Source organism: Miniopterus natalensis, chromosome 4, assembly GCF_054644295.1.
Source record: "Miniopterus natalensis isolate mMinNat1 chromosome 4, mMinNat1.hap1, whole genome shotgun sequence".
In the NCBI taxonomy this organism is placed as follows: Eukaryota; Metazoa; Chordata; class Mammalia; order Chiroptera; family Miniopteridae; genus Miniopterus; species Miniopterus natalensis.
Window position 1 is genome coordinate 91,609,900 of NC_142084.1, and position 408,191 is coordinate 92,018,090.

The 408,191-nt window shown below is 49.2% G+C and overlaps 2 protein-coding genes and 2 pseudogenes across 2 annotated transcripts; 2 read left to right on the forward strand and 2 right to left on the reverse strand.

Annotated features, from left to right (window-relative positions):
• Positions 1-356: 356 nt before the first annotated feature.
• LOC148093410 (fatty acid 2-hydroxylase-like) lies at positions 357-16,670 on the reverse strand (annotated as a pseudogene).
• A 2,051-nt stretch (positions 16,671-18,721) lies between these two features.
• TENM2 (teneurin transmembrane protein 2) lies at positions 18,722-277,538 on the forward strand. Its single transcript, XM_087816191.1, has 26 exons — positions 18,722-18,740; positions 18,876-19,107; positions 45,875-46,113; positions 94,687-94,809; positions 106,121-106,326; positions 124,026-124,221; positions 128,733-128,834; positions 139,229-139,423; positions 145,350-145,550; positions 147,159-147,344; positions 178,060-178,206; positions 205,786-205,996; positions 210,145-210,264; positions 213,379-213,640; positions 214,387-214,654; positions 220,731-220,874; positions 221,253-221,502; positions 231,653-231,885; positions 233,095-233,249; positions 234,645-235,519; positions 240,750-240,925; positions 242,497-242,732; positions 260,891-261,187; positions 262,169-263,783; positions 273,432-273,562; positions 275,371-277,538. Exons 1-26 carry the CDS (start codon positions 18,722-18,724, stop codon positions 276,130-276,132), a joined length of 7,581 nt encoding a protein of 2,526 aa, XP_087672317.1. The 3' UTR covers positions 276,133-277,538.
• On the reverse strand, positions 266,205-267,347 carry LOC148093411 (Y-box-binding protein 2-like; annotated as a pseudogene).
• Positions 277,539-293,890: 16,352 nt separating the features above from the next.
• Positions 293,891-407,591, forward strand: WWC1 (WW and C2 domain containing 1). Its single transcript, XM_087816192.1, has 23 exons — positions 293,891-294,009; positions 351,212-351,345; positions 357,254-357,457; positions 362,779-362,855; positions 364,144-364,223; positions 369,239-369,368; positions 369,979-370,125; positions 371,352-371,425; positions 374,803-375,045; positions 378,215-378,304; positions 378,915-379,450; positions 382,383-382,491; positions 382,917-382,997; positions 383,847-383,933; positions 385,103-385,295; positions 389,721-389,873; positions 391,253-391,344; positions 398,036-398,144; positions 399,336-399,500; positions 400,961-401,053; positions 403,273-403,506; positions 405,796-405,917; positions 406,830-407,591. Exons 1-23 carry the CDS (start codon positions 293,891-293,893, stop codon positions 406,894-406,896), a joined length of 3,339 nt encoding a protein of 1,112 aa, XP_087672318.1. The 3' UTR covers positions 406,897-407,591.
• Positions 407,592-408,191: the final 600 nt, after the last annotated feature.

Below are 408,191 nucleotides of genomic sequence, written 5' to 3' on the forward strand. Positions count from 1 at the left end.
ACACAGGTGGATCACAGACCTGTCATGAAGTCACAGGGGTCCGTTTCCTTCATTCCCCTTGGGGCTGATGTTGGCCAGGTCCTAAAGCAGTTCTGTGGCCTAAGACTCTGGGCAGAGATGCTTGTGGAACGGCTGGGATGCTACAGGAAAGAGCTAGTCCCTGAGGGCCATTTGGCCACCAAGTGTGGATCAGGAGGGAAGAAGTCTCAGGGTCAGTCTCAGGCTTTAGGGTCTCCCCAGCACCTTTCACCAAGCCCAGTAGCTGGACAAAGCTCATCCTGCCTGGCCAAGCAAACCTTCTTTTCAGGGTGTGGATGGGGGAGGGGCAGGGGCCACAGTGGGGCTGGGAGTTGTTACTAGATCTTCCAGTGGGGTTCTTCTGGCATCTGAGTGTGGAAAATGTAATCCCAAAATTTAGTGCGGATGCCAAATCTTGACTTCTGATGGGCAAAGTGATGCTTGATGAGGTGGGCCTTCACGTCATACGGGTAGGAGCCCTTGTGGGGTGAGCCGAAGTGCAAGTAGTAATGGGGTACGTCGTAGAGGAGGTAGCCCAGAAGGGCCCCGGCAAACACGGTGCCCCCTACAGCCCCAGGCGGGAGGAGCTGTAAGGTCTGTAGGAGACGGCAGTCGCCAGGGGAAGAGCAGGCGGGAAGCGTCAAAGGGGCCTTGTGGTGCTGGCCCTGCAGGAGAAGGGGCAGTGTGGTGAGGTGAGAGCTGCTGCTGGGTGGCTCCCGGTGACACAGGAAGCGGTGCAGGAGGTGCTCTGTTAGTGTCCAGAGCAGCACCCCCGCACCAGGAGGCCCGGGAACACGGACGTAGGCATGGCCACAGGGCACTACGTGGTGAAGGAAGCCAAGAGCCGGGCATTGCTCTGCACGAGGGATCTGGAGTAGGACCGAATGAGGTACAGCATCGGGGCAGCCAGGTGATGGGGACACTGTGCCAGACAGTGTTGGTGAGGGCCTCCATGAAGCCTGAGTGGGAGAGGCAGAGGGGCCTGGCCACCGGCTGGTGGACCCACTCACCGTCCCTCTCCCCCAAGTGGCCAGCCTGCCACAGCAGGGGCCTCCGCCGGTCCACCGGGTCTTCATGCCAGCCGGCCCCACCGGGCTTGGGCTCCATCGCTGGGTCTGTCCCCTGAGTGTCCGCAGCCCCATGCCCCGTGGAACCCTGAGTGCCCCCTGCAGCTCGCCCACGTAGTGCTGCTCGAGCCCGCAACAAGCCTCTGCCAGTGCGGGTGTGGAGGCCCGTCCAGGTCACGCTGATATCCCTGCCGGCCAGCCCCGCAGCAGCTGCTTGCCCCCCGGGTGCAGCCCCAAGAAGCCGGTGAGGTTGCAGAGGTGGGCCCCACTGCGGCCCCAGCAAGCCCCAGCCACCAGGCGCCCCTGGAGCTCGGTGGGTGAGGAGGAGACGGCAGGGGACAGAGCGGGATCCGTGGCCCAAGACCCGAGCCCGCAGCGCCACCCGGCGCGCCTCTAGCATCCCCTGAGCCCTGGCCACCACCGTCGGGGCTCCTTATCTTTGCAGGTCTGGCCTCAGCACTGGCAGGTTGTCATTTTCCAAGCATCCAGGGACCTCCACCCTCCAGTTGTACATTCCAGCTGGGAAAACAAGATCCTGTAGGGACACCAGTGATGTCACAATTCGGAACACCGAGCGTGTTTTTGACAGGCCCTTGGCAGCCTGGGCTTCCTGGAACAGAACCCCAAGTGGAGAAATGAGTGTTCACAGGGCCTTCTTAAGTTCTCAGAGTAGCTGGAAGAGAGACCTTGCTTACTTAACATGCGACTTTGAACCAACAGAATCCCTTTTTAAAAATCAGAACTAGATATAGACAGCAACCCGGGGGGGGGGGGGGTGCAGAGCAGAGCAACCTGCCCTGGAGCTGCCCGGAGATTGATACCTGACAGCCTGGCCTCGGGGAAGGGCGCAGAGTAAATGCAGATACAGAGCTGTGTGACTGCAGAGCACAATTATGTTTGCTCTTAATAGGTTTTCAGTCATCAATTAAATGTTGAATTATGTTCATTATGCTCTCTTTAAAAATGCAGCCAAATTTAGCTTCCAATTTCAAATTATTAGATCCACGCATCATGGTTAAAATTAAAATATCCAGGCACTTGCAGGCAGTAAGTTTTGCTTATCTGGAAAGTTCGCTCATTTGGACCCCCTCACGTATGAATAATGTGGAATAAAAGACACCTTGGTGACCCCCCTGGCGTGAAGAGCAAGGGCTGTGGCCTCAGATGGCCTGGGCTGGTTCTCACCGTCTACCTGTGTGAACCAAGGCAGGTTCCTTAACCTCGCTAAACCTCAGTCTCCTGATCTATATAATGGGCACCTTCCCTTAGGGTCACTGGGAGGGCTGAGTCAGATTATCTTACTTAGATACTCATGCTATTCTGTGTTGTACAAGTAAACAGCTTATTATTACATATTATTCTGTGTTAAGTAAAGTCCTTAACACAGATCCCAGCACAAAATGCGTGGTCAAATAAGCTAGCTACTGGTATTATAATCCTTATCAGCACTGTTTATGATTAAATATGAAAATGAATTTGACACCACACAGCACTAAAGGAGACTCCGTAGAGTACAAACACGGTGAAGATACCTGAGATTACATCTTACAGAAGCTGTGATGTGACCTGCAATTATCAAACCAGTTCTAGAGGCCAGGCTAAGTTGGGACTCACTCCCCAGGAACACATACCCCCCCGGACTACTTTGCTCGGTTAGCTTGGGAAAGGCTGTTTTCTAGTAAAAATCTGCCCACGTAATATCACATTCGAGCATCGTGTAAACTCCCCAATGTTTTGAATTTTTAGCGCCCTGTCACATTGTTTTATTCTTAAACAGCGGGAAGAAGGGAGCCTGGAAGTGGAGGGCACCCGTTGCGATTACTTAACTCAGAAAACCAGACTCCTCCTCGAGGGAGAGGAGAGATTTAAATGTTCTCTCCCCAAATTTTCTTTCAAACGGTTCGGCTTCCAACTACATCCATGTTATGACCCAAATGTAACCCGGGGAGGGTGCTGGCACGCCCCACTGGCTGTCACCTGTAACAGCAAGGACCTGAAGAGGGCTGCTTCCTTCTGGAAAACAAGCCTAGCCACTGATGTAACACAGAGAAAGGGCTGCTGCCGAGGGAGACGCCGGGGCGAGGGGACCCGGCTGGAGCAACGGGAGGCGTCAGGGGCATGCACCAGGCTGGCAGCGTGGCCCCGGAGGAAAGACGAAGGTAGCTGCCACCCGCCGTTCTGACCGGGGGCTGCCCACATCGCTGCCCCTTCCCACCCGCCCACGGGGCTGTCTTCACTCCGGACACAGTCCCCAGGGCCCCACGCAGCCCAGGCTCTCCAGGGCCCGGTATTTGTGCCCTCGGCTCTACAGTCACCTGTTACAGCAGCCGACCTCGGAGCCTCAGCTTTCCGGGCGTTCGGCGGACGTCCATGCGGACGGCACTGCCCTTGAGTCATCCAGGTAGGGCAGAGTGATGGGTTTTTTTATTGACTTTCCCTGAGACTAGAAGCAAAGAAAAGGGGTGGGAAATATCGAAACAGTAGATGGCATTTTAGCTGCTTCCTTGTGCGTGATGGTGGGAAAGGCCAGGGCGCCCGGGGGACAAGCACAGAGCCGGGGAGAGAGTGTGCCCGGGAAGGGCAGGAGAGAAAGACCTGTCCTGCTTGCTCCGCACGCGGAGCGGGCGCCGAGGGGCCGGGAAGAGCCGCGGGTGCGGTGCGGCCTCGGAGGTACCCGGCAGCGCCTGCGGTCCCCTGGTCGGCTTCTCACGTCTCACGCCTGCCCTTGTCGCCTTCCCGGGATGCGCCCTCGTAGGCCACGACCCTGTTGCGAGCCCAGGCAGTGTCGTCGTCCGCACCCCCTCTCCTTTCTGCTGGCGCCCAGCCCCATCCGTGAGGAGCCCCCTGGGCTGCGGAGGACGGGGCGGGGGCGGGTCGCGGGCCCGCGCTGCGCAGACGGCTTCCTAAGGACACCGCACCTGCTTCCCAGGTTGGGCCGTCGCTACGGGAAACCGTGACGTCCCTTCTCGCTCATCCGGTCACCACCACCTAGCTATTGCCGCTCCCGCTCCCCTTCACCTAGCAGGCCCTGACCTGGGGCCCAGTCGCTCATGCAAGGGGTCAAGGACAGTAAGGAGCGGTGTGGGGGGGATAGCACCTGTGTGTGGCAGCTGGCGGTCGCGGCAGAGAAGGGTCGGTGCCCCCGCGGGGGAGGAGCGTGGTCAGGCAGGTGTGAGACGGGCAGGAGGAGCAGGCGTGTGCTGGTTGCCGGCAGTCACGGCGCAGGGACCAGAGCGAGCCAAGCCACTGAGGGCGGCCACGTAGCCTGCCAGGCCTGTGCTCGGCGCCGCGGGCGTGCCCGCTTCCTGACAGTGCGTTCCCCATAAACCCGTGGCATCGTGCGGGGCTGGGCCGTCGCAGTCAACAAAGCAGGGAGGTTTCCCGCAATTCTCCAGCTCGCGGCCCGCGCCTCCACCTGCCACGCCGACTGGGAGCGCCCTTAGCCGTGCTTTCTGGAGGCTTTCTATACCTTGTTTCTTCTTTTATTTATTTTTTGATCGATTTTAGAGAGAGAGGGGAGAGAGGGGAAAGGGTGAGAGAGAGATTTGCTGGTCCACTCATCTATGCGCTCACTGGTTGATTGCTGTATGTGCCCCGACCAGGGATTGAACCCGCAGCTTTGGTGTATCGGGCCGACGCTCTAACCAGCGGAGCTACCCGGCCAGGGCCCGGTTCTTCTTTTATTATATTGCATGTCTTTCGCCCCCAGAATCGATCCCTTCTGCTGTTGGAAATTTCACAAGACAAACAGAAGTTTCTCTTCCCAGGTAGCAATTTCCATTCATGAAAAATTGCCTCGCATGCAGTCAGGAAGTGGAGCAGGTTGCGGAGCTCTGTAATTTGTTTCCCATCAACTAATAATCTTATTGTGATGCATAATGTAGCGCCGTTAATGTTTCTACAAGGTCATGGATGGCACTGAGTGTCGGGGGGAGGCCCACAGCTCTGTGCGGCGAAGCCGTTCCCCCTCCTTTCACGCGGTTTGGTTTCCTAAGCACCTTGCGACAGATACCTGAGCTTTAGCAAACGATAGGCGAATGATCTGGAATTCAGAAACTATTAGCGATGTGCTGATGGGATTTTTTACACAGATGTTGATCCCATTTTGGATTGGTTTTTATTTTCCAGTGTGCTTTTTTATTTTTTATTTTTAAGGACACAAGCTATCTCTTGGGGGGTTGGTTTGCACCCTGTTTTTGAGAGCATGGCCTCATTTCTCTACCTGAAATGGCTCCTGCTCTTTCCTTCCCCCATCAACACCAAATAATTCAGCCCTGTTCTTTGCATTCCAGGGTGCTTAGTGTTTTATTATATATTTTTAATTATCATACAGTAGCATTGCCTTTATTGTATACAGTTCTATGAATCTTAACGCATGTATAGATTGTGTAGCCACCACCACCATTGTGACACACAACAGCTCTATTTCCTCAAAAACCTCCCTCTTGCTCTCCTTCCGTGGTCACACCCCCTCCCAACCCCACTCCGTGGCAGTCACTGATCTGGTTGGGTCACTGTAGTTTTGTCTTTTTGAGAATGTCCTATGAATGGAATCAGATAGTATGTAACCTTTTGAAACTGACATTTTCATTCATTGTGGTGCCTTTGAGATGCGCCCCCGTTGTTGCACGTATCTATAGTTGGCCTTTTCATGGCTGTATAGTATTCCATTGTACAGGTCTCCCCACTTCGTTTACCCGTTCACTTGTTGTAGGACATCTGGGTTGTCTCTGGTTTTTGGTGATTATGAATCAACCTGCTATACATTTTCACATGTAGTTTTGGGGTGAGCATAGTTTTCCTTTCATTTAGGGTGAGTACCTAGGATTGGGACTGTCAGGTGGTGTGGTAAATGGAACATCATGGGAAACTGGCAAACTGTTTCCCAGCGTGACTGTACCATTTAGTATTCCTACACCAATGAGTGAGCGGTACTATCATGGTATTTTTATTGAAGTTCATGTCTGTCAAAAATATATTCTAGCCCAGACAGATAACTCATGGGGCCCAGCAAAGATGCTCAACAATTAATGGCCCAGTGAATGAGCACATGAACCAATGAAGACATGAATGAAGGACTGAACCAACAGATGATTAGAAATCATTTGCCACAGCAGACCGAGTCTGTGCGCCCCTAGTCCTGGGTAAGGAATTTCACTGGAGAGAAGACAAAATGAATTTTGTGGGAAGAGGTGTGTTGTCTTTGCCTTTCTCCCACAAAATCAGAAAAGCTTTATCGCATGGCTACATTGCTGGGCTCTGCACAAAGAGACACCCACAGAGTGAAAACTCTTTCCAATTGTATGCCAGGTATAATTTATGAAGATTTAATGGGCTAAATACGGCCCAGTGGAGTTCTTCAGTATATAAGGTACCAGTGTTAACTCAAATGCTAGTCCTAGAACAGGGCAACCATCAAACGTCTTATGCTTGTCAGCATAGAGTTAGGGAGCCCTTGAGCTTCACCTGATCCAATCTAGGAAGCCTTCATGAAAGAGGAGGAACCCCATAAATCTTGCTTTTGATTTGCAAGCTTTCCACAGAACTGTCTTTTTTCTTTGCCACATCCAGTTGCTTTTTGGTCTCAACAACTGTACATAGAGGAAGCAGGGTTCGCCCTGCTCAGGTGAGTCAGGGGCCTGTCGCAAAGACCTTTGATACAACAGATTCGTGGCGGAGAGCACGCCTTTCCAGGTGGCACAGGGAGCCACCAGAGCTCCTGTGAGTCAGAGTTTGGGAATAAAATGTGTCTGTTCCCACTTGGGGTGTGTCAGAGGCCTCTGCCATCATTAGTTCTCTGGGGATTTCTGCTTGTAAAGCATTTCTTGTCATGATTCAGTTGCCATGGGAAGAGAAATGAGTTGCTGCTGTTTGCGTGAGACGGAGCTGTGTTTTCGGCAGGGAAGCCTCACAGTAATTTTTTTTCTTGAACGTTGGTCATGTTCAAGCTTTTGAGATTTGTCTCTAATGATACTACACCACAGCCCCTGTGAAAGATGTTCATTTCTGTTAGAATTTGGGCTTCCCTTTGAATCCTTTGTGCTTGCCGTATTTCTCAGTACGTAACTAATTAATTAATTCGGTAACCCTTCATTGTGTTTGCTAAGTGTCCCAGGAGCCAAGAGAATGAAATAGCATCCTTGCCTTCAAGGGGCTTACTTCCTAGAGCAGAGACTATTTTTAACGATGTGATGATGTATACTTTCGAGAAAAAGAGGGTGAGATCCCTGAGGTTGTCTGGGGAGAGGTGTCTTAAAAGGTGATGTCTGAGCTGAGCCCTGCATGTGTTAAAGGAGCGAGCCACTCGGTTATCTGTATCCCCAAGCCAAGGGCGTCACAAGTGCAAAGGTCCTGAGACAGAAACCTGCCTGTCTCGGTCCCAAATCCATCCATCCGGCAAAGGCAAGTGAGGATCTGGGCCTTTCCTATTTATTTCAGCTGAGAACTAGGCTTGAAACTGAACAAAAGAGACAAACCTAGGCTGGTATTCCGGCCAATCCGTAACACAACCCAGACTGAAACTGTCTTTGTTCTTGCTTTCCCTCTGCCCGAAGCCTTGTCCCCCCAGACATTGGAATGGCTGTCTCTGTATTTCCTTCAGGTCTCTGATCAAATAGCGTCTTACTGAGAAGCCTTCCCAGACCACACTATTCAAGTGTCAGATAAACAGTGTTAGAGGTAGAAATTATTTTCTCCGCCAAACCTGATTATTTCACGAGAGGGATGACTCCCTTTCTCTGTTATGGGATTAGGAATGATCCCATTTGAGATGATAAATACCAGAAAATTTCAGGAACCCAAGGAGCCCGGAGAAACAGATTGCTAATTCATGACTTAAGCCTTCGAAATGTGATGAATGGCCCAGGCCCTGCGCGAGCTGTCGGAAGGGGAATTGCAACGACAGAGCAACCTGCCGGGCTCGTGCTCCAGTGTGAGCAAAAGACCCTTGAGAGCCTTGACTTTCCTGTAGGCTTCCCGCAGGCTTCCCGCGCACCAGGGGGGCCGCTGCGAGACACGACCCCCCGGATTCTGCAACGCCCGGGCCTTCCCACGCTGATTTTCATAGGGAACGAGAAAATTCATAAAAGGTAAAAAAGCTGCTTCAGATTGCCCGCCACACACGGTTTCATTTCAGTGTATTTCGGCCACCAAAGGTGAAAAGAAAGAGTGCTGGTTAATTTTATATTCCACAAGACCTCGAGCTCCTGTGACTCATTAGCAGGACAAAGGGACCCGTATTCTTAATGGCGCTATTTACCTTTAACATATCTGGCAACGGGAAGTTTTCCAAGTCATTAAATTAATAATCTCTGACTCACAGGGTCTTTTGATTGCTCTCTTCACCACCGCAAGAAAGAATTCACTTATTTAGGCAAAAAATAAATGACATTTCCCAAGTGCTTTCTGTTTGTGATGCATTTTCTAAGCACTTTCACTTGAAGTAAATACTATCATCTCATTTAACGCTCTTTACCAAGCAGGAGTAACCACCTGTGGATGGGGTGGGAGGTAGATTTTCTCATGTTTCCCTGCTTAGCACTGGGTACCCCTGGGTCCATGCTACACAGTAAGAAGGGCCAGGAGCGATTTCTGATCCACTTTATCTGGGAGCTGCAAAGCCACTCTCGGGCAGCTTTGAAGGAAACCACTAGACAGTTAGGAATAAAATCCAAAGAGTGCTCTCTGGCAGTCCCTGCAGCATGTCATCCTGGTCAGGCTTCTTCAGGAAGCTCCCAGGTATTTGTTTTCTTGGGTAATTAATTACCTGACTGCATACGTGTGTGCGTGCGTGTGTGCATGTGTGCATGCATGTGTGTCTCGAAGGCAGGAAGGATGTCCTGAAGATATCTCTGCAGCACGCCTGATACATGCCATCACATCGGCAGTCACCTGCCACGAAACCAGATGCAGTCTGAGGCCTGGCATTCCGCTGACTTTGGCTTCTCTCGCATGGAGAAACTTTTGTTCCCTCGCACTGTAAGGCAGGGACCGTCACAGATTTGGGGGAAAGGTCACCCAGATAGTGAGTAATTCTGCTGAGCTTTGAAGGGAACATGCTCTGGGAACCTTTATTCTGCACTTGCCATTTGGCCGGTGTGCCCGGGACTAATGAATGGTGGACTTCAGAGCTTGTGCCCATCGCCCTGCTCATCAGAGGCTCAATCGGAAATCAAAATCATATCTTATCTTTGTTTCGATTATCTTCCTGTGTTCGGGGCAAAAGCACCATGACCATCTCAAAGAAAGAAAGAAAAAATCTGAAATACACCCCAAGGAAAACCTAAGAGCTGAAGAATGACATCTTGATGGAAGAAAATCCCTCTTTGAGTTTTACTTTTCAGAAAAAAAAATATATACATATATATATTTATATATATATAGCCTGGTCTTTGAAAATCATATTACTTTTCACGGATAGGGAAATATCCAAATTTTGCCCAGCCTATTTGACAATAAGACCTTGAAAAGCTATGCGATGGGCTGGAATAAGAGGAGTTTAAATTTTTGATGCAATTCTCTGCTTGGGAAAGTGATAATGCAGCTCAAATAACAGAGAGTATTTTCTGCTGCAGCGTAACAATCAACATAATGTCTGGGCGTATTAATAATTTCACTCCTAAACTTCTCGATAGGGAGAGCATGGGTCTTAATAGCATTGTCAAGATCCTTAGGGCAATTGAAAAACCCAAAATCATTACTTTCCACTGATAGGCTTTCCTCTCTCAGAGGATGCCAAGATACCAAGGGTAATGTAGATTTATTGAAATGCGCAGATAGGCACTGCTGGGATGTAACTCTGCAATAAAATCTCTTTAGAAGGGCTGCTCTCAAATATTTCAAGTGGTCTTTTTTTTGGCTTTGTCATTTGGAAAGTAGCTAAATGGAGTTGACATTGATCTCAAGTGATACTTTCCTGATGATTCCAAAAAGCCAGAGTATGGGAGTACAGTAAAAATGGTGTGGTACGGATGATTAAAATCCCTTTCTGACCTATCACACATGAGAACTCGCCCTCTCGGGGCAGGATGGTCCCAAACCCACAATCGCTGCTCCCTGTGTGTGGGGCTGGGCCTTAGAGCAGGAAGGGCTCTGCGCTGTGATTACAGCCAGGCCTGAAGCACTGGAACAGATTCCAGGACCCCCCTCGAACCCTCAAGTGTACAATAGGCTCTCAGATGGCCATCAATCACCTAACAAGCTCCGTCTGAAAAATATCAACAGCAGCAGGGTCCCAGCCAAAAGGACCAGCTTCAGGTTGCTGGGGAAAGTGATTTGTAAGTGGTATGAAGTGCTCCCCATCTGAGATCTAACTTTGATTCCAGCGGGGCTCTGCAACAGACATCTTGGTTATGAATATATGTATACACATATATACAGAGGGAAACACCATTTATGTGTAATGTCAAGAACAGGCAAACCCATAGAAACAAAAAGTAGATTACTACTTGCCAGGAGTTTGGGGACGGAGGGGCTGGAGAGTCATGTTACTGGCTGTGGGGTTTCCTTGAGGTTGATAAAATATTCTAAAATTAGGTAGTGGTAAGAGTTGCACATCTTGGTGAATATACTATATAAAAAAACACACTGAAATGCATACTTTAAAAAGCTGAACTTTATTGCATTGTAATAAAACTGTTATAAAAAGAATTGGTGATCAGGCAGAGCAAGGAAAAAACAGATAAAAACAAAAGGGGTCAAAGTCACCTTCCCTGCATCCAGCTGTCCCGCTGTTAAAGGGCCCTCGAAGGGCAATGAGAATTCACTGAATTAACTAAGGGAAGACCCATCAGATTTCAGCAAAGAACAGGAACGCTCAGAGAACAGGGGCAGAGATCCGCTCCAGCCTGTCTCGCCGAGGCTCCCACACGTAACCCCGGGAACGTGAGTCTGTATTCACTCATTCATTCACCGGGTACTAGTTCTGTGCCAGGCACTGCAGCCTTGCTCTGGGGATAGAAAAACAAGGGTGACAGACTCCTGGCACTGGAGGAGCCACAATGGAGCAAGAAAACAGGAGAGTCCAAAAATAATATGAAACCATATGCCGAGGGTTACAAAAGAGAGGGACCCAGTGTGCGCTGGAGAGGGACACAGGTGTGGTGCAGCTAAATACAAAATTTAAGGAGGAAAACGTATCATTTACCCTTCCTGTGCTTCAACTTCCCCATCTTCAGCTGGAGAGCAGTATTTACTTTGTACGTTGTCGCAGGTTTTAAACAAGGTGACGTATGTCCAGCGCTTCACACGCAGCTGGTGCTTATTGGGCCAGAGCTGTTGTTCCCGGATGATCGGAGGTGCCCCGCTGAACCCTAGTTTTTCCAGAATGCAGGTAGAGCTGACCACACCTTGGCTTCTGAGCCTGCAAGCGATTACTCCTTAGGACTGCAGCCCCCGTGCCTGCACCTCGCAGCTGGACCCGTGTGTCCTGGAGAACGCACTTGGGACGTTTTCCCTCTGAGGTCGGATTTTGTGTGTCAGCAGGAGAGTGACAAGTCTTTGGTCATGAGGGAGCACAGCCATTTCCTTGTCGGGTGCTGTGCTCAGGCTGAGAGGGGCCTCTCCCTCCGGGACAGTCCCTGGCCCAGCGCTGTGCAGGCCGGGCGAGCGGCCCCAGCCAGAGCTGCAGCCTCGGCCGGAGATGTGCAAGGAGACCTGACTGGGCCGCCTCCTTCCTTCCTTCCTTCCTTCCTTCCTTCCTTCCTTCCTCCCTCCCTCCCTCCCTCCCTCCCTCCCTCCCTCCCTCCCTCCTTCCCTCCTTCCCTCCTTCCTTCCTTCCTTCCTTCCTTCCTTCCTTCCTTCCTTCCTTCCTTCCTTCCTTCCTTCCTCCCTCCCTTCCCTCCCTCCCTCCCTCCCTCCCTCCCTCCCTCCTTCCTTCCTTCCTTCCTTCCTTCCTTTCTTCCTTCCCTCCTTCCCTCCTTCCCTCCCTCCCCCTTCCCTCCTTCCCTCCCTCCCCCTTCCCCCCTTCCCCCCTTCCCTCCCTCCCCCCTTCCCTCCCTCCCTCCTTCCTTCCTTCCTTCCTTCCTTCCTTCCTTCCTTCCTTCCTTCCTTCCTTCCTTCCTTCCCTCCTTCCCTCCCTCCCTCCCTCCCTCCCTCCCCCCTCCCTCCCTCCCTCCCTCCCTCCCTCCTTCCTTCCTTCCTTCCTTCCCTCCTTCCTTCCCTCCCTCCTCCCTCCCTCCCTCCCTCCCTCCCTCCTTCCTTCCCTCCTTCCTTCCTTCCTTCCCTCCCTCCTTCCCTCCCTCCTTCCCTCCCTCCTTCCCTCCCTCCTTCCTTCCCTCCTCCCCTCCCTCCCTCCCTCCCCCCTCCCTCCCTCCCTCCTTCCCTCCCTCCTCTCCTCCCTCCTGAGACACGGAGAAAGGCTGCAGCCTGTGACAACAGCAGCCAGATCCGAGAAATACTGCGGACCAGCCAACCGCCCTGCGAGGCCAGCGACACCATATGTCAGTCAGTAATCAAAAATAAAAGTCCGTTCCTTAGGGGACAAATCATTCCGTAGATATCAAGACAGGGAAGGAGGGAGCAAGCTGAATGTCCGAAGTGCCCAGTACTTAGAGACAAGTCAGGAAATCTCTTTCCATCTCTTTGCAAACACAGGAGGAGGCTGGATCTGGACCCGCCCTCCGTCCCAGAGTTTTTTGGCAAAGGACCTCCACCCAGAGCAGGCAGGATGAGCTGGGGCTGAGCTGGGAGCACGCGCCACTGTGCCTGCCCCCGACCAGCCTCCTGGCTGCCCTGCCCAGCCCTCCCGAGCCAGGGCTGCAGCTCAGCTCGGAGGAAGCTTGGGGAGGGCCTTGGGGAAGGCGCAGGAGAGGGGGCGCACTGCAGGGTGGTGGTTCTGGCCTATTTCTCCCGACTCAGGCAGCACTGGGAGGTGCAGAGATTAGAGTCAGGCAGTTCCCTCCAATTTCCCACAAGATTGGGCTCTGCCATTTAAGCAAATGTGCAAAGAAGTGGATGGAGCCCGTTTTCCTCTGTATTTGCTGGGGCGTGCGTGAACCAGGGGCAGGGTCCCCGTGCCTCGCCTGTGTGGGCGCACCCTGCCGCCTCCTGTTCCTCTGCAGAGTGGGGAAGGGATCCGACAGCAGCTCTTCCACTTACTAAGCTCCGTGGCCTTCGGTGCCTTACTCGACCTCCCGGAACCTCACCTCCTGGATCTGCGAAATGGGCATGATAACAGAGCCTGCCCCTAGGAGTGCCTGGGAATACACCGAAATAACTGACGCACAGCACTTAGCACAGGACCAGACACACGGGGAGAGCTTCGCAGGCAGCTGTTGCCATTGTGATTGTTTTGTAGTGATTGACATCCAGGGCTTTGTTTATGGAAATGAAACAGTTCTGAATCCCAAATTCCATTTCTTCGGGCTCTTAGAGAGACGTTCTTGAGACTGCCTGTGTTATGCCTCGGCCGTGTCACTTAGTCACTGTGTCCTTCTGCAGACAACTTGAGGGTGGGGATGCGGTCTGAGGTTTGGCAATTCACCTCCGTATGTTGATCTGATCTCGCCCTACAAAAGGCTGCCACTCAAAGAGCTAGAAAAACTGGAGTGTCCCAGAAGGTACACAGTATTTGCCCCAGAGCCATAGCTGTTGCTGTAATTACTATTATTAGTACTATTAATTATAACACAATAATATATAATGATAATATTTATTAATAGCTTGCTAAGTGCCAAGAATTGTGCAAGGTTTCTAATGGATAGTCTCATCTGATCCTCCTAACAGCCATATGAGAGAAGTAAAATTACTGTACCCGTTTTCCAGATGAAGAAACTGGCTCAGAAAAAAAAAAATACGGAGATTTGCAGGGGTCACACAGCTAGTAGGTGGCCCCGCCAGGGTTCAGAGCCGACCACCAGCCTGGCTGTCCACAGCCGACTCTTCCTAACTCTAACCAGAGGCTGTTATTCTTGCAAATCCTCACCTCCGCTTTCCTCTGGCTCCCACTCAAGGTCAAATTTGAACAGGGCGTCCTGGTGCCAGTTTTCATCAGCCAGAGACTATAGGCTTCTGCCAACAGCAGCCCCACCTGTGGCATCTTCAAATTGTTGTCAAGATATAACTCGCCCCATAGACATGATTTGGTAGAAGGCAGAGAGTTTGTGGTTAATTCGTCATCTCGGGGTCTGAGGGGTTGAAAATTTTAAAGACCAACCCTTGGCATGGCTTCTTCAAGAACAAGTCCATTATTAGCAGCCAGGTAGGCCTCGACGTTTATTTCTTTCATACCTTTTATGATCATTTTTAATCTCCAGGAAAAATTGGTGTGGACTGTAGAGTAAGACAAGGGTCTCTCATTTTTCCCTGCCCTCCCTCTCACATCCATACCCCCCTCTCCTTGGCAAGGGTAGACCCAGCCTGAATGCCTCCCTCAGCTGTTTATTTAGGAAGATGCAACAGCAATGGCCAATTATTAAGAATTTACTCCCTCAGCTCCAAAGAAAATTCTTTCTTTATACGTTATTTACGGCGTGGGTGTTGGTTGTTTCCACAGGCTGTTTGAGCACCCCTAGTCTAGTCAACACAAGAGTTGCTACTCCCAAGATTTTACAGTCCCCACATCTAACTGTGTTGGAACTGATACTGTTACCTGACAGAGACGCACAGCTTTGTCTTTCTTAAGACTCCACTGTGAACCCACGGGCGTTTAGGAAAAGCAGAATATGTGAATAGCATCCCTGTCAAGATCAAAACTTCTGGCAACTCTCCCACAATGAACCTAAAAACACAGAAGCAGAGACCATTTAGTCAAACAAGACCAAACAAGCAAACAGGACTAATTAAGTGCATATTCAAAGGCTTACATTTTAAATATATAAGAAGCACCTTGTCTATATATTCACTCGCCTTTGCCAAGTGTCTTACCTCTCCACCCTAGCTTTTCACAAAGAACCAATATACAGCTCCTTCTCCTAGGACTGAAAGTCCCACAATGCCTAAAATAAACCCCAGATTCTCAGCTCAAGGTGTTTCAGGTAAAATAGAATCGGTTAGTTAACCCCATGATTTTAATGACAGTTGCTTTTCCCCTGCTAATAGCATACTTATTAGGTGGATACTGTGGAAGCATTTATGTTACATAGTTATTCGTGGCTCAATTGCATTATTATGTGAGTTCATTATTTATGTGATAGATGAACTATTAATAATATGTACCCAAGAAATTAAATTAAACCCAAGAAATGTGCGAAACACCCAGTGGACGTGAGGGTTCCCTCCTCAAAGGAAGTTGCTCGTTTCGCTTTCACCGTGGATCGAAGACCCCGGTTGCCTGGGGAAGGGGCTTTTTCGCATTCTGGCTTCTTGAAGAGCAGCGAGGCATGTTGCCGCCGCCGTTTGCCGTTCTGAAACGGAAAACCATCCCATCCAGCGAGCACAGAGGCCGACCGTGATGAAAACTGATACATGCCAGGAAGTGCCTGAGATCAGCAGTTGCAGCCAAAGTGCTGTCATGTCAGGGGCGCATCGCCCACACCGAATAGGAAAGCTCCGGTTAAGCCGGCAGTCGGACACGCACCTGCCTGCCGCTGGGCAGCATAAACGCGTGCCCCTGGCCGGGTTAGCGTCCCGGGGTGGCTGGGGTTGGTGGCCAGCAGAAAACCCCCCGAGGGCATTCAGCTCTATGCCACTGTTGCCAGGAAGGAGCACAGATTCGGTACTTCTGTTACGTGTTTGTTTTCAAGAGAAGTCAGGAATCTGGAACATTATACAGTATCTTGACTTTGAATTTTCGGTACCACTCACCCTGGGGGCAGCCAGTGCGGGACGTCTGCCCTAGACAGACAAATGTTCCTTCCCCTTCGCCAGTCTGGGCCCCTTCACAGCTGCAGCTCTGGCTTCTCCATCCTTTCGTTCCCAGAAGAACCGAGCGGTGGCCCAGCCACATAGTTTTTGGGGAACCTGCCAACCACCAGGTAGCACGTTCCCCAGTTTCCATCCACGCTTCCCCTCTAACTTTTAGAGCAACCCGATAGGTAGTTGCTGCCGCTTTCACCATCTGGCAGAGGATGACCGTGCTGAGAATTCGAGAAACGAGGCTGTGGGCCCAGGCTCACACACCCGGAGAGTGCCAGAGCCAGCCCTTGAACCCAGCTCTTCAGATGCGATCTGCTACCCGCCGGCCGGGTGCCCCCCAGATGCTCCCACCTAACTCCACATAGGCCCCCGTGGTGGCGGCTGGCACTCTGGGTCGTGCTATCTTCTCCTTCTAGCTCCTGTTCCTAATTGAAAAATATGACTTTTGGATAGACACATAAATGCGCAAATGTAAACGGTGTCATGGTGGAAATGAACCACGGTAGTGAGCAGATTGGCTTCCAACACGGAGGAAGCCGGGTTATTTTTTGTTGCTCTCGGCGATGCGGTTTCCCAGCCGTGAAGCAGCAGGTCGGGAGGGCAGGGTGAGTGAAGAATGCGCTCATCTCCCCCCCCCCCGTACCCCTCTTTGCCCATCTCCCCCACGAAGCCCTTGGCCTTCTCTTGGAGGGAAGTGGAAGGAGGGCTTGACTTGCCCCGGGCTGGCAGGCGGCCCTCCGCTTCCCTGGGCATCACCCCGGGGGAGCAGCTGGGCAAGGCCACCGCGGGCATCCCGCCCACAGGAGCGCAGAGGGGCCGGGAGGGCCGCGCTGGGCGGGCAGAGAAACCTTAGCCCGGGGTGAAGAGGCGGGAAGCGCGGGTTTCGGTGTCTCACTGAGTGACTCAAACCCCTCACACAGCCTCTTTGTACTTGGGAGAGTGTGTGGTCTGGAGGGCGGGAGCCGGGGGCTGGAGCTGGAAAGTCCGGGCTTGGGGCCGGGGAGGGGGAGGGGGGTTCTCACTTGTGCACTGACTCATCTCGTCTTCCCCAGGCAAGTCTCATAATTATCTTCTTAACAGAGAGTAACGACACCTCCTGGATGGCAGTCGAGAGGGGGGAGGAGAGGCAGGAGAATTCATTAACCGCGGGTGAGGGGCCTGGACGGCACCTCTGAACGATCATTATTACATCACTTCACCCCCTTTTCTCACCCCCTCCCACTAATCTGAGACAAATGCTAAATAACTATATAATAATACATTACTAGACAGAAAAATACAATAGCCTGCTACGGCTATGAAACTTCCTCAAAGATGTGTTTAAAATGTCACTGGCGCATAATGTAAAATGCGAATTACAGGTTCATTTGGGGGCCGCGGTTTGAAATCTATGCCATTGTAACAGTGGCATTTCCCACTGGGTTTTAGTTTTAGTTGTCTTTTTCTGAACACCGGAAAAAAAAAAAATCTTCCCCAAGTAATTTCAGCCCAGAGATGCAAACTTCGAGGGACCACTTTCCTCCGTGTTTTTCTTTCTTGATTTCCTTGGTCATGATGTTCTCCAAACCCAGTATCTTCTCGGCGCCTTGTCTTTTCCTCAGAATGAGTCTGCGGGCGTCGCAGGAGCCACGAAATGTAGATTACACCTTTTGGAGATGTAGCCCGGCCACATAAGGATACAAGTAGTTGAAATGTGTGTCCAATTGCTAGTTTAAATGACTTGAGCCAACTTCTTAAAGCCAGGACAGCAGGGGCCGAGGATTTTAAAAGTTGGCAGGAGCCAAAAATGACAAGGCTCAGCAATCACCTGGTGAGCTGCCAACCCTGACTGGAGTCTTCAAAAAATAAACTTTCTCAAAGGACACAAACCAAAAGTCAGGTTTCCGCAACCATTAAAAACCAAATTATAGGCTTCCATTGCATCGTGAACTGCTTGCATTTCTCATTATGCTTAAAATATTTCATTGTGTGGATTGAGACTGGGTTGCTAGGAAAACCTTGTATGGAGTTGTCATACGTGGTCAGATTTACCAGGGAGTATGTACAGAGGTATAGCTCTCCTTTGTGTGTCTTTCCTGCACGGATGGAGAATTTCAAGGTTGGAAAACAGGGTGCAGTTTGCAGTCAAGGTCATGGCTTGAAAACATCAACCCTGACCTTCTCCAGAGACAGAGTCCTCAGGGTTCGGCTCCCAGAGGGGAGATGGCATCAACCGGCTGATCTGAGCGGGCTCGCAGGTGTGCTTATGTTGACTCTAAAAATTTTTTTTAAATGTATACATATGTGTGTGTATATAGAGACGCACACAGAAATGCATACGTATATTTTTTAGGTAACTGGCAACATTATTTTAAATGGGAAATTTTATCTGAAGGTCCAGTTCATTAACTTTCTTAGAAAAGCTAGATCTGTTGCCTTGAGCGCTAACCCCCCCCCCCCCCCGGGCACGTGGGCCTGGCCCTGAGCGAGGGCTGCCACTGTGCTCTCTAGTTGGCCTCATTCCAACGACGGGCCCGTTTGCTTTCCTGCCCGCCCCTGCAGGTGTTCAGATGCGCTTCTCCGTGGCTCAGAGTGTGCCGTAGTTTGATGATCTTTAGAAAAAGGAAGGAGTTTCATAGAATGTGTGCGGTGTACTGGTCTACCAGGAATTGGAACGGGGACTTGTCCCAGGAATGACCGGCCTTGAATGTCATGTTACTTTCCCTGCAGGATTAGCATGTTTCCAATAATTCCACGGGTCAGCCTCCACCAGCCTGCTTTTGCTAACCGGGTTTCTTCCTCTCTGTTTGATGCCTGTGGAAAAGGCAGAGGAAAGCATGTTATTATGAGTAACTGACGCTGGGATGCCGCATGAGGCCTCAGGTCTCTCCAGTTTGCAACCTTGGGCCGTTGCCAACACAGAGACTTTGATTCCAGGCTCCCCTCCCCGGGTTTGCCCATGGTCTGTCGCTGTGATCCGCAGTCACTGACGGTCATCTGTCCTTTCTCTCCTTTCAGGCCCTCCAAACCACAGCCAGTCGACGCTGAGGCCCCCTCTGCCGCCCCCGCACAACCACACGCTGTCCCATCACCACTCGTCCGCCAACTCCCTCAACAGGAACTCGCTGACCAACCGGCGCAGCCAGATCCACGCCCCGGCCCCCGCGCCCAATGACCTGGCCACCACGCCCGAGTCTGTTCAGCTTCAGGACAGCTGGGTGCTAAACAGCAACGTGCCGCTGGAGACCCGGTAAGTCCCCGTGACCCATCATGCCCGTGGCCCTACCTGGGGCGCCCGGACGGAGACACCGGTGGCAAGTGGGGGAGAAAATCTTGGCATAAATAAATGAGACCAGTCTACCGCCTCCTTGTGGTTCCCCCGGGTAATTTGACCCTGGATGGTAGGTTGACGGGTGTTTCTTTGTTCACACGTGTCTCCTTTTAATGCTTGTTTACTCTCTTAGACAGCTCTTGTGTACCCAACTAATAGAATTAGCATAACATATTTTTCCTCAGAGGCTCATGGGAAACATGCTTATAAGGATATATTGACTGAAAGCTGCTGATAAATTATGCATTTGGCCTTTCTTGAAGTAATAAATGAAGGCTCATTTGAAATTAAGTGTTTGGGGAGACCTTGAGACACAATCCCTGATTCCAGACTGACGGAAGTATAGTTTTAATTTATATTTCATCCAACACGCAGTCTCGCCTTAATCCCTCCCGGACACACCAGCAGCTTGGCGCCTGCGGGGCAAACAGTAATGTATCAAAACAAACAAGAGAGAAGGGGCCGAGTTTATGTTGGGAGGCGAGGGTTTCAAAGTGATCTCCAGGCCTGGCTTTGGTTTTGCCTTTGCTTCTGGCCTTTCCTCACCTTTGCTTCCGGCCTTGCAACACCACGTCCACCTTCATGGCCTGAAAGAAGGTGCATCGGTGACAGCGTGGGGCGGGGAGGTGACTGCCAGCGAAGGCCGCACGTGGGCGGGCCAGGTGGGAGGCCTTGGTGCTCCATCCCCCGGACACCTGCATGGTGTCGGTGCTCCAGCCGTTACGGTTTCCTTGTCTGGAAGAACCATGGAGCCTGAACAGAGAAAGGGGCTAATTCATGAGGACCCTTCCAAAGGTCCTCACGCGGGTTTTAAACTCTTGTTTTGTTTCGTTTTGTTTAACACGAGCTTTCACGAGAGCGCATGTGTTATTGGGTCTCAACTGCAAAAATATGTTAGCCACATGTAGAAAAAAATTAACTTACTGAGAATGTAACTGTATATTTGTAAAGGCCAGATGAAAGAATACTAATTATTTCCCTTGTAAGTACTTAGGTTTAAGGAAAGACAGATATAATCTGTCATTTTTTTTTTTTTTGGTAATGGCCAGTGAATTTTCTGCAGTGAGCTGACAACTATTTTGCAAGCCATAGATTTTCATGCTGTGTTTTGTTTTGTTTAGGTCAATAGCGTTGCCTTTCATAGGAACAGTCCTTTCGGTAACTGAGGTATAATTGACATATAGTAGAATATTAGTTTCATGTGTGCAACAGAATGATTTGTATTTGTATATATTGTGAAATGGTCACCCCACTAGGTCTAGTTACAACCGTCACCATGACATTGGTCGCCATAACATAGTTATAAAAAATGTTTTCTTACGATGAGAACCTTTAAGTTCTTCCTTTGCAGCTTTCAGATCTGCAATGCCCAAAGTCTGTACCTTATGAGTCCCTTCACTCACCTCTCCCCCCCTCCATGCCCCACCTCTGGCAACCACCACTCTGCTCTCTCTATGAGTTTTTTGTTTTTGTTTTTTTAAGATTTCACATACAAGTGAGGTCAGTATTTATCTTTCTCTATCTAGCTTATTTTGCTTAGCGTAGTGCCCTCAAGATCCATTCACACTGTCACAGATGACAAGATTTTATTCCCTTTTCTGGCTAAATAGTATATTGTTTCTTATCTATAATATTTTTTTGTTTTAATAAGATTGCTAACATTCATATGTTGTACACCATTGTCACTGTAGTCACGCCAAACTTTAGTATGTTTTATTTTCTAACAGTTATAGGTTATTTTTAATCCTAATCTCTAAGGCTTAAAATATGTGAAGTCAATAGAAACTATGCATACATTATGTATAATCAGTATACTTAAGCATCCGAACTGATTTAGTAGCCCACTGATAAACAGCTGTGCTGGAAGGTGTCCAGGCCGAAAGCTGACTGGACCCAGGGTATTTCCATAGTCGATGGTGGCCTTCAAGGCCCGACAAGACTCTCTGTCCGTTCCTCCTTATATGCGGGAACTGCCATGGCATTTGTTGGGCGCTAGTCGGCCTATTTTCACATTAACAGACTATTGCGTGACAAATAGGTTCTGCACATGTGGCTACATAGAATACACTAGATGAAGGCGGAGAAAACAGTAGCTGTTGCAGCAAAGAAAGGCAGAGGGAAGGAGAAGGCCCCAGCCCCATGAACAACCCGTGTTTCTTGTGCACGCTGCATGCGCCCAACCCGAGTGCCCTGCGTGCCCGTCTCGGTCCCACCTGACAGCCATCCAGTGAGGTCAGAAGGCACCATTATCGTCACCACGTTAATCACGCAGGACCTAGGGGTTTCAGCAGCGAAGTCACTCGCAGGAGGTCCTGGGCTCCAGGGCGATAGTAAATTATGAGCCGCATCGGACAGACCTCTGGCGGTTCCACACGACATAAGCTGGTGGGACGTCCGACGGGTCAGTAACCGCAAACCTACGCTGACCTCCCGACTGTTACACGTCCAGGGCAAGCTCCACCAGAGCGGTCGCTCCTCAAGCGGGGTCCCCCGTGGCGATAAGAACGCCTGTGCCGCATAGCATCTCCTACCTCCCAGCTTTTGATGTAATCGATTGGTTTTCCAGGCAATTTATTTTGAGCCATTTGTAACCAAGGGTGCTCTTGACAAGGATCTAACAGAGAGGACCCGCAAAGCCGAGCACGCCGCCTTTCTGTTTTCCGACGTAAGCTCTAGAAGGTTAAGTTGCCTACACCTCTCCACATAAGCAAGTGGCAGAGCTGGGATTGAAACCTGGGCCGGCCTGATTCCAAATGCCGTGTTCTTTATAATTATTATTAATTACTATTATTACTTTTATTTATTTTAGAGAGAAAGAGGGGGAGAGAGAGAGAAAAACACTGGTTTGTTGTTCCACTTCTTTACGCACCATTGACTGCTTCGTGCCTGTGATCAAACCCGCAACCTTCGCGCGTGGAGACGATGCTCTAACCACCCGAGCCACCCGGCCAGGGCCAGGTTCCATGTTCTTAGCTACCATGTGATAATGCCGCCCAGACTAGGGAAACCGAACAAAACTATGCTCATTCTGAGGGCAAACAAATTAACTTGCCCAAGCCATGGAAATGGTGAGATTGATATGTTGTGGACACAAGACCCGAACGAAATTCCCTGTGGGATGAATCCCATCCTGTTGCTGGACATCGACTTAGTGATGGGCAAAATCATAAGCCCGTCGCGTCGAGATGTAAGGGAGCCTTCTCTGCAGCGCTGCGGGGCCGGTGGCAGCCCCGGGGTGGTAAATGGGAGGCCTCGCCGCTCCGTGGCGGCGGCTTGGGCTGCGTGAGAGCTGGTTCATCCAGTGGGGGGGCACAGTGACGGTCCAGAAATAAGCAGCACCTCTGCCTTCCCAGCTCCGTGATTTATAGAACTTCTGCCTTCCAGACGGGCCTTGGCCGGGCCGGTAGGAGGAAGCCAGGCAGCCGGGGTGCAGAGGCTGACCATTTGGTGGTATTTTGAATCTCAGCGTTAGTCCCCTTGGTGTAAGTCGCGAAAAGTGCTCTGATAAAGAACCAACGACCAAAGCGTGCCCCTGAAACTGTACAAAGTAATATTGATGTAAACTGTAGCTGGAAAAAAAATGAGGACGTCGGGCTTGATGGGTGGCACCCGAGGAGCCTGAGTTCGGCATCAGGATTCCAGAAAGCACACTTTCTGTCCTCAAGATGAAGGAAGGCCCGCCTGCCTGATCTGGATGCCCTGCGGCTAGTGCATATTTGGGGATCGAGATGCAAGACCTTTGAGGCAAATGAGGTTCTCACAGAGAAGCGCCAAGATCGTTGAAACACCGTCACCGTGCGGAACCCGGAGACTCTTCCAAACTTGTTCTCAGGTTTACTTTTCTACCTGAGGATTCATTTTCCAACAGATTCACTGACAGGCTTGATCTTGAGACTATTAAACCAAGGTAACCTGTTTACCTTTTGATTTTTTTTTTTAGGTTTTCGAGTGCGGTTTCCAACTAGAATTCGTTCTGAGCGAACCAAATGCATCCCAGCCCTTTTCGAATCAATAGGCAGCTTGATTTCTCCATATTGCGAAACATTATGGCCCCTCTCAGTTCTCATCAGAGGCAACACGGAAATTAATTAATGAGACCTTTAGGTTCGCCTCTCAAGCCCAGCCTTGTTGGATGGCGTTACCTGGCCTTTTTGACACCGTGATCCCGCCTGGCCACCAGCAGCATTTCACGTCGCAGTGCACTTTAATTTTGTAGTTTTCTTAGCCTTCCTCGGAAACTGGCAGCTTATTAATCTCAATAACCGAGCTGCTCGATAGGCAAGCTCTCCAATGAGAAGCCAGGCTGCGTCTCCCCCCACCACCACCACCCTTGGCAGATGGAGACAAGGGGTTGGTTATTGGATAGAGGCAAGGGGTGGGGTGGTAGGGAAAAAGCCAGTTGGGGGGGGGCACCCCGTACCCCACATTACTTTCTGACAACTGGCAGGAAAAGAAAGATAACCTAGTTTAATCCTTTGCTCTGCAATTTATGGCCTGTGGCCTTAAACACACTCCAACCCATTAATAAGAAAGAAACCGAGTGTGGCTGGTACATGTGCAAATTACAAGGGGCATTAAGAAAGGAACACGCATCGCCTCTTACCCGAGACCGCTCCCGCCTGCTCCCCGCGCGGTTTGCAAGCCTGGAGGCCGCCTTGAAGGCGGAGGTGTCCGAGGAGAGGCTGTCCTTTTCAAATCCGGCTCCCGCTGTAAAACTGAAGCTCCGTTAAGTCTGTTAAGGCTCTGGGGACTCGAACTTTCTACTTGCAAGTTACCACCGCCAAGCCTCTAGGTGGAAAGAACTCTTTTTGACAAACGCCACCCCTGGCAGCCTAGGCCCTGGGGACCTGATTACGGGTCGACGCCACCTCGTGGTCATGCCTGAAAGTGCAAGGCGCCCCTGCGGGGGAACGTGGAAGACGCTTGGGTTAAATTCACGGTCGATAAAAGCAGAATATTCCCATCTCCGTCTGAGCTCCTTCACCCATCCAGCTAATGCCGACTGTCACTCCCTTGGGCATCTCCTGAAGCCTTCCCACAGGACATGTTATCTCCTCAGACAGGGAGAGACTTGATGAAAGTCCCTTTTCTAATTCTGGCTCCCAATGACCCTTTTCTTTTCACAGAAGCCAGATAAGGCGTCCCTGGCTCTCCAAGGCAGGGAAAGCCGGCTCGGCAACTTTTCTGAAGTTTCCTTTGATTTATTAGCCTGGTCTCGCTGACCTGCCTTTGTGAGCCGGGATCTCGTGTCCCCAGAATCAGTCTGTCACAAGGCACGGGGCAGGTTCCCTCTCCTGGGCTGCGTCTTGCAGAGGGTAAGGCTGTGCTCGAGAAACTTTTTGTCAGATCGGTGGGGTTTTGCCCCTCCTAAACCCACCAAACAGTTTGGGGCTATTCCATGAGTCTCGTTTGCAAATATTCACCATCAGAGGACGTGACAATGCTAACCACAAAGGATTACTCTCAAAATGGTGTATTTATTTGCTTTTATTTTTTTTTTAATATTTTTTATTTATCATTATTGCTGAAAGTGTTACAGATGTGCCCTTTTTTCCCCATTAACCCCCCTCCTCCCGACTCCCTCCCCCTTTCCAGGCCTTCACGGCACTAGTGTCTGTGTCTGTGGGTTAGACACATATGCGTGTAAGTTCTTCGGTTAACCTCTTCCCGCCTCCCCTTCCCTCTGAGATTTTTCAGTCTGTTCCATGCATCCATGTCTCTGCATCTATTTTGTTCCTCAGTTTATTTTGTTCATTAGATTCCACATGTAAGTGAGATCATGCGATACTTGTCTTTCTAAATCCTTGTAGGATCCTTTCTTGCTCAGACTGTTTGTGGAATCGGTAAATGCCCCCAAGTTCTGCCATCCGTGGTTTAACTGTTCACGCCTCTTTTTTATGCATCAGCTTGTATTGAAACTGTCTCAGTTTGTTACCGCTTTGACAGGGTATGAGCATAGTAGGTCCATTTTTCAACAATTAGTCTATAAAGATGTTGCACACCAACCGTATGGTGATAAAAAGCTTCCTTTTTTATTTAAAATATATATATATATATTACTTGAACAAATGAATTTAAAAACCAGCGCTGAGAGAGGAGGGGAGTGCTGCTCCGCTGCACTGGTGAGCTTAGATGAGAATTAGAAATGGAAAGCTCAGTCTTGGTGACTTTGTAATCCCTTTCAACCAGATCCTCTACTGTCCTTGGGAGCGAAGTCTGAGAAGGCACTGGGTGGCACCCTGGGGGAATCCAGCTCACCCCACCCCACCTGGCCAATTCCTTAGAATGAGGGAAGAAGGGGGGGAGCCCCCTGGCAATGGGACAGTGCTGTGCACAGGCGGGCTTGGGGGTGGCATGGATCTGCTCTCTTAGTGAGTGTCCTGCGCCCACGCACCGAAGCCCCCTGAACCCCAGAATCCACGTGAGACTTACAGCCGTGTAAAAATCTTTTCACGTCCTGGCAACAGCTGAACGCTCTTTCTGGTTCTGTTTTCAGACGTCACTGTCTCCTCCATGCCTGCCTTGTGCCAAGTACCGTATTAGGCACTTGGCACGACATTATCCATCTGCGGCTCTGGGGGGGAAACACCACCGTCCCCTGCGGGCATGTCGGGAAGATGAAATTGGGGATACGAAGGGCCTGGGACAGAATGGGGAAGCTGGCAGAATTAGATCCAAGGACGTGAGCGGGGCCTTAGGCGTCTGTCCCTCAGCCTCGCGTTCCTCTCTTTCCTGCCATCGTTCCCAGCAGGCCTCCCTACGGGGGATCTTCCTGGGATAGAAAGGCTGTGTTCTCTTAGCTTAGAAACCTAAAAGAAAAGGGATTTCTTCCTTTCGATACATCAACAGCACCCCCTTGGTGGAATTTCATGGAGCCCAACTAGAGCCACTTGCTCACAGCAGACGCAGCCCCGGAGGCTGGAGAACAAACCGTGCCCATTGCCCAGACCCGGGTCACTTTCCCTCGGAGAGCCTGATGGGGCAGACGGGGGGCATCGCCAAACACCGAGCTATTCGCTGACCATTTCGAAGGGGGGGAAGCCACACAGGTCAAGTTCAGTGCTAGTTCTGCCTCAGCCCGGTGGCCCTCTCCTAGTGCCCGATTACAGTGATTTTCCTGCGGGCGCACGCAGTCGGGAGGGGAGGTGGGGAGGAATTGGGGGCATTGGGTTACCTCACTTGCCTGGGCACGCAAGGGGGTTTACGGCTGATTCCATTATAAAGTGGAAGGAGAACTTCCGCTGGCTAATTCCCATCCCCTCTGATCCAACACCCTCCCTGGTTCGCTTCTCGAACGTCTCACGCCTTTACCTTGGAGTTCGCTTCGGCCACTTAATGCATTTTAATTTTTATTAGTCTCCTGATGTCTCTTTTAAACGATCATCTGATCATCTTCTTTCCCGCAAAAGTGCTTGGATTCCGCATTTTCTAATTAAATCGTGCTCATTTATTGTCTTACTAACCAGTGCTCTTTACGAGGGCTCATGATGAGAAAGTTAACTCAGAACAAACCCGATGCATTTCCCATCTCCTGAAAATAGCTGGAAAAGCAGTTTTACCTTCATGAAGCTGAAGTGCTTCGGAGAATTTTTAGTTTTGCCTTTTTTTTTTTTTTTTTCACTAAAACGATGAATAGGAAACATTTAACTCCATGCTCCAGCTCCTGTTCTCAGCAATGCGTCTTACCCTCTTTGGGTGAAAATCTCAGGTGAGACATTTTGCAGGGACCAGTCAGCTCCATGTTGGACCATAATACAGATAACATCAGCATCGGTCTACATTTAATTAGACTAATTAATAGCCTAATGTGAATAACTGCCAACTGTACTTACCTGCCTGTGAATCAATTTGATATTTAGAAGTAGGAAGGCTGGGGGGGGGATCACACGTACGTTGAAACCCACCTGGGACTTCAGTCTGGCTGCAGGTGGCATTGGCGTGGGTGTGAGAACAGGGCAGGAAGGACATAGTCCGTTTGGCCGGGAGTTTGCTTTGTTTTCTGAGTTTTCGCCACTGTGGGCCTTGCGTGGAATTACAGCAGCCGTGTTCGCATGGGGACCGCCTGGCGTCCTGCCTCTTAGGCCCATCTTCACACGCACCACTGTTGAGTCTGGGGGAAAGGGAGACGCTTCGAATCCTCTCCAGAGCTAAAGCTGAAGGACTATTTCACAGAAGGGGGGGAGGAGAGGAAGAGAGGGAGAGATGGTGAGATGGGAGGGAGGGAGGGAGGGAGGGAGAGGAGGGAGAGGGAGAGGGAGAGGGACGGTCTCTCATGATGCGGATACAGGAATAGTACATGCTGTCCCTTGGGTAGTTGGTCCTTGATTCCGACCACTGCTTCCGAAGGCGGATCATGAGAAGGAATCAAGGCCGTGACTTGGGGGAGAAGAGTCAGGCCCGTGGCTCGTTGAGTTCCCCCCTCTGCCCTCCGCCCTCCGCCCTCTGTCCTCTGCCCTCCGAATGCCCGGAGTGGGGCGGGCGGCCTCGGGCTGGAGCTTCCTCCCGGCCTCACTGCCTCCCGCAGTGCCAGGGGACGTCGGTGCCGATTTATCGAGCATGGAGTCTTTGCCTCCGTTTCCTCTGCCGGGGAACGGTCAAGAATTTAAGACAGCCCGGCCGGGCGTGGCTCAGCGGTTGAGCGTCGACCTAGGATCCAGTCGATCAGGGTTCGATTCCCAGTCAGGGCACATGCCCGGGTTGCGGGCTCGATCAATGACTCTCTCATCATTGATGTTTCTATCTCTCTCCCTCTCCTTTCCTCTCTCTGAAATCAATAAAGATATATTAAAAAAAAAAAAAAAGAATTTAAGACAAAGAATTACAACACATATTGCTGCAGATGTGATCTTTCCAGTTATTTGGTAACAAATATATACATTCTCTTGGTGAAAATATTTAACAATTAATGAGATAAAAAGTGCCAAGGGATGTCCCTTACCGCTCCATTCCTATTTTTAGGAAGATCTCGCTTGAAGGCTTATTATTTCGGCTTTCAGAAATGTCTGTGAGTGTCTGAGCATATTTTCTAAATTTAATATCAGTGGGACCGTGTTATACAAAACCATTTGGCAACTCCCTTTTTTAACTTCATGAGCTACTGTGGAAATGGCTTCAGGTAACGTCACGTAGCCCTTCCTAGTTCTGTTCCAAAGGCTGCGTAATACTCCACAAATGCCACATTTACTTAGCCGACCCTTCCTGGTGGACCTTTAGATTGCGCTCAGGTTTTTGCTAACACAAAACAGCACCGCAGTGAAAGAGTCTCCTGGACGTCTCTCTCTTTGCATCCTTACATGATTGTATTTAAAAGTGAAATTCCTGGCGGTGAGATTGCCAGGTCAAAGGGTCTGTATAACATGCGTTTTGCGTTCTGATAGATTGTGCCAAATTACGCCCATCTCAATTCAGACATTACAATCTCTCTTTATTCTTCCATCTTTAATGGCCTGGATTTCTTTAATGGGTTTAAAAAAAGAGTCCTGACATCTACAGTGCTGGATTTTAAACATAGGACTGAAAGGGTTTTCTTTTTCAAGGATAAATGTACTAAGTAATAAAGCCATACTTGGATACCCTGGAAACTCACCCCCCCTTCTCATGTGCCAGGCACAGTATGAGAAACAGGCCTCGCCAGGGGAGATCGACTGCTCCCCTGGCTCCTATCACAGGGCCTTTTCCCTTTGTACCCGAGGCCCCCGTGGGTCAGGACACCCAACCTTAGCTGCCTTTTGTTTTCTCATTTCTCATTTGGCAGTGTTTAAATATCCCTCCTCTCCCCACTGCCTCGCCACTATCTACCTAACGGGGATATTATAAAAATGTCTAAGACGTAGTGGAGTTTCCGAGGCCCCGAGAGAAATGCCTCGAACAGCAGTATTATTGTTCCAACTATTACAGGAGAGCTCGGTGATCAAGGGTTTGAAAATCCGGCGAGGAGACAGCCTCTTCTGTGAAATAAGAAGGTGAGGGCTCGGTCAATAAGAGGCCCTCAGGCCACACTTACATAGTTGCTTTATCTGAAACTCCGATTCTATGCTAAATAAGGATTTTTGTATTTCCCACCCCCATTGGTAATCCCATTACCGGCTGTGTTCGTAGGACTTCAGCTTGATTCGGCCAGTATTTATGGGGGTCCCATCAGGGGCGGTGGGTGAATCGCGGTCTAGGGGGAGAGAGCTGGCTGAGCAGATAATTTATATTAATACAGAACATAAGAGGAAGGCGAGCTCAGGGGGCCACGTGTATGGGGCCACGTGATGGTGGGGAGGTCCCCACACCTACCTGGCCACGGAAGTCTGGTGGGCGGGAATGGTGCCTGAGTCCCGTTTTGATGACAAAGTGAAAGTTACGCCATCAAGGGGGCATTTCAGGCGGAGGCAAGAGTAAGTACAGGCCGGAAAAGCAGCAGTGGGCAGGCTTTCTAAGTCAGACAGCCGGGGACTCGGAGACAGTGCTGGAGAGGACCCGTGGCAGGGACACCTCCTAGGCCCAGCCAGGCGCCCTATGGTGTGTTCTGTGTGCAGTGGGGAGCCTGGGGAGGGGTTGATTTGTGCAAAGGTGTCTTTGGTCACATTTGCAGGGAGGAGAAGGAGGGACCTTGGTTGACATACCAGAAAGACTAGAACTAAAAATCCAGAGGATCCCATCGTGAAGAAGGGGAAGGGGGAAGGAAGGGAGGGAGAGGAAGAGGGAGGCAGGGAAACGGAAAGGAAAGAGATATATGCTTAGAGTAGGCGGCCTCTGGGACCCGGCGATAGCCATCTCCACGACGGTGAAAGCCAACATTTATTGAGGGGCTACTGGGTGCCAAGGACGTGCCAAGCCCCTCACTTCATTCACGCATACGAGGAAGCGGAGTCAGCAACATCAGACCCTTTGCCCGCAGGCCGCACAGGTTACAGGCGGGGCAGCCAGGCCCTGAACCCCACATGCTGCCAGCGGTTCACCCATGAACCGCTGCCCCGCCCTCACTCCTGGAACCAGCAGGTGCCCGCCCAGCCTGGCCCTGACCTTCCTCCTGTCCCCAGCCCCTAGCCTCTCCCTCCTCCCACCGCCCTCGCAGAACGCAGACCTAGTTGGATTTTCCTGCCATCGCTTAACCTCCTGTCAAGCAAAACCTTAGCACCGGAAAGTCAACCCAATTCTCGTCCCGCCTCGGAGATGCCTGCCAAGGCGGCCGCCCCTGACCCCCTCCCCATTAGGTTTTGTTTCATTCTGCCACTTGCAAAGAAATTGCCTGAAGGCGGGCACCAGCCTTCGAGTCTAACGTGCCACCTCCCTGCCAGGCAGCTTTCAGTTCACCAGGCCTTGGCGTGTCCAACTGCATCTCCATCACGACTTCCACGATGGCGGTGACAGGCTTTTCGGGTACTCGAGGCAAGTGTGCGTGACAGTTTTCCTCGACACCTGCATTTTTAGAAAGCCTTGCCCGGGGCCCTAGGAAACCCGGCATTGAAGACGCCGGGCTCTCCGACTCTGCGTCCCTGGGACCTGTTCTGTGACGGGGAGGCTGCTGCAGGATCCGCCCGAGACTGTGTTAAGTGCCTCGGCAGTATTTACGTGGCGATGCTAAATGACGGCTGCCTTTTTTAATGGCGTTTTTTGACGACCGAAATGTATGAATCCCTTCTGTGCGTCGTCCGTGGCTATGTGGCTGGCCTACAAACACATTTAAATGGCACACTTCTGCGAAGCATTAATTTCCGAGTGTCCACCAGATCTATGCAGGCAGGCAGGCATGTCACCAGGGTTGCTATAAAGCTTAATTAATATCCCTGAAGAGCTCTTAGATCATTGCACAAAGAGAGCTAAATAAGAAAATGCTGTACCTGTGGACATTATACACATAAAGAAATGCAGGTAAATACACAGATAGGCCGTCTCATACTTGGTTATGCCTCACAGGGTCTGATGTGAAGTCCAATGGGAAAATAAATTGTGTTGGAGATAACCATCTTTTATGTGAGGCTTAAAAAGAAAAGAGCAGAGCTCCAGACTTAAATGCTAGAAATCTCTACACACTGTTGATTTTGGAAGAAGAAAACCTACTAGGCAAAAAAGAACAGCAGTTTTATTTTTTTATTTTTCCCCTGTTTCTCCTCGGGCGGTCCCCACGTCTAGGATCGCTTAGATGAGTTAGGAATTGTTAGCTGCACATCAACTCAGGTGAACCAGTGTTGCTTTCCTGCATAGGTCTTGAAGAAATCCCGTAAAATGCCTAACCTGCCCCTTTTCATTTTATAGCACAGATATGCCTTTCTTCTCTCCTTGCCTTCTTCCCTCCCCTCCTCCCAGCCTCTACCCAGTGACTACGTCTTGAAAACCTTCATAAATTGTAGAAACAACCATTATTGAGGGTTTTGTTCGTTTTTCATTTCTTTCTGGATCTTAGCGTATTCATTCGGAGACAGCGGGAACTAAATTAGAACTTCTCACAGGTGTACCCCATGGAACACCAGTTTTAAGACTGGGAAGGTGGGTGGGCTAAAAGGTGTGTGGTCAGATAAGTTAGCAGAATGATGTACATTTAGGATGGTTATGATATTATTAAAGTCTTACGAAGATGGGTAGCCATCGCCTTAATTTTGTTTACTCCAGTTTTTCTCAACTATCATGGGGCACTGTCTGTACCAAAAGCTAGTAATACGCAAATACACCGGGCGATCCAAAGAATACGCACTGAGATCTTGTACTCAGATCCTCTTTGATCTCACGACAGAAGTAGGAAGCCCAGAATTTCTTCAAACCCTGGCTAAGAAAGGACTTTGTGTGGTTTTGCTTTCTAAGATAAAAACATACTTTCTCTCTCGGCCTAAACTGTTGAAATTCATCCACCCCCGGACTCATTTATCAGCTTCTGCAGTATTTGGGCCCAGAGAGTCTGTGCCCAGAATATGCACTAACAATAAACCTTTTTATGAAAACATCATGATAGATAGCTTTCCTAGAATATAAACCCAGCCCTGGTCGGCTCTCACGAAAACCTCTGTCCTGAAGTGAGAGCCTGTTGACTAGGGTGTGTCAAAAAACATTTTGTAAGATTTAGGGTGTCATTGCTCTTCCTGTGACTGCTGCTCCCCAGCTCCTTGGTGAGGGCCCTGTTTCTGTAATTCACTCACAGGAACAGCAAGCTCCTGACATGGATAGGATGCAAGGAGACTGACGAAATGTTTAGGCCCAACCAGAATTTGACCTTGCTGAGGAGTTCAGGGTTGCTCATCATTTTCTACCTAGAGAAAACAGCTAAAGGTTCCTCAAAACATTTAACATAGCATTACTATATAACCAGGTCATTCTTGTGCACAAATGCTCAGAACAGCACTATGCGTAACAGCCAAAGGGTAGAAACAACCCAAATGTCCATCAGTGGGTGAATGGATTAGCAAAACGCGGTGTGGACGTATACGAGGGAACAGAATTCAGCCGTAAAAAAGAGCGAAGTGCTGCCAAAGCCGCAACAGAGATGAACTTGAAAACATTGCGCTAAGTGAGAGAAGCCAGACACAAAAGTCGCATGTTGTGCGATTCTATAGATACAAAATACTCAAACTAGGGAAATCCATAGAGACCGAAATCAGATTTGTGGTTACCAGGAGTGGGCGGTCGGAGAAGGGGAAATGGGAGACCCTGCTTCATGGATACAGGGCTTCCTTTTTGAGTGAGGAAAGTGCTTTGGGACAAAATAACATCATGAATGCACGAGAGGTCGCAAAATTGTATACTTTAAAATGGTTAATGTTATGTTATGGGACTCTCACCTAACTAAGAATTTTTAACTGATTACTTAAAAGCAAACAGCTAGACAATCAGTGTGTCCCCCTCAGTATGAAAGGTCTCCTCGAGGGAGAGACAAGATAGTTGAGCTGGAGAATTTACCTCTCACTCCAGTCTTTTCCAGGAAAGATGCTAGGGTGGGGGGAAAAAGTATATTCCCAAAATATGCTTTGAAATGGTTAACTCTGAAGGCACTACACATAAAAAATGCCAGTGTATGCCCTTTGACTGATACCGGTAAATGGATGCAACTGTGTAATAGATTAACATCTGGGAGGCCGCTGAATCATCCCCACTCTACATCATGGGAAATGCAACTCTTTAGACTCTCCTGAAGTCGCTGAAGCACCAAAGATAAGAAAATAAAGAAAAGTGTGTCAGGCAGGACTCCTTTGTTACAGAGGTAGGGGGAGAAACAGAAAGATAAATGGCTTCTTCCCCAGGTGGGGGAGGGTAAGCGGGGGTTTTCAGAGCCGAAAGCCATTCTCATCATTTTCTTTTAAAAGTGATTTGGAAGAGAAGACTCACCATGAAATCTTCACCTTTGCAGAGGTACCCGCCCATGAAGATAAACCGCTCTGTAGGTGGGCAGAGAAGGGACTGATAAGGAGAACATTTACCCAAAACTCTCCCAGACTTATAGGAAGATTATCTCTGAGCTCCTGGTTACACATCAGGAAGTGGCCCCAAATTAATGTCAACTGGTGTCTGAACATACAGGTCCGTGAGTCTGCTGCGTGAGGAGGGGAAGGGAGGCCTGCAAAATGCACAGCCTCTTAGAAATTCACCAAAATTGCGCCCTCCCACGATTTCCCAAAGCCGTTGTGTGTGCTCAGTGGCAATACCCAACGTGATTATAGCTAATCTACCTCAAGAACGACAGCCATTCCGCTTCTGGGAATATATCCGAGGAAACCCGAAACACTAATTCGAAAGAATGTATGTACCTCTAAGTTCGTTGCAGTGTTATCTACAGTGGCTGAGATCTGGAAACAATTCAGATGCCCGTTGGCAGATGAGTGGGGGGAAAGCTGTGGTACACGATGGAATTTACACAACAGAATATTACTCGGCTGTAAAAAAAGAAGGAACTCTTACCCTCTGTGACAGCGTGGATGGACCTGGAGAATATCACGCTAAGTGAAATAAACCAGCCAGAGAAAGACAAATACCATATGACCTCACTTATATGTGGGAGCTAATGAACAAAATAATTTAACAAACACAATGGGCATACAAAGCAGTGTGCAGGTGATGTTTTGTTGAGTTGTATACTTGAAACCTGTATGGTTTTGTTACCCAATGTCACCCCAATAAACTCAATTTAAAAAAAAAGAGTGACAGAAAAGTTGAGGAGAATCCCCCCCCTTACAAGATCAGGAAAGTGGGGAGGCTCTCGGGAACCAAGCTAAAAGCAGTAGAATAGAAGACGAAGGCTTCTCGAAGGACTTCACATAGCTCTGTGTAGGCATTGTGAGAGCGTGGTCTTTATTTCCCTAAATCTTGAAAACCTAGTGCCAGGGCATCCCTTGCAGAGGACACTAGAAGATAAATAAATGGAAGCACTGCATCTGGGAGCTGACAGAGACGTTCAGCTCATCAGTTCCTAACGGCAGCATGAAATGAACGTTTCAGGGTCTAGGTTGGTTCGTGGTTTGTTCATGTCCTAAGAATCGACAGAACACCAAGTATGCTGGGGGTACAAATCCAGGCCGCCAGAAAGCGAGGAAATGAATGAGCCAGCTACTCCAGGGATTAGGGTCGAATGGATGGCGGGGCGGGGTCTTCATCCCCCCACCATCACCCCACCTCCCCCAGCAGCCAGCCACTGGACAAGGTCAGGTAACAAAACAGCGGGGCCAGAGGGGCTGAGCAAGGACGCCTGTCTCAGAAAGTGCGTTTAAAAGGGGAGGCTTGAAAGACCTAAGGAGGAGCCACGGAAAGATCGAGTTCAGGACTTTCCAGATGCAGAGGAACACGGTGTGAACGCCACCCTGAGGTGGGGAGGAGAAGCTGGGTTTCTCTGAGGGACAGAAAACTCAGGAGCAGAGCGAGGGGCGACTAGAAAGAGATGAGAGATGCACCACACCAGGTGCCTTGTAGGCCGCGACGAGCTGATTACTTCCAAGTATAAAGGAACTGGAGAATGTTAAGGCAGACAGGAATATGACTTGATTTGTGTCTATCGCCAGCGACTGGCTCCTGCGGAGAGAATGGATGTAAAGGGCCAAAGTGGAAACCCGCTTAGAGGCTGCTGTGTGCAGCAGGCCAGGTGCAAGGCGATGCAGAGGAGTGAGGGGTCAGAAGAGGACCGGGCGTGTCCCAGGCATGGAGGAGGTCACCTGCTGATGGGTCAGGTGTGAGGGAAGGACAGGAGCCACAGTGAAGCCTAGTGAGGTAGACAGATGCCACCCTCCGGGGCGGGAGCATGCATTTTGCCCCTGTGGCTGGGAATGTTGGCAGCCAACAGATCGCAGCCAAGTTCTTGTCTGAGACTGAACTTCCGCTGAAGAGAGCCACGTCTCCCTAGGTTACTCCCCTGGGGACAGCCGATCCAGGGGAGGTTGTTAAAGCCCCACCCTCAGCCCGAATTGGAGCACCTCTGCAGAGCCAGCCCCGCTCCAGAACCGCCCTTCGCATTGACCAGGGGCCCTTTGCAGCGGCATCGCAGCTCAGTTTCTCCCTCTGCCCAGCCTGGGTGCTTCACTCCCTCACAGGCAGTGTTGCCAAGAGCACTTTCTAACCACCGTCCTGCATGCAGGTTTCTCTTCCTTCGAGTCTGCTTCCTGGACACCCATAGTGATGATTTCTTTAACCAACATGGGTGGAGCCTGGAGAGACAGTTTGGAGTGAAAATCAGAAGTTTCTTTTATTTTCAGTCATGTTAAACTTCAGATATCTAATGTTATCAAAACATAAATAGATTAAAACGTGCCCTATTGAGGGGTGTCTGGAATATTCTGGACAAAAACCAAAACCCTCCAGGCAGAGGGCCAAGAAGACAGCCAGGCCTTTTCCAGGCACTGGACTGAATATGGAGTCTGTTCTACCATAGTCACTTTTGAGACTGAATGTTTCTAAATCTGCTTCCTTTGTTCAAAGAGAAGACTGTTTAAAACCCTTATATTGAGACTAAAATCTAGATTCCATGCCCTCAAAATTATGCATAATGTAGGCTCCATCGTACCTACCTCTTCCTACCACTGACCCCCTGCATCACTGTGTTCCAGTCACACTGATCTTCCACGTCCTCAGAAATGAGAATGTCCCCACCTCAGGGCCTTTGCACGTGCTGTTTTCTCTGCCTGTGATGTTCTTTTCAGGACTCCTTAGCTGCTGCTTAGCCTCAGACCTCCCCCCTTTTTTTTTCATCATCTCCTCAGAGAGGAGTGACCACACTAAGGTAGCCCCACAGTTTCTCTGTCCTAGTTCCTGGTTTCCTTTCACAACACTTCTCACAGTTCATAATTATTTCATGTATTTGTTGGTTTATCAGGACTTGAGGTTTGTTCATTTGGTGTGTTTCTCCCATTATAAATTCCAGGTGAAGATACGGACCTGTTCACCATTACGTCCATGCACCCAGTAAATACTGGTTGACTCCTAACTCCGTATTTTAAATACTGAATTCTCCCCAAGGACATAGGGGAATATACTACAGGCACGTATTAAACACCTCCTGTGAGCCAACTTCTGTGCTCATAAATTGTATTCATTGTCTCTTTCAGCCCTCCCAGCAGCTCTGTGGTGTAGATATTATTTCCCCATTTTTTAGAGGAGGCGTCTGAGGCCCAGGGAGATTGTCTTTCCCAGCCTCGCACAGTTCCCGGCGGGGCTGAGGTGTGAATCCAGATGTGCCTCACTCCAAAGCCTGTCCGTTTTCCACTGAGCCATCATGAATGTGTTCCTTCAGCACACATTTGCGAGCACCGACTAAGAATGGAGGAAAATTCTAGAAGGCAAAGGATCTAAGAGCTGCCTTTGAGAAGCTTGTAATTTGGGGAGACAGGCAAACACACAGGACAGATGTAATGGCGTGGAGCAGAGACTTTATAAAGAGACATAGCCCGAGGTTGCTTCCAGCTCGACAGTTCCCTGGCTCCTGGGAAGGTGCAGGCTCTGAACGCGACAGAAGTCACCCACTCGCTGATTGTATCCGATGACATGTGTCCCCGGCTGCAGGTGGACGCCGGCGCAGGTCCGTTTGCGACGGCCGCCTCTGCGCTCCCGTGTGACAGTGCACGGGGAAGTCAAGGTCAAGTTTGAGGTCAAAGTCAGAAGTCTTTGTGGGGTTTGTTCCCTCTACTACAGCAAGACTCTTAACCAATTAACTCGAAAAAAGTCAACAAGTTAACACCACCAGAGGGGAAAGAAATTCCTCATCTCATCCCAAAGACTCTGAAATGGATTTGCTCGCACCAGGTTTCTTTAGTGACCTCCGGAGACTTTGTCTGTCGCACTGAGCAGTATATCATTTCTCGGGGGGAATAAAAGTTTTACCTTGAAAAATGCTATGTCATATCACAGTGTGACACTATTTAAATATCAAGAGTTGAAGCTTCTATTTAGAAAAACGGAAGGCCGTAAATTGAGTGGCTAATTATTCCAGCTGTGGGTATTTTGGGTATGACTGCAAATTTGAAGAGGGCAACATAGAGGATTTTCCTGTTGTTTGCAGCACATGCAAATATACCGATGTCCCCTGTGATCGGAAAGGTTCAGGGATCAGAAACCTTGAAAAGCCTATTTTTCCCTGAATCAAAATTAGTTTGAGGAAGCTTAGGGAATCATGATATGAAATGGGCTTTTAATTATACTAATTGGGTTATTGGTTTTTTCAAACTTGGGAAGCAGCAATTTTTTTAAAACACATTTCGAAAGTTTTATTTTAAAAAGCAACAGTTCACTTCTCAACCCAAGCATAAATTCCCAGCTGGGAGAAGAGAGCAAGCACATTAGTAATATCCTCGATCCCGTCCTAATAAAATGACTTTTGAGGGGTGGGGGGGGACATCGATGCTTTAGTCACTGTGCTAATTAGAACAACTCATTCATTCCACAAATAGTTTAAATGAGCTGGGCACTGTGCTAGGTCAAGGAGATCTAATAAAGAGCAAAATATACATGATTCCTGCCTTCAGCTGATTAATAGCTATACTTACTGACTGTTTGCTGGAGGTCGAGATGAGTATGAAGCATTTCATGTAAATAAACTCACCCATCCCCTTAACAACCCCCCGATAGGAACCAGCATCCTCTCACTTTACAGATGCAGCCACAGGGGCCCAGAGAGGGTAAGCCACCTGCCCATTGTCACACAGTGATAAGTATAGGAGTCAGGATCCAAACCCTGGTTGGCCAAGTCCAGAATCTGGAGGCTTAATACCACCTCTTTGCTATGATCCTATTGTTTTCAAACATAATTAAATTAATAAGAACAGTAATAAAGGACTGTTTGTACGTGGGGGAAAATCTGACTCTAAATATCAAATGTTTACCAGTCTCTCTCTCAAGAGTACAGGAGACTTTTGCTTTCTGTTTCTTTTTAATTTATGTATTTGATTTATTTTAATAATGTGTACATTTGGGAACAGGAAAATAAAGGCAGAACCCTTAAAAGATTACTTAGTTTTGCTATTTAAGAAGTGGCTGAGCAGCACAATATCCAAGGTCACCTTCCTCATCATTTCTCATGGTTTTTCCGTCCCATCCCGCATGCCTCTCTCTCCCCCTTTCTCCCCACACCCTGTGTGTGTGTGTGCGTGTGCGTGTGCGCGTGTGTGTGCGCGTGTGTGTGTGCGCGTGTGTGTGTGTGCGCGTGTGTGTGTCAGGAACCCACCCATCCAGTTTCCCCTCTCTCAACGCTGTTCCTTCTCGTATCCGAGAGAGTCATAACGATTCCAGAAAGTGGGCTGGTTATTTAACCTCTCTCCAGCTAAATGTTTTATTATAACTCCTGAAAACCTAATTACAGCAACTTGACATGCCACAGTACCCTTTATAGGCTGCCTCTGTAGCGAACTCACTCCTTTAGAGACAATAAACCTGATGCTTCAAAGAGCACGGCCAGGACCAGTAAAATGTGATGAAATCTCGCGTTTTCTCCCGCACACCTGAGCTCCCTCGCCGGTCCCACGCCCCCACGCCGGCCCCATTTCTGCCTCTATCCCTTCTCTGGTTTTTTAATCGAATTTCAATAGCGGCATGTATGACATTAAAAATCTTTTAGGGCCCTCCCTGGCCGGGTGGCTCAGTCGGTAGGGGCGTCATCCTGCGCACTAAAAGGTTGCTGGTTCGATTCCCAGTCAGGCCACATACGGGAGACAACCGATCGATGCCTCTCTCTCTCTCTCTCTCTCTCTCTCTCTCTCTCTCTCTCCCTCTTCCTTTCTCTCTGAAAATCAATAAAAACATATCCTCAGGTGAGGATATTTTTAAAACTCTTTTAGGGGTTCATGAGCTCTGTATCGATAACTTCACCCGCTGCTCTGCCTCCCCGAGTTTCTTTCTGGGGAGGTCAGTGTTCTCGGTAGAGCGGCAGTGAGCACCCGGTTTCCCTCATCACCAGAGCAGCTTTTTTCGCACATGTGCTGCATCGCGACCATTCGGGACTCTGTTCGGGTTCAAGGAGATCATTTGCTGGAACTGACTCGCCTGCACCATGAGTCATTAGAGCCCTGGGGAGCTGAGCGGGAGCTGGGGTGAGGCCATGGGGACGGTTGAGGGGGAGGCAGAAGCGGAAACCTGACCTTAGGGCCTATTGTGGAGCAGGCCTCTGTTTCCAAGGCTCCAGGACCTCCCCTTGGGAGTCAAGCCAAACCTGGAGAAAACAGGCAGCCAGCCTCTCAGGACCCCCTGGTTGCCGCTGGAAAAGGGTACCTGGTGGTAAGGGACTGGATGTATTGTTTTGTCCCTTTGGGAGGCTGCAGGGTTAATGAGTGAGTTTACTTGTGATCGTCTCTTAAAAGTGGGAGAGCAGTTTTTTGATGGGGCCCAAGCTGTTTAACCAGCCACCACTTCTAAGAGCCTCCACTCGAGGTTAGTCACCCCCTTCCATATCCTAAGGATACAATAAAACCCCACAGCATTTTGAATGGACAGGGTCCTCCACGCACAGATGCTATGCTTGAGTTTCTTGTTGGTTGGACTTCTTTTGAAAATCTTTCATGGTTGTTTAATTAGAGAAGATGCCTGCCCTGCATTTTCTAAGCCAATTTGGAGCAAAAGCCTGGTTTGCCAAGATCCTGCCTGGACCGCACATCTTCGCTGTCTTGTAAAATGCCCGAGAGAATGGCTGTTAGGTTTGCTCTCTCTCGGTTTTTATTAAATGGTTTTGTTTTCTCAGGAGAAAAGGGAAGACATTTCCCCAAAAGATTGACAGCTTAAGATGAAGTGATGGTCACTGTATTCTTAAGAGCTCCCGGGACCTAGGGTACAGAGCTGAGGACATAGAGGGGCCGTCCTTCCTCAGTCTGACCCCTCAATTCGATGGCCATTCTGCGTCCCCGACCTGCGCCGGGAGGGATGCTGCATGTTAGGATGGAGGCCCGAGAACCCACGTGGCTGGGGAGAAGTGTGCAAGCTCTTACGGTATTTTTTGTAAGCCATCAAGGGCTGGTTTTCTCTATCCCTTTGAGTGTTAGCAAACTCCAAGGACAGCACTTTGGGGGCCCCTCATTTGCCTTTCCTTCCGGAGACACAAGTGGCCAATTCTGAGAGCAATTGAGTTGTGCTTGAAAAATGTCAAGTGCATTTGGAAGCTACACATTTTTGCTGACGCCCGGAGTCCCGAGCTGAGCTGCTTCCATGACCGACCGCTGGGGAGAAGTTCAGTTGGGGCATCTCGAATGATCCATCGGGGCTGAGCAGGCCCTGCGGGGAAGCTGTCTTCCCAGACGGTTCAGGGGGACACCCCCAGTCCTCCAAGCCTTCTTGGTTCTCCCAGTGACCATCTGGCCAGACCTATGGGTCTAGCTTCATTTTACTTATTGCTTTTCCTGCAGCCTGTGAGGATAATCCTTGGGTGAACCCGAACTTGCATTTTTTTCCAACTTGTAATTGGGAACATTTTCAAACATACAGAAACGTTGGAAGGCTAATACAACAGAAGAAAACCATCTAGTTTCAACAGTGGCTATCATTTGGCCACGTGTGCCTTATCTGTCTGTGCACAGAGATAGAAAGAGCTTCTTGCTGACTCATTTGAAAGGAAGTTGTTGACTTCATGACAGTTCATCCCTAAAACATCAGCACACAAAACCTGCATTTTAAGAAATACATCCACTCACCATCTAGTGTGTTTTCTCTAAGTTGGATGCATTTGAAAAGTGTAAATACAGTTAGGGTGGAGTTTCTTAAACTTGAACATACATTTGAATCACCTGGGAGCTTCTAAACGGATACACCCCCAGACCCCAGGAATGAGCCAGGAATGTGTACTTTACTAATAGAGCACTCAGGTCGTCCTAAAGCAGGTGTTTAGGGGACACGGTCTGAAGATCATTTCTTTAGAACCTTTCTTTTTTGTTTATTTGTTTGCTGAATTTAATCTTCTAAAGATCTGTAACACCGGGGTGTAACTGTGTTGCCGCAGAAACAGGAGTACATATCTTTGGTACTTTGGTTTCATCATTTTAAGCACCGGCATCTAGAAAGAAGAGATGTGATAACTGAGTGAGTTTCATTTAGCTGTGACTGCCACAGACACTGAGATACCAGCGAGCAGCCGGGGAGATTTATCCTGCGAGGGTTAGCACAGTGATGGAAAGTGTACGGGTTGTTTTTCCGTGGAGGGATCTGGCCTTGTATGTGTAAACGTAGGCGCTTGCTTGTATGCAAATACGAAACCTGTAAATCCGTTTGGAAAGCAAGAATTGATAGGGCAGAAGGAATCCTAATTTTAAAATAAAAAAGGTTTACAGCCTTGTCCTTTTACTATGTATTATTTGACCTTGGGAAGGTTGTAGGTCATTCACTGAACAAAGATTTGTTGAATGCCCACTAGGTACCAGGCTCTATTCTAGATATTAACATACAGCATTGAACAAATCAGACAAAATTGTTTTAAACCTCATAGAAATTCAGTGCTAAATGATAGATGCAGGTGATAAATAATACAAAAATACATATATGATGGAGTAAAATAAAGCAGTTATAGCCAGATGGAAAATGACAGAGAAAGGAGTGAGAAGGGCCAGGGAAGGTCCCTCTGGAGCAGTGGTGAAATGAGGTGGAGAAATAAGTTATGCAGGTATTGCCAGGTGGAGGGAAGAGCAAGTGCAAAGGCCCTGGGGCAGGAATGTGATGGATGTGCTGTGATGAAGAAGTGGACCGTGTGGGAGGGTAAAGTGGTACAAGATGCAGTTGGAGAGGTGGCCAGAGGGCAGGTCACACAAGGCCTTGTGGGCCCTTGGGAAGGATTTCTGAATTTATTCTAAGAGTTGCTGGAAGCCTTTATTTGTTTGTTTGTTTCTTTGTTTGAGGAAGGGGAGGGGTGGTGACTTATGACATAATCTGACTTGGAAAATAGACTGAATTGTCAAGGGGACAATTTTAGGATCTCATGAAGCAATCCCATACAAAGGAAATAATGGACATTTCCTTCTGTTCTTATGAATGACTGCATCAAAAATAGCCCAGCCAGGTGTGGCTCAGCGGTTGAGCGTCGACCTAGGATCCAGGCGATCAGGGTTAGAGTCCCGGTCAGGGCACATGCCCGGGTTGCGGGCTCCATCCCCAGTCGGGGGCGTGCAGGAGGCGGCCTATCAATGACTCATCATTGATGTTTCTATCTCTCTCTCTCCCCCTCTCCTTTCCTCTCTCTGAAATCAATAAAGATAAATTTAAAAAATAATAATAGTAACATTAATGCCGATTTAAAATTTTTCATCTTCATCTTGTGATTTCTCTCATGTTGCTAAAACGTCCCTGTTTCCAGTTTACTGATTCCGTCCGCATAGGCGCAATCGCTGAAGCCACGGGAACGGGCGAGGTCTCTGTGGGGTGACAACTGGTGTTCATATATGTTTAAACACTCATTGACGACTTACAGTGTTTTTATATTCCTTCGATTTGGTTTGATTTCCTACTTCCACTACCCATTCTTGGAGAACTGTCTAAGAAACACATTGACAGTCGCTCTAAATCAAGCCCCGGCGCTGTCCCATCGCCTGGCTGCCTGGTGCGCGCGTTCTCGAAGTTAACTGGAAGGCAGTGGACTATTAAACCTTAGTGACGTGGAGAACTCTTTGGGTGTGCGTTTGACATTTGCCAAGCTTTAAATTGAAACTCCCGTCCCGGGCTCCTTCCATGGCTCTGAGGAGTTACTAGTCAACATCCCTCGCGATGCACTGAGCGCTGACTCCCAGGCGCCTGGTTAAGCGTGCTTCCCGCACGGCCTCGGGCGACCCTCGCGGCAGCCTGAGCTAGGGCAGGAGCCTGGGCTCTTCTACCTCCGCTTCACGGGCGAGGGGACAGAGGCTCACAAGAGCAGCACGGGCTTCCTTGCCGAGGAGTGGCCAGGACTCCAGTCCAGGTGTACCTTGTGCTCTGCCTCTAAACACTATGCCTACTGCCTCCTCTCCCAAAGGACACTTTTTAACCTGGAGCATTCAAAGGGAGTTATTTTTTTTTTTTAAATCCATACCCAAGAACATGCTTTTATGGGTTTGAGAGAGAGGAAGGGAGAGGGAGAGAGAGAAACATCGATGTGAGAGTGAAACATCGATCGGTCGCCTCCTGCAGGTGCCCCAACCAGGGACTGAACCAGCAACCTGCGTATGTGCCGTGACCGGAATTGAATCCGTGACCTTTTGGTGTAAGGGACGACACTCCAACCCAGTGAACCACACCAGCCAGGGCCAAAGAGCGCTGTTGGACAAGAAATGTAGAGCCTTATTTATGGAACCAAGCCTCTTGACTTTATTCAGGTCACCAAACACACTTATACTACAAATGAAGTTGAAATGTCAGTGTTTATTTTAATGTAAGCTATGTTAAATAATTCACTAATCAGATCCTCGTTTTCCTGACGTGATTGTTAGTCATATCAGGCTTGTTTCATCTTTGTCAAGGATTAAAATGCTTTCAAGGTTTTGTCTAGAAGCAGCCAAGATACAAATATCTGTAGCGACAGGGACCTTGCCTCGGGATCCCGCTGGGCAGCCTGCTAACCCCAATACGCGGGGGCAGTGTGGTGCAGCGGGCCAGCTGGAGCCTCCTGAGTCAGGCAGAGCGGAGTTGGGGCCTGAAGGACCCGGCTCGCTAACTCCGAGCTTGCGTCTTCGCATCTGTAAAACTGGTAATAATGGTACCGACCGTGGGGTTGATGTGAGCTTTAGTTGCAAGTGAAACCCTTGGCATTGTCACTGACAACGTAGTATGTGGCCCACAAATACAGTTGCCCCTACTGAAGACCAAGAGAAAGGGAATCCCAGTCCAACATTTTGGAATCTTAGAATCGAAGGTGAGTAAAAATCACAAAACAGTGAGGGAGCTTCATTCATTCAGTCCTTCACCCGTTCACTCGTGTCTGCCCTGCGTGCTGAACTTGGAGCTGGGTGCATTACGGTCAGCAAGTTACCGAATGAGACACAGCCTCTGTTTTCAGCTTCTCAGGCTCCAGACTCTACTTGGCCCGTGCTTTCAAGCCCACTATATATACCTCCTGGAAGACAAGCCATCATTTTAAAAAGGTGTGGCAAGGCCACGTGAAGTCCTGAAAGGCACACAAGAGAGAGAATATCTCCGATCAGAGAATTGATAGTCCTTGAAGTCTCCTTGGAGAAACGGTCTCCTGACCCTGAGCAGGGGTTATGTTGGTGTCCACGGGGGACTCCATTTCCTTGTTGTCACACCGTAGCTCTAGCCACCAACGGGCAAAGATGTTTCCAAAGAAAGAACCATGGCCCCGTGACCTAGAGAGGCGGCCCCAGAACAGGGAGCAGGTGGAGGGGGGAAACAGCTTAGGAAGAAGCCAACAGAGAGACAGGTTAGGGTAACAAGGGCACAGACTTTAGCATAAGACAGAGCTCAGGGTTTAAATCCTTGGCCCAGCCCAGCTGGGCGTGGCTCAGTGGTTGAGCATCGACCTAGGATCCAGGAGGTCGGGGTTCAATTCCCAGTCAGGGCACATGCCCAGATTGTGGGCTGCAGCCGATCAATGACTTTCTCATCATTGATGTTTCTACCTCTCTCTCTTCTTCTCCCTTCCTCTCTCTGAAATCAATAAAGATATCTTTTAAAAAAAATTAAAAATTAAAAAAAATAAATCCTTGGCCCATTGCTTAACTTCTCCAAGCCTGATTTCTCCTGTCTTAAATGGTACTATTATAATATTTATTTGTCAGTAGTTGTGACAGTGTATTTCAAGCGCCTTTCAATAGTAGCTTCTGACCCATCATCACAGTCACCATCTCCGAGTAAGGAACAGTAACTCAGTTTTCACATTTGCTTTGAATACTCTGCAGGATCGGCGTGGAAGCTAAAACCTAGGTGCATATGGGGGAGCCTATAATGATGAGTTTACAGAATTCACGTGTCACCATCAAGCGTAAGGTTTCAGCACTGGCCGGTTTGGCTCCGGGGTTAGAGCACTGGCCAGTGGACTAAAGGGTCCTGGGTTTGATTCCAGCCAAGGCCACGTACCTGGGTTGCAGGTTTGAGCCCGAGCCCAGGATGGGGCCTGTGTGGGACGCAACCAATCCCTGTGTCTCTCTCACATTGAGGTTTTCTCTCTCTCTGAAAGGCAATGGAGAAACATATCCTCAGGGGAGGATTTTTTTTTAAAGTGTAATGTTTCGCCCTTGCATCCCTGACGGGCAGGGCAGAGTCACTGGCCAGGACTGTCCTGGGACGTAGGAAGCAAGTGCGCCGGGGCCGCCCCGTGGATCCTGACTGTCCCTCCTCCCCGCAGGCACTTTCTCTTCAAGACGTCCTCCGGCAGCACGCCCCTGTTCAGCAGCTCCTCGCCCGGCTACCCTCTGACCTCAGGGACCGTCTACACGCCCCCACCGCGCCTCCTGCCGCGCAACACCTTCTCCAGGAAGGCCTTCAAGCTGAAGAAGCCCTCCAAGTACTGCAGCTGGAAATGCGCCGCGCTGTCGGCCATCGCCGCCGCCCTCCTCCTGGCCATCCTGCTGGCCTACTTCATCGGTGAGTCGGGCCGCCTGGCGGGAGGGGGCAGGCCCTGTGTTGCCTGCACGGTTGGCTTGTTGGCTCCCGAAACACTGAGGGATGGGCGGGAGGGATGTTTCCCCTCCTGAAATCCATTTCAGTCTGATGAGTTTCTACTTCGCGGTTCTAAACATCTCCCGGATGGGGAATTAAGCATCCTTGTCGCGTTCTTTCTTGGAGATCAGCTGAGGATTGTCATTCCTGCAAACCCATCCCTCACTCCCAAAGCGGCCTTCTAGTCTCCTCCATCACCAGATTTTAACCCGGGTGTGTGCTCTCACAGTCGCGAGCGTTGGTTAGCTTCAAGCCAAAAACCAAATAGAAGAAAAATGGTTATCAGCGTCCCTGGGAACACCTTGATGTGTAGGGAGGCTAGAGGAGCTCGCTTAGTTTCTGAGCTGTGGAACAGAAACGGAGGCCTGAGCATCCAGCCAGGTCTTTGCGCGGAGTTAAGTCACCCAGACACAGTGGAGCTTGCCCACATGCCCTCCTCTGCCTCTGTCCCTTTAGCCTTAACTTGAATCTCACCACATGCCCCTGAACCTGAATCCGGTTCGCCTCCCATGCCAGCTGTGCTTCTGGGAACTCAGGGTATGACTTCGGGTAGCAGGTTGGCACAGTTAACCGTGGTATCTTTCTTTCCATGCCAAGGATGTTGGTTGGCATCCGTAGCCCATGTAACTATGGGAAGCAGCAAATGCCAGGAGCTTAGGGGCAGGGAGCCACAGGCATGCGAGCATCCTGGGCTGGACACAAAGCCCGCGCTCAGCTCCTGGCCCCGACAGAGAGCCCCTGCCGCTGCTCTGTCAGCTGAGCCTGCCAAAGGCAGGTCTCCTGGCCCAGGCGGAGGCCACCGTGACGTGTGTTCAAGTTTATCTGAAACACTTGATGGTCTGGCTTGGTTTCAGGGCCTCCCCAATTTGTCAGTGCCATGTTGCAAAGCAAACTAGAAAACACCAGCAAAAACAGGCCGACTCCAAAACAGCTCAACGTTTATGCAGAAACCGCTCCCACAGGAGAGGGAAGAAGGCAGCCCTGATCCCGCTGACTGCCCCCTTCTCCCTCACGAGTGGGGCTCACACACTCACTTGTCCTCAGGCAGCTGGCATGGTGCCTACCAGAGGAGGGCCGGGTCGGAAGCCCCCAGACCATTCTACCCAAGCTTGCCTGATGGGAGGAAGGGTGGCCGGGCACCCCCCAAAGATCTCAGGCCCTGACCTGGGCAGACCATTACTAGCCAAAAACTGATGCTCACCTTAATATGGAAAAATATCCCCGTGCTCATCTAATATGGAAAGGTCAAGTGAGGGGACGACATCCCGGGGAGAGGCTCTGTGTTTATCTGGGGCCCTGCACACCCCTGTGCTCTAAGCCCCGCTCTCTATGGGGACCGAGCTCTGTCCCCCACACACCCCTGATTTCACGTCCCGTCTGCTTCCCACTTACCTCCGGAAGGAAGGAGCGAGGGGCTGACGTGAGGGGAGGGGGGGGGCATCTGCTGCACCCGCAGTCACTTGTGTAGGAGTTTTTGTGCTGTCAAAGGTGCTTTTCCAGGCTTCCCCAGATAGCTGTTCAAGGAGGCTCAGTGGAAGCAAACTGAATGGCCTTCGGTTGCCTTCGGGGTCTTTGCGTGACTCTGGCTTTGTGGCAGGAACTTCAGAAAGGGGTCCATGAGCTCACTTCTCAGGCTTCATGTTCTGCTGGGCCGGTGGGCACTGCCAGCCGCCACCAATGCCGTCCGTGGTGTCCCTCCCCCTCCCCTCGCAGGGGAGAGATCGATGGCTCCTGCCCAATTTATGGAGCTTGATAGTTAAAATAGAATAGCTTTCTGTAGGGCGGCCACATAAATGGGAACCCGTAGAGTGAGTGTTTAATGTTTTAATCGGGTGTGTAACTTGTAAATGATGGATTAGGAAACACATTTGTCCTCTGTCCTGAGGCGACTGGAAGCTGGACCTGAGCATCTTAGGATGGTTTGGTAGGTTACAATCCATCATCTGTTATGTATGCTTTCGGTAAGATCACGCTTTGACCCTGGAGTACGGGAGACTTTATGGCTCAGGATGAGCGATGGAACGAGCCGTTCACCCCGCTGCAGTGGCGGAGGCCGTGGGGCCACGGGTGACGCAGGTCTGCGAGCGTGGTGGGGGGCCCAGATCTTGAGTTCTGACCTTGACCCCAGAGATCCCTTTCCCCTTTGCCTTGCCGAGGTTGCTTTCCGTCTGGGTCTCAGTATCCTAAATAAAACCTGGGAACAGGATGGTTCTTTTACACGCAGAAACTCCGGGGTACGGCAAGGATTAATTAATGTGAATAAATCACTTTGAAGATGAAAAGCAGCATATTATTAATTACAGAGCCGCAGGGGCATAAACAGTGCATCCCAAACACAGAGGAAAGTGCTGTGGGGAGCAGCGACGGGTCGTGCCTGCCTCGACACAAGCCATCAGGGAAGGCGAGAGAGGCTGCATGAGAATTGGAGCCCCCATTAGGGAGACGGGCGTGTTGAGGGCCTGACCCATTCTGGCTTCTGTGTGACTCTGTGTCCGCTAGAACATGACAGGTCCTGACACCAAAGCATCGGCCCCAGGACATTTATTTATGGACAGGCACTGGGTTCGGACCTGCCTGGAATGGTGACCAGTAGGTCCAGTGATCCCCCTTGCATGTTCAAACCCATCAAGAGAAGGCTTTCCAGAAATGAGTAATCGGGACTAGCTCAGCCCCATGATGAGTTCTTCCCTAGATCCGGCATGTGGGTGGGTTTCAGTGCAGAACAACATCAGCCCTCCTGTAAATGGGAGGAGGTGGGGCCTTCACCAACACAGGGAAGACCCCCAGTTCCTGACCTCACAGCTGGGGTCAGCGGTCTTTTGTGATATACGCTTCCATTCAGTTCTTCTATGCCAACTTCTCCCCATGTGCGTAAGCCCCTGGGATCAATTACTCTGAGGAGCTGCATGGACCATTCGAGGACCATTTGGGGCATCACTCAGGCCAGGGTTCCCAGGGGATATGGGTCTAGGAGAATCTGGAAGCAAGAGAGCTTCCCTCTTAAGAAGTTGTCTTACATCCTTGGGCAGCTCAAAGACTTTCATTGCCAGCAACACCAGAAACCCCCCTAGATCCCTAAGTTTCTGAATCATGTAAGCGACATAGAGCTTCTCACCTGTGTTATGCCGACTCTACTGTGTTTTTATCCTTACAGTGTACATACCAATAACTGGTTACAGACTTTCCCATTTAAAGCTTTTCCATAAAGCATGTTTATATAATTATGAAATTTGAACCAGGCCCCCAGCCCCCAACATGCACTCTAGCAGAAAATAAAACTGACAGTCATTTGACAACAGTTGATGCTGGGGCCCAGAGTATCTAAAGTCACATGGATAGTTAGCGGCAGGGCGACTAGGCCCTTGGTTTCCTGGTGTCCGGTCTAGCATCTTTGCCCTGACTGCTCTCTTCTAGTTTCCAGTTAGCCGTGTTCTCCAAAAACTGCATGAAACCTGCAGGTCCCTTTTTGTAACATCAATTCACTTTTTCTAATTCCATCCTCAGTAGCAAGGGAGGAATAGGCTTCTCTCCCTGAATCATCTTCTAACACAGTAGACAGAAATCCTATCTCCTCCTCACTCGGCCTCCTAACCCGCTTCCCCAAACTCCTCCTCTTACAGAGCTCAGCAGACTTCCTCTGTGAAGAGCCAGGTAGTAAACATTTTCAGTTTTGTGGTCCATGCAGTCCCTGCCACAACTAATGGCTGTAAAGCAAAAGCAAACGAATATTTGAACCAACAGGCATGGCTGCGCTCCAGGAGACTTTGTGTGTGGACAGGGAAATTTGAATTTTACATCTTTCCATGTGTCATCCAATACTCTCCTTTTGGGTTTTTTTCCAACCATTCCAAGTGTAAAACTATACCTGATTAGCCCAGGTGCTGTTAAAAACTTACAAACAAAAAAGCAGGTGGCAAACAGGATTTGGCCTACAGGCCACTGTTCTTTTCCTAAGATTATCTTTTCAGATTGTTTTCACCTTTACAACACACACAAAAAATTGTTTTCAAAAGCTGAGTCCAACTGTATGTCTGCCGTAAGGGGGCAGGTGATTGACATTTCTGACGCTGCGGTCCCATTTCACAACGAGTAATTACAGCGGCCTTTCTGGCCCATGCCCCAAACTAGAAGAAGCGAGCCACTTTCCCCTTAGCTAAAAATGTTCTGTGGGATGAGGGTTCCCATCCTAACAGGCTGCTAGACACGGTGCCCCAACTTGGAATTATCTAGCAATTATGACCCATAGTCATTGTCCTCAATCTGCAGTTACCCCAGCATCCGGGGCACAACCCTTGCCTGTTCAAGATCACTCAGGGCCTGCTGCCTGCATGCTGAGGGTCTCCAGCAGGTTGTAACAGCGCTGGGTCATTGAATGACATCATTGCTTTCCTGTTGTAGGTACACGTTAAATAGATCTAGTTTCCTTACAAAGCACCAAAGTTTTTGCCCAGCTCCCCTGCAGGAAGGAAGAAAGATGTTTGTGATATGTGACTTTGCTGTTTAAATCCAGATAGTCCTGGAAATTCTAAGGGGAGAGTCAACACAATGGCTCAGCATGACACAGGCCCCAGCCTATCACCCCCGAGCTAAAAACAATATGTAATGTGCACAGGGGTACTGTCAAAAACTGCTCGCGTGGTTGGGAAGGGGAGGAGGGGCAGAGAGAGGGACAGGCGCATTGGAGTCATCCCAGATTAGTTCTGGCTCTTCAGATCTCCGCCAAACTAAAATACGTATATATATATATTAGAAAGTCACCTTGTCTGCCTTCGCTATGGTAATTCCTGCCAAATATGAAATTCTATGTTTTAAGTCAGCTGCTCAGCACTGTCTTCTGACACTCCTGCTTTGATCCAAGAAGATCGTGGGCCATCAACATGTCAGGATGTTAAAAGTGTGGTAATTTGGGGTGCTTTCAGTTTTTTTCGGAAACAATGAGGGATTATTTTCTATGGAAACTAAAAGCTTGTGCTGTGTTTAAAGTTGCTACATTTGAAAATTGATATGTTGAGACTCAGACTGATGAATCCTGTGTTCTCATCTGCTATTTTGTGTGTGTTCCCATCTTGCTGAACAGAGCAGGCTTGGGGAAAACATAGAAAATGACAGAAAATGATGAGAACAGCACAGTTACCTGGCAGCCCTTGTGAGGACCCAGCCTGGGGGGCGGCGGGGGATGGTCTCATTCAAACTCACTGCTCTCTGACTATCCAGGGCAATGCCGAACCCCTCCCTCCTTTGTGAATTCCAAATCACATATTTACCTCCTATTATCTAAAGGGCAAAATTCTAATGATTAAATCTAAACAACCCGGCCAATAGCATTTCCACCTGACTCCCCTGCCCCGAATGGTCAAACGTCATGTTAGCCACATAAAGAAGAAGAGACCTGCCCCAAGTAAGTCAGGGGACCAGCCGTGCTATCTGTTGGGATGTTAGCAGCAGCCTTTTCACCTCACAGATGTGCTCATGGGCTCTTAACCAGGCAACAAAGTCCCATCAGTGCCCGCGCACCGTGAGCCTTGGGTGGGGGGACAGCGTTTCGTAGCTGTCCACCTGATTTCAGAGGGTTGTCGATTTACGGAAAGTCAGTTATGTCATTGGGGGGGGGTCTCTGTCACCTAGCAGCCACGTGCCAATGTTTGTATCTCGAGTTTGACATTCAGAAAAGATGAGTCACTCCACTGAGGTGACATGCCTTTGCTGTCCCTCTAAGACACCTGCTAGAAATCAAGGTGGCCGGCCAACGCAGCGCTGTCCCGCCTTGATGGGCAAAGTCAGTGGGCGAGAGCAGTTTGGGGTCCTGACTTTGTAGAGCATCTTCATGCAAAACCAGGGAGGAAGGAGCGAGTAGTTGCTGCAGCCCCGCGTCCCTCAAGGACCATGACAAAATAGTACTGGTATCGTCCACCCAGAGCTGTGTGTCTCCACAAAGGACGCGCCAGGTGGATGAGTGTGGAGCGTTCACCGCCTGTCTGTCTGTCCCTTCATCACCTTCAGGCCTCTGTCCTGGACCTTCTCTGTAACAGTTCTCTCTCGAGCAGCCCATCAGTCCAGCAGCAGTAATGGGAGGCTGTGACGATACTGCACCCCTCTCCACACACTCTGTTCATTTAACTGGATTATTTAGGGTGGTCGCCAAGCCCATAGATCCCCGTTTCCTGAATCTTTCATGGGTTCGTTTATTTGTACTTGTTTCATGATTTAGGATTCTGGGCACAACTTCGTACGTACTGTAAACAGATATTATTTCATGCTGTGATTTGCCTATAACAGAATCGCAGAGGTCCTTGCCTTGCCGTGGTAATTAGAAAGGAAGCAGCTTGGTGTAATAAAAGAGGGTTCGTGGGCTTTGGTGTCGGAGAGACCTGGGTGCAAATCCTGATGTGTATGCTTAGCCATGTGACTGTGGGCTTGCTAGTTAATCTCCTTGCACCTACCTTTCCCATCCACCCCCCAACATGGGGATAACTGGTACCTTGTAAAGGTGTTTCAAGTATTCATTGAAATGACTCATGCAGACAACTTTTCTTCAAATCCAATATGTCATCATATATGGGGAGTGTCATCATTGTATGTACTCTCAAGAGGAGAAAATGTCATCAGTCAAAATGTGACATGACTTCTTAGCACGCATTTTATATTCTGTTTTATATTTTTGGAGAGAGATAGACACAGACCACGTGACTGATGCACCACCATGTGACTAGATGGGGCCAGTCACATCGGCAGACCAGTGTTCTACCTGGCCGATGGTAAGAAAGCACCAAATAAGAGGTGTATTCTGATTTCAGAGATGTGAAAATGTGAAAGAATTCAAATCTTAGAATCAGTGAGCTGCAGAAGTACCTAGCACATGATAACCTATAAATAGAAGGCCAACATGAGAAGCAGCCAGCATTTATTCAGGCAGAAGCCCAAGCAGTGTTCTGATTAGGAGACAAAGTGAATGGGTTTTTATGAAAAAGAGAAGGGAAACAATCACATCAGTGGGAGGAAGACATTTCTGTTGGTGCAGATCCCATAACAATGACACTAATTCTAAACAACGTTTTAATTTTAGCCCGGCAGCCATCAGTCCAGTGGTCATAATACCTGCTTTCTTCTTACCCTTGCAGACAGTTCTTTGGGGCACAATGTGGCTTTAGGCGCAGCCCAAAGGTTATTTTATCCTATTCTAACATCCCAAAGCTTCGAGACATAAGACGTACAAGCCAGCTCCTCCGGGCTGGCAGCTCCGGCTCCATTTTAAAGTGGCTTCGTTTGTGTTCTTTTTCACACACAATAGGAGCTCAGCTAAACGGAGTAATTGTTGTTATTGTGTTGACTACCACACTCCTAGGCCAGGTCCAGGGAGAGGTATAAACCAGGTTCTTGAGCCGTCGTATCCCCAGAACAGTGCCTGGCGCCTTGTAAGCAACCGATAAATACTTGTTGGATCAGTGAATGCTGTTTAGGGTTAGGGCTGGGGTGGGCCATGTGCGGCAGGCACCACGCAGTACCCGGGGTCCCTGATCCCTGGTTTCACTCGTTCTTCCACAGAAAGGGAAGTTTCTGGTTCCCTGATGTTCTGATTGCCTCTGTTCCCAAATTGCATTTCCAAGTTAGAAAGCATTTAGGCAAAGGAGCAGTTTGGGGGGTGGGGCGGCCTTGTAAGCACCGCAGTCAAGCCCTCTAGCAGGAATGTGCGAGTCCTTTAAATCGAGAGACTGGCGGAGCGAGACTGGCAGGAAGTGTCTGTGCCTGGCACCCGGCCACCGTTCGGCACGCACGTCACCGAGTGTAGCAGGATTTAGCTGGAGTTGAAGGTGAAGAGGCGAATAATGGCATGAATCTGAGTCTGTTGGCTGCTGCTCTGTAAGTGAGGATGTGCTAAGAAATGAAAGCAGTTGCTACCAGGCACCAGGGAGAGAAAGGAACTGTTATATGTGCATTGGGCCTGGGTACACAAGCCACACCGAGCCTCCTGTGCTCTGCAGTGCCCTGCTGAGCCGTGGCCTCACGCTGCAGAAACGTGACCCAAAAACGAACTCTCGTAACATTCGTATTTCTCTTAAGGTCACATTAAGCCAGACTTCCTGCGTCCTTTATGGAAAATTCCTTTCTAGAAAATTCCTATTTGGGTTGTTAAGAACAGACACCCAGAACTTTTTCCTGAGCCCACTTCTCATCAAATAAATCATTTGTTAAACTGATGTCTCATAATAAGATCCTCTCTCTGCATTAGGAGAGCTAATGATCCGTCCAGTGTATTAACACATTTAATATTACCGTAAAAAAGAGGCCAATGCATAGTATGGTCCAGTTATTTTATTTTATTTTTTATAGTATCAGCTTCTAGCCGTCCATAAACATGTAAATATTGGAATGCTTCTGAAAATATAACAGTGCTAAGCTACATGTTGATAAGAAAAGAGCTTTGCTCAAGAAAATGTTGTCCTCCCTTCTCGCAGAGAGAGAGAGACATTGATAAGACACACAATATGTATCATCTTTCAAAGGCTTTTATTTCCTAAAACCCGAAGCTCTGAATGAGAAGGGAGGGTCGGCTGCACCCCAGCCTGCGCTTCTTTCGTCGGGGCCTTTCTTCGGCGCTCCTAGGGAAGGGCCTTCCATGGGGATGGGCTTTCAGTGGAGTTAGGTCATTCGTGGGAGGTTTGCTCCAACATGTTGGGCACTCCCTTAGGAGCTCTGATCTTCAGAAAAGAAAGGCGCACTGCCTCGCTCTGCCTTTGCGGTCATGATGCAATTCTGTCGGTTTGCTTACTTATATTACACCACGAGCGTTTCAGAGGCACGTTAATGAGGTTTAGGTTAGGCTTGCCTGTTCCACGGGGAAAGGTGAGTGGCAGTGTGTCAGATGTGCTCTGTTCTTCAGGCCACGGTAAACAAGATGACATCTTCCAAGGGAGTTCCATGTGCCTTTGAATCACATGCATCTTTTGAAACCGGTTTTAAGGCCACTTTGTGCCCCAGATTTTACAAACGTGCCCTTCTGGGGCATCAGCTAAGTTAGAGTACATGTGTTTAAACTTTCTTTTAATGAGATTTGTAGACTTCCTGAATCTTGAGAGAATTGTGGGTTAAAGACTTTTTTCCCCCATGAAAAAAAGTTCTTGTGACTTTGTATATTAATTTTACGTGTTAATTATTTTATATTAATTTAATATTTATTAAATGTATTGTATTAAGTTTGTGTTTTTCCATTGGGCACGAGATTTTATTTAGGCAAGTGATTAGCCGGTCACATGGTGTGCTGGAATCTGCTGACTGGTCTCAGAATCTAGGACATTTTTACTCGAAATGTTTTCCTGGACCTAGAGCCTAATAAACAACCCCATAAAATAGTGCAGTTAATAGGAAAGCTTAGAGGTCCTGGATAAGCTATGTTTTACACCAATGACCCATGCCATGATGTTAATCAGGCACACACAACAGCCATAGAGGCATCTGAATTTCATTGTCCCAGATCCATCAGGATACAGAACCTTTTATATTAAAAAGCTTTTTATTAACTCATTGGTATGACTCAAAGGTCAGCCATCCATTTTTTTCCCCCTAGAAATGTGGAGTGGTCTAACCATTTCACATGAGAAATGAAGGATATTTGGGCCTATTTTTATCCAGTCTGTTTTTGTGAAATGAAGGCATTCTCTCCTCCTGAATTTACTTTAAAAACTATAAAGCTTCTGCCCTGGCTGGTGTGGCTCAGTTGGTTAGGCATCATCCTGGGCACTGGGAGGTTACTGGTTCGATTCCCGGGTAGGGCACATGCCTGGGCTGTAGGCTCAATCCCCAGTAGGGGGTACGTGTGCAGGAGGCAGCTGATCGATGTGTTGCTCTCACATCGAAGTTTCTCTCTCTCCCTCTCCCTTCTTCTCTCTCTAAAAATCAATGAAGAATCTTAAAAAACAAAACATAACTGTAAAGCTTCCAAAAAAGAAGCTGGCCTGCAGTTAGCTTATACTTCTTGGGGCCACAGTAATGAAGAGGGAAAGAAAGAAGAAGAAATACTAAGAGTGGGATAACGTTATTCAAGCAAGAAGTAAGAAAAGGGCATAAGAAACTGTGAATGGAATCATTAGAAACGTTAACTAGCAACACAAACTATGAAATGCCATATGTATATCAAGCAGGATAAAACATGCAACAATTAGAAGACACAAGTATAGTGAAAAAATGAGCCCCGGCGAACCAGAGTGCACGCAATCTTCTGCGCAATTTCCTGAGCCAATAAGTCCAGCCGAGGTAATGAGATGAAAAGCAATCCTTGAGAATTGCTCGGAGGTGCTGTTTCATCACCTCATCCTACATCATTAAACTTTTGGGTCCCTCGTGAGCTGCTTAGATAAATAACAGTGGACAGCTCAACATTTATCCAAATAAACCAGAAAGCCACCATGATAAAGGAAATTGAATTTATAGACACGGCAGGCTCTTGCCTAATAGATGAGAGCAATGTGTCTAATGTTGAACATCAATCTATATTTCAAATAAAGTGTACGAAGCGGGGGCCTTTAAAAATACCTCCTACAAAATCATTTCTCAGGTTGGTTTCTCTTCAGCTGTGTCTAATTGATACCCATGTAATTCCGCTACGCCCTTTCCTACTGAAAATGACGTAAGAGATGGAAAGAATGGGTGTGCATGTTGGGTCCCAGGAGAGTGCTGAAAGTTGGGGGCCTTGAAATCGCTTTTTCTCTTCAGGCGTGTTGTCTTTGGAATGACCCTGGATGCCAGGGAGCAAGTACATTTATTTTTTTTAATCAAGCGAGGGCATTGTCCGAAGTCTTCTATTCAACCTTGATCAAAAATCGACACGAGGGAGAATTATTTTGAACCGGATCCCTTCTCCGCCTTGTTTTGCCTCCTTTCATGGGATAAAGGAAGGTCCAGTGGGGAGGCTTGAGATGAACCTACAATTTTAGCTCCCAATCACATTCGATGGGTTCATGAACTCACATCATTTAGGAAAGTTTCCTAATTCCTAATCGGGCAAGTTTGGTCTAAGACAGTATACGGATATTCTCAGGCTGATAGGAAGTCTTCTTACCCAAGTCCTGGATGGCTGGGGAGGGGGGCAGAGGAGTGGGGCGCTGCAGACAAGGGGAGGGAGCTCAGCCCCCTCTTGGGCCCGTGTGTAAATGGTGCCCATGTGGCACTACTCCCACAGACCCTGCCCAGATGTTCTGGGCAGGAACATTTTTAAATATGTGCACATTTTAGTGAAATGTTTTGACAGGTAAATTCGATCTGACTTTAAGGAAACCAGTGTCTGGTCCTGTTTCCAAAGGTTTCACAGTGTTTGTTTTTCCCCCCTCCTCTCCTCTGGACAGTCCACCTTTAGGTATCCTGGGGGCAAGTATCCAGGTTTATCTTGCTCTGTCATGTTTAATTTTTTTAAAGGAAAATATTTACATTATAGTTAATTTCAGGCTTTTAAAATTTTGCTGGTCTGCCCATCTGAATCTTTTCCCCAATTCCACTCGCCCCATCCCCCACCTCACCCCGGTCCCTTGCGGGGAGGTCACTGGCGGGGTCCCTGTCTGGGAGGAAATATCTCTATTTCTGCTGTAAGGACACTGACTGCATGGTATTTTATGCTCTTCAGAACTGGCAGGAATTAAGCCTCTGCAAAGGTCAGCTGACCCAGCAGTCCTCTCTGTATCGCAGTGAAATACTACCGATGGCCTGTTTTAATGTCAGAGGCGAACGGGAGAGTGGACCCAACTGAAATATCTGTGACTAAATTTATCTCAAAGGAAGAAAAAGAATTGTCTGTCATGTGCGTATGACTCAGGGACTTATTAAACAGGCTGTGCACCCCGCCCAGAGCGAATGCTGTCAAAACACGAAGACGGAGGGGAAAAAAAACACACAGAGATCACACGAAAGCCAAGGCCGAGCCCTTCTCATAATCGCTGAGCACCCGGGCGGATCTGGCCCACGCCCTTGGTAATTCTCTTTCTCACGTACGGCTGCTGCCTCACCGCTTCCCAAAACCTCCCCGGTGCCCGTGTCTCCCACAGTATCACCAAACAAAACAACAAAACACAAATCTTGGCTAATGGAGAGGACACCCAGAGTGGACCGCATGGGCGCCTGGCATGTTGTCTCCCCAGAGTTCAAAACTCACTTAGCAGGACAACTATACAACGGGGGGGGGGGGGGGGGGGTTCTTGGAAGGGCTGGTCTGGAACCTCTCTCGCTGGAAATGTAGAGAAAGACTCCACACACGAACACTAACTGAGTGTGAATTGCAGCGAAACAGAAAGGATTCTTTATGTTGTTCAAATGCTATCCGATTTAGCTGATTTGCATTCATGACATAGGCCAAGTGGCGTGCAGACCCTAACGGCAAAGAATAGTCTTATACCGGGGGGTAGGGGAAGGGAGAAGCACTTCAAGAGAAAGCAAGCGTGCCCAGGAGAGAAAAAATATGGGAGGGCACTCCTTTGAGTAGCTGGAGTATGTATGGTATAGCTTTTTGGGGGGAATATAAACAGAGAAGGAGGCTGGATGGATAGCGGAAGAGAACTCTAGCTTCCACTGGCTTCTAGACAAGAGAGAGCCACGTGCTTGCCGCTGGCCCCGTAAATAAACTGAAGCTCAGGCCTCATGGTCCGTTCAGATAATCCTCTGACTCAGATCAAGCTGCTTCTTATTTCTCCCCTGGATGGTGAGGCTCTAGTTTTAGCCCATCTGTTCGCAGCCCTGTTCCCAGCATCCTAAGAGACTATCCATCTATCTTCGAAAGGCAAAGAAAAGAGCCTGGTGTGCGAGGGGGAAGCAGGGCCGGTGGCCCAGGACAGATTTCCACAGTGCTGCATGGGAAGACGTAACATCTCCACCCTGAACCAGGATCACGGGAAAGTCCGGCGGTTTCAAGCCCATGCGGGTGACCGTGGTGTCGCGACCCAAGGTTTTCCACGTGTGCATAGCTCTCTGCATAGAAGAGAATTTTGATTTGGGGCTTTTAGGCCTTCAAATGCACACCGAGAGTAACACTGACATGCTCTCCCCGTAGCCTTGGAATCCTAAAATAAATAATAGAAAAATTGCGATTTAAAATGTAATTCCCAATACTAACTGGGGCCGGCTGCCTAGATGAGTAATAAGCTTCAATAAATGTGTGACAGGCACAAGGCTCTTCAGTATGAAGAGTAGTGAGGCCTCGGAAATAGAAACAGGGTTTTCATTATACGAGGGATTATGTGCAGGCTGACGGTGGAGCCTGTTCCCGGGGCCACAGCTGCATTTTCTCCTGCGGTCGAATTAGCCAGTAATAGCGAGACGGGCCGCGCAGCCCGCGACGGCGATCTGGTTCAGGGAAGGGAGAAAGGTCTCTTTCTCCCACTTAAATCGGGCTTTTCTTGCTCACTACACACTTTCCCTTAACCTTCTCTTCGTCTGTGCCAATGAGCTGCAGTTTGGGTCGGGTTCCACCCGGGTGCCCGCTGAGATCCGAGGAGCCAGGGTTGAAGAAATGTCCATGGTTTGGGGTGGTGGCTGCTGTTTTATTTTTACCCACAGACGCTCATCAACACATCTACATGTATTTCCTTTTGAACACCATGCAAAGTTTTATCTTTTCATGTCAAGCAAACTTTTCTAATCGAGATTTTCTAATACGGGAACTCAAAAGTCAGCACACTCACTCCAGGCCTCTCTTTCTCTCAAGATGTGTCGTTGAGAAACTTTTTGAGCCCACCTGCTTCTTGGTCACCAAGGAGACTGTAAGGTCTTCAAAGATGAGTTTCAGTAGGGATTTGAGAAAGGTTTGGGGACTCGGGTATAACAGGGCCCCCATGGTGAGATAGGTTTTCCTTTTCAGACATTGTCAGCACAGAATTTCCTGCCTCTGTTCCTTCTTGAACCAAACAAGGACCATTGAAACCTTACACCTCTAGGGTTGTTGTTCACCTGGAGCAGGAAACCTGATCTTAGCTGTGACCGTTTCTTGTTTTAAGGGTCGGCTGGGCAGTGGAGGCGTCTAGCAAAGAAAGCCCAGGATTTGGCTTAGAAAACTTGGCTCACATCTCATCGCTTGCCAAGTGCTTTTGGGAGAGACACCCCAATGCCCTGAGCCTCGTTTTTGTCAACTATAAGAAATGTTGACGACAGTCATGATCGTGATGATACCTTTCCACAGTCTTTCCGTATAAACTTTAAAGTCGGTATGGATATTCTTCAGTATTGTCGCTCTTTGTGCATTCATTCAAGGGCACACACCCACGCATTAGGTAAGTTGCAGCATAGGAGTTGGGCTATTGAAGGAAGTTCAGAGAAAGTAGACACACCCGAGAGCTGGAGGAGTCAACGATGACCGGGTGCAGGATGCCCCAGGCTGACCCAGTCCTGGGAGGGTGGATAGAGATTGAACTAGAGATGGGCTGAGAAGATTTCCAGGCAGAGAAACTCACAGCAGGAAAGGAGAGAGGCCAAAGTTAATAGGCTCTTGTAAGGAGGCAATGCAGAGCTGAGCCCGCAAGGACACCTGCTGAAGGGCAAAGTCCTGGGTGAGGTGGAGCAGGAGCAGATGATAGGTGGCCTCGTAATGTGGCAGGGGGTCTAGTTTGATTAATTCGGCTAGAGGGAGGTGCTTTAAGTTCATAAGCGGGAGTGTAATATGACAGAATCATGACATGACATCATGCCAATTACCTAGTAGATGCCCTCTCCATATTTATTCCCTAACTGGTGCAGGATAGGTTGGTAAATGGGACAGGAGACAGGGAGACTTTTTGAAAGGCTTTGGCAGTAATCCATGGGTGTGCAAGTTGGTGAGGACCGAGTTTAGGAAAAAGAGAGTGAGCCTGTGAGAGCTTTCTTCCAAAGAAGGAAAGACAGATTTGTGATAGCATCTGTCTAGTGTTGACCATGGAGCTGAAGAAGACAGAAATATCTAATATGGATCTCTAGAGGAATGTTGTCAAGGATGGGGAAACTGTCCCTGTCCGGTGTGGATCAGTTGGTTGAGCATCGCCTCATGCACCAAAAGGTCACCGGTTTGATTCCTCGTCAGGGCACGTGCCCGGGCTGCAGGCTCAGTCCCCATTAGGGGGTGTGCAGGAGGCAGCCCATGGATGTTTCTCTCCCCCTCTGTCCTCTCTCTCTGAAATCAATAAACATATTTTTTTTAAAAGAATGGGAAAACTGAAATATTACAAATTAGCCCACTGTCTTTAAATCAGCACTGGCTTTTCTAAAAGCATGGTTGGCCAAAGCATTTTTTATTGGTGTGTAATTCTATCAGGTCTGGCGAGAAGCCATTCTTTTCCAATGCACTCAGTAAATCTCTGTGTGCAGGTTCTGTATTATGCAGGCCCTTTGATCCAATAAAATGCACCAAGACCCCTTCAGAGGCATTCACTCTGGATTCTGTATAAAAGTGTGTGTAAAAAAAGGAGAGCAGAACTGGGTTAAAACTAACCTCTAAAGGGCTAATAAAACCCCTCCATCCCATAGTGCTTATTTGTAGTGCAAATGCTGTGAACCAAGCAGAGGGACCAGGATACACCTTGAAACTCCATGCACCCATTTAAAAATAGAGACCTGCGCTCCAGGACCCAAAGGCACTTGCCTCACATACGCAGAAAGGGGTCCTGGGCGTCGGGACCGCAGCCCTTTTTGATTTGGGGCAGTGAAGCTTGCAACTGCAAATCTTCAAAGAAGAAACTCGCCTTTTGATCAGCTGGTTAGAGGCAGGTTGGAAATTATGATAAATCAGCTACGTACTCACTGCATAGACGGGTTGAAACGCCAGTGCCGCGCCTGTGCCTCCGCAGATGAGGCTGACTCGCTGCACCCTGGCTGGAGGGTGAGATGGATGAAGCTGGTTATGGGTTTATGGATCTGGGCAGAGAGGGCGAGGCGGCAGGGAATGGGCCTCTGCCCTCCTCCCCCAGCCCTCGCTCTGCACCATGCTGAAGTCTCCATTTGTTTTCTATGCTTTCACATTTGGCTGAAGTGCATGAAATACCCTCTCCGATGCTAGGTACCCAAAGTAAAGCATAAAACAGCATGCTTACCTGGGGAATTTTAGAAATAGCTTCCAAACTAGCCAAGATAATTTAGGCCCCAAAGGCACTTTAGTTTGCATTACATGGCTTGTCTGTGCGGATGGTCCTAAATTTAGTAGATAATTATGTCTCTACATTCTCTTTATCTTTCTTCTCAGCTCTTCTGGTCTCTTCTCTGCTGTAGGGGAGCTTGGCCATGAAGGCAGACAGCCCATTTCTGTCTAGTTTTTGCCCCTCTGCCCTGATGCTGGTCTTCAGGGAATCCAAAATCAGTAACCCTTTCCAAGCTCCATTGGGTTAAGCCCTATGTCAGACCCTTGCCTCTCCCCCTTTGTCCCACAAGAGAGGAAACACCATGATCCTAGGACGACCCCACCACCCCTGAAGCCCATGGAGCCCTCCTGCACAGCCTCCCCAGGCCCCCACGAGAGAGAAGGTCCAGGGGCTGGCTGTCAGGTGTTCTGTGATATTAATTGTGGTGTACATTTCCAGCAAGCCCATCATAAACAACGAGAGTGATTTTCAGAGGCACTTACATTTAGCTGACGTCCCAGCCAGGTTAGAATAATCACAGGACAATATGGCCCTATTGTCTAACAGCATCTCTTTCGCTGACAACGCTCTCAGAGCCTCTTTAAAACATAAAGGAATCTGCTCTTGGGACTCAAAGACTGGATGAGAGTTGTACAACATCCAGGAGAAGTTTTGAGTGGAGTTTGGGAGAGACTGAACAGGCTCTTCACAGTGGGTAAAATTGTCGGAGAACATCTTACACTATTCTCGCCAACCAGCTTGTCATCTCTCGAGTGCATAATGAATTAATGTGTATGAATATTTTCACGCAGAGAAGCCTTTTCCTCAAGCCTCGCCCTCTTCAGCGCTTCGTGGTATATACAGTGGAGTCTCTTAGAACAGTGTTTTACAATCTCAAGACCGAGGGCTCCCAAAAAGAGCCTGAGAGAAGCATGAGCGAGTGGCAACTCGAAGGCTGTATTTCTGTAAGCAAACGATAATGAAGGGTAAGGAGGGGTGTGCATGGGGAAGAACACTTTTTACATGGTTGGGAGCCACGGAGCATGCTAGTGAAATGCAGAGGCCGCTAGTCCACGGCGACCCTGCTGAGCAGATGTTTTCTAGTCTCTGTGCAAGGTGAGCACAGGGCTTGGCAAGCACTGGCCGTGCAGGAGGCAGGAGCAGCCTCCTGTATTCCAGTGTGTGGGGGCAGGGGCTAGAAAACAGAGCTAAGGCTCCTTCTCAGGCTCCACTTCCTTTATATAACTGCTCTTCCATCGATACGTTTGGCTGTAATAGCGCTTTGTGTGAGAAAGATGGATTGGAATCCGCTGGGTCTTTCTGCAGAATATCAAATATTTTACCCATTAAGCTGACTTGATTTGAAGAGCCCTTGGCACAGATTGATGGAACAGTCCAAATATTTTCACTTCTTATTCTGTAGTCTGAATGGAGTCCAATCACCTCGACCCCTGCTCCTGTAGGAGGTGGTCAGGGCCCGAAGAGGTATAAAATATTTCCTTTTGCTTTTGCACATTGTGAAGGGTGATAGTGCATTGGGGACCACTGGCAGATCAGCCCCAGCGAGATACCCAATGAGACTTTTTGTACAGCAGGATGCCCTTTGCTGTAACTCAGGGCACCCCAACCCCACCCCTGGGAACACAGTGGGCAATCTCTGGAGACATTTTTGGTTGTCACAACTGGGAGATGCTACTGGAATCTAGTGGGTTACAGACCAGAGATGCTTTACACTTCCTATAACAACCAGGACAGCCCCACACCAAAGAATGTTCCAACCCAAAATGTGGACAGTGCCAAAGCTGAGAAATCCCGTCTAACTGATTTGTAATCATGTCTTCGGGCGTATTTGTTTCTCCTTTGCCACTGGAATTAATGTGTCAGACCTATCCGTTGCCCTGCATGAGTCAGCTTTGATTCTCCATCGCTTGTGCCTCTTGGCATCATTTTTTCACACTTGAAGCTCTCAGTCCCCTTCATGAAAACATATGTGGGGCTAAGTCCTGAAGAGTTATTTGCTAGGGCTGCCTTAACAAGATACCACTCAATGAATGGCTTATGACAAGAATTTACTGTCTCACAGTCCTGGAGACTAGAAGTCACGGATAAAAGAGTTGACTGGACCCTGCTCCTTCTGAAGGCCCTAGGAAAGGGTTGGTTCCAGGCCTCTCTCTCAGCTTCTGGCAGTTCCTTGGCTTGTAGCATCACAGCTCCAGTCTTCACATGGCATTCTCCCTGTGTGCATACCTGTCTCTGTGGCCAAATGTTCCCTCTTTATGAGGACACCAGTCATATTGGGTGAGGGCTCACCCTGATGAGCTCATCTTCACTTCATCGCCTGTAAAGAAACCTACTTCTAAATAAGGTCACATCCACAGATACTGGATTTGAGGCCTTTGACATCTTAGGGGAGAGGAGAGATACAACTCAACCTATAACACGGGCTTTTTCTGATCCTTCATAGAATCTTAGCAGTAATGATGATAGTTAATATTTTTGAGAATTTACTATATGCTGAGCAGTTCATATGGATTCTTTTTATTCATACCAACGCCACAGGAGTTTGGTGCTATAACTTCTATCCTAAAACATTAGCCTAGTGGTGTGGCTCAGTGGTTGAGCATTGACCTAGGATCTAGGAGGTTGCGGTTCGATTCCCGGTCAGGGCACATGCCTGGGTTATGGGCTCGATCCCCAGTGAGGGACATGCAGGAGGCGCCCATCAATGACTCTCTCATCATTGATGTTTCTGTTCTCTCTCTCCCTCTCCCTTCCTCTCTCTGAAATCAATAAAGATATATTTAAATATATACATTTTAGATGACTTTTCCCAAGTCATGTAATTAGCAAGTAGTGGGGCCAGGTCTCAACTCCATGCAGCCTGACCTCTAGTCCTTAGACTTCATTATCACCCAGACTGCCTTCCCCATGGCTACCCTCATCTCTGGTGGTACAAGTTTCTGCTCATTAAGGCCGAAGAAGGGTAGACAAGTTGATTTTCCTAAAGCTTAAAAATATGTCTTTTTTCTCAAAAGCCATCTTAGAAACACAAATAGCACACTGGATTCTGCACTGGGTGAGATGGTTCCTTCTCATTCAGATCTAGAGCCATCAGGGCAAAGTATTTCATCATTTGCTGAAGCTCACTTGAAAGATGATGTCATCCTCAGTGGAACAATGAAATGGAAGGGTTCCCAAATTTAAGGGAAATGATTTGTGTAGCAACTGAAACATGCCACCCTTGAGGCAAAGGCAGGGGGCAGTGGGGAGGCAGTGGGGTGGAGGCGGGGTTGTGGTCCTGCCTACCACTTCTGCCCAGTTTTGTGGGTGATAGTGGTTCTGCTCTGGTGACCCCAAGGGTGGGGGGAAGAGGGGCTTTGGAGGAGCAAGATGAAGTGGTGCTGTCGATGGCCAAGAAGTCCATGCCCACACTGTCCTTCTGGCCCTGTGAGCCAGCGGGAGCCTGGCAGTGATCTGTGTAGCCGAAACAATGTCCCCTGCTGGACCTGCATTGCTTTGGCTAAACATTTGGCTAGACAGCCCCTGAACGGACCCCTCTGGCCATAAAACAGCCTTCGTAGCCGCTTATAATCGCCGGGGCTCTGCTGCGGCCCCCTCCTGCAGCAAGACCCCAAATGGAAGGCAAGGCTGCTTCCCCTTAAATACAGGGCTGGAGACGTGGCGGGAAATCTGGCGTTTTTAAAGGCAGCTGTCCCGGTTTCTCATTTCCTCCCGATGGGGGGCAGACACTGCAGGAAATGGTGGGGTTTCCGGGGCCCCTCGCGACTCCGCGTGGTGGATGGCGGGCACTACTATCCACGTGTCACAGCCGCGGACACGGCTCAGGTGGGGAGGGGCTTGCTCAGGGCGCACAGCGAGGAGATGGCAGGCCTGGGGCTGGTGCCCAGGGACTCAGGCTGCAAACACCGCCATCCTCGCAATAGCGTCCAGCCCCGCCGCAGGGAACGCTGATGAAGCGCTTCTGCTCTCAGCCGGCAGAAGCTTCTAGACTCAGACAGGGAAAGAATTCCACACAGAGGACTAAGGCGCTTACTCCGGGTGCCACGCCTCAGGGAGAAGCCCGTTTCGTCTGGCGGGCGACAGGTGGCTGCTCCTGGGGGCTTTCTCCAGTTCGGGGTTCGTCCTCTTACCAGTTGCTTGTCTTCTGGGCGTGTCCCCCCTTGGTCTCTGAGTCAGCAACTTACAGGGAAGGAGAGTTTCCCCCCATTCTTTTCATTCTTCCTCCTGAGGGTGACATCTGCCCTCTTTCAAATCAGAGGGGAAGGGACAGCACAGCAGCTCGCCTTCAGGTTGAGGGCATCACCTGAGTCACTTGTTCAATGCCCTCCACATCCTTGCTGGTAGAAGTAAGAAGAACTGCCCCCATTGAACAGATGGGGAAACTAAGTCTTCGCAATTCTGAGTAACTTGCCTAGGGTTGCGCCGCCAGGAAGCAGGGTAAACTGGAAATCAAGAGGCCTGGATTCCATCGCCTTCTCTACTGTGAATTTGTGGTGCCCGTGGGCAAGCGTTTACCTTCCTGGGGCCTCAGCTTCCCCGTCATCACAGCCAGAGCCTTTACGCAGCACTTGCTCTGTGCAGGTCACTGGGTTTTGCCCGCGTCATCTCATTCCATCCTCATAGCAACCCTACGGGGTTGCACTGTTGCATAGATGACGACACTGAGGCTTAGAGACATTAAGTAACTCATCCCGGGTCACACAGCCAGGAGCCGCCTAAGCGAAGCGCCCGTGACCTTAACCATAATGCTCCCTGCCTCCCAGAGGTAAACCCGACTCTCTCATTACATTATTTTATCTAATTAAACTTAGTATATATTTTTCCTCCCAAGTACAGCAGCTCTATAGTGAGTTCCTGCAACATTTCAAAGAATATACATTATCTTGACTTTATTCCCACCTCACCAGTGCAGAAACGTGCTGAAAGTAATACAATTAGGGAAGGGCAGGAGTGTCTTCCAAGCCAGGCCTGCTGATTCCAGTGCCCGTGATAACCTAGATCCTGTGGAGCTGACACTCACAAACCATGTTTATTGCCTCTTGACCTTGACCTTGACCTTGTAGAGCAGTGAAGTCATGATCCCTGAGCATCTTCTCAATGGGACTTAAAGAAGGCAGTTTGCTTGCTGACTGTCAGCAGACCCTCTGGAATTGGACAGGACAGGGCTGGAATCCCCACTGACCAGCTGTGTGACTGTGTGAGTTATTTAACCTCGGTGAGATGGTTTTGCCGTCTATGAAATGGTGATAATAAATGCACCCACCTGCAAGAACTGCTGCAGAGATTAAATTGCATGTTGCACGCACAGGTTTGGGGCAGTGGTTGGTATAAAGTAAGTGCTCATTGCTTGTTAGGAGGGGTTAGAGTGCACCTCATAGTGTCAGCCCAGGACAATACCCAACTTTGCAGGGGGCCTCTTCTCCTAGCAGGCACCCCACTCATGCTCCTACCTGCCCGTAGCATTTAGCACCTTCTTCGTCTGCTCCCCAGGATTTCTTCACTCCCTCTGCCCTGACCCAGCTAGAGGGGCCTCTTGTCCTTTTACTACGAGCAAAATAAATAGAGACAATTCATCGTCAATGTTAGAAGCAGGGGATTGAGGCAGAAGAATGTAACTTAGATCTTCTTAGACCGGGCTTGGATTTGGATTTGGGTATCACGTAAACCTCCCTGAGCTTCGATGATCATTCCAAAATGAGGATATTAATGCCCATTCTTGCAGAGTTGTCATTAAGACTAAACAAGGGAATGGTTATGGAGTGTCCCGGGCTGCGGTAGGAAAATGGCTGTTATTTTTAGGTTGGCCAGCCCATTCGCCTTGGGCAGTTGGCTTGCGGCGGGCCCCTGAGAAGTGATCTGAGTTCTACCAACGTTCTCCGCCCCTGTCACTTGCACTGTTTGTATTCTGAACTTTTTCCATTCCAGCTGTGGCTGGCGGGCCTCTTACAGCACCTGACGAGCGAATCACCTTTGAATAGCATATGTGACTGTTTAGATGTTGCTGAGTAGAGAGAGATGTAGCCCAGGAGAGCAGCGTGACCCGCCAGGATGTTTAGAGGCCTGTTTCCTTGCATTTGGCCCAGAGTTGCAGCCTCTGAGGCATCAGTGGGTTCACCCTTTTCAGAAGCAAGGGGCTCCATTGGCTGGATAATTACTCTGATTGTTTTCTCAGTTGTGGCTGTTAGAGAAACGGGCTTCCTATGTCAGGAGCACAAAGCAGAGGATGGCTTCAAAGTCCTTTGGGTCATTTTTGCCATTAATTGTTGATGTTGGGCGAATCCTCAGGCCCCCTCCTGTCAGTTTCCATCTTCTCCCTCCTCTCTCCTCTGTCCCTCGTCTCCCACACTCACTTGCGAGCCCCAACCCTCCTACCCTTGGGTGATGGGAAGCATGTCTTTGTGTCACTTAAATCTCCTTTTCTGCCACATGGAGAAATTACCCACTAGCGCCTTGGAGTTGGTTGAGGCATTCATAAGAGTAATACATGTTCAGTGTTTTAAAAGTCTACTTACTATAGAATGTAGAATTACTGTTCTTTCTCTTTTCGTTTCTTCCGGTTTCTCTCTGCTCCCGGCATTAAATCTAATTTCTTCTCTCTCTCAACGTACCCAGCTCCCATAATTTGCCTTTTCATTTTATGAAGGAAGATAATTTGTGAATAGAAATTACTTCCAAATGTTTCAGAAATGTTTTCTAAGCGCTTGCTTTAACGTGCTTTTGTGAGCTTTTCTGCCTCTCTCTTTTTTTCGTAAGGAAATAAGTGTTTCCAGGGAAGTAGAGCCTGGGGGAAGAAAGGATCAGATTGCCCTCTGCTTGTGGGTCTTTTATCGATGACAATTTGGGTCCCTGATTGCTGAAGTGACCAAAACTAGGACGAGCTGACCCCCTGAGGCAGGAGGAAGGCATTTCTACTCAGACCCCTGCATCAGAAGTCCCAGGAAGGAACAGGATTGGAGGGAAGAGAGGGGAAGGAGCACGTGAGCTCTGAAAACAGGGCTAGTCTGGCAGCTGAGGGCTTTCTAGGTGCGAGAACCCCCACATTGGTATTTTAATTTTAAGGGTTTTTCTCAAGTTTGCGTTGGTTCTGGGGCACCTACCTCCCAAGGACTTCCTCCTTTACCCATTCTTCCAGCTAACATTACTGCATGCTTCCTTCTCTCTAAGTGCTGAGACCCTGGTGATACAGAGGTGGGTAACCAAGGTCCCTACCCTCCAACAGATCCCCATCACACACAGAGGGAAACAGATGCACAAACAGTCACTTATAACGCAAGAATAAGGAGGCCACACTGTGCTCCATAGGAAGCGAGTAGGGAGTGGGGAAGGAGGACTTGATCTGGAGATATCGGGGAGCACTTCAGGGAGGAGGTGGCATTTGAATTCTAGCTGGAAGGGTGCATAGGAGTTTGGCAGAAGGATAAGGCAGGAGAAGTACATTTAAGGGATAAAGAACACAGAGTACCCGGGTGAAAGGCTGGGAAAGCATGGCGTTGAGGGGGAACCACAGATTGTTAATGATGAAGCAAAACAAATACAGGGAGCTGAGGTGTCGCTGGAGATGGGACTGGGTGGAAGGGCCAGAGACCCAGAACTTTTTGTACCAGACAGCTGTGGGTTGGGTTGGGTTCTCCAGTCATGTGAAACCTGCTGAAAATTCCGAATAGAGCAGGGCAGGGAGCAGTCTGGCAGCCCTGTGCAGAATGAAAAGAGTGGGTCAAAAATATAGGCAGTAAGAGCCAGGGGTGGGGGGGTGTTTCAAAGCCCAGAAAGCAGAGACTGGGAACGGAACACAGACAAAAGCAGGACAGGCCGAGGGGAGAGCAGATCTGAGAGACATTGTGGAGGTTGGATGCCCAGGTGTGGTCATTGGCTGGACCTGGTGGAGAAGAGGGAGACGCTAGGCAGGACTCCATCAAATTGGTGAGACTCCTGCTCTATCCTGACAGAGTGACCTGAGGCGGCCTCTGGGAACGGGGGCGCTAAGAAATTGTCCTGTTACTTTCATCCAGTGACGTCTGTCACAGCAGTGCACGTCGGCTGGGCAGGATGGTGCTGGAGGTTCTGGGACAGTGTCCTTCCTAAATTATTTTCGCATTTGCCATGGAAAAATGAGAAGACAGTAGAATTGGGTTTCATAAACTTCCCAGTGTTGTCACTGAATGACGGTGTAAGGACAATGGGTGCCAGAGAAACAGGCCTAAGAAGCACCCGCTTCTTCACTTCATTTGAAATGAGCGTTCACCGACCTGGTGATTTCGGTGCCTGAGAGTAAGGGGCAGCCCAGGCACAGACAGCCGGGGCAAGGCCTTAGAGGGGCGTGGATTTCTCCTCCTGCGGCCGCTGTGTGCGGGGTTCTCTGAGGGTTACAGTCCATGCTGGGCTTCAGGGCCAGGTTCCCGGTGGTCGGGGATTGGATTGTTAGGATTAACAATCAGCATCGGATTTGGGGGATCATGTTAAGGATATAGGGAGGCTTACTGGTCAAGTTCATAGAGTCTTCATCTCAGCCAAATACACATTCCCACTTAGCTACAAAAAACGGGGCTCGGGGCTATAAGATGATCCCCAAAATGTCTTTCATGGGTACTTGGAGTCTCCCATTCTCCAGAGATAAGGCAGAAGCCCAAGCCCCAATGCTTAGAGAGCCAGCCTTGGAATAGATGGTGCTGGATTCCTGCTTTGCTTGTCTTTCTATGAAGGTGAATTTTATGCTTTTTATGGCGAGAGCAGGAGGCCAAGGTGCTCCTACAAGGCGTTTTTCCATCACGATCTATTTGACCCTACCCGGATATCTCTATTTCATGTGTTTTGGGGGAAGGGGTGGGGTTGTCATTTTGACTTGTTTCCTTGAGCAGCGTTGCCTGCCCTCTAAGGGCCACTCGATTTTCGGCAGCTTAGGTGCCGATCCTGAAAGTGACTGCCACGTCCACCCTGGGGCGTGCCGTTGAGTGGTTCGTGGTTGGGGAGGTTGGAACTGCCACCAGCCGGCTTCCCAAACTGAAACGCTGGCTTTTCTGAACTTCAGAAGTTGCTGAGATACTGCGTGTCCAGGCTGTTCCTTCCACGCTCGCAGCTTTGATGGAGTATTTCCTCTCCCCGATCTCGTTAGACAGGTGACATGCCAAACCAAAGTGAGAGCTGTTACAAGGCATGCTTCTGAGTGCCGTTTCCTTGGTTTGCCCACTCCATTCATCTACTGTGCTGGGAGCAAAAAGTAAAATAAAAAAAAATAAAAAAAGCTCTATGAAATAGACATGCCAATTAATGATGACAAAAAGAAAAGTTTCTTCAACTTTTATATGCTCAGAATTGTCTCACAAGCATATTTTTGTTCCTTTTCTCTGTTTAAAAATTGATAACCTAGAAATAGATTCAAGAGCGGGCTCGGGATGGTTCGTGGCACAAAGGTGGCACCTACTGGTGAGCCCGGGCAGAAATCTGAAGTGTAGATTTGTGCGTGACCTTGACCAAAGTTATAGCCTCCCGAGATGGCTTCCTAATGATTTTCCGTGTCTGCAAGGGCAAACCCTCTTTAGATGTATAAATATTAAAAAGCACTTCTTAGGCATGAGGGCACAGGCTTCAGGGCTACCGAAGGACTCTTTCAGCTTGTAATTAAAACATCTACTGGGTAACGCACCAGCAGCACTGTTTGCTCAAAGGAGCAAATGATTTGAAACGGACTGGGTTGCACACTAAAGGGGCGTGACCTGTGGGTAGATGGTCTTCCCTCTGGTTTCTAGAAGCATCTACCCAGCTCCCCCAGGCGCCCCCAGCCTCAGGGTTCTTGACATCAGCCTTCCTTTATTTCCATCTTCAGTACTTTCGCTTTATCCTGGTGCCATTGATTTTATGTTTCGGTTTCCATGTCTTTACTCTGTATCCCAATCCAAAGAACTAGTCCTTCAAGGAAAACCATGGCTCCCTCCTTTATGGTAAACATTTGAGGCTCCCAAGAGACACGCCAAGTGACTGCACTGAGTGGGCAAAACCGTCACTTCTGAAGAATTATAAGGTTTTTCAAAACACAGAGGCTCTCCTACATAGGTGAAATACTTTTTTTCTTTTTGAGGCAGACGCCACAGAATGATGAAAAGACCCATAAATGACCAGGTACAAAGAGTGGGGACTTATCCAGTTGACAAATGGAAGAGAAGGAGCTGAGATCTACCCCTCGTTCAGGGTAACCTCCAGTCTTCCAAACAGCCCTTTATGGTGGGTCCCCTTACCCAACACATTTATAGATGGGACAGTCAGGCCTAGAGATTACTTATCCAATGCCATGTAACAATTAAATGGTCATATTAGGAGTCTTTTCTGAGTCTAAAATCCATATTGTACTCCGGGTGACATAAAGACAACCTTTGTTCATTTATTCCAAAATACCCATTAAGTACCCACTAAAGACCAGGACTATGCTGGGGGCTGGGGCAGTGCTGAGGATCTGAGAGCCACCGCACCCCTATTTGCTCTCTGCCCTGAGTTTTGTTTTGTTTCTTCTGAACTCCTGAGGGAAGGAGTTGAGAGAGTGCACATCAATAGTTATTGAGTTCATTTTGTCCCAAAGCTTCTCAAAAACAGTTTTCCGTGTGCGCCAAGCCCTAACCGTTTCCCAGGTCCTCCTGTGAGGAGCCAGCGCAGGCTCTGCCGTGATTGTCCAGCCACCCTCAGCCACGAGCCGCTGCTCTGAGCTTTGTCTCCGGAGGCCCTTTTCTCTCTGCAACTCTTTAGTCATCTGCCGCTTGGGGGTTAAGTTTTGCTTCATGCATTTGAAATAAATGCCTTCCAGGCCTGGGTGGAGCAGGGTTAGGTTACAATGGCGGGGGTGAGAGAAGACAGGTTTCTGGAGCTGGTAGGAAGACTCCATGCAATGAGGAGTTTCCCCGTCATCCGTTCAGTCACACCAGAGGGTGGATAGTGTTTCTTTGTTTTTAATTTCAGTCCTGATGGGGGTGGGGGACACAGTGGTTCCAGAACAAGTTTAGAATTATTCCTGATTTCCTGAATGGTTGTTTTCTCCTTCCAAGGTCAGGGGCTCAGGGTCAGCCCTGCCCACCTTGTCCGCTCAATGCCACACTTCTGGGCATCTTGTCTGTCCAGCCTGCAGTCTGTAAGCAGAGTCACATGCGCCAGCCTCCACACCCTGGATTTTTCGCGTCCTGTAAAGCACCCCCAATCCATTCCGCTGTCTGTCTTTAATCAGGGGAAGAAGTTGCTTGCCCACCGAGGCCTCAGTAGCGAGGGAGGGGGTTAGCAGGACGGCTCTCGTCGCTCTCAGCGTGGACCCTGATAGAGTTGGTAGAGAGGGCTCTTTAGAGGCACTGGTCCCCACAAGGAAAGCTTCTGTAATCTGGCCCTTGTTTAGAAATATGAACTTCGAGACCCTACTGCAGAGAGCGTCAGCAGCCACGCTGATCCACGGCCCTAGGCAAATTCATTTGAATTGCTTTGAAATTGGATATTCAAAATTCAATAAAAATAAGCCAGCCTGGTGGTACAGCTGCAGCATCTCACCCATCCAGCTGGGTAAGCTGCTGTGGTTTCCAGGCCTCGGCTGCACAGAAGCCCGAGTGTGACGGAGAGATGGGCCTCGGAGCTGCCAGAAAACTTTCTGGCAGCCCAGCCCGCGCGGCGCCCTGCCAGCGGCTCGCCGAGGAGGGCCGGCTTTGGCACCGGGGCCCCGCTCGCTGGCCTGCCCAGGCGGGGACCAAGCGCCTGCTTCAGTCATGGCCAGGGTCCAGGGGGAGGGAGAGCCTCGCGGGCAAATGGATGGGGTGTCGGAAAAACAATAAAATCACAGTGCTCCAGTTGTCTGAAGAGCGGCAGGACTTCCCAAGTACCCCGCCGCCAATCCAGAGCCGTCGGACCCGGAGGCGGGTTTAATTAAATTGTATGCCGATACAGACAAACGTGTAATTTGCCCCTGAGCAACGCTGCTGCTTTGGCCTGTAAAGGGGGCCCATGGCGTGTTGGGCGGTGGTCTGTTTCCACCGACGCAGAAGGTCCCCCTTCTTTGTCCACTTGCAAAGGATATTTGTTCTAGCAGGGACTTGGAGAGAAGACCGTTCTCCCTTCCCTGTGAGTCTCACGCTGTCTGACCTCCCTGCTTCATGATGGGTTATCACAATGCTGAACAAAAACTGACACACTGCCCTGGACAGTGAGTCCAAGTGGTTAGAGCATGGGCCCCACGCACCATAAGGGTCAGGGGTTCGATTCCCGGTCAAGGGCACGTACCTGGGTTGCAGGTTGGATCCCGGCATGGTGGGGCTGTGTGCGGGAGGCAACCAATTGATGTGTCTCTTTCACATCGATGTTTCTCTCTCTCTCCCCTCTGCCCCTCCCTCTCTTCCTTTCACTCTCTCCAAAAATCAATGGAAAAAATATCCTCTGGTGAGGATTTAAAAAAACTGTGACCTGCCTGTAAGACATATACATGTATGGAGGGATATATATATATATATATACATATATACACACACACACATATACATTTATGTACATATATGCATTTATTTATAGATAGATGGGAGGAGAGAGATCTATAAAAAGCATCCATATGTGAGAAGCGTGTCTTGTTACCCCCAAGAAATTATACTTGGCCCCATCACACCCCGTGCATGAGTCTAGGCTCTTTGTTGGACCTGGTTTGCATGAACCGCCTTGAGTCAAATTCTGGGAAAAATACACGTGTTCACCCTCTGACTGTCGCACACATGCCACCCACGGTGCCATGCCCACAGAGGGGTAATCGGGGCCTCTGCTCGCAGGGACACTGTTGGCGGCCCCATCCATTGGCCTGCGTTATGTTATCGCCAACCACTCAGGGGCCAGCCATGAAATTTAATTTGGAGTTTTACAGACACATTCTGAATCTGAAATCTCAATAATAACTTTCCCTTTGCTCAGCCTTTTAACTGTGAAATTCAGTCGGGGACTTTCGAAGCAGCAGGTAATGTCACAGCACTCCGGAGGGATTTTGCCAGAATTCTACTAAAGTGCTTGCAAGTGTCATTTCCATATTTAACTAATTTCAGTTTTTAATTAGCTCCATGTGAAAAATGAGGGTTCACGCTGAGCTCCTCTGTCAGCACAGACGCTTGTTTCCTTTCTAGGATCTCAGGACAATTAAGAAAAAAACAGTCGATGCTACAGTGAGTGTGATCGTGCGTGGCTCTCTCAAGCCACAACGCTGCTCGGTGGCAGCGAGAAGGTGGTACTGCCAGGCCGCCTCCCAGGCTGGGAAAGAGCAGTCTGGGAGAGGGTTTTAGTTGCGGAATTGTGGACCCCAGGACCTGAATGATTTCTTAGCTACAGATAACATATTCTTGTCCCTGAATTTTTCATGATGACCGGAGATCGGTTTGTGAAAGAACTCTCTCTGAAACAGCTAAGTACAAAAATGGTATTTTTTATGGGAAAACAGGTTTCCTTGGTGCCATCTGTGTGCCAAGCTCCTGCATCCAGGTATCCCTATAAGGTCATCCAATCTCAGATACTTAAGGCCCTTGGTGTATGAAGCTAACTTATCTATGGTTAAGTTTCAAAATGCAGGACAGACATGGAAATCTGTTAATCCTGCATTCGAAGTGTAGATGTACCACTTGGGACTCACATGCAAATGAAAAACTGCATACTCTTTAAAAAAAATGGATTGAGAGGTTCTGTTTTGCATAAACTGAAAAATATTTGATGTGATCAGGTTTTGGAAACAATTTCGAGGAAGCCAAACAAACGCAGGCCCTGCATATCATTTGCATAGCATCCATGCTAATGGAATTATTTGTTGAAAAGAAGATTCATTAAAAGTTTTTGAAATGATTAAAGAGGAAAAGGGTTTGACGCTTCTCTTTGGTAGCAACTCTTGGAAATTGGTTTGGTTGGAAAGTAGAATCCTTTCCTTCCTCCCGCAATGTGTTTTAGTGTCGGGTAACCGTTCCCCATTGATGATGGACATTAGCAGGTAATGTGATCGTAAATAAAAAATAACAGATAACAGATGATGTGATCTTGAGAAGATGAGGTATCTCCAACAGGGATTCAAAATCGGAATTCAAGTGGAAAAAAGAAGCCTCAAGTGTTGGGTCTACGTGGTGTGATCGGGAGCTGAGTAGAAAATGGTAAAGCTTGTTGACCAGGCGTGAGTTCCCAAGGGCAGGCGCAAGTGTGTGGGTCCAGCAGGCCTCCTCCTTGGTATGGAATTCAAGAAGCACGTGTCCTGTGGGTTGGCAGAAATCCCACCATTTCGAGATTTGTTTGTGTGAATCATACGTGAAAAGATGGGAGCGTAAAGAGACCACCCAGAAGTTGTCTAACCTAAAATAGCTGCCACGCTGACCAGCAGTGAAGGCTTAATTAGCCGCTGAGCGCTGAGGCTGGGCTTTGATGGCCCTGTTTGGGACATCTCCCGCCCACCCAAGCTCAGAGGCACAGGCTCCCTTCCTAGGGCTGTGATCAGGGCCCACCTGCGATGCAGAGTGGACTTGTGAATTGAGAAAAACACAACTTCTTATTCACCCGTCCAGGGAGAATTGTAGTTGGGAGCTTTGCTATTTCTTTGCTCTTCTCAAGGTGTGATCTCAGGTGGGCCTCTTCTGAGTCTCAGCACGTCGGCTGCAGTCACAGGCAGCGTGTCTTTGTGTGAGGAGCTTTGACCCCCCCAGTTCCTTTGAGCGTTCGGGACCCCTCTCGACAGGCAAAGAGCGGGCGGAAGCAGTGTCCACCTAAACGTTTACCTCCTGACGTGGGATTAGCAATTAGCAGTCCCATGGCGGGCGGCGCGGAGCAGAGCTGAGAAGCACGCTGGGGGGGAGTCAGGATGAGCTGTAGAGGTCGTGGAAGGTCACGGGCTGGAGTCAGAGAGAAAAATGCTGAAACGGTAGTGCTTTCGGGGGATTTCGTGTGAATTCTGGGCCTGATAACTAAGATTGGAAACCATGGTTGTGTCACAAAGCACTTTAAACTTACTCTTACCAGTCATCCCCTTATTAATTGATAAAACAAATATCTTCTAATACAAGGTAAGAGAACAGACTCCAAAACCCAGGCTGCCCAGAATCCAATCCCAGTTTTTCCCACTTACCAGCTGCATGAGCACAGGTAAAATACTTCACCTCCCTGTGACTCAGTTTCCCCCCCTTATAAAAGGACGTGATCATAGTGCCTGTCCATGGGGTTTTGTAAAGATTAAATGAGATAGTTTTCAAATAGCTCTTGGCACAGTGCTTAGCGAAGGAAGGAGGTAAGTAAAGATTGTTTTTTACTGTGCTAGGTTCAGGGTGTACAACAGTGAACCGGACATACTTAGTCATTGCCCTTCCCGAACACACAGCTGCCTCCCCAGGTAGAGCCAACGCAAGAGAATCACCCAGCACCATTCAGGAGCCAATCGGCTCTCCAATTTCTATATGAAATCAGGGTATCACTTTAGGAGTGTGGAATGGGACCATCTCAGCAAAAATAAACTAATTAGCGAAAGCCACTTATTAAAATGATAATCCCTCTCACGGACACAGTGATCACATGCGCACCTGCCAGGAAATTAGCTCCCCCCACACACATACACACTCGATGACCCTAAATCACATTTCCCAGAAAGACTGTAGAGCCCAAAGTCAAGCTCACCTGTTGAGAGTTGGCTGCTGACCATACGAAGCTCAGGCTCTGTGGAAAGGACGTTGAGGGTCAGCTCTGAGATCACTGCCACCTCATTAAGGAGCCTGTTCTCAGTGCAGGGAGCTTTCCCAGAAGAAGAAATACAGTCTTCCCCTTAAATCCAAGCATGCTGCCCAGAGGCTTTGTATTTCACTGAAACTCAGGTGATTCACCTGGAGATTTTCAGGCACCGTAGCCTCTGTTACCAGATTGGAGAACACCATAGAAAAGCAGTTCAGCTCGAAATCTTGCCCAGCACTGACCTTGACCCCAGACTCTGTGTGTCGGATAAGTCCGAGCTCAGTTCTTCACCCCATAGCTCGGGGCTCTTCCTTGGATCCCTGATGCTGGAAGAGTCACTCCTCATCGCCAGAATAAGACAGTGTTGTGTAAAGAAAACGACAGTCAAACTGATTGGTTTTCCCCCTTTCGGAGATATAATTGAACTTCAGCTTTGGGCGGTTCTGTCTTGTGTTAAATATTCGAACAGAGAATAAATCTCTGTATAAGTTCGTTTGCTGCCTTGCTTTTGTTTCTGGCTTTATTGTTTTCCTCCATGTGGAATGTTTCGAGAACAACTGTTTGTTCTCGCTAAGACGTTCAGCTCACAGGTACAGCAGCAGATTTATGTGGTCGTAAGGAGACATCACCTGTTACTTTGTGTAATAAACTTCCTTTCAGACGGAAGAGAAGAAATGGCTGTGCCTTGACTGCAGAGCAAGTTCAGTAAATATTTACAGGAATCAAATACTGTTGGCGCAAATGGAGCCTGCAGAGAGCTGGGGTTTCCAAACCTTCAGCTGAGACTACAAAGGGGTGGACCTTGCAGACTTTTAGTGAGCCTTCTGGGAGGAGGGAACGGACATCCAGCCCGGGAGACGGGCCCTGACCAGCTGGGGAGCCTCATGCTGACTCTCTCAATATCCGATGTCTCCAGGGAGTTTGCCAAGAGTGGAATCATAATTTCATCCTAGCTGGAATTTCTGGTAAATTCCTCAGGTGCCACCCAGGACTCAGCGTGGTGGATTAAAAAGTCACCCATATGTTTTACACACCAAACAGCCAGGCGGTTTTGACACTTTCTAGAAAGTGTAGATGCCTGAACCAGATTCTTATCTGGGCAGAGAGCCATCCCAATGCAACATGGGGAAGGGGCTTGGACTGCCAGGCATGGACTTCGCTTTCCTCCATGGAGAGCTCTGTCCCCCTTCAAGGTTGTGGTAGATGGGGGGAGGAGGGGCTGACTCACACCCATCCCCGTGGCTATAGCATCGTCAGATTCAATGTTAGGACACCCAGCTGAACTTGAGTTTCAGGTAAAGCATTGAATAATGCTTTTTTAGTACAAATAAGTATGTCCCAAATATAGCATGGGAAATTCAAATTTTTAACTGACATCCTGATTTTTATTTCTTAACCTGGAAATTTTACTTGGCGGCCAGGTCTATAGTCAACACCCTCTTCATTGTGTTTTCTAGGTGAGACCTTGAGCCCAGGTGGGGTCAATACTGTCCTTGTCCCTTCCTGGCCACAGTGACTGACCCAAGGGAGGCCAATGACCCCAGCTGGGACAAGCAGACATCCTAGGCAAGGATGTCTACAAGTGAAGCTGGACAAATGAAGCACTCTTTTCTCTGGTGGCCGCAGGGGCAGGGAACATGAGCGTGGCATTCTTTGTGGCCGTGGCCTGCCCCTCATGGAGATAGCCCATCGGCAGAGGATAAGACGGGACTGATGGCCAGCCGCTCCTTTGCTTCTGTGAGCTGTCTAACAGCCTTCCAAATAGTCCCCTTTTTTGCTTAAGCTAGGTGGAGCTGAGCCCTCCTGCCCTAAGCTAATACACGGATGCTCAGCATCTCGGCTCAAACTCCCGAGTTCAGTCTCAGGGACTGTAGAAAAAAGGAATCTGCCCTGGGAGAGCTTACAGACAACATTCACATTGTCTGGCTCCAGGCAGCTCTGTGCCTGAGAGCGGAGGTTGGGGACGCACTCATCCCGCCCAACAGAGCAGGGGACCCCACGGCCCACCTGCCTCGGCCAGGGCTGCCCAGAGAGTGAAGGACAGAGCCTTCCCTCCCTGACATTTGGGAGCCACTGCCTAAAATATCCCCTCTCTCAGACTCTCCCCCCGCCACTAACAGACACATGCCTAAACTTTTCACCCTTAGAGTTTATGACACATGGCTTCAATTGTGAATCTCCTCTATCCTCGCACATCCAGTAATGGTAGAAAATGTGACGTGTACAGAGGGCTGTTTGTACATAAGTTCTGATGGGTTTTTAAAAATTCTATCGCAGTGGCCGGTAGTGTATGGCTGGGAGTCCAGGAAACATCCACTGTGCTGGGAAAACGTTCTCAAACCTCAGCACTCATCAGAATCTCCTGGGGGGCTTGTTCACCCACAGTACCTGGGCGCCCTCCCTGCCTGAGCTTCTGATTTGTAGGTCTGGAATGAGGCCCACTTATTGGCATCTCTGACAAGTTCTCGGGGTGCCGATGCTGCTGGTCTGGGAACCACAGCCTGACACCACTGGCCTAACCGTGAGCCTCCTGAGAGGAGCAGTGTCTCGGTCACCACTGCACCCAGGGCCCGACTGGGCACCAGGCGCAGAGTAGCAGGTAGGGTCCGCCTGTTGCCCGAGCCCTCCCACCCGCAAGCCTTTGTCCTCTTGCAGTGTCAACGCTAATCCTGTGAGCACCTGCATCACGGGTACCAGGTTCACAGCAGAAGCCATTGCTGTTTAATGTGCTTTTTACACAATGGCATCTCCAGGATATTAACAGAGGAGGTGGTTAGGGGTGGCAATCTGGGTGGAAAGAGGGAGGTCGGGGGCTTGTCTTGAAGCTACATTTGGATAGGAAACTTGTTTTTACTTAGACTGTTTATTTGGGGTAACTCTGGAGGTGGATGGAAATCAGTTGAGTCCTGCCCCCCTACACTCACCTTCCTCTCCCTCCCCCACTGCACCTCCCAACCGCTTCACAGTGTTGCTACTGATACCCACGTGCGTGAACCGTGAGAATCAGGTCAGCAGGTCTGAGGCTCCGCTTTCACACATCCCTCCGAAAAGACAGCTCGGGAGTCCGTGATGAGGTGAGGCGGCTGTGCCTCTCGGGTGACGATGCCGCCCCTCTGCCAAGGTGCCCAGCCCTTCCAGGTCTCGGCAGCCTCTCCTGGAAAATGGCTCTGGGGGAGATGATCCCTGCGTATTTCCTCCAAGTATTCTGTGGTTTTCATTCAGATGGTAGACTCTCTCCTGGGCACGGGCTATCTGCTTGTTACTTAGCTATTTGGAATCGGAAAGATTTTTCTCCAGACAGACAAGGTTATTTCTGGCCGGTCCACACAATCACTGCTGTTTGCTGAGCTCTTAGCTCTGTGTCAAGCTGAGCTAAGTGATTTGCATGCTTTAGTTTATTTAATGTGACAACTCCCCTGTGAGCTAGGGAGTTTTCATAGTCCCCCTTGTACCTTGTACCGATGAGGAAACGGAGGGTCTGAGAGATCGAAAAACAAAAAGCAGAACTTTCCCAGAGCCTCACAGGCACTAAGGACAGGTCTGCCGGTTTCCAAAGCTGCTCTAACCACCACATTCTGTTATTTTCACAAAAGTATATTCTACCCACAGTGCACCAGAAATATAGTCTAGCCTTTAGACGGAAGACGGCATTCTTTGGGGGGGGGGGGGCACTTTTAATGCAAGAGGCAGAAAGCATCGCAGTTAAGAGCTCTGAGCCCAAGTTTTCAAGTTCAAAGCCCAGCTCTACCCCTACTGACAGAGTGACCTTGGGTGAGATTACTTGGTTTCTCTTCTCGTGGTTTCTTCTCATGGTTTTGATTTTTAAAATGGGTGTAATACAAGTATCCCATTCTTGAGATATTGTACTAAGTGATTAAGGTGGACCGTGTAAAATTACTGCTATTCTACTGTGTTTGACCTATAAAAGGATAACAGTTTTATGTCTAAATATTTGAAGTGTCTAGCGCACAGTTAGCGCTATATTGGTGTGGGCTGTCATTCTTACCGAAAATCACATTGGAGGTTTGCAGCACCTGGATATAACAGGCGCTCAATGATTGCTGGTAAATTTAGGAATTCAGTAAAAACTCGGTTGTCCAGGAACACGCTTGTGGTGGGCTGGGCTGGGGAGATGCCCCCTCCCCCAGGGCTGAGGGTAGACAGGCAGGGAGCTTGAGGCCCTTGGGTTCTAACCGATGCCAGACGCTCTTGGCCTCGCCCTGGGCGTCAAGTGGGAAAGCTGTCCGCAGGGCGGGCTGACCCCGTGGGCACCGCCTTCTGAAGCAGCCTTTGTCCCCTGCCCTTGGGGAAGTGAGAGGGAGCTTCAAGGCGGAGGGCGTGGGAGGTTAGGTCTTGTGGTTTGCTTCTGCACTGTCTTCATACTGTTAGAAATAATGAGAGAAGACAGGCGCGGGAGCCCTGCGCTCAGCCCGTTCCTCTACCGCTGGTGTCTTTCCTTCTTAGGCCCCTGCGGCGGGCAGGGAAACCCGGGAATAGGCTGTGTCTTTGGGAACAGAAAGAAGGACAAGTGTTATAAGTCAGGTGTGATGGAGCAGGGACGGTGTTTCCCAGCTACGGCAGGCACATGTTTATTTTAATGTCTCACAATACATCAAGCTTTTCATTTCACGACATTATTTGGGGATGAAGCGAAATAGATTAACATTTTTTTAAAAGGGGGATTGATTTTGAAATGTGGTAAGGAAATAGCACCAGGGGACACCGGATGTAGTGAAAATCATGAACGTGGTCGGGGATGACTGAGGTTAGGGAAACACTGATCGGGGGGTTGAGATACATCTCCGCAGTCCTGGCTCTGGCACTTAGTGACTGTGTGAGAGTGGGCAAGCCGTTTAATCTCTCTAAGCCTCTGTTTTCTCATCTGTAAAATGGGAATAATAATTCCTGCCTCCAAGGTGGTTTCTTTGGAGGGATGATTAAGTGAGAAATGCCTTAAAAGCAGGTAGTAACTGGGAGACTGGCACAAAGTCAGAATTCAGTAGATATTATTACTATTACCATTATTATCCTTAGCCTGGGACACTGTCAGACCTCAATTAATTGCACTTTTTTAACACAAGTTGTCAAGCCACTCTTTCATTCAATAAGTCTTTCTTGGACACTAGTGTGTTCTAAACCTGATACTGGTCACTGGGACAAATTCAAAGCTGGGGGACGGAGACTCAGTCTCACCCCTCAAGGTGCTCATGGCTCAAAGTTTGGGGGAAAGGGGTGTAGGATGATCAGTAAACAATTATCACGTAAAGCCATAAATGCTGTAAGAGGTGTGGGTACAAAATGTCCAGGGAGCCCCGAGGAGGAAATCAGCCCCAAAGAACCCCATTGAGCCGCATGGTCTAGAAACAGTGCCGTCCAATTGCCACGTGTGGCTACTGAGCCCTTGAAACGCGGTCAGTGTGACTGAAGAACTGAATTTTCCACTCTATTTCACTGTAATTCATTGAAAATTTAAAACGGAAGCGATAGAAAATATTTTTCTGTTTAACACACTTTTATTGTCTTGGCAAGACCGTATTTCGCTGAACCACTGAAAATTCAGGATCCGAATTGAGATCCGCTCTGAGCATCAAATACGAACCAAATGGGAAATTTGCCCAAAAAAAAGAAAGTAAAATACCTCATTAATGATGTTTATGTTGATTGCATATTGAACTGATAATAGTTTGGACATACGAGATTAAAAACATACTATTGAATTCATTTTTACTTATCTAATGTAGTTACTAGAAAATTTCAAGCCACAGATGATGAGACCCATGTTATAATTCTGTTGGACCAGAAGCTGAATGCAAATGACATTGAGAGCTGAAAGGTGCAGCTGTCCCCAGGAGAGACCCGAGTCTGGTTACCTGGGACGGTTCTTTCTGACAGACCTGGAGCAGAGCTGAGAGGATCTGAGGGCCCCGCCTACCTAGGAGGCTGTTCCCGGGGCTGCGGGAGGACAGAGCTGCCTCCGAGATTCAGTCCTCACTGTGGGAACTCAACAAAGTGGCCAGATTAACAAATTTAAGAAAAAATAAATCCAGCAACCCTTGACATTAGGCATGGCGTAGAAGGGCAGAGAGCTTCATTGTCTTCGTTAATAAAATCGTGATGATAAAACACCTACCTCGGGAGTGTCTTATATTACATTAAAGACTAAATGAAATCCGAGAAGACCAGGAGGGGGCATATTGAGAAACTTCAGCCTGAAAGAGCTACGTGATGAAAACGGGGGGGGGGGGGGGGGGGGGGGGATGTCCAGGTGCACTCTCCTTGCTGGAGCTCCAGGCCGGCGGGTCCCGGGGACTCTGTCCACCAGGCTGGTGCCAGAGCAGACGCGGCTCCCCAGCTGCGGGTGAGCCGGGCGCACCCGGACTGCGCTCTTCCTAGCAAGTAAACTGTCACAAACTCAAGATCAGTCTAATTGTGTCATTTATCTAATTGCAGGTGAAAATGTGGTTCTTTTTTCATGGCTGCAGGTGGCTGGCCTGCATTTCAAAAAAAATGCCCCCAACCCCAGATTCTCTTTTGCCCAGTAAAATATTGACCCTGTTGGTATCAGAGGACCAGGGCTCCTGTGTTTCTGGGCATCTCCTTCCCCACTACATGATAAGGCCCTGAGAGAGAGAACTAATTTTTTTTTAACACACGATTCCTTTCCATCAGAATCCAGTTTAAAGTGTTTCAAGTTAGGCCCGTGAAATCCACTTAACTAAAAACCATTTAAGAGTAAGATCAAGCTCAATTTGCTAATACAAGATTTTTGATTTCGGAGTTTAAAAAAAAAAAAAAAAATCCTTGAGCACACCATGTCAAAAATTAAAAATTGAAAAGAACACCGGCAGCCTCCCCATGTGCCTAATTTGGCTTCTGCTGAACAAATGCCCAAATGGAGATGAGAATTATATATAGGATCTGCTCAGCGTCTTTATCTCTCCGAGTCATTTCTCACTCCTGAAAAATTGCCGAGCTCCCATGCGGGAGGGAACACGTCCCTATCGACCATCACGCCGTTGGTCCCGGTGGATGTAGGAAAACGGCGATTTCAGACTCCAGTTGTGAATGAACTTCTAGTTCTGCAGTAGACATAAGTCGTTATAGAAACCCAGCCTAATGAATCTGGGATCAGGAAGGATCCGAATGCCTCTTTTGTTGACTAATTTATTAACAAGTTATTTTTGCTCACGCCCTATCTTGCACAGAGAAGTAATAAAAATCGTAAGTGGGTGAGAGAAAAAGCCGCCTCTGCAGTCGCTCATTTTCTCTTTAACAAGGCGTCGCATTGCCTGTAGGCTTCAGGATTCTCTGTCTTTAAGGCCCTGGAAGAAGACAATAGAGAGAAACCCACAAAGTCAAGAGACCAAGGTTCAATTCTGCCTTAGCCAGTGTCATCGGTCATCAAGACCTGGGGCAAGTCATTTCACCTAAGTAGGACTCAAGGTCATCCTCTGTCCAGCAAAGGTCTGGACCACATGGCCTTTGAGCCCATCTTGACTGTGGTTCTGCCACTCTGAGGCAATGCAGGGAGGAAGCCACAAAGCTTTCTCTGATCGAGGCTTTCTGCAAATGGGGGATCTCCACCTCCCTAGTCTTCGCTGGCATTGGAGTTGAGCTGACAGCTGTCCTGCTATGAGCTGGGAAGGTGCAGTACTCAGGCTGTAGGTGCCACAGGGCTCGGGTTCAAATCCCACCTCTACCACTTACCAGCTGTGTGTTAGTTCAGCTCTCTGAGCCTCAGCTTCTTCATCTGTCAAATGGGAAGATACACACATCATAACATCTGTGCCTGGCCCACACTAAGTGCTCAGTAAAAGTTAGCCATGATCACCATTGTTGTAATGACACAATGACCCAAGACCCAGCAAGAAATGAGGCACATTTCTTCCGTGCCTCTTATGTGTCCAATACTCCCAGATCCCTGCCTCCTGTATTCACACAACACTCTATAGGTTCGGTTTGACCACCCTTCTACCCATAGAGATATAATTATAGAGTGAGAATACATGGCTGGAAGCGTGTGCTGGGTTTTACAACCAGCTGCCCCCACCTACCAGCCCACTCAATTTGAGCAAATTTTCCAGTGCCTTTCCCCCTCCATTCTCTCATCTATGAAACAGGAGGAATAACAGTAGCCACCTCTAGGTTTCTCGTAAAGGGGGAATAAGGTGATGCTTATAAAGTGCTGGGCACAGTGTGTGACATGTTAGCTTCTATTCTAGCTAAGGAAAGTGACGCTCGGTGAGGTTAATTCATTGGCGCGGGGTCATCTGCCTCTGTGTAGTCATATGGGGATTCATACCCTAGGGGGATGAATCTGGCATATCTCAGGGACCCCAGATAGGGACATAGCTCCTCCTTTACCCTGTCCTGAGGCCTCCCTGCCTCTGCTGCTGGTCTCAGGTTGCCTGGCTGTGGACTCCAGAGTCCAATCAGAAGGCTGGTTGGAAGCAGTTTGTTGGGGGCTGCCGGGGACTCAGGAAGGGAAATGATCCGGACCCTCCTTCCCTTGTTGGCCACAGCCTCGGGAAGGAAGAAACAGGTCCTAGGAACAGAGTGTGGCCAGCGCCCTAGTTGCCACCTCCCTGACCCCCTCAGCACTTTCTCTTGCAGGAGGCTGTTTTTCGCAGGAGAGTTCTGCCTCTTTGTTCCAGGGCACATGGCACCCCTGTGGATCGATAGGACATCATATCCTCTAAAACATTCATGAGGTCTGCTTCCTGGGATCCCAGGGTCTGCCTGCCGCTTGCAGGCTACACCGCCATTCCTTTGTAGTCGGGGGTCTTGCAGACCGGCGCCCTCTTTACCAAGGACGCCAGTTGCTGTTCTTAAAAGAAGACAAGGATTGTTTGGGTCGTCAGCACTGAATGACAAGCTTCCGGGGGGATGGAGAAAGGTGCGTGTAGGTGTCTGTGTACCGATCGTGGGGATGTGTTTTGCTATCACAAAAGCTCTTAAAATCCCAGACCATGATTTATTTGCGGCGTAAAGCCCACCAATATTATCATTCTGTAAAGGTATTTTGATCACATGGGCCCTTTCTTGGAGAAAGAAAGGCCTTCATTTTATTTCTTTCCTGGGAGAAGCAGCCACAGGAACAGGGTGGTTGGGGCGGTGAGTGATACCCTGCGAGGCGAACGGCTCCGAGTCTGTATTTCGCGCCCGCGGATGAGCCGGCTCGGTGGGACGCGGGACCGGCGTGGCCAGTCCTCCAGGGCGCAGCGGGGGGGCTCGGCGCAGGAACAGCTAGCGGCTCTGAGCACGTGTCTGTCTTGCGTATTGATCTGCCCGGTGATGCTGAGAGCTGGGGGGTGGGCCTTGTTAGAGGTCACCTGAGCTCACCAGACACCACAGATCCAGTGTCAACAGTCGGGGACGACAGGTAGGGATGACACCAGCTTGGGGCTCCATACATCCCGAAGCTGCAAGGCACCCCGTTTTCTCTTTTCCTCCAAACACAGGAATTGATTAATTTCGTACCACTTCCCACTCGCTGTACCATCCTGAGCCTGTCACAGGAACTGATTAATACGCTGGTCCCTCCATGTGGATTCTTCCTGTCTCGAGAACACACTGCTCCCTGGTCCCAGGGCTGCCTCAGGCAGCTGTCCCCTTGTCCTCAAGGCACACAGGCAGGAGGGGACAGAAAGCCTCCCTGCATTAGCAAGGGCCTGGGATGTGAGTGACACAGACAGAAATCCCCACGATGGCCATTTCGGCACTATGGCTGGAGGGTAAGGGGGCACAGGGAGAGGTGCAAATGCAGGTACGTTTCTGCAGAGCGCCCCCTTCTCGTCCAGGGGTCCTGCCAGGATTCCAGCAGCATCTATGACCCCTCCTTCCTCCTCTGATTCCTACACCACAAGCTTTGCAACCGTTCTGGGAGATGGGAGCTGGAAGTTGGATGCGGGCAAGTCAGTTTCAGGGCCCCCGTGGGAGGCGGGTGCACGCATCCCATTGCCCGCAAAGGGGCCTGTGGGTGTAACTTCCCTGCAGCGCTTTGAAAACTCGTTCTGTTGAATGCATAATAATAGTGGGGGGGGGGGGGAATCAGAGAAATCACGCCCCCAAGGCAGAGTGAAAGGGATTTTTTTTCAAAACTCCTTTACAATTCCAATGTCTTAAACTCCTTTAAGACTTAAGGCCTTTCCAAGAATGCCATCCCTCCCGGTTTTCGCTGCATCTCTTCTTTCGAGCCGGTTTGGTCATTTTCATACAGGCAGCATGCCTAAAAAGGGTGCTGTTATTACGTGGCAGCGGCCCTTCCTCCTTGAGCCCACAGACCCAGGGAAAAGTCGCCCAACATGTCGTCCGTCGGCCTGGCTATGAGTGGAAGTCGCCAAACGTTTCTTTCTTACTGACAGTGGCGATCACTTTCAGTGAAACAGTAAGCTGGGCATATTTATAGAGGACTGATGACTGCTCACAAAGGCAGGTGTCTGGTCCTGAGTGGGCCTCGACAGTGTTGTGACTCTGTCGCCCACCCGCCCTGTCGGTGTTGCTCATTCGTGGTGACAGTCAGGACTCTGAAGGAGCCACTGCAGGCGGGAGGCAGGGTGGGGCTGGCGGCTCTGACTCCTCAGTCGCCAGAGTCTGGGTCCGAATCCCAGATTTCCCGCTTACTGGCTCGGTGATCTTGGGCGAGTCACTTAACCTCCCTAAAGCTCAGTCTCCTTTTCTAGGAGATGTGGATTCTGTTGCCACCCTGTTGGGTGGGATTGGAAATAAGTGAGCTTTTGTCCCCTTTAGAATCCTCAGTGTCACCCGCCCGACTCAGGTAGAAGCCACCAACTCCACCCCAACCTCGAACGTTCCCCCCCGGACGCCGGCATGAACTGCTCGCTCACTTCCTTCAGGCCTTGGCTGAGCTGTTACCCGTCGCAGCTGCCATCCTTCACCAGTCCTCATTCAAACACAGGGACCTTTAATTCCGTCTCCCCCGCCCCTGGGATTCCCTAACCCCACGCTCTAGTTTTCACTTACGCGGTTAGTTTCTCTGTCCCCACTAGAATGTAAGTTCCATGAGAGCAAGGAACTGGCTAACAGCTTTATTCTGGGTGCCTGGGACCTACCTGACAGACAAAAATAAATATTTGCTGAATGATTAAAAAAACACACACACACACAAATGAATGATACAATTAACCTAATGAGCCCCATACCTGGCACATTGTCAAAATAACTGTTAATTGCCCCCATGTCATTGAGTGGGTCTATTTGCATGTGTTAATTTCCACGACTATTTGCAGAACTGCCTTTGCAGGTGGCCTGTGCAAGTTGAGGGTTTAGCGCGCCTACGCGCGAACTCTGATTACTCCGCGGGGTGGTTCTCTTCTCTAGGCAGTGGCACTTTTGGAATCGGCGACATTTCCCAGGGGGGCCTGACATTGTTGACTAAATTGGCTGATGCGGGAGCAGGGAGCCCCAGCCCCGGCCTTTCCGGTCGTCCTCCCTGCTCTCTGAAGGGGCTTTGCCAGCATCTCTGAGGCCCCAGTGAGTCTGACCACGTGGAGCCACTGGACCAGCAGGTGTGGCTCCCCCCCCCCCACTCCCTAAACTCTGCTTCCCCGAAGGCTCCCGTTTTCAAAGGGAAGCCCCCCCTCTTCCTGGGGCTGGTCTTGACAGATGCGCCCTGCTCCTGGGGCCTGCTCGGCAAGCACAGAGCCCCCGTGGCCCCCACGTTTGCGCTCTGCGAGAAGCAGGGGCCGAGCAGCTCCCCGGGAAGCGGGGCTGACGTATTGATCGGCCCCCTTGTCGGGCTGGTGCCCTGCCAGCCAATGAACACGGAAGGATCTAAGTGGCACTCAGCGGGGCCCACGCGCGCCCTAATTGCTATTTCAGACAACCCCTGTTCCCAGCTGCCACTCTCCCAGGCCTGCAATCTCCTGTCCTTGTGGTGGTTGGAGAATTTTGTTACTTTGTAACCCCTCTCCCTTCCTTTTGGCCTGGGCAACTTCCGAGTATTTCTTTTAGAGCCCATCTGGCACCAAAACCAAACAGGCAACTTCAATTAGGAAATATCACCCTAACTGCAGGTAGGTCTGTTTCGTATTCTGGCTGCAGCCCGGGGCCTGTGTGTGGTCTGTCCGTCCTGCCTGGTTCACTTTCAGCGCTCGATGGAAGTTTTTTCCACTTAGCCAGGGGGAAACTCGAAGAGTCTGGCTGCCTCCTGTGTTTTCGGTGGCTGATTTCCCGGCTGCCACCTGGATTACACAAGCTTCCACTCGGAGCCTTTCCCTGCTCCATCCTTGCTGACCCACGGAGCCACGCTGTTCTGTCCGAGGGTCCCTCCGGAGCAGGGCCTGTCGAATCATGATAAATTGTGCATTTTCGGCTGCCGGTGAGGGTGAGAAACATGAGGGAGAGGGCCTCCCAAACTCATTTCACTTCTGACCCTGAGATGGTCTGAACAGGACCTTTTAGGATGAGCTGCTGGAGCATTTGGGGGCATGGGGGAGGGGACCCCCGCTGCGCCCAGGCTGTCTTATTACATAACATGCAAGTTGATGAGGCCAGTGTTCTCCCAAAATCATGAGATGAGGAAGCAATAACTCTGGCTCTTCTGAGGCTCCTCAGCTTTCAAAATCTGATTCTGAGAGCGGATCACAATTGGAAATATCACGACATCATGTTTAAACAGCTGTTTTGTTGTTATTCATAGAAACAAATGTCGTGGCCCCCATGTGTCCTAACTCTTCCTGGCTGGGTTTTGGAAAGGATCCTCACCCTATAAATAAATAACTTCAAGGAATGCACAGCGACCTGGTGTATAAAAATGGAATTTCTCACTTTCCCTGTAAGTGAATGTATCCATCCAGATAGTATCAGGTGTGCTGCTGTAACAGAGATCCCCGCACTCTCAGTGGTTTGCAACAGTAACAGTTTATTTCCTCACTGATTCTGTGTTCTGTCACCTTCAGCCATGACTGCCTGGTCACGGCCCCCATCTGCATTCAACAAGATGAGAAAATAGGACCCCCTTCAGGAAGGGGTGCTGGGTATAGAAAATGGTCATTCATCAGCCACAGTGACATTGTCATAAATTGCAAGAAAGAGACCAGGTTCGCTGAGATCCTCCTGCAGACCAGCATTGGTCACCAGATCACTGTGACACCTCCCACTGTAACCCTCCTTGGATTCCAAAATCCCCCTGTGATCAAACTTCACAGGCACCCGTTTCCTCACCGGTGAAAGGGGATTATGATAGAACCCGCCTCAAATGTAAGCCAGGAGTCTTAAGGAAACGTCTATAGGAAATCTTCTCCAGTGCTGGCCAGAGAAGGGCTTCAGGGACCGGCCACAGGTACTGATATACTGATCATCCAAATAGCTTCTCTCTGCAGACTCGTCCCCATTGCTGCCAGCACTATCTCATTCCATCGTTTTCACCTCAGAGTTAGGTATTTTTTGTTTATAAGAACCTAATGTCCTACAATCCACCCCCTCCGCCTTCCCCCATGTGGCATTACCTACTCGGATAAACACTTAAGGAGTGCCTTCTGTATGCGGGGCCCTCGAAGATCTGCCGGGGGACAGATGCTTAACCCCCTTCGGTCCCCAAGCAGCTGTTATTCTACCCGTAGAAGGGACCCTTTCCAAGAGGTGAAGGGGAGTTGGACTGATTGATCTCTCACCCCAGCCATAGAGCAGAACTATCGCAGAATAAAACAGAGCTCTTATCTACAGAGTTCTTTCTTAGTCAGGAAACTCATTTATTTCACGGCTCCCCTGGGCCTCTATTCTAAGGACACTCCGGTCCATGCCCACAGGCCAGAAAGATGCTCTCCTTTCCCTGCTGAAGAGGGGAGGAATCGCTGATCAAGGAGAAAAAAGTGTAACCAGAAGCCTGTTTGAGACTCTTCTCCACCACCACCCCAATAAAACAGAGAAGGTGGTTATGCCCCTTCTATAATTCTCACTTATTTTCTTAACATTCCACTGAACAGCAGAAACTATGCCCAAACTTGAGTTTCATTCTTGCTGCGTTGCGTCTGCTGTGAGGACAGAGCCCATCTCAGCAGAGCTGGGGTGGTGCTGCTTCTAGACATTCCCCCCCATCCCAGCTCCACCTCACTTGCTCATTTCTTCTTTCCGCTTCTGGGAGTCGTCCGAGAAGGTGCGCGCGTACCCCGACCCCAACCCTTCTCACACCATCTGTAGTTTCTTGTTTTCAAAAATACTTTAAAAAGAAAAGAGATGCTACGGGACCCAAACAAGAAGGGAGGGGCAGGCTCTTTGCAAACAGAGAGCACGCAGTACCAGGGATGCCCTGCTTACCTGCAGGCGGCTTGGGGTGCTGTTGGCCCCCTGTGCCCCAGAGCTGAGGGCGATAGCGGGTTCTGCGCGGAATGACAGGGTGGAGTCCCATGAGGGGAGAGCGGCTGTGACAAGAGTTTTCACACCGACGGGGTGCTGGGGAGGTTGTCGTCTCTGCCCAACGGCGCCACCACCTCCTTCTACAGGTGGGAAAAGCAAAGCTCCGTTAGGCCTGAGCCCCAGCTACACCTGCGACACCTGTCCGTGTCTGTCTTAAAACGGAGACACCCCTCCAGAGAACCACATCTCCAGGGCAGCCGGGAGCTGGCTCAAGGCAAGCCCTGATAACCCAATCAAAACATTTATGAAATCATTTTAAAATAGGGAATTCTTTGGTTCCCTTCACCTCGTAATTACAAATCAGATGCTATCATTACTTGAAGCGACCATGATTAGGTCTCATTGCCTGACCTGTACAGGGAAAATATGTCATTATTTGAGGCAGCGAAGTCTGGTCTCTTCAAGTTAGTGACCTACATAGAAAGGATAAACTTTGGAGGAAAATTAGGTGTTCCACTGGTAGCAAATATACAGTAAATGTCACTTATTAGTGTTTATCATCTCAGAGAGTTGCAACAGTGGGCCCTGTGCTTCAGAGAAATGTCTAGAAGCAGCACCTGGCTCCGAGTTGGGACCACGTGTGATAAAAAACCCGATGTCAGGTCCGGCTGGGTGTGGCTCAGCCATTGAGCATCAACCTAGGATCCAGAAGATCGTGGTTCGATTCCGGGTCAGGGCACATGCCCGGGTTGCGGGCTCCACCCCCAGCAGGGGGCGTGCAGGAGGCAGCCGATCAATGACTTTCATCACTGATGTTTCTATCTCTCTCTCTCCCTTCCTCTCTCTGAAATCAATAAAGATATATTTAAAGAAAAAAAAAAAAGCCGATGTCCACACGGGACCCGTTGCCACCTGAATCTGCGGCCATCGGTCTGAGCTGTGTTGTTGGAGGACAGGTTTTTAACCTTAATGGGATGCAGGCTGACTTGGAATGGTGGCAGGCATGCAGAATTAATTGCTGTGTGAACAGTTTCCTAAGCATTGTTAATTGTGTTTCCTGCGGTTAATTGTTTCTCCCGTCCCTGCACCCTCCCTGTCAACGGCCCTTTCTCTCCCGCAGCGCTGGACACATAGCAACAGCGTCAGCCTGTGTCCAGTTGCAATGCCAGACGGACGTGGCGAGATTATTGTCTGAATGGAAAATGTGTAGGGAAATGAACTCCTTATTGATTTGCAAATGAAGCATTTCAGAGATGGGGGCTTGGGAAGAATGCAGGTTGTTTTATTATGGCATGCAATCAAGCAAGGCACCAAGAAGCACAGAGAGAGGGGTGTGAGTTGGCTAATCTAACTGGGAAGTGGGGCCCTGGGACAGACAGATGGACAAGGAAGACCTTAAGGAAGTTTGCACTTGAAGGTTTGGGGAGCACAGTGAAGTGAAGCAGGAAATGTGCAGCCCGGCCAGCATGGCTCGGTGGTTGAGCGTCGACCCATGAACCAGGAGATCGCGGTTTGACTGCCAGCCAGGGCACATGCCCGGGTTGCGGGCTCGATCCCCAGCAGGGGGCGAGCAGGAGGCAGCTGATCAATCACTCTCATCATTGATCTTTCTCTCTCTCTCCCCCTCTCCCTTCCTCTCTCTGAAATCAATAAAAAATATATATATATAGTTAAAAAAAAAAAAAAAAAAAGGCAGGCCTTGTGCAGACGTGCTCGGCTCCTGAGCAAGGAGGCGGGGCTGTGCCTCAGAATGTCTCCTTCTGCGCTGTGGTCAAGTGTGTGGGTATTTGGGGGCAGGGGGAGTTGTGATGTCTTCAGAAAAGGACCTCATTCTACCGCCACGCCCAAGCTTTTTCCATAATGGGCTGTAAAGTATTCACTGACCATGAATAGGGGTGGGGAAGAAAAATATTTTTAGAGTTTGGACTAATTGGGGGGTGGGCTTTCCAAGGGGCCAGCACAACGCAGGTACTGATGTTTCCCATCTCCGGAGCCCTGTCTTGACGCTGATTGGCATTTCGGGTAGGTTGGGGGACTCCTTGTCAGTGCCCCTGGACCACTGGTCTAAGAACAGCTGCGTCCAGGGGAGGGGAGCCTGGGCATGACAGAGAAGTGCCCTGTACAGTGGTACCAAAGGGGCATTTCCCCTCTGTGGTGGCACCACGCGGAAGGTCTGGGCTGCTCTCTCCTCCCTTCTCTCCCTCCCCTGCCCGCCACGGGGACCCTCTCGGCTCCAGGCAGGAGAGGAGACCTAACCACCCAGAGCTGTGCTTTCTGTATTTAGCTGTCCCCTGTGGCCTGGGGCAGGCCACTTTTGAACTGCAGCTTCCTTCAAAGGCCCTGGCTTGGAAAAGACACCTGGCCCTCCCCCCCTGACATTTGCGTTGCTGAATTATCTATTCATATTCTCATTACTTTGTCTCTCCCGCAGCAATGCATCTGCTCGGACTCAATTGGCAGCTCCAGCCGGCAGATGGACACACCTTCAACAACGGAATAAGGACTGGCCTGCCAGGAACCGATGATGTGGCAACGATGCCATCTGGAGGCAAAGGTGAGGTTACAGCTGCTGCTCGCCCCCTTGAGGTCACAGGAAAACTCGGAGCTCCCGCCAGCTGCTTCAGGTTTCCTAATCCCAACCTTGGAGGGTCTGCATCGGGGAAAAGAAAGGGGGGGGGGCGTCACCTTTCGGAGAGGCCCCGTTACAAGCTGTTTGTCTTGCCCCTGTCCGTGGGCTGTGTTTGGCGGCAGTCGCTGGAGCGGGCGCGGTGCCCGCTCGGAGCAGTGTGCACACCTATGCTCTCGGCAGCCAGGGGCTGCAGCTGCTGGAGGGCATCCCAGGCCTGGGCGGAGCAGCAGCAGCTGCAGCAAGTCCTTCCCGATGGAGAAAGCCCAGGGTGGAGGGAGCCCTCGCCTGGGGAGAGAGGAGGCCTCCCCGGGGAGGAAGCCCCGACAGGCCTGGCCCCATAGACTCAGACTCAGAGCAGTGGGCTTTAGAGAGAATAGAAAGGAGTTGTGACAACTGGGGAACAAAGCCTCTCTTCTAAGAACAGGGAAGGAGACAATGGGAATGTTTATTGAAGCAATGAGGCAACTGTATTCTTGCAGGGGGCTGGGGGGAGGAAAGGTGCTAGGAAGGTGCTAAGGAGGCAAGAAAACAGAATGTGGGGAGGTAGGGATGCAGAGACAGGCTAAAACCATTATTCCTGCCCCATCTTTTTTTTTTTCAGTTGTGTAGCCCTTTATTGGCAACTCAGAAGGTATGTGCTGTGCAACATGGGTAGAAAGGGATTATGATGGGAGAATTATTATATTCTAACACAGGTCACTTATAAATGCAATTTATTAAAAAGCGTCCACCTTTAAAAAAGAAAAAGACAGCAGCAGCCAGTGACACGGTTATAGTTGCTGAATCCGGAGGAAATCACAAAACTCTCGCTCTGCCTCTCAGCACACGTAGGCCCCCCATGTTTCCTCACTACCCCACAGGGATATTTAGATGAGAATAGTACTAATAGTTACTGAGCACCTACTGTGTGCCAGGCTTATGAACTAACAGTTTTGGGGCACCTACTGTGGGCCAGGCTTAGGAACTAACAGTTATTGGGCACCTACTGCAAGCCAGGCCTAGCACTGTGTAATTTCAGCAACTCTAAAGGAGGAAAAATGATCTCGGAGAAACTGAGACCCAGGAGGTTTTGGAAACTTACCCCAAATCAAATAAGAAGACAGGTGAAAAAGCTGGCCTGGGTCTGTGCCCTGGGCCTCTGTGGGCAAGCTTGTTGGAGTTTTCCTTAGATCGGTCATTTTCCACAGAGAAGATTCCAGAATCCATCTCCCTTCACGGGTGTGCATCCGTGATCTCGAGATGCTAATGTTGCTGAAATGTTTCTCCCCGGCGCTGTCCTAATGCTTCGAGGGTGACTTTTTCTCTTCTTAGCCAGCCTTTAATAATTGCTCCGCTCATCTATCCTAATCATACACTAAATTACCTTTAAGGAAGCATGGAAAAGTTTTATCCGAGGATGAAATTATATGCTTTCCATTATCAGGTAACTCAAACTACGCCTAACAATGAAAAGTAGACTTGGTCTTAACTGATCACGTCTTGCCTTCACTGACCAAAAAGCTCCAAGCTAAACGTGTTGGCCAAGGTTGTAATCTATTCACCTCCAGGCCTTGAGACCACCTGCGACTTTGGTTTCTTTTCCGACAGTGGTTTGTGGTTTTTGCCGGGGGATTTTTGCCCACGGGGCGACACTTGGCAATGTCTGGAGACTTTTTTGATAGTCACAATTAGAGTAGGTGCAGCTGGCACCCGGTGGGTAGAGGCCGAGATGAGGTCAAACATCCTGCAGCGCACAGGGCAGCCCCCTCAGTGAAGAACCACGCGTCCAAAATGGCAACAGGGGTGCTCCTTGAGAAACCCTGCTGCAGGGGCCTCTCTCCTATTCTGCCCTGAGTGTCCTTGGATCTGCATGTCAGCACCCTGTCCTTGGAGGAAAATGCAGAATATGTATTTGAAAGTGAACAGGCATGTGCTATCCTCAGGCACAGAAATGTCCGTTAAGTATATGGCCCTTCTGAAATGACACACAAACTCTTTTCACATATGGCCCTTCACAAGGGGCCCCTGAGAGGCATCAGCGTCTGTGAACCAAGATCAGCCGCTCCTCCCGTTCGCGGCTCGGCCTGAGCCTCCCGGGCCAGCTCGGGCAGAGCGCTTCCCCCAGAGCAAGTCCTCACCCAGGGCGCTGCCCCTAAATTACCAGTGAGCAAACGCTTTCCGTGGGGTCTTGGAAGGACCTGAATTTTCCCCTCAGATGCAATCCGCTTCTGAAAATATTGTGTAAGTCATATAACATCACCAGTTCAGCTGTTTTCCAAATGAGTTATGAGACAGGCAAAAATGGTTGCCAAATCATCGCCAAATGAATTTTGTCAATAGGACTCTTATGAAAAGGGGGTGAGAATTTAAAGTTGCTTACACTCGAAGTAAATGCCTCAACATTTCATTTCCGAACACCAAAACAGTGCTCTTCTGATGACTGAACATATCAGATCCCTTCTTTAACTTGCTATAAAGTTTGGTTTTAAAAAAAAAAAAACAGCTAGAAAGGCTTTCATTTTCTCACACATGGCTAAGTCTTTTAGAGAAAGTGACCTTAGGTTTGAATTTCTTTCCTTGGTGACCTCCTTCCCCCCACTCCCCAATTCTATACGTTTTAAATAATCTGAATCAATTCCAAGTGACTGCTTTTCCAGTGTTTCAAAGAGACAGTCAGGAAATATTGGCAATAAGTTAATTAAATACCACCCCCTCGGTTTTTTGGTGGTGTACAATAATCCTTCACTCTGCTAATGTTTTCATCGAGATACACCACACATGGCCAGGGAGGTTAATCTTATTAAGCAATTACTGGGTAAGTATCCAGCAGAAGCAAATTAAAATGTAAGCAAAACACGGACATGTGAGCCCCATCTAGGATGGCACATCGATAGAGATTTCATTACCTGGTCTTTAGCAGTGTTTACATTTCTCAGATTTGGAAAGAAATCTAATAGACAGCGCAGCCTACACACTCGGATGTGTTAGTGGAAACAAAGCCCTTGATTAATTAGTTAGGAGAGTATGTTCTCTGGCCTTTGTCTTCCCTTTTCCATTTGTTGTTGCTGATGGCTTATTTTTACTCTGTTCTCTCTTTCAATTAAGCCTCAGCGTGGTTGGCTGTTGGGTTTCAGATCAAGAAAAGGGAGCCCACCGACTGCCAGAATCACTCACCATCTCGCGTGTATTTCTGTGTTAAAAGGAATGAACTCATACGTCTTCATTACGGGAGCACGGAGCACGTTTTCTATGGATCTGGGATTAGATGAGCCTTGAGAACAGAGATTCAATACAGTGCTCTGACCTGGTCAGATAGCATAAGGGAGTCCAGTTTGATTGGCTAGGCCCAGAGGCAGGGTGTACAAGAGCTTCTGAAGGGCACATTGTAGGTAGGCAATTCGCTCACTGATCTTAAGAAAGAATGAGCTCCCAAGTAGGATTTCGTGGATCAGTCTCAAAATCTATCGCTCACTTTAAATTTAAGGTACCCTTTATATCAGAGGTCAGCAAACTGCATCTTGTGGACCGAGCCTGACCAGCTGCCGATTTTTACAAATAAAGTTTTATTGGAGCACGGCCATGTCCCTTCATTGCCTGTGGCTGCTCCTGTACCACAATGATGCAGTTAAGCAGTTTGCAACAGGGACTAGACTGAGGCCCACAAGGCCTAACATACTTACCATCTGGCCTTTTACCAAAAAAAAGTGTGCTCACTCTTCTTGGTCTTTACTGTAATGACACAAATTATAGGAGTCTAGGGAGAAGAGGCCACACTCCCAACGTGTCAGTTTTCTCTTCTTGACTGAGAGTTGGGTGTAATACAATCTTGGTAACCTGGCACGAACAGATCCTCTATCCTATAGGACTCTGGCTTGGTCTAGCTGGATACAAACCATTTGGCAGCTGCATGAATTTAAGTAGCCCATGTCCTCCCTCAGCCTCCAATTCCTCTTCTGTAAAATGGTGCCCCCTCATAAGCACGCTGTCCAGTGTAAATGAGACAATCTTGTAAAACACGGAGTGTGGAATCCGGCACTTACTAAAAGATCTACGAATATTAGTCGTTGTCACTGACATCTTACAACTGGTATACTGAACAAGCCTCTACGGGCCACCACTGCTTATGAGGGCTGTATTTTCTTGCTTTGTGTTTATTTTTAAAATATTTTTATTGATTTTTAGAGAGAGAGGAATGGAGAGGGGGAGAGAGAGAGAAACATTGATGTGAGAGCCAAACATCAATCAGCTGCCTCCTGAGTGCCTCCCACCAGGGATCGAGCCCGTCACCCAGGCACGTGCCCTGACAGGGAATCGAACCGGCAACCTTTGGGTGCCTGGGATGACTCCCAACCAACAGAGCCACGCTGGCCAGGGCAAGGTGCCGTATTTTCCAAAGACGGCATCCACCTTCAGAATGTCATGAGAGACATTCATGCTGCATCATCTCTTTTTTCCTAACCTCTGAGCATGAGAACAAACCGGAATGAAGACTTTCCCAAATGCCTGCTTGACAGGGCCGGCGGGAGCCGGAGGGCCGGTGTGCCGGCCGGCCCGCCACAGCCTTCTTGTCTCATTGCGGCTCGGGTTCCCTCACTGCCAGCCTGTTTAAGTCCCACCATTCTCAGTTTATAACTCAGCTGTAAACATTTATTTGTGCCGGGAGCACATTTCTTTCCTACCCTTTGAAAAAAAAAAAAATCCGAATTTCCAGATGGTGTGCAAGTTGGAAGAAAAATGGCAAAGACTGTTATTCTGTTTAGAAACATGTTTTCCCACACTTGCCCTTTCAGCAAAAACTTCATAATGATTCTTACTAGTTGGCTTAATGCACAGGACAGGGAGCCAGATTAGCAGGGAGGTTGGTAACTCTTCCTCTGGCTCCTGCCAGCCTCTCGATGCACAGAGCCCAGGGTTGCAAAAGGATCACTTCCCTGCACGAGGCTTTTTCAAAGTCAGCGAAGTCCCCAGAAGGGCCAGAGGTCACTGTGCTGGAGCCGGTCATTACCAGAGTGCATGTCAACTGGAACATAGACCAACGGCCTACGTACCAACACAGCTCCTCTCACGTTCTACCACCGTTACGTGCGTCCCACGGCTACACTTAGCCTCTGCCACCCCTTTCTAAGTTGCAGTTTTCGTTGTACCCAGCAGCATCGTGGCTTGACGTGGGTATGAAGAATGAGATCCAGTGCCCTCCCCACGCGTCTCCCTTGCTCGCCTTGGCTCTCTCCTCTGTCAGACTTGCCCAGCGCGCCCGGAGCTTGGTGTCTGCTCGCTGCGTGAACACATACGTTTCTGCATCTCTTGTACTCGGCCCCGGGTCCGGGACACAGTCAGCATAGTGGCCGGAGAGCTGAGATCCGTTACTGGTCAGACACGGCGTTCAGCCCCAGCTCTACCATATAAGAGCTGTGTAGCCGTAAGCAAGTCGCTTTACTTCCATGGTCCTCTCATCTGAAAAATTGGGGGGGGTGGTCGTCACAAAGATGTCAGGAGATTACAGGGCAAATAGTAACCCCTCAGTAAATGTTAGCTGCTATAAATAACACTAATAAACTGAACTACAGACGAATGCAGAAGCAAGACCACCGAAACTGTCAGATGTATAAATATCTGTTAACACTCTTAGTGACAAAGAGTTGACTATTTTTAACCTAAGGTGACAAACTGAGGTTTCAAAAGACCTAAAGGCTGTGTACTTTTGTAACCCTTCAGGGTTGTCCCAAGCAGTGAAGGATTTTATAAAGATCACTGTTCCCGCCTGAGAGTGTGAGCACCATCGCAGGAGCAGTGAGTCTCAGGATGGAAATCTGTTCCTGAAGCCAGACAGCCAGCAGCAGGGTGAAGGCGACCGGCTGCTGGGGACTCAGAGGAGCTATAATCCAGGGCAGTGAAGCTAATGTCCTTAGGAGAATCTCTTCACCCATCTCTTGCTTAAACAGAGCCCTCAGATGCTTGTCCTGATTCCCCAATAAATGGAAACGAGGTGTGATGACTGAAGCAATATTCTGAATTCAACTTTATTTGCAATAGATAAAAATATGTGAGGCAGAGTAATCTGCAAGGCAGATTTATGCCAAGGTGCCTCCGGAGCTCGGTTAAGTTTAGGAAGGATGGATATGAGGCTTCATTTCCCCGGTATGACTACGAGCCCATTCCTTTTATCTCTTGTTTGGGGAATAGTCTCGCTGTTTCCATAAATGAATTATGGCAACGTTTTCTGAAATGATTAGCCCCTAATGTGGCTGTGGAAGGCTGTCGATTTGCTCAACACCGGTCTTATTTAAGTGGCTGGGATTTTAGGTACATGTTTCTGAAATAGGCAATAGCTTCCCATTTACTTGGGCAATCTTCCATGGAGCTAGAGAGAGAGGGGCTCTCCTGTAACACCGATCATTAGTGTTGCCTCTAAAAACCCAGAGATCTCATCCTGAAGCCGGAGATGCACCGGCCAGAATGATCCTGTGTTAAGCATCTGCTTCTTAGGGCAAAATGGTCATCATCTCAACTTGTCACTTTGAGCTCATGGAACGAAAAGTTTGACGCGGCCCGGCCGGGTGTGGCTCAGCGGTTGAGCATCAGCCTAGGATCCAGGAGGTGACAGTTCGATTCCCGGTCAGGGCACATGCCCGGGTTGCGGGCTCGATCCCCAGTGGGGGGCGTGCAGGAGGCAGCCAGCCAATGACTCTCTCATCATTGATGTTTCTCTCTCTCTCCCTCTCCCTTCCTCTCTCTGAAATCAATAAAGACACATTTAAAAAAAAAAAAAGAAAGAAAGAAAGAAAGAAAAGTTTGCCGCAGAAGCCGCAGCTCTGGAAGATGTGGGCTGGCCTGGCTCCTGCTGGCCCAGTCACTGCCTCGAACCCAAGGATGGTGGGCAGACTTTCACAGAATAGCTGCTAATAGTTCCTCTTCTGCTGAGGCTGCCAGTTCAAGCCCAACCCGAATCCATGGGACCCTTGGACCCCATGCAGGCTGCCTGGATAAGGAATGATGGGAATAGGACATAAATCCCAATTTTGATGTTGACCGAAGGTTACCTCGCACTGTAGCAGATGCTCAGTAAATACTTTGTTGCATAAAGTATTAATGAATGGCCCACCCAACATTGCTTCGGACATTCATGAATCATTGTTAAGTAAATAAAATCTGGCTACTTTTCACTAGCACAGGCTACACAGAGGTGGTACCTACCTAGAAGTAGCTTGAGGACATTTAACTCCTGCCATTTGGTGACTTCGTTTCCTTGGGCCATAGCACCTTAATTCCTGTGACGGGTCCCTCCCTGTCTGCAGACATAATGACCGCTCATGGTATATTGATTTTAGGGGCTCTGGAAAATGACAGCCTGTTTCATTAAGGCCAGCCCACCCCTCGGCCCTCTGTAGTGAATTATGCCTACACTAGGCAGCCTCTGTTTTAAATTAGACCATCACAAACTGATTCTCCAAGTCTGGGATAGTTCTAGCTGTTTTTAGGTAGCACAGCAACAGAATAGAAAGATGTACCTACCTACAAGTCAGGTACTACATGTATTACCCTGCTTAATCCTCAGAAGGAACCCCCTTCTACAAGTGAGTAGGTGAACTCAGAGAGGGGCAGTGATCAGCCTAAGGGTGCACAGCTCAGAGTCGTCAGCCTGGGATTTAAACCCAGGGCTGCCTGTGGCTGTGCCACACTGCCCTCTGAGGTCTCAGGAATCCTCACTGTGGGGGCACCCCCCAGGGAGGTAAAGGCAGAGACCCGGTCACTCTTGCCTGTGTCTCGGTGGCCGCCTGTTAGGCACTGGCTGTGTCCGAGGTCCTGGCGCAGCCGGCAGGGCTCAGGCGCAGGTCGGCGTGTGGGACGGGGCCTGGCCTGGGCTGCTGCCCTCGGCCTTAAAGAGCAGCACAGACCTCCACTCCTGGACGCCCACCCAGGGGCTTGACCTCCAGGGGCAGTCACCGAGACGGTTCCCGACACTGGTGGCAGCAACTGGCAGAAACGCCTTTTATGTTTTTTAGGGCAGTATTTATAAGACAGGGTTTTTTTCCATTGTTTTCAAAATTACAGAAATTATACACACTCATTTTAAAGTTTAGAATTATATAGAAAAAGCGCTTTTTCTTTTGCTGTAAAGAATATTAATGTAACCACTGGGAAATTAGAATAAGGTCTGTAATTAGACGTAGCATTGCATCAATGTTAATTTTCTGTTTTTGATAACTATACAGTGGTTCTGAAAAAAGAACATTGTTGCTTTTAGGAAAAAATACATAGAAATATTTAGAGGTAAGGGAGCATCTTGTCTGTAACTTACTCTCAATGTCTCAGAAAAAATGTACACATAATATATATATATATATTATATACAGATATAACATGTATAAGAGAGAGAGAACATGATAGCACAAATGAATATAACAGTTATGCAGTCTGGGGGAAGGATATGCAGGGGTTCTTTGTACCATTTTTTTTTTTTTTTTTTAATTTTCTGTAAATTGAAATTATTCAGTTGCACATCTGGAGATTTTCGTTTGAGAGCAGTCACCAGCTTTTCACAGTAATGAAAACTTATGTTAAATGAATCGAGTGTTTTAAAAGTGAAGTCACCTTCCTCCCTGCTGCCAGCACCACACACACTTGCACACACACTTGCACACACCCATCCTTTGTAGCATATACCCAGAGAGGACCCTCCTGGCTCACTCTGTAGACAGCAGTAGACTAGAGTGGATGAACTTAAAATATCTTTGGGCCCAGCCCTGGCCGGTGTGGTTCAGTTGGTTGAGTGTCGGTCCCATGCACCAAAAGGTCATGGGTTCGATTCCCGGTCAGGGCACATGCCCGAGTTGCACGCTCAGTCTCCAGTAGGGGGCGTGCAGATGGCAGCTGATCACTGTTCTGCTCTCATACTGACATTTCTCTCCCTCCCTCTCCCTCTCCCTGCCTCCCTCTCTAAAAAATCAATAAAAAATCTTTTTATAAAAAGGCATCTTTGGGTCTAAACCACTCTTATGTAGGTAAGGGCACTGAGACCTTGAAAGTTAGACCTGCCTAAACTAGCCAGCTGCTGGTGGCAAGGAGTTCAACCAGGTAGTTTATTTACACCCCTGTTCCTTCCACAAAAGGTTTAAAGTCATTAAGCATCAGGATTAAAACCCTTGACTGACAGTTCTTAATCTAAATACATTTTCACTGTATTCCAGCTCTCCTGGTTTGCTTGTTTATTTATAAGATTTTACACAAAAGATAAACTAATAGTTTACTCGTGATTTTTTTCAAAAGATCCACAAGGAAGTTTCCTTTAAATGGGAAATATCCCCATAGAACTTTCCAAGGTAGGTTAGTATTTTTTAAAAGTCTGTTTACATGCAACTTTGCAAAGTAAGTCTTCCTTAAGGCTCTCATTTCAACCCATAGTCACAGGGGTTGGGTGAAAATACCCATCAGATGGGCAAGCAAACTTGATTCAGTTCAACAAGTGTTCCTAGAGCACCCCTGGGGCGCTAGGTGCAAACCACGGGAACCCAGAGGTGAATTCATAGCTCTGCCTGACTGCAGGGAGCACGGTATCTAATAAGAGAGCCTTAGGAAGGTGAGGAAAACCAACTCTAGTACCTAACAACAGGTGCTGCTATAGAGTTAAGTGTAAATGCTATGGAAACTCAGAAAGAACCTATTTTTCTGGTGGGGATGGAGGTGTAAAGGAAAAGAGAGCTTCAGTGTGAAGGTGACCTGGACCTTAATTTCCGTGTTACTCAATGAAGCAGGTTTATCAATAAAGCAATCTAATTGATCAAGTAATCACTCCTAGAAGGTCCCGCCAAAAATCAGTAATGGGACAGATGCTGATTCCCAGTTTTAAGCTTGTTCCATAGTTAGGTCTATTCCAGAAGTATACTCTCCTCTCTCTCTCGGTAGACAGACAAACACGTATACATATATACACACATGCATGTATACACACATATAGATCACACATACACACAGTGTTAATCTTTTAGAAAATCCTTTACTCTGAAAAGAAAGCCAAATGCTTTCTCATATAGTTTTTTATTATTTAATTCAATGTAACTACTAGCATTTATTTTACTATTGTGTGTTAGGAACTGTACTAAGCCTGCTTTGTGTACTTCTATTTGTTAATCTTACCCTGTGAGATGGCTACTCTTATCATTCTCATTTTATTTAAAAAATGAATGGAGGCCCAGAGAGGGTAAGCAAGCTGCAGCAGGTCATCCAGCGGTGAAGAACCAGAGTCAGGATTCGAACCCAGAATACAGTTCTTTGCCCATCAAGCTAAAGAAGTTTCCAGACCAACAAGGCCGTCACGCTGACCACTGGAAAGTGAAAAGACCCTCAAAACAAAAATGTCTTTAGTTCTTTTTGTATCTGGTTTTAGTTGGTGTAGATGTTTCAAGAAGATAGGAGATTGATCTTTTGTTTTTTTCAAGTTCAGATCCATTTGAAGGAATCACAAATGACCTTTATAAAAGTAGGTTCCTTAGAAGTGTAGGAGGCACTGGCTGGTTTATGGTTATTTAAAAATCCTCTGTCAATAAAGGTATTTCTGAAACTCCTATTATTAAAGTTATAATGATGCTGAGTGTGGGAAACTGGTGTTTTCCATCTAAGCGATTTCAAATAATGCAACAGACACCCATCGCTGTCACCGTCAGAGCCATGTGGTTTCCACACGGTCCTTAGGTCCCTCCCTCTCGCTCAAGAAAGGAATCACTCCCAATATTGGGCCAGCCTGAGGTCAAGTCCCTATTTCCTACTGAGTTATTTTATTTCCTTTGGACTGATTTTTTTACTGTTCCTTCTTTTTTTAATTTATAAAAATGTCAGAGTATACTGGACTTGTTTGTGGCTGGAAAGAATAATTAAAGGCTGCAAGAATTAAATGTGCTGCCAAGTTAATATCACTCTCCCCTCCCCCTGCTGATATTTTTTTACATCCCAGTTACATTTAGGGTCGTTGGAAGCTTTGCATACACTCAGCAGACTCCAGCTCTTATTATATTTGATCAGCAAAGGGCAGTCGTGGAAGTTTGAGAAAGCATTGTGCCAGTATTTCAGATGCCCTGGGCCATGAGTTTATCGCTTTGCTATTTAATACCTAAATGTTTTAAGCTGTGACTTAAAGAGGAACTTGCCATGAGTTTAATCTTAATTTTTTTTTTTCTAAATCCTGGCATATAATTAAAAAGAAATGAAGAGCCAGCTCACGTATACAGATGTCGCTGACTTGACATCAATCCCTGTTTTCCAGTGCCCTGGTCATTGAAAAACAGCAGCATAGACAGTGGTGAGGCAGAAGTTGGCCGGCGCGTGACCCAAGAAGTCCCACCAGGCGTGTTTTGGAGATCACAGATCCACATCAGTCAACCCCAGTTTCTCAAGTTCAACATCTCCCTCGGGAAGGATGCTCTCTTCGGTGTTTACATAAGAAGGGGACTTCCACCATCTCATGCCCAGGTATGACCGTGCTTGATATAACCATGAGTTAAAAAAACAAAAAACAAAACTTCTTACACCAACTAGGATGACTATAATTAAGGGACAGACAATAACAAGTGTTGTCAGGGATGCGGAGAAGCTGGGACATTGGTACCTTGGTAAATTGGTGTGTTGCTGGTGAGAATTTGAAATGGCACAGCCACTGTAGAAGAGAGTTTGACAATTCTTCAAAAAGTTAAACATAGAATTACCATATGACCCAGCAATTCCACTTCTAGGTATATACCCACAGAGAACTGAAAACATCATTTCTCATTAAAAAATACGCATGAATGTCATAGCAGCATTATTCCTTACAGCCAAAAAGTGGAAACAACTCTAATGTCCATGAACTGATAAATGGATAAACAAAATGGGATATGTCCATACAGTGAACTATTATTCAAACATAAAAAGGAATGAAATATTGTTGCACTCTATGATGTGGATGAATCTTGAAAGCATTGTGCTAAGTGAAAGAAGCCACATACACAAAACCAATATAAATGATTCCATTTACATTGTCCAGAATAGGGAAATCCGCAGACACAGAAAGGAAACTAGTGATGGCCGGGGGCAGTTGGGACTGGATGCTAATGCATACGGTGTCTCTTTGGGGAGTGATATAAATGCTCTGAAATTAGATTGTGATGGTTGCACAACATGGCAAATATACTAAAAACTACTGAATTCTAAAATGGTGAGACTTATATTGTATGAATTATATCTCAAAAAAGGTAACATCCCTACCTGATGAAGTCAGATTTTTTAGACCTGGAGGTGAATCCTCAGGTACTTAATGTTCAGGCGTTTTGATTATTGGATTAATTTGTTAAAATATCACTAGGAGACACCCCACTGTCTAAGAAAAGAGTGATGTAACATTAGACAACATTCAGCAGCTGCTTCTCTGGGACTTCTGTGTTCTTGTCTGAACTGGGCGCTGATAGATTATCCAGTGTTGGGCAGGAAGAGATTGGACTACACGAGGGATCGCATTGGTTTTCCTCCCCTCCCTCCTTTCCTTTGTCCGGGTAGGGATTGTACTATACACACCACTTGGAATAAGTTAACACCCAACGAGCTCGGTTTTCTTCTCGGATAAGAATTGTATATCCAGAGGAAACCCATGCCTGGGTCTTCTGCCTCGCTTGCTTTCAGAGACAGCAGGTACGTAAGGAAGTGTGTTAGGAACATCTCTCCGGAGAGAAAAAACATCCTTAACTGCCCATTCCATCCAGTCAAAGCTGCCTTTAAAATGTGTTGGAAAGGGATTCATCTAGAAAGTTCAACTGGAAGAATTTAAAGCTTTAAACCCATTAGCAAAAATAGAGCAGGAAGGCTTCCGTTTCTTCCCCTTTAGTTCGCGGCAGACATTGCTAATCGATGACTGAACTCAGCGCCCAGATCCCTCCAGCAGGATCCTTAAGGCAGTCACTAACCACTGACCAGCGTTGACTCTCACGGTGAAACGTATTTGCTATCCCGTCTTTACAGCCTGACACGATCGATCTAGGCCACTTAAAAGGACTCTCATTTTTGAGCAGGGAGGGCTGTGGAGGTTTTTATTACCATACACGGCCATGCTGCAGGGACCAATATGGAAAGTGGTTGTCAATATGACATCCATCCATCCGCGCAGAAAAATAGTTACTGGTCTAGGCACGGATTACCCAGAGATGAGTTAACACGGCCCTGACCAAGCAGGACTCCTTATACCAAAAGCATGACTATTTTTCAAAGAGATTCTCATCAAGAGAAAGAGAGGGCCCTAGCTGGTATGGCTCAGTGGTTAGACCCTGGCCGGTGGACTGAAGGGTCTCGGGTTCGATTCCAGCCAAGGGCACATACCTTGGTTGCAGGCTCGATGCCCGGCCCTGGTCAGGCCTCGTGCAGGAGGCAGCCAATCAATGTGTCTCTCTCACATGGTTGTTTTTCTCTGTTTCTCTCTCTCTCCCTCTCTCCCTCCCTCCCTTTCTCTCTTCCACTCTCTCTGAAAAAGCAGTGGAAAAAATATCCTCGGTTGAAGATTAAAAAAGAGAGGAGAAAGAGAGGGAGTCGGCTGAGAGGAGTCCCAGGGGCATCTCGGTAACTTCCAGCCAGGGGCTAGGGGGCTGCTCGGGGAACTTATGCACATGGCCAGGCGGTCTCCTTGACCCCTGGGTGCCACTGATTCTATTGGGGCATAATTAAGGGTATACCATGGTGAAATCTGCGTTGTGGCATTATTCAAACAAGTGGGAGCATGCCTCTGGGTGCAGCCGAGCGTAACTGTCCTCTCAGCCGGTTGGACCCAAGGAGCTTGCTAGGAAAACCGCTTCTTCCCGACATTGTTTCCAAGAACTGTTGTCCCCCTTCCCTTGCGAGCTCCGAGCAGCCAGGATCACGGGAAAGCCGGTGTTCGTGGAAGTCAGGCAGGTAACTCTCTGTGGCTGCGTGATAGTGGCCAGCGGGCAGGCAGACTCTTCCCGGTCCCCCTGCTGTCCTGACAGTCGGGACTCGGACCCTCAGTGACAATGTCTTTTCTGCTTTTGTGGCTACACGACACTGTCCATCTCCTGCCAAGCCGGTGATTGTTCTAGTGATCACTCTCTCAAAATAGCTGCACTCCAGGGACGGTCCCATCACGTCTCAGGGGAGGAGGAATGAATAGGCCCGGGCTGATGTGCGTGAAGGTTTCAGTCCAGCTGCCAGTTTGGAAGCTTAGTGTGCGGTGGGGTGTCAAGCGAGCGAGGCCCAGTGCGGATGCTTAGAAATGAACGAGACAGGTACAATATAGGGGGGCTTCTTAAGAAAGGAAAGAAAGGGGGAGCGGCTCCCTGCACATTCTCACATCCACCCTCGGTCATTACATGCGTTCGTGTCCATTCGATGAGCTCCGTTTCCTCCAGGAGACGGTGCTTAGCTCCTTACAGGGACAGGTGACTAAGTCATTACAGAATTCCTCATTTCTATTGCCATATCCTATCAAGGAACATAAGTTCTATGGGGATTGGCGGTCTAGCCAAGGTGACTCATCTGAGCTAGAAAGAGAGAAAGAAAAAGGTGGGGAGGGGAAAGAATATGAAATTCTCTTGGCTGTGTTGCATGAAATGGCTATACTTAAACTTTATTGAGTATCATACTGTGACCAAGAGCCTACAAGGTTTAGTATCCATGTCCAAGGATATTAAGTACAGAGAGAATCCTTTCTTGCCTGCTCAGATTTCCCAAGGATCCGAGTCTCTGTCCCAGTTGACTTTTTGAAAGTGATGGAAAGCAATGATAGAGAAGCACCGTGGCACAGGGGAGGAAGGCCTGGAATAAAGGGAGAGCTGAGAGTGGAGGCCCGGCTACATATTAGCCGGGCGCCCTTGGGCACGTCCCTTAACCTCTTTCAGCCTCAGATTTCTCATGTGTCTGTGTCATCTGCCTCACGCTGTTGCAGTTACACAGCCACAATAAAGGTAGGATGAGAAAACGTTTTGTAAACTCAAGCACACTATGAAGATATCATATGCAAGGCATCGCGGTACTAAGAAATTCTGCATGGCCCTAGCAAATACTGTATACAAATAGGCAATTATGTAAATGTAGCCATTTAAAATAAAATTAATTTTCTTGTTTTGTTCTTGCTTATTAAAGAACAAACTGTTTTCATTGAAGAAACATTTTAAAAACACAGAGAAACAAAAGGAAGGAGATAAAAACACCCATACTTTGAAGCAGTCCCCTTTTGCTAAATGTTTAGATAGTATTATTGATATAATAAAACATATCAGTTGCAGAAAGAAAAAAGAAAAAAAAACACTCCGAATTTGAGTGGCTTAAAATGACAGAGGATATTTCTTGTCTATTCAAGATATCAGTGCTTCTCAACCGGGAGCACTTTGTCCCCACCCCGGGGACATTTGGCCATGTCGGGGAGTATGTTGGATTGTCACCCTGGGAAGTGGTTGCTGTGGAAGCCGGGTGGGTAGGGACTGGGGATGCTGCTAAACATGCACAGGACGGCTCTTGAAAACAAAGAATTACCTGCCCCCAGACATCAAAAGAGCTGAGGTGAAGAAACCCTACTTCACTTGCTCATCTTGGGTGGCATTGGACTTCGCTCAATGTCAGCCTCATTCAAGATGCAAGCCCATGGGCCCTCCCCTACCAGACACATGAGAAGGTGGTGAGTTGTGCACCGATCCCTAAGAATTCTGCTTGAGAGTGACACATCACTTAGGCCCCTCTCGTAGGGACCAAAGCCCTGATCGCTTACAATAAAATGTTGGGATACCCGTCCTCGTGGCTAGTCTTTATGTCCATCCTTAATTCCCTTCCCAAAAGTAACCCTTAAATATCTTATACAAATTATCAGATTGTCCTGAGAGTTCCCCCACCAGCAGTGCGTAAGTGCCCGTTTGATTGACTTGGTCCCTCGCATAAACTGGGCATTTTCATCGTTTACGCTTTGTCAGTGTGAAAGGTAGATATTATGTTGTCTTTTAAATGCAGCATTTTGATGTCCTGTGATGCTTCTTAGGACCTAGCCCCCCAAAAATAAAGTGTTGATCTAAGGCAGTCGTAGCTACCAGCTTGACGGCTTTCTGGGGAGGGTGTGTGGAAGGAAGCCTAGCGCGTCTTGCCAGATATTTGAAATCCTACAAACAGGGTCAGATTTGCCCGGCCCCAGCTCTAGAGAGGAAACAGATCAGACTTTCAAGAGGAACCCTCATCTGACCCGGCTACGGCGCGAGGCACCCGAGGAAACCTCAGAGGCCGCGGCTGCAAGCGGGGCCCCGGGCGGCTGAGGCGCTGAGCAAGGCCGCCCCACAGCTCCCCGCCGGCGGCCGCGGATGTGTCAAGCCAAGCGGAATCCTCTGTGAAAACAAGTCAATAATCGGCAGATTAGGTACGTGATTAACCCAAGCCAACAGGATGCTGTTACCGCTTGGGAGCCCTGCCGAGACTTCACCTTCTCCGCAGTCCTGTTTAGCAAATATTAAAAATGCCTATTTCATCTCTCAGACGGATGCAGCCGGGAGCCCAGTGACTCCCAGAGGCAACTTGGAGACGGGGGTGGGCCTCGAGCTCCAGGGGGCTGATGAGAGGGCGGTGCTGGGGGTTCAACGGCGCCAACGCAGAAGCCCGCGCTGCGGACCGAGTGCTTTCCGCTGGGATGTGCTCCCCGCAGGTGCGCCTGTGGCGTAGGAAGCAACTGGCCGCACAGTAAACCATCGAAGGGACCTATTGAAGAGACCACAAATTGCCCCGTGATCATACCAAATAAAATGCAAATACGGCAGCTCGGGCATGTGCGGACCAAGATCAAATGGGCTGAGCAAACATTCATGTTTGTCCCCATCAGCAGAATTCCCCTAAATGACCCTTTTCAAAAGGAAATGTCTGGGTGGCGATGAGCGGTGTTAGCTGTCACGAGCTCAGTTTATTCCTTTCCAGTTGGGAGCCGTATCTGAAAACGAGCTCCCTCTTTCCATGTCCCCGCCTTGCTCACCCAAGTAAGTAAACTGCATGCGGTGTCGGTTAGAGGCGGGTCCCCGGGACAGAGCCCCTGAGTTTCTGAGCGGCCTGCTTCTGTCGCTGTGCCAGGTCTCTGCACCTCCCACTGCCAGTGCACCGGCCAGCTGGGCTGTCCCCGGATGTCACCCGTCCGCAGGGCTGGGTCTGCATGCTCGATGTCACCCCTCCGCGGGGCTGGGTCTGCGCGCTCGCTGTGGGCGGCATCCCGGCGCTGGGCTGTCCCCTCGGACGGCCCATCGCGGAGCAACTGAATCGCACTTTGAAGGAGGCCCGTTTCCACAGGCACGTTTGCAGACCCTTCCTTCCAGAAGAGCTGGAGGCGTGGGGAAAGAGTTCGTGAAGCCAAGAGAATCGTGGTTTGCTCTGTGTTGGACTGAAAGTGCTCTGGGGAAGGTCTTTCTCCAGAGACCTTGGGATTCCCTGCTGGCTTCCGAGCCGGAATGGCAACCGCCCCTTCCATGGGGGGCACCCTCCCGGGCAGCCACGGAGCAGAGCTAAGGAGGGACCTCGGGGGATGCTTGAGTCTTACAAGAGAACTGGCCTGGTCAAGGGTGCACAGAGGACCCTGCGAATGTTTTTCCAGAAGGGTCATGCTTGAGTACATGGAGCTTGGGGAGAAAACAGGAATGCGTTGGACGGAGCAGCACCCATCACACTGTAGACTGAGGAGCCATAGTTCCAGAGGTGCCGTAGTTCAGCAGTTTGCAGAAGTTCTGGGCAAAGACGTTTATCTTCAAGTGAAATCTTATGTAGCGCCCCATATGTAAGGGGATAAAGTGACGGCTGCATTAGCGTAAGCATAGTTTATAGTCCAAATCCATCATTATTATTATAATGCTAATCTCTGTATATGTGTGTTTATTATGTGTGTGTGTATATATATTATATATGGAGAGAGACAGACAGGCAGACACTAAACTCCTAGGTGGTCACCTCTATGAATAGATGAAAAAAAAAACAACTGAGAATTAGATTTAAAAAGTACTTGTTTGATCCGCAATAAAACGTTAAAGTTAAGGCGAGCTCCCTGCCCATCTCCCGCACCTGCGCTCACAATGACTGGAAATAAATGTGAGCAAACGTTAAGATGTATTCATTGGAGGGGTTGAAATATGGGTATTTGCTACCGTAGTCTTGGTACTTTTCTTCATTGTAGTAATCGGTGTCTCTTTAAGAAAAGTAAGTGTGTGACAAGCTTGAGTCTGTTTTGAGTAGAACAAGCGGTGGGAGACTATAGAGGATGACTCAGTCTTTATATTCATTTCATTTATGCACTTTGTTTCATTTGCACAGTTTTGAGAAAAATCACAATGAATGTGTACGAGGAGTTGCAAATAGCACAGTATTTTCCTTAATCGTTTTTCATAAAGACTCTGGCTCCTCTTCAATGAAATTGATCCACAGGCTTGAAAGAGGGGGATGGGAGATAATTGTTCGAAGGTTAAAGCGCTTAAAATATCCAACAGCTATTTTCATCCCTTGCTTCAGATATACAGGTAGAGAAGTTGCCCACCCCCCAAACTTTTCTAAAATAAGCTTTGAAACCTTATTTTTAAAAAGTCATCAGTCCAGCTGGCATGGCTCAGTGGTTGAGCGTCAACCCATGAACCAGGGGATCGCGGTTCGATTCCCGGTCAGGGCACGTGCCAGGGTTGCAGGTTCTGTCCCCCCCAGTAGGGGGCGTGCAGGAGGCAGCCGATCAATGACTCATCATTGGTGTTTCTCTCTCTCTCCCTCTCCCTTCCTCTCTCTGAAATCAATAAAGACTTTTTTTTTTAAGTCATCATTATGGGATATGTCACACGTTCATTTGAAATTGCATTTCTCACTTAACGTCCTGGCACGACCTTGTGCCCCTGCTCTGCCTGGCACTTGGTCGAGCAGGACTCACCAGAGCAGTTGCTTATACAGCTTTACCTGAGCAGATGCACATCCACCAGCATTCAAAGGCCAGTGCCCATCTTTAAGCTTCCTAATAAACAGCAGAGTTACGTTCAAACCTGCGCTTAGAGATATTAACAAAAGGTTTGTTCCAAGGTCTTCACAAAAATGAATGGCTTTGAAATGCTCACCGAAGCCCCTCTCAGGAAGGATGTTCTGTAGGGAAGCAAGCGTCGTTATAAGACAAAAATACTCATTCACCATCGGATCAGTAATAGAAAATGTTCTCTACTCTGAGATCCCTCCCCATGTAGCACTAGTCACAATCGTCATAGTCAGTGTTACTCGAGGGCGACAGGGTGCCAAGGACCATTTCACAGGAGTGATCTTCCCAACAGCCCTAGGAGGGAGGAAGCCGAGGCAGAGGCTAGGGTCACAGAGCTGGTATGTACTGGACACAGCAGCCAGACGGGTCCTTTGTCTCCTCTCTGCGGCCGGTATTTCCAGGAGCTTCCTGCAGCCCAGCGTAAACGCCCTCACTGGCGAAGTGACCTGGCAACTCAGGCCCAGACAGGAGCTTCAGCAAGGCCCGTGTAAGCGAGGACGGAGGCCTGCTTCACAGAGGGGGGCCTGGGTGAATGGGGGCCTGGCCAAGGAAGCACCCCGAAATGCTGCGGCGGAGGGAGGGAACCAAGGTGACAAGAGGCCCCTCCAAGAGGGAGATTGTGGCCGTGTAAAGAGCGGTCCTGGGAAGTTTGAGACGCGTCCACTGTGCTTACAGAAACGTCCCCTCTGGTCCTGCTGCGCCCGTCCCGCTGGGGGGCTGCTGTGTTGCTCTCAGGTAGTTCATCGATCCTGAGGTGCACGCGAGGCTGGTCTCTGACATCTCTGAAAGCAGGATGTATTTTGCAATCGATGAAGCTGAGAGACAATGAATTGTTGGTTGTCACATTTTTGTGTGTGTATGAAAACTTAGTGTTTGCTCTGACACAGTTAGAGCAGAGCTGCAGATATAACCTGAATTTTCCTACATATGAGATTTTTTTTTTTAATGTTTTCATCATTAGTTTTATTTTTCAAGATAAAGCCCTCATCAAACATCCTTGTTTGTTAAAAACATTCATCTTAAGTGGCCTTTTATGAATTCCAAGTAACGTCAGCTAACTAGACCTTATTGTATATACCAAGTCAGTGTGGAGATTTAAATACATTTTAAAATATATTTACAATAAATACACAAATCAAGCTACAGTTTAAATAAACATTCTGTGGAATACCTGTGCAGCTGTTCAGGCACAAACAAGCTTAGGCACAAGAGTGTGGACCAGTCCGGCCTATCTGGCCTTGAATTTCAACTTCCAGAACCTCCAAGCTATGTGACCTTGGACAAGTCAGGCAGCCTCTCTGTGCCTCAGTTACCTCAGCTGTAAAACGGGGCTAATACTATTGTACACTCAAGCATTGTTGTGAAATGTGAGATAATCTTTATAAAGCACTTAGAAGGTGCTAGCATGTAGAAATGATACAAGGTATTATTAGCATGCTTTTCAAAGCACCCATCATGCAAGCCCCACAAGCCCCCAAACACACAAAACAGATTTCAATTGTTATTTTAAAGGTAACTTTTATTTGTGTTTTTCTCATTGTGAAAGCAATATGTGATGATGATGGGGGGAAAGAAAGCATTGACATTTTTTAGCATATTTTCCAGTGTTCTGCTCACATATTCTAAGCATTTTAACAACTACAGGACCATACCACACATACTATTTTTATCCTGATTCTTCGCTTAATAAGAGGTAGGGAGCATCTTTCTAAATCTGAGTATTCTTCCACGAACTCAGTTTAAATGCCTCAAAAATACTTCATTGTATAGATTAAAATTTTCTTTAACCAACTCTTTTTTCAACATTACAATCCCTCTACAGTAAACATTCTTGCAGGTGTACATTCGTGTATTTTTAAATAATTTCCTTATGACGACTTCTTAAGGGTAGAATTGCTAGCTCCAAGGAGTTACAATGTGTCAAGTTTTATAACAATAATAATAACTGTAAGAATAGCTCACAGCGATTGAGTGCTAACCCCGAGCTGGGCCAGACTCATAGTGACCCTCAGAGGTGGGTACTTTTATTATCCTCATGTTGGGGATAAGAGAGCAGGGACTCAGGGCGTCAAAATAACTTGCCCAAGGTCACAAGACTGTCTGGCGAAAGGCTGGGGTTGGGCTTTGGGAGAAGCCGGCCAGCGCCTGGGATGCATCCCTCTGTGGTGCTCGGGAAATCACTTATTGACTGGATACATTCCCAGGTTGCTCCCTCTCCTCGGTGATATATTTGATTTATGTTCACAACCAGCCACAATAAGACCCTCCTATTGATCTTGGGAGGGCGAGGAGCCAAATGTGACCTTTTTGATAAACCATCGGCTGAGGACAATTCGATGGGAATGTGCAGTAAATAAGAAATCACATTAGCGAGGCACTGAGAGGTAAAACCTCCATCATCCCGGTCTCGTGGTGGAGCTTTGGTGCATCTTGGAACGGCCTCGAGGTGCTCATCGGGGTCATTGAACTTGGCCCCTACGCTGTGGCTCCCGGGGTCTTTGGAGCAGTACCTTCGGCATCTTCTCCTGGGCTGGATCAAAAGCGGCATGACAAGGGCGTGGCCTTGTGGGAAGACGGAATATAACATCAGTTCGTTCACGCACTCAGCAAACAGTCCCTGAAGGCCTGGGGATACAGAGACGAGAGGCATCAGCTCTGGCCCGGAGGCGATGGGGACCCGATGAGTGACGGCAGCATGGTCGGGCGTGACACGCAGCACTGGGAGGAAGGCCAGCACTGACTCTAGAATAAGCCTGCTCTGAGTTTGAATCATACCGTTGCTACTTAGCAGCAGAACGCCTGTGATGAGTTTTGCCATCAAAATGAGGACCATAGCTCGTCAGGTTGTTGTGAGAATAAATGTGATAATGCCCAGCAGATAGAAAGCACCCCATGGAGATCAGTCAATCAGTCGGACTGGCTCACAGCCCGCACAGCTCGCTCGCAGGTAACCTAGCAACCCGCGGCCTCTGCGGGGAGGACGGCTCGGCCTCTGGCTGAAACCAGCGCTGACAGGAAGACTGACATTTAGCCGGTCCTCCCGAAGACTCTAATCCAGATCGCAGAGACCGGGGCCTTCCGACTCAGTCCAGTGAGTCCTGTCCCCTCTCCATCCTTTTATAAATATGTGAGGTGGCAGGGGGTTGGGGGGCCTCTCCTGGGACACCACGCACAGTGCATCCAGCCGTGTCCAGCCCCAGAACAGCTCTCCCTGGGATGGGAGAGGGTGGACGTCATGTACCCAGCTAGCGCTGTGCTGTTGCATGTTTCTTGGAGCTAATACCATGTATCATGTACAGAGATCGTTCCTGTCCGGTGCACAGCTAGCTCATCAGTGTTAGCCATTCCTGTTGCTAAGGAGCCGAGTATAGGAGATTGGAGAGCGTAACAATAGGCCACCAGATCTAATCTGTATGCGGCTTCAGGACGGCTTCCTAGGGGAGGTGTTACCCAAGCTCCACTACTTACCAACTCCTGAGCAACTTCGGTAGCCTCCTCCTGCCTCAGCTTCCTCACATGGGAAGTGGGGATAGAGATTCAGGGTGAGCAGGGCTATTATAAGCATCACAGAAGGTAGTGCATGTGAATCACTTAGAACAGCGCCCAGCTCTTGTGAAATGTGACCTCGTTGTGTTATCTGAGCAGTTAGCAAACAAAAACACAGGAAAACCGCACAGTGTTTACTAAAATCTCCCAAAAATTTTTCCTAAAGAGGTCCTGTCCTCTCGGTAGTTCGCCAAAATCCTGCTGTGTTGGTATAGACTTCTGTCCAGGTGTTATTGCCTTTGGGCCTAAATGTTTTTCATTCATTCAAGAAGAGGGGTGTGGACTATAAATTAGAAGGTGGGTTTTTTTCCCAGAGTGGTGAGTTTTTGTTGAGCATGGAAAAAGGAGAAGTGACAGGCGTTTTAGAATGGGTGGTCAGGGGGGTCTTTCTGAGGTCATGATGTTTATGCAGGTCAGGGATGACAAGAAGCAGGCCACTGTAAGAAGATCGGGAGGAAGAGCAGGCCGGGCAGAGGGAATAGCTCGTGCCAAGGCCCTGAGGCCTGGATGGGCTTTGCATGTTCCAGGAAGAGAGGGGAGAGCAGTGTGGCTGGAACGCCGGGAGGGGATTTGGAGGTTGACAAAAAGATCAGGTGCAGCCAACACCCAGCAAAGCCCTCTAGGCCTTCCCTGGCATCCTTTCCTGCCTACTTCACTTGGATGTTTCCCTGTCCTCAGATGCCCCACCTGCTTCTGCTCAAGTCTGACCCTAGCACTTCTGAGCTCTGCCTTCCTCCCTTTCTCTGCTTAGAGGCATCTGAGGACACCTGCCAACCAGGCCAGCCGCCAGGGATGCTGGCAGCCACGGCCGGGTTCTTGGAAAACTTGAGAAAGCCTCTCGTTGTTGTTAAGACTCATGCAAATCCAAGTTCCAGTCCTCGCTTGGCCACCAACCATGGTCAATGGCATGGCTACACCACTTAACGTCTCTAGCAGCCATGGTTCTCTCCAGAGAAATGGGGTTGACAATACGGTTTCTGGGAGAATGAAGTGAGATAACAGGTGTCAGCATTTGCCACTTGCCTGGCACATAGCAATGCCCAGGGGGGAAAAATCAAGTTTTCTTAACTTTGCTCATTACTTTTCCACTGCTGAGAGAGGTCATGTCGTGAAAGAATGGAGAATTCCTCATTTTAGGGACCTGTGATAGGACCCTCTCTGCCTGCTTGTTGCTTATCTGTGGAGCCTGACACAATGAGTTGTCGCAATCTACAAATACAGGAGCTATGTCCTGTCCCGAAGCTTAGGGGCTCGTCCTCATCACTGGTAGATGAGTGGTCCCGGTAGCCCCTGAACCTGGGCCGATCAGCATCTCGTTACGTGACCCACTAAGGTAGGCAGGCTGAGTGTGGAGCCCTGGAAACGACAGGGGGCCACGCCAAGGGAAGCCAGCCCCCACTGGGGCACGTCTCTGCCCCCTCCCTCATCCTTCCCCGCTTCCCTCAGCATTCAGCCTTTGTGAAGGAGAGACAAAAATTGCGCTGAGCTTTAATGAGGAATCAGCTGGGTGCACTTTGCCATGGGCCTGACCGGAGGCAGAAAGAAGTTCACATGAGTGACCTGCCACTGCCTGTCACCACCGGATGCACCCAGAGGCCCCGTGGCCATGTGGCTTCAAGCAGCAGTCCTTGCTCCCTGCAAACCTACCAACAGCTGAGAGTGCCCCGCCATCCGAGGCAGAATCCACATCCAGCCTCCGTGGGAAATGCCAGCATTTATTGCTTTTCCTGTCCACTCTGAGCCTCCCCAGCAGATGCTCCAAATAGCAGTCAAGTTATTGTTCCCCTCTCCCAGGGTCCTGGGCACAGGAATAGCATCCTCCTGAAAGGTGATGAGTCCGTGTTTAACCTGCCCTCTTTGGCAGGTGTGTATCGGAGCAGCTTCCAGAAGCATCTCTCTGCCGCACGGCCCTGCCTGTGGGCACCTTTCCTTCTGGGAAGGTGACAGGCCCCGCTCACCGGTCCAGCCCCCTCTGCTCTCTCTCCCAGCTCCTCTGGAAACCCACTAAGTTATCTTAATTACCATTCCTCCCCGGTCCCTGCCAAGAAGTGGGGGAGATTTATAATTGGATCAAATATTTGCTGTGGTTTATTTCTCTGCCTCTCGAGCGCTCATAGAAGTTGCATTTTCATGCCACTTTCGGGTATGACTGATGACTCCAAGGCACAGCCCTCACGATGCAGGCCAGCAGGGGTAATTTTTCAAAGGCCAAGGAAAGGAAGAGAACTTTGGGGGGGAAGGAGTGTGCATTTGGAGTTGTTGGCTGTCACCCTCTGAGTGACTTTATCGCCAAGTCAAGAGAGACGGGCTGCCTTGAGAGGCAGACTTCCCCCCGCAGCCAGTCCGAGCACGCATACATCCCCTCCTGGGACTTGGTCACGTGCCTCCTAATCCCCTTCCAGGGCTTCTGCACCTCTATTAGGGAGAATGTACTATGGAGCAACCTTCTTAGTCACCCAAGCACAGCGCCGTCCCCCAAGCGTCCCGTATCCAGGGCTGAGCGCGATGGGGTTCTGGAACAGAGGAGGCAGATGTCCCTGGTACTAAGCCCGAGTGATCAATCCCTAGTGCTGGGGCATAAAGAAGGAACTCTGGCCAGGGCCTGAGCTTTTGGAAAATGGCCTCGTTTGAGTGTCAGCCAGGCTGCCGGGCAAGCTGGCCGGGCTGCCGTCTAGGAATCCGAGCGAGCTGAGGCTCCCCTGGACCAGATGGCCTCCATGCAAACCAGCTTCTCACCGAGCGCCTGCTCCCCCTGCCCGGGAGGTCGTGTCTGCGTTTGGCTGGGTGGACCCGCCTCCTGTTTCTAGCCTCCAACCCTTCCCCCAGTTACAGCTGCGTGGATGATGATGCTACGTGATACTACTTGTTACCTGTTAACCTGTGGGTAGAGTAACTATAGCTTCCCAACTAGAGCACTTGAGAGAGTGAAAGGGGGAACAGGAGGGGTAAACTAGGGCACTCCTGGGCAAACTGGGCGAAACAGACACCCCACACCTAATAGGTTGGAACTCGACCAACAGAAGAGGCTGCCATGCCTTCCTGGGGGATTCTCCCCGACCACCCGGTAAGGAACGGAAAAGATGCTGGGACTTAGTCTGATCTCGGGGAGTGAGGTCAATATCTGGGAAGGCTCTGCTGAAATAGCAAATAAGCTCCAACGTTTCAGTGGCTTGCTTTAATCAGTGCTCCTTGCTCGCTTGTGTTACAATTTCAGGCTCTCCTCCAAGTGTTGATTCTAGGGTCCAGGCCACTCCTCTCTTGTAGCGCCAACATCTTGGGCATTTGCGGTGCCCTGTAGGAGACTGCACAGGACATTGAAATGAGTGTGTCCCACAGCTTACGTCCCATTAACTGGAGCACCGTCACATGCTCCCTGGTGACAAGGAGCCTGGAAAGGAGCGAGAACTCATATGGACAATGACCAGCAATCGCTGCCACAGTGGTCACGAAGGAGCAGAGTCAAAGGTGGAAGGGAAGGAAGGCGAGAAAAAGCCAAGAGGGTCCAAAGGAAGAAAGCCTGCTTCGTCTGTCATCCCACCCGGAATTGGAAAAGTGAAGCAGTAATGGCCTTAGGAAGTCCCCTCTCAAAACCTGAGGACTTACAGGAATGCACAAACACCTAGGGCCACGGGCCTCACCACAGGCGTGTTCTGCACTGGGCGGTGCATGAGCCCCACTTGCCGACTGCAACCCCACCCTTTTCTCTCCCATTCAAGAAAGCCCATGAGAAATTAGAAAGCTAGAGAACGGGTCTTTGTTATTAGAGACAGACCCTTGAATAACTTCCAATATAGTTTCTTCTCAGTGGAAATCATTTGCAAAATTCAGTATTCTATTTGCTTGATATTTAACAAATATTTCTTGACCAGCCCCTGCTGGTGGAGATCAGTTAGATGCAGCAGTGAATTTATAGCCTTGATAGCAGAAACTTTTAAGGCATGCTTAGCAGTGGTTTGATGTAGACACGACTGTTAGCCCCATTTTAAAGGTAAGGAGACCGAGGCTCAGAGAATTCAAATGGCCTTTGCAAGTGTCACAGGAGTAACTGGCCGAGCTCAGGTCCTAACCCAGGCAGCCTAGCTCCGAAGTCCCCACTCGTAACCGCTGCACCATGCAGACGACATCCCCATGCTCCCCGAGTTTCCATTCTTCTGAGGAGGCTGACGATAGACGTGAAAACTAATTGTATCGTTTCAGAGGGTGATAAGTGATTTGGAAAAAAAACAATGAAAGGACACAGGCTAGAGACTCCTCAGCCACCGCATCCTCACACCCCGCGTCCCCGTGCTCTGTGGGAGCCCCCGGCTCTCGGACTCTTCCTAAATGAAACCTGCCCCGCGTGCTTCAGCGGCGGGACGCTGCGGAGCCAGCCAAAATGAATGTCCCCTCTCTCCTCTGACAAATGCCTCTTCCCGGGGTAATTGGATTGGTTGGACAGCGAGCACTGCCTTGAGCCCTAAGCCACTTCTGTGCCCCTTGGCCGGTCAGCCAGTCCAACAAGAGATGACTGATGCCCAAATTAATAGTGAGCAATGACCCACACAAGTAATCACCTTCCCCCAACTTTTCCTCATGGGGGTGATATCCTGGACCCCAAATCAAGTATATTCTCGCACCTCGGCCCCGAGGAGGTTACGCTCATTCCTCCGGCTGACAGCAATTTGCAGGCGCGGGTCTTGGTACTCGGACATTTACGGGGTTGCTAAGGAACGAATGTTTTGGTTCCAGAGGCCTCCGAAAGCAGCATCGCTTTGTCATATCACTTCACATCATTTGTTTTGTCCCTTAAAGGCAGCCTTGACCAGTGGGATATGGGCTGGAGGGAAGCTAAATACAAACGCTGGTTTCCTGAGGAACGGGGGAGATTTCCACTCCCTCGGCAGTGACTATCCAGCCCCCCAGATGTAAGAACTAGGGTCCTGAGCTTCTCTTCTGTGATTACGATTTGCAAGTAAGTGACTCCTACTCACGAGGTACTTAATGAAATGGCTGTTATCCCCCAGGCACTGCCCAGAGCATTATCTCACATCACCCTTGTAACACCCCGGAAAGGGGGGTGTCATTGTTACCTCGCAAGCAAACCAGGGGAAGGTAAAAGAAGGTTTGCCCAACTTCAAACAGTAGCAGATGGCAGCGGCAGAATTCAAACCCAGGCTTGTCTCGTGGCAAAGCCTTTGTACTTAAGATTATAGGCTCTTTCATTGTCAATGATCACATTTCAGATGGGAGAAACCGGCGATTCTGATGATGGGAAGTGCCATTAGTCCATTCCTGGAGTTTCGTTCTATGAAGTTTGTGAAAGGGGTTCCAGGTGATGTCTGTAACCTACAAAACCCTTTTTATGGCGGGGAAGTGGTGAGACGGAGCCGAATCCCACAGTGGTGGTTTTTATCTGCTAAAGATCTGCACTTTGAATGTCTTCTGAAAGTCACCGTGCAAATGACTTTCCTGTTGCCAGGATTTTGAAAGAGTTTGCAAGATGAGTCCTGTTCTACCCGCGTCTTACCGAATTTCTTGTCGACAAGAAAGAAACATTGGTGTCCTCTTGGCCTTTTCCTTCATCTTGTCTGTCCAGCCCATTGTCAAGCGCTGTCCTCTCTGCCTTAGAAATGTTCCTCCAAAGTTGTCCCCTCTCTCCATTCACTGTGGGGAGAGCCAGGCCACCTCACGCTTGGGTTTCCTCAGTTCCTTTCCGACTGGTCTCCCTGCTCCGTTTCATTCGCCCTCTAGAACATCTCATATCCTGACTACAAACAAATGCCTCCAAACATTCCTTTTATGGCGTCAGTCACTGCTCCGGGATCTTCAGTGGCTCCCACTTGCCCACCGCAGGATTCCGCTGTTCTCTACGGCAGGCCTCTCTTGAGTCACACTTGCTCTCCCCATCCGCCATCCTGGTAGCTTTGCTGAGCACTCATCTCTCACTGATGGCTTCCAGTTCTAAACCTGGTTTCCACTGAAACAGAGTTTGCTGCTTAATTGCCGGTTTTGTCCGAGGCCAGGTACAGCAAGGGCATGGACGTTGCAGCCGAACAGATCTAGGTCCAAATGTTTGCTTGGCCACTTAGTTGCTGTGTGACTTTTAACAAGTTGCATGACTTCTCTGAACCTGTGTTGTTGTGTGTAAAATAAGATACACATTGCACATATCTTACGGGGTTTTGCAAGAATCAATGAGATGGTGATGCAAGAATCTAATATGTATTTTGTGTCTGTTCTGTGCCAAGCACTGCTCTACGTACCTTACTCCTCAGAACAGTCCTATAATGTCGATACTGTAATTTTCACAGTTTTGCAGATGGAGAAAGAGATGACAGATGGGGAGGGGATGGAGGAAGAAGACCATGATGGCAATGAAGGAAAAATTAAAACTTTGGGTTTTAAAGCTTTTTGGATTTCATAACTATAGAAAAGAGATTGCGACTATTAGTAATAAAACTATTAGCAATAATTATAAGCAGAGTAAATGGCAGTTGTTCTTAGTGTAACATTTGTGACTCCTGTTTTACTGGATGAGCTCATAGTAAAATGTACTGGAAAGTATTTCCCAGGTAACTGATGAGTGGGCGGGGAAGGGGCAGGTCCTGGGACCCTGTCTGCACCCAGTGTCACACTTGTCACTCTCTCCTTTGCCCAGTATGACTTCATGGAGCGCCTGGACGGGAAGGAGAAGTGGAGTGTGGTCGAGTCGCCCCGGGAGCGCCGGAGCATTCAGACCCTGGTGCAAAACGAGGCCGTGTTTGTGCAATACCTGGACGTGGGCCTGTGGCACCTGGCCTTCTACAATGATGGCAAGGACAAAGAGATGGTTTCCTTCAACACTGTCGTCTTAGGTAGGTGTGGGGTCTCTGAGGTGATGCGTCATGAAGGAAAGGATGGAAATGTTTTGGGCTTCTCTGTACAAGGCACTTCTTCCAAGATGGTACCTACTGAGTAGGAGACCAAAGCAGAACCCTTGATTTAGGTCTCATAGAACCACCCACCTAAAATGAGCCCTGATTAAAATATGAACGCTGCCTAACTCATGAAAGATTCACCATGAGTCCCAAGGGTTCAGTCGTGGTGAAGACCTTGGGTCAGACCAACTGGCCCAGGTCCTGGCCACACAGCGTAGGCAGATCACTGGACCCTTGGAAGCCTCAGTTTCCTCATGATGGACAGAACTAACTAGAGCCCACCTCACAGGGCTGTGGTGAAGATTCAATAAGATTAAACATATAAATCTCAAAACGTGTGGTAGAGACAATAAATGTTGACCATTCACATCAGCTCAATTTCTCATAATAATTGAGGAAAGCTCAAAACAGAGAGCTTTAAAAAAAAAAAAAAAAAAACCTTTAAAAATAAATCAGGAAAAGATATAGACATAAGAGAAAAGTCATAACTTTGTTCCCAAGTAGGTAAATATCAAAATGCTTTAATTAAGCACTTGTCATTTTTGGCATGTTTTAGCCCTGCTTTTTATTAGCTATCAAAGGAAAAGCTAAGGCCTTATCCAAATTTTCTTCTTATATGTGCCTACAAATGCCTACGAGGGCCATTAGTTTGAGAAGATTTCATGAAGCTTTCTAAATCAAACGCTAAGGATTTTTACAATCAAATGAGTTACCGATATTTTCATGAAATTTATTTTGTCATGAGGTTTTAACCTTCTTACTAATGGTAATAAGTGGTCCTGGGTAGAACCTTGCTGAATCGGAGCAGATTGTAGACCCATTTCACAGAGGAATAAACTGAGGTTCAGACAACTGAGTCCCGCAAGCTCCTGGGATGTGAACATGGTAGAAACGGCATGGGCTTCTGGGCTTTGTCCATTGCCTTTCTGCAGCACCTGGTTGTCCCAACAGCGTCTGGTTGTGGATCTCAGGTTCACTGGAGAAGTCTAGCGAAGGTGGCTTCATGAGGAAAGGCTGGTCGATCCAGGATTAAATCCCAGCTTGTCTTTCCCACATCCTCCCTGGAAAGGTCACTTGCCTCCTGAGCCTCAATTTCATCCGTGGAAAAGTAGCGAACAAGTCCCTGAAGGGCGGATGATGTGACATCATGTAAGGAACATGCCAGAGATGGAGCTGGTAGTCCCTAAATAAGAGCTGGTGATGGGGTACGTCTTGTACCGCTGTTGTTCTACTGACTGCATTTGAAGAACTTTTCTGTCGGCCTCCCGATTTCTCTGAGGGGCTTCCCTGATTCTTAGAAGATCTATATTAGCCAGTCTGAAATCCTTCATCAGTGGCCACCCCTCAGAATGACACAAAGTCAGAGGGGATTGAAATTCACCCTCCTTCTGAGGGTCGGCCCTATCAGGGCAGCCAACTGCTCCAAAGCAGGGGTTAGCACATCAGAGCCCACAGGCCAAGTCTGGCCCACTGCCTGTTTTTATAAATAAAGTTTTATTGGAGCACAGCCATGTTGATCTTTATATATTGTCTTTGGCAGCTAAAACAACAGAGTAGTTGCAACAGTGACAGTTTGGCCCACAGAACCCAAACATTTACTATCTGTCCCTTTCCAGAAAACCTATGCCAACCCCTGCCCTAAAGTAACATCATAAACTTTGTATGACCAAAGCCCCTGGAGCAGTCGCCCACAGTCAGGAGAGATTTCCATCATCGGGTTCGGTGCCCATGGGGAAAATGCAAAAGGATGGAAACCAGCTCAAAACGGAAGACCCCGGAAACAACTTGGCACTAGTTTGAGGTGTTGAGATTGAAAAAAACAATCTTTAGCTTAAGAACATGAGGGGAAATATCTTTTTGTCACGTTGTGTTTGAACTCACACCTGACAGCACAAACCACACACAGCCACTGGCTTAGTGGAGTCTACAAGTGCTTAGTGAAAGGTTAATAACAAAAACAACTACTACGACACATTTAGAGAGCATTGACCTTGTACCAGCCCCTGGACTGGGCCCTTTGTGGGGACTAGCTCCATCCGCCCATGGCCTCGCTAATGAGAGGTATCGCCAATACTCAGTGTTCCAGTTGAGAAACCCAAGACCCAGAGTTCAACAACTTGCCCAAGGTCTCACACAGTTGGTAAGAGGTGGAGTCAGGATTCGAACTCTCCAGAGCCTGTGCTCTTAACCACTGGATTGCTTTGAATTCCAGCTAAAGAAATCCCATTCCCCTTGCACAGCAAGGTTTCTGGGGGCCAGACTATCTAATAACGGCTTCTGCCCCCAACTCCTTTATCCACGTAGACCCAGATGTTGCGGTCGTGGGATGCCCTGCCCGCAGGCCATTACCCTCACCCGCCTGGCCGTCAGAGCTGGGATTAGCAATTCTCCCCAGAGGGATGCTCTCATCTGGACTGTAGGTCAAAGAGAAAGTCAAAGGTAATCGGCCTGATAGTTGGGCAGACACCTTGATAGAGCAATGATAGTGATTGGCCCGAAATACGGGGGAAAGAACAGTGTTTTATTTGGTTCAGAGGTTCTCCCACACATACCTATTATGAGAACGTTCCCCATCAAGGGCAGCCAGGCAATAGGAAACAGGAGGAAAAATGTTAGACGGGTGTCAACCAGCGGTCACACTAAATATACCTTTGACTCAGGGAAGTCTTGTGATGCGTTTTGGAGAGAAGCGGCCTGCTTTCAGAAATGAGTCATCTCAGGGGACAACAGAGAGGCAAAGCACAGTGAGGATTCAGGGAGGCTGGTGGACGCATGTGCAAACTCCCACTTCCACTCTCCTATGTACACGTGCATGCACATGTGCACACACGCACGATCACGCGCCCATTCTCACAGCTGTGTACCGAGGACTCTCTGTGCTCCAAGCTTGGAGGTTTACTAAGTGAGCAACTCCGATCTGGTGCCTTCCTCAGGGAGCTGAGAGAAGACAGGCATGTAAAGAGGCAATTAAAGGAATTATAGGAACACTGAGGACAGGTACAAAACGCAGATTGAAGGAAGGGAGGAAGGAAGACACTCAGGAGCTAAATGTTTTCTAAACTGAGACGCAAGAATAGATGCCTAAGTTAAAGGGCAAGGCAGGCCTTCCAGCCCAGCGAGAGCCCATGTGGAGACCTCAGGCCTTTTGCACGAGACTGGTGCCAAAGAGCTCCCCGGCCTTCACTGCTTTACCTCAGAAGTTGTTTGGTTTCAGAAAGGGGACCTTTGGCCTCAGCGATATCAGTTTCCACCAAAGCGTCCCCAGACCCAGATACCCCATGAGAAGCAATTTCTACCTTGCTGTAGGAGTGATTTCTTAAAATACAAGCCAAATAATGCCGTTCCTACGTTTAGCACTTTTCATTGGTTCCCATCATTCCCAGAATAAAATCGAACATATCCATGTGGACTACAAGAGCTGAGAAGGGAGACACTGTAGAAAGCCCCACCACGTGGTTTGGTTTTTCAGTCCAGAGTGGGAGTAAATGGGCATTTCAGTTTAAAAGAGAAACCTCCTTTGCCTTTCCCGGTGACTCCAGTAGCAACAATTAGACTTTAGGATCTTTTGTGCAGCGTCGCCTGGTCAATGTCCCCAAGGCCTGTATCATGTCAAATTTGGGGCACAGGAGCCCCTATGTTTTGTTTGGGAACATGAAAGTCTATTTATTTTCATTTAAGGTAAAATGAGGATAATAATAATTTTAAAAGAATATGTATGTTTCTGTACAGATCCAAATCAGCATGAAAAAGTTCCAAATGAGCCCTTTGAAGGTGTCACTTAAGAGTGCAGATGGAAAGATAAATCATGAAATCGGACCGCTGTGCGCGTAGAACAAACGTGAACTAATAGATCTTCATGAAAAATAAGACCCACACCAGCTAGGCATAAAGGGACTTTTGTATAACCCCAAACCTACTACTTAACAAACCCCAAAATCCTGCCCAAATTGATCAGCCTGACATATGTGGGGTTTTCCCTTGTTAAAATCCCTTACAGTGGGGAATATTTTTACTCTACAAACCCCTGTCATTAGGAGAATCGCCCTCTATACCTGAGGCCACACTGACGCCCCACTGTCAGCCCAGCTCTCAGCTGGGCAGGATGACACGGGGCAGTGGGGGCTCACAGTGTTTAAAACTTGTCAACATTCAAACACGGGAAATTTGGGGGTTTCTATCCAGATAAGTAGCTTCTTCTGAAAAAGCCAAAGTCACAGCAAAACTAGCCCTGCATTCCTGCCCGGGGCAGTTATATGGACGGCGGTGGCTCCTTCCATGCATTGTCCAAGTTGCCCTGGTCCCCACCACCGTCCTTCACTCACTTATGCTCCTCCCTCCTGGTCCCCTGAGGTTACTGTCACTGGTCTTTAAAATGGTAGGTGGCTGATTATTAAATTGCTTCGCCAGCAGGCAGAGAAAAAGGTAACTGCTAAGTTTCTCTCTTTCAGATTCTGTGCAGGACTGTCCACGTAACTGCCACGGGAACGGCGAATGCGTGTCCGGGGTGTGCCACTGCTTCCCGGGATTCCTTGGAGCAGACTGTGCCAAAGGTACTTGCCCCTGCTTCCCTGCTGTGGTTGGAAAGCAGAGCGTAGGCTTCTAGGAGGGAGGAGAGCGGGGGCATCCAAGAAGCCTCCCCGACAAAGTCCGCGGGGACATCTCGTAGGCCCAGGCATGCTAGAAGTGCTAACCCTTTTGGCAACGAGTAGGCTTTGATATATGACAACTGGCCAACACACCTATAGGAGCAGGGCAGTTATCCTTGGCACCAAGGTGCGCTGAGAAGAAAGATTTGCTAAAAATGAGATGGTTGGGTTTCCTGTAAACGCAGAAGTGAATTACCATCACTCCTTTCTTATAATCATTAGCTTCTGTGTAATGGAAGATTAAGCATCTCAGGGTTAGTAAATTTCATTCATTCTGGCCAGCTATGCTCTTAATCTGGGAAGTGCTATTTATCTTGGTGGAATTGGTTTTAAATTGTATTATTAATTTATCTACACTGCTTTGCACAGGATGGCTGGGGCCCTGGGATTCTTGGGGGAATGGTAATATAAGAAAGAAAATGACTCTCCTAAGGACAGGGGACTTAGGGGCTGCATACCTAGCTTGCAGGAGACCTTGAGCGTGACCTTCAAGTGGCACAATCAGACACAAGTGTAGTGGAGAGCAGAGCTGCTCATGCTTTTTAGGTGCGGTGCACACTCACATGCATAGGCTAGATAAATACAACTAAAAAACTGAAAGAAAACTTTCACAAAGCAACACTTTTCTCTGTTTCTTTTCTGTTGTGCTCTATTTCATTTTTTAAAAAATACTGGTTGTAACTATACTGATTCCCTTACCCACCAATAGTTCATCATATCCCAGCCTGAAAAACAGTGGTGGATCAGTTGTGAGCCCGTGCTCACTGAGGCGTTCCCGGGGTCCAGTCCCAGCTCTGCCACTGAGTATCTCTATGACCCCGAGCAAGTGATCAAACATTTTTTGCACTTTGGTTTCCTTCTCTGGGAAAGGGGGGAGTCCCTTCCTAAGTTCGTCACGATCATGGTAATCTATCACACACCCAAAGCCCTCAGCAGAACCCTTTGAGTCCTCAAAGGATGTATTGTTTATCACTTTTTAACTTATGCGTATTCTATTCTATTTACTTATACATTTATATAACTTTTTTATTATCCTTATGTGCTCTTCATTTAAAGACCGTCCTTCCCTGAGGTTCTGAGAGCAAGGCCATTATTAATATAGCTGCTGGAAATGCCAAATGGTGCCACGCCTCTTTCCCACGCGCACCGCAGTTTGCTCGGGGAAATCGTATTTCACGTATTCAAGATATTTCCAGGGCTCACTGAATGCCGGCTGATAAGTGAATGGGACTTTTCTGTACTTGAAGTGGCTGAATCTGTTTGCATGTGCGTAGGACGCATTCCTAATTGGCACGCAGTAATGTGGAGGGCTTGGTTAACTTGTCAGAGACAAAGAGAAAAGAGAGCGTGGCCGTTTCTCACCTTAGCACAGGCTGCCCAGTGTCCTGGGGACACATCCCCAAGTGGGGCCCGGAGTTCGGGCTCAGAGGGGCCCTGATGGAGGAAGGTGGACGGTGTCCTCCGTCACCACGCTGAGTGCTTTTCCTGGCGAAGGCTTTAACGGAGAGCAAACCTCAGTATCATTTGAATGGCTGTTCTTGCATAATCTAATTTCCCTGGGAGTGAGTGAAGGCGTCGATGAGAGACGGGACAGAACAGTCCTTTTATGTGTGGCCCGCAGATGGGCTGAGAGCTCAGCCGCGTGGGCTGTGAGCTGTAAATGTATATTAACACCGACACACATCGATGCATTATTAATCCTAAAAACCGTGTGTGTTCCGGCTGCACATCCAGTTACTGGCCTTTCAGCCCTAAGTACCCCGGCCATTTAAGAAGCCTCGGCTCCGAATCCATTTGCAGCGCGGCCGCTCTGCGTTATGGATCTGTAATGGGGTGTGCACTTAGCTGCTTAAAAAGCCTCTCGGTGTGTTTTGCATTCACCACCTGTGCGCACTCCGAGTGTGCATTAGCCACGGTGTCTAATTGATCCTCGTGAAACAAATATCGAGTGGCTGTTAAGAGTAGTTACTCCTGCATCCTCGGGAGCCGTTCCTGAAATCGGCCTTTGAACTTGCACATTTCAATTTAGCTGTGGGTGCATACGGTTGACAAAATTGGAGCGTTTAAAGAATTAAATTGCTTTCTCCTTGTTTCCCGCTTTATTCTTGGCCGGACAGTGCTAGGAGTAAGCGTCTACCTCTTTGCGCCAAGGATGTTTCTTCCTTGGTGTTTCTGGGATGGATGCAGGTTAAGCTCCCTCATTAATAACACTGTCCTTCCTGTTTCCTCCTAAGCCCTTCTTTCCCAGGCTTCCCTCTTTCAAGTACCACCTTTTGCAATTTTTGCCAAATTCATGGGCCGCCCTTTTTATGATTTACCTAAAATATTCCTTTAAGTCAGCTCAGCATGATCGCATAGATAGATTTCAAATCAAAAATTTTTTAAAAAACTAGAATCAGTGCAATAAATGGGAAATGTTAATACCACCTATAACCGTAGCAGGAGAGTGATACTTTCTCTATCAAGAGCGTTCAAGCCAAATCAGCTTCTCGCACACCGATTTTCTTTTTTTGTTTTTAAATCCTCACTGGAGGATATTTTTTCCATTGCTTTTCAGACAGAGTGTGGGGGGGGAGGGAGAGAGAGAGAGAAAAACATTGATGTGAGAGAGATACATCGATTGGCTGCCTCCCACGAGCAACCCAACCGGGGCCAGGGATCGAGCCTGCAATCAAGGTACATGCCCTTGGTCAGACTCGAACCCAAGGCCCTTCAGTCTGAGGGCCAGTGCTCTAACCACTGAGCCAAACTGGCTAGGGCTTTCACACTGATTTTCAATCAAGGACCCCAAAGTGGACCTGAGCACCTGGAAGTCAGCCTGGCTCCTAGAGAGACACAAGCCTCGAACCTCTCACGTCCTAAGTACTGGCTCTTGAAAAGTAATAAAATCCACTAACTACACCAGTATGATGATGTGAGAACCCAGTAAAAACAGACACCCAGACTTAACTGTGTCAGCTTCTAGTGGGTAAACAGAGTGATCTGTGCCAGGCTTACTTGTGGTACGTTAAACCTCTATTTCAGATTATTTCTAAATAACAATTAATAGTTGTTAAGTACTAAATATGTACCAGGCATTGTTCAGAGCACTTAATTCACACTCTTATTTGTCTTCATATCAACATAAATCCTATTTTAACCAACCTTCGCAATACCTGCAGCTTATTATATCGAAATCATTTTAGCCTTGCAGACAAATTACAAAAATAGTACATGAAGTTTCCATATGGCTTTCACCCCTAAGGTTAACATTTTAAATCATCATAGTTCAATCGTTGAAACCAGGAAATTAACATTGATGCAATGCCATTGATGAATTTAAAGACTTTTTTTTTTAATTTTGCTCTTTTATTCTAGCCCAGATCCCACACTGCATTTTCTTGTCATGTCTCCTGAGTCCCCTCCAATCTGTGAGGGTGCCTCAGTCTTTTCTCCGTCTTTTGTGTCTTCCATGACCTTGACCGTTTCAAAGAATACTGTCAAATATTTCGTAGGATGTCCCTCAGCGTGGGTTTATCTGATGTTTTTTCCTGACTTGATTGAGGTTATGCATTTTTAGCAAGATGTTGCGCCCTCCTTGGTGGAACATATCAAAGATGTACTTCTGGTTTTTAATAAGGAAAAAGTGTAAAATGTGGTTGTGTGTGAGTGTGTATGTGAAAGAGAGGGAGAGTGTATGTGTGTGTATGTGCACCTTACACATAAGGCGGAGACACGGGGAGGCTCTATCCCATTGGCCCTGCAGTTATTGGTGGCTATCACAGATTGTCACTCAAACAGCATTGGAGCCTAAGAAGCTCCTAAGGGCTCACAGGAAGCAACCTGGAGCCGACGCGGTGAGGTCGTCTTGCTAGCAAGTGCAGGGAGGGAAGACAGCTAGTCCCGGGTCGCCAAGCCCCAGGACGGTGCACACCATCTCCCGGCTGTGGCCCATGACCATCCCCCTTCTTTCCTGATAAAAGCCCTGAGGAGGGCCGAGCCCGAGGTCCTCCCTCCTCCAAATTCGCCTTCACCTTTGTTCCTTTGCTGACAGCTATGCCCGGGATGCCCAAGTTCTGCCAGTTTCTGCTGCAGGCAACCAGCAGACTCAGGCCCTCCTGCCGAGGGGAGAATTTGCCACGTTAGCAAGTGAGATTCCCATCACATCTGAACAACCGGGTGTGTGTCCTAGTGACAGAAATGCAGATTTGCTCTCCTGACCTCATGCTGAGGCGCCCGCGCCCTCGGATGTGCGGTGCGGACCATAGCTCCTGTCTTCTTATAACCCCTCCAGGCTGCAGACATCCTTGCAGTGAGTGGCACAATCAGACAGCGTGCGTTTGCAAAGCCTTTCTTCCACAGCACCACCCCCGGCTGGGGGTCCTGAGGGGCTCACAAGTCCAAATGGACCTGACTCTCACACCGAAAGGATGCGCGAGGGCTCCAACCCATTGTTCCGAGGCAGGGAGGGGACAGAACTTCATGCATCCTCCAAATGCTTCCATGTGCCCGCTCTGAGCCAGGTGCTGCCCGGGGTGCCCCCGAGGGCTGCCAGCCGGTGGCCGCATGTGATAAGCTAGAGGGAAATGCACGTCCAGCCCACGGTGCTGTGACGTGGGCTCTGAGTGCCGCAGACATCCTAAGGAGCAGATGAGGAAGACTGTGGAGGAGTGGAGTTTGGACCTGTGAGAATAGCCGGTGAGCATCGGGGAGTGTGCGGAGTCCGTGGAGAAGGCGCCTGGTAAAGAAGCCACGTGGAAGTGTCCCGGGCGTAGACGTCCACCGGGGGCGCGATGCGCGGAGCAGTCCCATCAGATTTGGGGCCGAGGGGCGACGGCGTTTCTTTCGGGGTCACTTACGCTGTTTTCCATCAGGTGCCTCTCCTGTCCTCCTGTAATTGTGCCTAGTATTCCAGTCACCGCTTCACCGACAGTTTCCGATTATTACTCTTCCCCTCACTCGGCTTTCTCTTTAACAAAGGAGGCAGCAGTGAATAAATAGACCCCCATGTCTTCAGGAAGCTTCCACGCGCGTGGACACCGATAACTGGCACGCGGCTCGACGCTCGAGTCACAGTAAGAAGGAGAAGCTCTTTCAGCCTGGACCTGAGCTGCAAGGAAAGCTTGCTGTATTCCCTGAAGAATTTAAATATTCATTATGTAATTAATGCTGTTCGGTCACACGCACGCGCACGCACACAACAACCGTAAGACTTTTTTAAAAACAGCTTAAGCATGTATCGATTGAGAACTTTTATAACTCTTGAAATGGAGGCGCCCCCATATCTCTACAGGTATTTTAAATGAATTGAATTAATCATAGGCTTAAAAGTCTCTTGTGATCTTCGTTAACTTCCCTGGGTTTAATTAAAACATCTGTGCACTTTTAATTTATCGATTCATCCAACTCATATGTCATGTTTTTAACACACCCCAGCATGCTCTGCATCATTTTTAACCCGATTTCCACTTAACTAAAGCAATTAAATTCACCCCGGATTAATTAAAGCATCTATACTTTCACGCTTAAGTCAGCATGTGCCTCTTTCCCCACGTGGCTCCTGAATGTCAGAGATCTGACGCACCTGATGAGGTTTTTGTCCTTCTAGAAACTCTTCCCCGAATCCCTTTCTCGCTTATTAATGCTCCATTTGGCACCACGGGAGCGAGGAAGCCGGTCTTTGCACCTGAACTCTGGCCCTCGGAGCCAGAGGCTCTGCCCCTGTCCGTCAGAGGCGCCCTTTGGTTTCCTCTCTTCACGGGGGTCCTGCTGGATCTTTCCCCCACTGAGACCAGCTAGAGTTGGTGGAGACGCTGGAGTGTCTGGGGGCGCTGTTCGGGTCGGAGGTGCCCACTGTGATCAGAATGGCTAGTGGGCTTTGCATTTGTATTTCTATCATCATTCCTGAGTTCTGACTCCTGACTTCACTGTTCCTACGCAAGAAGTCCTGCATTGCTGTGCCCATTTCATCGGAGGGAAAACTGAGGCGCTGAAATCAACAGGCTTCTCGGTTGGGCACAGGGAGCTGTCCAGACAGTGACAGACTCCGCTCCCACCAGAGCATTTCCCTCGCCCACGGTGGCGTTGGGCTAACTGGCCTTTTAGATGTTTCTCTTTTTTTTCCCCCAGTCTGATAAGCCAAGGATTGCCTCTCATGATTACTTCTATCTATACTTACTTAATTCCTAATGAAACTGAGTGTCCTTTCATACTTTCCTTGGCTTCTTATATTCATACTTATATGTCCTCTGCCCAGGTTTTCATTTGTTTTAATTGATTAGTACGTACTGTGTGTATTTTAGATAGCAAGCTTAATTCTGTAAAATGCATCAAAACACATTTCTCCCCGGTGCTGTTCATCTCTTAATTCTGCGTAGTGTTCTTCACCGTATAGAAGATCTAAATTTCATGTAATCAGATCGGATCTCTCTTCTCTTCCTTCTTGGTTTCTAGAATTTATGTCTTCCTTACATATCCCCCTTCCCAAGAAAATAACATTAGTCTTTAATATTTTTTCTAATAGTTTTGTGGGGTTTCTTTTCTATTTTGACCTTTAATGCGTATGGAATTTATTTTTTTGAGTACAGCATGCAGCAGAGGTCAAACTGGATTGTCTACCAAATGGGTTGCCCTTCGCAGGGACCTACCAAGAAGTGAAACTCACTTTGCTAACAGTTTGGCTCAGCACCCAGCGAAGTCCAGTCTGGAAAGACAGTGGACGCCAGTTTTGGCTTCAAGGACACTGAGCTTCATTTGCGTCGCCTCCAGGACCCAAACATTACAATCTTCAATTGCTTCAGGAGAATCGAGGCATCTTCCTTTCTCCATCATTTTTTCCTACCACCTAACGGAGCTACTAACACCTGTTAGGTTACTTATTAATATTTATTCACTAACTGGGACGCGGGGCAACTGATTGTTAGTACTATTTTGAAAATTTACCTGGAGTACTAGGTTCAAATATTCTCAAGTCTCTTTTCCAAAGGTCTTCAATCAGATTTCAGATCATTTGTAAACGATGCATCATTTGAAATTCCCTCTGCACATCTAGCCCAGCCCACGAGTGACTTTCCAAGAAGCAGGCATTTCCCTCTGCCTGTCTGACTCAGCCCCTTCCACCGTCCCTACCTTTGCTTCAGGTAGATGGTCTCTACTGCAAGCCCCAAGTAGACAGGACTTGTCTTCCTTAAAACAGCAGCCACGAGGGGCCTGTCCTGTTACCTCCCACCAAGTAAATAACGCTGATAATTCATCTCATCCCTTACAGAGGACTTTGGTGGAAGGGGGGAAAAAAATCTCTAGCTTGATCGTTAAAATGAGCTTTACACCATTTAGGTGAATCTAAATTGTGTCATTTTTTTGTCATCAGCCTGTTAACTTGTCAGTCGTTAGTGACAATGGTAATTTATTTTCCTTCTGCAGGGGTCTTAGAGCTTCCATTTACCAGATTTAGTGAAACGGGAATAGTCACTTCGTACAAACATTTTAATTAATTTTAAGTAGAAGCTTGAACGCACAGTGTTCTGCTCCTGGAAGCCCTTAGGAAGAAAAGAGGGGCGGGGGGGGGGGACATAAAACACTGTACACGTGATTTCGGAGCCACCTATAGCCCTCAGCCAGAGAAGACTGGAGAAAGGAAAAGATGAGAGCTCTCCCTTAGTGTCATCTGGTACTCTTCCGTGGTGATGGTGTGTGTGTGTTTGTGTATATATGTGTGTGTGCAGGAGCATATTTGAGAACTATAACATTTTTAACGTTATTAACCCTTGAAGTCAATTTGGAGATTCAGTTTGAAATTCATGAGAGAACATCTGTTCATTGCAAACCAGGCGTCAGTTACTGTTTTGAATCCTTGAACACATGACCTCATTTAATACTTCAATTCTGAGAGATGATTTTTTGAAGGCAAATCTGGGTCTCAGAGAAGTAGAGTAATCTTGACCAAATCCCACAGAAAGTGATGGGCTAGGTTTTGAGTGCACTTCTTTCTGGTACTCAAACCCTTGCCCTTGCCATTTCTATTCCATATTATCACTGGGCAAGGTGTAAAGTCAGAATTATCTGTCCTATAACCTGTTATTTGAAAAATCATATAGATTTAATGATAGTTTAAAAAATGAGAAGAGTTATTAATACAGGAGGTCCCCGTTTCACATCCAGCCTCTCAAATGAGGTCTAGACTGAGCCTTACTTACCGTAATGCTCTGGGTTGAGTTATGACTGAGAATGAATGTTGCCTGAGGGAAGGTCCTCTCCATGCGGGTCTGCCAAGTGACCACTGGAGGGCACTCGTCTGGCATTTGCACTCTGTGCCCTGATGGCAAATGGATTACTAGAGAGCTTCACTCCTCTTTATCCGGCCTTCTGCTTTTTAATGTGACATCAGCCGAGCCACTGAGTGCCCCACTTTCCAGAGAACACTACAGTGTTTTGCATTTTTTACCACACTCCCAGTGCACATGCCAGGAAGGCTGCATTCAGACTGTGGAGAACCCTCAGACCTATTCTCTACTTTTTTCTCTGAGTAATTTAAATAGGTCACCTTTTAAATTTGATTTCCTAGGCACCTAATTTTAAATAAAATCCATTCTTCGCTTTTGGAGAACCCTTTTTTTTTTTTTTTTTTTTACCACTTGGAGGGTATGCAGAAGAGAAACCATTTCAATATGAATAAAGAAGATAATCCTAACTGTATTTTATCAATTAACAAAGACAATAATTATTTGATCCTTACTGTCTGTCCTCTTATGCCTCTTGGTGGAATATTCCCTCAGTCATATGTCAACTGTTAAGATGTTTTTGTTTTAGATCAGTTTACCATTAAGATAAAACATGCACTTTCCCAGAAAAAGGGAAGGGGTCACTGCAGACATTGGTGTGTCCACATCTTCATGGATGGCCATTCGGTGCTCGCCATAACCTTACCACTTGGGAATCCCTGGTTATCAGACCATAGGAGAAATAGGTCCTTAATCAAGCCAATGTTGATGAGTTGATGAGTGGGGCACCAGAAGGAAATCAACCACGATAATCCTGGTCCTGTCCTCCAGTAGTTGACGATATTGTGGAGAAATTAGACACTCACAAAAGGAAAGTTAATTGCTATAAAACCTAAATAGAATCATGACAATAAGAGGGCGTTGATAAGGCTGGGCAGGGCCGTAGGCTAGGGAGTGATCTGATTAGAGGTATAATCTCTCCATGGGTTGGGGAGGCCGTTCGGGTTGTACACACATGTACACAAGTTGAATTATTGGACCCTGTGCATTGCAAATCCCGGGGAAACCAGGACTCAGTGAGATGCTGCTGTTGGCCTTTCTGAAGGTCTCTGAATGCCAGTTCCATAGCCTGGAGCTGTGTGCTCCTTTTAGGCTCACAGAGAAGCCAGCCTGGAAATTTAGGTTCTTTACAAACCGATCCCGGAGGTGAGGAGTTCAAAGCCCAAAGGCAACCACTAAGATCTCAATCTCTAAAAGGGCGGAATTGGCACGACTGAGGCCAAATGGGTGGGAACTTGGTCATCTCCTTCCAGACCGTCCCTGCTGACCTTCAGCCTCCTTCCCATCAACAGACACAAGAGGGTCCCAGCTGAGACATGAACTGCTCAAGACGTCCTGTCTCCAGCCTGGACGCCCCTTCCTGCTTATTTAGGAGTCCAAGTGCATTTAATACTTGTGCTTTATCCCATGTGACACTTGGAGCCAGATGCAATTATTTCTTCATGGTCTAGATAAGAAAACCGAGGCGTAGAGAGATGATGTCACAACTGTGGCCCATCTCCCTTCCTTTTTAGGGAACATAGATGTATCAGGGATAGGAGTCAACTAACCTGAGGGTAACAGAATCAACAAAGCAGCTTCTGATCCCCCCAAACCAGCAACAGCAGCACGAGTCCATACAGCTTAGTTAGAGGCATGCCTTAAAGTCGGGCACACCTGGCTTCCAACCGGCTCCCCCACTTGTGAGCTCGGTGACTTTGGCCACCTAACTCACCAGTCTGAGCCTCAACTGTCACAGGACCATGGTTCTGGCCTCCGCCTTGTGGAGTAATTATGACGATTATGTCATAAATTCACTTAAAGCCTTCTGCGCCCCGCCTGGCACGTAATAAGCATTTCGTCGGTGGTGACTGCTGCCATCAGTAGCATTTTCCCTGTGGTGGTGATGAGGGCTATTGGTTAGTGGGAGGTGGCTCTGCACCCCTGGCCTGGGACATGGCAGGCTCAGCTGAAACCCCAGGCAGGCTCTGCCTCCTGGGACCCACCCAGCCCTTCGGGCGCTGGTCCCCGTGACCCGGTGCCCTGTCTCTGCTTTCGCAGCCGCCTGCCCCGTCCTGTGCAGCGGGAACGGACAGTACTCTAAAGGGACCTGCCAGTGCTACAGCGGCTGGAAAGGGGCCGAGTGCGACGTGCCCATGAATCAGTGCATCGATCCCGCCTGCGGGGGCCACGGCTCCTGCATTGATGGCAACTGCGTCTGCTCCGCCGGCTACAAAGGCGAGCACTGTGAGGAAGGTAAGCTCGGCGGGGCGGGGCGGGGCGGGGCGGCTGCCCAGGCGGGCGGCAGGACGTGCTCAGGCCTGGACCTCCGCTCACCAGCCAGTCCCAGGCTCTACTGCTGCAAAGGAAACTTCAAACCCCTGCGCTTTGATGGACTGCTTTTTTTTTTTTTTTAAAGAACTTTACATTTTATTTTTCTATTACAGTTTGCATTCAATATTATTTTGTATTAGTTCCAGGTGTACAGCATAGTTGGCTGGACTTCTCAAGTCGTAGCAAACAGAAGGCTTGTGGAATGGTTCTGGAAGGAATGTGTTACTTTTTTTTTTTTTTTAATATGTCTTTATTGATTTCAGAGAGAGAGAAGGAGAGGGAGGGAGAGAAACAGCAATGATGAGAGAGTCATTGATCGGCTGCCTCCCGCACGCCCCCGACTGGGGATCCAGCCCGTCCCCCGGGCATGTGCCCTGACCGGGAATCGAACCCTGATCTCCTGGATCCTAGGCTGACCCTCAACCGCTGAGCCGCGCCGGCTGGGCATGTGTTGCTTTTCTTTACGTTAATTAGCTCCTTTTCTCTTTTTTTTCCTCTTGAAATTGCTTCCTCTGCCTTTGTCTTTCTGTCTTCTCTCCCTCTGTCTTTCCTCCTGCCCTTCCTGCTTCTTTCCTTCCTTCCCCTTCTCCTGCCTTCCTTCCTTCCTCTTTTCTTTTGCTTTATTTAAAGTCCTCTGAATTGGGACTTACTAAAGCTATCCCGAAAAGAAGAAACAAGAGTCCTTAACCCCTACTCCCAATCTCCCAGTCTTCCCCAAAGCTGGGGGTTTTTTACGGTTCTTGGTGACCTAAGACCCATCTGTGTCTCTGTGTAAATATTTCTGCAAAATTAATACCACTAGAAAGCAGTCAGGCCTGAACGACCATGGGTGCCCATGTCACTTAGGGACACCACGTAGGGGAAGTTGTCCTGGTTCCTGCGGTGGCAGAGGTCGAGGACAGTGGCTGGGTGCGCTGCGGGAGGGCTGGGAGTCACTGGCGCTGAGGCGCTCACTAGGGCACACGGGGAAGTGGCCCCTAGCACACGTGGGGAAAAACCGGGGGTGCCATAAGCGGACTTCGGTCTGACAACCATGAGCAGAGGCCAGGCTGGGAGATCCCCGGAAGTGTTCAGAAGCCAGCCCTGCGAGTCTCGGTGACTCCCCTTGGTTCTTTCAGAAGAGTTATGTGGCACCCCGGTGCTGGGGGCCCCTGTGGTGCCTGTAAGACAAGGGAACTCGGCCAGCGGCCTTCACCTCCCTGCTCGGCACGTGCCCTTCCAGAACACAGTCTCTTGTTGTCCATCTATTGCTTGTCCCATAGAGAGAAGCAACTGCAGTTGCTAGGAAGGCAAGGACCTAGGTCCCCTCCTCCCGTCACCTGCTCCCCTGCCTTTGAGTTGGTTCAGTGGTTGTCTGCCAGCTGAGCACATGTCCTCTAAGCCTGTCTCCCAGTGAAACGTTCCCACACGTCTCCAACAGCCTTTTCCCCCACCGTGTTCCCCATGGAAAAAGAAGTGTCAACTCACCCCACAAACTAGGGGGAACAGTGAAGCCCACTGCCTACTCCATGCTGAACAGCTTGAGATGCCCACCCAGGATGTCCCCACGGAGAAGATCTGGTCGGACACCTGTGCCCGTGTTCTCTCTCAGCTTCCGCCTGCCGAGGTGATGAGGAGGGACCTCAGGTGCTATGATGTTCTCAGATGCAAGAGGATCCGTTGTCCCATCCCATTAACTTACGGATCTCCAGGGTTCTATACAAAATATCCAGTCATTACCGCCATCGCCACAAAGTAATGACGGTGCTTATCCTCAGAGACAGACACACACAGACGCTCCCCCTGTGAAATCTCCCGTTTCATCGTTTTTAGATCTGTGGCTACAAAGAGTGAGCTTCCATGACATTATTCGTCTAAGATTTTTCTAATAGATCAGCGGTAATGCCCTTCATGGGGCCCAGACGTCTGACCCCCAGATCTTCACTTGCTCAATTCTATAGATATTTTTTCCTCTGTTATAAAAAGGTAGCCTCCCTCTGTCTGCAGCATAAAGCCAGATTGGGAGTTGGGATGGAGGAAGTACTGATCTAATCACCTCGCTTGAAAGGTTAAAGTTCTTAAGAGATAAATGGATCACAAGAGGCAAAGCTGTAGTCACTGAAAACAGGGGAGAGGCCAATGATATGACGAGAGGTGAAAGCGAACCTTTTGCGTACATCGTTTGGCGAGAGGAAAGTGCGAGAGCTGTGACATTGCCCATCTTAGAATTTTTTTCCCCTCCAGTAAAGATTGTGCATGTCTGTCTGAGTAGAATTTCAAGTGATTTCTCACCTTTCCGACTCTCCCGGCCAGTCTCACTTAAATGCTCAGAATGAATTAACCCTCCAACAGAGCAAGGAAGCCACGTGGATCGTTATGGAAAGATGAAATCTCGCCTATCGATTTCCGCTCCCCAAAAAGAATGAACCGAGTGATTCATGTGCTGTTTTCAAAATAGGAAATGGAATCAGAAAGTCTGGGTCAGCACTTTTCCTTCCATTTAGCTTCTTTTATTTCTGATATTCATCATAGTCGTAACGTTCAAACAATTTACCTGAAATGGCCACGGCGATGAAATCAATAGTTGCCACCCTCCCTTTCTGCTGCATAAACATTGTTTTCGTATTAACAGATTCGCGCAAGAAAATGAAAGGACGCGATCGTGAGGTTCCACTCGATGGTGTCTGGGGTGCGGGGAGGTGACGGGTGAGGAATTGACATATTCGTGTAAAGTCAGCCATGTTTCCGTGTCAGTTTCACGGCTGAGTCATTTTTCAATGACATTTTAACTTCATAAATGTAATTCATGGTTCTTCGGGGGTTTCGAGTACATATTGTTTGTAAAACTCCTTGACCTCCTTTATCATCCTTTGGGGTGGAAATTGCATTCACAACCCTTTTTCTTTTTTTTTTTTTGTCAAACCTATAGAGGGCCCAAGACTAAATGAGTTCTAATGATCTCAGCTGCCAGGGGGCTGGTGGAGTAAGGTACATGGTACTTAGCTGGGAAAGGCCACTGTCCCCCTTTTAAGTATAACACTGTTTCTATTTATAAAGCTTCGCAAAATGCCATCGTCCCTCCTCCCTGCTGAAGACTCTAAGGACGTGGCCACGAGACCCTCTTGTGAAATTGGAACCAAGTTTAAAATTCATAGTGAACCTGCCCCTCTTAATGTCCGAACTTAGTTATTCCATCAGCTGCTGTAATTGTACAGCACAAAGGGCGTATTTACTGGTATCACTGGCCAGAGAAAGGGTTAGCTCATATTTTTAGATGTCATAAATGGTCCTTTTAATGACATTCCAGTCCTGGCTAATAAATCTCAGTGGGTTTTCTTCCTTCCTTCATAGCATAATTCAGGATAAAGAAGAGTGAACTCATTTATCTGGAAGAAAAATGTCATTTTATGTTTTTGGGGGTTTTTTTTGTCTATTACTTGTGATTTCATCCTCTTAAGAAAAAGATGATGATGATGCCATTTTTTGAGTGTTTTTTTTTAAAGCCCCTTGCTCTTGGCACCTCACCCAGCCTTCTAAATGAGTAATTATAAATGAAAGACAATTTTGGAGGCATGCAGCGCATGAGCTATTTTTGTGTATGTTTTGATTTTGCTATGTTAGAAATGGGGACAGAATGAAAACTAGAACTCAGGGATTTCCTTTTATTAGGAGAATATGGAAAAGATGGATTCTGAGTGAATTAGTTCATTGCTCGCAGATCCCACTCTGCGCAGCGTTCTTCCTCCAAGCGAGAAGTCATTAACACCATTTTCCTTGCCCGTCCTTTGCACTGGAAATTTGTCCCATTAACAACAAATGCTTATAGCGATGTCTGTCATTCATGCTTGCAGCAATTGTGTATTGAGCACCTACTATATATCCCCTAATGTGCGCTGGGCATGAGATGCCCAAGGCATGGCACAACCTCTTGGTAAATGTCCTCTATATGGTCAAGCCTTTCATTCATTTCCATGCAGATGTGCTCCACCATCCTGAATGGAGAAAATTCAAAGCTATCAGAAGGGGTTCATCTCATCAGGAGTTATAATCCCCAAGACAGTGAATTCAACATTAAAGGGATTATAACCAGAGCAAATAACATCATCAGAACAGCTTCGATGGATATTTAATCACTCAATTCACCTTTCTGAGAGAGTGTATTCCTGATTTTAAAAAAACAAAACCAAAAAACAATGGTCGCTTCTCTTTCCCTTTGGCTCAGTCTCAAACTGATTTCCATAAATATATAAATATTTCCATAAATATCTTTCCTGAAGATATCCTAATGGACTCCTGGGAAACATCTCAACACTGAAAATTCTTGTTTTTGCCTCTTTGGAAACATTGTAGAATATTGTGATCTCTAATAAATCCAGATTCCTCAAGTCTAATGTCATGTGGCATGGACCATCTAAATAATGTTGTGTTTAGAGCCAATGTACCAATTTTAAAATACGCCGTTACAGTGTGTACCATAAGAACGAAAAAATACACTGTCCCACAGAAAGCTGGGGAGCCAAGCAATTGCTCTCTCAGTGTCATGATGAACTATTGGCAGGCCCCAAATCTTGCATGTTTTCACCCTGGCATTGGGCAAGGAGAGAAATGAAAATCTCTGAGAATCTGAACCACAAGATGGCACGCACAGGAGGGAATGACTTACACTATCTGCGTGGTCCAAAACACTCCAAGAGAAAAACTGGGAGAGGTCTCAAGCTGGCTGCGCCCCCAGGTGATGGCAGGAGCAAATGCTTTAATCTAGGCCAACAGGCCCGATTTCCAAGCCATTAAAATGGAGAAAATGTATATCTTTGAAAAATAAAATGGTGAGACCTCCCTATTTTTCTGATCTGCAAGGTAACATCAGGTCCCCTGCGAGACCACCCCCCATTCACTATTCAGACTCCATGATGTGCAGAGCTCTCTTCTCCAAGTTCCCAGGAAGACCTAAGGAAGCTGGATATCTTCTTAAAAGCCCTGTTAACCAGCCCTTGGCTGGCTGGATGTCTGAAGCTCGGGGTCATATTTTCATGCGGAAAGTCCTGTCCTCAACAGCTGGCCTGTGCAGCTCACTCTTCTTCTCACTTAGAGTTGATTTCAGAATAATAATCTTCAGGTTACCCACTGGATATATATCCACTCTCATTACTGAGATGGCCAAACAATCAGACCATGACCGTCTGGTGGAAGGTCGGTGCCACAGCTCATGAGATTCGCGCATCTAGTCCACTCATGATTCTCCGTAGGAAGGTTACCCCCACTGGATTATTTCCACACCCAACCCCATCTCTTCTATCCTGCGCATTTGCTAGCTCCTTCAGTGCTCGGAAAATGAAAACTCATTGTAGGCTTAGCCTGAGTGAAACAGTTTGGGAAGTCAATCATTTATGAATTGTATTGGTTTTCTTTTTAGTCTTTCGTTACCCTCTGAAGTCAAGTATGAGTGACGTTAGAAGGAGCCTCTACTTGTCTCTCCGATAACGAGGGGTAATCGGGTTTGGTGATAGCACACGCGCAGATCTCACCAGTACTCATGTCCACACTTGGAAGCTCTGACATGGTTCAGTTAGGGCCCTAATGTTTATAAATGCAAGTTTCTCCGTGTTGATAGCACACCTCTGTATCTGATCCCTCCTAATTCTGCTCGAGACATCCCTTTTTCCTCTTACATTCTCTTCAAGTTCGAGACTCGGTGTTTTGACAAATAACAAGTCCTGAATCCTTTAAGGGGCCACGTCCCTGTTACCTGGCTGCTGCATTTGCTCGCAGGGGGTGGGAACTGGTGAGCCACTGGTCCGCTCAGCTATTATCTGCTGTCTCATGGCCCATCCCCCATGAGTGATGATATTTTCCTGTTCGTCTTTTCCAGTCGACTGCTTGGACCCCACCTGCTCCAGCCACGGGGTGTGTGTAAATGGAGAATGCCTCTGCAGCCCTGGCTGGGGTGGTCTAAACTGCGAGCTGGCAAGGGTCCAGTGCCCAGACCAGTGCAGCGGGCACGGCACGTACCTGCCCGACACGGGCCTCTGCAGCTGCGATCCCAACTGGATGGGTCCCGACTGCTCCGTCGGTAAGCCGAGGGGTTTCCTCCTCACGGCCCCCAGCGCGCGTGCCCCGTGGCCTCCTGTGAGCCCAAATGCATGGGCATCTACTCTGCACACTCGGCTGGGGACATAGGGCCTTTGGACTTTGGCCTCTTAACTCTCTTCTCTGTCACGAAGTCTGTGATCCTTGAGAGACAAGGGAAAAACCACCACTGCTTAGGTTCTCGTGCCTCGTTGGGTCCATCACTGCAAATGGATGAGGGGCCCGGGAGGGACGCTTCCATTTGCATTATAGATTTTCTTATGTATGCTCCCTAAAGGTACCAGAAAACAAAGCAGAACAATTCAGTCCCAGGCAAGCTGAATGGAACATCCTATAAAACGGAAAAGAGGCTCCCTCGGGGTGCAGCGTGAGCCTGCTATAAAACTCCGCAGTCCTCCAGTGACAGGCAAATAATGAAGTTGTGCCGTACACTTTATTTTCCTAAAATTAGGAGTATGTGCCTTACCTCCCGAGCGACCTTAAAATGGAATGGTTCAGCAGTTCAAGCCAGCCCAGCCTTGCTGAGAACGGCTCCACTCACCCTGACAAGCGCCCATCCAAGCAAGTGACCATGGCCCTGCCCCCTTCCTCTGGGTAGTGAGACAGCTGTCAGATTGCATGGCAATCAGGAAGGGGATCTGTGCAAAGCTTTGCCGACAGTGGGAAAGAAATGAATATCTCACTGCCAAAAGCCAAAGAGAGTCAGTTCAAATGGGCTAATTTTGGAAGCCACTTGGGCCTGGCTTCAACTTGGTCCAGGTCAGATTCTACAGAGGATGGGGGCAGGGGAGCCCTAGAGGCAAGGCCCTGCTGTGTTAACCACATGCTGTGTGACTTTCACTGAGTCACTGACCTCCCTCTGGGCTGGTTCCCCCCCTCAGGCCTGACGAGCCACACCTCCCTCAGCAGTCTGTCCAGCAGTCTGTCATAAGGATGAGTGTCTGGCATGTGATTGTCCTCGCGTGAGAGGTCTGAAACGCCAGAGCATGCATATCTGTCTGTCTGTCCCCCCTCACCCCCACCCACAAAAGACTTTGAGCTCCTTCGAGAAAGTGACTGTGTAAATGCAGCACAGCTCCCTTGGGCATTGGTGTCACCATGGGGATGTGGTTGTGGGGTCCCCAACGGGCCTTTGGTCAGTTCAGGCTCTCAGAGAGGACCGTATCCCAGCTAGCTAGGGATACAGGTATCTTGTCAAGTGGGCACCTCCGAGGGAACTGCCAGACGGGATGGCCACTGTCTGATCTCCTCCTGCAGTGGCCTCACTCTGAAACAGTGGCTCTCACACTCCAGTGAGCATGAGGACCATCTGCAGGATGTGTTAGAACAAATTCCTGAGCCCCACTCCCAGGATTTCTCATTCAGCAGGTCCAACCAAGGCACAGGGTCCCAAGTGACAGTGATGCTACTGGTCCAGAGAGCCACTGCTCTAGAAAATACATAATGATTCACTAGTCCCCAGCCTCCCAAGATGACACAGTGCTGGGCATCGGGGCCTGCTCCAGGGACCCAGGCCAGGTGCATGGTCTGGCCTCCCATGGAGGGTTTCGGCAGCTGTGGTGTTGAGCTGTAATCATTGTTTTTCTTCCAGAAGTGTGCTCAGTAGACTGTGGCACTCACGGCGTCTGCATCGGGGGAGCCTGCCGCTGTGAAGAGGGCTGGACAGGCGCAGCGTGTGACCAGCGTGTGTGCCACCCCCGCTGCATTGAGCACGGGACCTGTAAAGATGGCAAATGTGAATGCCGAGAGGGCTGGAATGGTGAACACTGCACCATTGGTAGGCAAACGGCAGGCACCGAAACAGGCACATATTGCTTTATTTTCATAAATCGTAGATCGATAGTGATGGTCGTGCATTGCAACCGGCTGTTCCTTCAGGGACACAAGTGCTCTCCAATGTTCTTGCTGCCTCTTCAAGTCCCCAAGGGGACAGTGAAGGGAAAAGCAAGGTCCCACATTGCAAAAGGCTTTCCCTTCTTTCCAGAATTCGAGATTGGGAGGAAAGAGACCAAATAAGGGAATCCATCCAAATTACTGAGCTTAGGGAGGGGAAATGCACATGCATGGGAAATTGTCAGGGCCTGGAGATTCACCTCCCCGATGACTGTGGTCTGCAAGTAACCCCTTTTTCGATTTCCTCCCAGCTGGCTGGATCGCTGAATCCCTGCTTGCTGGCAACAATTGAACTCATTTCTTTTAGACAAGGTTGGATGCAGGCAGGACTCCCAGGCTTCCTGGGTAGCCACGGTCCACTGTCCTTGACGCTCAATTGGTTTGAGCATTCCCTTGCTGTCCCTAGACAAGGCTTCTTCCTTGGGCTCCCAATCCTCACCATAACCACCACCACTGCCATCATCAAATATCTCCTCTGATCCCATTTCATTCTCACTCAGCCACCTCTCCATATAAGTTTCCTGGCTGAGAATGTTTTTTAAGGGTCATTTTCTTTGTTGAGAAGTAATAGTTATCAAGTTTCTTGGGTTTTTTTTGTTTGTTTGTTTCTTTGTTTTTTGTAATTATTGTGTTTTGGGATGGCAAAATACTGGATTAAATGTACCCAATTTTCCCTTTAATTGAGGAGATGGAATCCAAGGCTCTTTGATTTTCCACATCTCTCAGACAATTGAGGTCACCTCCACTTTACCTCCAGTCTTCAGATCTGTTGTTTAATGAAGTCAGACCTGGGATTCATTTCATGCCAAGCTGGCTAAGTCATTTGCTTGCATGAAAATGCTCAGAGATGTCTCCAGTCAAGCTCCTGACTTGCCCCATGAGGTTACTTAGATACTGGCCATCAAGTCAGGAGCCCTCCCCTCTGTCCTCACCCCAAAATCCTAGTAGCAGATTGTCCACCTAGAGCGAGAGAGGGGGGTTAGGAGCTTCTCCAGGGCTGACTCATGAGGCCAGACTCAGTTTCCCATGCTGTTCATTTGGGTGCTTACGCAGAGACAATTGCACTCTGCATTAGACTTCCCCCCATGCCATCTAATTGGACATCCAAGGGGCAGTGTGCCGATCCGGGCCATGGCCGTAGCACTGGGACCCTGCCGGGACAGCCTGTTGGCAGTGAATTGTTTTTGCAATTTCTCGATGGTATTCCACCTCCTACTCCCCTGCAGCCACTTTCATCTTCAGCTCCCCACAGAGTCTAGGTGAGAATTCAGAAGGTTTGCAAAGGAGAGATGTGCACAGCCCACTAGAAGACAGTTTGAAATTCTTACTAATAGCTTACACTGTCAGGGATGTTCCCCGAGATGTGTTTTTGCATGCCCATTGTGATTTAAGTACTTCCCCCTCCCCCATACCTCTGTTGCTCCCCCGTCTTTCCCCCACAAAAGTGCTCTTGCCCACCAACAACTTTTAGGTAGAAAATTCTACTTTCTCTCCATGCACACAACCCAGCTTCACATCCCCCTGGCTCTCCCCTTCCCACATCTGCCCAGGGTTTAGTGCACCACGGTGATGCCTGCTGGCTCTCTCCTCCCACCATCCATCTCTACTCTGGGATAGCTCACAGGAGGGCAGACCAGATGGAGCAGAGCAGAGCTTGGAAACCACGGCCTGCGGGCCGAATCTGGCCTGCTGCCTGTGGCTCTATGGCTTATGAGCTAAGAATAGTTTTTACATTTATTATTAAGGGTTAAAAAAAAATTTTAGTATCTTCTTGCACTTGATAACTATAAGGAATTCAGATTTCAGTGTCCACAAACAAATGTTATTAGCAGATAGCCACGCCCATCCCTAGGTGTATTGTCAGCTTCCACAGTGTGTCTGGGCGTTGAACAATTGCAACAGAGACCTCATGGTCCACAGAGCCATTTGTTATCTGGCCCTTTGCAGAAAAACACATATGGCCAACCTTGAACTGGAGAGCTGTGTCATTCTTGATGGAGAGAGAGGAAAAAGGGAGGTGGCTCAGCGTTTGCACTGGGAGAGGGACCCCAGTTGTGGCTTAAAGGACATCAGGGGCCAAGAGGAAGGGAGGAAGTGCAGGTATCACCACGTGCAGTGGAGAGAAAACTACAGCTAAGTGTCTCTGGGGCCTTTGGAAATGAGATGGGAAGGTTACTTGGGTCGCAGTAGAAAATGGTGAAGGCATAGCGAGCCGGAGAACACGGGAGGTGTCTCCCTCTAGCTAGCCCTTTGGGTGAGATGGCTTGAAAAAAGGTGCTTCTGCTACTTGAAGTATTTGGTTCAAGTTTCATATCTGCGTTCACTACGATACATGCGTTCTTGAGAGACATAGAAAAAACGCAAATTTATATGCAAAGTCAAGCTCCCAAAATGAGAAGAGCAGGGATCCGGGCGAGTCTCGTGTTCAGAACAGCGGTCTCCCCCGGCTCGATGAGCCCCCTGTATGTAATTCACGAAGATCTGTATCGCCAAAGACTTTTCTTGTGAGAAAGTAGAGCTCTCTGCTTTCATTTATAGGGTAGATGCTGTCTCCTTATAGTTGTGTTCCCTGGGGTTGGCTCAAAAAAAAAAAGGCCAGACACACCTTGGGTGGCGAGACTTGCTACGCAGAATCTAGAGATGTCCGTACGCGCGTCATTGCTGCTCCTGCTTTCCCCGCTCTGGGCTCGGCTCTGGGCCTGGGCTCTGGGCCTGGGCTCTGGGCTCTGGGCTCTGGGCTCTGGGCCTGGGCTCTGGGCTCTGGGCTCTGGGCCTGGGCTCTGGGCCTGGGCTCTGGGCTCTGGGCTCTGGGCTCTGGGCTCTGGGCTCGGCTCTGGACTCTGGGCTCTGGGCTGTTTCATGCCGCTCCCATCCTTTATTTTGAGCAGCGCTCCTGTCAATTGACTAAGTAAATGCCACAGTTTCCAAGCACAGACTCGGTCTTCCTCCTCGGGGACACTGACAGTGAGAAAAGAGACGGAGGCTCTTTGGTCCTTTCGAAGCAGAGCCTCAAATGCTGTATTTTTGAAAATAGACAAGAAATAAGAATGAAATGGCACCTGGTCTGCAAACAGCGTATTGGGAGATTTGGGGGAAAGTGGAGTGCTGGGTGGCTAGCGTTGGGGAACTTGGGCTGGCTGTGGCCCATTTTCAGAAGGTCATGGGGAGGCACTTTGCTTAGGGTCATTGCCAGTAGCCCCCTGAATAGCTCCTGTCAGCACGTGTGGATCAGATTTATTTTGCCGAAGGAAGCAAGATGATAGACTTGGGGGGAGATGAGATTAAAGCACAGACTTCTAACAGTCGGGTAGAGTCACCAGATCTATCCACGGTTAGCCAAATGCACTTCTGGGATTTTTTTTCAACCAAAACATATTTTTTTTATGTTTGGAAATTTAGTGTATAGCGGCTAGAGATTTAAATACAAGGTATACCATTTCTATGTTAACCATTAGAGTTAACTTATCGGTAGCCTGGATTCTACCATGCCACAATTGTTATGTTACCTCTTTCTAGAACGTTAAATATAAGGTATGGCTAAAAGTTATAGAATTGCATAAATAAGAAATATGCTTTGAATCCAAATCGAGCACAGTTCATGTATATCTTTGCAATATATTAGCATTATTTGGATAGGCTGCGTTCACCCTTATGAATAAATCAGAAGGCGCATTGTGTCATTAGAACAGCTTTATTCTTTAAGCATGATCCTAAAATGGTTTGTTTTTTCTATAACCTGCCACTACTACCACCACCACCCCTTATTAATTAATATAGGGGGTTTAAATACAGAAGGCTATCCAAGGCTCTAACACCAGGGCATAAAGGAACCACAGAACCATAGATAGTCAAAAATCACTATCAACTATGGTAAAGTCAGATAAGCGTCCCATACATTATGAAGGAATAGAGATGTTGGCATGTTTTGTGACCAGAATAGTTGGGCGATTACAGGGAGAAATGAGCATTCATGTTGCTGGTGAGTGCAAGGAGGGAAGCTAAATGCCTGTTGAGGGTTGTTGCTATTACCTCCTGAGTGTGGGCTGTCCAGACAGCCATTCTGAATAGTACAACCAGGCACACCCATAAAATAACTCCACCAGCACGAGGACCAACCCTGGGTGAAGCTTTGGGTATCTGGGCCATGAGTAGTAATGGTTATTCCAACTTGTTTATTTTGTCTGTGAGGTCCTGACCTCCAAGTGCTTTTCGGAATCATGAGGACTCTGTTCCTAGGACCGCATGGGGCCGAGTGACCTGCCCCTGTGCCACAAGTCAGAAAAGTTTTCTCTTTTCTCTGTCGCACCGGGGCCTTTCTATTTTTCCTCTTTAATTGGTTGGGGGAAGAAATAGGTTCTTGTGATGTTAATCAGGAAAATGAATCTTTACCCAAGGTAGAACCAGTCGTGTGACGATCTGATGTGCTAAGTAAGTGATTGTCATCAAAAGTAGACAGGTCACAGTCCAAGAGGAAGAGGGCTTCAGAACTACAAGGAACAGGTCGGGGAGAACGGGTCAGACTGAATACGGCTGCTTCTGCGTCTCATCCCAGTTTCATTGTGTGTTACGGAAACTTTTTTCTTGTGGCTCTAGCCCTTGAACATTGGAGCTTTCATGGCTCCACAGTGAGATCAAGTGCGGATGAAACTGACCGCCGTGGAGCCGTCCTTACCCCCAGGGCCGTGGAAGCAGCTAATCCTCTGATTGGTAAATTAACCCAGTTCTCTGGGGGTTCTTACCTGGAGCCTGTCCTACGAGCATCATCTTTTTTTAAGTGAAACCCTCAAGTGATGGTCTTTCATGTTAAAAATTATGGACAGACTCTTAGCAAAATACAAAAAATGTTCCACCGCTGATTTTTGCCCCTACAATTTGGCCAAAGCGTGAGTCTTCTCATTGAAGACCAACAATCGCTCTGTGCCCAGAAGTTCTCTCTGAGCCTGGGTCAGGCGGTCTGCACGGGTTTCTTACCCAAATGCAGAGCAAGGACCAGGAGGCAGAAGTTACAGGAACACATTTTCACCTCACTGCAAAAAGAAAGGGCAGCAACGCCTCCAAAGAGTGAGATTCTCATCGCCGGAGTATCTACTTTCTTGGCCCACATGTTGAAGAGGGCGTTCAGCATCAGTTGGAAGATAGGCTAGATGGACATAAAGCCTGTGCTAACTTTACAGCTCAGCCATTCTGGAGTCTACATGGAAACCTGGTTTGCAGTTCTTCCTATGTGATTTCGTAATATCTGCCCACGTAATTAGCTGCCATCAAAAACCATGAGAAGGCTCAGTGTCTTAGTCCTGCAGGATGACAGTGGCTTCGAGCGCCCGTTGTACCATCCCCTTAATGTTTCAGAGGATCCTGATGATGTACTAACTAACCTATAGCCCAGTGACAGGGCCAGATCCAAAGAGTAAAAAGCTTGATATTACTGATTTTTCCAAGACAAAGAACTAAAAACAGAAAATCCATGGGAAAGAGTTAGCATGAGGAAGATTCCAGACTCAAAGAAAACATGTCAGAGTCAGAGCTGTTGCAAAAATGGGATGCACAGCCCTAGTGTGTGTGGTGAGCTATCTCTTCCAAGTCTATGATTCTAGATCCCACAATATGCACCCAAGACTTTGCATGGAAAGGGAAAGGGAGGGGAGGGGAGGGGAGGGGAGGGGAGGGGAGGGGAGGGGAGGGGAGGGGAGGGGAGGGGAGGGGAGGGGAGGGAAGGGGAGGGAAGGGGAGGGGAGGGAAGGGAAGGGAAGGGAAGGGAAGGGAAGGGAAGGGAAGGGAAGGGAAGGGAAGGGAAGGGAAGGGAAGGGAAGGGAAGGGAAGGGAAGGGAAGGGAAGGGAAGGGAAGGGAAGGGAAGGGAAGGGAAGGGAAGGGAAGGGAAGGGAAGGGAAGGGAAGGGAAGGGAAGGGAAGGGAAGGGAGGGGGCCCTAGAGATCTGAGCTCCCTTAGATATTCTCAATGGCCATTTTCTCATCACTTGCTATCTGGCCGTTGCAGTGTCATGAAGAATAGGCTGAAGGGGGTGGGGGAGGCCTGGGTTCTAGGCTTGACTGTGCGGCGAACATTCTGAGTGCCCTTGGGAAAGGCACCCGACCTTCCTGGCCTCTGGGGCAAATGAGGGGGTGGGACCACATAATTGCTTTCCAGAGTGTGGTCCACAAACACGAGATCCTTTTTGATAATATTCAAGTGTATGTTATTGAATACTTACGCAGGGCTTTTAAAAATAAGTACTAGAAAAAACTGTAACTTGTTCATCACATTCATGATTATCCTGGTATCATTGCTGAGGGATGTGGCGAAAGTAAGCAGCGATGTTAGGCCTGAGTAAATTTAAAGAAAAATATTAAATCAGTAAAAGCGCAGATACTGCAAATATAATGAACACAATATGTAATTGACTGACTTTAGAACACATGTGGATGAGATGATCTCCATGGTCCTGTCCATGTCCAGAGTTTTATTGCTTCTGAGGCAAACTCATGAATGGGCTGTTCTAGCACAGTCCAGCCTTTCTTGTGTAAGGGGCAGGGAGGGTTTCCAGCTAGACTCCATAATGTACACTTTGCATGGAGAGGTAGGTAGAGCGGAGTGCTGGCTCAGCTCGTGGGGGTGTTGAATTGCTGAGGATAGCCAGTGGTGCTTTGCTGTTAGTTATAGCCGGTTTACCTAGGGCATCTTTTGATGCATTGAAAAACATTTTTACATAGTCTGAATAATCAGACTCCACTTTATCCATTTATATTTGTGTTGGTTAAAAGAAGGCGATGGTGTTAAAGTAGGGGCTCATCTGCCTGCAGCCACTTCTCTTGGACTCGGGACAATGCAAGCCTGATAACAAAGTGCTTAAGACCGAGGCTTTTGTGTCAGTCTACCTGAGATCAAATCCCAGCAGGTTTCCTAATGTCCATGTGCCTCAGCTTCTATGTTCGTAAAATGGGAATACTCTAACTACCTACCTCGTTGGGTTAGATGTAAAGTACTTGGCACAGTGCCCACCATACAGTAAGAGCCAAATAAATGTGAGCTGATATCTTTATCATCATCATCGTCTTCCCGAGACTAAGAAATTAAAGGCAAGGGAGGATTATCAGAATAAGTTCTCATTAAGACATTTCTACTCCCTTCACCCTCCCTTCGACATGCTGGCCTCCCATCCATCAAGCAATTAGTAGCATGTCAAAAATAACGCCCACCCGTTATCCCAAACAAGTCTGTAACGCGGCTGGAATCCGCTTCTTACAGAGACATAAACCGCCTCTCTCACCTGGAATTAAGCCTGCTTATTTTACCAAACATCCCAACTGTACATGGAATTGCATGTCCTGGTATCCTTATGTTAATACAGGCTTATTGTGAAATGGGAGTTTGCTACTTTCAACCGAAATCTCTCAAACCGGACCTCTTGGACATACTCTGGGGGTGTGGGGGCAAGAGTTCTATGAGAACTTGTTTTCAATCCTGGGTTTTTATAATAAGTACAGTTTAAAAAAAAAAAAACTCTTTTGAAGTAGTACTTTGGAATTCTGTTATTACTGAATGGGATAAAATTTCAGTACTTTTAAGCCAGTTTCTCAAAGTAAGGAACAGGGACAAATTCTCGAGAAGTTAAGAAGGGTGCTGTCCTTTAGGAAGGAGCCCGGCATTTCTCGCGTTAAGGATGCTGCCAGGTCAGGGTCTCTTCGAGCACCGTGTCCTGGTCTCTCCTTTTCTACTCCATCTCCTTTCTCAGGGCCTGGCGGCCAAAATTCTACTTGCAGCGGCGCTGTGCCCAAGGCCTAACCCCGGAGGCTCCACTTAGCAGCACACGTGCCCTCCAGGAGTCCCCAACTCTCACTGATTGTCCCTATTCAGCCCAATAAACCCCGCAATTACCCTCATTTCTCCCACGCTGCAACTGCTCGACTCCTTGGAGCAAGACCCATGGGGGACATCTGGGGAGTCTTTGCAATTCCTTGGCTCTTCTCCTGGGTTATCAGGAGCCACACAGAGAATCCCAGCTGTTCATGTAAGAAACAGATTTGGCATTTCCTCCCGACTTGCCTGCTCTTGGGGCTCAATCTCAGACCAAGCCACTTCTTCTATAGCCACTATTCCATTGCACAGGCTCTTTTCAAAGGCTTGCCTCGCTGGCCTTTGGAAAACAGGGCATCGTCACTGTGAAAACCCACCAGTCGGAGTTGGGGTTCATTGCTTTCCCCCTCTTCCTTCCACCATGCATTTCTGTGCATCATCGTAACCAGACCCACAGAAGGTCACCCCATCACTGACCTGCTCCGAGCCTTTCCCTCCATGGGTAACAAAGAAACCGCACCAAACAGCAGCCAGGAGAGAGCTAAGTATTTCATCATAAACATTCTCAGGATAATTAGAATGGATTAAATTACAAGAGAAAATGCATTGAGTTAATCTTTCTCCTAATTAAAAAAATATCCCTAGGTTTAGGTGAAGTGTTATTAAAAACATATTTTCATTGTAATCAGTTAAGAGGGAGGCCTGTTTGGTCCTCAATGATAGGAAGCAACATCTGCAAAATAATTAAAAGCTACCAGCCAGTGTGTTTTATTATTATTATTAAGATCCTTAAGGAGCCTGCTCAGCGTTTTTGGATAGGTTTCACCACTGAATTCTACGCAAACGGCCTCATTCCGTGGTGCCTTGTAGCATTACTCTCTGTTCCCAGATGGTTGAAGATGTGACTGACTCCTGTTGGTCAACAAGTGTCCAGTGAGGAGGTTAATTCAGCAGAGGTATCTACACTTTTCCACGTCGTCAGGGAAATTAGAATGAGACTCGTAGGTGACCTGAGACATGGCTCAACTCAACTGCAAAGCTTACTCCCCACGCTCACCCCAGATCTTTCTAGAAGCTTCCAGTGGTGTCTCACATGCTCATGTTTAGCCCATTCAGATTCTTTCAGCTTGGGGTCCTCCTTGAAGCCTGCTGCCTACAGAATTCACTTTAGGGGAACCCTACAGGCCCCCCCCCGCTGCCGGGGTCCATGCTGTGAGCCGGCACCCTTAGCGCCCACTCAGCCGAAGTCCTGCCGTATTTACACAGCGAGGGAGAGACTGCCAGCCCCCTACAATGGGGCTCTTTACCAGCTGCCCCCATGTTCCTGTGAAGAAACAGCCTTTCATTTCTTGCCTGTAGCTCCTCTCGTGAACATCCAGGCCTTGTCCCAGGGCTGGGCTGCGGACACCCTGGGGTCCTTGGCCTCTCCCCGCTGCGCTGCCCTCGGGCACTCCCTGCACACCCAGGGCTGGTGGAAGGTGCTCACAAGTCCCCGCACACAGCCAGGCTCTGAGTCCCAGTTTGTTCTCGGGTAGGACCCCTAGCATCTTCACAACCTGCCCTTTAGGAAAACCCCCTTGTTCCTCCTCATTTATGTTAAGAGTTATTTCCATTTGCAGTCGGCTCCACTGCAAAGAGCCCCTATGATCGCCCGCCCTCATAGCAACTGTGTCGCAGGAGGAATGGAAAGGGGACTGCTGCCATATCCTCTAGACCCCAGGTTTCCAGCAGTTTCTGGCTCGGCTCTTCGAGGCTCGTGGCTCTAACCACCCAGGACCATGCAGCCCAGACTATACATCACAAAAACTGCATCCTGCCAGACCCCAGAGAAAGGAAGGGTTAACCAATGTTCTAGAGACAGAAAGCCCCACATCATTGCTGTTCATAAAAAATTAAAATTGACGAGACTCCTGGGCCACACATTTCAAGTGCAGCCGCAATAGCACCTGGTCAAATTAGCAATGAAGTTGGTTAGAAGTTGGCCCAGAACAGTCATCTGTCTAAAGCTGTGAGCAGAGTCATGAGCTCTGATGAGTGTGAATTGCATTTCTTTATTTTTTTTAAATTATGCTTCAACTTCAAGAGGAATTGCCAGACAGTCCTGTCTAATTGTCTAGAAATAATGGCAGGGGGTGGGGGCCCCAACGATTATGAAATAACCACCTCGCAGGCTCAGAGGAAACATTTGTACCTGATTTTATTCCAATACGTTAGCAAGCTGTCTGTCCATCACAGATTACGTGACTGCATCTGATGCAAGCCCTCTCCAGGACAGGAAACTGCAAAGCTACCAGTGGTTTCTGCTTTGCAGAGAGCACCTGGCAGCAGCAGTGAGATTGTTTTCTTCACGTTAGGTGCATGTGAGCCCAGGAAGCCCAAATGTCACTGGTGATCGCAATTCCCGTGCTAGGGAGAGAGAGTGAAGAGATTAGAAGCGGTAAGAGAAACTAGCTTTTCCCCATTAATCCAGGGAACACAGGCAAGTCGAGTTGGGTCCCTTAAGCATGTTGCTATCAACTTCTTGCCATCCTTTGAGTGTGCACTGATTTAACTTTTTATTTCCATTTAACGGGGCCAAGAGAGATCTGTATCCATTCACTTACAGACCTGCTCTCTGGGGGTCTGATACAGGAAATGTTATATCACAGAGCTGCCTGGCGCAGAAAACAATCTACCCAGAGCTAAACACATAACACACGGCACCCACTCCATGCTCTCAAAGTCTCCCACATGGTGTTGGTAGAATCTAACAGCTCCCTCTCCATAACTTTTAACACTGATTGTGGATGCTTTATTACTGTGGTCGTCAGTGTGTTGAGAGGGCGGGCCTGGTGTGGGGAAAGGTGTAGCAAAGGAGTTACCTGCAGGAGCTCCAGGACCTAACAGGCCCAGCTTCCAATCCAGCCTCCAATTGCAAGTGGGGTGGCCTTTGGCAGGTTATGTGACTTCAGTACCTGGTTTTTCCCACCTGTGAATCGGGACCAGTAATCTACGTGCGACTGTTGTGAGGACTTCACCAGTGTTGACACTCCATAAATGTTCTCTTAAAAATCATTAGTGCCACACTTTCATGTCTTTACCGTAGCCTCCCCAGTGTGTCTTCTCAGAGCGAGCAGTTACCGAAGCATTAGCGGTGGCAACAGCCACGCAGGGTAGGGGGCCCAAAACCCCGGGAAGAGAGGCTGGGGGCTAAACCTCGTGGTTTATCCCAGGTGTCTGGGCCCCACCTCCTGTTTCACTTGGCAAGAGGAGCCTGGGACACCTGGATTATGGGGCCTAAAGAGGGAGAACACAGGGACGAGAGACAAGCAGGGAGGGATGTAGAAATGGCCCAGGGAGGACCACAGGCCCCTTGCAACAACATGGGTGTTAGAAACAGAAACCAGAGAGCCACACGTATGTCATCGCATGCGCATCAGGCCCACGCCTCCTCTCTGCTTCCAGCTGAGCAATGGCAGCTGGATTCATTCATTCATGGAGCACATTGGTTGAGCACCTAGTGGGTGCTGGGTGCAGTGCGGCTTTCCTCTGGGTGAGCCCCTGGGCAGCAGGGGTCAGAGAGAAGTGGTTTGCAGAGGGGCGGGTGACAGTCAGGAACTTGAGACCCCCCACTGCTCAGCCCTCATGGGACTTTGCTGTTTTCTAACTCGAGACACCCTTCCTGGCGTTTCTGCCAATAATCTTCGGTTGATTTCTCAGCATCTTTCCTCGCTCGCAGCTTCGCAAGGCGGTCAGTGGGAGGAAGGAAGCCTTCAACTCCAAATGGTAGCTTGAGTTCATTTGTAACACCATGTAATTAAATAAAAGAAAGCAGTCAGGTATCAAACTGTGTGGATCCACACAAATGCCTCCCCCGTAACTGCTAATGTTTTCAACAACGCAAGAAATTTAGTTAAATCAAATGAAGATGGTAGCTCATTAAATTTTTATTTTCCTTCCTATCCTTATTTATCTTTTAATCCTCTGTATATGGCGCAGCTTGTTCTTGTTAAATAACACTCATTAATTAAGACTCGCCGTCTCTTAGCTATAGATCTGTTTTTATTTATTATGAAAACTTTCAGATGCTTATAATCTAATTTAGTTGGATTACTGCTTGGGCATCTCTAAGGAAGAAAACCCTTGAGGCTTAAGGGTGGAATTCCTGGGGGGGGGGGGAATGAGATTTTCTCCTCATGCCCCTTGGTGGGAGGAGGCTGGGCAGCAGGCCTCTCCTCTGTTAGGGGAGTCGGCCTAGATTCGGATGAAGGTGGCACTATAAATTCAGTTTCTTTGTTGACTCCAAGAAGGGGAGGGAGGGCAGGAAGAGTTGTAGACTCAATGCCCCTGTGCGGATGAGGCAGGGACACCGGGAGTGCACTGAGCAGGGCGTGAGGCAGTGGGGAGTGGTCATGAACTGGGGAACGAGGCCCATCTGCGGAGGGCAGACACCACCCACCTCCCGCTGAGTGTTGCCAGGCAGCCTGGTTCTGCCAAATTTCCTCTCTCTCAGTAGAAGCCGTAAGTGGGGATGGTTACACATAGCCTCCCAATCTTCAAATGTTGGCAAGCAATTCAGCGTTTGCAAGAATGCTCTACGGGCCATGCTAATGAGACGGGGAGGTAAATGGAGCGCCCGTCTGTGGCCGCTGAACTCATGCCCGCTGCAGGGTTGGAACCGAATTAGAGAACATGATTCACCAGGGTTGACACTGGGACAGCTTTGGCTTCTTTTTTCTGATGGCCCAACTTTCCCGGTGACAGTTTTAAACTTGTGGGAGTCTCCTAACAATGGTACAATGGTGACACTTGGCACTTACACGGTGAATTTTCTCCAAGGAGCTCAAAAGACTTTGTGTTGCCTCAGTCAACCTCACAACCACCCCATGAAGCAGGCAGAGAGCGATTCCCTCCAGGCACACAATGAGCAGCAACAAGAAGTATTTTACACAAGGCAGCAAGGCTGACTCATTGGTTTAAATCCATGGTCTACAAAATTGGCAAACACAGCATCTAAGAGGCACGGGCAGGGTTTCCCATGACTGCCCCCTTCGTTGCCCTTTTTGGCTTTTCTTCCTTCCATCTGCTCCAGTTGACAGCTAAGCCCCAGATCTCAACAATATGTACAGGCCGACGGAGCCAGTGACTAATTCCTGTCGTGCGTGCGTGTGTGTGTACACGTCTGTGTGTGCATGCGTGTGTGTGAGCCCATCTGACTTCCCGCAGGCCCAGCATGGCCCATCGCACCCATTACAGTACGTCTCCGCCTTGGCCTTTGGTCTGTCGCCATCCTCTGAAATGCTACTTTTGCAAATGTCCAACATCTAGAAACTCCAAATAGGTGTCTTTAGGGTTCTGGGCACGTGCCTGATAATTCATGCTGCTAGGGTCCCCGAGTCCCTTTCTGCTCCTTGGACTGATAGAATCCCAGTCTCCCTTGCAGAGCTGGCATATGTGCCCACTCCATGGACGCTGCGGATTAACAGGGATGGCCAGGCCACGTAATGCAGGGGTGAGGGCCGGAGAGGTGCACTGAAGGGCCGGGAACAAAGGTCTCCCCTGAGTCACCTTGGGTAGGACAGCCAAGAAAGTCACACGGACCGGCGGTGATTGGCATTCTGCCTCTGTCATCTTTTTCCCTTCTATGGCTGGGTTCAAGGGCTTTGCGACAGAACCCCCGTGCCCAGCCCCTTCCCCTGGCGTCCTGGGCATATCGCTCTCTGTCCTGCTCTGCTCGGGAGTTCCTTGGGCTGTCAGGCTTGACGACCTGAAGACGCCAGTGTAGCAGGGTGACGTGGTAATCCTTTCTCCGGGAGAGCGGAGCACACGCGTCCTGCATTTTCTAGACTGCCTTGTGCCTCCTCCAGATCGGCTCAGGCCCGGCTGGGATCCCCGGGAACAGCTCCCAGCATGACAGTGCACCGCAGTGACCCACTCTGTCTGCGTGCGGGCATGCTGTAAACGCCCTTCAGAGGAGACGCAGGGCCGGAGAGACACGTGCCTTTTCAAATGCACGTGTTGGGGAGATAACCGGACTTACTGACGTTGGGCCTGCAGGAGCTGTGGTACCCAGCAGCTTCCCATCTGATCCCCAGTCAGGGCACTCTGGAGTCCAAGGAAACTGCCTTTTCTAAGGGTGAAAACTTGAAAGATCCCACAGAAAAGCGTTGGAAATCTCTCGATCTAGTCAGAAGGGCAGTGGGTTGAGCAGCCAGAATCAATGATGCTGTTTTAGTACGTTCCAGTAGGTCAAAGTCAATATTGAATATTTTTGAAGTATGGAGATTTTTTAAGTATATAAAGAGATGGATTTTTTTGCTGCCTGGGAGAAACTGACTTCACTTCCTGCTTGGCTCTTCAGAATGGAAGCTTTCAAAGCCAGCCGAGGCTTGTCTTTAGCTTCATTCACCCTTCCTCTCAATGTATCATATCAGCAAGTCATAGTTTGTATTTTTTATCTATACACACAAGCATACATTCTTGGGAGTTAAAGGGTCACCGTGTTGGGGACACCACTGTTATAACAGCCTCAGGCTGACATTCTAGAAATTTTAAAAAGTCAGGGGAGCCACTGGTATCCTCAGTGCTGCCAAGTCCGGTGAAGCCCAAAGCGTCCTGTCATCCTGTGAATGAGGTGCCACCAGAGAGGACCCCACACAGTAGGTCTGCAGCAGATTCAAACCCAGCTGGCTGAAGCAGCCTGCAGGTTAGATGGCCTCCTACAGGCAAACAGTGACCCCCAGGGTGGCTCCCATGTATGGATGCACCGGTCGGCCAGGAGTTCGGCCAGTGGACTCCACCCTCAGCCCTGCTCAGGCTTCAGAAGCAGCTGGAGTGATTCCAGGGGGAGCTAAGTGTCTGGCTGGACCAGCAGGCCACCTTGACATTGTGTCTCACGGATCTCTGCACAGTGGGTCGGCTTTCCCTTGACATTGACATCTCTGCTTCCCTCACCAGTGAGATTGGGTTGCGCTAAGTGATGCAACTTTAAAATGTTTTCTGAGCAGTGAAAGCGAGTGATTACGGCGTTATAAAATCATGTTTTTCAGGAGACATTAAAATGTTACTGGTACCTGTCACAGTGAGGTAAAAAGCCGCAAGCCAAGACTTTGAGGGGAAGGAGGTGGAGGCCCCGGAAACAGCATGAGACTGACACATAAAGGCAGTAAAGTCAGGCTGGGAATGGCTTTAGGAGCTAGAAATGCATGTTGCTGGGATGGGGAGGGGTCCTTTTTATTTTATTTTTAATTGTTTTATTTATTGATTTGAGAGAGAGACAGAGACAGAGAGAGAGGCATCGATTTGTTGTTCCACTTACTTGTGCATTCGTTGGTTGGCTTTTGTATGTGCCCTGACCAGGGATCGAACCCACAGCCTTAGTTACCTTGGCACATGGGGATGAAGCTCTAACCAACTGAGCTACCCTGCCAGGGCAGGGGTTTCCTTTTTATTTGTTTTCCTCCCAGCTGTGGCTTCACCCCTTCTTCTTGAAAACCTTACAATGCCTCCCAAGGAAGGTGGTCTCTGAGAGAGTCCATTCCTTTGGTTTGGCCAACCCTGGCACCCAGTAGCAAAACATACTCTCCAGAGAACCTACCTTATCCCCTGCCTTGGGGCCTGGAATACAGCAGGTGCTCAGCAATTACTGGCTGGCTTGAGATTCCCTAGACATGGCCCTCTCAAGTTAGTTAAGAGAGGAAAGAAGCCCCATTGTATCTAGGGAGGTAGTTAGGGAAGAGACAGTGAGAAGCCACCATGAGTTAGCATCAAAAACACCATTTCTTAGCTGCCAAGTAGCCCATTTGTTGGAAGTTAAGAGCTGGATTCCTAGAAGGAAAAGGGAGTAATGAAGCATCTGGAGGGTTTCTCCTGAGTTTCTGAGGATCAGGCTTAAACAGGACTGTGTCTAATGCATATATTCAAAATGGGGGCCGTATCCCCCCAAGGAAGTGAAAAATCTTACCTTTTATGTGTAAAACACAAATATTTATGCAATAACTGAACAGATAAAGAGTGTATCTGTGACATTGAAATTCCACGATGGAGGGAGGGATTAGGAGGGAAAGGTATAAAAAGGCCCATGGGGAAGGAGATAAAGACCCAAAGAAAGTTGAGAAATATTCATCTGGTAGAGGAGATGATGGATTGACATGTTTCTAGAACTTCAATAGGAGTGGCCTCAGGCATCCCTACTAAAGATCCACCATTGCTTAGGAAACTTCTGCCAACTCATGTTTCTGTCTTTATCACCCCCGGCCTGCTGGCTCAGTTGAGACTAAAATAATGAAAGGCCAAATTGATTTTTTTTTAAATTTACTGATTGACTGAATTCCCTTTTCAGATAATAACAGCTAACAGTTACCAAGTACTAACCATAAAATTTGCCAGCCCCTGTGCTGAATTCTTAACAGACCTTCTCTCCTCTAATCCTCACATCGGTTTTATGGTGTAAAATCTATTGCATCGTCGCTGTCCCGGTGAGAGACTGGCTCAGAGAGGCTCGGCAATTGGTGTAAGTCTTAGCTGTCAGTGACGGGGGAGGCGAGGTCTAAATCCAGGTTCACTTGACAGAGACCAGGTGCAACCATGACACTCTTTTGATCAACTGCTGTGACCCCAGGTAGTGGCAGCAAGAGGATGACTTTGGAGGCCAGCCACGAAATCCAGGTACATGGGCCCCAGGAAGACGGCCTCGCCTGTTAGGAAAGTCACCCCCTGCAGGAGTGACTCTTCGGTGATGGAGGCCAGTACCCCTGGCGGACCACTTTGGGCTTCTCTGCTTTCCCAGTGACCCCTCCACCAGGCAAAAAAAGAAAATGCACTAAGTGAGCTTAGGTTCGGGAAATGACTCACTGCTCTCAGCCTGGGCGTCCCTGGCCGGCTTCCCTAAACTCAAGCTGACTTTCTATCAAGAGTTCACATTCCCACCAACTTTTCATTAAATTAATTATTCAAAACAATTCCGAGTTAGTGTTCGCACAGCAACTGTAACTCTGCCGTGACTATATTAAGGCGTAAATTGAACAGCATGTTTTACAATAAAGTTAATTTTATATTCACCAGAGAGCTGAGTTACAGTTGCTGTGGGAACCATCATTTCGAACCTCTTGACTTTGGTGCATTTAAATTCTCAAGCTCAGCATTGCACATGGTCGCGGATTTTGCGTGGACACTTGCTATGCGTCACACCATGGCCTGGCTGCCCTGAACTTGGGAAACCCGTCGGAGTCTAACATAGGAGCTTCTTGTTTGCCCAGCCTTCTTGCTTATTCCAGTACCCATGATACTTTGCAGAGAAATAGCCAAGAAAACAAAATGATTCCCATTTTATCTTGCAAACGTCTGTTTGGGGGCGGCAACTTTCCTTAGAGACTCACGGGCAGCATCAGCAACAGCAGGCGATGCCGTTGCATTTGTGTGGAGCCAGGATTCCCCTCCAGGTGTATTTTTGGCTCCGTCCTGCATTATTCAGTATACACAGGGTGACCTCTGAAAGCGCCAAGTCCTTGCATGTGCCATTAATCATGCAGACATGCGTGGCCATGCATCAGAACTTACTGGAGCTCCGGAAAAGCTAAACAACATTTCCCAGAGCCACATAAAACCCAGGCCTCTCTAAATCAAGATGCATTGCGGGGCCTCTCTAAAAGGTACATTCAGCAGAACTGGGGTGGAACTGGGGCTGAATCCTGGTGGTGTGGAATCTGTAAGGTGTGCCAGGGTGAAGACTGGTTTGGGGGGAGTGGCAGAGGGAGATGAAACTCTGAGATGGTTAGAGATGTGAGCGTTTTCCATCTACAAGGATTATCAATTGTTATAGCTTTTTTGGAAAAATCAGTCATGCATTCTGCCTCCTGGGGATTGCTCTGCTGCAGTTTGGAAATGTGGGGGGGACTCTGCAGGTTAGAAGCTGAGCAGCATCCCCCAGTCACCATCCCATTATCTGTTTCGCTAAAATGTGACTTAACAGAAACATACTGCTGTTTTGCATGTTTAAGGTGTAGTTGAAAAGAGGGATTTTTGTTTCTCTTGAAATTAGAGGATTTCTAAGGGGAAGCTCTTGCCTTGGTAAGGGCACACACATTATGCAAAACTGAAGAATAGTGCCTAACAATAGCATAGGCCAGATTGTTGGGATCTGACTCCCACTCCCGTGCTCTTTCAGAAAACAAGTCTCCTGATTCCCATGCTGCACCACACGTAAACACACCTGCTGATCGAGGCTATTGCAAAATTTGTAGATAAAGACCTTGTGATGACCAGTGGCCCCGCCTCGAGTCCTTGATCAGCTCAAAACTATGTTAAGGAAAGGACTAGAACACTGTATACAAATAGAGTTTCAAAGAGCAGCATAAGTTCATGATGACTCGGGGTTACCTGGGTCACAAAGATGGGAGGGGTGAATGATAGAAGGTGCTGGAGTCATGTGTAAGGGTGAGGGTGGGAGACGCCATGCCAGCCAGAGGAAAGAAAAGAGGGTGAAGAGGCAGAGGACAGATTGAAATGGTTTTATTGTTTCTGCACCAGGCAGAAAGTAACATAAAAGATGATAAAATATGGTTACTGTGTGAGGTCATTGGGCATGTAGTGTTTTGAGAACAAATCTTCAGAAATTTTGAAGAGATTGGTTGGTAAGGAAGGCTTGATAGATTATAAAGATGATAGATGGTGATAGATAGATAGATAGATAGATAGATAGATAGATAGATAGATAGATAGAGGAAGGGAGGGAGGGAGGGAGGGAGGGAGGAAGGAAGGAAGGAAGGAAGGAAGGAAGGAAGGAAGGAAGGAAGGAAGGAAGGAAGGAAGGAAGGAAGGAAGGAAGGTTGGATAGGTGGGTGGGTGGATGGATGGATGGATGGATGGATGGATGGATGGATGGATGGAGAGAGATTGCTTTTTAAGTGTGTTTGAGTGCCACAGTTCATATGGGTCAAGCTCCCCAATAGGAACAAACAGAATGCAAAGGGATTAAAAGTCCAGGTGTAATTACCTGGGAGGGTGTTTGGGGTGGTCCAGGGAGGCCCTATTGCCAAGAACTAAACTAAGCTGGTGAAATAAATGCAGCTGTGTGGTCTGAGGTCATTACATTAAGAAAGTTAGGAAGTTTGCTTGCTGGAGCTATTTCATGGTAGATTGTCAACCTTGACCCTAGGGACGGAGCCTGGGTGACCCCGTGGTCCTCTGCTCTCCTCCACCCATGCCACCATTTCCCCTCACTTCCAGATGGTGTTTTCAAAACTGTTTAAAGCAACTTGGAGAGGAGGGCAGAGTCACCACAAAATCCAGCCTCCTCAAGATCACTCGTTTACTGACTCCCAGCTGAGGAGTAATTTGCTTGCATCCGCTGCAGGGCTATTTCATGGACAGTGTATTTTATCCTTGGCTTTTGTGTCCCAAAAGTCTTTCCTTTTGGAGGGACATGAAGCAAACCCTAAACACATATAGAATCAGCTGTGCCGCACAGAGTCATGGTAGCCGGGCACGTATGATGCCCAGACCACCGCCATGGCTTAGCAAGGTTATCCCCAGGGCCTCCCCCGGCCACCCTCCCCATCTGCTCCCCTAGCACAACGGGATCCTTTTGATTCAAGTCAGATCAGGCCACCCTTCTGCTCAAACCCCCAGTGGCTTCGTCTCGTTCAGAACAGAGCCTGCATCCTTCCAGTGACCGCGAGGCCCTGCACGATCGGGCCCGCCCTCATCGCTCTGTGCTCACGCTCTCCCTGCGCTCACTCTGCTCCAGCCACGCTGTCCCTCCAGCCCCCAAGCGCTCTATGCCTCGGGGCCTTTGCACCTACACTGTCCTCTGCTTGGACTACTGTCCCCCAGATATTGGCATGACTTGCTTCCTCCCCTCCTTTATGCCTTTCACTCAAAAGTCACTTTATCACCACCCCACGTACACAGCAATCCCCATCACACACCACCCCGGTCACACACCACCCCTGTCACAATCCCCCTCCCTGTTTTTTCCCCCTCTAGCAATTATCACCATCTAACATACTATAGTAATTTCTTATTTCTTTTATTGCGGATCTCCCCTAATAGAATGTGAGACCTATGACCACAAGTCTTTGTCTCTTCTTTTCCCACCGTGTGCCCTGTGTCTAGAAAGCTCCTGGCATTCGGTGGATACTCGGTAAATAGTTACTGAGTGAATGAAAGAATGAACTCATGGTTCTGTCCCAGAATTTGGCATATAAGAATAACTCATAAGAATAACTCAGCGAGTGTTTGCTGTTGGGTTAGTACTCCTCCCCTGGAGGCCCTTCACCCGTGACTCCCACGCTCTGGGCTCACTAAGGGCAAAGAGGACAAGGGCACCCCTCATGACTGGGGACCACCGCGCCACTCAGGCAGGACGTGGGGAGGTGGCTTCCCGCGGCGGGGTCATCATGGCGCACTGTCTGGGTCTCAGCTTTCGAAGCTCCGTCTTGGTTGTGTTAACAGAGTGGGTCAAGCTCTAGGCTGACTCCCTCACAGGAACCCACATGAAGAAAACCCGTGTCCCCTTCTCGGGGTGATCTCTCCCGGAAAGGAACTCTGTATGGGAAATGGGGTGGAAATGAGAAGATTGCTTGGTGAGCAAGGAATCAAAGCAAGGCCTAGGCCTTTCTGAGGCCAGCCCATCCCTCCAGATTCCTGCCTGGCTGGAGGGAAGCACAGTGCGTGGGCTCAGAGTTGGACGGGCCTGGGTTCAAATCCTCAGCTACCACTTTCCATGACTGTGACCCTGGGCAAGTTCACCTCTCTGAGCTTCTGATTTTTCAACCACAGTTGATGATAATAATTCGTACTTCGTACGGTCCTTGAAGGGGCTCAGTGAAATAATTAGGATGTGAAGTGCTGAGCCCCTGGTACCCACTCATCAGGGGCAGGAGGCGTGACTGTATTTCCCTCCGTCAAACAGACCGCGCTCACTTCTGCATTGACCTTGACTCGCCCTTGCTCTAGGGGCCCCCTTTCCACACTCCGGGTGGACCGTCGCTTTCTGTCAACGTCCTTCTCTGAGCCTGGTGGAGATTTCCAAACCCCGGGATCCTTCACGGTGTCACCTCAGAGACTCCTGTCTTTTCAGGCGCGTTCTGTGGATGCCGTGTCACATCCGTCACGCGCTGATCTCACTCGTGTAACTTCCAGGAGGTTACCTCATCGGTCTCGTTTCCGTGTCAGTCTTTGGAGGGCACCTTCCCAGGGTCTTTGCTATACTGACTACACTGATCCTATTTTAAATAATAGTGAGCAAGTCACTGCTTATGGCCAGGGCAGGTGCAAATCAGGGGCTTCCCTAAGCCACACAGACCCTCCTGTCACCATTGAAGGCAACTTTCAACAACAGCGGCAGTAATAAGAGCTGTCGGCCTGGAACATTTACTGCGTGCATTTACCTGTACTTACTTACACTCAGCTCATGCTTAGCATGTGGTATGTATTCTCTCTTTGAAACCCCAACAACCAGGTACTTTTATTGCCCTGGTTTTACAGATGAAGGAACTAAGGAATGAATAATAAACAGAATAATTTTTTCCCAAGGTCACACAGTCAAGGTATGGAGCTGAGATTTGAACCCAGGCAGCCTTCTAAGTACTTCCAGGTGCTTACTGGGCTGACCTGGTACTTTGGCCTGAGAAGGCAGCTGAGTCTGTTGGAGGGCCCAACATACTCCAACCAGCCACCCCGTAAAAAGGTCTGCATCCTGTCCCTTGCCCCTGGGTGCAGTTGCCTCAGTCCCACCATGCCCCCATGGCCACCAATGAAAAAAGCCAGTCCTCACTCCGAGTCCTCAATGACGGCCAATTTTTTCCAGGTTGCCTGGGACCAAGGGGTTTCCTGGTACTCTCAGTGCCTAACCTGAGACAGTCCCAGGCAAAGTGGGACAGTTGGTCACCCTAGTCGAGAGCAGAGACTGGAGTCCCATCCGCCTGGTATCAAATCCTGGCTCCACCACTAACCGGCTCTGCAACCTTGGCCGAGTTGCTTAGCTTCTCTGTGCCTCCATTTCCTCCCCTGTAAGATAAGAATAATAATAGTAACTGCATTATAGAGTTGTTGTGACAATTAAATGAGCTAATGCATGAGAGGCACATCGAAGCTTGCCGGGTACCCCAAAACATCTACATGAGGGTCTGCTGCTATTGTTGTCATTATATTAAAAGCTCCCTAAAATCCCTAATTACAGTCCTGGGGCAGATTCTTTGCCCTTTTTCTGAAACATCCATAAGAAACAAACGTTTTCGTGATTGCCTTCCATGTCCTAAAGTTGTGCTGCGAACAGCAACAACAACGAAAAAATACAAGGCAATTTATTGTTGGCCTGATTTTACACCAGGTAAAAGAGAGCCGTCAGCCCTGCAGTAAGTAACGAGTCCGTGCCCACAGGCCTCCGAGGTGTTATTTGTATTTTTATGACTCTCCTGTGGCTCTAAGGATGCTCAGTGGGTGTAGAAATTGGATGGTTAAAAATAACAAATAAGAAATCAAAGTCGTGCCTTTGTCCCTATTTCCATACCCGGCAGGTACCACATTCATTACTGGCTGGACAGCTGTGGGAGTAGCGGCACCAGGCACAACAACTTGATTACCCTCCCAAAACCAAATTAAACCATTGGGCTTTCTTATTATAGTCCTCCCTGCCTCTGTGTAGCACTTGTCACCCTCTTAATCCACCGGCGCGCCTCTCCTCGGTCTTGCTGGGCCCTTCATTCTGTCTCTTTCAGTCGGAAGGTGTCAGTTTCTTAGGAGGCGAACGGCACAGACGGGCTCCGGTGCTCGTGTGTCCGCAGCGCTGTCACCAGCTTGGCTTCGGGCCCTGTGCTACACCCAGCGGTTCCTTTGCGTGGGGACGCGTCACCCACCCGGGGACTTGGGGCGCGGCCGGCGGGAAACTTTTCCTTTCACCTGGCTGCCGAATCGAGGGCACAGGGAGGCCGCCGAAACAGCCCTCGGCGCATCGACCCGTTCATTCAACGCAGGCCTCTCCCCGCGCCAGGGCGCGCTGGGCCCGCAGCCGTGTGCCGCAGGCTGCGAGTTTCCGCAGGCGGGAGGCTTAGCGGCCCCCGGGACGGCGGACATCGAACCGCTGGTTCTCAGCCTCAGCTTCACGGAGGAATCATCTGGGAAGCTCAAAAAATAAACATAAATATCGATGCCTGGGTCGCCTCCCTCAGAGATTCCCATTTAATTGGGGCACAGCCTAGCATCAGGATTGTTCCCAGCTCCCAGGTGATGCTAACGTGCAGCCAGGTTGAGACCGTGGATTTAAACAAAGGATGAGTTAGAATTAGGGCGAGTGCTGTAGCCGCGTCCACGGTGCTGTGGAATCATGTCACGGGGGGAGCCTGAGTGGGTTAGAGGAGCCTTCCCTGAGCAAATGCCGCTGGGCCCGGGAGGCCTGGCCTCAGCCAAAGAGGGTGCAGAGAGCAGCATTTAGAAAGAAGGCTCTGCAAAAGCCGAAAGAAGGGATACAGGCTAGGGTCTAGAACCCAGCAGGGCAGCGAGGCTGAAGGTCAGAGAGCAGAGCCTGAAGTGATGTGAGGTGAGAAGGGGAGAACTGGGCAGGGCCAGTAATGCGGGGCCGTAGAGGCCCTTTTAAAAATTTAGGACTTAGCCCTGAAGCCATGGTTCTCACAGGGAGCAGGCATCCAAATTCCACCCCCAACACTTGGCTTGTTAAAATGCAGATTGCCAGGCCCCACCGCTAGAGGTGTTGACTCAGTGGGTCTGGAATGGAGCCCAGGAATGTGCATTTGTGACAAGTTCCTGGGTGACATGGCTGCAACTGGTCCCAGGCCCCACACTCTGATCTAAAGAAGTGGGAGGAACCCCAGGTGTGTTCTGAGCAGGTGTCAGCGTGGACCCCCATGGCGTGTGCTTTAACCACGGGGCAATGTTCCCCCCTCACTAGCCCATTACATGGACTAAAGAGAAGGGATGTTTGGGGAAGAGGCAGCCCCCCAAGTAAAGCCCAGGCTTGTGTCGGACCCCGGGCTACCGGGTGATCATGATTCAGTCTGAGTTCACGGAGAAGTTGACATGGCCTTTCCCCCTCCAGAAGAGCTATTCCCGTTACTGTTGCCTAAACTGTCAGTTTCCTGCCCCATGATCTTCTACTTTAAAAAAAAAAAAAAAAAAAAAGTATTAATAAGAGTTTGAAGCATCAAAACAGTAAAAAATAAGATGCGTCTTTCTTTCCCATTTTTACTCAAACGTGGAAGGATTGCTTTTTTTAGGTTCGTTTTTTCTGAGGCCGAGGCTAAGCCGGCTGCCTGCCTTCTCCCAGGCAGACAGAAATGATGCTGATCAGTGAGAATCCAGGTGCGTGCAGGGAGTGTGCAGAGCAGACAGCTGGGCCCACGCGTACAGCACCTGCGGAGGCCCTGCCGGTGCCGAGGCTGCTGGGGCGGAGGGGCGGTTTCTGCCTGCCGAGCAGAAAAGGGGCAGCAGACCGTGCAAAGGATCACTGGCCTTCCCAGCCCCCCTGCGGCAGCATCCCCCAACCCGTCTCTGTGCGAACCTTAAAGACATCAGATGCTGTTGCAACAAACAGAAACATCTGCCTCTGGATCTTTCATGTCCTTTCCACCAAAGCTGGGGCAACTGCTCAAGCTCAGGTTCACGGCTGGGTGTCCGTGCCAATTTGTGCCTGGGAACAGAGGCCCACTCGGGTGAGCAAGAGGGACAGCCCTGCCGTCTTCCTGAGACCAGAATGCTTCCTTGGCAGCCAGACTTCTAAAATTAGAGTTTTCCCCAGTGTCTTGAAGCACCAGATTAATTTTCTGAGCATTTGCCACTGCTGCTTCGTATAAATGGCCACTGAACCCCCGGTGATCCCTGGTCCCCAACATCTCAGCTGTTTGCAGCTCTAAAGAGCACTGGAATGCAGTGGTGGACTCTGTTACATATTTCCAGTGTGTGGCTGCTCCTTAATCCCAATAATGCGCAGCTCTTGGAAAACAGTGATATTTAAAACAGTTGGGTGAGAGGGAGTTCCCTAATTAAGTTAACACGCAAGGCCCCCATTTATTCTACCTTGAGTTCTACCTTCAACCCTCAGAATTGCTCTTAACAATGGGGTTTGTCTTCACTCAGCTGGATTCTCTGGGTGGCCGTAGGGGACTGAGGGTTTTCCAGGGTCTGATGCAATCACACAATGAGGACACCCAGGCAATCTCCCGCTTCTACTCTTAAAATAGGATAGTCTCTTTTGTTCTTTTCAGGATCTGGAGGTGAGGCAACAAGAGATGGCCTGCATTTCAAACTATTTATGGAAGAAAAGGCCTACCATTAATTATAATATTTGCAGTATTGAGTATTTCCAGTGTTCTGAGCTCTGGGCTAAATCTTTGCCTTTGTCATTTCATTTAATCCTTCTGGCATCTGATGAAGTTTATCGTCATCGCTGCTAAGTTAATCATTCAACAAACGTTTACTATCTGTTATGTGACAACTATTTTTCTAGACACTGAGGATGTCCCAATGAACAAAAGACATAAAAATCCCAGCCTTAGAGCAGGTTGTATTCTGTTGAGAGGGACAATACATAAGATTAACTAGCACGATGTATAATTTTACTAACAGGGGTGGGAGGTGAGTCCAACTCAAGGTCACACAGCAAGAAGCAGATGTAGGTTTGAATCCCATAGCTCTCTGACTCCACACAAGGTTTAGGTTTTCTCTTGACCCAGAAGAGACTTTCCACGGGGTTGAATCCAGGATGCAGTAGGTCTCCTCGTGGTCTCTGGAAAAGAGCAGGAGCAGCTCGCTCCTCTAACTCTCCTTGTCGTCTGTCTTCATTTACATGCGGCCTGTTTCGTGTTTTCACTCGCATTCCCATCTGGGTAAGGTGTTGGCCTCTCTGCTTTTCTAAGGTGTACTTGATGTTTAATGTTAAAACGCTGCTTCTCTTTCCGTATCCTCATACAGCATTAGCCACTCATTCCTACCTCCAAATTGCTGCACATTGCTGGATGCTCTTTTAGAAAGTCTTTTATGGTAATTATAGCTTTCTTCAAGTGCATTTATGCTCCCCTTTTACTGTGCTGCAGACGTGATTTTGCTCATGCCTAATTTTTGTTAGGGCAAAAAGCCTGCCTACCTGTAACAATGTCGATGGAGTTTGGTGGGGGGGGGGGGGTTGTTTGGGGTTTTAAGTGTTTGAAATTTTATGTGTAGAAAAGTCTTGGAAACTATTCTATTTCCACTCTGCCAAAAGCATTGGAGATGCTGATTTCAGTCAGAAGTCATCCATTCATTCATCCGCCCACTCCCCCGACTGGGAGTTGAGTACTGGGAATCCTAGAGTAAGCAAGACAGACATGGTCCCTGCCCTGACAGGGTTACTCCACAGCGGGAGTGCCCGGGGCAGCTGTGCACAGTTCTAGGGGCACCGTTCAAATTGTAGTTAATGAAGATGTGAACATTTATTACAACAATTTTCCAGCAGATGACAGTAACATGTCTTAAAGGAAGGGCCGCTACCTGGGGGCAGACCATTGTGACACGGTGTGGTAGAAGGGTAACATCGGGCATGGTAAAGGCGCGCTGCCAGGCGGAGCTAGCCCGGATTTGGGAAGGCTTCCTGGCGATGACTGGCAATCGGGAGGATGGATTGAAGTTAGGCAGGTGAGGAAAGACCCGACGGTGTCCATTGGACCAGAGCCCAACAGGATATTGAGATAGGCTGACGTGGTGAGAATCAGGTCATATAAGGTCTGTAAGGCAGGTGAAGGACTTCAGACTTCACCCTGGGGTCAGTGGAAAGCTGTAGAATGTTTTCAGCAGTGTTGAGAATAGAGATAAATGGATCATGGTGCAAGACTGGAGGCGGGGAGACCGGGTAGGAGGTTTGACAAGAGTCCCGAGCAATGATGAGCATGGCTTGTGTTAATGTAGTAGCATGGCAAGGGGGGGGAGGAATGTTCCAGAAACATTTAGGAGGAAGGACAAGTAGGACTTATTATATAGCTAAGAGGAATATTAGGCAGGACTTGGTTGTTGACTAGACACATGAGATGAGAGAGCTGGCGGGAGGGGGGATGGTAATTGAGAATGACTCCAAGGTTTCAGTCTTGCACAGTGGGGTACATGGAGGCATTATTCATTGATCAAGGGATCAGAGTTTGGGGGGAAAGAAGACAAAGAGGCTGAATTCTGTTGAGTTTGAAACGCTTGTGAGTGAACAGATGGAGATGTTGAGATGCAAGTTGGAGTCAAGGTCTGGAGTTGGAAATTCAGGAGCCATCTAAATATAAGGGGGTGTTTGGATTTGTTTATTTTTCACCCCAAGTATCTACAGCAACTCTAATTTTTGTTAAGGCAAAAAGCCTGCCTACCTGGTAACTGCGCCAATGGGTTTTCATTCCTAGTTGTTGGAATTTTGTGTGTAGGAAAGTCTTGGAAACTGTTCCATTTCCACTCTGCCAAAGGCATTGGAAGTGTGACAGACCAGCCCAAGATTTCACTGATGCCCTTGAAAGTTCTCCCTGGGAGGTGGGCTTTGACTTTGAGGAGGAGGCCACGCTATCTTCACAGGACTCTCAGGAAAGTCTATAGATAAGGGCCAGGCTGAAATAACCTAGCACTACTGATTGCTTTCCACTCATTCAAGCACCTACTATGTGCTTGACATGAGGCCAAGCCCTGGGATCCAACAGCAAACAAGGAAGTCTCAGGCTTCATGGAGCTTTAGGTCTAAGGCAGGGCTTCTCAACCTCAGCACTACTGACATCTGGGGCTGGGTCAGTCTTTGTGATGGAAACTCACCTGTGCAACGTAGGAAGTTGAGCAGTAGCATCCTTTCTCAACTGTGATCATCAAAACTGTCTCCAGACATTGCCAGATGCCCTCTGGAGGGAAGGATGGAGCACAAAGTTGCCTCAGTTGAGAATTATTGGTCTAGGCTCATCATGATAGATAAAGTCTCCAGACAGCCAGCTCTCTTAGCTGCACAAAGAACCAAACACCTGTGCCCTAAGGCATTCTGCATCGTGGTTTTGGAGACAGGCACTCAAGGAAGTCAGCAGTGCCAGCCTGAAATCCAGAAGTCTCCTACAGGAGCCCTCCTGGACCCCAAGTAGGAGTGCATAAGCCCAGTCCCACTCCACTGATAGGATCCTCTCCAGAGAAAAGCCGCCACCCGATACCCATTTGCCCTCCAGACTAATTGCTCCCTACATTTGTTTTGCCTTAAGCAGGAGCTGGCTGTGCACTTTAAAGACACAATGCATTGCCGCATCCTCGGAAGGCCACCAGCAGAATGAACTTGTGCTGGGGGTAGCTTGGGGTTGCCTAGCAACGCCACGCACCTACCAAGGCTGCTTTCTTCCTCTTCAAGCTAAAAGCAAAGTCCTGTCCATTAATTCCCAGCTGCCCTGAAACTTCTCAGAGATTTGCCAGCTTCCCACTGTTCGTGTTTTCATCTCCTTCATATGATGTGGAGAAAACCCGCTACTGTGGTCTGTTTATCTCACTTCAGTTGGTTGGGAAGGAAAAAAAAAAAAATCAAGAGAGAAAGAGAAAAGGGGAAAAAAACCTCATTCAGTCTGGGAGCGTACATATTTTGAGTGCGTATCTTTGACTGGCATGCTAATGTTCTTTATAAATTTAAATTGTATGGAGTGGACGTGGGTTTCCTACACAATAAGGCTTCTCTTGAGACTTTGGGCATGATTTTAGTCAAACAGACCTCAAAGTAGCTAAATAACAAAGCACATAAAATAGATGGCATGCTGAGCAAACGTAGGTAGGTCTGTCATTTAGCGTGTTTTCGGAGATCTGTTCCCCAAAACTTGGCTGATAGAAATTATAAAGCTGGAGGTAACTGGAGGTCAGAGATACTCTCTCTCCCTTGAGAACCTATGAAATGTCGCTTGGGCTTTTCCTACGGAGTTCCTTTTTGCTCCTGCAGAAGTGTCTGTGTCATTTCTCTGAAAGCAGGTTTGGCTTCCCCTCCCGGGGCTGTCACAGTATGAACAGGGAGTGTGTCACTGGTGTTCCAGGCAGGGCCACAGTCATCTCCTTGGCAAGGAAAGAAATGGATGTGTGGATCTGGGCTCTGCGAGGGTTGTACAAACACTGGACTTCGTTTGCATCCTGGATTCACTGCATGCTGTGTAGCAAAAGAGATTCCCTGGGACCTTGTTTCTCTTCTCAAGACAGCGCAGCTTCCTTATAGAGACTTCCCCACCCTGAGCGTCTCCTCTGTCGCTTCCCCTGCTCCCTCAGGTCCTCACCGAGGCTACATGGGAGAGAAGCAGCATTGGGGAATGACACTTAGAAAGAAGTAAATTTCAACCCAGTTTCAGACCCTACGGACCTTTCTTCTTAGAAGGAGTCCTCTCCGTTCCCAACACTGCCACATGCCGTCTTTCAGTTTCTTGCATTCTCACGTTGGGTACTCAAGAGGAGGGAGAAAAAATGCCAGGGGAAGGCTCTGGAATGCTTCCGATTCTAAAGATTTGGGCCAGAAAGGTTTCAAATCAATTACCTCCATCACTTCAAAGCTCTTTGGCCCTCTGCCATGGCCCCAATCCACCTGTGCTTTGTATGGTTTAAAAAGATGGAGATAGAGATGGCAGCAGAGAGATGGAATTAGAGAGACAGGGAGAGAGATGCAGGAAAGTTACTTTCTGGGGACAGTGAAATTAATGGTCATTTGGGATATATAAACGAAATAGGAAAACGTACCTAGATTGCATGACTATCCAAAGTCACTGCGTTGTACACTTAAGGAAGGTAAATTTTATGGTGTGGAAATTATGCCTCAGTAAAGCTGCTAAAAGAAAGAAAAATTTTAAAACAAAAACAAAAATACATATATCTAGGAATTCTCGCCAGCAAGTGGGTTTTGCGAATGTGGCCACATCCTCCCAATTCTGTGCGTCTCTCTACATCTTATAAAGGGCTAGGAGGCTCTGCTGGGGAGACCTCCCTTCTCCCCACAGCGCCCCCAACCCGTCGCCTTCTGTCCTCATTAGGGTCTGTGTGAGGAGCCTCAGGTCAGGAGACGGGTAGCTGCCCTTGCTCTGGGTGCTGGAGCAATTAGGGAATTAGATAGACTGTTGATTTCACACATATCCCCCCAAAAAGAAAAACACCCACAAAGAATTACTTGAACTCTATTGCCTTCCCCCAGACACACGGACATTCCTCTCTTTTCCCAGTTCATGGCCCTCAGCGCCTACTCCTTCCACAGCCTTCAGATCCTGCAGTATTTTTAAATGATGTCATAAATAGGTTGAGTGATAAGCAGCCAACATTTTAAAGTGCCCCTTAAAACTAAATATTACAAAAATGTGAAAAGAGCCCAGCAGAGCCATCCAGTTCCTGCCTATCAGAAACCCGAGATAATCATATATAAATTTATCTTTAAAATTCTGAAAGATGGAAGGCTCTTTGGCTCCATCCTGGGTTGATAGGGAATTTTCTCTCTTCTGCAAAAGACACTTCTAAAAAGAGAAAGAAAGAAAATACATATTTTTTTGAGGTAGCATCAATCCTGAGCCAGCGGCTGGAAATAACAGCCTAGCTAGTCCTATTGTAAACTCAGAGCTAGTTTCAGTTTTCCGGAATGTTCCCTACTTGGGGAAGGTTGCCTCAGACCCCTACACACAGGTCAGTGTCATGGGGGATCCCCTGCATCTGGGACCCCACTTGGTCTTGCAACTGCATGCATTGCCTGCTTCCCCAACCCTCCAAGGCAGGCACAGCCCCACTCTGAGGCTGGCCCGGCGGCTGCCTGCGACCTGGCTCCCCCTTTGCATGGCTCCCCGCTGCCCCCGTGCAGCCTCACGTCCCCCTTCCTCATCTTCTCCGTTTCTCCAACCAGATGGCTGCCCGGATCTGTGCAACGGCAATGGGAGATGCACACTGGGTCAGAACAGCTGGCAGTGTGTCTGCCAGCCCGGCTGGAGAGGGCCCGGCTGCAGCGTTGCCATGGAAACCTCCTGCGCAGATAACATGGATAATGAAGGAGGTGAGCGAGCGCCGTCTAATCCCCAGCCCCTCAAGGACAGAGCTTCGCCTCTATCTGGCCGTCAGGAGCCGGTTTTCCTGAAAGGTCTCTCTCATGCTGTCGGCAAATGCTGTCCTAACATTGCCTCGGAAGCAGGCGCAGCTTCCCGGGGCCGGCACGGGCTCCTGGAGACCTGGGCTCGAGGAACTGGGGTCGGATGCAGCTTTGGATTCTCAAGTGGCTGGGCCCTGGCTCTGCCTTCGGGTGACCCTTCCTGCCGGACCCTCCGGGGCTGGGAGTTACAGACACATCCCTGCTGCTGCTGCCAACACTGAGCTGTCATGAGCAATGCAGTCCTCTGTAAGGCCCTTGGGGATGTCATTGTGCAGATGAGGAAACCGGGGTTTTTCTATTTTTTTATGGTTTTTTTATGGTTTTTATATTTTTAATGGCTAGAGGGAGGGATCTAAAGAAGAGTAAAATTTCATGGCATTGAAGACTGCGGAAATTAAATTTCAGTGCCTCTATATAAAGTTTTATTGGGACATAGCCACGCCTGTTCAGTTATGTGTTGGCCGTGGCCACTCTGACCCTGGAAGGCGGTGTGAGTCATTGGACAGAGACCACATGGCTCACAAAGCTTGAGGTATTTTTCTCTGTCACCGCTGCTTACGGGGAAAGTTTGCCGACACCTGTTTTAACCTCTGAGCTGAATTTTCCTGTTATTTCCTGATAGAGTGCTTAGATTCTGGGAGCGAATGGGACTGTGGTAGAACATGATTTCCTAAAAATACCATGCCGTGTTCCCCAAACATTGGTACAGGTGCAGGGTCCACCCCCACCAAAATCTTTTCAGGGTATCAGAGGACCCACGCATTATTTGATTTAACAAACGTGTGTATAATCCTGCTGTGTGCTGATCACTGTGCTCTGGGGCTGTCAGCCCCTGCTTCGCAGCCCCAAGGGGTCAGTCCCAGTGGTGTCCAGAGTGAGGCTCTGTCCCCCCGGGGGGATGGCTGAACGTGAGAGCCACCCTATTTTTATATTCCCTCATCCTCTCACTGGACATTGTGCAGTTTCTGTAATCTATTATTGCAGTTGTATATGTCTATAGCTTGCAAATAAACGTACATACACAGATAGGAGTGCGCCAATCAGAAAAGGCCCACAGCCCTGACGGAGCTCCCGGAGCTCCCGTTCATTCATTTACCTTCCTGAAACAGAGCCAAAATAGAAGGCACTTAAGTGCATTTTTGAATGAGGTGAGACATAACTACATAATGCTTTTTTTTTTTCCCTAACGGTGAGAGTCAAAATCACACTACTTTTCCTGGGAAAGTTCCCTGTTTTCGCTTCTGGCCCCTGGTGATTTCACTGAGTACAGCAGTTGCTAACACATCAGCTCCTTCTTCATCCGGAAAGAAGCTGCTGTCCTGGCTCCCTTCCCTGTTGTGGGTGTCAGCAGCTGAACGCTGAGCGAATGGCTGGAATACTGCACATGGGGGAGGGCGCCTCGGGCTCCCTGAGAAGCCTTGCGCAGCCCATATCCCTCTCTACCAGCCCTACCCTGAGCCAGGCTCCCACCAGGAGAGAATTCCCAGTGCGGTAGAGGTAGAGCTGTTGGGGGTTCGGCAGGTGCTTCCAGACTTCCCAGCGGGCACAGGCCAGAGTCCCTCCTGGCGGGCAGAGGCAGAGCTTCAGAAAGGCAGGCCACAAAAGCAAATGAGGCAGTGATTATGCTAAAGACAATAATGGCCTTGTTGTGGGAACTATTAAAGTGAACCTCCCAAGGAAGTAATTAACCACCAAGAAAAAAAAAAAGGCTCTGCATGGTGTTTATAAAAAGAAACTCCCAGTTAATTCAGAGTTGCTTATGTCAGGTGAGCTGCAGACACGGATTCTCTCTCACCTGGCATAAGCAATTCACAATTAACCGAGTTCTTTTTTTGGAGGAGACTCCTCTGTGCAGAGTATCCTTTTTATGGCTAATTACTTCCCTAGGAGGTGTGCTAAGCACTTTGCTGTTTATTGATAAATATTAAAGTTACTCATCTACTCCAGATCCAATCCTACAGCACACTAATTAAGTCACTTTTTGTTTGTTTGTTTTGGGTGGGGGTGGGAGCTCTGCCCCAGGCTCTGTCCTGCTTTGGGAGTTCTCAGAAAGGGGATCTCTGACTGTTTTTAAACCTGGCGGTGGGTCAGAGCAGGCACCAGGCAGAGCGTGAATGAAGCACCCCCCACCCCCAGTCCCATCCCACCCAGCAGCTGCAATGAACACATTTCTTATAAACCTCATGAATGGGGGAAATAAAAGAGCTCTCTTCCAAAGTGAGCTGGGAGAGACAAACCATTTTTCGATCTAGGAGCACTTTATGTTAAAAAAAAAAAATTTAAAAAATCTCTGTTTAAAGTGAGAGATATCAATACAAATACTAATATAGATACGGATGTGCCCTGAACAGCCTTTTTCGACCTGGGTTCCTCCAGGAGAGAGGTAAGCCCTGGTGCTTTACAGCCCCTGGTAGCTCTGAACCCCCAGCTCACAGCAAAACCCCCTGGAGGGCTGGATTAGACACAGATGGCCAGGCCCTGCCTCCAGAGGCTCTCAGTCCGTGCATCTGGGGTAAGACCCGAGAATTTGAATTTCTAGTAAATTTCCGGGGGACACCCATGCAGGTTCTTTCTGAGAACCATTGTCCTGGGACGCTCGTTCTACGGGATGAATGACCTTCTCCCTACGCACCTAGGATGGCACTAGCTACGTTCCTTCCTTGGGTGACTTGAGAAAATGTTCACAGATATTTTCTGTAGCCTGAGGTGCTTAGATGAGAAGCCCCGCTGGGAAAAGCTACCTTGGAATATGCCACAAAAAGAACTTAGGCCACTTCCCTACCTCCTTACTCCGGTCGCTTTCAAAGTCCCCCGACACCCCCAGCCACGCCACCGCTGCCTTAACTCAGGAGGCCGCGCTGCTTGCGAAGGGCCAAGTGTCACCTGCCGCCGCCCCTGAAAAAGACGCAGGAACGGTTCGGACAGACGCCGGCGGGCGGGCTGGCTGTCTTTTGAATGGCGAGAGATCTTTGTGTGAACTGCTCACCCCAATTTGAAAAGGGAGAGACTCGAAGAAATATTTTTGCTTACAGAAGACAAATACCAGCTCATTAAAGTCTGGGGATACACACAACATGTGCATCAAGTGACAGTCGAATAATATTTAATTATCACCACCAGGACCGAGGTGTGAGATTTAGTTCATCACAGCCAGGGGCAGGAGAGAGGGTGTAGGTTTCCTCTAAAAGCGGGAGCCAGGAGGTGGGGAGGTGTTGTTAGACTGTCTGGCCTGGAAAGACAGTCTCCTTATTTCTTCCCTACACCCCTTTATCACCCTGAACTCAAAGTCAGGAGCCCCAACTCCTGTCATTTCAAGCCAGCCTGGGAGTGTGTCTGACACTCCCACCGAATCCTGTCAGGTGCCCTCTCCAGCCTTCGGGTGGAGGCCTGGAGGTGGAGGGGGTAGGAGAAAGCCCTCCCTACGCTGAGCTTGTCCACAAATCCCCCTCCATCACGTCCCTTCTTGCTGTACCAGGAGCTGTCTTCGTTCCCCTCTGTTCTGCTTCAACACAGCACTGAAATCAGACCTCTTCTGCCTTCTCCTGTCACTTCCTTGGTTTATGAATCAGTAACACTGTAATATCATATATGGTTAAGAGCCTGGGATCAGGAGTCACTCTTTGCGTCCCACTTCTGCGAGTCACTTTACTCCTCAAAGCCTCAGTTTTCCTGTCTGTAAAATAGACTTGATGATGCCACCTCCTTTAGAGGGTGGGTGTGATGTCTCAGCGAGAAAATGCATGCAATCCGTTCTACAAGGTGCCTGGCTCGTAGGATGCCCACGCGTGTTGACTGCTGCTAGCTTTCATGTTATTTGTATTAATGTCATTTTGTAGAACAAATGCTGAATCCACATAGATGGAGCCCAACCAGTAATTTTCCCACAGTACGTAACCATTGAGGTTCTAACTAGTGCTCGTCACACTCCAGTGTTGTATAACCATGCTAGAGAGCTTGTTTAAAATTTAGATTTCCAGGCCCTTACCTTTTGGGTTCTGATTTATTAAGTCAGATATGGGATCCAGGAATCTGCATTTTGACCAAGCACCCCAAAGAATCCTAACACAAGTGGTCTGCTGACCATGTTTTGAGAAAAACTTAAACAATGGTTTCCTTGTGATGGGCTCACCCAGCCCAATAACCTAGTGCCTACACCCCAGATGCCTACCCCTAGAATTCCCAGAACACGGAGGAGTGAAGTGGGAAGAGGGGAATTTTATTTCAAGAAAAAAGGAGTAATTAAAAAAACCATGAACATATTTTCATGTTTACTTCCTGCGTGAATAACTTTAGTGTATTTTGAAGGTGCTCTGTGTTCCTAGTTGGAGAGGTGACTGGTGCTTGTTTCTAAATTTTAAAAGCCTTTAACTCTCTGTCATTAGGTGTGAATCCATCCATCCACCCACTCACCCATCCATCCACCCATCCACCCATTTATCCACCCATCCACCCATCCACCTACCCACCCACCCATCCATCCACCCACCCATCCATCTACCCATCCATCCATTTATCTACCCTTCCACCCATCCATTCATCCATTCATCCATCCATCCATCCATCCATCCATCCATCCATCCATCCACCCATTCATTCATTCATTCATTCATTCATCCATCCACCCATCCGTCCGTCCGTCTGTCCCTCCGTCCATCCGTCCATCCATCCATCCATCCATCCATCCATCCATCCATCCATCCATCCATCCATCCATCCATCCATCCACACATCCATCCACCCATCCATCCATTTATCCACCCACCCACCCATCTATTCATCCATCCATCCATCCATCCACCCATCCACCCATTCACCCATCCATCCACCCACCCATCCACCCATCCACCCATCCACCCATCCATCCATCTATCCATCCATCACCCACCCATCCATCCACCCACCCACCCATCCACCCACCCATTCATCCATCCATCCGCCCACCCATCCATTAGCCATTCATGGTTTAGCGAACATTTGTTGAGAGTTTAATAAATGTTAGACATTGGAAATAGGCCTTTGGAAATACTAAGACAAATATGACAGGTTTCCGCAAAGAGCTCACATCCATCTGAAAAGGTAAGATGTATAAACATGTTGTTGTTGTTATTATTAGAATCCTGGGTGTGAGGTGTAACAGGAGTGAAACGCCTTAGTTCAATAGGAGTGTAAAGAAGCGAGTCGGCCACAGGACAAGAGAGAAAGCCTATCACACTGTTGAGCCCAGGGTCTTCAGCCTGTCTCCCTGGAGGGCCCTCCAAACCCCAGATCTGTGTGATCAGTAATGTGTCCACCAGCAGTTTCTACATGTCTCTCTCTAAATTAAGGACTCCACTCAGGCTGCTCCCTGGAGGGCCCTCCAAACCCCAGATCTGTGTGATCAGTAATCTGTCCACTGGCAGCTCCTACATCTCTCTCTCTAAATTAAGGACTGCACTCAGGCTGCTCTTCAGAACAGCCTTTCCCGGCCCACCTCCATCTGCGAGGCTCAGTTCCTGTTCTGCTCCAGAGGAGGCCGCCTTGGGTTAAGAGATGAGTATGCTGGCCTGAGCTCCGGTCACTGCAGCCAGGTCTAAATGAGGAGAAATAACACTGGAGTCTGTCCAAAGCATTTGGAACAAACAAAACCCTCCCCTCACCCACTGCCTCCTCCCTCCCCTCTCCATCCCATAACCATCCAAATTGGTTTGACATGATACAGGGATGCTATTCCTGCATTTATCTCAATTGTTAATTAATAACTCACCTTGTCTGTGCGTTGAGCAGAGCCAAGCTCAGGACTTCAGGGACTCTGGAAGAGTTATGGTTCTTAAGTCCAAATAGTCTCGTCTCTTCATCCAAAGAGAGATAAAGCTTGGTGGGCCCATTGTAAATGCCTTGATTAATGTGTGCAAATCATGTTGATGGATTGGTTGGGTGAGGGACAGCTGAAAAGTGCAACATTGCTCTATTAATTGGGTTGGATTGAGGATTCCCCTTGCAGTCCAAAGACCTGTGGCAAATGTAGCTGGAGCCATAAACAGTCCCCAATTAGCTCCCAAAGAGGGAAGCAATATATCTGAGGCTTCAGAAGAGAACTTGATCTTAAGGCCACTGCCAGCTGGCCAGGCTCTGGTCTCCCTCCTTTCAGAGGGAAACAGAACGAGCCCCACTTGAAATCCTGGTGGACCACATGGCAATGGAGTGCTGAAAGTGTTCTGGATCTTTCTGCTGAAAGATCTTTGACTTTCTGGCCATATTTGACTACAGAACCTTCTGTTTAGGAAACTAAGGGCTGGAGTTCAATTTTCTTTTTTTTCTATTGAGGTTTAAAAAAAAATAGAATTCTTTTTTCTTTTTTTCTTTTTTTGCATATAAAAACGATAACCAGTAAGGTTTTTGAGGGCTGACAGGGACCGAGCCCTGTGCTGAGCTTAGTATGCACCTGGGAACAGGCAGCTGATGGGTCTCTCTTGCCGCACCACCCTCGCCCCCTCTTCCTCCCCATGGCAGCCAGAGGGAGGGTTTTAAACTATAAATCATATTGTGCCCTCAAACAGTTTCTCATGTAGTTAAAGTCAAGATCAAATGGTTGCCCTTGGCCTAGAGGGCCTTCTATGCCACGTCCTGTGCCCTCTCGCACCTATCCCCGCTGCTCTCCATGGCACCTCTGCTGGTCCTCTCTGCCCGCCTCCTGCTCCTGCACATGCTGAGCTTATGCCAAGGTCAGAAATGCTCTGACCTTGGCCTCTTGTATGACCAGCTCCTTCTAGTCATCCTCAGTCCTCAGCTCAAATTCCTGCTCCTCAAAGAGGCTGTCTTCACCTGAGGAGTCCTCCTCTCTCTGCAGTCACGGCCATGTCACGCTCCTGACTCAGTCCCTCTGTCTGTCTTGTTTGCTGTCTGTTTCCTCACACCAGATGTCAGTCCTGGGAGTCTATCTCATCAGAGGGTTTCCATTTCACAAATAAAGATACAGAGGCCCAAGAAGGTAACCTTCAAAATAGGCCTTTCCGCTAGCCAGTAGGAGAGACTGCGTTTCTACTTGAAAGCCAACTTCTTGTTTCTCCTAAAACATTAACAACATTTGGGAGCCATTTCTAAAGAAGGTTCAGACCGGTTCAGAATCGGTGGGTATTGTTGCAAAGAGGCCTCAGGAAAAGTTCCCTCAACAATTAGACTTTCCCATTAAAATCCTTTTCCCAGTAAATTTACTTGACCATGGAATTTGTTCTTAAAAGGGTAAAAAGTGTTTAAAGCTTATGAGTTTACCTAATGTAGCACCTTCAGTGCTTTCTAATCAAGTCATTAGTAGTTTAAATGGTTATGAAGTATCTCTTAAGGGATTATATGTTTCCCCTGATTAGATAGCAAATCAAATATTCATCATACAATTATGATTAAAATGCATAATCTATTAAAAATGCTAATAATTTAAATCACTATGGACTTGTTTTAGGGAGTTAAAGGATCAACACACAGGCTCAGCTAGTGGCCAAGAGGTAATATTTATATCATTGCTGTGTTTTGCCTTGGCCAGGGAGACCCCCTGGATTGCAACAAGAATCCTTTTGGTTTCTGTGACCAGCACTGGAATTGAGGTTCAAGGGCCCTGGTGCCGTGATCAGCTCTGTTGCCCCCACAATCCTCCCCTTGGTGCAGATCAGTGGTTCTCTACCAGGGGCAGTTTTGCTGTCCAAGGGACATTGGTAATGACTGGAAATATTTTATGAGTCGCTATAGGGAGGTTGGGAAGAGGTGCTACTGGCATCTAGCAGGTGGAGGCCCAGGAGGCTGCCAAATATCTCACATGACAGGGCAGCCCCCACAACAAAGAATGATCCAGCCCCAAGTTCAATAATGCCAATGTCAAGAAATCTGGGGTAGACATTAACATCTTCCAGCAACTCCAGTGACAGGCCCGGATGGGAGTGTCCTCTGACTTGATGTCAAAGGACATGAAGTCAAAGGCATGCATGGAGCATCTACTAGGGGCCAGGCCTGTACTGAGACTCTCCCCACATTGCTCAAATAAACCATGACAGCTGCCCACAAGAGCCCTAAGGGCCCTTTGATCCTTTACATAGAAGCAGAAACTAAGGTCCAGGAGGTACAGTGGCTTACCCAGGTCCCACAGCTGAAACGCAGCCACACCAGGAGTCAGAACCCAGGTCAAGAGTCCCCCTGGTGTGCCCTTCACACACCTGAGTGTCGAGCCAGGCTCAGAGCAGGGCAGGCTAGAGTGAGTGCTCAACACCCTCTGCCCTGCAGAAACACGAAGTCTGCAGCAGTCTGAAAAAATAGCATTGGTGTTGCTTTTTCCCCCTGTTTTGGGGAATGCGTTTTTGCCACAAAGTGCTTATGCACCGAAATGCCAGGGAGCTAGCAGGAGCAGTTGGACTCAAACTCACCAGGCATTCTCCACAGCGCAGCAAGAGCAGCTGCCCAAGGCCCGTGCTCTTGTGTTTGACTTTCCATAGCAACTCAGCCAAGAGCTCCGGGGGGTTGGAGAGGGGCCAGCACTGTGTGGCTGAATGTGAATCTAAAGAAAACCGCAAGGCAGCCCCCAAAGCTCTGTGGCCTGTGCTTGCCTCCCTCCCCTCTCACAGCAGAGACCGGACTTTTCCCAGGGAAGCCCCTTCCTCTCCCGACCCCCAGGTATGTCAGTGTTGGCCTGCCCGCCCCATTCTCTGGAGCCCAGTGGCCGCACGCACTGAGGGACACTACCTCTTCCATTCATGGATCACGCAGTCCAGGATGTCGGGTACAGAAAGGCCAAAAGATAGAGTCCCCAGCAGCTACACTCTCCCTCAGCCCAGAGAGGGAGAGTGACTTCTTCCAAAAGCAGATCAGGGCAGGGAGGGCAGGTCTGGGCTAGAGGCCTGCATCCTAAGTCCAATACACTTCTCTCCATGCCCTCAGAGGGACCCAGCCACTCTCTGGAGGATGGGTGCCTGGCATTACTGGTTTACCCGAGATCTGTCTCCAACCGGGGACCTAGAGGAGGCTGAGTTGAGGTGCCTGTCCACCTGAGAGTGAGCGCCTTCTTTAAGGTGGCAACCTAGGTGAGCCTCACCTCCCGAGCCCCGCCTTGCTTAGACCTCTTCTTGGTGACGGTGAAGACAGCAGAACCTCCCCCCAAACCAGCCATGCTCTTGGACAGAACCCCTCCAAATCGTTCGGCAAAAACATGTCAAGCCTCTATTTTGTGTGAACGAGTGAGATTCAGACAGAGCCTGCAAAGAACCCCAGTCTGGTGGTGGGTGAAACGCACATGACCGGCCGCTGTTCTAAGGGTCCACAGAAGTAAGGCCAGGGGAGTCCATGGAGGAGACAGATGGCGAAAAGGGACCCCGCAGTGACCGGAGCAAACTTCTCTCTGCAATGCTCACTCATAGAGCACCCAGCACAGGGAAGCAGATCCAGGGAGAAGATCCCAGCCCCCCCCGGGGCCCATCCCCCAAAGCCCTAGCCCTCCAAGGTGCCACACCAATGCCATCCCTTTCATACTATCACCTGAGTGGTCCTTCCTGAGGCCTTTGTCTGCACATGTTGCTGCGGAGATCTGTGGACACATCTTGTCTGGCCCTCCGTTTTCTGTTCCTAACCATTAAGGCCGTGGTTTCTTAATGGGTTTCCATCCACACCCAGAGCATGCCACCAGCTTCACTGGGCTGGACTATGAGCCCTCCAGCTTCTGTTCCACACTGAGCAGTCCGAAGGATCCTTTTAAAAGTCAGATCATGTCGCTCCCCTGTTCAAACCTTCCCAGGGCGTCTCACCTCCCACAGAACGGCAGCCAGGCTGCAACAATGGCTCCTTTGCTCTGCATGAGTGGGTCCCTGCTTCCATTCTGGTCTTATTTCTTCTTCTATTCCTCTCTCTCCCTCAGCCCAGCATCCACCATCTTATTGTTCCTGTAACTCACACAATATGTCCCTACTCTGGGCCGTCGCACCTGCTGTTCCCTCTGCCCAGAATGCTCTTCCCCCAGATGTTTCTGCGACTTGTTTCCTCATTTTAGGTTTCTACCCAAACATCACTTCTTCAGAGATGCCGTCCCTGGCTCCCCCATCGAAAGCAGCGAATCCCCTCCCTCCTCCATCCCTCTCCAGCCCTTTGCCTGCTTGACTTTCTTTCAAAACGCTATCACCCTCTCAAAGTCTTTTATACATTTATTTTGTAATTGTCCATTTCCCCGCAAAAGACTGGATCCTCCGCAGCGGGGTCCCTCTCTGTCTTGGCCAGCTTGTTATTAGAGGAATTGAATGAACGAAGACTGGAATGAGCAGTATCTGGAACAGGAAGCAGTTGTCTTTAATTCAATAGATTATTTTAGGACGAATACATTTCATTTTAAAATTTAAAAAACATACTGTTATACAGACAGTGACACCCGAGTCACCATATACCATTGATATCATTTGACTAATGCAAAGAAAGTCCAAATGTCAGATACATCCTGTCTTTTCAGTAAGACACGGGCACGCAGTTGTGCTGCTTTTCGTCTCCATTGTCAGCTCTGCTCACCCCGTCTGTCCGCTTCCTGTGGGCCGATGGCAGTAGGCGCGCAAGCTCCAGGGTCATCCTCCAGGACCAGAGGAAAGGCAGGGGCCACCCAGGCCCCCTGCTGAGGGAACCCAGAACTCCCAGACTGTGGCTCGCTCGCCAAGGCACCGAGCAGTCCAAGGCTGGTCCCCGCCACTCACTAGCAGCTGCCCGACCTTGTCAAGTAACTTGACCTCTCTAGGACGTGGTTTCTCCATCCGTAAAGCCAGAGTAAACAGACGGTTACCATAAGCTAGATGCTTCTGCAAGAGGTTTATTTAATCTTTAATAACAGCCCTATTGAGCTGGTGTGATTATTTCTATTTTACTGATGAGGTAACTGAGGTTCAGAGAGGTATAGTAACTAGCCCAAGGCCACACAGCTAGTGTGTTGCAGATCTCCGATCCTGGGATCATAACTGGTGGTACGATACTGGCTCCTGCCACCCACGTGTGAAGATGAAATGAGCAAATCTCCAGGGAGTGCTAAGCACAGTGCCTGCAGCGTGGCACTGGCCATGTTGAGGAATTAGTACTTCTGATTTCCCTAATCCAGCTGGAGGCTGGTACGGAGCTGAGCCTGGCCCCATCTCCCGGCTGGCAGTCTGGGCATTTCCTTATGCGGCAGGAGGAGAGGCAGCAGGCCCCCTGCTGCTTCTCTCAGCTCTGGGGCAGCCTCCCTCCGCCCCCCAGGAGACAGGTCTCTCCTCAGGCAGAATGTGACTGTTCTGGCTTGTTGCTCCGAGGTGGTGACAGTCCCTTTTCCTTCTGAGGGTCCCAGTAGGTCACTGTCTGGCACCCCACCAGGCTGCCACCGCCTGCCAGGCCAGACTTCACTGACCACGGCCTGCTCTGTCTGACCTGTCAGCAGGCTCTTAGAAATGGAGGTTGATGGGGGTGTGGGAGGAGGAGACCAGGGCTGCGAGAGGCCAGAAACTGCGGGCAGAGGGCTGGCATTTGGGGAAATCAGTGGCTGAAATCAGAGGCCCCTGTTCTCTGTTGTCACTGGTTTTTGTAACAGAAAAGGGGGGAGACAGCAGCAGCCAAGACAGAAATCCCCCAGGTACAAAAAACATGGCCCGAGGCTAACAAGGGTGAGACTGCGCCAGAGAGGCCTGTCAGGGAATGCCCAAGGTGGGGAAACCAGATCAAGCGAGATCATTATTCCTAGAGGCTCTGTCTGGGCTGAAGAAAGAGAGCAGAGCGAGGAGAGGGGGGAGAAGTTGAGAGACACAGAGAGAGAGAGAACAGCCTGAAAATGAAGCTGTTTTCTGAAGTCTCAGCATTTCTCCCTCAATGTCCTCCAACATTGATAGGGAACCTTTCTACGGCTGTGATTAGAATTGAGGGTAGAAGCCAGAAGTGTAGGCTTGGGAGTTAGACAGCCTGGGGACGAATCACTCCTCTGTCATTTACTAGCTGGGTGATTGTAGGCAAGGCCCTTAACCTCTCTGAGCCTCTGCTTCTTCATCTGCAAAATGGAAATCATAGAACCCACCTCAAAGGGCTCTTGGGCGCACTACTGGCTGACGGCTGGGTGAAGATACAGGCGCAGGCTGGGCAAGCACAGAGGGACATAGGTGGCTGGCAGGGGGTGGCCTTGGGGTGACCCACCTGAGTCAGAGGTATAAGCTGGGTCAAGTTTGGAGCTGGGGCAGATGGCCGGCTAAAACATTCTGCATCCCAGTTTCCCAAAGAATAAATCACCCTTCAATGTGTATTTAAACTGTTCCTCTCCTGTGTGACATGGTCCTGCCATAGATAAAAGAGCTTGGCTCAGGCTCTGAGTGTGTCGTGGTTTCAGGCACGATGGCTCCTGTGTGTTGGCCATGCAGAATGTTTTTTTGGTTTTTTTAATAGAACAGAATAATGAAATTTAATTTTGCATGTATATGCAGGGGTTCTATAAAAATATGGAGCCCCAGGACCAATCAGACAGTTGAGGAATGTTTAATAGTAAAGGACCTTACATGGCAGTTTCACGTGGGATTTGGCTTCAAGGAATAAGACCCAGCCCCACCTTCGAGAAGCTGCGTGGTCTTAGGAGTTATTTCATCTCTCAGTATGTGTCCCGTTTCTCATCTATAAACAAAGGTGCTAATGATGCCCGGAATCCGGGTGGCGATTTAATAAGGAGATGCATGTGAAGCACTCAGCATGGTACCTGGCACCTGGGAAGCTTTTCATAAGTGCCAACCGTTAGCTCTCATTATACGTGATTGCCATAAATGTTTCATCATCCTGCTGACCCCCCAGGATGCCATCACCTGGTACAGGGTCCCTTTGCTGAAATGCATTGGCTTCGGGAAGCACTGGGAACCCAAGGACAAGGTCTCTGAGCTGATGTGCTTGGTGGCAATGATGTGGTTTATGTTGGGCCTAAACACCCAAAGCCTGCATTTTGTGAAATGTCACTCCAGCACTGGGCTGCTGCTCTTGACTACTGAGTAGATAAAGGTTTGGCTGGTCCTTTCAGGGATAGAGTCCCCAAATCCAGAGCCCTGTGTTCTCATGAAGTGCTTCCCAACCTGTATGGCACTAGACTATCGGAGGGAGATACTCTGAGCCAAAATGGGTCCAGAGTCAGGAAATGCTGCATGCTCCATTGCAATGTTAGATACATAATGCATAGTCACACATCAAAGGCTCTGAGAAGCCCTGCTGTAAGGAAACCAGCATACCTTTTGCTTCACCAATGTCTCCCAAATAGTATTTGACCATAGGTCCTCCTATGTTTCAGGGAACCCCTATTGAGGTCCCCCAGGAGACATCATTCAGGAAGCTGCTATAGTCCCTCAGGGCAGAGGTACTGCTCTGGACATCTGAAGGGTGTTTTAAAGAATTCAGAGCACATCTTGAGGTTTAGTGAGCAAAACAGTCATCTGGGAGCCCTCTTAAAAATTCAGATTCCCAGTTTCTACCCAGAGAAATTCAGTAGGTTTGGGCAAGAGTAGGAATCAGCATTTTAACACCTTGGGGTTAGTCCAGGGCATGAGGTCAGCAAGCACATCTTGACCAACAGCAGTTTAATGCCTGGCTTGTGGAAATACAGTGCTCAGAGCAGCAGCATCGTCATCAGGGAGCTTGTGAGAAGTGCAGGCTCTCAAGCCCCACCCTAGGACCACAGAATTAGAATCTGTGTTTTAACAGGGTCCCCCGCGATTCAGATGATGGTTAGAATTTGAAAGGCATTGGTTTAAAAAGTTTTTGTTAATAGTGTTTGTTTTCATATTGTTTTGCTGTTCATTTGTTTGTGGTTTTGGTGAAAAACCATTCAGAAACAACAACAAAACTGGACACACTGTGTGAGTTCATTGTCATAAAATGCCTACTGTTCCTCATCTCCAGCCCCATGCATATATGTGGGCCGAGCTTCAGGATAAAGCCAGGGTGACTGGAGAGAGGCCTTACCAGGGTCATAGCCCTGCCTTGGGTAGCGGTGCCTGGTTTTGCCTGAGCAGCCTGTGCTTTCTTTCCCACATGCGTCCTGCAAAATAGGAAAGCCAGCAAAGCAGCTCTCAGTGGGGCCTCCACTCTGCCAGGTCTCTGGCAGGACATGATTGATCTTCCATTGCTAAGTCGTCAGAAAAGCCAGAAGGTGCTTTGGGGCAAGGATCTCTGGCCATGGAATTCAGAGGCTGACAAAAAGAGTTGGCAAAAAGCAAGAGGAACACTTCCAACAGGCCTTCCAGAGGGAGCACACATACAATTTTACTTCTTGCGATCCTTAAGAATGGCTGTTGCTCCGTGGGCAGGGGAGGGAGGGGACGCCTGCAGAACAACGGTCCATCAGGCAGCCTGGGTATTAATGGCAGGTGAAACCTTCCAAATGAGCACCCTGTCAGCCAATCTATTGCTTTAAAAGGTTGGCAATGCGGGAGACCTAACAGAGGCAATGAAGAACTAATCTCATATTGCCAAGTTAAATCAAGTCCGCCTGGCCCACTCCTTTCACTTCTTAGTTACATCAAGCCAGAAAACTTTCAATTATCCCTCCTTCCAACTTGTCAGCAGGCACTGGGGAAAATGCAAATGGAACGGTGCCCTGCCCTGGTGGCGAGCAGGAAATATCACTAAGAATAGCCCCCATTTACTGAGCTCTTCCTCTGTATTAGTGCAACACCTTCATCATCTCATTTCACACGCACTGTCTTTAGCATCCCCGTGATCTTTGGTGAGGTGGGTGCAATTAAATCCATTCTGTAGCTGGGAAAACTACAGCGGCCGCGGGAGGTCAGTCACTTGCCCAGGTGGCATAGCTGCCTTGACAGAATGATAGAACAGGTTTTAAAACCAGACCATTCAGACTCGTATTCTTTTGCTATTTGTCTAACTGGGCCAAGAGGCCAGAGCTACCCTGAGCAAGTGGGCCTGAGCTCTGCAGTGCCCTCCTTGAAATTTTCTAAGTGTTTCTCCAGTGGCATGGACGGGCCAGGGTGAGCAGTGCTCCAGGGTCAGGAGCACCCCAGTCCAGTCTAGGACCCATGTGAGCCCCGGTCCCCTTTCAGGGTGTTCTCTGACCCTCTACCATCCCCTACCCTCATGCATGTGGGGTTAACCAGATGCCCTGAGGTGTTTAGAGATTTCCATCCCTGAGATACATCTAAAGGCCCAATGTCCAACCTCAATTCCCGAGGGCAGAATGGCTAGTAGATTTCTCCTGCTGGCTGGAGGAGTATTTCTTTTGCACGATCATGTGAAATCAGACTGCCAGAATGATATTGATAGGCTGATTTGGGCAACTCGAATTGTTTACAAGGAGAAGTGCCTGTTATGGGCCGCACATATATCAGTCATGGTCTTTCAAAAACTCACCTTAAAACAGAATAACTCCCAAGGCAGAATGAATCCTACAGTTGCCCAATTTCTTTTCACTGCTCCTTCATTTCCATCACAGAGTGCAAACTGCACCAGGTTTCTTCCTTCTTGCCCCAACTTGTTGCCTCCCCCTTCTCTCCACTGCTTCATTAATTGTCCAGCTCCCCTATCCTGAACTGATCTCAAACACAGCCGTAGGATTTTCTGAGTACATCATCTGAATTCTTTGTATTTTTCTTGTGGAAATGAGAACTTGGCAAGAACCTCACTCTGTGTGCTAAACAAACTTATATGATGCCAAAAAGACTCAAAAAGAAGGAAAGATGTAGAAAACAATTCAGAGGCACTTAGTAGGTTACTAGGTGCTCACAACTGTTCTATGTGGGTTATATTAGTTAATCCTCCAGGGCTCCTGTGGGGGATTACCATCATCATTACAACCATCACCACCACCATCACCGTCATGATCACCACCATCATCACCACCACCACCATCATCATCACCATCACCATCATCCCTATCATCACCACCACCATCACCACCACCACCATCATCACCATCATCATTACCATCATCACCATCACCACCATCACCATCACCATCATCACCACACCACCACCATCATCACCACCATCACCACCATCACCACCATCATTACCATAATCACCATCACCACTATCACCATCATTACCATCATCACTATCACCACCATCACCATCATTACCATAATCACCATCACCACCACCACCACCATCATCATCATCATCATCATCATCATCATCATCATGACCATTTTGTAAATGAGGAAGAGAGACCACAGAGGGGTTGATATCTTACCTGAAGTCAGTCTATTGGCAAATCCATGAAGTGCATAATCTTCAATACACACTTGATGGAGGTTTACATATACATTCACCTATGTAGTCAGGTGACTAAGATAAAGATCTAGAGCATTCCTACCACCCACAAAGTTCTCCTATATTCTTTCCCATCCAATACCTCCCCATAAAGGTAGCTACAATTTCTAACTTTCTACCACGATGGATTAACTTTGCCTGGTATTGAACATCCTATGAATGGAGCAGTATGTACTCTGTAAAGCCCACATTTTAACCAACCCACTCTATGGCCTCCTGGTCCAATGAGCAGGGAAGGTAGATTTGATGGTTGGTGGTTCCTGTCATCAAACCATGATCTGGAAATAGCAGGTCTCGTTTTTTAAATCTGAGCTGCTGACCAGTTCCCAGCCTGGTGCTGTGTGCAGACCCTAGCAGAGCTGTCTATGGCACCTGAAGTGAATTGTTGGCATTGATTTGTGCCACCATGTCACAAAATGAAATAGAAAAGTAAATTTAGATATTTCTCTGAAGCCTTTAATACCCAAGAAAGCCAGAAAGTTCTTGCAGGTTGAAGAGGGAGTCGCTTGCATACCAAGCTACAGGGAACAAATGACAGGAAAAATTGAACAAAATCCTTCCATCAGGATTCTCCATAAACTGCACAGTTTACAAAAATCAAAGAGGAAAATGAATGAAATAGACATCCTCTCATTCCTAGAGCCCTTCCTCCCCTGTGAGAATGATGCGAGGACCCAGGCAGCCTTCCCAGGCAGAAACGATGTGCATGCTTCTGCCAACTCTGAAAGAGCCAGACATGCACTGTTGCCTCTCAGCCTCTCCACTTACCGTGGCCTCCTCCCCCGTAAGTGTAGCTTTACTCGTAAGTGTTCCATGAAGGCTTGGAGGGTAAATCTCTTGACTACTTAGGAGCTCCTTTAAAAAATCTAGCAGAGTGCCCTGGCCCGTGTGGCTCAGTTGGTTGTGCATCAGACTGTGCAACAAAGGGTTGCTGGTTTGATTCCTGGTAAGGAAACATGCCCGGGTTTCAGGCTCAGTCCCCGACAGAGGGTGTGCAGGAGGCAGCCATTAGATATCCCATGCTCACATTGATGTTCCTCTCTCTCTCTCCCTCTCCCTCTCCCTTCCTCTCTCTCTAAAAAAAAAATCTATAAAATAGCTGTTGTTTTTAAATCCAGCAGAGCCAACTAGGTAAGGGCTGGAAATAAACTGACACAGACCTATAGCCATCCCAGAAGGTCAGTGCCACCTCGTGCCAATGGCAAACCACCGAAGCTCCCCGGTAAATAGTGTGGTTCCCAGGAGCCTGCATTGCAGGAAATGAATTCCCAGGCATCTTGTTTCTCATGTTGATTCTTTTCAGGTCCTCATTTCAACCAGCCAAATTTCTTCCCAGCTATAGGCGTAGACAGGCCTTCAAAAGTGATTAAATCTCATGGCCACCCAAACAGTTGATGGGTGGCCACTGTCCTGTCTTCCCGATCTTTTTTGGGGAACAAACATCTCCTCCTTCTGATAAAGAAGACAAAGCATGATGATCTTGTTAGTTGCCTTTTCTTACTTTTTATCCAAAGCTACTGCTTAGCCCCTTGGATAACTTACTCAGCTTCTTTGACCCTTAGTTTTCAACTCCGTAGGTTGGGTGATACTGTGATCATAGGGATAATACACAACTTACTGAGTCCTCCCATAACAGGCACTGTTCCATGTACTGTAGTTGTAATAACTGCTTTAATCCTCCCAGCAGCATTTTATAACATCATCTTCTTCATGTTGTTCATGAGGAAACTGAGGCACAGAGTAGTTCATTGTCCATGGTCAGCAGATGGGTAGTAGCTGATCTGAGGATCAAACCCAGAATCCCTGGCCCACAGTCTGCAGCTTAAGGGTTACAGCATTCTGCTTTGTAAGGTGGCCACAAGGATTTAAATCAAGAATATAAATCTTGTTCAATCTATAGCACTGATTATTACCGTCAATCGTTATTAACTTATCACTACCTGGAAACATAGCATTCTGGCCAAGATTCAGCCTACCAACCACATACCATAAATGACTCTAATAAGGGGACATTATTTATTTTCATGTCCAGTTTTTAAAAACTGGAAAGTTGAAAACCAGGGAGTTTCTGGTTATAGTAAGACCTACAGTTCATTGAACACATACTGTATGCCAGGCTAACTATAAAATATATGTTCATTTATTCCCCATTATATACCCTATGACACATGCACTATTATAACTCAGTGTTTTTGCTTTGTTTTGTTTTTTATAACTCAGTTTTATTTTTTTTATTTTTTTTTTTTAGTTGGAAAGAGCTTCACTTTATTATGAAAAGTTGTTTTTGTCTTTTAAAACAAAAACAAAAACAAAACAGAGGCAATTGATAAGGGAAAATGGGGGAGAACTGAGGTGCTTCATTAGTCACCCACACCCTTGCAATTCAATTCTTTTTTTTTTTTTTTTTTTACTTTTTAAATTTATCTTTATTGTTAAGAGTATTACAGGTATCCCACTTTTCCCCCCAATTTATCCCCTCCACTTCCCTCCCACCACCTTCCCAGGCCTTCATCCCGTTATTAACTGTGTCCATGGGTTATGCATATAACTTCTTTGGTTAATCTCTTCCCGCCCTCCTGCCCCTTCCTTCTTTCCTCTGAAATATGATCGTCTGTTGCATGCGTCAGTGTCTCTGCATCTATTTAGTTCACCAGATTCTTTTGTTCATTAGCTTCTTCTTAAAGAAAACCCTTCAACTTTTCCTGTAGTGCTGCTGTGGTGGTGATGAACTCCTTTAGCTTTTCCTTGTCTGAGAAGCTCGTTATCTGACCTTCAATTCTAAATGATAGCTTTCCTGGGTAGAGCAATCTTGGTTGTAGTTCCATGTTTTTCATCACTTTGAATATTTCTTGCCACTTCCTTCTGGCCTGCAAAGTTTCTGCTGAGAAATCAGCTGACAGTCGTATGGGTGCTTCCTTGTAGGTAACTAATTGCTTTTCTCTTGCTGCTTTTAAGATTCTCTCTTTGTCTTTAAGCTTTGGCATTTTAATTATGATGTGTCTTGCTGTGGGCCTCTTTGGGTTGGTCTTGTTTGGGACCCTCTGTGCTTCCTGGACTTGTAAGTCGATTTCTTTCCCCAGGTAGGGGAAGCTTTCTGTCATTATTTTTTCAAATAGGTTTTCAATTTCTTGGTCTCTTTCTTCCCCTTCTGGCACCCCAATAATACGAATGTTGGGCCACTCGAAGTTGTCCCAGAGATTCCTTATACTATCTTCATATTTCTGGATTCTTTTTTCTTTTTGCTCTTCTGGTTGGGTGTTTTTTGTTTCCTCTCAGTGTCCTCTACTCTACTGTTGATTCCCTGTAAATTATTCTCCATTTCAGTTCCTGTAGCCTTCATTTCAAGTTGGTACTTTATTATGTTATCGATTTTCTCAGTTATTTCCCTAATAGTCTGCTTAAACATCCTTATAACCATTATTCTGAACTCCGTATCTGTTAGCTTGCTTGGATCTATTTCATTTAGTTCCTCTTCTAGAGATTTCTTCTGTTCTTTCCTTTGTGACATGTTTCTTTGCCTCCACATTTTGGCTGCTTCCAGGTGTTTGTTTCTATGTATTAGGTAGAGCTGCTATGTCTCCTGGAATTTGTAGAATGGCTTTGTGTAGTAGGTGTCCTGTAGGATCCAGTGGCTCAGCCTCCCCAGTCACCTGAGCTGGGCCTTCTAGGTGCTCCCCTGTGTGGGCTGTGTGCACTGTCCTGTTGTAGTTGAGCCTTGGTTGCTGTTGGTGTCACTGGGAGGAACTGACCCCCAGGCCAATCAGCTGTGAGAACCAGCTGCAACTACAGCCAAAGAGCTGCTGTGCTGGAGACACCCCTATGGAGCAGGATTTACTTCAGTGGAGCTTTGGTTCACCAAGTGCGCCCCTTGGGTGTCACTCGTGGATGCGGTAGGGTTGTAATCCAGTGTGGTCGAGTCTGAGCACCAGGTGCACTGTCTCTGGGGCCTCCCAGGAGGTGCAAAGTGAGCCTCTGCCAGTGCCTTGCTCAGGGCCACCCAGCATGAGCTACACAGCAAACCGTAGTTGGCTGCTACTTGTGCTGGGCTTGGCGTTGTCCAGGAGAGGCCAAGCTATGAGCCAATGCAGCTGCCGCTAGTGCGAGACCTGGGGCCACTTATCAAGCGGTATGGGGCCCGCTGCTGCTTGTTTGAGAGATTTTAGGAAAGTCCTAAGCATGAGGCTGGAGAGGCCACTTGCACAGAAAAGCCCCTGGAAATGGCCTGCATGAGCTGCAGGTGGGGAGGGGCGGGGCCTCCGGGAATCACGGGGCGGGGCCAAAGGTGAGAGTCAGGTGCTGGGGATTCAAATATGACGCCTGCCTGCCGGCTGTGTGCGGGGAGGACTCGCCACAGGAGCCATGGCCTCCGCCAGCCCTTCTGCCTGGGAGGAAGCCGCCTCTCCAGCTCTCGCCCAGATCTCAGGCAGGTTAGTTCCTCCCCGAGTGTCCCAGGTCCCTTCAGGCTGCTCCCGGCGCTGGGCTCAGAGGGAGCATCTGAGTGAGTCCGTGCCGGGCCCTTTAGAGGAGCTGCTGGGGCTCCCGCAGCCTCCACGACCCTCAGCCACAGTCCCCGCTGGGTTCACAGCCCGAAGCTGTGGGGACGTCTCTTCTCGGCCTGGAACCCTGGGCTGGCGGCCTGCTGTGGGGCTGGGACCCCTCCCTCCTCCGGGAACCCTCGCCGCCAAGATTCCCTCCCAGGTTTAAACCCCGGCACCGGGTGTGGGCCCGCAGCCGTGTCTCCGCAATTCAGCCCCCATCCACCTGTGTCTCCGCCGCTCCTACCCTCTCGGTGCTTCTCCAGCTCCCTGGTTATAGGGCTTCTGTTCAGCCAGATTTCAGGACGTTCTGAGTGACGGTGGTTGTGTATTTTAGTTGTGATTTTGATGTGGTTGTGGGAGGCGGCGGGTGCAGCTGTTACCTACGCCGCCGTCTTGTTTCTCTCCTGTAACTCAGTTTTAAAGGCAAAGAGGTCGAGGCTCAGCAAGGTTGATTGTCTTTCTGAGCTCACATAGCCAGGGACTAGAAACAAGCTTCAAACCCAAATCCATCCGATTCCACAGACGAGGCCCTTCCCTCTGGTGCTGTATAGACTTCTTTTTGGCTTTTTACTTTGAAAACTCTAATTCAGAGGGATCAATTTAGCACAAACCTGGTTTCTGCTTCATGTGCCTCCACTCCTATGCAAGAGTCTCTGATTTTCTTTATCAAAAGCTATAAAAAGAATGCATTCTGTACTGTTCCCAGAGAGTTCCTCCACACCCATATTTCTCTGAAATAGCCATTCCAATCAGTATACAGCGTCTGCGTGGGGCACACAGCCAGAGCTGTGACTTAGCGTGCATTCTCACAGAAAGCACCCAGATACTTCTCTGTGGCCACATCACACAGAGTGAAGTAAATGACCCAGGAGTCTGCCGCGGGCGCCTGGGAAGGCCTGGGTCACTTGCCCACAACTGCTGAGTCAGAATCAGGCCCTTGTCGAGGACTCTGCAAACCTCCCTCACCACCCTCACTGTGGGGCAAGTCAACCAGACAAACACATGAGCAGGTAGATAAATAAAGAAAGAAATCGTCCAATGTCATAGGAGGGCTGTGCCACTTTCGCGCCCCTTTTGAATGGAGACGTTGGCAGCTCTCGCCCCTGAACTGGCAATTCAGAGCAGTTTGATTGCCTGCTTGATTGTTTGCAAGATAACTGCGCGATTGTCAGTGACAGGGTAATTTACTGGAGATTGCCGTGTCAGACGCCACGGGAGGGGCTTGCTGGCATAAAGATGCGATTCTCATGACTGACAGGCCACTGGGAGATTGGAGTGCCAATTTAAAGTTCACGGTGTCGTCTGCAAGTGTTTGGCTGCGGCAGCCCGTAATCACGCAACATGATGAGGTCATTACAGGCGTCACGTGTGCTCACGCCTGATAACGGATAGGACCCCAAACCCTCCATCTCTGGAGCAGGCAGATGTAAATACATAGGAGGAAATCATTTATATGGGTTTTTTCTCTTTTTTGTCTTTTTTTTTTTTTTTTTAGCATTTGCCATTTGCTATTGCTGATGTGTTTGTAGGACATCTCCTGCCAGACAGGCCCTTGAATAAAAAGCCCAAAATACAAATCGACAGAATAGTGGGGGGATTTGAGGCCCACGCTTCTGAAGTGCTCACAAGTCCGGAACAAGTGGCAGACTGGAGGGGGCCGGGAGAGGAAAATGCTCAGTGCTTAATAGGAAAGCTGTCTTAAGTTATTATCTGACCCTACTGAGGTCCTCAAGCTGGCTGTTTTGAGGGGACGTGTAAATGGGCTGGGGGGAGGAGGGGGCACATTCCCAGCTTCAGGAGAGAGAGGCCGCCAGAGATGGATGGGACTCCTAATGCGAAGCGGCCGGCGGCCTTACAGAAATCTGCAGCGCTAATAACAGTGGGTTCTTCTCACCTGAGATGTTTCTGCAGCTGTTGAATGAGGCGCTGCCAACATAGCTCAGCGGGATATTTTTAAATCCAAAGCAGGCATTGCGCGGTAGATTCCCTCTTTCTGTGGAAAGTGGTCCGTGGAGGGTGATGTTAAAGGCAGAACACTGTGCTTGCTTTTCTTTCCCTTACTCTGCCAGGGGCTTCAGGATCCACTGGCCAGTGGGTCTGAAACAATGGCTCGGCATCATCGGCTGCTGCCGACAAAATCCTGTGGGACTTTGCATGGGTGTGAGATTTGCAGGGCTCTAGGGAGCTCCTCCGATTCAGCCGGCATGTCGGGCTGAGGTGTTCAGAGCCTCGGCTTTGAGTGTCTCCAAATTTGAAGTTTGTGTGCCTGCTCACCATCCCATGTCTGCGTCTCTAGGAAATTTTGTAAATCTCATTTGTGTGATGAGGCTCACAAGCCCCGTTCGCCAGAGTGGAAAATGAGAGGCTAGTTTGAGTCATCTAGAGCCGAGCGAAACACACAACCTCCTAATTTGTTTGTTTGCTAAAAAGAAAGTAATGCATTAAAATAATTGTACATTAATTGCTAAATTACAGTGGAACTTTGGTGAAATTACATATTTCGATTTTGTTCACAGAACCAAACGAGAAGGGTAATGCCCAAAAAAATCTACACTGTAGTAAATTTAAAGCACATGGCCAGGCCTCTGATTCAGCGTTCAGGTACAAATGTTTGTCCAGTCATGGCCTAGGGTTTGAGTGCATGCTTCTATGATGCTAATTATGGCCCAGAAATGCCTTGCTGTCAAATCCAGGAGGTACGAGCAAGTAATTCTCCAAGCGCCTTCACTGTGTTCAGTCAGTTCCCAGAAGAGGAAATAAGGGTTGGCCAAGTAATCGGTTCCAGTAGGAAATTCCAAGGAGCATACACTGCCCTAAACATCCCCATCCTTGTCATTAACGAACAAGTGAGGAATGGGAAACCGTCATATATTCATTCAACAAACATCTGTCGAGCACCCAATTCTGTGGTCAGCACTAATGAGGCATGAATATAGAAATGAATTAAGACACAGCTCTCCTCTTCAAAGAGCTCTTTTCCAGTCAGGAAGACAAGCGTACAGAGACAATTAATTCTAGGACAAGGAAGTTGGCATTAGCAACTGTTTCTAAAATTGATTGTGTATTAGAATAACATGAGAATCGTGTTTAAAATGCAGCTTCCAGAACCTGCTCCTAGAGGCTGTGGCTGGGGGAGGCCTGGGGCAGGCCCTTGATTCTCCCAGGAGTTTGATGCAGCACCATTCTTGAGAATCTCTGATTCAGGGGTACACGGTGATTCAGGGGTACACGGACTGGACTACCTAACCTAGCCAGGGCCACCATCCAGAAGGCTTCCTGGAGGAAGAGGCCACACCTCACTTGGATCTTAAAGGATGAGTCATACCTCTTTCCCCCACTGTATTGTCAGCTCCTTAAGGACAGACACCACTGTTCTCTGTTCTTTGTTCCCTGTTTTATTTCCAGAACATGGATGGCACTCAAACAGCTGTTGGGTGGTGGATGAGCACATGGGAATTAGCCCAGGAAAGGGGTGGAGGGATGGGAACCTAAGCAAGGTAATGAGGATGTTCAGAGTCCCGCAGATATGCGGTAAGATGGGAGCAAAAGCAATTGAGCAAACTCATGGCTTAAACACTGGGTCTTCAAGCCAAAGTTATTTCTCTTCCCCTTTCCTGGCAAATGTAAAACTCCCCGTACCTGGTTCTCCACCTGCTCAGCAGGACCCTCTCAGGCCTGGGAGGGGGGGGGGGGGGCGGGGGGGCAGGGACTTGATGCTTTTCTCCACTGACGCCAGATTTCGGGAAGCCCACTCATCATGGTTACTTGTGCACCAGTTCGCACAGGCCCCTGAGAAGTGGCTTCAAGTCCGTTTTCGTTCTGTCTTGGGGTTTTTTGGTGTGTTTTTTTTTCATCTTTATTGTTGAGACTATTACAGGTGTACCACTTTTCCCCCCAATTGACCCCCTCCACTTTGCTCCCACCCCCTCCCCAGGCCTTCACCCTGTTATTGACTGTGTCCATGGGTTATGCATATATGCATATAACTTCTTTGGTTAATCTCGTCCCACCCTCCACCCCCTTCCCCTCTTTCTTCTGAAATATGATCGTCTGTTGCATGCGTCAGTGTCTCTGCATCTATTTAGTTCATCAGATTCTTTTGTTCATTAGCTTCTCCTTAAAGAAGACCCTTCAACATTTCCTGTAGTGCTGGTCTGGTGGTGATGAACTCCTTTAGCTTTTTCTTATCTGTGAAGCTCTTTATCTGACCTTCAGTTCTAAATGATAGCTTTGCTGGGTAGAGCAATCTTGGTTGTAGTTCCATGTTTTCCATCACTTTGAATATTTCTTGCCACTTCCTTCTGGCCTGCAAAGTTTCTGCTGAGAAATCAACTGACAGTCGTATGGGTGCTTCCTTGTAGGTAACTAATTGCTTTTCTCTTGCTGCTTTTAAGATTCTCTCTTTGTCTTTAAGCTTTGGCATTTTAATTATGATGTGTCTTGCTGTGGGCCTCTTTGGGTTGGTCTTGTTTGGGACCCTCTGTGCTTCCTGGACTTGTAAGTCGATTTCTTTCCCCAGGTAGGGGAAGTTTTCTGTCATTTTTTCAAATAGGTTTTCAATTTCTTGGTCTCTTTCTTCCCCTTCTGGCACCCCAATAATACGAATGTTGGGCCTCTCAAAGTTGTCCCAGAGATTCCTTATACTATCTTCATATTTCTGGATTCTTTTTTCTTTTTGCTCTTCTGGTTGGATGTTTTTTGTTTCTTCATGTTCCAAATTGCTGATTTGATTCTCAGCGTCCTCTACTCTACTGTTGATTCCCTGTAAATTATTCTTCATTTCAGTTCCTGTAGCCTTCATTTCAAATTGGTACTTTATTATGTTATCGATTTTCTCAGGTATTTCCCTAATAGTCTGCTTAAACATCCTTATAAACAAAATTCTGAACTCTCTATTTGTTAGCTTGCTTGGATCTATTTCATTTAGTTCCTCTTCTAGAGATTTCTTCTATTCTTTCCTTTGTGACATGTTTCTTTGCCTCCACATTTTGGCTGCTTCCAGGTGTTTGTTTCTATGTATTAGGTAGAGCTGCTATGTCTCCTGGAATTTGTAGAGTGGCTTTGTGTAGTAGGTGTCCTGTAGGATCCAGTGGCTCAGCCTCCCCAGTCACCTGAGCTGGGCCTTCTAGGTACTCCCCTGTGTGGGCTGTGTGCACTGTCCTGTTGTAGTTGAGCCTTGGTTGCTGTTGGCGTCACTGGGAGGAATTCACCCCCAGGCCAGTCAGCTGTGAGGACCCGCTGCAACTACAGCCAAAGAGCTGCTATGCTGGAGACACCCCTATGGAGCAGGATTTACTTCAGTGGAGCTTTGGTGTTCACCAAGTGTGCCCCTTGAGTGTGTCACTCGTGGGTGTGGTAGGGTTGTAATCCAGTGTGGTCGAGTCTGAGCACCAGGTGCACTGTCTCTGGGGCCTCCCGGGAGGTGCAAAGTGAGCCTCTGCCAGTGCCTTGCTCAGGGCCACCCAGCATGAGCTGCACAGTAAACCGTAGTTGGCTGCTACTTGTGCTGGGCTTGGCGTTGTCCAGGAGAGGCCCAGCTATGAGCCAATGCAGCTGCCACTAGTGCCAGGCCGGGGCCACTTATCAAGTGGTATGGGGCCCGCTGCTGCTTGTTTGAGAGATTTTAGGAAAGTCCTAAGCATGAGGCTGGAGAGGCCACTTGCACAGAAAAGCCCCTGGAAATGGCCTGGATGAGCTGCAGGTGGGGAGGGGCGGGGCCTCTGGGAGTCACGGGGCGGGGCCAAAGGTGTGAGTCAGGTGCTGGCGACTCAAACATGGCGCCTGCCTGCGGGATGTGTGCGGGGAGGACTCGCCACAGGAGCCATGGCCTCTGCCAGGCCTTCTGCCCGGGAGGAATCCGCCCCTCGGCCTCTCGCCCGGATCTCAGGCAGGTTAGTTCCCCCCGAGTGTCCCGGGTCCTTTCAGGCTGCTGCCCGGCGCTGGGCTCAGAGGGAGCTCGTCCGAGTGAGTCTGTGCGTGCGGGGCCCCTAAAGAGGAGAGCCTGGGGCTCCTGCAGCCTCCACGACCCTCAGCGATAGTCCCCCACTGGTTTCACAGCCCTGGGCTGGGGGCCTGCTGTGGAGCTGGGACCCCTCGTCCTCCGGGAACCCCCACCGCCAAGATTCCCTCTGGGGTTTAAACTGCGGCACTGGGTATGGGCCGGCTGCACTGCCTTCTCTCCACCTCCTGCTGGTCTCGGTGCTTCTTCAGCTCCCTGGTTGTGGGGCTTCTGTTCAGCCAGATTTCAGGAGGCTCTGAGTGAGGGTGGTTCTGTATTTTAGTTGTAATTTTGATGTGGTTGCAGGATGCAGCGGGTGCAGCTGTTACTTACGCTGCCATCTTGTTTCTCTCCCACTCTGTCTTGTTTTAAAGCAAAGTGTATGTTTTTATTCCTAAACACTCAACAAATACCTGCTTAGAAAAAATAGAAATTCTAGAAAAGAAAAGTAACAGAATAGAAACACACTTGTCTATGACCTAGGGATTACCATTTGTCATCATTTTCGATTATTTCACTGAAGTCTTATTTTCTCTCCATATATACTGGAATGACACTAGGCTCGTATGTGAAACCTGCCGAGTCAGGCCAATGGGGAGGGTCGATGGGCCTCAGGACAAAGGCGTTAGCATCTCTGAGCGGCCTTGTGCCATGAATCCACTGACCCTGGCTCCACCTCTGACCTTCCAGATGGCCTGGTGGACTGCCTGGACCCTGACTGCTGCCTGCAGTCGGCCTGTCAGAACAGCCTGCTCTGCCGCGGATCTCGGGACCCCCTGGACATCATTCAGCAGGGCCAGACGGACTCGCCCACCGTGAAGTCCTTCTACGACCGCATCAAGCTCTTGGCGGGCAAAGACAGCACTCACATCATCCCCGGAGACAACCCCTTCAACAGCAGGTAGGCACGCTCAGACCTTGCAGGCTGCCGAGGTCCCTGGTTCCCTTCCTGTGAGAGCAGGACCAAGTGCTTCTGGCTTTTCTATGGGCCCAGTTGATCTCCAGAGCGTAGTCATCGTCTCTCTCTAGGATTTGGCCACCAGAACCTGCTGGAGACACCTGTTGATGGCCTTGTTTTTAGATCTATTTTATGCTCTCATATTTTTTGATATTATCAGTATTATTTTAAGTCTCCCTTTATAATACCTCTGATCGTGGCTTTTGTTTGATCGTTGCTGAAATATTTCATTCAGCGGAGTATTAACTTGATAGCATAACTTATTCTGGCATCTTAGAGTGAAGATGATGCCAGCTGGTAGATTTATTTAGCACCTTTGATGAGCCAGAGACTTTATGTAGATTAGCGCTCATCCTCAAGGCAACCCCATCAATTGTGTCTGCTAATTGCCTGCTTTGTGCCAGGCATTGTGTCAGCCAATGCATTGTACCTCTCATTTCAAACTGGTGGGGTTTCTCTTGAGTTTATCTTTGCTCTCAGTTGCTAATGTGAGACTTATGAATATTCTAGGAACAAATTCTGGATTTATTTTGTTGTCAACTTGGCCCCTGTCTCCCTGCGCCACCCAGGACAAGTTAGAAGTGTATCCCTAGACGAGAGAGCAAGGGGAAGGGTTGGCTTTGAGACACCACCCATACCCTCCTCTTCTCTAGGCAGTGTTTCTGATTCTGAGGGTGAGAAGGAGCATAGGAGACACAGGGGTCTTCTTATAGCCTGCCTGCTCATCCCTGAGCTCACTCTTGGTCGGTCTGGGCCCAGGTGTTGATGGTACCTGCAGATGTGAAAATGGCAGGCATGACTTTCTTAGGGGTGCCCCACCCTATCTCCAAGCCTCTTCCCAGGAAGAAGCAGCAGCGCTGGTTGGGTCCTATTTCACAAAACCTCCAGGAGCTAGGAACCTGAGCAGAGCTGGCCTGGCCCAGCTGAGAGCCCTCATCACTCCATCTTTCTCTCGGTTCTCTTTATCCATGCTCAGTTCTGGGTGGCCCCAGGAGCAACTCAGGAGTATGCTACTTAAGCAGCTTCCATCCAGCAAAGAAAATACCAGACTTCACCGCTTATAAGAGCCACTAACTTTATAAGTGATTCTCTTGGAGCCCCCCCATCGTTAGGCTTTGTAGAGGAGACAGCATCAGGGCAGGACTCAGACTCCGCTCCTCCCTGGAGAGGGTGGGGTGGGGAGGTGGGGAGTAATGGTAGAGCTAATTAATTCGACAGCCCGTCAGAACTCTCTGGGGAGTTGTTCGGCCCCAATTCCTGGCAGGTCTTTGAATACTAGAATTCCAAACAAGATCACCTTGGGCCAGCAACTTTCGTCTCTCCCTTTCCTGGTTTTCCTAAAAATAAAATAGAAAAGAAAATAATAATCTCAGCCCTCTTCTATTTCAGCCCTCACCATGCCACCCACCCCCGCCCTCAGGTGTGTCATATTAGGCAAGTGATTTACCCTCAAACTTCATTATCTTAACTAGTAAAATTAGAATAATATGTGTAGAATATGCCACACACGGTCATATTATTTTAATATAAGAACCCTTCAATAAAAAGATAAAAGAAACCACAAATCTCTGACCAAATAAAACATTTCCTCTGCTTGTTAAATCCTGATTCTGGGACAGGGATTCTGGAGGGATGTTTCCTTTTGAATTATGAACATAATTCCTATTGCAGAGATCTATAGCTGGTCCTTGCCCTAGGCATAAGCATTTCTGTGCGGTTTGCATATAGTTTGCTTTTACTGTAACTGCCCCTTTCAAAGGCTCTGTTTCAATCAGCTTCCTGTTAACATTTCATCATTTCTACCTTCAGTCTAGTCATCCCCTGATAGTCTCCTTTTCATTCTCTTTCTTCACCTGTCCCTGAAAATTTCATCTTATCTTCCTCACCGATAGTCGCCATTTGCAGGAGACACCTGGAGCCAAGATGCAGGAGAGCAGGCAGAATATTTGGTCGACCAGCCCTAGAGATCTGGGCAAAAGAAACTTGCTTTAGATATAGAAAGCTCACCACCCAAATGAGCCCACGCTCCAGTGCATCGGCTTGGATGCGTAATTAGAAACACAGAAGGTTACTTTGAGACTTAGGTTGAAATTCACTAAGCATGTAAATTTCAGTGCATTGTATGACAAATAATGAAGAACAAAACTAGAGTAAAAAAAACCTTAATCCAAGACTTCTAAGAAGACATTTCCCCTAGATAATAGCTTACAAAAATAACTAAAATGCCTCATCTCCACCACTATAATTTATAGAGCAGATCTCACTATCTAGATAATATGATAATTGTTACACATCAATAATCATAAATAGAAATGTATTGATAGTGTGTCTGAGCTCAATCTTTGCTGCAAATCGACTGCCTAGAAATGGTAGGAAGCTGGGAGCAATGAAGAATTAGAAAAATAGGGGGTAGAAATCATAGGCACCCCAATAGCTACTTCTTTTCCTATTGCTCTCTGCCAAGCCTAATGCTGCAACAATGATTTATAAGAACTAATAGTTGTATAAAAAAGGAGTGGGGGGACTCCTAATTTTGTTTTCTCATCACAAGCACCTTGCACCTTGTGGTCATCAACAGACATCATGGATTTTAAAATGGTGTCTGGGAAAACCTGTAAGAAATCTCAGTCTGAGCTAAGATAAGGAGCTGAAATTGAACAAAAGAATTATTTGCATAAATTAGTTTCCCACTTTCAAAAGACTCCAGCATTGTGGTTGGAACCAGCTAAAAATGGGATTCATTTGTTAGGCAGCCAGTAGCAGACAATTAGAGCTGTCAGTGGAACCGTCTCAACCCTCCTGAGATCACCCAACTGTTGGAGTTGAACAGTTGGGGGTATTGCCCATAAAAAAGAGAGGTACTTGGAGAAAGCATCCCTCCAATTGTGGGGTCACCTGGGATTGCAGAATTAAGTGCACTCCAAAAATGGAGCAGGTTTGGACAAGATTCTGGCAAAGAACAGGTCAGCTTGATTACCTAGTCCAGGAACCAGGAGTGTGTCCAGGAACCTGGAAAACTCTCTGCCTTCGCCAAATTGCCCAGCAGCTTACAGGGCAGCTGTAGAGCTGCTGACCTGCCTGGCAGGCTGGAGGCTCACTGCAAAAATGGAGCTCTCATTAGTCATTTCTCCATGAAGTCAAGAAACCGTAGGTGAGAGGAGGCGTGTGTGTCCTCCCTCCATGAATTCTGAATAGAATATTGTGGCATCTCTGTGGCTTTGTGGGATTTCCCAGAAGTAGCTGGTCAGGTAGGGGACATTCTTGGGAAAGTTCTAGTTACTGTCATCTGAAGAGAGGGGAGCTCTATCTGACAGCAGAAGACAGTTGAGTGGGATTTCAGCCTTCCCCCCTGCTTTCGAGATAGCAGGAACTTGATATAAGAGAAAAATATAGTTACGTGGAATCCAGAATCCAAGATAGTTCTACCAGAAAATATATGTATATTTCTAACATTCTCTTTTCCTCGGGTGGTCATGGATTGTGAGAAATTTTGCTCTTAAAGGGCAGCAAAAAACAATATATGGGAATGTCCCAGCCTCATCATAAGCCTCTGTGTGCTTCCGTGAACCCCTTTGACATCCCAGCTGGGACAGAAAGGGAGCGTCTCCTTCCTCCAGAGACGAGAAAGGAAATGAGTAGCCAGATGGGGAGGCTCTCACCCGAGTAGAATACTCTCTGCCAGGCTAAGGACAAGCCTGAGTGACAAGGGGCAGCCTGAAGGTTAGGCCAAGCCAAAGTCACATGCTGTCTAAAAATGAGGTGAGGCCAAGGGGAGAGAGAATGTGTGCAGGGGGCCCCCTTGCCCAGCCCAGTGAGTGGAGATGCTGCCCCTGGGTTTCACCCCAGCATGTGCCGGTCCTGCTCGTTGAGGGAAGCAGGCACTGCGGCATCCTCTTGCCCACCCCTCTCTGGGAGGTGTGGTCATGTGAGTCAGAAGTTATTGTTGAAAGTATCATCCTTGCCTTGGGGGCCAGATGATGGTGGGGGCAGGAGCAATGGGGACAGGGAAGGATCTTGACACCTGCCCCACCCCACCCCTTGTCTCCTGTTCTCCTGCATGTGGCTCAAAGACTTCTTTCTTTTTCTCTCAGCCTGGTTTCTCTCATCCGAGGCCAAGTAGTAACTACAGATGGGACTCCCCTGGTTGGTGTGAACGTGTCCTTTGTCAAGTACCCAAAATACGGCTACACCATCACCCGCCAAGATGGCACGTAAGTAACTCGTAGGGCTCCACCTACTCGGGACTCAGGGTGCAGACAAAGAGACAGACTGTGCCGTTGGCTTGGAACCAACGTGGCTGCCCATTGAGGAATGGATGCCCACCAGGCCAGACCTCCAGGGAGGAATCCCCCAGAGATGGATGGATGGATGGATGGATGGATAATAGATAGATGATAGATAGATAGATAGATAGATAGATAGATAGATAGATAGATAGATAGATAGATAGATAGATAGATAGATAATAGATAGATATTTGCTTTTTGGTATGGTATCAAAAGTAAAAATAAATAGAATAGCCAAGCTACTCAGTGCTGCCAACAGTTCCCTCCTTTTCCCATCTCAGGTAAATGCCTCCGTGTGTGTGTGTGCGTGTGCGTGTGCGCACTGGGGGTGGCTGGGGTGGATTCCAGGGAGAGGAGGGAAAGCAGCTCTGGGAAGCTCACTCCTTATTTTAAATCAAAGGCAGCGCAGGGTGACAAGGAGCCGCATGACACAGTGTCCTGTGGTGAACCCCCTCTGCTTTCATCTGTGGCTCTAGGAGTTGTGTTGTTTTCGCCCCTGTTTTGAGGAGGTGGGATGTAATCAGAGAAATCTAATTAAATACATTTAGCCGTCACCCCGCTGTGCGAAGGAGCCAACCTTCCCCTGTTATCTTCTGATTAGAAACACACACCCATGCAGCCCCCACCAAGATGAAAGCCCTGTCATTTTCTTAATCCATTGGGCACCACGAGTTGCAATTTAAAGGAAAAGATAAGAATAAAAGAAATCGGTGGGAAGGGGAAATACTCACTCTCCCTGGGCTAAACACACACACACACACACACACACACACTATTATTAACATTCTATTCCAAACGAAGAGACTGCTGCTATAAATCCCATGCAACACTTTTTCTATAAAACTAGACTCTGGAAATCCCAGCCATGTCAGGAAATGCGATTCTTGCCTTTCTCTGGTGAAGTCCGGTCTTGTTCTTTAATGTCCTAAGGTAGCCTTGCAGGTCGTTTCAAAAATGACCAGCCCCCAGTAGCCCTGTCCTCACAGTCCCACCTGTGCCACCCAAAGAAGACATCCGCTGACTCACATCGAACTCTCAGCATCCACTGAGTTTCTGATTATCTCGCTCACACATTTCTACAGCCAAATCTAATTATTTGAAAGCCCGGGGACCGTGTGCCTGGGTCCTTGTTCATGCTTAGAATCCAGCGCTCTTGCCTTGCGGAGTCCTGGACAGCACAGGAGGACGTTTCTGAGTCCTTGGCCTGCTGCCTGACCCGCCTTATGCTGCTCTGTCTCCCTCAGCCGCTTCCTGACTCACTGTGGCCCAAATCCACTGCCCAGATCACCTGGCCAAGCTCCTGGCTCCGTGACTCCCCGTCCTGTCCAGGTCGCAAAGCCGCGGAAGGAGCAGGGTGTGTTTGGGAGGCTCCACGAGCCCCGCAGCCTGTTGACCAGGGGCGGTGTGTGCCGCTGACACTGATGGTTTGACTCTGTCCTAACAACTGAAGATGACTTCTTTTCAAAACACTTGACTCTCTTCCGCGTCCCGTACAAAACCGTCCCAGCAGCGTGCGTGCCCCAGAATAAATACAGGGGTGAGCAAAGTGGGTTTACAGTGTGAGTATATGCGAAACACGGAACGCATTCTCGCGTTATTATTTATTTATTAATTGCCGTATTTATTATTATTAACCTACTTTTGCCCACCCCTGTATATACACAAATTAATGTAATAAATAAACTGTTGTACTGCGCATGCTCTGTTATTTATCTCAGTATTCATGCTCACTGTGCTCATTTGTTTCATGTCTGTTAAAAAACACCAACGGTGTTACCAGAATTGGGTGAAGCCTATGGGTCCATATATTCTCACCGAGCGTTTGCTGTGATCCAGGCCCTCTGGGAGCTGCTGGGGGCTCTGGAAAGAACAAGAGAGCACGGCTGCCCTCGAAGGCTGAGACCTGGTGGAGGGGTAAAGTTTAAGACTGAGACTTCTTGCCATGACCCTCCTCTTCTGTTCATCGGGAAGGAGCTCCCTTTACTTTACTAGCGATGAACCTCCATCCAGCTCTTGAGAAACAAAAGGACTAGAGTTTGAGAATGACTGGCAAAAATATCAGTAACAGGGCACAGTAGTGAAGGGGGTCCAAAGGTACAGACTTTCAGTTATAAGGTAAAAATGGCCTGGGGGTGGAAGGCATAGGATGGTGGCTCTAATAGTTAATAATACTGTATTGTATATTTGGAAGTTGCTAAGAGAGTAGTTGCTGAGAGATCTTAAAAGTTTTCATCAGAAGAAGGAAGGTTTTCTAACTGTGCAGGGATGATAGCTAGACTTATTGTAGTGACTATTTTGCAATATGTACAAATATCAAATTGTGTTGTACACCTAAAACCAATCTAGATGTATATGTTATATGTCAACTGTATCTAAAAATAATTATGGTTCTATGAAACAAACAAACAAAAAACACAGCAACAGCCCAGGCGGATGGGAAGAAAACTTTAATGAGCCCCTGTCTGGGTCCTGGCATCGTATCGTTATAACTCCATTTATCAGCCTAGCACGCTGCTAAGTGCTTTACACCAGGGGCGGGAACACACTTTCTGTAAACGGCCAGATAGTAAATATCTTAGGCTTTGCGTGACACGTGGTTTCTTGTCATGACTTTTCAGCTCCGCTTATTGCAGCACAAAAACATCTCGATCAAGTAATTGAATGGGCGTCGCTGTATCCAATGAAACTTTTCCTACCAAAACGGGATGGGCAGGTTTAGATCACGGGCCTGGTTTGCTGACCCCTGCTCTGCACTCATCATAACATTTCATTCTCTCAGCCACTCCGTGAAGTCGCTATAGTTATTCCCATTTCATAGATGAAGAAACTTGGGCTCAGAGAAGGTCAGTGACTTGCCCACAGACACACAGCTAGTAAGTGGAAGAGTTTGGGTTCTAACCAGCCGTTCGGCCTCCAAATCCCACGCTCTTCCCCTGCACACTCTGCCCCTCCCGCTGCCCTCAGGTGCGGAGGTCAGAGCACCTGCCTCGTCTGAAGGTGAGTCCACCCTCTCAGGGAACCCACTTTCCTCCTCCCCAGGTTTGACCTGATTGCCAATGGAGGTGCCTCCTTGACCCTGCACTTCGAGCGAGCCCCGTTCATGAGCCAGGAGCGCACCGTGTGGCTGCCGTGGAACAGCTTTTACGCCATGGACACGCTGGTGATGAAGACCGAGGAGAACTCCATCCCCAGCTGTGACCTCAGTGGCTTTGTCCGGCCAGATCCGATCATCATCTCCTCCCCGCTGTCCACTTTCTTCAGCGCTGCCCCCGGGCACAACCCCATCGTGCCCGAGACCCAGGTAGGAAGGACGGGAACCAGGGTGGGACTCAATACCGCCTTGACCAACCGTGGCTGGCCAGCCACCTCCCATCCCATCTCTCCCTGGGTGGCCCAGAGACCAATATTAGGGAGAGGAACAAAAAGTAGGAACACAGTAAAACCTGTAGTCATCCAAGAGAAGGCCGAATCACTCCTGGGCATTCTAGATGCTTCCAGAGAGTCGTTCGAGACTTTGGCAGCCACCAGAGCTCTTAATAAAATAAAAACAATATACATACGCGCAAGCCACCTGCAAATGGCTTTTTGTTCCTGTTAGTCACAGAGATACATGATAAGAGGCGCATTGGGGATCTACGTTGGTGCCGCCGCAGAGGGCATTTCGAGTTGTTATGTCAAGCCCCCTGTTGCTCTGCACCAACTGTCGGCGGAAGTCGCAGGTTCATATAATTACAGCCTCTCGTGGCCTCCTTGCGGGCAGCCAGCAATAAAGCCTGCTGTTTTTATTTACATCTTTTGCCAACCCGTGTGGTTTTCAAAAAGAAACACAACGGTGACCAAGAATAATTATTAATCCAAAAATCATAACCTCGGCCCCTTTGCTCCATGGTGTAGGATGAAGTTTGGGGGGGTTTTTCCCATCAGTTTGGGAAAGTGGTTCTTACACCCCATGCTTGGGGGAGGGTGGCTGCAGGCAGGCAGCTTTGGGGTTGCGGGCACCCCACCAGCCACGGGGCGTTTGATGCAGTGCATGAACCTTGTGTCCAGGTTCTTCATGAAGAAATTGAGCTCCCGGGTTCCAACGTGAAGCTCCGCTACCTGAGCTCCAGGACCGCAGGCTACAAGTCGCTGTTGAAGATCACCATGACCCAGTCCACGGTGCCCCTGAACCTCATCAAGGTGCACCTGATGGTAGCTGTGGAGGGACACCTCTTCCAGAAGTCATTCCAGGCCTCCTCCAACCTGGCCTACACCTTCATCTGGGACAAGACAGACGCCTACGGCCAGAGGGTGTACGGACTCTCTGACGCTGTTGGTATGTTTTGGTTTCAAACCCCTGTCGATTCTTGGTTTTCATCACGTATTAATTCTACCAATATTTATGGAGGTCCTAACGTGTGCCAAGCACTGTTCTGGTAGATAGACGTGCAGTGGTCAATGAGACGGACCAGAGTCCTCTCCCGGGGACCTGCTGTTCTGGTGGGGATGGGGAGAGTTAACACACACTGGACTAGAAAATACCGAGCAGTGATAAGTGCTGACACGAAAATAAAAATAAGCGATGTGTGCTGGGGAGGAGCGGTGTATACTGGGAACGCCTTTTATTGGAGGCACTCGGGAAGGCTCCTTGGTGGATGATAGTTAAGTATAGACTTGAATGACCAGGAGCCACGAGAAAAAAACGTTCTCTCCCTGGAAGAAAAAGAGAGGTGAGTGAGGTGTGTTTGCAGGACAAAGAGAAGGCCAGTGAGGCTGGAATGTAGTGGGCACGGGGAATATTCGAGATGCGGAGAGAGGTGGTCACATCCCAGAGCGAGCACGTGCAAATGGTACCGAATGCAGCGTGAGAATCAGAAACAAGCTACAAGCTGGGGGGGGGGGGGGGGGGGGTGCTGAAAGCTACATGCTGTGTTTCAGGCTTTGCCTTTGAGGGAATCACATCACACACACACACACTCACTGATGAAGGACCACCCCAAGAAAAGTGTCCTTTGGTCTTTGCAGAGTTATGAGCTGTGAATTAATGTCAACCTACCCAGTATAGTTTCCTACTTGTAGAAAGCTAGCTGGGTTCATTAAAATCCAGACTTCTGTGTTGTTTTTTTTGTATTTTTACCAATAGGCTTGTGATTTTTCAAGAACTGTAGTAAGTTGCCCAAATAAGAATCCAGCACACTCAGAAATTTTCACCATCAGTGGCAGCCGGTGTTTGTCAGACATGCCCCCCACCCCATGCAGAGTAGTGTGACAAACCCTTTGTCTTGGGTAACCTCTCAGTAACCTTGTGGAGTGAGCACTCTCGTGATCCACACTGTGCAGACGGTACAGGAGGGAGAGGGCAAGTCACTTGCCTGAAGTCAGGTACCTAGCAGGTTAGACATGCTCGGGTATGGCCCTGGTGGTCTGCTTCCTCAGCAGGTGGAGTTAATAGCCCAATAAAGATAGTCATAAGTTACTGGGGTAATGAGTACTTAATGTAAACAGTGGCTAATCAAAAAAATACTCTGCCCTGACCAGTGTGGCTCGGTTGGTTGGGCATCTTCCCATACATCGAAAGGTGGCCGGTTCAATTCCAGGCCAGAGCACATGCCCAGACTGGGGGCTCGATCCCTGGTAAGGGGCGTGCAGGAGGCAGCCAATCGCTATTTGTCTCTCACATGGATGTTTCTCTTTCTCCCTCTCCCTTCATCTCTATCTAAAAATCAGTAAACTATTCTTAAAAAATAAAATAAAAAATATTATATCAAGCTTTGGGCATTATCAAAATGATAGCATCAAAAAGTAAACTGATTATTATAATGCATCCCATGTACTCCAGTTTCTACTGTTATCAGCTCATGATGAACTTGGTTTAGTCCAGACCTTCATCCACTCCCCTGCCTCTCATATCCTTCTGAAGCAAGTCCCGGACATCACATCATCGCATCTGTAATATTTCAGTGTGTATCTCTGAAAAAACACTTCATGAACATAGCAACACTACCATTATCACGGCAAAAACACAATAATTTCTCAATACCATCAAATTGCCCATCACTGTTCAACAATTCGATTGTCTTAAGAATCTCCTAAAATATTAGTATTTTGTTTGAACCAGAAGCCCAATAAGATCTACCTTTTCAGTGGGCTGATTTCTCTTAAATTATTTTAATCTATGGTTTTTCCTTCCATCTCTAGCTCTCTTTTGTAAGTTTTATTTGTTGAAGAAACTGTGTTTTTTGCCTGTAGAATTCCACAAAATCTGGTTTGTTTCTGATTGAACACCTGTGGCTGTTGAACATACTCCTGTTTTGTAAACTGCTGACTGGATCTTGAGGCTTTCTCAGGTTCAGGCTTGATTTTTATTTTTATTTTAACCTATACAAACCTTTTAAAATTGAGGTATAATTGACATACAACATTATATTAGCGTCAGGTAGACAACATACTGATTTGATATTTGTATGTGTTGTGAAACGATCAACACAGTAAGTCTAGTTAATATCCATCATCATAGTTACACAATTTTTTGTGTGTGGTGAGAACTCCTAAGATTTACCCTCTTAGCTGCTTTCAAGTATGCAATATAGTATTATTAACTATAGCCACCGTGCTATACATTACACCCCCAGGACTTATTTATTTCATAACTGGAAGTTTATACCTTTTGACTTCCATCACCCATTTTGTCCACCCCCCAACCCCATCTCTGGCAACTACCAATCTGTTCTCTGCATCTGTGAGCTTGTTGTTGTTGTTGTTTTTGTTAAGATTTCACATATAAGTGAGATCAAAAGGTATTTGTTTTTCTCTGTCTGGTTTATTTCAATTTACATAATGCCCTCAAGGTCCATCCATGTTGTTGCAAATGGCAATATTTTATATTTTTTATGGCTGAGTACTATTCCACTGTATGTACGTACCACATCTTTATTCATGTGTTCATCCACTGATGGGCACTTAGAATGTTTCCATATCTTGGCTTTTATAAAATTGCAATGAATATGGGGGTGTGTGTATCTTTTTCAGTTAGTGTTTTTGTTTCCTTTGGGTACATACCCAGACGTAGAATTGCTGTGTCATATGGTAATTATATTTTTAATTTTTTGAGGAAATTTTATGCTGTTTTTCATAGTGGCTGCACCAATGTCCATTCCCACCAACAGTACACAAGGGTTCTCTTTTCTCTACATCTTCTCCAACACTTGTTATTTCCTTTTTTATTATTTTTAAATTCATTGAGGTGACATTGGTTAATAAGATCATAAGGGTTTCAAGTGTCCATTTCTATGGTACATGATCTGTATCTTGCATTGTGTGCCCACCACTCCAAGTCAAAGCATCTTCCGTCGCCATATATTTGGCCCCCTTTACCCTTAACTCCTCCCCACCCTCTTCCCTCTGGTAACCAGCACACTGTTGTCTGTGTCTATGAGTTTCAGTTTTAATTCCCACATATGAGTGAAATCTTAGCTTTTCCTGACTGGCTTATTTTGCTTAACATGATATTCTGCAGGTCCATCCATGGTGTCACAAATGGCAGCACAGCACTTGCTTTTACATATCTTTTTGAGAACAGCCATTCGAACAGGTGTGAGGTGATATTACATTGTGGTTTCGATTTGCATTTCCCTGGTGATTAGTGATGTTGAGCATTTTTTCATGTTCCTGTTGGCCTTTCATATATTTTCTTTAGGAAAATGTCTATTCAGATCCTCTGCCCATTTTTTAATTGGATTTCTGGGAGGTTTTGCTATTGCATTGTATGAATTCTTTATTTCGGATATTAACCCCTTATCAGATGTGTGATTACAAATATTTTCTCCCATTTAGTAGGGTAGCCTTTTTATTTTATTAATGGTTTTCTTTGCTGTGCAGCAGCTTTTTAATCAGATGTAGTTCCACTTGTTGATTTTTTTTTTCTGGTTGCCTTTGCTTTTGGTCAAAACTAAAAAATCACCACCAAGATCAATGTCAAGGGGTTTACCACCTATGTTTTGTTCTAGGAGTTTTATGGTTTTAGGTTTACATTCAAGTCTTTAATCCATTTTGAGTTCATTTTTGTGTATGGTGTAAGATAACTGCCTGGTTTCATTCTGTTGCATGTGTCTATCCAGTTTTCCCAACTCCATTTATTGGAGAGACTGTCCTATCCCATGGTGTGTAGTCTTTATCATGTGATGTGTGGGTAGAAAATATACAATTATTTAACTAAAATTATTCCCCACTGACCTAAACTTTAAGTGTTTCATGAAATAAATAAATGTTGTCTACCCCAAGAAAATAAAATAATTGACATATCAGCAAGGGTTTCTTTCTGAGCTCTCTATTTTGTTCCGTTGATCTATGTGTCTGTTTTCATGCTAATACCATACTGCTTTGATTACTATAACTTTGTAATCTAGTTTTAAATCAGAGAGCATGATGCCTCCAGCTCTGTTCTTTTCTCAAGATTCCTCTGGCTATTCATGGCCTTTTGTGGCTCTGTACAAATTTTAGGGTAGTTCGTTCTATTTCTGTGAAAAATTCCTTTGGCATTGTGATAGGGATTGCACTGAATCTGTAGATTGCTTTGGGTAGTATGGACATTTCAACAGCATTCATTCTTTTAATCCATGAGCATGGAATATCTTTTCATTGATTTGCGTCTTCAGTTTCTTTCATCATGTCTTACAGCTTTCAGTGGTAGGCCTTTCATCTCCTTGTTTGAATTTATCCCTGGGTATTTTATTATTTGATTTTTTTTTTTTTTTTTAAGCAGGACAACTTGATATGTGGTGCTGTCTTCTCCATCAGGAGACACCTAAGGTCAGCTGGTCTATCCGTTAGTGATTTTAGCAGCCACTGATGCTGATCGCCTGGATCCATTAGGTCCCTGGGAATTGCAAAATGTTATCTTAATTCTACCATTGCTTCTTTATTTATTAGCTAGAATACTTTTATGTAGAGATACTTTCTCTTTAACTGCTTGGTTATTTGAGGTACAGTTCAAATCAGAAAGAAAGAATAAATGTTTGATTACTTCCCTTTATTTACTAGTTTTCAGTATAATAAGTCAGTTTTTTAACGTCCTCTAATGGTGGCAAATTCATGTTATTTAAATACCATTCTGAATTCATAGAATGAAATGTCTCTAATATGTTTCAATCCATAGGAATTATTATCTTTACTAATGGTCCAATCGTGCCATGTTTGGTCAGTGGAAGCCTCTTCTAGCTGACTCCCAGATTCTTTCAACTGGACCCCAGTGGATTTTTATTCCTTCTTTTCTATCTGAAATGATAAGATGGCCTGGTCCCGTCTTGTTCATTTCTTGCTCTGCCTATTTCTTCAAGGAGCCCTGATTCCTTTTAGTGAGAAATCATATTTCAAGGTCACAAGCCAGGCACTAGCAACTCTCTCTGCTGCTGGGTCAGTCACTGTTTCTTGGACTTTTCAGAGGACAGGCTAGGAAATGTATGGCTTTTCTAGAAAAGATAAAATGTGTCTTCCGTTCGTATTGACACTCCCATACCTCAGGATTTAAAAGAAGCTGCGGAGAATCCCCGAAGGTGACACACATGGTTAGGAATGTAATGTAGTGGGAACGGCAATAATAACGATGCCGCATCTTTCGAAAGCAGTGTCGCAATTAAAAACGTACGGCCTCGCGGCGCTCCGTCTCGCCTCTCCCTCCCCCGGCTCTGAGAAATTAAGGCTTCACTCGCTCTGTTTCGCCCGTGGGAAAGGAAACCACCAGGAGGTGTGAGCCGGAGCGGAGTTAGGACCAAGCCCTTCATTTCCTCTCCTCTCCCATTTGTCCCTGCGGCAAACATGGGGTTTTTGCGGTTTCTGGATTCTGTTCCCCCCTGACTTGCCACGTAATGGGCAGGCTGTGCCCTGTGCCCAGGTGGCCCGGAACTCTCCAGAATCTGGGCTGAACGCTCCAAGTCCCGTCAACCCAAGCCGTTGCCTCCAGAGCCTCCTTATAAATGAGCCACCAAGCTTCCGTAGGCCTTTCTCCTAGCAAATGAGAAAAGCACAAAATATAATAAATGCGCACAGCAAACCGCAGGCCGAGGGACACCGTCTCCCGTCCATCTCGGGAAGAGAGTTGTGTTGGCTTTTAAATGTTTCATCGCCTCCCTCCACGTCACCGGGGTCATCTTTGAAAGCCAGCTGTTCTTTGGAAAGGTCTTTCCATCCCCACAGAGCGCTTACTGTGTAAAGTTTCAAGGTGGAGTTCAGCTTGAGATTTGAATTCAGTATCGTGTGGAATCGCGGGGAGAAAAGCAATCAGCCCACCTGCTTGAGCGGGACCTGAGGACGGGCTGGGCGCTGCACTGAGCACGTGTGTCCGGGCCGGAGGGCGGCGCCGTTGTAGGCGAGTCACTCACCCGTCTCCCGCCTGTCCCGCCCCTCTTCCCTTTCAGTGTCCGTCGGGTTTGAGTACGAGACCTGCCCCAGCCTCATCCTGTGGGAGAAAAGAACAGCCCTCCTGCAGGGCTTCGAGCTGGACCCGTCCAACCTCGGTGGCTGGTCCCTGGACAAACATCACATCCTCAACGTCAAAAGCGGTACGTGAGCACGTCCCCTTTCTCAAACACAGCCTCTCTCCAGCCTTGACATTTCCTTGGTCGCCTCTCCCCGCCCCTCGGCCGGTTTTCATCAAATGCCCGAATACTCATAGGTTTCCCCACCTTCTCTTCTTAAATGTCAAAGAATGTGGGCTGCTCCTGACCGCCCGCCTTCGGGGCCTCACAGTTCTTCCCCGGCCATCTCTACAAATGTTCTCCTACCCAATCCCGTAGCCCTGGGGCCCGCCCACCCCACTGCGGCTCTCTCAGCATCCTGAGGGACCCGGGAGCGCCCCCAAGGTCACAGCCCCCTACGGTTGCCCCTGGCCAGGCCGCCGTCCCCGTAAGGCCGCGGTAACACCCTCGCACCGCCCGCAGGCATCCTGCACAAGGGCACCGGGGAGAACCAGTTCCTGACCCAGCAGCCCGCCATCATCACCAGCATCATGGGCAACGGCCGCCGCCGCAGCATCTCCTGCCCCAGCTGCAACGGCCTGGCCGAAGGCAACAAGCTGCTGGCCCCCGTGGCTCTGGCCGTCGGCACCGACGGGAGCCTCTTTGTCGGTGACTTCAATTACATCCGGCGCATCTATCCCTCCCGAAACGTGACCAGCATCCTGGAGCTACGGTAAGCGGCCGCGCCGGGCACTCGGCAGCCGCGTGTGGGCTTCTGCAGACACTCCCTCGGGTGGGCTGAGGTTCGAAACCTAGGGCCAGAATCAAGCTGGGATTTGGGGAGATGCTTTGTGCAGCCACAAGACAACACACACACATTCGATGCGGGTGTCAACACCTGAGTGACAAACAAGGGTGGGCGATGTCGGTCGCGGTGTTTGGGGTGGGACCTGGTACCGAGTGTTATAAAACCTCCAGGCATGAATCTAGTACATACCAAACAGTGGAAGAACTACTGCTCCTAGCGGTTGGTCCGTTTCTGTGGCCTCTAAAGGGGCACTTCTTAAAAAAAACACCAGATTCGGGGGCCCCATCCCCAGAGGCACCAATTTAGTAAGTCTAGAGAAGAGCCAAGGCATCTTTTATTCTTGACAAGCTCTGCAGGAGATTCGGCTGCCTATCAACGTTTGAGAGCCACTGATATTCACTTACTAATTCACACGTTCGTGTTGAGCAGCTCCACGTGCTCGCTCTCTGTGAATTCTCTGGATCTGTGCACTTCCGCGAGGATGTGACTTAGAATTACTGAGAATAGGCCACGGTAGGGACCTCCCGCCCGCGCTGGTAGGTTCAGTGCTCGCTGCTAAGTCTAAAGGGCAGGCTCCTCTGTGCGGGACAGAGTTTCTTGGAAACTCCCTTCCCCAGGAAAGTTGATTCCAGGCTGTCAAACTTCGAGAGGGAGCTGTAAGTAGAGGGAGAGACGAAGCCTATCAAGAAGGGGGCCGACCTTTTCAACAAATGCTCAGCGGCTGTATACTGTGGCAGGGACAGCCTGGCTAGGGGAGGAAGAGGTGGGAACAAGCCCAGTCCTGGTCGCTGTGTGTGGGTCTGATATGGAACTCAAATCATGTGGACAACTAAAAATAATTTCAAGTAGCATTACATTCTTTAAGGAAAATCTAACAAGGGGAGAGAAATGGATTGTGGTGGGGACAGAGGCGGGATGAGACAGCTACATAAGATAAAGGGCTCAGGAAACCTCTCGGACTAAGTCACATTTGAGATAGGTCCCAAATGATGAGGTCAGCTCTGGGAAGATCTGGGGGATAGTATTCCAGGCAGAGAGAAGTTGTGCAAAAGCCCTAACAGCAGCTGATACCCTCGTTTATTTAAGGGATCAATAGCAGTCCAATATGACGGGATGGTGGTGAGCTCAGGGGAGTCTCAGAGGAGGTCAGAAAGGTAGGGAGGGGACCGATGCAGGGTCTCATCAGTTGTGCTGACGAGTGTGAATAATATTCGTATTGCAGTGGACGGCCACTGGAGGTTGAAATAGAAAGTGGGGTGAAGCTGATGTGACCTGATTTGCATTTTTTTAGAGGTGATCCTGGCTACTGTGTGGAAAATGGTACCAGAGTGGAGGCTGTAGCAGTTGTCCAGGATTTGGGTGGTGGTGATATGGACTAGGGTGGCAGCAAGGGAAATGGGGAAGTGTTCCAATTGCGATATATTTTCAAGATAAATCTGATAGGAATTGATTGATTGGGTATAAGGAATGTGAAAGAGAGAGAGAGAATGAATATCAAGGGCGACGCCTAGGATTTTGACCTGAGCAACTAGGTGGATGGTGGTCCCTTCTGGAGTAGCCTAAGACACCAGGTGCAGGACTTAGATGAAGTCACAGGTTGCACTTGCTTTTTAGTGTCTTTGAGGCCCCTTCTGGGACAGAGATCAGTCATCTGAGCACCAGCAAGTGCTACTGAATACTCTTGAGAACTAAGACTGTGCCCGGCCCTGGGAGAGGTAAAAAGGAAAGAGAGAACCGCAGCTCCGCCCCTAGCAGGTTGCAGCCTCAGTGGTCCGGTGGACGTTCCCCGCGCCTGGCGGTGAGCCACACCTACGCTGGGCTCAAAGAGCATCCATGTGAGGGTGAGATGGGCACCCAGGCAAGTAGAGGCAAGGCAAGCTGTGCTCCAGAAGAGCCGCCAACCGGCCATCAGAGGAAGACAAAGGGAGGTCTTGTAAGAGAATGTAATACCCAAAAAATGAACGATAAGAGGAAGGGGGCGGCAAAGTGCAAGAGGCTGGACGACCCTCCAGCTGCCAAGCTGACACTCGGACAAACCGCTTTTCATAGAGCCCCCCGAGAGGGTCCCCTTCCCAAGATGTTAATTTTTCTTCCCTGTCGCAGGAGAGCCCTCTTCTCCTCAGGCCTCCTCTTGGCCATGGAGAGCCGGGGAGTAGGGGTAAAAGTAGCACCGTGCCTTCCATGAGGGCCACGCTCTTCCTCTGGCATTTGCAACCCCCAGCATCTTCCTTGTCACTGCTCTTCCTGCTCAGAGCTGAATCGGCACCTGCCAGCCACAGCCCCACCTCCAAACCTTCACTCATGCTGCTGGGTCTGCTTAAAGCACCTTCTCTCCCCAACCTACCTCATCATGACCATCTTCAGGGCTCGGTGTGAAGGCCCCTTCCTCCTAGAGGCCCGATCTCCTTAGCGGGAAATAATTCTCACCCTTTTCTGGGTGACTTAAGTCTAATTTTCCACAAAAGCTGACGGTATTTACTGCCTTTTTCTGTAGGTATTTCTGTGTAAGTCTTTAGGGCCCCAGGGTGTGGATTTCTGTGGAGCAGGCATCTTTGGTATCTGTGCTCCCTGGTGCCTAGAGTAGTGTCTGATCCACACCGGCAGCTCCAGACCTGTGGCTTGAGTTCAAGGGGACACAGACCAGTGTCCTCCCCCTTGTTGGAATTTGCCCTTGGCTCCATGTCTCTCAAGCTCTAGAGGCCACAGTATCCGTGGTCCCAGCGAAGGGCCCACTCAGAGAGAGCCACGCCCCACCCCCACCCCCACCCCCGGGGTGACATTGACACAGCTGGGGGCGTGGAACTACTATTTTCCCTCCACGGCTGTGTGGGTTTTGTTTTTGTGTTTTCCTTTTTCACCGCCTTTGGACTTGTTCTTGCTTTCATCAGCCAGGTATCCAGAGACAATTAGAAGTTAAGCTTTTACAAGAGCACGGGTTCGATACTTCCTTTGTTCCCACTACATAGCTGAAAACAAAGGGCTGTCAATCCCCCTCTTCAAAACAGTAACCATCAAAGGCAGGGAGGGGGGAGGAAGGGACCTGTCGCGCTTGCGTCTTTTCTCCATTGTGAGTCGGCAGCTGTACCATTCAATTTCGGGAGCTGGTGCCCATCCCCGTCTCGCTTACCCACCCCGGAGCCGCGCCCGTGAATCAGAATTCTATTTAGATGTTCCCTTCGATCTTTCACTGCCCATCTCTCCTCCTTTGCTGATCCAAAACATGCAGGGCCCGAGCTCTACGCACTTGCAAAAACTAATGCTAGGAAAAGCCTTCTTCTTAGGTAAAATTCAAGACATTTTCAACATTCCCTTCCCCCTAAAGCCGGACATCACCTTTTGTAGCCCATTTCCCTCCTTATAACAATCACCTTCTCCAGGTGATCCTTAGAAAAACCTGGGCCGTGCGGAGCATAATAAATGCGTCAGCCGCTAGTATCTTAGGGTGAATTCCTATCACAGAAAAATCTTTCCTTCCTCCCCAATTTTGAGGCTCTCTTAGGAACTGGACCCCAATGTCAGGCAGTAACTGATCAAGGATAGGACAAGTGTCTCTCTGCCTTTTTTAACTTGGCCCCTTTGGTAAACATAAGAATCTCACACTTTCCCTAATGTTTGAACGTCTTAATTTTTTTATTTTCCAAATGTAAAGCTATAATATTTAATATGCTTTTTTCAACTAAAACACTTCCCTGTGCTGAGGTCCTGATGGTGCCATAGGGGTAGGTCAAGTGCGCTGTTGCACCAGGGAGGCTCTTCCGGGGCCGGGCTGGAGAGAGAAGAGGCTGAGAGGGTGGGAGCCTAGGAAGGAGGCGAGGGCAAGGGCAGCAGACACTGGAATTAAGCTTCACGGGGCAAAGATAAGCTTTCCTGAGACATTCAACCAGGACAGACCCTGCTTGATGCCAACACAGGATGTTAAGGAGGAATCTGGTTCTAGTTAGAGAGCAAATATTTTCCCTTTGTAGTCAAGATATAAACACGGAGGTCAGGAAACCAAATACATCACAGCACCCAGAATAACAGTAACAACAATATCACTATAAAACTTTGGACGGTTCTTGGCTCTGTTTTCAAAGCTCTTTTCCCAAAGACAGGTCTAAGGGGCCTGAATCTCGTGCAATTTCAGAATGAAACTGAACTTATTTAAAATGGAGAAAAGAAACCGAAACAACTGCAAATTTTGAAAAGCTGACAATTACTGCAAACGTCGCAAAATCCAGACAAATAGCCTAAATTTTTTTATTAACTAACTACTATTGCACTTCCATGATACTTGTTCTACACTTTTTGACTGCATCGTCTACACTTTTTGACTTTTGATCGTCTCTTAATATGAAAATGATTTTGTAATGTCATTATCTATAAAAAGACTAGAGAGTCAGCCTCTCCTTCAGTATAGCTGGTCAAAATTTGCTTCAGAATATCGATAAGTTAGAAATTTTTCTTTTATGTTCACAGTTGATTATTGACGATGTCGTGAAAATTGTTAGAATTGTCCATGTTGGGGAAACTTCACCAAGCTCCTTGCGTAGTACTTCTGGGCGTCTCAGGTCTTCATGTGCAGGGAATGATCTAAATACTTTTTGAACTGACGCTCACTGGCCAGTTTGTCATCGGTGTCCTGGGAAGAGTGCAGGGTGACTTCTACATTGGGCATTAAGCTTCCCGTAACGGTGGGAGAGGAATCAGCACAGTAGGCAGGAGCATTCCAGACAGTTGGTCCTACCCAGGGAGTCTAGCAGTAACCTAACAAGACAGTGCAAAGAAGACACAGGAGCCACATAAGCACATCCCCCTAAAACTAAACCAAGTGTATCCCAGCTCACTTTTGCTTAGTTAGAACTAAAACAAACAAACAAATGTGGCTATTCCAACACCACCCTCTTCCGTGGCACAGAGGAAGCTGGAATAGAAAGAGACGACAGCTGCCTGCAGCTTTGTGATTCTGAGTCGAACACGAGGGGTGGGAACCAGTCCAAGGCAGGGCCTCCCCAGCCTCATTCCTGCTTTCCATCACTCAAGAACCCATTTTCCCAGTCTACCTCTCTCTAGGGCTCCTCACTAAAAACAGCAGCATGAAAGTCAGCCATGTCCATATTTACTTACTTACATCCACAACAAAGACAAGCACACACACATAAATCACAAGACAGCCTGGTGAGCGCTCTGCAGGGCAAGCTGAGAATGCCCACAGATACCTGAAGACTCGCAGAGGAGTCGTTGAGACTGCACAGTGCGAAGAGCTAATCCAGCTCAGTTCTTGAACCTGAGGCACCACTTTTTCCTCAAAGTCTAAGCCTAGAGGTGTTGGTGTTATCAAGGCCATGGACGCAAAGCCTAGGCCTGTCCTTTGAAAGTAGGGCACCTTACTTGTCTACATAGACCGACTCAATGATGCTGTTATATTGGTTTGTTGCCTGCTAATGGCCCTGGACTGGAAGAGCAGTGACCTCAACCTTTCTCCAAAGCTCATGTCCATATGATCACTCAAACTCAGCACTCTCGGTGACCTGGTCCCCTACCTCTGCCCTTCTCCTTCCCCCAACATAGATACTATATTAATCAACTTAAAGCAGATGTTCTTAGGCAAGAAGTAGGTCAGGTCTGCAGACCCAAATCCCATCCAGTCTTTTTACAAAATCTTGACTTAAAAAAAAAAAAAAAAAAGCGGAATTGATATTGCAATAATTAAGAGCCAAATATGACTACCACTGGTAGCAGATAACATTTCACTTTCATTAAGCAATATAAAATAGACACGCAAATCCCTGGCTGCCGCCCTGACACACCAGGCTTTGCAGAATGAATCTTAAATTGCACTATGTCAGTCAGAGCTCAGGAGTTATCAGCATCATTTAATTAACTTTTTTTTTTTTTTTTCCCAAAAACTAACACGTTGGAATAAAATATAAAAATGTAATCCCTGTGCAAACCCACCACTAATGACGGCCCCCAGCAGAGGCCTGAGCTGCACCTGAGCAGGAATCAGGGCATTTAACCCTCTTTGTTCTTTCCCTGAGGTCTCTCCCTCAGGCCAAGGCAAAAGGGGGACATGGCTCCTTCCACCTCAGCCTAGAAGCCTCAGGAACTTAAGGGCCTAACTTCCAGCTACTTTCCTGTTGAAACTGCCATGTGATTTTGTTCTTAAGAGAGAAAAAAAAACACAGCAAAACTTTTACCAGTTTTCCGAAAAGGAATGGTCTTTGGCTCCAGTGACAATAGGATATTATTACCTGTGAATTTCATTTTAAAAGACATTTAAAAAGAAGAGCAGACTTGGGACCCTGCCCATGCAAGTGGAGGGGGAGAGGGAAGGTAGCATGGAGCAGGCATAGAAAATGGTTGAGATTCTCAGGGTTTAGCAAGTGTTTCCCAAACTACCATTGGGTGTGGGCATGGGCTTTCTCCCGGGTGGCACAGACTCTGCCGACCCTGGAATGCACCGATGGCAAGCAGGTGGCACAGGTGGCACCAGGATCCCCCCTACACCTGATGGATGTTACAAATGAGTCACAACGCTCTTTACAGCGGCCCTTGAATTTGGCTTCAGAATGTTTCTGCTCCCGTCCCCCCAGCAGCCTCACCCATCAGGAGGTGCTGACATTCAGGAGGCCACCTCCTTGCCACCCCTTCATTAGCCAGAAGACCTGCTTCACCTGTGCAATCGCCACATCGCTGGTCCGGGAATTCAAGCATTCTTGTCTCGATTTTCCAACGGCCGGGGGGGGGAACCCCAAATCGGGGGAGGGGAGGCCCCAGGAAATTGAGCTAGGAGCTGTCAGCTAGATGGGGGGGAAAAAAGAAAAAGACTGCCTTGATACAAGACTAGAAAATGTGATGTTTGCTTTATGATCAGTTCCTCGGCTAACTGTTTGTTCTTTTTCCTTCTGTTTTCTTTCTATAAAGAAATAAAGAGTTTAAACATAGGTAAGACGAAAAACTCTTTTCCATATGTATAATTCGATATGGTTCGTTGGCTTCTTCGTCTTTTGCTTTCTGTTTCGTGCTTCTGGTGTAATGTTGTCTATTTTTTATGTACCAAATATAGTCCCTTTTTTATGTGCTGATTGTGTGTTGTGGGTATGATAAGCTTTAGCAATTATGAAATGCAGTCAAAAAGCAACCAAATACGCTGACAGTAATTAGAATTTCCGGGAGATGCGAAAGCAAGATAACAGACCCTCCGCGAACTTGCATCCCGACTGCTCGGCGCGGCCCGTAATTGGGCTAAACAGTTGAGGCAAACTTCTGGCTTTTGTAAATGCTGGACTGGGTTCACAAAAGCTTTAATGAACTGGAAACGGGTCAAAAACTCATTTTCAACTCATTAATGATCTTTCCCCCTGGATATATGGCCATTAAAAAAAAAAACAAGTTAATTGCCAATCTGTTGGCCAGAATGAATCCAACAATTGGATGCATTGGGGATTTTCATGGAGTTCGATCACTTTTAAGTAGTGTGAAGGGTGTAGACCAAGTACTTTTTGTCTGAATAGCCTTTGTCACTCAGCCGCTCCATACTGACACCCACACATACACATGTGCCTATGGCCCTGGGGAGCTTCCCCTTACAAAGTTAGGACAACTCCAGGTTGCCCTAGGGTGCACTGAAATGGGTATAACATGAGCTTTCTGGAAAGAAAAATGACCTTCCTTTTACTTGGAAGAAGAGAGAAAAACAATGTATTTCAATACCCGAGGCAATGCCTCTCCTCCTGCCTTGAAATGAAACGTGGAAGGGGCTTCATGAAGTTAGGTCAGAATTAGAGGAAGGGTGGAGTCGAGCTGTCCAGGAGCATCCAAGTTAGTGAGAAAGCCATACATGGGAAGAACCCTCTGCCCCCTTCTCAGGCACCCCCAAATTGGCCGGTTATAGACACCCCAATTGGATCAAATGAAAAAAGCAATGCCCTGGAGGGACACCCCCCTTCAAACTCACCCCATTTGCCTGTCACCATGGCCACAGAAGCAGAAGAAGCATGTCTGTCCATCTAGCTGAGCATTTCAGCAAGAATCCTGGTTGGAACGAATAGGAGACCGTGGGGAAGAGGGGAACCCCAGCAAGAACTGACCCCACACCCTCAACCGTCCGCGCTCTTGCCAGAGATGTTGAAGAGCCGCCCTGAGTGAGGCTCCCTAGAAACTCCAGAATTAATTATCTTGCCCATAGACAGGCACAGATGCCAATGCTCTGATCCTTCTACTGACCACGCCAGCTACTGTTCGTTCCGTCACGTAGAGCAGCATCTAATTGAAAACGGCATCAGTTTCTCCCGTTCTGCCCTCATTTGTTTTGTATGGACGGATATTCTCTAAAGACTTCGTAGCAAAATGAAAGTAGAAGAAAGAGGGAAGGGAAGGGAAGGAATCTAGGTAGCCGTCTCTTGCAAGCTGGTGATCTAGGCTAGAATTTTAGAAAGACCTTGGCTTGTAGTTCAATTATGCGCCTTAATAGCAACCCGAGGAGAAGCTGGAATTAAAGACAGTCTCGAGTCACAAATTGTTCCTAAGAATAGCTTCCTAGTTCTTCCTTAAATCGGGGAAGAACCCAAATGGTGGTGTTTTAGTTAGTCATTTGCGAGCTCGTGTCTACAGGACAAATGCACCCAGCACTGTCATTGCCCTCGCCAACCCTTCACCTCTCCCACCTCCTCTCGTCCCATAATCCCACACTACAATTGAAAAATAACTTTTTTTTTAATTTTAAAATCCTGTGTTCATTTTAGGTGTAAGGCACCAAACCCAAATCAACCACACTAGGGCCAAGAAGCATTTACTCCTTGCATCCTAGAGGCAGCAATTTTTTAATATAATTTTATTGATTTCAGAGAGAGAGGAAAGGAGAGGGAGTGATAGAAACATCAATGATGAGAGAGTCATTGATTGGCTGCCTCCTGCACGCCCCCTGCTGGGGATCCGGCCCGCAACCCAGGCATGTGCCCTGGCAAGGAATCGTACCTCGATCTGCTGGATCATAGGTCGATGCTCAACTGCTGAGCCACGCCGGCCAGGGCTAGAGGCAGTGATTTTAATAACCAGTATGGGAAGGGCATGAGCACCCATTCTGTTCTCAACTTCCAACTAGCGACAGACAACGCAAAGGGAAGAAACTGCAGGGTTTGAGCCAAAAGGGACATGAGTAATGGTCTGACTTGGTTTCTTCATTACAAGGAATCTAGGACCCACAAGAGCCAAAAGACTTACTTAAGGTCACCAGCTGGGTCAGAGTTGAGTTTTGAGTTTTCTGTGTCTCTTGAGCCAGGTCTACAGATCTCACTCTGACCTAGTCATCTACACATAGGACAGCTAGATGCACAACTGAGAAAGTGATCTAGGTCTCTGAGGCTTAATGTCTTCCTAGCACATTTCTCACCTTAAGGTATTTACCTCCTGCTATGGCTTAGGGCCCTGGCCCATCTTGGTCCACACCTGTGAACTCACTATTACCCAAGATTTAAAAACTGTATCTCCAATCCCAGTAATTCAGATTCTGTACATGGTATCAGCAGGACGTCACATTCCTTCACATGAAATGCCAACTTGACTTGTGTCCACACTAAGGCACAGTAGAGAAGATTTGAGGCTGAGGACCGGGGGGAGGAATGGCCCTGTGGAGCCTCCCATGACAGGAAGACTCCAGGCAGCCCCAGGATGAATGATCTGGTACCTTGGAGGCACTGAGGAAGCACAGGTTAAAAAGAGAACATTGTCACATGGAAGTGTCCTTAAATCCCTTCAGAACATGTTGAACCCATGGGGGGAACCAAGGAGGCTGACACACAAAACACAAAAGCAGGACCACGGTGGATCTTGTGCACCGGCTAACGGGAGCAATGGTGTTCTAGCATGGTGGGAAGCGACGGATTCTCTGGTAGTGTAAGGAGTTTAAGCCCAATGAGAAGTCGCTAAAAAAAACATATGTTAGAACACTGAGTTATTATGTTAGACTCTTTCCAGTTCACTAAAGTGGAAAGACATTGGTGATGGTTAGAGTCTTGCTAGGATTTTTGTCATCTCTTTGGTCCAGTAGGCCAGCCGCATAACCCCCTTCCCATTTCTGTTTCTTCTCCTAAAGCAATAACCCAGCGCACAAGTACTACCTGGCAGTAGACCCCGTGTCGGGTTCCCTCTACGTGTCTGACACCAACAGCCGGCGCATCTACCGAGTCAAGTCTCTGAGCGGAGCTAAAGACCTGGCCGGGAACTCGGAAGTCATGGCGGGGACCGGAGAGCAGTGCTTGCCCTTCGATGAAGCCCGCTGTGGGGACGGAGGGAAGGCTGTGGATGCCACGCTCATGAGCCCTCGAGGTAACGCCTGCCAGGGAAGGAAGCCCAGCCCCGGGGAGAGCTGCCCACGAGCTGGCTTCCTCCTTATGGGAACCCCGCTGAGCCCAGGCACTCACTCCTAAACACAGCTGTCCCTAGAATGATCTAACTCTGATAGATGGCTTCAGTGTGTGGGTGAGTGTCTTCTAAAAAATGTACTTATTTATCTGAAGTAAACTTCATCACCCACATTCTGCTACAAATGGAAAGCGGGATGGGTTGCTCCTGGAGAGTTCTTGACTGCGGCCAGTCACAAGGTCAGAAGGAAACGTTAGCTCCAGGAGCCAGAGGGCCAGCTGTGTGGGCTGGAGATGGCGCGAGCCCAGGGGGGGCCTCCAGCCTCTCCCGGATGCTCCTGTTAGACTGAAGCGCTCACAGTCCCGAGCACAGCGCCTGACGTGCTGTAAATGCCCAGGAAGAACGGGTGTAATTTCCGAGGGTCTGGGTTTGGTGGAAGGGGTTCCTGGAACCAATGAATCTCTGTTTGAAAAAGGCTAGAGATATTTAAGGTTAAGGCCTAATCATTTGAAGATCCAGTTCTCAGCAGCATTTTAGCTGCCACAGAGGCAGCCAGTAAGGAGCCTCGGGCTTGCGCATTGGAATGAAGACGCAGAAGAAATAGAAGCTTCTGTCTGAGCCTTTCCGGGGGGGGGGGGGGGGGGGGGGGGGGGGTGCTAGGACCTGCATTCCCCCAGGGCACTAAGGTGATGGGTGGAGTCGGGGCCTCGTTGGGAATGCTTCCTGGAGGAGATATTCCGAATGGGGAGTGTGCGGCTGCAAGAATCGTTATTTCTCGACCTCACTGCTGCAGTCAGTTATGAAGGGTATTCAAGTGAATTTACCACCAATAATTTTTCAAGCAGTGAATTTGGGAAATAACTTCTTTCCTTAAAAAGAGCAGATGCAACGTTACTTCCCCATTCATTCCCTTTGCAGCCTTGGTTCATTTGCAGCCCAAGGCTTGTTCTGCAGTTGGGTAGTGATACAGCCGGCACCCCAGGAATTATGCAGATCTCAGCACGGTGCTCGTGAGAAAGGGGGGTCACCTTAGAAGGTTGAGACCCACACTCTGAGTGTAATAACCCACTCAGTCAGGTCCGAGGAGATCATGCCCAGTAGGGCACCCCACCTTCACCCCACAAAGCCCTGCTCCTTGCCGAGAGACGCACTCCCGCCCTTTGTCTTGCTCAGGTATCGCCGTGGACAAGAATGGCCTCATGTACTTCGTCGATGCCACCATGATCCGCAAGGTCGACCAGAATGGCATCATCTCCACCCTGCTGGGCTCCAATGACCTCACTGCTGTCCGGCCACTGAGCTGTGACTCCAGCATGGACGTGGCCCAGGTAGGACTCTCTCTCACTCTCATTTATCATCACTAAGCCACACCTGGTTCTTGGCCTGAAGTTCTCACCAGCAGCCTGTCTGAGTGGAGTAGGGAGATACAGATCACAGGTTTGTTTGTACAAGGCTTGAGATGAACTAGGCAGCAAGATGGACTGGGAAATGCCAGGTAGGATTGAGAAGGGCAGAGAGGGAAATTCTGCTGAGAAAAGTGGAGCTGGTGACATGCTCCAGCCATGACAGATTACAGGGTAGGAGTTGCTGTGTAATTGCCTCTCTCCTCCATCATTATTGCAGGTTGAGAATGCACCGTACAGTGTTATACGTCAATCAGGACTTCCCTGTTAATCTGAAATGATTGCAACCTCACTATATAAACCTTTATTTTGTGCAGGAATAACTGGAGCAGAGCCCTCCACAGTATTCCCCCAAGTGATATTCCTTTAGTCCGGCTCTTCCTGCGGCGGAGAACACAGGCTCACGCAGATGTGCAGCCTGAGAAACTGGACCGTAGGATACAGATTCCTAATCACCTGGAATACATGTCTACCCTTCCTCTACGGGCCTTTCAACCCGCAGTCAACCTCATTAATTTCAGCTCAAATTCTACACCAAACTGACAACTCTCTACCGAGATTTTCATTTCAAATTCTGCAGAGATATGTTTTGTGCTGTTCATTTTTAAAAATATATCTTTATTGATTTCAGAGAGAGGAAGGGAGAGAAAGAAAGAAACATCTATGGTGAGAGAGTCATCGATCGGCTGCCTCCTGCGTGCTCCCTACTGGGGATCGAGCCCGCAACCTGGGCACGTGCCCTGACCGGGAATCAAACCATGATCTCCTGGATCCTAGGTTGATGCTTAACCGCTGAGCTAGGCTGGCCAGGCTGTGCAGTTCATTTTTTCAAGCAAACACGTTGTAATTCACTGTCCAGCCTTTGAGTCAGGGCCACGTTCCAAACTGCATGGCTGCTTTTTGTGACTTAGATAAAGGGGTCTTCTTAAAATGAACGTAGCCTCCTCAGGCCCACAGCCTGGCGAGCAGGATATAGACTGGATCACATTAGCCCCTAGGGCCATGGGCCACCTGTACCACCGTATAGGACGACCCTGACCCTGGTCCATTCACCTGGGGCTGAGAAGAGCGTCACGGGGTGAGCTGGTGACCTGCTCTAGCCACAGCTAATGACACAGGAGGAGATGTGTGTTACACGGTCTCTCCCGTATAGTCAGCATGGGCCGCGGGCACGTGGTTTGACGGTGGCCCCTCCCCATACAGTGTGTTAGTAAAAAGTCCTTTCTCTCCAGCTGCAGAAAACCAGCGTAAGTGTCTGACACAGGTAAACACCGGGCATGTCAGAAGCTGGTCTGTAATCCGACGCCATGTCACCCACAGGTTCGCCTGGAGTGGCCCACAGACCTTGCCGTCAACCCCATGGACAACTCCCTGTACGTCCTGGAAAACAACGTCATCCTCCGCATCACCGAGAACCACCAGGTGAGCGTCATCGCGGGACGCCCCATGCACTGCCAGGTCCCGGGCATCGACTACTCGCTCAGCAAACTGGCCATCCACTCTGCCCTGGAGTCGGCCAGTGCCATCGCCATTTCTCACACCGGGGTCCTGTACATCACCGAGACCGACGAGAAGAAGATTAACCGCCTGCGCCAGGTCACAACCAACGGGGAGATCTGCCTCTTGGCCGGCGCGGCCTCCGACTGCGACTGCAAAAACGACGTCAACTGCAACTGCTACTCGGGAGATGATGCCTACGCCACAGACGCCATCCTGAACTCTCCCTCCTCCTTAGCGGTGGCTCCCGACGGTACCATCTACATCGCGGACCTGGGGAACATCCGGATCAGGGCGGTCAGCAAGAACAAGCCCGTCCTCAACGCCTTCAACCAGTACGAGGCCGCCTCCCCGGGCGAGCAGGAGCTGTACGTGTTCAACGCGGACGGCATCCACCAGTACACGGTGAGCCTGGTCACGGGGGAGTACTTGTACAACTTCACCTACAGCGCTGACAGCGACGTCACGGAACTCATCGACAACAACGGGAACTCGCTGAAGATCCGCCGGGACAGCGGCGGCGTAGCCCGCCACCTGCTCATGCCCGACAACCAGATCATCACCCTCACAGTGGGCACCCACGGGGGCCTCAAAGTCGTGTCCACGCAGAACCTGGAGCTCGGCCTCATGACCTACGACGGGAACACTGGCCTCCTCGCCACCAAGAGCGATGAAACGGGATGGACAACGTTCTATGAGTAAGTCGATTATAAAATATGTCCCAAGAGCGCTCACGTAGCTTTTAGAATTGCTCAATCCCGTTGTCTTTCTAACTTTGATGTCTACTTATGGCCCCGAGACATTCGTGTCCGCACCCCCCGACTCCTAAACACTTTGCGCCGTGGGGTCTCTGATGTTGAGCATCTCCCCGCAAGAGCTGGGAATCCTCTCGCCTGCTTGTCGTTTGAGTGTCAGGATATTGGACACGCACGGCACCTGGGAGATCAAGCGTTGATTGACTTTGCTGATTAGGCGTGTTTGCCGTGCGTACGGAAATTAGAACCTAAAAGGCAAGATCCTGGCGGGGCTCCTGTAATTTGCCAATAGGTCCAGCGACACACTTGATGGTGCAGACAGGTAGATAAACCCTGAATTTCCTCTTCAGCAGGAGCAGATCGATACAGATAAAGTGCTGGGTATATTAAAAGATGTGAGAGCCGGTCATATTTCCCCTAACAATTATCTCATACTTAATAGTCCCGCCGTTTGTTTTGCCCGAAAGCCATCCCCCCCACCCCCACCCCCACCCCTTCCTGCAGGCCGCTCCTGGTCCAACGGCGGCTGCTGCAGGTATTGAGCGGAGGGGTGCCGGCTGGAGGGACCGGCTAAGGCTTCATTCCGCCCGTTGCTGGCTGAGACGGGTGGAATTTTCGAGCATCTGGCGCCCTTGGTTGGTGCAGGATCTGGTTAACCCCTGTGTATTTGGAGTCCTTGTTTGCTTTCTGCCTGGATGTTGGTGCCCTTAGCCGAGAATTTAGTAAGTTAGGGAGGGGTTTTCACAGAGGGAAAGGGGGGCAAGAGAGAAACACTTGCTCACCCCTAAACCAGGAAAGGTCGCTTTCTGGTTGTATTGTCGGTGGGTTGGGAGGATGCGTGGGAAGCTGCTGCCACCTGCTGGGAGTTTCCTGTATTGCACAATGGCTCTCCCTCGCTCTGCTTTCTTTCTTGGGGCAAAGCTGTCTTCTCAGGCTTCCGAAGCATCCTTGGGGCATTTGGAAGTCCTGTTGTGTCTGATAAAGCCTCAGACCGGGGAAGAGCAGCCTGGATCTCCAAAAGGCACCGGACCGTACTTAAAATTACAACCACCCCTTCTCTCTCTCCCTCCCTCCCTCCTTTATTTGAAACCTTACCACTTCTCACCACCTACCATACTCTACACTTTCACTCGGTTTATTTTTGCATTCCCTCTCCAGCATATACATGTCATGAAGGCAGGGGTTTTCACCCATTTGGTCCCTAGCTATGTCTTCAGGGCCATGCCCAGTGCCAAGCACACAGTAGGCACTCAGTGACACCTGCTGAATAACTGAGTCCAAGGCGGCCTCCAGAGCCACAGAGACCGAGGCTGGACTGGTTTCACTGGGTGGCCTTGAGATCCCCTCACAGGATCTCACAGCTCCTTGCAGTTACCTGCGGGCTTGTTTGCAAAATTACCTGAATCTGAAGATACTCCTCACACAAGGGGAGTAAGCAGAGCTGGAGGCAACTGAATCTTTGAAGGTAAAGAAGACATGTTTTCTACCCCGTCGCCCCTGAGGTCCTGGTCTCAACCCCAATCCTCTGTTCCCCTAAAGTGGAATCTCCAGTTTCTTCTGTGTCTGTCATGAGGAAACAAGGCAACTTGCACATTGTAGGTGTCCAGGTAAGACAGCGGTTGGAATTCAGTCCCGGCCTGGGTCCCATGGAATAAGCGCCTCACAGTCCCTACTGTGCAAGAGCTGGGGCCACTGTTGCTGAGTCCTGCACCCCACACCCACACAGAACCGAGTGAGGGAAAACCCACATAGGAGACTATCTTAGTTGTAGATATACAGTATAATGATTCGGTATTTTTATATTGCAAAACAATAGCTACAATAAGTCTAGTTAACATCTGTCACCATACAAGTATAAACTTCTTCCTCGTGATGAGAATTTTCAAGGTCCACCCTCTTTGCAACTTTTAAATATTCAATAGAGTGTTATTAACTATAGTCACCCTGCTTTCCATTCTGTCCCAGGACTTATAACTAGGAGTTTCAGCTTCACCCATACCCACCCCTGCCTCTGGCAAAAACTGATCTGTTCTCTATCTATGAGCTCGTTTGGATTTTTTTTTTTTAATTTGTCTTTCTCTGTCTGGCTTACGTCACTTGGCAAAATGCCCTCAAGATCCATCCAAATGGCAAGATTTCATTCTTTTTCTGGCTGCATACTAGTCCATAAAGGACACCTTGGTTGTTTCCCTGGCGTGGCTGTTGTAAATAACGCTGTGATGGACATGTGGTGCATGTATCTTCTCATGCTGGTGTTTTCATTTGAGCTATGTGTTGTTTGTATATTTGGGGAATTAACACCTTATCAGATAAATGATTTGCAAGTATTTTCTCCTGTCTAGTAGGTGCTTTTTCATATCGTCAATAGTTTCCTTTGCTGTGCAGAAGTTTTTTGGTTTGATGTTGTCCCGTTTGTTGAATTTTTCTCTTTTGTTACCTTTGCTTTTGGTGTCAAATCCCAAAAAATTATCACGAAGACCAACGTCAAGGAGCTTACTGCTTATGTTTCCTTCCACGTAGTTTATGGTTTCAGAGCTTACTCTCAAGTGTGTAATCGTTTGTGAGCAGTGTGTAATAGCGGACAACTCTCCATGTTCTGCATGGGGCCGTCCGGGTTTTCCAACACCACTTACGGATGAGGCTGCCTTTACTCCATTGTATAGTCCTGGCTGCTCTGTGGTTAATTAAGTCACCATATCCGAGTGGGTGTCTCATCTCTCTGTTCTGTTCCATCGATCTGTGTGTCTGTTTTCATGCCAGTACCTTACTGTTTGTAATAGTTTGAAATCAGGGAGCGTGATGCCTCCAGCTTTGTTCTTCTTTCTCTATGGGCTATGCGGGGTCTTTTGCGGTTCCAAACAGGCTTTAGAATCATTTGTTCTATTTCTGTGAGAAATGCTGATTCATTTTTTAATTGGGCAGCTTGAATTGTATGAGTTCTTTATATAGCTTGGGTATTAACACCTTCAGAGAGATGATTTACAAATATTATCTCCCATTTGGCAGGTGTCTTTTGATTTTGCTGATGGTTTCCGTTGCTGCGTGGAAGTTTTCTAGTTTGATGGAGTTTTACGTGTTGATTATTTGATAGAAAAATATTGGAATTTTGATAGGGATTGCACCAAATCTGTTGATTGCTTTGGGTAGTTTGGACACTGTAAAAATATTAGTTCTTACTCCATGAGCACAGAGCATGTTCCCATTGTTTTGTATCTTCAGTGTCTGTCATCGGTGTCTTACAGTTTGGGGTGACAGGCCTTTAAACCTCTTGGTTAAATGTGTTCCTGGGGATTTATTCCTTCTGATGCAATTGAAAATGGGATTGTTTTTTAATTTCTCTTTCTGCTAGTCTGTTATTACTATGTAGAAATGCAACAGATTTTTTATATATCGATTTTGTATCCTGCAACTTTTCCATATAATATCGTGTCATATGCAAATAGTGACAATTTTACTTCTTTCTTTCCAATTTGGATGCCTTTCTTTGTCTTTCCTGCCTGATTTCTCTGCCTAGGACTTCGTGCTATGTTGACTAAAGTGGCATCCTCTGTCCTGTTCCCTGGTCTTACATGAAAAGCTTTCAGCTTTTATACTGCTGAGTATGATGCCGGCTGTGGGCTTGTTGTAGATGGCCTTTATTACGTTTCCTCTCTACCCACTTTGTGGAGTTTTTATCTTAAATGGATGTTGAACTGTGCCCAGTGCGTTTCTGAGTCCATTGAGATGATCATAGGGTTTGTAGCCTTCACTTTGTTAATGTGATATAGCGCGTTGATTGATTTGCGGACATTGAACTCTCTTCATCCCTGGAAAGGAAATCCCACTTGGTCAGCGTCTTTAAATGTCCACAGAGCTTCACTCCTCCCAGTTCACCCCAGAAGCAAAATTTCTCACGTCACTGGAAGTCGGGAGCCAGATCTGCATTCCCTTCTTCCAGACACAGTGACCGAGCCCCCTGTACCGTTGCTTTCGTCGTCCTAGGCACTCAGGGATGGAGTCGACTAGGCCACGGTGCTTCTGTCCACAGGAATCCTCCCTCTGGTCCCCCCGCGCCCCACCTGCGGCACAAGCCCCCGTCTCCACCACTCCACCCCGCCAACCTTGTCCCTGTCTCCGATCCTGAGGGAGCCCCACCCAGAGGCCAAGTCCCTTCTTCTTTCAACCCTCCAAGCAGAACGACCTTCTGTGCTCTGTCATCTTCCCCATCCCTTCTCCAGGAACAAATCTGATCCAGGAGGCATCAAAGGCTTCTACATTTAGACCTTGAAAAGTCCGTTTCCCTTTCCTGGGCTTAAGGAGGACCCAGGCTTTCTGAATACAGTGGGTCTTCCAGAGCAGAAAAATAGGCCTCCTACCTCCCCACCCACCCAAGTGGAACAGTGAAGATTCTGGTAAAGGAAGCGGGGAAAAAACACTCCACACGTTGAGAAAAGATGGCACATACGTAAGGAAGGAGGGCTCACTTTCAGGCAATGTCCCCTTGCTCACTTGGGTGCTGAGGTCACGTGAGTCACTGGGAAAACTGCCTGAAAAGGCTGCTTGGGGAGCTGAGCCCCGCTTGGTTTGGGGCTATAGGGCCAGAGACAAGGTTACAGGCAGCCAGGCCTGCTGTACTTGAGCCAAGGCCAGGAGGTGGCCTTTGGCCCAGGTCGACTGTCAGAGGACTATGAGGTGACAAGTGGGACGAGGCTGCATGAGGGTGGAAGACCGAGGCCACAGAAGGTCTCCAGCATGAGGCTTTGGTTTGACGGAGCAAACACAACGGGGAAAGAGTGTGGTTAGTTCCTCACGGAAATGACATAAGGAAACTGATCATTTTTCGGAAGGTTAAATTGGTGACTTTGTGGGACACATGAAGAGGAAAAGATGCTCAGAAGCCTGTGTTCCCACGAGCTTGGGAAGGTGTAATTAACTCCACCTGCCGCGGGGAAAACGTCTTCACCGAGTTGAGTCAGGTGTGTTGGCGGGTAGTAGAAAGTGTCGCCACCATTTCTCAGGGCAGGTTGGGGTTTTGAGGATTGTGACGAGGCGCCTCAGACTGATGCACCACCTGGTCACCCCACCTTCCAGTCTCCTCCTCGGGCCCCGTGAGCCTGTCCCTTGTGTAGTTCCAGGTGTTGGCAAAGCCTTGGGCCCCAATCACTGTGTCCCAACCTGTGCGTCTGTCTTCCAGCTATGACCACGAGGGCCGCCTGACCAATGTGACACGCCCCACGGGGGTGGTGACCAGTCTGCACCGGGAAATGGAGAAATCCATCACCATCGACATTGAGAACTCCAACCGTGACGATGACGTCACTGTCATTACCAACCTGTCGTCGGTGGAAGCCTCCTACACAGTTGTACAAGGTATGCCCCCCACCCATCACCACCCCACCCTCAAACTCACCCCCAGATCCAGAATCCAGCAAGTCCAGAGGTGGGAGTTACCAAGCCTCAGAGAACTTCCAGAGACCTGGAGCACGCCTCAGTTGTTGCTATAGTGAAATAGCCACAGCAAACAAACTCTACAAGAGCTCACCCTTGTAGAAAATGACTTCATCATTTTCAGAAGATCATCATCTACACCAAACCATGTAGATATTTGGAAACGTCTACAGGCTTGTTAGAAAATATCGGTCAGTTGTCATTCCCACATGCTCTCCCCACCTCCTACCCCTCCTTCGCTCCCCACCGCCCAGCACACGTGGTTACCTTTCCAAGGGCTGTTTAATTCTCTTGCACCCACTTTTGTGTGTGTGGGGGAGGGGGTCCCATTCTGATTCTCTCCCCCAAGTATTTGTTTGTTGAGTGGGTTGCCTTGCAATCAGAGCTCTTCAGCAATCTCTTGCCGAGACTGGGGCCTCAAAGGTTTCTGGCCATCCCATGGTTATGGTTGCTGTTCGACATGACCTACAGCCCAGACAAGCACAGGGGCTGGCAAGCGAAGGAATCGTGCCGATTAATTTTTCTTTTAATTAAGATAGAATGTCAGTGGGTTAGCCCTTTGTCAGAGAATAAAAGTGTCCTCTTGGTAGATAAATGGTGACATTTCTGGACTGTTATCCCACGGCAGAGTCTGTTGCAACGACTCTGTTCCTGCTCGGTCAAATGATTAATGATGTAGATTCTGTCCGCCATGTGATGGCTGCAGGCGCGGGAGTGACAGGTACACGCTCGCTCGCTGCCCCAAAAGCCGGCGTCTCAGAGGCCAGCCCAGCCGGACTCCTTGGGCCGCTAATCATCAGGACAACAGATCTGTAAAGGAGTCTCTGACTCACATTTCCTTCCCGGAGCTTTGTGATAAAGAAAAGGTCCGGGGTCTCACTGGTGCAGATTCCATTTAGGCCGAGAAGCTCACGTTATCAGCACCCGCTGTCCCAGCCCACCTCACGCGAGCTGTCTCTTTAGGGTTCTCTTGAGCGGAGGTGGCATCAGAGTCACAAGGGGCAGGACGGTTGCTTTGTCTCTTGATTTTCTTGGAAGAATCCCAGACTTGATTTGCAGTCGATCTGACCTGTGGCTAAGCCATCAAGCTCAGGTTAGATGGTAGGAAAAAGGGAAAAATATATATATATGTAGTTTTTGTTTCTTTTTGTCCATTTAAGCTAAAATATCTGTTAAAGATCAGGGATTTGATTGACACAAATTGTGTAGGCAATAGACAGCTTTAATTGTACTATGAATAGTCCTCGGTGAGAAAATGGAAAATATCACGGCATCGTTATTTCTGGAGTGCCATGTATTAATAGTGTTTTCTTTCCCCGGACCAGCGGCATCCCCACCGCTCACCTTAGCATTGTGCGCACTAATAAAGGCAGCCTTAGGCCGGGGGCCTCACAGTGCCATGGAAGCCCCTGAAAGCAGGGGTTCCGTTCTGGTCTCTCGTGACCGAGTGAGTAATGTATCCCCCGTCCCCACCCCCACTTGCGTTCCTCCAGATCAAGTGCGGAACAGCTACCAGCTCTGCAATAACGGCACCCTGAGGGTGATGTACGCCAACGGGATGGGCGTCAGCTTCCACAGCGAGCCCCATGTCCTCGCGGGCACCATCACCCCCACCATCGGGCGCTGCAACATCTCCCTGCCCATGGAGAATGGCCTGAACTCCATCGAGTGGCGCCTGAGAAAGGAGCAGATTAAAGGCAAGGTCACCATCTTTGGCAGGAAGCTCCGGGTAAGTGGTTCCACCCAACTCGTCACCACACAGTAGTGGGGGGTTCACGTCATCCTCGGGAGCTGAGGAAATGTCCCAGTTTCTGAGCCTCCATCCCTCCTTTCTTCCCTGGGAAAGGCAGATCTTTCCCGCAGAAGGTAGGAGCCATGTATCCCCTGGGGACTGATGGGTTGGGCAAAACATTCTCCATTTCCTAGGACCGAAAAAGGCGGGGACAGGCCTTCTGCCGCAGGTAGAGGTGGCTTTTCTCCTCTCTTCGCACGTGGGCTCTTCTCCCTCGACTCTCACCGTTTGGCCAGTTCAGTCGACAAATTGGGGCCGGTGTCTCCTGGGTGCTGGGGAATTTGCTAAACAACAGAGAACAAAAAATGTAGTATATGCGCCATACACTCGAGGAGTTGACAGCCCGATGTAATTATCTAGATGCAGGACCACCTGATGGCTCAGTGAGAAGACAGAGGAGGGGCCACCACCCAGCCCGAGGGATCCAGGGCAGGCTTCCCGAGAGGAAGGAACAAGCAACCCCCAGTAGGAAGTTTTAGCCAACCCTCGCCTCCCTGGACTAGGCAACTCCTTTGAAAATTAATGCAGAACATTTATTGAAAACTTCTATGATACAAACATAAAGTGCTTTGCTTGTATTATATTACTTTCAGCAGCCCCATGGGGGTAGTTGCTACCATCTCCATTTTTCAGATAAGGAAATATAGACTCTGGGAAGTTACATAGCCCATCCAAGGGCACAACAGGTAGAAAATGGCCACGCCGGGACTCAGCCCAGCGCCGTCTTTCTGTGTGGCCCGGCGTTCCTAACCGCCAGGCCACACAGCTTCCTGTTCAGATCCACGGGCAGCCAGACCATCTGGGTCCTGCTCAGGTCATTTATCGGGCACTCAGGACACTTTCTTATCCCCAGGGGGCAATCCCAGGGATCCCAGGCTTCATCAAATCTAGCGCCTGTTTACTGAACACCTACTATGAGCCAGGCACTGTGCCGTGTACTGGAGATACGTGGCACACCACGCAAAACCCCTCCCCTCCTGCAGCTGACCTTCAGGCGTGGGAGGAAAGGGGCAGGAAGGTAGATAGTAAGTAAACGAATAGATACCTGAAATAATCGCAGATTGAGACAAGCACTGGGAAGACGGCAAACAGTGGAGCCCAGTAGGGTTTAACAGATGCTCTGGAACCCCTGAGAGTAGAAGGCTCACCACCCAGAGAACCGAGTCATCACTTTTGCTGGGCTGTTGGACTGAAATCCAGCCCGGTGACCTCGCTGCAGAGCCGGCCGGTCCATCCTAAGATGCGGCCTTTGGCTGGCTGGAGTTTCACTCTCCACGTGAGGTCACCAGCTGGCTCCCATGCCTGTCTTCCTCTGCTGGTGTCGGCAAAGTCGCAAGCCACAGGCAGTGTCTTCCTAAAGACAAAAGTGGAAGGAGATCAGTAGCTAAGTCCCTAAAGGCTGTAGGATCGATTTTTGATCCACTGCACTGTAGAAGTTGATTATAAGCAGCAGTTGTGCCTTCTCCCAGATAAATCAGCTATGCATTTTGACTAAGTTTTCAAAATAAAGATAAAATGTGGCCCTAAAATAAAATGGCTATAATCCCACCTCTGAATATTAAAAACCTTAATAATGGGACTCTTGGTAATTAGCAGAAGTTAGGCACGCAGGTCTTATAACTGAATTTCTGCCAGGGTTAGATTTGCTGGCATCGTGTTTATGCAAATCAGAACACAGCTTTATCTATCAACACCTCAACACTTAATTGTCTAGTGTTAGTTCCTGTAACAATAATCACATATCCATTTAGCTCTTAAATGAAAATCGCTATGAGATTATAACAGGTCGAGTGGACTGAAAATGTAATTTGAAAATGAGGGAGAAAGCCTGGAATTTATTTGCATCTCATTTATTTTAATTCAATTCATAAATTGTTTAGTGAATGAAATAAAAGCAACTCCCAGAGACTGCAGGGGATCAGGTGGAAAGGCAGGGTGGAGTGGGATGTGGGCTGAGACCCGGGGAGTGTCGCTCTCCTCAGATGCCTCAGAAGCCTCTGGCAGGGAAGTTTGCGGCCGCTCAACCAAAGGCACCTGCCGGGCCCTGAGCATGCAGGCTCTTCTCTCCTTACCTCCAGGCCTGCCTTTCTTTTCACTCCACTTCGACACCCTGGAATTTTTCATTTGTTCAAAACATGTCTACTAGAATGGACTCTGAGGAGAACACTACATTTTATAATTATAATTGTTTCTTTTTCTGGGTATGTCTATTCTTCTTTTCCTCTAGGTTTAAGTCTCTCCTGTATTGGGGCTGAAAATGAAACCCACATTTGAAATTATTAAAAAGATGTTTACTAAGTGCCAACTCAGCAAGTTGGAGTGAGTAGACTAGACAGAGAAAATACAAAATCCTTGCCGTCAAGAAGCTCGCAGTCTAGTGGAGAAGACAGTGTGAGGAGTGTGACGTAAGCTGTAACAGGGGCTAATATCACAAGGACAGGGATGCGGCACTGTGTCCCTGCGGATGGGCCCTGGCCAGGTAACAAGTCCTGAAGCACCTCGCCGCCCAAATGTGTCAGGTGGCTCGCTGTCATCGCTCTATCTTGTGATCCTGCCGGTTTAAGCAAGTGACCTCAGGTTTCTGTGGGAGGGGAGGAGGGCTTGGGTGCTTGGAGGGGGCTTACTGAGCAGGGCCAGCTGGGGCGTGCATCACTGCCACCCACCCTGGTGAGAACACGGAGGGGTGACTTCAGCTCAGCTGCAAGGAAGCCCAGGAAATGCCGGAGAATACGGAGCAGGGGCTTGAGCTTTGACAAGAGAGCAGGACGAGCTGGTCGGAGGAGCTGGAACCAGTCCTGAAGGGCAGTGGGAATTAGCCAGGTAAAGAGCGAAGCGGGGCGGGATCAGACAGAGTGTTGCCTGTGAAACAGCGCAGAGGTCGGAAAAGGGAATGGCATTTCAGAAAACAAACTCAGTGTGGCTGGAGAGAAGGGGACTTGTTATATGGGGGTGCAGGTTTAAAAAAAGAGCGAGCTGGCCGGGGCCGCACATGGGAAGGAATATTCTGTGAGGCTGGCATTTATCCTGAGGACAGTGGGGAGCTGTTCCTGGGTTTAATTAGCAAAGTGATGTGTTGGGGTGTGTAGTGTTAGAAAGACCTCTCAGAGCTCAGAAATAAGTCCTTGCTTCTCCAGTCAATTAATATAAGACAAAGGAGGCAAGAACATACAGTGGGGTAAAGGCAGTCTCTTCAATAAGTGGTGTTGGCAAAATAGGACAGATACATGCAAAGAAATGAAACCGGACCACTTTCTTACACCAGATACAAAGATCAACTGAAAATGGATTGACGACTTAAATGTTAGACCTGAAACCATAAAACTTCTAGAAGAAAACATAGGCAGTAAACCCTTTGACATCGGTCTCAGCGATGTTTTTGGGTATATCTCCTCAAGCAAGGGAAACCAAAAAGTAAACCAATGGGACTACATCAACTAAAAAGGTTTTCACAGTGAAGGACACCATCCGCAAAACAAAAAGACAACCTACTGGATGGGAGAAGCTATTCTCAAATGATACATCTGATAACGGGTTAATATCCAAAAATATATAAACAACTCATACAACTGAACATACACACAAAAATCCGATGAAAAAATGGGCAGAGGACCTGAACAGACATTTCTCCCAAGAAGACATACAAATGGCCAACAGACATGGAAAGATGCTCAACATCACTACCGATTAGGGAGATGCAAACTAAAACCACAGTGAAATGGCCTCACACCTGAATGGCTGTCACCAGTAAATCAACAAATAACAAGTGCTGGAGAGAGCGTGGAGAAAAGAGAAACCTTGTGCACTGTTGATGGGAATGCAGATTGGTGCAGCCACTGTAAAGAACAGTGTGGAGTTTCCCTGAAAAATTAACAAGAGCTGCCATAGGAATCAGCAATTCCACTCCTGAGTATTTATCTGAAGAAAACAAAAACACTACTGGGAAAGATATATGCACCCCTGTGTTCACTGCAGCATTGCTAGTAATGGCCAGGATGCAGAAGCAACCTAGATATCCATCAGTAGATGAATGGATAAAGATCCATCAGTAGATGAATGGATAAAGAAGACATGGTACATATATACAATGGAATATTAATCAGCAATAAAATAAAAAAAATAGAGCCCAGCTGGTGTGGATCAGTGGTTGAGCATCGACCTATGATCCAGGTTAGATTCCCGGTCAGGGCACATGCCCGGGTTGCGGGCTCGATCCCCAGCAGGGGGCATGCCGGAGGCAGCCGATCAATGACTCTCTCGTCATTGATGTTTCTCTCTCTCTCTCTCCCTTCCTCTCTCTGAAATCAATAAAAAATGTATTTTAAAAAAAGAATGAACTCTATAGCCATTTGTGACAACATGGATGGACCTAGAGGGTATTACGTTAAGTGAAATAAGTCAGATAGAGAAAAACAAATACCATATGATCTCACTTACATATAGAATCTTAGAAAGAAAGAAAGAAATGAAACAAACCCATCAATGTAGAGAACAAGCTGATGGTTACCAAAGAGGAGGAGGGTGAGAGGATGGGGGTCGGGGGATAAATAAATAAGTTATTTTTAAATAAGACATTTTTAAATAAATAAGACAATAAAAAGCAAGAAAGCAAAACTATCATTATTTGGGGAACCTGTTACCTGGAAAACGCAAAAGATTCAACTGAAAATATTTCAGAAGCAATAAAAAAGCTCAGCAATGTCACTAAACATAAAGAGAACTTAGATTTTTCTATGCCAGTGAAATCCACCTTTGAGTGGACAAAGGCACATTGCCTGAGCGCCCACGGCCAGGCCGCTGCTGCAACACTGATGACGGGACTCACAGAGCCTGAAGCAGCACATGGTGTGTAACATTCGCCCTGCCCTTCACATCCTGAAAAAGCACACACACACAGTGGGGCCCAGGTCGGACACTGGAGAGGGATATGGGACCTACAGACTGCTTACCTGGACTGCCACCAGTCCCTGACCCAGTATGACCAAGGTTATGACTGAAATTTGTCCATCACTGCACTGCCACCTCAGCAAGCATGGAAGGAAGAAGAGAAGAGAGGCCTTCAGGCTTCTTCAGATGTGGAGGAAGGTGGGTTAGCATGGAGGCTGTTGCAATCATCCAAACAAGAGACTGAACCACTGACAGTAGAGAGAGGAGGGAGAGGGAGAGGTCCGAGAGATCGTAAGCACAGCCAGGTCACGGGATTTGGCAACTAGCAAGCTTGAGGTGTCATGCTCACCTGTTGGGGTCTCTCTCCACAACCACACAGAGTGGGAAGCTGAGTGGCCACCCAGACTTGGGCACTGGCCTACCAGGCTATGTGAAGGAGAGAGGCCTAATTTTCTCCTACATTAGGATGGTGACCTCTTCCCACTAGGGGGTCAGGTAGACTTGGTCCAAGGTGATTCCAGGCTGACATCAGCTTAGTGAACCCAGAGAACAGAGGAAAGGATCTCCCCCAGCTAATCCCATGAAGGAACTGTGATTGGCCAGACCCAGATGGAGTTCCCATCCCGGGGCTAATCACTGGTGAGCAAAATGGGGATCGGTGACTGGCCAGGCCTGGGTCGCATGGGTCTTATGATGGACATCTCAGTAAGGCTGTCTAGACGGGGGTAACCTGAGAGGAAGGAGGGGCTGTAACTCAGGAAGGAAGGAAACGAGACTGCGGGGTAGGTACCCGCCGCCTCCCACAACCACATCAGAATTACAACTAAAATACAGAACCACCATCATCAGAACCTCCTACAGTCTAGCTGAACAGAAGTCTTACAACGAGGGGACTGAAGAACCATCGAGACCAGTAGGAGGGGCAGAGACGCAGGCAGATCGGGGCTGAAACACACTCGGCCACAGGCCCTCACCCAATGCTGCAGATTAACCCAGGAGAGCGAGCTCGGCAGTGGAAGGTTTCCCGGAGCAGCGAGGGGTCCCAGCCCCACAGCAGGCCCCACAGCAGGCCCCCAGCCCAGGGCTCCAGGCCGGGAAGAGACGTCCCCACAACTCCGGGCTGTGAACCCAGTGGGGACTGTGGCTGAGGGTCCCGGAGGCTGCGGGAGCCCCAGCAGCTCCCCTTAAGGGCCCGGCACGGACTCACTCGGACGCTCCCTCGGAGCCCAGCGCCAGGAGCAGCCTGAAAGGACCCGGGACACTCGGGGGGAACTAACCTGCCTGAGATCCGGGCGAGAGGCGGAGGGCGGCTTCCTCCCGGGCAGAAGGGCTGGCGGAGGCCATGGCTCCTGTGGCGAGTCCTCCCCGCACACAGCCCGCAGGCAGGCGCCATATTTGAGTCGCCAGCACCTGACACGCCTTTGGCCCCAACCCGTGATTCCCGGAGGCCCCGCCCTCCCCACCTGCAGCTCATCCAGGCCATTCCCAGGGGCTTTTCTGTGCAAGTGGCCTCTCCAGCCTCATGCTTAGGACTTTCCAAAAATCTCTCAAACAAGCAGCAGTGGGCCCCATACGGCTTGATAAGTGGCCCCAGGCCTGGCACTAGTGGCAGCTGCATTGGCTCATAGCTTGGCCTCTCCTGGACACCGCCAAGCCCAGCACAAGTAGCTGCCAACTACAGTTTGCTGAGTAGCTCAGGCTGGGTGGCCCTGGGCAAGGCACTGGCACAGGCTGACTTTGCACCTCCCAGGAGGCCCCAGAGACAGTGCACCTGGTGGTCACACTCGACCACGCTGGGTTACAACCCTACCACAGCCAAGAGTGACACACTCAAGGGGCGCACTTGGTGAACCAAAGCTCCACTGAAGTAAATCCTGCTCCATAGGGGTGTCCCCAGCACAGCAGCTCTTTGGCTGTAGCTGCAGCTGGTCCTCACAGCTGACTGGCCTGGGGGTCAATTCCTCCAGGTGATACCAACAGCAACCAAGGCTCAACTATAATAGGACAGTGCACACAGCCCACACAGGGGAGCACCTGGAAGGCCCAGCTCAGGGGACTGGGGAGGCTGAGCCACTGGACCCTACAGGACACCTACTACACAAAGCCACTCTACAAATTCCAGGAGACATAGCAGCTCTACCTAATACATAGAAACAAACACCAGGAAGCAGCCAAAATGCGGAGGCAAAGAAACATGTCACAAAGGAAAGAACAGAAGAAATCTCTAGAAAAGGAACTAAATGAAACAGAACCAAACAAGCTACTAGACACAGAGCTCAGAATTACAGTTATAAGGATACTCAAGGAGCTTAGTAAGACTATTAAGGAAACTAGTGAGATCATCAATAACATAATAAAATACCAATCAGAAATGAAGGCTACATGAACGGAAATAAAGAATAATTTACAGGAGTCAACAGTAGAGGACGCTGAGAATCAAATTAGCAATTTGGAACATGAAGAAACAAAAAACACCCAACCAGACAAGCAAAAAGAAACAAGAATCCAGAAATATGCAGATAGTGTAAGGAGCCTCTGGGACAACTTCAAGAGGCCCAACATTCATACTATTGGGGTGCCAGGAGGGGAAGAGACCAAGAAATTGAAAACCTATTTGAAAAAATAATGACAGAAAACTTCCCCTACCTGGGGAAAGAAATAGACTTACAAGTCCAGGAAGCACAGAGGGTCCCAAACAAGAGGAACCCAAAGAGGCTCACAGCAAGACACATCATAATTAAAATGCCAAAAGTTAAAGACAAGGAGAGCATCTTAAAAGCAGCAAGAGAAAAGCAGTTACCTACAAGGGAGCACCCATACGACTGTCAGCTGATTTCTCAACAGAAACCTTGCAGGCCAGAAGGGAATGGCAGGAAATATTCAAAGTGATGAAAAACATGGAACTACAACCAAGATTGCTCTGCCCAGCACAGCTGTCATTTAGAATTGAAGGTCAGATAAAGAGCTTCTCAGACAAGAAAAAGTTAAGGAGTTCATCACCACCAGACCAGTATTACATGAACTGTTGAAGGGTCTTCTTTAAGAAGAAGCTAATGAACAAAAGAATCTGACAAAGTAAATTGATCCAGAGACCTTGAAGCATGCAACAGATGGTCATATTTCAGAGGGAAGGGGGTGGGGAGTGGGAAGAGATTAATCAAAGAAGTTATATGCATACATGCATAACCCATGGACACAGACAATGATAGGGTGAAGGCCTGGGGAGGGGGTGGGAGCGAGCAGGAGGGGTCAATGGGGGGAAAAATGGGACACCTGTAATACTTTCAACAATAAATATAATAAATAATAAATAAATAAAAGAGCATAGGTTAAATCACACACACACACACGTATTCTGCATCTTCCAAAGCCTAATCATAAGGCAAAATGCTGGCCCTGAGGATCGGTAAATGCATTAATGCATCTCCCTCCCCCCAGCAAGCTTTTTTTTCTAGACTTTTGGAAGACAGAACTGAAACTGACCCCTTCTGTTTAGATGTGAAACTTCTGCTCTTTCCTAAAATGGATTTAGTGGGTGATTCTCTCCAAAAAGGAAAGCCTGTAACCACCCTCCAGGGTATTTCCTCCTGCTTATGATTTACATCCAGATTGCAAAAGCAAGAAACAGCTACTTGTGTAGGTGGCAGAACAAAAGAGAAATTGCTTGCAAGGTAATTTTCCATCATGATATCGGTATTAGTGTTACTAGTATTCCAAAAGGAAGTGGGAGTTAGTAATTTTGTTTTGGTTTCCATATAATTAATGTGACATTGCAATTACACGTTGGCTTGTGTTACTTTTACTTTTGTGGCAAGTGACAGTGACAGAGGAGCGAGGTATGAGGCAGACATGCGTGTGTGCAGGGGAACACACACCCATGAACTCTATTCTGCACAGAGCCCACTAAGGCAGGACTATGTTAGCATGCAGAGTCCTTGTGAAAGCCTGAATTTCATCGGCTCCTTCCTGACCCAGTGCATCCATTCAGCACCAACTTATGTTTTATCTTTCAAATACCTATTATGTTCTTGGCACTGTACTTGGCACTGTGTGTATATTGGTGAACAAAACAGACAAGACTAAATTGTGAGCAGTGCTGGTGCAGAAAGAACAACTCGTAATACATTTAACATTAGCTTAAATAATAATTAGAAGGGCAAACTTCTGCAGGCCCATTAAACAAGGCATTCCTCAAGCAAGGGTTAGTTTTGGCTGACTTGCTGTTTTGATTGATGTGATGGAAAAGTGGAAAGACCCGCATGGAGTTTAACCAAAGAAATTGTGATGGGTGCTAGAAAGAAAAATATAGGGTGAGGATAATCGGAAATATCTGATTTAGGTTAAGGCCTCTCTAAGAAAATGACATTTGAGCTGAGAACAGAATGAGGAGTAGGAATTTTCCAGGCTTAGATGGGAAGAAAGCCTGCTGTGCTAGGGTACCAGCATGTGCAAAGGTCCTGAGACATAAGGTACTGTTGCTTGTAGCATGAGCAGAAGGAGAGCCAGTGTGGCTGGAGCGAACTAGCAGCAGTGAGGTCAATGGAATAGGGTCTTACTGGCCCTGGAAAGGATCTTAGAAATACAGAAGTCCCCCCCAGATTTCCCGCCAGTGAATGCGAAGGAGCCTTCATCCGCAGGCTGGACTGTCTGCCTTCCTTCCTAGACGCCAGGAGACAGGTGACATACTCGGATTCCGGAAGTGCAGGTGGAAGGGTGGCAAGTGCAAGCTCGTTCTGGTCATCGGGGCTGAGCCTCCAGGGCAGACGCCCCTCTTCTCTGCCATCTCCCTACCCGTGGCCCACCCACCTTCACTACACTGTTCCCACAGCCTCTGAACCGGGCTTCTCTGCCTGTGCGGGGCCCTTGCTCACCTCTCAAGCTTTCGCTTGCTCGCCTCCCCACCTGGAATGTTCTTGACGTTCTCCCACCTTCACCTGGGAGGTCTTACTAATGCTTCAAGCCCCCGCTGAGGCATCACTGCCTTTGGGAAACTCTCCTCATCACAGCTCTGGCTAGTGTCCTTCCTCTGTTCCCACTATTTCTTCCCTCTGGTCATGCTCATTTCCACACTCGTGTTGTTTGTTGTTGGTTCGCGGGTCTTTATTCTCGGCCTGTAAGTGCTCTTTGGAGTGAAGCCCTCCCAATATTTGGAGACCACAGATGTCCCGGTCACATTTTCTGTTCTTGGTTTTCCATGTGAGAACCTTGGACCATCAGAGTCACCAGGATTGTTTAAACTCAGTCTCATTCAAGCCCTTTATTTTAAAATGTTTGTTAAGCACCAAGCACACTGTCCAAGGTAATAGGGACATTAAGAAAATTAAGATAAACTTACTACCCACCAGAAGCTCACAGGCCACTGCAGATAAGGAAACTGAGGCACAAATGGTGAAGGTGCTGCGTTGCAATGACAGAGCTAGTGATAGTCAAAACTGCAACTCAATTTTAAGTCTTTTCACCTTTCCACCTCTCCAGCACCCAAAATAGCAAGTCATCCAAAAATAGTGTCCACTTGGGGGATACATTATTGGCTGTGTCTGCAGAGGCCTGCCCTCCTGAATATGCATTATTTACGTGTAGCAAGTTGTTCTGTCCACACAAGCACTGATCCCAGTGTAGCACCGAGTCTTGTTATATGGGGGCTGGGGAGAAGCTGCTTGTGAAATCCCAGAGGACAGCCCTGCCAGTGTGGCTCAGTTGGTTGGAGCGTCGTCTTGTGCACCGAAGGGTCGCGGGTTCGATTCCTGGTCAGGGCACATAAGGGACGCAACTGATCAATGTCTCTCTCTCCCTCTCCCTCTCCCCCCCCTTCTCCCTTCCTGTCTCTCTAAAATCAATAAAAACTTGTCCTCAGGTGAGGATGAATAGGGGGGGAAAAAATAAATCCCAGAGGACACCCCTAGAAAGGAAATGAAGATGTCACCTAAGCGAGGCTTTTCCCCTCGGTAGGTGAATAACTAAACTCTCCAAGGCAGAAATTCTGCTTTCAAACATCTCCAGACATGGCGAGTCCCATGCCCTCCCTCACTGATCTCCTCTGGGTCTCCCATACTCGAGGCAGGATGGGCAAATGGTCCTTCTCTGAGTCTAACTGCAGCCTCTCCTGCTGTGCTTGTGCCGCCTCCTGGAGGGGATCCAGCCCAGCCTTAATTTCCTCCTTCATGTTTCTCAAATCACCAGCTCCCATCCCTGCCCCGTGAGCTGAGTTAGAGTCGCCGGTTATGGCCCCAGCAAGGCCATTTTGACAACAGCGTTTCCTTTTCTCGGGGTTCTTTATGAGCCTCCCTGTGACAGCCATGTGCTTAGTGAGATCAAAACATTCTGGTGGCAGAGATTCCACAGGGGACACCACTTCCCCGAGTCTGCCCTCTGCAAAAATAAAAACTGTGCTAAATAGCCGAGTTTTATTAACTGGGGAAGCCAGGCTGAGGAAAACGCTCGATAATTAAAAATAACGGCTTCCTCACGAACACAAAATTGTATTAATTTAAAAATTGGTTTCTCTATCGTGGAGAACCTACTGAGCCAGCTGGGAAGGGAACTGTGCTGATCCTGGCAGGGAAAATAATTCAGAATAACTTTTATGTTCTCCAGGAAGCCTCAAGGTTAATTTAAATGTGGTTAGATGGGTAATTTAATTCAGAATAAGAGAACAGCATGGCTGAATTAAAACTTCTGCACACTTGAAACCGGGGAGCCGGGGCCCACAAGCCCTCCAGCACCTCACGCCCCACAGCTGAGGCACCTCCTCCTCACGCGTGGCCCCCTCATAATTAAAGATACTTGATTCTAATCAAATTACGCAACTGGACTGCACTGCTTGGCTCAGCTTCCCATGAATTCATCACATTTAATTATTAGAAGCATTGGGCATTTTTATAGAAATTACACATTTTGACCGCTGACTTGGAGTGACGTCACCAAGACAGCCACATAAGTGATGCTTACGAACAAAAGAATCTGACAAACAAAACAGACCCAGAGACATTGACGCAGGCAATAGACGGTCATATCTCAGAGGGAAGAGGGAAAGGGGTGGGGATGGGAGAGATTAACCAAAGGAGTTATGTGCATAAGCCATGGACACAGACAATGGCGCGGTGAAGGCCTGGGGAGGGGGCAGGAGCAAGGGGCAGGGGTCAATGGGGGAAAATGGGACACCTGTAATACTTTCAACAATAAAGATAAAACAAAAAATTTTAAAATGTTTTAAAAATAAAAATGGGCAAAGGACTTGAATGAACATTTTCCAAAGAAGATACATGAACGGCCAATAGGTACATCACTCTTCATCAGGGAAATGCAAATCAAAACCACCATGAGATACCACATCGTGCCTGATAGAATGGCCATCGTTAAAACAGTAAGATGCCCTGGCCAGTTTGGCTCAGTGGTTAGAGCGTCGGCCCGCAAACTGAAGGGTCCTGGGTTCAATTCTGGCCAAGGAATACCTCAGTTGCAGGCTCGATCCCCGGTCCCGGGTCTGGGAGCGTGCGGGAGGCAGCCAATCGATGTGTATCTCTCACATCGATGTTTCTCTCTCTCCCCCCCCCCTCCACTCTCTCTGAAAAGCAATGGAAAAAATATCCTCAGATCAGGATTAAAAAAAAAAAAAAACAATAAGAAACAAAGGCTGGTGAGGATATGTACTGTTGGTGGGAATGTAAACTGGTGCAGCCACTATGGACTGTGGAAAACAGTATGGAGGGTCCTCAAAAACTTAAAGATAGAACTACTGTATAATCCAGCATTTCCACTTCTGGGGAAATAGTCAAAGGAAATGAAAACACTGCCAAAGAGGTATCTACACTCCCATATTCAGAGCAGAATTATTTACAATAGCCAAGACATGGAAACCGCCTCAGTGTCTATCATTGGGTGAATGGATAAAGAAGATGTAAAATAGGCAGATGCACACACAATGGAATATTATTCGGCCAGATAAAATGAGGAAATTCTGCCATTTGCAACAACATGCATGGACTTGGAAGGCATTACACTAAGTAAAATAAGTCAGAGGAAGACAAATACTGTATGACTTCACTTATATGTGGAATCTTTTTTTTTCTTTTTTTTAAATATATCTTTATTGATTTCAGAGAGAGGAAAGGAGAGGGAGGGAGAGAGACAGAAACATCAATGATGAGAGAGTCATTGATCGGCTGCAGCCCGGGCATGTGCCCTGACCGGGAATCGAACCCTGATCTCCTGGATCCTAGGTCGACGCTTAACCACTGAGCTACGCCCGCCCGGGCTTATATGTGGAATCTTAAAAAAATAAATAAAGACACTGAACTCATAGAAAAAGAGATCGGATTATTTGTGGTTACCAGGCACAGAGGGTAGGGAAAGGGGGAATTGGAGGAAGGTGCTCAAAAGGCACAAACTTCCAGCCGTAAAATAACTAAGTACTGGGAACGTAATGTACAACGTAATGACTGCAACGAACCCTGCTGTGTGATATATAAGAAAGTTGTTCAGAGAGTGAATCCTAAAAGTTCTCATTACAAGGAGAAAATTATTGTGTTTTCTTTTTTCTTTTTTCTATATGAGATGGTGGATGTTAACTTACTGCAGTAATCATTCCACGGCATCTGTAAGTCAAATCATTGGCTGGACACCTTAAACTTGTATGCCAAATGTGTGTGTGTGCATGTGTATGTGAATATGTGTGTGTGTGTGTGTATTATAAACAACAGACATTTACTTCTCACAGCTCCAGATGCTGGAAGTCTGAGATCAGAGTCCCAGTACAGCCAAGATCTGGTGAAGGGCCTCTTTGGAGCTGCAGACTGATCACTTCTCACTGTGTCCTCACATGGCAGAAGGGACTAGGGAATCTCTACGGTTCCTAATTCCATTCTTGAGGGCTCTGCCCTCATGACCGAATCCCCTCCCAAAGGCCCTACCTCCTAATATCATTGGGACATCGACCCGTGCATTTTGGGAGTATACAAACATTCAGACCATAATTGTGGCTATATCTTTATGTTTTGGTTAGGTGGGTTTTTTTTTTAGTCAAAATCCCACACAACCACAGCTTAGAGTCAAATACTCTTACAAGACTTACTTTTAAATGGCAGGTCTCCCCAGTGCCATTTTCTCCTCAGAGGCAAGTGCTTTGAAGCCCTTTAGCTATTTCTTTGGGTAATTACCTCTGCACATCTAACTAACATCACTCAATTGTTGCTTCCTGAGCCTTCGGTTTCAAGCATTATCTTTGGCTTACCACTATGATACAGGGCCTAAGCTATTGTAATATAAACTGCATTTTTCTATTAGGCGATACTTTCTTTTTTTTGTTTTGTTTTGTTTAAAATATTACAGATGTCCCTTTTTCTCCCCAATGACCCATTTATATCTTAATCAAATGAGAAAATACAAAGTTAATTCCAACCAGTGCTATAACAAAATCCACTTCCGGAGACATGGTGACTTTGGGAATAAAATCCCACCTTGAACTACCACGGCTAATGCTTAGTACCTGTTACTTCTTCATGGTTGATGCACCCAGACAAGGGGTCAGAGGCCTCGTCAGCCCTAAGTAGTAGCAACAAACCCAAATGTTGCCCCGTCAGAGGTCGGGGACCCCTCTTCTGTGCATGTGCACTATTCAGTTCTGTGAGCTTAGCACCCTCGTGTACTGATAGAGCTGCAATGATAGTCATGCTTATGTATGGGACTTACATGTTGGTCTATCTCATGAGTACATGTTATAGTATATACCGGGTGCCCCCCAAAAATGTATACACATTTTGAATGATTATAAAGTCAGTGTTTATTAACTAACATACAGTTCATTTTCAAAATTAAGTGAGTTATCGTTTGTTAAAGTGTGTATACATTTTGGGGGGACACACACACAAATTATGGTTACCTATATGAGTCACCTGTTGGTCTCTGCCAGGTGACTGAAGACAGGGCCTTGTATCACTCTGAATGTATTTTAACCAGGAGTACAAGTCAGAATCACCCGCCTCTTCTCCCTGGGGGCTGATGCCGCCCTGTACACTCAGTCCGGCAGCCTGACTTGTGACAGCGGTGACAGCAGCCCCCGTGGCTTAGGACCGCATGTCTGCTGAGAGCCAGCCGCTGGTCGGAGAGGCAGGACTGAGACAGGCGAAGACCGTGATCTCCCGGGTGGGACCCTGGCCCCACAACTTGCTACGTGTATAAGCCAGAGGGGGCACCTAACCCTAGCCGTGCCGTGCATGTCGCACTGATAATATCGTGAAGATTCAATAAAATAAAAAGCGCAGGGCTCGGAGCAGGCTGAGCCCATCATATACTTTCAGGCCACATGGCTCTGTGGGTGGTGGTCACCCTGCGTCCCGTCACAGGCACGGAGCCTGACGTTAGCGCAGATTTAACGTTCAGTGACTAGTAAGTGCACTGGGGCGTGTGCTGCTATCTAGGAGATGCAAAGGGAAAAATAAAGAAAGGAAATGAGGACAGAGGGAGACAGGAGATGTGGGGCGTCACCAGCAGTTGGCTCATGGAACCCTGAAAATCCTTCCTCCTTTCTGCCACGTCATTCATTCTGCAGAATTAAACACTGGCGTGGGCTTGGACTGGGATTCCTAAACACACAGGTTTAAGAATCTTCTGCAGTTGTCCCAAATGGAGCAACCCGATGTGGCCAAACTTCTGTCTCCAGAGGAAGTGACCCTGGCCTGTGTGACTCTAATTTGGGATCAAGATCCCCAATAATTCTGGCAGCGTTCACTTTTGAAACGCATAAAAAAGTGCTACCCCTCAGTTTTTGCCTTCTTGACTTTCTCCCCAATTGCTGCAAGTTTGATTATACAAATCTTCCCACTGAAAGCTGAGCTTCCTTGTAGCCCAAGAACTCGACACCCTATCCCTATACCCAAGCTTGGTGCGTCTCTTTTCTAAATGTTCTCTCTCAAATGTTCTACTCCCCCCCCGCCCCCCCCTTCTCTCTGGGATGCCTCCATGGAAACAGCAACAGTTTGAAGAATCAGGTAGTCCTGGGTTCAAATCCAGCCCCTGCACTTGTCTAGCTATGTGACCGCTCCAAGCTAATTGCCCATATAGAAAATAATTTCTACCTATGTTGTGAGAATTAAACAGGGATCGGGTATGAAAAAGTACCTAGCACAGTACCTGTCATAGCATCAGGGGCTTGCATCGGCTTAGATTCATTTCAACCACTAAGTAACAGAGATGTAGGAATACGGAGAGCTGTGATGAGATAGAGGCTGGCTATTTTCTGTGACCTAAAAGCAGTCTAGGGGTGAACGATTCATGGCTGGTGTGGGTGAGCATTGGCGACACCTAGGTCAACAGAGAGACAGCTGGACTCTTTTTCCTCTGGGTGAGTCACCATCCTTGAGGCTTCCATGCTCAAAGTCACCCCATAATGACAAGGTGAGTGCTGGAGCTCCAGGTATCACATCCACATCCCACCTAGGAAGAGGGGGAGCGCGGGGAAAACAAACAGGTGCCTACTTCTTAGCAGAGTCAGCTTCCTCCAAGGACCCCAGAAGACCCCACCAACAACTGCCACTTACGTCATGTTAGCCACACCTATCTCCAAAGGAAGCTGTGAAATGTAGCTCTTTACCTGGGTACAATACTGCTCCGCAGAATACAGGTGCCTGTGGTATTAGAAGCAGTCCTCGTCTCCCCATAAAGCTGCAACACGGAGCCCTCAAGGGCTGTGGCATTGCTGTACAGCCTCTGCCTCATGGGCACACCTCAGGGTACTCGATGCATAAATAATACAGGAAGCAGTAAACCTGGTTACTGAGTCATTAACTAACTGGTCAAAGTCTTTAGAACTAACTCCCAGGCCAGCCGTACCATTTCACTGCTGTGTGACCTTCAGCAAGTATGTAACCTCCCTGTTTCCAGCTCAGTTTCCTCATCTGCCGAGTGGTCTTTGTGAGCATCAACTCCGACAATAGGTGCAAACTGCCTGACTCAATGCCTGTATATTCCAGCCTGTAGCACGTGTTAAAGTCACTGTTACCATCATCACCATCGTCATTATTGTCATCAAGTGCTATTGAACCACCAGGGTAAGGTGAGGCGGTCCCAGACATCTCTCCCGTCTCTTCCTTCTGCCTGTTTATATCTTCCGTTGCCTTCAGCAGTCACCCCAGGGAGGTCTGGATTTGCAGTCAGTTATGCTGAAAGAGCCTGAGCTGAGTCGGCCTCGTTTCATTCACCTCTGGCCGTCCACTCAGGACTAGCTAAATCTCAGGAGTCATCTCCTCTACCCCAACCGGAGTCCAGTCTCCCACCTCTGCCTTCTGGGGCAGGCTTTCTTCTCTGTCAGATCAGGTCAACTTCTAAACAACCACTAACTCGTGGCTGGATGAGCTCCACGACTCCTCTCAAATCGAAGTAACTCAGTCCTTCCCTTTGTTGGCATCCCCCAGCCCTGCTGAGGCCTCCCCACTGAGGTCTTGCATCCTTGACAGTGGCATAGAAGTAAAGGAGTTCACACAGAATGAGCCTTGCGAGTCCCAGGTCTTTGTAAAATACGGATGCTGAAGACCTTCTCCCTGCCCCTCTGGGACCTTTCCTTCAGGCTTCAGAGGAAACCCTGGCACCTGCGGTTACAGATTGTTAGCTCCTCAGTTGATGGTATGGCCAGAAAGGGTTATAAGTGCGCAAATACACAAACTCTCTTGCCCCCGGGGGGCCACACGCTGCAGCTTCTACCCTTCGCGCTTTCTGCAGCGTGGTGGCACCCGTCACTGTGCGGCGCACGGCCCGCGTGACTGCTCCCTGCGGCGGCGCCAGGTCAGTCCTCACTGCCCCTAGGCGGTGCCACGTCGGAATTCTAGGACACCCTACAGCTATCACCATTTTCTTTTTCTTTTTTTAATATATCTTTATTGATTTCAGAGAGAGGAAAGGAGAGGGAGAGAGAGAGAAACATCAATGATGAGAGAGTCATCGATCGAGCCCGCAACCCGGGCATGTGCCCTGACCGGGAATCGAACTCTAATCGCCTGGATCCCAGGTCGACGCTCAACCGCTGAGCCTTGCCCGGCCGGGCAGATATCACCATTTTCTCTGTGTGCCTGACGTGACAGAGTGTAGAAAGCTCTGCTCCAGATAACCTCAGGGCCACTTCCTCCTCTGACTCTGTCCGGGCCGCGCCAGCCACGCTCCACGGAGGCTGAGCTAACACACCGGGTGACAGCTTTCAAACCAGGCCTGTTGTGTCTCCCTAGGTCCACGGAAGGAACCTCTTGTCCATCGACTACGACCGGAACATTCGGACGGAGAAGATCTACGACGATCACCGCAAGTTCACGCTGAGGATCATTTACGACCAGGTGGGCCGCCCGTTCCTCTGGCTGCCCAGCAGCGGGCTGGCGGCCGTCAACGTCTCGTACTTCTTCAACGGGCGCCTGGCGGGCCTGCAGCGGGGCGCCATGAGCGAGAGGACGGACATCGACAAGCAGGGCCGTGTCGTGTCACGCATGTTTGCCGACGGGAAGGTGTGGAGCTACTCCTACCTTGACAAGGTGGGTGAGCGCCGCCTCGGCCTGCGGGCCTTTCTCACTGGCGCTGGCCCCTGCGCTTTGCCGTGAGACATTTGAAAACCTTCCCTTTCACTCCACAGGGGCCCCCTCACTGGGAGGGAGGCAACCTGAATGAATGTCATTCATAGCTCAGCATTCTTATCATTAAGAGCAAAAAAATAATAAAAAATAAAGACGTGCTAGATACTCAGCAATGCCAAAAAGGATGGACTGATTTTATTCCAATAGTAAGAAGTACCATTGAAGCCGAAAGAATCATCCCATTGGCAACATGGCTAATCACTACTTATAAATTAGGAACCATTAGATCAGTATTTTATGCCATAAGATACTGGAATCGTTGACCAGAAAAGGCAGCAATCTCCCAATTGCCTCAACTTTTAGGCCATTTTTTTCCCAGAGAATCAATGATTCTGGGCTATTTAATCTTTTCAGTAGCTTCTAAATAGAGGCTGTGCTTTCTCTTTAAGCAGAAGTGGCAGAAACATAGTATGTGTGTCACACGTGTCCCCTGCTGGGTCAGTGGCAGTCACTTCTAACAATTTCAGGATTCCTTGTTATTGAGTCTGTAGGCAAACTCAATGGCTCTCACCTCAGTCCCCCAAGCCCTTGCTACTCAAAGTATGGTCCAAGCAACAGCATCACCTGGGAGCTTGTTACAAAAGCAGATTCTCAGGCCCTGCCCCTCCCAGAACTAATGAATTAGAAGCTGCCTTTTCACAAGATCCCTGGGTATTTCACATGCACATTAAAATTTGAGAAGCCCTGCTCCAGGCAGCCACCCCGATCCATCAGAGCTGGCATGCCCGATGAAATCAACCCACTCATGATCTCTGGTCTAAACCTCCCCATCCTTCATGCCTTTTGAATGGACTTTTGGGGAAATGGCATAAATTCTGTCGATTTGAGTGATCAGTCCTAAACAGCCAACTCATGGGTTCCCTTCCCCTTTCCTTCCTCCAGTCCATGGTGCTCCTGCTGCAGAGTCAGCGTCAGTACATATTTGAGTACGACTCCTCCAACCGTCTCCACGCCGTCACCATGCCCAGTGTCGCCCGGCACAGCATGTCCACGCACACCTCCATTGGCTACATCCGCAACATTTACAACCCGCCTGAAAGCAACGCCTCGGTCATCTTTGACTACAGCGATGATGGACGCATCCTGAAGACGTCCTTTTTGGGCACCGGGCGCCAGGTGTTCTACAAGTACGGGAAACTGTCCAAGTTATCCGAGATCGTTTATGACAGCACCGCCGTCACTTTCGGCTACGACGAGACCACTGGGGTTTTGAAGATGGTCAACCTCCAAAGCGGGGGCTTCTCCTGCACCATCCGGTACCGGAAGATCGGCCCGCTTGTGGACAAGCAGATCTACAGGTTTTCCGAGGAAGGCATGGTCAATGCCAGGTTTGACTACACCTACCATGACAACAGCTTCAGGATCGCGAGCATTAAGCCCGTCATAAGTGAGACCCCCCTGCCCGTTGACCTCTACCGCTACGACGAGATCTCTGGCAAGGTGGAGCACTTCGGCAAGTTTGGAGTTATCTATTACGACATCAACCAGATCATCACCACCGCCGTGATGACCCTCAGCAAACACTTCGACACCCACGGGCGCATCAAGGAAGTCCAGTACGAGATGTTCAGGTCCCTCATGTACTGGATGACCGTGCAATACGACAGCATGGGGCGAGTGATCAAGAGGGAGCTGAAACTGGGGCCCTACGCCAACACCACTAAGTACACCTATGACTATGACGGGGATGGGCAGCTCCAGAGCGTGGCTGTCAATGACCGCCCAACCTGGCGCTACAGCTACGACCTCAACGGGAACCTGCACCTGCTGAACCCGGGCAACAGCGTGCGCCTCATGCCCCTGCGCTACGACCTCCGGGATCGCATCACCAGGCTTGGCGACGTGCAGTACAAAATTGACGACGACGGCTACCTGTGCCAGCGCGGGGCTGACATCTTCGAGTACAACTCCAAGGGCCTCCTGACGAGAGCCTACAACAAGGCCAGTGGGTGGAGTGTCCAGTACCGCTACGACGGGGTGGGGCGCCGGGCTTCCTACAAGACCACCCTGGGCCACCACCTGCAGTACTTCTACTCCGACCTCCACAACCCGACTCGCGTCACCCACGTGTACAATCACTCCAACTCAGAGATCACCTCGCTCTACTACGACCTCCAGGGTCACCTCTTCGCCATGGAGAGCAGCAGTGGGGAGGAGTACTACGTTGCCTCGGATAACACAGGGACTCCGCTGGCCGTGTTCAGCATCAACGGTCTCATGATCAAACAGCTGCAGTACACGGCCTACGGGGAGATTTATTATGACTCCAACCCTGACTTCCAGATGGTCATCGGCTTCCACGGGGGGCTCTATGACCCCCTGACCAAGCTGGTCCACTTCACTCAACGTGATTATGACGTGCTGGCGGGACGGTGGACCTCCCCAGACTACACAATGTGGAAAAACGTGGGCAAGGAACCAGCCCCCTTTAACCTGTACATGTTCAAGAGCAACAATCCTCTCAGCAATGAGCTGGATTTGAAGAACTACGTGACAGGTGAGGACTTTGCCGCCTCAGTCCGGCAGTGGCTCCCTGCGGGGTGATTGTCCTGGTAGACTGTTGGGAACTTACATCTTATCTTGGAGAGCTGTAAACACTGGGCAGCACAGCATCTAGAACAGTCAAGTGAAGGCAGTACAGAGCAGTCAGGAGTCTGTTTGAAGGTATCCTGACCATTTGCAAGTCCATTCAGTTGAAATAACTTACAAGAGCCCTTTCTACCCCAACAGAGCAAAGCCACCTTATGGAGGGGGAAATACTAGGACTCTAGGGTCAGAAAAATCTGGTTTGAATTCTCTTTCTCAATTTATAAGCCAATGGACCATGGGTTAGTGGTCCAATCTCTCTGAGCTGTAGTTTCCTTCTCTGTGAAAGGACACTCATAAAACCATCCCATAGAGTGATATTGAAAAGAAACTGAACTACTATAGGTAAAGTCTAGTGCCTGGCACTTAGACAGTGGATGATCGCAATAGGGTGTGAGCTCGTGTTATTAACATCATCATTGCTAGTGAAGCAATGAGTTAGCATCGCTCCTGAGATGGCTGAGACCCAGTTCCCCACCTCACCCCCAGGCTGGCAGGATACACAAACAAACAACCAATGATAACACAAAGCAGAATTAAGCCTGTGCTACCTTACAGGCATCTGTTATTTATTCAACAAGCATTTATAGAGTGGCCAAGCTAGATTCTGGGGATACCATGGTAAAGGTGAACAAGACAAACACTCTTCTCTCAAAGGTGCATGTGTGTGTGACTTAAGATTTGAAAATGTTAATATACTACAAGGAGGCCCCAAGAGTCAAACTGAGCCTGGTAAAAGTCATCTTGGCAGAAATGGGCTCAAGCTGAAGAAAAGCTATGAGCAAAAGTCAGAAGGACATAGGAAACTTTGAGAGAGTATGGATAGAGAGACCAAAGAGAGTATCTCCACCTACATGCCCATCCATCCACTCACCCATTCAGCATGTATTTTCATGGGATCTAACATATCCTTAGAACTAGAGATGCCTTGGAGAGCAAGATAAAGTCCCTGTCCTCAGGCAAATAAGCAAGGAAATCAGGACAGAGGGATGGAGATCCAGAGAGACCAACTTCCAGCAAAGCAGCCAGGGCCATCTCCCCTGCACCTGCATTGTAGAGGAACAACATGGGGACCCCAAGTCCAAGGCCCCCCGAGTTCCAAGAAACTCAACAGCTCTTGGCCAAGGGCCAGAGAGGCATCAAGCCTAATGGGCCCCTACCCTCAGGTGACAAGGAGTCACTTGTCCACCCCCAAGATAGGAAAGGAAGCAGCAGCTACCTAGAGCACAGTGCTGCCCTCTGTGACCCATGCTGCAAAGAGAAGTAGCCAATCTTAGAGATCAACGTGTGGCTATGCCATGCCTCATTGACAAGTTCCAGACCCTTTGAAGTTGAGCCCAGCATCCCCCAACAGAAGCAGCTGGTACCCTGTGAGCCCAGGAGCTATGGCCAAGCTGATTTCCTCCCATTCTCCCCTCTGCACCTCCTCGGAGGCGCTCACTCCCGCGCTACTCTGCCAGGCTTCCTCTCCTCCCTGTGGCTTAGCCTGACCACTGTCCCTCAGTTCCCTGCAGTTTCAAATTAAAGCACCTCTCAGGAAAATACACACATATGTGTATAGAGCTTCAGATAAGTGCCATGAAGATAAATAAAATAGGTTAAGGGGTCAAAGAGTGACAGGCAGTGTCTCCTTAGGGGCTCACAGAGGCCTTTCTGAACAGGCGCCATTTGAGCAGACTTTTATGAAGTAGGGGAGGGGGGGACACTGTTCACAGAGGAAACAGTGTGAACGGAGAGGCAGACCATGCCTACCAGCCACAGGAGAAGAATCTTCCAGCGCCCAGACTGCTTCCCAAAGCCCTGCTGGGCACTGGGTGCCTTAAGGATGAATCAGCTTTGAGAGGGTATGGATAGAGGGGCATTTTTAAAAGCCCTCAAAGTAAGCTGAACGGACACCTACAGTTGCCAAGGTGCAAACAAAATCATTCGCAGGTAACAATCAACTTCACTGACCTCTCAACTACTTTCCTGGTTCTCCTGAAAAGGCAAAAAATATATATATTTTTGCCTGTTTTTGTTTTTACTGGAGGCTTAGGTAGCACATGACAGTTCAGAGGTAGAGGGGAAACAAAAAATAAACTGGGGTGAGAAAGAAAAACCACCAGGAGCTGGTACGAGCTGGGTGGTTCCTTCTCAACCTGACTTAGAGGAGGGAGTTGGTGCCTCTGGACACAAAGGATGGATTCCTTCCTTCAATCCTTGGTAGGTGAGAGAGAAAAAAAAACCAAAAGGCTCTGGCTTTGGCCCTCCTGAGTCTCAAGGAAAGGATAGGAAGCCAGTGTTTTGATGGCCTCAGTTATGAGAAGGGGAGGGGTGTTGGGTAGGGTATGGGTCAGTTGGGAAAACTGGCAGACACCAGATGGAAGCTCTGGGTGTCCTCTGAGTTGGAATCACTACAGTATTGGGGATGGTCCCCACTGTTCATGGGGGCTGAGGTCAGTCTCCTGGGCTGTGGGCTGCTTGGGTCCAGGGGGCTGCTTGGGTCCAGGGGGCTGCTGCTGACGTCACTGGAAGGGCAGCTTCATGGGTCCTGGGGCTCAGGCCTGGAACCATCTGTGGGACCTTGGCTGGGCTTCCCCTCGCCATCCTTGCCTTCTGTGGTAGGCTGGCTGCTGGCGAGGCCTGGCTCGGAAGGACCTTCAGTATCTGGTCTGGAGTCTGGGTGGGGGCACCCACTCATCTCCCTGCTGTTGGTCCCCTCTAATGAGGCTGTGTCTTTAGGTTCTACCCTGTCGGTGCCTCTATAGGCTGCTGGTTGGGGGCCTTGTGTCTCACGCTAAGTGATGTCCGTAGAGGAAGGGTGGTGGGAGCTGGGTCTTCAGCCCGCTTCCCTTCCCTGCCCGGTTCTGTCCTGCTTGATGGAGCCTCGGCCACTGGGCGGTGGGGCAGCTGAGCAAGGCCGGGAGTGAATCAGCGAACCTACTTCGACTTGGGAGTGGGGGGCACAGGGCTGCCCTTCACTGGCAACCCTGGGGCCCAGTTACATGAGCAGTTTCTGCACCCGCCTCTCCTTCCGAGACTCCACACTCCACAGGCCCCCCATTGCCAACACTGCGCCCCGCGGAAACTTCTTGGGGTTGTTTCTCTTAATAGCTGTCTGGGGAACCAAGACATCCTCCTAGCTGTCGTTCCTGTCAATGAATCCGTAACCATCTGGACACTGAAATGGTGCCCAGGACTTAGGTCCCTGAGGCCGCTGTTGCCAGGGTGCCAGGGGTACGGGGTCCCAGCAAGGGGACCCCAGGCAGCGCCGACCTCACCACCTACTTTCTGTGGCTCTGCCGGCCCCTGGCGACACCGCTGCCACCTCCGCCTTGCTCATTGCAGGGCCGGTGCCCACCACGCGCCACTTGCCACTCATCCTGCGGGGTCCAGTACCCGCCACCAGGGTCCCGGCCCCTACCCCCGGCTCGCGATCCCGCCGCCCCGAGCCCTGCGCCTGGGCAAGGTGGCTTTCCGCGTTCCAGTGCTTCATAGAGACTCAATAAATGGGAATTAAATCAAGTTGAACAAAGTTCAACAAAAGTGAATCCAGAAAGCACTGGAAAGAGTCTGACATAAACGGTGATATTAAGGAAGCCCCGTGGCTTGGGCTGATGTCCACAGCCCGCCTGCACTAAGGGGCCTGGGGAGGGCGAGCAGCCCAGGCAGAGCCCACCCCTGCGGCGGGTCAGGAGGAGATGGCCCCTGGAGAGGGGACCCCAGGAGAGACACCGACTCATGCTCCACTGGGCCCCTGTGGGCTCATCTGTAAACCCCGGCTGAATGAGTCTTAATTTGCCACTTAGGAGAGGAGCGGAGCGGTTGAATTTGCCCCTCACAATTTAAGCTGGAGAAGTAGTTAAGATGTAGTCGGGAGGAGCTAAAGAACAGAACCTTCTCTCTGGTGTGCTGGAGAATCTAGAATCTTCGCTATTTGCAAACAGAGCTCTTTGGATGCAAGAGGCAGCTCCTGAGGCCGGAGGGGGTTGTTTCCTCCCAGGAACGTGCTGGCTCACAGGAGGGGGGCAGAGGCCCCCTGAGGAGCGCCAAGACACCTGGGCTGGAGCAGGGGGCGGCTGCCAGGAAGGGGCAAAGGAGGACAAGAAAGATTTCTTTCCCTCTCACGGGCTCCAAAGCTGCAGCCTTTTTAACAGTTATTTTTTAAGGCAGTATATTGATGATTGCTATATCTGTGCTAAAAAGGTATTAGTAGAAAGACAGACTGGGAGACAGACCTCCCTCCCAATGTTAGCCTCCCCGGGGACTCCCCAGTCCTGGACAAACTGGGACCAGAGCCCAGCCCGGAGCCTGGTCTGTCCTCAGGCCATTTCCCTCTGATGGCGCACCTGAGAGCATCACCAATTCTGGCCTTGCCCATCACTTGCTGTGTAAGACTTGAGCAAACGTCTTTACCTCTCTGAGCCTTAGTGTCTCCATCACCCATGGGACTGTGAAAAGTAAATGAATTATGGCTCCTAAAGCACCCAGCCCAGCACGAAGGCTGGGAAATGGTAGGAATGCGTTACGCATTCGCAGCGATGCATGTGGACCCGGGAACCTCACAGATGAAAAGTGAGGACTCCACCTTTGCAACATTTTCTGGGGCATGTGGGGAGGGGTCCCCAGCTCCATCCCGACACAGATGCAAGCTCTGCTCTGGGGCGCGTGGCTTCGGCAAACCTGAAACCCCGGACAAATTTTGAGTGGCACAAACCTCCCAGATGTCACCCGAATTGACTTGTGTTTTCCCCCCACCCCTTGCCCTGGGCCCGTCTTTGGGTTTACAGCCCTGGGCACACAGGAGCATAAAGTCAGGTTTTGTGGGGTGTCATTTCCCTGCGTGAGGAGGAGGCCTCCTCCTTCCCTCACCCTCTTGTCCCATCTACACTCAACACCCAAGCCGCGGGCCGACTGCGTTTCTGGAGCGTGAACGGGCTTGCAGGTGGCAGCACAGTCACACCCCACGGAGACCCTGAGACGGGGAGGAGCGAGCTCTTCGGAGGGGCCGCGTCACAGCCCTGCCGCAAGGGCTCCCTCTCTCCAGCGTGTCCCTGGCCCGTCACTGGGTGATACCAGCGACTCCCAGAGGAGGGGGTGATGGTGGTGCCGGGTGTGCCTCCCGCGGAGTGGGGGAGACCAGCAACTCCAACAGACACTTCACAGCAGGTTTAGACGCAGAAACCAAGCCACGTTAGAAACTAAAGAAGTCAGATGACATGAGCGATTAGTGTTCAGGGGAGTGGCCCTTAAAACTCCTGGTCTCCAAGGCAGGGGCCAGGAATCACCTCCTGAGTGCTGGGGGCAGAGCCCTGCAAGGAAAAGACCAGGGTGGGAGTCTTCTGAGGCCAAAGGGCTCTCTTGCCTTCCTGGGAACCCCTTGCATAGCCCACTTCTGTGGCGAAAGGTGGGACGATTGTGCGTGGTGCGCAGATGCGGTCTTAAATAGCGTGGGGACACAGATGGGGACGCTGGTCTCTCTCCAGTCCTCTTTTTATTCTGAATCAGTGGAGGAGGAGAGGTCCCCACTGGATACTGGTATGTATTTCCACCTCATTAACACTGCTAATCTCCCTCTGCACGGGAGAGAGCAGATCTAAGACTCCCCCCGTAGCTGGCAGCAAATTCATGCTCAATTTAATTGCATAGCTTTGTTTTCTTTGTTTTAATTTTACAGTTATTTTCTGTTTGCATCAAGTGAGTCTGCTTTCCCGTTTATGGTAGTGACTAAGTTTCTTTTTAAAAATGGACTGAGTTAGCCCGGTCGGTGTGGCTCAGTGGTTGAGCATCGACCCAGGAATCAAGATGTCAGGAAGCAGCCTGCTGGATGATGTTTCTCATCTATGTTTCTCTCTCCCTCTCTCTTCCTCTCTGAAAATCAATTTAAAAAATAATTTTAAAAAATTAAGTTTTTCTCAAAAAAAAAAAAATGGACTGACTTTAGTGGAAAAGGCAAATTTGTTTCTCAGAAATCAGAAAGTAAATACCTATACAGATGATACCTGGATAAGGCAAAACAATGGTGCCCGTGAACATGAATATCCAACGTTGGGAAAGCCACACTCTGCGGCACCCGGCACCTACCTCGCACAAAACAGCTATTTTGTCAATATGCGACTATTGCTGGAATAAAACCAGGCTTCTCTCTGCTGGATGCTGACACGCTTTTGAAGGCAATTTCAAACCTGTATTGTTAAATAACTGTTAGGTGGGCTAGCTCTAATATGTGTAGTTGCCAAGTTGTTCAAGGGACTGCTCTGTGCCGAAGGCCAAGGAACGCATCGTGGGCGCCAGATTCCCTCCCATTAGGGTTCTCACATGCCTGTGTGTTTAGTAGCAAAGTCAACATTGACTCCCTCATGACAGTCCCAGGACACCTTACTTAGCCCCTTCAGAAGCATGCTCTCCGGCAGGTACAGCTAGTTCCTCTGTCACCCTTACACCAGTCAGGGAGGCCTTTGCCACATATGTTCAGTGTTCATTCATTTATTCATGCATTCATTCCAGGGGCACTTACCGAGCACCTACTTTGTGCCGTGCATGGTTGTAGGACCAGGGGGGACATCAGTGGCTAAAACAAATTTTTTAACTACTCTCTGCCTTTGTCAAGCTTACATTCTGACAATAACCAACATATATAATACACACCGTGGATGGAAAACAATAGAGAATTTGGGAAAGATAGGTCACATAAAATGAGGACATGGCTTAACACTGGACATAGCAGCATGGAGGTCATTCATGACCTTGGCAAGAACTGTTTCCGTGGAGTAGTTCGGGGCAAAGCCTGATTCAAAGGAGAATGGAAAGAGAGTAGGAGACAGTGAGTATAGAGAATTGTTTAAATTTGAGAAGCTTTTGGAAAGGGGGGTGAGAAATGAGTGGTGGCTGAAATGAGAAGTAGAGATAAGGGAGGAATTTTCTAAGGCGGACATTTAGGAGCATGTTTGTATGCTGATGGGGTTGATCCATTAGAAGAGGAGTGAGTTGCTGGAGTGATATCCTTGAGTAGGCAAGAAAGTATGTGACTGCCCAGCTGGTGTGGCTCGGTGGTTGAGCATCGATCCATGAACCAAGAGGTCACCAGTTTGATTCCTGGTCAGGGCACAGGCCCGAGCTGTGGGCTCGATCCCCAGTCGGGGGCGTGCAGGAGGCAGCCGATCAGTGACTCTCTCATCATTGATGTTTCTCTCTCTCCCCCTCTCCCTTCCAATCTTTCTAAAAATCAATAAAAACATATTTAAAAAAGAAAAAGAAAAAATGTATGTGACCTAGAGCACAAGTGGGGGGTTGATTTACACCGCTCCAGGAGGAAGGTGGGGGATACGGGTACGGTTGCCGATAGGCTAGAAAATGTGATGAGAGTTTAGGGAAACTCCCCTCTGGCCGCATCAGTTTTCTTAGGAGAATGGGAAGCAAGGTCAGCTGCCGGAGGGAGGAAGGGAGAGCAAAGATGAGAAGATGTGCGACCCCCCAGGAGAGCGCGAGGATGGCCGAGTGGAAGAAGAGAATGCAGTCAGATGGCCAGGCAGCAGGAAGGCACAGCCGGGGTTCATGGCCAGGAATTTAAAGTGACACCAGTCAGCATGGTCACATTCATTTCTCCAGGCACTTTGAGCTGCACAGATGCAAACACGGCATAGGCAAAGACTAGAATTTAACCAGAACTGTGATTTCACCAAGCAAGTGTGATGAAGTGAGAAGGGGGTGAAGGATCTGAGAACATACACAAGGGGAACACAAAGGGATGTAGGCTAATGATTGACCGTGGTACGTGTGCTCAGTAGAAGAGAGAGCAAGATGTTGAGGGGTAGGGGAAAGACGTTTAGGATGGGTTGAAGGTCCTAGGGAGGGGAGAGGGTCAAGGAGTATGCGTGTGAGGTTACAAAAAGGAGTAAGATAGAAAGCACCCCCCCCCCCCCGTAGTCCCAGGGTGATGTGGTGAAATTGACACCATGGAGGGTGAGAATGATTGGTCCAGGGATGAGCGTGACCCAGTGGGGAGGGATCATCTAAGGAACTAAGAGGGCTTGTATAATGTAATCACTAAGAATGAATTCAGCAACAGAGAGGACAGTGAAGCAGAGAAACATGAAGAAATGCAGGTGAGTGACCCTGGTATCAGGAATGACCGCACCAAGGAGCTCCCATAGCTCTAGGTTCAGCGATTGAAGGAGAAACATGAGGCCAGCGGCCACTGAGGAAGGGATGGTTTCAGTTAGAGTGAGAAGGGAAAGGAACCATTGGAAGGAGGTTGATGACACGGGGGTAGGGGGCTTTGCTGCTGACGGATGTGCGTTTCAGAGCCTGATGGAAGTGTTTCGGGAGCTGGGGAGAAGTGGGAAGGGGAACATAAGGTGTGGTGCTGGGGTGCCTGTTATCCACAGGGAAAGGAGCATAGCAGGTGAGGCCTGCTGGACTCTGGGCTAATGTGTGGGTGAGGCTCTAAGTGTTGTGAGGGACAGACGTTCAGGACTCTCCACTGATCACTGTGGAAGGAGGCAGAGTGCTCTGGGGGACACAGTCTTACTGTCAGAGCCTGGACCACTCAGTGCAGGGCAGGACCTGTGGGGCAGGAGGTATAATTCTCAGTGCACGAGACTGGATCTTGACCTCTGGCAGGGGAAGGGAAGTCTTACTCTGAGCACACAGAGCTGTCTTCTGGCCTCTCCTTGAACAATAGTGACCTGAGAAAAGGGGCTCAGGAGCCAGAAGACTACATTCCATACATCTCGGGCCTTCCTTTCCACAGCGAGCCAACTCAGTGCAGCACCCCACCCAGATGTCTTGCGCATTATTAATAACCGTCACTTATCCATCCAGCTGATCACTGTGTCTCTAGCTTCTAAACACAATGACTGGCCTGTAATAGATGCTCCCTTAAATAGTTGCCAAATGAAGGAGTTCATATGTATTGAGTAACCCAGTGCCCTGCACTGTGATAATCCCTTTACATGGATTTTTCTCCAGCCCTCAAAACAACCCAATGAGATTGGTACAGGAGTCATCCCAAGTCACATCTGAGGAACCTGAAGCATAGAGAGAGGCGGGAGCTTTCCCAAGGTCACACAGCAAGGGCATTTGAAACTAGACCTACCTTGCTCCTGCACTGGCCTTGTATTTTTTTTTAATATGTTTATTGATTTTTACAGAGAGAGGAAGGGAGAGGGATAGAGAGATAGAAACACTGATGATGAGAGAGAAGCGTCATCAATCGGCTGCCTCCTACACGCCCCCTACTTGGGATCAAGCCCACAACCCAGGCATGTGCCCTGAGCAGGAATCGAACTAGTGACCTGGGTGGATGCTCAACCATTGAACAACACCAGCCGGGCTGCACTGGCCTTCTAAATCACCACATGGGAGGTTGGGAACTGACCAAGTTTAGAAGGACATCTTCTTCCTAGAACCCACATAAAGAAACTCCGGGTCTGGACTAGGAGACCTTCCCAAGCTCTTGCTTCCGTCTCCTATTGGATTCTCACCCAACCATCCATTTTATTTTGTTCTTGTCCCCAAATTCCCTATTGCTTTCCACCCACGGTGATTTCCTAAGTCTCTGTTTTTGTTTCCACCATAGATGTGAAAAGCTGGCTTGTGATGTTTGGATTTCAGCTCAGCAACATCATTCCCGGCTTCCCAAGAGCCAAGATGTATTTTGTGCCTCCTCCCTATGAGCTGTCAGAGAGTCAAGCAAGTGAGAACGGACAGGTAAGCAGGGTTGCTGCCAAGAATACGAGTGGCTGTTGTCCCCTTTTGCAAACAGAACCGCATGGGAGCCAAGGGCATGTCAGCAGAGGAGGGGAACACTAGAGCTGGGTATAAAAGGTGCATGAACCGCTGTGACTTCCCAGGAAAGCCAGTGTCGATGCTGTCACCTTTCTGGCACAGCACACATTTCTTCAGAACCTCGATTATGACCTTAATTGTGGTATCATTATCTGTTCAGTATATGCTCCTTGATTAACAATAGCACAGAGAAATCTAGCAGCAAACTACCATCTGCACTGCCTATAATATCATAAACCTTTTCGGCTTTTATGGGACATCATTAAACGATGGTTTGCAGTTTCTATCCCATTAAAGAACATTTTTATGCCCCGCATAAAACGTCAGGGTTTTATGACCCAAATGTATACAGATTGAGTTTTCAGAACATAATCTGTCCTTGGGTCTCTCAATGATGACCGAAAGGTGGTCATTCTCCATGTGGGTGCAACTCAGAGCTCCGTCACAATAGGACCGGAGGGGTGAGCATCAGTGTTCAGATAACCCCATGCCACAGAACGGGTGCTCGGCACTGAAAAAGTCAGGAAGGTCTCAGCTGCTCTGGATAATTGTTCAGGCTGTGTAACTAGAGAGAGACAAGGAGGAGCTGCTGGGTAATTGAGAACAGCGTTCTCTCCATTCTTCCCCTCGGGGACCACTTGGTGGATGAATAACCATCATTTCTCTCATTTATCCAAGTGCCATTACCTCCCAAGCACAGCCTCTTCCATTATCCCAGCCTGTCCCCCAACCACCAATTGAGACAAGTTGTAATTTGTGAGTGGAGAACTGAAAGCCAGGGCGATAATGGTGATTTCCTCCCTCTGCAGAGCCAGGGCTAAAATCCAAAGCAAATAACTCAGAGTCCAGTGATAATCCCTCTGGCCCACAAAGCCAGACTGTCCTAGCCTGGTGCATCTCAAATACTAGTGTGCACACAGACCACCTGGGGTGTCTTGTTAGAATGCGGCTTCTGACGCAGTAGGTCCGGAGTGAGCTCTGAGGTTCTGCTGTTCTGCCAGGGCAGGCCCCGGTGATTCCCCTGTTCCTAGCCATACTTTGAGTAGTGAGGTCTTAACCCAAAAAAGTTCATAAACATCCGGTGCATTGGCCTCAGAGAAATCTAGGTCACAGCTACTCAAACACACAACCAGCCCTTCAGGTCAGGATATTCCCAGGTGTCAAGTGGGCAAGGCAGCTGCTAAGCCATCAGAGGGCAGTGCCCCTTTCTCCTGTAAGGGAGAGACCTGGTGAGTGAGCAGGCCTGGATGCAGGTGCCAGCAAGGTGGTAAACCTCCATACGATCTTTCTAGTGACATAGTTGCAAGCGGACAGGTCACATCACCAGAGCCCTGAAAACTGCCAGCCTGTCTCAGATTCAAAAGGTTAGCCTAGCCTGGCCAGTGTGACTCAGTTGGTTGAGCTCTGTCCCATGCACCAGGAGGCCGCCAGTTTGCATCCCCAGTTGTGGGCTTCATCCCCAGTAGGGGGCATGCAGGAGGCAGCTGATTGATGTCGATGTTTCTATCTCTTCCCCTCTCCCTTCCTCTCTCTCTAAAAATCAATAAAAACATATTCTTTAAAAAGGAAAGCCTATGTCAGCTCAGATCATCACAGGCGCAAGCCTAGTTCCCGTAGGGAGTCCAGGTTTTTCCCTTTCTGTCCCTCTTGTAATGAGCTTCCCAGCCTGTGCTAAGTTGCCCCGCCCACGGTCTCAGGTCTCAGCTCTCTGCGTTTTCTTATGCCCGCAGCTCATCACAGGGGTGCAGCAGACGACAGAGAGGCACAACCAGGCCTTCATGGCTCTGGAAGGGCAGGTCATTTCTAAGAAGCTGCACGCCAGCATCCGAGAGAAAGCCGGCCACTGGTTTGCCACCACCACGCCCATCATCGGCAAGGGCATCATGTTCGCCATCAAAGAAGGGCGGGTGACCACCGGCGTGTCGAGCATCGCCAGCGAGGACAGCCGCAAGGTGGCTTCCGTGCTGAACAACGCCTACTACCTGGACAAGATGCACTACAGCATCGAGGGCAAGGACACCCACTACTTTGTGAAGATCGGCGCGGCCGACGGCGACCTGGTCACGCTAGGCACCACCATCGGCCGCAAGGCGCTGGAGAGCGGGGTGAACGTGACCGTGTCCCAGCCCACGCTGCTGGTCAACGGCAGGACTCGAAGGTTCACCAACGTCGAGTTCCAGTACAACACGCTGCTTCTCAGCATCCGCTATGGCCTCGCCCCCGACACCCTGGACGAAGAGAAGGCCCGTGTGCTGGACCAGGCCAGGCAGAGGGCCCTGGGCACCGCCTGGGCCAAGGAGCAGCAGCGAGCCAGGGAAGGGCGAGAGGGGAGCCGCCTGTGGACGGAGGGCGAGCGTCAGCAGCTCCTGAGCACGGGCCGTGTGCAGGGCTACGAGGGCTACTACGTGCTCCCTGTGGAGCAGTACCCAGAGCTCGCAGACTGTAGCAGCAACATCCAGTTTTTAAGACAGAACGAGATGGGTAAGAGGTAACAAAATCACCGGCTGCCATTCCTTGTCTGGATGGCTCGGCGGGAGTAAACTGTCCTCTCCTCTCCTAAGGAGACGAAGACCTAACAGGGGACCGAGGCCGGGCTGCTTTGGGTGCCAGTGGCGAGCAGGCTCACATTTTTTGAGTTCCGATGCGAGACGTCCCACATCCCAAAGCAGACTAAAGCCCGGCTCACAATTCCGAGGAAAACAAAACAGAAACGGATGAGTGGATGAGTGAGCGAACGCACGCGGTGTTCCAAGTTCCCCTAAACTACGGCCCACTTGTTCTGGGCCTACACGGAGAAACAGACGCGACGTGTCCGAAAGGAACAAGAGGGAAAACACACACCCGCACACACAGATTAAAAAAAAAGCAAAACACACACACGACCGAAAAAGTAAAACGCAAAGAGATGAAGGCGAGAAGGCCTCACGTTCTATTACCTCACTAAGTCACAGGTGAGCGACACGCAGAGACTTCCCTGGGGCCGGGCATCCCCGGACCGGCCGAGACGACCCACTCAGACTGCTCGTTGGACAAACTACTACTGACGTTTTCGTTTAAATACAGGTGCATTTAAAACACGACTTGGGGGCGATTTGTGTGTAGCGACTGGGGAGGGGGGGCATACAAGTGAAAGAGTGAGCACTGGAAATGCTTTTTAAAGAAAAATTAAAAACACGAGGGGGGAAAAAAAAAATCAAGGCAATTCCTATCCGACGTCCAAGCGAGATAATACCGTTCAGCACTTAACTCTCAGGTCCCCGCGTAGCCTGGCCTGAGCGAATTTACTGGAGCGCAGAGTGTACAATTTAACTCAAAATGGTGGCTATACTCACTACCGATCAATTTCATACTCTTTTGTCTTTGAAGATTCCATTGTGGACAGTAATACGCAGTTACAGGGTGTAGTCTGTTTAGATTCCGTAGTTCGTGGGTTATCAGTTGCAGTAGAGGTGTGGCATCGTGACACTCTTTTGCTAACGGGCACTACTTCAGATCACCCTGTACATACCTGAGCCTCAAGGCACAATCACTGTTTCAGATTTTAAATTCTTAGTGTGTTTGTTTGGTCCAGAAACTGAGACAATCACATGACACAGTCACCACAAGGAGAGAAAACAAAACAAAAAAAATTTAAAAAAAAAAAGAAAACCCACAAAAAAAAAAAAAACACAAACAAAACAAAAAAACAGTTTTAAAAAGAAAAAAAAAACAAAAAAAAATGTCTAATAAGAACTTTGGTACAGGAACTTTTTTGTAATATACATGTATGAATTGTTCATCGAGTTTTTATATTAATTTTAATTTGCTGCTAAGCAAAGACTAGGGACAGGCAAAGATAATTTATGGCAAAGTGTTTAAATGGTTTATACATAAATAAAGTCTCTAAAACTCCTGTGGACACTGGTCTTCTGTGGAAATGCTTTGAGGTGAGGACAGGGGGAAAGTTGCTGGAGAAAAGGGGATGAGCTGGTGTTTTGAAGTTTTGGAGGAGCTTTGGCTGGAGGTCTCTCAGTGCCCCCAAACCACTGTCAATTCTAGACAGATCTCTCCCTACGCCTGCAGCCTGCTCCCTACGTGAAATGGGTGGAGAAGAGAGTCTGGGCTGGGGCCCGTGGGCAGTGAGGACCCTCTGGCCCACCCATGGGTGGACGGATCCCTGCAGGCCTCCTGGGACAGTCAGGTTTCTCCCTGCTCCCACCTTCTAGTTCTGGGAGGTGCTGGAGGGGAAATTGATGGCAAACCCTGGCCACATTGGGAGACGCGCACGTTTGCATGGTTCTGTGTGTGTGTGTGTGTTTGCATTTTCTTCCAGACTAGGTCAATTTACCCCAAAACGTGCACACTTAGGACAACCCAAGTAAGAAGAGCACTTAGGATTTAGATGAGCCTGGCCGGTGTGGCTCTGGTTGAGCGTCAATCCATGCACCAGGAGGTCACCGGTTCGATCCCTGGTCAGAGCACATGCCTGGGTTGCGGGATCAATCCACAGCAGGGGGTGTGCAGGAGGCAGCCGATTGATGATGTTTCTCTCTCATGGATGTTTCTCTCCTCTCTCCCCCTCTCCCTTCTCCTCTCTAATAAAAACATATTTAAAAATAGGATTTAGAGGAATTTTTTGCACCAGTCCTGCAGTGAGGATACTATTATCATTAATAGCTAATATTTATAGATGTTTACTATGTACCAAGAACAGCGCTAAGTGCCCTGCACACGGCACTTCCACTTAACCCTCACCTTTTATCCATTCAGCAACATCACACTGAGAGCTTTCCATGTACCAAGTCCTGTGCTCAGTTCTGGGGATAAATGATGTGAACAGACGTAAACATGGGGCCTCACCTCATGCAACACATGGTCAGAGCTGCAGAGAGACAACACTCAAATAATTGCACGAGGAAGTGAAAATGACAGAGCTGTTAGTGCCAAAATGGATAGACTAATCGAGCCGTGGATGCACATGATGGGGGATGTGACCCAGACTGGGAAGGTCACAGAAGTTGCTGAGGTCTGAAAGTTAAGCACGGGTTAGCCAGGTGAAGAGGAGAGAATGCGTTCCAGACCAGGGAGCGGGATATGCAAAGGGACTGTGGTGAGACAGTCGGTCAGGCGGGAACACAGAAGAGGTTGACACGGTTCAGAAGATGCAAGGATTGAAGACTGCATGTTTAAAACTAAACACAAGAGGGAGTCCATTTGAATTTCATGAACAGGTGCTCTCCACGCAGTGGGGACAGGCAGGGGACCTGAGCTGAGACCAAGGAAGAGGCTGCTGGCCGCCGACCTGAAATGAAGGCACTCTGGACTATGGAGGAAGAAATGGGAGTAAACTGAGCGGCTAAATGGCAAGAAAGAGCTCCTAGCAACATTCATTTTGCAGGTGAGGGGACTGAAGCCGGCCATTCCCCGGCTGGCAAGTGGCGGACTCATACTCAAGGCCAGCGCTGGCAGATTTCAGAACCTCTCCAGGAAGTCTGGGTGCTACGTTACCCCAAGACCCTTCGAGTCTCTAAATCCCAGCTGCCTCCCAGTCATCTGGCCAGGCCGGTGTTTCCCCGGGGGGGGGGGGAGGGAAAGGGGGAGGCTTTACACCACATGCGGGCTCCTGGGCCCTGTCAGCATCACCAGCAGGTCAAGCTGTGATTTAGGCAAGCGACCCGGGGAATGCAAATGTTCCAGAGAACATCCTCCTCAGAAGCATGCGCAGACACCCTGTGTCCCCAAGTGCCGTGAGTTTGAGCCATTTCCCTTCAGGAGAAGAACAGGAGGCAGGAGGCAGCTGCTCCTGTGTGCTCGGGTCCAGCTGCCACCTGCCTTGTTTAGTCCGACGGGACCACCCACAGAACAGCCTCCAGCCCGAATCCTGGTTGGTGGAAACTACAAGGGGGACTGACCACCATGTCATGTCTCCCTGGGGTACATGCAACCAGTGAGGCCAAGCAGGACAGATGGGGAGCCCGCTGAGCCCCGAGCCCAGGCAGGAAGACCCAGGCAGAGGGCTGGACGTATAGCGAGGCACACACAGTCACATATCACCGGGATTTTACTAGAGCCTGGAACTCCCTTGTAAGCCAGCCATCTCTAAATTATCCACGAGCGTTCTCTGACACCCAGGCCAACCCAGCCCTCGCAACACACACACCAAACCCACAACATGGGAGCAGGAGACGGCCTTGGTTAAAACCTCTCCTGCCTCCCCTCAGGCCGGTCCTAGAACGACCAGGACGAAACGTTTGACCGCTTTCAAAAGTATTTGCACGCTGACGTAGAATTCTGGAAGGCAGTCCAGGGGACACAGCCCCACCTGGGAACACTCGCTAAACGGGAACCTGGGCAGGTCCCAGTGTACTCATTAGGGTAAGTAGCATGGCCACTTTGTGACATAAACCAAACATAAGTCAACAAACAAACAAAATTGAATTCTCACTCATATGTGGCCCATTGTGGGGCAGCGATGGGACTCGGCCTGCTGTACGTAGTCGCTCCAGGTCCAGGGCTCCTTCCTTCGGTGATTCTAGCTTCTTCTCTGTCCTCAGAGGCCTCGGCCTTCATTGAGGAACTTGGGATCTGTGAAGTCCTCTCCATGCAGCTGGTTGACGGGAAAAGAGATCCAAGATTACATGTGTAACTGTGTCTAATGGGCCACACCTGGAAAAGGTCCATTCCCCTCCACTCACGTTCCACGGGGTTGCATGGACCCCCCCACCGCCACAGGAGAGGCTAGAAAATGTAGCCTGACTCTGAACACAGGCAGAGGAGGAGACTGGGCATTATTGGTGGGCCCAAGCAGTCTCTGCACACAACTCCAGGCCTGTGAGCCTCAGTTTCCCCACCTCTGAGCACTGACAAGAACAGGGCTGCTGTGAAGGTTAAGTGAGATACTGCTTATATCACTGACACGAGGCAAGTACTCAGCAAGCCCTAGCTTTCATTATTATTAAATCTTTGCTTCAGGCCCAGATTTTCTAAAAGTGGAAACAGGGGAGGCGTTTTCATGCAGGGGGCGGGGAGATGGAGGAGTAGCTGCCCTGAAACCCTGTTCCACACTGCCACCCCACCCCAGGCCCCGGGACTGTGGACGGGCACTCTCAGTGTGAGACCGTTGCTCATGGCCTCAAGGGCTTCTCAGAAGGGGCGACTTTGGAGGGTTGAGGGTCTCAGCACCATGAAGGCTATCCGAGGACACCCATTGGGCCACAGTCACCAAGCACGGTTTTGTCCCAGGCACTGTCAGAATCTCATAGTTTGAGACAAACTCACAAGCAAGTCAGTGGGGGCACAGGAGGCTCAAAGCTGGCACAGAAGTGATGCACAGAACTTCGAAGCGCAGAGGAGAAGCCACGAGGTCTCTTCCTGAGCACTGCAGCGAGGGGCTCCCAGGGAGGAGAAGGTAGGGAGGGCACTCGGGGCGAGAGGGAGCAGGTGCCACAGGAGGGAGAAGGATACGGAGGCAGCTGGGAGGAGTTCAGAGCAACGGCCGTGCATTAGGTCCCCAGTACACATGAGAATCACCTGGGGAGCTCCATAAACACGCCCACGACCTCCAGGTCCCTGGCCAATTAAATCAGAACCTCCATGGGAGTGGTCTGCGCACGGGCAGGTTGGACGCTCCCCCCGTGATCTGCACGTGCAGCTGGGCCTCAGCACGTGGCCTGGCGCCCGGCGGAGGCACGTGGCCTGAGATAGGCCCGTGGGAGAGGACCGAGCAGGAATGGAAATGAGGCCCAGAGCTGGACACTCTCCTGCAGGCCGAGAGGAGCCTAAAGTGGGGTTCTTGTAGCTGGGGAGAAACCTGACTAGCAAATCCCTCGGTTAGCAAAGTGGAGAGGTCTAGCTGAGGCTTACCTTTAGGGGTCTTCTGATGGCCCCGAGTCAGGACATTGCAGGAAACTTCTGACCCACCATGCCCACACCCAAGCCCCACTTTCTATGCCGAGGCCCCTGGGCAGCCCAAACCCTCCCTCTGATGCCCAGAACTGGCACTCTGGCTGTGAGGCAGCCCTGGAAAAAGCGAGCTCCTGCTGCGGCCTCTCCCCAGAGACTGACTTCACCTGTTCCCAAAGCCCACCCTTCAGCCCCCCCCAGGCACCTTGCCCTCCTGGTAAATGGTAGGTTTGCATTTTGGCCACTAGGTGGAAGCCTTTCCCATAAAATCTGCCTGGACTCCTCCTGGGTGCCCCAGGCTGGTAGAGGGAAGGTGTTAGGCAGCTACGTAGATTGAGAAGCGAGAGCCCACTGGGAGAGTCCCGGGCCCAGGGCAAGGGCTCCTGACCCTGGGACTGGTTCTGGGAAGCAAGATTCCAAAGAAGAGCCGCCTTGGGGCAGCCAGACTGGAGCTCAGCTCCACCATTCACTCCCTGGGTAGAATTCCACACACACCTTCAAGACTAGCTAGACACGGTCCCAGTGCTGCAAAGAGTAAAGGGCCCCCTCTACCCTCCCACCACACAAGCCACAAAAAGAAATAGGGCCTTCTCTGCTAGCAGGCCCTGGGGCAGGAAGACAGAAGAAGAAATGCCAGTTTGCCCCTTAGAGTCATTCCACCCAGTGGCCATCCTGCCAGAGAGGAAATAGGACTGACTTCCTGGGGTCCTTACCTGGGTTTTCAGTCACAAGGGTGATGGAAGTAGGAGGTGGCAACCTGGCTCCTTGGCCAGGCCCACAGTCCTCAGTAGGGTTCCAGGGTCCCCAGGCCTGAGCAGAACAGAACAGAACCTCCCCTAGCCCCTCCCTGCCCATCTTTAGTGCTCCATGGGGGCAGCCACTTTCAAAAGCATTTGTCTCCAGCATCTCCCCTTCCCCCTGGCTTCTCTGTCCTTTCCGATGGCTCTCCACCCTGGTCCTCAGCCCTCTGCACCCAGTCCAGCGGCAGTGGAAGTGATCTCCTTACACTCATGCATTCACAAAAGCCTTCACTTCAAATTAATCGATCGTATCTGAACTTCACATCCACTCAGTGAGACAGTCGGGAGCAGATGAGAAACTGAGGCTTAGAGAGGGGGAGGGACTGGATGAAGTTACACAACAGGACAGGACAGTCCGCGGTGGCCAGGAATTCCTCTCCTCCCCTCAGTCTCCTGTCCCATTATTTCCATTTCCCCAGTCACGCCCTGGACAACCCCTTATCTTAGTGTTATCTCAGCCAAATACATGCAGATTTTACCCCAAGTAGGGCAAGAGTCACCTGCCAGTAGGTCAGCCCCGCTGTAAACCAACCACACGACCCTCTATCATGGAGGAGTGGGGAGAGGAGATGAAGATGAACACAGGGTGGTCTGCCCCCAGGTGCGAATCTATATGGATCAGGACACTTGAGATAGTAAGTGACAGAAGCCCAACTCAGAGCAAACACTGGGAAGTCCGAGGGCATGATGGGCTTCAGGCGTGGTTGGATCCAGGTGCTCCGATGGTGCCTTGGCTTCATCTCCAGTTCAGCTCCTTTTGGATGTGACTTCACTCCCAGGTGGGCTTTCTCCAGGGAAAGGTGACTGCTAGCAGCCCCAAACCTCCTTCCTTTCTGCACCCATGGAAACAGCAGAGGGACCCTCCCTTCAGTTCACAAAAGACCTTGAATTGGCCCACATCCCATCAGACCTTCCAGGGCCATAAAGAGAGGGTAGGGGGTTCCTCTAAGCAGGTAAAAATGTGTTAGCTGTTGATATGAGATCCAAACAGTGTCCAGAGACAGTGTTCCTGGACAAAGCCCGGTGCTGGGGATATGAGAGTGAATAAAAGAGCCCTCCGCGTGCAGTCCGGTGCGGGACACAGGAGCAAATAGCAGCAATATGATAGGGGAGAGAGCTGGGCCAGGTGTGGGGGGAACACAGGCAGGGTGGGAAGGAGCTAGTTCATCTTCGATGGGGACCTGGAAGAAAGAACTCGGACATGTACACACAGTGCATTGGGAAGATCTACACTGAACCTTAATAACGGAAAAGGCACCCAGCCCCTCAGGGTTTCCCACCACTCTCTGGCCCACCCCCTGAGCTCACATCCGTCCTGTGCCCAGCCCCTCCCCCCGTGGTGTTTAGATGCACTCCCTAAAGGACCACCCAGAGTCTAGTTCCCGGACACAGCCTGAGATGCTCCTCCCTACCCACCCCCTGGAAAGGAGGAACATGCACAGGGCAAAGGAGACCAGGCAGGAAACGGTGGGGCAGAGACACTGCCCAGAAGGCCAACAGCCACCCCCACGTGCTTCTCTGCAGCAGGGCTGGCGAGGTGCTGGGACCTGCAGGGAGCCAAGGCAGGTGCGTCCTCAGAACGGGGCAACACAGCGCGTTTGAAGGGGTGGGGTTCGGGGGGAGGTTTTAAACAACACATGTGGGGGTAGGGCGGGGGTTCGGGGGACAAGCACGATGAAATGTATGTCTGTGTGCGCCCTGGCGTTTGCATTCCAGGCCTGCATCCCTGTCGAAGGCGCAGCAAGGGGAGGGGACGAAAGAATGTCACCTGCTTGTTGGATTTAGCAACACACAGGACTTCTGTGTCAAGAGCCACCTGCTCTGTTGGCTACACGGAGACCTGAGGTGCAGATACACATACTCTCCCTACCTCCGGGCACAAAACACATGCCGTCCCAAACACACACACACGCGCACACACACACGGCCCGCATTCCAGGTCCTGGGGCTTGAGTGGAGATGGCAGGGAGCCGGCCCGGCTCAGTTTGGTGCTAGAGAGGCAGCTGGAGATTGAGGCCTCCGGCCCCGGGCACCACCCTCGCCGGGCTTACCGTGGGCCATCTTTCTGGCTCCAAAGCTCCATCCGCGATGTGAGCCCCACTCACACCTCCCCAGGGGATGTCCCGCAGGTGGAGAACTCCCACTACCTGGAAGCAGGGCGTTCCTGCACCCCACCCCACCCCCGCCAACGGGGAGGCTCTGCCGTGGCCTGGGCCCATGCTGTGGTTCCCAGTGGAGGCAGAACTTGCCTCCCACCTGGCCCAGGGACTCCCCTGCGCAGTCTGGCACTCCAGGGGCGCGCCTGTGAACCTTGCCCTTGGTGCGGGGGGGGAGGGGGGGGGAACCATGTTACTTGTTAACTTGCGGGTTGGACATTAGTTTCTCCTTAGCTCATGTGAACACCTGTGAAGAGGAGGGTTCCAGGGAGAAGGGTTTCCTGGCCCTGGTACCCTCAGAAGACCATCCATACCCATCTCCATCGAGATGAGTCTGGAACTTTACCAAGTCCCTATTTCCTTTCCCTTATTTGGTATATAGTGGGCAAGTTTCTCCCCTGTCTTTTTGCTTGTTTGTTTTCTATGCTTTCACTATACAAATGTTAAGCTGTATGACATATTTTTGGAGCTCAGGCCACATGGCTCACCCAGAGAGAGATGAGGGCTGTTTGCTGAGCTTCTCGGTGATAAAGCTGCTCCGAGCCCAACATCAGAAGTTCAGAGACAGGAAGGCAATAGATCACAGGAAGCAATTCAATGCTCAGCTTTAGGCAACCTGATCGTAGCTGAAGCGCAGCCAACACTATGGACGTATGCTCCTTGGCAGACACTGTGTTAAGTGAGCTGATGAGCACTGAATGAAATATAAAATACAGCACCTTTATTATCACTTACCAGTTGTTAACATTCGCACCCCATTTGCCCTCTCTCCCTCCCTGCCTTTGCAATACTCCAATGGTGACTGAACCATGCGAAAGTAAGTTGTAGACATCGTGACACTTCGGTCCCAAATGCTTCCGTTTGCAGCTCCTAAGAACAGGATTGAGCTCCCAACCTATGACGCCCCTGTCACTCGAGAGATGCTTAACACCGACTCGGTGATGTTGTCTACAGTGCACACCGCAGTCACGTTTCCCCGTTGTCCCAAGGATGTTCTTGTAGCTTTTTTTTCTTTTTTTTAATTTTTATAAGTAACCCCAGGATACACCCATGGACCACACACTGCATTTGGCTCTTTAGAGAAAGACATAGAGTTCTCAAATAAAAACTGAGAAAGACACTTTGGACTCCAACTAGAAAGAAAAATCCTTCCATACAGGACCCTTGGATGCTGCATAATTCTCATTCCTCACCACAAATGGGCAAATTATTTCTTAGAGAGGCATCTGGGCTCCTGCTTGTTCCAACAGACGAATGCTGTCTGCTCCCTACAGGCAGGGAGAGGGTTTAGAGGTGGTGTCGGGGGGTCTTGGGCCTGTCCCCTGACACGCCCACGTCAGCCTGCGCTGGGCCTGTTCCAGGCACCGGAGATATGGGGAAAATGAAACAACCTTGCTCTCACGGGGTTTGCCGTCCAGGTGGGAGAGAAAACAAAACAAACACACAGAGAAAAATAAAAACAATAAAATGAGGAGGCTAGGTCCCTAAAGGGTAAAGTGAGTGGAGGGACATGCAACCAGACCTGGGACAGGGAGGGAAGAAGTCACATGGTACCTGGAAGCGGAACGAAGAGGAGGGGGTTTGGGTTTTGTTTTACTGTTTTGATTGATTTTAGAGACAGAAGAAGGGAGAGGGAGAGAGAGAGGAACATGGATGAGAGAGAATTATTAATCGGTTGCCTCCTGCTCACCCACTACTAGGGATCAAGCCCGAAACCCAAGCATGTGGCCTGACCGGGAATGGAACCAGTGAGCTCTTGGTGCCTGGGAGACGGAAGCATGGGAACGCATACATGCTTGGGGGGTAGGGCCCAAGGCTCCTGTGGGTAGGCTGTACCAGGGAGTCAGGAAAAAGAAGGCATCCAGATGACACTCAGGTCTCTGTAATTAAAATGATGTTTTCATCAGAGACGTAGGTAAGTGAAAACCTGAGGGCCACGGGTCTGTTTTGTAAATAAAGTTTTATTGGCTCACAGCCACGTCCATGTGTTTACAAACCGTCTAAGGCTGCTTTCAGCTACCATGAAAGAGGTGAGTAGTTTCGACAGAGACCATATGGCGTGCAAAGCTGAAAATCTTTATCTGGCTCTTTATAGAAATCCTTGCCAGCCCCTGCTGTAGACATTGTATTTCAGAAATGCCTCTGGAAAAAGGTATTTTAGTCAAATAAGTGTGGGCAATTCTGTATTCTATAGTTCTCTTGGTTACTCCCTGTGGGTGTAGGTACACTCAGAGCTCTGAGAAGTCCCACAGTAAGGAAATCTCTTTACTTTACGAAAGCCAGCATTTCCCAAATGTATTTGCTCCCAGGTCATTTTTTAAAGCTTTTTTTTTTCAATCTTCACCCAAGGAAATGTTTTTACTCATTTTTAGAGAGAGAGGAAGGGGAAGAGAGAGAGAAACATCAATGTGAGAGAGAAACACCAATTGGTTGCCTCCCACAGGCACCCCAACCTGAGACTGAACCCCCAACCTAGGTGTGAGCCCTGACCGGGAATTGAACCCACAACCTTTCCTAGGTATGAGCCCTGACCGGGAATTGAACCCACAACCTTTCGGTGCACAAGATGATGCAGTAACCAGCTGAGTCACCCGGCCAGGGCCCAGACCACTTTTTAGTTTGACCCCGAGGACTGCATCTTTAGACACTTGCTTTAGAAAGATTCGGAGGAAGGAGAAGGAGAGGAAGGAGAAGAAGGGTTAGGAGGTATAATGGAGGGGTACATACCGGTGAGAATACATATTATGAGATCAGTTAAGACACCATTAAAATTACAAGAATCAGACAAAAGGGCCTGATCTAGGGCTTAGGTCAAGAAGAAGGGAGACCCCGGCCTGCGTGACTCAGCAGTTGAGCTTCAACCTAGGATCCAGGCGATCAGGGTTCGATTCCCAGTCAGGGCACATGCCTGGGTTGCGGGCTCGATCCCCAGTTGGGGGCGTGCAGGAGGTACCCGATCAATGACTCTCTCATCATTGATGTTTCTATCTCTCTCCCTCTCCCTTCCTCTCTCTGAAATCAATAAAGATATATTTAAAAAAAAAAAAAAAAGAAGGGAGAGAGAAATGGGAGGTCGTGAAGCAGATCCCTCAGTTTCCTGCCTAGATAACTGCAGGGAGCATGAATGAAGGTAGGAGGGGAGCGGGCAGGAGGACCAGAAGGACAAGCAGGGCGCCGAGGAGGGCTTGGGAATTCCAGCTGAGACGCGTTGAGTTTTGTGGGCTCAGAGTAAGCAGTGAATTTCTGCTTCCAGGGGGCGTGAGATGGATGCTGCACGTTCGCATCCATGTTTCTCTCTCTCCTTCTCCCTTCCCCTCTCTCTAAAAGTACAATTAAAACTCCTCAAAATAATAAAGAAAATAAAAATAAAGAAATGAACAGAGCCCCGGGGGCCCAAGGGACAACAATAAAAGGCAGGAGTCCCAGAAGTAGAGGAGAAACAGGGTGGGACTGTGAAAGGACTCAGAAACGAAGACTGAAAACTTCCCAAATTTGACAGGAACCATCAAACAGCAGATTCAAGCAGCTTAGGACCCCAAACAAGATAAACCTGAGAAATCCAGGCCAAGGCACATCGACTTCCGAATCTAAAGTCAGAGTGAGCAAAGTGTCCCTTTCCTAGGCTGTGGGCCCTTTAGAGGCTACGGCCACTGAGTAACCAGGGCTGGGGTGCAGGGTGTCGGTGACAGTGTAGGAAGCCGTGTGTTTGCGGTCAGGGAACCTTACAAGATTTTAGGGTGACCACCTCCTAGCTCAGATCCCCGCCTGGAAACAACCTCCTCTTGTCTTCAGTGGGATGGAGACAGGGCTCTTTTGGTGTGTCGGACGCCCCAAATCTCCGGGGCCTTCCTACCTGCTGCTCCCTTAGCCTGCACTGCTCGTTTGTGGCCTCTCCACATGGCTGCTGCTTCAGGTTTCTGCTTAAATGTCACTTCCTCAGAAAGGCCTCCTCTGGCCCTAAGGTAGGTTCCACCAATCCCCACCCTGCCAAGTTTTGCCATAGCACCTTGTTCAGTTTCTTCTAGTCATCTACCATGACGTGCCATTATTTACTCATGTGTTGACTTGCATATTGTATCTCTTCCCTGCTAAATGGTAAGCCCTGTGGGAGCAGAAACCACCTGGTGTCCCGAGCGCTTGCCCCATTGTCTGGTACACAGTTGACAGAGAAGAATCTAGTTGAAGAAATGAATCAAGAGCTGAGAAGGGAAGGGACCCACCTTCCAAAGAACTCCTGTGTTTCAGGAGCTGAGCTAGCACTTTATTTACATCATCTCACTTAGTTGTCACTAGTGAACAGGGAGGTGGGTATTGTTGCTCCATTTGACAGATGAGCAAACTGAGGCTCAAAGAGGTACAGTCTCAGGCCCAAAGTCACACATCGACCAAGATGCAGAGCCAAGTTTCACGCACAGATTTTTTTTTTTCTGCCCCAGTATTTCCCACTGCTCCACCCAGCCACCCTGTGGAGACAAGTTATCCGGGCTTAAGCCCCAACCTTTCCCACAGTATCTTGTAAACGTCACTCAGGTTGCATATTGAAAATTCTTAGAATGAGGCGTCAAACCAGGAGCAGTGGACAGGTAAAGAGCATTTCGTTCCACCCGTCTCTGAGCTGTGGGCTGGAGTTTAATTGAAGTGCCTGGGTACCATGGCGATGCAAGCTTTACAGAGCTCTATAAATACCCGGGGAGAGGCTGCTTTCAGCCAGCCTGCTGGTTACTGCACCCACCCCCGTTCCCACCAGGGCTCCTCTTCTGCTGCCGGGGCGGGAGAGGCGGAAAGCTCTGCAGGGACTCCCCCCTCGGCTCACTCTGCCTTTCTCCTCTCCACACCCCGCCCTTGAAACCCAGATTTCATCTCCTCCCCCCGCTTCCGTGCGGAATTCCTCTCCTCGTTAGTGAAAGACAACAGCTCCCAGCCCCAGAGGACTCCTGGATGGGGGAGTCGAAACCGTCCCCGCCAGCCCCGGGGATGTCGTGTCCGGGAGAAACCCGGTCCATTTAATGAATGAACCAGCCAGGAGAAGGGGGCGAGGAGGAGGCAGGCGGCACAGGGCGAAAGTGCCCTCCTCCAGGGAGACAGCCAGCCCACCAGGTTCCCTGAGAGCCAGCCCGGCGTCTGCCGCTGCTCTGGCGGATGGAGGTCAAAGCCACGGTGACCTATCTTCAGCTGAGGCTTGGAACACCCACTTCAGCTCTGCCCTTCCGACCTCAGCATGTGCCCTCCCACCTCCCGCCACTCCAGACACATGTGCCATCCAAAGGAAGGGAGCGCAAGACTAGTCTCCTGGCCGCCCCTCCGGCCCCTTCCAAGCAGACTGTTTGTGCCCGAAATCCCTCCTTTGTCGTCATGGTAGAGCCCACACTGCTGTGAACTCACACGTAAAACCCACTGGGAGCTGAGTTGGAATCTTGGCCTCTATTATGTATGACGTGACCACAGGAAAGTCACTTCTCTGAGTCTCAGTTTACGCATCTGTAAGATGGGACTAATAAGAACCAGGGTAATGTGTCATGAGTCGTAGAAGCTCCATCTCCCTATTTGTAAAATAAGTAGGCAATGCTAGACTTATTTCGATTTTTTTTTCAAGCACTCTATGAAGCACTGAGGACCCAGAGATAAATAAGAAACCATCTCTATTGCCAAGGTTTCTTCCACCCTAATTTTCCTGGCTTAGGACGCACTTCCCCATCATTGAAAACAGAAAACAAAAAAACACAACAGTCCATGGGCTCAGTTATGAACTTTAATGCATGACTAAAGAAAGGGGACATTATCAGCTTAGTCGCAGAAACGTAACTGTGTGTGTTCTTCAGATGGGTGGGAGATAAAGTCGTGGAGTCAAGAAAATTCTCAGCAGAGGTTTCCACAGCCTCTACTTCCTTGAAGAAAACGGAAGCTAACAGGAAACTGCTGCTGATATATTTGCTTTTGTTTTTTAAGCTTAATTTCTCCTTACCATCTTTGTGAAATACATTACCCTGATACTGAAATTCTCTGAAACACGTGTGGAAACCAGCCTTTCTTCTTTGCTGTTGCCGTGGGGGAGAGGATTTAAGTGGGCGTCTTTATTAAAAACAGGATGACCTGTCCCAGGCACAGGTGTCTCCAGTGGGCCACCTGGATGTGAAAGCGAATGAAGAAAGGCTTGGCCTGTGGTCATTCTGCTGTGCCCTCCGACTCCGCTTACTGGCAGCCAGACACAGGCCCTGGAACAAGGCAGGAGAGGCCGGGCTGGCCTTCCATTCGGATTCCTGCGGCTCAGTCACCTGTAGAGTAACGTCCAAGTCCCCCATCACGTGGCTCAGCCGGTTTTACCTTTAATCCCTTTCACATTTGTCCTCAGCTTTGAAGAATGCCTGGGGATGATTCACCCACCATCACATGGGGCAGGCAGTCATCTGTTTCATTACCTCACCCTGCTTGCAGCTTCTGGAAGATAACCTGGGATTCTTTTGTTGGGCGATGGAGGTAAGAAGGATGGGCAAATAGACCAAGGCTTTAAGGAGTCAATTCCTACTCTGGTCTTGCCTTCCTGCTCCCCAGCCCAGGTCTAAAGGTCAAAAGGAACAAGCCATTTGGAAAATGCCCGGGCTTGGGCACCGGGGCTGGAAAGTTGAATTTGGCAGTCTAGAAGGTGTTTTCCCTTTACCAGTGAGCCAACCAGTGAGAAGGCTTGGTTGCAAAACAAGACAAAAACAAAATCAGAAATTAGGAGGACTGTCCCAAGCAACCACGCACAATGCTCAGGAAGGGGAAGGGCATGGGCTTGTGTTTGGAACAGAAGATGCTTGATGGGTTCACGTTTCACTGGGGTACGCTTATTGCCAGGCACTGGCGCCCCGAATGTACCGCGGCGAGGGCCCCGGGATGATGGCTTATTGCTGAGCGCCAAGCCCTCTGCATTTCCCTTCTCCTCTAGCCCTCACAACAGGCCTGCCGAGTCTGTATGACCATGATGTTTCCAGACCTAAGACTGAGACTTCCGCTGAGCCAGTTACTCAAGGGACTAGAAAATAGGGTGGATTCGGGACCCAAACAGACTGATTCCAGAGCTTTTGCTTCTCAGCCAAACAATTACGAAGCAAAGATCAACAGAGACAAGCATCCCTCAGCACCTGTAAGATTGCAGATCCAGGGGTCGGTCCAGGACCTGCAGAGTAGTCAGTCCTCACTCAACGTCATCCATAGGCTCTAGGACTTCAAACGAAACAATGAATGATGAAACCAACTTACTAAGAGCTAAGCTCCTACAGCCTTAATGTAGCAAAATGACATTTGAGGGCTCGCTATAATTAAAAAGTGAGAGAGAGAGAGAGAGAGAATAGGTTAATGTGAGCCCGAGTGCTTTAGTCTGGGTCTAATTATTAGCCGTGTCCCTGACCAATAGTACAGCATCTGGGAACTTCAGTTTTCTCATCAGTGAAATGAGGATAATCAGTAGTATTCCCTACTCCAGAGGGTTGCTGTGAGGGTTAAATGAGCTCATGTGTGTGAAGTACCTAGTACCAGCTTGGCTTTACTTTTGAGCTACTGCCCTAATCACTAGTAGGAGGCTTTTACATAGTGAAGGCTTGGTCCAAGCAGAGGAAGTGTAGAGGACTGTGGGAATCCCCCATGAAAGGATGGGGAACTCCTACTATTGTTTGTTGGTAGCCAGTGTGAGGCCCAGGTTTCTGAACTTTTGGGCATGGCATCTATGGAATGAAGGAGGGAAGGAAGGGCCAACCGCCGCGTCCATAGGCCTGGCCTCGGGGAAGTAGTTGACTTTGCGGAAGGCATTTGAGGTGAGAAACTGCTATGGTGGGTCTTCTCTATTGAGGAGAAGACACCACAGACTTGGGATTGATTCCCTTCCTTGCTCAGCACACCTGGGCCCATAAACAAAAGATGCTGGCTCCTCAGGGAGACTGAGGATCCACCAAGCCCTGGGCTTCATTCCTCAGTCCAGGTTCCCGACATCTTCCCAGGGCAAAAAACCGGTTAAACTCCCTCAGGAAACACAGGCAAGCCAGTTGATCCTCTGCTCAATCGTTTATTTAATTACGTATTTTTTGTATTTCGTTACATATTTTTCATTGCTCAAGAAATGTTGGGTCTGACTTTTTAAATGTCTTCTAATTTTTTTCAAGATGAAATTTTGCTTTGCTCTCTTTATTGTTTTTCAAAATCCCCTCCCCCCACGTCCGTAGCAGACCTCAATGTATCAAAGACGAGAACGCACGAGAAGCTGCTCGCCCACGGCCTGGGCCACGTTCCCTACCCTGTTTAGCTAAAAACAGCAACATCGTTACTATTACTTTTACAAAGTGCTCACTCTGCCACCCTCTGGAAGTCCTCCCGGGGGAGGCGATTCATGGCACTCCTAATTTTACGGACCCAGAGGACAGCCCGCTACATTTGCAAATGCGGAGGTGGGGGGATGGGTGAAACAACAGGGGGGAAGAATGGAGAAAGAGGGAGCCAGATGGTGCGTGTGTTGGGGGAAGGGATCAGAGATCCTGGGAAACTTATGCTCTCCGATTTACAAGAATGTTTCTCTTTAACCACTTCTTGCCTACTCCGGATTCTCCGTAACAGGGAAGCGGGGAGTTGTAAGATGTGGGGCCACCTGTGCCAAGAGCCTGGGCACCGGGTGGAGAGAGCCAGGAGCGTTGGGAAGCAGAGGCGCAGTGGGTCTTGCTCAGCCTCCCGGGGCTCCAGCCAGAGTCTGGGACCCAGGTAAGGGGAGGTCTCCCTTGGCCCAGACCCGGCGGCGCAAGGGCGGGCGGCCGGCGGTTCGGACAGTCCCGCGAGGGGGCGCGTCTCGGGCCCTAAGACCCGCCCCCGCGGCGCTGGGCGTGGGGAGGGGACCTGGAACCCAGGCGCCCGGCGCCCCGCCTCCCGTTTCCGGGGCAGCGCGGTTACCTGCGCCGCCCGAGCCGCACCTGGCCGAGGCAGAAGTCGCAACCGAGCGAGCGCAGGGCGGCGGAGCGGAGCGCAGCGGAGGGACGGCGCGCGGCTGAGCGGAGGGAGAGGCGGCGGCGCGCGGCGTGGAGGGCGCAGCGCGGCGCGCGGCGGAGGCAGGCAGGCGGCAGCTGCGCTCGGCTCGCTCAGCCCCGCCGGCCGGGCGCGCACCCGGGCCCGCACCGCGCCGCTGCGGGCGCACATGGCAGCGTGAGAGGCCGGCGGCGGGAGGAGCCGGCGGCGCCGGGCTGGGGCGGCGGGGCCGCGGGGCCGCATGGACAGACTCGCCACCCCGGCCGGCCCTCACTAGGGCCCCCAATCCACGGGCGCCACCGCCACCCCTCCCCCCGATTATGGTGCCTCGGCGGCCGCCCGGCCCGGGTGCAGCCGGCTGGAGCCGCTGAGCCGGGGGCCCCAGCGGCGACCGGGAGCTGCATGGGGGAGCGCGGGCCGCTCTTGGGAAGATGCCCCGGCCGGAGCTACCCCTGCCGGAGGGCTGGGAGGAGGCGCGCGACTTCGACGGCAAGGTCTACTACATAGACCACACGAGCCGCACCACCAGCTGGATAGACCCGCGGGACAGGTAGGACCCCCGAGGCCCCCGGCCTCCTTCTGCCCCAGGGGCCACTAGCCGGGACTGGCCCGCAGGGCGGGGGGCGGCGCTGCCAGCCTCCTGAGCTTTCGCTGCCCCCACTCGCGTTCCCCTTCTGGAGCGCCGCGCCTGCCCCTGCGGGCTGCTGGAAGGAGGGGACAGCCAGGGAGTTGGCCCGTGCTGCCCCCTCCGCCATCCCTGGGTGGAGGACTTAGGCCCCAGCCTGCACCTGCCCAGAGTTTTGACCTCGAGCTCGAGCTCGGCCCCCGCCCCCTTTAGGGGGAGAAGTCCGGCGGGGGCGGGGGGAGCGACCCAGCCGGGATGCTGGGGCTTCCCGGGGAGGCTTTCCCCAGCGTGGGGAGGAGAGCGGGAGGGGGATGGGGAAGCGGGTGGTGGGCCTCGGGATCCAGTGGAGACGGCCGGAGGAAGGGCAGGCGCTCCGCGCAGGGAAGGCGGCCTGGAGTGTGATTTTTGACAGGTGCCTCCGAGGCTCTGAAAAGAGCACCGGAGCCTCCGGGGGCCTGGAGGCCTGGAGTGGGAAGGAAAGGAAGGAGCGGGGAGGGGCTGATCGGGGAGACTGGTTCTCCAGGAATCCCGAGCAACTTGGAAGCTTGTTGGCATGTAGATGGAGGTGAGAGGCCTCCGGCAAAGCCCTGCCGTCGCCTCTTCCTCCTGCCTTTCTTCCTCTGGGGACCGTGCTCCTCAGCCCTGCACCTGCGCGTCCTGACCTTGGGTGCCGCCAGCCGGCTGCAGCACGGGATATTTATTTATTTATTTATTTATTTATTTATTTATTTATTTATTTATTGCTGAGGCAGGTGGAGTCCAGGATGCTTGGGGTGGCCCTTAGCCTTCAGACTTTCTCCCCGGTTTCCACTGGTTGGCATTTCTTTGCACACATGCATCCCCCCCCCCCCCGTGTATGTGGTGGCGGGAGGGGAGGACCACCCTCTGCTGACTGTTCAAAGTGTCTCAGGAATGTGGGATTTTCACCTGGTTACTGTGACCTTGGGCATCAGGTGCCTGTACTGCAATGGAGGTGGATGTTTTGGACCCTTCATCTTGCTGGGCTGGGATGGGTGTGTAGCAAGGTGAGGGTTAACAAAAAGAAAAAGCATTAGGAAGGTTAGAGTTCAGACTCCCAGTAGTATCTCTGAGCATGTAAGTTCATTCATTCATTCAACATTTACTGGATTGCTCTATGCTCAGTACCACACTGAATGTCTCCTTACGGTCATGTGGAAGAGATTTTTTTAATGCTGGAGAGCATTCCTTGGGCAACCTGCTTTAACCTCTGAGTCTCATTTTCCCTATTTGTCAGACTAGTGATTTGCTAGGAAGGGAAACAGTAATAATGGAACTCTTAAAAGTTGGAAACGGCATAGGGATCAGAGTCTGACTTCCATTTTCAGACATAGAAAATTTGAGGCCCAGAGGTGTGATTTGCTTGTTTTGGTGTTTCCACTACTTTCATAAGCCAAGTTCTTTACCAGCTCAGGACTTTCAACCTCCAAATATGTTCTGACTCACTTTCCTTCTCACCCCCTTAGGGACAGTTGTGTTGGTGAACTAGGCAGCCCCTTGTCCTGTTCTAGAAAACATACAAGTTCTAGCTTCTGTGCCCTCCTCCAGTTTGGGTCCCAGCAGCTTACTGTGCAGGTGTGGGAGGTGGACAGCCCCACACCCAGCACTGCTAACTCACTCAGGGCCACGAATCTACGGACATTTCTGGCTCTGAGAGGACAATGCAGCTGTAGGAAGCTTCTCAAACAACAGTAATTTTTTTTACCCTTGGAAGAGGGCAAGCAGTATTGCTTCTGCAAAAACCTGACTTGGTTAGAGCATAAATTCCCAAATTTTAGTATTATGTGGACCATCTTCACGATACTGTGCTATGTCCACCTGTGCTATTGCTTACTTAATACTTGATTTTAAATCAGCTCAATTTGAAAAATGTTAAACCACTTTCACAGTGGGAAACTAAGAAGATCTATTGCTGTAAATAGAAAGGATCCTTAAAAATACAGTGGAGGAAAAACAAAACCCACTGCCATTATATTCTAGCCCAGTACCGTGGCCTGCCCACCGGCCCAGCCACAGGCCTGTGCAGCCTTTGCTTTTAGGCAGATTGGCAAGCACTAGAGAGAATTAAAAACGTACTGGTGCTTAATGGAGCCACTCGCTTCTTCACCTGGCAAGTTATTGGCTTTGTAACTCCGGTCTTGCACCTGCACGGGGCTGGTGCGGGCCCCTGAGCTTGGGGTGCTGAGGGGTTCTGAGTGCAACCCTGGGGTCCCGTTGCTGCCAACTTTGGAAGTTTGGGGAGAGGGCTGAGCAGAGGGCATCTGTTCCAGGCTCCGGAATTTCCTCCCTGCACACGGGGTAGGGGTTTCTGCCTTCTGGGCCTGCCTGTGTGACCTCAGGCAAATAGCTTGAGCTCTTGGGTGCAGGTGCTTCGCTGGTGAGAGAACAGGGTTGATGGTGATCTCTAAGGACCCTGCCGGCTCTGAGTACTTGGCCTCTCCTTACCCCTCCTGATTCCAGGGAAGAATTTGGGGGTGAGGGGTAGGTGGGAGGGGAGGGTAAGGGGGCTGTGAAGAAGAGGAAAAAAATTAAGCTAGAAAGAGCTAGCCTTCTTTGGGGTGCTGGGGTGAGGGAGATAAATTCTGCCAAGGTGGTTACATCTCTGCTGCTGGTTAATGCTGGGAAACAAAAAAAATCACATAAAAAATTCTTTTCCTTATGTGTGACTGTTTGCATTTGTCTGGGCTTTTTCCTTACCTGAATCAAGGAGATGCCCACCCACTCCCCTGAATTTAAAAGAAGTCAGTGCAATGGTCCTTCAGTCAGAAAAGGGATTTCTTAGCCACCGAGAACAAAATAGCGTCTCGGGTTACCGACCCTGAAGAATGTCCTGGCACATTCCTCCCTGTGGCTGAGCTGTTTTGTGTGTGCTGTCCGGCCCGGAGGCTGCTGGGGGTAGGGAATCCAGTTTTCAGCTTTCCCTTTCACCAGGGGGTTGGAAGAGCAGCCAGGCAGCTGGCCGTGCCAACTCTGTCCCCTTCTCACCCAGGGGAAGACTGGGAGGCCCAAATTCCTGAGGACGGTTGTCCCAACAACCGGAGAGGGTCCAGTGGGCAGCTTGGGCCCTGCCTACTGGGCCAAAGGCTCCAGCAGCACCACGGGCTCTTCCTGAGGCCTGGCCGCTGGGAAGGGGATGGTTCCCCAGGGAAGGCGGTGCAGCCCGGTGGAGTGGTCTTCCTTTAGGAGAATAACTCTGGGTGCTTCTGGGAGCTCCCAGCAAAGGGCCAACGTGGCGGGCATCTGACTTAGTGGTATGCCAAAACAAATACACCGATTGTTCTCAGAGGAGGAATGGGTTGTTGGAACTGGTCCTGCCACAGAAGGTTCCGGAAGCCCAATTCCTGCTTATTTTGTAGTTTGTGGCCAGACCTTCTTCCAGGAGCCACCTGCAAACTCTGGACACAGTTTTGGGGTCTGTGTGACAAATACCTGAGAACTTGAGCTAACCCTGTTATTTCAGAAATCATGAATATTGTAGGAAGTTGGCTCTACAGCCTTGGAAAGATCTTAACCTCCGCTGGTCACAGACCCTTGTGAGAAGCTGGCAAAGGTTAAGGATGCTCCCTAAAGAAAAGTGTGAACAGGGTTTTGGGCACATAATTTCAGAGGGCTCGTGGACCACAGGTTCATAAATTCCTGCCATGGGTTAACTTAGAAACCTCCCGTCACTGCCTGTGTCCCCTCCTGTCTGGCTATGTAGGAAATAATGATTATTTACTGCATCCAGGTCGTCTGTTGAGAGCTTTGCATGGGATTTCTTTTAATCCTACCAACCCTGGGAATAGGTAGTTATCTACCTGAGGAACCTGAGTCTCAGAGGGGCTGAGTTTGGTGAAGCCACCGAGATGAGAATGACAGGCACTCCTACTCACGAACCCACATTTCTGATCACTGCAGAAATCAGTGATCAGCTGAATCCAGACTTCTGCTCCGTTGCCTAAGGAATTTGGTTTTGGGTAATGGAGTGGGGACAGGCATGATTTCTCTTCCCTGCAACCATTCTGGTGTGACCAGACCACAGTTAAGCAGAGAGCAAATGTGGATAATGGACAGAGGGCGAGCCTTTGAGCCCTGGCATCTTGGATCTGCTGTGTGCTACCTGAGTGAGCTTGGCACGTTAAATAGGCTCTCTGAGCCTTGGTTGGTCTTCTGTAGGATGGGGAGATGCACATAAGCCAGCAAGGGCAGTTCCAAGCATGAAATAAGCTAAGTCAGGCAGGGCAGCTAGCACAGAGCCTGACACGCAGGAGACACTTCCCGATGCCACTGGCTCTTTTAGCTTTTACTAGGAGGACCTGCAAAACACTTAAGTCAAACGGAGGCTGAGTCTCTGCCTAGCTCTGTGGCAGTTGGCAGACAGGATGGACCTCTCTGGCCATGTAATCCAGCATTCTTATTTCACTGATGAAACACTCAGACGCAAGTGACTTGCCCAAGGTCACACAACAGACAAATGTCAACCTCGAGTCTCTAGTACAGGTCTCCTTTCCTCTTTCTCTTACAAAAACTTTTCCCAAGAAATCAGATCTAGTTCCTCCTTGTCTGTCGTAATAATTTGGGAATCTGTTACGCTTGTGGCTGAGTTCTTTAGAACCTTTTTTTACTGTGCAGACCAGCAAGTTCTTTCATAGTGTCACTGTCATGGGTGATTGTGTCATAGTAATTTGTTATTTGTCGAACAGTTAAAGTACCAGCAATTTCAAGTGAGTTACTATTTTTATAATCAGTTCATCTTGTTTAAGGCTATTGTCAGACTAATGTCACTTTTCCCCAATTTTGTAAGCAGGAATTATCACTAGCCTGCCATGAGACTTACCCAAAGCCTCTATTTAGCGTGCTTCTCTTTATGATCCCCCAGTACCTATAGATGTGCCTTCACATGTTATTAGAGGACTTCCCTTTCCTTCTCACGGTAGGCTACAATGCATGGGAATATCTTATGCCAAGTATTAAAAGAAATAAGCTTAAAAAGCCCTAGTATAGATAACAGGGAGAAATAAGAGACTTTGGAACCCATAAATGAATAAAATAATAATAAATGCTAATGTGTGAACATTTACTCTTTGCCTTGCACTGTTTCCTAGTATGATCTTATTTAGTCCTTTCACCAACTGTGTGGTAAGTACTGTTATCTCGATCTTCTGATGAGGAAAGTGAGACTTAGAAAGGTCAGGTAACTTGTTCAAGGTCACCAGTAGGTGATGCAACCAGGTTTGGAGCCCAGGTAGTGGAACTCCGCAGTCATATTAGCTGTAGCATTTCCAGGTTCCAGAGTGCCCTGTTGACAGGTTGGCCTTGAGAGGTACCCTTTAATCCTAAAATGAGGCAAATGTGCTGTGGATCGCAGGGAGAGATGTGACAAAGGCGGCTCGAACAAGAAGCCAGTGAGACCCACATGGTGGGCGGCTTAGGACACCGTTGGGCACGGACTTGACCTTCTGGGAGCAGCAGGCTGACCAGGGCTCCGGGAGGGAGAGAACAGAGATGGAGGCCAGGAAACTCAGAAGGACGCAGTGTGGGTCAAGTTCAGAGTCGTTTCCAAGTCGCTTGGGGAAATGCTCCTCATGACCAGGGAATCAGTAGCCAAGGCAGCTCCTCTGTGTCACCACCCCTCCCGCTTTCAGCCTAGCCAAACTGACCTGGTTCTCCAGTCCCCTGGGACCTCAGGTAGCTGGGAAACACTGCTCTTTTGAAGAGAAGAGAGTCAGGTTGCCTTAGTTACTGGGAAGGTTGGAACGCCAAGCTCAGGTGCACATAAGGAAAGCAAGGCTAGAATAAGTGGCAGTTGGAGGTGGCTGACGTGTCGCTGCCAAGCTCTTGGATGGAACATGCCTTGGTCAGGTTTTGATGGTGTTTGCGGGGGGGGGGGGGGGCAGCCAACTTAGTGGTAGTTGGCAGTCTGGGCTCCGTGTCAGGAGCTCTCTCCACCACGAGAGTGAAGATTTGCAGCCCCCAGCTCAGCGAGGGGCCTGGATAAGAGAAATCCACTCCCTTTGGACAAATAGCTTGGGTGACCTAGCACTTCCACTGGGACAGGGCTGAAGGCTGGACCTGGGCAGAGTCCCTGTGAAAAATTCCTGCTAGGGCCTCTTCCCAGCATAGAGAGGGCCAGCGGGCCACACACTCCCAGGTAGAGCAGCGAGCGAAAGGCTCTGGTTGCCGCCGCTGACAAGCTGCTCAGACGCCTCGAATCCCTGTTTCAGAGTGAGATAAAAGGAGAGAAAACTCAGAAACTGGATACAGGGGCATTTTGTTATTTAACCTTCACCAGCAGGCCATTAAGCCTCCAGCTCCGGAGCAGAAAACCTCTTGCCAAAATAATGGGAGATTGAGGAAGCGGGGACAGGCGTTCACTGTTGTTGTGTAGGGAGAACGTAGAACATTCTATAAAAATGCTGCCAGGGGAGAGGGGGTGGAGGAAAGAGCGGGGAGGAGGGAAGAGAAGGACAAGGGTGGTGGGTCCCATGGCCCCCCCGCAATTCCCTTCTCAGTGCTTCTACCCATGGTATCTCACCATTGGGAAGAAATGGGATCTCTCCGTTTCAAATGTCTGCCTAAGAAAAGGGACCGAGGCTTAAGTTCTCGTACAATGGTCAGCCAGGAAAAAAAAATGAAGCTGCATGAAGATTAGGGGCACTTTTGTTGGCTTTTCCTTCCCCCCCCTGCTCCATTTATCACTCTGGCAGCCAGGACACCAGGCCAGCGGCAGCTGCCGACTTTCCCCGGCCGGCTGCCTGCTGTCGCCCGGCCTGGTTAGGTGGCAGCCTGGCCGTTCCCTGCGCTGGCTTCCTCCCCACCTCGTGGCAGTTACTTGTTTGATTCATCCCTAGGGCAGCCCTTAGGATCCTCTGACTGGTACCTGACTTGGAAGGGTCAGGTATCAAGATACAGGGATCAGGTGGCTGCTGGGCTGAGACGAGCCTGGGACAGCCCTCCAGTCCTGCATCTGTCGGGGCTTTTCTTGGATAGCTCGAGCCCAGTGAGCTTGTCACTGTGTATTCCAGGAATCCTTTACAAGTGCATTGTTTGTCTTTGTGTCGCTGACAAGGAGAGCAATAACTGGCACCTGGTGATAACCACGAGGATCTTCATAGTAGTTTTCTTGAACCGTCTTTATCCAGTGCCTGTTGCGTGCCGCGCACTGTTGCTTATTACGTTTTTCTGCCATTTTGCAAATGGAGAAACGGAGGCTGAGAACAGTCCAGTGACAAACTCAAGGTCATGTAGGTAGAAAGAGACAGAGTTGGAATCTGAATCTAGGTCCATCTGATTTCAAAGCCTTTACTCTTTGTACCACTGAACTCTCAGTGAATTTGGAGAGAGGGGCAGCAAAGGGAAAGGGACTTTTTTTAAAAAAATTGAATTTATTGGGGTGACCTCGGTAATAGTTATATAGGTTTCATGCGTACAGCTCTGTAACACATAATCTGTAAGGGGAAAGGGACTTTTTAACTACAGAAAAATAAACAGAAACACCTTGTATAAACCTTGTTCACTATGGAGAAATATCCAGGGGGTTCCAGCCAAACATTGGTTTGGCATCACACTGTTCCCCGCAGTAGATAAGCCGTTCATCAAGATCTCCGGAAGACGCCAAGTCAGGTCCTGGCTCTGTCATTTATACCTAGTATGTGACTTCGAACAAGCTCCTTCTCCTTGGCTGTGGGAGGGTAACGCCTGCCCACCCCCGCGGGTGGTGGCGAGGGTGACATGGCGGCAGACACGTCAGGTCTTAGCCCAGGGCCTCGTGCGCGTCAGGCTTCCCGTGGGAGCCGTGCCCGCTCAGGCTCCTTTACCCGCCTGTGCCTGGGAGAGGAGCTGGAACCACTGCTCCGTTCCTGCCAGCCCAGGTCTCTTCCTGGTGAGCCACGGTGACATCAGCGCCTTCAAGCCACCTTGGCTGCAGTCATTGCGTAAGTAAATCAGTATATTCTTTCCCCCGGTCTTATCAGAGGCAAGCCCTTCTCAGGAATTTCTGCAGTGGTGTGACTCTCGCCAGGGAGCTGGCACGAGGCTGCCTGTGCAGCAGGGTCATGAATTGCAGTTGTCATGGCAGAACTCAGAGGCTGGGACAGGAGCTGGGGGCTCTGGGATCCGTGTGCAACTGTCTGACACCACGTCCCCTTCACCAGGGCAGCCCCCCCCCCGCCCCGTGCCCTGTGCGTTGTTTCAGAACCTGCTGATTTTAGCCTGATGGTGGCACAGAAGGGCACTGGTATTTGTCACGACCCACCCAGCTGGGCCATTCACTCAGCAGGTATTTATTGAGTGCCCACTGGGCTCCAGGCTGTGTTGCCAGTGCCGGAGGACCAGAGCAAAGTCCCTGCTGTCACGGGCTGTACCCTTGGACAAGCCAGATGGACAAACAGTTAAACAGATAAACTGCAGATGACGGGGGCTTGGTGTTCTCTTGAAGTCCTTGACGCATCTCAGGAAGGCGGAGGGGCAGGCGCAGGCACCTGTCGACAGTTGGGATGTGAATTTAGACTTGAAGCTGGGAGGCCTTTGTGCCTCCATTAGGGTGTTACAGAGAGCCTGCTGTGGGCAGCCGGGCACTGGGCCGAGTGCTGGGAATCTGGGGGGACACAGGGCAGGTGGACAGGTGGTCTCCAACTCACAGCACTTACTGCAGATCAGTGAGAGACAGTCAACAGGCTGTGCAACTGCGGGGGGAAACGCCAGGCTCTCCGAACCTCCGTCTCCTTCCTCTCCTGTTTCACCTGGACACGGTCAGCCATTTGAAAATATTTATCGGAGGCCTGCAAATGGATAGAGTGTCTGTAATATGCCAGGCCCTGTCCCTGCACTGGGGATTCAGCAGTGATTAAACCAACAAAAATACTATCCTTGTGGGGCTCACTCATGTTTAGAGAGGAGGTTCTCAAACTGGAGGAAGTGCAGAACCCCCTGGAGGGCTTGTTAACCCCACTCCCCTCCCCAGTTTGTCAGTGGGGCCGGAAATTTACATTTCCAACTGGTCCCCTTCGAGGCGTTGACTCTTCAGGATACCCTGGGAGGGGGCATATACCCTGGAAGGGGGCATCGTATTATCCGTTCTACAGCCTGGGAAACTGAAGACAGCAGGTGAGGCCCCTTGGCCCTCCTTATGCTAAGAGAGCTAAGGGAAGTGGTGCCCAGTTTGCTGGCATCCCTGGGATTGCCAAGGTGCCTACTCTTGTTCTGACCCAAGGCCTGGGTGGTGGCAAATCTCCATTGTCAACTAAAACATAGGGAAGCAGGAGGCCCGAGGGGATTGCCGAAGCCACAGGGAAATTTCTTTACATTAGAGCGTATAGAGTGATATATCTTTGCTCACTGGAGGACCCAAGGAATTGGTCTTCCCTCTTTCTCAGTGGCACATACTGAGCTGCTCTTCAGAAGGACATTCTCTGGGCTCCTTCACCCTGGGAACATCTCGGCCCCACCTCGGCCCCTTCAGCTATAGGGGGTGCAGGGGAGGTGTGGGGAATAGGCCAGTCCCTCCCCTCCAAAACCCCTGGCTGTTCCTCTTGACCCCAACTTGGATTTTATCTCTCAGCCTTCTCACTAGCTAGGGCTAAGACCTTGGTTACGTGATACTTAAACCCTCCTGAGCCTCAATTTCTTTACTGGAAAAATGAGAATTAATTAGAACCTACCTGATGGGGCTGGTCAGAATCAATTAGAGGTCTCTCACTTTATTTAAGTTCCACTGTCTGGACAGTTCTAACCACAGCCTCTGAGACCTCCTTGGCAGCTTTATCTATAGTTAATATAGTTTCTGCTCAGGTCATTTATTTTGAGTACTGGATTTTTTTGGGTCATGAGCCATGTGTTGTTTCTGTAGAAGAACTGATCATTTTTAAGCAGATAGGTATCTTCTCAGTAAACAATGACTTTGCCAATAGAAATATTAAGGGGTGTCTTAACAGCTCACAGAGGTTCAAAACTAGTGTGAGTGGTTTATTTCCTTTGCTGACATAAATGCCAGCAGCCAGTGGAGGACCCTGGGTCTCTCTTCAGCCTCCTCACTGGTTCTCAAAATGTGGTCCGAGGCCAGCGCGTCAGCTTTACCTGGGAACTTGTTAGAAACGCAGATTCTCACATCCCACCTTAGACCGGCCCTCCAGGTGATTCTGCTGCCCTCTTCAAGTCCGGGAACCACTGGCCAGATGCTTGTAGCCAGAATGACCTAAAACAGTCTGTTAGTGGTGGCCGGCAAAACCTGGCCAGGCCTGAAGAACCTACTGGGCACACATAGATGCAACCAGTTGAAATGGTCTCTGTTGGCCTATGAATACTTTAATATCACCCCCCCCCAATCCCTGATTGTCCAAGCTGGACCTCCACGCTTCCTTTATTAGGCCCCACTATCGCTTAACATCTCTGCGTCAAGATCACGAAGTTTAGAAAGGCCTTCGCATCTCCCTTTCCTGGGCTCCATGGCACCTTGAGCTGTAGAACAGTGTGACTGCCTGTGTCTTCTCCGTTCTTGGCTAATAGGCTGCTCAGTGCCCGGCACACATCAGGAGCATCCAGGCCAGGGAATGAATGCTTCCCAGTTGGGAGTGGGGGATTCTGTTTCTGGCCCTTCCTCATAGCTGCAGTCACTTGCCTTTCCTGAGTCCTGGTCCCCATCTCTCTACAATGGGGGATAATGACCCTTGAATTCCTTTCCACAGCAGAGAACAGAAGGTTGTGTTTGGCCATTTGGAGTCAGTCATTCTCAAGTTCATTTACACATTGGACTGACCAGAAGGGTGTACTGAAAATACCCGTGCCTGGCCCACTCCCAGAGATTCGGGTTTAATTGGGGCACGGATTGTCCTTGGGATTTTCAGAAGCTCCCCAGTTGGTTCTAGGGTACAGCCAGGTTGACTCTAGGTAAATACTGCCTTGTTCAAAGTGCTTGTAGAGTTCAAATGAGATTATGCGAACAGACCTTGTAAAGGGCTTTACCATGTAAGATTTATACAGTTCTACATAGAAAAATCTAGTTCATTCAGGAAGTCTTAAAAAAATAGTTGGGGGAGGGGGAGAGGTAGATATTTGGGGGATGTCAGGTACCTTGCTCTTTAGTAATTGCCCTTCTTCTATATCTGTCTTGCTATTTCTTTCCTGATATGTTAAGTATCAAAGAGATTTGGGCTCGTGTTAGCCTGAATGTGAAAATCTTTCAACTCCTGTTGCAGCCGAAATGCTTTGAAATAAATTGGTCTGAGCTACTTCAGAGTTGTAGGCCTGGGGGTTGGGCCTCCCTTTCATCTGCTGTCTGCCCTCAGCAGAACCTGGTCTAGATTCAGGCACAAATCTGTGTCCTTGACACTGCAGGAGAGTAGAGGGTGCAGGTGTTGTCACCCTATAGATCATAGCCTATGGGTAGGAATGGATAATAGTGAACATTTGTTAAGACTAGATTCTGTCAGGATCTGGCCTGTGTGCTTTGCAAGCATCGTCCAGTTTAATTTTCACAGCAGCTCTGCAAAGTAACAACTGGTACCCTTTCCATCCTGCTGAAGGGGAAACTGAGGCTTAGAGAGTTGAAAACTCATCCAGGATCACACAGCTGACAAGGGGCAGGACTGGGATGTGAACCCAGTCTGTCTCTGCCCCCAGAATGCATGTTCTTCTCTGTCCTTTAGGTCGGTGAGCAGCCCTGACTAATCCTGGGAATTCCGACCAGAGCCCTTTTCACCACCGTGATTCCTGCGGTGGCGACTTCTTCCTTTTGCTCAGAGTCTGTCTAGGGAACCACACCTTTCTGTTTGCTCTCCTCTTGTTTTAGCAGATGCCCCTCTCTCGGTGAGCAAGGGGGGTGAGCTTTTTTTATGAGCACAGTTGGTTTTTCAAAATCCCTCCCAGGCTCGATTTCCTCGACCACAGCCCCGTGTCCATGGTGGTGATCAGCACCTTTGCTTCCCCTCCGTATAGACTGTTCTGCATAAGGGAGCCCCATCTCCCCTTACTTTGGCATGAAAGACACAGCAGAATCAAGTTGCTCTTGGGCTGTGGTGTCTGAACAGCACATGGGCACGGTCTGCGGCACTCTTGCTTGCCCAGTGGAGCATCCTTCAGGATGTTTGGGGATCCTCGAAGTCACTTGGGTCATCTCAGGCCTGAAGTGGCTCTGGCCATGCACGAATTACCCTCCACTTCTGTTGCAATTGGGTAGGATTGAAACCAAACGATACCATTTCCTTTGTGCGTTTGTTTCCTGGTGGGAGCTGTGCTAGGAAGGGGGTAGAGCAGAGAACGGAGACAGGCATTGTTTCTTTCGGAGCTTACAGACAAATAATGAAGACATAAACAGAATGGTTACATTCGGGGAATGAGGAGGATGCTGTATTCGAAATAATACCTGCTCTGCAGGGAAACCTCAGGTGCACGTCTCCAGTTTCCTGCTAGACATCATTTTTTGGTCCAGGCGGGCACTGCAAATGCCTATAGATCTGAAACTGAGTCAATTCCGGGTCTCAAACAGCTTTGCCCAGTGTCCCAGCCCCAACTGTATCCGTTGAAGCCCCCTCCCTCATGGGCCGCATGTGATGTCCCTTGCTCCAGGAGGCCTTCCCTCATCTACCACACCCCCCACCTACTCCTGGCTGGAGCAGATCTGCTTTAAGTCAGGCCTGCTTTAGTCAAAAGTAAGAGGCCCACATGAGATAGTCTAGAATAGAGCTTACAGATTTAGAGGAATCTCAGGAAGGGCATAGCGGTCCCCACGGCTGGGCAGGTGGAGCTGTAGCCGGAGGCTGTGAGAAACTGAGGCAGCGGCATCTGTGCATTTCCCTCGAGTCCCTTCTGTGTTCCCCCACCCCATGATTTCCTCCGAAAGCCTACAAACTACAACAAATCCAAAATTTGTTCGTAATTTTATAAACACTATGAATCAGTTCTGCTTCTTGCTTGCTGTGTGACCTCGGGCAGGCTCATTAATGTCTGAATCTCATTTTCCTCTATACAAATAAGGCTAAGAGTAATAAAATAATACCCAAGTTTTATCAAGTGCCCAGTGTAGCTCTATGTGTTTTATATTGTTTTAGTTTAACTGTCACACTAATCTTCTGAGTGAGGTACTGTTACATCCCCATTTAGAGATGAGGAAGTGGAGGCACAGAGAAGCTAAGTAATTTGCCCAAGATCACACAGCTAGAAAGGGGCAAAGTGGGATTCAAGCTTGGGCCATCTGGCTCTAGAACTCATGCTCTTAGACTGCCATCCACTTTGAAGGATTATTGTGAGAGTTACATTTAAGGCAGGTAGCACAGAGCAAGGCTCGCAATAAGTACTCAAAAGTGTTAACAGTTATGACATCATTACAGCATTAGTTTGTGGGTGACGCATGGCCTTCACAGCCCTAGTCTATCTCATAACCCTTCAGCTCAGCAACCACAGCTAACTCAGTGTCCCCAAATTCTAATTCTTGTGACAGATGCTAATTTGGAAAGATCACAGAGCTGGCCTTGAACTGGACTCACCTGATCCAGGAAACCACAGAAAGGGTCAGAGGGTCATGTTTCAACAACCATGGGTGGCAGCTGCCTGCTCAGGAGAGGCTGTGGGCAGTTGGCATCCCTGGGTCGTTTTTTCTCAGAACTCCCAGGGTAAATTGTTCTGAATGCTGTGGCGATTAGCAGGACCTGGGGGTTACTGTATCTGAGCACATGTTCCATTCTGAGGCCTGCTTCTGGCCTCATTGTCGCAATCATCCATTCATTGTGTGATTCCTACCCTCTTGCTACTGGAAGTGTGGCAGGTGAGCTGGGGCCCAGGAGAAATGATGGGAAAATCCACTGGAATCCGACCACACCTCTTCACCACCCTCAGCTGGGAAGGGCCAGGCGGTCCACGGGGCGTCTTAGAGGCTGTCCCTGAAGCCTGAGCTGGCTCCATGCCCTCTGGTCCCCTGTCCCCAGTCCCTCACCAGGAGCCTGCCCTCTGCTGCCCCAGTGCCTCCCCGTCAGGCTTAGGCTGTGGACCAGTACAGCAGCACTGCCTGGGAGCTTGTTAGAAACACAGAGTGCCAGACCCACTGAATCAGAAACTGTATTCTAACAAGGTCCCCAGTGATCCCGATGCATGTTAATGTTTGAGCAGCACTGACCATTCGACACTACTTAGGTTTGCGTGGCCCTCGTTTGTTTTTTGTTCTGTGGATGACAGTGCCTTTTACCAGCTCTGATCTGGGGCTCACCATGTAATCATAATATCAGTAAACTGTGGATTATTACAATCAGTTGTAAATACGTTGCCAGGGGAAAGGAGCTTCACAGCTATTTCCCAGAGCCCCACATGGAATTAGGACTGAAGGTGGGGGCTCAGTTGAAAGGGAGTCACGCCTGCTGAGAAACAGCAGGGTCCTGAGGCCCCAGCATGTCCACCTGCGGGGTCAGATGCCAGAGGTCCGAGCAGATGCAGTCTGGGCAGGAGGTCCCCATGGAGCAGAACGGGCCTGGGGAGCCTGGGGCAATCAGGTGGGAACCCTTGCAGGAGGGTAGTGCCTGTTGGCTGTGACATGTAATGAGGACGTGGCCCCATAGGCATTTGACAGAGATCTCAAAGGCAGGATTCTAGCCCTCAGAGAACATTGGCAGGAGCAGGGCAAGGAGGGTCCCCGATAAGCTTCCCATGCAGGGACTTGAGCCAGCAAAATAAATGGTGGGCTCCTAGGAACAGGCTCTAAACAGGGTGGAAATATCACCCTGAGGGGACTAGCAGAAACCGAGCCTTCAATCAAGGCTGAGGCTGTCTGCGCCAGCTCTTGCCCCTCGACCCTAGTCCCAGCCTGGGGAGCCTGAGTGGGTGGCACCGGGGCAGCAGAGGGTAGGCTCCTGGTGGGGGACCAGAGGGCAGGGAGCCAGCTCAGGCTGCAGGGACAGTCTCTAAGAGGCCCCGTGGCCCGCCTGGCCCTTTCGGAGGGTGGTGAGGGGGTGTGGCCGAATTCCAGCGGGTTTCCCATCACTGCTCCCAGGCCCTGGCTCACCTGTGAACAGCGTTCCAGCATGAGCCTGGACTTTGCCCCGACACATTCCTGAGATAACACCCACCGTAGTCCTGGGGCACACAGTGACAGCCCCATGAGTGAGCCCGGCTCCTAACACCCTCCCTGCATTCATTTCCATTTGTTTGTGGTTATATGTACGTCTGTGTAAAATGACTGACGAACGAGTCATTAGTGAGCTGTCCAAAGTCCCTTTGGGGGCATTCCAGGAAAATAAACCAATATTTCATCAAAGCCACAAATGGCTTTTTCCCCCCCATTCCTTCAAAGCAGGGTTTCTCAGAGTGTGGTCCACAGACCTCCTGCGTTAGACTCTCCCAAGGAGCTTGTAAAACACAGATTCCTGGGCCCCCCAGCTGAAACCTGCTGACTCGGAATCTCAGTGGGGCTTCCAGGAGTTGGTGTTTTTTAATGTGCTACCCAGAAGATCCTAATACACCCTAAACTTGAAACCCTCTCCCTCCCCTCACCTATGAGGCGCTCTCTTTCCTTTGCATAAACCCTGTGTGTACCCTGCCTGCTGATACTCCCTCTTTGTGCTGCTGCTACACATAGCTAACAGCCACCTCTTCCAGGAAGCCTGCCTGGCCACCTCTGTCCCAGTTCATGGAGGGGCTAGCTCTCACCCTTCTAACATAAATCTACCGCATAGTTGTCATTTTTCATGTCTGTGTTCTCCAGAGACTGGTGAAGCTTCCTGTCTGTCTCTTCAGGCCCAGCACAAAGTTTTGCACATAATCGGCACTAATGAAAGAATGATTGATTGATTGATTGATTGACTACAAGTGAGTACAGCTGAGAGGCATTTGATTTGGGAAGCCACAGAGTAAAGGATGTTGAGCAGATGCTTCCCAATAAGAAACTGCCACCCTCCGACTCTTGTCTTGGTCAGTCTGAACTCCTAGGTCAAGCTTTGGAGCCACAGGGCAAACATTAGACCCAAGGAGAGCCCAGAGCTTGGATTGGCAGGGGCACAGCCCACTCATTTGGAACGGTTTGCTAGCCCTGGGCCTGACCTCAAACCCAGGGTGGCTGGAATGTCAGGCAGGAGGAGTTCAAGAATAGAGCTATCGGACCATGAACCTCCCGGAGTCCTTTCCCCCGGCGTTTCTCAGAGTTTGCTTCCATGATTTTCTGTGTGAGGCTCTGAATTGCTGTTTTCCAAATCGGTAACTATTAACCCAACAGAAGTCATACAAAGATAGGAGAAGCCCTAGACAGGCTGCGTTAATCTTTTTGGTGAAGGGAGAGCCAGGCGCCTGCCATCTGAAGAATGCTGCCCATCACCAACCCTGAAAAACAAAATGCATTTCTTTATTCTTAACAACCAGAACACCGCGAAACCTGCTTTACCAGTCCAGCCAGGGTGCCTCCTCCCTGCTTGCTTATCTGTGTATGTGGGGGGTAGGGCACCTTTTGGGGGCTGGGGGGGGGTGGAGGTAGGGTGGCTTTGGAAAGGCCTGACCTGGAGACTCTAGGGTCAGTCCGGATTGCTGTGACCGCAGGGGACCTCAGAACAGGAGACAGACTAACCTCTTAATGTGTGGGGTCAGGGTGAGGGCAGCTTGCTCCCTCAGTCCCAAGTAGGGCCAGCGCCTTCCTTGGTTCTTTGAAAGGAAAGGATCGGCTGAATTATAGGCAGAGCAGCCGAGCGCGCCGTGCACAGTACCCTTGGCAGACACTTCTCGGGTTGAATTGGTGAAAGGGTAGCATCCAGTTTTAGTTTAATACGGGCTGTGTCCAAATCCTTCCGAGCATTTGCTGTAATTCCGTGACGAGGTCAGGTAATATAAGATTGAGGTAGTTAGTGGGTTTCTTGTGCTTTTTTTCATAAGGATGTTATCTCTGAATCCACTTCCTTTCTCTTGTCCCCAAATTTCACTTGGTTTGTTTCCAGGAGGAAGACATTACAGTGTTAATTATTTGGTCAAGGTTTCATATTCAAAAAATCATAAAGTTTAGAAATCTTATTAGATGCAGCCTCCAGCTAGAGGCTGTGACAGCTGCTGTTTACTGAGGAATTTTATATACATTTACTATTTCACTTGTCCTCTCCTTCCAGATGGGGTAGCTGAGGCCCAGAGAGGTTAGGGACTTTATCAAGGTCACACAGCACTTTGGCAGGAGGGTTAGGTTTCAGTCCTGGGCTGACTTTGCAGCCTGAGTGCCCATCGGTGCTGCATTGTCCCTGGAGGTCACTGGGCATATTGAGGTAACATTGCTAACACTCATTGAGTTCTCCAGCATTTCTCAGAGCATTTTGTATGTGTGTCCTGATTTGAGAATTAGTTAAGCCTCGCACTCTCCAGGGTGCAGTGGCTGGAATCCAGGCCACTGGAGGAAGTTCCTGCCTCCTTCCTAGAGTCTTCAGGCAGCCAGATCCCACAGACCCTGCTCTGTAGTGAGGATGGGAGACGTGTCCCCATGGTTAGCGTGGCCCAGTGGTTGGAGGGCAGCATGGCCGGAGGTGCTGAGAAAGTGAGGTTGCGATGACCCACAGTGTTATCACTTGGTCATTTCCCAGACACTGAAGCCAGGGCCCTCCCCGCACTGAGACCTCCTCTTCCCTTTCCCTCTGTGCCACCTGCCCTCTGAGGATCTACAGCTGTTTGGAAATGTGAGCACAGGGCCTTTTCAGAACGAGTCCTGTCCTCCAGCATTTCCACTATCCTCAGTTGCTGGGAAGAGAGTTAGGCAGGATTGTGTGGGAAGGATAGGCGAGTGCTTGGGGACAGTTTAGATCTACTTGCTAGACTCCTGGAATATGGCTCCCGAATGTCCCCCTTGGCATTCAGGGACTCTGCCTGCCTTTGTGAGAGGCCACGCCACGATGAATGATGTGTTATCAGTGCAATGCAATAGCCCGATGGCGTCATGAAAATCCTGGCTTTCTGAGAGCATGGCCATCGGCCGGAATGCCGTGATCGGAGATGGAAGGGCCCTGTTACACCGCACGACCCAGCTCTTATTGTATAACTCACCGGCTTATTGGCCCTTTGTTCCTGTTCTCTTTGACAAAGGAATTTTTTTTTAACTTTCTGATTAGAAATCAGTAGGGTAAGTTTGCTAACCACCTCTCCGGCTTGGCCTGCAGGCCCAGGAAAGGCCACACTGTACCTAATCTGTTTGCAAATGTTCTCTCAGTTCCCGGAGTTCAGAAATGCAGTCAGCGCCCTGTTTTTAAAAAAGTTAGACTGTTATTCAGGATACTTCCAGCAGTAATTATAATAATAAACGTTCTAAGGTTTAGTACACAAGTACTTTGTTTTAGTTTACTTTTTTAAAAGTTATTTTTAATTGGGGTAAAACACACATAACATAAAGTATACCATTTCAACCATATTTACGTGAGCAGTTCAGTGGTTTTTTGAGTACATTCGCATTGCTGTGTAGCCATCACCAGCATGTGAAAGATAAGCTCTTTTCATCTTGCAAAACTGAAACTCTATAACTTGTTAAACACTAACTCCCATTCTCTCCTCCCTAGCCCCTGGCAATCACCATTCTACTTTCTGTCCCCAGAAATCTGGCTGCTCATGTGAATGGAATCTCGGTATTTGTCTTTTGTGACTGGCTTATTTCACTTTGTGTAATGTCTTTAAGGTTTATCCACATTGTAGCTAATATCAGAATTTCCTTTTTTAGGGCTGAATAATATTCCATTGCGTGTATACACAACCTCTGGTTCATCCATTCCTTTGCTCTTGGGCACTTGGGCCGCTTCCACCTTTTGACCGTCGTGAATAATGCCACTGTCATGAGCAGCGGCTGCACCACTTTCCATCCCCACCAGCAGTGCAGGAGGGTTCCAGTTTCTCCGCACGCCCACCAATATGTTATTTTCTGTTCTTTTTTTTTTTAAAAAAATGTTTTTATTGATTTCAGGAAGAGGGAGGGAGATTGAGATGGAAACGTCAATGATGAGAGAGTCATTGATGGGCCGCCTCCTGCACGCCCCCCACTGGGGATCGAGGCTGCAACCCGGGCATGTGCCCTGATGGGGAATCGAACCTCAGTCTCCTGGATCCCAGGTTGATGCTCGGCCGCTGAACCACGCCAGCCGGGCATATTTTCTGTTCTTTTTTAAAAATGGTAACTATCCTAATGGGTGTATAATGGTGTGTCATGTGGTTTTGATTTGCGTTTACCTAATGATTACTGATGTTGAGCATCTACAAAGATACTTTTTTAAAAAAATCTAACCCCTCAGGTCATTTCAAAGCTTGAGAGGCAGCAAAATGTACTGTTCAGGGAGCTGAACCTTAGAAGCCAAACCACCTGGGTTTTGTGCTGGCTCTGCTCCTTACTGACTTTGTGACTGAAAAAAAAAAAAAAGTCCGCTCAGAAGTTCCAAAGTTGATGGAAAATATCAGCCCACAGATCCAAGAAGCTCAAGCAACCCCAAGCAGGGTAATCATTAGGAAAACACACCTAGACCCATCATAGTGAAATTGCTAGAAATGAATGATAAGAACCTTAAAGTCAGCCAGAAAACAGGAGGGCAATAAGAATCATCTCTGACCTCTCATCAGAAACAATGCAAGTGAAAAAATAAATTGAATAATAATTTCTAAGGTGCTGAAAGAGGGGAGGAGACTATTAGTCTCCAATTCTCTATCCTGCAAAACTATCCTTTAAAAATGCAGGGCAAAATCAATGCATTTTCAGATAAAAGTTGAGAGGAATTCTCACCAGCCAACTCACACAACAAAAAATGTTAATAGAAACTCTTCAGGCTGAAAGAAAATGACATCAGATGGAAACTTGGATCTGCATGAGAAATTAAGAGCACTGGAAATATGAAAGACTTTAAAATTTTTTCATAATTTCTTTAAAAAATAACTGACTTTTTAAAGCCAACACAATAGTAGTGTATTGTGGATTTTTTTTTTTTTTTTTTTGAGGAAACAATTAGGAAACAGATGAGACAAATGGAAAACAGGCAAGTTGGTAGATGTCAATCCAGCTACATCAATAATTCATGAAAAGTAAATGGAGTGCACAGTCCAACTAGAAGGCAAATACTGTCAGGTTGGGGGAAAAAAACTCAAGTGTTAGCTGCCTACAAAGGTTCACTTTAAATATAAATAGGTTATATACCATACAAATGCTAACCAAAAACAACAAAAAAATGAAAAAACTGAGATGGCTGTAACAACAACATACATACAAAGTGTACTAAAAATAGGAGTATTACCAGATACAGAGGGAGAGCTCTGTAATAATAGGCCAATTCATCAGTAAGACAAAATAATCCTAACCGTATACACACCTAATAGCTGAGTAAAAGACACATGGATAAGTGACTGCATTAAGTAGACCAAGTTTTCCAGCTCTTTGCACGGGGGAGGCTTGATGGAGACGTTTCCTCGCGCCCGGCTCCGTCTCCTTTGAGCCAGAGAGGAGGACAGCAGTGGGCAGAAGCAAGCTGAACTTCACGGCCTTATTCTGTGCTCAGCGTTGTGACCACTGTGTCCTTTCTGCGCTCGGCTGGCCCTGGGGCTCTCTGACAGGAGCCCCTACAGATCGTTCCCACTGGGGACTCCACCTCTTCTTGACATAAAGCTTTTTCTGGAACCTGCAATCTCACACAGGATGCCAGCTAGGATAGGACCTGGGGCCCTGGTTCCTGCAGCTGGAGAGGGCTGGGTTCCTGGAGTGACGAAAATGGGGGTCAGTGTTTGTCACTGGAATCTCCAGGTGTCCCAGGACACAGGGTAAGGTGGCAGTGCTCCGCCTCAGTCTGGCTCCTGCCATTCAGGCACTAAAAGGGGCTGAGTCAGCACCAGGTGGGGCAGGGGAAGGGATTAGGGGAATTTTTTAGCAATAATGAAAAGTCGCCTTCAAGAGAAGGCGGCGGAGGAGGTTCCCAGATGGGGAGAGTGCCTGGCTGGCAAAGCATTGCATTGTTCAGGCAGGCCCGTTTGCTGGCAGCCCGGCAATGATTGATGGATGATTGATTGATTGATTGATTTTAAACTTTAAAAAAAATGTAAAAGGCACATAACATGAACCTTACAGTCCAGCATGTTTCAGTGTACAATTCAGTGATGATCCAATACATTCATGTGGTTGTGCAACCTTCAGCACCACCCATCTCCAGAGCGCTTCATCTTGCAGAACTGGAACTCTGCTCCCACTAAACACTAACTCCTTTACCTCTCCCCTAGCCCCTGGCAACCGCCGGTCTACTTTCTGTCTATGAATTTGACTACTTTGGGTGTTTCACGTAAGTAGAATCATACAGGATTTGTGTTTTTGTGACTGGCTTATTTCACTTAGCATGATGTCTCTTCCAAGTTCATCCATGTTGTAGCATGTGTCCAAATTGCCTTTTTTTTTTTTAAATTCTCACCTGAGAATATTTTTTCCATTGCTTTTTAGAGAGAGTGGGAGGGAGAGGGGGAGAGAGAGAGAAGGAAATATCGAGCCTGGCTGGCTTAGCTCAGAGGTTGAGCATTGACCTATGATCCAGGAGAGAGAGAAACATCGATGTGAAAGAGACACATCGATTAGTTGCCTCCTGCACTCTCCCCACTCGGGGGCTGGGGATCGAGCCTGCAAACGAGGTACATGCCCTTGGCCAGAATCAAACTCGGGACCCTTCAGTCTGAACGCCGTTGCTCTAAGCACTGAGCAGAACCAGCCAGGGCGAGAATTGCCTTCTTTTTAAAGGCTGAAGAACAGTCCACTGGATGTCACCCCGTGTACCCATTCATCTATCGGTGGACACGGGTTGCCTCCACTTTCAGCTACTGTGACTAGTGCTGCTGCGAACATGGGTGTACAGCAGTGATTTCTTTTTGTTTAATTTCGTTTTGTTCGAAGTTAATGAAGTAAATGTAGGCATGAAAGTTAGTGGTTCAGGTCACTGGCACCTTATGTCGCACTTGAGACCTAGAACAACAATAAGCGTTGGGGACAGTCTGCCTTTGCAAATCTGCGTAATCGTTGGGACAGATATAGAGATCTTTCGGTGGTTGAGGTCTTCAAAGGCCGCCCCACCCTCCTGCCAGTCCTTTGCCCTTCCGGGTCCCCATGGCTACTGTCTGAGTTACGGTGTCATTTTGTGCATCCACTGTTGTAACAGTCCCCGGCTAAGAGCGTGGCCAGGCTCCAAGGTCATTTACCAGCAACTCACGTTGCAACTACTTGGGGAATTTTCTTCCATAAAGCTTTCCAGAGCAAATTGCTCCCCTTCACAAAAACTTTTCACATTTCTCCAATGCCCGTAGAAAACCCCAAAACTTCTTTGTGTGACTCAGGGCCCCACTGGCCTTCCTGGGTCCCTCCCCCTCTTCTCCCCTCCATTCCTTTGTTTATTGATTGGTTCATTTGTTCACCTTGTGCCCTGCATTTTTGTATTTGTTTCCGACATGCATGTCTAATATTGACACATTCAGATGGTGTGTTAAAGGCCGGCATGTAGTAAGTTCTGGAATGTTTATGATTAAAGAGTTTTCTCTTCTGAGGTCTCATTAGCTCTTCACGGACACACTTGGGAGGTCAATCTTTTCATCCCCAACGGACAGGTCGGGAACTTGAGCTTTAGAAATGCAGAGAAATGGGTTTCTGATTTTGGTCCTTGGATCACATTGAGAATCAGAGCCAGGGTGTTCCTCTGAGTGAGACTGGGACTGGATGAGATGCTGGGAAGCTGGAGGCAGCAAGTACAAATGCTCATAGGCTCCAAATGTGCTCCGACCACCGAGTACAGAGGAGGCCTTGCTGGGGCTGAGTTTGAAGAACCACAAGAGGCCAGTGCTTGTAGATGTTCACTTAACGAAAGCCCAAGTGTAAAATGGTGCAGTGCACATTAAGTCGGCTGCTTTCCCAACTCTGGAAGGACCTAGAGTGAGAAGGGAAGCTCGTGTTAGCAGGACCATGCTTCTCCCTTTACGGGGAACCCAGGAGCAAGGAAGAAGCATGGCCCACGTCCATGGCATCCATGCTGGTAAAATTCCAAATGCTCAGCTGGACCAGTGAGGAAGTTGGAGCAAGTGCGTGGACGTAGGTGCATTTCTTCCTCTAATGTGTAACCCACTGCAGTGCTGCTGCTGCTGAAGACAGAAATGGAATCAGAAAGACCAGCAGAGGGCTGAGTGATGTGCTCAAGGTCACCCAGCTGAGGTCACCCATGCAGAGTTGAGCCTCCCACAATTTAGGAGGTTCGGTGCTGCTTTTCTCATACCATTCTTGCATGCGCCTGCTTTCAGTACTGTACATACATGTCTTCCATTAGAGGCCTGAGCATCATTTGCAGCCTTAGCCAGGTTAGCTAGCTTTGGCGATCTCTCCAAGGTAAGGATAAGAACGGCTGCCCCACTGGGCCGTACTGAAGACTAGTGAACAAATCAGGTCAACAGCCAGCAGGTGCCAGGACGGAACAGCTATGAACAGGGCTATTTTGGGTGAGCCCCTGCTCCATCAGCTCTGTTTTCACTTTGCAGAGCCCGCAGTCGTCACCTAGGCTTTGTCTCATGTGGTCAAGATTCTTGGTTGACTGCATCTTAGGTGCTGTCGCTGAAGGGTCTGGTTGGATACCAGTGCCCACAGCTGAGGTCATCCTTCCTCTTCTTTTTAGCGCATTTCCGTTGGCCAACACCAGCAATCTTGGGGGATGTATGGGGAACTTTTTCACTTCCTGTTCCCCAGAAGTGTCTGCGTGACCTCAGTGTCTGGGGACTCTGTTTGCCATGGTACCTGGTACTTACTCAGCCAGTGTCTGTCCTGGACTGGTGTGCTCTCCCCATCACCCACCTCCAACGAGACAGACACAGCTCATTGAGCCGTTTCTGCAGTGAGCAGCTGGGCCTCAGGACCTTCCCTGTCTGTAAAGCCGGCGATGCCCTTTGGCTCCCCTTTTGTAAGGGACCCCTCTCTTCCAGGAAAAAGGTCTACCCTAGAGTTTCCAGGAAGACGCTGAGTTGCATTGCCGGCTGATAACCCCATTTCCCCTGGGGCAGAGACCTTCCGTTCTGAGTTATGTTTAGGAAGTAACGAATGCTGGTGTCAGGGCCCCAGTCAGACAGCACCTAGCAGGGTTTGAGGTTTCTTATTTTATATATTTAAAAAGGGCTCCTTCTTTTGAGACTGAACTTCAAAGGCCGCATTCCAGGCCACACTTCCTTTTGGTAAATCTTAACCAGTGTAAATGTTTACTTTTGTGTTGTAAATCCCAGGAGGTAGGGGGAGGAGGAATTTCTGGAGCAGGTGTCCTGCCAGCGAAAGTTAAAACTTAATCTGCCTAGTTTTGGGGTGCTTGGGGGAGAGGGCTGGCTGGGGAGGCAAGCATTTATAATTATGGAGCCGTGCAAATGAACCTGGAATTAGCAGACACAGCCCTTTTGCCGCCTTCGGTGAATCCCCAGCCCCTGTGTCCCTGGCCCACTGGGAAGGAGAGGAATTAGGAAAACCCACCTTGTGCTGTCGGGGAGGCCAGTGAGTGAAAATGAGAGGGCCAGGCAAAGCAATGATTAAAAGGGTAGAAAGATCAAGGGGAAAGCGAAATGACGTAAAGCAATATTCGTTAAAAACTGTGGCTTTGGCTAAAATTGTAAACTCTTCAAATGATTGCTAAAAGAAGACTCCATTCCCCTGCCCCCTCCCCCCCAGTGGGTGCCCCTCACTGCACCCAGGGACATAATACATCTAACAGGAGGGTCTTGGGGGTGTCCTGGGACCCACACTCCCCAGGAAAAAAGACTTCTGAGAGTCAGCTTGCTGCCTAAGAAACACCCCCTTTGGAAGAAACCTGTGAAAAACAGATGTTCTGTGGAGGGAGGACACTTACTTAGGTGTTGTTTAACTTGGGCAAAGGTACTCACCTTCTCTAAGACTCCGTTTTCCTCTCTGACCAGGCAGAAAGCCAGCGGCATCTCCGCGTTACCTCCACGAGGCTCGTGGGGTTTCAGAGAAACAGGCGGGCCCTTGAATAACGTTGTTTCCTTAGGAACGGAACCCTTGTTTACGTCAGTTAGCCTATGGTGAAACTGGTTTCATTATAGATAATTTTGATGCAGTTCCCAGAATCTATCAAGGACATTGAGGACTTGCTGTACTAATTAACTGTCTTCTTGCCCTCCTCTCTCCCTTTCTCTCTTCCTGAAATGCTTTTTTATGCACCCCTCCTGTGTATAGCATCAGACAAGCTTCTAACGACCCTCCTGTCTCTTCTGGAGATGGGGGGAGGGGTGCCCATTTTACACTTAAGGTGCCTGAAAAACTTGAGCGTCCGTGACCATTTCTTACAGACTTTAGGCCTGAGAATGTGCCCTGGGTGGAGAGGCGATGGCTTCCCCTTCCTGGGAGATCCTGATGCAAGGCTGAGTGCAGGTTTATTAGATTCCTAATGACACGAATGGGGAGGTGTGTGTGGGGGAGTGGCACCTCTGTGACCTTTGCAGTCCTGAGAGGCTGTTCTGAAGCAGTGTCAGTCCACAGATGCCAGCCCCAGTGCTGGTGTGGCTGCCAGGGCCTCCCAGGAGAGGCTGCAGGAGGACTTTTTGGATAGAGGACAGGCCACCCAGGCTCCACCTGCACAGCACCCGCACCCCATCAGCCCAGCTCCATCATTTTGGGGACTTAGACATTGCTACTAACTGGTGTCCTCACTTTTTATCTCTCCCCTCCCTCCCCCGCTCCATTCTCCAAGATGATCTTATTACAAGGTTCTTAATAGAAATCCAGTCTGACCACACCGTGCCCTTGCATAAAACACTCCGATGCTCTCACATGGCCTGTAGGACACTCAAGTAAGTCTCAGCCCGATTTTGCCTCTCTTGCCCGTCCTGTTCCCCACTACCCCTGCACAACCACCCACCCCTGTACTCTGGCAGCAGGTCTGTCTGCAAAGGCATTGCAACTTTGTCCACCACAGAGCCTTTGCACATGCTAATCCCTCTACCTGGAATTCTCTTCCCTCCTCTCTTCGCCTACTCGTCCTTCAGCCCTGAGCTTAATCATCACTGACTCAGGGAAGCCCTCTCACCTTGCTGAGTAGGACACACACACACACACAGTATACACCCTAATCCTGTGTGCTGCTGCTCTGAAGAATTGCTCGCATACATTGTCTTCTCTGCCACAGTGCAAGCTGCCCAAGAGGGTGGGCTCTGCCTGTTTTCCTGTAACACTCTACCCCCAGTGAGCTCCTGCTAAGCAATGATGCTTCTCCCAGAACCAGTGGCAGGCCCTGCCCCCAGAAGGATGTGACCAAGGAGGCTGAATGGTGGGATGGAATGCGACAGGTCCCTACCGTAACCAGGATACCCAGAGGGTGGGAATGTAAACTGGGCCCAGAGACTGCATTCTTGAAATTTCACTGTAGCCCAGGAGGAGCCTGCAGGGAAGTGAACCTGACCTTGAAGTTCTTGCCTTTATTTTTTTCCTTCTCTTAAAAAATTTAAGATAAAAGGTGCAATCATGCAACACATTCTTTCCTAGGAGGCTGGGAGGTGGGGGTGTCTAAGTCACGCTCCACTCATTACCCAGACCTGCCTCTTGCTGGTGCAGGTGCACCTTCTGAGATTCCTGGGCATTGCACACCCTGGAGGTGGTGAGATTTCTGGTGTGTGCTCCCTGGGCACCCACAGGACTGTCTCAGCGGCAGTCTTCTAAGTGAGGTGCCATGGAAGTTAAAAGGTGGTATGGTGAGGATAGCCAGTGTTTAATGAGCATCTGTTATGTCCCAGGCAACGTGCTATGCATGCTTCCTATGAACTGGGCCTCCCAACACACTTGTAAGGGAGGAATTCCTACCTCAATTAGAAAGATGAGGAATCAGGGCTCAACGAATTGAACCAATCTGCCCATACTCGCACAGCTGGGGGCCGAAGTGGCAGGATCTGGACCTGGACCCATGTAGGAGCCCCCAAGCCTCTCTCACTCTTCCTAGGGCTTCACATTCATTCACTAGCTCATTTAATTGTTTCCAGAACTCAATGAGGAAGATACGATTGCTCTCATTTCTCAAATACTAAACAGGCTCAAAGAACATAAGGTTCAGAAGCAGGATTCAAACACAGCATCATCTGCCTGTAAATCCTTGCTTTCCTCCCCCACAGGGAACAGGGGAGTCTGGTCACTTCGAGCAAGTCACTTTTCCTTTCCGGTCCTCAGGTTGCCCACCTATAAAACAAGGACATTAGCCTATGTAGGGGTTTGCATACCTTAGGTTGCACCCTGGAGCGCGACCCTCCTCTGCCTCCCACTGTCCCTGCCACCAGCCTGCCCAGGACGTGGGGCCTGTAGTCCCTCATCTCCTCAAACAACCCATTCGGAGAACCTCAGCAGCGAGCAACTTCTGAAGGCCTTTCCAGTGAGGCAGCCGTCTCTGCTTCTGCACTTTTGGGTCCAGTAGAAGGGCCAGAGCGTGTTCTCATTTTTAAAGCAGTACCTCGTGGTCACCCACCTCCTCTGGACCCCCAGCCAGAGGGATCGGGGCCTGTGTCCCAGAACACCCTTCTTGTGTGTGTAGACACTGACTTTACTGCGGGGAATGGTGCAGTCGGTGTTCTGACTTGCTAGGAAATCCACATAAATTAGCAGTGATCACCCGGAATACTGAATGGACGCAAATCCCTGCACCTTCCGTTCATAGCTTGTGCCTAACCTGCCCGTGTTTAGTTTCTCCTGTGTCGAGAAGTGATAATGCCCGCCTCGGGTTCCAATATTAAACCAGATGGTGTGTGTATGTGCTCAGGAAATATTAGCCGTTATTAATACTCTTGATTGCAAAGCGTGTGTTATTTCTCTCTCCAGTGTACCGTGACCACAGTTAGGATTTGGCACCGAGCTTGGGTATCCTTGGGTTGTGTACAGATCAGAGTGACATTCTAAGAGAAAGGAACATCGCCTGTTTTCTCCTTACTAGCCGCCCAGCCATCTACACCAACTGATGGTGGCCAAATGATTGGGGACCTGCAAAGACTGGAACTTGTAACTCTCTCATTCCCCTAGATGACTATCTCTTGGGCAGCCCTCTCCTCTCCAAGTCCTGGACCCCCCACTCCACTCTCTGCTCTGGGGGAGCCTGGTTTCTCCAGGAGCCCAGCTGCTTCCTACGTGTAACTCCATGTGTCCTTAGACCTGCAGAGGGTCAATGGCTTCCTACAATGGCTTCCTCGGTCCCTACGATGGCCAGGCCTGGTTTCTTAGCACCTTGCAACATTTTTTTTATTAAGGTATAACTGACATTCAACATTATATTAGTTTCAGGTATCTAACACACTGATTCAATATTTGTATACAGTGGGAAATGGTGACCACAGCAAGTCTAGTTAACATCTGTCACCCTACATAATAACAGAATTTTTTTTCTTGTGATGCAGACTTTTAAGATCTGCTCTCTTAGCAACTTTCAGATATGCCGTACAGTGTTATTAACTGTAGGCACCATGCTGTACATTCCATCCCCATGACTAATTGATTTTATTACTGGAAGTTTGTACCTTTGACCCCCTTCACCCATTGTGCAGCTCTGCCACCCCAGCCTCCGGCAACCATCAATCTGTTCTCTGTATCTATGAGCTTGGTTTTGTTTGTTTTTAAGACTCCACAAATAAGTGAAATCATACAGTATTTGTCTTTCTCTAGCTGATTTCACTTATCATAATGCCCTCAAGGTCTACCCATGTTATTGCAAGTGGCAGTATTTCCTTTTTATGGCTGAATAATATTCCACTGTGTGTGTGTGTGTGTGTGTGTGTGTCTATGTGTCTATATATCTTCTTTACCCATTCATCTGTTGGTGAACATTTAGGTTATTTCCATGTCTTGGATACTGTAAATAATGCTGCAGTGAACATGGGGGTGCAGCTATCTTTCCCAGTTAGTGTTTTCATATTCTCAAAAGTGGAATTACTGGGTCATTTGGTAGTTCAGGTCTCAGGGCCTTGGGGGAGGGTCTCTCTCCTTTGTCGCAAAAGAGAAAGTTATTTGGTTTGTTATTTTGTTTGTTTTTGCCAGGTGGTTCCCACCCAGGCCCAGGGGCCCTGGGTTTGGAGAACACTGTCCTGTCTGTATGTGATGGTTCCATGTATAGGCTTTGCCTGTTTCTGCCACGTACCAGCCATGTCACCTTAGGCGAGGTAACCTCTGGGATCCTCAGTTTCCGCGACTGTAAAATGGGTGAGGACCTCAGTGGGCGATGAGGTTGGCATCAGGTATAGTTTAGAAAACAAACACTTTCACAAATAACACATTTAATTCACTCCTTGTAACAACAGTATGAGATACGTACTATACTTTTTGCCACGTAATTCACCCATTTAAAATACACAATTTAGTGGCTTTGGGTGTATTCTCAGAGTGTTGCAGCCATCACCACAGTCACTTCTAGAACATTTTTACCTGCACATCTTAGCCGTCGGCCCCTCAGTCTCCTACCTCCCCATCCTCAGTCCTAGGCAACCACTAATCTCTATTCTGCCTCTATAGATTTCCCTATTCTGGGCACTTCATAGAAATGGAACCATACAATATGTGGCTTTTTATGTTTGGCTTCTTTTACCTAGCTTAACATTTTCAGGGTTCACCTATGTTGTAGCTGTGTCAGCACTTCATTCCTTTTTTAAAATTTTATTTTTCTATTACAGTTTGCATTCAGCACTTTTTTTTTGGTATTAGTTTCAGGTGGACAGCATCATTCCTTTTTATTTTATTGCCAAGTAATCCTCCATTGTGTGGCTATATCACGTTGTGTTTATCCATTCATCTGTTGTTTGTACTTTTGGCTCTTACGGCTCGTGCTGCTGTGAACATTCAGTTACAAACTTTTGCGTGTACGTAAGTTTTTGTTTCTCTTGGGTGTCTGGTCGGTACTGTTCTTATCCTTATTTTACAAATAAGGAAACTGAGGCACAGAAGGGGTAAGTTACTTGTCTGACTCGCACAGCCGTCGTTAGAAGGCAGGCTCCAGAGTCTGTGCTCTCCTAAGAGCTTCCTACGCAGCAGCTGCTGCACATGGAGCCAGAGAGGCCAGGAGAGCAAAGCAGACCCGTCCCTGCTCTTAGGAAGCCCCCAGGGAGATCACAATGCAGTGGTCAAAGACAAAACAACTAGTGGGACAGTTGTAACAGCAGAGAGGGACAAGGTTCTGGCATGGGGAGGGTGGCTGGGACTTGCCCTCATCCGAGGCGCTTGCTCTGCCTGAGACCTGCAGGATGCCCAGGTGCTCGGGAGCAGAGATGGAGGGAAGGGAGGCCACAGCCTTGCACAGGTCTGAGCCCTCCGGGCTAAAGCCGGGATAGCACGCATTCTTCCGAGGCCAAGCATGTACTTAGCATTTATTTAGCGCTCCTGGTAGGCACAGGGCTCCATGGATAATGGGTCCTAGGGGCTGTGCTGACTGGGAAAAATCTGTCCAGCTCAAGCACCAGGCATGAACACATCTTGCTGTCGGATATTAGTGATGTCTTGGTCAGGGAGACCCAGATTTTAATCCCCACATCTCGTCTTCACCATTAAAAGGCTGCATGCTTCAGATCTAATCCTGGGGGCGGGTTTCATCTTCTCTCCAGGTAGCTGGCCTTCCAGCTGGGGGAGAATACCCATTCGTCTTCAAAGGGGTGCAGGTGGCATTTGCTGATGCCTGTAGGCATTGTTTTGAAGGTCACAAAGTTCCCTCGCTAGGGGACACAGATACCTTCTTGATGGAGGGACCTATTGAGTGCTGTCGGGTGTCCCACACTTGAATTTATTCGTAATAGACTGTGTAATTTTGTTTGTTTTAAATATGTTTTTATTGATTTTAGAGAGAGAGGAAGGGAGAGGAATGGAAACATCGATGAGAGAAAAACATTGATCAGCTACCTCCTGCCGGCCCCCTACTGGGAATCGAGCCCAAAACCCGGGCATGTACCCCAATTGGGAATCGAACTGGTGACCTCTTGGTTCATGGGTCAACACTCAACCACTGAGCCACACCTGCCAGACAGCCTTGGTGTTTTGAGTGTTTACTATGAAGCAGATGCTGTACTAAGCGTGTACCCACGTTATAGATGAGGAAAACTGAGTCTCACAGAGCGGAAGTAACCTACCCAAGGCCACAGAGCCCAGGCCAGCCTGACTGTAGGATATCCCTGCTTCCACCACACCATGCTGCTCAGCAGAAGCAGCACCAGGGCTGGTTGCAGTGATGTTCATGACTTAAACCTCAAGAGCTGAACTCTGGCCTCCAGGGGTGTTTCTTTCTAGCCTTCAGGGGTTCAGACCTCTCAGAGGTTTCCCCAGCACCTGGGCTCAGTCTTCCACTGACGGCATTTCTTAGTCATTCACATGCCTCTCCCTCTGCTCAGGAATGAGACATCACCGCTACGTCTGACTGTAGGTGATAGGAAGCTGTGTTGCAGCAGACACAGACAGTGGCCTGCAAGGGGCCCCCACATTCTGAGCATTTGAATTAGAGCTCCTTGAATACACATTTTCCATCCAGAACAGCCATGATGGGGCAATAGAAATGTACTAATTCTCACTGTTTTGCTTAAAGATCTTAGACTGTTTCTGTGAAAGGAGAGATGTTTTGGTGTTTTAAGGCAGATTTGCAGGTAGTATCTAAAAAAAATTTTCCTGGCGTGAAAAAAGGTTCACTAGCTTGCAGTTTTTATTTGCCCTCCTAAGTTTGAGAGAGCCAGGTATCCTATGGGAAAGATTAAGCAATTAAAACCTGGGTTCCAGTCCAAAAGCTTCCGCTAGTGAGTTATGGGGCCTCATGCATGTTCTTTAGGTCTGAACCCCAGTTTCCTCACCTGCAACATGTGAGTGCTTCTTTGGCTTGCAGAATTGTCCTGTGGGTCAAGGTAAGATAGTAGAAGTGATAAAGATCTGTGTAAACTACAAAGTGTGGGATAGCAGAACGCAGTTTCCTTAAGTCCTGGAGTTCCTGAGGCATCAGATGAAATGATAGCGGGAAAGTTCTGGGAAGAGCTCTGTGTGTCTCTGACACAGTGATAGTATTAGCAACTTGTCTCCCACAGCAGGTAGCAGGGAGGCCTCGACAGAGCAGTACAGGGGGTTCATATTCCAAGGAGAGGTTCCTTCTAGAAGAGAAACTACTTAAAACATTTATGGTAACTATTTGGAAGAGAAAGATATTTTATTAGGACTTAACTTTGAGAAACAAAACTGGAAATTATGACAGTAAGTGTATTTTATGTTGCATTTAACAAAATTTAAGTTATAGGTGCAACTATGCCCCAGTTCTCAGTATGAAGAGTGTTGATTTATTATTATTATTTTAATATGTTTCTCATTTAATTCAGAGAGGAAGGGAGAGGGAGAGAGAGAGAGAGAGAGAGAGAGAGAGACAGACATTGATGAGAGAGAAACATCAATCGGCTGCCTCCTGCACGCCCCTTCTAGGGATTGAGCCCACAGCCCAGGCATGTGCCCTGACTGGGAATTGAACCAGCGACCTCCTGGTGCATGTGATGACATTCAACCAGTGAATCACACTAGCCAGGCTTGATTTGGTTTTTGCATAATTATTTTGATACAATGAATGATAACAGTAAGGGATAGCTTGCTCTTCTCATTTGACTTTCTCAGCAGACTCCTAACGAAGGTCATTTTTGCAGAATATTGGGGAGAGCTTCACTAGGCCCCCAAGGGCTTCATTTAATTCCTTACTGGCTTTGAAGTTCTCTTTTGAAGGGCTTGTTGTCTTTCCTTTATCCTCGTGGGTCTTCTACTTAGTCTTTAACTGAGGAACTCTGTTCCTCCTTGGGTGTGATTGGAGTAGCTCTTCAGGATCCCATTCACCAGCTTTGTGAAATCCCGCATCCCTCAGAATATCCACAATATCCCTTTCAGTTGATGTGCATTGTATTTGCATTGTTTTGTCAACTGCGGAGACATCTGACCAACATGTTAATATGTTGACTTAAAATGTTAATAAGCTGGGCTGGACATTGATATTAAATGCAGAGTAATATTTGAGTAGACCCTGATGTAGTGCTAAGTGTTCAGTTCATGGGTTAAATTTTTAGGTTGTGATTTGTGGCTTCCCTAAGTGATCTTCTAGTACAAGGATCAAAGTAATAATAAATATCCAGTTACTGAGTTTCCCATGATCAGGAGTGTAGGCTGTGGAGTCTCAGGATGCTTGGGTTTGAATCCCAATGTCTACTTATATGATCTGTGTGACCCTTAACAGGTTAAATTATCAGAGTCTCAGTTTTCCCCATCTATATAAAGGGGATATTGTTAATCCCTAATTCATAGGGTTTTTATGAGAATTAAATGAGATAGATAATTGAGGTGAAGAGCTTAGTTTAGGTCCTGAAACTTAGTATACCCTCAGCAGTGTTAATTATTGTTACTAAGTGTGTTGTTCACAGTTTTCACCAGCATCTTTTTACTCATCTGTGGCCCAGTTTTTCTGTGGAGGTGCAGTTCACAATGTCAGTGACAGTGTACATCCAAGTCCAAGGTCTGAAATACATGAGGCTACAGCAGAAAGGGGTAATCTCAGAACCATGTGAAGGTTGGGAACCAAGAGTATTACCAGCGTGCAAGGACTTTGTATGGTGTGATAAGCTCTCCCAACATCACCTTGGTAGGGAGAAATGACCAACCCTGTGTCATAACAGAATCAGATGGCCAAGGGAGGCGTTGGACCCAGATGCCTCAGCCCTGACTCTCCAGCTGCTGGGGAGCTCTCTGCTCTCTGAAGTGAATCAGGTGCCTTGTATCTGATCTAAGAAGCCAAGAGGAAAAAGGTGTGGGAAAGGCAGGTTTTTGCAGACAGATGTCAGCAGGTCTGGAGTTAGGCTAGATATTTTGGAGGTGCAAAAACCCTGTGAAGAGACAGCACACACCTTGCGTGCCTGAAATGCTTGTTGAGAGAAAGGCATGCAGAATACATTGGAATACCTCCTGTTTTGCAATGAGCAAAGGAATTCAGCTGAGCCATTGTTGAAAAACCTGTGCAACTAGTTAGGATTAGTTAAAAAGTAAAAGCTGGGTACCTCCCAGGGCCCGAGTTTGGTATGCTGTTTGAGTGAGATTGTCCCATAAATTGGTGGCAGTTGGGAATGATTGCCAGCCCTCAGACAATGTATGTTTGGGTCCCTGTAAAAGGATTTGAGTAGGACCCATCAGGCACCGTGCCTCCCTCAGTTCCCAGATGCTTCTCTGAAGCAGTGGCACTGGACAAATGTGATGAAGGCCTCTTGGGAGCCTCAGGGTGCCAAGCAGATCAGTGGGGAGCCGATCTGAGCAGAGCAGGAAATGAGCCTGCAGCCACTGTCCTAGCTGGGCTTTTGTCCCTAGCCACAAGCAAATCAATCTCAATCTGTGACACTGGGCTTGCACTCCAGCTTCCTTCTTCCTGTCCTCTGGGGCCCTCAGAAATCACCCCAGGCATTGGCAGTAACCTTCACCCAGTCCCCGAGGGAGAAGTCTCTCAGAGGCCAAGGTCAGGGCCTCTCCAGGTCAGCTGCAAGGACTTTGGAACACATGGCACTGTTTCCGGGGGCCCGGGATGCTGTGGATTCTTGAGGCCCCAGGAGGGAGGCAATTTCATGACTGCTTATTCTGCCCACTGGTCTTGGGGGGTCAATGCACAGCCTTCCCCACCCTCACCCTGCCTCACCTGGAGAGGGAGTTTGGAGTTCTGTACCCCTGATCCTAGCGGCTGCTCTAGGATCTCCTTGAACCTGTTGTTGAGATGCTGGTGTTGAAGAAAAGGTCTTGTGAAGTCCTTCCTCATTCTGTTGGGACCTGCTTGCGGGTCCCTGGCTAAAGTGGAACTGAAACTCGCTTTTGCCATTCTCTCAGCTCATGGCTCCGTCTGGACACAGCCTTCATTTTCCCACCTGTGCCCTCAACTTAAGTGTCAGGGTGTGTGTGTGTGTGGGGGGGAGGTGGCTCTGAAGAGAGTGCCAAGGGATCCCTGTGAGGATCTATTTTATTTCTTAGCCTGGGTGAAATCTCATAGGTTTTTTCTTTCATAGAGTTATTGTCAAGAAAAGTCAATTCAGAAAACCAAATCCCTATCTATTCATTCTCATATGTGCCAGGCATTAGTCTCTCCACTGGAGATACGCACTGACCTCAGCAGCCCTGCCGCCTGACCTGGGGGAGGCCACTGTCTACAGGGAAGATCGCCAGTCATTTGGAGCAAAGCTGGGATCTAACCTGGTCTAGAGGGTCAGAGGAGTGTTGTTCAGGCGGATGGTGATTTAGTTATTCAACGACCTGCTGTGATAAAGGGAAATGAGCACCTACTGTATCCAAGCACTGTGCAGACACCTGCCATGCCTGAGCTCCTGTACCCCTAGGAGATGGGTGTTACCCTCAGCCCTACGTGACAGGTGCGGGGTGCGGGCTACATCACTGAGAGACGAAGTGATGTGTGCGGGGCATACAGCTGCCAAGTAGCAGAGCTGGTCCTGTGCTCGGGGTAAAACTGCCCTGTGTGCACGTGCGTGTGTGCAAGAGTGTGTGTGTGCGTGCACGCAAGTGCTAGGGTGCAGCTCGATTAGCCCCCAGCCGTCACCCTCACCCTCTCTGCTCTTTTCCTACCAAGGAGGGGCACGTCCCCAGGATGTTTGCAGGCTTTATTCCGCCTGGGCACTTACCCAGGCTCCTTTAATCCACGGCTGGATGGACGAGCTGCTGGCACTGCTGGCGGAGGGCAGGGCCGTCCCTAATTGTCCTGTGCGTGAACACACCTCTCTTGAGAAGTTCCGGGGTGGGGCGGGAGCTTGGCTGCGAGCACAGGCCTCCCTTTATCCCTTCTCGGCCTATGGAGGAGCCCCAGCGACTTGCCAGCTGGGGGTGCCGGCCATCACAAACAAGGGTTCTCCAAGGAGGAAGTGCACAGGCCCCTCCGGAAAGCAGGGACGTAGGGACAAGGAGTCGTCTGGTTCAGGTCCACTTGAGAAACACAAAGAAAGACAGAAATGAGCAGCCCAGGAAAGGGCCTTAAGAGGCCTCTTCCTGTAGGTGGCCTGGAAGGAATTTGGTTGGGGTGGGGCTAGGGGTGGCCAGCCTTCAAACTACAGTCTGGGGTCTTTGCTTGGGGGTTTGGGGAGAAAGGAGTTTCTCTCCTGGTGGGAAAGTCCCTGAGTAGTCTGAAAATTATAATAGCTAACGTGCCTCGACTGCTTTCCATATGCCAGACAGGACTCCAGCTGCCTACACACACTGCCCTGTAAACCTCCCACTGGCCCTAGGGGTGGGGGACTACGGTTATCCCCATTTACAGAGGGGGAAACGGAGGCACGGCAAGGTAAACTGACATGCCCAAGGTTCTAGCGCTGGTACTTGGAGGAGCCACGTGGGTTCTCCTCCCAGCTCTGCCTCTGACCATGACCAAGTCACTTCCCTTCCCTCACCTCAGTTTCCTTATCTCCAAAGTGAGATGACTGAGCACAGGGATTTCAAAGTCCTTTCTGAACTGAGGTCCCGTGATTGTGTCACAGAGACTTGCAAGGTCATTCAGCCACAGAATAACCTTGGGGTGGGGGTACATCCTCTTGGGCACCTAGGTTTCTGACCCTCCTGCCCAACTGTCCCCATGCACACCTGTTTCTGAGCAAGCCTTGTAAAATCATCTGTATATAGTGTCCCCCTTTTGGGGTGGTATTTTCAATGTGTTCCAACTTCAGGCTCCAGAAACGTTTTTTCTTCCCTGTAAAAGCTCTGCCCACCACTCTGCTGGGTCCCTCCTCCAACACCGCCCTGCAGGCAGGCTGTTACCAACCTCTGATAGTCACCGAGCACCAGTGTCGGGGCCTGCCTATCTCACACAGTCTGAGAGTAGCTACACCTAGCTGGGACTTACTTCCAGCTCTGTTCTTAGGCGCATAGTAGGTCCTCAGGGAGTGCTACTTTCTCTCCCTCATTAACCTGGCTCTTCTTCCCTTGCTTCTATTTGCAGACAGAAGGTGGAGAAGGGCTGGGAGCAGAACTGACTGCCTCTGGTCCATTGGGCTGGGTCTCCAGGCCCACCTGCTCTTAAAAGAGTTGGTCTGGACCAGCAGCTCCACCAGCCCCAGCAGCTCCACCAGCCCCAGCTCTGTGACCAACAGCAGCCTCCTTAGTAACACTTGGGCTCTCTGCTCAGAGTGGAGACCGGAAGGTTTGCCCAGTGACTTTCTCATTGTTGGTACACTTGCCTCCCAGGACACTCAGTTTGCTCTGCATTCGCTTTCCTGTCTTCCCAGAGTGGCAGCTGGTGTGGTAGAAGGAGCCGGTTTGGATTTGGCTCCCAGAGCTGCCCCTTTCCAGCCCCGGGACCCTCTTTCCTGATAACTGGCGGTAATCCGGGTACCTGTCTCACAGAGTGGTTGGGGTGTCAGAGGAGACAGTGCACACAGGGTGCTGAGTACACAGCCTGGCGTGTGAGGCAAGGGCTCAATACATACTAACAAACACAATTTGAAAAATACGGTTCCATACACACTGAGTGCTGACAATTGAGGCACACTTGGCCTCCTGTCCCCCTTGCTTCCCGGCACTGTGACTTTGAGCAGGTCAGCCTCCCTGAGCCTTAGTTTCATCATCTGAAATGTGGGATATCCGCTTCAGGCCAGGAAATAACATTTACAAAGTAAGCACCATGCAGCATGCCTCCAGCAGGTATCTCCTGTGCCTGGGCACTCTGGTAATTACTCAGGTCTCATTCATTGGACCCCAACTTGGTACCAGAGCCTTCCATTCTTTTCTTTTTCCTGTCAAAATAACTCTGCAATGTATTAATATTTTTAATCCCTATTTTACCAGTTGCATGGTGCGTCGTGGTTAAGAGCACAGAACCTTCTTGTCTGGGTTCACATCCCAGCTCTTCTACTTTCCAGCTACGTATAGGGCCTTGAGCAGCGGACTTAACCTCTCCATGCCTCAGTTTCCCTCTGAAAGGCATATAGTAATCCTTAATTATACAACGTAGTAACTTCTCACGGGATTGTTATGAGGAATTAATTGAGCTAATGTGTCTAACTAAGGACAATGCCTGCCTAGTAGTAATGCTCCATAAATGAGAACTATTATTCTTATTATTACTAATGAGGTGAATATTGTTATGATTGCCAGTGAGGTGAATGACTGAACTCAGATGCGACCCAGACCTGTGTGCTCCAAAGCCCATATTTCCTCTATTCCCCTAGCAGCCTCTTTCCCGCTTGGAAACCCTTCTGTCGGTTTGGGGCCTTCTCAGCTCCCTCGTCTGCTCTCATCCCTGGGCCCCCAGCCTCCCCTCAGCAGGCTTGTTCACCTTCCTCTCTGCCTTCCCTAAGGAGAGACCAGCACTGACCTCCCCTCCTCCCCAGCCTTCCCTGGAAGTACCCCATGACGGGCCTGGTTCTTCCTTCCAGAATTTTCTTCCAGTCCCACGCCACTCTTCCAGACCCCGAGGCAGTTCTTGCCCATTGTATGTGACGTTCTTAAGTAAAGAGACAGGATGCTACCGATGGGCAAACAGGTGACAGCCGTGCCCATCTTTCTCTCCTGCCCGAGGGAACCAGGGCTGCCGAGCCCCCGGGGAGCCTGACCTTTTCTGCCCCTGGACCGCAGTCATGAGGGCTGTTCCGCCCCAGCTGTGTGCCGCCCGCCGACAGCCCCAGCCCCCGGCACTGCGTGGCGGGGACGTTGGGACACGCGGCGCTGCTTACTTGGCCAAACAGTGGCTGCCCTGCGGGAGCCGGCTGGCATGCGGGCATCGCGCCTCTCTCTGGGCCCCGTGGCGCCTGTCGCGAGCCATTCACTCGGAACATCTTTGTTCCCATTCCTCCGTGTGTGTTACTGGGTGTGAATGAATATGGTCATTCCCTGCCGGCGGTGCCCTTACATGTGATTTTCGGCGCCGGGCGTGGCGTGGCCGTGTAAAAGGCGTGTGCCCGTTAGCTCAGGCCCTTTCAACATCGGCGATTTCACCCTTCCCAGTACTGACGCGCTCGTGCGGGCGTAAATCGGGTGCGGCGTTGAATCCATTCTCACCGATCGGCCTGTTCTCCGAGGAAAAGCCAAACTTGAACTATTTGGATGTATTTCAGAAATATATTTTCAGTTACTTTAGAAATAGTCATTCTTCATTTTCTCCAGTCTACATTTTTGGGAACCTGGGGTGTGCCTAACACTAGCACTGTCCTAGGTACAAAAGGAATTGTCCCTGAAGTTTAGGGGACCCTTGGGTGGTCACCACGGACCCAGTTGCAGGGTCTGACTTTTGCCCGTGTGCGGGGAGAGGTTTCTGGAGGCCGTGCAGTCCGCCCCACCGTTTCTCCTTCGCGGACCTGTTTTGGTCCTGCCTGTCGGTTCCTGTTCTTTGGTAGCTTCCAGTTTGCTGTGGGCGTGTGGAGGGCATCAAGGTTCCCGGGTGAATGGTGCCTGAACCAGGCCCTGGAGTGGGCTGTGGGCTTTGGGCTCCTGGAACGCAGTGGGAGTCCGGTGCTGGCTTTGTACGTTTGGGCTCAGGGGCTTTGCTTGGGGCGGCGGGAATGACAAAAAGGAACCCCAGACCTTTCCCATTGGGGTGGAAGGGATGTTCACAGTTCTGTTTCATTCTTTAGTCAGATGGTAGGGGGCATCAGCCAACTCTGGGCCAGGGCCCGTGTTCCACCTTAGTAAGACTGGGGTGAGCTCAGCAGGCTGGCTCCATCTGGGTGGGAAGGACAGGCAGACTGTCAGTCAACATGTCAATCAACAAACACAGTGATAGAAAGTAATGGGGGGCCCACTCAGGGCCGCCTGGGAAGGCCTCTTAGAGATGGCATTACAGCTGAGAGCTGATGGGCAGAGGAAACAGCTGTGCAAAATGTGGGCAGGGGACGGGTCCGGCATCCTGGGCAGAGGGAATCTTGTGAAAAAGGCTGTGAGGTGGGCGTGAAGTTGCTGAGTTCTGAGAGTTGAAGAAAGTAAGGCTGGAGAGGTAGGCAAGGGGCTGGGCCATGGACGCCCTGTGCAGGCCGCAGCAAGGAGTTTGCATTCATTCTGGTGTTGGTGGCAAGACTGCAGGGATTGAGGCAGGGGAGTGACGAGATTGAGTTTATTATTTTTTTAAATTTTACTTTATGGAAGGGTGGTGAGCAGGAAGCAGTGGGTAGAAGAGCTGAGAAAGCCACCAGCTGCAAAGTGTGGAGAGAGGGAGGGCTGAGAGCGAGATGTGAGGGATTCCCATGGGAACCATGATGTGGACAAATGGGAGAGAGGTGGACTTTTGGAAATCGAGCGGATGAAGGTCCGGGCCATTGACTGAAAGCTTGAAGCTCAGGGATCAGTTTCCCTTCCCTGCAGAGCATGGAGAGTGAGCCACAGGGAAGAATCCTGGCTCATCCGCTCCTGCTAGACCCAAATATGTGCTTTTCCATCATGAAATCTCACCACGGGGTTTCTACTGATTTACACGTGCCGAGCAGCTGACGGGTGTTATTTCTTGGAGGACTTCATTTTGGAGAGACAGTAGAGGAAGCAAAGGAGCCCACACTTCTCGAGCCCTGTTCCGTGCCGGGGATCCCACTGCATGAGGCCCCAGGGCCCCTGCCCGCTGCTCTGACGTCGTTAAGGCTCCGGGCTCCTCCCCTTTGGGTGTCTGTTGACAGGAAGCCAAAGCACACTCGTGTCCAGCAAGGGCCTCTAAGGCAGCGGTGGGGAGAGTATCTGGCCCACACCCCGGGGAGCACATGCGATGGAGGCAGCAGTGGCTCCCCAGGTAACTCAAACCTGTAGACCATCCACAGGATCCCTTCCACCCTCTGGCGTCTTCTCCTTCTCCCAGGACTAGAGCAGGGCTGTCCAAGGGCTGCAGAATGCCTGGGCCGGGGAGAGTTTCCCTCTCCACAATGATGATTATACTAATGAGAGTGAAACAGGAGTAGGAGACAGAGGCTTGGGTTATCCATTCCCGGTGAAGGAGAATTGGCCGCTGCTACACTTCTCTGGTTACCAGCTGGGAATAAGAGGGGAGGTCCATAGAGACAGTTGATGGTGGAGGGGACCGAGCAGTGGGCCAGGGCTCAGGTGGCCCATGTCCAATCCTGGCACAAACCAGGGACCTGGGAGTCCTGTCTGTTTAGGAAAGTCTTGAGTGCCGTTCTGCTCATCTGTAAAATGGGGGCTAGTATTGATGGGAATGATGCTGCCGTTGTGGTTGTGATTTGAGACTCAAACAAGATCAAGGATGCACAGGCAGTTCGAGGGCCCACCACACATTGCTCTTTGTTAGGACAAGCCAGACTTGGGAGGTAGTAGAGGGCCTAGCTGCAGACCTGCTGGCAATTCCAGTGACGTCAACATTTCTCTCTTTGTTAGTTCTTTTGTGAGCTCATTTATTCATTCAATGAGCACTCACTCGGTGTCAGATGCTGCTCAGGTCCTCATGAAACTCATGGAAGTGGTTGACATATAAACTAATAATCAAAGTACATATATTGCAGAGAAATAGTTCAACCCCTGCCCTCAGATAAGCAGGTATCCAGGGATTGGTGTTCTGGGCAGAAGGAACAGCAGAGGCAGAGGCACAGGATGTGTAAAATAGTGTAGAGGGTGCATTGGGTGGTCTTGGAGCCGTGTCCGTACCAGTATTGGGGAGCTGCCACTTTTCCTAGGCTAGGGCATCCTCAGGGCAGACAGGTTCAGGGGGGCTCAGCCCCTACTGTCTAGTGTTGTGGCTATGGCCATGCCACAGTTTGTGTTGTGACAGACTGGTCTGACCTCTATCAACTTCCTATTTGACACCCAAAATATTCCAAGTGGGTCCTTATTTATCACCCTCCACCAGCATTCCCCCAGCAAAACCTAATGGGTTGTAATTTGGGTGATTGATAATGGTTTGGTTTTTTCCTGTTCTTCATACCTAGATGCTGGGTGGGGAGCAGTGGTCCGTATCTAGAAATCACTTTCAAGTCTCCTTTGGGCCTTTCACATGAGTCCCTAGGTAAACCCCCAGGCTGGTCCCTTCCGGGGTCTGCAGGCTTTAGGAAGAGACCCTGGAGGGCTGACTCTTCCTCCCCGGGCAGCTGGACCAGGCCACACTGGGATCTCATTGGCCTCCAAGCTGCTTTGTGGCTCCACTTCTAATCAGGGATCATGTAGTTACTGTTTATGCTTATTGACTTTTAATATTTCAATGCTTTTCTATAGTTTGAATTTTTCTATAAGAAAAAAAATTAGGATTCGTTTTAGAATGACTTATTTTTATGAAGGGCCAGTAAGCGGTTCTGAACAGGATTGAAGTTGGGTAGAGAAATGTTCTTGATATTTTTAGGTTTGGGAGGAGTGCCTTCTTTCTGGTTGTAAAAGCAAAAACAACTGAACAAACAAAAAACCTGGACCTTGCCCCCAGCACAGAAGGGCAAACACTGTCAACGTTTGGGCATTTTTTTCTTAGAGCCATTTTCCCTCTTTCTTGCAGGCAGGTATGACTTCGCTGCATGCACAGTTTTGGGTCCTGCTTTTTTCATTTCTTTTTAAATTCTGTAATATAATCATTCCTCCTTCCTTCATTCAGAATGCTTCATGAGCCCACATTTTAAACAGCTGCATCAAATGGTTATAACCATAGCCTACCGGCCATTCGTTCCCTACAGTTATTGAGGCTGTGTTCATGTTTTTTCCCATCTGGTAAATAATGCTGCATTGAACGTCTTGGTGTATAAATCTCTCCACCTGGGTAGGGTGACAGCAGCAGCACGTCCCTGATGCATTTGTCTTTAGGACAAGTGGATGACGATGTTGAGGCCCCTTCTCTTTTAGGCATCTTTTTTGGGGTGCTTCTTTTGACTCTCCTGTCCTTTATCAGCTGTGACCTTTGCTCCTGGGTTGCGTCTCGTTTCACTTACTAATAGACAATTCTTTTTGTCTCCTACATGCTCACCCACAGTGTTTCTAATTAACCGACGTTTCTAATATTCATTCCTAATATTTGTAGCTGGGGGCAAAAATAGCCCCTGCAACCCAGGTACGTGCCTTTGATCAGGAATGGAACCCGCGACCCTTCGGTGCTCGGGCTGACGCCCTAACCACTGAGCAACACGGGCTGGGGCTTGGCAGTATTTTAAAAATTCCCTCTTCTGGCCACCCAGGTATGTAGAGTCAGCTGTCTCCGTTCGCTTTCTGAGGAGTCGTTAAGGCCTGATTTCAAATCCTCAATCTCCTTCTTTAGAGCCGCACGACCTTGGTCAACTTACTGTGGCTCTCTGGCTCCGTTTACTCATTTATAGCGTGGGATTGTAATGGGAAGCACCTATCTGGAGGCTGTGAGAATTTAATGACATGTTATCCATGTGAAATACAGAGCATGTGTTAGTGTCATCGTTCTCTAAATGCTGGGCCCTTACAAAGGGGCACGCAGGTCACTTCTCAGGTGCTGGATTTTCATGACAAGATGGCACCGTGGAATGCCACACCTGGGAGTATTGCTTGAGATGGCGTCCATCCCCCTTGTTTTCATTGGGAAAACTGAGGCCCACAGGGGTGAAGGGACTTGGCCAAGGTCACCTGTATGAATACAAGCTGTGCCACCAGTGCTGCTCCTATGGTCAGGCAGCAGGAAGGGGTGATGGCTTAGAGTCCAGATGCCCCCCCCCCCCAAGCCTGCTGGGCGCATCCTTCAATGTCCAGACCTTAGGCGGGCTCGGTGTGGGGTTCAGCTGATGCTCACAGCCCACCCATTGCCTATTGAGCCCCCAGGTCAATCCCAGAGCAGCTAGGAAGCTTGCAGAATGTTGGGAGCACTGTATACAGGGTGAGGTAAAAGGTTTACAGTTGTTCTAATGGAAAACAATACAGCAATTAATCAGTAATAATACAAAGGTAAAAAATGTGTTTCGAGTACTCACAACTGTAAACCTCCTTTTACCCCTCACTGTATATTCTCTTTTGTACTGTGCAGGTGATCTTTTGTCCCCCTGTCCACCGCCCGCCCCCCCACATGCCTGTGTGCCTCTTGAGCCAATTGGAAATTCATACATTGTCCCCTGGCACCAGAGCCAAAGGCGCCTGCCAACCTGTGGGTTTCTTTTCCGTGTGGCTCACCATCTGGAGTGGCCACCTGGCCTCCTTGTGGGCTGTGTGTGGGCGCGCGTGTGCTCGGGCACCCATGTCCCAGGGCCAGGGTATTGTGTCCCCTCTCTGTGCTTGAATGGCTGACTGAACACGAGAACAGAGGACAATGCCCAGAAGTCATCCTGACAGTATGAATGAATAATTCATATTGTATCTGCCGCTTTCCAGGGCTTCCGAAAATAGCTGTTTTAATTGCTTATTTGTTTCGCTGCTGACTTGAGCTCAGCGGCCTTCAGCTCGGAGCACTTTCAGTGTTTAACGTTGACTAGCAGGTAGGGCTCCCCTTCAGGGAACAAGTCTATTTATTTTCTCCTTTCAAAAGAAATGACGGGGGAAGTAAACCCTTAAAGAAAGCCGTACTTTTCAGAGGTGAAAACCATTTTCTTTTCAGCTCCCGTGCGGGGCCCCTTTGTCGTCAGTTTCTGTAGGCTTCTGTGGTCTTGGCAGATAAAGACATAGCAGTCAGATGGACAGACAGGGCGAGCTTCTGGGCTACAGCAGTCTGCCCATCGTGGTGCCGTCAGCAAATACTCGGGCGTCTGCAGCATTCAGAGCCTCAGACACAGACACAGCCAGGCGGTGCTGACTTGTGCTTCCTAGCGGTGCCCGCCGCGGCACCCAGGGAAGGTGCCAGGAAGGCCCTACTGCCGGGTGAGCGGCCTGGGGGCTGCCCGCCCCGCTGCCTGTGGAATAGTAGGGAGGTGGGCAGGGTCGCGTTGCCCTGGGGCGCTGGCAGGATGCCGCCAGTGTCAAACAGAAGCGCTTCTTTCAGGGGTCCCAGTAGGAGAACCGGGAAAAGGGGGTGATTGGGAGTCAGGCGTTTAGAGCCGCTTCTGTGTGCATACAGGGCCAGCAAGAGGTAGCAAGGCAGAGTTTGGAGGGCCTGGGCAGATAGAAGGCGTGTGGGTTACAGCGTGAGATGACAAGTGCCATCTGAAGACAGAGGGCACTCAGAAGACCCTTGGTGGTTGCAGAGATGGGGCCAGTGGGCTTTGGGTCTAGTTCTGTACCTGCAGCAGAAACAGGGTGCCTGTGGGTCAGGTGCAGGCAACACCCCCACTCCTCCCACCCCAGCCGTGCTCGGCTTTCTGTTTGCAGATGGGTGCGAAGGGGAAATGGCCAATTGAATGCCGTGGGAAAGAAAATGCTCACTGAGGACCTACTCTGTGCAGAGGGGTTGAGAATCTGAGTTCCCAGATCAGATCCAAACACTGGCTCTGGGCTTCCTGACTGTGTGACCTCAAGCCAGACACTGTGGGGGACAGGAGCTCGGCTAACATTGGTGAGGGGCTTCCTGCAGGGCTATGTCCACGGGGAGGCTGGGTGGCCATGACCAGGCCCTGCAGGGTGGGACAGGAGTCAGAAAACTTTGATAGAGAAGGAGAGGGATTTCTTGCACACAAAGTTGGGTACCATTTTTTCAAGTCCCTGCAGTTGGGGTGGGTGGGGGAGATGCTCTATACCAGTGGGTCCTGTATGTCGTGCAGGGACCAGCAGCATCAGCATTGCCTGGGAGCTTGTTGGAAGTGCAAATTCTCAGCCCAGCCCAGAACCAGAAACCGATTGAATCAGAAACTCTGGGGGTGGGTCACTGCCAGCGGTGAGTTACCAAGCCCTTAGGGGATGCTGCTGCAGCTCAGGGTTGAACCACAATAGAGAGAAATCAGGAGAGGTGTTCAGAGAATGAGTGAGTATAGGCGAGAGGAAGGATGGGTGTCAGGGAACCTGGGTGTCCAGGAGGATCCACTCCTCTGTGCCACGTGACCTTGGACAATTTCTAAGAACACATTTCTTGGATACCCAGTACTGAAAAGTCCTTAGCAATCGCTGTGTCATCTTCTCACAGTGGGGATGGGGAAATAGTGGCCTGAGGTATAGAAGGGGCTTGGCCTCTATCAGTCAATGGCAGAGCTGAGAATTGAAACCAGTTGGATTTACCTCTCACATAGCTGCGTCAGCTTACTTCTGTATGCCTCAGTGTCCACATTTGTAAAATGGACTTAATAATAGTACTTATAAGATTATTTTAAACAAGTTAGTATATTGCACTGAATATGGGATTTTCCTTTAATTTTTTTCTTACAACTTTATTGAAGAATAATTATTGAAATTTATTAAATTGTATTTATTTAAAGCGTGCGGTTTGACGAGTTTTGACATACATCTTCATAATATAACAGACATTCCCTTCACCCCCCCGTACTTTCTCTGTGCCCCTTTGTAATTAATCCCTTTATCCCTAGGCAACCACTGATCTGCTTTCTGTCCCTATAGGTTTATTTGCATTTTCTAGAATTTTATAAAAGTGGAATCATACAGTATAATCTGTTTTTTCCCGGATTGTTTATACCCAATATAATGTTTCTGAGATTCATCTGTGTTACATGTGTTAATAGTTTGTTCCTTTTTATTACTGAGCAGTATTCTATTGTATGGATGTGTAGTCATGGGCCACATATACAATGGTGATCCCAAAAATTCCTTTTGCCCACTGACATCACAGTCATCGTAAAGCCCTAGTACAGTGCATTACTCACGTGTTTGTGGTGACACTGGCGTAAACAGACCTACTGCACCACTAGTCGTGTAAATTATGTGCAGACCATAATACTTGAAATGATAAGAAGCCACTATGTTACTGGTTTATGTGTTTACTATACTATTTTTCATTATTTTAGAGTGTCCTCTTTCTACTTGGAAAAAAGTTTGCTGTAAAACATGCCGTGTTACACCGGCAGCAACCTCACACATCTCGTGTTTGCCGGGTCTCTTGATTGCATCAGTTTTTCATGGGCTTTATTGAATCTCGTATTGTTTTGTAATATACTCTGCAGGCTTGTAGCCCAGGAGCAATAGGCTCTGGCATGCAGTCTAGGTGTGTGTAGGCTGCACCATGTAGCTTTGTGTAAGTGAACTCTGTGATGTTCTGTCCAGCTTGGGGTTATTACAGTCAATATAACATTGACTTAAAAAATTGTTATTCATTGATTTGAGAGAGAGAGAGAGAAACATTGATTCCTTGCTCCACTTACTTATGCTTTCCTTGGATGATTCTCGTATGTGCCCTGACTGGGGACTGCACCCTTGGTATACTCTAACCAACAGAGCTATCCAGCCAGGGCTAACAAAGATTTTTAAGAAGCACCATTATTTTATGTGCCACTAAGAAAGGAAAAAATGCTACCAACTAAATAATGATCCAGTATTTTTAAATGAACTAGAATGTTTATTTCTTACTCATTGAAATAAATCTTTCAAACTTAGATGTTTTTTACCCACATATTGCTTTTACACATAGCAAAAAAAAAAAAAAGACAAAGAAATACATAAATAAAACCAAGCCCCATTGTTCCTAAAACATCTTCCTATCCGAATCCAATTCTTTGGAGCCACAAATTATTGATGTCTGTGCTTTTGGTATCTGTGCTCGGTGCCCTCAAGAGTGCTGGTGTTGCACCTCTATCATGAGGACTAAGGAATCCAAAGCTTGGGTGCTGGGCCCCGAGGCCAGCGTGGCAATTCTGTAGACTCAGCCTACATTGCTCTCCTGCTTTGGGAATGCTGCTCAACGTGTCTGCTCACTGCCTCCTCCACCCCTCCCCACAACCATGTGATTCCTAGGGGTTAAAAGCGCTCCCTGATTGTCTCTGTGATTTATCCCAATGACACCTTTGATGTCTGCACATACAGGCAGCGGCAGCTCCATCAGGGTCAGGATCGCAGCCCAGCTGACAGTGTTGTAAGGCGCCAGCAGTGGTAACACCCCCGCCCCATTTCGGAGATGTTAAAAAGCATTTACAGAGGTGCAGCTTGGAATTGTTGAGAGACTATGTAAGGGACCCTGAATAGTGCCAGGTACTTTGTAAACACTCAGTAAAATTTAGCTTTATTATTTATTACTATTACTATTAAGCATCAGTTTCCTTGTTGGTTAAGTGAGGGTGGTTGTATCTGGAAATGACGTCTTTTACATAGAGTAGATGGTCCAATGCCTGGTACTTAATTGGCTGTCAGTGAGAGATGTTCTAATTATCTTTTTTTTTTTTTTTTTAATATGTCTTTATTGATTTCAGAGAGAGAAAGGGAGAGGAGGAGAGAGAGAGAGAAACATCAGTGACGAAGAGTCATTGATCGGCTGCCTCCTGCACATCCCCTACTGGGGGTCGAGCCCACAGCCCGGGCATGTGCCCTAACCTGGAATCGAACCTCAATTTCCTGGATCACAGGTCGATGTTCAGCCCCTGAGCCATGCTGTCCAGGCTAATTATCATTTCTTGCAATCTCACAGTGCCCCTTTGGAGCAGGCAGGCCACGTAGTAGAGTTATGAAAGCTAACATTGCAAGGGGGCACAGAAATATTATATTCCAGCTCCCTCGTTTTGCAGATGGGAAGACCAGAGAGGGTATGTGCCTTCCCTAAGGACATGGCTGAGCTGGCGCCAGTGACAGGAATCAAACCCAGATCTTACCACTTCTCTCCCAGTGCGGTGTCTCAAGTGTGCTACCATGGAGGGGGCTCTAGGTGAGGCAGGATCCTCAGACAGGCAAAGGTGGGTTGCAACTTTTGCTCTTAATGGCTGGATGCTCCCGGACAGCCCAGCACCTGGGAAGACCCCTTGGAAACCCATCTCATGGGGCTGGGCCAAGTACAGCTGGGGGTTGAGTGCCCTCAGGCTCCTAAATCCAGAAAGGAGGAACTCTTCATGCCAGCCTACCCAGGGTGTGTGCCAGGTGCTGTGTTGAGTCAGTCCCATGTGCCAATTTATTTAATCACTGTGAGAACCCTGCGAGGCAGATTTTCCTGACTTCTTCATACCTGTGGGGAAACAGGCTTAGAGCTGGGGAAGGAATGTGCTAAGATTACCCAGCTAAAAAGGATGGGACCTGGGGGTCCTGTTTGGTTCTGTTGGCCCTTTCTATTGGGCACTGACTTCCAGTTTGGGGATGAAGGTGAAGCTGGGGTGGACCCGGGAGAGGGGCAAATGTGTAGACCAGGTACTCTTTTCAGCTGTTAGGCTTTCAGGAAATTACCCTCCACCGAGCGAAATGAAGGGTCCGTCTCCCAACCGTTTCTCTCCGTGAACAGGCGCTTCATAGTTTCATATCGGTGGGTTCTCTTTCGGTCTAATGGGGTTATAACTATTACATAACCCAGAAGATACTAGCGAAGGCTGTTCAGATACCTCCTACATTTCAAACAGATCCTAACTCAGCACCAGGCTGCCTTGATCTCTTGGAGTCATGAGTGTGATATGGGCTTGGGGTTGGTCCTCAGGTTTTAGTCTCAGCCCTGCCACTGTCCTTGGGCAGCTCTGGACAAGTCTTTATCTCTGTGCCTCAGTTTTCTCACCAATGAGGAGAAAGGAATCAGATTTCTTTTCTTTTTTTAATATGTTTTTATTGATTTCAGAGAGAGGGAGGGAAAGGGAGAGAGAGAGAGAGAAACATCGATGATGAGAGAGTGTCATCGACCAGCTGCCTGCTTCACGCCTCCAGCTGGAGATCTAGCCGGCAACCCCTGCATGTGCCCTGACCGGGGGCTGGGGGTGGGGTGGGAGCAGGATCTAACTGTGATCCCCTGGATCACAGGTCAGTGCTCAACCACTTAGCCACACTGGCCGGGCAAGAAATCAGATTCTTAACCCTAACCCAAGGATATGTTATTTGTTGTTTTTGTTGATTTTAGAGAGGAAGGGGGGAGAGAGAGAAACATGGATGTGAGAGAGAAACATTGATCAGTTGCCTCCTGGACATGCCCTGACTGGGAATGGAACCCACAACGTTTTTGTGTAGGGAAAACACTAACCAACTGAACCCACCCGTCCAGGGCTCAGCTTTAACATTCTTTAATACCCCTGTATCACGGGCCTCATTTGGATAGCAATGAAAAGAATAATAATGAATCGGCTCACATTTATTGCATTTACACTATCCACCAAAGCGTTGTTTCAGGAATGATCTGATTTAATCTTCCAAGGACACTGTGAGGTGGGTCTGAATGGTACCTACCTGGAAGGTTTGTTATGAGGGCCAAGTGAGTTAACATCTGTAAAGTGCTTGGAATAGTTCCTGGCAAATAGTGAGGGCCCAATAAATGTATTTGTTTCCTTGTTTTGTTCTTGTGGAAACGGAGCCACAGAGAGTGTTAGTATCTTATCCATGGTCACGCAGCTCGAAAGTGGCAGAGCCTGGATCCAAACCCTGGGAGTCTGGCTCCAGAGCCCTGTGTTCTCACCGCCACTCAGTGTTGCCTCTTGATACGACAGGAGGCAGGAGTAACAACTGGAGAGCAGGGGGGACAATCTGCACCCAGAGGCCCCCGGCCCCATTTTAAAAACATAGCACTGTGGTAGACAAACGTATCTGAATCTGGCCCTCCTGTAGGCAGGGGCCATGCCTGCTCTAGTCCATGATCTGGTTCACAGAGCTATAACCTTAAACCCTAGTAAGCGGTCCACAGAGGGGAACAGCAGCCCAGATTCACCCCGTGTCAGTGAGCTGGAGGCAGCGAGACATGGGGATGGAGGCGGAGGAAGGGGACAGGCCCGGGGCTCCGGTGTGCGATCCCAAGAACGCGGGGGGTGCAGATGAAGACAAGATTTAGCAGGGGAAGGTGAGCCACTGGTTTGTGAGGGCCCATTTTGAAGAGAAGGGGACAGGGAGAGCAGTCTGGAACCTTCCCTCCAGCTCTCTCCCTCCTCTCCTTTTCCCCATAAAAGAATTCCAGGAGTGGGAGTGACTAGACCAGGGAAGTTTCTGGATAAACCAGCCCAGCCAAAGTAGCAAAGCAAGGAGACCTAGAGGTCAAAAAACCAGAATGTTGAGACAGGTGTTTTGGGAGTGGAGGGAGGGAGAAGGAACATTTTCAGGGACAGAAAACTTGGAAATTCCTGGTGTAAACACCTCCTTCAGAGAGCAAATTTTGCGAGCTCTCCAGCTGCCGTTTCCTTCCTTCTCTGGGTAATTTCCAAAGGGAGAGACTATGAGCAGACCCGTCTTCCCCAGGAAAGGAAGCTGTGGGGAACAGTGCGACGCTTCTAGGCTATATGCCTGGACAATTATTGTGCTTCTGTTTCCCCATCATGAAAAGAGGGATCTAAAACCTAACTCATAATAGCAGCTAATGTCGGCTGAGCCCTGTGTGCTAGGGGCTCAGCGCTGCTCGTTTTCACCAGGGCGTCACTGAGCAGATGAAGCACCTTACAAACAAAGAAGCATATTCAAGCAGGTCAGGGTCCCCAACCCAGGACACAGAGCCAGCAAGTGACAGAGCCTGCATTGGAACCCAGGGGCTGGCTCTACAGCCTGTTTTAACCACCGCTGGGTATCTCTCGGGATGAATGATGCTGCTGCTGATGATATGAAGATAGCTAACGTATCAGTCCTTTAAGATGAAAGGTGACCCGATTCTCACGGTACACAGAGCACAGAAGTCTCTCAAATAGGTTACGTTAACAACCCACATTTTACTGAGGGCTGTTCCATGCCAGGCCCTGTGCTCAGCACTTTATGTGGGTTATCTCATTTAATCCCCACGACACCCTCATGAGACTGAGACGTCTCCTAAGTTTCACAGAGAAGGAAACTCCTCCTAACCAGGTTACATAACACACCCACGTTTGTGCAAGGGGCGGAGCGTGGGTTCCAGCCGAGTTTCATTGATTTCTGAACCTTGTGAGTAGCATCTACCCTGTCTCCCCATTAACTGTGAAATCATCCACTGTTCCCTTTCTTTCCCAGCATCCCCTGACTACACCCCATCGCCTCTGTTTCCCTCTTCTCCTAAATCCTTGGCCTTTTTTTGTGTTTGTACAGCTGACCCAGCACCTTATTAGCTATCCTTGCATCCGCTAATTTTCTGTGGTCCACAGCCTCAGTGAAACTGCCACATACACTGTCACCGAATGCCATGGTCATGGGTCACTGCCTGCTTTCAGGATAAGCCTTGGCTCCCTGGCCCTACCCTTGGCTCCCGAAGGCAGAAACGAGGCGTAGCCAAACATCTGAGCCCTCTTCGTGCCTGGCATGGGACTGAGCTGTTTTGTCCATACAATAAATTCTTGCTGCTTGGAGGATTAATTGAAATGAGGGAGAGAAGGAGAGTGGAAGGCGAGGCAGGGAGCTTCTCCAAGTCACTTTCTGCAGCTGGGCATAGGGGTGGTGCTCAAAGTCCTTACAAGGAACCCCAGGCCCTTAACAGCCCAGCTTCTGCCCCTCTCTGCCTCTGTCCCATCACTCATAAATAGCATAAAGATACGCCATGCATTGTTTTTTGTTTTGTTTTTTTAAATATATGTTTATTGATTTCAGAGAGAGGGAGAGAGAAACATCAGTGATAAGTCATTGACCGGCTGCTTTCTGCACGTCCCCTGCTAGGGATCAAGCCTGCAACCCAGGCATGTGCCCTGATGGGAATCGAACCTCGATCCCCTGGATCCTAGGTGGATGCTCAACTGCTGAACCACGCCAGCTGGGCTGCCATGCATTTTTCTTTAATGTCCCACCCCAGAGCCTTCGTGCTGGCTGCTCCCTTTGCTCCCACCATCTATCTCGTCTCCCTCCAAGGATCACCTTTTCCCAGAGGCTTGCCATGGCCACCTGCCCCGTTACACTTGATCCTGTTGTATTTCTCTGAGTCACAGTGAGTTGCTGAAATGAACATGTCAGTTCCCATCCTGGCTGAGGTGCCTCCCCAACTACAGTGTAAGGGCAGGGCCCTGTCTCGTCCACTCTGCAGCTGGCATTTATTAATGAGGTTCATCTGTGTGTCGGGTGCTCCGCCCTCCTAGCCCCCCAGATTTGTTGAAATGAATGAATGAAGGTATTTGAACAGAACTAAATAAATGGAAGGAAGGAAGGGAGGGAGGAAGGGCCCACCGCAGCCGCCACGGTGTGCAGGGGAGGGTGCTGTGCAGCAGCCTCGAAGTGAAGGCATGTCCCCCGGACTGTGAAATCTAAGCTGTGGGAGCTACCCCTGGGCGCCTGGCTCTTGTGCCCCAGCCGGGAGGAGAGGTTCGGCTGAACGTTTGGACAGTTCTTGGCACGGAGAGCCCTTTGGAAAATTGTCCGTCCCAGCTGGTGCGTGGAGAGAGCCGGGTCGGGGGCCAGCATCCCGCTGGACACCATAAAGAGGTGGCTGTGGGAAGTGTTAGGGTCGCTCGGGAAGCACCAGGAACATGAAAGGTATGCTGTGCGTTCTTCAGGCCCCAGAGAATCACCACCCGGTGTTAGACTTGGCAGAAGCCTTTCCGCCCCTTCTCCGAGCTGCTTCCTTAGAAGAGAAGCACCGTCTGAATACGGAACGCCTGCGGCCGTGGCAACGTGCTCCGCGACCCTCTCCCACAGCCCGCGGGGCGGTACCGAGGAGCTGGGGTGGCACAGGTGTGCCCGGCGTAGGGTGATCTGGCAGGACCTACCTGTATCCAAGGCGACACATCCGGGCCCTTTTTCCAGGAGGGCCTGTTGTGAAACATTCTGGAATGTTTGTGTTCCCTCGGTGATTTGTAATTAAGAAGAGGCAGAACGAGTTCTTGCTTGGTGCCCTCCCTCCCTCCCTCCCGCCCTTTCAGCATTTGGGTCATTTGACTTCACACTGTGGTTTTCAGCAGCCCAGGGCACGGAGGCTGGAGCCTGGGATTGCACTGGGCTAGATGGGGATGAAACGCTTCATCGGAGGGTGGGGGCCGGGAGTCCCAGGCGAGCCCCCAAGTCCTGGCCACATCTGAAAACCGACATCTCTTCCCAGCTCACATTCTTGGCACCGGCCCAAGGGGAAACACTGCAGACCAGAGAGGTACCCCCAGTTTCCCAGGGGGGACTGGTTTAAGCAGTTCGTCTCTGGCAGGAAGGGGGAGTATGTGCACGTGTGTATACGTGTGTGTGTTTAGATGCCTGTGTGGCTGAAAACACTTCCCTTTATCCTGCCTCTCTGAATGGCACGTCTCTGCACACTGAATAATTCATCTCCCTCTTGGCATTTGTTCGAGAGAGATCCTCGCTGTCCAGATTCCTTGTAAGTTGCATAGCCTTGCAATGGATGCATTTCTCTTTCCCAGGGAAGAGCTCTGGGAGTCAGGATATCAGCCCTCTGCCCCCCCCCCCATCATCGCTTGGAAGGGAACCCCGGATATCAAACCAAAGCCTTCCTGTCTCCTCATGCCCTCCCCTTCTAACTTTGGGTCTTTTTTTATTCACTTTTTAGAAAAATCCCTGTTAGGCACAATGTCTGCATTTGCTACAAGTTGGAATCAGCATCTCACTCCACCCCATCCACATTGGTGACACTGATAGCTAGCATTTAGTTCAGCTGGAACAATCCAGGGAGTTCATATTTTTCCAGAAAAGTGATGCATTTGGGGTGTTTCAGTTCTGCCTCATGTCACGCAGAGAGCTCAGTGAAGCACTTGTGCTTGGCTTAGGTGACTTTGGAACATTTAGCTGCCTTTTCATTAAGCAGCTGTGGGGTATCCAAGTGTTATACTGAAGATCTTCGTAGGAAGGCGTAGGTAGCTGAAGGTGCAGATACGCCAGAGCTACATGCCTCAGGCCCGCTGCAGACTCCCCTGTGGTCCAGCTGGGTCATCTGTTTCTCTGGCGTAGCGGACTCTGCATTCCAGATTGTTCCGAGACTCACGGAGTCCCATGAATTTTTGTTGGCAATGCCCGGGTTTGGGAATCAGGCAGTGGGGCTCCGGGTTATACTGCTGGGGTTGACCATCTCCATGATAAAGATAAAAAAGAGAAAAGTTGAATTATGTTGAAATCCCTGTACCGAGATAACGTTTTAATGTCTATCTTTCCAGTTTTTCTTACATACACACACAACCCACACACACCACACACACAAATTTTTTGGGCAAAATGTACATAACAGTATCCTGTAGATCTTCTCTTTTAACAGTGTTGTCTTAGTAAATTGAGAGCATCCTTCCTTTTTAGCAAGTTATAGAACACATTGTTACATTTAATATGGACTGCATTGTTAATTTTTGTTCCTACATATACACCCATCCCACAGATACCTATTGAGCGCCAGTTGTGGGGGACATAGGATTCTCTGGCTGAGGATCATCACTGATGAATCATTTCATAATCCCCAGGGAGGAATTTTGAAAGGCGATAGATAATCCTTACACAGGTTCCGGGGGGCTGTCGGGAAGGGACCCATCATCTGGTTTTCTGGGGTGCAAACTGTATAGTAAGATTTATATCTCCATAGCCAGGCTGGCGGAGTGCAGGGCGAGGGCTGAGCCAGAAGGAGAGGCCTGAGGGTGCTCCGCGCGAGCATCCTGCTCCCTCACCGCTGATCTGTCCTCGGTGGCAGAGTAACTCACTGTGGTGTGGGGGGGTGCCTGGCTGGAGATGTCCTTCTGAGACCCTTTCAGAGACTTGTTGGATGAAGTGACCTTGGATGAGCTTTGGCTCTTGGTCCCTGGTCTTTATTTCCATGAGGAAGAGGGAGCACACACTGAGAGAAGTTTGGGTGGGGGGGCACTGCTGGAGTGGCCCTTTGTTTCTGAAATCTGGACAGAGCATGGGGTGGGGCTGGGGTGGGCTGCAGACAGCTTTGCAGAAACTTTACGCAGACTGGCACAGATGTCCCTGAGCCAAGAACACTCTTAGCTGAGGAAAGGTCCCATCACCTGTGTGATTTTCCTTGGCACTCAGGAGATGCATCAACTTTCAAGAGAACCTTTTAGCTCACCGCCGGGGCTCTGGCGACACATTGCCTTGCTTGAAACCCCGGCTTGGTCTTTGACATTGAGAATATTTTTTTTGGCTTTCTTAGCCTCAGTTTCCCCTTTTGGGCAATGGCGATAATAATAACTAATGTCTTTTGAGCACTCATGTGCACTCATCTGTGCTACGTGTTCTGTAAACATGACCTTATTTAAGCTAACCAACAACCTGGCTGGAGAGTTATTATTACTCCTACTTTGCAGATAAAACTATACCGAGGCTCAGAGAGGTTAAGTTGCCAGACTCACACAGCTAATGGAAGTCATGCTTATTGAACCCGTATTTAGTAGTGATTAGCCTGTTGCATCTCATACATCTCTGGCCTCATCCTCATTGTAAGTTTCACTTGAAGTGAATTTACCAAGGAAGGAGATTGCACAGGATAAAAGACAGGGTGGATTCCTGTGGCTTGGAGGGAAGTTCTTGATCAGGATTGTAGACCTCACCCCAGTCACCTTTCTTTCTCTCCTATTGATCCTCAGTTTGCCAGTCTACAGAAAGCCCGGTCGTGCAGTCTCTGGCCTTCTGGAATTGGGAGTGGTTTGGAAGCAGACGGGGGAGGGGGAAGATTAGGATACGTATTTTAGGCAGAGGCAGCAATCGGGAGAGACCAAGGAGCTGTCTGGAAGGGCCATTCAGGCAGACGTGCATGTCTAGATTCCTGGTGCTCTGGCCGAAGTAACTTGACCAGTGGTTTGTGGTGTTTTCCTGGCTCGACAAGCCTTTGTTTGTTTCATTGGGTGATTTGTCCATCTGTCTGACTTAGCCACAAGACTGGGCGATGACTGCCCCTTCACTCCTTGCAGCATGGGAACTTGGAGGGTGGTTATTGCTAAAAGATCACTTTGGCCTGGATTGTTTCGGGAAGGACAGCAGTGGGTACCTGCATTTGGGAACCAGCTCAGGAGGCAAATAAATACTGCGCTTGGCCAAACTCACAGGGCCAGGACATCTGCTCTTCTAGATGCTGCATAAGCCAGCTTTCCAGAGGGGACGTGGGCATGACAGCTTGCGATAGAGCCAAGAGGAAGACTGGGGGTGGGGCAGGGCAGGCGAAGGAGTTGCAGGTAGAGAAGCCAGAGGGCCGGTGTCCAAGTCCAGAAGTAACCCTTGACCTTCGAGCCCTTTCCTGCACACACTTCAGGTAGAGATGCAGAAACAGAGGTCCAGAAAAGGAAGGTGACCTACTCAAATTTCACCCGAGGTAGTGACAAAGTTGGGACCGGAACACAGATTCCCCACCTCCTTCCACGTGTTCACCTTCCCGAGACAACAGGGACAGATCTGATGTCAGTGCAGAGTTTTTGGATGTGTTGGGCCAACCCTGAGGAGGCCAGGGGAAGCGGCAAGTTGCCGGGGTGTGGGGCCTGTCAGCTGACGGAGTCTGTCTCTCCCCTTCCTCGCCAGGTACACCAAGCCGCTCACCTTTGCCGACTGCATCAGTGATGAGCTGCCTCTGGGATGGGAAGAGGCGTACGACCCACAGGTTGGAGATTACTTCATCGACCACAACACCAGTAAGTTCCTGGCTGACCTCCCTGCCCCACCCCCTCCTCTACCTCCACGCTCACCTGCTAAGTCTGGAAGGGGCTCTTAAAGCCAGATTGTATTTTGTTTTTTATACAGTTAGATAGAGATGTCGGTGTAGGTATAAATAGGTAATGTATGCTCATATAAAATAACCATGTAGAAGGGTTTTAAATATGAATCTGAAGCTCCCCCTCTCACAACCCATCTCCTCAATTCTATAGAGGCAGCCAGTGCTAACAATTTTGTGTGTATCATTCCAGAAATTTCCCAGTCATGTGTGTGCATGTGTTTCTACATAGATTCTCTTTGACACATATCCGTGTCTGTGCATACAGACCTCCCCCCCCCCCCCCCCCCCGCCACCCATAAAGGTAGATGTGTCATTGTCATTGCCAGATCGTTTTGGAGCAGTCAGCGTCCCAGCAAGCCCCCAGTGGTGTGCACACAGGTGTCCATAGAGGGTTGGTGTGAGCGTGTGTGTCTCTAGCCCAGCATACGAGTCAGCGCACCCTCACTTCGTATCTGTGAACCAGGTATCCAGATCCAGAATGAAGGTTCCTGGTGTCTTTGTCTCTGGGACTGTGATGGAGGAAGACATTGAGAAAGGGACGAGCATGTGGCCCGACAGGTGGAGGGACCCAGGCTGTGGTCCCCAAGCCAGGGAGAGTCGAGCGTACTCAGGCCTCATGTATTGTGTGCCTTCTTGGCCACGGCTGTTGCTGTCCTCTGAAATTTGCTGCCCCATTTGTTCATGTGAGGAAAGAGTATTTTCCGTCTCACTCTCAACCTTCTGAACTGGAGGATTTTCTCAGTCCTTTCTGAAGGAGAATGGCATGGAATGGGACATGCCCGGCAAAGCTCGAAGGCTGCGGACAGGGCATTAAATCCTAACCCGTTTACTGAGTGTACCCTGTGCCACGTGCTGGGCTTGGCACTAGCTGGCATCGATCGTCCCATCGAATCCCCCTGCTACCCTGTGGGGTGTTAGGGCGATGATCCCCATCTTACAAATAGGACTAAAGGTAGTAATTGACTGCTCAACACTCAGAGCTCAAACACGGCAGGGCTGGCATTTGAACCGCTGCTGGGGAGCAGAGGGGTGCTTCTCTGTCCACTCCCTCCCCTCGGTGTGAGTGGCACCTGGCCATACCTTTGTTGTGCCCCACATCACTCAGTAGTGTAGCCATTTACCTGGTGTTGCGAGTTCCTCTTGAGAAGGCACGTAGTAGGTGTGCACTTGCCCTTTGCTAAACAGGAAGGGGCATAGGTGCTTGAGTGCATGACTGAATGGGGGATTGAGCTGACCGTTGCTGGCCCCAAAGTGTAGAAGAGTTTCTGAGAGACCGCTAATGGCATTAATGGCATTGTTGGGGGCAGCAGAGCTCATGGTTGTGTACTGGGTAATGAGAAGGAAATACGCCTAATTGGGTGTGTATGGGGAACGAAGCTAATGGGGGGGGGCTGATGGTGCGCTGGCTTAAACACTGGCACACAGGAACCCTAATCAGTCCTTTCCTGCTCCTAATTGCTGAGTGCACCCCCCCATGAAAGGCTGATGGCAGGAGTGGGATTTTAAGGTGCCTCTGGGAGACGTTGGGGAAACAGAAGGAAGGAAGGAGCAGCAGGCCGTGGCAGAGTTTATTCTGGAGGGGATGGTGGCAGAAATGAGGTGGGAGTATTGGGGGGGATGGGAGTACACGGAGCCCAGGATAGAAAGAATTCTGTCTGGTAGTTTTACCAGCTACCAGGCTACTGGTTTCCTTTTGGTGTGAAGGTGCTCTCCTTGGATGGAGGGCACTGCCTCTGAAGCTGGAGCCAGTGAGACAAATGTGGCGTGAATCTGACCAAGCATTCAGATCCGTGGACTCACCAGCGTTCACTGACGGAAATTACTCCCTTAAGAGTTACAGACACATTACAGCTGAGCAAGTTAAATTTACCACCCAGCATTCATTCATTCAGCAAGTATTTATTTCCCACCTGCAATGTTCCAGGCACAGTTCTGGGAGCTTGGGATACGTGAGAGTAAGTGACAGTAATCCTTTCCCTTTTCGAGCTTTCATTTTGACAAAAGAGAAAATAAACAGCATAAAGAAGCAGATTATGTAGCTTATTAGACAATTATCAGTATTATGGGGGGAAAGAGAAAGCAGAGTGTGGGGCTAGCGGGTGCTGGGGAGCAGAGGTGTGTTTTGAGGGTGGTGAGGCAAGGACAGAGGAAGGACTTGTTGAGAAATTGAGAAGTGAGCTAAGACTTGAAGGAGGTGAGGGAGCATTTCAAAAGGAAGATAGCTAGAGCAAAAACTGAGGTGCGGTCACATTTAGCTCGAGGGATGGCAAGGAGGCAGGTGTGCAGATAGCAGAATGAGTGAGGAAAGAAGGGCATCGAGCCAGAGAGAGGTGGGGCAGTGGCCCGTCTGCCTTACTCTTCAGGCCTCTACTCCATGCAAGAGGGGAGCCATTGGAGAGTTTCGAGCAGATGAGTGGCATGTTCTCTATGTCTTTTTTTTAAAAATATATCTTTATTGATTTCAGAGAGAGGAAGGGAGAGGGAGAGAGAGAGCTAGAAACATCAATGATGAGAGAGTCATTGATCGGCTGCAGCCCGCAACCCGGGCATGTGCCCTAACTGGGAATCGAACCCTGATCACCTGGATCCTAGGTCAACGCTTAACCACTGAGCCACGCCCGGCCGGGCTCCTCTATGTCTTAAAAGGGTCACTCTGGTTGCCATGCTACCAATAGACCTTAGTGGGTAAGGACAGAAGCAGGGAGACTTGTAAGAGACAATTACAATAGTCCAGGTGACAGAGGACAGTGTCCCAGACCAGGGCCACCTCGGGATATATTTTCAAGGTTGAGCCAACTGGAGTTCCTGAGAGATTGCATATGGGATGTGAAAGAAAGGAATGAATGACCCTCGTTGGATCTGAGCACCTGACCCAATGGAGTGACCATCAATAGAATGGAGAAAATTGCAGGAGTGGGTGTAGGAAAGACGAAGCAGGGATCTTTGGGGCATATTGAGTCTTTCGTGCCTGTCACACACCTGAGAGATGGTGCTGGTCAGCTCACTATAGGAATCTGGAGTTTTGGAAAGAGATCGGGGCTGAAGATATGTGCATGGAAGTTGTTGGCATGTAGATAGCATTTAAAGACATGAAGCTGGAGGAGATTACAAAGGAATAAATGAAGACTGAAAAAGACCAGGGAATGAGCCCTGGGGTCCTCAGACAGTAAGAGGGTGCAGAGAAGAGGAAAGCAAGTGATGGTTCTGAGGAGTGACCGGAAAGGTGGGAGGAAAACCTGAGGGTCTTGGCAGCTACGTGAAGGAAGCTTATCAGGGGGACAGATCAAGTACGAAGAAGACCTAGAATTGACTACTAGATTTAGCCCAGATGACACTGGTGACCCTGACTGTGGAGGGGAGCTTTGGACAGGGACTCGGGACAAAAGTCTTAACTAGAGTGAGTCTGAAAGAAAGTGGAGGAGAGGGACAAACAATGGTCTGGAGAGGAGCAGATACAGACAGTTCTTTCCAAATTATAACCCATTCTCATTATTTGGTATGTCAGTGGGCCCATTATTTACACCCATCATGGTCAGATGGTTTTAATTGGTGATCACAGTATGTGTTCTGTGAAACGCTGTATGTATAACGAAACCAGTTTTGTCACAGGCTAATGATAAATGAGTTAAGTTCCCAGGGCCTCTCTTCAGCATTGTATGAAACGACATTGAAGGAAAAGACGTTATTCGAGGACCTGCTGTAAGTGTCCTGGGACAGGGTTGAGGCTTTCTTGAGTTTTTGTTCCTTAAAGCTCCTTGGCAGATTCTAATATGCTGCCAGAGATGAAGCACCAACTTTTTTTTTTTTTTTTTAAGCAGTTTTGCTGAGAATCTAGGGAAAAGGAGCTCTCATAGGCTGTTTGTGAGAATAAACGTTGGTACAACCTTCTATCTGTTAAAATTTAAATGGTGTTTATCCTCGGGCCCAGTAGGTCCTCTCTTAAGAAATCTATCCTACACAATTTGTAGACAAGTTCATAGAAGTATGTTTGTAAGAATCCTCACTGCAGCATTGACGTGGTAGCAAAAGAATTGAAAACAAGTCAAATGTTTCCCAGTAGTGTGGTATGGGGAACCACTAATACCCTACTGTAAATAAGCCTAATACCATACCATGGAGTACTATGCGATCCTTGAAACGATTGAGGTAAGTGAAAAATAAAAGTATAAACAGTAATACAACTGAAAAAAATTAATGAGAAATTGAGGTTAATCTTTATGCACCTACTAGGAAGGATGGAAGGATGTATCAGTTGCAGGTGAAAGCAAGTTGCAAACCAATGTATGTGACATGGGGCCACATTGCATTAAAAATAAGTTTGTGTATATAGACACATGTATATATAAACAGATCTGTAGACAAACTGGACAATATCTGTTAGTGTGTGAACTTCTAATAGCAGTTACCTCTGGGGAGTAGGATTGGAGAAATGGGAACTCTCACTTCTTATTTTATAAATTTGCAATTGTGGAATTGTGAGATTTTTCCTTTGTATTATTTTGTAGTATATTTACCAAAAATATAAATTCTAAAACGTTACAAACTTTAAAAGACATCATCAGCCTGGTCATGACAGGCCAATTTTCTTTTCAAAATTAATAAAGTTGTTTGGGTTAAGTAAAACCCTGGATTCACCACTTGGCCACGATTGTAGAATTTCTGGGGTGTTAGTCACCCCTGACTCCATCCACCAACTGGAAAATGACTGAGGAGTTGATCGTCAATGGGCAATGATTCTTTGCTTTGACCTCTTACACATCTCCTCAGCTTCCAGTGTCCCTTTAAAAAAAAAAAAATTAATGTCTTTTTGTCTTTTGACTTTTTTTCAAATTACCACTGTACATATTTATTGTACACGTAATTTAAAAAAATAAAAATGAAATCACTGTTGATAATTTGCTGTTTCCTCTTAATATGTTCAAGAATGTCCATATTTATTTTGATAAATACAAAGTTATTTATGAAGTTTTGCACACTGTGCTGTCACTTTTATATCATAAGCACCTTTCCATTTTATTAATTTTTTTTCCAAAGACTTTTTTTTAAATAGCTGTATTAGTGTATCATATTTGAGCAGTTATTTCATATTTGGTCTTGAGCAAGTTACTTAACCTCCCTACATCTGTTTTTTCTTTTGTGTAATGGGGGCAGTAATAGAATCCCCTTTATAGGGTTAGTAAGGACTGAAGAAGTGAATAGATATAAAGTAATTAGAGTAGTGCTTGGCATAGAATAAACATGAAATAAGTGCTTGTTATTTATTTTCATCATTATTATTATCATCATGGTTTTGTACAAATGCGTCTTTGCTTTAATTTCTTATTATGAGTATAATAAATGACTGTAGGGCAAATTATTGGTCAAACAGTATTGACATTTTAAGGCTCTTAATGTGTGTGGTCAGATAGCCCTCTAGTAAGGCTGTTCTAAGTTACATTTCCCTTAGGGTATGGGGGTTCCTATTTCTCCATATCCTTTGAAGTGTTTGTTATTTTACTTTTCCTCACTCTTTGCCAAAACAGATGTCCTTAAGCATCTATAATGTCCTTCATCCTCTGTCTAGATTAGAACTCAAATCTGGTCTTTCTCCTAGCTGTTATCAAACAGATAGACTTTGGGTTTGGAAATTGATCCTGGTTTATTTTGTGTGTTTTTGTGATCACAGTGAAGAGTCTCTGTTGTTTAATAGGTAAGTTTAACCCATTCACATTTATTGTGGATTTCTCTTCATTATGCTTTTTGTTTTCTGGTAGTGGATGCCACAGGCCACCAACCCAACAGATAATTGTGAGGTGCTGACCTAGAGTCTCTGGGGTCTGTTCCAGAAACCACTCAGATCGAGGACCCCCGGGTACAATGGCGGCGGGAGCAGGAACACATGCTGAAGGACTACCTGGTGGTGGCCCAGGAGGCCCTGAGTGCACAGAAGGAGATCTACCAGGTGAAGCAGCAGCGCCTGGAGCTTGCCCAGCAGGAGTATCAGCAGCTGCATGCCGTCTGGGAGCACAAGCTGGGCTCCCAGGTCAGCTGTGAGTACCTCCCACCACCAGCGCCCGCCCCCCACCACCACTGCAGGGAGGAGGGAATGGCTGCCCCGAGTCCTGCCTGTATTCCCCTCGGTGCTTCTCAGATCTGCCCACTTTCCCCCTCCTCCACTCCTTGTGCAAACCATCTCTTCCTGCCCCTGCTTACGCCCTGCAATGATTCATTTGCCATGTTCCTTCCATTTTCTTCCATTCACTTGTCGCCAATCAGGTTACATTATGTCCTTTAAAATCCTCCGGTGGCTGGGTAAGTGGGGTGTGGAGAGTTAGTGTTGAATGGGGTGGAGTTTCAGATTGGGAAGTTGAAAAGGTTCTGGAGATGGATGGCGGTGATGTTTGCACTGCATGAATTACACTTAAAGATAGTTAAAGTGGTAAATTTTATGTTATATATATTTTACCACAATTTAAAGAAAAATCTTCAGTGGCTTCCCCTCCCTCTTCATGTCCTATACATTCCTATATGATGAGGCCCCTGCCAGTCGCTCCCACGCCATCTCCTGTTGTCAGTCATTAGGCTCCAGATGCACTGAGGCTCCCCTTTGCCAATGCCCTGCCCACCTGCCCACCCCCTGCTCCCGTAGCCTGCCCTGCACGGACAAGCTTGCTGTTCCCCTGCTTAGAATGCTTTTCTATTGATCCTTTGGCACATCAGGTTCCTTCTCATCCTTCCAGTTTCATCCTTCAGGTCATTTCCTCTGAGAGGCTCACTTGTGACAATTCCATCAGCCGACTCCCCTCCACAAAGTTAGCCTCTATAATGGCTCTCTGTTTATTGTCTTCTTCTATGTATCACACTATATCTGCTTATTTGTCTGCGAGGGTTTTTCAGCCTCAGTGCTACTGGCATTTTGGGCCAGATAAGCCTTCACTGTAGGGGTTATCCTGTATATTGTGGCATCTTTAGCAGCATCCCTGGTCTCTACCCACTAGATGCCAGTAGTTGCCCCCACCCCAAGTGTGACAACCGAAAATGTCTCCAGGACATTGCCAGATGTGTCCTCTGGGGCAAAATTCCCCCAGTTGTAAACCACTGGTCTAGGTAAAATAATTCCCTTAGAATATCTTAATGGCTGAATAAATATTCTTTTTGGCAGGAAACAGTTTCCATAATATTTTGAGAGTATGGACTCTGGAGCTGGACCTCCAGGGTCTAAGCCCAGTATATGCAACTTACTGTGTGACCTCGCACAAATTATTCCACTTCTCTCTGCCTCAGTTCTTCATCTGAAAATGGACATAACAACACCATCACCTGCACTGGGCTGTTGTGGGGCTTAAAGTAGTTAACAACTATAAAGCACTCGGGGTAGTACTTGTCATATTCTTAAGCTCTCAGATGATCACAATTATTATTTTATATTATTAATTCATTGGCATTGAAGTGACAAAGATTTTTAGCAGATGCTTGGAACCAATAAGAATAAATTCATGATCAGTGGTGGGAAGTAAAGGATGCAGTCCTGTCATAGGACATCTGGATGCTCCCGAGAGCACCATCAGGCTCAAAGACACCACTGTTTTGAACATTAAAGAACTTCCATCTGAAGGGACTGGGGCCATCTCAGGTAACCTGATCTGAGATCCAAACCAGCCAGGAGCTGGGCATCCCCCAGCCCAAGCATCCCAATTAGAGAGAGATGGCCCAGGCCTCCTCATGACTTTCTTCAGGTTTCACAAGCCAAGTTTGCCTTCCAGGTCAGGCTCTTCAGCATGTCGATAGACCGGTGAGGCCACATGCCTTGCTTCTAACTCAGATGGCCTGCCAGGGCTTGTGAGAGTTTTGCCACCTGGCCTTGGTTGTTGTGGGCCCTGCCCTGGAGATGGAGACTTTGTTTTCACCTCTGGAACAATCTCCAGCTCTATGGGGAAAGAGAAAAGAAATAACATTTAATGTGTACCTGTTATATTCCTGCAGGGCAATGTGCTGGGCACTCCACATATGCCATTGAAAGTAACCTCCCTCCCCACTCGCACACACGTAGACACATACAATCCTGCAAGATACTTCTGTTCTCATCCTGTAGGTAAAGAAACTGAGGCCCAGAGAAGGGAAGTTCCCCAAGATCACACTGGTAAAAAAATGGCAGAGCTAGCCTTTGTACCCAGGAGTATCTGACCTCAAAACCAATTCTCTTAATTTCCTCCAAGTCAGCCAGTCAGTTTCTAAGGTTATTGAGCTACACTGGGGTCCTCCCATCCCCTGAAAGATGAGAACTTAGGAGAACTGGATTCTTTTGGACCTCACCATGCTCCTTCCTCACTCCACGCCTTAGAGAGAAGAAATTTGAAAAATAAATCATTGGGAGCCTTTCAATGAAAAATGCCGAACCACCCACCTGATTTCACTGACTCCTGAAACTAAGAAAAGATCAGATAAGTGATCCTTAAAGGCATACATGCACAGGGACAAGGGAACTTGGAGAGCAAAGCAGCAATACAAGATTGAGCAAAAGTAGGTTTATAGTTGTTAGTATGCGAAACAGAGTTTATTCTTGTATTATTATTTTATTAATTATTGTTTTCCGTACGAGCAACTGTAAACCTACTTTTGCCCCACCCTGTATAATGTGGAAGCTGGCAAGCAGATGGACAGGTGGCAACCTATCTGATAGACCTGAGAAAAGAGAAAATGTGCCGATAGTGAAAAAAACCAATACTGTAGTCTGTAAAGAGCACTTGCAGAGGCCTTGTGAATTGGAGAAGCACTGATCTCTATAGAAGCAGTAAGAGTGAAGTGAGGAGGGATGAAAGTTGTTTCTGAGACAGACAACCTGATTTCCTCCCCAAATTGGTAACTGTTCATCCCCAACTGGCAAAAGACTTGAGGTTTATTTTTTGGAGAGAACAAAACAGAGTTTGGGCTACAGGACACCAGGCAAGTTCACTGCTGGGTGCACCATACCAAACACGTGGTGATTAAGTGAACATGGACTGACAGGATTTTGAGACCCCAACCTGCAGGTACCACTTAGTTCCTAGAATGGTGTCAGGTTATTACCCTCCAGGATGGACAGTAGAAGTGTCTGGGGAAATCTGAACAGAGAAAAGAGATAAAAAGAAATGATATAAAGACACTGACAATGCAGATTCTTGGATGAAGCACTCCAGGCAAATCATCCACCACGTAATCCAGTCAACAAGCTCCACTCCAGTCAGCTTTTAGGGCCTCTACTCTTCAATGTGAGCTGCCAGCTGAGATCCAGCTATCTAAGAGAAGCCTCAAACATGAAAAATAGAGATTAAAACAAACACATGGGAACGCCTTAGGGGGAGCAGGAGGGAGTATGTTTGGAGAGGAAAATATCAAGAAGCTACACAACCATGTAACAAGAACAGGATGCTTACATTTTATAAAAAGGAACCCTCAGAGAACACAAGGGGCCTTTGGAAATTAAAATATGATGATAGAAATAAAATCCGTAGGAAGACTAGAAGATAAAACTGAAGAAATCTTCTAAAAAGCAGAGCAAAAATACAGTGAGATGAAAAATAAGGGGGGGAAATAGAGCACCACACCAAGAAGTCTATCTGAGTAATAAAAGTTCAGATAGAGCAGAGGAAATAGGGAAAGAAGCATCAATGAAATTATTCAGAAAAGTTGCCCATAACTGATAGAGGAGAGTTTTTAGATTGAAAGGGCTCAGTGAGCACTCAACACAATGGATAAAAGTCAGCCACACCAAGACACACCATTGTGTGACTTAAACACTAGGAACAATTCAAGATTCTAAAACTTTCCAAGAGAAAAACCAGGTCATAGAAAAATTATTAGGACTCAGAATAGCTGCAGACTTCTCAGTGGTAACACTGGAAACCTAAAAGACAGTAGAGCAATGCCTTCAAAATTTTAAGGCAGTCATTTCCAACCTAGAATTTTATATCCAGCAAAACTACCTGTAAACAAGTATAGGACAGACACGGTATTTTTGAAGATGCAAGACTTTAGCTTCCTTCTCATTTTGGTGTTCTGCCAAAATGATGGGATAGGCCACAGAGGGGAAGACATAGTATTTAGGAAAGAGGAGAGAGTCAAGGAGGAGATCTCAAGATGCCAGCTGTGCAGAGAGAGCAAGTAGTGCACTCTGAGGCCAACATACGTCTGGGCAAGACAAAGCCCAAAAAAGGAACCAGACAGAATGGGGTGTACTGGCCTAGACTCTGTGAGAGACTTAGATAACTGGCAGAGTGTGAGGTTGAATCAGTGATAAGTTTATAGGCAATCATAAAAATGGCAATGATTAACTCTAGGAAAAATAAATGTGCTGGAAAGGAAAAGTAAGCAAAGTCGGCTGCATGCCTCTGCCCCGAATAGTGTTTGCAGAGTAAAAGTAGTGCAAACACGGAAGATTGCTTTCACCCAAATGATGCTGTCCCTCAGGAGGATGGGGAGCTTGGAGGGGTTCATGTGTGTGCTACAGGGGTTGGGGAAGGGAGGAACCTCAGTCTGCATCCTGCAGAGACAAGTGAAAAGAGAATGCCCAACTGAAAAAAATCAAGCAACAGCAATACACGCATATTAAATTAGACACATAGGAGTGGGTGCCCAGGAAACTGGCTGAGCACGTTTAAATGGTTCCCTTTTAATGAGTGAAATGTGGGGATAGAGACCTGTGGGATGCTCTTTTTTCATAGCAAAACTTGTACTGTGTTGGACCATTACATTGTATTCATATAAAGGATGGGGCAAAACTAGGTTTACAGTTGTAAGTATGTGAAACACAGAGTTTATTTTTGTATTATTATTTAATTATTGTGTTATTTTCCATACGAACAATTGTAAACCTACATTTGCCCCACCCTGTTTAACCAATAAACACGGAACATTTAAAAAGGTGAGACTTGAAAGGCAGCCTCTAAGGCCCTGTCCAAGTATAAAATTCTTTTTGTTTGAAGTTATCGAAGGGACACAGACGCAGAGGAAGCTGATGGCCTGTTTCTTAATTGGGTGCTTAGTTATGTTTTGGTATATTTCTCTCTGGAGAAATATGTGTATTTGTTTACTGTGTATTTTTTCCTAATTTGTGTTACTCTTTATAGTTCTTTAGAAACTATTGTTTTCATATAACAATTTCAGACAGCTTTCCTTGTTCAGTATCCTTCTGCTCCATCATTTTAAGTCATGTAAGTTGTATAGTCCCCATTTCGTGCATGTACCATATTTATTTAACAGATTCTCCACTGTTGGACATTTAGGTTATTCACTAATAGTCATTCCTTTCTGGGTTTATGTAGATGACCAAATAAGTCAATTTTGCCAAAATGTGTTTCTTCTACAGAATTTATTATTTTCTTTTTCATTGCAGTGGTCTCTGGTTCGTCATCCAGCTCTAAGTATGACCCTGAGATCCTGAAAGCGGAAATTGCCACTGCAAAATCCCGGGTAGGGCCTCTCTGTGCTATTGATGGGGGTCAGCGAGGCCGCTTTAGGTCACTAGCCCACCTACAAGACCAGAGCGGATGCTTCAGCCAGTCAGGGGCAGCCAGTGCTGACTCACAGGCCCTAAGTAGTAACTGTAGTAGCAGCAGTGGGTCGTCGTCATAGTAACAGTCGTGGTACCAGCAGCTACCATGTCACAAGCAATCCCTATATATGAGGCGTAGTGCTAAAAGCTTCATGTGTATGATCTCTTGTCCTTCCGACAACCCCATGAAGTAGCTCCTGTCAATATCTGCATTTAAATATGAGCAAACAGAGGCTTAGGGAAGAAGTAACTTGCCCAAGGTCACAGGGACTCACTCAGGTTCACTCTGGCGTTCTCAGTGTAATGTGCTGTCTTCTAGCTACTGCTGGTTCTACATGATCTTATTATACTTCATGATTACCATCTTACTGATGTGGAAGCTGAGGCAGGGCATTGAGTGATGTGCTCAAGGTAAAGTCAGTATTTTGAACACTGATTTAGCTCAACTTCAGATAGGTTCTGCAAACTCAGATGCCTGTGAGAAAATGTAAAAGTGGGGAGAGGGCTGGGGATGAGGCAATAGAGAGCAGTGGCTAAAGGCTCTAGCCTACTGTGGTCATGCAAGAATGTGGGCTAAGGGTTGGCAGATCTCCAGGTATTTTTAGAGAAATATATATCTAAGCTTATTATATGAAATGTCTCAATATTTAGTTATTAGCAACTAATTTTTTAAACTTTAATAACACTGCAGGCCAAACAAAGCATTCCTGCAGGCTGGGTCTGGCTCCCGGGCCAAGTCTTGCCTTGAAGTTATTATATTGCCCTTTGCATCCATGCACAGCACTCCCATACCCACTGCCTGCTTTAAGTAATGCTCGGCTCTGGGAGTTGCCATCGTCCATCAGAACAGGAAGGGGGGGAGGCTCAGAGAGGCGAGATGGCTTGAGAGAGGTCACCCAGCTGGGCATGGGAAGGCCGAGCTCTATCCCAGGTCGGCCGGCTCCTGCCCTCTTCCTGTTTCCCTGGAGCGAGGGCTGGCTGCGGATGATCCGCAGGACAACCAGGCTGGGATGCCGACTGAATGGGCAGGCAGCGTTGGGGAGGGGAGGGTATTGTGACCAATGTGACCCCAGGGTTGTTGACCTGAGTCGTGATGCAGCGAGAGCGGGGGGCTGGGGAGCTCTGGGCTCCCCTTCTGGGAGAAGGCAGCCCGCAGCTTGATGTCAGCCTCTGACCTCGCCTCATGTGTGGTCTTCCGCCATCCAGGTCAACAAGCTGAAGAGAGAGATGGTCCATCTCCAGCAGGAGCTACAGTTCAAAGAGCATGGCTTTCAGACCCTGAAGAAGTAAGTCCACCTGCCTTCTGTCTCCCCTCGGCGCTCCCCCTCCCCCCTTCTCCAAATGCGGCTCTCTAATCATTCGATTCCAGTTCTGTTCCACTGGCATTTGTTGAACACACCGTCACCCAGAGTTGGAGTTTAGGAAGAGAAAAGAGGAATCATTTCAGACCACAGAGTGCCCACCATCCCCTGAATTTCTGAGGCCGCTAGAGGCCTGTTCCATTGAGGTTCACGAGCCAGTCGTAGGAACAAGTATTGAGCATCTCTGTGTATCCGTCTCATCCCCTCCAGTAGATCCAGTAGAATCTCACATGCACAAAAACAAAACAGGCTCTTTTTTCCCCCCGATGATCCCTAAACTGAGCAACGGCTTCATCCAGTGAGCTCCACAGAGGGAGCAAGCATCTCTTCCGCAGCGAATTACTAGAAACGGGTGAACGATGCCATGGGCGCTGTGCTTTTTGGGTGACTTAGGAGTTTCCAGGAAACTTTGACCCAACGAAATTTTCACTTGTTGAGGCTGACTTGCAGCCAAGCAAGACACGGCTCTATCGTTTCTTCAGAGCAGATGCGTTCGTCATTGTCATTCTCATGGTTGTACTAAGAGCAGTCACTCTGTGCCAGGAAGCACTTGCCGTGTTTCTGCATGGTGACCTCATTGGATCCTCATTGCAGCCCTCTAGGAAATGTTCTTTTCGCTAACTCCATTTTATACATGAGGAAACCGAGTCACATAGGAGGTGCTTGGTGTTAGTTTACTGTGATTATTAACCGCTGATTAACCCGATTTACGCATTGTCTCACAATCCCGTACATCTGATGGACTCATCCGACAGTCGTGACAAAGGAGCCTGCGAGCTCTCTTGGAAGCTCCGGGGAGGACATTCAGTACTTTCTCTGGTCTCAGGGACTTCTCATTTAGAATCCCAGGGAAGTCACATTTGTATGGACAGTGGCTTCTGTAGCCACTTGCCTTTTCTCTCTCCCTGACATCCTCTGAACCTCAAGTCCATGTCCACGAATCTGTGGCCAGATCCCTAAGCCTTTGACTGTCTGTCTTGAAGACTAATTAATCAAGGGAACTGGGACCACCAGCTAAGGGACCTGTTGGTCTTCCTACCCTCCCCCTTATCCCCAAACCCCCCACTGCCTGGGGTGAGTCACCATGAATCCCCCACAACACAAGGTATAAGAAAGTATGGCTTTGTGTTATAGGTTGTTCACAATACATTTTTTATATTATAAATTAAGTTTTTTATACAAGTGCTTAGGTAGGTATTTATATATGCATATCTATGTATGCCAATCCTGTCTCTCAAATCAGATTCTAATCTCGTTAAGATGAAGGGATCTTGCTTCATGTTTCTTGGTAATCTTCAGTAGTGCCAGGGACAGTTGAGGGCCGTGATGTGAGCTTCGAAAATTCTTATTTTTGAGCTATAAAGCAAGTAGCCTCCCCAGGCCTCCACTTAGTAGTGGGGCAGCTTCTGGGCTCATGATCATGCCTCAGGTGCCCCCCCCCGCCTCCCCTTTCCTGCAGTCCTCAGGAGCTTCTGTGACAACACTTCCCATTATTCCCCGAGCCACCACAAACCTGTTTGACCACTCTGTCACCCTGTAGCAGCATTGAAAATTCTTGTCGTTTGGTAAGCTGAGCTGAAACCCCAAAGACAAGCCTCCTATTTTTTTGCCTCTCCCTCCGCCCTCCCGATGTTTGATATCAGCTCAGATAAGACTCCCCCGCAGCTCTGGCTGCCCACGCTGCAGCCGGAAGCCAGCTCCCCGTGTTCAGTGTCGGGGAAACATCTGCTCTAATGCACACCTTGGCATAGAGGGTTAGGAGTGTGACCTCAAGGGGAGACGGCCTGGGTTCAAATCCCGGTTCCCTGGGACCTTGGGAAAGTGACTTAATCCCTCTGAGTTTCAGTTTTTTTATCCGAAAAATGAGTTACTGTAAAAATTGAATTGGAAAATTGATGCCAGGTGCATTACAGTACCTGGCCCACCGAGGGAGCCCAGGGAGTGTGAGGAGAATGAGTGGCCTGCAGTGAGTCCCCCTGCTTGGACCTGAGGAGGAACTCAGACGAACTTCGGGCTATTCTGGGACTGTCACTGTGGCCCAGTCACCTCCTTCCATTGTCTTTACCCCCTGAAGAGAATTTTTTGCTCTGACCCACTTTATAGATGAGGCACTGATGGGGTTGAAAATATATCCAAGGTCTCGCAGCTAGCAAGTGTCAGAGCATGGATTAGAACCCAGTACTATTGGATTTGGAAGCTCATGTCCTAATACCTCCCTTCCTGGCATCATCCCAGATAACCACCTCCCCACCCAGAAAACAGAAGGCCCCTTAATAGGGGACAATGCTGTCACCTCTTCTTGGCTTCCCCTCTCTGCATTCCACGGGGAAGGTGAAACTTAGCATTTGGTCAATTCATGGTCACCAGCCCACTTTCAAAAGAAAAGGTTGATGAGGATTGGGGGGGACCTCAGAGGAGACTGAAAAATCGAGACGAAAGCGGGGGATTTGGGCTGCCAGCTGCCTCGAGCCCACGTGAATAGGAGAGTTAAGACTTGGCACACTGCCCTGTGGGAGGAGGGCATCATGGAGTTGTTCTGCGTGTCCCCAAGGCCACCCTGCCAAGGTGAGAGGTGTCTGCACAGGACAGAGAGGAGGTGGCTGCCGTCAGAGCCTTTGCCCTGCGACTCTGTGGCTGCGCTGTGGCCCCCGGCGTGTGTGAAATATGCAGCGCCGAGAGAAAGGACAGCTGCGGGATTTGGAAATCCCAGAACACACGCACCCCACACACACCCTCCCAACATTTCTTTTTCCTACCAAAAAAAAAAAAAAAAAAAGATTCATTCACTGTGTACATAATGGTGACCCTTTGTTCCCCTCCCCCCACCCCAATCCCAAGAGTGTTCCCTCTCTGAGCTGCTCTCTGGAGCCAAATTCCAGAGCCTGGGTTGCTAAGGCCCCTGAGAGAAATCAGGTAGAGGCTGTGAGAGGAGCCCAAGGCCCAGAGACAAACCGCTTCTGTCTCTCCCTGCTGAAGATTCAAAGCCATCCTCACCCTGTTGGCAGAGGACAGCTGGGCACAGCCCCCTCCCCAGAGCCCCCAGCCCCTGGACATGCTCAAACAAACAGTGTCTCCCGCCCCGCCCCCCCCCCCCCCCCATCTGGGGCATGGCCACCTCCAGTCCTGCACACTCGCTCCCAGGGATCCTGCTCTCCACGGAGCATCTCGGGCAGGCCTCTGCTGCGGAAAACTCCCTTTAGGCTAGTTTCTAAACTAAATCTGAGACCAGTCTTCACCGACCTGGCAGGCTTGCCCAGGCCCGAGTCCTCGAAAGGAATAGACAGACTATTTTTAGTGAGGAGACATAAATGGGGCTTTGTTTTCTCCCCTTGGAGCTGAAATAACAACGGGAAGGGGGAGAGCTGTGTGGAGACCGTGGTCCCCCTCTCCCTCTCTCTCCTGGTCAGAGGGACAGAGATGAGACCAGGATGAAAACCTCCTGGTCAGTCCCTGATTCCCCAGTTGGGTTATTTTTAGCTCAGGACAGTTTGGCGTCTAGCAGGACACAGAAAGGAACACCTGCGATCAGCGTCTCGTCCTGGAATAATGGGTTTGTGGTGTCCCCTCCTCTGTGAAGCTGCTTTCCCTCCACCTGGGACCAAAGCCTCCGGCCTCACCTTTGGCAAAAGTGTGAATCAGTTAAAACTCATCTGTGCCCTCTGAACCTTGTCCATACCACAGCCCTCCTTCCCCTGAGGGCTGGGGCCCAGGCCATCTCTGATGTGGCCTGACCTTCCGAAAACGTCATGACCCTGCACTTTTCATCTCCCCTCCATCAGAATGGACCTGTATATAGGACCTGGGTGAGCCGGTAAACGCTCCAGATGAGAAGTATTTTAATCCCATACATTGGTCTAGTACTTTGTGTTCTTCACCTGGTTTTCCATTCTTTATCCCCCTTGATGTGCCTAGCAGCTCTGTGACACGTGACAGTGTGGCACAGGCTGGGCAGATGATGTTATCCAGCTTTTTTTAAGAAGAGGAAACTGAGCCTCCAGTGGCTGAGGGCCATGCCCAAGGTCGCACTACTGAGTGGTAGGGCTGGGAGTTTCCGTCCTTCTAATGTCTCCTTCATTGCATTGTTAACTCCACAAATGCTTTTTTTTTTTTTAATATATCTTTATTGATTTCAGAGAGAAGAAGGGAGAGGGAGAGAGTTGAAACGTCAATATTAAGATAGAGTCATTAATCGGCTGCCTCCTGCACACCCCCGACTGGGGATCGAGCCCCCAACCCGCACATGTGCCCTGACTGGGAATCGAACCCCAATCTCCTGGATCCTAGGTCGACACTCAACTGCTGAGCCGCGCCCGGCCGGGCCACAAATGCTTATTTAAAGAGGGTGGTTTTTGCTTCTCTCCCCCAGAGGACGTTAGGCAGAGTAGGGAGACATCATTGGTTGTCACAATTCGAGAGTCAAGATGCTACTGGCATCCAGTGGGCAGGGGCCAAGGATGACACCAAAACCAGAGGCCCCCCCCCCCCAAAAAAAAAAAAAAAGTGCTCTGGCCTCAAGGATCAAGAGTTCTAAGGCTGAGATACCCGGATTAAAGGACTAATCTATGCTGGACACTAAAACTACTCAAACATACTCAAGCCTCCCAGAGTCAAATCAAGGACACAATTATAACACAACGTAGTGAATGAAGTGTCACAGCTGCGTGCAATGTGTTATGGAAACACCTAGTCCAGCCTGGAGGACCCAGGGAGGTAGTCAGGGAAGGCTTCCTATAAGAGCTGAAACTTCAAGAGTTCCGTTGCTTCTGCAGCCCCACACTAGGGACATTTGCAATACAATAGGGTCCCTCAGTGCCTTATTCCATAGGCAGGACAGAGAGAGGAGGCTTCTTGAGAGAAGGAAGCCCTGTGGTCTGACTTTTCCCCTGGGGAAACCCCGTGCCTTGCCCCATCTTTGACCTTTCCCATTGATTGCCTCCTAGAATCGATAAGAAAATGTCTGATGCTCAGGGCAGCTACAAACTGGATGAAGCTCAGGCTGTCTTGAGAGAAACGAAAGCCATCAAAAAGGCCATCACCTGTGGAGAGAAGGAAAAGCAAGATCTCATTAAGGTAAAAGAGTTCCCAGGACGTGGGCTCCATTTCCATTTCTCTTGGGCACCTTTCTGTGCCAGGCAGTTTGGAGCGCCGAGTCCTAAATCACGTGGACCAGGAAACCCTGGCTCTGTCAGTTGCCAGCTTCTCCATGTATCAGCTCCCTCGTGGGTAAAGGGCATAATCATGGGTCACTCTGGCAGGGCTGTGGTCAAGCTCGCAGTTACGGAGCATGGACCATATTAGCACTCGACTCTGCTCTTCTTGTTTAATCAGCACAATAGCCCTATGAGATAGGATCTGTGATTATTCCCATTTTTGGGAGAAGAAACTGAGGCCTGGACAGGTTAATCAACTAGCTCAGATCACACAGCTAGGAAGTAGCAGAGCAAGGGTTCTCACTCAGGCAGTGTGGCTCCAGAGCCAGCATCCACACCAGTCTCTCCCAAGTAAGGGGCCTGGCACAGTGCCTGGCACCTGGCAAGTACCCACTCACTGCTGGTTCTTAATAAGACAAGTAGGATGTCTGGGTGAGCATGGCTTCCCACCGAGTTACTAAAGGTGGAGAGAAAGGCCCAGAGCTCCCTCCCAGGAAGGTGTGTCACTGACCCCACCCTCCCCGCTTCAGAGCCTTGCGATGCTGAAGGACGGCTTCCGGACCGACAGAGGGTCCCACTCTGACCTGTGGTCCAGCAGCAGCTCTCTGGAGAGTTCGGGCTTCCCGCTGCCGAAACAGTACCTGGACGTGAGCTCCCAGACAGACATCTCGGGAAGTGTGAGTAGCAGTACCCGTTGCTCGGGGCCTCACGAGGAACAGCCTCCTGAAGGCTGCTGTGATGGGTGGCCGCCTCCTCGTTAATCACCTAGGGACCTGGTGGTGGCTCTCTGTGGGCTGGCTGCGGACGCAGCCTGTGGAGCTTCGTTCTCTTGCAGAACTCCTGGCCCCATAGAGTCAGGAGATGATGGTGTGAGAAAAAGCCGCCAATGACTCCACGTCCTCACTGTCACTTGGCCACGTGCTTGTGTCTAGATGCTGCACAGAAAGTGTTTTTGAAGGACCAAGTGTCCTCATACTATTTCGCAGAACCATTCTGTTTTTCTCTCGCCAGCTGGAAAACTGGATGTTTTCCTCCTGCTGGTCCACAAACACTGCGTGCAGCTTGCAGACAGCTGCTTGACTCCCAGTTCCAAAGGTTGGTATGGTCACAGTGATGAATGGCACAAGTCCTGTCCAGACGTAGCTCGTGAAAGCAAAAGCAGGCTGACCCACGGCAATCCGTGGCTTCGGGGAGCTTTTGTTTCCTAGAGCAGGTGACATTGAACGAGCTCTCTGCCCAGCCTCCGTGGCTAAAATGCTGTTCCTGTCTGGTTTCTATAGCTGTGTTCCCACTTATGAAGAGAAGCTACATCCACGCTCTATTGGGTGAGCCTTGTAGCTTCTTGCTGCTCTTGACGGCAAACAGACCTCCCCCCTCCTTCCCCCACCACCCACATGTCCAGCTACAAGCCACCTGCGCGCCGAAATATTTGAGAACAAACCATGTGCCTCCTTCCAGCTCTGGAACCTTCTCCTCGCTTACCCAGTGTTTCACTCCTGACTGCAGCCTCCCGAGTTTTTGGTTCAGCTCCTCCCCGGTGCCCGCAGAATGGCTTTTCTTGTATATTGGCTGTCCCCGTTTCCTCCTGACCAGCTGTCCTCCATGCTTCTGTGGCTTGAATGGGCTCCAAGCCATTTGTGGCTGTGAGATGATATTCTGGGCCCTCAGCTTCTCTTCTGGACGTGATCGATGTCTGCATTTGGGTCTCTTCCCACGGCCTGAAGGGAGAAAAGCGTTTTGGCCTAACTAGCTTCCTCGAGATGCACACAGCCAGCTCAGTAATTGGGGGCTATTCTTAGCTCCTTCCCACGAAAGCTGTCAAGTCTCCCCTGAGCTCTTGAAATGCAACTCGGCACTGGCCACGACAGCCATATAACGCTTCTGACTTTGTTCTTCCCTCCAGTTCAGCACCAGCAGCAACAATCAGTTGGCGGAGAAGGTCAGATTGCGCCTTCGATATGAAGAGGCTAAGAGGAGGTAATTGAGGGCTGGGGGCTGGAGGCTGGGGGCGGGATGATTCTGACAATAAAACTACTGTTGTAGAGGGTCTTCTCGTGCCTGGCTTTTCATGCCTCCTCTTGCTTAATCCTACAGAGATTATGAAGATAGGGATTATAATCTTCATAGTGTAATCCTCTCTGCAACTCAGAAGAAATGACTGACCCGGAGACATTTAGCTAAAGGGTGGAGCTATGCTCTGAACCCAGATCTGTTAAACCTCAAAGCCTACTTATCTGTTCACTGGCTGGCCTCCGTTTCTATAATCAGGGTTCTCCAGTGATCCTGTATGCAGTTTGGTTTGAAGGAACACAACTGGGGGTTTTAGCAACAGGCTGAAAAGACTGGATCCTGCCCACTGGGAGCCAGCTGTACTTTTAAACTGTGTGGACTCCTGTGTCACGGATGTTCTTTGGATTCACAGACTCCTAAGCAACTGAGCGCCACTGCCACAAATAAAATTAATACTCGACACCGACATATTTAGAGCTCTGTTATGAGCCAGACATTGTACTAAAGCATTTGCATGTGCATTATCTCATTTAATATGAAAAGCAACCTTTATAGCCTAGCTTATCATATCTTCTCCATGTTAGAGAAGAGAAAGGTAAGATATAAGATATTTCAGGATTTTTCAATATGGTGGAGTCAGAATTTGAACCTTGGGCAATCTGGCTTCAAGTCCATGATCTTTCTATACAGCAAGCCAGCCTTTCTAGGAAATAACCCACAGGGCATTGTGTTGGTGAATGAAGCCATTCATATTGCATCCATTTCTCCTTAGGCTAAGTTGCCTGGCCCATAGACCTGAGCCAGTCCAGGTAGAGTGTGGCAGTGCCCAGCCAGCTCTCTGGGAGCAGCAGAACCCTTTGCAGCAATGACAGAAATTTAATAGAAACGAGAGGAAGCAAAAAAGGGAACTTGATGACTTATCAAACTCCAAAGTCCTGGGGTAACTAGCTTCAGGCATGGCTGTATCCAGGGACTCAAATGACGTTACAAAGACTCAGTTCTCTTTCCTTTTCCCCACCTTGACCCCCAGCAATTCTAAGCTTACCTATTACCAGGCTAGCAACCCCAGTGGAAAGAGTTCCCACCTTTCCTCAAAAGTTTTAATGGGTTTGGAGTCTGAGACTCACTGGCTTTTCTGGGTGAACCAATCGTTGCAGGGTGGGGAGAATTAGAATGATCTGAAGGCCCAGGCATGGGTAACATGCCCAGTTCTTGGAAGGAGACTGATGTCAGCTTTGTGGGAACCAAGTGACATGAAAATATGAGAAGTGGTTTCCCAAAGAAAATTTGAAAGATTGTGAACAAAAGAGGGAGACATCGGATACTTGTCAGGTAGGAGAAAAAATACTCCCTGGGCACTATTTCAGCTCCCCCTAGAGGTCCAGCAAAACAACAGGACTTCTGCATTTGGACAGCCACTTCTTGTGCCCTCTGAAGGGGACTCTGACCCCTGGACCTCTTCCAGCCTGTAGTAATGCCTGTCTTAGGTGATCAGTTCTGGAGAGACTAAGAGATTGGAATCTTCCCCCTGGGGTTGAGCCATTCAACTTATCACAGAGAGAAATCTCTTACAACTTTTCATCTCCTCACATCCTGGCTCATCTGCCTTTATCCAGATTCCCACCTCCCCCTGCTCCCAAAGATTCCGGCCCACAGCTCCTGTAGGTGTAAGGGACAAAGCAGCCTGCTGAGAGGGAAAGCAGAGGCTGCAGGACCTGAGGGACGCAGACCAGGTGGCTGTAGTGCAAGGTCAGGTCATTCTATGCCGAGTTTGGTCATGTGCATTTCTGGGCAGCAAGTCCAGCAGTTCATCAGATTCTCTAAAGCGGGTGGTTCGGAACGTCCAACCCAAGGGCTGTATGCAGCCCCCAGAATCATCTGGTATGGCCCTGCCAAGGCCTCACCAAAGAGATGGGTTCCAGCCATCACATTAGGGGTGAGTTAATTAAATGTTCGACCAAATCTAGCAGGTTAATTTTAAAGTTGATAATTTTTTTTGGCCCTCTGGCTCGATGTTCCTCACCCCTATCTGAAGGATCACATGCCTGCCTGCCTTTAGGTATTTGTATCAGTACTCTTAATTATACTGTGAATCTTAATTTGGTCCAGTGACGGATCATACCTAATGTCTGTTCTCACTTGGTCCTCGGAACCCACCACGCAGGTTCCATTCTTTTCCTCATCAAAGAAGTCAAGGGATAGGGGTCTCAACTCCTTCCTTAGCATTTATGAAGTGCCTGCTGTGTTTTTTTAAGTGAAGTCTTTTTTTTATGGTTTTGTTTTTTGTGGGCTTTTTTGTTTTTATTTCAGAGAGAGGAGAGGGAGAGAGAAAAAAACGTCAGTGATGAGACAGAGTCATCCATAGGCTGCTCCTTGCACACCCCCCATGAGGGATTGAGCCCACAACCAGGCATGAGCCCTGACCGGGAATCAAACCATGACCTCCTGGTTCATAGGTCAACCCTTAACCTCTGAGCCACACTGGCTGGGCCCAAAGTGATTTCTTAACAAAAATTACCTTTCATCAAGAAGGCTAGAGCCCAAGCTCCAACTCAGGACCCCTGGCCCCAGGTCCACGGGTGATGACATGGTGCTGCCACCACGCTCTGAACGGAAACACGTTAGCAATTGTCGCCTTTGCTGTGGTTGTAGTGGGCCCGTGACTGCCACTGGTTTAGCACCTGTTGTGTACCGAACAGGTAAATACATTATACCTTATGTAATGAATACATAATTGCTCATTTTCATGACAGTTCTGAACAATGAATAATTGTTTTGTTATCTGCAAGGCTCAGCGAGTTTGTCCAGTGTCATATACCTAATAAATGGTCAAACCAGGTACTAACAACAGAGGCAGTGGAAACATTTATTGAATGTTTACTGTGTGCCACGTTCTCTGCTTTGAGAGTATGGATTGTGTCATAAAGCCTGCAACCACAATGCGAGAGGAAAGAGCTCCTGTTACTCCCTTTAGAGAGAGGATGTGACTTGCCCAAGGTCACATAGCCAGTGGTAAGCGGCTGTTGCCTGGTGATGAATCCAGCTCTCCATTCTCTTCTGCCAGGCTAGTGTGCCTCAGGGCAAGGACAGTGCCTTGTTTATGTCTCTGCCCCATCCCTGCAGAGCCTGCTCATTGTTGGCACATGGCAGGCGCTGCCTGGGTCTGTTAGATAGAAATAGGTACCCGGAGACAACACGCTGGGCAAAGGGAAGTCAGTCACTGTCAGAGATTGCTCGGAGGATGTCACGGCTCCCTGTACCTCGTAACCTTGGATGTGCCATCTGTTACCCTGCTCCGGCAGTGCCCTGGGCACACCAGTCATGCTCACCTTCTCGGCCCACAGGATCGCCAACCTGAAGATCCAGCTGGCCAAGCTGGACAGCGAGGCCTGGCCCGGAGTGCTGGACTCGGAGAGGGACCGGCTGATCCTCATCAACGAGAAGGAGGAGCTGCTGAAGGAGATGCGCTTCATCAGCCCCCGCAAGTGGACCCAGGGGGAGGTGGAGCAGCTGGAGATGGCCCGGAAGCGGCTGGAGAAGGACCTGCAGGCGGCCCGGGACACCCAGAGCAAGGCGCTGACCGAGAGGTGGGCTGGGCTGGGCTGGGCTGGGGCCGGAGGGGGCATGGGGCCCTTCCCTCACTGCCGGTCCTGCCAGTGGGCTGGGGCTGCCAGAGGCCCCCTTATTTCAACAAAAGTGTTGTCTGGATTTTTTTTTTTTAATATTGGCAGCTAATCAAAAAAATTTTTTTAAAATATTATGAAGGCTAAATCAGCTTCTGGGCTTGACTTAATGTGAAAGGCACAGGTTTACATTCTGTGGTTTAAACCTTATAACAGACTTCATTTCCTTTGTTGTCCCACCAGCCTCCACACCCACGTTGCACAGAGCACAACCTCACATCCACAGGAGACCCCATAACACTCAGTTTCTCCATTCATTCATTCATTCATTCACTGTCCATTAACCCGTCATATAGTCATTTATTTAAACCTCCTGGCAACACTGAGGTTAATCTCCATTTTATCCCAGCATCACTGATTGGCAGAGCTGGGATTAGATCCGAGGCCCCCTGGCTCCGGAGCCCATAACTTCTTTAGGCTGCTGTCCACTTAGAAGGTGTTTTATTATTGCCTTGAGCCCCATCTTTCAAAGATCTGACTGCTTCCCTGGAATAGTGAGTTCACAGAGCCAGTCAAGGAAGCCAGAATCTCCATTCCCCAGCAGCTGCTGAGCAGGTGACTTGAAGGTCCCTGAGGGCAGGGTCCTCTGGGCAACATGCAGAGGGAAGCCAAGGGCATGTGGGCAGGAAGAGGGGAGAGTCTGGGGAAGGGGAGGGCCAGGCCGAAAGCTGTGAGCCTCTGCAGGCGAGAGAACACTGACTCAGCTGTCTTTGCATCCACGGCCGTTTGCTTCCAGACCCACGTCTGTCTCTCTGCGTCCATGCCTCTGACCCTTATTGTCTCTCTCGGCCTCTTTCCTTCTCTTTGTATCTCATGTTCCTCTCTCTCAAGATGGGAATATTATGCGCCTCATCCTCACACAACAGCCTTTCCATTCAAGGTGCCTTCGACAGGGACAGGAACGGACTCCTCCAGTGAAGCCGTGTACCCCAGGGCCTGCCAAACCCCAGTCACAAATTGGTCAGAATCACAGACATCCTGACACTCCTTCTACCCCCTCCCTTCCCGTGGGGCCCTCCCACCGCTTCTGAGAGCGGCTGCGCAGTCATGCAGGGTGCTCGTTAGAGTGTGGGCTTCCTGGCCCCACCCCAGGGAACCGTTCCCCACGCCTGAAATGCAGCCTAGGCTCTTGCATTTTTAACCAGCACCCCAGGTGCCGAGCTAAGCTTATGCACCTTCTGGCTCCTCTGCCTTCTGCGCCTGACGTGTTCTTGGCCTCCCAGCATGTGCCAGGCATCGCACACAAATGCCATCTGGCCTGCTACGCCCAGCGTCTCTGGGAGGGGCCCTCAGCACCTGTGTGTTGCTGCTGGTGCTGCATCCCCGTGCTCAGGATGTCAAGACCGCCTGACTCCTAGTCTCCCAGCATCCTGTAGGGGCTTCAGTGGGGACCTGCTCTTACTCCCATAACATGTCTCTGTCGTTTCTTCCCAGAGAAGAGGAAAACGAAGGTAGAAATGGGGGGGACCCAGCTGCTCCTTGACCTCATCCTTCCAGGGCCTTGCTCATTAGCGAGGGTCAGGAGGTCCCATAGCCCTCTTCATTCTGTAGAGTCAGAATTCTGTTCGTTTCTGGCTCCATCTGCCAGCCTGATGCCTGCCCTGCCCCAGGCAGGGCTCTGAAAGGACAGCACCAGGTTCTGAGGTGGCCAAGGACCATGCCGTGGTCACTCCACCTGCTGCTCCTGTGGTCTTTTCTGGAATTTCACAAGTTTTAGTTGCCCAGTAATAGGCCCCGCTCATCCCTCACCACTGCTCGGGTGTTCAGAGCCAGCTCTGGTCTTCAACCCGTGTTGAAGCCTGGGCAGGTTGGTGGAGGGACAGGATGGTTAGATTTTTTCATGGAAATGGACTCCTTCTCCCAGGCCCCAGAGTGGGTTGACTGTGCTCCAAGAGCAATGGGTCAGTCTGTCCCCCTCCAGCAGCATGGCATAGGGGCCATCTTCCAAGAAGCTGAACACATCTGTCCATGGGAGATTGAACGTCCAGGTCTTGCAGTAGAGCAAATGAACGTGAGCTACTTCTCTGGGAGAAAGTCCTCCACTCGGCAGTCACTTACTGAGCAGGTCCATGTCGGGGGAGCCGTGCTAGGCACCAGGAGAGTGAGACATACAGCTACTGCCTTCTTGCGACCCCCAGTCAGTGCAGCAGCTCATAAAGCTCTTGTGCCTGGAATCACCTGAGATGCTTAATACAGGTGCAGATTCCTGGGTCCCACCCCCAGGCTGTCTGATTCAGTAGATCTAAGTTGGACCCAAGAATGTGCATTTAATAAGCACTCCTTCCTTTCTGATGAAAGTGGTCTGTGGGCGACACACCGAGAACCACTGATCTAGTGGATGCATGAGAGCAGCCCAGGTCATGAGTTTGTGAGGGCACAGTCTTGCTAGATGGAGCCCCTTCCCTGTCAGATCCAGGACTTTGGAATTGGATCCAGGAGTTGGGGAGAGCAACTCCAGGGGCCAACAGATGTCCTGGAGCCCACCCACGCTGTCCTCCATGGGGACTTCAGGAAAGGCTGGGGGCTAAGAATGGGCCTGTATCCAGCAGGCTCTTCTAACCCCAAGGGTCTTGCCCCCAGGGGTGGTAGATACTGAATTGGGCTTTACTGTCAGACATTCCTGGGTGCAGATCTTTGCTCCCAGGTTCCATGACACACCATCACAGGCACCTAGCTCTTCTCTGGGCTCTGGTCCCATCTCACCATCTCCTTTGCTGACTTGCCAGTCCATTCAGCCTTGAAATGCTGGATATATCCAGAGCTTGGTCCTGGGCCCTCTTTTTCATTCTATATTTTATTTTAAGATAGTGCATTCATTGGTTAGGGCTACCAAATCAAAGTCCCACAAACTGGCTTACTTAAACAACAGACATGTATTTTTCACAGTCCTGGAGTCTAGAAGTCCGAGATCAAGGTGTTGATCACAGTACAATGCTTGCAGAAGGTTCTTGGCGTGTATGTGTATCAGTGTGTCTGTGTGTCCATCTCCACAGGTACACGCCTGTGATTCCTCTTTCAGGGAGACGGAGGCTGATTCCTCAGGGCTCCCCCCTGATGCCTTCTCTCCCTTCAGGTTAAAGTTAAACAGTAAGAGGAACCAGCTGGTGAGAGAACTGGAGGAAGCCACCCGGCAGGTGGCAGCTCTGCATTCCCAGCTGAAAAGGTGAGTGGTGGGGACAGTGCTGTCCCGGGGCTGGCCAGGTGCAGATGTCCCACCTGCACAACACAGAGTAGACCTCAAGCCTGGGCCTTGGTGGGCAACAGGGTATTGCTGGAATTTCATAGCATTTGTTTTTGTCAGATATTTTAACAGTTGCCTTCTATTTGTAGTAAGTGACACTGCTTTTTCAATTACACTTAGGATACAAAGTTTCCTTTCAAGATATGTATTAAAGCATAACAAACGGAGTTGATTTGAATTAAAATATTAAGAAGTGTTATTTCGGGCTCTATTCAAATATGGGAAAATATGAAAATGGAATGCAGCCAGCAGAGGTTTGGGAAACAGATATAGAGGGGGGAAATGAACTTTTAAGGCAGTTGGCTTGGGTTCAAATCCCAGCTCTGCCACTTTCTGATTGTGTAGCCTTCTCAGGGTATCAGTTTTCCCTTTAATGAAATGGGGATGTATGGTCTACCCTAGAGACTCTCGAGAGGGCCTAACAAGATAATGTGCTCTAAGTGCTTATGATGCTTCTCAGAGCCAGGCAGGAAGTCCCGGGTGTCCCAGCTGCTATCTGTGTTCTCACCCTCCGCCCTCTCTCTGCCCCCAGCCTCTCAAGCAGCATGCAGTCCCTGTCCTCGGGCAGCAGCCCTGGCTCCCTGGCGTCTAGCCGGGGCTCCCTGGCTGCCTCCAGCCTGGACTCCTCCGCCTCCGCCAGCTTCACTGACCTCTACTATGACCCCTTCGAGCAGCTGGACTCGGAACTGCAGAGCAGGGTGGAGTTCCTGCTCCTAGAGGGGGCCACAGGCTTCCGGCCCTCGGGCTGCATTACCACCATCCACGAGGACGAAGTAGCCAAGACCCACAGGGCCGAGGGCAGCAGCCGCCTGCAGGCCCTGCGCTCCCTGACCGGCACCCCGAAGTCCATGACCTCTCTGTCTCCGCGCTCCTCCCTCTCCTCCCCATCCCCGCCCTGCTCCCCTCTCATCGATGACCCCCTCCTGGCTGGAGACGCCTTCCTGAGCCCCCTGGAGTTTGAAGATCCGGAGCTGAGTGCCACTCTTTGCGAACTGAGCCTTGGCAGCAGCACCCAGGAGAGGTACCAGCTGGAGGAGCCAGGAACAGAGGGCAAGCCGTTGGGCCCAGGTAGAGAATACCACCTGCAGAGTGTGGGAGCCTCCCGGAGGGAGGGAGGTGGGAACTGTGCTGGGCCTGAGCACTGCCCCCAGTGATAATTATGGTCATTACTTACTACTTTCTATGTGCTAGATCTTTATGTCTTATCAATTTATTTATTCATTCATTAGATATTTATGTACTTACCGTGTTCTAGGCCTTGGGCTAAGGGTTTTCTGTGGTAGCTTCATTCATTCAACAGGTAATTATTATTAAGTATCTCTTTAAACTACATGCCAGGTCCTGTGCTAATGGATGTACATGGTTCATTCATTCATTCAACAGATATGCCATGTGCCAGGCACTGAGATAGTCACAAGGATACAGAGTTCAGGGCAGGCAGGTCCCTGTTCCCATGAAGCATACATGCAAATGAAGACGGTTACTATACAGCCAGACCAATCACTGCACTGGGAAGAAATTGAAATAGGGGATGTGATGGAGCCTTTCAGGTTGGGTTGTGAAGGAAGGTGGCATTGAATGAGGGTTCCACAGTGGGGAGGAGCCAGCCCTGGGAAAAGCAAGAGCGAAATCTCTGAGGCCAGAGCCAAGTGGCTGTGAGAGGGGCCCAATGTAGGGGGCCACCGACAGGGCTGGAGAACCAGGCAGAGTCTGGTCACGTAAGGCTTGTGGTAAGGAGTTTGGGTTTTATCCTAACTGCAGTGGGGATCCGGGTGACTGTTTGAAGCCAGGGGATGATAGGCTCTGACTCCCATTCTGCATAGGGTCACAGGGAACATGCTGGAGTGGACTGAGATGCAAGTTGGAATCCTCAAAATAGGCGATGCTGAGGATGACAGCTAATACTGAGAAACCACGTAATAAATCGTAACAGCTAACATATATTGGGAAGTATTACGTGGTGGGCAGTGTGCTTTGTAGGGTGCAATAGGTTACTTGTACCCATTTCACAGATGAGGAAACGGTGGTTCAGAGAGGTGACATCACTTGCCATAGGTCCCCCACTCAGAAGTGGGAAAGCAAGGGTTGGAATCTGGTTTTCTTTTCTCACCCAAGAACCCAGCCTCTTTGTTGTCACGCTCCTCTCAGGATGCAAGCTGGCCCGGTGTGTCCATTTCCTGGGATGCTCCCAGTGCTCTCTGGCCCTGGGTGTGAAGGTCAGGACTGAGCAGGGGGCTCAGTAAGTTCACCTGGGGCTCTGGCCATTCCTGGCTGTGACTTACTGAGTACAGGTGTATAAGACAATGGTAGTTATGCATAGTTGCTCATTTAAACCTCACAACAACTCTGAGGTGGGTGCTGCTTTATCCCCATAATACAGATGAAAGAAGTGAGGCACAGTGAGGTTACATGACCTGTCCAAGCTCAGTGTCACAGCTAGGAAGTGGAAGAGTGAGAATTGGTGCCAGCTCTGTCTGCATTGGGCTCTTGCTCCTGGCTCCTTGCGTGGCCAGCTGGAAGCTGGACCCATCTCAGCATTAAGGCTACAGGAGGGCCTCCCCGGTGCCCAGAATGATCCATTCGTGTGCGAGGGTGGGCCAGTGGCAGCAAGGGAGGGAAGACGAGATTTCCTGGTTAATTAAAGGCTCTGTTGCGTGCCAGCTCTTCCTTAGCAGAGGAGCCGAGAGATCCCTGGGGCTCCCTCATCGGGAAGGGAGTCATGCTGAGTGCTCTCAAACGAAAATAGAGCAGGCTTCCTACTACAGCAGGTGGCAGCTTCAGAAAACGGGTCCCTGGAAAGGAGCAGGTGCAGGAGGAACCTCTAATGACACTCAGACCTCAGCTGGGAGCCCGGAGTGACTCCCCTCCCCTCCCCCACAGCGTCCTTGGGGCTGTGGGCCGGAGATAGCCTGTCTCAGGATGGCAGTTTCGGTCATACCATCTCCAGAACCTTCCCGCAGTGACTGATGCCAGGCTGAGCGCAGACGCTAAGCAGGTTATGCGATTAGTGCTGCTGTTCAGTCAGCAGACAAATTAATCTCCTTAAGTGGTTTAGCAGAGGGTGGAGATGTGGGGTCTCGAGGCTGGAGGTCTGCGAGCTGCAGCAGGCTTGGTACCCAGGCTGGGAAAGGTGCACCCAGATGTCTGCTTGCATCTCCCGGGCTCCCTTTCCCCAGCCTGCAGTCTCTCTCCCGTCTGCCCCCAGTTCCTGGCACACAGCAGGTGCTCAGTGGTGCTGGCTGTGAGGTCCAGGGACCTGAATGTGGCCTCCCCGCTGCATGGAGGGGGGGAGCTCTCCTATTCCTTCCGGTAGCTCGGAACTTGGCCGTGGGCCTAGCACACCATCGGTGCCCATGACTCGGGGCAAGAAGGGATGTGCAGCGTGTGTGAAGTGCCCAGCTGAGCCCCAGGTTGGAGACTTTTGAGCGCCTCCGTCAAGGGCCGGGAGATGAGCTGAGTTAGGAGTGGAGTGGGACAGCCAGTGCTTCAGTCCTTCCCGGCCCTCCCCTTGCCCTTCCTGAGGGCACAGGGCCTATTTTGCCCCAGGTGTGTGGGGATTCATCTAGAAAGCATGGGCATGATGTCACAGTAAGGATAGTGGTAACGAGTTTTGCAGAGCACTTTCCCCACACTAGTCTCTATGCTGCAGACTTCCCTCTAATGTCTTATTGAGTCTTTCCAGCAGCCCTACAAGGTGAGTATTCTCCCCACGTTACAGATGAGGGATCGGGCTTACAGGGGTTACTTCAGTGTCCAAATATTTTGAAGCAGTAAGTGGTGGAGCTGAGATTTGAGCCTGGGCGACCTGACTCCGGCGTCTGGGATGTCAGACACAGACTCGGATGCTACCCTTTCCTCACCCCAAAGCGAGACAGCACCTGGCTGTCGAGTTCAGAGGTGGCTGGAATTTGTCAGGACCGATTTAGGCTGGAGAGTGGACAAAGACAGTACCCTGGTTTCTGAACCCCACCCTCCGCCCTTTTCCCACCTCTTCCTCCAGCTGTGAATGCGGCCCAGGGGTGTGGCCTCAAGGTGGCCTGTGTCTCAGCTGCCGTGTCGGACGAATCTGTGGCCGGGGACAGTGGCGTGTATGAGGCTTCCGTGCAGAGGTGGGTCCCCAAGTCCTGGATCTCTGGGAACTCTGAAGCCTCAGACTTTGGGCCCCCAAGGTGTGCGGGAAGGATCTATAGGAGGGCATTCCCGGGGGACCACACCTGCCCCAGCAGCCCTGTTTGGGGCTGTGCCTAAGATGCAGACAATTCATCTCCTCCTGGGGCTGGGGACACTTCAGATTTGGGAGAGCGCTAGTTTTGTGGTTGCCATTAAGGGGCATAAGACTAGGGGAGCACATACTAGAGAAAAGGGAGCCCCTCCAAAAGAGAGACCTGGAGCTGTCGGGAAGGCAGGGTCTGCAGGGGGGCTGGGCAGACCTGCCCAGACTTTTCGCCCAAAGGAGCTAACCACACCTTCCCGGACAGAACCCAGGTCGCCGCAAGGAGTCCTGACCGTCTTTCTTTCCCGTGTTGCCTTCCAGGCTTGGCGCCTCAGAAGCCCCTGCTTTCGACAGTGACGAGTCAGAAGCAGTGGGAGCAACCCGGGTTCAGGTTGCCCTGAAGTAAGTAACGGAGGTGGGGGCAGAGGGGCGTGGTATGGGCAGGGCCTTCTGCTCGGCGGCTTAGCAGCAGTTACCTTCCCGGCCGTCCAGGGAGGAAGGCAGAATAGCAGGCCCCGCTGACAGTTGTGGGCTCCTAATTAAAAGGGGGCCAGCTCTTTCCCTGCCTCCCGGCACCCATTTTACAAAAGAAGAAAATGAAATTTTGAAGACCCTGTTACTGCCCTGACTCATGGAGCTGGCCCTTGGCAGAGCCAGACCCGGACTCAGACCTGTTGCAGTGGCTTCTGTCTTATCCTTTCATCCAGGTTTCAGCCGCCTGGACCACAGTCACCCCTGGGGGCTACAGCCCGGATATGCTGTTCCTGTTTTCTCTTGATGGGGGATGGCCTCAATTTTTTTTTTTTTTAAGTTTGCCATTTTAACCTTTTTTTAAATTATTGATTTTAGAGAGAGGAGAGGGGGAGAGAGAGAAACATTGATCCGTTGCCTCCTGCATGTGCCCCCACTGGGGATCGAACCTATTACCTGGGTGTGTGCCCCAGCCGGGAATTGAACCCACCACCTTTTGGTGTACGGGACAACACTCCAATTCAGCCACATCGGCCAGGGCCTCAATATTTTTTTTATTAGGAATTAATTGCCAACCTTTGAACATTAGGAAATCTCACACAGACGTCTGGCTTCTCTTTAAAAATCCGGCTGGTAGCTCCCACCTTCCTGGATGGCGGTGAGGCGCGGGGCCTGTGTGCTCTGGCTCCCCACAGCCCCGGGCCTCCGGCAGCCACGTCTGTGATCCTGAGAGACAGACGTGTTACTCAGGGGCGCTCCGTGTCCCCCTTTTCGTTGCAGGTATGACGAGAAGAATAAGCAGTTTGCAATATTAATCATCCAGCTGAGTAACCTGTCGGCTCTGTTGCTGCAGCAAGACCAGAAAGTGTGAGTGTATAGTTGTGGGGGTGGGGTGCGTGTCACCCCCCCCCCCCCCCCCGAGGCCATCCGGGGTCACTCTCATGCTCTGTCCCTCTCGGACAGCGGGCTGTAAGCCCACTGTGGGTATTTCATGCCTGTGGCCGTGATGCAAAGGGTCAGCACAGTGAGTGTGGACACAGACGTGATGGCAAACACGCCAGCCCTCATGACAACCTCTGGACCCCTCTGATTCCTTCACAAATGCGTCCTGAGCACCTCCCGAGTGCCAGCAGTAAGGACAGGGTGGTGAGGACATCCCCGCCCTGTGAACTTGAAGCCTTGTAAGGAAGACCTTGGCCCCTTTTGTCTGCTCTGAGCTCAGGTGTTCCACGCAGAAGAGACAGGTGTGCCATTCTCGAGTCGGCCCCCATCCCTGGAACAATGGGACGGGGGTTACCTTGAAATTGATAATACGGCAAATACCTCCCCCCCGTCTGCCTGCCGGCTCCTCTCATTGCAGACCAGGTTACGTTTCATTGAGCCCGTCTGCCTACACGTTCTCTCACTGCCCAGTAAGCCTTGACGACAGCAACAGGAGCTTACATTTCTATGGTCTACACCCAGCCAGCATCTGGGGGTGTGACATGCGGGAAGGAGAAAGGCAGGACGAAAGCCAGCCAAACAGAAGGCAGACGAGATAGGACATGAGGGTTGTTTCCTGTCCTGTGCTTGTCCACGCAGCACCGGGATGGATAACCTCCGTAGCTCACTGGTACTCCCGCAGGGGTATCCGAGAGAGTGCCTATGAGCGCGCTGGCTGGGTCAAAGGGTAAACCCATCTGTGATTTTGTTCAGATTGTCAGGTTCCCTTTTGCAGGGGCCGTCACATTTTGCCCTCCCACCAGCAGTTGTCTGAGGGCTCCTCAGTGTTAACAGGCAGCCTCGCCAGTCCTTCTGCACATGGACCTTTGCACACTGCTGGCCTCAGGTTCCCCGTGCTTTGAGGTTCTAAGGATTTAGAGGATTCAGGGGAAGGAAGCACACTGTGTTATCCTTAGGGGCCTTTCTGTGGCCTTCACACATACCTGAGGAAGGACAAACCTGATCAGTGTTTCCTTGACATTTGCAGCACCTGGTTAGCCTAACATATCAGCCCCAGACCTGGGCTGAACGGGGCTTTTTCTGTCTCCCTCTAGGAACATCCGCGTGGCTGTCCTTCCCTGCTCCGAAAGCTCCACCTGCCTGTTCCGGACTCGGCCCCTGGAAGCCTCGGACACCCTTGTGTTCAACGAGGTGTTCTGGGTGTCCATGTCCTACCCAGCCCTTCACCAGAAGACCTTAAGAGTCGACGTTTGTACCACCGATCAGAGCCATCTGGAGGATTGCCTGGTGAGGGGTGTGTCTGTCTGTCTGTCCCACCTCTGTCCTTCTGGGAAATGGTGCATCTTACACTTCAGGGAGAAGGCCTGGAGAAAAGGTGGTGGGTTCAGCTGGGCTTCTGGGCAGAGGCTCTTCCATAGGCAGGCAGCATTCGCAGACTTTTTGGGGGTGGGGGAGCTCATTTCACAGGAGGAAGAGTAGCAGACCTGAGAGTGTTCTTTAACATGCCAGAACCTGGAAGATAACTAGCCACATGCCATAGCTTTACCATGCGGCATTACAGAACAAATATACGGGGGCCCAAATCCCACCTTTACCATGCACTGTGTAGCTGGGTGACCTTGGGCAAGTTACTTAACCTTTCTGATCCTGTTTTCTCATCCATGGAATGCAAATGGTAATGCCTCCCTCCTGCCCACCAGAAGAGTCTTTATAAGGATTAAGTGAGGCAGTTCATGTAAAGCACCTACTCAAGTGTCTGGCGCACAGTAGGTTCTCATTGGATGGGGCCACTGTTAGTTCACTTCCTGGAGCCCAGCTCCTCCAACTTTCTCTTCCTCTCTCCTCCTTCCCCTCCCAACTCCCCAAATTGTTAGGAGTCAGGGTTGGAGATGAAGTAGCCCCAGGTACATTTGTGTCCCAAGAAAGCCACTCCCTTAGAACCAGGCAGAGCCAAGTACGTATAGATGTTTCTCAGCTTTCTCATGTGTAAAGTGGCGCTTTGTAGCTAACGGGATTGTCGTGATGCACAAATGAGTTAAAAGTAAGTGACAGGCTTTGTTAACCCTGTGCCATTTAGAGTCCAGAGGATTTGAATAATAGTGTGGACACAGTGGAGCCCAGACGTGGGCTTTACACCTAAAAGGTAACTCCACCCACTGTCACCTTTCCTGGGAACCTGTTGGGTGCTGGGGATACAGTGAGGAACCGAACAGACAAGGGGCCAACTTTGATGGCGAGCAAGTAAACCGCTAAGGATAAGCGATTCACTGTGATGAGGACCATATTGGAGGTGACAGGTTGAGGAAAACAAAGGCACAGGCAAAGGAGGGAAATGGGGTGTGTTCGCCTCTCTGAATCCTAAGGAAGCTGGGGAGTAGCAGCATGGCAGTCCCGCTCCTGGGCGGCTGCTCGCCTTCCTTTAGGTGTGAGCCACAGGCCTCTGCTCATCGTGGGGAACCTCCTTGCTGTCCCTCCCTGACCCCAGCGTGCTCGTGCTATAAAGCCCTGGTCTGCTTTATGTGGAATTGTGCGGCCACATCTTTGGAATGTCGGCCCCGAGCCTGAGTCACCAGCCGTTTGTTTCCCTGCCATGTTCCCTACAGCAGTTCCGTTCTCAGTCTCAGCCTCTTTATCTGAAAGGTGGTTCCCTGGGAATTAAATAAGGTGCTACAGCAGCGCTTCCCAAACTTTTGAAGCACACACACACGTTACCCGGGGCCCCGGTTAGAATGCAGGCACTGGTTCGCCCGGCTGGGCGTGGCTCGGGTTGAGCGTCGACCTAGGATCCAGGCGATCGGGTTTCAATTCCCCGTCAGGGCACATGCCCAGGTTGCGGGCTTGATCAGTGACTTTCTCATCATTGATGTTTCTGTCTCTCTCTCTCCTGTTCTCTCCCTGAAATCAATAAAGATATATTAAAAAAAAAAAAAAAAAAAGAATGCAGATACTGGTTCAGCCATCCTGCGATGGGGTCCAAGGTTCTGCATTTCCGACATGCTCCCAGGTGATGCTGATGCTGCTGGTCCCCATAGCAACAATGCAAAGCAGTGAAGAGTCTGCCCTGGATGCCAGTTCCTGTCCCCCCACAGCTGGGGTACATCATTGCATTTGTTGTTATTATTACCGACAGATAATGCAATAACTAGCATTGCTTGGGTACAATTTATGTGGCGGGCCCTGAGCTAAGCTCTTACATGTATTCTCTCTATTGATCCTCACTAGGTCCTATAAAACAGGTTCTGTTACACCCGTGAGGAAGCTGAGCCACAGAGAGGAAAAAGGACTTCCTCAGGTCAGGCAGTGGCAGGCGCAGGGTTAGGACCCAGGCGGCTCCGCCTCTGCAGCCCGCCAGGTCAGCCCCTCGGTGTTTTCTGTGTCAGCACAGTGCTCCCCGAAGCCCACAGGTGGGGACGGTGCCCGGAGGGTGTGGCGAGCATGGAGGATGCTGAATGACAGCAGAATGCTTTTCCAACCCCGGGCTCCCCCAGCGAAGCATTTCCGGAGCCCTGGCCGTTCCTAGATGAGAACAGACTCAATCCTGTTTTCTTCTCCTAATTGGGTGCCTTTTTTCCTCCTCCCTAATTGAAGTCTGGCCACCGCTGGTTGCCATGGCAGCAGCCAAGCGCTCATCCCACCGTGGCTTGTCTCCATCCGTGGCCAATGGGAGGCCTACTTCTCCGTAACCTGTGGAGATGTGGAGTGTCAGGCTGTCGTGTTTTGGTGGCAGGAGGAGGCGAGGAAGTGAGATACGCGGGGCAGAGGCTGTCTGCTTCCACGCAGAGGCGCCCTCGCCGCTGCATTTGCGGAATCCCTGGTCTGTTGCCAGCCGTTTCATCAGCCGGGCCACAGCAGTGCCCATTCTGAGCGTGTCTTTGTGTCTGGAACTGGGCTAAGAACTTAGGGTGCAGTATCTCATTTAGTCCTCACAGCAGCCCTAAGAAGGAGTGTTAGGATTACCGCCACTTGACAGATGAGGGATCAAGGCCCCGAGGGCTGAGTAACCTGTCCAGGTCATCCAGCGAGTGGGTGGAGAAGCGTGGATGGGAACACAGATTTCACATCCCTCATGCAGAGCCATCTCACTGTCCTACCTCTCACAGGGTCACTGCGTCTCTCATGTCCCCAGACCTAGATAACGGGTTTGGAGGAATAGGTGGCTGCCTTCCCCAGTATCTCGGGCAACAGTTCTATCAGATGCTTTAGCATGGGTCCCAGCCTTTCCAGTTGGGCCCTGCTCGCCCACCCCAACCACTAAGCTCAGTGCCGCTCAGTGCAGGCCCTGTGAGGGCGCCCATTTCCCAGGCCCACTCAGGTCCCGTGGTTAACCAGCACCATGGCTCCCTACCTCTTTCTCACCTTGCCATCCCCACGTGGGAAAACCCCAGCCTGGTCGCAGTGAACTCTCTCCACCTCCTTTTCACCGGTGCAGCTGGAGAAACACACAGAGCTGTGCTGTATGGGGTCGTTTTAAAATCACGGTCACGAAGCTCCCATGAGCCCCCCTGCTGCCCAGCGCTGTTCCGCATCTCCGTGGATTCTTTCCCTCCGGCTCCTCCCAGTGGTGATTCTTCTCGTCTCTCCTCCAGCCTCCAGCAGTTCCACCCTGGCCCCCCCACCCTGGCCTCTACTGAGGCCCTTGCTTCGCTCAGTGAGAGAACAGAAGGAACCAGGAGAGAGTTCCCACAGCTCCCACCCACCGCGCTCTGGTCTCGTGTGTGTGTGTTTACCTACTCACAGCTCTTCCCCTAGAACTTACCATTAACCACACAGGCTTGGCACAGTCCGTGCCGTGCTCTGGTATATCCTGATGGGAGGAAAAACTGGAAGAAAGGGTGCCACGTGGGTCAGAGAGCCCCCTCCTTGTCCCAGGTGCCATCCAGAGCCGTCTCTTGGCTGCTGGCCCAGTTTGCCAATTGGCTAGTGGTATTTGCCACCCATGGGCACAGCCTCTGGTGCGTTTGGGGACAGCGGATGAGCTAACCCCCCAAACCTGGTCCGAGCTCCCCCAACAAGGACATGTTGAAACAATAAGGCCGCTGAGGAATGATTAAAATTATTTTGCAGTTCTTTCCACAAAGAATGAATAGTAAAAATGTTAAGTTGCTTGAAGTAAGCCCTCTCTCTGTGAGGTTCAGTCAGGTTCATTTGTTGTAGTTCATTTTATTCTTACGGGATCCGTTTACGTGATTGAAAGAGAAATTGTTGAGGAAGGTTTGCTATAGAGAAACCCTGCTGTCTCCACGTGGCCCCTCTACCCCAGTCCCACACCTACCTATAGCGGTAACCGCATTGAGTAAGTTTCTTTTTTACCTTCCCATTATTTCTTGATGTACATATGATCACATGGTCATGTTCATTCTCCCTTGTACCTCAAGTATGGTGATATCCCTCTCTTCATTCCTTGTGCAAAATCTAGCATACTATATATTGTTCCGCACTATACAATTTTTCCCCCCCTAAAAACCTAGCCTGGGGATCTCTCTATATCAATACCTAGAGATAAACATTTAATAAACCTTTGGCAAATGAGTAACGGGTGGATGATTAGTGAAAGAGTGATCGTTGGAAATGATTAACAACTAGCCCTCTCTTTCTCCCCGGAAGCTTCCGTCTCACCTGGAGTGACGTTTTTCATACTTTCCCCAGGAACCAAATTCCCCAGCTCTCCTTGTCAACCCTGCTTATAACTCTGCCCTTTCCTGCCCTCAACAGGGAGGCGCCCAAATCAGCCTGGCTGAGGTCTGCCGGTCTGGGGAGAGGTCGACTCGCTGGTACAACCTCCTGAGCTACAAATACTTGAAGAAACAGAGCAGGGAGCCCAAGCCATTGGGCGGCCGGGCCCCCACCCCAGGGCCCGAAAACACGGTGAGCGGGGACACCTACACAGGCAGCCCCTGGATGGAGGGGCGGAACGGCCTCTCCCAGGACTGGAGGTGGGGGAGGGAATCGACCAGAGGGGAGAGGCAGACGGGGAGAGGACAGGGTAGGAGAGATCTCTGTGTAGGGGATCTGCAACTTCCCCCTTCCCGGTTGTGTTCTCCCCTCCAGTACTTTGCTTGACCTGATGTACTGTGCCTAATGAAAGTCTTAATGTACGACTTGATAAAGTAGGGAAGAAAAGAAAAAAACCTGGAAGATAGAAAGTTAACCTTTATTGAAACCCTACTATGTGCCTAGTGGTCCATTGTGGAGGCTTTGTATAAGAAGGGGTCAGGCAGTGCCCTGTTTATTATGTGCAGTTTACCAAGGCTCAGAAAGTTGCCTAAGGATATACATCTAACGAGCAACAAAGCTAGGTCTCCCCCTCACTACAAAAATGGGACCATGAGTTGGAAAGGTCTTACAAAAGACCCCTCTACTTTCTAGAGCATATTCTTGGATTAAGTCACGTCAATCTTAGGCACATTCATTTTCATTCCCGTTTCTCAAGGAAATAATCATAATCTCTCCTACCAGATGGTTGTAAAGATTCAGTTAGATGCTACATGTAAGCCACTTATCAGTGCCTTCAGTTGATTTTAGTTCCCTCTTTCCTTCCCCCAAAGAAAATCTGGCTTTACACTACCAAGGGTATTTGCATATTAATCCTGTGTTCAGAAAAGATGAGGTTTTCTTTGCTCTTAGCTGCTGCTTACTGAGTGCCAGTTATGCGCTAGATGCTCTTGCGCACCTTATATATATATAATCTTCATGATAACCCTTTGTAGTAGGTGTTATAGGAAACTGAGTCTCAAAGAGGTTAAATAATTTCCTTAACTCACACTGGCTTTTTCAATGTAGTCACCATTCAGCATAGATATTCTTCCTCCAGGAAGCCTTCCCGGAATGCAGCCCCCTAAGCTGACTTTGCCATTGCATCTCGGTTCCCAAACATCAGTACTACCTCTGGCATAGTCCCTCTCACATTGTTTTGTTATTGATGGTTCATGTGATTGTCTCCCTGACTACACTATGATCTCCTTGCCACCGGAGACCTATAATTCTGTCTCCCTCGACTACTGAACTTGTCTGTCTTCCAAAACTGTCCAGGCATCCCAGAGTTATTCTCAGCAGAACTGCTAGTTAGAAGAACTAAGCACTGTATTTCCAGTGTATGTGACCTCGGGACAAGATGCTGACCCACTCTGGCCTTCAATTTTACCCTTGGTTCACTGAGAGGGTCACACGCTGAGAAGCTGTGATTCTTGCCAGGAGGGGTGGCGCTCATGGTGAGCCAGTGCACCCATCCGCCTTTGTCTCCGCAGGACGCTGTGTCTGCTCTGTTGGAGCAGACAGCCGTGGAGCTGGAGAAGAGGCAGGAGGGAAGAAGCAGCGCCCAGGCCCTGGGAGACAGCTGGTAAGTGAGGGCTCCCTTGGGCCTCTGGAACTGATCTGGCTTGGACGTGGGCCCAGGGATGAGTTCCCTGAATGCCCAAGCAACCAGGAGAAGTGTCCCCATGGGGGAACTGAGAACCCATTTCCTCATGGGTTCTATACAGGCAGCAAAGCAGTACATAGCCTGGTACAGTGGTTCCCAAAATCCCTTCCCAGTTATTTGTTTTCTGTGAATCACTCAGGCTAGTTCATCTCATGTTAGTTTGCCTCAATGTACTTACATTGATTTTGGTTTAAAATTTTTAAAGAAGCTTTATACTACTCTTAAGTGGAAAATAAGTATAATTTTCCTTAATTTGAAGGTTCCTTAATAAGGGGTTGCATTTAACCTCAAGGGACAGAGAACAGGAATAAGAGGCTCAGATAGATAGTTTATTTCTTTGTTATCTAGAAAGAAGAACGGGGGAGGCAAACCAAGGCTTGTCTGTTAGCTGCAAGATGCTCCTGGGAACCCAGGCGCCTCCTCTCATTCTGCTCTGCTGTCCTCACTGTGGGACCTCTATCATTGAGGCTGCTTTATAGCCCAAAGTGGCTGCTGAGTCACCAGCCATCAGGCAGACATCAGGAAAGAAGACAGACAATGTATGTGTGCCTTTTAACCTTGGCATTCCGGAAAGCCCCACCTAGCAATTTTTACTTCTCATTGGCAGAGCTTAGCCACTCGGCCTATCTAACTGCAAGGAAGGCTAGGAAATGAGGTCTGTTCGGTCAGGTCCAAAAGTCACGGTCTCATTACTAAGGCAGAACGTGGGACTGGGTATTGGATAGGCCAGGTCTGCCTCAGAAGGTGACGGTGAAAAATTTAGTGAAAATAAAACAAGAGTGTTGAAGTTTAGCTAGACACATTGTTTGCTATGCGGTTTTAAGTCCTCAGTCTCTTCCCCTTGTTGAAAAGGAAGCTTGGTCGGTGTTTCAGCTGGTGGTAGAGACCCCCCTTGATGTGACCTGATGGAGAGTGAAGCAGAGGCAGCTTCCTCATTGTGTCGTTCAGGGCCCGTAGGTCCCTTGTAACCCGACAGAAAGGTCTCTCCGTCTTAAGAAACGGCGATGGAGACAGGGTTCAGATTTTAGTGTCATCACTTTCTTTGTGTCACCTTGGGAAAGCGCTTTTAACTATTTTTAAAATTTTTTTTAAATTCTCACCCGAGGATATGTTGAGACATCAGTGTGAGAGAGAAACATTGATCGGTTGCCTCCCATACGCACCCCGACCAGGAATTGAACCTGCAACCTAGGTATGTGCCCCAACCGGGAATTGAACCCAAAACCTTTTGGTGAATGGGATGACGCTCTAACTAACTGAGCCGCCTGGTCAGAACAGCTTTTTTAACTTTTTATTGCAGGGTAACACACATACAGAAAAGTTCACCTAAGCATCCAGTACAGCTCAGTGAATTTTCAGAAACCAAACTCCCTGTGGAACCAGCATCCGACTCAGGGAGCAGGGCACTCGGTACCAGCACCTGGGCAGCCCACACCTCAGGGACAGCCCCTGTTAGGCAAGCCACCCATACCTGTGCGACTGAGCCTCCCCTGAAGAATGGGGGCATGACACCGATCGCAGAGGGTTGTCGGGACTGCCAGAAGGAAAAGCCACGAATGGAAAAAGGCTCACAGCAGACAGTCGATGGCAGGAATTATGGTTAGGAAAAGAAGGAACGCTGCGAGCTCTCAGCTCGAAGGGACAGGGCAGATGCCGTCCTGGGAGGACCACAGCCTGTGAGTCTTGCCACTTGGGAGGAAGTCTCGTTGGGCTTTCGGCATGTGCTCTGAATTCAGACCCACAGGGCTCGGGAGTGTCTCTGAGCCAACTTCCTGTGGCGTCCTAGATCTGGGGCAGGCCTGAGTATCAGTGAGTTTTAAAGCTCTCTGGGTGATTCTAATGTGCAACCTGGGTTGAGAGCCATGGCTCTCAGCCTCCCCTTTTCTCATCTGTAAAATACATATTTTAGCCCTGGCTGATGTGGTTCAGTGGTAGAGCGTTGGCCCTCTCAGCAAAGGGTCCTGGGTTTGATTCCCGGTCAAGGGTCTGTACCTGGGTTGCAGGTTTGTTCCCCACCCCAGTGGGAGTGCATGCGTGCGGGAGGCAACTAATCTATGTGTCTATCTCACATCAATGTTCTCTCTCTCCCCCCCTTCCTCCCCCTTCCTCTCTCTCAAAAAATCAATGGGAAAAATATCCTCAGGTAATCATTAACAAAAAAATAAAATACAAATTTTAAAAATAGCCATTATACATAGGTATTTTGTAGACTCAGTACAATTATGCATGATAAACGTGGAACACAGAACCTGACCCACAGGAGGCACTCAATAACTCTTCTGTGTTTTTCTATTACAGCCCCAAATTATACATTTGACCTCAGGAGGAGTCTTTCCTTAATACCTTTTACTCCAGAGGTCAGCAGATGTTTTCTGGAAAGGGCCAGGTCATAAATGTCTGCTTTATGGGCCATGCAGAATCTGCTGGGTCTGTTCAACTTGCGGCCTTAGTGTGAAAACAGCCGGAGACAGCACGCCCCGCACGCCGGCCATCCTGTCCCTGACACTGAAACTCCAGTGATGGACACTGAAATTTGAATTTCACATAATGTGCACACCATGAAATAACATTCTTTTGATTTTTTTTTTTTAGCCACTTAAAACTATAAAAAGCATTCATAGCTTCGACTGTTGAAAACAGGCTGAATTGGGCCATTGGGCTGACCCCTCCCTTAGCCTCCTTTACTGTTCTTCCATGTAAGGAAGGGTATGGCAAGGTTCCTGAATTTTTATATGTTCATTTGATTGTTTTAGGGTTCTCTCTAAATTGCCTCAATTCCTCTCTCCCTCCTCCCTCTCTCCCTCCCTCCCGGCCCCCTCCCCTCCCCTCCCCCTCCCTCCCCCCTCCCTCCCAACCCTCCCCTCTCCTTCCCTCTCTCTCTCCCTCCCTCCTAGTCCTCCCCTCTCCCTCCTCCCTCTCTCCCCCACCTCTCTGTCTCCATCTTTTTTCCCCTCCCTCTCTCCCTTTCTCTAGCACACTGCCGGGGTTGGGCTGGGATCCACACAGGGAAGGGTCTGATGCCGGAAACAGGCCTAGGACCCGTCCTCCAAAACCCTGGCACAAGATCACTGATTTTCCCCAAATTCCAAGCTTGTGCTGAGACTTTTCACGCCATTGCCTAGCAACCACCTTCTGTTCTTTCTCCCTTTGTGGCCCCTCTCTCCCCTCCCCTGGCATTCAGACTTCCCTAGACACTGACTTGCAAAGAGGGCTGCGAATCCCCAAGCTGCTCCATTGGGGTAAATCCATCTGTGGCCCCCTCCTCCAGGCTGCAGGCTTCTTGGGGTCCTGGAATGCTAACTCGCCTGGCTGTGCCCGCTCAGTTCTGGCGTCTCAGCTCTGGGCTCATGTGCCGAGGCCTCCAAAAGACTGGCCCTCTGTTCTCATTTACATTCCTCCTCCAGCACCCAAGGTCCAGGGTGCCATTGTCACGCCCTCCGTTGTTTTGGTTTTGGGTTTTTTGGGTAGGTTTCTTTAGTGCATATAATCAGAAGACTGGATTTTTTTTTTTTAAAGGTTCAAAAGCAAAACAAAACTCTAAAAGTATTCAACAATATAGGAGACTATAATCATAAACAACATGGGAGTGACAGTCCTTGTGTTGGCCTCCTTGGGAATGTGTGTGTGTTTGTCTAGGGCAGATGCTGAGAAGCAGCCTTGCAGAATAGCTCTCAAACGAGACTAAATCCAACTGCAGTACTTAGTCAAGGATATGTACATGTTTTGTTTTAGCAGATTCTGGTAAATTGACTTCAGAGTATAAATCACCTGCTCTAATTTACTTCCCACAGGGATTAGCCTATCCCCCGCCTTCACTAGCCCTTGAGATGATCATATATATATATATATATATATATATATATATATATATATGTGCTCCAAAGGGTAAAAAGATGTGTATTTTAATTATTTTTCTCTTTACAATTGAGGGGGTTTTTCCTTTCTGGAAGTATTTAGATCAGATTCATAGTCAAAAAGAGGTTTCTATAATAGTTGAGCGCTTAGTGGACTTGGACAAACCTGGCTGGAAAACCAGGCTTCACCACTTAGCAGCCCGTGACACCGGACAGGGGTTCCCGACACTCTGATCCTTGGCTTTTCAGTCCATAAAATGGAGACAGTCATTGCTGGGCGCACTGTTGTAAGGCCTTAGTATAGCACCTGGAGCTTATTAAGCCTCAGTAAGTGCTGGTTAATGTGGCGTCTGCGAAATTCTTGGGGAGGTGCTTCTGGCATGTTCCCATGTATAATGGCTCTTTTATAAGGAGACAGACAGGCTGCGGGTAAGAAGGAGGGAGAGCCCCTGGCCTTGCAGCTCCTTTCTAAGTGCGGTCGAGGTCTTCATCGTAGGGCTGGGGGTGGAGATCCAAGGCCTGTTCTCCGCACTGGGAAAATCCCGAGGGAGAGTTTATGTTTATCCACAGCCTCACGGAGCCAGCTAACTAGATGTCAGATTTTCTGCTTTTGGCTGGAATTCCTCCCGCTCAGTGTGGTAACGCTGTCTCGTGCTGATCAGAAGCCTGGCGGTTATGTATGTCTTTGAGAAGGAAAGATGGGAATCGAGATAAATTACTAATTAACAAATGCAGGCCATTTGTCACACCAACTCCTTCCAACCGTGGAGCCCAGGGGGAAAGGATAATTTTGAAGAGCATCACCAAAACTAAAGTCTCTTCAGAAATGATGCTGGAACCATGGAATATCCGTATAGAAAAAATAAACTTAGGGCATGATGTACAAAAATTAAATCTGAAGTGGATCGTGAGGCTAAACATAAAATCTGAAACTATACAACTCCTAAAAGAAAATAGAGGGGAATTTTTTTTTGCAGCTTTCGGGTAGGCAGAGATTTCTTAGCACAAACCATTAAAAAATTGATAAATTGGACTTTATCACCATCAAAAGCTTCTGTTCTTTGGAAAACACCATTTTAGAAGATAAAAAGTCAAGCAACAGACTTGGGGAAAATATTTGCAAAGGATTTATACCCAAAATATATAATGAACTCTTACATCTCAATAATAAACGGACAACCTAGTTTTTAAATGGGCTAAAGATTCTAACAGATGCTTTGCAAAAGACAAATATATGGATGGTCAATAAATGCATGAAACGATTTGCTCAGTGGGAAAGTGCAGATTAAAAACCACAATGAGCTGTGGGTACACACCCAGTAGAATGACTAAATTTAAAGACTGACAATTCCAAGTCTAGACGAGGAGCTGGAATTCTCATAACATTGCTAGTGGGAATGTCAAGTGGCATAACCACGTTGGAAAACCAGTTTGTCAGTCTCTCAATAGGATAAACTCATACTTACTGTATGACCCAGCAGTTCCATTCAGGTATATAGCTGTTCTGGTCTGAATTGTGTCCCTTGCAGAATTCATATTTTGAAGCCCTGATTCCAGACCTCAGAATGTGACTGTATTTGGAGATAGGGCCTTTATTTATTTATTTATTAAATATCTTTATTGATTTCAGAGAGAGGAAGGGAGAGGGAGAGAGAGATAGAAACATCAATGATGAAAGAGTCATTGATCGGCTGCCTCCTGCACACCCCCGACTGGGGATGGGGCCCACAACCCAGGCATGTGCCCTGACCGGGAATCGAACCCCGATCGCCTGGATCCTAGGTCGATGCTCAACCGCTGAGCCACACCTGGCCGGGCTGGAGATAGGGCCTTCAAAAGATGATTAAGTTAACATGAGGTTGTTAAAGGGACCGTGGGCCCTAATCCTATATGACTGGTATCTTTGTGAAAAGAGGAAATTTGGACACAGAGGGAGACCCCCCGCAAGGATGGGTACACAGAGGGAAGGCCATGTGAGGACACAGCAAGAAGGTAGCTGTCTTCAAGCCACAGGGAGGGGCTCAGAGAAAACCAAACCTGCCCACACTTTGTTGGACTTTTAGCCTCCAGACCTGCAAGAGATAAATTTCTGTTATTTTAAGCCAGTGGTATTGTTAGAGCAGCTCTGGCAAACTAACACAATATCCGGAAACCTATATCTACGTGAATGTCTGTAGAAGCTTTATTTACAGTTGCTAAAAAATAGTAACAGCCCAGATGTTCATTACTGCTGAATAGCTAAACAAATTGTAGTCTATCCATCCAATGGACTATTACTCGGCCATAAAAAAGAGTGAACTATTGATACAATCACCAATATGGATGAATCTCAGAAACATTATGCTGAGAGACTGAAGCCAGAGACCAAAAAGCGCTACTGCCTGATTCCATTTATATGAAATGCTAGAAAACTCAGATTTCATCTCTAGTGACAGATCGCTCATCAGTGCTGGGCTGGAGGTGGGGGAAATTAACTGAGAAAGGGGATGAGGGAATCTTTTGGGGTAATGGAATGGTCTATATCATTGTAGTGGTAACACAGGGGAATTATATTGGTCAAAACTTACCAAACTTTACACCATAAATGCATTTTGCTATATGTAAATTATACCTCCCTAAAATTCATTATCCCCCTCCCCCACAAAAATGTCCTGTATCCTGAAAGGTTTTGGAAGCCCTGCCCTGGGTGCATTTAAAGGCATGCGAGCAGATGAGAGTAGTCTCTGGGGAGTAACCAAAGTTCTTTGTCATCACAGGAGGTTTGAGGAGGAGACCAGTGACACCGAGGCAGCAGCAGAGGGGGGAGAGGAGGACCTTTTTGCTGAGAAATCCTCACCAGATACAGACGAGTGCCCAGCGTTAAAGGTAGGGATGGCCAGGGAGGTGGGAAGGGCTGTCTTGGGGAAAATAGCCCTCAGTCCTTGAGCCCAAGCAGCCGCAAAAGGTTCACGGTTATGTCTTATCCTCCAGCATCAGGGGACCAGCCCTCGGAATGAAGTGACCTGCAGGTGTACAGTAGTGTCCCTGCCTGTAATTGGGCTCATTTTGGTGACAGTAAACCAGGAGAGGCTGGTGCGCCCCTTCCTCTTTCCTGCTGTCTACCGTTTCCCTGTTTCTCTGAACAGACCTTTGCTATGGGTTCAAATGCTGCTCTGCTCCTCTTAGCTGGGTCCTGGGCAGATGACTTCATCCCTCTGAAGCCTTCATTTCACTGTCTCTAAACTGGACACAATAGCACTCCCCTTGCAGACAGGTTCTAAGGTTTTGGAGAAATGTGTTTCTTCATTTGGGTCTGCCCAAAGCGCAGTAGGAGAAGGGAGACCGATGGTCAAGTTCCCTCGCCCCTGCTTCCTGCTGCACTAGGGTCACATGTCCTATCAGCGTTCACTCTCCACAGAGGTCTCTGTCCTTCCCACCTGCAGGCAGGGCTCCTTGGAATAGAGCACCCATTGCGCTGAGCAGGGCACTGCCCAGAATCCATGGCTGCCTCCTAACTGCTCCACACCAAGGGGAGAGCGTTTTGCAGTTTCTCCAGCCAAGGGGGCCCCTTTTTCAAAATTACACAAAGGCGCTGTTAGGGCTAATGGAGGCCCTGCCTTTCCGCGTTTTTTGTTTGCTCAACTTTTACTGGTGGCCACCTTGAAAACAGAAAACCTGGTCACCTAGTTTAAGAAATGAGGTTTGCTGGTTGCCTGCATAATTCCAAGAAAACATGGGCAGGTAGGTCTTGGCTGGGGCAGTGGAGGCCTTGGGTGTGGCTTTGACAAAATGTTTGTGGCACATGAGTCTTGAGGGTGTAAAGTCCAGGCCATCATGCTTAAGGTACCTCTGCTGCTCACGTGAGCTTGTTTGGGGACTAAAGATGCTCCCACTAGCCCCACAGGTGTCGTGGAGGAACAGGGCCTGGCACTCGGGGCCCTGGGCGCCGCCCTGGCTGGGCAGGGTTGGGGCTGAGGAAGCTCCCAGCTGTCTGTGGGAGCAACTGGGGAGTCTTCCCCATGAGCCTTGGGGTGGGCGGCTGAAACTCTGGTCTCAAAGCTGTGGCTTCTTCCTCAGGTGGACAAAGAGACCAACACGGAGACCCCGTCCCTGTCCCCCACAGTGGTGCGGCCCAAGGACCGCCGGGTGGGCACGCCCTCCCCAGGGCCATTTCTTCGAGGAAGCACCATCATCCGCTCCAAGACCTTCTCCCCCGGTCCCCAGAGCCAGTACGTGTGCCGGGTAAGCAGACGTGTGGCCCTTGCCCCCTCCCAGAGCACCTGTTTCCCGCGGGATAGCCCTTCGCCTCAACAGTTCTGGGTGCAAATCCCGATCACTCTCATGGTGTCAGGTATCTTTGGGCAAGTTAACTTCTGAGCCTGTTTCCTCCTGTGGAGTTAATGGGCTGACTTCATAGGGTTAAGGATTGACTTAGATAAAGGATGGGAAAGTCCCAGCCACCAGTACCTGGCCAATACTATTATAATTCCAACCACATCCCCCCTCCTCCATGTTCATAATCAATTATGACTTAAGGATCAGCTGTCCTGATACATATTAATAAAAAGTGTCTTCATCTCTCTGATCTCCTCTCCCCTCCCCTCTCATTAGGATTGTTTGAGGATAGACTGAACCTCTCAGTAAAGTACATGGCACATAGTAGGTGCTCTGTCCACATGGCTGTAATTGTTCTTGTTGCCCTAGTTCTGGTTCTGGTTGAGACTGCCTAGCACAGTAGTTGTTTCATTGGTTATGTCCCTGGGGTTACTGTGTTCATCAACATAGCAGGACTATTAATATCATGACCACTAATAATTATTAATAACCACAAAAACGATGTAACAGCTTCTCAGGAAAGACCTGCAGCAATGAGCTGACAGCTGGCAGAACAAATAGGCTCTATAGCATCTGTGGCAATCTCACCGACTTTGAAATAAGACTCGAAAAGGAAGCCCCCTCCCCGCATATCCTGGGATGTGCTGTCATCCCAGCCTCCCTCTCCGGTCCCCCCGTAGAAAAGCATCCACCTGATCTGTGGCCATGGATGGGGAATGGCCCTTTCTGGGGTGGGTACAAATAACAGAATGATTGAAGGAATTCTGAGGTGGGGAGAGCTGTGACCTGCACAGCTCTGACAAGCCCGTCTGCCCCAACTTCTCCAAGGACGCTGTCCCTGAGGTTTTGCTTTGGGGTTGCTTTTTAAAATATACCTATCTATCTTGACAGTGGCTCCATTTGAGCCATAAAGACAAGCTCTGTGGGCGACAGGGAGGGGTTGATGCGAATGGGCCTTAGCCTGTAGGTCCAGGGGGCAGCATATCCTGGAGTCACGCTGTCTGACGTCAGCCCTACTGTACTGCTACCAACTCACCTACCCTTGGCCAGTCCTCAGTTTCTCCTCCTTGGTCAAGTGGGGATCCTCATGTCCCACGGGGTTGCCAGAAGAACTAGATGAGATATTGTGCACATAGGAGGCAGCAGCGTGCGTTGTGCAGAGAACATGCTCGGCGAACATCTGCCTGGGAAGGAAAGGGTGGTCAGATGGTACCTGCCTCCTGCAGGCCCCAGGGAACAGGAACTCTGAGTGTTTGCACAGGGGAGAGAGCACCAGGCCAAGTGGGGGAAACCACCACCCTCCTGACCCCAGCGTGCCTTCCGAAGGCGCTCGGACCTTCATTAACTTCCGTGGCTTTTTCTTACAGCTGAACCGGAGTGACAGTGACAGCTCCACACTGTCGAAGAAGCCACCTTTTGTTCGAAACTCCCTGGAGCGGCGCAGCGTCCGGATGAAGCGGGTAAGACGGACCCTCGAAGCCGTTTGTGAGCTGCTGTGCGCTCGCCCCCCCAGGCCCACGCCCGCCCGTGCCTGACCCTTTCTCCTCCGCAGCGCGCGTGGAGCAGGTCGCCCTCGCGAGATCGCGATGGTTTTTGCGAATGGAGGTTTGTGAACTGTAAGGCCTGAGTAGGCCCTGGGGAAGGTTCCACATTTCCCTCAGGTCCTCTGACTGTGCCCAAGGAACAGGAGAATCCAGAGGCTGGGCCGGGGCCCCGGTTGCTGCCGTCCTTCCACGCACTGCCCGAGCTGTGCCTCTGTCTGCTTCAGGCAAGGTTCAAAGATTGGACATCAGTCAGAGCAAAGCAAAACATCTTCATTTCTTGCTCCGAGACCTTGAGCAACATAGATCTTCAGCTGGATTTCCTGACCCTGCTCATTTATAAGTACAGACTAGACATTGGCCACCTTAGACGAGCCTTCTAGAACTTCTGCATTTTGTATTCCTGAAAGTCTACTCATGCAAGTATAAGTGAGGATAGGTCCCATAGTAACAGCTTACATAGCATTTCTCAAGTCCCTTTACTGGCCATTGTATTTGTTTCCTGTTGCCCCATAACAAATTACTACAAACTTACCAACTTAAAACAGTACATTGTCTCACAGTTCCTGCAGGTTAGGAGGTCAGCACGGGTTAGCTGGATCCTCTGCTCAGGGTCTCCCCAGGCTGAAATCTAGGTGTTGACTCATCTGGAATTTTGACTAGGGAGAGATCCACATCCCGGCCCCATTGGGGTGTTGACAGGATTTATTTCCTTGCATTTTCTTGCTAGCTGCAGGCCTGGAGCTATTCACAGCTCACAGAGGTCATTTTCAGTCCTTGCCATATGGACGTCTCCATAACATATATTGCTTCTTTAAGGCTAGCACATCTCCAGGAAGGGCCAGTTCATCTTCTAAGAGCTCACCTGATTAGGTCAGGCCCATCCAGGATTATTAAAGTCAGCTGATTAGTTACCTAATCATAGGAGTGATATCCCGCCCACACTGAAGGGGCAGGCGTTATACCGGGTGTGTATGTAGGGAGGCCAGCTTAGAACCCAGCCTCCCACAGTCATTCAGTCATTCTTTTCTAATCAGTACTGAGTTTTGCTAGGAGGAGAGTTAATGATTCTGTTACTCAGGATCTTATGCGTGCAGATAACTAAAGAACTCAAACGTAGCTTGAAAATGAAAAGAGGTAATTTATTGGCTCATTTAACGGAAACTCCAGGATATTGGACTAGTCTCAGACATGGATTGATCCAGGAGTCCTCAAGCCTCAGCCCCCCTCTCATGGCACTGTTCCCTCCAGAGAGCTCAATTCTTCTTCTATTTTTTTTTTTTCTTTTTAGCTTAATTCTTAACCAGGGTCGCCCCATGTGATGGTGAAGATGACCATGATCAATTCTAGGTTAATATCTTGCTGGCTTAATCTCTATGTAAAGACATTGCCTTTTCCCCCAGTAGCTCGGCAAAGGTACCAGAATTGAGTTTTATTGGCTGGGCTCAGATAACATACTCACCCCTGAAGCAATCACTGTGGTTCTGATTTGTCAGGTTCAGGTCACCTTCCTATCCCCAAAGCCCCACCCAAACCCTATAGGTTGAGCGTGGAGGAGGCCTGGATCCCCAAGGGAAGATGTTTAGTCCTGTAAGCCTGGGGAAGTAGGTGCTGGAACACCAAGTCAAGAAGACAGGACTTCAGCTCTCAAGGGGGAGCAGACTTGCATTGAGGGAACAACTCGAGAGCAGGATAGAGACCAGAATGCAGAGTGAGAATGTAAATGTGGAGGTCACAGAGCTGGGATCCCAGCACTGTGTGAAGAGTGAGTGATGGGGCCTGGAGCCAACTGCCTGGGGCGGAATCTCCGCTTTATCACTTAAAATGTGTGACTTCACCTCTGGGAGCCGCCTCTGTGCAGCAATAACAGCTGTGACCTCAGAGGGTTGTGCAGATGAACTGAGGTCATGCAGTAAAGTGCCCAGCACCATGCCTGGGACATAAAAATGCTCAATAAACTTGAGATGTATAGAATGGGAGAAATCAAGACAGGCTTGGGGGAGGGCAGTGTTGAAGGATCGGAAGCCTGCTCATGAACAAAGGAGGGTATTTGAGGTTCCAAGGAGGGGGTCATGTGGGCTCAGTCGTCCCGGCTGGGTGCTGGGCAGTCAAAGCCACCCCCACCCCCACCCCCACAGCCTTCATCCTTCAAATCCCTGCGCAACGAGCGCCTGATGCGCACCTCGCTGGACCTCGAGTTAGACCTGCAGGCCACCAGGACCTGGCACAGCCAGCTGACTCAGGAGATCTCGGTGCTGAAGGAGCTCAAGGAGCAGCTCGAACAAGCCAAGAGCCACGGGGAAAAGGAGCTGCCGCAGTGGCTGCGGGAGGACGAGCGCTTCCGCCTGCTGCTGAGGCTGCTGGAGCGGCAGGTGAGCGCCACGCGGCCGTGGGCGTGTGGTGGGGCCGCCCTTGGCGACGGCCCGCTGCTTCGAGGAAAACAGACCTGAGCTTGGACTGGGTCATACAGTCCCGAGACCCACTGCGAGAGTTCCCCGGGGCCCCGCATTCGCATCAGCAAAGGGATCCAGGAGTCACTTTGCCCAGTAAATGTTGTCAGCTCTTGACCTGGCGGTCAGGCCCCTTTTGCTGCATGTCCTTGTAGATGTGTGTGCAGGCCCTTATTATTCACACGTTTATTCATTTGTGCAGCCCTTTATCAAACCAATGCACCTCATTTGTGCTGGGGCACACTAACAGTGAATCTAGAGCAGTGACCAACCTGGTGGTCCCTTGGGGCAGGTGTCCAAAGCAGAGAGGAGCCGAGCAGACCACAGCTGGGCTTGGGAGTAAGATGCTGGGAACACAAACCTGCTGCTTCTTTGCTCTCCTGTAGTGAGTTTGAGGGAAAGGCAGGAGCATGCAGTGAGTTCTATTAGGGTAGTGCTGTTTTGGGGGGACCTCCCAGAGACAACTTTAATGGGGCCACACCTAGAGGGCAGGAGGGCAAGGGAACTCCTAGGACAGGGGAGGTTGGAGAGGGGGCTTGTGCATCAAGATGATGACACTTAGCAGCATCGTGAGGAGTCTCTAGGTCAGAGAGCTCCAGAGCAGCAGCACTTTGGGGTCCTTGATAGCCCCAGGGTGTGTCTTATCTAAGACCAGCAGGTGATGGGTGGAGCTTCACAGAGTATGCATAGCAGGCAGGTTCTAAATGGTTTAAAAATCTGCTTGTTTGAGCTACATTTAAACCAATTGGATGGGTAAAAATTTGAATTTGGCACCAGCGGGCTTTGGAGCTGACAGGTCACAGACTACCATGAAAAAGTAAGCAACACTGGGCCAATAAACAGAAGCCATCTTTGACTCGTTTTTATAATACCCGCCACTCCCGCATTGCCACCCATGGCAGGAATGACAGACCTTTGCTAGTTCTGTCTGCACACAGCCAGACAGTGCAAAGAGCATCGTGAAGAGGGTGCCTGCCTGGATTGATGGAAGGGCCATCAGCTAAAGTCCCAGCTCTTGATGAAGGTGGTGATGCCTTAGAGTAGGAACTTCATGCTAGACTTAGGTCAAGACGAGTGTGGAGCCCAGCCGAGCGTGGCTCAGAGGTTGAGCATTGACCTAGGATCCAGGAGATCGAGGTTTGATTCCCGGTCAGGGCACATGCCCGGGTTGCGGGCTCGATCTCCAGCGGGGGGCGTGCAGGAGGCAGCCGATCAATGACTCTGATCATTGATGTTTCTCTCTCTCTCTCCTTTCCTCTCTCTGAAATCAATAAAGATATATTGAAAAAAAAAAAAAAAAGACTAGTGTGGAAGCTTCTAATTCACAGGCAATTCAGAAAGTCCAGAAATGTCTCTTTCTAGTTTATTACTTATGCCCCGTATACTTAAAACAGGGATTTAATAAGAACATTAAAGGAAAATAGAAAGTTAGAGAAAGTTTTTTAACTTAATTGTAGTTGTCTATTACATTTACCTTTGCACTTCCCAGTAGCCGAGGCAAAAAGAGGTCAGAAAATAAGTGTATATATGGGGCCTACTTTAAGAAAATACAAACTGAGAAAAACAGACCTTTCAAATAGTAAATTATAGTACATCCATGACTATCTGTATATAATGACCTACTAACGAGCCATTTAAACAACGGCTTCATTGACCAAAATTCTGTCTCTGTGCCATGTTGTCAAGTATCTAGTACATGGATATTTTAGGACTCTCAGTGGTTTGTTCTCAAAAGTACTTACACAGTTTTGCATCAAGAGGAAGAAGTGTAATGTACCTAAGGCCTTGAGCACACGGCATCACTTGGAATTGGGTTTTTACCACATCTTAGTTGTTTGACATTAAAGAAATTTCTTAACATGTCTGAGCCTCAGTTTCCTGGGCTGTCAAATAGAGGTAATTATAAAATCTACCTTAGGTGGCCCTGAGGACTAGATGAAGTAGCATCTCACCAGACAGCTTGACCTCCTGACCTCCAGCAGGTGCACACAGGTGTTTAGTTCCTTGGCTCCGAATACTTGGCCACTGCCACAGATGATGGGACCACTTTCCCTCATCATTTGGAATAAAGGGGATGCCTGTTGTGTGACCTGCAGACCTTTTGACTACAATAAACTCCTCATTTGTGCTAGAGAGTTCTCCTTCGCCGGCCCATTCCTGGAGCCCAAAGCACTCTCTAGAACCTTACGGCTTCGCTTGCTTTGCCTGCAGATGGACCGCGCAGAGCACAAGGGCGAGCTTCAGACAGACAAGATGATGCGGGCCGCCGCCAAGGATGTGCACAGGCTCCGAGGCCAGAGCTGTAAGGAGCCCCCCGAAGTGCAGTCTTTCAGGTAAGCGGTGGGTTCCCGGCCAGCCCACGCACTTTTCCCTTTCACACCCCGCTTGCCCAGCCTCAGCCCCCTGCTCAGGCTCCCTGCTCCGTGGTCCCTTCCCTCGCAGAGCGCCAGCTCCCTGTCGCAGATGCTCAGCCCCTGCCAAGCCGTCCCCGGCAGCCTGACTCGGCGCCGCTTCCCCTGGCTGTCTTTCTCATCCCCAACGGCTCGAGCTAATCTGTTAGATCCTCTGGTTTAATGAATGAGCCACCTGCTCCAGCCTTTCCTCTCGGCGTTTCCATCACCCGTAATTGCGGAGGGTTGGCTGAGTGATTAATAAGCTGGGGCGACGGTTGCCGGCCGGGCTCAGCCTGCCGCCTGCCGGGATCTCGGGGAGGCGCTTTCTGGCTGTACTGCACCCGGGCGTCCCCTGGGAGGGCCTCCAGTGCCAGCTGTCCGGCCTCCCATCCTCACAGGGCCTGGCGTTTAGACTTGTGATGTCCTCCCAGCTGAGGCTAAAAAACATTTAAAATGTACTGCAATTTGTAGGACCGTGTTTGGACATCTCAGTTTTAACCAGCTGGGGATCTAAAACAAACACTAGACATGGCCCAAAGGCCCTTGTAAACTCAGGCGCCTGATTTAAACTAAAGGTCCCTCGGGTCCTGCTAATGTCGCTCAAGCAGTGGTTCTAAACCAGGAATGATTTGGGCCCCGTGGGGGCGTTTGGCAATTCGGGGACACTTCTGGTTGTCACAACTGGAAGGAGGGATGTCAGGGAGCTGAGGGCGGTGTCTAGGGGGCAGAGGCCGGAATCTGCCACACGTCCTGCCATGCACGGGACAGCGCTGCCGCAAAGAATGACCCTGCCCGTGAATCTGTAAAGCAAGGGTGGAAACTCCTGCTCTGAGGGGATGGCCTCTGTTACAGGGAGAAGATGGCATTTTTCACCCGGCCTCGGATGAATATCCCGACCCTCTCTGCAGACGACGTCTAATCACCAGAAAAGTATTTCCTTTGTTCCATGGACCATGCTGTGAACAGAGACTGTGGCTAACGTTATTTATGTGGTGTTATATGAAGGTACCGAGTCACACGTCCTCTAGCGCTCCTGTTGGTTTGAAGATGAAGATTTTTTAGTTTGGGTTCTATTATTATTAAAAAAAAAAAAAAAATACAAAAACAAAAAAACCAGCATTAAAATGACAAGATTGTATAGTTTGTATATTTAGGAATGTATTTTTGAGAAAGAAGATTTAAATGAACTAAAGCAGTGTCCCGGTTGCTGCTCTTCTTAAAATAAAATTGTTTAGACTTTTTTTTTTTTTTTTGTACAGCTCTACCTTCTAGAGGTTTCACTGCAATAAGTAAGTCATGTTCTAGGGACAGTGATCCTAAAAGGACGCCCCGCACATATCACGGCACAGCTGACCTTTCCTACTTAACATATTTTGTACAATATTTTAAAAATGCACAGCCACCATGTGGGGGGATCTGGGGTGCGTCTGTGAATCTTCACGAGCTGTGACGTGTTTTTACGTGGCCGCCTGAGGTGGAGCGGACAGCGTGGAGCTGGCCACAGGCTGCCCACGCTGGTCTCAGATGCCCAGTGAAGCCACTGAAGTGAGTGAGGGAGGGCTGTGGAGAACTTTGCATTTTCTCTCCATCAATAAAGTGGCCTTTCTGAACGAATGTCCTCTCTCTCTTTTTCCCTCCACCCCACCCCTTGCCTCCCCTGTGTTGCCCTGATTTTTGACTCTCCCCTTCCCAGTCACTTCCTTCCACCCATCCCCTGTCCAGTCCAGGTGATGTTTTCTTTGGTTTGGTTTGGTTTTTTGCCCACCCCTCAACTCATTTGCCCATGAAATGAAACTGACTGTTGCAGACGGTCAGAAGTCAGTCGTTAACAAACAAGCGGCAATCTCTCTTCCTCCTGCCTTGCTCTGACACTATCCTGTGCAACATATCCACATATGTTGCACCACCAGCTACATCAGAATCACTTGGGCAAGCTTGTTAAAAATAACACACTCCTGGCCCTGGCTGGTGTCGCTCAGTGGTTAGAGCGTCAGCCTGCGCACCGAAGGGTTGCTGGTTCTATTCCTGGTCAAGGGCAGGCACCTGGGTTGCAGGTATGTGTCTCTCTCACACTGATGTTTCTCTCTCTCTCTCTCTCCCGTTCCCCCTCTCCTTTCCACTCTTTCTAAAAATCAATAAAAAAATATCCTTGGGTGAGAATTAACAAAACAACAGCACAAAGAAATACACATTCCTGGACCCTTGCCCAACCCA

What these genes read in the sequence shown, in the direction of transcription:
- TENM2 (XM_087816191.1), top strand. An exon ending in AACGTGCCGCTGGAGACCCG is followed by an intron (nt 19,108 to 45,874) that starts GTAAGTCCCCGT and finishes TCCTCCCCGCAG; the next exon opens with GCACTTTCTCTTCAAGACGT. An exon ending in CTCCTACACAGTTGTACAAG is followed by an intron (nt 240,926 to 242,496) that starts GTATGCCCCCCA and finishes GCGTTCCTCCAG; the next exon opens with ATCAAGTGCGGAACAGCTAC.
- WWC1 (XM_087816192.1), top strand. Translation starts at nt 293,891, where the DNA reads ATGCCCCGGCCGGAGCTACCCCTGCCGGAGGGCTGGGAGGAGGCGCGC. An exon ending in CTGCATTCCCAGCTGAAAAG is followed by an intron (nt 378,305 to 378,914) that starts GTGAGTGGTGGG and finishes CTCTGCCCCCAG; the next exon opens with CCTCTCAAGCAGCATGCAGT. An exon ending in GGGCAAGCCGTTGGGCCCAG is followed by an intron (nt 379,451 to 382,382) that starts GTAGAGAATACC and finishes CTCTTCCTCCAG; the next exon opens with CTGTGAATGCGGCCCAGGGG.